At 38.3% G+C, this 552,373-nt stretch overlaps 8 protein-coding genes, 4 long non-coding RNA genes, 1 other non-coding gene and 1 pseudogene across 27 annotated transcripts; 7 read left to right on the plus strand and 7 right to left on the minus strand.

Moving 5' to 3' along the window:
* The first annotated feature begins 28,239 nt into the window (after positions 1-28,239).
* Positions 28,240-34,579, plus strand: dbx1a (developing brain homeobox 1a). Of its 2 annotated transcripts, none has more exons than XM_008405955.3 (4): positions 28,240-29,508; positions 29,596-29,700; positions 32,849-33,051; positions 33,991-34,579. In XM_008405955.3, the coding sequence occupies exons 1-4, from the start codon at positions 29,208-29,210 to the stop codon at positions 34,279-34,281; spliced, it is 900 nt and encodes a 299-aa protein (XP_008404177.1). In that variant the 5' UTR covers positions 28,240-29,207; the 3' UTR covers positions 34,282-34,579. The 2 variants fall into 2 exon arrangements, with proteins under 2 accessions (XP_008404177.1, XP_008404178.1); XM_008405956.3 differs by having other exon boundaries at positions 28,245-29,508; positions 29,599-29,700.
* Positions 34,580-34,984: 405 nt separating this feature from the next.
* nav2a (neuron navigator 2a) lies at positions 34,985-301,780 on the minus strand. Of its 8 annotated transcripts, XM_008405962.3 has the most exons (40): positions 170,969-171,719; positions 138,887-139,004; positions 136,336-136,388; positions 124,209-124,281; positions 123,305-123,548; positions 122,211-122,267; positions 120,077-120,210; positions 107,409-108,546; positions 106,344-106,453; positions 106,164-106,272; positions 105,402-105,815; positions 95,714-95,836; positions 79,032-79,161; positions 72,390-72,687; positions 70,794-71,493; positions 68,694-68,913; positions 66,428-66,705; positions 65,191-65,256; positions 63,920-63,964; positions 63,240-63,397; positions 61,988-62,170; positions 57,271-57,323; positions 55,106-55,129; positions 54,533-54,607; positions 51,939-52,022; positions 51,738-51,861; positions 50,638-50,825; positions 46,666-46,838; positions 45,762-45,915; positions 45,492-45,678; positions 44,387-44,487; positions 44,212-44,307; positions 43,813-43,987; positions 43,401-43,636; positions 43,129-43,280; positions 42,874-42,945; positions 42,591-42,787; positions 41,243-41,361; positions 40,769-40,969; positions 34,985-40,130 (listed from the first exon to the last, which is right to left on the minus strand). In XM_008405962.3, exons 1-40 carry the CDS (start codon positions 171,164-171,166, stop codon positions 40,005-40,007), a joined length of 7,386 nt encoding a protein of 2,461 aa, XP_008404184.2. In that variant the 5' UTR covers positions 171,167-171,719; the 3' UTR covers positions 34,985-40,004. The 8 variants fall into 8 exon arrangements, with proteins under 8 accessions (XP_008404184.2, XP_081461597.1, XP_081461595.1 ...); XM_081605471.1 differs by lacking the exons at positions 63,920-63,964; positions 65,191-65,256; positions 170,969-171,719 and adding exons at positions 299,506-299,977; positions 301,661-301,780; XM_081605469.1 differs by lacking the exons at positions 63,920-63,964; positions 65,191-65,256.
* On the plus strand, positions 250,299-253,337 carry LOC145551170 (uncharacterized). The gene is made up of 4 exons (XR_014087012.1): positions 250,299-251,244; positions 251,930-252,004; positions 252,492-252,702; positions 252,790-253,337. It is a non-coding gene; the product is annotated as an uncharacterized LOC145551170 (long non-coding RNA).
* On the plus strand, positions 272,285-279,009 carry LOC108166194 (tripartite motif-containing protein 16-like). The gene has a single exon (XM_081605468.1). It carries the CDS (start codon positions 272,318-272,320, stop codon positions 273,992-273,994), a length of 1,677 nt encoding a protein of 558 aa, XP_081461594.1. The 5' UTR covers positions 272,285-272,317; the 3' UTR covers positions 273,995-279,009.
* A 5,304-nt stretch (positions 301,781-307,084) lies between the features above and the next one.
* e2f8 (E2F transcription factor 8) lies at positions 307,085-318,386 on the plus strand. The gene is made up of 13 exons (XM_008405969.3): positions 307,085-307,723; positions 308,897-309,135; positions 309,213-309,363; positions 310,351-310,647; positions 311,187-311,348; positions 311,571-311,708; positions 312,565-312,774; positions 312,858-312,939; positions 314,004-314,496; positions 315,076-315,339; positions 315,415-315,538; positions 316,251-316,576; positions 317,039-318,386. Exons 2-13 carry the CDS (start codon positions 308,965-308,967, stop codon positions 317,204-317,206), a joined length of 2,586 nt encoding a protein of 861 aa, XP_008404191.1. The 5' UTR covers positions 307,085-307,723; positions 308,897-308,964; the 3' UTR covers positions 317,207-318,386.
* A 304-nt stretch (positions 318,387-318,690) lies between these two features.
* Positions 318,691-325,454, plus strand: csrp3 (cysteine and glycine-rich protein 3 (cardiac LIM protein)). Its single transcript, XM_008405970.3, has 6 exons — positions 318,691-318,885; positions 319,817-319,971; positions 321,728-321,899; positions 322,378-322,507; positions 324,438-324,531; positions 325,234-325,454. Exons 2-6 carry the CDS (start codon positions 319,860-319,862, stop codon positions 325,305-325,307), a joined length of 582 nt encoding a protein of 193 aa, XP_008404192.1. The 5' UTR covers positions 318,691-318,885; positions 319,817-319,859; the 3' UTR covers positions 325,308-325,454.
* LOC145551230 (U2 spliceosomal RNA) lies at positions 323,459-323,648 on the minus strand. Its single transcript, XR_014087069.1, has one exon. It is a non-coding gene; the product is annotated as a U2 spliceosomal RNA (small nuclear RNA).
* A 1,255-nt stretch (positions 325,455-326,709) lies between the features above and the next one.
* Positions 326,710-340,402, minus strand: zdhhc13 (zDHHC palmitoyltransferase 13). The gene is made up of 17 exons (XM_008405972.3): positions 340,264-340,402; positions 338,683-338,903; positions 337,433-337,555; positions 336,665-336,742; positions 335,549-335,693; positions 335,389-335,453; positions 333,919-334,081; positions 333,497-333,622; positions 333,284-333,417; positions 333,103-333,203; positions 331,672-331,796; positions 331,515-331,577; positions 331,341-331,434; positions 330,735-330,818; positions 330,504-330,661; positions 329,335-329,432; positions 326,710-327,231 (listed from the first exon to the last, which is right to left on the minus strand). Exons 1-17 carry the CDS (start codon positions 340,285-340,287, stop codon positions 327,093-327,095), a joined length of 1,941 nt encoding a protein of 646 aa, XP_008404194.1. The 5' UTR covers positions 340,288-340,402; the 3' UTR covers positions 326,710-327,092.
* Positions 340,403-341,083: 681 nt separating this feature from the next.
* Positions 341,084-378,418, minus strand: LOC103462915 (uncharacterized). Its single transcript, XR_014087013.1, has 4 exons — positions 374,321-378,418; positions 373,291-373,400; positions 350,414-350,515; positions 341,084-341,239 (listed from the first exon to the last, which is right to left on the minus strand). It is a non-coding gene; the product is annotated as an uncharacterized LOC103462915 (long non-coding RNA).
* A 1,309-nt stretch (positions 378,419-379,727) lies between these two features.
* On the minus strand, positions 379,728-454,676 carry mpped2a (metallophosphoesterase domain containing 2a). 4 transcript variants are annotated; one of them, XM_008405974.3, is made up of 7 exons: positions 454,192-454,676; positions 451,259-451,550; positions 433,154-433,335; positions 422,858-423,083; positions 383,618-383,733; positions 381,739-381,852; positions 379,728-381,028 (listed from the first exon to the last, which is right to left on the minus strand). In XM_008405974.3, the coding sequence occupies exons 2-7, from the start codon at positions 451,369-451,371 to the stop codon at positions 380,910-380,912; spliced, it is 870 nt and encodes a 289-aa protein (XP_008404196.1). In that variant the 5' UTR covers positions 451,372-451,550; positions 454,192-454,676; the 3' UTR covers positions 379,728-380,909. The 4 variants fall into 4 exon arrangements, with proteins under 4 accessions (XP_008404196.1, XP_008404197.1, XP_081461602.1 ...); XM_008405975.3 differs by lacking the exon at positions 454,192-454,676 and adding an exon at positions 452,641-453,059; XM_081605476.1 differs by lacking the exons at positions 379,728-381,028; positions 381,739-381,852; positions 383,618-383,733 and adding an exon at positions 415,463-416,142.
* Positions 454,677-483,803: 29,127 nt separating this feature from the next.
* On the minus strand, positions 483,804-497,944 carry LOC103462917 (uncharacterized). Of its 2 annotated transcripts, XR_014087014.1 has the most exons (4): positions 496,435-497,944; positions 495,957-496,016; positions 488,192-488,348; positions 483,804-483,949 (listed from the first exon to the last, which is right to left on the minus strand). It is a non-coding gene; the product is annotated as an uncharacterized LOC103462917 (long non-coding RNA). The 2 variants fall into 2 exon arrangements; XR_533413.2 differs by lacking the exon at positions 483,804-483,949 and having other exon boundaries at positions 488,007-488,348; positions 496,435-497,423.
* A 16,354-nt stretch (positions 497,945-514,298) lies between these two features.
* On the plus strand, positions 514,299-520,906 carry LOC103462918 (immunoglobulin superfamily containing leucine-rich repeat protein 2 pseudogene; annotated as a pseudogene). The gene is made up of 2 exons (XR_014087015.1): positions 514,299-514,504; positions 517,083-520,906. The product of XR_014087015.1 is annotated as an immunoglobulin superfamily containing leucine-rich repeat protein 2 pseudogene (transcript).
* A 1,642-nt stretch (positions 520,907-522,548) lies between these two features.
* LOC103463018 (receptor for retinol uptake stra6-like) lies at positions 522,549-540,006 on the minus strand. Of its 2 annotated transcripts, none has more exons than XM_081605480.1 (17): positions 539,761-540,006; positions 539,614-539,680; positions 537,306-537,391; positions 537,083-537,222; positions 536,834-537,000; positions 535,912-536,019; positions 535,635-535,702; positions 534,785-534,864; positions 534,640-534,701; positions 534,398-534,560; positions 534,224-534,299; positions 533,999-534,132; positions 533,301-533,418; positions 533,106-533,207; positions 525,972-526,135; positions 525,758-525,892; positions 522,549-524,789 (listed from the first exon to the last, which is right to left on the minus strand). In XM_081605480.1, exons 1-17 carry the CDS (start codon positions 539,856-539,858, stop codon positions 524,542-524,544), a joined length of 2,016 nt encoding a protein of 671 aa, XP_081461606.1. In that variant the 5' UTR covers positions 539,859-540,006; the 3' UTR covers positions 522,549-524,541. The 2 variants fall into 2 exon arrangements, with proteins under 2 accessions (XP_081461606.1, XP_081461605.1); XM_081605479.1 differs by having other exon boundaries at positions 534,785-534,867.
* On the plus strand, positions 526,761-530,869 carry LOC145551171 (uncharacterized). The gene is made up of 2 exons (XR_014087016.1): positions 526,761-526,851; positions 530,754-530,869. It is a non-coding gene; the product is annotated as an uncharacterized LOC145551171 (long non-coding RNA).
* Positions 540,007-552,373: the final 12,367 nt, after the last annotated feature.

A 552,373-nucleotide genomic window follows, 5' to 3' on the forward strand; every position in this document is an offset into this window, starting at 1 on the left:
TATTAATAATTTTGATTACTTCGCCAAGAAAGTAATCCATTTATTTTAATAATTACTTATTTTCAAAAGTAACTAGTTACTTAATTACTCAGGTAAAATATGCACGCCGTGAACAGGCACTAACAGACTTTATAATTTTCTGCCCAATATGCATGTTTGCCAATAAATTAGTACTTTTCTGGTCAAGTGTGTTTGAAATAAATAAAAATACCAATGTTGTAGATATAACTGTAACAATATGACAGAATATTAGGAACATTGTAGACAGAACAAAGAAATACATTTCCACCAAAAAAAAAACAAAAAAACTCGGAAATGTTGAGAATAATCTCATAAATTTTCAAGAAAAAAATTGTAAATATCAGAGTTTCAAAAGTGGAAAATTTTTAAACTGAAAATATCCAAAAATTGAAAGCTTCATACTTTTGAATCTGAGATTTTTTTTCCTAGAAAATTTCAGAGAATAAAGATTTCTAAGATTTCTTTCTAGAAAAAATTTAAAACTCAGAAACTTTTGAGTTTTTTCTGTAAATTTTTTTGAGAAAATCTTGTTTTTTGGCAGGAATTTACTCCTTTCCCCCTATTTTTCTATTTACAATGGCCCTAATACACCACTGTAGTTATAATCACTGTGGTAGCAGCAGAAATATTTTTTAGCCATCTAGCAAATAGATAATCGTTTATCTTTTTGTTTTTATTTTTCTGTGTAAATACCAGTACTGTGGCGTTTCAGTTGAGGTTGCGATACCGTGAGAACGTCCTACCAGGCTGTGGCGAACCTAAAGCCTACCGCATTTAAACATCCACAAAACAATTATCTTCCTTCTGCCTTAATCCTCATATCATGATCACATGGCCTTCGAGGAGCCGTGTGCGTTTTTCTGTTTCATGTCTTTGCCCTTGCGTTTCTCCTGTCCTGTCCAGCTGCCTGGGTGGTGGAGTGATTACCATTTGTGCATCAAAACAAGTGAGAGGCCAGGGTGTGTGTGTGTGTGTGTGTGATGGATTAGTGAGCTCTGGCATTAATATCACGACTGGACTGGCTACATTCCCTCGGTCTGCTGATAATTTGAGGGGAGGAGGAAAGCGGTTGGTCCATTAGCCCGATCTGTTTGCTTAGTAGCAGTCCGAGTCTGATCCTCTATTTTCCGTCACCTTTTTCCAAGAGGATCTCTGGCTTTTGTGCCAGAGGGATGGGGAGATAAAGGATGGGCCTGAGTGGTACATTGATTCAGAGATCAGCATTCTTCAGGCTTTCTGTACTCCTACCAAACTAATCAGCGTGTGTAAACACAACGAGACGCGTTGAGGGCTGCCGGCTAAAAGGCCGGGGTCTCCAGGGTTGATTAGGAAGAGCTTTTTGATGGACCACACTCAGTGTCTGTATGCTCTGCCTTGGACGCAGCTTGACTCTTGCATCACTCTGTTGTGCCTGAGTGTGGGTGGCTGGACAGACACTGATGCACACGGTTTTAAAAAGACCAGTCGGGTTGGGTTTTGATGTCCGAAACGATTGCAGAAGAGCAATCAAGGAAAAGAGAAAGTCTAACAAAAACTGTTAGAATTCAAATAACTTAATTTGAGTGCCAGATATTTGTTCAGTTTCCTGTAGAACAAGTTTTTGGCAACTAAATGGATAAAACAAAAATAGATTTGTTTGAAAAGGAATGAGTAGTTTGCCATCATAAACAACAGCTGTTATGAGCGTGCTAGAACTCATCTTGCGTTGCTAGGTTACGGGCTGGACTTTGCTGGGGTTGCTAGGTAACGGGCAGTGCCTGCTGGTTTGTGACGTTACGTGTTTGAAATGGCTCATATTCCAGACACCAAAAAACATTAATTTATTGCCAAATTACTACTATTTATAAGATGTGGAATACAGTTTTCCCATGTTATAAATGAAATAGTCTGCCAATGGAAATGATACTTATTTTAATCAATATTAAGGAATAATTCACTAAACTATTCCCTATATCTTGCTGAAAGCATATAAGTTGGTTCTGTCCTAGTTCAGGTGTAGTAATTTTATCTTGAAGTATTTCTACTCTTACTTGAGTAAAATTTCTGGATTCTCTACCACTGAATGAAAAACAAGCATATTTTAACCAAAAATTCACCAGACACAGACTCACACTTGCAGTTTTTGTTGAAGTTTCAGACGTTTTTGTTTTTATTGAAAGAAACTGATTTGGAAAAATTTTCTTTGGCCTGATTTTTTTATTTTTTATTTATATGAATCATTATCATTTTGGTCCGTAAAATACCAACATTTTCACTTATATTTATTTACATTTTGTTCCATCTGATGATGTAATTTTTAAACATTAAATTATTGATAATTTGATCAGTTAGTCTTACTTGAGTAATTTCTCGGATGGCTATTTTTACTTTGTTGAAGTTGTGCTACTTTTTCTTGAGTACAATGTTTAGGTAAGCTGTCCACCTCTGCTTGTGTTCTCAAGTCACGGTGACAGTTTTAACAAATACGTAAGCATTTTTCTGTATATAAAAGTTACATACTGCAGCTTTAAAACAACAAATTAAGATCATCTTTGACACGAGGGGTTTGTGTTATAACAACCTATCAATCATCAGATCAAAAACCTCGTCCCAGAGGAATACCATCCTCTCTACAAACGATGACTCTACATCGTCTTTACTTAAAGCGGACATCAGCTCAGATGTCTATATCAATTCCCCAGAGTTATGACCCCTCTTAAAGCCCCTCACAGCCAATTAGGGGAAGCAGTGGCAGCACACCTTCAATGGCGATCACCAGTAGCTGGTTAGCGCTCCACATGCTGCCCCACTAGTGGCTATCAGGACGGATAAAGTCTAATGGGCAATCACAGGGGGGCTTAAGTTGCAAATCAGTGCCGATCCGAGGGCTCTGCTGGGGATTCCTGTCCAGTGTGGGCTGATGCTGGAGCTTATGATCCAGTAATGGGAGTTCTGGTTGAGATCTGAGGCGGTCCAGAGGGAATGTGGTGTCAAACTGGCCCCAGCTTCCTCGGGCTAAAAGGTCCTTTGATAGACGAACTGGTGCAGCTGAGCGGACATGAAGGAACAGGTCCCAGCTGATACGACGTGTCACTACCAACTTGTACAGGAGCTGTTGACTCTTTTCTTTGAAAAGGGAAGACAGATTAGAAGACTTTTCATCTCGTAGATTTAAGTTTGTTAAAAATATAATTCAGACCAGAGTTCACTCTGCAAAAAAACAAAATCTTACAAAGTATTTTGGTCTAATTTTTATAGAAAATATCTTGGTACACTTGAAATAAGACAAACTAACTTACAAGTATCTTTTCATCGAGATATAGAAGATTGTTATATGCAAATAATTCCTCAATATTGGTGAAAAAGTTCATGTTTCATTGGTAGATTATTTCATTTATAACAAAAATTTGACATAAGTTATAAGTTTCACCTGCCAATGAAAAATTAACTTTCATCAATTTCTCTTTCCATTAAGTAGTAACGTAATTAAACTCACCCTTAAATAAATTTAATGAGATAAGTCATTAAAAACCATGCTGCGCCATCATCCTTCTACCACTTCCTGTCGTCTTTTTTGTCATTTCTGCCAGTAGTAACATCCAGTTGTTCATCATGTGACTCGTGATGCAAAAGCAAAGGTTTCTGTTGCAGTTTTGTAGATGGTTTAAAAACCACTGCATCCTCGCACTATAACTTTTTATACAAAAACAGTTTTTAGAAATTGTCATGATCCTATTCAGAAAATTTATTTTCGTAATTCCAATATGCGTAATTTTATGGTCAATGGAACCGTAGCTGGCATCATAAGTTGCGTTCACATTACAAATGTAAGCAAAACTTTTCCTATGTTCCACTGATGTCGGAAAAACAGAATTTCGAAATTGCAGTATTTCCATTAAATACGAAACACTACAAAAATCACACGTGAAAAAGTTTGTTCAATTCCAACTCGCACAATTATACTTTCAATGAAACTGCAGCCACTGTTGGGGTAAAAACTGGTTCCCGTTCATCTTTGTTGGACACTGTCCCAATACTTGAGATGTCAGTGTTGCCTTTTCATGTTTTAAGTGTGTTTTATACATATATGAGAAGGAAGTTTTGGCAGATCTGTGTTTGGGGGGGTGTATTCTGTCTGTTTGTCATGTCAGACGATGGGAGGGTGGACGCGCTGTGAAGAATGGTGAAGGCAGGTGGTGTGACTAAAGCGAGGACTGGACCGAATTGGAGGAGATGGGACCGGGTGTCACCAGTCGACAGGGCCTGTCCAAAGCCGGGCGGCGCACCACACCCACCCAACTGTTCCTCTTTCACCTCCCTTCTGCCCATTTCTTCCCATCACCCTCTCTCACTCTATCTCGCTTTATCTCTCTTTCTCCTTTCTTTTGGGGATGCATTGTTAACAAAACGGTTTACAAACCCTGGCTGGTACATTATCCACGACCGCCTCCTGTGAGATTGATTTAGGCAAATGGATTCAGGGAGGGAGGGAGGATGCAGGGAGGGGTGTGTTCCTCCATGCAGCAGCTTTAGAAAACCACCACATGGGCCACATTGAATATTCCTTTTTCTTTTGCATTTTTAAAATGCCATACATTAAACGCTCATTATGCAGCCTTTATGTGCCAGAAGTCTCTCTGTACGGCTGAAGACGGGCTATGATCTCCCTGCGCATGCATGTATGGCCCATCTTTAGAGGCTTTCTGACATGTATGATATCGTCATGACCGAGAGATTTGACTTTCATGCTGCCTGGCTCAGGAAACGGAGGGAGTGTCAGAGGCATCGGAAATGTTTGATGCTGCGAATCAAGTTGACAAAGATCAGTTTTTTATTTGTTTATTTTTTGCTTTTCTGTTGATGCAGGTATGTTTGCATTCATAAGAGTGAGAAACTTGTAAGCAAAAATGCGCATTAACAGACACAAAGTAATTTGAAGTTTGACAATTTTTCACTCAGAATTCTAACCTTAATTTCAGAATTTTGACTTTTTCCTCAAATTTCTGACCTTTTCCTCCAAAGATTTTTATTTTCTCAGAAGTTTTAATTTTTTCTTAATATTCTGACTTTGATGTAGGATTTCTGGCTTTATATTCAGAATTCAGATTTTTATTCTCAGAATTCAGACCCTGTCTTTGCTCAAAATTCTGACATTAATTTCAGAATTCTGACTTTTCTCAGAATTCCAAATTCTGAGACTTTAGGCTCAGAATTCTGTTTTTTTTCTCTCAAAATTCTAACATTTTTTCCTCAAAATTCTGACGTTTGATCTCAGATGATTAGCCAGAATTCTGAGGAAAACCATGGTGGAGTTTTCAGTGGCCCAAGTCCTCTTGCATATAATTCAAACAGAAAGTATACATACATATATAGGTGGAAACTGATTACTTTTTAATTAAAATATCTGTCAACTCATCATTATTTTCATCTGTATTTAAATTTCTGTCACATCTTTTAAAGTTACAAATCAAATCAGAGGAGCAACATGAAAGCAGAAATCAGTTAAACTGATTTTTTTTCATTTTTGCATCGTTGAAATTTTCACAAACAGCAATGTACATCCACAAAAAATTATATAATACATATATAATACATGTTCTGATTTAAGGATAGTAGTTGCACAGAAGTATTTAAAAGAGCTCTCATGTCTCCCAGAGAGACAAAATTGGACTGTAGAGTTTTATCCAATGATTATCCAATAATCAAGATGCAACATGAAAGACCACCATTCCACCAAGTTTTAAAAAATTCATGGAAATCTAAATCACAACAGGAGTAATATGAAAGTAGCTCTAGTATATTTTTAACTAGACGAAGATACCTGGTAAGATTTAGTGTTTTGCAGTGTAGAGTGATCCCTCCCATCTGCTGAAAAGCAGTTTGAAGCACACTGAATAAACATGGTGTCATCTGCATAGAGATGTATTCGCATTCGTTCCATGGTTATTAATTAAAATTGGAGCTAAAAACGAAGCATTAATGGCCGCCTCCTCGGTTCTTCTCTTGTAAAACCAAAGGAAGTTTCCATATTTTCACTCATGATTGATCTTTTATCTTGAATTTGCTGATTTTTCTTCTCATTTTTGCTCTTTAAACGTACCTTTTCACTTTGGACTCCACTTTCTCAGTCCGCTTTCTTCCTTTCTCCAACAATAGCATCCTGTTTCTACGGGTTCTAGAGGGGTGTGTGTGTGTGTGTGTGTGTGTGTGTGTGTGCGTGTGTGTGTGTGTGTGTGTGTGTGTGTGTGTGTGTGTGTGTGTGTGTGTGTGTGTGTGTGTGTGTGTGTGTGTGTGTGTGTGTGTGTGTGCGTGCACTGAGGGGGCCAAAGGTTGAACTGGGCATCCCATCATGATAAATCACTGGTTAATGAGGAGTCCATTGTGTCCTCACACATTGTCTCCCTCCTCTCCGTCCCCTCCTCCCCCTCATGTCCCTTAGACCGCTACCTTCGGGTTGTTAAGCTGACACAGATAATGAACTGGCCGCTTTGAACTGTCCTCACAATATTGACTGGTTGCACACAGCAGATGTCTCCCTGGCAGAAAGCAACTGGTAAAAGCACATTAGGTTAACAAAAGGGGCTTTGCTTTTGGTGGGTGGGGACTGTGGGGACGGTGGCAGAGGGCTCCGAGTGGGTGTGTCGTGTGGTGGGAGGACGAAGAGACGGGTGGGGCAGAGGGCAAGCTTTAGAGTTGACAGATCTGGAGGATTATATCAAAACAACACAGTTGTCGATTATATGGCAAAGAGAAGAAGCAACAGAAACATGACGGTATGTTTTTAAAGAGAAAATCCTCACAAGAGGCTCATTTCTCAGGATAATCAACTCTAAGTGGACTGCGAAAACACAAAATATTAAATATTTTTGGTCTTAATAGAGTTGAATTAGGACAAGCTAACTCACAAGTAACTATTGAGCAAGATATAAAAGCTTGTTTAAGTCAATAATCCCTTAAAATTGATTTTAAAAAATGCTACTGACAAGTGAAATTATTTTCCATTTAGTGTTTTTATTTGTATTTAAAGTGTATTTGCACTAGAAACTAGACAAATAACACTTATACAAACACAGATACAAACTTACAAACTAATATTTGTCTATTTTCTAGTGTAAATATCTGAGTACACTTGAAATAAGACAAAACTAGCCTAAAAGTAACTTCAGCAGCAAGTGAATTCCTTAATATTGATGAAAATAGCAGTAGCTGCATTGCTGGTTATTTAAATGAAAACAAGACATTTTTATGTTATAAGGAAAATAAACTGCCAGTGGAACTAGAACTTTATTATTGGTTCCATACACCCTCCTATACGTTGCTGAAAAGTTATAGATAAGTTATTTCCATCTTATTTCAAGTGTACTAAGATATTTGCAGTAGAAACTAGACAAAATTTCCTTGGTAAGATTTTGTGTTTTTGCAGTTTATCTGCTTTCACACTGCAAAAATGCAAGATTTTACCAAGTTTTGTTTGGTTTAGTTTCTAGTCTTAGCACGCTTGAAATAAGAAAAAAAACCTAAATGATCATTTCACTTATAACTAGTACTTTTTCATCAATATTAAGGAATATTGACTTAAAACAAGCCAGCATGGTAATGAAAATTTACTTGTAGGTTAGTTTTGTCTTATTTCAAGTGTACCAAGATATTTTCACTAGAAACTAGAACAAAAGTATTCAAGATTTTGTATTTTGCAGTGAATAAAAATAAACACTTCAAAAAATTTTCGAAATCTAAAATTTTCAGAGCGATGGTGTGAGTAGGGCTCATAACTGTTTAAGTTGTGTCATATTCTGTTATTCTGAACTACAAACGGTCTAATTCATGCATAAACTTAACAATCATCATAATTTGTCACTGATGGGTTCATTAATTCATAGCTCAGATAACAAAATGATCAGTGAAAGCGGCGCGGCCTGCGAGCCGGCTGGCTTCTTTCTGGCAGTGGGACGGGTGGCTAATGGGTCAATAATAAGCCGTGACTAACCGTCTCCCAGAGGAGCGGCCCGGCCAGACACACACTCTCAGAAAGCAGCAGAAAGGTATGAGCTACCAACACTGATTACCATATAATTGGAGCCATTGTATTTGACATGGAGAATTAGCAGCCCGCTAGGTGGCTAACTGGCCTTTTATTCAGCTGTGGAGTGGACAGGATGCACAGCCAACCAGAGACCGCTGCATGCAGCTCACATCAGTAGCACAACTGTTATGGTTTCACCTTTATAAATGTCTCTGGTCAGCATTTAAATGTGCTAAACAACTTCCAACCAAGAATTCTTAAAAATAGATTGCTTTTCAGTTTGCCCTTCTTTTTGCAAAAATTAGAGCATTAATAAGATGATAGAGCTATAACTGATTGTATTCTGAGTGTATCATCAAGATCGAATGGGGAAACACCAACATTTGTGTTTTGGGTAAGGACAACAAGTCTATATTTTAAGTCTAAATGTAGTAAAGTAACTCGATCACCGCTGACTTTCAAGTCCACTTCAGAATGTTTTCTTGAAGAAATATACAGATAAAGGCGAATTATTTGAGTTGAAATGTCTACAACGTCCTAAAACAACAGAAAAATGTTGCAATTTAAATCTGAAAACATGAGAAAGATGGCAGAGAATTTATTTGAACAGTATTTCAGAACCACAGTTGAAGAATATTGCATAATAATTTAAGGTGGTTTCGAGTTGAGAAGGGTTAACTCTCTGTGGTGCCTCTTTAGCCCACGTGTGGCTAAACGATCACTTCCCTGTAAATCTCTTTTCATGATCACGTTTCTCTCCTTCTCTTTCCTGCCTCACTGCTTCTTTTTAAACCGAGGAAAGAGAGTCAGGGATGGATCTTTTTTTTGTCCCCTGTTAAGGGTTTTTGTGTGAGGACGGCTGAGTGAGCGTCTGTTACAGAAAAGGCCCCAGACCACCACTGGATGACCCCGCTAGGAGCAACAAAACCCAATTGGTCACGGCCGCCATCGGCTAATGGGCCAGAGAGGAATAGTCTTGGGTGGGTAATGACTGTATTCTGCAACTCTTCTTCTTGTACCACTTCACCTTACCTCACCGTTTTCATGTTCCCCGGCTCTCCTTTTATTAAGTCAAGTTTATTTTATCGCACATTTCAGCAGCAAGGCCGCTCAGAGATTTACATCCAGAGGTGAGCAAAGAACCCAAAGGTTGTAATCAAGTAAGAGTAGCGCCACTTCAACATATTTTTACTCAAGTAAAAGTAAAAACAATAGCCGTCCAAGGAAAGTAAGAGTGAAAAAGTATTTGGCAAAGAGTTACTGATCAAATTATCAATCATTTAATATTTTAAAGTTACATCATCATACAGACAAAAATGTAAAGTTAGGTAGATACTTTGATAATTTAAGGACAAAAATGGCAATAATTCATATAAGTAACAAAAAAATAACAAAATCAGGCTAAACCTATGAAACTTTGACAAAAACTGTTTGTTCTTCATTCAGTGAGTAGAAAATATGTGGTAACATTGGCTGTTGATCCAAGACTTGTGTGATTTGAAAAAGTGTTTCCATTGAATTTTGACAAATATTTCTACTTCAATAAAGTTGAAAACACCCCACCTAATCCCAACACAAAAACTTTCCTTTTCAAAAAACTAAAATTTTTTCAAAATTGACGTATTTCCATTACTTTTGTCATTTCACTTTGCGCGATTTTATAGTTAATGGAAATGCAGCTGGTGTTTCAGTGATCAATAAAAGATAAACGCATGGATGAGTTTCTCTAATGCTTGGATGTTAGTCCTCTAATACTGGAAATGTACTTCGGGTGATAGAAGGCCGACTTTGTAACTGTCTTCATGTGGCTTTGAAGGTTCAGGTCAGAGTCCAACCCCCAGATTTCAGCCTAATCTAATCTTAATCTCTGGTTTCTATCTGACTCTAGATTGTTCCTCTTTGGTTCCAAAGATAATAACTTTGTTTTGTTTTGTTTCTAAAGTTTTGGCACGTCGATCTTTATCCAGTTCACATAAACGTTTGAAAAACAAGCTTCCAAAACCCTTTTTATGTTATAGATCTATGATTTACTGATCCTCTTAATGTTTAACTGTACTGTAAAATGTTGTGTGTGTCGTTTATTGTTGAGCAGATAAAAAAAAGTCCTTGAGCTCTTTCAACTTGATATTTTTGTCACAGAATGTTTGGACATTGGTTGAAACTTGGAGTAGGCGTGACTCACACAAAAACTGGATTAGTGGTGAAAACATAAAATCTTTTCAAGTGTTTTTGGTCTATTTTCTAGAGTAAATATCTTAATCGACTTGAAATAAGACAAAACTAACTTACAAGTAACTTTTCAGCAAGATATAGCAGCTTGTTTTAAGTAAATCCTTAATATTGACAAAAATATACTAGTTACACTGACAGATTATTTCACTTTCTAAGTTAATTTATCTATCAATGAAGGAAGTACTTTTTTTTTTAATCAGTAATAAGGAATAATTTACTTCAAACAACCCTGTCTATTTTACCTTAAAGTTACCTTTACATTAGTTTGTCTTATTTCAAGTGTATTAAGACATTTGCACTAGAAATGAAGCCAAACTTACTGGGTAATATTTTGTGTTTTTGTATTGTAGTTCTGAAATTTGTTTAACCAGGTGTCAGTATTTTAAAAACAGTTTGGAAATGAGATTATTACAAAGTGCATGATAAATACACGTCTTAAATCTAAGCAGGTAGCCGTAAAAGAAAACTCAAAAGTCAGATTTTATTGCGGAAAAATCGGCGGAAAACCATTTTTTGTGAGGATGGTTGCCGATGGTGACGATGTGGTGGCTGGTAGAGAGCGGAGGCACACGAAGCAGACAGGCAGAGGAGTGGTTGTGGTTGTGGTGGTGATGGTGGTGGGCCGTGGCGTCTTTCAGGCACTAAGACAACACCACACAGAATGATAGACTCCTCCGAATTGTTTATCGCTCTCAGGCCGTCCCCCAAACCCCCCGGTCTCCCTCAATGGCACCCTTAGCTGCACATGACAGACTCTCACAGGTAGCGAGTGTGTGTGTGCGTGTGTGTGTGTGTGTATGAAGGGTGGAGTGCCAAAGGGGGGGTAGTATTTTAGAGATAAAGCCTCCGAGTCCTATGGTTGATTGCCCCACTATAGACACTAACTCAGTGGCTCTGAAAGGCTCCCTCAGACACCAGTGAATAAACTCTTACTATTACGCATCCATACATCACCCTCCACCCTCCACCCTCCACTCTCACTTTAAATTTTCCAGGGGTTTGAGCACAAACTCTAAAAACCCTCCTCCTTCCCTTCTGAAGGTTTCCTCACTTCTCCAGAAAGAAAGTCTTTGCTTTCATGCTTGGAAATGTTTGTGACTCACAAAGACGCATTTGGAAGTCAAAACTTCCATATTGACACAAAGAAATCCCTGTTGGGATATTCATGACGAACCTCACAGTCACAAAATCTTACCAAGTAATTTTAGTCTAGATTTTAGTGCAAAAGTTTCAAACACTTGGAAAAAAGACGAGAATAAGTTTTACATGCACTGCAAAAACATAAAAACTTACCAAGAATCATCTGCATATAAATTCACTCGACCATTCAACATATTCTTTCTAACTTTATGACCGTAAGATGTTGAAATTTTGTGTTTTAATTTTGTTTGTGTGTTTAAGATATTTTAAGATATAATTTTGGCAATATTGGTAAAATGTTAAAAATGTTGAGGTGGCTGATTTAAATTTTATATTTTGATTTTCTTTGTGTCATAAGGTATTTTATTACGTCTTTTTTGTAATGTTTGGTGAATATCCAGTGAAAATATCTTGGTACACTTGAAAGAACGCCAAGTTTATTTCAAGTCAATAATTATGTAAGTTGATGAAAAAGTACTCAACTGGTAGATTATTTCACTCATAACATGAGAAAAATGTCTTATATTAATCTGCCAGTGGAGCAAGTAATTTTTTCTGAAATATTAAGGAATTATTGACTTAAAACAAGTTCACACTGCAAAAACACAAAATCTTTCAAAGTATTTTTGTCTAGTTTCTTGTGCAAATATCCCAGAACAACTTTTAAGTTGTAAGTAAAAATAAATTAATATATTTTGCTGAAAAGTTACTTGTATGTTAGTTTGTATTACTTGAAGTGCACTTAGATTTTTGCACCAAAAACTAGACCAAAATACTTGCTAAGAATTTGCATTTTTACAGTGTTGAGAGCTTTTTAACATCTGTGCAAACTGATGTTGCTTCTAACTACATTTATCTACTCAGTAAACCATTTTTATAAAATCTCATTTCAAACACTTTTTGAAGAAATAAAAAGCAAACTAAGCAGACAGATAAAGCTGAAGTATTGAGACTTTCAATAAAGCTCAGCTGCTTTTTCTCAATGCTGTGGACTGGTGCAGTGAAGATGAACACGGTCAATACGACCTCAAAGATCTGGGCGGTGACGTTTTTCCACACAGCAGTTTGATCGACGTCGTCCATCACAGGCAATGAACTCAGCTCTTGAGCTCCTTTCTTTTTCTTTTTCTGCTTATGTAAAAGCTTTGTGTATTTCCCAAAACTGCAATGGAAACATTTATTTTACATCACACCAAGTTAAAGCTTTGCTTGGTTTATTATTATATTTGACCAAAATTGCCAGAAAGCAAGTTAAGCTCATAACATTAAATCTCTGACTGTAGCTCCATTTCCTTTGACCATATATTTTCACGAACCAGAATTACAAAAATAAATGTGCATAAACGTGTAAATTTCGGAAAAGAAAGTCATATTTTTGAATTTGCACATTTAAGATGAGGTGGTTTATTAGTTGTATTGGAATTAATGCACCACACAAAATTGCAATGGAAACATGTTTTTTTGCATCACTTGAGTCACGTGATGAACAACCAGATGTTACTACTGGCAGAAAAGACAAAGAAGACGACAGGAAGTGGTTGTAAGTTGAAGGTGCGTGCGGGTTATTTTTTTAAACACTTATTTTGCATGTGTGATTTTAATTGTTTCTTAATGGAAACAGCAAATAGAAAATTGTGGGGGATTTTTCCAACATCAGCGGAATATCAGTAAAGTTTTGACACATTTGTAATGGAAACGCAACGTTTGACGCTAGCTGCGTTTCCATTGACCATTGAAGTGGAAACACGTCAATTTGGAAAAAACTCATGTTTTTTAATTAAAAGTTTTTGCATTAGGTTGAGGTGGTTGTTAGCTTTATCAAAATTAGTGTATTTCCCAAAACTGCAATGGAAACACTTATTTTCCATCACACCAACTGTGATCAACAACCGGATGTTACTACTGGTGGAAACGACGAAGAAGACAACAGGAAGTAGGAGGAGGATGACTGCGCAGTTTGTTTTAATCACTTGCAAAAAATTATACATGTGTTTTTAATTATTTCTTATTTAACGAAAACACTGCTTGTTTTTTTTTAGTTAGTTTTTTTTTTAGTTTGTAATGGAAACACATTTCCAAACTTTAAAGCCAAACTGAGCTGAATGTTGCCTCCTTATGGCTCAGCCTTCCTTAAGCCATTCAAATTCAGGCTGTGAGTTGCAGGGCTTTGCATATTCCTGCGTCCTCTGGGACTTGAGCCAAGGCAGACTTACTTTTGTCTGCACCTCAGCTTGCAGACCTCAGGGAGTTCTTCACTCTGATCAGCGCTCCATTTAAACAAATCAAACAAAACCACCATTTAGAGCAACCAGGTTCCCTCCACTGGAGGTTTATGCTGCAAGCTGTTACCCTTCTGTTCCTGTTGCGATGGTGTGTGGCTACTCCTTACGTCTCCCCATTATTCTGTAATTGTTAAAACAAAAACTGTTTTAAATTAGTTCATTTCTGTAATACAGAAAGGTGAGTTTGTTTGTTTTTTAACAGATGGTAAAGTTTTCATTAAGTTTTTGCGGGAAAAGTTGCTAGTTTTCTTTTCAGTGACACATCCAGGCTCTCCAGGATCTTCTTCAACAATAGATCTAATATAAGCGACCCTTCAAGCCTTCTCTCTCACTCCTGCTCCAATCATTTCGTACACTTGTGAGGAACTATAGCTGAATTAGTCTGCTTGGAGCCAGAGAAGTGCCTTAATTAAAACTTTGTCCGCCGTCCAAATCCCCCAGCGGCGGACAGAAGGGCGACATCGTTGACTTGGCTTTCAGTCTTTCACCAGCCTCTATAGAAACCCCACCATTAGATACAATGACATTGCAAATTAAAGGGATGACTGTCCAAATTAAATCAAGTAAGGCGGCTTCATGCGTCCTCCCTCCTTCGCACTCTTGAGTCTCATAACCAAGAGGTGAGTGAATGGAGAGCTTTTTCTTCTTTGGCGTTTCTTGAGATGCTACTTCTTGCTAATTAACTGGAGTTCTTTGTCATCCCTCCTGAGAGGACGAAGGACGTCGGACGGCAGCTTGAATAGAGCTTTTTTCAGCCTGCAACAGTTTCCAACTGTCTCTTACCCACATGCCCTCTTCTTTCTGCTGCTTTCATTTGATGTTGCAACAGAGAATGAATTGATGGAGCTTTATGAATTAGTTTTTGTGCACCAACACCACTCCTTAAAAGGAAGCGGTCTATTGTAGTGATCATTTTTGTGGATTCTTGTCATTAAAACTGAATTTTAATTTAAAAGAAAATAGTGCGTGTGTGTGTGCGTGTGCGTGCGTGTGTGTGTGTGTGTGTGTGTGTGTGTGTGTGTGTGTGTGTGTGTGTGTGTTCATGTGTAACTATCCAACAGGGGACATGCGTGTCATTTTACACTGACCAACAGGGGACTCACCGTTGAAGAGGGGACATTTTGTATGGTCCATATTGGAAATGACCCTGTTTTAGGGTCAGGGGTTGCAGTTAGGACTAAGGTGTGAATTGACTTTTGGTTAGGGTTAGGAAAAGGGTTAGGTATGTGATGGTTAGGGTTAGGAAAAGGGTTAGGGTTAGGCTGTAGAAATGAATGGAAGTCAATGGAATGTCCCCTGTTGGATAGTAGCGTACGACTGTGTGTGTGTGTGTGTGTGTGTGTGTGTGTGTGTGTGTGTGTGTGTGTGTGTGTGTGGTGTAATCTCTTTGCATCTGAATGCAGCTGTGATCCCAGGACTCATGAGACCGGCCTATCATGGCCTGTCATCTTTAATCCTTGAAATATTGTCCCAGTTCAATGAATGGTGTAAAATTGGAACATATGTGTCATTATTCTGTAAATCTTTCATTATACCGGCCTTCACAGTTTCTCTCTTTATCCTTTTTTATTATTTGTCCACAGACCACTCTTCACACGCTCTGAATTTCCCATGCTGCACTTGGAAAAGTATCCTTTAAATATTCTCATCATCCAATAATTGTTTTTCTGACACTTTGCCATTATGTGAAACGGAAGAATGAGGGTGTATTTTTCAAAATATTTTACAAATAAAAAATCTAACGTGTATTTGAATTACCCCCAATACTCTGATAGCCCTAAAAAAAACCCAGTGTAACCAAATATTGTCACAATTAATTACATGATAAATTAAAATATTCCCCAATAACATAAGGCTATAAAAAAGAAATCCTATTAGAGGTTGCAAAAGACATATTGCACAAAATCTTGCCAATTAATTTTGGTCTCATTTGTAGAGCAAATATCTTGAAATAAGACAAAACTAACTTAAAAGTCAGATATGGAAGAAGTTTTAAGTCAAAAATGTACTTTTTGATCAATAATAAGGAATTATTTACTTAAAACACACCTCTAAAAGTTATTTTTAAGTCAGTTTGTCTTATTTCAAGTGTATGAAGATATTCTCACTAGAAACTACACAAAAAGTACTTAAGATTTTGTGATTTTGCAGTGTAGAGATGATGTTCACCTTCTAGCAATCTAATATACTCAGAGGTACAAAGAGGAGGTTTAAATCTAAGCAGAGAGACTGGAATAAACAAAAACCAAACCGAAATATAACCGGAAAAATGAAAGAAGTCAAAGCTGAAAATATTTTACATGGAGCCCAATGGATGAAGAGGAGACATACCAGCGTTTGAAAGAAAACCGTAAAACCTACATCAATAATGTGTATATTTCCTCGAAGCAGATGCCTGTGGCTATATTTTGATGCATAAATTATTTCTGCAGAGTGAAATATGTAAGAACAGCAGCATTTTATTTGTGGAAAAACAGCGAAGCATGAAAACGTTGCTAGAGTGGCGCACAGATTGTAAATCTGAAAAAAGACCAAAATCTGCATAAAGTTTAAATCATGATTTTAGAAAAACCGTTAGAGATATCAAAAAGCTGAATCACATGAAGATAGCTTAACATCTTGTGACTTCTTTAAAAGCTGAAGGAAGTTTCTATGTGCAATTAGGCAGAAGTAGCAGGCTGTTAAAAAGCACAATATACTTACTGAATTTTCTGGAATTCTGAAGATTTTCAATGGCGTTAAATCTGCACAGCAGTTTAAATATTATGAAAAGTGTACAAACTGAAATTACCAAGAGATGCAGCAGAATCCTTCTGAAGAAGTTAAATGTTTTGATATGCAGCTTGCAGAAATCGGTTGAAGTAGTTGAGGGCAGGAAAAACGTACAGAAGAGAGAATAATAATCTGAATCTGGATTGAAAATTTATATTTTATTCACTTTATTTATGCCACACCGATTTGCAACAAACATCATCCAGAGGCACTTTATTAGGTCCAGACCATTCAAATCCACGTTTGTTGATGGGAAACTTGTGGTTTTGAAGTGTAATGGCTAAACTTGTGGTAAATAAAGCCGGATTGTGGCAGCTCGGTGTGTGGCACGCATGTCTTATACGTTGTCCCAACAAAGAAAAGGTGTAAGAGCATCGTTGACCTGCTGCATACTTTTAAAGACGACGTTTCTTCTTAAAGATTCACCTCGAGTGAGAACCAACATTCCTGTTCTCTGGCGTCTTGTGTTTGGAGTGGACTCTCGCTCAGGCCTTTGTGCTCTTCTTGACCTTAAGTGTCTTATCATTTGACCTTCCAGAGCAGAGGTCATCCTGCTATAGGTGACCCTTGCCCTGTCTGATCCATCTTACTTGTGCACAAGAGCATAATGCATAGAAGAGGGCTGTAAGTGGAATCCATATCTGAACATGAGAAACTTTTATCTTTTTTACTCAGAGATCCTAATAAAGCTTTTAGTGAGTTTGTCCTATTTTAAAATAATACAAAAAAAATTTAATATTTCAGGATTAGTCATAATGTTACAAGAATAAAGTATGAGAATGAAGTTGAATTAATATGAGAATAGTCATAATAATATAAGAATAAAGTCAAAATATTATGAGAATAGTCATATTACAAATATAAAGTCAAAATATTTTATTTCTCTTAATATTACAACTTCATTCTTGTAATTTTATAATTTTTTATTCTATTAGCGTCGCAAAATCTGTCTTTGTGAAATAATTACACAACCTTCATCATGAAAATCTGAATTCACTCATAACATTTGATTGCTTTTAAAAGCAAAACAAGGGACAGAAGTTTCTCTAATCTGGATTAACTTCTCTGCTAAACTGGAATATTTGAGCCCAACATGGCAGCCAAGCCAAAGGGAGACCAGGCATGGAGGAAAAAGAAAGCAGGACGGGACGCAGTTGATGTGAAAGAAATGGTTGAGTGATGGTTTACAGGGCTGACAAGCAGAAGGGGGAGCGGGGACCTGCGGGGTCAGAGGTCAGCTCACCTACAGCTTATTAGATCCCCATAAAGCAGCGATGGGATCAGATTTAGGCTGCATCACAGGCCAGTGGTTCCAAATGGCTGCAAGTGACTTTGAGAAGCAGGAGTTTGGCGGTTCGGGGGGTTGAATGTTTGGAAAGTCAGTCAGACCAAATCGCTGCTGTCTGTTCCCGGCAGTAATCCAGACCGCCTGGATGGTCATCATGCCTCACAGAGCTTCAACAGGTTAAATGGACCGGCTGATGGTCCGCATCCGGGTTGGGGAGAACCTCAGCGGCACACAGAGCCACGCAGCTGACGGCGTTTACAAACTTTCCAAGACAACATGTGCAACTCTCAGTCAATGGAAGAGAAAAATGGACGGTACACGTGAAATAACACGTTTATTTTTCACGTCTTCTTCATAATGGTATGTAGAAGATGTGATATAAATTAAGAGCCCACTGCACTGAACCCCACTGAAAAACCTCCTGGTTATTCCACCAAACACTGATTTCTGAGCCGAGTTAAAACATTAGTATTGTTGTTTCTAAATATAAACTTGTTTTCTTTGCATTATCTGAGGTCTGAAAGCTCTGCATCTTTTTGTTATTTTGACCATTTCTCATTTTCTGCAAATAAATACTAAATATTGGAGACATGTTGTCAGTAGTTCATAAAACAAAAGAACAATGTTAATTTTAACTATTTGTTATGTTTGAGTAAAACAGTTCAATACATCCATGTTTAGGTATGAAACACTCAATTTTTCTGGATGACAAACCCAAATTCAAAAGCACCTTATTCATCCCAAATGGGAAAATAACTCATTAATTCAAATATTTCAAAGAGTTATTGCAGATAGAGATGACTGTTGGCAGGAAAGAGCTCCTGTAGCAGTCTGTATTACAGAAAATCTGAAGAGGCCTCTGACTGAAGGGAGTCTCATGGAGACGACGGTCAGCGTTGTTCCATGGTTTTTTTTATTTTATGAAGAATCCTTGCATCAATGTACGACATTCTTAGAAAATTATTAATTCAAAGGTCTGGGGTGAAAATGTCTCTGTTTAAATCAATTTTATGTTATCTAAGATGAAATTATCAGGAGTCAGACAGATTAAAAAACTGGAGAGGGAAAGAGTCGATATTTTCCATGTAAAAACTTTCAAAAATGAGGCGACATGTCCTGTTTTAACTCTGCCCTCTGCAAAAACACAAAGTATTTTTTTGGTTTCTACTGAAAATATAATAGTTTAGTCTTAGTTCCAATGTAATAACTTATAAGTTACTCTTCAGAAAGATATTGAAGCATGTTTAAGTTGATAATTCCTTAATATTAATGAAGAAGTACTAGCTACAAGTGGAGCTAGTACTTTTCTTTCAACATTAAGGAATTATTTACTTAAAACTGGCTCCTATATCCTTCTTCCTATTTCCAGTGTACTGGGATATTTGCACTAAACTAGACCAAAAATACTTGGTAACATTTGGTGTTCCTTATAGGCAGGCTAATTTTACAAATAGTCTTTCAGCTAACCAAAGAAATTACTCAGAAAAGCCTGATGTTTACAAGTTTTCTTGTTGGGTTTTCAATTAATCATGAGAGGCCAAGTGTATGGTCCAGGTCCACCCTGGTTAACATAAACACACACACAGATACACACACTTGTGCAGCAGCAGCGGCACTGAAAAAGATCACTAGTCCCCCCCTCCTGTTATGCAAATGAATCAAAACGCTTGAGTGAGAATTATATATGAATCCAATGAGGCTTTTTCTCTCTTTTAGAAATGCTTAGCCGCAAGTAGTGGGAGCCCTCAATGGCAAGCGTCCGCTTCACTCCCTGGCCATGCGTATTATTCAGCTTGACGAGACGCAAACTGACATAAGCACCCGGGCTCACTTTCACCCACTGGCAATCCGATTATATGGCCAACACGGCATCAATGCTGCAGGGCCAACAGGCAGTGAAGTCCGTCAAGCATCCCCTCCTCCACCCAAGCTTTTTCTTTCTCCATTCACACCACCTTCTACTCCACTGTCTTCTTCAGCTGGCCCTCCCAAACATACTTACACACTTCCTCCACGCTGCAGCCGTGGAGCACGGCGAACTCCGAGGACCTTAAGCATAACCCTAAAAATTAACGTGAAGAATTTGATGAATTAAACTAGAAATAAAGAGGATATATTATGCAAATTTTGCACATTTTTTGTACTTTCATTTGGGTTTCTACTGCTTCTAAAAACAGCCCAAGCTCACCCAGCACCCAGCCATTTTTGCCCATTTTTTCTGGTGTCTGGAAAATGAGGAGTTTCAAAAACGTCCTTAATGTAACATCATAAATCAGCCTACACTGACCGTTACCTAGCAACCCCAAGGAAGCCCGGCATACTATCTGGCAACCCAAGCAGAGCTCCTGCACATTTGGTAACATGTTCTTTTGGTGTACAAGGGGCTGCAGGAAAAGACGAGTATTTTTGTTGTCGACTTACAATCCAGAAACCACTTAGTCCTGCATTCTTGTTGGTTGTGCAGGAGGCTCCACTTCTGCTTTTCAAAGCAGTACGGTTGTATATTTGTTTGCAGTTATTTTCATGTACGAGTGTAAATGTTATGTTTGGGGATCATGTGGCCAAGAGTGGCCCTGCGACAGACTGGCGACCCGTCCAGGGTGAACCCCGCCTCTCGCCCGGAACGTTAGCTGGAAATAGGCACCAGCAACCCGCCTGACCCCACTGAGGGACAAGGGTGAAGAAAATGTATGGATGGATGGATGGGTGGCCAAGAGTGGCTTATTTGGACTTAAAGTGGTAAGATGGCCTAAAACAACTGATGCACTGTGCCACGGCCCAAGGCCTTTCCTCTGGATCTCTCTAAAATCTCAGTTTCAGAACTCCTAATTGGCGCTGATTGGAAATGGAGTTTCTCCAGAACAACTTGAGATCCAGCTTAAGATGCACCACTGTCTCTCTCTTTTTGTCACTCTCTCCCCTTTCTTCCTCTCCTTGCCCTCTCTTCTCCAGCCAGGCACAGTTTTTGTTAAATAAATCTAATTTTTTGTCATGGTTCTACAGCCAGACCATAACAAATTGGGGGCTCGTCCGGGGGTTGAACCTCTAGCACCCCAAAAACACCAAATCTTTTTTTTTTTTTTGGTTTACTTTCCAGTGCAAATTTCTTAGTACACAAAAGCCAACTTGCAAGTAAATTTTCAACAAAGTATAGAAGCTTTTTGTATGTGAATATTTTCTTAATATTGATGAAAAAATACTAACTCCATTGGCAGATTATGTCATTGATGACAAGATATTTTCCTATATTTAAGTGAAATAATCTGCCAGTTGAACTGGCACTTTTTCATCAGTATTAAGTATTTATTTAAATCAAGCTCCTATATCTTGCTGAAAAGTTAGTTTTGTCTTATTTTGAGTGTACTAAGATATTTGATCTAGAAACTTGACCAAAACTACTTAAGATTTTATGTTTCTGCAGTGCAACAAGAATATAAGAAATGTTTCCCATGTTATAAGTGAAATAATCTACAAGTGGAGCTGGTGCTGCTTTTTAATCAATATTAAAGTATTTTTGCACTGCATGACTTGTTTCTGTATTTAAAGTGCAAATAGTTTGTGCACTGATGGAGACAACAGCATTTTATTTAACACTGAAATTTGTTTATTTCTTATCAACAGTAGATATTGGCATCTATATCTATATTGTGGTTCTGCAGGTCAAAATGTCACAAAAAGGCTCTTAAGCTAAACCGGGGTTGACACCCACACAGCCTGGCCGTCATGTCGGTGCAGAGCAGCGGCGCTTGGGTCCTCAGCAGCAGTAAGTGTTTACATGACGCTATCAGAAGCAGACTGCCAGGTGCTGAGGGGCGGGGGGCAACAGATCGGGGGCAAATCGCCCCAGATCCGTGAAACTAATGTAGAGATGAGATTAGACCAGCAGAGAAATACATTTGCAATTGATTAACACTGAGCCACTGTGACAAATTGTATATACTTTTGAAGGAGTGTGTGCAACCTGCATGGGGGGCGAGGGGGTGAGGACGGGGGATTTTTAAATATGGGCACCGGATTATTGCTTAACCTGGAGCGACTGGTTATAAGGCAGCAACAGCTGATTTAGTATTTTAAGTATTAATGTTAGAATCCACTAAATAAACTGACCATTTCAGATAAAGTTTACCACTTGCCTTTCCAGTCTAAAACCAGGATTTAGCTGCAAAACAAAGATTTTGCTGGACGGTAAATTTGCTTTTTTTAAACCATTTTAAGCTAATATAATGTTAATAACATAATAATTCAAAGACACATTCTTAAAGATCAATAAACTTTAAATTCTAGTGAATGGAAGACACTTTAAATATCCAAAGTAAATAAAACAACAAATAAAATGAGTGATGGAGACTCTGTAAATGGAAATGTTCTTCAAAAAATGGTCCAGCTGAGAAAAACAAACCAGACTAAAGACTTTCATCATCCAGTTTTTGATTGAGAGACAAAGAAAATACTTTGTTAGATTTTGTGTTTTTGCATTGAGAGGTTTGGTCAGGTGGTTTAACTGCTGTACAATGGCTGCTGGAAAAGAAAAGAGTTTTGTTGTTGACTTGACAACAAAGCTCTTGTCCACTTGCTGCATTATTGTTGATTATGTAGGAGGCTCCACTTCTGCTTTTCAAAGGCATACAGTTGTATAATTTTGCCTGTTTGTAGCCATTTTCTATAAAAATGATAACTCATGCAAATGGAAATTATTGAACTCATTTTAATTTATCGTGTGATTTATTATTGTGAGATGCCTAAAAAACATTGCATAAAGTATTTTGTCTAGTTTGTATTGCAAATATCTCATTACACTTGAAACAAGACAAAACTAATTCGTAAGTAATTTTTAGTTTAAATCGATAATTCCTTAAAATTGATAAAGTTCTAGTTCCACTGGCAGTTTATTTGTTATAACAAAACATTTTTTCTAATGTTATAAGTGGAACCAGAACTTTATCAATTTTAAGCAATTCTTTACTTAAAACAAACTTCTATGTCTATCTGAAAAGTTACTTTAAGTTTTGCCTAATTTTGAGTGTACTAATATATTTGCATTAGAAACTGGACCAAAAATATTTTAGATTTTATATTTTTGCAGTGTAAAGGACCACTGTTTCCTCTGCACCCCTCTGTTTTTGTCTGGTTTTAATGAGCAATTAACTTTGCATACAAGGTCACAGACAATGGCATCGGTTGTCAGATTATGCTAATGTTAAGGCTGTGGCTGTGCTGAAAGAGGATGGGGATTCACTGTGAAAAGAAAAGGTTGTGGCCTTTCTCCAAGATTAGAAAACGATATGCAAACTGTACCAACATGTGCTATAAGAGGATTAGGACACCACTCGACATCCATACTGCTAATAAACGAGCATCCTAAAGAGGAGGTGAGCGTCTGGAGCAAAAACTCTGCGCCAAGAGTGGAACCAGTGAATCAGGAGTTCCTGGAAATGTGAAATGCACGGTCTCCGTAATGTGATTTTTATGAGTTGTAAACCTGGAGGCGTGAGGATGAGGCGCAAAACGGCAACAAAAGCTGAACTGAAAGAATTCAGTTGGACAAGAAAGGAGCCTGGGGTGAAACTAAGAAGTTGAACTCCCATGACCAAAGCGAGAAGGAACAGGTGCAGCGCAGAGCTCATACAGAGCGCTTTGTGCACTGACGTGGCTGCGGTGCATTTGGGGATGAAGGAGGGGCCCCATGTTTAATACAAAGTTAATATCGATTTAATGCTTGTCACTGTCCTTCTGAATCTTATGGCATCACTAATTCGCTCAGTGTCGGGTGGAGCTTTTTCACCGCTTTGCGGCAGATGCTGCAGGGACCTGAAGCGGCGAGGTGAAGCAGCGGCCAAAACGCCCCGAGTGGGAGCCGCTGCTGAGGTGAGGCCCGGTCACGAACTGAGTCCAATGAAATAGATGTTTGGTTAACCGCACATGGCAGGAGCAAGGACTTGCTGCAGCTTAGTCTGAGGCGCAGCGCTCCAATACACTGCAAAAACACAAAATCTTACCAAGTGTTTTCAGCTCCTAGAGCACGTGTGCACAAACTCGAGGCCCACGGGCCAAATTCGGCCCGCCGGGAAGTTTTATGTGGCCCAGAAGGGGTAACCATTGTATGCTTAAATAATATTTTATCAATGAAGTGAAAGCAGATTTTAATGGAAGAGGATTAGGGTCACCAAACAAAATGAAATCTGACTTCTTCCTTAGAATTTACCAGAACTATCCTGACTTTAATTTTCCGAGATCAAAAGTCAGAATTCTGGGGTTTTAAAAGAAAACATTCTGAGAAAAAAGTTGAAAATCAGAGGAAAAAATCTAAGGGTTCACACTGCAGCCTGAAGTGACCCAATCCCGATTTTTTTTGACGTAATGCGACCTGTATCCAATCTTTTTATGGCAGTGTGAACAGCACAGGTCAGATTCTTTTTCGAATGTGACCCATATCCGATACGTATTCGATTCAAATGCGACTTAACATTCAGGCCGCATTTATCCGAACTGAACGTCACTGATTCTCAACAAATCTCACTATTCTGCGTCCTGATACACGCAAGTAGGAAGAAAAACAACAACCATGACGGACTATATGAGGATTAAGTTGTTAATTTGCTGCTCCAGCCGGATAACAACTTCAAATATTTAAGCTAAGCTCCACCGTTAGCATCCATGTTTACGTCTGCAAACACTGAGCTCTTCTTTTTATGGCGGTTGGCACTGAGAACGCTGACGCTATTGCGCCCTCTACTGTGCATGCGGGACACTTTCAGGTCGTTTGTCCGTTCACACTGCAGAACGCATACAGGTCGCATTTACTGGCAGTGTGAACGACTCCGGCAAAAAAAAATCGGAATTGGGTCACTTCGGACTGCAGGGTCAACGCACCCTAAATTTTGAGAAAAGGTCAGAGTTTTGAGAAAAGCAGTTAAAAGTTTGGAAAAATGTCATAAGTAAAATAATCAGGTAATGGAACTAGACATTTTTGATCAATTTTAAGTAATTATATACTTAAAACAAACTCCTATATGTTGCTGAAAATGTATTTGTAAGTTTTTGTCTTATTTCAAGCCAACTAATATATTTGCAGTAGAAATTCTACAAACATGCATACGATTTTGTGTTTTTTGCACTAAAAATAAATTTTTAATGAACTGGGCACCAAAGCAGTCTCCAGCTCAGCCCCGGGCCCACACCCTTCTAAAACAGGCCCTGTCCATGATCCCATCTTGACAAGTACAAAACAAATATTTGTTACTTTATCTAAAAAAGATTTATCACAATGTTACATTAAAGCTGTTTCCTAATTTAAATCACTTCTTTGTATACATATTGCACGTTAAAATATTAAGCACACAATTGGTTTTAAGGGATTTGGACTAAAATGGGCAAAAAATTATGTTTTTCTTAAAATCAGAAGATATGAAAGTAATATTCCTTATTATTTTGTAAGAAAAAAAAGAATGAACTAATATGATTGTCAAGGTGAACACGCTGTCACATAAACTCACTACCAAACGAGACGCGTTGACAGCTGAATTTATGTCTCATGTGGAGAAAGCCAAGGTGGATCCATGCTGGTGAATTATGCAACCTTGGCTCTGCTCTGGGCAGATCTCGGACTGACGGACTGCTGACCAGCGCCGCGACCAGTCAGCACAATCTGTTCACCCCGGACGTGAAAGAACTGGGAGTTTCCTTCCCTTGATGCGCCCACGTCATTGATAAATAATGAGGGAATAATAAACAGTCAACCACCTGTCGGACCCGCAGCACAATGCGGCGGCCCATTGAGAGCCTCTCATGCATGGATAACATATTTACTCAATCTCCTTTCACTTAGGGAAGCAGAAAGGGAGGCAAAACAATGGTTAAGTTCATCTGTTTGGTAAAAAAGTGATGGGAAAACACGAAAAATAAAATAAAAACGGGTGAATATTCAGTGACGTAAATGTTTACAGGCATTCTTGACACTTTATAACTAAGAGTTGGGGAGTAACTAGTTGCATTTACTCAATTATGTTTACTTGCGTAACTTTATATATATATATATATATTTTTTTTTTAGGAGTTTTTCTTACTATTCTGTACTTTTTGCTCTTGAGTAAATTTTCTGTTTTTTCTAACTTTCCTGAATGAAAAACAAACATGTTTTAACCATAGATTCACCAGACAGACACACATCTGCAGTTTTTTTGTTAAAGTTTTACAAGTTTTTTATTAAAAGAAACTGATTTGGAAAAAAAAATTATCCTAACTTTTTATTTTTTTCTCACTTAGTTATTTTTCATGCCCAAAACACCAAAAGTTCCAGTTAATTTCATATTTTGGTCTTTCTGATTGTGTAATTTTGATAGTTTGATCAGTTACCCAGTAGACTTTTTACCAAATAGTTTTTTACTCTTACATGAGTAATTTCTTGGACTTTTTCCTTTACTTGAGTTCAGTTTTTGGCTCCCCTGATTATTCATGCCATGTGTCCCGCAAAATGACGCGGAACACCAATAATAATAAACATCCTAAATCACGCGACATATTTCACTTTCTAACATGATTGTGAATATATTTCAGATCATATTTGTAAAAAGTGCAAAAAATAAAACCAATATTCAGATGCGCATCAGTTACCAGATGGCAACTTAATACCAATTGGATGATAAAGAGACTTAAACGCATGATAACCATTTAAAGGTGATAAGCGTCGCAGGGAGGGGTGGTTGTTGTTACTGTTGGAGGTTTTATTCCAAAGATGTGCTTTTAATGGCCTTAATTCATTCGCAGCCAGCTGTTTTTACTCGGCCTGGAAGAAGCGGGGGACGTGGCAAGCTTGCAAAGCTCGTAGAAATTAGTCTCGGTCAGGCGGAGCAGCCCCTGCTTCCTGGTAACCATCTGCTTACGGCTCACAAAAGGCGGATTTCGGCCTGCCAAGTAAAGGAATACGGGCTCATAAAAACCCTTTGAAGGCCTCGTTACTCATTGAAGGTGTAGCTGCGCTGCGCCAATTGCGCTCTAAATGCGTATTGCGCGCATAAAAAAAAGAAAAAGAAAAATCGGCGCACCTCTGATGAGCGTTGACTCTGAGGGCTCATTTCACGGAGGCGTTCCCTTTTAATTATCGGATTGCGGTCAGTTACATATTATGTTGATGTATTGTTATTTAAACTAACGTGATGCGTTTGCGGCAATCGGAAAACAGACTTCAGGAAACAACTGAATATTTATTTGCTTATTCATTGAATTTATTCACATAAAAATAAACATGTATTAAGAGCGCAAATTTATAAAACAGTTATGGCCAAAGAAAATAATAGAAAAATATTTCAACAAGCACATTTTTTTATTTGCATAAATGTTTTTTTTAGGGTCAAAATTACGTTTTTTGACAAAAAAAAGTTTATTTTCTTATTTATTGAATTTATTCACATAAAAAATAAATATTGACGGTTTTTTTTCTTACTACAAGAGCACAAATTTATTAAAAACAGCTATGGCCAAAAATAATAAAAATATATTTCAACATGCAAAAAAATCAAAAAAGTTTTTTTTTTTTTGGCCAAAAGAACTTTTTAGGGTCAAAATCACATTGTTTAGCTAGAAAAATTACATAATCGATTATTTTAGGAATATTAAAATATGTTTAAATATAATTATTTGTTCGGTTTAGTTTACTTAAACTTCAACGAGTTTTTTAAATAACTTTTTTACGAGAAAAGCTGACGGAACACGACTAACCGGCTTTAATAGGAGTTGTATATGGGGGTCCCAGTGTGCGCTCATATGAATGCGTTTTAAATCAAATCACAGATGCACTTTTATTCAGTTGGTTAAAATAGCAGAACAAAACCGTCTTTAGAAATAAATCTTCTCCTTTCTTTCTGTTTTTTTTAATACCACTGTGCTTTTTTTTTTTTTTTTTTTGTTTTTTGTGGGGCGCCTCCTCCGCAGCTGAGGGTGACAGTTCGTTCATGGTTAACAGGATCATGAGTCCACGGTTCGGCCCGCACACTTCTCCATGCGCGCTGCGGAGCCGCGGCCGCGCGAAATGAGTGATATTTAACACATCTGTTAAAGCGTTTTGATAGCAGAAATCCGTTTAAGACATTATTCCATGACGAGAGGCAGATTGAGTGTTGAGAATCCCATGAAACCTTAAAGCTGATTTACATGTGAGATGTTGCCAGGAACGAGGGGGGGGAGGGGGGGGTGCGGGTTTATTTGGTTATCCTGCGCACTGCAAAAACACAAAATCTGACCAAGTAGTTTTGGTGCTCCATCCCTCTTTGTTTAATATTGATTTAAAAACTGGATTAATGAGAAAATGTTTTGGTATAAGTCAATAATTTTCTTAAAATAAGCTCCAATATCCTTCTGAAAAGTTACTTGTAAGTTAATGTAACAGATATTTACACTAAATTTGATGTTTTTGCAGTGTTTCATCAGACACACTCTGTCTTTGTCTGATTTTAATGAACAATTAACTGCATACAAGGTTAAACTATGGTACTTATTGTTAGATTATGCTCACAATAGTTATATTATGGGCTGCAAAAACACAAAATAAGTAATTTTGGTATATTCTAATACAAATATCTTAGAATACTTAAAATGACACAAAACTAACTTAAAAGTAACTTTTTAGCAAGTTATAGGAGCTTATTTTGAGTCAAGAATTAGTTGATATTGATGAAAAATACTAGTTTCATTATCAGATCATTTCAATTAGATAGATAGATAGATAGATAGATAGATAGATAGATAGATAGATAGATAGATAGATAGATAGATAGATAGATAGATAGATAGATAGATAGATAGATAGATAGATAGATAGATAGATAGATCGATCTTTATTGTCATTTTAATTATAACAAGACATTTTTCGCATAAGTGAAATAATCTTCCATTGCAACTGGAACTTTTTTTATCAATATAGAAATTATTCACTTAAATAATCTCCTGTAACTGAAAAGTTACTTTTAAGTTAGTTTAGTCTTATTCCCAGTGTACTAACATATTTTCACTATAAGAATCCTTGGTGAGATGTTCTGTTTTTGCAGTGTAACAATTTTATTTGAAAGTTATTCATGTTTAAAACGTGAAAAGAAAAGGATAATTCACCCTCTTCTTGTTTTACCTCGCTTGCCTTTGCCAAACGAAACAAATGAAAAGGAAAGTGGCCAACATGGAGAATTGATGACAGCCCCTCCTTTGTGCGCTTTACTTTCTCCATCGCTTGATTATGAAGACTAATGCAATCATAAACTGCGCGCAGCGGCCAATCAGCGGCCATGAAAACGACCCATGTGGAGAACTTTGTTGCCTCCATTGTTGGGGCTCTCCGCTCCCAGAGGAGGGCTGAGGGGGGCAGCCAGCTATAAAACTCCTCTCCCTAGAGTGACGAAGCCAGAACAGTTCGCAGGACTGATTCACGGAGTATTTCTGATTCCAAACTGAAACTTTTTTATTTTTCCGCCCTAACGCCGGGATTATGATGATCCCAAGTGTCCTAGCGCCTCCCGCTCTTTACCCGGGGCTGTACCGACCTGCCGCGGCTCTGCCGTCCGCCTTCCCGGCTCACTCCAGCTTCTTGGTGGAGGACCTGCTGCGGATAAGCCGACCCACCGCCTTCATAAACCGAACTGCCCCGCCGGTCGGTGTCTCCATGCCCGCCGCGTCCTATAACGGAGCCTCCGCGGTGACGCGCGACTCCTGCTCGCCCAAAACCTCAAAGGATCCAAGTTTCCTCAAGTTTGGAGTGAGCGCGATCCTGGCTCCGTCACCAAAGACAGGTGAGTAGAAAGAGAGCGCATACATTTGAACTTTTGGCTCTTTTATTTGACGCAGAAATCGTTTTCTAACACGTCACGTTTCCTCAGCAGCATCCTCACCTCCAGCAATCCACAGTCTCCACTCCAAGACCTTCCCAGTCCCCTGCTTTGACGGAACCTTCCACCCCATATTTAGGACGCCATATTTACCAGGTAGGCAGCATTGACCATAGAATAGCGCAAGTTGGAGTTACGAAAATAAGATTGCTTAAGGAAGATACGCCAATTTGGAAAACTTGATTTAAAAAAAAGTTTTTGCATTAGCATAATGTGGTTTTTCGGCAATTAGGGGGAATTAGGGCCATTGTAGATAGAAAAAATGAGTAACTTCCGCCAAAAAAACTCAAAATTCTGACAGATATTTTCTAGAGTGGGCATTTCTGAGTTTCAAAAGTCAGACATTTTCCACTTTTGAAACTCATAAATTCTCAAAATAGAATTTGTTTTACCTTTTAAACTCAGAAATTGTCACGTTTTTTCTAGAAATTTTCTGAGCTTTTTTATTGTAAATTTGAAACTTTCTGAGCTCTGAAATGTCATTGTTTTTGATAGAAAATTTCTGATATGTTTTTCTAGAAAACATCTGAGATTAATCTCAACATTTCTGAGCTTTTACTCTCAACTTTTTTTAACTTTTGGAGCTGAGAAATGTCCACTTTTTGTGGAAAATTTCGGAGATTAATCTCAAACTTTCATGTTTTTTCTCCTCAAATGTTCCTATTTTAAGCTCATAAACTTTCAAGATTTTTTTAGAAAATTTCTGAGATTAATCTAAAAATATCTGAGTGTCTGGTGGAAATTAACTTATTTTTTCTATCTAAAATAACCCTAATATGCCGATGTAAAATGTATTTAGCAAAGTTGCCATGGAAACACTGTTCTCCACATCACACAAAAACCGGATGTTACTACTGACCGAAACAACGGAGAAGACAGGAAGTAGAAGGATTATGTTTTTAATGAGTGAACAAACTTATTCAGGTGTGATTTTAATTGTGTTTCTTATTTAATGAAAATACCGCAGTTGTATTTTTGACAGGGGAATATCGGCTAAATTTTGCCACATTTGTAATGGAAACACATCGCTAATTGCATTTAAACTGAACCGTTGTCACCCCTGTCATATATTTTAACAAAAATGTGAGAAGAAAGGGGGCAAATAGCCAGAAAAGAAGAAATCACTGTCTCATTAATGGGACCGCCGGCTCCGAACCCTGTCAGGGAATACACACCCACCCCCTAATTAACCAATTATCCCAAATCGTCACGCTCTAAATTTGAGGCGGGGTGGCGGGTTATGGTCCCCCTGCTTCCCATTGGGGGGCGTTCTTGGCATTTCTCCGGGCCTGCGTTTTCCCACAGCGGCCCGGTGGCAACAAAGCCCGGCTGCACCGTGACCAATTCGGTCAGCTCCCACCGGTCGAACCACCCACACACCCCGGAGAGTGACTTTTACCAGGCGGGCCAACCAGTCATGCACTAATTTCCCTATTAGGCGCTATTGAGTGTTTTCAATATTCTCACAAGACCACATAGAGGGTTGTTGTTCCTGACGCTCCCGCGTCCGTAAAGCAAATTTCACCCAAAAAATCGTCCAACTTCGCAACTCCTCCCTGTCTACACCCCGCATAGTGCGCCCTAAACGTTCCTGTAGTCTCTATCGGGGCCAGCGAACGAGCTGAGATAAAGAATAATCCCTCAGAAAAGTCTATAAAGTCGCTTTCATTCAGACTAATCATAATGGAGAAGGAGTCTTTTCATGGGCTCAGCTCAGTGCCTCAACAAAACAACTCCAGCGTCCTGAAAAGCTTTTCGTGTTCATTTAATGAAAATGATTTGAGGGCAAGAAGAAGAAAAACCGCACCATTCCGTTCCTCCGCACTCCTCACTTCCCCCCGCCGCCATCAGTATTCTGGTATGCAGTTGTGTTTAGTTTGAAAGTGTAAATCTCCTTTTGTTGCGATAATATATGGCCTTCGCCGCCTGTCCACAGTCTTTTCTGCGTTAGTTCATTACTACACAATTACCGTTCACGGTTTATTAACTCCTCTATCCGCCCTCGCAGGGCTCCTTTAAGGGTGCGCTGCCTCTTTAACATACCAATGCGCTCGAGGACCGACCAATGTGCTAATTAGTCACCTCGTGCCATTTCACTCAAAACGGAGACCCCAAAAAATCCCTGAAAACTGAGGCGTCGTTTTGATTCATATGTGGACAAACATTTCAAAAGTCCAAGCGTTTAAATGTTTATTTACATAATAAAGCAGTTATGAATAATTCAAAGCAAACATTACATATTTTATTCATTATATGTAAATAGCTTATGATGTTTAATGAGTTTAATTCAGTTGTTGCTGTCAGCTGTTGGGTCTATTTCATGACTCATTTTACATTTTATTAATGATTTAGTGGAGCATAAATTATGAAATGATTAAATTGATACTGAAATAACAGGGAAGTCATGCTATAATCAATCTGACACGTTTTTAATAACTCGAAAGTATTATTTTATGCAATTAATACAATTACTTAAAAGAAAGTATGTATAAATATTCAATGGATTGTGGCATTTTTTAGTGAAACTTCCCTTTGAATACGAGCTTCTATGGAAGAAGATTAGTGCCTACTGGGAAAAAAAAGAAATAATTTGGACTTTTTTTCTCAGAATGCAGACTTTAAACTCGCAGTTATGACTTTTTTTTATCTCAAATCTGACTTTTTTCCCCTCCAAATTCTGACTTTTTTTCTAGAATTCTGACTTTTTTCTCAATTTTTATTTTTTTTCTCATTATTTTAATTTCCCCTCACCACCAAATTCTGACTTTTTTCTCAGAATTATGAGGAAAAAAAGTTTTTAAAAATTTAAGTGGTCCTAATCTTCTTCTGTAGATCTACAATCTCCTAAATCTGTAAACACTTTTTTTTTAGAAAATGAACACTATCAATAAATCCTGGAGTTGGGTGATTTCTGTCACTCATTTGTTTTTGCATTTGGGTGAATAATGTCTAACCAAAGCTTCAGTAATTGGTTCTCATTCACACATTCAGAAAACTAGAGATTTTAGATGCAAGCAGAAGAAATAAATAAACACAAATGGAACCATTAATCTATTCAGCTATTATCAAAGTAATACTTTGGATGTTTACGTGTGAGACACTTGTAATTCCAGTTAAACCCACATTTATTCATGATTATTGATTGCATTGTGAGATTTCATGAAGTTATGAGAAGTTTTAAGAGTTTTTGTGACTTTAGAAATGAACTTCTTGAAAGAAATTGTAATTTTTTTTTGTTTTGCAGCAACGTCCTCCGTTGTTCCCATCCCTGGGACCTTTTCGTGGCCCCTGGCGGCCAGAGGAAAACCCCGCAGAGGAATGCTGAGGAGGGCCGTGTTCTCCGACGTCCAGCGCAAAGCTCTGGAGAAAATGTTCCAGAAACAGAAATACATCAGCAAACCCGACAGGAAGAAACTGGCGTCCAAACTGGGCCTTAAAGACTCGCAGGTAAAACTACATCTGTTGAAAAAATGTGAGCAACTTTTGCTCGGTATTCATTGACAATAAAAATGTGTGAATTGGAATTATGCTTCCTGGAAACAAATTTAGACAAAACTCAAGTTGTTCTGCCATATTGAAATTAGTGCATTTCAGAAAACTACAATGGAAACATTTTTTCACATCACACAAGTCACATGATCAACAACCAGATGTTACTACTGTAGGAAATGACAAAGAAGACAGGAAGTGGTAGGACGATGATGATGTTTTTAAGGACTTAAAGTGTGAACAAACTTATTCATTTGTGATTTTAGTTGTGTTTCTTATTTAATCTTATTTAAAATTGTGTTTTTTCAACATTAGCAGAATATTGACAAACATTTGTGCATATTTGTAATGGAAAAGCACCTTATTAGGGCCATTGCAGATAGAAAAGAGGAGTAAATTTCTGCCAAAAAACAGATAAATTTATAAGTTAGTCACAAAAATGTTCTTTAAAAATATTCTCACGTTCTTCAAACGTCGAAAATTTGTACTCAGAAATTTTCTAGAAAAAAATTGAAAATATTTTAAACCTAAAAGACAAAAATTGTCAACTTAATGAGCTAAAGACTAAAACCAAATTAGTCTATAAAATATTTGCTCAAATTTTAGATTTTTTTCAATTGAGAAAAGTTTATTTTTTAAGTAATTTGCAAGAAAAAAAAATAAAATTTTGAGATTAATGTAAAAAATGTCTGTTTTTTTTCACAAAATTTAAAATTTTGGAGCTCATAAATGTCCGTTTTTCCCAGAAAATTTCTAATATTGATCTAAAAATGTCAGTCTTTTTCTTGCAAATCTTCAACTTTTGGAACTCAGAAATCTTCCATTTTGTCAAACATAGCTGTCTCCATCTTTCTTTTTTCTCTTTCTTTACTCACTGTCCTCTTTTTGCCCCGTTAGGTGAAGATCTGGTTCCAGAACCGCCGGATGAAGTGGAGGAACTCCAAAGAACGGGAGCTGCTGTCGTCCGGCGGCTGCCGAGAGCAAACCCTTCCCACCAAATCCAACCCCAACCCGGACCTCAGCGACGTGGGGAAGAAATCCTCCGCTGAGGACGAAGAGGAAGAGGAGGACGAGGAGTTCAGAAGGGAGAGAATGAGCGTGGCAGGATGCAGCATTTCCTCGCCCTCCATGTCCAGTAAACACTCAGACTTCTCAGAGTCAGACGACGAAGAAATAACGGTCTCCTAACTTATTTTTTTCATATAAACGTATAATTTGCGAGTTGTTTTTATGTAACTGTGAACCGATTTGTAACAACAACTCATTACATGTTTCTCTGTTTTGTTGCATCATGCGCACTGGACAGGTTCTGCTTCTGAGAGCGTTTGCTGTTTTTGCACAGCTTTGTTCAACTGTACAGTATTTTGTACAATTTGTATGGAAGTTTTATGCCAAGAATATTGAGTTCCTTTCGCCCCGATACTGAATAGAGTTGTTTATTGATAAAATGTAGCTATTTCGTTAATAATTTATATAAATTTGTTTAAGTATGTTGTATTATGTCTTGTATATATGTTTTATTTCACCACTTTTGTACAAACACCAAATAAAACTGCAAATGATTCAAGGCTAAATGTTTGTTTTATGCAACACACATCTGAGCAGGAAGAAATCAATTAAAAACATGAGTTTGGATCCAAATAATTTTAATAGCAAAGTGAAATAATTGTTGATCCAAAGTATATAAACTAGTAAGTTTATCCTGATGGCAGCTGCCGTAGGATGTGGATTATATCTAAAGTTCAGAAATTACAGTAGTTAATCTGTTTTAGCCTTTGCTCTTTTAATCTACGGTTGGTCTGTATTATTTCTTGATTGTTCAACATATCACCAAAAAAAACAATACTGTGAATCGTGGTGAGATCAGGACTGTAAATACAAGTGAATACAATTCAGTTATAAATTAATAAATTTATTGAATCACAATAACTTAAGACTAGTACAGTGATATCAGATTCAATTCTCTGAGTCCTGGACAAACAAGTGATGACAAACTGCATCGATCTGCTCTGACACAAAGAGACTGTACACAAAATACCAATTTTCAAGTATTATACCAAATCGGCTAAAAAAGTCATCAAAATGCTGCAAGGTCAACAGCTATTTACAAAGTTATTTTACATATAAAAAATGTACAAGGCTATGAAATCTAAACATTCATTAAGTTTGTGAGTAATAAAATGATGGACCAGTCAAAGGCTTCAGACATTCACACCTAACGGAGCTGGCTTTACACGGACTTGCAGAACCTTTTGTGCTTGCAACAAGAGCAGCGGGATTAAAACTGCAGCAACCGGGAAACACAAAGACAATGAGAACTACGATGGTGTACCAGGGCCGCTGTATGTAAAAAAAAAAAGAAGTAAATTTCTGCCAAAAAAAAAAATTTAAATCTCTGGAAATTTCAATAAAACAGGATTTTTTTCTATAAAATTTTAGAGACTTATCAAAAAATTTCATTTACTTGAAATGTTTGACTTGAAACTCATAAATTAAAAAAAAAATTCAAAAAAATTCTCTGAAATTAATCTCCAAATTTGAGTTTTTCTTATAAATTTTTGACATGAAACTCAGATTTGCAAGGAAATGTTTGAGCTCCAAAAGTTTAAACTTTTCTAAAAAAAAAGAGATTTTTATTACATATGTTTGACTTTAAACTTTCATGGTTTTGCTTTTCAATTTCTGAGATTAGTCTCAACTTTGTAGTTTTTTCTTTGCAAATTTTTGACTTGAAACTGAAAAATTTGCAGGGGAATTTTTGAGCTCCAAAAGTCAAAAATTTTATAGAAAAAAAAAAATCTCGTTTTTTTTTCTAGAAAACGTCTGACAGCAACCTCAACTTCTCTTTCTCACAAAGTTTTGACATTTTCTGAGATTAATTAAATCTTTTTCTTACAACTATTCAACTTGAAACTCAGAATTTTTTTTAAATTTACTAGAAAATTTCTGAGATTTCTTTTGCAAATTTTTGATTTTTTCGGAAATTTCCCAATTTTTTCTAGAAATTTTTAGAGATTAACTGGAAAATTTCAGAGGGTTTTTTTTGGCAGAAATTTACTCCTTTTTATCTGCCATGGTCATGATATGCTGTCGTAGAACGCTGGCCACAAAGCTGGTGCCATGCAAAACATCTTCAACCTGGGGGACAAACACATGTTCAGTTTTCATTTCTGGATTAAATGTTGCATAGGATCGGAGAGTAAAATATTGAAACGATGGACTTTAATTCTCTGGCTTTAAACCTCTCTGAAGGCAGGCTGGGAGGTCTAAGGGGGAAAAGAGAAGGTTTTAAAGTTATAAACATGCCAAACCATTTTTACTCATTTTTCACACGTACCTTTTATATTAATAACCTCTTACGTATATTTTTTTATATAAACAAAGCAGCTTTAAAACTAGTTCAACATGTCTGAGTTTTGTTCATAGTCAGAACAAAACAATGAAGAAAAAAAAAATATGGGAGATGAGGTATAAAATCAAGTCTTTTACTTGCCTCAGTCACCGACAGGTTCTGATCTTAAGCACCAAAACACACTGAAATATTTTTCTTTCTTGCAGTTCATATTTACAATTTTGTCAAATCACTCATGCAAAAAGAGCAACAAACAAAAAATAGATCTTTAATTCAAAAGTACTGCTTCTGATTCGCATCTATTGAACGTTCCCACGGCAACGGTGATTGATATGAGAGGTCGACGGCGCTCCTCGATAACTGCAGCCGCTCGAGGAGAGCTCGACTTTTGGAGCCCTGTTACGTTTTACAGCCATTCAGACAAAAAAAAACAAACAAACAAAAACAAACAAAATCAGCTAATGCACGTAGTCTGGTAGCAAAGAGTAAGGCATTGTTTGTTGGAACTCAGTCCAGCACCAAAAGGAGATTTGTGCTACAAAAGCCTGCATGGGCCAAATGTGCGAAGAGAGATCAGAGGGCTCAAAGAAAGAAGCGATGAATTAGAGAAGAGATCAGGACACAGGTCATCTCAACCAGCAGCATTTAAAGGACAAATCCCTCCAAAGTGAATTCCAGCTTCAAAGTCACCTCTGATGCTTCCTTGAACAGGTTAGGATCGGTCGATAGGCGATAAAAAACATGTTTGATACATTTCTGCCACAAAATCAATCTTAAATGTTGAGATTTTAGTCTGCAGTTCTTTGAAAAGCAGAAGTAGAGCCTCCTGCACAGCCAATAAGAATGCAGAAAGTGGTTTCAACAACACTTGTTTTTTCCAGCAGTCATTGTACAGCTTGTACTGTATGACTGTTGTTCTGTTTTAGTTTAGTTTATTTTTTAACATACTATGTATTTAAGTGTTCTTCTTTTATGTTTTGTTTGATGTACTTAGGAGTTCTACTTGTAATTTTCTGTGTTTAGAAACTTATACAAATAAAATGTATTTTAAATGTGTCTCAGTTTGGGTAGCTAGGTAACAGGCTGGCGTTCCACTGGGGTTGCTAGGTAACAGGCTGATTTTAGACAGCCTGTTACCTACATTTTGGAGGTTTTTGAAACAGTTAATTTTCCAGACACTAAAAAACACACACAAAAAAACATTAAAATATTGTCAAAAAATGGCTGGGTGGGTTTTTAAGAGTTTGGGTTGTTTTTGTTAGCAGTAGAAACCCAAATAGAAGTCAGTGATTCTTGAGAATAGGGACAAAACAGGTCCTATGGATAAAGCACAAAATGTGAGTAAAATATAAACAAAATATAATTTTTTCAAATATCTGACTAAACTAACCTGGGTCATGATATTTGCTGAATATTTTTTTATTTTAAACATTGTAGTCGGTGGATGATGCCTGTAAAAGCCCGTGTCCAGGAGCAGAACTCAATTCATTATAATAGTTTAAAACAATTAAAGAAATACTAAAATTATATATAATGACAATTAAGTATAAGTAGTCATATAAATAATTATAAAGGTATCAATAAATTGAATTAGAAATCATTTTTATATATTTTCCAACTCCATTGAAATTTGTCCCTAGTTTTTGTCAACACTGTCAGACATGAAAAAAAATCAGGCATTATTGGGGGGCACCAGAACTTCTGAGGACCCCATGACCACTTCCTTTCTCTTCCTTTGCTAAGAGGGCTAGTTAGCTCTGGTTAGCTTAAGTTATTCTTTAGTTTTTTTTCTTTTTATTCCAGAGTTGTTTGTCACAACGATGATGTGTCAACACCATAACTGACAATTTACAAAACTTTGATAAAATTTTGTGAAATAAAAGCTTAATTTTGGTAAAATGTAAAGATTTCATGGACCTGATGAGCTACAATATGGCCTCCTTCAGAATAACATCATATAAATTGAGGTAGTTTGGCATTTTGTCAACTCCGTCAGATGTAAACTCCATCAGAGTTTTTGTGACTCTTTCAGTGAAATTGTTGTCAAATCTCACTTAAATGTGCAAATAATTCATTTTAATGTATTTTACATTAATTGCATTACTTCACATGTATGACGTTTTTCATTTTACTCACTAGTTTGTCACCACCTTCAGTTCTGTGTCAACTCCGTCAGATGGACTTTTTGTTGTTTTTTGTTTTAAATAATATTCATTTTGTTTCTTGAGAAGCATTTGTCTGTAAAATGAGTAAAAATATCACTAATAGGGTCATTAAAAAATTATTTTATATTTATTTTTGTCAGATGGTGATGACAAAGTTCTGGGTCAGGTCGATTAAAAATGTAATTTTTAAAAAAATGTTGCAACTGGGAGCCTGTACCTCAGCATCTTTACATTTCCAAAACATTATTTGTCATATTTGCATACATAAGGTTGAGAAATAACAAAAAAAATAAAAATATGGGAAAATTAAAACCCATTTTGTCCCTATTCTCAAGAACCACTGATGTACAAAAATATGAAAAAAACTACATTTTTCATTCAAGTTTTAGAGTAAATCTGACACATTTTCTGCTCCATTTTTCCTGTCTTTACTATAGAAATATGTAAAAAAAAAAAAAAAAATCGGTGTCAAATTAGGATCTGGTCAAATAGCCAAAATATACAATATGTTACAAATATATTTTCCTAATATCTGTATTTAAGGGATGGCTATAGGAATCTGTTGATATATGTAACAAAAATTCAAATGTTACTCAGAAAAACTTATCAGGCTTAATTATAAGAATGCATGTTGTGTAATAGTTTAGATCATAAAACAATAAGATGTATTATTAAGAATTGATAGTTCATAGTAGCACATATGTGTTGATTCTCAGCCCATTTGTTCTCATCCCAGGATGTAAGAGAAATAATCTTCCAGTGGAACTAGTACTTTTTTAAATCAATAATCAGGAGTTATTTGCTTAAAATAAGCTCCTCTGTTAGTTTTGTCTTATTACTAAAAACTAATCCAAAAATAAACTTTTTTGCAGTGTATTTTCAGAAAGAAGATATTGTGTTTTGAACTGAAAATTCACTTTGGCTGGTTTTATCCAGCAGTCACTCAGACGAGTTGGTCTGCAGAGGATGAGCCGATTGTTCATCGTCCAGCAGTGGGTCGCTGCTCTGGCTCACAGTGCAAGAGAGCATGGGTTGGATCGCCACCTGCAGGCGGGTCCGGTGCGCTGCAGCACGGTGGAGGATGCCGATCACTTGGCTGGTGTTAAAAGTAAACTGTTGACTCATGATGATGGTAACAGGGACGCCTCATCAACAGGCACAGGCTGTGTGCTTCTACTTTCTGTTGAAGCAGACATCAGACTCCTGACAGAGGAACCAAGGGCCACAGCGGTGAAGGAAAAAATAAAAAAAAAATCACGGCAGTGCTGAAGAAACTCGTCTTTTTTTTTTTGGGTTACCTGCACCCAGAAAAACGTGGCTGCATTTTGTGCCAGGAAGTTCTCATCACGGTGAGAACGGAGTAGAAATAGTCAAGCTTTTGTGCTTCTGCGATGTCATAAGGTCGACTCCAGCGACGAGTCGAGGATGTCGTCATGGTGACTGTTGCTGTTGGAGTCGCTGTCGTAGCTCTGCGGGCTCGATGACGTCGCCGCTTCCTTCAGGCGCATCAGCATATTCATCTGCAGACAGAAACAAAAGTCAGCTGGAAGAACGAGAAGAACAATGAGGAGCTTTAACTCAGAGGTGTCCAAAGTGTGGCTCGGGGGCCACATGTGGCCCTTCGGATGATCTTTCCATGAGGCTCCAACTGCAGATCAAGAATTAGATTAACCAGAAATATTTTAGAAAAAAGAAAACTGGAAATTTCTAAGTTTCAAAAGTCAAAAATTTTAACATTTTTGACTTTTCTAAATAAGAAATTTCCATGTTTTTTGTAAAAAAAATTCTGAGATTAATTGCATTTTTTGGCAGAAATTAATTATTTATTTTTTATCTATTATGGCCACTGTCGTAGAAAAAAGTTTCACTTTTTTTTTGGAATGGGGGCAATAAAAAAGGAATAATGTCATTTTTTATTGCATTGCAGTCGATGTAAAATTTTTGTTGCAGGTTCTACAACAAAAAAATCATCTGTTGCCAAAACGTCAGATGATTTAGCAAACAGCATTGTACTGATATTAGAAAATATTATTTGTACTTTTGAACCTTTTAGCATTTTCAAAAGTTTAACTTGAGTAAACTTTATGTGCAGCTTTCACTTGTAGTTGAGTACTTTGTCCACTTTAATCTGACGTTAAACACTGTTGCTCTTGCTCACCAGTGGATCTGCATCGCTGTCGCTTTGCGGCGGCTCTTTCCGGACTCCTTCTCTCGGTGCAGAGTAGCCGTCGAAGCCGACGTCTTCAGGACGGAGCTGCAGCAGCGGTGGCCAGTCGCCTGGAGGTGGCGTGGATGACCAGGGGTACGAGTCGATCACCCAGGCTGCTGGATCCTCCCACGCTGCCCTGCGGCCGTACAGCTGCACGGAAAAACCAAACAGTCACAAGGAGAATCTGAGGAAAAGCTTCTAAAATGGTGATTATTAGTTCAGATTGGACAATTTCAAGTAAGAAGAACTTGTGCTTTTCCATCAATTAAGTTCCATTAAAAAAAACTAATTTAAAAAATCAATAGCAACTCTTGAAGGCAGTGCAAAAAACATAAGTATATTTAAATAATAACAGTAGAATCAGATAGAAACAACCAGAAAATGTTGATTGTTCTGTAAAGATGAGCCTTCCAGCCCTGCTACCTGCAGTCCTTCGCGTACGGCCTCCAGCATGTAGGGGATGATGGAGTAATTCCACAGGTCGGTGAACCAAACCCTGGATCCCTCCACATCCATGGGGCATGACAGAAAGAGGCGGGGTCCTGCAGTCCACAGAACCAAAACATAAACACCCAGTTCTGCCTCCAATCTATTACTGCAAAAACACTGAATCTTACCAAGTATTGCTGTCTAATTTCTAGTGAAAACATCTTTTTTTTACTCTAGTGGCCTTTATTTGAAGGTGTGAGGGCAGAACAGGGGGGTAATGAGAGAGAGGGAAGGCATGGCAAAGGGTCACGAGGCCGGGAATCGAACCTGCGACGGCCATGTCGAGGACTAAAGCCTCCTTACGTGGGTTGTGCTTAACCCCAGCGCCACCGCAGCTCCCCTTTATGAAAATATTTTAATACACTTGAAAAAACACTAACATAACTTGTTTTAAGTAAATAATGTCTTAATATTGATGAAAAAGTACAAGTTCCACTGGTAGATTATTTCACTCATAACTAATAATTTATCATCAATATTAAGATTTTTTTTTTGTTATATTTGCATATTATTTACTATCTTGCTGAAAAGTTACTTGTAAGTTAGTTTATCTTAACTCAAGTTTACTAAGATACTTGCACCCCAGCAAAGCCAAGCCCGTTACCTAGCAACCCCAGCAAAGCCAAGCCCGTTACCTAGCAACCCCAGCAAAACCCAGCCCGTTACCTAGCAACCCCAGCAAAGCCCAGCCCGTTACCTAGCAACCCCAGCAAAGCCCAGCCTGTTACCTAGCAACCCCAGCAAAGCCCAGTCCGTTACCTAGCAACCCCAGCAAAGCCAAGCCCGTTACCTAGCAACCCCAGCAAAGTCAGCCCGTTACCTAGCAACCCCAGCAAAGTCCAGCCCGTTACCTAGCAACCCAAGCTTTGTTCCAAGACATTTCTCCACAAAAACACGACATTTTACCATGTAAACTCGGTTTAGTTTTTGATGCAAATACTTTAGTACTCTTGAAATTAGCCAACTGTAGCTAATAAGTAGCTTTTCAGCAAGATATACGAGTTTATTTTAGGTGGATATTTGCTTAATATTGAGGAAAAACGACCAGTTCCATTGGCAGATTATTTCACTCATAACATGGGAAAATATCTTGTTATAAGTGAAATAATCTCCCACTCGAACTAGAGCTTTTTCATCAGTATTAATGAAATATTTATTTAAACCAGCGCCTATATATTGCTGAAAAGTTACCTGTAAGTTCGTTTTCTTGTATTTCAAGTGTATTAACCGAAATCCTTGGTAAGACTTTTTGTTTTGCAGTGCCACCTGAGCTCCTTCTCACCGATTGTGACGTCAGAGGAGCTGTGAGTCTCCAGGAAGCGGTTCAGATGGTGCCAAACCCGCGGCACCCAGTCCATGATCTTCACCAGCTCTGCGTTTCGGGTCCGGCTGCCGATCTCCATCTCTATTAGCTTCCTCCTCAGGTAGCGACCGAGGAATCCCTTTACTGGCTCAGTGTGGTTGGCACACAGGACCCACCTTCGTGGAGAACATACAGCATGAGCGCTCAGTGTAAAGTGAATGTTCAGTGGAAGGAGGATCTCACTAGTAGTTTGGAAATATACCTGAAGTTATGATGAAGCTGCAGGTTTGGAGCTGAAGATGTGGCTTGGCTCATGGTGCCGATAATGTAAGGGCTGAAAGGAGCAAAAAATTTACTGATTTTACTCACAACACTGCAAAAACATAAAATCCTACCGAGTATTTTTGATCTAGTTTGCAGTGCAAATATCTTAGCACAATTGAAATAAGACAAAACTAATTTATAAGTAACTTTTCATCAAAGTGCGTTACTATAGGTTAGATGAAGCTGAACTGACCAGTGCTGGTAGTTGCAGTTGAAGAGGCCGTTAAAGATTTCTCCCAGAGAGCTGACGTGGTGCAGGTTGTCCAGAATGACCACCAGGGGGCTGTCTTCCCCAGAAACACTGTTGCATTGCTGTGCTAATCCTGACAGGTACTGACGAAGTTCCTTAAGAAATAAAGTTTTTGTTTAAGCTCCACAGTTTGACTTCAGAGTCGCCAGGAATGTTTTCTGTAATATTAACTGTCTGGGCAACTGAAAAATACACAAACTGTGCATCCTTTTTACCTTGCTGGACTTGTGATCCACGTTGAAAGTGACGACAGCGTTCGGGGTCAGAGGTCGGCCCTCGAGGAGCAGAAGGTGTCGCGCCAGCTGATTGGCCAGGTAGGTCTTCCCGGTGCCGCTCGGCCCGGACAGGATGACCCGTCTGTGCTCCCGGAGCAGGGAGACGTAGCGCTGCAGCATCGGCTTCGGGATCAACGTGTCAAACACGAGAGAGTCGACGTTTTCACTGCTCGCACCTACACACAAACACAACATGAGCCTTTTTAATCAACGATAACACGCGAAAACGTCTTCTTACAAGTGGAACCAGATAGTTTTCTCTCTTCTCAAGACTGCTAAGATATTTGCATTGAAACCAGAATAAAAACACTTGGTGAGAGTTTGTGTTTTTGCAGTGTGCAGGCTGTGGTACCTTTGAGCTGGATGTTGATGGTGTTGTCTCCCACCAGGTAGCCGCAGGGCAGCAGCTCAGGCGTACTGGCCGTACTGGAGCTGCTGGGCCGATGGATTTCACCGATGTTGTAACCCTGAACGCTGTCTGTGCTCAGGCCGAGCTGGCTCACCGGGTCAACATGGGTGATGTACTCCTGCAGAAGATTAAAGGACCAGTTTGTAGATAAAAGTGTTGATGTGCAACAATGGATCAGAGCTAGCGGTGGCGTATTATGCTAGGATATGTTTTAGGGCTTCCTGTCACTTTAAATCCAGTTAGATTTGTCTTATTTAAATTGTACTGAGATATTTGCATTAGAAACTAGCCCAAAAAAACTTGGATATTGTGTTTTTGCAGGACATAAACATGTTTATTTACCTTAAAGAGGCGTCGGACCACTCCATCCAAAACATCCCACTTCGTTTTGCCGCTCACTCCGATGCAACCAATCAGGAAGTGGCGAGATTGACCCTCCTTAAAAACACAAGCAGCTGTCAGACTCTGAGAGGCCGACGTGCTTTTTACGCCACGCGGGTCGTAACGCGGGTCTCACCTCCCCCCATTTGATCTCCTCGTCGAGGCTGACGACGATCTTTACGTGTCGACCCTCCTTCCTCATCCCACCTTCTCCACCCGTGTCTTCCAGCAGCATATCTGGCAGGAAGAGAAATGAAATATGGTTTTGTTTTATTTAGTTCAAAGGCCTGTCACAGTAAGTGATAAATCAATTAATCACATAATAAATTAAAATGATAATTTCCCGTTGAACAACTATAGTTAGAAATTGTCCCATTTAATACCATTGAAAAGCCGCCATTTTGAAAAACCCTGAAAACATTTAACACAGTAGTTAGTTTTCTTTTTTTTTCTTTTTACAACAGTTCTGCCATTTTGCCTGTTTTTTTATGCTGAAGCTGAAAAATTTCAATTTTTTTTAATGCAATTTTGGTTGCAAAGATTCCATAATCCATTTTAATTATTATTGTTTTGTATTTTATTTTGGATATTTAAAATGTTCCATGTGGCTTATTCTTCAGAAACAGAATTGCTTGTACACACAATAGTACGGTGACTTTTTCCTCAAAATTCAAATGGTTTTCTCAGAATTTTAAATGTTTTTTCTCAGAATTGCAACTTTAATCTCAGAATTTTGAGTTACTAAAAAAATGTAAAAATCTTGATTTTAAACCCAGAATTATTTTTTTTCTCAGAATTTTGAATTTATTCTCAGAATTCTAACATTTTTTCTTTAGAATTCTGACTTTATTTTATATCAAAATTCTGACTTTTTAAAATTTTATTTCTATCTACGGAGCCCCTAAGGGGACATGGAGAAAAAAAAAGAGGAAAGAAATCCCGACTTATTATCTCGAGATTCCGACTTTCGAGATAATAAGTCGGGATTTCTTTCCTTTTTTTTTTTTTTCTCCATGTCCCCTTAGGGGCTCCGTAGAAATCTGGCTTCTTTCTACAACATTTTTTTTTTTTTTTACTTTTTTTCTCAAAATTTCTCACTTTAATCTCAGAATTTTGTCTCTCAAAGTTTTTCCCAGAATTCTAACTTGAGTCAGAATGATTTTTTTTCAGAGGCTCTAATGCTCTTCCATACACCAGCACCACAAAATATGTAGACATGTTTTCCAGGCCGTGCGTCTCACCCAGACTGGTCGACTCGCTGGTGGTGAGGTTGAGGCTGTGCTGGGACAGGCCCGCGGCGGGGCCCGCGCTCTGGCTTTGGGTGTGAGGCGGAGGAGACGCCGAGATGGACGCCTGCGATCCCGTCCTGCTGCCCTGACTCTCCAGCTTCAGGCGGTCATTCTCCGACTTCAGCTTCTCAATCTCCAGCTGTCCAAACCACAGTCAGAAAACGTTAACCGGCAGGGAAATAGCAAGGTTTCAGTCTGTTGGGGTTCTGTGGGTCAGCGGACCTGCATGCGGTTCATGGCCTCCCGCAGCTGGTCCAGCTGATGCGCCGAGCTGAGGGCCTCCAGGCGGATATCGGTCAGCTTCATCTCCTTTTCCCTGAGTTCACTCCGCAGCTGCATCACCGTCTCGGCCTCGCTGTCCAAACACTCCGACAATCTGCAAAAACACAAACCGGTTGAGATCATTCAGAAACTCCACCTTTAACAAGTTTTGCATATTTACTTAGCGGTGGGAATCGATAAGAAATGTATCAATACTGACTCCCAATATCAACCTCACTTATCGATTCACATCCAGTTATACTGAAAAAACAGAATCTTATTTTTTATCTACTTTATTTTGCATTTGAAATAAGACAAAACGAACTTAAAGGTAACTTTTCAGAAAGAAACAGGAGCTTATTTTAAGTTTAAAAAAACTCTAATGTTGATTTAAAAGGTGATATTTAAAAGTGAAATAATCTGCCAGTGGAACACGACACGTTTCCCATTTTATAAGTTAAAATATCTTGTTCCACTGGCAGATTACTTCACTTATAAATAGTACTTTTTAAAATCAATATTAAGAGTTATTGACTTAAAAAAGCTCATATTTCTTGCTGGAAATGTACTTATAAGTCAGGTTAGTTTTATTTCAAGTGTACTAAGATCTTTCCATCGGAAACTAGACAAAAATACTTTTGTGTTTTTGCAATCTAAGAAATAAACTCAACATATGCGTCATGTTGTATCCAATTAAAATGAAATTAATTGAACAATCAATCCATCAAATTAACATTTTTTAAGAAGAAATGCAACTTTCTGAATGTCCACAATTTTCGCCTTTTCTGGGAGGATTTTTCAAGACTTCAGGTGAGTCCAGCTGTGGAAAGCTTCAATATTTACACCGGTTGATCACCAAACTTACAGGGTGTTGGAGTGTGTGTTCCTGAGGATGTGGCTGGAGGCCGAAGTGCCGTTGTGAGGCAGTTTGGGGGAGGATGGCAGGGAAGAGTCCGTCATTTCCTCGATGTCTGAGTGAGACGAGGCGGATTTGGGAGATTTCTTCTTGGTGAACGCTTGTTTAAAGGAGCTGCGCAGCTGTAAAAAAAAATAAAAAAAAAATATGGAAGGTAAGACGGCGAGGTCGAAATGTCAACGTTAGAGGAAGAGGAAGAGGAAGACGTGGCGGGGATAACGGCTGCAGACAATTAAACAAAGGCCTCGGGAGAAAAGGAATCGCAGGTGGAAAGTCTTATGACTGACTTTGAGCGTTTTGAAAACATTTTAATGTTTAACTGCTGCAGATAAAGCAGTTTGAGAAACTTTGAAACATTTGCAGCAAAAGATGCTCAATTATTCACACAGTGCCAGTTACATCCATGGGCACCACTGGAAATAATGTGTAAAACAAGTTCAGGTCGAAGAATGTAGTGAAATCTCACGTTTAATTTGGATGTATTTACTGTGTGGAGGGAAAAAATGTTTGCAACAAACTCACTGGTAACCATAGCAACCAATATTATTTTCACGCTTTGCTTCCTTGTTTTTCTAGGAACCTTCAATTCTTCATTTGCTTATACTTATGTTTGTACTTTTCATTTCTAAAAATCCCTCCAAAAAAAAAAAAAAAAGTTTAATTCAAAAACACAAAATCTTACCAAATTCTTTGTTTAGTTTCTGGTGCAAATATTTTAGTACTCTTGAAATAAGACAAAACAAATTCATAAGTAATTTTTCAGCAAATGTATGAGTTTGATTTAATTAAATAATTCCTTAATGTTGATTTTTTTAAAAAGTACAAGTTTCACAGATTATTTTCACCTGTAACACAGGAAAAAGGTTTAAAGTAAAAAAAACTTCCAGTTGAAATTGTACTTTTAAAAAAATGAATATTGAGGATATTAAACTAGAACATAAATACTTGGTAAGATTTGGTGTTTGAATAAAGCTTTTCATAAAAACTTAACATACTAGAGATTCACTTTAGCCAAGTTAAGCTAAAATACGAGGCCACTGATGATAGTAAATTACTACTTCACTCAAATTAAACGTTTCGGTTTTCTACATATTCCACATTGAGATTATGTTTCTGCAAAAATAAGTACAATTTGTCTCAACACTTTTTTACACATCTTTACCAGCAGAACCAATAAATGCATTCATTCAGCAGGAGTGTGAACCGGCGAGCCAGCTCAAGTGTCATAAGAACCGTTCAGAAGGAAAAACGGACCAATCGGGAAAAGAAAAGGAGTGTGGTTAGTAACCTAGAGGAGGTGCCGGGGTTAGACTCTGGTTTCTGTCAGCACACCGCCCTTACCTCGTAGACCTGCCGCACGAAGCGAAGCAGAGGAAGACAGGGAGACAAAACAGCACATGTTCATGCGGTTCGTGTTTGTCCACGGAGGGACAAAGATTCAGCTAGACATTCCTACAAGGTCGAAAGCCACCAACGACCTTGAAACATGGAGGCTGCTAGAGACCCCCCACGACACGGAGCCCCTACGTGCTCAACATTACACACCTATGAGCAACACCTGCAGCCAGGAGCCGCCGACAAAAACACACCCACACACACCCACATACAGGAAGGAGATCAAGTTCTGTCTCTACACTGCAAAAACAGAAAATCTAACCAAGTCTCATTCCCAATGCAAATACACCTGAAATAATGCAAAACTAACTTATAACTAACTTTTCAGCAAGATATAACTGCCTGTTTTAAGTAAACAATTCCTTAATATTGATGAAAAAGTTCTAGTTCCACTGGCAGATTATTTCACGTTATAAATAAAATAATCTGCACGCAGAACTTGTACTTTTCTATCAATATAAAGAAATTATTGACCTAGATCAAGCACCTATAATTTCTAAAACGTTACTTGTAAGACATTTTAGTCATTTTTTTAAGGGTGCTAAGATCTTTGCACTAGAAATGAAACAAACATACTTGGTACAATTTTGTGTTTTTTCAGTGTATGACCTAAAAGAGGAATGTTTACTGATAAAATGTCTCTTTACAGTGAACCTATAGGGATGAGGAAGTACACTGCAAAAACACTAAATCTTACCAAGTATTTTAGCCTTTTTTTTTTCAGAGCAAACACCTTTGTACACTTGGAATAAATTACAAGTAACTTTTTGACAAGCTAGAGGAGCTTGTTTAAAGTTAATAATTCCTTAAAAGTTTCACATTCAGATTATTTCACTTTTAACATGGTAAAAATGTTCAAAGTGAAATAATCTGCCAGTGGAAAATGTACTTTTTAATAAATATTGAGGAGTTATAGACTTAAAACAAGCCGGAAAGTTACTTGTAAGTTAGTTTTGTGATATTTCAAGTGTATTAAAACAATTGTACCAGAAACTAAAAAAAATTGGTAAGATGTTATGTTTTTGCAGTGCTAAAGGTTGAAAATAAAAATAAGTTGCATACATCATCATCATCATCCTGGATTTGTCCAGCGGTGCACAAAAGTGCCTTTTGATCGCAAAAAAAGAAAAGAAGAAAAAGGAGGAGGAGGAGGAGGAGGAGGAGGAGGAGGAGGAGGAGGAGGAGGAGGAGGAGGAGGAGGAGGAGGAGGAGGAGGAGGAGGAGGAGGAGGAGGAGAAAAGTTTAAGTGTTAAGTTGCTGTTTTTCTAAATGTTAGCGCCAACCATCTAGTCAACATTGATTTGGTGATTTACTTCATTTACCGATTTAAAGCATGTTTTGGGCAGTAAAAACACCAAATCAAACCTTTTAGCAGGACGTTACAGGACTACATGGAGCTACGTCTGGCGTTTTCACCTTATCCCCAGAAAAAGACGGCTGAAGGAGAGAAACCCAGAAACATGTGACACCGAACAGGAAGTTCAGCAGAAAAACAGTAAAAAGTCCTGAAATTCTGAATCAGTGCAGAATGAATTCATCTGGCTTTAGGTTTATAATATTTAAAGGTTCATCTCTGGAAGGATCATTTAATTGCCGATTCATTATAGAATTTGATACAATTCAAATATTTGTTTCTGTTTATTTTGATGATTGTGGGATTTTCAAAATTTGTAACCCAGAATCAACATAAACAGAAATTACACTCGGAAAGTAATAAATTTACATTAGAGACGCACAAATCCGATTCTGATGCTTTATTATTTATTTTACATCATATTTATAATTCATAATTGCACTTTTTGAACCATTTGGAAAAATGTTTGTTGCAGTTTATATTTTTTACATATTTGACTAAAGTAGTCAACATTTTGTTTTTGTCCATTTCAGTTTATTTATTATTTTACTCTGCATTGGCTGTTATCCTCCTGGTTGCACTGACTGATTAATTAAGTTAAATTGGTTTTTACATGTTTGACCAGGATTTAGAAGCTACTGGTGCAGAGTTACAAAATAAATGTCTAATTCATTAAATATTTAGAAATAAGAAACATTTTAAGTCAATTTAGCTCTTATTTTCTATCAGATCAGCGAGAACCATTTTAGATAGAAAAAGAAAAAGGAGAAAATTCCCACCAATTAATTTTGAGATTAATTTCAGAAATTTTCGGGGAAAAAAAAACATGGTATATTCCTGAACTTGAAAAGACAAAAATTTACTAGTCAAAAACTGAATTTTTTAAAGAAAAAACAAACAAACTTGGAAACGTCTGAGACTAAAAAGTCAAAGAAAAAAATTTAAAACTGAAATTTTCAAGTTTTTTTCTAAAAACGTATTAATCCCAAAATTTCTGAGTTTTTGACAGAAATGTGCTTTTTTCTCCAGTTGCCCTAATATTCCATCATAGATATCTGTATTGATGTCATAAGTGAAAAAAGCGGATCGGTGCATCCCTAATTTATTTATGAAACAGATAAACTTTCCATCCTAATTTATTGAGATCCGTTTGTAAATCTCCAGACTCTTACCCAGTTCTTCTTGTTCTTCTTCTTGTTCTTTGCGTCTGCGTCCATGTTGGATCCCACGCTGGAGTGGCTGGTGGCGCTGGCGACGCTGCTGACGCTGTCGGAGGAGTGCTGCCGCCTGATGCGCAGGTCTGGCTGCTGCTGCAGCTGCTGCTGCTGGTGCTGCTGCAGCATCGTACCATTACTGCCAGCTGAGAAGAAATGAGGGACGTTTGCATTTAAACACCTTTCAAATTAGCTCAACATTTGGGATTTTTGTTTCTAGAGAAGGATTTGTCAATCAGTGTCACTGCAGAAAGCAGGCAAGAATACATTTTTCTAACTATTTAAACACTTAATTTCTGATAGCTCAGTTTACCACCTGGCTTTATGGCTGCAGATACATGTTCAGTTTTTTGCTAATTATTACCAAATTAGGAAGAAACTATATTTGTATTTCATTTGTCCATTTTTTCTCGTCATTTATCCACTCAAACATATGTAACGTTTTTGGGTCAGAAATTATTTCATCACGCTGTGATAAACAGTTGTACACTGCAAAAACAGAAAACCTTACCAGGTAATTTTACTCTATTTTAAAGTGCAAATATCTTAGTTGACTAAAAATAAGACAAAACTAACTTACAAGTGACTTTTCAGCTAAATATATGAGCTCATCTTAAGCAAATAATTCCTTCATATTGATTTTTTAAAAGTATTGGTTCCATTATCAGATTATTTCCCTTATAATCCTTGTTAGAAGTAAAAATAATCTGCCAATGGAACAAGTATTTTTTTTAATCAATATTAATGAATTATTGACTTAAAACCAGCTCCTATATTTTATTAAAAGTTACTTGAAGGTTCGTTTGTTTCTTATTTCGAGTGTAGTAAGATATTTGCACTAAAATAGACAAAACATACAAGGTAAAAAATTCTGTTTTTGCTGACAACATGCTAAGTGATGTTAAAACGTCAAGATAAATGCAGTAAACAGATTAACGTCTCTTTCTGCAGTCCAGTAGTGCGTCTATTTGTTTACCGAAAATAATCCCATTAAGTCACATCTGGAACCAATTAAAATACACAAATCTAAACATTGAGCCTCAGCGTTTTGTTTTTACCTGTCCGATCTGCTTTGGGTACAAGCTCAGGTGTGTTGATGACTCCGTTAATGGCCGCCTGAGCAACAGCGTTCTGCTTCTTCAGCAGCTCGATGGTCTTCCTCAGCTCGTTCAGCTCAGAGTCCTGCACAGAAACCAGGATTAGAGGAAGTTAAACCGGAGAAGTCATCGGCTTGGTGTGACAGGAGGAAAGGTTTTCACCTTCTGCTCTGCAGTCAGAGTCAGACTCTTCAGCCTGATGGTCATGTTGCCCAGACTCTGTTCAAACGCTGCAACCAGGTGAGCCTGTGGAGCAAACCAACAGGTTTTAGATTAATTTTTAGCAGGAAAATTCTGTTAAATAAAAATACACCTTTATTTATTTCAGACAAAAAGTAAAAAAAAAAAAAAAAAAAAAACAGAAAAGAGGACAAATAAACAACTGACATGCAGTTTTACATAATTTGTTCAAAAAGAAGCAGGAAGGAGATAAAAAGTCTTATTGTTCCCTGAACCTCTCATACAAATCAACGTACACTGCAAAAACACAACATTTTACCAAGGATTTTCCGTCTAGTTTTCTAGTGAAAATATCTTATTACACTTGATACATGAGGCAACACTAACTTAAAAGTATTTTTAAATGACATATAGCAGCTTGTATTATGTAAATAATTCCTTATTATTCATAAAAAAGCTGATTTTTTTCACTTAAAGCAAGACATCTTTCTCATCTTATAAGTGAAATAATCTGCCAGTAGAACTAAAACTTTTTCATCAATATTAAGGAATTATTCACTTAAAACAAATTCCTACATCTTATTTAAGTTAGTCTTGTCTTATTTCAAGTGTACTAAGTTATTTGCACTAGAAAGCTGTGTATATAAAATAAACAATGATTTGTGGTTCAGAAAAAAAAATCTTATTTTCCTCAAAACAGCAACATTTTTAGCTAGTTTTGATGTTTACTTGGCAGATCTGGCCACGTTATATATCCTGGCAATTTCTCCTCTTGTTTGCCCTTTGTGGAGTGATTAATGGCTAAATTATGTTGTACAAAACCAATTAGTTTCCAAATTAGTGTTTGATTTATAAAGCAATAAGGAATCAAAAGCAATCCAAATCTGAGCAGCTGAATTGGATGGGTCAAGAAAATACAGGCACAGTTGAGCTAACCGCTGTAACCTTGAGGCTGAAGCTCAAACATGACGTCAACAGAATGTAACAAAACCCAAACAATCACCAAAAAATAACATCCTGTGATAAATGACCAGCTGCTTATGATCACATTACAAAACATCAACACCAAACTGCTGAGCCTGGAGCTGACACAACTCATTCATCTAAAGTCACACCGAGTCCAAGATGTGTCCGATGGTTTTCTACTGTAACTCAATCTGACCCTTCCAGCATCACAAAATCATTCCATGAGGGTGAAATATCAATATATATGAGGGTACAGCTAGAATGATGCATATCTGCTTTGAGATATGACAAACTGGAATTACTTTTGGAAAAACCCAGGTAAGTGTGTTGGTTTAAAAGTGATTATTATGCTTCCTTGAACAGGTTAAGAAAGGTTTATGAGCTAAACAAAACATGTTCAATAGATCTTTGAAGGGGTTGCTAGGTAACAGGCTGGGCTTCCAGGGTTGCTAGGTAACGGCCTGGGCTTCCAGGGTTGCTAGGTAACGGTCTGGGCTTCCGGGGTTGCTTGGTAACACATTGGGCTGGCACATTTTTGACATTACATTCCGGAGGTTTTTAAAAAGGCTCATTTTCCAAACACCAAAAAGCATTAGCATATTGCAGAATTGACTTGGTTGTTTTTCAGTCTTCCTCAGCTCATTCAGCTGATTTTAGAAGCATTATAGATCCAAATGGAAGTACAAAAACGTGCAAGATGTGAATTTAGCACCATAATTCCCCTTTAATCGCACAGAGTGAACAAACTCCTCCTCTAGGTGTGATCCTGTGCCGACTGATTTGCATGTCCACGTTTGGTCTTTTTCCAGCAGAAGCTTAATTTTTCTGCCTCAGGGGCATCAAGGTGCGCTCAGATAATTCATCAGCCTGTGACACACCGTTAAATATTTCAATAATTTTTTTGTCTCTCTCTCTCTCTGCATCTCTCCTGCTCGTATGGAGGCGTCACTTGCTGTAAAATCTTTGCTTTAAATCTACCGGCTGTGTGCCGGGACTTGAGTACCTGCTGTTTTCCAACAACCTTCCTTCCATATCTTTAATCCAGAGGAGAGCCGCACTCTAGGAGCCGATTACCAGCAGAGCGTGGCAGGACTTGTGCAACAGCGGCAGGAGGCAGGCAGAAACGTTCGTGTCTAGAGATGCTTTAAGAGATTCTCTGATGGCTCTGCCAGTAGTCAAATTATACCTTTTGAGGGTAAAGAACGCGGTGCCATCTTTCTGTAAGGGATTAGTAAGTACTTGTGTTTCAGTGCGTGATGGAGGCAAATTTTCTCCACTTTGTGAAGACTTAAAAGACAAAGTCTGAAAAGAGGTGGATTTGTATTTAAAAATAAGCTACAAATAACAAACAAAAGGAAATTCAGATACAATAGAAGGATTTATATCAGTAAATCCTTTAGAAGAGTAAATTTGGCCTTTTCTATTTCAGTTTTGCACTTAAATTTACAGTTTAAAACATCTGTTTTAGTATTTTTAAATGTGTCTACTAGAAATCTAACAAATATAAAGAAGGCAAACTTATTGATTATAAAGAGAGTCACTTTTAAAATCCGGGCTCATCTCGTACAGGTGTGCGATTTAGGTTTTCCACCACGTTCTTGTTCACTTACATTGGCGCTCAGCTGTGTCGTGAGGGCGGAAACCTTCTCCTGGGAGGCATCCAGCTCCCGGCGAAGTTTTCGGATCTGCGGGGTCGAGACAAAGACATCAAACACGCAACCAGACGCATAATGAGGAAAACACTGCAGCCACAAACAGGGGAGGATCCCTGATCTGAACAATTTGTTCTGAGTTCACTGCAAAAACACAAAATCTTACCAAGTAATTACAGCCTCGTTTCTACTGCAAATATCTGAGTGCACTTGAAAAAATAAAAACTAACTTATAAGTAACTTTCCAGCAAGATATAGGAGCTATTTTAAGCCAATAATTCCTTAATATTTATGAAAACATACTAGATTTGATAAGACATTTTTCCCATATTTGAAACAATCTGCCAGTGGAGATTGTTCTTCTGTGTTTTGCAGTGTACATGTGTTCAGTGGGTTAAGAAGGTCAGTCACAAAGTGGCTACATGTGTAACTGGATACAACTGTGAAAACATGCCCATGTTCCAACAAGTCCAGCTAGTGAACGCAGAAAATGAAAGAGACTGTGAGCGCTGTGGGCGTGCTGATGCTCACCTCCGACTGAGACTTCTCCTCGTTCTGAAAAACAAACAGCAGAAGAAGAGAAAACCATTAGAGTCTTCAACCTGCCGCGGGTCAGACCGCACATTTCCTGACTCCCGTTTGATTTATTAGCTCCTTGGAGACGAGCTTTATAAACTGTGGAGCGTATTGTCTGGTGTAATATGTCTGGGAAGCAGAGATTTCCTCCTGAAGGCATTTCACCGTGTGTGTTGAGTCTCATTGTCAAAATGGAACAATAGCCAAAAACAAAAAGAAATAGGTGGTAAATAGACATACAGAGCACAGAAAACAAACGCTAGCTCGCACGAACGCAACACGCCCTGATGCTGGTCACCAAAACACTGACACATGCAACACCCACATTTACATATAAACCCGGCTGCACCTGAACTTGTATTTATAGATGATAACAACGGGTTTCTCATTTAAGGTTTGCCGCTAAATTTAAGGTGAGTTTGACTTTTTTTTTCCTTCTCTGCTGAAACAACCCACTGTAGCAGCTTTCCCAGCAGAGTCTGAGCAGCTAGCATTAGCACATCTGGACGGTGGCATGTGGTTTGCAAAGAGACTCAAAAACACACGCAGGCACACAACCAGCTGATCCTAGAAACGCAAACACAGAAGTTTGTCCTGGAGACGCAGAGAAAACACAGAAACAGCACTCTAATGCAAAAATAGCAACTTATTTCAACAGGCCTTTATGTTCACAAAATGATGTGGTTCACATCATTTTGATGTGATGTGACTGCAAAAAAACAAAATCTGAACTATTTTTGATCTACTTTCCAGTGCAAATATCTTATTACACCTGAATAAGACAAAACAAGGTTAAAAGTATATTTTCAGTAAGATATATGAGCTTGTTTTAAGTAAATGATACCTTAATGTCGATACAGTTCCACTGTATCTTGTTTCAAATATAATAAGATCTTTTCTCTCTGTTATAACTGAAATAATCTGCCAATTGGATTTGTACTTTTGATCAATTTTAAGGAATGAATTACTTAAAACAAGCTCTTACATCTGGATTAAAAGTTACATGTAAGTTAGTTTCGTCTTGGATATTTGCAGTAGAAGCAACACAAAAATACTGGGTGAGATTTTGTGTTTTTGTAGTGCAACCACCTGATCCTAGAAACACACAGCAGTTTGTCCTGAAGCGACTCACTGTAACACAAAAACATCACCACTCGGTTCTATCAGAAGCAGATTACAGCACATAAATCTTATCTCAAAGAAACTTCAGAGCCAGAAAATAACCTGCCTCTGACTCACGCTCCATAAAATCAGAAACCGGAACACTCTGCTCCTGTTTCCTACCGTTTGCTGCCAGACCGGGACGGTTCCCGTCAGAGATAGAGTCGCCATCATTTTGGCTCCGCTCTGATTTCCAGCCTGTAACTTTCAGGCTCTGAGGGTCAAAGCCAGTCTGAGAGGCTCTGAGCTACACCTGCTCAGGTGAGCGAACAAACCCAGAGACGGGAGGAGGAGCTTCACTTTCTGTGTGCACATGTGGGTTGTTCCCTGTTACTCTGTGTGCCCACGACTAAACCTTTTCCTTTCAGGATGAGTGAGTCGCATATCTGTTTGAGCTGACTGATGAACTTTAATATTTAAATGAACTGAAGCTGTTTCCACATGAATAACTGCAAAAATAATTCCTGCTTTGGTCATTTTTGGGTTCAACAGGGTATTACAGCCACAGAAAGACAATAAAAATAATAAAATTATGAGAATAAAGTCATTATATATCAACAATAAAACTCTTATGACAATACATTTATAAAATTACAACAATAAACTCATATGAGACTAAAATCATATTATTACAAGAATAAAGTTGCAATATTAATAGAATAAAATTATAATGTTAAAGAATAAATAATTATGTTAAAACTTACTTTTTATGACTTTATTTTTGTACGACTATTCTTGTAATATTATGATTTTCTTCTCGTAATTAAATTAGTTTATTTTTTATTAACGCCTTAAGAAAGCAGCTAGATGTAAAATTATGTTCAGCTCTGATGGCACTGGAGTTCAGAGTGAAGTTAGTAAAAGTAAAAAGGTAAAATATATGTGACAGGGAGAATCGTTGCCTTCAGGAACATAAAAATACGAGAAAATTTCACACTAGTTCTGGAGCGTAAACTCACCGTGGAGTAAATGGACGAAGTGCTGGACACCAAAGACAGAGATGAGCCATGAACTGCAGAAACAGAAACAAAAAGAAAAGGTTTCACTGCTGGGCCGTGTCTGCATGGCAGAAACAGAAATACCGCTCTCGGAAAACAGATTCATTTTAAAAAGACTTCTTTAGGACACCGCCACGTAGTGATATCACTAAACTGCACATAGAGACTTTATTTAATCTGATTTTTTAATTTATTGATTCTTATTTATGTGATTGTGAAACAACTGTGAAAAATTAAAATTGTATATATATATATATATATATATATATATATATATATATATATATATATATATATATTAGTCTTTTTTTAACATTAATTGTGATTTATTATGACGACGATAAATCAAAATTCTTACAATAACCAGAATTTTTCAAAAACATAAATGTCAGATTTGTCCAGTAAGGTATCTGCTCTAGAAACTGGACTAAGATTTTGTGTTTTTTGCAGGGAGGGGTTATAATTGGTGGGCAGGAAGTTGGGCCCCCAAATCAAATTAAGCTCAAAGCCCCAGACAACCTTGGGCCGGCCCTGCTGTGATTACAACCAGACCTCCCACAGTCTCCCCACACAAACTTCCCAGTCTTCCCAGTTCTGTCCAGGCGGAGTCTAATTCCTGACTATAAAGATAAAACTCCTCCACATTACAGCCCAACCATGGCGAAACTAATGACAAGCTGAACTTTACCGCAGTGACTCAGCTGCTAATCGCACATGTAGGGAAAACAGGGCCGCCACTGTTCCCTGTCTGGGGGTAGATTAGAAGGGATCAGCAATGTGATGTCAGAAACCACGGCGAGAGGTCGGCCCGATCCGCAAAAGAACCTTTTGTTCTGTTAGATAGGAGTTTACAGAAGATTCACTCTTATCTCTGTTCGGTCTAGACGGGAAGGTGTGCAGTCAGCCACATGAAAGCAGAACATTTAGTTTTCACTGAGAGACAAAACAATCAGGCTATACAGCTTTATTACCAAGTTAGCCAAAAATGTGTCTTCTTCTTTTTAAGTGGAATGGCTGTTCTGCTTTTTTTAATTAAATGAAAACTGAGTCAAACTTTATTGCAAATGTATGGACGAATTGCTAATATCGAGCTCAAGATAAGAGCATCTCAAGCTTGACTTTGTCTCTCTGGGCCGACTACTCATTGTGTCAAGAAAACACCAACAGTTTGTTTTTGTCTCAAGATAACGAGATCTTCAGCTCGTTTTGTTGTGATAACAGTTTTATGGTGTTATTATTACTCAGGATAATGAGACTTTATCCTTGCTTTGTTGTTGTTTCTGTTCAGCCGCCAATATCTCTTAAAGTTGATCATTATGCAATATACTAAACACATTCACGGCATTTTTTGGCACAAAAATCATACTTGGATAATGAGATTTTAATCTGCTCAGTTCTGGCTATTTTGAAATGTTTTATGGCCTCCTGTCACTTTAAATCAAAATAAGCTGCTGCTGGCCACGCCCCCCGACTCACCATTTACACTTGAATGTGAAAATGGCTGCAAACACTTGTCTTTTCAAGCAGACATCGTACAGCGAATACGGCAGTTCACCAAACGTGCTGACGCTCAGCTTGGGTTGCTAGGTAACGGGCCAAATTCCGCTGGGGTTGCTAGGTAGCGGGCTGGATTCCGCTGGGGTTGCTAGGTAACGGGTCGAATTCCGCTGGGGTTGCTAGGCAATGGGCAGGGTTCCGCTGGGATTACTAGGTGAAGGGTCATGCCTGCTGATTTGTGATGTTACATTACGGAGGTTTTTGAAATGGATAATTTTCCAGAGAGCAAAAAACATAAACTCATTGCTAAAAACCATCTAAGTGGGTTTTTTAAGTGCTTAGACTGAGTTTAGAAGAAGAAGAAACCCAAATGGAAGTACAAAGATTAAAACGCTGAATTTAGCATATGTCCCCTTCAAGTTGTAAAAGTTTGATTTCAGACTTTGATATTTAACCAAACTTGAAAACAATTCCAGCGTTATTTTATATTTCAAGCCTTTCAACCCTCTAAATAAACCAGCAGATTTAAAAGCACTTCTTGGACTGGCGGAAAACTGCAGTCATGTTTCATCAGCTCTTGTTATTTCAAACAAATACTTTTTAATCCACCCATTCATCCATACTGAGCCTAACCCTGCAGCCAGTGGGTGAGAGGTAAGGTACAGATGAAACATCTTTGTTGCTCTGATTTTTTTAAAGATGTTGGTGGTTAGGAAATCGGGCTTTTACTAGGCAGTTATTTCCATCAAGAAGAGCTGGTTTAGTTAGTTTGGGGACTGGGAGAGGTGTTTGTTTTTCACACATCCCACTGGGAGAAAGCCTCAGGGCAGACCCAGGACTCACCAGAAAGATTATATCTTTTGGTCGGTTTGGGAATGCCCCTCGTTCCACAACAAGAGGTGGAGCAAGTGGCTAAGGAAAGAACTGTCCTTATCCCTGAAACTGTCAAAATAACAAAAATTGAAACTGAGAAAACATTTTTATTAACTGATATTAATAAAAACGGTAACCAGCTGAAACTATACAGTGTGTTTATTGAAATGATGTGACACAAGCAGTTTACATAAATTACAGTTCTCCATAATCCTGGCGGCGTTTATGCTAGTCCGCAAAGTAAAAGTTGGGAGAAAACGCCAGTCAGTTTGTTGTTCAACAATAACTGAATTAACTTTTAGAAAATTGTTTCTTCTGTTGAGTGTTTATTACCCATTAGATGTAAACATAATCACAATACATTACCTTTAACTTGTGAATTCTGCAACGTTAACCAAAGTATGAACAAAACCAAAACTACTACAGTATAAATAATATAAATAATAGAAACTAGCAAATACTCTTTAAACCTTCCTGAATATAAAAACGAGCAAAACTGAGAATCTTTATGTTTCATTTGAAAAGTCCACATGTTTGGTTTGAGACAATAAAACATTTTCTGAAACATTTTTTGAAAACGTGCTTTTGATATAGGCAACTGCCCAGGGCGGCATCAAAAATGGGCTGTGTGGGGGGGCATCCAAGAACTAGAAAATAAAATATATCTAGTCAGTTGTTCATTGAGCAGGTTTGCTACTACTTTTATGGATGTGCAGTGGAGTAAGTTTCCCATCAATGCATCTGTCTGCATATTCATATTTCAAGCTTAAAAAGTTATTCTTGGTGATTAATCGTGATTAAGCTTATTACATTTTCTAATCGATTTGCAGAAGTAAAATGTTTCCATATTTTCAGAGCCTTGAATTGTACCAGTAATGACTTCAGTAGAGTCACCAATAATTTATTAAAATCGTCTTTCACTCGAACAAAAAAATAAATAAATTCCCAACTCCAAGCTCAGACAAGCGACCCAGAAGCTGTAAACTATAATTTAAAACAGTAAATTTATGTCTGTGATTCTCCTTCAAGCTGAAAAAATAAATGTGAGCAGGGGGATTCAGTTTGGTGTGGATGAGATGACAAAGTGCGCTGTTGTTGCTCTCGTTAAGCACAACAAAGTGTTTCAGGGATGATGCGTCTTTTGTGTCTGGAGGGAAACTCTACCCCTCAGAAACATGGACATGCACACAAACTGCATGTCACAGCAGAGACGACAACCAAGACAAAGAGCGAAAGTGGGAGGGAGAAAGTTTAGCTCGGTGGTTTTCCTAAATGTCACCACGTCTCACTCACACCTCACACAGCGATCCCTGTAATTATCCCCTCTGCTGAAACGGGAGGAGGACAGATAGATATGTTACAGACGCTTGAGGTGCAACAACATGCCTTCATCTGTGTTTTTCAACCAGACCTACGGCTTTCGAGACAAGTTGTGCAATGGATGATGGACAGCTGCTCATGCACAATAAAATAAGCTAAAACATGATGATACAAACCAGAGATGCACAGATTAATATCTGTATCAATCCCAATATTTTAAAAAATTCTATATCGGTTTTCTATCACAATGTGGACAAACAGGGAAGGTCACTACTAAGTTCTGCAAAAACTACAAATTAATACATTTGTAATTCAGTACTTTTATGTGTTTTTAAAAAATAGAAACAATTTGAGTCAATTCATAACATTAGCAATGTTAGATTGACTTAGAAAATGTGAAACTAAAACCTTAAAACTTCCGTTTGTCTCAGAATGGTTCAGAAAGAACATTTTATTCAACCACACGAACCATTCCTGCTAAAATAAATGTGTTGAATTTAATTATCATGGGAACACAGTATAAGGAAACAAAGCAATATGATGTTTATCTAAATTAAATTGTAATACTTTTTTAAAAAAGTAAATAATTTGGTTTTAATAGTTTTTCAATCCCTGAATGCACTGTTTAGATGAAAAGCTGCAGCTTAAAACATCAGCTTTTCCTGATGGAAATGGTTACTTTGCTTTTTTGTTATTTATTGTAACTTTCATTTGTGTTTTAAAGCTTTAAATGCTCATTTCATTTCCCCAATTTTGTATAAATCAGGAACCAGCAAGCTTTTTAAGTGACATTTTTCTTGAGCCATAAAACTTAAATGACCCCTTGGAAAACAACGACTTATCATACTTAATATTCCATAAACAAAAAATCTAATAATTGCTTAAGTCACATAAGGAAGCAGAAGTAGGAGGCCTTGGAACTGGTTCACATGCATTTCAACCCGATTTCATCCCAGATGTGAAACAGAAACTCGAGCGGAGTTCTGACCTTCTTCGAAGCCGTCCCTGAAGGATCCCGACCGGCTCATGGTGCGGGTCTTCTCGTCCAGCGACATGCAGGAGTTTCTCAGTCGGCCGTCGCTGCACGGGTCAAAAGGAGCGTCCTGATTGGTCAGGCTGTTGTTGCGCAGACCAGCGATGTTGATCTGACCTGCAGAGGTTGGGCTGGATGCTGCAGAAACGACACAACCAGAGCATCAAAGCTGGTTCTTTTTAAAAGCACATTTATGTGCAGGTTATACTATAAATAAAACATTTTGCATACATTTAAACACATAAATGTGGGAGTTGGTGGAGCTAAAATGAACCAGCTTTCTGTCGATGAGCTTTCAGTGCCTCATTAAGGATTTCACATCTGATCCTGATGCACAAGCTTTAATGTATTTTATTGGGATTTTATGTGACACAGCAACACAAAGTATTGCATAATTAAAACGGGAACAAAAAGCAAACATTGTTCCAAATACAAATCCTAAAAATGTGACCTGCATTTATATTAAAGGGGATCAAGATTCACATTCACACAAACTTCACATTTTGCACAATTTTGATTGTTCATTTTGGTCTGAACTGCTTCCAAAAACGCTTAACCCAGATGTTTTCCAGCAATAACCGAATTGTTTTTGGTTTCAAAAACTTTCTGATTGTTGACAAGTAATGGGTCAATCCCCAGAAACCCAAGTGGAGCTCGAGCATGTTTGTTCAGCTGGTTTTACTGCTGTAAGTGCTGTACAATGGCTGCTGGAAAACACAAAAAACAACTCACCATCCAGAAACCACTTGTTGACTGTGCAGGAGGCTCCACTTCTGCTTTTCTAAGACGTACGCTTGAAAAATTGTGTAACTGTTTGCAGCTATTTTCATGTTAAGAGAGTAAATATCGAGTGACCAGAAGCAGATTATTTGAATTTAAAGTGACGGTGCCCTAAAACAGCTCAGACACATCCTAACATTTTCAAGTAAAAATAATAGGTGCCTTAAATATTTATATTTTTAAATTTTTTGCAGTACTTAAATAGTTTTTTGAGGTTTGTCCTTTCCTCCCAAAAGATTAGGAGACATGCAAATTCGGATGAAATCACTCACAACGGTGGGGTGAGTTTATTAATTATATGACTTTAAAACATTTGATTGACTTGGATTTAGTAAGTAATACCAAAGTAAATGCATGCCACACTTTATAGATTTGCAAGTAAATGTATAAAGTTTTTTTTTTTTGGTTTGTTTTTTGAGTGGCCTACCCAGCTGTCCAAAGTTGAAGCGAGTCCCAGAGGGAGAAGTGAGGCTGGAGCCGGGGGAGAACGGTGAGTTACTGGCAGAGTCCTGCAGCCCACTGGTGGAGTGGGAGCGCAGCCAATCACGGTCCTCATGACCCCGCAGCTGCTGAGACGGACCGTACCTGCAGAGAGGCAAAGAATTGCCTTAAAACGGAAGCCAGGGCATCAAACTGGAGATTTTGTGTGGAGGATATGGGATTTTATTATTCTTTTATCAAAAAGTGATCTGGATTTTGTTGCTTATTTTGCTTCAAGCAGCCAGATTAATCACCAGGATCTGACAAGAAGATGAGACAGATGCTGCACCAACATATTACAACAGCGTGAACGTTTTTTAAAAGCTTTGAGCAACGGAAAAAAGCAGAAAAGATGGCAAAAAAGAAAAAATTTGACCCCCGATACAAAAAAAAATAAAAAAATCATGCCTGCCCCAGCACAACACACTGATAGATCCGCACAGGGACAAACACTCAACACGACAACACATGTGCCAAGTGCCAAACAAAATCTTGATTTTGAAAAGCGTGAGCAGAAGCCTTAACGAGATGATGTGGACGCTGCGAAAAAGTAACAAAATATAGCAGAGGCTGGTAAAACCGGAGTGAAAAGGTGCAAAGTGCCCAACAGGAGAACAAATGAGGTACCTGAATCCCTTCTTAGGCAGAGTGTTTCTACCACAGTGTGGCCCGCTGTGGGAGAGAAACACTTCAGAAGAGGAACACAAATGGAAGGAGGAGGCAAGGTAACGTGTCTCTGAAGAAATGGCTGAAATTATCTTAACAATGTCATCTCTATGCTGCAAACTACAGGATCAGGGCCACTGGAAAAAAAATCTGATTTTAATCTCAGAAGTTTGAGGAAATTAAAGTCAAAATTCCAAGAAAAAAAAAAAAAAAGTCAGGATCCTGAAATGAGATGTCTGAGATTAAAATAAAAATTCACAGAAAAAAGTCATACTTCCTTCCTTCTCTTTTTTCCAGTGACCCTAATCCTCTGCAATAGCAAGCAAATAATGTCAAAACTGGAAAGTTTTATTTATATATTTATTTTTTCAGAACGTCAAAAGCTTTAGCAAAAAATAAATAAATAAATAAATAAACGGCATTTTTAAAGACTAACTAGAAAACTAGACTAGCTAGGACTTTATACTCGAGTATTTTTCAGGGCAATAGCAGATCTACCAGAGCAGCTTTGGATGGAAATTGTAAGGTTCCCTTTCGAAGAACCACTTTTGCTCAAAGTGCACTGTCTGTGAGAGGATCTGCAGCTTGGAACTCACTCCCTGTTCACTTAAAGTCTGTAACCAGTTTTAGTATGTTCAAAAATCAAACAAAACTCTGGTTATGCCAAAAACAGACCTGTACTCATTTTTAATTATTATTATTATTATTTTTTTTATTTTTTTTTTTTTTACACTTTTCTGAATATATTATGTCGTGTTGTTTCAAATGATTTCACTTCAATTTTTAGAGTTATTATTTTTAGAAAAAGCCCATCTAGGGACAAGTGCTGCGAATTAGCTGTTGCTATTGCACCATGATGCTAACATGGGACTGCTGTTTTATTCAGTTTGTCTATGTAAATGTGTGTCTGTCCCTATCAAATAAACTTAATAAAAAAAAAAATTAAAAAAAAATTTAATATTTCAGTGGAAACAGAAAAACCCAATGTTGGTGTAAGCTCTATTCTCAACCACAAGATGGCAGTAAATGGCAGCTAAACTAAAACCTGAAACTCATAATTTCCATTCATCTCCAGGAGTCCTAAAAATAACCACACACTACCACACAGGGACAAAACGCTGAGGCTAGATTACAGGCTGTAATCCCAGAGGCTCCCTGTGTGGCAGCAGGTGGTGCTTTAGCAGGACCACCCACCTCAGCAACAGCCTAACACCGCACACAGGTACATTTACCTGTCCTGCCTCCGAGGTAGCGTGTTTCGGCTGAATATGGGGCTAGCGGAGGGCGAGGAGAGGGGACTGATGGAAGACAGGAAGGGGAAAAGAAAACGCACAACAGACACAAGAGAAACAGCAAAGTTTTAGAGAGTGAGGTAGATGAAGGAATGTGTCAGAGCAGAAATCAACAGCAAGGATTCAGCAGAGAAACCTCACTGATGTCGCAGCCTGGAGCCCAAATGATAAAATGTTTCCTCTGAGGCATTTCTCATCACTTTACACAGTCAGGCTGTCAGGAAGGAATCCGCTACACTGACAAGAATCAGGATCGTTTCCTCGCCGCGGCAGCACACAGAATACCAAACGACTCCAACATCACGGCGGCTCTGTTTCATCTGATCAACTCAGACATTTTTAAAAAGGAAACAACAGGATTGTTTAGGGGGTTTTGGTACAGATTTCCTGCCTGTAACAGAAGTCTGGTACTGTTGTCTGACAATTAGGAAAAGCCACATATACGATGCCAGATTAGGGTCATTGCAGACAGAAAAAATATGACCAAATTACCACCAAAAAACTCTGAAAGTCTTAGATTAAACACAGAAATTTTCCAGATATAAAAGCACATTTCTTAATTTGAAAAGTCAAAAATTTGCTAGAAACAAACTCAGAAAATTTGAGAAAGATCTCTGAAGGTTTCTTGATAAAAGGACATTTCTATCGTGAAATTTTTCTTAATTATAATTTTTATCATAAAACCTAACCGTTTTTATTATTATTTCTATTACTCTTATTATATCACTGTAAAATAATTTAAGATAACTTATTTTTGGTAGATTATTTTTCTTATAACATGGGAAAAACATCTTGTTATAAGTAAAATAATCTGCCATTGGAACTTATTTTTTTATCAATATTAAATTATGAATGTGAGATAAGCCGTTATTCCTTGCTGAAAAGTTACTTGTAAGATATTTTAGTCCTTTTTCCCAACTGTGCCAAAATACTTGCACTAGAAACTAGACAAACTGGGTAAGAGTTTGTGGTTTTGCAGTGAACAAACAGTGAAGTCTGTTCAAAGAATGTAAATATTTCTGCAGGGAACCTGAAAACAATGATGCAACTATCAAACAAGTACATTAAGTCTAATAGTTATGCAAACTTTTTAACTTGCTGTTCAGTAAAATATCAGCAAACAAACAAAAGTGTTCATCTCCTAATCATTTCCATAACCCATCCTGCCCGTCCGTACCTCTCCGACATGCCGGTCTTGACGCTCCCGGTGCGACCCAGAGCAGAGACGGTGTCCTCGCGGTGCGTCCCGAGTCCGCCGGCGCTGCTCAGGCTCATGTCGATGGACTCGCTGCTGGTGTGCATGCTGCTGACCGAGGGGAATCCCACGCTGCCTGCCCCACCGTGCCCACCCAGGGTGCCCTCTCTGCTCGGCACAGACGAGCCGCTGAAGGTGGTTCCCCATGTCAGGCTGTTGGAGGGACCGGTGGAGGAATACATCGATCCTGGGCTGGAGGCCTGCAAGATAAAAGTCTAAGATTAGGTCTGCGAAGAGATGGGAAATAAATCAACAATAATATGTATCAATACGGAGAAAATAATTCACTGAACTCTGATCTAGAGCCGCACAGGATTCTGGGAGACGTACGCAGAGAAAAGGCTTTAAACGCTCAACACCTCACAGAACTCTGGTTAAATAGTAATGACCTGTTGAGTAACATGTTTAAAGTTGACCTATTACGCAGCAGCGTGGGTTGCTAGGTAACAGGGTAGTGCCACATCGAATTTGACTTGACAATCAAAAGATTTTTCAAATGGCTCATTTTCCAGACACCAAAAAAACTTCAACTCAATGCCAAAGTTGGCAGATGGGTGTTTTTTTTAAGTGCTTGTGTTGCTTTTGTCTTTAATGTTTTTAATTTCTTTTTATTTCTTTTCTACGTTTTAATAATGTAAAGCCCCCCAGAAAACGTCCCAGTTAAACGACGTTTAACTAAAGTCCCACGGGGTTTAGAGTCCCAGTTGACGGCGTTCAACTAAAAACCTGGAGGTTGGAGTCCTTGTCAAACGGTGTTTTTGACTAAAGTCCCAGAGGGTTAGAGTCCCAGTTAAATGATGTTTAACTGAAGTCCTAAAAGGGTGCAGGTTTTAATGTTTTTCTCTTTTTTTTTTTTAAATATTTCTCACTGTTTATTCAATGTCACGTGCTGTTTTTATTTTAATCATGTAAAGCACTTTGAAATGCCTTGCTGCTGAAATGTGCTATACAAATAAAATTTGATTGATTGATTTTAGACGTTGCAGGAACCCAAATCGAAGTATAAAAACCAGAAAAATGTGAATTAGGTAAAACCTCCCACAGCTAATTAAGCAAAGGTGGTGTCATCAACTGACTCACTCACTCTTTGGTTACCTAGCAACAACCTGCAGAGTAACTGGTGGTTGCTTAGCAACAACGTGTTGAGTAACTTGCGCAGCGGCAGTTTAAGCTTCCCCCACAGTTCTTCATAACTGCTTACAAATAAAAGAATAACAGTACGGAGTAAAAACTGTGGATAAAAATGATATTTTGTATATTTAAAACAAAAATCCAATCACAAAATCTCTCCAGGAAATAAACTGATCAAACATCCTAACATGAAAGACCTTCAAACATCCCAGACGTAACTTCTCCATTATATTGAGAGGAAGATTCAATAATCATTATCTTGAGTCAAATTCCAGCAGCAGCCCTGACATTATGTCCTTACATTGTCCACTTTCATTCCAGAGTGAATTGAATCTGAAATAATTTAATAAACTTTTGAACTGCCTTCTGTTTGTGAAGACACGACTTCTCTTTCGTCAAACATCGTCCTGTGTGTCATAACGTGACTCACAGCCATTCAGCTCAAAACTTATGAGTCATGTGAAAACGTGAAGCAGAGTTCATGACCGAGCACGCTCGAACCGCCCGGGTCTGAAGTGATTTTCATCTGCAGTTTGTTAAACGGGCGTCTCATCTGCGCCTCACCTGAACCGGAGTTGAATCAAGAAGTCGGCGTGTTTGTGGTATTAGTAAGGTGAGAGCAGAATAATCCCGGCGTCCCACAAAAGGCCGGTAAGTAGCTCTATAAACACACTCCCACGTTTAACACCGCCACAGTTTACTCTTGCATAAACTGAGGACACAAACAGTTGCTGCTTTTAAACCGGGAATGAAACGGGTAACAGCTGAATTCACAGGACTTGAGTGTGTAATATTTTAATATTTTGAGTTTAACTTAAATTAATAAAAATTTAAAACTGTTCCGACAATAAATATGAGCAACGTTTGGTGGGAAATTATTACTTTTTTGTGTCCATGATAAAGATCAATCCACATTTGTCTTACTTAAAGAGAAACTGAATGAAAATCACTCGTGTTTTATGTCGTATTTGAACCCAAATGAACAGGAAGTCAAACGTTAACACTCTGATCAGCTGAAGTGAAATAAATGTTAACTAACCCAGTTAAAGTGTCTGACCTGCTCGCTGCCCAGAGTCCCGGTTCCTGACCCCAGGGCTCGGCCTCCAAACAAGGGGCTGCTGGTCTCGCTGTCCGCGCCGCCCAGCGCGCCATCGGGCGACTCCAGCACCGTCGGGACGTGGTTCATGGTGGCATGGGGGTTGGAGATCACCGTGGAGTTCTTCAGGTTTTCAGCTGTGGTGACCGGAGCTTGTTTACTGGCCTTACCGCCAAACAACCTAAACGTGCATCAGTGAAGGAGAGCAGGAAGTTAAACCAATCAGTCACTGAATGGAGAACAAACACGTCTTAACCAAAAATTCACCATAAAAAGACACTCAGCTGTTAAAGTTTCATAAGTTTTTTATTGAAAGAAACTGATTTGGAAAAATTATTTTGCCTGATTTTGTTATTTTTTTATTGCTGATATGAATTATTGTCATTTTGGTCCAAAATTTCCACTAAACTTTATATTTTGGTCCATTTGATATAATTTTTAAATATTTAATTATTGATAATTTGATATGTTACTCTTCTCTCTTTCATGGCTATCATTTTCTTTTAACTGAGTAAAAGTATGTTAAAGTACTTGAGTACAATATTTGGATACTTTGCTCAAAATACTCCCACTGAATGTAATAGAGTAAATACAACTGGTTGCTACCAGAGTACCCAGAAATAATACTACAGAAAGAGTAAAACTACTTCAACATATTTTTACTCAAGCAAAAGCAAAAAGTAGGCGTTTAAAAAATTTGTAATAGTAAAAAAGTATTTGGTAAAAAGTTGATCAAGCACTGAGAAACTGATCAAATTATCAATCATTTAGTATTTAAGAATTACATCATCAGACGGAATAAATTATAAAGTTAAGAGGTAATTTTGGTATTTCATGCACCAAAATGACAATAATTCGTATTAGTAACAAAAAATAACAACATCAGGCAAAATATTATTTTTCCAAATCAATATAAAATGTATGTACTGCAGGTGTGTCTCTGTATCTGATGAATTTTTGGTTAAAACATGTTTTTTTCCATTCAGTGGGAAGAAAATCCAGAAACTTTACTCAAGTAAGAGTAGAAATACTTTCTTAAAAAATTACTCAGGTAAAAGTAAAAAAACTTCTAAAGGTAAATTTTTCCAAAAAGTTACTTCAGTTAATGTGATTGGGTAAATGTAACTAGTAAAACGCCAAAAGAATCTGCTTAGAGCTTCTAATTTTACTCATAAAACAGTGAAGAAAGAAGAAGCCCTTATAAGTCAGAGCGAAGCGGCGCTTGAACCCACAACCCTCCTCTTGTTCCCGGTTTCGGCTAATCGGCGGGCTGTGAAGACTGCGGCCGCGGTGGGGGATAACAGCAGCACGTCTCTTTGAAGACTTATCACTGCCTCACATTAACGAGGGCAGAGTGCTGAGGTAAGACGATGCAGACTCCATTCCTGAGCGCCGCACCTTCCTGTTGCCCCTCCAACCTCACCACCAAGGCTGAGGCTTGGCAGCTCATCAGCCGCGCTCAAGGCCTCCACTCACAATGGCCTCATTTAACCCACACACTGAGTGTGTGTGTAAAACAGGCCCACACGTGTGATCCTTTACTCATGATTAAGGTTTTTTTGGGGGTGTGGAGTCAAGTCCATACAGGAGGGCCCCACATGGAGTGGCTCACCATGTCTGGAGGGGTTCGTTAAAAGCTAGGGCCGTCAACGTTAGCGCGTTAGCTAGTTAATCTGATATTACACCGCAAAAACACAAAGTCTTACCAAGTGTTTTAGTTTCTAGTGCCATTATCGTAGCACGCTTGAAATGAGACAAAACTAACTTAAAAAACAGTAGCCACTTGTTTTAAGTAAATAATTCCTTAATATTAATGAAAAACTGCTTGTTCCAAAGGAAAACAAATGAACTTAAAACATGGGGAAAATGTCTTGTTACGAGTGAAATAATCTGCTAATGAACTGGTACTCTTTCACAGATGTGGTGGGTCGGTTGGTGCAGTATGTGAAGCCGATCTTATCGGCCTCACCAAAGCTGGTTTCTGAGTTAAAAACTGTTTCTGAACCGAATCGAGACCCTGAAGATCAGAATCGTGTCTCCATTTCGAAGACGTGTGTTCACCTGCGAAGCGTTGGTGATGAAACCTGCTGTCTTCCCGCCGCCGGGCCGCTCTGCATCCCGCCTCTCAGGTTGTCGATCTCGGAGACGCCCTTCTCGCGATCCGTCTGATTGGACAGCAGCGCCGCTGACCCGTTGGGCTTGGCGACGCCGAACGAGTTTTTCCCGTGAGACGTGACGGAGAGCACGGCCGCCTCGATGCTGCTGGTGGAGGAGCGGTTGCCGTTACGGGCGGCGGCCCCCGAGCGGCTGGGCCTGGGCAGGCTGCGGTACTGCAGAGTGGACCGGGCGCTCATCGGGAGGAAGCCGTCGTCATGGTGACCCAACGCAGACCCCCCGTCCTGCCCGCCCGATTTTAAGCCGCCCGACAGAGAGCGCCCTCCTGATTTGGGCATCTTCCCCAACGTGGCCGAGCCGCTGGTGATGGTGGCGCCGCTCGCGGTAACCATGGTGACCATGCCGTGACCTTGCTTCTTGAAGCCGAAGGTGCTGGTCGGGGTGCGGGTCGACAGCATGAGCGTGTGAGACTGCGGGTCGGAGACGGTGTGCGTCAGCGGCGCGGCGGCGGTGCGGCCGGCGGCGGCCGGCTGCTTCTTGGCCTCGTCGCCGCTGCTGCGCCCGGTGTCGGACGGCGAGCGCTGGAGGCCGTTCGAGCGCGGAGAGAGGCGACCTTTTTCCGACACTTTCACGTCGTCGGTTTTACCTGCAGGAGGATAAAAACGATTCAGGTGAGCGAACAAAACCAGAACGGTTTCACATTACGACACAGGTGGGAAGAGTTTCACTCAAACGTCAGAGCTGGACAATATGGCTGAAAAACGGACCAGAGGTGTCCAAAGTGCGGCCCGTGGACCATTTGTGGCCCCTGGAATAATTTTGTGTGGCCCTGACTGCAGTACAAAAACGGTACAGATCTGATTGTTAGGCAGATGGAGCCAATGCAGACGCACAGGTTTTATAATTGGGACAATTTTATAATCATCCTAATTACAAACAAAACATTATATCCTAAAGAGATTCTCATTTTAATGTCGTTGAAAAGTCACAAACAGTTCTAACTGCTGCTTCTACCTGTTTTCCTATCTAAGCTGAGTGATTAATATCTTTTGAAAAGTAATTTTGGTGACAGAGATTCATAATCCATTTTAGTTATTGCTTTTTTTTCCAATTCCAGTAATTCTTTTTTTTTATCTTTGACTGGGTATTCTTGCATTAACATGCTGTTGTTATTATATTAGTGTAAAATGATCTCAAAATGACAATATTACTGTTTATCGCAATAATTTAAGGGACAATTTATTTGTTACTACGCTGAAGTCGTACAGTTTCCTAAAAAACAAGTAATCAATAAATCTAAGTTCAAATCCCAAAGCATATTTTGTGTTTATCAGTAACACACAGTCCCAATAATATATACAAAATGTGAAAAGATTACACATAAAATCCCAGAAAACTAAATCTTAATCCTCCATTATATTATAATAAACAAAATCACACATGGATTATCTCCATGTAGCTAAAAAAAATCATTAAAAGTTGGCAAATTCATTGTTTATCTTGATGTATTTTTCTACGGTTAACGATGGGAGTTAGATTTACCCGAGCTGTGGCTCTTCAGGCCGACTGAAACCGTGGAGCCAGTGCTGCTGGTGCTTTTAGTGCGGGGCGACGTCACCCCCACCTGGGCGCTCATGCCCCTCCTCCAGGAGCCCGTGTTGGACTTCCTGCCCGAGCAGCCCTTGTCGGACTCGTCGGACACGTCGCAGTTCCTGCGGCTCCACTTGGCGTCCATCCTGACGCCGCCGTCCAGCCCGCCGTCGGGCCGCTTCGCCTCGTCTCCGGTCCAAGCTTGGTGAGCCGTTGTGGAGGCAGAGTGCTTCTCCGCATCCGTCACAGGCTGGAAACACAGAGGAACCGTTAGACAAGAGGTTCGCAAAAGTACAACGGCAGACGGAACAAAAAAAGAGGAGTATAATTCTGCTAAAAAAACTCAGAAATTTGACTTCCGGAGGGGGCGATTATGGAGTGAGGACGCAGTATCTTAAAAGGAAAAAAGCCCTCACATATGAAAATTTTAGGTGCAGGAATGGTTTTTCTTCAAGAAACCCATCTTAATAACAGGGACAGTGCTCGTTTAAAATGTGGGTGGGTGGGGCAGCATTTCCATTCAACTTTTCAGGGTAAAGCAAGAGGAGTTGCAATACTTATTCATAAAAATATATCGTTTACGCCATCAGCAATTGTGGCGGATTCCAATGGGCGGTATATCATAGTAACTGGGAAACTTTACAATTTGAATGTGATTTTGGCAAATATATACGCTCCAAACTATGATAACCCTCAATTTTTTTCTCATCTTGTTAAATTGCTGCCCTGTCTAGATTCTCATTTGCTGATTATGGGAGGAAATTTTAATTTATGTCTTGACCCTGGGATGGATAGATCATCGGTGAAACCGGGCTATGTTACAACTAAATCAGCAACTTATCTGAAGTCCTTTCTGTCAGAATATGGTATTGTGGACCTCTGGCGCTTTCTGCATCCCCAGGACAGACAATATTCATTTTTTTTCCCATGTGCATGGGAGTTATAGTAGAATTGATTACTTCTTTATTGATAATCATCTAACCTCATATGTCCAGAACTGTGACTATAAACCCATAGTGATCTCTGACCATGCTCCTCTCTTAATTGAATTTAACATACCTGAAACAGGGGCCCAGAGAAAGCATTGGAGGTTCAACTCCCTCCTATTGTCTGATGAAGGCTTTGTTAAATTTATGTCTAACCATATTTCCCTATTTTTAGAAATTAACAACACCCCAGATGTCTCAGTTTCTATGGTCTGTGAAGCCCTTAAGGCATACATAAGAGGTCAGGTAATATCCTTTGTGGCTAAGAAGAAAAAGGACTCCTTGTCCAAACAAATTAATCTCGAAAGTCAAATTGCAGACTTGGATACTAGGAATGCACAAGATCCATCCCAACAGTTGCATAAAGAACGTTGTAGGCTTCATGCAGAACACAGTCTAATTACATCACAGTCGATAGAATATTTATTGCTGAAAAATAGAAGTAGTACATATGAGCATGGCTATAAGGCTGGGGAGGTTTTGGCAAGGCAGCTTGGCTATTGAACCTCTGGCTTTGGCAATAAGAACAAACAACTTTATTAAAGGTATCACCAGGGGCAGGGTTGAGCACAAACTCTCTCTCTATCCCAATGACCTTTTGTTATACATATCAGAGCCAGAAATGAGCATCCCTCACATCTTAACACTCATCTCTCAGTTTGGGGACATTTCTGGGTATAAAGTAAACATGCACAAAAGTCAGCTTATGCCTCTGAATGCCTGCCTAGATCATATCACAAGTGCCACACCTTTTAAAATAGCTAATCATAGCTTGGTTTACCTAGTTATTACAATAACAAAGACTTTTGATGGCCTCTATAAGAGTAATTTTGAGAAATTGCTTACTGAGACCCAACATGACCTAAATAAGTGGTCAGTACTTCCTCTCTCTCTAATGGGGAGAGTGAATACGATCAAGATGTCAGTGCTCCCTAGGTTCTTATACCTCTTTCAGTGTCTCCCTGTTGTCATTCCAGGTTCTTATTTTAAAAAATTAGATTCGGCTGTTTCGACTTACATTTGGAATGGCAAAAAACCTCGTCTTAAGAAGGATCATCTGCGAAAATCAATACAAGATGGGGGTCTAGCCCTTCCCAATATCCGACACTATTATTGGGGATGTAACTTGTACTGTTTGTCTTTCTGGATGCACTACAGCTCCAATGATGATGGTCCCATTTGGGTGGAGATGGAAAAATTCTCTTGTGCCCCTTTATCAATGCCAGCCTTGATCGGTGCACCTTTACCTTTACCTCTCAAAAGTACTTCCTCTAACCGCATAGTCTATAACTCCCTGGCAATCTATTCTCAATTTAGGAAACACTTTGGTATTCATCAAATGAGTCTTTCCAGCCCAATTGCATTTAATAACCTTTTTCCTCCTTCACTGCAAGATGCTACTTTCAGTGTGTGGCAGAGTAAAGGCTTAATATATTTTAAAGACCTCTATATTGTAAACAAGTTTGCTTCTTTTGAACAATTGTCTAACAAATTTGATTTACCAGCCTCACACTTTTTTAGATATTTACAGGTTAGGCATTTTATTACATCATCTATGTCAATATTCCCTGATAATCCTCCCGATAATGTAATCGATGAGTTGATGACTTTTGATCCAACAAGACGCAAAGCGATCACTTCCTGGATAAAACTGATCTCCCATTTTGATTCCCGATCCTTTGCCATAATTAAATAGTCCTGGGAGCAGGATCTTCAAATTACAATTAGTGAGGCAGTTTGGGCTGATATTTTGGGGAAAATCCACTCATCATCAATTTGCGCGAGACACTCTCTTATCCAATTTAAACTAGTACATTGGGCATACCTCCATAAATCTAAATTGGCCAAAATTTACCCTCAAATCGACCCTATATGTGACAGATGTAATTTAGAAGAAGCCACACTATTACACATGTTTTGGAACTGCCCAAGGATTCAGATATACTGGACTGGTATTTGTGAAGCACTGTCAGCTGTTTTTGGAGTTAAAATTACTCCAAATCCACTCATGCTGCTCTTTGGGGTTACTCCTGAGGGTCTAGGTTTACCTGCAGGAGGCAGGAAGGTAATTGCTTTCTCAACTTTGCTAGCACGCCGCCTAATTCTCCTTAGATGGAAGGATGCTGCTCCACCCACAGTGTCAAACTGGATAAAAGACGTTCTACTTAACCTAAAACTAGAGAAAATCAGATATGTGATGAGAGGCTCTGAGAATAAATTTCATGACACATGGAAATCATTTATGACTTTTTTCAATAAACCTTCAACAGAGGTTCTGGAATAGCAGACCCTGGAAATTTTGGTTGAGCACTGCTTCAGTAAATCTTGACATAGATTTTTGTAATTTCTTAACTTTTCAGTTTTTGTTTTTGCTACACACTTTTTAGGTGACAGTATTTAGGGGAATGTTGTTGTTTATTGGGTGGGAGGTGTTTGAGGTTTTTTATTATTGTTTGTGGTTTGTATATTTTGTCTTTCCTATTCCTTTTAAGAACTTTGTAAATTACAGTGAAAATGTTAATAAATATATTAAACACAAAAAAACTCAAATTTTCTAGAAAAAACATTGACATTTCTGAGCTCCAAAAGTCAAACATTTGCAAGATAAAATGAAATTTCGAGATTAGTCTCAGACATTTCCTAGAAAAGCTTTCAATGTTTGTAAAGTAAAAAAAAAAATCTAATTTTTCTCTAAATCTAAGTCTTCTCAAGTTTTTTGCAGAAAATTTCTGAGATCTATCTCAAATTTTTTGTTTTTCTTCTCGTAAATTGTCAACTTTTTAAACCCACAAATTGTGAGATTAATCTCAAAAATTTTCTAAAAAAAAAAACATGGACGTTTCAGAGGTCCACAAGAAAAAAAATGGAAATATTAGAGTAAAAACATCCTGAGCTCCAAAACTCAAAAATTAGCAAAAATAAAACTCAGAAAGTTTGAGATTAACTTCAGAATTTTTTTACTTTGGAACTAAAAAATTTCCTTGTTCTTTTCTAGAAAATTTAAGTTTTTTCCAGAAATGTTTGAGTTTTTGGCAAAAATCTTCTACTCCTTTATTTTCTATCTACAATACTAATTTTCTAGAACATTTCTGAGAATCTCAAAATTTCTGAGTCTTCTTACAAATTTTTGACTTCTGGAGCTCAAAATGTAATCATTTTGGCAGAAAATGACTCCTTTTTCCATCTACAATGGTCCTACCATGTTATCGTAGAAAAGTGCTCGATTCAATCAGACAGCAGTCGGTCTGATCACATCACGGCTTGCGAACTAAATGTTCTAGTAATTTAAAAGATGACTACACTTTCATGTCAGAGCAAGCCTACAGTCTGGCAACAGCAGATCTTCAGATTACTGAATCCTGGTTAGTGAACTGATAATGACCTTCTCACAGGAAATGTGCTTAACGCAAACCAGCAGGAACACTGTTGAAGCATTTCAGCTCCATGGTTAATTAACATTTTGCCCAGGCACATTCTTGTTTTGAATCTTTATGCCAACCAGAGTTCACACCTGAGAGGAGACGCGGTTCGATTGGGGAACAAATTTGAGACATTCACACTGCATTTTGATCTAAACTAATTAAAAACCAGTTCCCCTCCCCGCCTGTGGGGGCGCTGCACTAAGAACCACTGAAGGAGACAACACAAAAACCTCTAAAGAAAGCAGGAGTGCTACTTTCTGCTTCACAAAAAGTAAACAAAAATGAAGTAGCATCAGATTTTAGTGGCTGTAGGATTCCTCCTTTGTCTTTGGGAAGGGATAATACATTAAAAACCAGAGAAGACTGCAGCACATTGAGGCGCAGAACACAGTTTAGCCAGAAGGTGGCGTCTATTGGAGGGGCACAAACTACCAGCAGATATCTGAGACCGGAGCTGCATTTCCATTGACCTCAAAATTACGCAAATTGGAAGTACGAGAAATAAATAAATGGATTTTAGCTGTATCAGAATTAGTATATTTTACAAAGCTGCAATGAAAACAAGTTTTTTGCATTTCTTAAAAAAAGCTCAACTTTTTTCATGTACTACTGGCAGAAATGACAAAAGATGGCAGGAAGTGGTAGAACGATGATCGGCTGCATGGTTTTACCGACTTATCACGTGAAGAAATTTATTTCTGTGTGGTTTTAATTGAGTTCCTTATTTAATGGAAACACCACAGTAGCGGAAAAAAAACCTAAGCATTGGCTGAAAGTAAACTAATTATGCATCCGTTCAACTATGTTGTGTTGTGTCCAGTGAATTGTAAAGTGCTTGGAGTTCATATATGCATTCGAACCGCACCAGAGTTCACTTCAATTGAGCCTTTTTGATCCGCATCAAAGTTTGATTTTACATTCAAACCTCCATAATCGAACCAAACTTTCTAGACAAGCAAACTAAAGTTTGATTAGAGCAGAACTGGTGTGAATGCACCATAAATATCCATAACTTTCCTATTAAAAATAGCTGGATTTGTTGCAATGACAGCTCTGCAGTCACCCAGGCAACACCTTTAAAAAGCTGCAAGCTGATTTGCTGTGAGATCTTCAAAGTCCAGCCTGAGGACAGACGAGGCAGAGCTCATTACCTGCACTCTGTCGTACAGCTGCACTGAGAGAAAGACGCTCTGTGTGTCTTCCTTTGTTATTCAATCAGCACCTTGACCTCTGCGGCAATAATGAAGAGTCATCACACATGGGATGGCCTCAGATCAGGCCAAATATAGTGTGAGTACAATAAGCACAAGAGTCTGCTGACATTTTCAGAAAATGTCAAAGACTGACATGCAAGCTTAGAAAAATTAGCTTTAATGTTTAAAAGAAATGTGCTCCAATTAGGCAACGAATGTTAAAAGCTTCATTCAGGGAGTTTCCACTGAATGAAGCTGATAGTCTGCTGATAGTTCAGCAGACTCGGTTGGATTGGGGACCAAAATTGCAAGATTTGTTACATTTTCAGCTGCTGCAGTTCTCTTTCACCAAATCATCCAAACTAATCAAAAAACCTGTTCCCCTCCTCACCTGTGGGGGCGCTGCAGCAAGAACTACGGAAGGAGACAACTTAAAACCTCCACAACTTCCTTCTTCATGAAATGTAAACACAAATGTAGCATCAGATTTTAGTGGTTGTAGGATTTGTTGTTGGTAAAAAAAAAAACCACAAGCCATTTCTCCTGTTAGCGCTAAACTAGACTAACGTTTGTTTTGGTTGTATTTACCCAGAATGCCCTGCTTTTGGAGCGGTGCAGGTTTCTGCAGGTCAAATTTAAGACATTTTAAGACCTTTAAAGTCAATTATGAATGAAATTTAAGACTTGTATCAAATCAGAAATGTACAAAAAAATAGCATAATTTATATAGCAGTGCCAAACTATTAAGTCGCAGCTAGCTAGCGGTAGCCTCAACTGCTTTGAGGAACAGAACATAATAAAGATGTCTGCATATGACTCAAATATCAGATCGCTGTGTCTCTAATTGAAACCAATTATGTAGGAATGTCCTTTAAAGACAATTAAATTTTAATGAAATCTAAACTTCGTTAAACTTCCAGTTGATTGAATTGGGTTTCACTGCAGGATGCAGAGAGAATCCTGCTCTCTGAATGCATGTTTTCTCCGACTTGCCTGTGTGTTGAGGCCTTTGCGCTGAGCTGCAGGCGTGTTGGCGTAGGAGGAGATGGAGGAACTGGTGTTGATGTCATCCGTGTCGATGTTGTCGCTGATGCCGCTGCTTACCGAACTGCTGTCATCCCAGCTGCACAAGAAGAAGAAGAGACATGGAGGCTCGTTTCAGTCCATATAAACAAATTGCTTTTGGGAAGGAGGAAAACGACGACTAAGACCTGTTGGAATAAACAATAAATCAGTTAATTGTATAATAATTTCCAATTCCAGTGTTACATATTTATTAGAAATAAAAATTTATTGATTTTTCAGAGGATGTACTTGCATTATTACCCTACATTACTTGAAAATTGTCTCAAAACAACATTATAGTTTATTGCAATAACTTTCGAGGCAATTCACACAAAGAGACAAAATAAAGTCTGATAGGATATAATGCTGCTATGCATTAGCCTGCTGAGAAGAAATAAATTGACTTTCAGAGTTTTAAGTGTTTAATGTCACCACTCAGTCAAAGATGCATGCAAAATTAACATATTCTTTTTCCAAAAATTCATTTAATGCATAAAAATAGATCACTTTCTATGAACAGGAAAAGACGAAAAATGTTAATTTAAGCATGAAATGAGACTGAAAGAAGAAGCTGGTGATTCTCCTTTTATTCTCCATAAAACTGATTGCAACTTGGATACACACACATACACGCACACGCCCCCACACACATGCGCACACACACACGCAGACACGTCTGAATGGGGCTGTCTTTCATACGAACAAAGACTCGATGGAGGCCTGACATCATGGTGTGTTTGTGTGTCTGAGCTGTTCAAATAGACCCACATGAACAGAGCAAACGTGCCAAGAGTTAAGGATATCTGTAAATATGTCTGTGTGCGTGTGTGTGTGTGTGTGTGTGTGTGTGTGCGTGCATGTGTGTGTGTGTATCCGCTTAGAGGCTGTGAGGGACAGGAAGCCCAGCCAGTTGGCAAACATTGGCCTGAAAGGAGCAGAGGGAGGCTGATGGTGACAGCCACTGCAGGGATGACACACACACACACACACACACACACACACACACACACACACACACACACACACACACACACACACACACACACACACACACACACACACACACACACACACGCACGCACGCACACGCATACACACTTTGTCAGAGCTGAAAGGATAAACACATTTCAGATTTTATCAAGCTAGCATTTGTTGCCTTTGATGTAATTTTCTTCTAATCCAGATGATTTTTGATGTTTATTAAAACCAAAGCAGCACACAGAGGTGGGCACTTATCGTATCGTTTATCATTTATGGATGGAAAGATTTTAGATTTTTTATTCACGTGATGAACTCAAAACATTCCTTAATGTTGGGATTGTTAGTTTTGATATTTTTTTCACAGTTTGTTTGGTTAAAAGCATCAATGCACTGCAAAAACACAAAACCTGACTAAGTATTTTTATTGCTAGAAATCAGACAAAACCGATTCATAAGTAATTTTTCCTGAGCTTGTGTTAAGTAAATAACACCTTAATATTTATGAAAATGTAACAGTTCCACTGGCAGATTAATCACTTATTGCAAGACATTTTTCCAATCTTATAAGTGAAACAATATTCCAATGGAAGCAGAACTTTTTCATCAATATTAAGGGATTGTAGACTTAAAACAATCTCCTCTATCATTCTGAAAAGTTGTTTGTAAGTTAGTTTTGTTTTATTGCAAGTGTAATAAATATTTTCACTAGAAAATACACCAAACATAAGACTTTGCAGTGTAATATTCTGTTTATGGAAGCACGACTCAGATCTATTTGTTTATGAAAAGACAAAATAATCCCTGAATCATTAATAAGGTGATGTTAGTTAATCCCGTGTATCAAGAATCATCTATTAAAAACACAAATTAACCTAAGATAAAAATTCTGATGCCATTTCAAACGTTTCAGCATAAAAGAAGAAAAAGGATTTATGATTTAATATTTCAGAAATATCTCCAAAGCAACCAAATGAGCCTACACAGCTCATTTCCCACCAGCTTACATCGTCTTGTTTTTAATCATTCATCCTTCCAGTTTGATCTTTGTACAAAAGCAAAACAGAGGCAGCTTTGGTATAAACAAAACCAAAGCGCCGTTGCTCAGTAGTCAACTTTACACGCCCAGAACTTTCCCACCAAGCAGCGAGCTCACATCATAATTATGGCTTCAAACTAAGAAGCTAAACAAAAACAGACATTTCCAATGGCACAATTCCCAGATTCAACAGAAAACCGCCAAAACCTAATCAGCTGGTTCCTGACAACCATCAGACCCAAACACCAGCCGATGACCCGACTTCCTCCTGGATTTAACCGGCTGAATAAATCAAGCAGAAGCTCAGCGCAGACACGGCTTATGGAGCTGAAAGCATCCGAGGAGAGGAAAGAGCTGAGCGGTGATGAGAGATTTAGAGTGACCAGAACCAGTTTCCACACGGCCACTGGGGGTATTTCCCACATGACAATATACACGGACAGCTGCACTGCAAAAACACTCAACTTTACCAAGTAATGCCCAGTTTTCTCCAGTGCACTTGAAAAACGATTAAGTAACTTTTCAGCAGGATATAAGAGCTGGTTTTAAGTAAATAATTCCTAAGTAGCGAATAAAAAGTATTAGTTCCACAGGTCAGATTATTTATTCCACTTGTGAAAAAACATTTTCCCCATGTTTAAGTGAAATAATCTGCCAGCAAAACTAGTATTTTTACATCAATATTAAGAAATTATTGACTATATCTTTCTGAAAAGTTACTTAGTAAGTTAGTTTTGTCTTATTTTAAGCGCAATGAGATGTTTACACTATAAAAATAGACAAAAATAGTTGGTTGGATGATTCTACACTGCAAAAACACAACATCTTACCAAGTGGTTTTGGTATAGTTTCTCACTTGCTGTAGGTTAATTATCTCTTAATATTAATTGAAAAGACAAATTTACTCGGTAAGATGATTCTACACTGCAAAAACACAAAATCTTAAAAAGTACTTTTAGCCTAGTTTCTAGTGCAAATATCTTAGTACACTTAAAAAAATACTAAAATAACTTACAAGTATTTGTGGGGATAGATATAAGAGCTTAGTCTTTTTTCAAGTGCACTAGAGAAAATAGACAAAAATACTTGGTAAGGCTTTATGTTTGTACAGTGAAATAATCCAAACAGTGGACATGACATAAAAGCAAACATTAAATTTAGTCTCTTTTCCTACTCGTATGTCTGGTATCTACCTGTTCAGGGTGCCGGTGTTGCTGTGGGAACCGGGTCGCTGCGCGAAAATGCCAAACTGGACAGAGAGCTTCATGACTCCATGCTGCTGAAAGGATTCACAGAAATAAATCTCTCTCTCTCTCTCTCTTTTCTCCTCCCTCTCTCTCTCTCTCTCTGTCTCTCTTTCTCTGCGCTCCCTCTCTCGTTCTGGATCGAGGTTCTTTGTCACTTGCTGCAGCGGTGCTTCATCCCCCGGGCGCTGTTTGTCTCTGTCTGCGCCGAGCGCCGAGCTGAAAGGATCTGAGCGGAGGACCTGCCCCGCCGCTGGTAACCTGAGCCTCCCTGGAGACTGTTAACCTCTTCACTGCCGCAGCAGCGCCGCTAACGCAGCGCAGCCAAACACACACAAACACACCCTGTTCCCTAAATAAGCCACTTGAGGCTTGAGGAGCATCAAACAGGCGGGACGAGTCAAAGCCGCGCCATCGCAGACAGATTGAGACAAAAACGACAATCCTCATCCTCCACTTGCTCTGCTGTGTGGTTCCCGGTTCTGGTTTATGCATCCTGACTGCGTGTGTGTGTGTGTGTGTGTGTGTGTGTGTGTGTGCGTGTGTGTAAGACTGCAATTTCCCACACAGATCCACCCTGAGCAACTGACAAGCCAGCGCTAATTAGAGATCAGGCCAAACGGCGGGCCCAGCCCTCAGCATCCTGCTGGCAGAGCAACCCGCCTGTTACCAACCGCCGAGCCTTTACGACCAATCACAGGAGACCGAGACGCCAACCACGGGCAGCGCTGGCAAAGACCAGGTCAACAGCTAATGGATCAGAACCAAAGGGTCAGTTTATAAATGTTTCTGGGTCGTAGGGAAGTTGAGGTTCTTCCACACCTGAAGTTTGTTTCATTTTCGGCTGCTGCGGTTCGGTTTCACGCTCCCCTGCGACCAGACCACTAGTGGGTAGTTACCGTCACCGTCGAATGTGTAATTCAAGTGAAATTACACATTCACTTGAGTAATTTCTTTTTAATTGACCTTTTCTATGCTGCACTTTTTATTTTTCCTGGAGGAATTTTATTATGAACTATCTCTACTTTTACTGCAGTAAAATTTCTGGATTTTCTACCCAATGAATGAAAAACAAACACGTTTTAACTAACGAATAACACCTACAGCTTCTGTTAAAGTTTCATAACTTTTTTACTGAAAGAAACGGATTTGGAAAAAATGTTTTTGACCGATTTTGTTATTTTTTTGTTACTAATATGAATTATTTTCATTTCCATCCGTAAAATACCAGAATTTCCACTTAATTTCCGATTTTGTTCCATCTGATTGTATCATTTTTAAATATTACATAATTGATAATTTGAGTCAATACTTGAGTCGACTATTTACCAAATACATTTTTACTGTTGTTTGAGTAAAATGTTGGGATTTTTCTACCCGTCTGGTGAGGAGCCATATTGATAAGCAGGAAACTTTAACACCTGATCATATTATTAATGGAGGGCTCAAGTTCCCACCCTCAAAATTAACAAACTAAAACTTTTTAACACTGAGATTATACTGATTATGGTCACTTAAAAAGCTTTTCTTTAATTTTATGAATATTGCAGATGTTTCTAACATGTTTGAAAGAGTTTTTCCCCTCCTCGCCTGCAGGGGCGCTGCATCAAGATCTACTGAAGGAAAAGGCACAAAAAGACACTGAACACAACTTCCTGCTTCACAAATCGTAAATAAAATGGAGTAACATCAGACTTTTTCTCTTTTGTCTTTGGTAAAAAAAACAAAAAAGCCATTTCTCGTGTTAGCGCTCGATTCTTGCGTTTGTTTTGGTTGTGTTATTGAAACTGAACTAAAGATCTAATTCATTATAAAACCTGAATGGGGCTCACAGTTTAACCTGGTGAAACCAAAAGGTGCAAACCCATCCTTCAGTTCTTAAACAGGCTAAACGGCCTTTAAGCCAGTCATGGAGGACGAAACGAGACCCAAATCAAGACGTTCCACTCTGGAGCCTTGCCTCTCGCCCGGTCCCATTAGATTAGGGTTTCTCTTCTCCCAAAAGGGTCAAAGTTCAGGGGCCAAACTTCCTTACAGAGAAACACAGAGTTAAGAAGATGGGGGTTGGTGGCAATGAAAAAATGAAGCTCCCACATGGGGCAGCCAATAATGGTGTCTGAGAGCATCCTGAGAAACAGGCAGTGGATTTGTTTGTTTTAACTTTCCCTATGCGAGGCTCCTGGGACCGTGGTTGGTTGGACGGTTGGTCTGCTGGTCATTTGAGTTCACCAGCGGCTCCCCCAGCCCCCAACCTCAGGAAAAAAAAAACCACCTCTGGCACGAGCACACAGAGTGTGTGCCGCAGAAATGTACACACAGACATGCAGCCACAACAGAGCAGCCAGGCAGAAGTAAGGGGATTTCCTGCATGTGAGAGGAAACTTCTGGCCTCTTCGCCCCGCAGCTGCATCACATAACCCCCAAATCTCCGTCTGTCGGGGGCCAGCAGGCAGCGGATGGTGCGACGGCGTGGTGGGGACGTCATAAGGAGAAAAAAGGAATTATATTTCAATGAAAAGACCTCAGAAAATTTGAGATTAATCTCAGAAAATTTCCAGAAAAAAACAAGGAAATTTGTGAGCTCCAAAAAACTCTGAAATTTTCAAATTAAACTTAGAACTTTTTGTAGAAAACTTTGAAATTTCTGAGCTCCTAAAGTAAAATTTTCCAAAAGTTTAAAATTTTTGACTTCACGAGCTCAGAAAAAGTTTTTTCTAGAAAATTTCATAGTTCTTCACTTTAGGGACTCAGAAATTTCCACCTTTTCTTTTTCTAGAATGTTTCTGAGACCAATCTCAAAATTTCAGAGATATTTTTCTCACAAATTTTCAAGTTTTGGAGCTCAAAGATGTCCTAACTTTTGAAACTCAGTTATCTAGAAAATTTCTGAGATTAACCTAGAAATTTCTGGGTATGTTTTATAGAAATGTACTCTTTTTTTTCCGCCTATTTACATTGGTCATAATACGCCGTCGTAAGACGAAGAGAAACTTTTAGATGTAATCTCTTTGTAGGAAGCAGACAGAATCTCACTGAAGCTGTCGGCTGCACTTTAAGCAAACATACAGACTGAAAAGCCAGTTTGTGGATTAACACTCAACCGAACACAAAACAAGCAAGATGCCTTTTTTTATTTTTAGTGGTGTGACATCTGGAGTGTTAAAGCAGGATCCTATCTTTACTGTTAAATAAAACAAACTGAAATGTACCTTGAGACGATATTCCTTATGAAGAACTTTAGATATCAGCCGTTTTAAAAGTTCAATTGTATCAGATAAACGTTTCTGACTTTTTGTCTTTATTTTAATTATTTTTTTTAAAGTTTTTGCAGCAAAAAAAAAACTAAGGATAATTCAAGGAGATCTAAATATGCACAAGAAAGTCCCTGTTTGTTCTTGTTTTTTTAAATAAAGAAACTTTAATCATTCTGCCTTTTGGCAAAAGTAGATTTAAGTTTTTGGTTTCTAACTTTGCAGGGAGAAAAAAAAAAAATCATGTTCTGAACTGTACGGTCAAGCTGAAAAGATGAAGGAAAAGGAGAAAAACGGGATTCTGGGACATTCCGGGCCGGATCCCAGGAGTCCTGCGGTATGAAAATGACACAGCTGTCCCCGCTTGGACAGGGAAAGACGGAACCGGAGCGGACAGCACAATGATCCGGGTTTGTCTTTCCGCTTATTGGACCTACCGTCTCCTGTCAGAGAAAAAAATCGCTGCCCACATTCAGATGGTTTATCGCAGCATGTGTTTCCCTTAAGCGCTCGCTTTCTCTTTGTGTTTAACGTGTAAACACTCCTATAGATTTGACCGACTGACCCCGATCTACAGAGAATACACACAAAACTCTGAACACGTGTGCATCTCTTCACACACACACACGACCCCTCCGAAATGCACTCACTTCAGACAAATGAGGAATTTCTAGCAGCAGTGCAGATGCCATCAAACCCATTTCCACCTCAGCGCGAGAAGAAGACGCAAAGCATCTTTTTCGCTCTGGGAAAAAAAAACTCATTTTGGTTTTTAGGTGGAAAAAATACAGGTCAAAGGTAACAAATTAGGGTTATTTCAACATGTTGGTATAGGTCAAAACATGCTCATTGCACAAAAATGTTCTTAGATCTTAACGTTTACACTCGCATGTGAAAACGGCTGCAAACAGATGCACAATTATACAACCAGACATCTTTGAAAAGCAAAAGTGCAGCCTCCTGCACAATCAACAATAATGCAGCAAGTGGTTTCTGGATGGTAAGTCAGCAACAAAACATTTGACTTCCTCTGCAGCCATTGTACAGCACTTACAGTGGTAAAACCAAACGCCCTAAAAGCAAAAAATAAAATCTTACCAAGTATTTTTTTTTTTGTCTAGTTTCTATTGCAAACATCTTAGTACACTTCAGATAAGACAAAACTAACCAAAACATTATTGGTAAGCATTTGTTTTTTTTGCAGTTCTGAAGCTCTCCTGGGGTTGCTAGGTTAGTGCTCTGCTGGGGTTGCTAGGTAACGGGTCGGTGCTCTGCTGGGGTTGCTAGGTAACGGCACATTCCTTGCTGGTTTATGACATTCTGGAGGTTTTCTTTTTTTGAAACAGCTCATTTTCTAGACATTAAAAAACATTAACTTCTCACCAAAAACCACCTGGCTGTTTTATTGTTTTTGTTTTAGGCGCTCGGGTTGTTTTTCAGAAGCAGCAGAAACCCAAATGGAAAAAAGTGACATTTGCATGATATGTCCCCTTTAACGGTCTCCAAATAACAAATGATTATCCTCTTTGGATGAACAGAAACATATTTGGGACGTCCAGCTGCTGGAGAACCACTGGCTGTTTTTTTCCCTCCACATTTCCCATGTGAAAAATGTTATTTTTAGACAAAACAAGAAGGTCTGCAGTCCGTCTCAAGACACTAAGCCGACTAAAACATGGATCCGAATTAAACTTCAAGGCTGCACTGAAATGTTTCCCCTAAAGTTCAGTTAATAGACGTTGGAAGGATTCAGACTCACCCCGTGCTAACGGACCAACAAAGCTCTCACAATAGGTGAATTCTCCTTTTGCTCCACTTTGTCCATCTACGGTTTCGTCCCAGTGGCCTCGGTCAGATTCCAGACCGGACCAGAACCACGGGGCTGAGTGCTTCACAGCACTGACTGCCTTCAGAGAGTAAATTTGAATATAAAAATTTTTTAAAAAGTCTCAGATTTGCAACTGATCCGTCAGTAGAATTACCCAGTGTGTGATTTTGCATCTCTACAGTGAGGCTGTTTTGTTTACAGCTAATAGAAACCCCCGGGTGGTGGTCTGCTGGTACGGTAGCCATGGCAACCTGTGTTGCCACGGCTACCATATCTCTAAGGGCTTCGTCTCAGTCTGTATCTACCTGCTTGTAAACAACACTTTCTATTTATTTATTCTGTGTATCATATAAGCCCCGGTAAGTGGCATTTAGTTTTAGAAGATGAGAACTTACAGCATTAAATAGTTAAAATGTTAAATAAAGCATTTTTTTACAGTGAATTTGAAAGATGTAGAAGAAGATTAAAGCCACTGGAAAAACAAAAAGAAATTGAGTTTTTTTTCTCAATTTTGACATATTTCTTAAAATTCTGGCATTAATCTCAGAAAAATCAGAATTGGAAAAAAAAAAAAAGTGAGATTCTGAGATTAGAGAAGACTAAAATCGGACTATTTTGGATTTTTTTTGTTTCTTTTTCTCTCCTTTAATCTCGGAACTCTGAGAAAACAGTCAGAATATTTTTTCTACATTTTCAGTGGTCCTCATCCTCCTCCGTAGGAAAAGCAGATTACACCAGATGGGAAATCTGTGGGGGCGCAAAAAACATCAAAACATACTCAACCTTTAGAGCCACACAGCGGCGCCAGCAGGGCTTCAATCCAAACATCACGCACTGGAACAAAGAGAAACTCCTCACGTTTTATTTGTACAGTAATCTATATCCGAAGTTTGTCAAATAGTTAAAAGAAAGAGAGTCGAGGTATAAACGAGTGAAATGTGTTTCCACAGCACGGCAGCCGAACTTGCCTTGGACATAAGGTGAGAAACTTGAGGTGGATCTGGAGAACAGTTGATGCTTTATAAGAAATCAGCTGAGGTGGATTTCGATTTGCAGGTTTGTAAGTGGTACGAAAGAGGATTAGGGCCACTGAAAAACTCAACTCAACTGACTGCGGCTTTTTTTGGCAGATTTCTGACTTCAGATCTTAGAAAATTAACGTCAGAATTCTGACAATTCTGCGGCTAAAGTCATAATTGTGAGATTTAAATCATAATTCTGATTTTAAAAAGTCCAAATTCTGATAGGATTAAAGTCCTAATTCTGATATTAAAGTATGGAAGAATATCAAATTCTGAGAACCAAATAAGAAATCTGAGATTAAATCCAAAATCTGAGAAAAATTCAGAACTGATATTAAGTCATAATTCAGAGGAAAAACTTCAAAATTCTGAGAAAAAAGTCAGAATTTGGGGGATAAAGTCAGAATTTTGAGATTAAAGTTTAGATTCTGAGAAAAAAGTTAACATTCTGAGAAAAAACTCAGAAGTCTGAGGTAAAAGTCTGAATTCTGAGAATAAAGTGTAAAACATGAAGAGACTCCAACAACAAAGATCTGCAGCATTAAAAGCAGAAAAAATCTGGTGGAAGAAAAAACGTATCCAACACTAATAATAACAATTATTGCAGCGACATTAGAGTAGCTGCAGCAGAGGAGCAGGTGGAGAAGCGGCTTGCTGGAGAGTAAAACAGCCGCAGCGACAGGTGTTGGAGACGCAAAGAGTTGATAAGGTTAAAAACATTTTGTTCTTCTGCCCAAGGCCAACAGGGAAACCGCTCAAGTCCAGACACGACAGAGAAACGACTGGGGTTCAAGCATCTGTGTGTCTGTCTGAAACAACCTGTGCACTGTAAAAACTCTAAATCCTACCAACTGTTTCTGGTCTATTCTTAGTGAAAATATCACTTGAAATAAAACAAAACTAACTTACAAGTAACTTTAAGTAAATTTATTACAATTGATGAAAAAGTTCCAACTGCACTAGAAGATTATTTCACAAAATGTGTTGTTACAGGTAAAATAAGTACTTATTTTAACCAATATTAAGGATTTATTGACTTAAAACAAATCCGATATCTTGTTAAAACGTCACTTATTATTTAGTTTTGTCTTATTTTAAGTGCACTAACACATTCGCACTAGAAAAAGACCAAAAATACAAAAAACACAAAACAGGTATTTTTGTTTAGTTTCAAGTGCAAATATCCCATTTCACATGAAATAATAAAAAACTGGTTTAAAAGTATCAAGATATGGGTGCTTTTTAAAGTAAATATTTCCTTAATATTGATGGAAAAGTACTAAATAATCCACAACCAGATTATTTCACTTGTAACGAGACATTTTTTTCTTATTATAAGTGAAATAATCTGGCAGAGAAACTAATACCTTTTCATCAATATTGAGAAATTATTGACTTTAAAACAAGCTGCCATGTTTTACTGAAAGGTCATTTGCTATCTTTGTCTTATTTCACATGTACTACAATGTTCTCACTAATAACTAGACAAAAAAATGACTTGATTTTGTTTTTGCAGTGCGTTCTGCAGTCACGTTCTACTTCGCTCAACGATCCATCAGCAGCATCTTCTGGTGCAGACAAAAAAACAATTAGAGGATGAATCATAAATGAATAGTCGTAACTGGAGAGGATTTCAGCAGATAAGCAGCAGAGAAGTGACACATCAGCTGGATTCCTCAGGTGCCAAAACATTACAAAATGATTCACTGAAAGCAAATGGATTTTATGACGCTGGAACGTTATGCCAGCGTTGCACAATCTGGGTTGTGTAATGCAGTGTGTCACATTGCTCCGAGGTGCAACTCAAACAAAGCCTGCAGTTTCCTCTCCCTACGAGCAATTATCAGTGGAATAATAAATCAGGAGTCTCTCCATGCAGTGTAAAGGATTAAGAGATTAGTTGTTGAGAGATTTAGTGGGAAACGTTCTTGTTTATTTGCTTGGTGAGTCTGAAAAGGCAAAGATCTCCACAAAAGCATGAAGTTTACAATGATGGCGGCAGAAGGGATCAGGCTTTAACGAGCGCTGATGAAGGAGTCTGTTAGTGGATTAGGCTGAGTTTACTTTACGATGCATCACATGATGCCGAAAAAGAAAAACACACACACTGCACAGACCAACAAAAACTAATCCTGCAGCAGGCTGTAGTCACTAAGTCACTTTGGCTTTTTCTGGATCACAAATTCATTTGTCATAATCAATGCGGCGGATTTTCCGTATAGGGGAATTTTTTCAATGGATATAAGATGCTTTAGTGCAAATATTTAAACTAAAAAAAATCTAAATACGTTGTTTTCTTTCTCCTTCCCATGAACTGCCCTTCCCTGGAAGCTGCAGCCTTTCTCAAATAAAACGTCTCACACGACAGCTCTTAACCCGACACTTCTCTCGTTTACTTTCTTTTGACTTTTTAAACAAATGAACATTTTATGTCCTCGTGTGCAACAGACAAATGATGCTCAACAGCTGCATTTCCATTACAAATGTGCAAAAAACTTTGGGAATATCCTCTAGAATGTAGAAAAAAACAACAACTTCACAATTGTGATGCTTCCATTAAGTAAGAAAAGCGATAAAAATCACATGTAACTAAGTTTTTTCACTTAGTTACATAAAAAAAAAACATCCAGCGCCATTATCGTCCATCCTCTTCCTGTCATTTTTTTTGTCGTTTCCGCCAGTAGCAACATCCGGTTGTTGATCACATGACTTGTGTGATGCGAAAAAAGTGTTTGTTGCAGTTTTTTTTCCAATACAGTCAAAAAACCACCTGTTTTTTCTAAATTGGCGAGTTTCTATTAAACAAACTTATATCGTAATTCCATTTGCTTCCATTATAAATGTGCACAAAACTCTGCTAATGTTCTGCTAATGTAAAAAAATAACAATTTTGTAATTGCTGTGTTTCCATTAAATAAGAAACTCAATTAAAATTACATGTAAATAAGTTTGATCACACAATAAATTATTAAAAAACACACCATCATCCTCCTACCACTTCCTGTCATTTTCTTTGTCATTTCTGCCAGTAGTAACATTGTGAGGTTGATCATGACTCGTGTGATGCAAAAAATCATTTTCTATCAAAAAACATTATTTTTTTTTTTTAATATTGCCGTGTTTCCATTAAGCAAATTTATATTCATAATTCCATCCATCCATTTTCTTTCACCCTTGTCCCTCAGTGGGGTCGGGAGGGTTGCTGGTGCCCATCTCCAGCTAACGTTCCGGGCGAGAGGCGGGGTCACCCTGGACAGGTCGCCAGTCTGTCGCAGGGCAACACAGAGACACACAACCATGCACACACACACTCACACCTAGGGGCAATTTGGAGAGGCCAATTAACCTGACAGTCATGTTTTTGGACTGTGGGAGGAAACCGGAGTACCCGGAGAAAACCCACACATGCACAGGGAGAACATGCAAACTCCATGCAGAAAGACCCCAGGCTGGGAATCGAACCCAGAACCTTCGTGCTGCAAGGCAACAGCTCTACCAACTGCTCCACTGTGCAGCCCTATTCATAATTCCAATTTGCAAATTGTAAACGCAGCTATTAGTAAAAACAGAAACAAGAAAAGAAAAAGATGGGGGTGGGTCCTTTGTGCTCCCACAGCAGCTTCAGACAACAAAGACCTCTTCTTCTTTGTCTTCTTTAACAAAGAGGATTCAAACCAGAGGACAGACCATAATAGATTGCTTCCTCTTTTCTCAGCCACAGAGATTAATGACAGGATAAGAAAGCTCTCTTATACACACAGTTTCTATTCTCTATTGTCTGCTTGTACGTTAACGGTCTGCCGTTTCATGACTCAGCTTTGCTTCCACTTAACACTTCAGGTGCATTTGATATATTAGTCATTTTGCACAGCTGCTGGGCAACACGTCATGTTCCTCCCCCGTCTGCTCATTAGTCCAGGTCTGGTTTATCGGAAAACGTTTCGCATGACGGCTTTAAAGGTTTTCTTAAAGGTGAACCTCAGCCCTTTGAAGCCTGTGACCTCAGAGTTCAGGGGTCACGGCGTTTTTGCCCCAGCGCCACGTGAGCGCCCGACACCTCCCGCCCTTCAGCCGCCAGCTTCTCCTGAACACTTTGCTGCATCGCAATTCAGAGAGTACAGAAAAAAACCGCACAGGTCACACAAATCCACAACAGATTGCACAGATGTCCGGACGTCTGTGCATAAATTAGAGATTATAGTCCTGAACCTGAACACTGCTCAGCACCATTCCTCCACCTGCATCATTAACTCGCTTCTCATAAATTAAATTAGCCTCATCTTTTACTAGATGAAACCCTTCTTAACCCCCAGCTCCAAGACTTTCCACCCCATGTGCCAATGCATTTTATGCAATGGTTCCCCAAATTACGGAGGAGGATTAGGGTCACTGTAAAAAATAAAAAAACATCTGACTTTAAAATTATGAGATTAAAGTCAGAATTCTTGACTTCTGAGAAGAAAAGTCTGACTTTCAAGGTTTAAAATTACAGTTATGAGATTAAAGTCACAGTTATGATTATAAAGTCAGAATTTTGAGAAGAAAAAAGGTTCAAAATCTGAGAAGAAAAGTTACTCTCCAAAGAAAAAATGTTAAATTCTGAGGAAATTCTGAAGGGAAAAAAATCTGAATTTTGAGAGTAAAAGCAAATTTTGAGGAAAAATGTCAAAATTCTGAGAGTAAAATCAGATTTTTTAGGGAAAAAGATTTCTGAGAAAAGGGTTGGATTTCATGTTTTCCAGTGGCCTTAATCCTCTTCCGTACCAAACCTCCCGATTAATCCCATTAATTTTAAAGCGGTGAGATTAACCAGACAATCCTGCAGAGATGAGGGGAGACCCACCTCTCCTTTTTTCACTCATTTCTCTCAATAAAGAATTAAGCCACAACATGATCATGATGGAAAAATGTGAAGCTTCTGGAGAGAAGCACCATCTGCAGTTTTGGTCGATTATAAACCTCGCAGAGAAACATGAAATAAAATATGAGAAGTCCTCCAACTTTTATCACTTAGCTGCTTTTTATCCTCTACTTATCGCACTCTTTAATCTAAACGAGCAAGAAAGAAAAACCAAGAGATGAGAGGAGACACGCATGAAAAGAGGGGAGGAAACGGGAGATGAAAGACAAAGGGAGGACAGTTTGGCTTACAGAGAGAGAGAGCAACACTGCAAAACACCAAATCCCACCACATAGTTTTGGGCTAGTTTCTAGTAGGCCACTGTAGATGAGAGTAAATGTTTCTAGAAAATCTCAAAATTTCTGAGTTTTTCTTGCAAATTTCTGACTTTGAGTTAAAAAAATGTCCCTTTTTTTCAAGAAAATTTCTGACGCCATTTTATTTTTTATTTTTTGCTGGAATTGGATTCAGGTTATAGATGCATATAAATGTTTGCAATAAATTTTAAACTAATCTAATCATAAACAGAAATTAATCACATTTTTCCTTCCTGGATAAAAAATGCCCAAACCAGTCACTCTGCCTGTTTTCAGCCACAGCAGGCCTTTGTCTCGCTTAATTTACCCCTCATTCATTTAGAGCCGTCTCCATCCATTCTGCTGTCCATCTTCGCATCTTTTTATTCCCTCCCCCATCGTCTGTCTTTCTTTCAACCCCCTCATCTTTCTGCAGCTACATGGTGGGGCGCAGCTCAGCCTTTATTTGCTTCTGTCTGACAAGCGGCCAAATCCTTCCCCAACTGTCTGACAGGACAAAGGCGGCAGCAAAATCACAAACAAAAATGTCACAGATCGAGCAAAACTGTCCGTCTTCTCTCTGGGTGACATCCAACACAAACGACTAACATCTCCAACCATGAAAACATCCTCAAAGTGAGACATAAAATTCAGATGTGGAAAGATATTTTTATGCTAAATGATCTTATTGAGAAGTTTTTCTGCCTCAGGTTCTGAAACTGGGTCATATTAACCAAGTGCTGCCTCGCACTTTGTGTTTCAATGTTTGACATTTTTCTTTCTTCACGTGTCAACACACAAGTTTCATAACATATACAAATATCACCTCTATCTACACTTTTAGAACAAATATTTACTGACTTTAAAGTAGATAAGAGAATAGGAACAACTGACTATAAACTACAGGTGAACCAATAAATCGACCCAGAGTTCCTTCATTTTGGGAAATCAGAATCTTTGTCAACATTTCCCTAATGTCGAAAAAACACAACTTCGCAATCGCGATGTTTCCATTGCAATTAAAATCAGACATGAATAAGTTTCTTCACGCAATAAGTCACTAAAAAACATGCTGGCATTATTCTCCAACCACTTCCTGTCATCTTCTTTGTTGTTTCCTTCAGTAGTAACATGCAGTTGTTAATCAACTCAAGTGATGTGAAATAAACGTTTTCATTGCAGTTTTGCAAAATAAACCAATTTCATTAAAGTCAAAAAAGAATCACCTTTTCCTAGTGGCAAAACCATCAGATTATCTGAAACTGATTTGTTTCCATTAAGTCAATTTATTTTTGAAATTGTGCTATTATAAGGTCAATGGAATCGCAGCTATTGTTGCTACACTTGGCAACTTTTCAGACAAAAACAAAATGGGAATCGGCCAGAATCAGACGATTCTGAAAACAAATCGGCCAGAAAATGTGATCGGTAAAAATCCAACATGCGAGAGATGTCACTATTTTTACAATCCACAAGTCCAAATTTGGAATAATTAATATCAAGTGGATCCTGTGAGATGGATTAATAATAATAAACCAAGAGAGAAAGTGGAGGATATTTTATCCAAGAATAAAATATCATCAGCAAACAGCATGAGTTTGTTTTAAAACTCCACTTTTAACTGATGCTCAACCAAATTTAACAGCAAATTTTAAGTTAAAATTCATAGAACATATATAAGCAAAAGAATAAAACTAAAAAAGAAGAGGACATTCAAATATGCACTGCAAAATCACAAAAGTTTAGCAAGTATTTTTTCATCTAGTTTCTAATGCAAAAATCTCAGTACACTTGAAATAACTAACTTAGTAGTAACTTTTATTTAAAGTAAATAATTCCTTTGAAATTAATTAAAAAGTCCTAGTTACACAGGTAGATTATTTCACCTGTAGCATGGAAAAAATGTGTCTTTAAGCTTCTAGATCTGCTGAAAAGTCACATGTAAGTTAGTTCTGTCTTATTTCTAGTATCCTGAGATATTTGCAGTAGAAACTAGACTAAAAAACTTTTGTGTTCTTTCAGAGCGAGAGGAGAAACGTGAAGTCCACCCACCTGTCGGCGTCTCCCTGTCCTGACGACGCTTTCCGATGGAGCGTCTCTCGAACTGCAGCCATGCTGTCAGGCAGTCGGTTCAGGCGGCGAGTGTAGAGACCCAAACCTCCATCGGTCATGTAGCTGCAAAAAAAAGAAACATTTTAGGCACCAGCATGCAGAAAATGTGCAGCACAACACTTTCAAATCCAACACACTGTGTCCGGTCTTTCTGATAAATTATCTTTATTTAGTCCAGGAGGTGGAGCTCAGAATGGTTTTCTGGTTGGAGCAAACCTCCATCAACCAGAACCCCCCCCCAAAAAAAACCCACTGAAAACAGCCAATTAAATGGCACAGATTTCCCCCATGTGGCAAACAGAAGTGGTGTTGAAAAAGAAGAGGCACAAACATCCATCCATCCATTTTCTTACACCCTTGTCCCTGGTGGAGTCGGGAGGGTTGCTGGTTCCTCTCCAGCTAACGTACCGGGCGAGAGGCGGGGTCACCTGGACAGGTCGCCAGTCTGTCGCAGGGCAACACAGAGACACACAACCATGCACACACACACTCACACCTAGGGGCAATTTGGAGAGACCAATTAACCTGACAGTCATGTTTTTGGACTGTGGGAGGAAACCGGAGTACCTGGAGAAAACCCACGCATGCACAGGGAGAACATGCAAACTCCATGCAGAAAGACCGGGGCCGGGAATCGAACCCAGAACCTTCGTGCTGCAAGGCAACAGCTCTACCAACTGCGCCACTGTGCAGCCCAGAGGCACAAACATTGTACTCAAAAATTTTACTCAAGTAAGAGTAAAACAGTATTTGGTAAAAAGTTACTATGCTACAGAGTAACTGATCAAATCAATCAATCAATCAATTTATATTTAAAAATTACATCATCAGACAGAACATAATATATAGTTAAGTGGAATATTTGGTATTTTATGGACAAAAATGACAATAATTCGTATTAGTATATAAAAAAAAATCACTTAAAAAATGTTTCCAAATCAGTTTATTTCAATATAAATTTATAAAACTTTAACAGAAACTGCAGGTGTGTGTCTGTCTGGTGAATTTCTGGTTAAAATGTTTTTCATTCAGTGGGTAGAAAATCCAGAAATGTCACTCAAGTTAGACTAGAAATACTTACGAGGCAGCACAATAGACAAAAGATGAGTCTATTCTTTATTTCACCAGAACATAAATTCACTACAAAAACCAGTTCCTGCCTGTCAAATGCGGATGAATGGAAGAACTAAAGATAAGATCTGATATAAACATACTGACTACTTATCTACAAAAAGGAGGCTAAGCGGTGATTAAGTTCATTTCGTAACAGAAAAAAACTTGATTTATATGTTGGGAGACTGAAAAGTGGTTCCAAGATGCTGAAACGTTCCCAGCAGGTAATAAAAAACTGAAACTAAATATGAACCAAAGATCACTGATGGATATAAAACCTGACTGATTTAGCTCAGGCCCACAGATGGTGGTTGGTGTGGATGCTGAAAATGTAACGCATTCTTTACATAAACTCAGATTAAAATGAAAAAACAAACGGGTAACCAGGAACTTCTAACAGAAAGAGAACTGATTTAAACTATCTCATGAAATGCAAACATCATTGGGGTTTCACTAACTACAATTTGTCAATTACAAACTGGAAAAAAGGCAGCCAAGCATATTTATAAAGGTGATTCGTTTGCGCTTGTTTCAAGTCAATAATTCCCTGATTATTATTATTTCCAATGCTATAACTGAAATAATCAGCCAAGGAAATTAGCAAATTTGTGTTTTACCTGTTCATCTTTGTTTTAGTTTGTTGTACTTGTGAACCACTTTGTGATTTTTATTGATAAAAGGTGCTATACAGGATATCATAAATAAGTAAATAATCTGCCTTTTGTACTCATAATAAACTCAAAGTTTTGATAATAAGAGAATAAAATAATGTATGCAACCTTGTTTTAAATTCAAAAATAAGTGCGGCTAAAGCAGGACTTTGTCCAGACACAGGATCCAGTCCACAGGGGGTCGACATCAATCATCACACTGCAAAGTCACCTTGGAGATGACCGGCCAGAGACAAACACAAGCTCAAACATTTCTCTGTCACACTAATATCTAACCCCGCTCCTATCCACCGATCTATTATGTAAAAAAATCACATTTTTTGTACTTCCATTTGGGTTTCTGTTGTTTCTAAAAACAAACCAAGGTCTTAACCCTACCAGGACGAAGCCCGCTGTGGAGCGGGCAAGCACGTGACACATTTATAAGGCTTTGTAATAACACAGACGGCATACCGAGGGTTCATTTCACCTCTGGTGGACAGTACGGACTTCAAACTTTATAAAAGTGGTGTTTTTATATTGGTTTTGTGGCTATTTACTTGAAAATAAAGCCAGGAATATGATCGATCATTTCCGCCTTACTGTGTGGGGGTCTAACAGTACCACATTTCGACACAACCAATGAAAATGTGTTGACGGTCTGTTGCTAGGTAGAACGGAGACACGTGGGGACAAACGAGGGGGGGATTTGGATACGGCAAGAGACTAGGGAGAATTGATGCTGTGGATTTTACTAAGAGTGTTTCGATAGGTTTTTTAAACAGTAAGTATGTTATTTAGAGTTTGTGGTGTGTGTAGTGTTAGTAGTAGTTTTGCTAGCGATCGCTGCATGGCTTCGTAGCGAGCTCTGACGCACTGAGAAGAGAAAGACTGCGCGCCGGAATGGCCATTTAGACCTGGGCCTACAAGGGTTAATAAAACACACAACAGCCGTTTTTTGGCAATAAGTTCATGTTTTTTTTTTGGTGTCTGGAAAATTAGCAGTTTCAAAAACCTCCAGAATGTTGAGTCACATTCAACAGGGGGGATTCCGCCGTTACCTAGCAACCTCGGAAGCCAAGCCTAGCCCGGTTGCCTAGCAACCCAAGCAGGGTTCCAGCTCGCAGAAGTCACATTTTGCACAATTTTTTATTCTCCCATTTGGGTTTCTGCTTATAAAAACAGACCAAGCACTTAAAAAACCCACCGGGATATGTTCTGGCAATAAGTTCACGCTTTTTGGATTCAAAAACCTTCCGATTGTTAAGTCACATTTGACAGGCGATGACAGGCGTCATTACCTAGCAACGCAAGCCGAGCTCCAGCTTGTGGTCAGTTGGTTTTACAGCTGTATGTGCTGTACAATGGCTGCTGGAAAAGACAAGTTTTTTTTGTTGTTGACTTACCATTCAGAAACCACTCATTATTGTTGTTTGTTCAGGAGGCTCTACCAATGCTTTTCAAAATGCATGGTTGTATAATTGCACATCTTTTTGCAGATATTGTCACGTGTGAGTGTAAATGTTGAGTTGGGGAACATGGCCAGCAGCAGATTATTTGGATTTAAAGCATCAGAATTCCCTAAAACCGACTAAAATCTCAATGTCTTTGAATAATTTTGTGCAAACAATGTAATTAACATGTTTTTGTCATCCATAAACCTATCTTATCCACTCTAGTTAAAATAATAACTCACCTATAAAACTAAGAGATATCTTACTCCTCCAGTTTCATACAAACAAAACCATGTTACAAACCTACCTGTCTGCCTCAAACATGTCAGCCAAAAGCAAAATCAAACATGTCCAGGTGCTTCTAGCCGATTAAAATCTCGAACGAAATGAGTCCGTTTAACCGTCAGGTCTGCGGCAAACACACAGATCAACAACATCAGCAGGTGAAAGCGAGTTTCATCACGGTGAAATGAAGCCGGCCAACTTGTGTGTGAGCTCAGTGTTGATTATGAGGCGGCTCTCCTTCGCTCCACATGCTGATTTTCCTCCCCTGACAGGAGGTTGGGTCTGGCAGAGGAAAAGGGAGGGAGGAGGAGGAAGAGGATGGATCAGACAGTTTAGACCCGAAATGTTGGAGAGCGAAGCGTTGGGTCTCTGTTCATCTCTGAGAGACAGAGAACCAAAAAACTGAGGGGCTGAAGAAAACCACTGCACTGCAAAAACACAAAGATTTCTGATCCAGTTCAAGTGAAATCTCTTAGTGCGCTCGATAAAATATTAAAGTAAATTACAAGTATCTTTCAGGAAGATATATGAGCTTGCTTAGAGTCAGTAATTACTTGTTCAACAGGCAAAATATAAAACATGGGAAATGTCTTGTTATAAGATTAATCTGTCTTTAATCAATATAAGATCCTATATCTTACTGAACAGTTACTTGTAATTTAGTTTTGTCTTATTTCTGAGATATTTGCTCAAGAAACCAGACTAAAATACTTAGTAAGATTTTATGGTTTGAGGTGTGAGCAATCAGTGCAGTTTACAAACAAAATATTCTGGGTTTAAAAAACTAATAAGTAACTTTTCAGGAACATATCGGAGCTTATTTCAAATAATATTGATGAAAAATTCCTAATTCCACTGAAAGCTTTTTTCAATTATAACCAGACATTTTCCCATATTATAAATAAAGTAAATTGCCAGCAGAACTTGTATTTCTAAATCAATATCAAGGCATTTTTGACTCTAAACGAGCCCCTACACCTTCCTGAAAATTTACTTGTAAGTTAGTTTTATTTCTTACATACTAAGATATTTTCACTAGAAACTACAGCAAACAAACCTGGTAAGATTTTGTGTTTTTGCAGTGCAGCTTTAAAAACGTCTCCTGAATTTGGTGAAATCTCTGGGAAAAGTTTACTTCAATGGTTTCTTTTTCATTGTACCTGTGTCACATTTCCTCTGAATAACCCAGTGACCTCCTTGTACAGTATAATCCCTGTTAATCTTTTAATGAATGGCTCTCCAGTGTTGGAAAGAGCAGCAATTCATTTCACCACGGGGTTGATTTTCAAAGTGGGCTAAACTCCCTGCAGATTTTACAACAGCTGGGAGTTTCCTGTCCTGTTTTACATGAAAAGTTCTGCCATGGTGGCAGGAGTGCAAAAACATACAATTTTACCAAGTATTTTTGTCTAGTTTCTAGTACAATTGTTTTAGTACACTTTAACCCTTTGCAGTCGAGGTCTAACTGGCCATCCCAGTCTCTCTTCTCTGTGCGTCAGAGCTCGCTATGAAGCCATAGCGATAGCTAGCAAAACTACTACTAACCCTACACACACCACAAACTCTAACTAACACACTTATAGTCTAAAAAACCCATCGAAACACTCAGTAAAATCCCCAGCATCGCTGCACCCTAGTCTCTTGCCGTATCCAAATCCCCCCCCCCCCCCCTCGTCTCTTTCCGCGTGTCTCCGTTCTACCTAGCAACAGACCGTCAACACATTTTCATTGGTTGTTTCGAAATGTGGTACATTTAGACCCCACAAAATAAGGCGGAAATGATCGATCTTATTTCTGGCTTTATTTTGAAGTAAATAACAACAAAACCAATATAAAAACACCACTTTTATAAAGTTTGAAGTCCGTGCTGTCCAACAGAGTCGAAATGAAAACTCTGTATGCCGTCTGTTATTACGAAGCCTTATTAATGCGTCACATGCTTGTACGCCGGGCGGCGAGTAGCAACTACATAGGGTTAAATTAGGGCTGTAGTGATACAATAATCTCACAATACGATACACGATATTCTGCTCACGATATGATATATATTGCGATATTCAGCAAACTATACCATTTAATACACTTTTGCAATTTTCTGAAATATTTTAGAGGGACAGTGATTTTGGAGACATTTTGTGACTGTTATAGAGTTGGATTGAATTAATTTAACTGAAAATTGATTAAAAGCACCAACTACACAATATCTGGCTCTGGTTGGACGCAGACTTAAAGTCGACAGCTGGACAAAATGAATCAAAGAAGTGGTGAGAAAACATGTTTCTTTTAATTGAAACAGTAAAAACTGTAGCTTACATGCATTTGTAAAGTAAATAATACCTTTTTAACACTTAACATTTGAAGGAATCACTCTAAGCCTGATGACCGAATCACTCTCCCGGCAAAGCAAGCAGTGAGTCAGCAAGGTGATGGTTGGATGTTACGATACTTGTGGATGAATATCAATTTTTTTTCCTAGGAAAGAAAATATCGATATATATCGCAAAATCGATATTATTACACAGCCCTACTTTAAATAACTTTTCATTAAGATATAAGAGTTTGTTTTAAGTAAATAATTCTTTAATATTGATTAAAAATACTGATCCCATTGGCAGATGTTTCCCATTTTAGTCAATTGCTGTCTCTTTTCAAGTTTCCTAAGGTTTTTGTGCTTAAAACTAGATATAGTACTTAGTAAGGATTTGTATTTTGCAGTGTTTCTGTGCATTTATATGCCTCACACTGGAAAACATTTGAAATAAGACAAAACTAACTTAGAAGTAAGTTTTTAGTATGATATAAGATCTGGTTTTAAATCAATAATCATTTAATATTGATGAAAAAGTTCTAGTTTCACTAGCAGATTATTTCACTTAAAACATGGGAAAAATGTCATAAGTGAAATAATCTACAACATTTTCATCAAAATTAAATGATTATTGACTTAAGCTACAATATCTTACTAAATACTTGTAAGTTTCTTATTTCAAGTGTACTAAGATATTTGCATGAGAAACTAGAACAAACACTTGGTGGTATTTTGTGTTTTTGCAGTGCATTTAAGCAACCAGCTCCTCCTCTGTGGGTAAACGTCGCAGCTCCGGTGTGGAAGAACCAGTTACGTCTGTGCTGGATGCCGACGCGCTCGCGATCGAGGGAACCGCAAAATGTCCCGAGGATGAAGAGGAAAGTGGGAGGTCATCATCAGTCTGAGTCTGTTTTAAATGGTTAACCCACAGGGTGACTCCACCCACACACACACACACACACACAACAAAGAGCCTCACATAGTCTCTGTTTAAATAAAAGCTGATTTTCCCGTCATCCATCACTTCTTGCTAAAGCTTCATAAAAATGCGATGGCTCTCACCTACAGACATCGACTAACATGGATGAAACGTCAACAGAAAGTCATTTGTCAAACAGTCCAGACATCAACAAGAGACGGATCCTAACAACAGAGGATTTGTGGATTTTCTTTGCTTTATGATGGTGTCAAGTGTATGAAAAATGAGAAATGGTTTCAAAACAGAAGAAAAATTAGAAACACGACTTCAAAGGGACTTGAAAGTAGAAAAAGGGAAATATTGCAACTATTTAAAGATCATCTAATCACTGCATTGGAAAAACACAAAATCTGAAGTTTATATGGTTTAGTTTCCATTGCAAATATTTTTTATACACGAGAAAAAAGGCAAAATTAACTTACAAGTAACTTTCCAAGACACAGGAGTCAATAATCCCTTAAATCTGATTAAAAAGTTCTAGTTCCACTGGCAGATTATTTCACTTATAACACGGAAAAAATGTTTCGGTAAAAACAAAATTACTTGGTAAGGTTTTGTGTTTTTGCAGTGCAGACAGTAATCTTGTATTTCTGTTTCAGTCTTTTGTATTTTCACTGCAAAATCACAAAATCTTTCCAAGTTAGGTCGGGTTTGGAGTCTAAATATCTTGATACACCAGACATAAGAAAAATGCTTGTAGTAAAAGTAGCAGTTCTACTGGTAGATTTTTTTACTACAGTCAGACATTTTCCCCTTGATTTAAGTGAAATGATCTGCCAGCAGCACTTTTTAATCAATATTAAGGAATTATTATTAAAACAATCTCATTAATCTTCCTCAAAAGTTACTTGTAAGTTAGTTTTGTTTAATTTACTAAGATATTGACTCTACAAACTAAACCAAAAATACTTGGTGACATTTGGCATCTTTTACAGTAAAGAATAGAGCATGAAAACATCCTCCTACAATCCAGGAATTATTTTGCGATAAATAATCTTTTGTTTTGAGCAAAAACTATGTTGTGAACTAACGCAGATCAAAATATTGAAATGTTCACTCTAACATCTCAAAATTAATCAATAAACCTTAATGAAAACAACAGAGGCAACCTCCAATTCCATCCATCCATCCATTTTCTTGCACCCTTGTCCCTTAATGGGGGTCAGGAGGTGCTGGTGCCTCTCCAGCTAACGTTCCAGGCGAGAGGCGGGGTCACCCTGGACAGGTCGCCAGTCTGTCGCAGGGCAACACAGAGACACACAGGACATTCAACCATGCACACACACACCTAGGGACAATTTAGACAGACCAATTAACCTGACAGTCATGTTTTTGGACTGTGGGAGGAAACCGGAGTACCCGGAGAAAACCCACGCATGCACAGGGAGAACATGCAAACTCCATGCAGAAAGACCGGGGCCGGGAATCGAACCCAGAACCTTCTTGCTGCAAGGCAACAGCTCTACCAACTGCGCCACTGTGCAGCCCGCAACCTCAAAGTCCTAATTTGAAATCGTTGAGCCAAATCGTTACTGATCACAATTAGTAACGATTTGGCTCAGAAGATTTTATCTAGTCGGTCAGTTTAAGTCTTAAAAAATAAAGTTTACTGTAAATATTGATAACATCAATATGTTACCAGGAAATGTGAATCAGACATGAAACTGAAGCACTAGCTTCCAAACACCAAGCTGGGCTTCTGGGTTTAGGGAAGGTGCCTCTGCTTTGGGCTCGTCTTGGAAATCAGTTCAAACTCATGCAGATGTTTTCCAAACTTTATCTGAATCTTTCGCCAACTTGGCGCCTTTTACAGCTTCATCTGATAACAATGATGACAGCAGAGCTTTGGATCAGTGTAACAGCCAAAATATGCAAAGAGCATGTTATAACAGTGGCTCTGTGAACGAAACATAAACAGTGAAGATCAGCATTAATGCATCTGATGGAACATGCTGCATGTTGGCTTTGAATCATTGCAGATAAATGTTGTTATAAAATTTGCACACACAATCTGGCAAAGGACGTTTGGTCTATTTTTTAGTGCAAAATATCTTATGACACTTAAAATAAAAAAAACTAACTTACAAGTAACTTTTTAATTAAATGTAGAAGCCTGTTTTAAGTCAATATGTCCTTAATATGTATTTTTAAAAGTATTAATTCCACTGGTAGATTACTTTTTTTCTGTATGTGTAGTTCAGTCATTAAGGAACTCTACTGCCCTCTTCTGGTTTGTTATAAAATTGTATATGAACCATTAAAAGTTCAACATTTGAACTTGTATATTAAATATACACTAAATTATCCATCATAACCTTTAAAAGTGATCTCTCATAATTCCCTGAACATGTTAGGATAGGTTCATGGTCTACTCAAAACATTTTCATTTGCATAAAATTATTCTTAGATGATGACATTTCAGTCTGATCAGTTCTGCCTTTTCTCAGCTCCTTTCAGATTTAGGCTAGCTGTCACTATAAGTCACTATAAGTTATACAACCTTTGAAAAGCAGAAGCGGAGCCTCCTGTACAACCAACAAAAATGCCACAAGTGGTTTCTGGATAAGTCAACAACAAAACAATGCTTGTCTTCTCCAGCAGCCATTATACAGTGGTAAAACCAGCTGACCAAACATGTTGGAGCTCAGTTTGTGTTGCTAGGTAACGGGCTAGGCTTTCAGGGTTGCTAGGTAACGGGCAGTTCCTGCTGATTTGTAACATTACATTCTGTTTTGTTATTTGAAGGCTGTTTTTAGAAGTAGTTGAAACCCAAATGGAAGAACAAAAACAGTAAAAGTAAAAAGTAAAGTAAAACAATCTGCTGCATCCACCAACTTACCCACTGGTGACATCATCAGTGCGCACGACGTTCTTGCTCAGCACATCTCCGTCGCTCATGTAGCCGGTGACCTCCATGGCTGGGCCGTCCAGCTCCATTTCGTCTCCGGCTCTGTCCCCCAGCTCCACGCTGCACAGAGCGCCGCCCCTGCCGGCCAGCTGCCTCCGCAGGTGCCCCGGGTACAGGTAGCGCCCGCCTCGCCCGCCGTAGCCGTTCCCAACAGAAGGGGCGTCGCCCGCCTGCAGACGAGGGCTGGACTGCCCCAGTCGCCACGGAGAGAGCGACGAGCGGGCGGAGGTAAGGCTGAGGATGCTTCGACCGCTCCCGCCGCCGCTGCTGCTGTTGCCGGACGATCCGCCGCCGCCACTGCTGATGTCTGTTGTAACGCTGCCGTCAAAGGTGGTTTCCAGAGTACTAAGAAAAAAAATGTTTTATAAACAACAATCAAACGGAGAGTACTCACTTAGATCATTTTATTAACAGAACCGCAACAAAAAATAGGCGGTAGACTGAAACTAGGGATGAACAAAATGGCTGAAAAACCTGTCAGATATCGGTATCGGTATGGGAAGTGAAAATAGTGGATCGGTGCATCTGGAGTATTATCACCATCACTCATGAAAATAACAAGACATTTTTTGAAAAAGATAATTAAAATTAAATTTACTTGATACTTTCTCATCTTAACATAGAAGTAAGTGCAGTCAGTTGTGGTTTAGTAAGTAGTCATAGCTAAATAAGTATTTTTTATTATTATTTTACCTGTGAGTGACCTGAGTTCCCCGCAGACTGGACATGGTCTCTTCTAAATTTTGCCGAAGGTCTGCGATGTTTTTGACGGTGCGCAGCCGTCTGGTCTCTGGGTCTTCACCTGAACAAAACATCGTTTTAAAAAACTGAGATTTGAAATGTAAACTGTGGACAGATGCAGACAGTTCCTACCTGAAAGGTCTTCGATGGAGGTCTGGCTGGTCTTTGTGCAGGAAACGTCTCCGCCTCTTCCCACTGAGCCGCTCTCCGAGTTCACCGTTCCCTCGCCATCTGTTTGTGTTCTGCCGGAAAACAAATTGTGTGAGTGATTAAAGTGAGGAAATCATTGATTGTGAATTATGGCGCACTTAGGGGGAACCTAATATTCAGAAAATTGTCACGAAGAAGGGATAAACCTGATTAGACTTTAAATCTGCTGCGTTTCAAGTCTTGTGACTGCGGTGAGAAGCGAATGCCTGCTAAGCCTCAGACTTCAGTAACGTTTTGTCTTTGAAGGATAAATCAATACTGCGCTGCGGCTGGACAGTGTGACGTTTGAATGCCTCGCTCATACGCTGCCTTTGCTCTTTGCCCAACTCCAGACTTTGTCCTTGTTGACTTACGACCCCTCAGCTGAGCAGTTAGAGTCAGTGAGGAGAAATAACACCTGAATTTTAACTACTAATTATCCACAAAAAATGTTTTAGCATTGAAATAACACTTTCGTTTGGTTTATTTCCAGTAAAACTTGTCTGCATCTTTGTAAGATTATTGTTTATGGAAGCCAAAGTTGACATAATGCAGAGAGAAATTATATATTTGACAAGCAAACAAAAGAAAATGAGTTTTCTGTGTTACAAAATGTTTTCTAATTGTGTTCAAACTGGCAAAAGGCTGGTTAAAGGCAAGATAATTGATATGTTTTACTGGATTTCAATGTATTTCAATGAGAATTATAAAACTCTGAATTCTGAGAAAAAGAGACAACATTTTGAAAAATTTTGAGAATCCTGTCAGAATTTTGGAAAAAAGTCAGAATTGCAAGATTAAAAATCTGAATTATGAGCTCAAAAGTCAAAATCTTAAGATTAAAAGTCAAAATTATGAGGAAAAAAATAGAATTATGAGCTCAAAAGTCTTAATTCTGAGATTAAAATCATCTGAACTCTTGCAACTATTCGTACAGCTGCTCCTCCAAAAGCAAACCTTCCAGCTGTTTGCTAATATTTAAGCTAGCAGGGTAATCCGGCCTCCTACCTGTACATGAAAGGTGCAACGGTAGCCGTGTTGGGGTGGCTGTGCAGTTGCTGCGTCTGAGGTAGCTGCACGCTGACAGTGTTGCTGGCCGTGCTCTGCGTAGTGCCTAAACCCGCCACCGGGGCGGCGCCGGGCTTCCCTTCAGTGGAGGCCAAGCTGGAGGTAGAGCTGGAGTGCCTGCTGTCCCTGTCTCGGTCCAGAGGGCCGCGGTGCATGGCGAGCCCGCCTCCGCCCAGGCGCATGCTCCGAGGCCTCTCCGCCGCCTCCTTTGCTGAAGAAGCTTTGCCCCCAGCTCCCGGGGCTTTGCCTCCTGGCTTTGGTATTCCGCTTTGTGCTGGGGTGGAACTCTCCTTTTTGGCTACTTTTCCCCCCTTGGGAATGAAACTAGCAATTTTGGACGTCTTTTTGTTGGACGCCTCCACATCCGGAGGAGCGGGCGCCACTTCCTCCTTAAGCTCCTCCCCCCTCAGCTCCGCTCTGTCAGGGCCACGTTTGCCCAGCTCCTTCCCTTTCTCCTTCTCCTTCCCTTTCTCCTTGTCCAGGCCTTTCACTGAACCCTTCTTGGCAGTCAAAGCTCTGCTGAAAGTGCGTTGGGCAATACCCTTCAGAGCAATTTTGGGGCTGCTGGCGGTTGTCGAAGCTGTCGTCCCATTCATCCCTGGTCGAAGGTTGCCATCTTCTTCCTCCAAAGGGTCAGTGTTGGATCCGGTTTCCGATCTTTCCACAGGCGTCCGGACTTGGGCGGCGCCGTCCGGTTGGGGTATTGCCGCTTTAGATCCCGATTTGCTGTTGAACAGCTTAAGTTTCTCAAGCATCGACTTCTGGGTGGCGGCTTTAGGAGGAGCTTCAACCTTGGTCGATGCGTCCTTCTCTGGCTTGTTGGACTGCATTGCGGATGCCGGGCTGCTAGTGGACGATGGCGGTTGGGCGTTGGTGTGCTTGGCGCTCGTTGACTTGCTCCTCCAGGGTTTGCTGCTGCTGTTGGGTTGGGGAATGGCAGTAGACGGGGAGGCTGAGGATGGAGGAGCCAGGTGAGAGGTAGCAGATAGGGTGCTGGTGGAGGAGCCGACGGTCACTGCAGACGATGGAGCATGCTCAGTCATCACAGACAGCTGTGAGGTCATGCCCTCCAAGGAATCTGTACCAAAGGACAGACATTTTACCAAACAATGAAGTTTATTTGTGTAGCACATTTTCAGCAACAAGACAGTTCAAAGTGCTTTACATCATACAGTCGTCAAATATGGAACAATGAAAAAACATTAAATTTTGTCAAATATCAGAATCATCAAGAAAACACTCATCTAATCAAAGGCAACTCTAAAGAAATAGGCTTTAATTCTAGATTCAAAGGTACTCCGTGTTTCAGCAGTTTTGCAGTTTTCCAGAAGTTTGTTCAGATTTGTGGTGCATAGAAGCTGAATGTTGCTTCTCCATGTTCTGGGGTTGCAGAGCAGAACCAGAACCAGAACCAGGACCACAAGACCTGAGAGGTCTGGAAGGTTGATCCAACTGCAGCAGATCTTTAAAACCACAGTCATATATTTTTTTACATATTTTTTTCATTGTCACCATGCTGTGACAGTTTGGCACAAGACAGATAACGTGGAAAAAAAAATCGAGCTCTTCTGTCTTCTTCCTCCAGAAACGACCAATCAGAACCAGGAGGCGGGTCTTAGCGCTGTCAATCACTATGTAGCTAGCATAGCATGTTGTGAATGCTGAGGCTCGTTAGCGTAGCCATTAATGACGGCAGATAAACGGTTTTCCTGTAACACATTTAACAGTGTGTATATGAGGTTGATTGACAGCACTAAGACCCGCCCCCTGGCTCTGATTGGTTGTTTTTGATTGGTTGTTTTCAGAGTTTATCTGTCTAATATTATACTATCACATATGTAAAAAAAAACTAATTTCCTAAGACAAATGTCATATTATTGCCTCTTTCATTAAATTATTAGTTGTTTAATTTATTATTGTGCAGATAAAGAAGAAAGTAATCACAATAACATTATTTTTCCACTTTTAATTGGAGAAAAAAGCTAATTTTGGCTCCTGAGGACCTTCAACTTGGGGAGTTTGACCCTTGGTACAAAAAGTTTCGACACCCGTGTGTTAAGGGATAAACCTGCCATGAGTTTGCTGTAAAAAACCCTCAGCAATAACAATAAGGGAGTCCATCATAAACTGTTTAGAAGAGCAGTGAGGAGCAGACTGCAGTGCTTTCAAGCCTCGCCAAGTAAGCCACATCAAGAAGCGGTGCTGCTGCACTTATAAGGCCTGCTTTTGGTCAGAGTCCTTCTGCTCTGCAAAAAAGATACATGAACTCAACCTCGTCTAAAAACAGAAATAATATCTCGCAACACCTCACTTTAGTTCCCGTCTGCGTAAATCTGCACCACGTGACCCAGGAGGCGAACTTACCGGGAGCCGGAGGAGCGAAAAACAAACACAGACCTTCCTGCTAAAAGTTGTAGCCTGTCTGAAAGTAAAACTATCCTGAGGGTTTCTGAGATGGTCAACATGCAGATCGCAGCTCCGACCGGCAACATTTGAATATTCAAACACCAACTGCCAGAGAGAGAGAGAGAGAGCGAGGGCCTGAGCTGGGCGGACGAAGACCCCCACCTTAGTTTGCATGAGACAACACAAGTCTCTCCTGCAGCCGTTTTCTCTAGTTTACATGATTTATTTGTTTGGTTATCTGATTACAATTGGAAACTAGAGATGCTTTGAATAGACTATTCGTATTGTGCATAAGCCAAGATATAAAAACAAACCCCTGATTAAAAAGTCACGGTTAAAAAGTTCTTAAAATTGATGAAAAAGTAAAATAATCTTCTGGTGGAACTGGTCAATTTTAATCAACATTTAGGAATTGGTGACTTAAGAGAAACTCCTACATCTTGCTGAAAAGCTACTTATGAGTTATTTTTGTCATAATGTGTAAGATATGTGTGCTGAGATATTTGCAATAGAAACAAAAAGCAGTTGGTAGGATTTTGTGTTTCTGCAGTGCGGAGCCACATTCTTGTTTTTTAAGAAGTTTCCTCATCACATCTCCTTGTTTCAGTAACAATTTATCGGATATTGTTGCACAGGCCTAGTGAGAAATTTCATTTATTATCAGAAATGACTGGACAAGTATTTAAATAAAAGGCTTAGTGAAACTCCAGACGTTTCTGAATTACATCTCATTCAATATAAAGTATCAAAGAATGAATGTTTTATTCACACCAGCATTTATTCATAGTGGTAAACAACCACACTTTTATACAGTATGCACATTTTCATGAGGATCTCCCTTTTTATTCATGTTGCCAGTTCTTTCATGTCCTAATTGGAAATCGGCACTCACAAAACAGCCTTCGCTTTCTCCTCCTCTTCAGCGTTTAATGTGAGCAGCATGAAACAAAGCAGCCATTAGGAAGTAATTAGGGCCCAATTAGATGCGCTAGTAGTTAGCTATTAACAAAGTGGGTCAGGTTTCTAATAGCTGGCTTCCTATTGGTGCTAGCTGAATAAGATGGGAACCACATCCAGCAGAATGGGGGGAGCAAGGGGTCATGCGGTTCAGGTTTGGGGTGAATGAGGCTTTGATGTGGGCCAGCAGGAAGGTCCGGGCTCCCACAGAACTGGGTCAGCTTAGATTTTGGGTCAGAAAGGAACAGAGAGAGATGCGATGGGCATTGGGAGGCTTTTGACTTGGAGCCAGTGTGTCGCCGACAAGACCGGACCGTAAGGGACGAGGACTGACATGCTCCAGTTAGGCTGCCAAGTCGGGGAAAGAGAGATATGTTTTCCAGAAAAGTAACAGAAAATTGATTAACTTGGGATTCTGATCAGACCTGCTTCGTTGAGCAGGTCTACGGGCGAAACAAGACATGCTCACCACACTTTTTCCACAAAATCCTCCTATTTGGAGCCGTTTCAGGGCATCTTGTCACTTTAAATCCAAATCAGCTGCTGCTAGGCATGCAGTCCAAATGCAACGCTTACACTCCCATGATGGCGCAGTTATACAACCGTACACCTTTGAAAAGCAGAAATGGAGTCTCCTGCGCAACCAACAAGAACACAGCAGCAGGTGGTTTCTGAACGATGAGTCAACAACAAAAACACTCGTCTTTTCCAGCTGCCATTTTACAGCCATAAAACCAGACGACCAATATGCTGGAACTCTGCTGGGGTTGCTAGGTAACCGGCTAGGCTTCCGGGGTTGCCAGGTAACCCGCTGGGCTTCCGGGGTTGCTAGGTAACGGGCAGAGCCTGCTGATCTGTGACATTACACTCAAGAGGTTTTTTTGAAACGCCTCCTTTTCAGACACTAAAAAGCATCAACTTACTGCCAAAATCTGTCTATGTGAGGGTGCGTTTTTAAGCGTTTGGACTGTTCTTAGGAGCAGCAGAAAACAAAATGGCAGCACAAAAACTTGATAAAATAATTTGCACAATACACCTCCTTTAGCTTTAAAAAAATAAGTGGAGCAAATGCTTACTTTTTGCCCTTGTTGTCTGTTTTCCCATAAGATGTTTTAAAATTTTAAAATGACTTCATTATGTGAAACTTTAGCCTGTTCTGATTGATCCCAGTCCTGCTTTGGCGCAGTTAGCTGAGGATTACTGAATGAAAGAATGTGGTTGTCTGATACTCTGCAAAACGGCTTCAGAGCCAGAACCAGTACTACTAAATACCCAGAATGTTTTCAAATCAAAACATTAAGGTCAAAGGTTATCCACTTAATCTTTTTCATGTTTTAGTTATTTTTCATTTTAAATTAGTCACTGACTTTTTATGTGGTACTCCATTTTTTTAAATAGATTTTTATTTGAATGGTGTCAGACAAATTACTTTATATTATAAGCTAGAAAAACAAATGACTCACACCAATGACCATAAAATTAGATTTTCTACTTCAATGTTTTTTTTGTTTTCCATTTCCTGAAAAAAAAGCCAGTAAGGAAGCAGTTTCCTTCCAAAATAAACAACTTATTCCTCATGTGGTTTAGCTAACGGGTCACTAACTAAGCAACCCCGTGCAGCCTGAGGCCGAATCCTAAAATTGCGCTGGCCACATTTGTTCATTTTGCTGATTTAGGAAACATGCTGGAAGAATTTAAGTGTTTGACTTAACTGCTTAATTGCTGCGGCCATTAGAGATTAAAATGAAAAGCAGACCACCCTTCCTCGACCTCCTATACGTCTGAACATCCTCTAAGTCTGGGTCCTCTCCTCTCAGCATGAGGATAATATAAAAGCCTGTCCAGGATTCACACAGAATCGATTCTAAAGTTCTTTTCACAGCTCGTCACACTCATGCGTCTGTGAATACGCATGTGTTCAAGCCTGTCTGCACCAGAGGAAAAGGGGTTGCAATTTCACACAGTGTCAGAACTCGAAACGTCTGTGCATACATGTCTGAGCACGCCTGCCAGGTTAAGCAGAAACGGTTGGAGCTGTGTACATCTGCAGGGCCAGAAACTGAGGCGAATGCAGGCTGGAGCGCTGACGGAAAACAGGCGGTAAAAAGAAAAGAGGCATCCGCTGATGATTCGGATCAAAAGTCTGCCAAAGTCATGACTGTACCAGTCACAAGATATTACTGCCCGACTTGGGAACAAATCGCTTGGACATACAGGAAGTAGGGCTGGATATGTGATCAATAACAACATATCACACTGGACATGTGATCAATATCAATAGATAATTGCATTTTTAATATATAGAATATTCACTGAGCCACACAGCACTCTGGGGAATGTGGGCAGAGGAAAGACATTAGCCGCTAGCTAGCTAAGCTAGGTAGCTGACATGTACTAACTCTTTGGTTGCCTAGCAACAACCTGCTGAGTAACTTGCGCCGTCAAGATATCTGCAAGAGAAAACAGCAAAAAATACTTGGTAGAATTGTGTTTTTACAGTGTAGTTCTTATCGCTTTTATTTGTTGTTACAATAAAACCAAAAAATGTTGTAATAAAACTTTAAGGGCCATATATCCCACCTATGCTTAGCATCCATTTCCCACATTGGCTTGACATGTTGCCTTCTGATGGAGTAGAACTTATTATGATATAAAAAAAAATCATAATAAAAAATGTAAAAAGTTTATCCAGAATAAAACATGGTTAGGCATTATTTTTATTTACACTCATTCACTGATGCTCCACGTTCACCCTGCAGGTGTTTCTGCTTCCGTATCTGATTTCAGTCGGCTCCCTCTCGCTCCTCACGCTTTGTGCTCCAAAAAGCAAAAGGGACAGGAAGCTTTTGTGATTTTTTTTTTCTTTTTTAAAGTTTCTCCATATGAATACACTCAAACTGTGATGCCACAGCTCATCAGGAAGCTGGTCACTCAGTAAAGGGAGCAGACGTCCAAACTCCACACAGAAACACACAGGTGCACCCTGCACTGCAAAAACACAAAATATTAACACGTTCTTCTGTCTAGCTTCTAGTCCAAATATCTTGGCACATTTCATGTAACTTTTCAGTTTTGTTTTAAGTAAATAATTTCTTAAAATTGATCAAAAGTCCTGGTTTCATTGGCAGATTACTTCACTTATAATCAGACATTTCATGAAACAAGTAGATGTGTTCAGGGAACAAAAAAAGATTTTTGGATAAAACCGTTTTAAAAAGATGCAATAACTGCATAAATGTGCACAACTTTCAGCTAAAACTTTATTCAAGACAACCTAAAATATAGTTCTGACATCAGTTTAGCTGATATCACTCATTTGTATTGTTTGGTTTAAGTCAGAGTTGCCAACATGTTACAAAGGATGTATTTGTACAAAAGGTATCAGTCAGGAGAAGGCTAAAAAGAATCCATAGCATCATAAATACTTCATGGTAAAGTGAAAATAGCCCTCAATATTTGGAAAAACTACAAGGAACTGCAACAGCTTTAAGAAATAACGATTAATAATGATTTATTTAATATGTAAACAATACACTGCAAAAACAAAAAACCGTATCAAGTATTTTTGGTCTAGTTTCTACTGTGAATATTATAAATAAAACAAAACTAACTTACAAGTAACTTTTTTTTACCAGGATATAGAAACTTGCTTAAATATTTATATATTTTTTAAAAAGTTCCACTGGAAGATTATTTCAATATTTTGATCTGAGTTAGTTATAAGAAAAAGGAGCTTTTTTTAAAGTAAATAATTCCTTAATATCGATGAAAACATTGTAATACCACAACCATTATTATTTCACTTGTCAGAAATAAATCAATTTAAGGAAATATGTACTGAAAACAAGTTCCTACATCATGCTAAAAAGTTACTTATAAGATAGTTTTAACTTAGAAACCAGAAACAGTTGGTAGGAGGGTTTTGTGTTTTTGCAGTGCGCTCTCTCTGCTCAGTGTAAATTAGCAAACACCCAGATTCTGTCAGCTCCTATTAAACAGAGAGCAGAGCAGGACGCCTGGCAGCATGACTTCATTCTGGTGTCACAGCCGCTGACACAGAACAGCTCCGGCCCGAACATCTGAACCTGCAGCAGCAACGCTTTAAACATGCATGCAAAATTACAAGTTAGGTAAAAAATCTATAAAAACCAACAAATAGAGATTGGTTGCGTAAAAAGAAACTAATCTAAACTGTATAAATCTGTTAAAGTAAGCATTTCTGGAGGGGATTTAGAAGTGGAAGCTGACAAACCTGGCTGGTGCTGCAGACATCAAGCAGGAAAGGAAAGTAGAGAAGAAAGAAGATGGACAGCAGAGGAGAGGAGAGGCTCAAAGTGGCGTTCAGGGAGGAGGAGTGCGGTCCGCAGACAGGACAGGGGCGGAGTTTGGGAACAGGACTACTGCGGTCACTTTTAACTCTGCACAGCCATCACATCTCTAACTTTATCGCACTTCGTCATGTTACGAGCAAAGGCTTTAATTTGTTAGGCTAACATAAAGGAGCATGTAATTACCAACTGGAAGGAGAGAGAGAGGCACGGCTTTCAACCTTTACAAATAAAAAGTGTGGCGTGTTTATCTTTAGCAACCTAAAATGAAACTGCACAATATGTAATAGTGTCTCAAAATCCGCAAATGCATTTTGCAATTCTTTATGCCAAGCATTATAATGTTTTCCACCGATTGTCACAACATGCAGAGGTACACTGCAAAAACATAACATCTAACCAAGAATTTTTGGTTTAGTTTCCAGTCCAAATATCTTAATTTGAAATAAGACAAAACTAAACTTACATATAACTTTCATTGAGATATAGAAGCTTGTTTCAGGTCAACAATTCCTTAGTATTGATGAAAAAGTTTTATTGACAGATTATTTGACTTGTAACCTGTAAGAAAAATGTGTTGTAATAAATGAATTTATCTACTAAATGAAGCTTTTTCCATTAATATTAAGGAATTATTTACTTAAAAAGCTCCTATAACTCAAGCTCCTGAGTTATTTTTTCTTATTGCAAGAAATATCTGAATTAGAAATTTCACCAAAATACGTGGTAAGATTTTGTGTTTTTGCAGTGTAGAAATATTTCCAATGAAGACATGTTCGTTTTCCAAGTAATTACAACATACTTTTTCTTAAGTTAACTCAAGCTATGCTCACTAAAACTGCATAAGTTGATGTTACTCATTCAGTTAATTTAATGAAAACTGCGAAAATTTGAGGCAATGAGTTTCTACATATTTTTTTATTATGTAAAATCAACTTTTTTGATATACCTGGAGTGTTGCCTCGATTCTTTAAGATATTTAAGACATCTTTTAATCTCCATGGAAACCATTCAGATGTGAAAAACGCCTCAGTGCAGCTCCCCCTCAGTCAGCTCCTTCAGACTAGCCAGCAGCAATTAGCAAACACCTGTTGGAACTGAGCATTTCATTTTATAAGCTACTTCTCAGTGAAATGCTGGTGAAAACACAGTTAAAGGGTTAATAGAGGAGCCATGTTGTGATGATTTCCTGAAGGCGGAGCTTCGGAAAGAGCAGGAGCTTCTTAAAGAGACGGACGCATTTTCCAATTTCATGGTGCTAAATTACAAAGTCAAATTTCTTTTAAGTAATATTTGATATATAAATCATTTTTATAATAATTGAAATTAAAGTTACTTGATTGTGCCTGGAAAATACATAATACTGCCATTTTAAGTAAGGAGAACTAACTAGGTTTTACAGTGCATGCGCTCCCTTTGAATGCTTATAAAAACGCTTCCCTTCTTGGAGTATGTTGGACATTTTTTCATTTATTTCCACTCTGCTCTTCCTGGGAGTCTGAGCAGCAGACGGTATCATCCCAGTCCGCCTGCATGCAGCCGACACCATTTCCTGCAGCTTTTACGCACAGAAGCCACCTTCATGCAGCATAACGGGAAACCTTAAAACAGCTTCTATTTACTCAGTGTGAACAAAGGGACTCTTTCTTTCTGGATCTAAACTAAGACAGACTTATTTAACAGCAAATAATCAATTAAAGCTGCAGTATGTAATTTTTATAAAGATGTTTCTTATCCATCCATCCATTTTCTTGCACCCTTGTCCCTCAGTGGGGTCGGGAGGGTTGCTGGTGCCCATCTCCAGCTAACGTTCCGGGCGAGAGGCGGGGTCACCCTGGGCAGGTCGCCAGTCTGTCGCAGGGCAACACAGACACACAACCATGCACACACACACTCACACCTAGGGGCAATTTAGACAGACCAATTAACCTGACAGTCATGTTTTTGGACTGTGGGAGGAAACCGGAGTGCCCGGAGAAAACCCACCATGCACAGGGAGAACATGCAAACTCCATGCAGAAAGACCGGGGCCGGGAATCGAACCCAGAACCTTCTTGCTGCAAGGCAACAGCCCTAGATGTTTCCTTTATATTTGTTAAAACTGGCAGCATGTTGTTATATGAAACAGATAATCTGTGAAAAGACCAATCCCTGAGCTGATGATGACATGCAGCGCTCCTGACCAAAAACAACCAATCACAGGCAGGGGGCGGGTCTTAGCGCCGTCAATCAAGCTCAAGGTAATTTTATTTATATAGCACATTTTCAGCAGCATGGCAGTTCAAAGTGCTTTACTGAATTAGAAGGAGAGACAAACAAAACAACAAACCAAAAGAACGAAAGTAAAAGTATAAAACTACATATTTGTTCCCCATGTTTAATAATAATAAAAATACTTAGTCCATAGTATAGAAACTAGTAGGGGTTTCTTTGGTTTGGTAAAACTAGATGCTGGTTCTCTGTGTTTGGTAAGACTAGTGAGGCATAAACCTAAATGTTGGGTCCAGTTGTTCTGGGTGGAGTTCTAGATTTGTTCGATATAAATCTAAATGTTGCTTCTCCGTGTTTGATTCTTGTTCAGGGTTGTTAAGTAGATGGTACTTTGTAATTTTCTAGAAACAAGACAAAACTAACTTACAAATTAACTCTTGAGGAAGATATAGGAGCTTGATTTAAGTAAATGACTCCGTAATATTAATTAAAAAGTACTGAATATAGTCAGATTATTTCACTTATGGAAAAAATGTCTTGTCAAAAGTGAAAATCTGCTAGTTGAACTATTTCTTTTCATCAATATTAACGACTTAAAACAAGCTCCTACATCTTGGGTTTGTCTTATTTGAATTATATTCATGTATTTGCACTAGAAACTACAGAAGAAATGGTAATGGTTTGTGTTTTTGCAGTGTTAGCCTGGCACTGTTTAACACAATGACATCTCTCTCTCTCTCTCTCTGGGCGGTCAAAACTCCCTGTAATTCTGGGTAATGAGTTTAGACGTCGGACACTAACAAAGTCTATATAAAGGTCGGGTCCATTGAACGGTCGCTTCCAGCACCATTTATGCTAAATCTGCTGCCAAATACCAGAAACAGCTTGTGAAAAAATTAAGCCTGTAATGCAAACAGGCTTAGAGAGAGAAAACTTACGCTGCAATATCAAATTTATAGTTTCGTTTAAGTCGTCGTTTCCTGTGCTGAAGGGATTCAGAGGAGCTGCAGGAGAACATTAACATGTTTGCACTCTAGTTTTAAGAGGATCCTCTTGCTTTTCTTTCCTGGCTTAACAATTCGACCAAAACTGAGAGCTGCTTCTAATAAAATAAACACTTTCAGCCGGCTGCAGCGGGCTGATAAAGGCCGAAGTGTTTTTGGGGAGTCGGTCTTCGTTTCCACCGCAGCTCTGAGCAAAAACAGCATAAATTTCAATCAGGGTTCGGTAAAAGTCATCAGCTATTCTCAGAATTGCGAATGATGTGGTGCGGAGCGACACAGAATGTTCTGTCCTTACGCTGGACCGAACCCCAGCCTTTGATACGCTGACCGCCACATCAGGTCGAGGTGCTGGGCCGCCGTATCGCGCTCTGCCTCAACGTGGTTTTCTCCATATCGTTCCGATCATTCCTTCTGTGCGGCTGCTTCAAATTACAGGGCTTCCTTAGACCGTTTTCATTTTGGCGTACCTCAGGGTTCTGTATTTGGGGCCCTTGTTATTTCTGGTTTTACATGCCACTTGAGCACATTTTGGACAGTTTTAAAGATGAATCATGTCGATGCTAATCTCTTCATGAGTTACAGAAAAAGACATTTCTCACATGCTTGTTGCTAAATAATATCTGACATTACATGCATGTTATGCCATGAAAGACATGGCAAGTCGTCAAGAAGCCAAGTCGTCATAGCTTCTTGACGACTTGGTCAGTCGTCAAGAAGCTATGACGGCTGACCAAGCCTCCCACTGGTCTCAGTCACATAAGTTTCACCATGGATATCAGAGTTATACATTTAAACCGTTTTCATTTTGGCGTACCTCAGGGTTCTGTATTTGGGGCCCTTGTTATTTCTGGTTTTACATGCCACTTGAGCACATTTTGGACAGTTTTAGAGATGACTCATGTCGATGCTAATCTCTTCATGAGTTACGGAAAAAGACATTTCTCACATGCTTGTTGCTAAATAACGATATCTGGCATTACATGCATGTCTTTCAGGGTGCATAACAAGAAGCTATGACGGCTGACCAAGCCTCCCACTGGTCTCAGTCACATAAGTTTCACCATGGATATCAGAGTTATACATTTAAACCGTTTTCATTTTGGCGTACCTCAGGGTTCTGTATTTGGGGCTCTTGATATTTCTGGTTTTACGTGCTTCTTCAGAACATTTTGAACAGTTTTAAAGATGTCTCATGTCAATGCTAATCTATTTTTAGGGCTCATGAGTTATTGAAAAAACATAATTCCCGTTTTTTGCTAAATAAAAATATTTGGCATTACTTTTGCCACAGGGTTTATTTTTCTTTGACAGACACCACACACAAAGCATTAGGTTAGAAATAAGGTTGAAATTTCCTAAACCAGTCATATAGAAAAAGTGATTAACATAATTAAACTGCAAATTGTAACTTCATTTAAGCATATTTTTTAAAGTTATTGATGATTTCATTGAACAATCGATAAAACAGTAAAACTAGCAATTCCAACAACAGGGTCGGGTTTTTTTTAAGCATTACTGGAATTAAGAATAAATAAAAAAAATTATGATCACGCTAGCCAATCTTTTTGTGTTTTTTGTTAAAATATAAGATGAAACTCTAGGCAGAACTTCCTCCAACAAAGATATGTTAAGTGGAAATTGTTTAAGGATTTTTCTGGTACAATTTAAAAGGCACCTTTGAAGGCACCTCTAAGTTTCTCACCTTTGTTGGGATGTAAACTTGCTTTGGTCTTGTCGCTGCAGCCCTGACTGCGCCGGTTTCCAGCAGCGCTGACCGAGCCTCTGGCTGGGACGTCACCGCCAGCAGTGGACACCCGTGTTGTCGGGCCAGGAAGTCTGATGAACAGAACAGAAAGAAAAACAAAAAAACAATGGAGGAGGGGAGTAAAGACATCTGAGCTCTCACAAGGGAGGTTTAAATGTGTGAACATTTGATTTAACTCAGACTTTTTCCACACAGAACAGATAAGAACCGGTTTAGGCTGTACATTTCTAATTCTTATAAAAGTCTCCTAAGAATACATCTGTTATATTTTGTTTCATTCAACAGTCAAACAACAAAAGAGAAAAATTGTTTTGTTTTGACATTCTAATGCAAATATTCAATATTTTAAGTAAAAACATCTCGATCTGATCAACAATCAAACATTTTATATTTAAAGCTTTTCCCAACTGTGCTGCTGGTTAATTTATTCCACTGGACAGATCATTTAACCTAGACTGCAACGTTTTATATTATTAATTTAATTCTACACGGTTCCATATGACGGAGTATTAGGGCTACTATAGAGAGGTGGAAAAAAGGAGTAAAATAAGATTAATATCAGAAAATTTCTAGATAAAACGTGGAAATTTCTAAGTTTGAAACGTTAAAAGTTTTCTACTTTTTTCTAGAAAATTTTTCGGATTAATTTCAAAATTTAAAAAAATTAAATTAAATTAAGCAAATTTTAAACTTTTCAAACTGAAACTTCCAGGTTTCTTTTTTCTTACTTTCCTTTTTTTAATAAGATTTCCTCCATAAAATATTATAAATTTTATTCAAATAGAAAAAGTGCTAAATTTGTCTGTTTTTATGACAAAACACACTGGCTATGCTACTAGAAACATGGCTAATTAAAGACTGTCAATGCACTTTGCTGACATTGCATAGTATTGAATCTGATAAAAACAGCATTTTATGTCTAAACAAATTTTAACAAACACATTCACAGTAACTGATAATAAAAACAATATATTTTAATATTTTATTACCTTTAACACACATTTTTAACACTAAAATACACATAAACACAATGTAATAATCAGGTAATCTAACAGTAACATCTTCACGTTGTAGTTACACAGTTTCACCAGGAGATGGAGACATTGAACCACATGTTAGGGGCCGTTGTGTCAACAGGAAGCAGGAGCAGCAAATCACATGTTGGGACGGGCTGCATGCAAAACCAGATCTTACATTCAGTTTCAAGGAAAAGTTGTTACTTTAGGGCAAAATTCATGCTGAGAATCCGACAAAACGTCAACAAAACCAAACGAAACGGAACAAAGGCAAGTTTCTGTCACGCATCACTTCAAACGCACAATCCCTGCTGCAGGTTCTGTGTTAATTATTAATGTCGCATTATATAGCGGAGAGGGGGACGTTCTTGTCAAGAAAACCAACCCACACACACTTACTTACTTAAGGGTTATCTAAAGGTCTTTTACAGCCCATTTAGCAGAGCGGCCAAATGAGGCGTGATGCCAGAAACAGACAAGAACCCTCTGAAAGTGGAGCCAGGAGCTTTCGTTTCTATCTGCGGAGCACCATCACTCATGCGTTATTGATGGTGCTTGTAGTAGAAATTGCCCTTAATCACAGACAAAGAAGCAATAGGAACCTCATAATGGTTGAAAAAATAAGTTATCTCTGATTGGAGGCAATTTCTAGCATTCTACACTGTAAAAACATACAATCTTACCAAGTATTTTTAGTGAAAATATTGTAGTCCACTTGAAATAAGGCAAAACTTACGTTTAAGTAACGTTTCAGCAAGAAATGTGAGCTTTTTATGTTAATAATTGCTTAATGTTGATGAAAAATGTAATAAGTGAAATAATCTGCCAGTGGAGCCAATACTTTTCCATGAATTTTAAGGAATTACTGGCTTAAAACAAGTTAACATATCTTGCTAAAAAGTTACTTCAGTCTTATTTCAAGTGTACTACAATATTCACACCAATAACTAGACAAAAACGTGGTAGACTTTGTGTTTTTTTCAGTGTAATTCCAAGTAAAAGTGCTGGTGAGGTGAAGGAAAGGGCAGGAAATCAGGAGAGCAAGTGAAGCTGACCTAGAGCTCTTTTTCTGACCAATGGAAAACTTGAGAAGTTTACTCTGACAAGCATCCCTGGAGGAGGAGGAGAAGAAGAAAAGAGACGGGAGACGTGGAGGAGGACAGGAGAGAAGCCATGTTTAGAAATTTAAATGATATGAAATGTGAGCAAGAAGATTGAAATGTCAAAATGATGGATTGAAGAAAGTGAAGCAGAATATTTCATCCACTCATGTCTCCTGTTAAAGCTGCAGTATGTCATTTTTATAAAAATATATATATTTTTTATTTATTTGTTGAAACTGTCAATTTGTCGTGACAGTTTACAGATAATTTGTCTTCTCCCAGTACTAACTAGAAACAACCAGTCAGATGATTGAATGCTGAGCTGCCATGAAGCCCAGCATTCATGACAGGCTACGCTAACGTTAGCTAGCATAGCTTGACCTTTTGCAATAAGCAATAAATCAATTCATCGTATGATAAATTAAAACTATACCAGTAACTTCCATTTGCGTGATTTATTGTTTTTCTCTTGAATTGTCCTTCAAAACTAGATCATAAAAATCTTCAGTCTGATGTTTTAGTTTCAACTAGCTCTTATTTTGAAGGACAGTTTTGTTTACAGAGACTTCATAATTTGTTTTACTTGTTTTTATTGTTTTGTTTATTTGTTTTGGATACTGTCTTCCAGTTTTAGCGTTAAATGTTATTAGAATATAAAGTTTATCTTTGAGAATGTGTTCTTGGATTATTATTCCATTATTGTTATATTACTTGAAAACAATCTCAAAACAACAATATTATCATTTATCGCGATAACGTCTGGGACAATTTATTGTTTTGTAATCATGACAAAGCTAAGCATATCCACCAATGATGGCAGATTTTCTGTGGCTGTAAATTGTTTTCCACCATTAGCGCGTACATGAGGTTGATTGACAGCATTAAGCCCCGCCTCCTGGCTCTGATTGGTTGATTTTGGTGCATTTCGAGATTATCTTTCCAGTCACAACAAGGTGACAGTTTTAACAAATATCTAAAATACTATTTTTTAAGTTATGTTGCACACTGCAGCTTTAATCTGCGCTGACCTGGCGAACCGGACTCACCTGGACTGCATCTCGGCCTGTGCTGCTTTCTGTGCTGTGAGGGCGGGCGTCCCATGCGGAGAGTGGCTGAGCTGTGCCGGAGCGCTGCTCTGCTGGCTCAGGGACGGGTGTGTGTTCTGGGTTTGGGCCGCCGGCGCGAGGCTGGGCTGGGAGTTCTGCCGCTGAGCCTGCTGCTGCTGCTGTTTGTAGCGAGACAAGCTGAAGAAGAGGCCGAGGATCGCCTTCAGATTCCCATTACGAATCTCTGAGGGTCAGACAGAGAATCCACATTATTTATGCAGCACATTTCAGCAGTTTAAGATGCTTTACACAGTGGAAACATGAAAAAACATCAGTCAATAGTTGGGAAAACTGATAACATTTTGTCACATTAAATATGTTGGTCAATGTTCTAATGTTTGACTAAAGATCAACGCATAGATGAGTTTCTCTAGATCTTGCTTGGATCTGAACCCTGGAAATGTTTTTCAGCTGATAGAAGGCCGACTTTGTAACTGTCTTTATGTGTCTCTGAAGGTTCAGGTCAAAGTTCATCACTACACCCAGATTTCAGGCCTGATCTCTGGTTTCTGGCTGTAATACTGACTGGATTGTTCCTCTTTAGGTCTAGAGGTAATAACTTCAGTTTTGTTTCTGTTTCATTTGTTCTAAGCATCTTTCCAGCGTGATGTCACCAGAGTCACCTGGTGACATTGTGATGTAGAGCTGAGTATCATCTGCATAGATATGATAGCTAATCTTATTTAATCTTACAACCTGAGGTAGTGGGAGCATCTAGAATGAGAGGGATCCCAAGATTGCACCTTGGAGCACCCCAGACTCAGTTTCAGAGAAAGCAGAACATGTGAAGTGTTGATTTAGTAAAAAAAACAAACATTCAGGGTCATGCATCAGTCCAGCTCACCTTCTGCGGACAGACCCTGGATGTTGACTCCTTTAGCTGCCAGGAAACTCAAACAAGCATCAATGTTCTCAATCTGGAGAGGAAAAGACACAGGAGCGAGTCAACACAGACTCCATATTTACATTCTAATCTACATGTATTAGAGGAATTATGCTGCTCTGCGGGCTGCACAGTGGCGCAGTTGGTAGAGCTGTTGCCTTGCAGCAAGAAGGTTCTGGGTTTGATTCCCGGCCCCGGTCTTTCTGCATGGAGTTTGCATGTTCTCCCTGTGCATGGTGGGTTTTCTCCAGGTACTCCGGTTTCCTCCCACAGTCCAAAAACATGACTGTTAGGTTAATTGGCCTCTCCAAATTGTCCCTAGGTGTGAGTGTGTGCATGGTTGTGTGTCCTGTGTGTCTCTGTGTTTCCCTGCGACAGACTGGCGACCTGTCCAGGGTGAACCCGCCTCTCGCCCGGAACGTTAGCTGGAGAGGCACCAGCAACCCTCCCGACCCCACTGAGGGACAAGGGTGCAAGAAAATGGATGGATGGATGGATGCTGCTCTGCCCACCTTGCATGTTTAGAGTATCAACCAAATTGACAGGAAGCCGAGTCAAGATGGCTCATCAACCAACATTAAGGCAAAAACATTTCAATCTGGAGAGACTCAGACGGACAAAGGGGAACAATTAAAAGATTTAATGACAGGAATGAACAACAGTTCTTTGGCGCTCGGACCCCGGCAGCTAATTTGAGCTGAGATTTGATGTGAACTCGATGAACATCCCGATAACTGATTAGGGATGCTCTCCCCCAGGGCCCGACACTGGTGGTGGTGGTCAGGAAAGGGTGCCATCCTAGAGCTGAAGGATGTGGGTGGAGAAGGGGAGGTGGTGGGTTGAACGCAGCTGGGAATCAGCTGACGGCTTGGGTGTGGATCCTTTTATGCAGAGCCTCATTGCTGATTGAACGCGCCGGGTGAGGTCCAGCGCTGAGGTCGGAGAAGAGCATTACGTCGATGGGCGAATGAAGAGGGTGGAGTCTTCCAGCTTGAATTTTCGCTAAAGCTCCATTTCAACGAGACATACATCAGGTCCGTGAAGTTAAATTTAATTTAGCAAGAAATTAATATGTTTCATATGAGCCTGTAAATTTGTGGAACGTGTGGAGACACCGAGACATGATGGTGTTGGCTGTGTCATTACGTGAGTTTGTTATTAGGTTCTCTTGTTGCTCAAAATGGGCATTTATGGAGGATTTTTGTCATCTGTTTATTATTATTATTTGTCGCTTTTTGCAGTGTTTCCATGAAATAACGAATGCAACTAAAATAACACAGGAATAAGTTTGTTTACGTGAGAAGAACCTGCAACGCCATCATCCACCAACCACTTCCTGTCGTCTTCTTTGTCGTTTCTGCCAGTAGTAACTTGTGTTCATGTGACTTGTGTGATGTGAAAAAAGTGTTTCACAACACTTCTTTCATATAGTGTATTTTACAAAATTGAGTGTAGTTTTAAAAAATACACTAATTTCAATACCACCAAAAAGAACCCACCTAATCCTAGGGCTGAATTATTATTTTTTTTTTTAAATTGGCTTGCTTACAGTCAGCAAATTAATTTTCATAATTCCAATTTGCACAACAAAACACACTATGTACCAAATTACAGTACACAAGAAATCACCATAGGTCTCAAATCCACGACATGATTATTTAACTGAATCTGTTAAGACGCGTGTTTTATAATGGAGATCTTTTAGGTGCAACGATTGTTTAAATTCTGTGTTTCGTGGCGAATAAAGACTCATTTTGATGATATTGGTGCAACAAACCAAACATACATGTGTCAGCAGTTTGATACTAAAACAACCCCATCTATTGCAGCTCAGTTGCTACGACGACGGCCACCTGCTGAGCTGCCATTGGACAACAGGAGGATTTGATAGGCAGACTGGCTTTGTTACGGGATCGTCTGACCCATTATGCCCAGAATCTGATGACCGGGTCACGTGATTATAAAGTAAACCACATAAAACAAGTCATTAAATGGGAATGACCAAAGGTTGTAGGCGATGAGTAAACACAAAGGGTGACGCACAAAAGATATCAATATGGCGTAAAACACTCCTTTCTCATGCTACATTACAAACGCCGGCCAGATACGAGACTCTCAGATGAGCAGAACACGACAGAACCGGCTGCACAACCACAAACAAACTCACAGAAACCTGAAAAAGGCGAAGAATATCTGAGAGTTGGGAAAACCTGGAACACTCACACATGGAAAAAGAAATCCTCAGAGGATATGAAAAGTAAAACGCATATAAAGCTACACATTAACTCCGTTGGGTGAGGGCAAAAAGCAGTTGGGTACCATTCATCCAGCGATTAATGACATGATTGCACCTAATGTGCAGCAGCTAAATATAGCCTGACCTACAGATCCTCCTGCCTCCAGCTGAGAGGTGAGAAGCTCAAACGAAAATGGGTTTTTACGTTTTACACCATGTGAACTTTTAGATAAATAAATACAATGACGAGGCATAAACCAAACTAAAGCTCAATTCTGTTTTGTCGTTGGTCCTTTTTGTTCACTACAATTATGAAGCCAAACGTTTGGACGAAAAGGACCAGTGCTAGGCCAGTCTATAAGAAATAAATCAATTAAAACATTTTTATTATTCCATTTGCATGATTTACAAGTTTTCTCTTTCTTTCTACTGGATGACCAAATTCATGGTCTCAACTAGATCATTTTTTAAAACTATTTTGCTTACAGAGACTCCATAACTCATTTTATTTCTTGTTTCTCTTGTCCTGTTTATTTACTTTGGATCGTTAAAATGTCTTCCAGTTCCGGTGTTTCTTAGAATAAAAAAAAAAAAGGCTTTGTTGTATTAAAAGTTGCAATGTTGTTTGTGAAACATCTGGTTTTCTGTGAGCCTAGGGCTCGACGATGTGTTTCATTTAATTAGATATTGATAATTACTAAATGTTTTTTTGTTTTTTTTTGTTTAAATATCCGACATACTGCCAAACTGGTGGACTGACATTTCCTGATCTATCCACAGTTTTCACTCCACATCAATATTTTTTTTTATTTTTAAGCAGTTATGAGGCACTTAACGGCTGCTTCTTATCCAGGATATTGTTGCTAGGTAACCAAAGTTTGGGGGCGGGGTTGCTTCTTATCCAGAATGTTGTTGCTAGGTACCCAAGGTTTGGGGGCGGGGCTGCTTCTTATCCAGAATGTTGTTGCTAGGTACCCAAGGTTTGGGGGCGGGGCTGCTTCTTATCCAGAATGTTGTTGCTAGGTAACCACAGTTTGGGGGCGGGACTGCTTCTTATCCAGAATGTTGTTGCTAGGTACCCAAAGTTTGGGGGCGGGGCTGCTTCTTATCCAGAATGTTGTTGCTAGGTAACCAAAGTTTGGGGGCGGGGGGGAGGGGGGTTGCTTCTTATCCAGAATGTTGTTGCTAGGTAACCACAGTTTGGGGGCGGGACTGCTTCTTATCCAGAATGTTGTTGCTAGGTAACCAAAGTTTGGAGGCGGAGGCTGCTTCTTATCCAGAATGTTGTTGCTAGGTAACCAAAGTTTGGGGGCGGAGGCTGCTTCTTATCCAGAATGTTGTTGCTAGGTAACCAAAATTGCGGGTGGAGGGAGGCTTCTTATCCAGAATGTTGTTGCTAGGTAACCAAAGAGTGAGTGAGTTAGTTGATTTCACCAACCCAGCTCAGTGGCCATGGGAGGCTGAGTGACTAAAGCCTTTCTGCCTATTGATAGAGATATATATATATTATTGATTTATTGTCCAGTCCTATGTGAGTGTCATTAAACATCTTTTAATTTAATTTAATTTAACTCATGTTAAATTAAACCTCCAAAGCCTTTCTGTGCTATTTTGGCGTATGAACAGGTCAGCTGACTGAGTCTAAACTCCCCTGCTAACATGTCTGTGATCTCTGATCTGAGAATCAGCTGTCAGTGTAGCGGACATATGCTGTCCTCCTAGATGACACGCCGCAGCGTACAAGTAGGGCAAGAATGGGGACTATGGCCTTCTTTGAATACCACAACCTCCCCAAAAATAACCCTCTTTGAAACACCGCTCTCACCAATACCCTGAATCTGAAACCTCACTTTGGTGACTGAACTGCTCTCACTGCCACTTTCTCTGTTATAGCTGCAGTCTGAATAGCAGTCACCTTCAGAGAGTCTCGTCATAAATGCCAGGCCTGTCCTGCTGAGATGTACCCAGCCACGCCTCTCTGGGGGGCAAAACACCGAAACCTCGCGCCATTTAAAACCTCCAGGAAGAAGAACGCACAGAAAACAGAAACTTCGGTCAGGGGTCCAAATCTGCACAAAAACTCGCATTAAAGTGGCTCAGATTTCAGAGTCCACATCTGAAGATGATAAGAACTAAAGAGAATTTAACTGGAAAAAAAAAAAAGGTTTTTGACTTCAATCTCAGACTTCAGAGGTTTGATCTCAGAAGGTCAAAGTCATAATTCAGAGATTAACGTCAGAATTCTGAGATTAAATGAAACATTCTGAGAAAAACTTCAAACTTCTTCTGAGATTAACGTCAGAATTCTGGAAAAAATGTCAAAATCCAGATAAAAACGTCACAATTCTGATATATCGGTCAAATTTCTGAAATGTAAAAAATTCTCAGATTAAATCAAACATTCTGACAAAAACGTCAAAATTCTGAGATTAACATTTTTTCCACAGCTGTTTGTTCCTTATTTTCAGAACATGAGAAGTTAAATCCATATTAAAACGCCAAAGTTCCTCTGAATCATCACTCTTTTAACTAACCCACTGGTTGAAGTTGAAGTATAGCTAATACTTTGAGACTACAAACTTGGAAAGAAAAAAAACTTTCCAAAACCACAAAAAAAATCCTTAATGAGGATCATGTCATTATTTTATAGAAAAAAAATTATTATCAATTATTCTTCAGCCTATGAGGAAACGCGCTCTGTGCTGAAAATGCTGCAAACTGTGGCTGTTAGATCTAGAGAATCCAGAATAAAACCTCCTTATCTGAAAATACCTCTAAACAAGTCAGAAGTTTCCGGCGTCAGACGCGTGTCTGAGGCCCGACTTCTCGCCGCGGCTCCGCCGTCGGTCACCGCCGTCGGTCACCGCCGTCGGTCACCGCCTGCTCCGGTTCCTGACAGCCGCACTGGGCCGGCCGGCCAACAACTGAACAAACACTTCCACCCATCACAGGGCTGCTATTGTGTGTGTGTGTGTGTGTGTGTGTGTTTATGGGTGTGTGTGTGAGAGAGAGAGAGAGAAAGAGGAAGAGAGGTAGGGAGTATTTTTTTTTGCAAGAGCAGGATCTTGATGGCTTATAGTTACCATTTGTGACTTATAACTTGATAACTTCTGGCGTTTTGCACTAAATTTAATTCTTTTTAAGCTAAGCTAAAGCTACATAGTTTCCTGTTTCCCCATATAACATAATAACTTTGATTTATGACCTTTGAGACATGAGATCTGACAACCACTAATGGGAACAAAAAGGTTTCCAAGAATATGGAGACATATGCAGCAACAAATTGTTGCTAATGCTAAATAACACAGAACTGCACTGAAGCCAGATGTCGGTCTGTAAACCGCACACTGTAAAAAACACAAAATCTTATTTGGTTTAATTTTTAGCTTAAATTTATCAGTACATTTAAAAAAAGACTAAACTAACTTTCAAGAAGATCTATGAGCTTGTTTTATATCAATAGTTCATTAAAATTGTTGAAAAAGTGACGGTTCTACTGGCAGATCGTTTCACTTACAACAAGATATATTTCCATGTTAAAAGTGAAATAATCTGCCAGAGGAACTAAAACTTTATCATCACTTTCAAGTGATTATAAACAAAGACGAGCCCTTATATCTTGCTGAAAAGTTACCAGTAAGTTAGTCTTTTTTCAACTGAACTGAGATATCTGCAGTAGAAAATAGATTTTGTGTTTTTAAAATCTTAGTTTGCAAAATGAGACAATAATGGAAGCCGCAGATCCATCTCAAACCAACTATTTCTCTATTATTTACCTAATTAAGACATAACATTATTTCTGTACCTGTTAAAATGGATCATTGCCTGTTATTCTACCATCTTATTTTCAGAGAACATTTCCCGTTTCGGTTTTAGAACATGCCTGAACTAACGTCTTTATTTTTAAAGGCCACACTTTTCCCAGATTCCTGGAGGGAAACTCAGTCTGCGCTGCTGATCAGCTGCAGATGACTTTCTGCTAAAAAAACAGGAACACTGAGTGCCTCTGCAGCCAGTGGCAATGCTCTTTTTCACTGCATGGAGAAAACCAAACCCCAGGGTCAAACACGGGAAGTTTCTCCAGTCAGCCTGTTATTTCACCCACTGCTGCAGGTGCACCAGTTTTTTCCCAGAGATCAAAAAACGCAGCAAATGATTCACTTTTTCTCTTTTTTGTTGCTTTGCAACAGAAACTAAAGTTGCTCTTCTCTTATCGGTCCAACATGTGATCATCCCAGCTCTGACCTGGTGACTAAACTTGGGATTTTCCCACGCACTCTCCACTGAAACACTCTTTTTTTTCTTACATACTCTAAATAGTTCATTTCCAAACAATCTTTGGCCATTTTTTTTGTTGACAATAACAGTTTTGTGAATTTATATAAAATATTTATGTGGTTGTATCATTTTCATTCTCCAAATCCAATGAAAAACTCTAACAGCAACAGAAATAACAAGGAATGAAGAAATAAATCAACTGTTGATTGGAATATGGTTGATTTTTACACTGCAAAAATAAAACCTTACCAAGTATTTTCAATCTAATTTTAGTGTGAAGATCTTAATACATTTGAAATATGACAAAATTTACTTGCAAGTAACTTTTCAGCAAAATACAGAAGCTTGTTTTAAGCCAATAATTTCTTAATGTTGATGAGAAAGTACTAGCACGTAGGTCAATAGCGCAGGGCATTCTGGGTAAATACAGCCAAAATAAATGAGTTAGCATAGCGCTAGCAGGAGAAATGACTCGTTGTCTTTTACCAAAAACAAAAGAGAAATCCTACAACCGTCAAATCTGACGTTACTCCATTTCGTTTCCTTCAGTGGTTCATGCTGCAGCGCCCCCACAGGTGAGGAGGGGAACAGGTTTTTCAAAGGGTTTGGATTGTTTGACGCAGAACAGTGAAAGCGAAATGCAGCAGCTGAAAATGTAACAAATGTTGCAACTTTGATCTCGAATTGAACCTGGTAGTTTTTGACGGCTCAATCCAGGAAGGCAAAGAGAAATAAAATACTTATATCTTCCTATTTTATAATTATAAAGGAGAAAATGGAGTCGAAGTGAAAGTTTGAGTAGAAAATTCAGACCGGCACATCTTTAACGCTGGATCATACCCACACTGCAAAAAAAACAAAATATTACCAAGATTTTCAGTCTATTTTAGTACAAATATATTAGCACACTTGAATTAAGAAGTAGCTAACTTGAGTAACTTTTCAGCATAAAATAGGAGCTTGTTTTAAGTCAATAATCACTTAAAGTTGATGATAAAGTGCTACATTCACTGGCAGATTATTTCACTTACAAAATCTTAATGAATCTAAATGAATTATTTACTCACTCTGCTGAAAAGTTACTTTTAAGTTAGCTTTGTTTTGTTTTAAGTGTAATAAGATATTTGCTCTGGAAACTTTTTCTCCAGCTTTTGCACCTGTGAACACGCAGCCATGTGTCGGATCTAAAAAAAATCAAAACGGTTGCAACTTCCCGTGCCTGAAGATGATTTAAATGCCAACTGTCTCTTTTCAAATCAGTGCCAAAATGTGGAAACAAACTGTCACGCAATTTTATTTTTATTTTTTTTACTTTTCCATAAAAAACTGCTTAAAATTTTGTCCGCAGACAGAATAAAATATCAAACATCTGTTTCTAAAACACGCGTCAAGCAGCTAACACGTGTTTTAAATCAAAGCTCTAGGAAACAACACTCACCCGTCATGAAAAAGGAAAAGCAAATGAAAAGTTGCTGAGCGTCGATTTAAACTGAAACTGACTCTTTTAGAGTGAAACCTGCAGGGATCAATCTCCGTACAGGAAAGCCTTAATGTCAGTTGAGATTTTAAACAAGTACACACAAGCAGGAAAACCCATTAAACACCCGGCCCTGCTGGTTTCCACCCAGCTATGGCTGTCAGTCTCCCATTTCAACTCTCACAGTTCTGACAGCAGCAGGAAGAAAAAAAAACTACAGGCTAGCAAACATGCTACTAGCAACCAGAAAACAAGCGAAACTCTCTGCCTTTCATCTGGATCACTTTAAAAACTGGAACAGGTTTATCCATGTTTTACTGGCAGCCTGTGTGGTTTTCACAGCTCAGTGTGAAATTCACACCATTAATCTGGACTAAACCAACAAACGACAAACTAAAACTAAAACCGGGTGGCTCAGCACTGAGCAGGACATGGGGGTCCGTTTAACAAGTCGAGACAGCTGTAAAAACAGAAACTCCTTCTGAAAACTGCAGAAACACCAAATATAACCAAGCATTTTGGTTTGCTTTATCTTAGTACACTTGAAATAAGACAAAGTCAACTTACAAGTAACTTTTCATCAAAATATAGGAGCTTGTTTTGAGTCAAATAACACTTAATATTTATTCAATAAAAGTACAAGGCTCCACTCCATCACATTTTCCCGATGCTATAAGGGAAATTATCTGGGAGTAAACTACACGGTGCTGAAAAAAACGTATATATTTGTAGGCCTGTTCCTTAACCAGTAAATGGTTTAATAGCATGATGAATAAATAGGTTTTTCTCTCTTTCTACCAGAAATGTAATGACCAAAGTCTTCAGTGTGGAGTTTTGGTCTCGACTCGCCGTTTATTTGTTGTTTCTGTTGTTCTAATTTATTTTTGATATTTGAACTGTCATCCAGTTCCAGTGTTGAAAACGTACTAGAATTTAAAGTTTATTGATCTTTGAGAATGTGTTCTTAAATTATTATTATGTCATTATCATTATATATATATATATATAACATTACAATTGATTCAGGGATCATTTATATTGTGACAGGCCTTTGATATTTAGATATTTGCACTAGAAACTAGACCACCGTGGTAATATTTTGTGTTTTTGCAGTTGATTTTTGTTGTTTTTTTTACGTTTAGAGGCTCGGGTTAAGCTCAGCGCTGGTAATTGGCAGCAGCTCTGGAAGCTTTGGGAGTTTAAAGTGGAGTTTCCCCAACCAGCCGTCAAACAAACTCCACAAACCTGAGTGTGTTTGTTTTGACGGAGCTGCAAACACAAAGCAGATATTTGCATAATGACTGCGGTTGCACCTGCCCTTCAAAGCTGACGAAGCTGCTGAGATTACAGCCAGAGATCCAATAATACCTGCTGAAGCTCGGCACATAAAGGCTCATTCAAAGCTGGACACCGTAAATTAAACACTCCGTCTACGAATATCTGAGATGAAAAGTGTTTTAATGCCTCTTTTGATGACCTTCTGTAAAGTGGAGCTATTTTTGTAATGCTAAGGAGAACAAGAAGCTGTAACAAAGCATGTAGTGAAAGATTATTCAACGTTATTTTCATATTATTATCACTTTATCTTTCCATTATTTCTACTTTATTCTCACAGCTTTATGCCTCTAAATATCATAAGTTTATTATAACTTTTTTCTCCAAGTATTATGACTTTAATCTCTAAATTTTTTACCTTATTTATTTTAATATTATGACTTTATTGTCTAAATATTCTGACTGCATTCCCGTGCTTTTATTTTATTTTATTCTATTTATTTACTCGTGCGTAAACATGCAATCAAACCTGAGAAAAAAAAAGATTTAAGCATGAAAACAGACAGAGATCAGTAAAAGGAGAGCGGGCTGCCCTGGGCCTCCTGTTTGGGATCAGCTGTGGTTCCACCTCTGTGTCAGATGTTAAATTTGGGTGTGCTCGTCTCTCCCTGCGTCTCTCTGGTGCTCAGAAAGGCTTCAATAATCTGGCTGGTGGCCAGAAATATCCCCGCTCAGCTGGCGCACCGGCCCAATTTACAGCCCATCACAGAGCGGCGGGCGGGCGGGCCGGCCTTGGGATGCGCCGCTCTGTTCCCAACAACAACAACAGAAAACAGCGTTTAGACGTTGAGAAAATCCGCTGCTCCTCACTGGTGTAACAAGATGAGGCATAAGTGGGTCTGAAACCCAAACCTGCGGTGCTTTTAACTGGGAGCCAACAGCCCCAAGTCGGGGCCAGATGTTTCACAGACGGTAGCCCGCTAGACCATAAAAGTAAATATAAATGGACTTTCGGTTCCCATCTACAATCACTCACAGGGATTTCTGTACCGCAGCTTCCATACGGGAGAGTTACTACACACAGATACACCCACACACACTGCTACACTGCAAAAAACAAGCTTTTCTGGTCTAGTTTTAATACAAATATTTTGGTAAAAAATAAGACAAAAATAACTTAAAAGTAACTTTTCAGCAAGATACAGGAGTTTGTTTTAAATGAAAAATTCCTTAATATTGATGAGAAACGCTAGTTCAGTTGGCAGATTATTTCACTTAACAGGACATTTCCCCGCGCTATAACAGAAATAATCAGCAGTGGAAGTACTATTTTCTCCATCAACATTAGGGAATTATTGCACGTAGTTGTTTTATATCTGGGAATTTCACACATCCGTACAACGAGGACAAAAAAAATGCCATCCGTAGAAAGGAAAAATAGCGTAGAAAACCCGTTAAAGAACAACTCAAAACTACGCAGGCTCGTTGCTATAGCAACTCACAACATCGCCACAAAATGTATCAGGATTCAACACCAAAAAACACTCAAACATTTGCCACACAGTGAACAGAGCATTCAGTCCGTTACAGTCTTACATTTTCAGGCTTGATGTTTATTTTGCGATTAGTAATAAGTGATTGTTGTGGGAGATTAGCTCCTGCTGCTATTAGCTAAGCTAACAGAGCGGTGGGAGATTAGCTACTGCTGCTATTAGCTAGGCTAACAGAGCAGTGGGAGATTAGCTACTGCTGCTATAAGCTAAGTTAACAGAGCGGTGGTTGATTAGCTACTGCTGCTATTAGCCAAGCTGACAGAGTGGTGGGAGATTAGCTCCTGCTGCTATTAGCTAAGCTAACAGAGCGGTGGGAGATTAGCTCCTGCTGCTATTAGCTAGGCTAACAGAGCGGTGGGAGATTAGCTTCTGCTGCTATTAGCTAACCTAACAGAGCGGTGGGAGATTAGCTCCTGCTGCTATTAGCTAAGCTAACAGAGCGGTGGGAGATTAGCTCCTGCTGCTATTAGCTAAGCTAACAGAGCGGTGGGAGATTAGCTCCTGCTGCTATTAGCTAAGCTAACAGAGCGGTGGTTGATTGGCTACTGCTGCTATTAGCTAAGCTAACAGAGCGGTGGTTGATTGGCTACTGCTGCTATTAGCCAAGCTGACAGAGTGCTCCTGCTGCTATTAGCTAAGCTAACAGAGCGGTGGGAGATTAGCTCCTGTTGCTATTATCTAGGCTAACAAAGCGGTGGGAGATTAGCTCCTGCTGCTATTAGCTAAGCTAACAGAGCGGTGGGAGATTAGCTCCTGCTGCTATTAGCTAAGCTAACAGAGTGGTAGGAGATTAGCTCCTGCTGCTATTAGCTAAGCTAACAGAGCGGTAGGAGATTAGCTAATATAAACACCTGATCTATTGATATAGTCATAGTCAAGCTAGCATATCACAACTACAACTACTTCCCTCTCCGTCTCTATTTTCCTTCTTAATTAAAACTTTTTCCCTCGTTATCCAGTTGTTGTAGTCTTGACAATTAGGAGCAAAGCACTGTGTTCTTTGTCCTGTTATATTTCAAATGTACATTTAAGATTTAGTTTGTAATATTCACAACTAAATAGCTAAAACCAATAATGGTATCGGCAAGCAGGTTTCTGCCCTCCATTGTGGAGATGGGGGTGTGTTCGTGCTGCAAGAGTCCATTTGTTCCTGAAAAGTTACTTGTAAGGGTGCACTGAGATATTTGCACTAAAACGTAGACCATAAATACAAAATCTTGGTAAGATATTGTGTTTTTGCAGAGAAAACAAAGTTTGGAGGTCACTTACCATCTGAGAACGGCTTTTGGGACACCCATTGATATCATCAATCTTCTCATTGGCTAAAGAAGAGACAAAAAAAAGAGGGAAAAGAGAGTGAAGATTAGAAACTCATCTGAGTTTGTTCAGTAAATTAATCCAGTTTTAATCCAAAGGATGGAGACTCCAATGTGTTTGAGTCCTGGATGGTTGATGCCTGAATGAGGGACATGAAACATTATCTGGCAGCGATGCCACTGAGGCCCCGACCAGCAGTGTGGGGTCGCTTTTTTTAACGTGTGTGTGTGTGTGTGTGTGTGTGTGTGTGTGTTGGGGGTATTAAGGATCACTCCCAGCCATTAAAGGCCCAGCCCACAGCAGCTGAGACACGGCCGTCAGATCACAGCTGACAACTGAGCCAGCAGGACAGATTTCTGCATCTGAGACGCAGCGGGGCCAAAAGAGCCGCTCCATCACAGAACCACCAGAAACAACCAACTAACCTTCATCTGTCCTTCAAAGCTAACCCCTTATTATTAACGGTGGAATATTAGGCTTCTTTGAACAGGTTAGGATCGGTCTACGGTCTATAACGTTCATCAAATTGAGATTTTAGGCTGTTTCAGGGCCTCTGTCACTTTAAATCCATTAAACAAATGAATTGTGTTCTACCAATATATTTGATCAACCAAATGAAACCAAATATATTGGTTCCCTTGACCATATATGGTCAGTGGGATCAAATAATGTGCTGTAGGCCACGCCCCCCCCCCACCCCCCCATCTCAACATTTACACTCGCACATAAAAAAAATGGCTGCAAACAAATACGTCTGTTTGTTTGAAAAGCAGAAGTGGAGAACACACCAAGCGGTTTCTGGATTGTGAGTCAACAAGACTCTTATTACAGCGCATAAAGAGGTAAAACCAGCTGACCAAACATTCTGGAACTCAGTTTGGGTTGCTAGGCGACGGCTGGGTTCCACTGGGGTTGCTAGGTAACGGTTTGTGACTTTACATTCCAGAGGTTTAGGAAATGGCTCGTTTTCCAGACACCAAAAAACATAAACTCATTGACAAAAACCGTCTGGGTGTGTTTTTTTAAGTGCTTTGGTTGATTTTAGAAGCAGTAGGAACCCAAATGTAACGACACAAATGTGAAAAATTAACAAACTAATGGTTATCTTCTCTATTTACTTAGTAGTTTTCTGTGAAGTTTTTGTCCCTTCTCAGCCAAAACACAAAATCTTAGTATTTTTAGTTCTTAATAATTCCTTAATATTGATGTAAAAAATACTAGCTCCACTGCCAGATTATTTTACTTATAATAAGAGACTTTTTCACGTTAAAAATGAACATTTCTGCCAATTAAACTACAACTTTTTCATCAATATTAAGGAATTATTTACTTAAACCAAGCTTCTGTATCTTGCTGAAATGTCAGCTTTGCTTTAATTCAAGCCCACTAACACATTTTGCGTTAGAAACTAGACCAAAATTACTTGGTAGGATTTAGTGTTTTGCAGTGTAGAGCTGCACAGAGACAGATCCACCTGAAATAAAAGTGATTCAGCAGCTACATTATGGGAACAGAGGCCGTCTTCAGATAAAGGGGAAGTTTAAAATCTGGGTCAGAGGTCATGGGGGGCGGGGGGGGAAGAGCCGGGAGACGAAACAGTCACCGACACGCTGAGTCAGCGTTCGGTCAGCTGGTGTCGGCCCGTTTCAGCCTCCAGTCTGTCAAGCGGACGCAGCGACAGCGCAAGGGCGGCCGGACGAAATGACAAGACCGATGATGATGATGACGCCGACGACTCTGACGGGGGCAAAGGTCAAGAAGACACAGACGCAAACAACTTTCACAGCCTACTTCAGGCGGTTACTATGGCAACGTATAGATGGATAACTAACTTTGGAGACGTCCCGCATCACTTGGAGGCTGAATTATTAACTCAGCTGAGCAAATCACCGAAAGATCTGTCAGGTTTTTACATCTGGCAAACACAAAATATTATTACCAAGTGACTTTTGTCTAGTTTCATTAACTTAAAACTAACTTTTCAGCAAGACATAGGAGCTGGTTTTAAGTCAATAACACTTTAATACTGATAAAAGTGCAGATTATTTCACTTATAACAAGACATTTTTTCCTTAAGTGAAATAATCTGCCAGTGGAACTATCACTTTTATCAATTTTAAGGAATTACCAACTAAAACAGCTTTTATATCTTAGCGATTTCTGAGCTGAGGTTGAGGTTTTTCTTGCAACTTTTGGAGCTCAGAAAAGTTTTTTTTACAGTAAAAAAATTACTTTTCAAGAATTAGCTTTTCCAAATTTGTTCTTTGTTAATTTTTCAACAACAAAAAAAAGTTTTTTCTCACCGATTTTTGTGTTTTTCAGCAATTTCCACTTATTTTCTATCCATCTACAATGGCTTTAAGAACCCGTCGTGGTGAGGTGAAACCATCAAAACCATCCACTTCTTCTAAAACCAGCGACGTTCTCCACATTTTTATCCTGTCGCCACGTGAACGGTGTTGGTTTTAATCATCCAACTTTGTAATTAAATTAGCTAACTCACCGACGACCTGTATGATCTCGGCCAGCAGCACTCCATCCGTGACGTCCGTCTGCAGATCCTTGATGAGCCGCTTGTGTCCCGACTTGGCTAGGTAGTGGTTGGCCCAGTCCGTGTAGATCTGCATCCAGAAACACACGAAACGCCCGTCACTTTCTGGACCCACCAAAGCAAAATCCGCTCCCAAAAAAATCCAGAGGTCAGTGTTTCAAAACTCTGCAAAGACACTTGAACGCCAACAAAAGGCATAAACGGTTGTTGCAAAATTCACGGCTACAGAAATAACAGCATGGTTAAACGGGACGGGAGCGGCCCCTGGTTCTTTTGTTGCCGCTCCGATCCGGAGTGTATCCGCGTGGTATTCAAATTGGGGCCATTGTGCTCAGCCGGGGCATTCATCCCTGAGCACACGGCGGCCGCTTTCTATGGGCCGCGCTGACATCACCCTCTGGGGACAGAAAAGACCCTTCGCTGCCTGGAGGGGGGAGCAGAGCAAGCATCTGAATAATCTGAATGGCTTCCTTCATAATTAGTTACCAAACTCACGCCTGGTCCTCCCTTAAAACTCACAACGGGACGATCGAGTTTCTATTTCTGAGTGAATAAAAGGAGGGCAGGGAGGTTGAGAAGCGATCCAGGTCTTCATAAAGGAAGTTATACTTGAGAAACGGACGATTCACGGATCTACAGTGGCTACAGATTCTCCCTGCAGGGATTCAAAATGTGTGGCAGCTCATCTCCCTCCGTTTGACATCTTATTTTTTTATCATTCACCACTTGCTGATATCTGCTGGGAGAAACGTCAGTAATGGGAATTTTTTTTTTTTTTAAAAAGCGTGGATTTTTACTGGAAAACGTCTCATGAAGGAAACATTTTTACGACAAGTTTAATTTTGTGAAACTGACCAGCTTTTAGAGAGAGTATTCAAAATAGATGCAACAATCAGAGATAAGAGCTCGACAATTTTCCCTTTACCACATTTAAGATAAACGTATATGAAAACATTTAGAAAATTAAAGTTAGAATTCTGAAATAAAGACAAAATTCTGAGAAAATTGGCAGAATTTGGGGGGAAAAAAGTTGGAATTTTGAGATCAAACTCAGAATTTTTAAATAAAAAAAAAAAGTCAATTCTTAGAAAAAAAAAATCTGAATTCTGAGATCAAAGGCAGAATTCCGGGATGAAAGTCAGAATTCTGAGATCAAAGGCAGAATTCCGGGATGAAAGTCAGAATTCTGAGATCAAAGGCAGAATTCCGGGATGAAAGTCAGAATTCTGAGATCAAAGGCAGAATTCCAGGATGAAAGTCAGAATTCTGAGAAAAAAAGTTTAGTTTTTTCTGGTGGCCCTTATCCTCTTATGTATGGATCTGATCAGTAAAACACATAAACTTAATAGCTTTAGAGCTTAATGCGAATACAGTTTAGGAGCATAATGCTTTAACACTTGCAGCACATTTTCCCCCAAAGATAAAAAAACAGATCATGTTTTTGACAGCAAGTTGGAAGTGCAATTGGTAAAAGACACGAAAAGCCTGAATCTCAAGTTTCCACATAAACAGAAAGTACTTGATAAAAGTTTTGTTTTTGAAAAATCAAACCCCAAGTTGCCAAAAGACAAAGTTATAACCGTTGTAAAGAAACGCTGACAAGTTGTAAACATGGCGGTGGTGCCTGGTTACGTTTGAGAGAATCTCAAAAGAGGGAAGTCATGACTGCAAATTACAGGGCAGCAAACCAGCAACACAAAAAACAGAAGCTGCTCCCCTCAACAACACACAATATTTGTTTTTTTTTTCTCCTGAAACGTGAAAACTTTCTCCACTTGAAAGAAAAACAGCTGTTTTTTTTTTGTTTTTTTATGGTTGTGAAACTGAAGAACATCTGTTAATCTGGACGAGACGGTGTTGGGTGTTGAGGTTAAAAAAAGCGAAGCAGCATTTAGGGTTTGACACGGCGGCGACCTCTGGTTCTTTGTGTTTGCACTGTAAACACGCTCGGGGCTTTTTCTGCTGAAACACTAAAAAAAAAAAAGGATGAATCACTGCTCGTCATGTCGGTTTACAGCAGGTGTTCAAACTTCAAAGACTGGCGCTCAAACGCTAACTCATGCTAGCATGCAAACGGTTTATTAGAGAGACAACCTCAAATTAAATACAAAAAGCTTCAGAGCGACCTTTAAATGATACCTACACTGCAAAAACACAAAGCCTTACCAAGTAGTTTTGATCTAGCTTTAGTGAAAATATCTCAGAATACTTTAAGACAAAACTAACTTTTTAACAACAAAGAGGAGCTTGTTTTGAGTAAATAAGTCCTTAAAGTTTATGAAAAAGTAATAGTCCACTGAGATTATTTCATTTATAACATGAAATATTTCCATTTTATAAGTGAAATGCAAAAGGTACGTTTTTATCAACATTAATGAATTATCGACTTTTAAACTCTTGTACATCTTACTGAAACGTTACTTGGTACAACTAAGATATTTGCTCTAGGAATTAGAAGAAAAATACAACAATTTTGTGTTTTTGCAGTGTAGCTAACAAGACGTTAGAGTAATTATTAATCTTTAAGTATTTTATTTCCAGTTTGTAATGAAAATGTCTCAGTTTTGTCTAAATCTTACAAGTTACTCTAGCAAATTTTAAAACTTATAACATTGGAAAATTATTTGGAAAAAGAATCTAACAGTCAAACTACGTTTTTATGATTATTAAGGAATTATATATCATGCTGAAATGTTGCTTCGGTAACACTTTATTTGAAAGGGGGTGAATAAGACTGTCATAACACTGTCATAAACATGTCATAACACTGTCAAACATGTCATAACACTGTCAAACATGTCATAACACTGTCATAAACATGTCATAACACTGTCAAACATGTCATAACACTGTCAAACATGTCATAACACTGTCATAAACATGTCATAACACTGTCAAACATGTCATAACACTGTCAAACATGTCATAACACTGTCATAAACATGTCATAACACTGTCAAACATGTCATAACACTGTCAAACATGTCATAACACTGTCATAAACATGTCATAACACTGTCAAACATGTCATAACACTGTCATAAACATGTCATAACACTGTCATAAACATGTCATAACACTGTCAAACATGTCATAACACTGTCATAAACATGTCATAACACTGTCAAACATGTCATAACACTGTCATAAACATGTCATAACACTGTCATAAACATGTCATAAACATGTCATAACACTGTCAAACATGTCATAACACTGTCATAAACATGTCATAACACTGTCAAACATGTCATAACACTGTCATAAACATGTCATAACTCCTGTCATGAACATGAATAAGCCTTCATGAATATTTATGACTGTTGTCATAAAGCGTCATTCGGTAAATTATGACACTTTTAATACAAAGTTGTTCATTACTGTTTAAACTTTACCTTTAATAACATAAAGTTACCTAATTTTTAAAGTGCAATCAGTAATACTTTTATAACAAATTTATATCAGTAATAGTTTCTTTATTAATGTCAAGTTGTCATAACAAAGACATTTTGAATAATGTCAACTTTGTATTAAAAGTGTCATAACTTACAGAATGACACTTTATGACAGTGGTCCCCAAACTACGGCCCGCGGGCCGGATCCGGCCCGCCTCCACATTTGGTCCGGCCCCTTGAACAATACCACAGAGCATTCAGATTTTTTTTCATATATTGTATTTTCCGGTTTATATGTGGATTTTTCTTCAACCACCAGGGGGCTCTTTAGCAGGAAGTGTGTCCTGTAAACTGGGTGTTTTGTTTTGCATGGCGCATTGCTGCCATCTGTTGGACTTTTAGGGAACTGCTTGACTTTTATGTTATTTAATCAGTACGGTTGTTTGCTAGCGGTAGAGCAGCAGCAGCTTATACTTCAAAACGAGCCTTTATGTTAACATATGAGGAATTCATATGTTAAAGTTACTTTCCCTCAATGGGATGGATATATACTAGTCAGTCCCAGTGACCGTTTCACTAACGGTTTTTGCCCATGTGCTGAGAAGGGAAAAGTTATGTGGCCCTCACAGGAAAAAGTTTGGGGACCACTGCTTTATGACAACAGTCATAAATATTCATGAAGGCTTATTCATGTTCATGACATGTGTTATGACATGTTTATGACCGTGTCATGACAGTCTTATTCACCTCCATTCAAATAAAGTGCTACCATTGCTTCTAAGTTAGTTTTGCCTTGTTTTAATTCTACTAAAAAATTTGCATTAGAAACTAGACAAAACATTTGTGGTAAGAGTTTGTTTTTGCAGTGTAGATGCCAAAACTGTTAGAACTTTAGATAAACTCACATTTATCTAAATTGGAGGTAATTTTTTTACTCAATATTGTATATTTTACATGAACAGAGATCTTAGTAGTCCAGCTGTTGCATTGTCTTGTTTGTCTCTTTATTTTTCGCTTAAAGTCTGAATGGATCCGTTTTCTCAGGTTATTTGAGCCACGTTTTCTGGTTTCAGTGCGTTGAATGACAGCTACCCGTTTCACCTCGGTCTTTCATTGCAGCACAAACCCTCAATTTGCTTCCCCGAAACGGCTTCAAAGGAAGCCTGCACGCTCGCACAAAAGCTCCTGAAGATCGCACTTCCTTTATTTTGAGAGAGCAAATTGAAAGGATGAAGTTTAATCCGGGGTTTTTTTGTTTTTTTTTAGCTCCTTGTTTCACTAGAGAGTGTTTTTATTCTCACTGAAGGTTTGTGTTTACACTGCAAAAACACAAAATCTTACCAAGTACTTTAGTCTAGTTTATCTAAATATCTCAGAAATAAGACAAATCTAACTTACAAGTAGCTTTTCTTCTATGTTTTAAATCAATAATTTCTTGAAATTGGTGAAAAAGTACCAGTTCAACTGGGAGATTTTATTCCAAGACATTTTATAAGTTATGCGTTTAAAAAACCAATTTATCTTGCTAAAAACTTACTATTAAGTCAGTTTACTTGAAATTAAACTAAGAAACTAGACTAAAAATACTTGGTAAGATTTTGCATTTTTGCAGTGTGACCTTTGTTACTGCACTGCAAAAACACAAAATCTTACCAAGTATATTTCTAGAGCAAATGTCTTAATGCACTTGAAATATGACAAAACTAACTTACTAAGTAACATTTCAGCAAGATATGAGTTTCATTTAAGTTGATAATTCCTTAGTATTGATTTTAAAAAGTTACTTGGCAGATTTTTAAAAAAAATTTCCAAAAGTCTTTTTGGAAAAAAAATCTGAATTATTTTCTCTTTTTTTTTTGGCACCAATCATCTTCCGTAGGCATCTGTAACACGTTTGTAATGCATTTAAAGCCTCGTCTATTATTAAACATTGAAATCCAACTATTTTCTGCTTCTGTCTTTCCATATGTCACCACAGCAGAAACATGTTTAATCTGGATGGGCAGCTGCACAGGCATGCTGCTTCCATACGGAAAATCCCATCATTCCCAGAGACTCCCAGTAATCCCAAATCTCCCTCTTCAAGGGAGCGCGAGTCTTTTTTCGGAGCTGATAATTGGTGCAGGGGTCAGGGGTATTCCCGTCATCAGAGAGAAGCAGAGTGACACCAGATCCTTCCTTCATCCTTATGAAAACTCTCCTTTGTGCTGATCCGGCCCATCAGCATCCTGTTCTGGTGACGATACATCAGCATTATTAACAGCCGTTCAGCTGAAACCTTTTCTCATCAAATACAAAGCTAAACATTGTTGACAGTTGGCTTCCTTTACGACACGGGTCTCCAAAGTGTGGCCCGGGGGCCATTTGCGGCCCTTGGAATAGCTTTGTGTGGCCCTCTGGACGCGTGTTAGGAATGTATATAAATGGTTAATTAGCTTGCACGTTTTAAAAAAACTAAAATTTCACCAGTTCTACCTGCCATTTTTGCCTTTTTTTTCCTGTCTGAGCTGAATGATTATTATTTTCTGAAATGCTAATTTGCTTACAGAGACCTTATAATCCACTTTTTTTAAATTTTGGATGCTTAAAATGTTTTATGTTCTTTAGAAATTGAAGTTTTTTTTATCTTTAAGTGGCTATACTTGCATTAATATGTCATAATTGTTATTATTATCATTATGCTAGTTGAAAATGGTCTCAAAATGGCAATATTATCGTTTATCGCGATAATTTCTGGGACGATTTATCATCCAGCAAAATTTGCTACACATATATTTACCTAAAAAAGAAGCAATAAATACTTCTGATCACTTTTGTTGTTACAACAGCACCATAAAATATCGTGGTAAAACTTAAAGCCCATATCGCCCACCCCTGTTGAAAACGTCTTGTTTAGTGCACAGGCCTGTTCTACACGACAGCTGTGTGCAGCTTCTCATTTAAAACCATCACTACTTCAAAGCTGTGATGAGTCACTGTCCCAGACAGCTGCATCGTCTTTTCACACAAACACCACAAAATGTGCCGCAGATCCAACACGCCTGCCGCCTCGCTGAGTCACCAGCCTGACAACAGCAGGCGGCGATGGACGCATGCCATCCCCGCAGTGCAGACTCTGCTCCGTCAGGCCGGGCTTCACGCCGCCACGCTGCCCTTCAGCTGAAGGAGTCATCCTGGACCAGAAAGCAAAGGTTTCCCAGACGCTCCAGATGTACGGATTTAGGGGCTTGGAATTTTTATTATGATATTTTGTAGGGCTGTAGTGATACAATAATGTCACGATACGATACACGATATTCTGCTCACAATACGATATGTATTGCGATTTTCAGCAAACGATACAATTCAACACACTTTTGCGATTTTCTGAAACATTTTAAAGGGACAGAGTGATTTTGGGGACATTTTGGGATTGTTATAGAGTTGGATTCAATTAATTTAACTGAAAACTGATTAAAAGCACCAACTACACCAGTGGTCCCCAAACTTTTTCCTGTGAGGGCCACATAACTTTTCCCTTCTCTGGTGGGGGGCCGGAGTCAGTTTGTAACAGAAAATGTGTTACACGTTTATCACCTGGGCTGCCGGAAATTGTTGAGGGGGGGGTTAAGGTTGAAACTGTTCAGGGGGTGGTGGAGGTCGTTTTTCGATTGATTTTTACCCAGAAAGCACATGGGCAAAAACCGTTAGTGAAACAGTCACTGGGACTGACTAGTATATATTCCATTGAGGGAAACTTTAACATATGAATTCCTCATATGTTAACATAATGGCTCGTTTTGAAGTATAAGCTGCTGCTTACCGGCATAGCTTCAAGGCGTGGTCCTTTAAATGCCTTTCAGTAATGAACCGGGATAAAAATACATCAACTTTAAGAAGGTATAAATACCCAAGGTGGGGTGCAAAAGTCTCTTGCGTCGTCTGTGTTTACACAGGATTAGTTTCAAATAGGTGGCATAAAAAATCCTCTAAGAAGGTGAAGTGAAGTTCGTGTTAAAATCAGTGTTTCTTTGGATTATTTTCCCACTAGCAACGCTAATCTAGAAAAACTGAGGGATTTGACAGCTGTTCAGACTAACAAAGAACCAGCCAGGTGGCGCGTGGTTGAAATTAAAGTTTTAAACTTTATGAAATAGTTTTTTCCTCATTGGTGTCACAGTTCTAGTTTGCCTCCTGCTGCAGTTGAAAAAGTGTTTTATGGGTTTGGTAACTTTAAGTGGGCGGGGTTCTGGACAGCAGGACGTCAATAGATGGATTCAGCAAGTTACAGCCGACTTGATGGTCGATAGATGGATCATTGACCACCTATCTGTGGTCAATGGTCCATAGATTCACTGAGTTGAAGCTCGGTCGCTAGCTATTCAGCGAGTTGAAGCTCGTTATCTATATATCGATGGATTCAGCAAATTCAAACTACCATGTTAGCTATATATACATAGATTATGCATAGAAGGTAGCTAGCTAGCTTTCTATAGATAGATTCAGTGGGTTTAAGTTAGTTAGCCAGATAGATTCAGACAATTTAAATTAGCTCGACAGATTTAGTGAGAAATTTGCTTGTCCCAGCACAGCACATAACAGTAATATAAATTTAAATAATAATAATAATTAATTACAATTCAGTTCAGTTCAGTTCTGATGGGAGAAATAATATTACCTAACTTCTGTGATGCCTTTTGCTAACATTTGTTGCCAAAGCACCAAAGCATTAGCAATGTGGCTACTTAGCATGCTACACTACAAAAACACAAAATCTTACCAAGCATTTTTCAAGTACAAAAGACAAAATTAATTTACAAATAACTTTACAGCAAAGATACAGGAGCTTGTTGAAAGTAAATAATTCCTTAATACTGATTAAATTAAGAATATTTCACTCATAACATGGGAGAAAGTCGTGTTTTAAGTGAAATAATTGACCTTTTTCAGTTCTTTCTTTAATCAATATTAAGGAATTAACTTTAAAACAAGTTTCTATACCTTGCTGAAAAGTTTTTTGGTGTTTTATTGAATGTATTGGACCAGAAACACTTGGTAGGATTTTGCGTGTCAGATTTACAAAATACCTTCTGCTGTGTGAAGCTGCTATAATAAATCCAAACAGCAGATCTGGTTCTACTCATGACAAGTCTATTTCAAGCTGACCTTTCCTCCTATACAAGTCTGTTCAAATCATTGCTGCCAGCAGTGATTATGGTCCTTATCAACACCTTTTCCTACAGGCTGATCAGAAATGGTTTGCCGTATTTTTCGTGTTTCTTTCTGGTTTCTTACCACTTTGTAGTTCTCACAGGAGAAGCGGCTGTTGCTCCTGGGCGGCACCTTGAGGCCGCAATAGAGCGCCATGCGAGGTCGTCACCGAGATGAAGATTACTGACAGACCCAAACAAACAGCTACACATTCCTGAGAAGATGAGAGCAGTCTGAGCGAACAGAAGCGGTTTAGTGGCCACTTGCCCCTGACTGCCTTATCTCCGTCGCAGCGTCTTTACGGGCTGCTGCCGGTTGGAACATGACATGATTTACCTCTCTACAGGAAGGCTTCTCTTTATCTGACCCCCCGCCCCTTTTCAGACGGCTCGGCGAAGCCTCAGACATCCTGACACTGTTACGGCCCCCTGCCCACCCGCTGCCGCCGCCGCCTCTCTGAGTGTCATTCAGTCTGAGTCAAGTAGCCGACGCAGACTTGGTTCCTCTCCAGGTACAGAGATAAAGCATGCAGAAATGGGGACGTTTATGTTGGGGCGTAGGTTTTTATTTTTTATTCGGTTTAAATGATGCCTTTCTACAGAAGAGGATTAGAGACACTTAAAAAAATATGCTGATTTAACTTAATTAAAAGTCAGAATTGTAACATTAAAGTCAGCGATACAAGGCTACCTAGTTTGTTATCTATAGATTTATTCAGTAAGTTGAAGTTAGCTAGCTATCAAAAGATTAATTCAGGAGACTGAAGTGAGCTAGCTTTCTAGCTAGCTTCAGATAGAAGCTATCTGTTGCTAGCTAGCTATCTAGAGATAGATTCAGGGTGTTAAAATCAGCTTGCTAACTACAGACTAATTCAGCAAGTTGAAGTTAGCTAGTTAGCTATCGATAGATTAATTCAGGAGACTGAAGTGAGCTAGCTTTCTAGCTAACTTCAGATAGAAGCTAGCTGGAATCTATCTGTTGCTAGCTAGCTATCGATAGATAGATTCAAGGAGTTGAAGCTAGCTCTCTATAGATGGAGTCAGCAAATTCAAACTACCCTGCTAGCTACATAGATTTAGCAAGTTGAAGCTAGCTATCTAGGTAGCTATCTATATGTCGATTCAGTGAGTTGAAGCTAGCTAGAACGATTCATTTGTAAGCACAAAACAATAATACAAATTTAAAAAAATAAAAATAAATTATAATTTAGTTGAGTTCAGTTTTGAGTTTTAACAGAAGAAACATATATATATATATATATATATATATATATATATATATATCAAAGAAGGCGTCAAAGAAGTTTTCCTGACTTCTTTGATGCCTTTCGGCAACATTTATTTTATTCTTTTGTCTTCCGAAGATGAAGGATGAACATTTCACAACCTGAAGGCTCTTTAGGAATATCACAGAGCATATTTGGTTATTGACCCTTCCATCTGCTCACTTTCATCAATAAGGAGTCAGCATGTCTCCATGCTGCCGTGAGCTGAGGGTGACATGTGGCGGCACATCCCCTCTGACCCAAGCTGGGCCGTCCAGCAGATGGCTGCTGGGAGAATGATGGATGGACTGATGGAGTCACTAACACAATAATCTAAAAAAGACATACAGTGAGTGGCTGCGGCTCTTCGTAAGCAGAGGTAGATATGAACAGATGTCTCCTGACGCGCCAGAGGACCACAATCTGCTGCCATTTCATTCATATTTTTGGATTTGAACCACCAAGTCTCCCCCTTTTTCTATGTATATTTACAAAAAATCTGCAATTTATTAAAATACATGCAAACGTTTACATTGACATCGGGTTTGAATAAATGGATCACCATTAGAGCCCTGCAGCAATGCATTAAGAAGGAACAAGAAACCAACGCGGAAGAGCAGAAAACTGATTTAAAAACCGCTTCATGCTGGCCCGGGCCGACCCAGAGACTCTCAGGGCATTAAGTTAAGCAGAATTTGATCTGGGGGGCCTTTTCCTGTTAAGCTCATCACCAACTCCACCTCGTTTAGGGAGCATTCATGTCAGTTCAATTTAATCAAAATGTTGTTTGTTTGTCTAGAAAATCCAGTTTGTGGAGGTGTGAATACGTAAACTCACTCTGATCCGCCTAAAATCCTCTGTCTCGGTTCGGTTGAAGTGAACTCTGGTGCGGTTTGAATGCATATGTGAACAAAAAGATCGCTCCAAAGGCAGGAAGTGGACTACAGCGCAAGGCATTCTGGGTAAATACCACCAAAGCAAACGTGAGAGTCCAGCACTAGCAGGAGAAATTTGATAAAAAGTCTACGCAAGTACAGAGTAACTGATCAAATTATCAATAATTTAATATTTACAAATCATCAGACAGACCAAAATGTAAAGTTAAGTGGAAATTTTAGGCATTTTAAGGACAAAAATGTCAATAATTCATAAAAGTAACAACAAATATCAAAATAAATTGTTTACAAATCAGTTTCTTTCAATAAAAAAAAATAAAAAACATGTTTGTTTTCATTGAGTGGGTAGAAAATCCAGAAATTTTACTCAAGTAAGAGTAGAGATACCATCCATCCATTTTCTTACACCCTTGTCCCTCAGTGGGGTCGGGAGGGTTGCTGGTGCCTATCTCCAGCTAACGTTCCGGGCGAGAGGCGGGGTCACCTGGACAGGTCGCCAGTCTGTCGCAGGGCAACACAGAGACACACAACCATGCACACACACACTCACACCTAGGGACAATTTAGACAGACCAATTAACCTGACAGTCATGTTTTTGGACTGTGGGAGGAAACCGGAGTACCCGGAGAAAACCCACCATGCACAGGGAGAACATGGAGACTCCATGCAGAAAGACCGGGGCGGGAATCGAACCCAGAACCTTCTTGCTGCAAGGCAACAACTCTACCAACTGCCCCACTGTGCAGAGTAGAGATACTTCATAATAAAATGACTCAAGTAAAAATAAAAAGAACAACTTAGTAGAAATACTCCTAAAAGTTCATTCTTTCCAGAAAGTTACTTAAATAAATGTAATTGAGTGAACATAGCCAGTTACCACCCAACTCTGCTGAAGATCCATCCGGCTAGCCAAGAAGCGTGAATGAATGGGATTTTAAATATAGCCGCTGACTAAACACAGGATCCAGACAATCTTTTGTCATATAGATTATTAGTTTCATCATCAGTTTAGAGCCGATGGAGCAGCAGCACCAACCCCAGTCGGTGACCCTCCCTGCCTCTAAAGTGGCTTCAGCCCGCAGGGAGCCGACGCAGGCCAGCTCTAAATAAGCCCTCATGTCGCTGCTCGTACTTCGTTTGGCGCATAAAACATGTGGTTCAGGGAAGCCTTGTGAGGCGCATGCAGACCAAACAACTCGGCCTTAACGCGGCGGCTGGTGGAGCATGGGAAACAACGTCAGATGCTAGTAAGCCAGAGCGACGGGACGGAGTCTGATGGGAAGATTCATATCCCTGAAGCTGCAACAACACAATCCGACCAAGAATTTCTGCTCTGGTCTTCAGTGCAAACATCTTAGAGCACTTGAAATAAGACTAAACTAGCTCACAAGTAGCTTCTAAGGCTTTTATATAGGAGCTTTAAGTCGATAATTCTTTATTATTGATGAAAAATCTCTCGTTCCACTGGCAGATAAATTCACTTGTAACAAGGCATTTTCAGAAACAGGAACTTTTTCATCAACTTTAAAGAATTATTTGCTTAAAACAAGCTCCTATATTTTGCTGAAAAGTTACTTGTAAGTTTATTTTGTCTTATTTTAAGTGTACTAAGATATTTGCACTAAAAAATAGACAAAAATTACTTGGTAAGATTTTGTGTTTTTGCAGTGCAATGTTATTTCTAACAACATTTTTAACAATTAGCCAGGATAAACTTCTCCTCTTGCTAGCCGATTTAGAGACTTTCACAGTTAAATCAGCTCATTGGTATTTAAAATACAAGAAAAACTCGTTTAAAAATAATTTTTCTAACCATTAAGTACTCAAATTTATAATTTGATTAATCTGGGCTTTTGTTGTTTGTTTAAATATAAAATTTGGACAGAAATGTTGAGGATTTATGGCTTAATTCTCATTAGCATGTACAGATGTACGAGTATCAAAGCACATGAGAAACATCATTTATCACCAGACAACAAAACATAATATTGTTGAAATAATGGAGTAAAAACGTAGGTTATTTTTCAACATCACATTTATCCATCCATCCATCCATTTTCTTGCACCCTTTTTCCCTCAGTGGGGTCGGGAGGGGTGCTGGTGCCCATCTCCAGCCAACGTTTCGGGCGAGAGGCGGGGTACACCCTGGACAGGTCGCCAGTCTGTCGCAGGGCAACACAGAGACACACAGGACACACAACCATGCACACACACACACTCACACCTAGGGGCAATTTGGAGAGGCCAATTAACCTGACAGTCATGTTTTTGGACTGTGGGAGGAAACCGGAGTACCCGGAGAAAACCCACGCACGCATAGGGAGAACATGCAAACTCCATGCAGAAAGACCCCAGGCCGGGAATTGAACCCAGAACCTTCTTGCTGCAAGGCAACAGCTCTACCAACTGCGCCACTGTGCAGCCCACACCACATTTAAATATCATGATTTACTTTTTCAGATTTCTGCCTGGTTAGCGGATCCAGAGTTAAAACACAACCACGCTAGTTTCCATTTTTCCCCGAGGCTGAGGCGTAAGCCAGGCGGGTGAACACCGACGATAAGTTTTAACAACATTTCAAACAATTACAAAATACCAACAAGTTTGAGACATGTAGCTAAAAAATGTGATAAAATAAGCTTTAAAATGGATCAAATGCCTTCCCTCTGCAAGCGGCACAATAATTTTGATTTATATGCCGCATGACATGACGGTCAAATAATCAATCGAACGGAATAGATTACCGACATCGACTGCACTTCATAACACAGACGGCGGGTCATTTTAATCTTCCAAATGTGCTTATGTTGTCGGCTCCACTTATTTTTTGTTGCTCACACACACACACACACACACACACTGACCCAGAGGTGTGTTGTCAGCCGGTGTGTGTGGGGGTTAGCTGTGTAATTAAGCTAGCTTTCTTATCAACCCATCTAAGAACCTCCACTGCCTTCCCTTCCTCCCTGCACCAGAAGAGATGCAGATAAGAAAAGGAGAAGCAGAAAAAGAGCCTCAACTGAATAAAATGACTTTTAATAAATCGGCTGCTTTTAATGCTATCACCCCTGAAATCTTTATAAAGGTTTGATTTTCCATTTCTTTGCTCCACATGTCTTTTCTGCAGCTGACCTGCTTTGTATTTTATCTCAGAATCCCAGACTCTGCTGAATATTTACCACCATATTGCCCCGAACAGTCAGTTTGTGCAACAATGCACAAAGCAAAGTGAAAGAACGACGCTTTGCTAATGCTTCAAAGGAAAATAGACTTGTGCACGCATGTGCTGCAGAACTCTAAAGGGGTAATTGACCCGATTGTAACTTTCCAAGCAGACATCAAAGTGAAAGATGGAATCAGGTGAGGGGAAACCACAGAGCATTTCCCTTTATATTAAACCCTTTGCTAATCCGCAGCCTTCTGGTAACCCAACGCCGAAGCTGCTGCATTGTTACAGCCTGACGAGACGAGCCCCAGAAATAACACGTCCACATAGAAATATACAGAAACGAATTAAGGCCACTAAAAAAAGGGAACTTTGACTTAAATCTCAGAAATTCTGACTTGAAAATGTCTGGATTCTGATTTTAATCTCAGAAAACGAAGATGCGAATTCTGCAAAAAGAAGAAAAACAAAAGCCAGAGATTGAAATCAGAATTGTGAAAAAAAAAATCAGAAAAATAAACAAAATTCTGCAAAAAAAGAAAATTTGTGAGCCTATGTGAGAAAAAAGTCGATTAAGGTGAAGATTTTGTGATTAAAGTTAGAAGAAAAGTCAGAATTCTAAGAAAAATGCCAACATTTTGAGAAAACGTTTGACTGAATTCAGACTTCTGTGGAAAAAACAGAATTCAGAGACTGAACTCAGAACTGTGAGAAGAAAAATCTGATTTCTTTTATGAAATTAAAGTCAAAATTTTGAGATTAGAGTCAGAATTGTGATGGGAAATGTCAAAATTTGGTGAAGAATATTTCAGAATTCTGAGAAAAAAGTGAAAATTCTGAAAAAAAAAGTTTTTATTAAGTATGAATTCTGAAAAAAAGTCAATTAGGCAAAAAAAAAAGTCAGAAAAAAATAGAAATTCTGTGAAAAAAAGTCTGAATTTTAAGAAAAAAGTCAGAATTCTGTGATTAAAGTCAGGATTGTGAGAAGAAAATTCAGAATTCTGCAGAAAAATAAACAAAATTCTGCAAAAAAAACAAGACAAATTTGTGAGCCTATGTGAGAAAAAAGTCGATTAAGGTGAAGATTTTGTGATTAAAGTTAGAAGAAAAGTCAGAATTCTAAGAAAAATGCCAACATTTTGAGAAAACGTTTGACTGAATCCAGACTTCTATGGAAAAAACAGTCAGAATTCAGAGACTGAACTCAGAACTGTGAGAAGAAAAATATGATTTCTTTTATGAAATTAAAGTGAAAATTCTGAGATTAGAGTCAGAATTTGAAATTAAAGTGAAAATTCTGACATTAGAGTCAGAATTTGAAATTAAAGTCAAAATTTTGAGATTAGAGTCAGAATTGTGATGGGAAATATCAGAATTTGGTGAAGAATATCTCAGAATTCTGAGAAAAAAGTGAAAATTTTGAGAAAAAAAGTTTTTATTAAGTATGAATTCTGAAAAAAAGTCAATTAGGCAAAAAAAAAAAGTCAGAAAAAAATCTAAATTCTGTGAAAAAAAGTCTAAATTTTCAGAAAAAAGTCAGAATTCTGTGATTAAAGTCAGGATTGTGAGAAGAAAATTCAAAAATCTGCAGAAAAAGTCAATATTTGCAAAAAATGTCAAAGTCAGAATTCTTTTTTTTAAGTGACTCTAATCAGCTTCTGTAAAAAATAACCATCCTCAAATTCAAGAGCGTCTATAGTGACTTTCAGCAAACCGAGAGCTTCCCATCCTGTCACATTTTTACACATTTTGACGCCAGAGAAACCCGTAAAGCTGATAATTCCCCAAATCCCAGCTGGTACTTGACCCTGGACGTGACCCACCTACCAGTTTCATGGTGAAATTGTTCTGCTCCCAGCGGCACAGCATCAAACTCATGGTGCTTCATACACCTGCCTCACATGTAGCAGGACGGCCGGCGGACCCGTCGGGTCCTGATGGGTCACATCAGGACCAACTTTACCCCCAACAGAACCGGAGTGGGAAGAGAATCCAAAGAATCCCAGACGGTTTTCTCAGGGTGGAGGGGGAGCTGCTGCTACGCCGGGACCCAGCAGGTCTCTGGTTGCCTGGACTAGAAGAACCGGGTCCCTCAGCGTCTCCCCACCCAGTCTGGACCAGAGAGGAGGTGAAAGGCGAGAGGAGCTCCGCCGCCTCTGCTGCTGCTGCTTTGAGCCGCTGCCAAGCCAAATGCAGGATTCCTCTTCCTCCTCCTCCTCCTCCTCCTCCTCCTCCTCCTCCTCCTCCTCCTCCTCCTCCTCCTCCTCCTCCTCGCCCACAGCAACACATTGTGCAATTGCTTTTCAATAGACCTTTGGTCAACGGGGAGGAGGCTGAAAAAGAAAGGGACAGACCTCGCACCCCTCCCCCGATAAAGCACACCTCCCCCAATAAAATGGAAGAAAAGCAGCAAAAAGTTGAGTGAACTATTAATCGCAGTGTATGGAGACCAAATCTTGCCAAGTATTTTTGGTCTAGTTTCTAGTGCAAATATCTTAGCACACCTGAAATGAAACTTGCAGGTAGCTTTTCAGCAAAATATGGGAGCTTGTTTTAAGACCACAATCACTCAAAATTTATTAAAAAGTTCTAGATCCACTGGCAGATTATAACATAATATTTCTGCCATGTTAAAATTGGAACTAGAACTTTTTAATCATCCATCCATTTTCTTTGGGGTCAGGAGGGATACTGGTGCCTCTCCAGCTAACGTTCTGGGCGAGAGGCGGGGTCACCTGGACAGGTCGCCAGTCTGTCGCAGGGCAAACTTTTTAATCAATAGTAAGGAATTATTGACGTATATATAAGCTTCTATATCTTAATTAAAAGTTACTTGTAAGTTATGTTAGTCATTTTTTCAAATGTATTGATATATTTCCAATAGAAACCTTTCAAAAATACTTATGTTTTTGTGGTGTATGTGTTTTGACAAATAAATTTTTTTCAGCCTGAATTGGACTCTAAATTAACTTTAAGTCTTGCTGTCAATCTGGTTTTTTTTTATTCTTTATTGACATTACTTATTGTTTTTGTTTATGATAAGTTAAATAATCTGCCAGTAGAACTAATATTATTTGTCAATATTAAAACAAGTTCCCATGTCTTGCTGAAAAGTTACTTACAGAAGTAAAACCAGCTGACCAAACGTGCTGAAGCTCCACTTGGGTTGCTAGGTGACAGGCTGGGCTTTACTGGGGTTGCTAGGTAACGGGGCTGTGCCTGTTTATTTGTGAAATTACATTCCAGAAGTTTTTGAAATGACTCATTTCCAGACATCTAAAAACATTGATTTGAAGTCAAATGACAGCTGGGTGTTTTTTTTAACCACTTGAGCCGTTTTTAGAAAAAGTACAAAACCAAACGGAAGCACAAAAACGTACAAAACGTGAATTTTAAGCTCCTATATCTTGCTAAAATATTACTTGTAAGTTTTCTTTTTGTCTTTTTTTTTTTTTTTTTGAGTGTACTAAGATATTCAAACTATAAACTACACTAAAAGTACTTGGTAAGATTTTGTGTTTTTGCAGTGTGAGAAGTGAAAAAGCTTAAGAGGCCAAACCACTTAAAACTCCAGACTAACAATCTCCTAAACAGTTATTATTATTTCTTTAAACAGCTTCTTGCTGTGAAGAAAAGCCAAGTTTTATTTTCCGCAAACACAGATGGACCAAACCGCTCTCTGATCAGCCGTCACTCACGACTCGCTGCCCGATGCGGACCCATGTATTTATGTGCATGTGCTGCGTGGGTTCATAGCACAAGTATTTATATATTTGTGAGTGTGGAAGAGAATCCACAGTGCAGGATGCTCTCCGTTCAAGCTGTGCGCACACACACACACACACACACACACACACACACACACACACGCTCCATTCCCAACCACAAATTACAAGCCGAATTTGAATTTTGGGCAAGACCCAAGATCTACAAAAAGTTCCCACAGCAGCGGGAGGCCTGATCACTTCCAGCAGGCTGAACAAAACGCTTTCAACTCCTTAAAATAACAATATTTCTGATTTGTGTAAAGTGATATTTCCACCTAATTCTCTGCAGTGCCAAAAGTAACACGCAATTCAATAGCCATGAAATGATTTATATCAGTTTAATAGTAGCAAAGCAGAGAAATCTAACACAAACATACACGTCGGGTCCAAAATGGACTCCCATCTTTTTCATTTGAACCAACCATGTTTTGTTTTCTTCTGGTTTGAAGTAATGGCCGTTTCCTCACAAACACTTTGTGTAATTAAGTTAATAAATCAGTAGCCATAATTTGATTATGATGATGATTATGAGTTATGATTTCCTTCCATAAATGAGTGTCCCTACAAACATTTTCATCAGAGCACGAAATAAAAAAGAAATGTAAAAATGGCCACACAAAGAACTCAACAGCAGAGAGTTGATTTTTCCACCAGAGCCAAGCGAAGCACGAGTTCTGGTTAATAATTACTTTTAGGAGTATTTTTACTATGATGTACTTAATTTTAAGTTTCGCTGGTCTTACTTGAGTAAACTTTATGGATTTTCTACCACTGAATGAAAAGCAAACATGTTTTAACCAAAAATTCAACAGACACAGACCTGCAGTTTTTGTTAAAATTTCATAAGTTTTTTATTGAAAGAAACTGATTTGGAAATTTTTTTTCTTTTGCCTGATTTTATTTTTTTCCGGGTCAGGGGGGTCGTCCTGCCTCAAGTGGAGGAGTTTAAGTATCTGGGGATCTTGTTCACGAATGAGGGAAGAAGGGAGCGGGAGATCGACAGGCGGATTGGGGCAGCGTCTACTGTGAAGCGGGCGCTGTACCGGTCCGTCGTGGTGAAGAGAGAGCTGAGCCAAAAAGCGAAGCTCTCGATTTACCGGTCGATCTACGTTCCCACCCTCATCTATGGTCATGAGCTTTGGGTCATGACCGAAAGAACGAGATCACGGGTACAAGCGGCCGAAATGGGTTTCCTCCGCAGGGTGGCTGGGCTCTCCCTTAGAGATAGGGTGAGAAGCTCGGTCATCCGGGAGGGACTCAGTGTAGAGCCGCTGCTCCTCCACGTCGAGAGGAGCCAGTTGAGGTGGCTGGGACATCTGGTAAGGATGCCTCCGGGACGCCTCCCTGGTGAGGTGTTCCGGGCACGTCCCACCGGGAGGAGGCCTCGGGGAAGACCCAGGACACGCTGGAGGGATTATGTCTCTCGGCTGGCCTGGGAACGCCTTGGGATTCCCCCGGAGGACCTGGAAGAAGTGGCTGGAGAGAGGGAAGTCTGGGCCTCCCTTCTGAAGCTGCTGCCCCCGCGACCCGACCCCGGATAAGCGGAAGAAAATGGATGGATGGATGGATGGATTATTGTCATCCTTAAAATACATTTTAGTCCATCTGATGATGTAATTTTTAAATATTAAATTTGATCAGTTACTCAGTACTCGAGCAGACTTTTTTTTTTTACTTTGCCAATTAAAAAAGTACTTGGCCAAAGTACTTTTCGCCAGAGTAATTTCTGGCTACTTTTTACTTTTGAGTAGAAATAAACTGAATTAGTGCTACTCTTACTCGATGTGAAGTTTGTCAAAATGTGTTTATTTATTCTTTGAATTCGTTTTGTCTAGTCAAGAAGTTGTTGTTGTTTCTCCAGCCGTTGATCGTTGATTTATTAAGTTCAGTTACGTTGCGGTTGGCGGTTACCATAGCAACCGGCTCCGCCCCCTTTTCCTGTCGCCTGCTGTGACTATGGCATGTATAGGAATCAGCTCTGTGTTGTACTTTAGCAGATATTTTAGACAAATTTGATCATAACGCAGTGTTGCATTAGTAACTTTGCTGTTTTGTTTTGATATGTTTTTAGTTATTATTATTAATGCTGCCCATTTTAGCTATGTTTAATTTTACAAAGTTGCCAACTGCTCATTGGGAAGCTTTGCTTTGTAGTTTGTTAATTATTGTATTTTATCTAATGAAGCCGCTGGACTGATGCAAACCGCTTGATTTCCTCTTTTGTTGGAATCAGTACGGTGAACCTGAGCGTGTCTGTCGTGGAGTCAACCTACTGGACCTGAGACGAACGAAGAAGGGTTGCAGACGTGCTATCAAAGCAGTGCCCTGACCCGTCCACTCGGCCTTTGGACGTTCCCATTGCTCTGAACAGCATTGCTTCACTACACTGGGAAACTGTCAGCATTTAAAGCTTCAGTTTAACAGTTTTAGTGGAGGCCTTCAACAAGCTCATTAAGTGCAGCCGCAGTGAATGGACTGAGCAATGGTTCCTTTCACAGCTCCAAATAAAACACAGTGTATCAGGGACAATAGCGGGGGTAACCCCACCGAGGAGGGGCTTTTGTTTTGGGGGAACCCTCCCTTTAAGCTGGGGGTGAAAACTACCACTATGCTGATGATGGGGGGAGACGGACCTGATTCATATGGACTCTCAGTTTAGGTTCAGAGACTCACAGACAAAAGCTGCTGGACCGATCAGAGTTTACATTTCTATGACCTTTTCTTTTTATAAAAATTAGTGATCTGTCTGAGTTACAATAAAAGTGGTATTGACTTAAAAGACAACAGCGGACTTCTGGAAAGACTTTTTGCAATACAAAAAAAATAACTAGTTGTTTACATTTTTACTCAACACAACAAGAATTTAAAGCAGGAAGGGAAGCAAGGGATCAAGCTTTGAATCTATCAGTCTAAATCCAGTGTGAGGTTTAGAGAAAGGACGACGTCCTCGTAGTTGTTGGTGATGGATCTACAAGACGAGGGGCAGGATGGGCGAGCGGAGCGGAGGGAGGATGACTTAAATGATAGCAGCACAGGCGCGGAGCAATGGGGGGCCTGGGGGGGCAGCTGCCCCTGGGCCTGAATGGGTGCCCATGGGGGCCCGGGTCTGGAGGTGCCAGGGAGGGAGGAATGGTTTTAACGTCTGATTATAGAAGGAGAAAGTGCGCCCTCGCCTGTTCAGAAAGGTATATGTAATGTTAAAGTTACTGTCCCTCAATGGAATATTATAGTAGTCAGTCCCAGTGACTGTTTCACTCACCGTTTAGCCAATGTGCTTCCTCGGTAAAAATGAAATGAGAAATGCGGCCCAACCCCCCGCCCCCGTTTGAAAGATCTTCATGAATAAATAAGCAGCATGCGCTCCTTCAAATTAGATTAACCCCTAAATTCAGATGTGATTTTTGATTTATTGTCAATAATTACTCGGCGTGGTTTAGCAAGAAGCTTCTTGACCGTCAGATTTACAGCTCCGCTGTGGAATCCAATATTTACCAGAGCAGCTTTCACACTTATTGCCGTTGCATGCGGGCTGAAACGGGAGGCGTAAGACGGCTTGAGAAAGTCCCCGAAGCTGCAGGAGAGAAGAGCTGAGAGCGGCGATGTGAAAATCCGCTCAGTCATCCTTTCAAAGGCGAACGGCGCTGACAGGAAGCCGAGCGATATTTCACAGCGGTTGTCACGTCTGTTTAAAATGAGCAATCATGTTCAACACCAGCTGAAAGACGAGCAGGAGCTCATCATTAAAAATGTAGCGATGATCTGATGCCCCATGCTCTGGGGACGGTGACTTCAGTCCGGTTGACCTTTACCCCCAACCTCTCCTCTCCATTCAGGCTCCGGCTTCCAGACGGATACGACGCTGATCGTGTTAGTCGAAGCGCTGATTCTCCAGGGGGCGCCGCTCACAAACCGCCATTTATGCTTCCCAACGAGCTCCATGTGACAACTGACACGAGGGAAACCAGAGACGCCGGAGTGCGGAGGGCACCTTGGCGGGGGATCGATTGGAAGGATGTTGACTCAGGAGAAGCAGATGTAGGCTCTTAATTAATATGGTTATGTCCTCAGCCATGACCTCAGACAGGAAGACAGCGAAGGCGACCGCACAGGAAGTGGAATCTGATCGAGACGCATTAGGAAAAGAGGTGAGGTCATTACTCCTGGAGCCAAAACGGCGTATGATCACACACACCGAACAGGTTTCCACACAGAGCAAATTTAATCCCAAGATGATTTATTATTTAAATCTGTCCAAGCCAACATGGTAATTTACAGTTACTTAAAGGGTATTTACAGAAGCCGAGAGCAGAAGATATTCAGATAAACTTCTTCACCAATGGTTTTGATAACGAGTTAATCTATAGAAAGCAAATGGTTGGTGTGAATGATAAACCTGCATCCTGTTGTGGCAAAACCTTGTGTTCTTGATAAAACAAAGATGGTTTTCTCAAAAAAAAAAAAAAAAACAATGTTTGTTTTCCAGAGATTAACTTATTTCTAGAGAAGCACCTGAAAAAGTATGTGAGGAAAATAGGAAAGTAATTTCTTATCTAGATGTGGTGCACTAAAAATGCCACCACAGTATTTTATTTTATTTTTTATCATTTGCAATCTGTCTGTATTTATCGTGCTTTCCTGAGGTGGGACAGGAGCGGTAATGGCGAAGCGGAACCTTTGTTTGGGGGGGCGTTGCTTTCAGGTTGGTTTTGGGATGGACTTCCAGTTTGCCTCAAACATAATCTGGATGTCAACAGCAGCGCTGGTCGTCATTGCTGACTCTTTGTTTATTTTCTCTTCAGGTCAGTATGCGGTTGGGAAAAAGCACCAAGGCCACCGTGTGGGACACTTAACATCTTGATTAACCAGAATAGGTCGTGTAGTTAGGTTTTTGTGCACCGTTTGGATGGTTTTCTCAGGCGAGGTTGGCGTTGGCTCGCTCTGAGGGCCGTTGGATCTTAACGTCCCCATGTTGGACAAGTTTTATTTTGTTTTGTTCTTTTTAGTGTTGGCTGTTAAAGCGGATTGAGTGTCCTTTTCCCCAAAATAGGGGTCGTATTGTAGGTCGGGTAAACTCCAACACTTTTACGGTCCATTTCTGTGGACAGACACAGTTCTCTTGTTCTCTTTTACATGCGTTTTGAGGTTGAACCTTTTTGGAGTGAGCTGCGAAGCTTCAAGTGCTAAAATAGTGCGTCAACTCTGTTACAACAGTTCTGACCCCCAGGACCTGTAACACAATATCAATACATATTGGTTATCGACTATAACTGTCTCAATAATTTCAGGTGATACATTAAGAGATTCAAAGTGGTTTCAAAGGGATTTTGTCAAGTTTACTTTGTAAAAGTGCAAATAATAATATTCATTGTTTGATTGTTGAGTTACCATAGTTACAATCAGAGGTTTAGTCCTTTCTTTGTATTCGAGCTCAGTTTGTTTACTAATACAAGTCAGCGAATAAAAACGCAATCAGCAGCGCCGGTCGTCATTGCAGACTCTTTAGTTTCTCTTCAGATTGTGTCAACTCTGTTACAGCAGTTCCGACACCTGGGACTTGTAACATAGAGAAAAACATAAAAAAATAATAATTTATGTTGAGAAAACCATCAGGAAATGAATTTGTTATCTCAAGAAAACCGTCGGGAAAAAGATGATGCAGAATGTGGTTCATTCTTTTGCTTATGTTGACTAATTCTGGCTAACTGCATTGGTTGCATTCTCTCAACTTTTTTGTACTCTCAGGTTTATTTTCTAAGGCTTTTCACCTGTTTTGGCCTCAAAAACCTCCAAAATGAAAAGTTAAAAACCAAAGAATTGATTCTTGGTCATTGAGATAAATCCAGATAAAAATGTATCTGGATAAAAAGCTGCCTTTTTAAAAAAAAAGGAAGTGGGAACCATTGATAACTTTAGAACAACCTCACTTCACACACCCTCATTAGAAAAGGTAATATTTTATTTTTTAAACATGCTGCCATCTACTCCTTGATCAGAATTGGACGTTTATTCTGTAGTAAAAACGCTTCAGGACAAACGTCAGGTTTCTGCTGCCGCTCAGTCGGATCAGTCTGCAGGACACACAGGTGCAGGGTGGAAATCTCTTATCTCTAAAGAGTCAGCTGTCAGAAATGAAGGCAAACGACCTCAACTTGCCCTTGATGACTAATCTACTGGAGGCGATTCTAACAGCGACTCTAAATGAAAAGGTTCAGAGTTTAAATCCATGAGGATAAGAGACGATTCCCTACAAAACGTGCTCTTTTATTCTTTACTTGAACAGTCTGTTAAAACCTGGTTATTTCTGTTCAACAATAACATCCCGGACAATAAAACGTCCATTAAATCTGGTTTTAACTAGCAGCGCCTCTTGAAGTGACATATGTCTGTGTGGTCCTTTGTCATGGTAATAAAGAAAGCAATATACCCAGAACCCCCAGCAATCTGTGCAGCTCCGGACCGGCGGCCATTAGCAATGCAACGCTGCTGATTCTCCTTTCTCCCTCACCTGCTCCGGTCTGCAGGAGGCTGGAGCTGGGAACCATAAAAAAGTCATGACTGCATTTCACTGGGAGGAGGGGAGGAGCACCAGTACTAAAGAACGGCCTCTTATTGGGGTCAACAAGGTTGAATCTACGTCGGCGTATTCGTGGTGATAGAAAAAAAGGACATTTCCGCAAACAAGATCAGAACATTTTAATTTCTAAAATGTTCTAGAAAAATACAAGGAACTTTCTGAGCTGAGGAAAAAAATAAATTCAGAAATTTTGACATTGTCTGAAATTTTCTAAAAAAGGATTAAATTTCTTAGTACCAAAGATCAAAAATTTGAGAGAAAAGAATCAAACATTTTGAGATAAATCTAACAAATTTTATAGAAAAAAAGGGAAATTTCAAAAGTCAAACATTTTCGACTCTTAAAACTCAGAAAATTTTGAAATTGGAAAATTTTCTACCAAATTTCTGAGATTAGTCTCAGGCTTTTTCCACCAAATTTGTGACTTCTCCAACTCAGAAATTTTCACATTTTTTCTATAAAATTTGTGAGATTAAACTGTAATTTTTTAGATTTTTTAAAAAATCTTTTATTCTATCTATTTTGGCTCTACTCTGTCGTTGAATGAATCAGCTGAAGATACTAAAATTTTATATTTTGAGCTTCTCCTACTGATAAAATAGAAATAGTACTAATTGGAATTTAATCCAGTTTACTTTGACATTAAATCAAAAAAGGTTTTACATTAATCTGTTCCTTTAATATCCATGCAATTCCAAATGTACAAGCATAACTAACTTAGATTAATATTTCAGAGCTTAGATATAATTTTTTGCGTTTATTTGTTTGCATTTTCCCTGTTACTGGTCTAAAAATATTTTTAGCCAATGACATTGCTGCATTATAGTCATTTAATAGAAACACTGCAAAATATCAAATCTTAAAGTAGTTTTGTTTATTTAAAGCATCTTAGTACATTTATCTTATTACAACATTACAATACACTGATATTCTTTAAATACTAATATGAATATTTTTGAATATCTTAAATAAAGTTAAATTAAATAAATGTTGAGTTTGCTAAACTGTTTCAAATCTAATCTAAATCTAATTTAAACTAAACAAACCAATCAGTGTGACTTTAAGGGTCATTTAATTAACTTTCAATCCGTAATAATCAAAAAAAGTTCATATATATCTCTGTGTTGGCGTCTTCACAGTCGATTCAATCCCAGAAATCTTAATTAAATTTATTTAAATTGTGAAATCATAATCTCCAGCAACTGCATCTTCAAAAAGGGACGAATTAATGGAGCTGACTTATCAGGACAAAGCTTTTTATTATTGGATGGGGATTTATTTAAACAGTTCCTGGTTTATTTAACAGGCCATCTTGGTAAATATTACCTTCATGATGTCTTTATGTGGTTCAGATTCAGCTCACAGACTAATAAATTCACATAAAGGCGGCAGCAGTTTGCCTTTCAAAGATGTTTATTGAGATAGTAGATCCTAATCACTCAATTATAAAGACAAATATCTGCCTCTCTCAGGACGTTAATCTGAATGTTTCTCAGTTTTCCAGTCTGTATGTTATATTAATTATAGAAGGTTATGTAAAAAAAAAAAAAAAAGCTGCAGCAGAAAATGAATGAGCTGACAACAGACTTCAGGATAAAAGGTGGAAACAGGAGAGTGGTGTGAAAAACAGAGGCATTAATAATTAATGAGGAGGCAAAGATGCTGGCCTTGCATGAGTGCACACACATGAACGCTACACTGCAAAAACGCAAAATCTCACCAAGTTTTTTAGTCTAGATTCTAATGCAAATATCTTAATACCTTTAAATAATCTCATATTTCTTGCTGAAAAGTTACTTATAAGTTAGTTTTGTTTCATTTCAAGTGTACTAAGATATTTGCAATGAAACTAGACTAAAATTACTTGATAGGATTTTGTGTTTTTGCAGTGTAAGGCTTGATTTTATGAATGGGAATGGTTGCAAAAGATAAATTGAACACTAGAGGGCAGCAGTCAGGTATGTGCAAAGAGCCTCTCAGCTGTAGCAGCATTATAAAAGGTTGAAACTCAGTACAGCTTGTCAGGATATATATATAATCACACACACACACACACACACACACACACACACACACACCCCCACACACACACACACACACACAGAGCAGGTGGTTTGACACATTCCCAGACTGTAGTGGCAGATTTCACACGCTGAGCCACAAACACCTGCAGACCTGCTTCATCCCGGCCTGTAAATACTCGCTGGATGACTCCCTCTCTTTGCTCCTGCTGCATTGTGGATTAACTCTTTGTTAAAGGCGTACCGAACGAGTCAGGGCTGCGAGCCAACTGGGCCATCCAGCTGGATGCGTGAGCTGCTGCTTCTCTTCAACCAAGGCTTCACTAATCCCTCAGATAACTACCGACTTACCCTGTCAGGCGCTTAAAGGTGTCATGTCCAACTCACTTTATGTTTCCTGTTTGACTTTCTGCAAACACATCCAGTCATTAGGCTGCTTAATGCACGCAGGATTTTAAAGGTGACCTATTATGCTTTCTTGAACAGGTGAGGATAGATCTATGGCCTATACAAAACATTTTTTGTATAAAATCATTCTTAGATAATGAGATCTTAGTCTGTTTTGGGGCGTCTTGTCACTTTAAATCCAAATAAGCTGCATGTGAAAATGGCTGCAAACAGATTCTTAATTATACAACCATACATCTGTGAAAAGCACAAGTGGAGCCTCCTGCACACTGCAAAATCTCACTAACTATTTTTGGTCTAGTTTTCTCGTGTAAATGTCTTGGTAAACTTGAAATCAGACTAAACTAATTCAATGTTTGTATCTGGTTTCGCAACTGTCTACTGTATGTTGTTTTTATGAGTTTTATGTTTGTGATGTCATGATGTAAAACACTTTGAACTGCATTGCAGCCAGACGAATTCACTTAAAACATGAGAAAAATGTTTTGTTAAAAGTTAAATATTCTGCTAATGGAACCAGAACTTTATCAAAAATATTAAGGAATTATTGACCTAAAATAAGGTCCTATGTATATCTGAAAATATACTTTTAAGCTTGTTTTACCTTATTGAAGGTGTACTAAGGTATTTTCCCGAGAAGCCAGACCTAAAAAATGTAGGATTTTGTGTTTTTGCAGTGTACCACCAACAAGAATGCAGCATATAATTTCTAAGTCAACAACAAAGCTCCTGTCTTTTCCAGCAGCCATTATACAATGCATACGGAGGTAAAAGCAGCTGACCAAGCGTGCTGGAACTCCACTTGCGTTGCTAGGTAACAGGCGGAACTCGCCTGGGGTTGCTAGGTAACAGCTGTGGTTTGCTGCAGTTACTAGGTGAAAGGTCAGCGCCTGCTGATTTATGACATTACATTCTGAATTTTTTTTAAAATTTCTTTTCAAGAAATAAAAAAAACATCAACTTATTGCCAAAAACTGTCTATTTGGGGTATTTTTAAAAGCTTTGGCTGTTTTTAGAAGCAATTGAAACCCAAATTGTAAGTACGAAAAATGTAAATTTTGTATAATACGTCCCACTTAAGATTACTTTGCTCCTTTTCTGCATGCTTCGCTTTGTTAATGTTGTTTCAAATGAGACTCTTATAAAACTACACTTCACCAGATGAAGATAGAACGCATAAAAAATTGTTCCCCTGGTTAAAAATCAGCTCAAACCTCAGCCCACGTCTACTTGTACTGGATCTGAAGCCATTTGCGGCTCCCTCTCCAACTCCTCAGCGGTCAAATTTTCAGATTAAACATTGTGCAATATGAAAAGACTCAACAGGAAAACCATACAGCAGTGGCTTTTAACCTGGGCCCATTACAATTCTGCTCACTTTTCTCCAAGGAGGCAATCCACAGCTGGAAACACAAAGTAGAGGAAGAAGCAATATGTTCTTGCTCCTGATGTACCAACTTCAAATGTTCCCCCATTTCATCGCTGGAAACGCTGCTCACGCTGCGGTAAGCACTCGATGCTGAGAGGAAATGACAACGAGACGGAGGAACGACACCACAGGGTGCTGATTTTCACACAAGCTGATTTTCTTTGTTTGAAAGGCGGAATAAAACTGACGATTTAAAATCATTCTTACAATTACACCAGAGTATTGACATTTGACTAAAACTGCTTCTTTTATGCTCTATTTTAGCATGTAATTTATAAACAATTTTAGGATTTCTACTTGATATTTAACCTTCACTTTTTAGAAATGCAACATGCAACTGTTTCACCACTGCTGTATTTCAGAACAAAGAACTTTAACACTGAGTAGAATATTAGAGTTTCACTGGAAAACACAAAACTTTACCAAGTAATTTTGGTCTAGTGTCTAGTGCGAATATCTTAATACCCTTGAAATAAGAGAAAACTAACTTAAAAGTAACTTCTCAGCAAGATATGGTGTCTTGTTTTAAGTGAATATTTCCTTAATATAGATGAAAAAGTACTAGTTCCATTAACTTATAACATTTTTCCTATGTTACAAGTGAAATAATCTGCTAGTGAAGCAGCTGTTAGGCACTAGAAACATAACAAATGTTCACATACATGCTGGTGTTTTAACAGATCCTAATCATTTTTAGGTAATATTTTTGCTGTTGCACAGTTTTTGTAAATAGTCTCTTGAGTTTTATTTCTCTAATACACTTTCACGTTTTGTACAGTTTTTAAATTAACCTACCTAGTTTCACATTCCTTTGGACAAAAGTATGCTATTCTTAATTACTGCAGAGTATTTATGTTGAAATTTTGCCCTTTCGGTAACCGAAATGCAACGTCACAAAACAGCAGGCTGCTACCTAGCAACCCCAGCGAAATCCCAAACTGTTACCTAGCAACCTAAGCCGAGCTCCAGCACAGCACAGTTTCACCTAGTGACCCCAGCGAAACCCGAGCTGTTACCTAGCAACCTCATCTGAGTTCCGCTCATCACCTAGCAACTCAAGCAGAACTCCAGCACATTTGGTCAGCTGGTTTTACCGCCGTATGTGCTGTACAACGGCTGCTGGGAAAGACAAATGTTTTGTGGTCAACTTAGCATCCAGAAACCACTTGCTGCATTCTTGTTGGTTGTGCAGGAGGCTCCACTTCTGCTTTTCAAAGACGTACAGTTGTATAATTGTGCATCTATATGCAGTCATTTTCACTTGCGAGTGTAAGCATTGAGTTGGGGGATGTGGCCAACAGCAGCTTATTTGGATTTAAAGTGACAAGACGCTCTAAAGCAGCTCAAAATGGACAGAAGATTTAAACCTCACTGTCTAAGAATGATTTTGTGACAAAAATGTAATGGGCATGTTTCATATCACCCACAGAACTATCCTCACTTGTTCAAGGAAGCATAACAGATCACTTTTAAAGGGTGTTTTGGCGTTTCATTTTTTATACCACTGGCTTTCAAGTTGAATGATTCCCAAATATAACAAAAAAAAACCTTAAAATAACAATGCAGGACTGTAAAACAGCAAGACTGGATAGAGTCCAGCATATGACTGCAACATTCAGGTCGCTGCCTCTGTTCAGAAAGGTCGAGGGTTAACATAGCCGAGGGTGACGAGGGCTGCTTCATCAGCACCACAGGGATGAGGAAGAGGAGGAGAGACAGAGGACAGAGGGGAGAAAGTCATGTAAAGTAGGTCAGCGAGAAAATGTGATTATCCAGAAAAACAAACAGCAGCCTCATCCCATGTCCAGAAACACTGGCCTCCTGTATCTTCTCCTCAAACGGCGTCCAGATCCGTCTCCCAGCGACGTCACGCTCAGAGTCACACTTACTGGACAGGTTGGCACAAACACAGACGGGGAGACAGCTCCTTCTCCCGCTGCCTTACATGGTGCTGGAGCGACTGCTCTGGCCACTGCAGCCCTGCTACACACAGCCAATATTACAGAAACGCAGCAGAACAGCCACCCTGGCGTCCCGCTACGGCTCCGTTCTGGACAGAACGGCCGGCTTCCTTTCAGGAAATCAACTGAATTCAGGCAGAATTCAACAAGGCTGCAGTTTTCTGGGATTATTTAGAGAAATCAGTGAACTGCTTATATACTGAAACAACTGTTACTGACTGTTTTCAAGGAGGATTGGTCATGCAAAAAGTCACATTTTGCACATTTTTATGCTTCTATTTGAGTTCCTACTCCTTTTAAAAACAGCACAAGCTCTTAAAAAAACACTCAGACATTTTTTGGCAATAAGTTAATGTTTTTTGGTGTCTGAAAAATGAGTCATTTCAAAAAACTCTTGATTGTTGAGTGCTACAACGTCGTTACCTAGCAACACAACCAGCATTTTTGGTCATCTGGTTTTACTGCGGTACGAGTTGTGCAATGGCTGCTGGAAAATATAAGTTTTTTGTTGTTGTTTTCATTCAAAAACCTCTTGCTGCATTCTTAGTGATTGTGCAAGAGGCTCCACTTGTGCTTTTCAAAGATGAACGGTTGTATAACTGCGCATCTGTTTACAGCTATTTTCCACATGCGATTGTAAAAGTTGAGTTGGGGGTTAGCTTGCAACTTTTTCTTTATTTTACAAAAGTCCTAACTGGCAGTTTTGCCTGTTTCCCCTATTTGAGCCTAATGATTAATATGACTGATATGTTTTGAAGTGCAATTTTGTTCAGAAAGACTTCAGTAACCATTCTATATAATGTTTTGTTTGTTTTGTTTGTTTATTTTTGAATATTTAAAATATCTTCCAGTTTCAGTGTGTAAAATGTTCTTTGGAAATTAAATTTCACTGATTTTTGAAAGGGTGTTCTGGCATTAATAGGCCTTTATCATAAGGCTGAACAATAAATCAACAACAACATATATCATCAAAACCACATTATCAATATCAGTATCAATAAGTAATACGTCTGATACAGTTTTCAATAATTTCACTGAACTACGATCCAGAACCACAAAGCCTTCTGGGAGATGTAGGCAGAGGGAAGACATTAGCTGCTCAACCTAGCTAAGCAAGGTTGGTGAACTAACTCACTCACTATCTGGTTACCTAGCAACTCACTCACTCTTTGGTTACCTAGCAACAACCTGTTCAGTAACTTGCACAGCTGCAGTTTAATGTTTTGCCACCATGCCTCAAAAGCCATTAAAAATAAACGATGTGGAGAGAAAATTGTGGATAAAACAAGATATTTAAAACAAAAAGCTAATCAATAATTATCAATATTGACTGATGTAAAACATATCGTGAGAAGTTTGACAGTCATGTTAGTTCTACTTTATCATATTAGCTGAAAATGGTCTCAAAACAACAATGGTAATGTTTGTACCAATAACTTCTGGAAAAATGTATCGTCCAGTAAAATCTGTTGTTGTGTTGCAACAACAGATTGCAACACAACAACAAATTCAACATTAATTGAATTAATTGAATTTATTGAATTTGCTTTAATTATAAATTAAAGCAAATTCAATAACTTACATTTGATTTATTGTTTCTCTCTTCTGGTGCTTTGTTTTGTTTTTTTAAGTATAATTTTGTTTACAGAGACTTCATAATTAGTTTTATTCGTTGTTTATGTTTTGCTTTAGTTTGGATTTCAAATGTCTTCCAGTTCCAGTGTTAGAATTTAACGTTTATTGGTCTTTGAGAATGTGTTCTTGCATCGTTACCATTTATAAACTATCAGTTATCACAATAACATCTGGGACAATTTATCGTCCAGCAGAATTTGTAGTCGTTACAGCTTTTTATTTCTTATTTTGGTAAAGTCAGAAATCACAAACCATGACCAAACAAAATATGACAGAAATGAGAGTTGAGTGAGAAAACCAAAGCAGGTGTGGATGATGTTGACACACCTGAGGGTTTCCAGTTGCCTCCGACTCCGGAGAACTCCTTGGCGGTCTGGTGGACACCTGCCGGCTCTTGAGCGGCGCCGAAGGCAGAGCTAAGGCCGACGGTCTGCTGGGGGCCTGGGGGATGGGGAGGGCACTGTGAACCGGTTTGGGTTTCGGGAGTCCTGACTTCATGGCTGAGGCCACCAGGATGGCTGGCATCTTCTCCCCTGAGTCCACCAAACGACCGAACCGTCCTCCACTTCCACTTCCACAGATTTCTGCTCACTCACTTCAGATCCCAGTGTTCCCAGAACCGAGCAGCACACACCAAGGTTGCACCTGATTGAGGTGCAATTTGTCAGCGTACGGATCTTTGGCTGCAGAGAAGCAGGGAAGCCTCGCCAACATGCAGCGCAGTTGGGGGGGGTTAACCCTCACATTTCCACCTGTTTCCCATTACAGGCAGCTTCGGCTCACAAAACACAACAAAATGTCCAAAGATTTCTGCAGAAAAACCAGCAAATAAATCCCAGGGAGGAATCCCCAGTTGCCTTGCGGCGTTGCAAGAAATCCCTTCCACTCCCCTCCAGTTCCGAGTGAGTCAGCAATTAACCAAAATAACTCTTCATCAGCTCCTCTTCCTCCTCGTGAATGAAATAATTGCCTGAAGTCGTGGATTTGTGAAGAAGAACAGAGTGGAAACAGATGGAGAGAGGCGGCAGCGATGCAGCAACTGTTCGCTTCAGCGACTGCCCCGCTTGTGACAGCACAGCCTGAAAACACACTCCACACACTCTCTCTCTCTCTCTCTCTCTCTCTCTCTCTCTGCGCTCAGCAGCAGGTGTGGCTTAGATCAGGCTGACATATGTGGAGACCGGCTCAACACACACTGGTGGCGTCTTCATCCAGCCTGCCGCTCTCTGATCCCGTTTGGCTTAACTCCTCACTCAAACGCCACATTCATGAAGCCGCTTGCTCTCAGTCTGAAAATAATGTTCCAACGTAGCAAGTTTGACCTGGGAATTTCTTTATGAAAATGATCAAAATGAGGTAAATCAGTTGCTCATTATTCAATTCTGAGGGAAAAAAAGTCACAATTCTGACATTAAATTTATAATTCTAACAAAAAAGTTAAACTATATAAACTAGTTTACTTGTAATCCATAGTGCGTAGAACACCATGTTCAGTTTTTGGACATTTTTGTTATTAAAAAACTTGATTTTAAAAGTTATTATTATTCCCTGAACAGGTTAGGATACATTTATGGATGATATGAAACATGTTAATTACATGTTTTGCACAAAATCATTCTTATATAAAGAGATTGTACTCTGATCAGTTCTGCCTACTTTGAGTTGTTTTAGGGTCTCTAATACTAATAATAGCACTATTACTATCATAATAGTACTTTAAAGGGGCAGTATTTTGAATTTTCCTGGAGCAATAATATCATTTTATAGCTTTATCAAGCAACTTTTTTCCATCAGTGGTTATAAAAATGCTGTACATATCAAATATGACTTAAAAGAAATGTTACTTTGTCATTTCTGCCTTGAAATTTAGGCTCTGTCTCTTTAAGAAGGTCCTGCTCTTTCTGAAGCTCCGCCTTCAGGAAGTCATCACAACAAGGCTCCTCTATTAACCCTTTCACCACATTTTTACCAGCCTTTCACTGAGAAGTAGCTCCTGTAATGAGCTCAGCAGATGTGCAGTTCCACCAGGTGTTTGCTAATTGCTGCTGGCTAGTCTGAAGGAGCTGAATGAAGGCGTAAGCTCTGAAGATTGTAAACTGCAGCTCTGAGAAGGAGCTTCATCCTTGAAAGCAGAGCTAGGTTCAACCAGGTGTTTTGCGCAGCTGGATTGTTGCCATGGAGACTAAAGGATTTCTCAAACATGCATGAAAGAATCAAAGCAACACTTCAGGTGTGGCTTTGATGAGGGAATAACATCATAAAACACAAAAAAAGTCAATTTTACATGACACTTCCCCTTTAAAACCAAATAAGCTGCTGCAGCCATGTTCCCCAACTCAACATTTACACTTTTTGTTTTTGAAAAGCAGAAGTGGAGTCTCCTACACAACTAACAAGAGTGCAGCAAGTGGTTTATGGATGCTAAGCAGCCATTGCACAGTGCATACAGTGGTAAAACCAGCTGACCAAGTGGGTTGGAACTCAGCTTGGGTTGCTAGGTAACAGGCGGAATTCTGCTGGGGTTGCTAGGTAACGAGCAGTGTTACATTCCACAGGTTTTTGAAACTGCTCATTTTCCAGACACTAAAAAATCATTAACTTATTGCCAAAAACCAGGTTGGTGTTTTTTTTTTTTAAGTTTTGGGCTGACAGACGTGCTAATCAATTACTGAATTGACTGAAGACATGCTACCTTTTTCCCTCTGTTCCTCTATTGTTATTTAAATTTTAAATAGTTTTTTTTAAATTCAGCTTTATGTTCACTTTATATCTGTATTGCTGTAGCATTAAAAAAAATATTAGCATTTTTATCAGACTCCTCACACACTCCAGGACAGATTTTGTTTTTGTTTTTTGTTTTGTTTTGATTGTTTTGCTCATCCCCATTCTACTGGCTCAGCTAAAACCCTTCCAGTAATTTACTCTACAATCACTGTTTACTTATAATAACAGGGAAACCATGCTCAACTCTGCAGCTGCCTACAAGAAACAACCCAAGCCAAACAAATTAGGAGAAATTACCAGCATCAGAGCCACGAGAAAGTGCAACTCTTGTGTTTTTACATCTCAGAATGAAGAAATCACTTTGCTTCATTTCTTGAATGTAACATTTAAAAACCGACTCTCACGCAAGCAGGGTGAATATGGTAATCCTAAATCCTGTTATATTAATCCCAAATTATGCTAATGCTGATATCTGATTATGTCTAAGTGCCACGTTTTGGATCTGCGTGTTTTTAGCAACATAAGGGCCCGAGAATCCAAATAAATCAAACTATTCATCCAGATTTTTCCAAACCAGTAGCCTAAAAATCCTGAGAGAAAAAAACTCCGGTACTTTTAACGTTCCTGTTCAAAATCTATCTTTAAATCTGCCTCAGCATCACACTACAAGCCTTCCTTTCAACAGTGAAACATATAGGAAAATATATTAACTCCACCCTGGCTGCCTCAAATGTCATTCTCTCATTTGGAAAACGGAAAAAAGGAGAAATCATGCGAAGCATAACAAGGGAAATTTCCATTATTTTCCTTCCCCTGTGATGATAAACATATGTCAGACCCACGTGGATCACAGAGCTGCACTTCACAGAGTCACAAGAAGAAAAAGAAAAGCAGTGAAACGTGATTTATGCTGCAACCTTTGAAGATACCTGATGAGAGTCCAGTGGAGTCTAATAATAGAGGCTGTTTGGCAGTAAATGGGCGGTATTGACAGTAATAAGTAGGACACCCACCGCTGTGCTCTGCTGTATGTTTATACTGTATTTCTCCCAGAATAATAAACATTCATGTGGGGTAGGTGGTGGGTGTTTTCAGTGAGCTGCAGTCAGATTCATGTCAACAGAGATTATATAGGAACTCTATAGGAGGCTTGCTTAAATATGTGTATCTGGGTGCAGCTCTGCAGAGTTCTGACATCTGTGTTCAGTCTATGCACTGCTTAAAAAAACACCAAGGTGCTAAAGAATGTGACGTATGGAAACATGTAGTGCAAGTACAAGCATAGTCATCACTTTACAGTGAATATCAACACAATTTGTTGGACCAAAAGTTTAATTGTGCTTAGATTGCAAGATTATCATGAATAGTCCACATTAACACATTGCAAAAACACAAAACTTTACCAAATATTTTTCGTAAGAGTGTACTAAACATCTTAGTACGCTTGAAATAGGACAAAAATAACTTAAGTAATTTTTCAGCTTGTTTTAAGTCAATTATTCCTTAAAACATGTCATGTTATAAGTGAAATAATCCTCCAGTGGAACTTAAACTTTTTCTTCTATTTTAAGGAAATATTATGCAAAATTCAGCTGCTTCTAAAAAAATGCCTAAAAAAAAAACACCCAGATGTTTATCTAGCAATAAGTTAATGTTTTTTGGTGTCTAGAAAAACCTTCGGAATGTAACGTCACAAATTAGCAGCGCTCCTCCCGTTACTAAGCAACCCATGTCGACCTCCAGCACATTTGGTACAATGGCTGCTGGAAAAGACAATTGTTTTGTTGTTGACTTACCATCTAGAACCCACTTGTTGCATTTTTGTTGGTTGTGCAGGAGGCTTCACTTCTGCTTTTCAAAGATGTACGGTTGTATAAATGCGCATCTGTTGGCAGCCATTTTCACTCGTCAGAGTTAACTTTGAGTTCGGGGGCTTAAATTTAATTAAAAATATTTTTATGCAAAAAATGTGCTGAACAGATTTTAACCTATTTGATTTGATCTATTTTTTGATCATATTTTATTTTTTTGTGATTTATATTTGAGAAAGGTGCTATATAAATAAAACTCACCTTATAACTCACTTTATGGAAACTGGACAAGCAGCTTGTACAGCGTTTAACGTATTTGGGTCGTTTACGTAACAAAACACTTCAAGATCAAATTTAAATTCCTTGTTGATTATCTTTCATCCCCAAGCCACGATTCATATTCAGGCTATTCAAGATGCAGCAATATTTATGCATCATAAACTAAATTAACTTGTGGACACACGCACACCGACACACATTTATTGCTGATTGTTTTCATCAGCGGAGTCAGCAACCCGGAACAACTGGGCCGCCTGCGCCAACATGAGCAGCGCTAACTGGAGCAACAACCTGACATTTCCACCGTGCCGCCACAGGATCTTTGACTTGACCTACACACCGTTTCTTTCATCGCTTTTCCCCCGCCCCACGCAAAACCTCTCATGGTAATGAAGGGCGGCAGCCAGCAGGGCCCTGGCACAGCTGCAACACAACATCATGCAGTCAAAGGACAAACACACAAATGACGGAAGACTCTACGCACACATTCAACACAAATTAATCTCAAAGGAATCTGCCGAGTCAGCTAAAGTAAGGACAAAGTCATTTTTGCTTGTGAAACACAAAATCAAATTGAGATTAAAAAGAAACAGCCAATAAGGAGAGTCAGAAAAGAGGCGGGAGTAGGCATCAGAGTAGATTTGTGCATTAGTGTCAGTCCAGATGCAGCACATGTGTGCATGTGTGTGTGTGTGTGTGTGTGTGTTTGAGATCTAAATGGGTCTTTAGGGCAGTATGTGGGAAGCGAGATATCCTGTCATCATCATGTCAAATGTCACCAATAAAGAGAGCTGAGTTCATGCTCATATGGAGCATCAAACATGCAAACAAACAGCAAAAACATGGACTCATAACCCCAAAGCTCCACTTTCATTCTAAACTGTTTGGATTTATTAAAAACTCTTTTCGTATTTAATTTAAAACTATCTATGTGTTGAATTACAGAAACAGCTATTAGAAAACCGGTCGTGTTCACAATGGAAAATAACTGTAATCTTGTTATTAGTGATTACAGAGCAGAAGTTTGGCATTCAGTACTACACTGCAAAAACACAAAATCCCACCAAGTATTTTTTGTAGTAATTTTTCAGGAGCTTGTTTTAAGTCAATAATTCCTAAACATTGATTTAAAAGCACCAGCTCCGTTGGCAGATTATTCCACTTATAACAAGACATTTTTCCCAGCCTGCAATGTCACCACCATAGGCAAAAAGTATAATAGATATACAATTTTTACATATTCTTTGGTCAATAAGAAAATTACAACATATTTAGACCAAAATGTAAGTATGACGATGTAGTATGCACATGTAGATAGAGAAAAATGTCAATTTCCCTCAAAAAAGTGAGAGAAATTCTGAGATTAATCTAAAAAAAAAAAAATCTAGAAAAAAACAAGGACCTTTCTGAGCCTCCAAAGGTCAAAAATATTTGACTTTTGGTAATTTTCTGAGTTTATAAGTCAATATTACACTAATAATTCCACTAGTGTTTACATTAAATAATTGCAATTAAAATCATGTGACTAAGTTTGATCATGTAATAAGTCATTAAGAAAACATGCCGCACCATCATTCTCCTCTGGTCTTCATGGCTTGAACCAGTAGCAACATCTGGTTGGTGATCATGTGACTCGTGTGATACTAAAAATATTTTTTTTTTGTATCACACAATACATTTTTTTATTTTGCAAAATTCCCATTGCAGTTTTGCAAAACAAACCAAACAACCACTTCATCTTAACACAAAAGTGTTTTATCAAAATTGGCGCGTTTCCCTTGAGTAAATTTATTTTCAGCAAATATTCCGATAACAAAAAACACAATTTTGCAATTGTGGAGTTCCCATTAGATAAGAAACCCAATTAAAATTACACATGAATAAGTTTGCTTATGCGCCATCAGGCTCCTACCACTTCCTGTCATCTTCTTTGTCATTTCTGCCAGTAGTAAAACCCGGTTGTTCATTATGTGACTCATGTAATGCATTTCCATTGCTGTTTTGTGAAATAATCAGATTCAACATAGCCAAAAAAAACACCCTTTTATCAAAAAAACAGTTTTTTTAATTGGCGTGTTTGCATTAAGCAAATTTATTTTCAAAATGTCAAATTGTGCACTTATATGTTCAATAGAAAACCAGCTACTGAATTGTTAACATTTTTTATTCACACCATCGTTATGCACTTTTTGGTCAGTAAATCTGATTAAAAAGGAAAATTTAGAATTTGGGAAAAATAAAACTCGTAAATTTCGTAAAAAGCTTCTGAGTAGTTCAAGTGCAGTCGTTTTGCTTTATCATCTGTGCATGACTATAACATGTGAAAGTCCCAGTTCAGGCATCGTGACCTGGTTTGAGATAAAACACAGAGTTAAAGTGAGACAGAGGAGACAGCAGCACCCAAACAACAGTCTCACTGCAGAAACTGGGCTGACAAATAAGGAGACCAAGGAGAAGTCACTGCGGCCACAGCTTGGAGGTGTGTGTGTGTGTGTGTGTGTGTGTCCTGAAGACCTACTTTACTTTCTGCCAGAGGTAGAACACTTTGGATCTGAGAAAATTAACAGAGAGGAGATATAATAAACCATGTCATTATGTAATTTCTAATGCCGTCTGTGAAATTAGCCAGCGCTAACTGAGCTTTTACAGCTCGTTTAGGGCCCATTAACCGAAAGGCAGAGTTACATGTGAGCACATTATGTTCGACACGTTTTAATGTTCCCCAGAAATTAATTACGCAGCAGCAAACACTTCCAACAAGCCTGGATTTGAATATATCTGTCATGTTTTAACCTCTACTTTACTCAACAGAGGAGACGGCGGTAAATATTTTATGAATGGGGATGAGGGTGAAAGAAAGGACAACAAATGTCTGCGAGCAAAAATTACAGCCTAAAACCTTTCTGATGGTACAAAACCCAACTATCATCCCTCTGATGTTGGTGAATATTAGCAGATCTGTCCCCCTTTCTGCCTCTCTGAGCTCAGACGACCCTGCTTGGCCTGAATATTTTATATTTCATGCACTACCTGAGAGAAAGTGACATTCAGCTGCAGCAGCCGTTGCTCCATTGTGGGACAGTCAGGAAAGGTTGTAACACTGCTGCAATAAAATGTAACGTCAGCCCCAGGCTTTAATGGCAATTACCCCCAACCGCGGCAACAATAAGCCATTTATGTCTTCTTCCCCCTCCAGTGACAAAATATGACACAGTGGAGAAACAGAGCAGAGCAAAATGAAACATATAACGTACAGTAGATTGAACCTGCAGAAGCTGATTAGGGGCACTGGGGGGGAAAGAAAAAAAAGAAATATGGCTTTAATCTTTTGACATCAAAAGTCAAAATTCTGAGAGAAAAAAGTCTGAATTTTTGTGAAAAAGTCAGAATTCTGAGAAAATGTCAGAATTCTGAGGCAAAAAGTCAGAATTTTTGTGAAAAAGTCAGAATTCTAAGAAAATGTCAAAATTCTGAGGGAAAAATGTCAGGATTTTGAGAAAAAACTTTAGAACTCCAAAAAAAAGTCAGAATTTCAAGGAAAAAAAGTTACAACTTTATTTTCTCATGAATTACAAGAAATCTCTAAAGCAGTTAGAATCTGACCTGCACATTTCTTGTGGCTCCAAAATATGGAGCAAGTTGAATTTAAGTTTTAAAAGTTAGTAACTTTTGTTGTCCTAATTAAAGCCCTATCAAAACTCAATTAACTAATGACATAACATGATTTGATAATCCCTTCAAGCAAGCTAAATAAACATAACATCTGTAGCCTTGTATTCAGACAGGGGAGCTCTGGTAAATGAAAATCAGAACATGACTACATGGACCTTACCCAGCTCCGCCCAGAAACGCCCCTCGAAAGTCCCACGTGACTTCATGTCTCACATTAACCTCCTCGCAGAGCTTAGCTTCTATGGGATTTTTCGTTTTGACTGACTCTCTGCAGAGTATTTCTGAGTCGATTAGTTTAGCATTTCTGCCGGATTTTCACAAAATATCACCCACGACAATGGACAAGGGAACCACCAAGTTCATGTCATCTTTTTTGGACGACATCAAGATGTTTTAGCCACGCGATGCCTCTAACATTGTGCGAGTCGCAGCTAAATGCTACCAGTCGATGAGGAAAACAGCAGATCCTCAGACCCTCAGCATAAATATAGCTGTGGACAAGATCGCTGATGCCTGTTGTTCTTGCAAGGCTGGGTGAGTCGGGCATTCATGGTTTTGAGGGTTCGAATGTGCCTACGCCTGATACACGGTACTCGGTGCTAGCGTGGCTAACACGATTACAGTTTAGTAAAAAGCCTTTTCAGGTGAAATAAAATCTTTAATGTATGTCAGATACGGTACACATTGCATATTGATCTGTTCAGCTAACGTAAAGCTGTAACAGACAGGCTTCAGGATGTAGAAGTTGCATCGGTACTGCCATTATGCTGTACTTGGCTAAAAGGTTTTCATAATGGATGTGTTTATTACTGACTATTTTTTTTCATTCATTAAACACAAAGAAAGAAAAGCAATAATACTTACGCCAGCAGACAATCCTTTGTTCTTATTGATCCTACGATGGTTGAGCTGCAAATGCGGTCGTGCACAAGCTTTGATCCAAGCAAGGCTTTCCGTTTCAGATTTTGGAAATCTGTGAATTTTAGCTCCACAAACACGATTAGGATACCTGACATCGCCTGTACAGATACCCCACTGACAGTGGAGAACCATTCTTTTTCCGAGTCCTGACGCAAAAACTTTCTGTCGGTCTGGTAGTCCACAATGTACATTAGCATGAGTTTGTGAGCCGGTAACCCACGTGATAGCTGCGCTGTGACGTAAAATAGGCATTAACCAATGAAAGGCGGGCCCTGTGGTAAGGTCCATGCTCTATGCTCCAGGCAAACATTCAATCCAGAGGTGTAAAACTATACAAGAACACAAAGTTACATCCAAGATGTCAAATTCTATCAAGACCTTTTGCTACCCATTAATTAACTGATTGACCCAAAAACTAAACAGATTAGCTGAAAAATCTGCAGAAAGTGTCAATTTTTGTAACCGATTAATCATGAGAACAGTCGAAAGAATAACCGATTACTAAAATAACCGTTGGTTGTGGTCCTAAAAGTGTCTTTACAGCAGCAAAACCTGTGTGAAAATGTTGCTGTCCGCCTTTTCACAGGCTAACAGGGTTTCATTTGAACAACATTTCACATGCAAGTCAAAGTCAAAAGTCGGTTTATTTATTCTTCGTTTCCTCCTGACATTTATCAGTACAAAAGTTTTGTCACGCTGGTCTTGGCAGTTGGTGGTTACCGTAGCAACCCGTCAGCTCCTCCCCCTTTTTCTGTTTCCGTCTCTAACTGTGGGATCAGCTCTGTGCGTTTTCTTTGCAAGAGTCCTATTTTAGACAAACTTTATTCTACACAAATATCCTTATGTTTACTCAGTGTGAAGATTACTTCTCAACCACAACAAATCCTCTTTTCAGAGAAGTCGGAAGCTGATAGCGTAGATCGTTCAGTAATGGGTAACAGAGAAACAAACTGAAAATGCAAACTGAACAAATCGCCGATTTGTTCAATGTTATTGTTTACACTGATCCATTATTTATGTATCAGGGTGCAGGAATGCTACACAGCTTGGCTATAATCTATTTACACACACACCCTCAAGTTTTCTTTTAACATTTTTAACTGCATAATTCTCCATCCTCCTGCTGCATCTAGTCTAAACACTTGCATGCATTTGTTCAGCTTTCTATGTTTTAAAAAATTATCCCTTGAATGTTTTCAGTTCAGATGTTCCAGATGTAAACTGTTAAATATTCAGAGGCTCCAACACGCGATGCGAGCGTTCTGTAAAGCAGCAATAAAACCTGAGGAGATGCCACACCCAAAATCTGCCTAATAATAAACACTCGCCTGCCCACAGGCATGAAATGGACCTTAAAAACATAAACAGCAGCTTTCACTTTTCAGTTCAGTTGCATTTATTTTACTTTTTTTTTAAAGTTTAATATGAGGCTAAAATTGATGTTATTCTTTATGATGCAGATGTCATAAAACCAACACTTTCTTCTCCAGTGATTGCACTTTGGATCGGCTTGAATACATCAAAACACACAGAGAGGTAATGCTGCATTATGGTGACGAGAAAATTATCTTCAAATTAGTTTAGGGTGTTGGATTTGGTAGCAAAATTGCAACATATTTTACTTTTTCCAGCTGCTGCGGGTCGCTTTCAAACTGAGTCAAAAATACCAAACTATTTGAAAAACATGTTCTCTTCCCCGCCTGTGGGGGCACTACAGCAACAAACCATTGAAGGAAACAGCACAAAAACCTCCAAAGAAGACTTTCTTCATTAAAGATAAACAAAAATGGAGTAGTGTCAGATTTTAGCAATTGCAATATTTATTTTCCTCTGCTAGCATTAGCCCTCTTCATTTGTAGAAGGACCAGTCCTTTAGTTCACTTCCTGCTTTTGGCATGGTTTCTGGTCCACTTGGTGTTCACATATACATTTGAATCACACCAGAGTTTACTTCAACCGAACCGAGATTAAGTGTTTTTAGGCAGACCAGAGTTTGCTTTTCTGGTTGCATCAAAGTTTGATTCCTTCCCAAATAAGCCTTTCTAGCCAAACAAACTGGACTAAAGCGGACCTAACAGGGTGAGTGTGAATGTGCCCTTTATGAGATTATGACCCAAAAGTATGATCAGTAACTTGTTGGTTCACCAAAAACTTTAAATCATGGAGTGGCAGCCCAATCTCCAAGCTGTTATCCAATGGAAAACTTTTGGGATGACATAAATAATGCTGTTTCTAAGGCAAAACCAACATAAGTCCAGTTTGTTTGACTTGCATTTTCAGCTGAAGTTATAACAAGAAATAAGATTAGATGAATTGCTACACGGATGATAGACAGCTTTACATTACAATGTCGCCAATCCAAACACCGAACCATCCAAACACCGAACAGATAAATGTGTGGATGAGCCACAACTTTCTCCAGTCGAACAGAAACAAAACTGAAGTCATTATCTTTTGACCTAACGAGAAACAATCAAGAGTCAACGCACAGCTTCAGTTATCACAGTTGGAGAAACTAGAGATCAGGTTGAACTCTGACCTGAACCATTAGAGCCACATAAAGACACTTACAAAGTCGGCCTTCTAAGACCTGATTAGGATTCTATCACCATCTCCAGGATTAGAGGACCAATTTCTCACCAAGATCTAGATAAACTCATACATGCATAGATCTTTAGTCACATTGATTACTGCAACAGCGTCTTCACAGGTCTGCCTAAAAAAGTCAATCCTCCAGCTGCAGCTGATCCAGAACGCTGCTGCTGGCGTTCTGACTAAAACCAGGAAGATAGAGCACATCACCCAGATCTAAAGTCCTTCCACTGGCTCCCTGGAGCTCATTCTGGTTTTCCTCTGCATCCCCAGAACCAGAACCAAACATGGAGAAGCAGCATTCAGCTTCTATGCACCACAAATCTGAAACAAACCTCCAGAAAACTGCAAAACAGCTGAAACACAGAGATCCTTTAAATCCAGATTAGAAGGCCAATTGGTTGGTAGAGTTGCTATTGACCATAATAAATGGAGGGTAAAGCAACATTTTCAACGTCAACTGAAGATTTTCATGGTGGAACTCAAAAAAATATGTTTGTCACTGGTTTCTCAATTGGTGACAGTTTATGCTCGTGTTTTTATAATGTATAGCTCTGAACTGTTGCTGAAATGTTCTACACAAATAATTGATTAAATTGGTTTAAACTAAGGATGTGATGCTATTTCAGCACTGATGTGTTCACAATGAACAATGCAGATATCCTTTCTTTAAAAAATGGATTCTTTATATATATATATATATATATATATATATATATATATATATATTTACAGTGTTGAAAGCGTTACGTAAGAGCAGCCGTGGGAGCAAGAGAATGAACTTAACCTTCTGTGTGGTTGGATCAGGAACAAGCAGCACTGCAGAGAGCAAAAGGTCAGGCAGTCATGAAGTGAGAAAAGATGCTGCGGCATCGAGTGCAATTTTCACTTTGACCAAACCATGAGAGTTCTCCACTTCATGGCTCTGCTTTCCTCCCGACTCCAAACCCAGCGGCTAACGGCTCCGCTGCTGCACAGTGTGTCCGTGTTTAACCACACAACGCATGCAGAAATTTTAAGATTCACCCCACGGCGCCCACACTTGCTCTGCTTAACTCTCCCATCTGGCATACATATGCAAGCTTCTGTTGAGACGCACGGCTTCTGTCGGAAAGCCACACTCAGCTGAATCTAAAAGCAGCGCGCTGCACAGGAATCGACAAGGAAACGAGCATGAAAGACGACGAAAACATCTCTTACCTGAAACAAGAAGGTCGGGGCGTCACGCAGGAAGGTTGAGCATAAAAAGAAAGAAGAAAATTGAAATTGAGTGAATGGAGAATTAAATAAAACAGCATTTTTAATTTGCCTCAATATGCAAATGAGGTTAAAATAACTTTTTAGCCTACATGCAATGAACATTTATACATTTTTCTAAAAAGAAAAAAAAAACTTTCAAAAATGCTCTTTAAATTTGTTTTTTCTAGCTAATTTTTAACCTTTCAGAGGCAGAAATTTCCTTGAATTTTACTAGAAGATTCTTGGCATTAAGATAAAAAAGTTCTGATTTTTTTTCTACCAAATTTCCAACTTTTCTAACTCAAAAAATACCATGTTTGCTCTGGAAAATTTCAGATATTAAGCTTAAAATTTCAGAGTTTTTTGTTGCACATTTTTTAACTTTAAAATTTTGAAATTTCCTTACTTTTTCTAGAAAATTTCTGAGATTAATCTCAAAATTCCTGGGGGGTTTTTTCAACTAAATTTTAAACTTCTCAAAAAAGTTTAAAATTCCTTAATTCTTCTAATAAATTCCTTAATCTCAAAATGTCTGAGTTTTCCTGGCAATTTTCTGACTTCTTAAATTCTGAAATTTTCCAGATTTTTCTACAAAATTCTTGAGACTGAGCTAAAAATTTCTGAGTTTTTCCTCTAGAAATTTTAAACTTTTCAAACTCTGAAAATTCTTTTTTTTTTCTAGAAAATTTCTAAGATTAATCTCAAAATTTCTGATATTTTTCTTGCAAATTTGTTGACTTTTCAATCTCTGTAATTTTCTTGTTTTTACCAGAAAATGTTTGTGTTTATTTGGCAGAAAAGTACTACTTTTCCTCCATCTACAGCAACCTTAATACTGAATCGGTGCATCGCTACCAATTCGACAAGGTTGAATAAAAAAGCAAGCAATATAAAATAAAGAAGGTAATTTTCCATTTATTTCATTATTATGATGCCACATTGCGTTGTTTTATGGCAAAATCACAATAAAATACGTTGGGTTTGTGGCTGCAATGTGGCAAAATGTGCAGGACACTTTGTACCCGCTTCGAAACATCTAATTAACTAGAAATCCATTACATCAATCTATTTTACTCTATGTCATTGAAGGTTTCCATTCAAAGAGAAATTATATTGCATATTGCTACATATATTAAGGTACTTAAGGTTGTAATGACATGGGAACAAGCATATCATAAAAAAAACAACATAAAATGAACTGCAGCAGCCTTGAGGATTTCCTGATGTTTGCACAGTAACGTCCTGAACATATGCAAGAAGAAAGCGTGAGAAACTGTGCTCATAAATAAGGTGTCTTTTGGCTCATAACCAGCTAAAATCTGCAGAGGAACCACCCATTATGTTTATAGTCCATTTCTGCCTGCAGGGAGCCTGAGCTGAAATATCCTGCCAACTGCTGCCCACCCACTTCAGCTCCCTCCATTCAATCTGCAACGCTGTTTACACGGTGACGTAAAGCCAATAAAAGGCTTTTTTACTGCAAATTCAAAATATAATGAGGAAGTCGCATCTATTTCAGCTGAGATATATGTGGTTCTTTCAGGCTTAGAGGAAGAAGTGACTACTTGTTGAAGTGGATATAGTTCCTAGAAGATAAAAAAAGGTACTTAACATCACCACAAGCAATAAATAACAAAAAGATGACCCAATATAAGCAAACTGTTACGAAGAGAGGAAATCGGGCTTAAAGCCTCATTTCCTGCCTCCGGGCTTTGATGGAACCTAAAGGGTTACAAACTGAAGTTTATGAAAAGTTGTAAAAACCCTAAAACTTTGAAAGCCAAACTGTTAGATGTTCAAAGCCGAACAGCTTGGGAAGCGGAAACGCGCCAACTTCAAAAACCGCAAAAGAACACCAGTTAAAGGCTCTAATTTGGCAGAGGTTGGCAGCAGTGTTTCTAATAGGCGAGCAGCAGCACCAGAACAGCAGCTGGCGTGACACGAAAATTAATGCAAAAAAACAAAATGTTCTGCAAACAATGTGTAAAAACACAGGGGCCAAGTGCAGATTTGGTTTTTCTTCTGCTTAGAGTGCAAAATGTGTGCTGACTGAAACTGATCAGAACGCATTTCAGCATCAGTTTCATCATCTAGAAGACAACTTACAAACTTTAACCAATACAAAAGAGAAAACAGAAATACTTGTGACGAGAAAGAAGCAACAAACACTTTGACAGAACAGAACTCAATGACAACAGATGTGATAGAAACGTGATCAATATCTATAAACAATACGTCTGACAGAATATTCAATATTTAATAAATAGAATATTAACTGAAATCTGATTCATAACCGCACGGCATTCTGGGAAATGTAGGCAGTGGAACAACTTTAGCCACTCAACCTTTCAAAGCCAGCTACCACACTAACTCCCTGGTTACCTAGCAACTCATTCATTCTTTGGTCACCTAGCAACAACCTGTTGAGTAACTTGCGCAGCAGCAGTTTAAAGTTTCGCCTCATAACTGCTTAAAAATAAAAAACAATGCCATGGAGTAAACACTGAGGATAAAACAGGAGAAGGTTGGCAGTATTTCAGATATTTCAAACAAAAAACTAATTAATAGTTATCAATATCGACTGTTATGAAACAATAATGTCATGATATTTTTTTGGTGTTTGGCCACACATTCACCCCATATCTGGATTACGTGTTTAAAAATGAAAATAACTTTGTATTTTTGTCTAGTTTCTAGGGCAGATGTCTTAGCACACATGAAAAAATACTAAAATAACTTGCCACTCAACCTTTCAAAGCCAGCTAAGTTAGGCTAACTAACACACCAACTCCCTGGTTACCTAGCAACTCATTCATTCTTTGGTCACCTAGCAACAACCCGTTGAGTAACTTGCGCAGCAGCAGTTTAAAGTTTCGCCTCATAACTGCTTAAAAATAAAAAACAATGCCATGGAGTAAACACTGAGGAAAAAACAGGAGAAGGTTGGCAGTATTTCAGATATTTCAAACAAAAAAACTAATTAAAAGTTATCAATATCGACTGTTATGAAACAATTATGTCATGATATTTTTTTGGTGTTTGGTCACACATTCACCCCATGTCTGGATTAAGTGTTTAAAAATGAAAATAACTTTGTATTTTTGTCTAGTTTCTAGTGCAGATATCTTAGCACACATGAAAAAATACTAAAATAACTTGCAAGTAACCTTTGATCAAGTTGTAAGAGTTTGTTTTAAGCAAATAATTGCATGATATTCATATAAAAGTACTATTTCCTCTGGCAAATTATTTTACTTGTAACATGGGAAAAATGTCATGTTATAAGTGAAATAATCTTCCAGAGGAACTAGTACTTTTTCACCAATATTAAGGAATTATTTACTCAAAACAAGCTACCAATCCTGACAGTAAGGTTAATTTTGGAGAGTTTTAAACATCATTAATTGGAATTAATTGTGACGAAGATACATCAACAAATTGATCACGATAAATGGTAAACTGTACAATAAATGCCGTTTCTGAATTAGATTTATTTATATTTTAACCTAGCTGTAAGTGGAAAATCATCATAATTACCAAAAATAAAAGCTTAAAAATATCACTGTGTGTAATTAATCAATTTGCAGAAACAAGATTATGAATATTAAATTATCGTTTTGCATCATCCAAATCCTAATGACATCGTCCTTGACTGTTTATTTCGCCCAAAGTCATTCTGACCAAGCAGGGGTGTTTTCCTTTCAGCAGCTCTATTGTTTCTGACAGCAGCAATCTGGAGATCAGATTAGGAGACGTGCTGTGTATCAGCCAGCAATCCTTTAAAGAGCTTAGGAGAGGGTCCGGCCCGTCTCCAGCAGCGAGCCGGGTCAGGAAGAACCCGCTTCACGTCTCCCACTATCTGCTGCGAGGTAATCCTGTTGTCTGCAGAGAATTACGGTCGAACCAAAGCCCATCGCCCAGATACGAGAGAGGAAAACACAAAGTCGTTGACTGGATTTGATTGGCTGGTTCTTTCTGTCCATTTTTGCAGAAATGACAAAAGTATTCACATTCTATACTTAAGTAAAATACTTGAGTAAAAGTAAAAGTACAGGTTAAACTGTTTTTACTCAGGAAACAGAAAAGAGTAAAAGTTTTGAAATCTACTCAAGTACAAAGAGTAAAAAGTAATTTTCAGCTTCAAGAATGATTTTCGCCAAGTCAATAATACTTAAGAAGTTCTAGTCATAAATGTAAAAATATAAGGAGTAGAAAGTGCAGATATTTAATTTAAAATGTAGGGAGTCAAACTAAAATGTCCTCAGAAAGACAAATACTCAAGTAATATATAAATACCTGAAAAATCTACTTAAGCACAGCAACAAAATATTTTTACTTTTTTACTTTGCAACTCCGCATTTCTGTTATATTTTAAATATTGATGTTAACTAATTAGCTACAAAATTAAGAATAGTAGTAAGAATTGAAAGTTAATTCAAACTAAATTGGAGTCAAAACGATTTACTAGATTAATCACAATGACTTGAAATAATCGCTAACTAATTTAGTAATTGACTAGTCATTAACCGGAGTATACAGATTCTAAAAAAAGGTTATTTATTGAAAGAACAATGTAAGTTAGCCCTGCTCTGTGAGGCTGAAACTCTAAAGCTTGGAAACTGCAGTTCTGGGGAGGAGCTTCACCTCGAAGGCGGGGCTTGGTCCAACCAGACGTTTTGAAGCTGAATGGTTGCCATGGAGATTAAAGAATGTCACAAACACACATGAACGAATCAAGGAAACCCTTCAGGTACGGTTTTGATTAGGGAACAGCATGATGTAAAAATAGTAAATTCTACACAATACTGCCCCTTTAAGAGAAGCCGTAATGTAAGAGGAAACATTAAAGCTGAGCTAATTTAGCTATCTGATGCTAGGGTTCCTTGGTTTGACTTTGCCGTCGGCAGGGTTACTCAACCATGACGTGACTGTGATAGACAAAGAGGACAGGGATGCACCTTCATCACTACAGACCAGTCCACAGCACATCATCACTGTGACAGCCAGAGAAAATCACCAAGACGTCAGAATTAATGTGCAATCCCCAAGAAAAACAAAACAAAACTGTAAAACATTCCTGCAAGATGACTGAGCATCAACTTTCCTCCAGTAAACAGAAAGGGAATGGTTAGACACAAGGATGCTGTAAGGGAAATACAGAGAGATGGGTTAAAAAAGGAAAGAGGAAGAGGAGGGTGGGCCATGCACTGCAAAAAATTAAAAATAAAATAAGTAAATAAAATCTTACCAAGTATTTTGGTCTAGTTTCTAGTGCAAATATCTAAAATTATAAAAACCTTCAGAATGTAACATCACAAATCAGAAGGCACTGACCTTTCACCTAGTAGTCCAAAAGAAGCCCAGCCGTTACCTAGCAACCCAAGACGAGTTCCAGCCGTCACCTAGCAACCCCAGGCAAGTTGCTAGGTTGCTAGGTTTTACCAGCCTAGCAACTTGCCTGGGGTTGCCTGAGGTTGCTAGGGGTTTTACCACTTTATATGCTGAATAACGGCTGGTGAAAAAGTGTATGTAGATCACTTGAAATAACGTAAAAGTTGCTTTCAGGAAGATATAGCAGCTTGGTTTGGTTTGGGTCAATAATTCCCAAATATTGATTAAAAAGTTCTAGTTCCTCTGGTGGATTATTTAACTTATAACAAGGCATTTTTTTCCTGTTATGAGTGAAATAATCTGCAAATATAAATAGTAATTTTTCATAAATTACAGATATTAATATCCGATTAGTGCCTCTCTAGTGTTATCTTAAGTGTGATAAGATTTTTGCACTAGAAATTAAAGAAAAAGCGCTAGGTAAAATGTTGAGTTTTTGCAGTGTACTGGCTTGTGCCGGAAGTCTCTGAGGCCCAAAGCATCCTTTACAAGCTGAAACCATGTCAGATCACATCAGAGCTGCTGCCAGCTGCTTCCCCACCCTCCACACTTCTGGACCAGCCAACAAACAAACAAAAAGTCCGCACACACTCGTGAACAAACGCACAGAAACCTTGAGAAATGCCTTCATGGGATGATTTCTTAACCCTTAGCTCATCTTTTCCTTTATCCTGCAGCCCCTGTGGGTCCAATTTCACAACAGCAGCTTACAAAGGCCACATAGGGACACACACAGCGCTAAACATGGATGGATACGAGGACATTCAGTAGCCGTGTGTGACACTGAGAGCGACAGACAAGCCCTCACCCCGGAGGAGTTTTCTCCCCAGTTTTTCCTTCCTCCCGTCAAGATCCAACTCCTCTTTTCCTCTCTCCCTCCATCAGTCCGCCTGACCCATTTCAGCTTGAGCGGTTCAGCATTCTCCCTCCATTAACAAGCACAAAACTTTCCTGAGGATGAGCGCATTAGGAGAGCTGCATCCTTGGATGACTGTCTGGGGATGGCTACAGCCACAGGAGCAGCATGCATGAGAGATGTTGACGCCTTGACCCAAACATCAAGCCGAGACTTTCTGGAATCAAACCACCATGTTTTGTAGCTTTAAAAAAACTGTGACAGGAAATATTGTGTTAGTGATACCTGGTTTTAAATATAAAGTGAGGAAAATATGAAAACAGAGTGAGTGTTTACACGTTGGAACAGTTTTTAAAAGGATTTTGGATGCAGGCAGAAGCAACACTCGATTTTATTATGTTTCCCTGAACAGGTTAGAATAGGTCTGGAGTCTAAACAAAACATTTTCATAACATTTTTGTACAAAATCATTCTTAAATAATGAGATTTCAGACTCATCAGTTCTGTCTACTTTGAGCTTCTTTCAGAAAGAGATGTCACTTTAAATCCAAACAAGATGTTGGCCACGTCCTTAACTCAACGTTTGGCTGCAAAGAGAAATGCAAATATACAACTTTGAAAAGCAGAAGTGGAGCCTCATGAACAATCGACAATGCAGCAAGTGGTTTTTAGATGGTAAAAAACATCTACAACAAAAAACCCAGCCCATACAACGGTAAATAAATTTTTTTTTTAATTTTATTTAATCTGTAGTTACTTTATTAATATACAGTTGTTTATGTAGTTTTTTTGTTGATTTTTTATATTCAATTGGCTATATTTTATTACAGGTGAATTTCCCTCTTATGGTATTAATAAAAGACTATTATATTCTAAAACCAGCTGGTTGAAGGTGCTAGAGCTCAGTTTTGGTTGCTAGGTGATGGGCAGAGTTCCGCTGGGGTTGCTAGGTAACGAGTAGGGCTACAATGGGGTTACTAGGTGAAAGGCAGTGCCTGCTGACTGGGGACTTTACGTTCTGGAGGTTTTTGAAACGGCTCATTTTCTAGACAAGGTAAAATTATTGCCAAGAATCATCTGTGTGGGTTTTCTGAAGTGATCTGGCTGTTTTTAGAAGCACTAGAGATGCAAATAGAAGCACAAAAATTGCAAAATGTGAATTTTGTATTTAAGCGATATTTCGACTGTTCTATTCAGAAATTTATACGTTTCCTCTAGAAATTTTTTTTACTTTAATCTCAAAATTTTTGAGTCTTTTCTTGTATATTTTAGACATTTTACACTCAGAATATCCAGTTTTTTTAATAGAAAATGACTGAGATTAATCTGAAAATTCCTGAATTTTTTTCTTGACTTTTTAAACTCAGATTTCCAAGTTTATTCAACAAAATGTCTGAGATTACTCTAAAAATTTCTGAGCCTTTTCTTGTAAAATTTTAAACTTTTTGAATTTAGAAATTTTAAAGATTGTCCTAGAAATTTTATAAGTTTAATTTAAAAAATCTCTTAGTCTTTTCTCACAAATTTTCAACTTTTCAAACTCAGAAATTTCCCAGTTTGTTCTAGATAATTTCTGAGTTTTATCTCAAAATCTGAGTCTTTTCAAATTCAGAAATCTCAAAGTTTGTTCTAGAAAATTTCTGAGATCAATCTCAAAATTTCTGAGTTTTTTGATGAAAATTAACTCTTTTTTTTTCTACAATGGCTCAAACAACGCCGGAAACTCTTTCAGATTAAAATTCATGGTGGATTCTGCACTGAATTCCCTCACGTTGTTACATAACCACTAAGCACAAACTCCAAGTTGATACGACCACAAAGGAAAACTAAATGTCCTTCTAGGATGTGAAGCATGAACAGAATTTAATTGGTTATCTCCGACCCGCCACAGCGAGGCGAAACGTCTGATGAGCTCTCCCGTTTAAACGAAACGCTGCTCGGCGTTAGACGCGCCTCTGCGGTTGGGGACCATCCGCCCGGCGCTGGTAGTCACCCTCAGAAACCATTCAGCTGGCAGCGGTTGGCAGATGCGTGCCAGGATTTTAAATAAGAGGAGCGCCTCACTTCTTTGCAGGCTGCATGAATTTATTTGGACAAAAATAATAGAGTGATAGATTGCTTTGTACACCAAGGAGGCAGCTGAGGATGCACTTTCTCTTCTTCCTCACTCACTCATTCATTCCCTTTGCACTGACTGGTATAATTGGCTGCAGTGGAAAAGAGCAAAGCATTCCTTCAGGGCTTCAGAGGAGAGAGTCCAACTTTCCCTCACAGACGACCAATGAAGACACAACCCTGACTGGGATTAAAAATTACAACAGTTTCAATCTGTTAATCTGCTGCTGAGCAGCTAACCAGCTGGTTGACCAACTGGATCCAGAAGCTGCCACTGGTTGAATTTATGACAGCTCCCACTGGAAGAGCGCCGTTATGAGTGCCATCATTTACACGAGCCCTGGGGCAGCACAGATCCAATAACAGGAAATAAAAAGCGACAGAAGCTAATCTCCAGTTACCCAACCCTACGAGGAAACTAATAACAGGTGTATATTGTCTGATCAAATATGTATGATCTCACTGAAACCCAGATTTATCATTGTTCACCTCGGGTGACCTCAGGATATTAATGCCACTTTGGAGGAACGTCGTCTCTTCGCTTCTGACCAAATAAGTGTGAAAAATTTATGACCTCAGTTCCTGGTGATGACGTCTGATATTTATGAAAATACTTCTCACACCCGTCGTAAACAGATTTGTTTTAATCTACTGTGTGGTTTTGTTTTCAGAAAACACCAGAATGCACTTTAAAAAATGTCTGACACTGTGCTGAATTGGTTCAGTTGGGACAATTATGTCATTGAACAAGTAAAACGTTAAGTGTTAAGAGCAAAGCTGAGCAGCAGTAACTAGTTACATTTACTTGAGTACATTTTTTTTTTTTTAAAAATCTGTATTTTTACTTTTACTTGAGTAATTTTATTATGAAGCATCTATGGGGCAACGTTACTGCCATAATTTGAGCTGAGTCTCAACTCGACTCCACTTACAAGAGTATTTGGTCCATTTTTGGTCTCACACCTAAAACTGAAGATTCAGATCAGTGTCTTTTCCTTAATTACGCTACTATTATCTGAATTAAAAGGTTTTTGGTAAACCAAGACACACAAATAAAACTGTGTGATGGTTTTAACTCCCTGAAAACCTGAGCTGTTCAGCAACAATCAGGACTGGAAACATTTACAGTAGAAAAGTCACGAAGGGGGAAGCGACCAAAGCAGGTAGTCGGATCATCTGAATAATCCACTCCAGTTGGTAATTTGTGCTCAACAGGCGGTTCCAGGATAGATTTGAACTCGATGGCCCAATCTGGAACCGGTCCAGATTGCTACTGGCTTTCTCCCAGTACTGCGCCTGCTTAACTGGCTCAGATCCAGTGGACTCTAGAGGCGCATGACCTGAGAAGTGGAGGGTTTCGGTTTGGAGCCAAAACACCAATGGGAACCACTAGAGGCCAGCTAAAAGCTCTGCTCACTACTTTTAATCCGTTGGAAACCTGCGCCAGGATAGGTTTAGTGGAAAACAAGCCAACTTGGCACCAATGGTAGACCGTAAATGCTCGAAGTTAAGAGGCAGCCAACTTGAAATTCATTCAGTAATTTCTTATCTTCAGAGCTTGAAACTCTAAAGTTTCTGAGATTGTAAGTTCATGCTGTTAATATTTGGTTAACTGAGAAGAAAACAACAAAAAATAGAGACTTTTGCCATTATTTTAGGTAATTGACGTTGTTCAACATAGATATCGCTTTTTTTTTCGCCCAAACCTGATTTAAAATTTTCCAGAGTTTGATATAAAAATGCCTGATAAGTTGAATTTCCACTGACCTTGTTTGAATGGAGTCGACTGAAGCAAAGCAGCTGCTTGGTAAAAATGTCACGAAGCGCGTCGCGAACAGCTGAGGGGCGCGACTCAAATCAAATCTAATCAGCATCGTTTTCTTTTTCTCCTCCTTCTGAGACCTTCATGTGTTTCTCTGTTGTGTCGAGATTCAGTTTTACTTCTTTTCTGTGATTTTAAATAATATTCCTACACTTGATTTTGGTCAAAAGTCAAGACTTTAGTTACTTTCAAGCCTCAATATTGAGGTTTATCATTTATTGTATAGGAAATGTTTCTACAGTGGTTTTGTCTTTAAGGATAGAAACACAAAAATAAAGGAAATCCAGAGGCAGATTGGCTAAAATTATAACAAATAAAGTCCAGAAATACAAATATTTATTTTCTTTTATTTGACTCGATCAGACCTGAAAAAATTTAAGAAACTAGAATTAAGTTTTTCTAGGTATTTTTCTGTGAATTTTTATCAAACTTATTATATCAATTATGTAATTATACATTAGTCAGTTGAAATGTGTATTTAAATAAACTTTGACTTTAGTCAATTTTGAAGCTGTTGCACAAAAATTAATGCAGCTGATTTTAACCTGAACTATAAAGTTTCTTTGTTGCTGATTTAAAACAAAAAAATAAAAAAAAATTCTTTTTCACAAAAGCAGCAAAATTTTCCAAGAAAAGGACATAAATTACATCCACAATTCAAGGATTCAAACTAAAATAAGGATTTAAAAAAATTATAAAAATAATAAAAAATTCAGAGTAAAGAGATCTATCTAAAAAAAAAAACATTTTTACGTTTGTGCTTATAAAATGGAAACTTTAAACAAAAACATTTACCAACTAAAAAGTCAGGATCATATCAGTGACAAAATGAGTTACTGTGTATTTTTTTACGCTATAGAAGCAGCTGCACAGCCAACAAACTAGAAATCATTTTGGATTAAAAAACAAACTCATTACAATCTTACCAATTAGAAAAACTTTGTAGAGAAAATGCAGAGGATGTTTGAAAACCGGGAATCTTTGCCAGTAGTTTCACTAATTACGAGTCGTTAAGGATTATTCCAGTTTGAAGTCTAACGACCAGCCAACAAACTGCATGTAAAAACCCGAGAGCAAAGCAGATGTTTTCACCAAAATGTGCTTTTTTTTTTTTTTTATTCCTGAGGTGATGCAGCTCAAGATTCATAATGCAAACACACACACACACACACACACACACACACACACACACACACACACACACACACACCTAAACTCGAGTCAGGCCTCTCTACTTCCCCCATACGTCCCTGGTCAGGGTCTTTGTCTGCTGTTTCCATGGCAACATCCCACCTCACTCGGCAGTATATCGATGAAACGGGCTGAAAAGCATAGAAAACAGCAGAGAGAGCCATTTCTGCTCATTAGGCGCTCAGCGTGCGTGGCAGCGGCGGCAGACAGAAGCCGTTCAGAGGCTTGATATCACTTTTCCGCATGGCCCGGGCGGTCGCTCCCACAACGAGCGCCTAGTTCAGCGCCCCTCTCTTCTCCTTTCCTTTCAAGCAGCCGAGATGAATCCAAACACGGCGGCAGAAAACATGCAGGGCAGATGGAAAAGGAGAGGCGGAAATGTTTTTACTGGTGCCCAAGTGACGCACATGCTGGTCGTGTTGTGGTTGGAGGTGCTGCTGCTGCTGCTGCTGCAGGTGGCGAGTCGGGCGCCAGGGACCACCAAGAGTCCCTGAGCAAGACCTCTAGGTAAATTATGCAATAATCATCATTATGTTACATAAAAGTTTCAATAAAATTCATCCTCAGCTGCTGTAGCAGTTTCTCTTAATTAGATGTGAAAATGTGGAAGAAGTGCCAGTTATGGTGTTAAAATAAGGCTAAGTAAAGTAATTGTTAGGAAAAGTACCTTTGCAAACGCATCATTACATTACGACAGTGCATTAGGGTCGTTGCAGATAGAAATTAAAAAAAAATGGAGTGAATTTCCACCAAAACATCTCAGGAAGTTTTCAGGAAAAAAAACAAGGAAATTTCTGAGTTTGAAATTTTGAAAATTTCCTAGAAAAAACTCAGAAACTTTTATTCTCAGACTAATTAAAGAAAAAACATGGAAACTTCTGAGCCTGAAAAGTTGAAAATTTGATAGACAAAAACTGAAAATTGTGAGTTTAATCTCTGAAAATGTCTAGAAAAAACTTGAAATTATCCGAGTTTGAAAAGTTTAACATTTTCAGCTTTTGTAGAAAATATATGTAATTTATCTCAACATTTCTGAGATTCTTTTAGCAAAATTTGAGTTTAGAAAGTCAAAAACTTTCAATCTTCGAAAATCAGACTTGTCTCAAACATTTCTGAAGTTGATTTATAAAATTTTATTTTGTTTTTTTTAAGCAAATCTTCAACTTTTCAAAAGCAGGATGTTTTGTATTCCTTCTTCTCAGGTAACTGCGTAATTTCAGTCCCACAAACCCAAATGCTGCCGTTTAAAACATTCCCATTTGTAAAACGCTTCATTAGGACAACTGCGACTTATGTCACCAAACCACACGCTGTATTTTCAAATGTATCTGTACTTGTTGATGTTTTCATTGAACAGACAGTGGGTAAAATAGTAACGCTATCAATCCCGACAATAATGATAGTTTTAAACATCAATAATTGGAATTTATTGTGAAAACGATACATTAAAATTGTTAAGATATTTATCACGATAAGCGATACGATGCGTGAACAAACGTTTCTGTGTTTTGTTTGTTAAAAACCAAAACATAAACAAAGTGTGCAGGGTGAGAAGGTGAAACACAGAGGAAACTAAAATGCTCTTGTTCAGCGTTGTGTCTTAATTGACCTCCAGTAATAATACAATACAGCTTGAAGCGCCACATGGGATCCTCAATGATGGTCGTCATTCTGAGCCATTAGTCAGAGTCTATATATCTTTATTAGGAGTAAATTGCTACTTTATTCAGGTTTTCTTCAATTCATTACACAGCAGGGAGCCATTTTCCTTAAACAGCTGGCACTGCACATGTGACACAGTTCAAACATGAACACAAGCTTGGCATGGCGCCACCACAGACACACACAAACGTAAAGACACGCTCCACATGAGCCGAACAGTGATGCGTTCACATTAAACCCATGACGTAAAATAAGAGTCTTTATTTCCATGAAAAACGTCCCTGAACCCTCTAATGGAGGGACGTGGGGAGGAGGGAGCCACATGAAGGGAATCAAACAGCTCCGGTTCCACATGGGCGACTTTTCCATTGCCAGCCATGTAGCCGAACATCTGGCACCCAACACCCTCATCCTCCTCCAATTAGCCAGCGTCGGCACTCCCCGCACCTCCAACTCCCCTCACGGCCAGCGCTGCTGCGAAGGGCGTCGTTATCCGCTGAACTCAGCCTCGAAGGTTCGATCCTCTTTGGAAACTGTTTTTTACAGGAAAACGTTTAAAGGCTGCTGAGATTCACCAAATCTAAAGCTTTAAAGGGACGACAGAAAATTAGAGCCGCGCTGGGGAAACGAAAAATATGAAATTAAGAGAATAACGTCGTAATATTACAAGAATAAAGTCGAAATAATACGAGAAGTTGCGGTATTCGAGTAATATGACTATTCTCAAATATCACAAATTTATTGTCGCTCATATTATTTAAACTTTTTGTCTCGTATTATGACTTCATTCTTGTTATATTAAGGATTTTTTCTCATATTATTTCAATTTCTTCTCATACATCTCTTCTTATTATATTGACTTTATTCTCATTATTTCTACTGTATTGTCACAATATTATGACTTTTATTGTTTTGTTTTTTACTCCGTCACAGTTCACCATAATAGTGATTACAGCAAAAAGTAATTCAAGATGACTGGATTTGAGAAAAAGAAACAAATATGGGATCATTTTCGTCTCTTGCTTTTTGAATTTTTCGCTTTCTGCAAAGCCTTCATCGGTTTGAGAACGTCACATCCTTTATTTCTCGTAATATTATGACTTTAGTCTTGTAATTTTATTTATTTATGTCTTAGTTTTTTTCCCGTGGCCCTAATACTGCATCATAGTTTAACATGACTATGACTAAAGCAAAAAGAAATCCAAGCTGACTGGATTTCAAAAGCTTCATCTTCCATTTTCATCAGGGATCATTTTCGTCTCTGACTTTTTGATGCTTTTTGCTTTCTGAAAAGCCTCCATCATGCGTCAGCTTGAGAAGGTCACACGCTTACATAACCGGCTTCAGAAAACACAAAGGAAGTGGGCGATTCTTCCAGGGACGCGGGCCATGCCTCGCACGGAGGCCTGGGGCGGCCGTGGCCCGGCTCAGCGACTCCTGCCAGGAAAGCTTCACTCCTGGATAACAAGTCGTATAAATAGACGCGCTGGCGGCGGCGAAGCATCGGAGGGAGAGGAAGAGACGAGAGAGCATCAGGTGTTCGGCCCACAGAATAAACACAGCCACGCGTCTCTGTCCTGAAGGAGCTGAGAGTCAAATAAAGGACAAAGAAAACTTCGCTTATGTCCAAACACAAGCCATAAAACCCAAGACAGTGCTTTGCTTGGCAGCCGCCGCAGTGCACCAGGCCCTGAAGCAAACAGCAGACTCATTTGGTTGCTCTGGTACCAGCACGATGGCCAACACAAGCAATAACACAACACAAGTTAAGAGTTTAGGAACAGGCACTGAAACCAAATCATTTCTCTGAAAAAGCTCATTTTTAAAGGCAGTTCAGCAGAAGGATCTGCAGAGTAAATATAGGCCTGCGGTTTGACCTCCAGCAAAGAAAAACCCAACAGAAATACAGATGGGAGAAGCACTGAGGAGGAGAAACGGTGCTTTCTGAGGACATCAAACTACAACTGAGGCTGCATTCACACCCTCACATGTAGGAATACTGACGGTACGTTCAGTCCGCTTTAATCAGACTCAAGTTCGTTGGTCTAGAACATGGGTGGGCAACTCCAGACCTGGAGGGCTGGTCTCCTGCAACTTTTAAATGGGTCTACTTCAACACACCTGAGTCAAATAATAAGGTCGTTAGCAGGACTCTGGAGAACTTGACTGCACTTAGAAGGTGATTCAGCGATTGGATCCAGGTGTGTTCTACCAGGGAGACATCTAACAGTTGCAGGACACCGGTCCTCGAGGACCAGGATTACCCACCCCTGGTCTAGAAAGTCCGGTTGGGTTGGGAAAGTGTGAAAACGGAATCGAACTCTATAAACCTCAGTCTGGGTTCGGTTGAAGTGAACTCTGATGCAGTTTGAATGTATATGTGAACACCAAACGGACTATTGACTGCTCCAAAAGCAGGAAGTGAACTACAGCACAGGGCATTCTGGGTAAATACAACTAAAACAAACGGCTAACGCTAGCAGGAGAAATGACTTGTTGTCTTTTGCCAAAGAATTCCTACAACAACTAAAATTTGACTCTACTCCATTTCTGCATTCTCATGTTCTTCTTCATTTCCGGCAGTGGTAACATGTGGTTGTTCATATTGTGACTTGAGTGATGCAAAATAAAGTCTTTCAGAACCACATCATCCTTCTGCAAAAACCTTATCAAGTTGGTGCACTTACAATAAGCAAATTCATTTTCGTAATTCGGGCTGCACAGTGGCGCAGTTGGTAGAGCTGTTGCCTTGCAGCAAGAAGGTTCTGGGTTCGATTCCCGGCCTGGGGTCTTTCTGCATGGAGTTTGCATGTTCTCCCTGTGCATGGTGGGTTTTCTCCGGGTACTCCGGTTTCCTCCCACAGTCCAAAAACATGACTGTTAGGTTAATTGGTCTCTCCAAATTGCCCCTAGGTGTGAGTGTGAGTGTGCATGGTTGTGTGTCTCTGTGTTGCCCTGCGACAGACTGGCGACCTGTCCAGGGTGTACCCCGCCTCTCGCCCGAAATGTTGGCTGGAGATGGGCACCAGCACCCCTCCCGACCCCACTGAGGAAAAAAGGGTGCAAGAAAATGGATGGATGGATGGATGGATTTTCGTAATTCAAATTTTCCCAATTATCTGGTCAATGGAAATGCAGCTAATGCCGATCTCAGTCCCACTAGCAAAAAAAAAAAACTGAGGCAAAACCATTCAGGCTTGATTATGTAGATCAAGAAAAGCCAAAAACTACCCAAAAAAACAATTTTTTCCCCCTAAATACTTCAAAACAATTCAGTTGAACCATTTTTCTCTCTTTTCCAACTCAGTCTGTGACGTGTTTTTGTTCTCCAGAGCATCTGTGTGAACGGTTTCCTTCTATGGTGAGGTAAAGAAAACTTCTTATCAGTTTTACAAGAAATGGCAGAGTGCACAGTTATCAGCAGGAACAGAGCAGAGATACCGCTAAGCCACTTACCGGCAATTACAGGGACAGTTACACACACACACACACACACACACACACACACACACACACACACACACACACACACACACACACGGCTTTGCACAGTGTATCATTGTCTGTCTCTACTTTAAAGTCTGTTTGAACCCAAACAGACCTCAGCCAGTCTTTGAACAGGAGCCACTGATGAAAAACAAAGATCCATAGAAACTTATTTCTGTCTTAAATGTGTATTTATTGGTCTTTTTTAAGCTTTCCTTACAACCTGGTTCTTATTATTTCCTCCTTCATTTGATCAACTATCAGGGACACATTTGATCTTTTCTAAAATATGATCAAGAAAGAGATTCGAAGTAATTATTTAGCAGCGGGACAAAGTAAAGATTGAGGTTATATTTCTTTACAAAATGTGTAAGCCCACATTTTATGTTTAAAACCTAGAAAACATAAATTAACTTTACAAAAATATCAGATTTCACCTGCTATTGAGGATGAAATTCCTTTTCAATTTAACGTCTCAAAATTCAGGGCGAGCAACAGCGCCCCCACATGGTCGATTTAAAAAATGCAGATGCTGCACTGAATTACAAACAGTAGTACATTTATTTATAGGCACCTTTAAGATGTCATTTTAAAAAGCATTGCAACAAAAACAAAGTCATCTGCCATTTTATGATGCATGTAAGTCAGTGTGTTTTATTTTTGCTGCATTTTAGGATTTGAAAATCTCACAGATTTTGCTCCACACTGCAAAAATACTAAAATTTTCCAGGTATTTCTGTGTAGGTTCTTGTGCAAATACCTTAGTACACTTGAAATAAGACAAAACTAACTCACAAACAACTTTTCAGGAGGAAATAGCAGCTTGTTTAAGTCAATAATTGTTTATTATTGTTGAAAAAGTTCTAGTTCCAGTGGCTGATTACGTCATTTACGTGGAAAATGTCTTATAATAAGTGTAATAATCTACGTTTTATCAATGTTAGGCAATTATTTCTGTCAAAAACTAATGAATTTTGAGACTAGCATCCAAAATTTTATTTAAAAAAAAAAACGGGAAATTTCAGAGATTCAAAAGTCAAAATAATAATTTTTTTCAAGAACATTTTTGAGATTAATCTAAAAGTTTATTTGTTTTATTTCTCACAATTTTTGGCTTTTAGAGCTCAGAAATTGTCTTGTTTTCCACAAAAAATGTCAGAGATGAATAAAAATTTCTTCGTTTTTGGTGGAAATTTACGTCCTTTTTTAATACACTATCGTAGAAACAAGCTAGCAATATTTAAATAAAAAAGAAAATGCTTCCTCCAATCAGGTGTGGCTTTTCAGAAATGCCTTCCTGTGGAGACGACTACTTGAAAACATCCCCTGTGTTGAGCCTGAAGGTTCAACACTAAGCAGAGTGAATCCCTGCTTCCTTGTTGTTTATGCTAACTTCTGACCTCACCGTCTCATTGTGCAGCTAGAAGCAAGACTCTTTACAGCCGGCAATCTTTTCCAATCTGCTTCCAATTTTGGTGAGCCCATGTAAATTGCAGCCTCGATTGTCATATAATGTGGTATTCTTCAGAAGCTTCAAGGTTCGGCGTGTTCTGCATGGAGAGTTGGCGTTCTGCATGCCTCTGTTGCAACCTGTAGTTAGTTGAGCTACTAGATGCTGTTCTATAATCTTGAACCAGGCTTTTCATTCTCCTGCAGTCTCTGTATTTAAAGCCAGCACCAGTAACTGGATATTCTCATTTTGAGATCATGACAACCTAAAAGATGGTGGTGCATGAAAGTCGCCCTTTAATTTTGATGCTCATTTTCAACATCTGTAAATTATCTTGTCTAGAGGAATAAATTGGTTTGTATGAACAGGTGTACCTAAAGAAAGAGGTAAAGTGTATGTTAATCATGTTGTGTTGATGAAATTAAAGAATTGAGTTTTTGTTCCGAAAAACAAGGACTTGTATTGCAGGTAATGAATGTAAAACAAGGATTTGATTCCTTATAAGCAGTTACAGAAGGACTTTGGTGTAATACATGTAGAAGTACACAGCTTAGAGCACGGAGATACAGCCCTGAGGAACACCGGATGTGACAGGAAACGGCTTGAACTGGACGGACCTGGATGAATTTGGTTCAAACGGATGCATAATTCAATTATTACTAAATTAAATCTGTTTTATATAAACTTATAAATGTAAATAGACAAATATGTAGAAGACAATGGGTAAAAAGTAACGAAGTTTTAAACTTTTGCTTCATCAATTTTGTTTTTGGGAGAGTAAATCTATGGAAGACAATTAGGGCACTGAAAAAAAAAAACCACTTTTCCTCAGAATTAATTTTTTCTCTCAAAATTTGACTTAAATCTCAGAATTCAAACTTTTTTCTCAAAATTTGGACTTCTGATCTTAGAAGTCAGTTTGAAGTCAGAAATTATTTATTTTTTGTTTTTTCCCAGTGGCTCTAATCGTTGTCTGTATAAATGGGCTGGTTTTCACTTTTTTTTTTTTTTATATGTGTATATATTATTTTAGTTTTCTCAGGATTTTTGTTCTCCATTTCTAGTCCTTGATCCAACTTGAAATAAGTTGGGAGATCCAAAACAAACGTCTCTCCTGAACTTACCAATAGTTTCAACTCCACAGCGGCTGGAAGCGCTGAAATGTTCACTCACGTCTTTCCTCTCCGACTCGTCATTCAAACAACCAGCAGCTCCTAAAACAACACAACCAGCCGACGCAGCCGCAGATTCCTGGGCTCAGTTTCATCTCAAACAAACTTCGATCACTACATGCTGTCAGCGTTACGGACAAAAGAGCAGAATCAAAGTTTTATAACCAAATATAAAATCTTTTTAATATTAAACTTTCAGAGTCATTCTGGGATTATAACACACAAAAAAAAAACATAAATATTAACAAACACAACATGAAATCAACATTAAAGGACAGATTATCTGATGCAAGATGAAATAAAACTACAAAAACACAAAACCTTCCCAAGTGTGTTTAGCTTCTAGTGCAAATATCTCAGTAAACTAGAAATTACACATTAGTTTCTTTTTGCAGGATATAGGAGTTTGTTTAAAGTCAGTAATTTCTTCATATTGACAAAAACAATTACTAGTTCCAATGGCAGATAATTACACTACAAACATGGACAAATGTCTTATGAGTGAAAGAATGTGCGAGTGAAACTATCACTTTTTCATCTATATTAAGAGATTATTGACTTAAAACAAACTCCTGCATCTTGCTGATAAAAATAACTAATTTATAGGTAACTTATTTCAAGAGAGCTACAATAGTTTTACTGGAAACTGGACCAGAATTACTTGGCAAGATAAATTCACTTACAAGACCTTTTTCCCTTTTTATAAGTGAAATAATCTGCATCTGTCAGTAATTTTTCACAAAGATTAAGGAATTATTTACTAAAAACAAGCTCCTATATCTTGCTGAAAAGTTACTTGTGAGTCAGTTTTATCTAATTTCAAGTGTGCTAAGATATTTACACTAGAAACTGGACTAAAAAGACTTGATAAGATTTTGTGCTTTTGCAGTGAAACTCAGGGAGCCTCTTTAATTAAATTATTCTCTCAGCAAGTCCTCAATAATTGAGTTTTTCTTTCTCCCTAGGATACGCCCCAAAATCTCTTTACTCTTCCCTAGAAAGAAAAAATGTATTCCAGGGATACAGGATGTGCTAATTTGCATAAATCTCTCCCTAATTCCGACATTAAATATTGTTTTTGTGTGTGAACATGCTTGCATATAGAAGCAGACTTGCATCCAACCTTGAGCAGTGTGGGAATATAACATGATTAGCGGCTGCCTGAAGACGTCTGTGCAGGCTGCGATTTCACACTCATTGTTTCTGTGGACAAAAAGGATTAAGCTCTGCAGAGTGAGACGCGTCGCAGCAAGATTCCCAGCAGAAAAATACATTTTTCAGCTCGGAGCTCCGAGGGAAGCCTGACGTGGGGGGAAACCCTGGAGTCAAGTAAAATACCACCAGCATGTTTAATATCAGGATTCATTTCACTTCTGAAGGCCAGATGAAACATTAGCAAGCACCAAATCCTGGCAAAAGTTATGTCAACCTCAAGGCCTTTTCCACATTTAATGACACAACCACAAATTTCGATGCATTTTTAAAGAAAGGAAGATGTTTACACTGCAAAAACACTAAATCTTTAGCCTATTTTCTAATGTAAATATCTTAGTGAGCTTGAAATAAGATAAAGCCAACTCACAAGTTACTTTTCAGTAAGATATAGAAGCTTGAATAACTCATTAATGTTGACAATAAGTTTGTTTTTGTTTTGCTTTTAGTGTCTGGAAAATGAGCCGTTCCAAAAACCTCCCAGTAGTTGAGTCACGTTCCGCTGGCACTGCCCCGTTACCTAGCAACCCCAGAATCCCAGCCCCGTTACCTAGCAACCCAATCTGAGCTCCAGTACGTTTGGCCAGCTACGTCTGTGTGTGCTGTACAATGGCTGCTGGAAAAGACAAACATTTTCTTGTTGACTTACCATCCAGAAAACACTTGCTGCATTGTTGTTGGTTGTGCAGAAGGCTCTACTTATGCTTTTCAAACTTGTACAGATTTATGTCGATAATTTTTTAAAATATTGATTAAAGAAAGTGCTACTTCTAATGGTAGATTATTTTACTTCTGACATTTTTTCCATGTTACAAGTGAAAATTATTTATTTTTTATCAAAATTGAGGAAATATTGACGTAAAACAAACGTCAATATTTGTTTTACGTCAAATATTGACGATGAAAATCTACTTATAAGTTAGTTTTCTCTTATTCCAAGTCTACTAAGATATTTGCAGTAGAAACTACACCAGAAATACTTGGTAATTTTTTTGTGTGTTTTTCTAGTGCATCCAAAAACAACTTGCTGCATTCTTTTTGATTGTGCAGGAGGCTCTACTTCTGCTTTTCAAAGACGTACAGTTGTATAATTGAACATCTGTTCGCAGCCATTTTCACATGCGAGTGTAAACATCGAGTTGCGGTTCGTGGCCAGCAGTGACAAGACGCCCTAAAACAGTTAAAATCTAATTATCAAAAATGATTCTCTACACAAAAAAACAATTAGACATTATTTCCCAAAGAGCTATCATAACCTGTTCATAAAAGGAAAATTTCCTCCCATAAAAGGAAAATTTCAGTTTGTACCTACCATGACTCACCACTAGGTGGGAGCAAATAGACTTAATACAAACCAGCTGTCGGGCAGACCTCTACATGGGTTGAATTTTAAAACAAAATAAATGTTTGTTTTTGCAAACTTGAACACACAGAGAGAAAAATATCAAATGTAGGAAAACCTGATATGCTTCTTGTTGTAAGAGGCAAGGTTTCAGCATCATGAGACAGAAAAGCCTCATATGGGAGCAAAACGCTCGTAGTAACAGAGATAAATAATGTAGAAAGTGGAGAAGAGCGTCTCTAAAACCACACCTACTCCCAAGATATCTCTGCCTCCACATCCAACAGACACGGCAGCAAAACAACCAAGCAAAACCCCACAGCGCCGTGTGAAGAGAGGACCAGTAACAGTGGCGAAGGAGGCAGGTCACTCCGCATAAAGGAAGGTAGCAGCCGGGTCCATTAGAGGCAGTGTGGGAAACACAACAGCTGAAAAGGGCTTCCAGCAGAGAGAGCAGCTCAGGCAGCCCGTTACCTCACACAAACACATCCACAACAAGCCAACGCCGCCGCCCCACCCATCCAACGGGTCTCTGCTGCGGGACAGAACCAATTAAACTGCCCCGCTCAGGTTTTAGTGCCAGCGCACTCGGACGGGCAAGACAGAGAGAGAGAGGGAGGGGGAGAGAGAGAAAGAGGGAGAGAGAGAGGGAGGGAGGAGGGGAGAGGGATAGAGACAGAGGGAGAGAGAGAGAGAGGGGTGGGGGGGGAGAGAAGTCGAGAGAAAGAGTGGGAAAGAGAGATAGAGAGAGAGAGGGAGAGAGAGAGAGGGAGGGGGATAGAGAGAGAGGGAGAGACAGAGGAAGAGAGAGACAGAGAGAGAGAGAGAGAGACAGAGGAAGAGAGAGAGACAGAGAGAGAGAGAGAGAGAGACAGAGGAAGAGAGAGAGACAGAGAGAGAGAGAGAGAGAGAGAGAGACAGAGGAAGAGAGAGACAGAGAGAGAGAGGGAGAGGGAGGGAGAAAGAGAATAGGAGAGAGAGGGGGGGAGAGAGAGAGAGAGGCAGAGAGAGAGAGAGAGAGAGAGGGAGAGAGAGAGAGAGAGAGACAGAGGAAGAGAGAGAGACAGAGAGAGAGAGAGAGACAGAGGAAGAGAGAGAGACAGAGAGAGAGAGAGAGAGAGAGAGAGACAGAGGAAGAGAGAGACAGAGAGAGAGAGGGAGTGGGAGGGAGAAAGAGAATAGGAGAGAGAGGGGGGGAGAGAGAGAGAGAGGCAGAGAGAGAGAGACAGAGAGAGGGAGAGAGAGAGAGAGAGATGGACGAGAGGCAAGAAGGGAGACGGAGGGAAAATCTAGGTAGTCGTGGAAACCAGAAAGCAGAGCAGAGGACTGAAACCCCCAAATGACACGAAGCACCACTTTGTGTTTTAGCTGCTTTTACAAACACACGAGAATAATCAACTTTCTACTGCGTCTTAAAAACCCTCATTTTGAATAGAAAGCAGTGCAAAGGACCAGCGATCCAGTTCTGGCTCTACAAAGCAAAAAACTGTGAAGTTTCCAGGGCAAATATCAAATTAGACTAAACAAACTTACAAGTAACTTTTCAGCAAGATGTAGGAGTTTTAGGTCAATAATTCCTTCTAGTTCCACTGATAGATTATTTCACTTATAAAATGTAAAAACAGTCTTGCTATAAGTGAAATAAGCTGTCAGGGGAATTAGCAATTTTTCATCAATATAGAGTAATTATTGACCTAAAACAAAGAAAGGTAATTTTATTTACATAGCACATTTTCAGCAACAAGGCAATTCAAAGTGCTTTACAAGAATTAAAAGGAAATGCAAACAAAAGGAAAGAGCAAAAAAAAAAAAGAATCTATTAATGTTGATCCAAAGTAAATAAATATACATATATAAACTAGATACTATTATTCAGGGTAGGTATATAAGTATAAGTAAGTATCTTCTGGTCTAATTCCTTTTCTAGGTTGGAAGAATAAGAGTCTAAATTGTAGATGTTAATGTATTTTTTCTGGATTGTAAGTTTGCTCTAATTCCTGTTCTGGATTGTTAGATAAGTATAAGTAAAAATAAGAGCTAAAACAATATGTTAGACAGTTACAAAAGTATTTTACTTTTGCCTTATTTCAAGTGTACTAAGATATTTGCAGTAGAAACTAGACCAAAAATACTTGGTTAGATGTTTTTGCAGTGTAATACTTTAAATAGGGAGTATTATGTATTTTACAGGCACATTATGTCATTTTAGTCAAGTAAATATTTAAACTTCAGATGTTATAAAATGCTATATACTACATACTAAAGGAAAATTAAGAGGACAAAGTTTTAACATTACAAAAAATAAAGTCACAATATTCCAAATAAAGTTGTACTATTATGAATTTATTCCCATATTGTTGCAACATTGTTTTCGTAATATGACTTTATTCTTGTAATTTAGTTTTTTGTATTTTCTTAGCGTAGCCTAAATACCCCGTTTCATTTGACAGTTTTTAAAAAGATGATGTTGCATTCACTTCTGTTTAGGTTGCGTGAAAATCTTTACAAGTCTTGGGTGCAATATGTTAACATTTATAAAGTATTTTCAGAGTTAATCAGAAATATTTACATGAATAATCTTTGTGAATTCCTCTGGCACGGTGACAAGTTACTGATTTTACTGCAGATGAAAGTCTTTGGGTCAGTGCTGGGTCTGTTATCGCTGCAGCTCTGCAGGTTAACCCGACTGCTGCTTCTCCCCTGGGAAAAACAAAGATACATGAGTTTGAGTTTAATGAAACCATTACTGCTCTGCCTCTGGGAGCAGCACCAACACAAACACACAGATAACTCAGCTTTAGCACTTCTTACAAACTACGGCCAAACTGGAGGGTAATTGCTACCAATTTCAGATTTTATCGCTTTATTTCTGTTCAGCACATTAAACTTCCCATTTTCTCTTGCTGTCAATTATATTTTCATCAGCATCATCAAGTCTAATTGATTTGCCTTTGATTTCTCCTGGTATTTATCTGCTTCTCTTTATCGTCACATTTTTTAAATCCTCACTTTTGTTTGCGTTGCTGGAATAATACATTTGAATATGTTTTGAAGTGTATTTTTAGTACAATTTAATATTTTGCCTTTTTTTAAGCTTTATTAAGAGTGTAAACAAATCTTTACATCACGTACCTTTAAATATTTAATCTTTTGTGTAAGAGATTCAGCCCATCAATCAAAAAGTAAAACGGTTTGTCGTACGAGAAATGTCATGTTATGAGAATAAATGCACAGCATTAATAAAATTACAATATTGTGAGAATAAAGTTAGAATATCATGAATTTATTCCTGAAATACGCCTCATAATTTATTCTTGTATGACTTTCTCGTAACATTCTGACTTTATTTACATATTATTCTGACTTTATTCTCAAAATATTATATTCTCAATATGAATTTATTCTTGAAATATTGTGACTATATTCTCATTATTAAAACTTTATTCTTATATTATCTCTCCTGACTTTATCCTTGAAATATTATTACTTTATTCTGGTAATGATGACTTTATTCCCGACATTATTCTTGTATTTTTAATTTTTTTTTCCTGGTATGATCCTTTGTATGGATGAGATTGAGCTAATTTATGAATTTTACATAAATTAGTTCTGCAAATTTGGCAAAAACTTGTCCAATTTGTAAAGCGTGAGAAAATAACCTGAAAAAAAAAACGTATTTCTGTGTGCCGACTCATTTGAACACAGACAGCGTGTTTCAGACTGGAGCCTGGCTTTTTGTTTTTTCCTGCTGTGTCGGTTGCCAGGATTAGTTTCTCCCTCTGCTGTGACATCACTTCCTCCCTCCCACTGAAGCACCTGAGCATCTAATGGGGATCTGCTGCTACCGACATGTTTTCTGCAGACGTCTCCCTCCCCTCCATCTGTCTGCTGTCTCCGACTGCTCAGTGACGGCTCCATACCAGAGGTGAACACACACACACACGCACACACACACACACACACACACACACACACACACACACACACACACACACACACACACACACACACACACACACACACACACACACACACACACACACACACACACACCAGTAATACATGAATTCAAATCCAAAGCAGGGCAGAACGCCAGGCGCTTCCCCTTTAACTCCAGAGAAACACAGAAATATGCTCATTGGGTTTTCTGACACAATTTACAGCTTATTTACTCATATTAACCTAAAATGTGTGTCGTGTAATGACTGCATGCTCTAAACATCTTGACTTAGACAAGCAAACAACATTTTGTTGCTGTTTTTCTTTTAAATGCTGAAAAAAAAACTTATAGGATTTTTACCAATTTGTAGAAAAGGTGCTACAAATTTCAGCGAAACCTAAAAGAAAATCCATTTCTGGGGATTTTTGAAAGTGGCCACGACCAATAAAACACAAGTTAAAGACACAACAACATGCGGTTTCCCTCGGTGGTTGCTAACCCAAATGTTTCATATTAGAAATCTGCTGCAGTCATGAGAACTTTAACAGTAAATAACCAGATTGAATCCAGACAAACTGATTCTCTGGAGTCTTTGTATTCATAAAATATTTAATCATGTCATTTACTATGTCCACTTACAAATCCCTCCTCCACTGGGAAAATCCAGGTCTCATCTTTTGCTCCCTAAAGGGGATCCGTTATGTGATATGTACATTTTGTACGAATTTTTTTAACTTCCATTTGAGTTTCTACTGCTTCTAAAACCAGCCTATGCACTAAAAAAAAAAAGCAACCAGATGTTTTTTAGCAGTAAATTAATTATTTTTGGTGTCTGGAAAGTGAACCGTTTCAAAAACTGCTGATTGTTAAGTCACAGTCCGTGGGCACTGAGCCGTTACCTAGCAACCCAAACCAAGCCCAGTGCTTTTTTTCCACTTCGTACCAAAGTGACGCCTCTTCTACTTTTGCTACTGAATGCTTTTCATCATTAATTTCACAAGAACTGACACCCTGCGCTGCACGTTCCTATTGTCCCTAAACAGGCCGAGGATTCATCCAGATAAAATCCAATTTCTCCGGCTGACAGGTCGACTTTTAATGCCCAATTGATTCTGTGGCCTTTTTGTTCCACGACAACACAGGCAGCTAATGAATGAGCTGGCCTTCACACTGCGAGCCCGTGACCCCAGATGGATGACCCCGACCGGGACGGATAACAGGCAGCAGAGAGGGAGGCGGGAGGAAAAACGAGGGCAGGAAAACAAACCGAAGGAGCCCCAAAGTTTTCTTTTTCCTCAAAGCCAAAACCTCAGAGATGCTCTGGCCTAGTTTACTATTTATACAAGTGTGGAGTCCGCGGATGTGCAGGAACATGTGTGTAATGATGTGGACATAATGAGGACAAGATAAGGTCACTCTGGCAGAGGTGGTGGCACACCTGTAGGATAAATAAGTGCCGTGATGTATGAGAGCGCAGACAGCATTCAGATTCTCAGCACCAGGCAACTTCATCGCCCCAAACTTAAAATAAAAACAAAAACAAGGCAGCGTTCGCCATTATCACAGCCATCATCATCCCCCATCCATCATCACCTACACAGCCTTCGCCATCATCATCATCCATCATCCGATGGAAAGGGGGAGTGTTTCTCGCTGGACAAATATAGGCAGGGTGAAAGGAATCGGTAATGTGGCTCCGCTCGGCTTGGAACAGATGATAACTATCATCATCTCAAAGAGATCATTTCAGTCTGCATCGCTTCGAGCTTATTGTCCCGTTTTCTCCTGAGATTGTTGCTTACATTGACAACAAAACAACTATTTTTACTCCTTATGGGAAACATAAACATGAGATTCAAGGAAATGAAGATCTGCCCTTAAGGTAAAAAGGTAACATTGAATAATAATAAAGTTTTCACCGAAATTGAGACAGGGGGAATTGATTTAGGAAAATTAGGTATTAATTACTTGCTTTGCAAGTCCTTAGTTAATGCTGTAAGGAAAAATGTGCATAACTTTGCATAATTTTGCATAGAAAGGTCCCAAACAGAGTGAATCCAGTTCACTCCGTAAAAACACAAAATCTTACCAAACATTAGTACATCTAAAATAAGACAAAGCTAACTAATAACTTTTCAGCAAAATGCAGGAGCTTGTTTTAAGTCAAGAATTTCTTAACATCGATGGAAAAAATAAGTTATAAGTGAGATAATCTGAAAGTGGATCAAATAAGTTGTGCCAGTTAGTTTAGTCTAATTTCAAGAGAACTTAGATATTTGCTGTAGAAACGTTGCCGTAAAATACTTGGTAGGAGTTTCTGTTTTTTCAGCATGTAAACACATACACTGCAAAAACACAAAATCTTATCAAGTATTTATGGTCAACATTTACCTCGCACATGAAAATGGCTGCAAACAGATGTGCAATTTTACAGCCGTACATGTTTTGAAAAGCAGAAGTGGAGCCTCCTGCACAACTAACAAAATGCAGCAAGTGGATGCACTAAAAAAAACACAAAATCTTACCAAGTACTATTTTGTAATACAAATATCTTAGCTCACTAACTTAAAAGTAGCTTTTTAGCAAGATATAGGACCTTCTTTTAAGTCAACAATGCCTTAATATTGATTTTTTTAAGTACTTGTTCAATTTCACTTATCAGGAAAATATCTTCTTAAAAGTGAAACAATCTGAAAGTGAATCTGTACTTTTTCATAAATATTAAGGAATTACTGACTTAAAACAAGCGTCTATTTTATGCTAAAAGTTACTTGTAAGATAATTTATTGTAATTAATTATGCCGATTAATTGTGATGAATAATTAATCATGATTAATCGCTAACTGAATTAATCGTCAACTTATTTAGTAATTGATTAATCGTGAACTGGAGTATACAATCTAAAAAGAGGCCATCTGCTGAAAGAACAACATACTTGGCACAATCAATCAATCAATCAATCAATCAATCAATCAATCAAATGTTATTTGTATGGCACATTTCAGCAGCAAGGCATTTCAAAGTGCTTTACATAATTAAAATAAAAACAGTGAATAACAGTTAGACAAAGAATGTTTTTTTTAAAAAAGGTTAAAGATAAAAACATTAAAACCCGCACCCCTTGTAGGACTTCAGTTAAACGTCTCACACCTCAGAGTTTTAGTTAAAACGCCATTTAACAAGGATTCTCACACCTCAGAGTTTTAGTTAAAATGCCATTTAACAAGGATTCTCACACCTCAGAGTTTTAGTTAAAACGCCATTTAACAAGGATTCTCACACCTCAGAGTTTTAGTTAAAACGCCATTTAACAAGGATTCTCACACCCCTAGATATAGATTCGTTAAACTGGGACGTTTTCTGGGGGGGCTTTACATAGACATTGTGAAAGAGAAATAAAAAGAAGTTAATAACTAGATGAAAAGTAAAGATAAAAACATTAAAAAGATCAAAGACATCAAAACCTGCACTCTAACCCTAATTTAGCCATAAGCAACTCTAAACAGGTGGGTTTTAAGATGAGATTTAAAGGCTCTCAGTGTTTCAGCTGTTTTACAGTTTTCTGGAAGTTTGTTCCAAATCTGTGGTGCATAGAAGCTGAATGCTGCTTCTCCTCGTTTGGTTCTGGGGATGCAGAGCAGAACCAGAACCACAAGATCTGAGGGGTCTAGACGGTTGGTACAGCAATAACAGATCTTTAATGTATTGTGGTGCTAAACCGTTCAGTGATTTATAAACTAACATCAGTATTTTAAAGTCTATTCTCTGAGCTACAGGGAGCCAGTGTAGGGACTTTAAAACTGGTGTTATGTGCTCCATCTTCCTGGTTTTAGTCAGAACCCGAGCAGCAGCGTCTGGATCAGCTGCAGCTGTTTGATTGATTTGTTAGTCAGACCTGTGAAGACGCTGTTTCAGTAATCAATGAGGCTAAAGATAAACGCATGGATGAGTTTCTCTAGATCGCGCTGAGACATAAGTCCTCTAATCCTGGAGATGTTCTTCAGAACCACAATAATTAGGCAAAAATATAGACTTACTTTACATGCAAGACTTAAAAAATACTTTGTAAATATGTTCTATCCAGAACTCAAATGACAGCTTCACTTTATTTGTAAAAGGAATTATGTCTTTTAATATATTTCTAATATTTTCTAAAAATCATTTAAGCGGTTAAATGAAAAATCTGCAGAATATGCCCACTTTGTTATCTGATTAATCGCCATAATAATCAGCAGAATTATTACACTAATCACTAATTAAATCATCCCAGCATTTTCTCTTGCATCGTTCCTGAAGGCTGTGACGTCTAACAGAGTTCCTGGGTCATCGAGTGCAGATCAGCGCGGCTCCGCGGCCCTCGGACCTGAAGCGACGTTAATGTCAGAGTGGCCTTCTGGGCGCAGCTGCCCCCCCCGGGGTCCAAACCAATCACCAAAGACAACTCCAGCTATGTCTCAGCTGGGAAACCAGCCAACGGAGAGAGCAAGAGGAGGTCAAACCCACCGGTACCACAATAAGTCAAATACTTCAGCAACAAGGTCGAGCAGCGTCACGGAAAGCCAAAAAATGTGCTTCATCATCTCTAGGAGGATTTCTGCAATCCAAGCAGTTCTGTGAGGAGGAAGAAGAGGCGAAATACGGCTTCACTGACGTTTAATACTTTCATTTGGGCTCCGAAAATCACAGCCCAAGGTTTTAAAAAACACACAAAGTGGATCTTTTGGCAATAAGTTGATGTTTGTTAATGAAAATCAAAAACCTCCACATTATGGAGTCACGCTCCACAGGCACTGCGCCGTTACCTAGCAACCTCAGCAGAGCCCAGCGCAGTTACCTAGCAACCCCAGCGGAACTCCAGCATATTTGGTCAACTAGTTTTATACACTGCACAAGAAACTAGACTAAAAATACTTGGCAAGATTTTGTGTTTTTGCAAATACCTTGGCACAGTTAAAATTAAACTTACAAGTAACTCTTTAGCAAGAAATATGAGCTTGTTTTAAGTCGTTATTTTCTTACTATTGGTGAAAAAGTACTAGTTCAACTGGCAGATTATTTCTATTATAACAAAACATTTTTCCTATAAGTGAAAAAACCTGACCAATAGCACTTTTTTAATCAATATTAAGGAATCATCAACAATAGTTTGTTTATTGAAATTTAAAATAAACTCCTAAATTTTTCTGAAAAGCTACTTGTAAGTTAGTTTTTTGATCCAAGATATTTGTACAAAAATACTTGGTAAAATTTTCTGTTTTTGCAGTGAAGTCATAGTTTTAAGAGAATAAAGTCATAATATTACTACTTTATTCTCAGTATTTTGACTTTGTCATAATACTATGGTTTTATTCTTGTATTATGACTCCTCATTATTTTACTATCCAGAAACCACTTGCTGCGTTCTTCTTGGTTGTGCAGGAGGCTCCACTGGTGCTTTTCAAAGCTGTACGGTTGTATAGCTGTGCATCTGTTTGCAGCCATTTTTATGTGAGTGTAAACGCTGAATTGGCGGCCATGGTCAGCAGCGGGTCATTTGGATTTAAAGTGGCAAGATGCCCTAAAACAGCTCAAAGTAGGCATAACTGCGCAGACTGAAATCTCATTATCTAAGAATGATTTTGTGCCAAAAGGAAGGAAACACAACAGGTCACCTTTAAAGTGTGTCTGGAGAGAATAAGAGATGATGTAACCTGTCTGTATGAATCCCCCCCGTAACGTCAGATCCTTCTTTCAGAACAATCGCTCCTCGGACGTCATTTTGCGTTTCGTGTTTCCGAATCTCTGCGAACGGAAAATCTCCGGAGACGGGAGGTGAGAAATGAACAAATGAGCAGGCGAGTGGGAAGGCAGCGACTGGGGCAGGTGTGGGATCCTCCAAAGTGACGTTTGGAGCTGAAATGTTTATCGAAACAGACACGCTGGAGCACCGTGTTCAGAGATCACGCTGAATGGACAGTGACAGCACATTTAACTTGATATTTCTGCCGATTCCCCTTAAGCCTCCCATGAACCCTTTCCATAAAGTTCACATTAGATTTCCAGATTTCACGCACACTAATGCCTATTTGACATGTAGTGGGTGGAAATAAGTAAATAACTTGTGTCACAATGATTGGGGGCTCGTCAAACGACTGTTACGACTGGCTCAAGGTCATAACAAAACGGGAGACCATGCAGGGGTTAAAGTGTAGAAAAATGAATATTTATTAACAAAACAACAAGGGATTGTGGATATCAGTGGTGTAATGCAAATGCTTGGATGTGTTGTATGAGTGCATATGGAAGTGTTGAAGTGCCAAAACAAAGACAAACGCAAATGTGCAAAAAGGAGGGGAGCTGAGGCCTGGCAACAAAACACCACAAGCGGCAGAGTGGACGCTGAAGGCGAACAAGAAGATGGAGACAGCCAGGTTTAAGTACTCTGCACTCCCAATCGACTTGATCAGCAGCACCTGTAAAGGGGAGGAGCACAAGGACAGAAAAAAGCAACACCTGCAGCCCAGCCCTTAAGGCCCAGGGCCGTAACACCCCCACCCTTAAGAAAAGGGCCCCAAAGGGGAACCTTTAAAAATTCAAAACAAAAATGAATTTAAAAATGTTTGAGCTGGTAGTACATTACCCAAGAGGTGTTCATGATGACCACCGTCACATCAGCCTTCATGTCTCACTGGTTAGGAAGAGTAGCACAGAATGGTCGAGCAGCCAACAGGACATGTTCTTACTGCTTCAAAACGTTCAAGGTACCTTACGAGGAAAGCACCCACTTACGAACACAGACCTGACACACAAGTGACCTACCACAGGTTCACAGCCAAATCAAAATGGATTCACCCAGTTACCACTCGCTAAAGCAATAACCAGTAAACCAACCAGATCTGAACTGGTGATACCCAACACAAAAGGTCACAGCAACAAGTGGTCCACTACCACAAAGCGTTGCTCCACAAGTCAGGTAACCAAGCAAGTGACAAATTATGGAGAGCGACACCCACAACACGATGACCCTTAGCATGGTCCAGCACCATACTCAAAGTTACTGCCGTCTCACAGCCAGCAACACCAAAAGGGCATCAACCAAAAGGGAGCCGACATCTCCACAAAACCAAACAGTCACATCATTGCTTCACAAATTTTTCCCTGGATTCTCATCACATGACCAACAAAACACAGAGAGCCACACGCATAACAAACCCAGCATGGTCCAGCACCATACTCTCATGGGATTCAAACAAAACGTGGGCCAACTCCTCCACCAGAACGGTCATCTCACAGGCACAACCAGGCTCAAAGCACTTTCCTTCTACTGAACTTGAAACGCAAGTCTGTTGCAGCCCACCGGACAAACCAGTAACGTTCGCCATTAAGGACGGAGACGAGTTTAGACAAGGCTTAAGCACACACCAATCTCAAATTTAAAATTTCTAGACGTGCCGATCACATTTCTACGTGACACTCCAGTGATCATCATAATGCTCTGCCATCATTATAACTGCTCTTCGCACTCATTTCCAATAAGGTTTCAACCATTAAAAGCCCCAAATTGATCCATGGTTATAAAAATAGACAAGCGACAACATGCACAATAAAAGCGACCACCCGCAGCGTGTCCCCGCTAACTGCCTAGCGAAGAAGCTTACAAACTCAACCCTAGTCTTCGTGAGGCGTGGCGATGGGTTTTTATGCATTTAGAAACCAGTGGTACAAGAAAGGCGACCAGCAGGCTGTCACCCCCTCGAAACCACGGAATGCACCCGAGCCGATGAAGGGAAAGGGGAAGAGGGAAGCTCTACCCGCCGTACCTCCACACTAATAGAGAACGCGGTGAAACCCCTGTTGGGAAACGCCGCTAAAGCCTACAAGGGGACACCTGCTCAAAACGTTTTAGTAGCGCACATTTAAAAACTTGCCACTTACCTATGCTAAACTCAAATCCATGGAACAAACATCCTGCTCCAACAAAAATGCACCGCACTTCATCTAAACCACCTGCATATCCCCCAAGAGCGCACAAGTCCAAATAAGGACAATTGCGTCACGGGCTTCTCCCCGTCACCAATTGAACGCATGGAAATTAGCGTCCCAGAGTCGAACGCTAGCAAACAGTTGACCAATGCGACACAAGCGCTCACAAACAAGAACGTAATTCAATTAACACAGTAAGAACAAAAGCCAAACTTACCGAACCGAACATAACCGACAGAACCGTTTGACGAGCCCCCAGCATAATACTGGTAATTTAATCCAGCTAATGACTGCTTAGAAAATGCTGAGTACCTTATTAACTGTGAAGCAGAGGATTTTGCTGATTGGATTTCTCCTCAGTGCACTGTAAAAACAGAATTGTATCAAGTACTTTTATCTAGTTTCTAGTGAAAATGTATTAGTACACTGGAAATTAGACAAAACTCGTTTACAAATAACTTTTTGGCAATCTGTAGGAGCTTGTATTACGTAAATAATTCCTTGATATTGATGAAAAAGTGCTAGGTCCATTGGGAGATTATTTCTCTGTTAGCAGTACATTTGTCCCATGTTATAAGTGAAATAATCTCCCAGTAGAACAAGAGGTTTTTCATCAATATCAAGGAATTACTACACAAAAATGGAGACAAATATCTTAGTACACTTGAAATAAGACAAAACTAACTTAGAAGTTACTTTACAGCAAGATTCTAGTATTAAGTCAATACTTAATGTACTTGATGAAAAAGTACTAATTCCACTAGAAGATTATTTCATTTATAACATGGAAACAGTTTCTTGTTATAATGTCACTGAAGTGATGTAAGCTAATCACAAATGAAGCTAATGATAGCAGGTACATTTCACACAGACTAACATAGGAATGATAAAGCATCTTGTTTTAGCATCTTCATGCTGCTTTGGGCCCCAAAAAGGCTTTGGCCGGCCGTGGTTGCCAAGTAAATAAAGCTGTTAGTGTGTACAATTTGGTGTTAAATCACTAAATAATAAACCAACTTTATTCTGTTTTTTGAGCAGTATTATTGCATCTCAAAGCACCAGAATGCAGCTTAGCACATTATGAATTGGCGTTAAGTGAAATAAAAGTGGCACTGGCCATGCGGAGAGGCGGGCAGCTCCAAGAGGGAACAGTGATGGAGCTTTTATGGAGCAGGGACACGGTGACGACAGCACTTACAGCCTCATAATGCAGCGATTAGACTCCGATAGCATGAGGTCTGGTGACAGCACGGCTCTCTGGGGAGCCCAGACGTTGTCAGAGGAGCCTCTGTAACTGCAGCCTGCAGCCAGCGGCTCGAGCTGGCAGGGCCCCCGAACTCTTTTCCATGAAGAAGTTATAAATCAGCCGGGTCCTGACAGCAGCAGCACCGAGACGAGTCACCTTGGGCGGAGCCACTGGCTTCTGCACTGCAAGACGTTCGCTTGCTAATGAATCCTTTTCCTCCTAGTATCGTCATTTATCCTCACGTATTCACACACAGAGGAGCTCCGATCTCGCAGCTGAGCGAGATATATAAATATATATATATATATATATATGTGTGTGTGTGTGCAGTGCAGAGTCCTCTATGTTTGATTACATGTCACAGTAGCTGTGCTTCCATTTAAATCTGTGCAAAACCTTGTACTCTGCCAATGTCAAAAAAACGATTTCGCAATTGCTGTGTTTCCATTAAACAAGAATTTAAATTCCATGTGAATAACTTTGGATAACTTTGGTCACACAGTCTTTAAAAACATGCCACTCCAACAACTACTTCCTGCTGTCGTCGTCTTCTCCGTCGTTTCCGCCAGTGGTAACTTCCAGGAGTTGTTCACATGACTAAAAAGTGTTTCCATGCAGTACTGTAAAATACGTCTACAGCTCTTTTGGACCACTACAAAAAAGATGAGTAAAATTGATTCTGTGGCCTTTTTGTCAGGCAGCTGATAAATGAGCTGGACTTCAAACTGCAAGCCCATGACCCCAAATTTAGACATTTTGAGATTAATCTCAGAAATTTTCTAGAAAAACAACTTTGAAATTCTCTGAGCTCCAAAAGCTGAAAAAATATTTGCCTTTATAAGCTAAGAAATTTCCAAGATTTATCTAGATATTTTCTGAGAATAATATTAAAATTAGAGTTTTTTTTTCCTTCAAATTTTCAATTTTTGGCAAATTTATTTTCGTAACACAAGTTTGCGCCGTAATATAGCCAATAAAAATGCAGCTAACGTCGAAGCTGGTCTCCATGTAAAGTGGAAAGCGGAGCTGCATATCCAAACAGGTGAGAAGACGTATGCATTAATGGGTTAAAGCAAAAACATCCATCTGTATTCCCTCATCCTTGTCTGACAGGTTGATGCCCCCATCTGTCAACCAGCTCCATTCAGGACCCAGAGAGAAAATAATAGTTTTAAAACATCTACATCTGCCTGCCCCCACTGCTGTGACACAAATTATTGTTTACAGGGTTGAACCTCGGCACGTCATTTGATCGGTTTGTCTTTTCAAAGTCAAACATAGCTGCATATCAAAGCAAAGTTTGTCCATTTTCTGCTGTATTTGACTGTTGGTGAAGGGCTGGTTGGATTTGCTGCCTGTTTGGAAAATATAGATTCATATTTTAATGGTTTTTGGTTTTTGAAACATTACAAACATTACATCTGGTTTTTGAAACATTACAATTCAATGGTATAAATTAGTCACTTAGGATTTTATCTTTAAGGTGAATAATTTATGGATCAAAACAGAATATTGTTAGATGAAAGCACTTCAAGGTTTTTTTTACAACAACATTCCTTAATATGAATCTGTGGCTTTGACAAATCAAATTCATACATTCAATTGGGCAACCATACAACCTTACATCTTTGAAAAGCAGAAGTGTCGCCTCCTGCACAACCAACAAAAAAAAACTCTCCTCTTTTCCAGCAGCCATTGTACAGTGCATAAAGGGCTTAAAACCAGCTGGCCAAACATGTTGCAGCTCAGCTTGGGTTGCTGGGTAACGAGGCTGAGAAGGGGGAGTTGCTAGGTAACGGCGTAGCGCCCATGGAATGTGACTTATCGGGAGGTTTTGGAAACGGCTCATTTTCCAGACACCAAAAAACATTAACTCAGTTCCAAAAACCGGCTGGGTGGGTTTAAGTGCTTGGGTTCTTTTAAGAAGCTGCAGAAAGCCAAATGGAAGCATAAATACTTTCCAAAAGTGAATTTTGCACAATAGGTCCCCCGTAATAAAGACTACCAGATGTCAAAACTATTTTATAAACCACTAAGTATTGACTGAATTCAAAAAGCCAAACAATTCCCAAATAATGAACCCAAATCTTCTGCGCAAAGAAATTATTAAATATAATTATATCAATTCCAAACGTTCATGCCATGTAAATGCTGGAGATGCTAATTGAAATATTTGTTCTATAGCTCATAAAAACAAGACGTCAAAACAAAACACAACTGACTTGAAAGTCTAAAACTCGTATTTATTGGTAGTCCAGCTTCTACAAACCTTTTGGCACAGCCTTTACTCTTTGCACTTAAAATAATCAGAAACCACAAAATATGCAAAGATTTTCCATAAATGTCTCTTTGAATCAAGACCATGGAGAAAAATCAAACCTCAACTTGACGTGCAGCTCTACACATCAAACAGGCTGAATGTTTGATCTTGTTCTTACTTATGATAGAAACAAAAATCAAAAGGCATGTTCAATTCAATGCTGCTCAATTAAGGAGAAATCACTGCACAACATCTCCAAACAACTTGCAGAGGCTGCGTTTCGATTACAAATGTACATAAAACTTTACTATTCCACTAATGTAAAAAACAACTAACAACTGCTGGGTTTTAATTAAATAAAAACACAATGAAAATGTATGTTTGTTCACATAAAGTCAATTAAAAACATGCTGCACCATCATCCTCCTCCAACCACTTCCTGTTGTCTTCTTTGTCGTTCCCTACAGTAGTAACAACAACGGTGTGTTGATCACGCGACTCTTGATGCAAAAAAAGTGTTGCCATTGTAGATCAATAAGGAGTAAAATTTCCACACAGAAACTTAAAAATTTTCTAGGAAAATGTTATTTCTGCCAGAAATAATAGACGACGACAGGAAGTAGTTGGAGGTTTTTAATTACTAGTTGCGTGAACAAATTTATTCACGTGATTTTAATTTATTCTTAACTGGAAACACTAAAACTGAAACTGTTTTCCACACGTTTCCACTGAACATAATATTGGGTAAATTGGAATTACGCAAATCAATTCGATTAATGGGAATTTACACATTTAAAAAAAACTCACATTTAATAGTTTTTGTGGTAGGATGATGTGATTTTTGGGCGTGTCAAAAAATATGTACTTTGCAAAACTACAATGGAAACAGTTTTTGCATCATACAAGTCACGTGATCAACAACCAGAGGTTACTACTGGCAGAAATGACAAAGAAGACAACAGAAAGTGGTTGGAGGATAATAGCGAGGCATTATTTTTAATGACGTGATTATGTTAAACTTATTCACGTGACTTTAACAGCATTCCTTAATTAATTGAAACGCCACAATTACAAAATCTACATCTGCAAAGTATCGAAAAAAAATTATGCACATTTGTAAAGGGAACACAGATAATAAATATATTCACCGCTCAAAGGCTCCATCAAACATCAACAAACAATTGTGGTTATAAATAACATCAACATGTTTCCTAAAAATAAAATGCAGGTGAGAGAAGCTGGAAACCGTGAAAACACGGATGATGGGGAGAAAATAAAGCGTTAATTTATTAACTTATTCCACAAAAGTGATGCTTTGCAGCTTCAGGCCTTTCAGTGCAACATCTCCAGGGTCGTCTTTCAGTTTCCTCACATAATCAGCGAGAGTGTGTCGCTCATTTTAATTAAAATCTCTTCATCCAGAAACGTGTTAGTGGAGAAGACAATGCTGGCAGGAAATGAAAAAAACTACAGCAGAAGAAGACAGTAGATCACATTCAGGTTTAACTTTTTTGTGCGTTTTCAGTTAAAAACGGTTAGGAATCTAAATTTATTTGATCTTACTTTGATATTTTGTGAGTTTAAACATCAAAACTATCTGCTGGGAAATGATCTCAGCTTTTTAGGGGATTTTATTTTTGTTCTTAGCTTTGAGATCACATTGAGATATTTATAGAAAGTTCTGATCTGAAGTTTTTCAGATCTCTGGTCGTGAAGGAAAGCCGTTTCTGAAGCTTCACTACAATAAGCAAAGATTTTCTTTAACAAAAACAGTTGCAGTTACTGCAACCCAATAAAGCTCTTTATTCGAGTTCCTTTTTAATTATTTCTGAGACAAAATAAAATGTTATTACACCTGAGAGTGTTTCATCTCTGCCCTAAATAAAAAATGCAGACTTTATTACTGTTGGCATTAAATAAGTTTACAAACACAAAGAGTTTTATTCCATTTTATTTTATGTATAATATTCATTATTGCTAATTTAAGGGGTTTTTTTACTTCTTAAACTTGATTTACATCAAGCACTTGCATTAAAATCATCGTTTCTTTCTAAATCTTACATTTTTCTTTCTGAAGACAAATCTTAATGAATTACAATGGAGTATTAAGACAATAATGAGCAAAAATTTTAAATTAAATTATAAGAATGAAGTCAAGGTATTTCATGAAGTTGAAATAATGCAAGAAAAAAGTACTAATATGAGAAGTAATAAAATAATCATAATGAATTGTAACATCTGAGAAGTTAAGTTTTCAGAAATTTAATTTTAATGACTTGAGCAATTGATAATTTTATAAAAGTTACATCTCCAAATTTCCCTGTAAATTGCGATTATGATGAAAATCCAAAACTTTAAATAGAATATTACATAAAACCAGTAAATATATACGTACATATATTTTAATACAAAAATGTAAAATCACGATCATGTAAGTCTTAACAGTTATTCCTCCAATAGGTTGTTGATAAAGAGGCTACAGCTGCTGACAGAGTTCTGTTTTGAAACATATTCATGAAAAATTGAGTGGAAGGAAAAAGTGCAATAAAAAAAGGTGGATAAGCAACAGGGATAACCCGAGACTCGATAGGACTGAGAATCAAAACTCATTCAAGAGACAAAAACTAATTTTATTTCACTTATAACACGGAAAAATGTCTTGTTACTAGTTAAAATAATCTGCCAGTGGGACTAGTACTTTTTCATCAGTATTAAGGAATTGTTAATTTAATACAAGGTTCTGAAAAGCTACTTTATGTTATTTTAGTCCATTTCCAACGGAACTAAGATATTTGCACCAGAAACTACAAAAAACTTGGTAAAATTTTGACGCATTTATGTGACATCTTGTCATTTTTGCAACAAAAACAAGAAAATCCATAAACACCAAATCTTGCAGCACAGTTTTTAAAGAGTGCAGTCGAATATTTTACGAGTGCCAACCACATTTATTTTTAAGCTGGATCAGGTTTTTCACATGATTTTTCCTGCAGCAGCAGCCAGTGATCCGTTTCTGTTGGTTTGAAATAATTAATCCGATCAATTTTAGGTGAATTTCTCTCTGAGAATTAAAAACATGTATGTTTGTTTTCAACATTTCTCCTCCACTGGGACTGATGTACACCTGATAATTGACTTTTGTTTCCCCCAAACGAACATCATAAGTAAGTAATTTGACTCGATTTAAATCAAAACAAATTAATTTGGAAATTAGTGTTTCCTTCCAAGCCGTTTCTAACAGAAAACCCACCTCACACACGGGCCAATTAAGAAAACACACACAAGACAAAGCACCACACACAAACACAAGCGCACAATGCAAGCCTGGGTTACCATGGCGACAGGGCTGTGGACATGCCGAGGATTTATTAAAAAAGCCTCTCTGGCAGCGTTGTTCCCTCTGCAGAGACGCTCCACGGCCCGACTGTTTGGAGAAACAATATTCAGCATCATGCTTGTCATGAGGACAATAAGCATCTTTAAGCATCAGCATCTATGGCGGCGAAATGATTACAAGCTGCTGCTAGCGAAGCTGTGGGGAAGCGAAACATCGCCGAAGCAAAAATACAGAAATCTGGGTTTCATAACACCAAACACTGCGACGGCGCGACAGAAAAGCAACAAGAAAACGAGAACATTTTCACCAATAACAAAAGAAAGTTCCTGTTCCAAAAGCTGAAAATGTTCAAGCTTTGAAATTCAGAAACTTCCAAGTTTTTTTCTAGAACATTTCTGAGATTAATGTAGAATTTTTTAAATTCTTTTCATCACTTTTTTTTATTATTATTATTTCTGAGATTAATTTTAAAAAATTCTGAGTTTTTATCTAGTAAATGTTGACTTTCAAAACACAAATTTATGCATTTTTTTTCCAGATCATTTCTGAATTAATCTAAATAATTTCTGGATTTTCTTTTCCAGCAAATGTTGGACTGTTCAACTCAAGAATTTCTAGACTTTTTTACTCTAAAATTTCTGAGACAATTCCCATAATTTGAGGTTTTTTTTCCAGAAAATTGTCTACTTCTGAACCTGTTTTTCTAGAACATTTCTGAGATTAATCTCAAAGTTTCAGATTTTCTTTTGGCAAATTTTCAACTATTTACATTTACTTTTTTTTTCCCAAAAAATTTTTAACTTTTGATGCTGAGAAATTTCCAAATTTTTTACTTTTCAAGCTCAAATTTCCATGTTCTTCTAGAAAATTTCTGACATTTTTTTTTACCAGAAACTTGCTCTTTGTTTTTATATATATTAACACACCATAGTAACACACTTAAATCCAAACAATTAATCAACTTAATTGTCAATTAATGCTTAGATACAAATTGGAGAACGAGGAAGCACCTTTAATGTGGCTTTCTTTACGTAAACTCAAAAGTAATAAAGAAGGATTCAAGAGTTTTGAGCAGAACTGTAAACCAAACTCTTCCTCCCGCTGTGCTCAGAGATCAAGAGGAGAGGAGTTTAAGCCCAAGAGACGGATGAAGAAAGAGGATAAGAGAGATGATGGATGATGGGTGGATGTTGGGTCCAGCACAGTCAAGACTCCTCATTCCATGAAGGAAAATCAGTTTTCCCTCGTTTCCCCTGAGGCCGTTCATCCACGAAGCAGCGCAACGCCGGGCCAGCAACTCTGTGACATTTAGCAACCAGGATGTAAGAGGAACGGCAGACAAAGAGCCTGTCTGTGATTTGATGAACATTTCCCGGGTTTTACGCCGTGAAGCGCCAGGATGGGCCGAATGTAGGACCAACACGATAAAAAACTCACAGAAGTTACTCTAATAAACGATAATGTTGTTTTAAGAAGAATAATGGCATAAATATGCAAAAACACATTCTCAAATATCAATAAACTTTAAATTCTAATGAATTGGAACTGGAAGACATTTTAAATATCCAAAATAATAATAAAAAATATAATGACGTCTCTGTAAGCAAAAAAAGAGACCAAAGCGCCAAACTGAAGACTTTTATCATCTAGTTTTTGGAAGAAATATAGAGAGAAAAAGGAAAAACGATAAATCCTAAAAATAGAAATGAATTTATTATGCAGTTACCTGATTTATTGATTATTGCTGCAGGCCTGCAGCTGAATGTCAGGAAGACTTTTGGAAACTGGAAGTGGAAACAGGATAGAGATAAAAGCCCGTCATTCCCTTTCACTGAAAGATCAAATCTGACTTCTCTGGGACATGAAAAGCTGATGAAACAGGGCAGCGGAGACAAAAGCGAAGCCAGGCAGGATTAATGCGACTGCTGGTACCCATTTGTAACGTCTTCAGCTCACCTGAGAGTTTCCTGGCGACCCCCACTTTCACTTTATCAGCGCTCCCGCTGCCCCGACTCCCCACCTTTGAAGTCGCTGAATCTTTTTATGAGCGAACGGGACGGCGAAGAGGGGACTGATTTATATTCTGGATCACACAGACACAGATGCTGCACCTCCAGCAAAGCAAAAATTTAAAAAAAAACTATCAAGAGGACCAGCAGAAGGGGGGAAAAAAAAAAAAATGGCACAGCTCTGCTGATTTAAGCCAACGGGGGATTCTGCCTACGCATCCACACTTGTTTCAGCGTACGCAGAACCTGCAAAAACTGAAACGCAAACACACACGCTGCGGCCTGCGTGTGGGCGGATGTGAAGGTAATGGGCGCTGGGGAACAGGAACAGGTAACTCTCTAATAAAATTACTGCTGGCGTTTAATCAGCTTGGTCTGCAGAAACGAGATCGCGCAGAGAGATAACGTCTACCCTCTCAGCTGAGAATTAAAACATGCTTTTAATGCGTTTTTACACCACAGACACATGAAGAAATATTATTTCCATGTCGGGGGGATTCAGCTGCTAACTTTCTGCTAATGTCGAAAAAATAGCAGTTTTCTTTAAAGAGGCAGTACTGTGTTTTCCGGGTAAACATTTTATAGCACAAATAACTAACTATGTTACCTTCAGTTGTTATAAAAATTCTCTATATATCAAATATGAATTTTAAAAAAACTTCCTAATTTAACGCCTTGAAATTGGGTCTCTGTCTCTTTAAGAAGCTCCTGCTCTTTCTGAAGCTCCGCCTTCAGGAACTCAAAACAACATGGCTCCTCTATTAACCCTTTAACAACATTTTTACCAGAGTTTAACTGAGACGTAGCTCCTACAATGAGCTCAGCAGATGAGCAGTTGCTCCAAATGTTTGCCAATTGCTGGTGGCTAGTCTGAAGGAGCAGAGTGGGGGAGGAGCTTTGTCTTCGAAGGCGGGGCTAAGTCCAACCAAGCGTTCTGCACCGCTGAATGGTTGCCATGCCATAATTCTTAAAAATAATTCAGAACTGATCAAAACTGATGTTGGCAGGTTAAAGCTTGACAAAAATTGAGAAACATTGATCACAAATCTCTGATTAGTGAATCACAGAATTATTATTATCCACATTCAAATATCAGCATCTTTGTTTTAAGTTTTTATAATTTTTCTAAACTCGAAAGTTGTGTCAGCTACATCCAAAGATAAAAAATGGTCACACCCTAGAAAATATGAAAACCCCTTTAAAATGAATAATGAGATGCAAGGCTTTAAGCAGAATATCAATAAATGTATCGGTTTCTTCCATTTTGCTTTAATGTGTAATTTAATTCAAAGACGGTATACGATATAAAAACGCTTCCTCTCTTTTTATTGGCTGTGACAGCAAAACGAAGCCATCGCTGTGACGAGGTGTGGAGATCAAGGTGATCGCTCTGCCTCACTTTCCTCGTCTTCCTCTCTGAATTATGCATTTATTCATTTCACATTTCTCCAGACTTTTATATCTTATCTGCTCCTGCATTACGTCTCATCTCTGATCTACAGGAATCGGTCCGTCTGGAAAAAACCCACATGCAGACTACAAAACGGATATGAAGATCAAACAGAGGACAAAAGTTTCACTTTCTCTTCCTCTCCCCGAAAAACACATAAAAATGTTCAACATATACAGGTACAAAAAGACAACTCTGATGCAACTTTCACACGATTAATCGGATTAATCATGATTAATCACAAATCATCATCAACTAATTTAGTAATCAATCTATAAAGACTCAAAAAATAGCTATTTGCTGAAAGAATAACGTATTCAGAGCAGTAATTAAGCCTTTATATATATGTGTGTGTGTGTGTGTGTGTGTGTGTGCATGTGTGTGTACAGAGAGAGAGAGTTTGTGTTTAAATTTAAAGTTCATTTCTTTCAACAAAATATGAACTTTTTGGGTGGGAGCCAAAGAACCACAGTAGAGCTGGATGGTTTGTTTTACATCTTAAAATTATAAATACATAGAAAACAATAATTTTTCATAAATCCAAAATATTCCACAATTTAACCGTTTCTTTGCATCCTATACATGTGGCCAGTTTTCCTTAATCCCTTAAATCCACAGAGCCTGCCAGTTACATGTCCGTAAAGTGAAACAAATCCTTTTTCAACCAAATTACGGCTTCAGAAACAGCAGCAAAGTCATTAATTTGACACAAACAAAAAGAAAACCACATTAGACTAGTAGAAAAAAAGAAAAAACTTCTGCTTACCAAACTTTTTCACTCCCACTGTCACTGCAGGAAAGGTTAGAAACCCGAGTCCTGAGGCGCGTTTCTGGACTAATCAGACCTCAGTGTTTATATTCAAAACTCAGCTGACCAATTACCAGCCACCGCTGCTGCTGTGAACTTTGACCCTTCAACCCATATTGCTCACTACTGTTTCCTGTTGAACATCACGTGAAAAAGGTTGATAATTAACAATCACATTATCAGAGATAGAAACCTGGAGCATAAAAGATAATAAAGGAAAAAAATCTACGTGACAAGTTAAACAAATGACCATTTTACAATTTTCAGCAAGATAAAGGAGCTTGTTCAAAGTCAACAACTAATAAGAATAATTAATATTGTTGAAAAAGTACTACTTCCACTAATAGATTATTTCACTTATAACGTGTTATGAGTGAAATAATATAAGTATTTCTGGTTATAACCAGACTTGGGTAGTAACTAGCTAAGTTTACTCAATTACATTCACTTTAGTATTTTTTATGTACTTTTGGGAGTATTTTTGTTGCGCTGTAATTTTTACTTTTACTTGAGTAATTTTATTATGAAGTATTTCTACACTTAGTTGAGTAAAATGTCTGGATTTTCTACTCACTGAATGAAAAACAAACATGTTTTAACCAAAGATTCACCAGACACAGACCTGCAGTTTTTGTTAAAGTTCCTGAAGAAACTATTGAAAGAAACTGATTTGGAAACATTTTCTTTTGTCTTATTTTTTTTACTATTTATGTGAATTTTTGTAATTTTTGTCCTTAAAATACCAAAATTTTCACTTAACTTTATATTTTGGTTCGTCTGGTGATGTAACTTTTAAATGATTGACAATTTGATTGGTTACTCAGTACTTGAGTAGATGTTTTACTAAATATGTTTTACTCTTACCCAAGTAATTTCTTGAATGGCTAATTTTAACTTTTACTAGTAAAATATGTTGAAGTACTGATACTCTTACTTGAGTATAATTTGTGACTCCTGTGTCCACCTCTGCTTATAAGATATCTGGTTAAAAGTGAAATAATCTGCCAGTGGAACAAGACTTGCATCACTATCCTCCATTTAGCAGAGAGCTAACATGTCACACATCACAGTCATTATTTTATCTTGGTCACAATATACAAAGACAGCTCCATATATAGTTAGCAACCCCTAAACTAAAACCATCAAGTAGGAATACAATAAATCTAACTTTATGTGGAAGAAACAATACACTAGTTAGCAGCTAAGCTAGCGGGGCAGCTAGCATGCTAGCGTCAAAATGCTAACACAATAGAATGTTATTTCCCTCTCAAAACAAAGTATGCATAACACTGGTTCACTTAATAATGAATGTTATATGATTTAAACTTCATGACAATTATATTTTGTGGTACTTAATAAACATAAACAGCCTGTAATTAAACAAAAATATACGTTTCCTTCTTTATGTAAATCTTTGACTGGTTCGGCAGGACAAAATATTCTCCAATCGGTTCAATGCCACCTTGTGGTGTACCTCGGTACAACACCCCAATTACATTTTTCCGTTTTTAATTTCCTTCAACCTTGTTTTAATTCCACCAAAATATCAATAAAACTGTGATCACACCTTTATATGCATCACAGTTTATTTTTACGTATCATACCCACACATTATAAGTTAGCAGCTCTTTCTGGCAGAAAAACATGAGAGAGCTTCATGATGAAAGTTCAATTTACTCCCAGCATCTCAACCAAACAAAACAGACATACAAAAGACCAGCAGCTAATCTGAAGCGCTTTACACTTGCGATAATTAAATGCACACTTGGCCTAATTTAATGTTGATATCCGATAATTAAGAGCTCACATCCCTGCACTGTCATATCTTTCTGTTTTATTCTAACAATCAGCGTCAGCAGACACCTGAACACCTAGCATACGTCCTAATGAGGTCTTTACAGCCTAATGAGGACTCTGGTGCATAAAGTGCATGCACTGTGATATAGCATTTGTGCGTCGGGACAAAAGAGCTCACTGGAGACGCCATTAGGAACTAATTGATTTCATTTGCAGACTGATAACGTACAAATTTGCTCTAAAGAAGCTTAGACCGAATCATTTATATCCGTCACAAGATTACTGGTGGGAAATAAATTGCACATTTACAGTAGGGGGTGGGAATAATGGATATGGATATACCCCAAGATTAGATGATGTTTGACAAAGGAAGAAGGATTCAGTGCTTTTCTCCCCTGCCTCCCCAATTCTTCATGTACGCACTGCGTGATTCTCTCTGAATCGCAGACTAATTGAATTAGAGCTGTGAGATTACAGCCAGTATGGTCCCCTGTCCTTCTGTGCTCTGCTGCGAGACAGAAAAGAAGGTGGGAGTGGCGACGTCTGATGGTAATAAACCCTGAAGACAGACGGGGTGATTCATAAAACCATGTGAAAGAATGGAATAATCAGTATCAGTGAGAGCTGAATAAACTGCTTACCACCACATAATAGTCTAATAATCTCAACTGAAGTGACTTCATGATATGGTGGAGAGTAAACGGACTCCAACACAGACCAACCGATTGCTCCACTTGTTCTGTTAGAAATGTGGGAAACATTTGTTAATATTCCTCTACTGTCAAAAAAAAAAAAAAACGTAAGACATTTTGCAATTGTGGCGTTTTCATTAAATACGAAAAATAATTAAAAAGACAAGATTCTTAAGGCTATCAGTCATTAAAAAAACATGCTATGCCATAATCCTCCATCTACTTCCTGTTATCTCCGCTGTGGTTTGCGTCAGCAGCAACATCCAGTAGTTGATTATGTGACTCGTGTGATGCGAAAAAAGTGTTTGCTTTGCAATTTCGTGAAATAAACCACTTTTCTACACAGCCAAAAATCCAACCTAGCGTCAAAATTAATTTAAAAAAATGAGAGTTTCTTTGAGACTGAGGTGTTTCCATTCCTCTTTTATCCAGTTTTCACTCCACTTTGTTTTTTTAAGCAGTTATGAGGCACAGTGGCAAAACCTTAAACTGCTGCTGCACAGGTTACTCAACAGGTTGTTGCTAGGCACCCGAAGAATGAGAGCGTTGCTAGGCACCTGAAGAATGAGAGCGTTGCTAGGCACCCGAAGAATGAGAGCGTTGCTAGGCGACCAAAGAGTGAGTGGGTTGCTAGGCGACCAAAGAGTGAGTGGGTTGCCAGGCGACCAAAGAGCGAGTGGGTTGCCAGGCGACCAAAGAGCGAGTGGGTTGCCAGGCGACCAAAGACTGAGTGGGTTGCCAGGCGACCAAAGACTGAGTGGGTTGCCAGGCGACCAAAGAGTGAGTGGGTTGCCAGGCGACCAAAGAGTGAGTGGGTTGCTAGGCGACCAAAGAGTGAGTGGGTTGCTAGGCGACCAAAGAGTGAGTGAGTGAGTGAGTGAGTGAGTGAGTGAGTGAGTGAGTGAGTGAGTGAGTGAGTGAGTGAGTGAGTGAGTGAGTGAGTGAGTGAGTGAGTGAGTGAGTGAGTGAGTGAGTGAGTGAGTGAGTGAGTGAGTGAGTGAGCCTTGCTTAGCTTGCCATGACAGGTCGAGTGGTTCTGCATCAGAGTTCAGTGAATATTCTATCAGACGAATTACTGATCAACAATGATCACAGATTTATTACATTACATATCGTTATTGATTTATTGTCCAACATGCTGCATTATTATGTTTACGCAACATCCTGGAATATATGCAGACATGCAAGTTAGCAACCAAACTCAGGCTGCCGTCATGCAGTGATCCTAAATATGAAAAACGACTCGTCTTACCGCAGTCGCCCCTTTAGTTTAATGACCACTGCTGTGATTTATACGCCGGTTTGGCGCTATCATAAAGCAGTCGGCCGGATGAAAAGGAGTAGTAGAACGGTTGCTTCCCTGGCCTCTGGGTGGATAGAAAAACGACCTTGGACACGTAAATCTCAGGGGATCCTTCATTAGCCCAGGGAGGGGGGCGGAAAGCCACAAAGCACCATGACATGGCCACTAAATGCTTTACAGTTGGCTCCTTCTCAGATCCAAGAAGTCAATTCCCTCAATTTATCAGCTCCCTTCTGAACATGTGACCAGCCTGACTTCTTTTACCGAGCGCTAATTACCCAGGATGCTGAGATGCTTTCACTCATCTCAGACCAGGCATCGACTCAAGGACTCTGGTGTGCGACCTGCCTCCTCACAGATCACCAGCGCAGACAAGAAAAACTAATAAAAGCCGTCAAACGTGTTACTCTGGCAACCATCTCTCTGGCAACTGGAGCAGCAGCCACCCCAACTGGGTGGGAGTTACGGCTCTGCAAAAAACAACAAGCACTGGCTGGACTGAAAAAGCTAAACAAAGAGAGTTCAGTGAGTGAAAGTAAATGTGGAAAGACATCCTTAAGTGCTGCTCCAGGGAGAAAAACAAACTATACATGACAGAAAGAAACTGGTATTTACCTTACAAGCTACTTTGACCCAACTCAGAGAATAAACCCGTGTTGTATTTGTGGTAATGATCCACAATGATTTCCAAACTGCAGCCAATTTGATCCCACATATGGAAAGTAAAAGTGTTTTTCTTCACTCTTTGGTTGCACTGCTACATTAAAGGTGAACTATTATGAGAAATTCACATCTTGCAAGTTTTTTTTACTTCAATTTGGGTTTTTCTTGCTTCTAAAAACAACCAAAGTGCTTTAAAAACACTCAGTTTTTTGGCAATAAGTTAATGTTTTTTGGTGTCTGGAAAAAAACCCATTTCTAAAACCTCTAGAATGTAACGTCACAAATCAGCAGGCACTGCTCCGTTACCTAGCAACCCCAGCGATGCCCAGCCTGTTACCTAGCAACATAAGCTGAGATCTAAAATGTTTGGGTGGCTGGTTTTCTTGCTGTGCAATGGCTGCTGGAAAAGGCAAGAGTTTTGCTGTTGACCTGCCATTCAGAAACCACTTGCTATATTCTGACTGGTTGTGCAGGAGGCTCCACTTCTGCTTTTCAAAGATGTGCAGTTGTATGAGTGCACATCTGTTTTCAGCCATTTTCACATTTCAGTGTAAACGTTGAGTTTGGGGGGCGTAACCAGCAGCAGCTTATTTAGATTTAAAGTGACAAGAGGCCCTAAAACAGCTCAACTTGAAATCAGGTCAAAATAAATAGTATTGTTTTGAGCATCTAAATAAGATTTAGTAGTAATACTCCTCTATCCATCACTACAGAATGTGGTAAACCAATTAAAACAATGCTATATTTCATTATAAAACACCATATCCAAAGCAAAGCTCCATAAACCCATACATAAACTCATATATTTAATTTCTCCCTTGCAATATTCACAGTATTACTCATCTGTATGTCATTTTACTGAGTTTACATTATCTAGAACATGTTAAAAGAGAAACGAAGGTGGAAAATCTCCTCTGTTTGCTGAAATATGAACCATTTGTGGTGGAGCTGTGATTTGGCTGGTTTGGCAGAAAACATTCCTCATATCTCCCCATGCACTTCATCTCAGTCTGGGGTTGTTAAATGAGGAAATCCCTGCCGATCTCGTCTCCAGCTTCAAGCTGTCACCTCCACATAATAAATGCCACTCGCTAACTAGACTCTCCCCAGGCTGAGAGACCGGTCATTATTTTGATTCTGCAGGCTAATGCCATCAACTGTTTCCTACAAATGGCAGCTCAAACATTTTCTGCATATATTAAATCTGCAAATATGTCTGAGGAGAAGTTTGTTTTATGACAATTAATTACAGAGATGACGAAGCAAAGATCAGGACTATTTGTTGACTACTACAAAAAAGTAACACAAAAGTGCTGAAGTAAAACTCTGCCGACTTAAAGAGTCGGGACTTTTTCCAGTGCCAAGAATAAACTGGATCCTGTAGATGCAGCAAAAACAATCACCAATCATCAATCCTTTTTTAAAAGCTTGATCTCTTCACACTGATGTTCTAAAGGTGGAAACAGAAAAAATCTCCTCAGCAGTTTGTAAAAGACCAAGCAGAATCCTAAATGTCACGATTTTTTCCTCCACTAAAAGTGATTATGAAGCAAATATCATCAATTAGCAACATGCACAAACTATTAAAAAATATCCCATAAGCTTTTTCCACAACTTTTTTGTCTTTATTTTTAAAGTTCAGGGGCGGTCCTAGCCTGTTTGGGGCCCTGGGCCAAAATGCTGCATCATTTACATCATCACGTAGAAATGCTTCTATTAATATTTTACTTTAAAAAAATGCAAAAGAAACTAGAATAATACTATAAACACACTAAACAAGGCACAAATATGCTGTCTACAATTACAAAATTGATCAAGCCACAAACTTCACAGCACAACTGTCAAAGAAACATCTGAAAATTGATCATTCACTCTGTTACACTTCAGGAAACACAAATTAAATTCCACAGCTGTTATAAAAACGTTCTACCCTTTGTTAAATAATTACTGTTCAAGAAAGAAATAGGCTTCTGATTTAACTTCACAACCGTTTACCTGTGTGCCAGCTAGTGCCGCCCCAGAGGAGAAGTCACCCTGGGCAGCTGCCCCACTTCCAATTTTCTTAAAACCAATCAGAACCAGGACCGTGTCAAAACGTGATTGGTCACCCAGAACACCAACTCTGGATCAATCATCTGTTTACACACAAAAGAATATTCTTCAGATGCTCTGAAGAATATCGATCTTTTTCTTTCATCTATAATCTTTAAAGGTGGAAAATGAGAATGTATTTGCTTGCAATCTCAACTTTCACCACTAGATGCTGCTAATTTCAAGGTTAAAATGAAATTTTAGATGAGCTGCAACAGAGCAAGAACTCCTCTACAGGTTGGGCTGCAGATAACAGCAGAAAACTTCTGCAAGTTAGATAAAAGTACAGAAACATTTTTCACATTTATTGTTATGACCCATACCAAAACCAGTGCTGTCAACTGTCAAAATTCAGCGCTGATTACTTTTGTTTCATCTGGATTAAAAGTTCCTTTTTGTAGATCTATAATTGAGAATTTCCTTTTTTCCTTATATTTCCAGACCTTAAACTAAAAGATCTCCAACAGTCCTATTACAACTTTTAGAAATAATCTCGAAGATTAGAACAGATTCTTTTCTACATTCCTGTAATGACTAGCTGTGCTGCAATGTAAACACTAACTTCTGCGTAAAAAAAAGAAGTGTAGATTCCTCTATAGCAGTGCTGCCACAAACACTTTGTAAAAAGTTTCAAAATGTTCAACCTCAAACATAATTTGTTGCAGATTGTAAATAAACAACATTTTGTCAAACTCTAAATAAAAACTTTAAGTGAAAACAATCTTGAGGGGAAAAAAATATGTATTTCTTCCGTTTCAGAGACAGGAGTAAATACCGAGTGCTCATTAGCAACAATTCATTCCTTTTAGTCACTGTAGGCAAACCTCCTTCATTCTGCCATCTTCTCTAAAGTCAAAGCATGACTCCGACCTCTGACCCCAACAACTGATGAGAGGTTTTAGCCCTGGGATTTGTAGCTTTCGCTCCTATTTTACTGCAGCCTCAGTCTGTTTGTGTGTTGAATGCTGAGTGAAAGAAGCGTTTCCACCGAGCCGCTCTGCAGAATTACTGATTTACGACTTGAACAAGGATGACTTTTCATAACCTTGTCGACACTGGTTAAATGTGCAGCTGCAGGAACCTGATGGTAGCACTGGTGAATATGCGTAATAAATCCGTTTTGGTGTTAAAATGGATGAGAAAACAAAGCTGGAATGAAGAGTGTGGTTTCCTCACTTGATTTTAGATACAGCTCAACATCCATCCATTTTCTTACACCCTTGTCCCTCAGTAGGGTCGGGAGGGGTGCTGGTGCCCATCTCCAGCCACAGCTCAACATATTTATCTAAACTTTCCAGCCTTTCGTCCAACAAACTTCCATATTTAACAATATTTTTGTTAAAACTACCAAACATGCTTCCTTGAACAGGTTAGGATATGTCTATGGTCTATACAAAACATTTTCATTACAGTGTTTTTGCACAAAATCACTCTTAGATGTGTGAGCTCTTTTCAATGTGAGCTGTTTTAGGCCACCTTCGCTTTAAATTAAAATTTTTGGCAAAATTTCCAATTGGGTATATATTTCATTACATTATTTTATTATATAACAAAAACACAATTATTTTTCTTTATAGGCAATCTACTATACTTCCTTGAACATGAAGAATAGCAAACATGTTTTGTAGTAAACATACAAAACATGTTCATTACGTGTTTTTGCACAAAATCATTCTCAGATAATGATATTTTAGTCTGTTTTAGGCATCTTGTCACTGTAAATCCAAATAAGTTGCTGCTGGCACAATAAACTGACTGAAAAAAGATGGGCAACCATACAACCGTACATCTTTGAAAAGCAGAAGTAGAGCCTCCTACACAACCAACAAGAATGCAACAAGTAGCTTTTGGATGGTAAGTCCACAACAAAAACCCTGTCTTTTCCAGCAGCCATTGTACAGCAGTCACTGATTTGTGATGTTACATTCCAGAGGTTTTTGAAATGGCTCGCTTTTCAAACACTAAAACACATTAACTTATTGACAAAAACTAACCTTGTGGGGTCTTTTAAAAGCTTGGGCTATTTTTAGAAGCAGTAGAATCCCAAATGAAAGTACAAAAATGCTCAAAATGTAAATTTTTCATAATAAAATGTTATGTTTTGAACCTCAAGGACTGGCCTTGTTAAGTGTCCATCACCATTTAAAAACAGTTTTATGTATTCACTCTGTCTTCATCTAAAATTAACATTTTCATGATGATCTAAAGCATTTAATTGTGCTAATTGTGCATTAAATGGTAAAGATTATGGGTCAGAATCGACCCGAAGCACTAATAAACCCTTCCACCAATGACCAAACAATAAAAAGCTTATTTAAGCTACAACTACATGATGTAAAGTTACAGAGTCAGCTAAAGCAGATCATTGACAGTTGCACACCACATTAGCCTCTTTATCAGCCGTCTCCAAGTGTCCTGGCAGCATCGCTATCCGCAGCATGTCAGTTATGCTGCGGGCTGCTCATCACCGCTGTCACATGAGTATCCTCGTTTAGGCTTCACCAAATTACCAAGTGGAGTCTGGGCCAATCACCAACGCCTGCCAGAAACACCGCTATAAATCCAGCCGCTGAACCCGGAGGTGCCAAGCAATCAAACGCAACTTCTGCCAAAACAGAGACATCTGCCAGCTAGCATCCCTGAGCAGCACATGAAAACCCTTCTGTCAGTGTCACACCGTTGTTCTGGTGACGGACGTCAGAGCAGCTAAATTACTCAAACTGCAGCGTTTGCTTCCAATACGCCGTTAGGAGGAGGTAACGTCTTCGCAAACACACTTCTGGATAGAGCGGAGCTCATCAAGTGAAAGATTATCTTTGTTCCTCAATTAGACCTCTGAAGCTTAATGATGGTCGTTAGCGGGATGCTAACGCCAAGCCTCCGAGCTTCATTCTCTGGCTTTCTACAAATGTGATGAGAGAGCCTTTGCTTACACAAACTACATGAATCAATACAGGAAGAAATCAAATGTATTGATTCATGAGGATTGATGCCACTGGAAATAAATTCAAAAAAAGATTTTGGACTTTAACCTCATAATTCTCACTTTTTTTTAGAATTCTAAAAAAAAAAAGTCAGAATTGATTAAATTCAGGATTCTGAGTATAATCTCAGAATCCTGACTTTAATCTGTCATAATAAAAGAATTCTGAGATTAAAGTTCTTCTATTATGTCACACATTAAAGTCAGTTTTATGAGAATAAAGTCACAGTGTGACTATTTACGTACCATTTTGACTTTATTCTCATGGCAACTTTATTCAAGTAAGAGAATATGACTTTATTCTCGAATTACTACGAGTTTGCCCTCAGATATTTCAACTTTATTGTTGTGATACGAGTTTATTCTCGTAAATTTCTTACTTTATTCTTGAAATTGTATTTTTTATTTAGAATTTTTTCATAGTATGGCTCTAATTCTCCACTGTACTTTCGGGTCGTAAATCATAAACACACAAGTCTGACAGTGGTGAGGTTTAATTTGTACCATGAACAACCAGATAAAAATAATAATAATGTAAAGAAAAACAACTGATTTCAGCATGAAATAAAATTAAAAAAATCTGAGTTGAAAATCAAGACCTTCCCTTCGATAAATACATTCTTTAAAGTTTCAAAAACAAAAAAAAAACCCAACCAACCTCCAGACTGACTGAGGAGGGATTTATTTTTCATACTCCTTGGTGTATAAACATGAATTTTGTGTTAATTTAACAGCTTAAACACGCTACAGTGATTTTTGAAAAGCATTAAATTAATTGAACGTAGTGTCTTCTTTTCTCTGGCAGGGGGTTGTCACATTTCTCACCAACATGTTTGTTCTGCAGCGAAAGAAAAGCTGAATCGGGAGGAGAAGAGGCGCTTTGAAGTTAAATTTCTTTATGTTCAGCCCCCAAAGCTCCTCTCCTGCTGCTGCAACGCTAAACGCAGAGAAATAAAAGGAGCAAAGTGAAGAAAATGTCACGGCGGAACAGAAACCCCACAGAACTGCATGTGACTCAAAAAAACCAGCATAGTTTATTTTATTAGCATCACATTTCAATTTCTGTCAGAATTATCCGCCCTGTAGGAGGCACTGAAAATTTAAACATGTCCAAAATAAAATAAACAGCATTTAGGTTTTTGTTTCATCTAAAACATAAACAACTCAAATGTTAAATTAGAAACATGGCCAAGTTTTTAATCCTGCAGACAAGAGAAATCTCAACCAAATTAACCTCAGGAACAACCCAAGGAGCGTGTGATCGTCTTAGCTAAAGGTGATGCTTCCTATGCATTTTCAGATTGAAATTTCTAAAGTACTAAAAGTACAAGAGTACATCAAGGCCACTGTCACAAGAGAAAACGAAATAAAGTAAATGTCCGCCAAAGAGTTTGAATGAATGAATCTGACAATATTCATGTACAATGAGATTAAAGGAAAGAGTAAAATAGGAATTTCCTTGGAAAAATTTTTTATTATAAATTAGTTTATTAGAGTTTCAAAAGTCAAAGATTTTCAATTTCACAAGCTCAGAAAATGTCGGTATTTTTCTAGAAAATATGTGAAATTAATCTAAAAATTTTGGAGTTTTTTTTTTTCTCGCAAATTTTTGACTTTTGAAGCTAAAACATTTCCAAGCTTAAATCTCAACATTTCACATTTTTTCCCACAAATTTTCTACTTTTGGAGCTCAGAGATTTTCTTGTGTTTTTCAGAAAATTTCTGAGATAAATCTGCGTGTGTTTTTTTTTTTTTGGTGGAAATTTACTCCTCTTTTCTATTTGCAATGGCTCTAGGACATCGTCGTAGAGACCACTTACTACATTCTTGTAGGTCGTGAAGGAGGCTCCACTTCTGCTTTTCAAAGATGTAGTGTTGCATAATTGCACATCTGTTTGCAGTCATTTTCATGTGTGAGTGTTTAAACGTTGAGTTCAGCTTATTTGGATTTGAAGTGACAAGACATGAATGATTTTGTCCAACAAAAAAATATCATGTGCACGTTTCCTATAGGCCACAGACACATCCTAAGCATAATAAAAAAAAAGCCAAAAAATACATAAATCTAATTTAAGTGTAATTTATGAGAGCAGTCAGATCCCAGGACCGTGTTTAGCAGTCACATGGTCTCCTCCCCTTGCCAGGATGAACCATAAACTTGCCACCCAAAATGTATGAACACATCATATTACACCCAGCAGAGATTCCTCCTGCTGGTTTCACCCCTGAGGCTCCATGATTGGCATTCATGCGCGAAATATTTGCCGCAAACTCCCAAACCAGTCTCATTAGAACTGGTTTGGGAGGTGTGAACGCCGCCCAGATCGTCGCCCCGTCAACACCAGCAGGTGTGAAAGCAAGACGACGACACGTCTTGGTGTCAGTTTCAGGTCTGGGCCAACGACGGTGAGATTACAGCACTAATCCAATGTTTGTCTGACACCAGCCCTGATCCTTTAATCCAGACTGATGTTGCCGTGCCATCATTGGCCGGTCGGCGCGCCAGCAGCCAAACACGCACCGCAGGATATTAACACCAGCTGCTGCGCTCAGCTGTGTCACAATCCCACAACATGCATGCATACATTTATGCATACACAGATGGGGAAAGTGTGAATAGCTGGGGATCACAATGTATTCACTTCAAAAAGCTCACACAGCTCAATACCAGACCGAGGAAAACGCACAATAGCTCATTTACCACATTCATCCCACTGTATGTTAAAGAGCTGATAACAGTGCAGCTCTGTGTGTGGGCTGGAAAAAGGTCAGTTCATCAAGTTACTCTGATTAAAAAAGAAAAAATGAGAGCTACAAAGCTTTCCTCAAATACAGCATCCATTTTGCACACTGTATCTGAGCTACTTACACTGTTAAAATGCTAATTTCACCTCAAGGTAACAGGAATAATAATTCAATAATGCAACTGATATGAGAAATTATGCACCAGCACTCACCTTTCATTCCAATTTTATACTGCAAACACAAAAACTTACCAGGTATTTATGGTCTAGTTTTGAGCGTAAATATCTTAGAACACCTGAAATGAGACAAAACATAATTATTTCAGATAACTTTCCAGCACGATATAGGAGCTAATAATTTCTTTATATATATATATATATATAGTTCTAGTTCCACTGACAGATTATTTCACTTATAACAAGAGATTTTCCCATGTAGAAGCAAGTGAAATAATCTACAATGTAACAATACAATTTCTCAAAACAAGATGGCCGCCCTGGGTGCATGACATCACTATGAAAATTAATAGAGTAGTCTATTCAAATGCAAAGGAGATGTTCTGCAAACGGGCAAGGATTCTTGTTTGGTAAATATAACTAGTTATTGTCTTTTTTGTCCCCAATATCTTAAAATTTACAAAGGTAAATAGTTTTTTCTTAAACCTGATCATGTTTCCTGTGTTTACTCTTATTTCATTGGCATTTCCTGATCGTCAAACAGTAGCTGTGTTTTCATTACAAATGTGTGAACGTGAAATGGATCTCTGATGCAGAACAAAAAGAGAACCCTGCCTACAAACCTCTGTCTCGGTTCAGTTAAAGGGAAATCTGGTTCAAATGCATAAGAACGCCAAGCGGAGTTATTAATTATTAATTTTAACCCAAAGATTGTACATGTGGGGGAAAAAAAATCTTGATTTTCTAAAAATTCAATTATCAAACACCAAAAACTCGTTTAATACAATAAACTCGATTTATCGCCCAGCTCTGTGCGTTTCACCTCAGGTGGTTGAAACCAGACAATAGGGAACAACTACCAGGATAATTTAGCAAAGGTACCTGTAATGCCGAGCAACTTACTTTAAAGGCATCCTGAGGATTTATGACCACCGTGGAGTTCAGCCGGTGAGGTTTGGAGAAGCCTGTCGGGTTGTAAATTGGAGCTGTAAACTCGCAGTGTCTGCTGGTGATCTGCAGCAGCAGGAGGGAGCCTTTGTAGCGCCGCTCCAGGTATGAAAACAACCTGCCTCGAGTTGCGGAGGGTCGCACTCAGGAGCTTCAAGCATCTGGGCCGCATGTGTGAGAATATGTGAGCTGGCATTACAGGGGACGTGTTGCGCAAAATTCACATTATTGTACTTGCATTTGAGTTTCTACTGCTTTTAAAAACGTCCCAGTCGTTTTCTGGGAACATGTTAATGGTTTTTTTTGGCATCTGGAAAATTAGCCTTTTCAAAAACTTTCCGAATGTAACGTCCCAAATCAGCAGGCCCTGACCTTTCACCTAGTAATCCCAGTGAAGCCCAGCCTGTTACCTAGCAACCCCAGCCGAGTTCCGCCCGTTACCTAGCAGCCGCAGCCCAGTTCCGCCCGTTACCTAGCAACCTCAGCTGAGATCCAGCACGTTTGGTCACCTAGTTTTATCACCGTAAGCACAGTACAATGGCTTCTGGAAACACAACTGTTTTGTTGTTGACTTACCATCCAGAAACCACTTGCTTCACTCTTGTTGGTTGTGCAGGAGGCTCTACTAATGCTTTTCAAAGATGTATGGTTGTATAATTATTTGTCTGTTTGTGGCCAATGTTATGTAAATATTGAGTTGGAGGCCGTGGGCAGCAGAAACTTATTTGGGTTTAAAGTGACAAAACGCTCTAAAACAGCTCATTATGAGAGGAACTCAGACTAGGAAGAACAGAGCAGACTAAAATATTATCTAAAAATGATTTTGTGTAAAAAAAAATTGTAATGAAAACGTTTTGTATAGATCACAGACCTATCCAAGTAAGCATAATCATCACCTGGAAGAAAATGTATATTTTTCCAGCTTCATTTTGCTCATAGTGGCCTTTTTTCTTCAAAATGCAAAACACATAAAACGTTATCAGCTGAAGTCAGATTCCCATTTAACATTTTGTATGTAGGATTTCACCAAGAACAGAAGTGGGAAAACAAACAGCAACAGCCGTTTGGTAACAGCAAGCTTTAAAACAATTCCCAGTGTTTTTATTTCTTGATCTAGATCCAGTTTCAAGTGATTGTTAACGGATTCCTAAATGTTCCCAGACAGGAGGAGACATGTCATCCCCTCCAGGATCAGATCTAGATCACATAAACCAAATCATCTGGATTCTTCCTGTTTAAATAAACAGAAACTTCACTCCAAGTGTGCTTGGATTTAAAAAAAAAAGTTATTTTATTAAGGTGCTATTTCCACTGGCAGATTATTTAACTTACATCAATCTTGTTAGAAGTTAAATGACCAACCAGTGGAACCAGAACCTTTCAATAAATATTAAGTAATTAATGACCGTCCTGAAAAGATACTTGATATTTGCACTAAAAACTAGAATAAAAAGTAGCTGTAGGTGTTGTTGCAGTGTATGGGCACTAACCAAATCAGTTGCTTTGCTTTTTTAGGGACACTTTCGTATTGTTGCCTCTGTTTTGTTTTATTTAGAAATTAAATGTATGAATGTTATTAAATTGGGTTTTCACAGTAAATTGTGTTCTTAAATTTACCTTGTAAAAAGTAGAACCTTTAAATTAGCTTTTACCTCAGGTTTAAATACATTTAACACACAAAACAAGAGGATAAATCTATCATTTATATCTATAATTGTTTTAGTTTCAAAAAAGCATGTAATGGTTCCAGCTAGTTTTATAGTATTTACCCATTAATTACCATTTATTTCGGTTAAAAAATGTTTCAGTTTTTATTTTTTGCTAGCTTTAGCTATTTATAATATGTTTAGGAGTGGTTGTTCCAAAATGCAAACGTCATTTTTCCATCAAAATCCCCATAAAGTACAGTCCAGGTTTTGGTTGTGACGTGACAAAAATGTGGAAAAGTTGAACAGTTATTATGAATATGTTTCCATGACACAGTCAGAGCTAAGCCTGCTTCATCTCCTCACATCTCCTACTCAGCGTTTCCATGCCGCCACAGAAACTCTGAGAAACGCCGTTCTCACACTTTCCATGTCGTCTCATCAAACAGGTAATTAAAAGCAGCCTCGACTGCCGCCTGATTGGAGCTAATGGTATGTTCGAGCTATGTTGGTGGCCCTCATACTGTACAGCTTTCCATTCAGTTAGAAGACACACACACACACACACACACACACACACACACACACACACACACACACACACACACACACACACACACACACCAGACGCTCAGGGTTAAAAAACAAGATGTCTTGCTGTGGAGGTGACAAGCTCTCAGGGTGGAGTTACTACCTACGAAGCTGGGAAAACGGGAAAACGGCTCCACTGTTATTCTTTCTGCTGGTGAAAGACAAATACACTGCAAAAACACAAAATCTTACTAAACAGATTTTGATCTAGTTTCTAGTGCAAAAACCTTAGTGCACTTGCAATAAAACAAAACTAACTTACAAGTTGGTTTTAAGTCAACAATTCCTTCATTTTTATTAAAAATTACTAGTTCCACTGGCAGATTATTTAACTTATGATTAAAAATATTATGTCAGTAAAGAACAAAAAAGAAAACAGATTGACAGGAAAACTTTCACGTTTTTAGAATATTGATGTCAAAACCATACACTGCAAAAACAAAGTATTTTTGGTCTTGTTTCTAGTGCAAATATCTCAGTATATTTTTTTTAAAAATTGACTTACAAGTAACTTTTCAGCAAGATTTAGAAGTTTGTTTAAAGTCAATATTTCCTTAACATTGGTGGGGAAAAATACGAATCTCACCGACAGATTATTTCATGCTATAAACGAAATAATCTGTCAGTGTAACTAGTACTTTTTTATATAAATTTGAAGGAATTATTGACTTAAAACAGACTTCTATAGCTTGATGAAAAGTTACTTGTAAGTTAATTTTGTTTTATATCAAGAGCATTAAGATATTTGCAGTAAAAAAATACTTGGTAAGTTTTGTTGTTTTGCAGTGTATGCCTTTCTCTGCAGATGCAAATAAATTTTTCCACCCGTCAGCGTTGAAATGAACGTGTTGACAGCAGGGCAAAATTTATGCAAATACGTTGCTAAAAAAAAAAAAAGGATTCTTAAGCAAAACTCCATGAGAGGAAAATGTTCCTGAAAGCAAAATGACTGAATAAGAACTAATCCAAGACGCTGTGTGACCTCCGGGCTCCTCTGTGGGCCGGAGGTCATCTGCAGCCTCTGATCTGCAGCGGAATCACAGAAACAGAAGATCTGCTTAGAAACAACAGCTGCAGCTTTCTGCATGCGCTTTGTTCTCCCTGCTAACAGCAGAGTAGTCTATTCAAATGCAAAGGAGATGTTCTGCAAACGGGCAAGGATTCTTGTTTGGTAAATATAACTAGTTATTGTCTTTTTTGTCCCCAATATCTTAAAATTTACAAAGGTAAATAGTTTTTTCTTAAACCTGATCATGTTTCCTGTGTTTACTCTCATTTCATTGGCATTTCCTGATCGTCAAACAGTAGCTGTGTTTTCATTACAAACGTGTGAACGTGAAATCGATCTCTGATGCAGAACAAAAAGAGAACCCTGCCTACCAACCTCTGTCTCGGTTCAGTTAAAGGGAACTCTGGTTCAAATGCATCTAAGAACGCCAAGCGGACCAAACTCAGGAAATGAACTACAGCGCAGGGCATTCTGGGTAAACAAAACCAAAACAAGCACGCTAGCTTAGCGCTAGCCTAGCGCTGTCTCATAAAATCTAACCCTCTTCATTTTTGTTTATATTTTGTGAAGGAGAAAGTCACACTCATGTCTTCTTTAAGGGTTTTCGTGTTATGTTTCTTGGTGCAGCGCCCCCACAGGCGAGGAGGGGAACAGGTTTTTACATTATTTTGGTTTGTTCGGCAGTGCAGAGAGAAAGCAAACTGCAGCAGTTGAAAATGTAACAAATGTTGCAATTTTGGTCTCCAATTGAATCAAGTTTATTGAACTATCCTGTGTGAAAGCACCTCCAGTTTTTTATCAGAAAACAGAAAGACTAAATGTATTATACCAATTTTCTTCCTATTGACCTCTCACCTTGGAAAATGACAGCTGATTTTGTAATGTTGCATGGTTATCTAAGGTAACTCTCAAAACGAATTTAAAATGTGAACTCTGCATTAACTGTATCTGTTTGAAAACAGTAAATCTTGCTGTCCTCACAAAGCCATCAAGGTTCACCTCTGACTCTAGCATCACTAAGTTACACTCATAGCAGGAAGACTGAAAGGAGATATTTTCAGAATGCTGTGCGGTTCTGGATTGGAGTCCAGTTAATATCCTATTAACTGATTACTGAATATTTTATCAGACATATCTATTGATATTGATCACGTCTCTATCGCAATATTTATTACTGATTTATTGTCCAGTTTATCCCTTTTCTCACATCGTTTAAAAGTCACTTACTCTATATTTATGTCTACATGTTTTTGGCTGCACCAGCTTTTATAAAAAGTTCAAACATTAACGGTAGATCTTAAACATAACATGTCACGTTTGTCGGATGGTTTACAAGCCTTTGCAGGAGCCAAGGGGATGCACTATTCCCAACAGAAACCCCGGCGTTCTGGCTTTCTTCATCTACAATCAATCATGCAGAAAGCGCTGTCATCTTGTTGCATCCAAACACTCTCCCCAGCCCCTCACCCCTTCTTCAGCAGGGGGGCTCTCATTACTGGTGACAGGTGAGCATCTCCCAGTGGGGCGGCACCAGTCAGGCCAGAGGCATGGGTGATGGGGAGATGAACCCAGACCGGCTCTCTCTGTCGGTGAACCAGTTTGGGTTGGAGAACAAACCGTCCCTGCGTGGTGGAGGGGCAGGAAACGAGCCAAAACAAAAAACGAGCGGCTATAGACGATGGGAAGGATTCTCTTTATTATTTATTAAGTAAAACTAATTCAATGTAGCTCTGATTTGAAAGAAATTTGAATTCATAGTTACTGTGTATATGGATTATCTGAGTTATGAAGGATAAACCTGCAGATATATATTTCATCCAACTGCTAATTCTCTTTAAAGGTGGCGTATTATACTTCTTTGAATGTGTTAGGATAGATTTATGGTCTCTACAAAACATGTTCATTACATTTTTTGCACTAAATCATTCTTAGATAATGAGATTCATCTGTTTTATGGTCTCCGTCACTTCAAATATAAATAAGATGCGCCCAGCTCAATGTTTACACTCGCACATCAAAATTTCTGCTAACAGATGAGCAATTATACAACCGTACATATTTGAAAAGCAGATGTGGAGCCTCCTGCACAACCAATGGATGGTAAGTCAACAACCAAATTGTTGTATTTTCCAGCAGCCACTGTACACTGGTAAAACCAGCTGACCAAACATGCTGGAGCTCTCTCATCTACTAACACATCAGCATCAAACCACTCAAACTGAGAAGATCATATTACATCTCAGCAACTTTATTCCTCATTAAATCGGCTTTTTTCTTGTAATTTTTTAATGTTATAGTAAAATTTTATCTTCATTCTGCTAATATTAAGACTATAATCTTGTTTCCTGGCCCTAATGTTCTGTCATCCAACTCTCAGAAGAGATCATTAAAATAACTTAAAATAAACATTTTCTGTCATTTGTAATTTCTTTTTAGAAACAAAAGCAACAAAAATCTTGATAAAAAAACACATCTGGTATAAAAAATATACATTTTTAAGCCGTATCAGTCAGCCCTAACCCTATCAAACCATTTTTTTGGACTTAGCAACAAGTTATTCTTTAAAAACTTTCCCTACAGAGACTAATCAGAATAATATAAATCAGATGCTTCAGACATTTTATCACTTCGATCTTCTGCCGTAAAGGCAAGAAATCTGTTGGAAATTATGTAAATATGTACACAGGCATCATATTCAATCGAATGTTAAAATTATCAAATAAATAAAATGTTTATATAATTTACCTTTACATTTTAAAAGCTTATTTTGTGCTCTTTTACTAAAGCAAATGTAATAAATACATGAATTTACAGAGTGAACAATAAGGGAATCAAACTCCGTATTTCAGACAGTTTTAAATAAAAATGTGTTGCTTCCTTGCATGTTTCTGCTGTTAACAAGGTGAGAGAACAAGCATCCATATGTGTGTCTGCAGGCAAAGCAAGTTAAAACACCTGCAATTATCCTCACTGTGCTCACCTTCCCTACTCAGCTGCAATAGGAAATAATGAAGAAGATGCAACATGCAATGAGAGAAATTATTAAAGGTACGAAGTGCCACGCCTCAGGCTGCTGTTAGACCCCCAACAACCAGAGAGCAGAGAGCGTTCAGGGGTAAAAGACAAAAACAAAACCCCGGGCTCTGAACTCTAACAGCCCATCACGACAAAGAGATGGACATAAAAACACAGACGACTCGTCCCCACTGAGAGCACGGCTGGAGATAAGAACTGTCAGAGATGAAAAGCAGCAATTACAGCGACGTGGCCGTCACCGCGTCACTGCAGGGTGAAGAAAAACGACACGCACAGAAAGGCAGAAATAAAAGCGTATCCACTATCAGCTGAAAGCAGGGTGTAATTAATTTCACAATGAGAAGTTCAGTAGAAACAACTGAAGTTTTATAAACATCTGTTGCATTTAGTACAAGCTTCCACACTGCATGCGTTAGAGCCATGCAGAAAAGTAAAATGAAATTACAAGACCAGAGTCACAATATTACAAGAATAAACATCTGAAATTGATGTCATAAACTGGCCTGTTTGAAAATCCCAGAGCAAAAGCTAAGGAAGCCAAAGTGGACTTTTCCCACATCTGGTTTTTTCTGCTGGTTTTCTCAGGTAACAAGTTAACTTCCAATTTTCACGAGATAACGATTTAATTTCTGGTTTTCTTGAGATGATGAACTAATTTAGCGATGGTTTTCTTCAGAAGAATTCATTTCCGGATTGTTTTCTCGAGATAGCGAGTTAATTTCCCATTTTCTCGCAATAAAGAGCTAATTCCCAGTTTCCCGCAAGTGCTTTTTCCCGCTGGTTTTCTTCAGATAACGAGTTAATACGTATCATGACGTATGAATACATTTATTTTGAAATAAACAAAAAACTACACATCAACTCTGACATCATTTTGTCCAAAATAATCTCGTTTTATAGTGACAACTGTCTCACACACAGTGTTACGTCACCTCTTTTAATTTAAACAATAATGGATTAAAAATTTTTAAATATGTTAATTAAGGTTTGTAAAAAAAACTTGGGTGTTAAAATGGGTAAAAGCTTATCGTTTCCTCAGATTTCGTTGTTTTTCACCATCACTGCCTGCAAAAGGTAAATAAACGCTCATTACGCCACATTAAGCAGCTAAAACACAGGATTTCTTTCCAGCTGAGGTATTTGAGCCACTTAGCGAATCCCCCCTTCTTAATGTTTAATGTGAGTCATCTGACATTCACACTGACATTTCTCCCCCCTGTTCTTTTGTCTGCAAAATCTCTACAAAACTCCACAAAAGGACGAGGAGGAGGAGGATCCTCTCTTCTCTTTCTACACACCCTCCATTATTTGTCATCCTGGCTCACAAAGGTCAGGTCATCCTCACAAAGTGAACGCTATTCGTTTTAATTGCCCTTTGTCTCCGCCTCCTTTTTTCCCCAGAGGTCAAAGCCTGAATCACAGGCCAACGTGAAAATTAATGCTTAGAAAATCAGGCTTTAAACCAAGTTTTAATCAATACGTTCTAAGTAAAAACTAGACAATAGACGATGCAAACAATCACTGCAAAAATACAAAATATAATATTATATACAAATATCCTAGTACACTTGAAAAAAAATCTAAAACAGCTGACAAGTAACTTTTAAGCAAGATGTAGAAGCTTGTTTTAAGTCAATAATTCCTTAATATTGATGAAAAAGTTCTAGTTCTGACAGATTATTTTACTTTTAGTAAGACATTTTCCCCATGTTATAAGTGAAATAATCTGCCAATAGAACTAACTTTAATCAATATTAATAATTTCTTTACTTAAAACAAGCTTCTTCTTGCTGAAAAGTAAATTTAAGTTCATTTTTGTCTAATTTAAACCAAAATGACTTGGTAATATGTTGTGTTTTTGCAGTTCACCTGCAGAAACTGGCTGAGGTTTTCACATAAAACACCACAGGAAACACATTTTATATATATTTTCTATATAAAAACTATCCAGATGTGTGGTGGCTGCACATTAACATGCAGGCGAGCTCGTACAAAGCAACAGGCAGAGATGCAGAGGTCAGATACACTGTAAAAAAAGTCCGTAAAATCAACAGTAAAAATCTGTGAAATCATGACAGAAAAATTTTGTAAAGAAAAACACAATTATATTTTGTTCATTTACCAGTATGATGTTGTATAACGTAGAACAGAAAATTATTGTAAATTTTAAAATGTGAAATTGTAAATAATATTGTATTTAGTTGTAGAAAACACAAATTTTGTATTGTTAATGAAAAAAGTTGGATCCTTCACAACATTTCAGCAGTGTAAAACTAACATTTACATTCTGTGATGATTAAATCCAAATGAATTGGAAGCTAGCTTACCATTTTTTTGCTAGGGAGAAGTAAGTTTGGGCTTCCCTGTTTAAGCTGTTGCCCCTGAGACCCAACTCCAGATAAGTAGAAGATGGACGGATGGATGGACAATGAAATAAATGAATAAATTAATAGATTTGGAAATTAATGTGGAATTAAGTAATTATGATTCCACATTGTTTACTTCCAATTTTGTTCACTAGTTATCTATTTATATTCACTTGTATTTTCCCACTTCTTTAGATTGTCATTTCCTCTTTAATTAATTCATTTACTTATTCTCTGTCAATTTTGATTGGATCATTTCTTCATATTTCACGTCTAACGTGGAGGAAACATCTGAATCAACAAGGAAGTCATGTACTTGCTTATTGGTACATGTATTTTATTTTTATTTATTATTTTTGCTAACACTGGATTTTTTACCTTCAACGTTGCCATTATAAGCTCAAAGTTCGGCTACTGCGAGAAAGACAGAGAACACCGCTTTGTGCTCAACTTCCGGTCTGTTCTGCTCTCTGACTGGTTCGCTTACCTGGCGCCTGAAAGCTGTTTTGAACAAGTTCGTACAACGGTTCTCATCTCAGAAGCTGAATTGTGCTCAAACCTTGACAAAGAAAAGAGCGCTGTTTGGACCTCGTCAGCTTTCAGCAAATGTAAGTTAAGCTTTGTTTTCTTCAAACGTAACGGTAATTTGTGTTTCTGGAAAGATTACATTTTGTTTTTAAGGCGTCATATTGCTTCTTGGAACAATATGCAGTAGAATCATTTTTTGCTACACCTGCAACACGTGTAACTTGTTGGGTAGGTTGAAATTGTTTAAACATGATTATATGTACATTTTGCTGTAAAACACTAGAATCATTGAGGGGCTATGTGTTGCATTGTAGAGTGCACAGAAACGAGCCCAGTTGTGTATTCAAATGCCTCGGCACAGAATGTAAGCGGACATTTTGTACATATGCAGCGTTTAAAACTCATTTTTACCGAGTTCACAACGTGGCTTCACAACCCGAATTAGCCAAAGTCATTGCTGCTAAATTGAAATGCACCATTTCATTGTGTGGGCACCAAAGCCAAACTGTGAAAGAAGTCGTTGCTCATTTAAAGGAGCATATAATGGAGGGGCGGCCGGTAGCATGTCCAGTAAAAGCCTGCAAAAATGTTTTCAGCGTCAAATCATCATTCACAGCTCATATGTCCCGTAAACATAAGATAAACATAACATAACACAGCATTGGTGGGTTTACTGAAAACTTTAGTACTTCTCAGTACTTTTGTAGGTACTGTGAAATCACAAGAAAAGACTTTCTTAATGATTCAAATGTTTGTGGTCCACAGCGAACCCCTGAAGCTTACAATTTGGCAGTCCATCATCGAGAGACTGGAAGCATTCAAGACATCAAAGGTGTCAAGGTAAACTCTGATTTCAACTCACTAAAGTCTTTTCATGTTTGCCAACCTGGTCTTCCGCCTTGCTTAGGCCATGACTTATTTGAGGGTGTCGTATCCTATGATCTTGCACTATACTTGAAATATTTCGTTAAAACAAAGAAATGGTTTACATATTCCCAGTTCAACCGTAGAATCAAGTAATTCAAGTACAAAGGATCAGATGCTCTCACAAAGCCATGCCCTGTCAACTCTGAGGCAATCAGGCTTTCAGGTCAAGCTGTTCAAAACTGGAACTTGCTGAGATTGTTGCCAGTAATTATTGGTGACAAGATACCGGGAGAGAAGTTTGACTAAAAATTTAAGGATGTACATGAATAAAAAGTGTGAATCAGGCACGATATTTTGTTTGACACTAAGTATGACTCTCTTTAATTTGTACATAGTTGAATACATGTTATATTACGGTGATCTTGTGTTTTTACCATTATTTTGTCTGATTTTATTCCAGAAATGGCTGAGCAAACATTTTTACGTAGTGCTATCAATGAAGTGTTGCCCGATCTTGCAGAGGCTTCAAAAGACATTCTCGAGGAGACTTTACAGTCAATTGGAGTAGAAACGTATGATGACTTCCAGTTCATTGTTGAGAAAGACTTGCTGTCTGTCAGCATTAAGACCAATTCAAACCAGAAAGGCACTTGCTGCTTGGAAATTCAGATGTAAGTAAAATTCTAGAAAATCAACCATTAAACACTGATATTCATATTCAGTTCTGATTACTTATTTTTTGTTTTGTGTTTTTGAAGGCAGGACCCCTGAAACCAGCAGGTCCTCAAGTAATGCATCACGAGATACTCCTCCATCACAGCAGTCTTTGTTCCCGCTAAGTGTGTCATCAAACTCCTCCAGCAGCAACCAGACATCTGCAGCAGACTGGGTGGACACCTTTGAGATACCATGGGAAAAGTTCTCAGAAGAACTGATGCAGGCATTAGAGTGTTAAAGAGTTGATGCTCTTACTTCTCTGCTACTTCAATGAAAATGAAGAAGCAGTGTTCTTCTGTGTGGAGGACACATGCCTAGCTGAAGAAGTACAGATGGAGAATGTCTCCTTGACTCCCACTATCATTGTGTGTGGTGAGTTCATTTTTGTTTTTCCAGTTTCTTTGACCTGTTGTCTTTTTTGTTGTCTTGTCCCCTTTCTTTGCACTTTTGTCCATCTGACATTTTCTTTAATAGTTTTTTTTATTCCAATTATTTTCTTAAGCTTTTACTATACTAATATTATTTTTCGTACTTTTTACTTAATTTGTTATTTTTCATATAAATGTCATTGTTTTGTTCTATCAGGAGTCTAAATGTATTTGTTCTTTCTCCTTAGGTCAATCCTGCTTCCATGCCAAACGATTCATGCTGAGTGTGGATCAACAGATTGGAAACAACAACATCTCCTGTTTTATTTCTGCCCTCTGCATGATGTTTGGGAGCTATTATTGTTTTTAACATACATTATCCATCGGGGCTGGCGTCTACACTGGACTTTCTGCAGAGGTATGAGTTCTTGTTTTTTTGTTTGTTTGTTTTTTAATTGTAGGCAGTTAAATTTGACTTTTGACAACTTTTATATCTTGAATAAAATGTTTATGTCTTCGTGAAGCACATTTTGATGTAGTTTTCTATTTGTCCTCTTTATCTTAAGGTGTTTCTTCTCAATCAACCCAGACAAGGGCAGTAAGGTGGAAGAAACCCGTAAACCCAGACTGCGTGTGAACCCCCGTGTCCTCACCTTGATCCAGGAACTTGCGGATCATGAGTGGCGTGATGTTTGAGAAAGGAATAAAGTCAGTGAGTTATCAAGACAGTGTTTAATCTTAACAGAGCTGAATAGATTTCTAAATGTATGTTGCATCTCACACAGTGTCTTCTGAAGTTAAGAAAGTAGAAAAGACATATTTATATTTGTTCAGTGGCTGAATTTTGTTCCATGTCAGAAAGGGCAAATGAGAATTTCATTGAAAATATGTTTTCAATTAAAATGTTTATTTGTTTCTAAAAAAATATATTGAATTATCATTATAGATACAGTTTATATTGGGCTTCCTTGTGTTTTTAATTTGCATTTAACTGGTAAATGTTTGTTGAAATTTGATTATTTATAGATATTTGAAAATAGAATTGCTTCTAAAAAAGGAAAACTTTTGAAGCAAACAAACATTATTATTAAAATGTATACTGGAAATAGAAATTTATTGTATGTTATAATCTTCAAGCCCCCCCCTCCAAAAAAAAGGGGGTGAAAGTTGGCTCTCATACTGTTTCTGATAAAGTTAAAAACGTTGAAGAAATTTATATGTATTCAGCAGGTGCATGTGCTTCATGATGTTCAGAAAAGACAAATGAGAACTTCATTGAAAATAAATATTTCAAAGGCATGCAAGTGTATGTTTATTTTTTTAAGGTTATCATAGATACAATTTATATTGGGCTTCCTTGTGTTTTAAAGTTTCCTTTAAGTGAGAAATGTTTGTTGAAATTTCATGCTTATAGATATTTAAAGATATAATTCTTAGTAAAAAGTAAAAAATTAAAGCAAATTTCAGTTTTTCAGAAAGTATTAATAAAATGTTTTAAATTGACATTTTAACAGTTCTAATCTGTTATTTAAAGGTAATTTATCAGTAGGACTAAATGAAGTTTTTTTTGTACAACAAACAAAAACTGAGTAAATCTTACTGGGAAAAAAGTGTAAAATAACAGCATTATTATGATAATTCATCAGAAAAGGTTGGTTAAAATTACTTGATAAAACTGTTTTATTACCAAAATAAACCTTTTCAAATCACAGTTAAAATTTGTGCAAAACTATGGGATAATCTGTTTATTTCACAATTTAACACTGTTATAATTACTGTTTGGTCAGTAAAACGGTTTACATGTTCACTGTGTTTTCTACAGAATTATTCTGGCAACCACAGCTGCCAGATTTTTTTTGTAAAAACAACAGAATTTTTTTTACAGTGTAATGAATATAAAACGCTGAGACGGTCAGTGAAGTCAGCCGGGTTTTTTCCTTTTCTTCTTCTTCTTCTATTTTACAACGCCTGTTTTATTATTCATACAGAGGATGAGGTTTCCAGGACGCCAAGCTGGAGTCAGCCATAAAGTGGGTTTCTCTTCACATATTCCAGTTTCCTCCTTCCAACAGACTCACCTCAGCACAAAAAGATAAAAAAATAAAATAAAAACCTCCTGACTTCTGAAGAGCTTTTACCATCGGTGTCTAATCGTAAAAATAGGCAGCAGACAGAGAGTCCCCGGATCGATGGCGGGACTCTTTGCGGTGGTAAAAGCCTGGGTTCAATAGCTCATGTCGCTGCGTTTTAGGGCCCAACATGGACTCTGATCTCTTGCCTTTTAATATTTCATTAGTCTCATCCGCTGTCTCCCAACCATCGGTCAATATCCTGAGCAGAGGCGGCGGCGCTGATGGCGTCCATCACTTTTACAGTCTGGCTCAAACTGTTTCCCAACATAAATACCGTCAATAAGGAAGACGATCAATCAAGAAATGAGATTTGGGGCTTATAGACTTTAATCTATAAATCTACCAAAGTAAATTGGAGATTATTAAGAAAAGACTTCTTACTTTCTACTTTTTTATAGAAAAAGTTTTGGTTAAAATATTGTTGTAAGATTGGGTTTCCTGTTTATTGGATGGATTTTCTGTTAAAACTTTTACCCGTCAGGTTTTTCTATAAAGTATTTATAGTAGGTAACACACAGAACAGCAGGACAGTCTCAGCTTTTTGTTTTGTTGGAAACATTCATCAAAGATCAGATCTAACTTTTAGACAGGAGTATTATGGCCAGATAAGAAAAAAAATTACAAGAATAAAATGTCATAAAATTATAAGAAGTCGTGGGAAAATAAAGTCGAAATAATACGAGTAAAAAGTCATAATATAACTATTCTTGAGATGTTATGACTTTAATCTTGGATTATTTTGATTTTATTGACGTAATACTACAACTTTAATCTCAAAATATTACTAGGACTTTTTATTATGACTTAATTCTCTTAATCTATGACATTAATCTCAAAATATTATGACTATCCTCGTAAAATGATAACTTTAGCCTCATATTACAACTTTATTCTTTTATTGATTCTCGTAATACTATGACTTTAATTTCAAAATATTGACTTTATTCTCATATTATTATGACTTTACACTCGTTTTCGAAATTTATCCTCGTAATTTTTGCTCCATTTGCATCTTTTTACTCAGTTTTATCCTTCCAATTTTTTAAATAACCAAGTAAAAAAATGTTTTATCAGCAGATGTATATAATTTGTATCATTATTTGCTTTACATCGTATGAAATCATTTAAAATAGTTTTTTCTGTTTTTCCGTTTTGGTTTTTTCACTGAAAATGTATGTAAATGTAAATATCATCTGTACAGAAATCTGAGAGGAAAATATTGACCTTACCGATCCGAACAGTCGTCTTATTATTGTCAGAGAGTGAAGGATTGTGGGATACGTTACTGTATAAATATAATCAGTAATTCCTGCAGAGTGGAGGACATTGACTGATCAGCAGCAAATCTCCAGACAGACAATCAATAGAAGTTAACAAGAGAAAAGAGCTGAATGAACCCGACAGAAACGTCATCGATGCATTGAACCAATTCTCACTCCCCAAAAACATTTTCTTCACAAATCTAGACTATTTACATCACAATATCTATACATCAAATAGATATACAATCAATACATCTTTTTGATTCCTAAGCAGAAAAGGCTGATTTCTTTTGGCAGCTCAGAAAATCTATGAAGCAACAAATGGTCACTTTATCAATCTATTAGTTTTTAATCTGATCCTGCTTCTGGTTGTACCATAAAAATGGAAAAAATAAATCCAAATTCTCTAAGTCCCTAAATAAAATGGAGCATGAAGCATGAATGTTTCCTCATTTGGTGTAATTATTATTTTGATCTTTAAAAAAAAGGAAATTCATTCATCAACATTTTGAACTTTCCTGTTTATGCAAATGTTATCCTGGTAAAATATCAGTTTTTGTAAAACCCCAAACCGCATAATATATATGTTTTTAAGTAGGAAAATTTCCGGATGTTCTATATTGATAAAATATAATAATTGTTCTACAAATGCACACATTAAATAACTCCTACATTAAAAATATCAACTTTAGAAAACTAGATCACAAAGCAAGTTCATCAGTGCAAAAACACAAAAGTCTGAGTAAGTTTCAAATACGACAAAACTAACTTACAAGTAACTTTTCACCAAAATAAAGTTTGTTTTAAGTCAATCATTTATTAAATGTGCCAATAAGTTCATGTTTTATCATGGAAAATGAGTCGTTTCAAAAACCTCTAGAGTCACGTTCAACTGGCAGTGCGCCGTTACCTAGCAACGCCAGCAGAGCTCAACCCCATTACCTAGCAACCCCAGCAGAGCCCAACCCCGTTACCTAGCAACCCCAGCAGAGCCCAACCCCGATACCAAGCAACCCCAGCAGAGCCCAACCCCGTTACCTAGCAACCCCAGCAGAGCCCAACCCCATTACCTAGCAACCCCAGCAGAGCCCAACCCCGTTACCTAGCAACCCCAGCAGAGCCCCACCCCGTTACCTAGCAACCCTAGCAGAGCCCAACCCCGTTACTTAGTAACCCCAGCAGAGCCCAGCCCCGTTACTTAGCAACCCCAGCAGAGCCCAGCCCCGTTACCTAGCAACCCCAGCAGAGCCCAGCCCCATTACCTAGCAACCCCAGCAGAGCCCAGCCCCGTTACCTAGCAACCCCAGCAGAGCCCAACCCCATTACCTAGCAACCCCAGCAGAGCACGGCCCCGTTACCTAGCAACCAAAGCAGAGTTCCAGCACATTTGACCAGCTGGTTTTACCGCAAAAACACAAAGTCTTCCCTTTGTCTAGTTTCTAGAGCAAATATCTTAGTAAACTTGAAATAAATAAAACAAACTTAGGATTAAGTTTTCAGCAAAATATAAAAGATTGCTTTAGATCAATTATTTTTTTTAAATTAAAGAAACAGTACTATGACACTTCCACTGGCAGATTATTCTATTTACAACAAGACATTTTTCTCAAGTTAAAAGTGAAATAATCAAATATACCTTTTCATCAATATTATGACTTAGAATAAGCGCCTTTATCTCCCATATCTTGCTGAAAAGCTGCTTGTATGTTAGTTTTCTCTGATTTCAAGTGTACCAAGACTAAAACTAAAGACTAGGCAATAACATTTGGTAGGATTTGTATTTTTTTCAGTGCAGTCTAAACAGAACACCAAATGAAATGAGAAAACTAATAAAATACAGTTTTAAAACATGCCATGCCTGCACCTTTTCTTATTTCCTCTGTAAATACTATCAGCATCCACATCTGTCCTCCATTTTCTCCTCCTTTCACCACAGAGGCTCTCCAGAGAACCCCAGTAAGATCCCATTATCAGTCTGTTTGTATTCTGCGCTGGCTGAGCCGTCTGGGTCACAGCAATCACCCAGGGAGAAGGAACAACGAAAAGAGATGGAAAATAAATAAATGAGTAAAAAGTGTGCTTGGAGTTTTTACACCGACGGTCCGTGGTGCATTCAGGGTGCAGCTGGATCGTTCTCTGGTGTATTTCTTTGAGTCGAGCGTTTATCTGCTGACAGGCGGTGAAGGTTCTGGGCTTCGTCTGTGATGGTGAAGATGAATGGAAAGTGTGGAAGGTTTTCTCTCAGGTGGGAGTAAAACAGCTGATGTTTGGTCCACTGAGAACACGTCAGAAACAGTTCACAACCCTTCCACGCTGTCGGAGGGAAACTACACCGGAACGATGAAAACCATATACAAAAAACACACCACCAACAGGGAGCTTATAATGATAAGCAACACGACTGTTTATGTGGAGGGACCATTTGTAAACACGGCGGATGCGCACACAACTTGACTGCAGAAAAAGCCAACCTGCCTTTAAACTGGTTGCCATGGTTACCCACCATGCTTTTAACATTAGCCAACATGTCAACGTACAACCGTTTTTCACAATTTTGTTCACGGTAACATCAGCTCTCAGTAAGTGCGTTTCCACCAACCGTATAAATGCGCAATTTGACATTTCGAAATTAAATTTGCTTAATGGAAACATGGCAATTAAAAAAAAAAATAAAAATGTTTTTGATAAAAAGGATGAGGTGGGGTTTGTTTTTTTTGGCCGTGCTTAAATTTGTTTATTTTGGGGGAAAAACTGGAATAGAAACACTTTTTTACACTTCGCAAGAGTCACATGATCAACAACTGGATGTTACTACTGATGGAAATGACTAAGAGGAAAACAGGAAGTAGTTGGAGGATGATGCCGCGGCCTGGTTTTTAATGCAATTAAAATCACACTTATTCATGTGTGATTTTAATTGCATTGATTTTGCGCTGCTCTAGTTACATTTTTCCAGCAAAATAAAAACAGATGCTAGTTTCTCAAAGAGCATTGCTGTGTTTGTGTTTTGTCACTTTTATAGAAAAATCCCATGAATTTCACATATAAAACTCCCTTGTGAAAACCATAAAAAATAACATGTAGTTGCAGCCATCAAGGCAGGTGATAATCTAAATAATTTTATTAGTCGTTTTGTAAATAGTTTAAATGATATATTCTTGCTGTTTCTCTGCAGGCGACATGAACAACGTGACATCGACTGTTAATCCCTCTAAACACCAAGGTCACAATGTGTGTTGATTCATAATAATTACAGTTTAAAGGTGATTGGAAAGCAAATGGAGGGCTAATCAGTCTGATAACATCTGCAACTCATTGCATTTAATGACTTTTTCTATCAAAGCAGAGTTACTGCATAATGGCTCAGCCGTGATTTGATCCAACTCCAACAGTAATGCATATTGTTTGTCTGCTCCATTCACCTGTAAAAGCACAGATGGGTTAAGCACCGTTTTGCAGTGGACAGTTCATCTCAACGCGTTTTATGTGACGGCAATTAAACAAGCGACCAATGAGCTCCTGGGCTGATTAACAGCACAACTTTAAAAGACCAAACACTGCAATGAGAAAAAACAGAAATCTGCTCTGGGTGTTTGCTGCAAAACGGTGATGCTCAATAACCCAAAATCTACATCCTCCTTCACAATTTTGGCATTTAAAAAACCAATTTCCTTTTAAAATGAGAAAAAGTAGAAAAGGTGACCTTTACGCAAGACAGACATGTTGTCAGGAAATTGAAATTGCCTAAATCTGCTGTTGGGCTGATAAATTTGTTGCCATAACAACAACTGTCCTTTATTGTTGCCACAATAAATTCCGATTAATGTTTAGTAAATTAATTTACTACTTCCTTCTTCACAAAATCTGAACAAAAATGGAGTGGCATCAGATTTTGGCGTTGCAGGATTTCTCTTTAGTCATCGGTGAAAGACCATAACCAGTTCCACCCACCAGCAATAGACTCTCTTGTTTGCTTTGGTTGTATTTACCCAGAATCCCCTGCGCTGTAGTCGACTTCCTGCTTTAGGAGCAGTCTCCAGTCTGCTTGATGATCAAATTAGGATTCAAACCGCACCAAAGTTCACTTCAACCGAACCAAAACTGAGGGTTTTAGGCAGAACAGAGTTCGCTTTTTTGGTTCGCACTGAATTTAAACAAACTACAACACACTTTCTGCTCAGTTCCTGCAGTGAACTGCCTTTAACAGCCATCTACTCTTCACTAGTTTTCTTTTAATTTACCACTTCCTATTTTTCCAGAACGACATCCTGCTGCTTCTTTTCTATTTGAAGCTGCAGGTGTGAACACATCTAAAAAGGGAATTAATACCCACCTTTAAAGCTGAAATGTCAGTATCTGTGTGTGTTTATGAGTGTGAAGCACCAGGCTGTGCTTCGATGGTTAATTTGTTCATACGTCAGCTATGTTCCCAACTCCTTTCTCGCCAGCGGTCCATTAGAAGTTCCCAGCATGAACCAAAACAACCTGGAGGCTCAGGGTTTCACTGCCTCAAAGACGCTGTTGAGTAAATCAACCCGGTGGGGCGAGTGGGTCCGATGTGCTTTTCTCACACCGACGGTTCAAGCAGGAAATTGATGACAGAGAGAAGTCCCCTCAGGAACCAAAATGGCCTCCAGCAAAACAGAGATGAGGTGGAAACAACTGGGAGGAGAAAATATGAGCAAAGGGGGATGAGAGTGGCAGGATGGTGGAGGAGGGTGAAGTCCACGGAGAGATGGAGGTGGACGTAGCGATATATTCCACCAGGAAGGCCACGGCGAAATGACGGATGAGGCAGGAAGAGTAAATACCAACACGCAATGTGGACCAAATATAAACAAAGTGAAAAACCGACCAGACTGAGACCCAGATCATTTCAGACTGGATGGGTTTTTCTGCCACATATCTGGGTCTGGTTTAACCTGAGCGCCTATAAGGACCAGATATGTGAGTCAAGATCAGAGTATCTGCCACATTTAGCCAACATTGTTGATGTTTCTACTTACAAGACGTATTATAAGCAGCAAAGCTGCTGTTATATACACCAGAACCAACAATTCTTGGCAAATTAACTAACTGGATTCATATTTTCATTACTTTACTTCATTACATACCAAAAAATAAAATGAATTTCCTTTCAGTTAGACCTGTTATGTTTCCTTGAACAGGTTAGAATAGGTCTACTGGCTATACAGAAGATGTTCAATACATTTTTTGGGACAAAATCATTCTTAGATAATCAGATTTTAGTTTGTTTTAGTGCATCTTGTAATTTTAAATCCAAATAAGCTGCTCCTGACAATGCCCCCTAATTCAACGTTTACACTGCACATGAAAAAGGCTGCAAACAGAAGCACAATTACACAATCGCACATCTTTGAAAAGCACCAGTGGAACCTCCTGCACACAACAAGAATGCAGTGAGTGATTTCTGAATATTACGTCAGTAACACTTGTCTTTTCCAGCCGTCATTGTACAGCGCAAGCAACCCAACCAGCTGACCAAATGTGCTGGAGCTTTGCTTAGGTTGCTAGGTAACAGGCTGGGCTTGGCGGGGGTTGCTAGGTAACGGTACAGTGCCTGTGAAATGAAACAACTCGTTTTTCAGACGACAAAAAAACTTATTGTTAAAAAACGGGTGGGTGTTTTTTTTTTTTTGTAAGAACTTGGATTGTTTTTGGAAGCAGCAAAGATCCAAATGGAAATGTATAAAAATATCTGAAATATGACTTTTGAATAAAACGTTAAATTTTAGCAATTAAATTGATGCTTGTTACATAAGCACTGTGCTACTCTGAATGGCCTAAAACAATTGGGCTACATCTGTATATCTGGAATAAAACAAGACAAGATGAACATTTTAAAAACAACTTCAGTAAAACTATATATCGCAAAAGGTTCACATTTCTAGATGTTTTCCTATTTTACAGTTGAAACATCAGAAAATATCTGGAAGAACATCTGGTGCTTGGGTCAGATGAGGATAAAAAAGTAACCATTTCACCCTGAACACACCATTCTTTGGCAGGAGCAGGGAAACTGATCTGAAGTTATGAGAACATGGAGATAAATACCTGCCAATTTTGGAAGAAAACCTTGTAATAGGTCAGAAAAACCTGAATACATTTGGAGTTTCACCCTCCATCAAGAGTAAACATACAGTTGGAGCTCATTCATGTGTCGCAGCGGCCTTGTCAAAGTCCAGGCAAAATGAAAGACTTGAAAACTGTTATTCACTGTTGCTTTCCAGCCAATCTGTTAGAGTTTAAACTATTTTGGATAAAAATGTAATTTTACATGAATGGGGTGTGAACCCATTCAAGTGTTCAGCAGATGTTTAGAAAAAAAATCAATGTGTGAAGCTGACGTAACTTTCTTCAGCTGACTGGAATCAATACTGAAATAATTGATTTTTGGATTTAGGGAGAAATGCTCAAAAGTCAGCGCAGAGCCAGAAACTAGTGATTTAAATTTAATTTATTTGTTATAAATGCACCAGAATTAGCCAAAAGGCTTTTTTTCCTTGACAATGAGTAATTTGTTTTGATGAAAACAATTAAAGGTTATACAAACAAGGTTAAAATGACTAATTTTGTGAATATAACGACTTGCAAACACTTAAACCTTTCCATATTTTGTCACATTACAATCACAAATGTAACCAGTTCATTGGGATTTTATGAGACTAACACAAAGTGGTATACAATTGTGATGTAGAAAGAAAATTATACATGATTCTGGGAGAATCAGGGCTGAAATATGGGTGTAATTATGGACTTGAACCTTCAGAGCCACATAAAGATGGTTACAAAGTCAGCCTTCTATCGCCTGAAGAACATTTTTAAGATTAAAGGACCAATTTCCCAGCAAGATCTAAAGATCTTGTTTCATTTTCCTTCTCATCATGTAAAAAACTGAATTAAAAATGTGCAACACAAGTAAAATTGCCTTGCCTTGATAACGGGTTGGACTGGTTCCAGCTCTATGCAGAATAAAAGAACTGTATCCTGACATCCAAGATGCCCATCATCTAAAACTCATTTTGTGCTCCTCTAATAGTAAATAAACCTGAACTGTAATCCAGTTGCAGCGGAAAACTTAATAAGCGAAACACACCTGAGCCACATGTGTGACTTGTGCTTACTCCAGCAGAACTGCGCACACGTGCAAAAATAAATCAGAAGTTCGTGTTTGCAGAGTTAAATCAAAGTCAGACGTTAAGCTTTGTATTTGTTGGCAGCGCCAATTCAAGCAAAAACAGATAAAAGAAAAGTCGTGCTGCTTTATTAAACAGCCAGATATACATCCAGCGTCTCCCCTTACAGTGAACCACACACACACACACACACACACACACCACACAGAGTATTTCCATTCATTAGCATTTATTCACCCTGCAACTGTCTCAGAGTGAGCAGCCGAGGAAACTGTAGAGGAAAAACAGCGACAAGGAGAGAGGAGAGTGCAACCACACACTTCAAAAGCACACAAGTTGTCAGTCATCTGCAGCATATTCCAGGGAAGCAGTCTGGATCCACCTAACCTCTAATTACCAGCAGGAAGAACAGTAAATAAATCTGAGGGGAAACATCTGCTGGACCACATTGGGAAACATGAAAAAAAAACAATCCGAGAGAAGAAACAGAACAGGTGTAACATGATTGTCCGTCCTTTCAGGTTTCTGCTGAATCTGGGTGTTTCCTCTTGTGATTTTTTACTTCACGTCTCTCCCAAGAAGTCGTGAAAAGAAATACTTGGTTTTAAATCCAACATTTACATTAGGGGTGTCCAAAGTGCGGCAAGCATGAAAATCAAAAAATGACACGGCCACTTGAATGTTGGCAAACCAGATTCCTGAGAAATACACTCTCAAAAGTTTCAAAATAAAACGCTTTCAGCTTGAAAGCGTTTGAGAATTAACAGAAATCTTTGTTCAATTACAGAAATAAAACTCAGGTGCCCTCATGGCATCCATCTTATTAGTTGAATTCAAGAACAATACAAAAACAACAAATTTTTGAGACTATTTTAAACAGAAGAATTTGGACATTTTAGTTTCAAAAATCAAAAATGTTCAACTTTTGGAGTTTTATTGTTGTTTTCTAATCTTAAAAATTTCTTTGTGTTTAAGTAAATTTTCAACTTTCAAGTTCAGAAATTTTCTTGTGTTTCCCATAAAATTTCTGAAATTAATCTAAAAAATTTTTTGGCAAGAATTAACTTTTTTTTCTTTTATGCAATGAGCCTAACGCACAAACGTAATCATAACACCAAAGTGCGATTACTTTTAAATTAATTTGATTTTACCAAAATCACATTCCTCGTTTGTTGATTTTGCACAAACACAGCAAGGAAACAAACCTGATTCAGATTCTGAGGTTTAACAATAACCTGCATTAATCACTGCAGTTCAGGTGACAAATGGTCTAAATGTGGGACAGTTCATGGAAAATCTGTGAAAGAAAAATCACTTTTCTACTTTCTTTCTAAAGGAATAAATGTGTCTGATAAAGTGCGTTCAGTAGCAGAATAGAAAGTAGAGCCTCTATATAAATGCAGTCCATTTATCAAGTCAAAGTTGTTCAAAACTTGCTGATAAACTATTTTACCACCAGATATTAAAAGAAATGGGAAGAAAGGAGGAAAACCCAACCCGTTCCCAGCTGCACATATTTATTTTTACTACAAACCGTCTCTTACTTCTCTTCAAATCTTCCCCGAGTGTGAATAAACTGCCGCGTCTCATCTCCGTGTTTAAATCAGGATAAAAAAATCATTTTAGAAATGTTTAAAGGCACCTATCTGGATCAAGAAAACAACTTTAAAGACCGCATGTTCTCACAGAAACCCAGCAGAACATCTGGAACCGGGATGAAAACTGAAGATGAAAGCCATGATTTATTTCAGGGATTTTATCTTCAATCATGAAAGAGAGATAAAATAATAATAAAAACTGGGCTAAACATTCCAGTTAAGAACTTGGAACCAAAATGTGGTGAAATAATGTAACTAAAACCAGCATGCAGCTCTTAGTTCACTTCATCCTCGGCTGATTGCAAGAGAAACAAAGAGCTGTCATGTCTGTGGATTTAAAATAGAAAGAAAGATGAAGCTCAAAGGGGAACGAAAATCAATTTCCAGCTTTACAGATTCATGCTTCTTTCCTGAACTCTATTTGCCACACCTTCCCTTATTTACATATCAATTAGCTCATTCATCTCTGCTGAGGTCCTGCAGGCCGCTGTGCTGAAAATACGAAATCACAAAATGCTTATTAATATTCAGACAGTGAAGGTTTAATACAGTCACTCTGAGGGAAATCACAGGGAAATGAACTATCCTTCTGGAAGGGAAAATAGGACTTTTTACATAAAAACATAATGAAGATCATGTGTGCATACGTTATCGCACAAAACTCAATATCTGGTTGAGCTGAGTGATTATATTGCATTCAGGGCTAAGAGCTATGAAGTCCATTAAAATCCATTTCACAGATTTTATTCTCCTCTCCGGCTGCGGAAGAGGATTAGGGATACTGAAAAACAGACTTCTGACTTTTGATCTGAGAAGGTTAAAGTCAGATTTCTGGAAAAAAATGTCAAAATTCTGGGATTAAGGTCAGAATTCTAAAAAAAAAAGAAGGAAAGAAAAAACAAAAGTCAAAATTCTATAAAAGAGAAATCGCCATTTTGAAAAAAGTCAAAATTTTGAAACTGTCAGAATTTGCAGAAAAAAAGTTACAATTCTAAGAAAAGTCAAAATTCTGAGGAATTTTCTAAAAGAGGATTTCTAAAAAGAAATCACAATTTTGAGAAAAGTAACATTTCCGAGATTAGGGTCTGAATTCTGTAAGTAGGGTCAAAATTCTTTAAAAAAAAAAAAATGAAAAAAAAAAGTCAAAATTCAGAGAAAAAAACGGTCAAAATTTTGGTATTGGTAAGAATTCTGAGAAAATTCAGAATTGCAACAAAAAAAGGCAAAATCCTGCAGTTATGGTCAAATTTTTGAGTTTAGGATTAAAATCTGAATGATTTTTTTTAGTGGCCCTATTTGTCTTCCATATGCAGCTGGTATTGCTGTCAGGTAGGTTTCCATTTTACTAAACACTTAACCTTATCCAGAGCAGAATAGAAATTTCTTAATTTTCATCTATCGATCGCTGAATAACTCAAAATTAATCTGCATTGTGTAAGACTAACGTGTTAAATTTTTCAGATTAATCGCACGCGTTGATTTTGACAGCCCTTCCTAACAGTTTCAGATAACACCTCCAGTGTGGCAGGATTTCGCTATGTTGAAGGTTAATCTCCTCACAAGAGATGATCTCCTAAAACCAGATCTACTGGGAACCAGTAAGGATGAAACCTCATGTTGGTTCCCAATCTCCCGGCATTATCTGACAGGAAAAATGTCTGAGGGACTTGGAGTTTAAATCAGGTTTAGTTGGTGCTGCCTTACCAGAGATTGCATCACCAGGTGTAAAATTTGTGATGAGCGCGCCAAGGTTCCCGTAAGCTACACTTCCCACACTTATACGGATAATAAAGTTTCCAGCGCTTTAAGATAAAAAGCCTCAAAGCGGAAGAGAGGCCGGGATTATTCAGAGTGCTGACTTGTATCCTGAGGGAAGCGAATGACAGAAATCCAAACTGTTTGCATGTTTTCCTGTCGACAGTCCCAGATTCTCACTCACATCCAGTAAAATGTCAAACACCCGACATGCATGTCAAACCGGATCAAACCAAAACGACTCGGTTTACGGTAAAAAAGAAAATCACCAGAGAGCATTAAATTTATAAAAACTCCAAAGAAACAAAGAATAATCTAGATCTGGTTTTATCATTTTATTTGAATGCGTCACACCGATCACAAGCAAATCTTTAAAAGAGGAGATAAATATTTCCATTCCGTCTCTGGTGATGTTTCCTGTCTTGCAAAAGTATTCATAGGCGTTGAACGTCTTTCTCCATTTTTATATAAGAGTTACAAACTTTAAGGCTTTTCACATGAATGATTAACAGAAAGTGGTAATGAATTAAAATCTGAAAACTGTGGATTTTAGGGTGATTCCCCTCTGGTAGACTTGGTTGGATTGGGACCAAATTTGCAACATCTTTAACATTTTCAGCTGCTGTGATTCGCTTTCACATTGACTTGAACCCAACTGTCTCAATCTGTGGTTACCTAGCAACTCACTCACTCTTTGGTTACCTAGCAACAACTTGTTGAGCAACATGTACAGCAGCAGTTTAAGGTTTCGCTTCTTTGCCTCATAACTGCTTGAAAATAAAAAACAACAGCGCGGGGTTGAAACTGCAGGCAAAACATTAAACTGGTTTGGCAGGATCTCAAACACTTAAAACAAAAAACGAATCAATAATTATTGATATCGACTGATATGAAACGCTTATATTGTGATGCGTTTTTCAGCCATAAAGCCCGGCCATTCACGTCAAGAAAATACAGATGTTATAATCCACACAGGAGGAATCCGGTTACTTATTAAGCAGCTTTTCATATCAATTAACTGACATTTATTGGGGCTATTATTAGTCGTGTGAAAACCAGAAATGTATTTTTTAAGAAACATATAATTTACTTCCTGATCATAACCATGCGTTTATTTTTTTTATTACATTCATCTTCAGTAAATTGCTTTATTTCCTTGGCAGAATAATTTACCAACTCTTAAAGCTTTCCATTGTTCTCTGTTTGCAAATACATTTACTGGGGCTATTATTAGTCGTGTGAAAACCAGAAATTTATTTTTTAAGAAACATATAATTTACTTCCTGATCATAACCATGTTTTTATTTTTTTTAATACATTCATCTTCAGTAAATTGCTTTATTTCCTAGGCAGAATAATTTACCAACTCTTAAAGCTTTCTATTGTTCTCTGTTTGCAAATATTTAATAAATCTGCGTCTCATCGTGTATACTGACCAATAAAGCTTAAAACTGCCTGGTTACAACTGAAGCATCTCATCCACAGGGAACATGTTTTATAATGCGTTTTATTAGAAGTATAATGGAAAGCCATTGTGGGTAATTTGGCCAATACATCATGTGTTTATCATTACCTTTTAAACAGCGCTTTAACTCAGTACATAATGATTTCCGACGGCCATAAAAACTGGCTACTGAGCAAAAAAAAAAAAAAAAAAAGCTTTTATGCTTAAATTGACATTTTTCTACTGGTATTTTTCTGCTCAAGCCAACAGCTTCATGTCATATGAAGTTAAATTCAGGAACTGCAAAGTTTACACTACGATCAATAACCTCGAGTGTCTAACAGGAGGAGAAAAAGGAAGATGTGGATCAATAAACATCCGGAAGGACAGAAAAACTACAACGCGATTAAGTGGAAAGGACTGATGAATCCTTCCTCTGGAAGATGACGAAGACGATGAGAGACAGAAAGAGACAGGATTGTCTCGGCATGGAGGAGTAATCTTCCTCTGCGGTGATGAACTCTTCTCACTTCAAATAAATCATCAACAGACGACAGCAACTCTGGTCGATAGCGAAAGAGTTCGAAAGACGTTTTCTGACTGCAAGCAGCTCACTTAAAGGGCAGGTATGGTGCAAAATTCACATTTTAATGTTTTTGTACTTCCATTTAGGTTCCTACTGCTTCCAAAAACAGCCAAAGTGCTTAAAAAACACTCACCTGGTTTTTGGCAATCAGTTAAGGTTTTTGGTATCTGGAAAATGACTAAATCTTATCAAGTATTTTTGTCTAGTTTCTAGTGCAAATATTTTAGTACACTTAAAGTAATACAAACAAACTTACAACATAGGAGCTTGTTTTAAGTTCCTTAATATTGATGAAAAAGTACAAGTTCCACAGGCAGATTATTACACTATTAAGAATATATTTTTTCCATGTTACAAGTGAAATAATCTGCAAATGAATCTAGCTTTTTTCATCAATAATAAGGAACAAGCTCATATTTCTGGCTAAAAAGTTGCTTGTAAGTTACTTTTATCTTAGTTCAAGTATTCAATGATATTTGACCTAGAAACCAGACTAAAATTACTTGGTGAAATTTTGTCTTTGCAGTGGAACCAATTAAAACCTTTGGAAATGTAACGTCACAAATCAGCAGGCCTAGCAACCTTAGCAAAGTCCAGTCCGTTACCTAGCAACCTTAGCAAAGTCCAGTCCGTTACCTAGCAACCGAAGCAGAATTCCAGCACTTTTGATCAGCCAGTGTATGCATTGTTCAATGGCTGCTAGAAAAGTCAAGTGTTTTGTTGTTGATTTACCATCCAGAAAGCACCTGCTGCACTCTTAATTGTGCAGTAGGCTCTAGTATTGCTTTTCAAATACAGTATGTAAGGTTACATAATTGCGCATCTGTTTGCAGCCATTTTCATGTGCGAGTGTAAACACTGAGCCATTGAGATGTAAAATCTTATTATCCAAGAATGATTTTGAGCAAAAAAATGTAATGAACATGTTTTGTATAACCATCCATCCATCCATTTTCTTGCACCCTTTTTCCCTCAGTGGGGTCGGGAGGGGTGCTGGTGCCCATCTCCAGCCAACGTTTCGGGCGAGAGGCGGGGTACACCCTGGACAGGTCGCCAGTCTGTCCCAGGGCGTTTTGTATAACCTTTAGGCTTATCAAAACTTGTTTAAGGAAGCATAATAGATCACCTTTAAAGTTTTAAGTGGAAACCTGACAGACTCTCATTGTGGCAAAGCCAGAGGGTCAACCAGACATTTAACACCTTGATCCAACTATTTAAACCCTGATCAAATTACAGAAATCTTACTAGCTGAGGTCCAATAAACCAAGGCAACGACTCCATAATTAAACTATTATGGAGCATAAACTGCCAAAAAGAAAACCAATGGAGCAAAAACACTGGCCTTCAAGGTCTTTTTCAGGCCAGTAAAGCCTTCAGTAAAAAGTTCCCTCAAAACAAGGCCGCAAGTCTGTGAAGGCTCATTTATTGGATTTTTCTCTCATGACACACTTTTAAAAAGAAGCCAACAAACCTTGGGATGTCCTTGATAAGACACCTGAAATGTGGAGCAACGGCATTGCTGGCAAGTCTGTAGGATAAGAAATGCAACGGTTCAGTAATTACTCTTCAAGGTCTGCAGCACAAAGCTCAATCATGTCGAAACACACCTGACTAAAGGTTTTCATGTAGAAGTAATGGAAACATGCGCTCACAGCAGCTACAACTTAGAGAGGATGGATTCATCAAAACTAACGCCTTTTTTTATTGGATTTCCTGTCAAATTCCACAATTCCTAAAGCACAATCTGTGCTAATACACAACTACAAATAGTAATAGGGTGTGGTATACTCAGAGTTGGGGAGTAACTAGTTACATTTACTCAATAACAATAACATTTACTTGGGTCACTATTTTTGAAATTAATGCATTTTTGGCATTATTTTTACTAATCTGTGCTTTTTACTTTTACTTCAGTAATTTTATTACAAAGTAAGTATGGCTACTCTTATTTGAGCAAAATTTCTGGACTTTCTACCCACTGAATGAAAAACCAATATGTTTTAACCAAAAAAAATGGCAGACACAGACACACACACCAGCAGCATTCATAAGTTTTATATCTAAAGAAACTGATTTGGAAAATATTTATTTTGCCTAACATTATTCTTTGCTAGTTATATGGATTATTGTCATTTTATTCCTTAAAATACCAAAATGTCTGCTTACCTTTATATTTTGGTACTTCTGATTATGTAATTTTAACTACTCAGTACTTGTAGACTTTTTACCAGATACAGTTTAACTCTTCTTAGGTAATTTTTAGAGGCCTACTTCTTGCTTTTACTTGAGTAAAATATGTTTAAGTAGTGTCAGTCTTAATTAAGCACAATTTTTGGATACTTTGCCTATTTCTGAGTACGCTAGTTTACATTTTAGGCCTATATACAAAAAGAAAAATCAGCATTTAATTTCTCCTAGTCACTTTAGCTAAATGACTATAAATTAAAGTTATCAATAAATGAGTTAATCTAAATATGACTGATATTGTATCGACTAACAATTCATTGATAAGCGGACATTTTCTTAGAAATTGTTTTTCTCTTGTATCAAGAGGACCGACCATCTTTCCATAACATAAAGGGCAAGATTTTCATAATATGCTGAATTAAAAAAAATACATCACTACATTTTAATTTGATTTTGTGTTAGTTGTTTTAAATACTGACTGAACAAAAATTGTGGTTCTATCACATTGTTAAAATTAAGACGTTTACAAACTATAACACATTCATTCACTCTAACCAGGTGGACTAAAAGCCCACCTGGTTAGAGTTCATTTTGATTAGTAGTAATTGAAACATTGATCATTTTATTTGATGTGTATTGATGATTTTGAAGATGGTACTTAACAAAATGTGATGCTTGTTATTGGTTTCACAATTGGTGAATGCATAATATTTTTATGACTTTTGTTCTGGTTTTATAACATAAAGCGCTTTGAACTACCTTGTTCTTGAAATGTGCAAAATATAAATAAACTTGATTGTTTGATTGCTTTTGTTCCATCACTAACTAAAACAGGACAATCAGATTCCCTTCTTGAAATATTCATTCAGTTAATCATCTTCCAGACTTTCCCTAAAGCTGATTTTCCTGTTCTTCCTGCTCTTAAACACACCTTGATGCTGTGTTGATCTAATGTCGGCTGAAGGTGAAAGCCGATTGGCTGCAGCCTCTCTACATTGACACGTGATTTGCAGATAAGAACTCAAACCTGTTTCTGTTTTCAGGAAGTGAAACTAACAGTCACTGTGACTGAGAGCAGAAATGGAGCAGAATCAGCTGGACCAAGAAACTTTCTCCTGTTTGATCTGTCTGGATCTACTGACGGATCCGGTGACGACTTCCTGTGGACACAGCTACTGCATGAACTGTATTAAAACCCACTGGGATGAAGAGGATCAGAAGAGGATCCACAGCTGCCCTCAGTGCAGGGAGACATTCACACCAAGGCCTGTGCTAAAGAAGAACACCATGCTAGCAGCTTTAGTGGAGCAGCTGAAGATGACTGGACTCCAAGCTGCTCCTGCTGACCACTGCTATGCTGGACATGAAGATGTGGCCTGTGATTTCTGCACTGGAAGAAAACTGAAAGCCACCAAGTCCTGTTTAGTCTGTCTGGCCTCTTACTGTCAGAAACACCTTCAGCCTCATTATGATTCAGCTGCTTTTAAGAAACACAAGCTGGTGGAGCCGTCCAAGAACCTCCAGGAGAACATCTGCTCTAAGCATGATAAGTTGTTGGAGATCTTCTGTCGCACTGATCAGAAGTGCATTTGTTATCTCTGCACCATGGATGAACATAAAGGCCATGACACAGTGTCAGCTGCAGCAGAAAGGACTGAGAGGCAGAGAGAGCTGGAGGAGAGACGAGGAAACATCCAGCAGAGAATCCAGGACAGAGAGGAAGATGTGAAGCTGCTTCAACAGAAAGTGGAGGCCATCAATCACTCTGCTGATAAAACAGTGGAGGACAGTGAGAAGATCTTCACCCAGCTGATCCGTCTCCTCCAGGAAAGAAGCTCTGAGGTGAAGCAGCAGATCAGATCCCAGCAGGAAACTGAAGTGAGTCGAGTCAAAGATGTTCAGGAGAAGCTGGAGCAGGAGATCAGTGAGCTGAAGAGGAAAGACGCTGAGCTGGAGCAGCTCTCACACACAGAGGACCACAACCAGTTTCTCCTCAACTACCCCTCACTGCCAGCACTCAGTGGGTCGACACACTCATCCAGCATCATTGGCCGTCCTCTGAGATACTTTGAGGACGTGACAGCAGCTGTGTCAGAGCTCAGAGAGAAACTACAGGACGTCCTGAGAGATACATGGACAAACATCTCACTGATGGTCTCTAAGGCTGGTGTTATACAACCAGAACCAGAACCAGAACTAGAACCAAAGAACAGAGCTGGATTCTTAAAATATTCATGTGAAATCACTCTGGATCCAAACACAGCAAACACATGGCTAGGACTATCAAAGGAAAACAGGAAAGCGACATGGATGAATCACCGTCAGTCTTATCCTAGTCATCCAGACAGATTCTCTGGTTATTATCAGATTCTGAGTAGAGAGAGTCTGACTGGACGATGTTACTGGGAGGTGGAGTGGAACTGGAAAAAAGTCTATGTAGCAGTAGCGTACAAGAATATCAGCAGAGCAGGAAGTGGGATTGGATGTTTATTTGGACATAATGACAAATCTTGGGCATTATTTTGTTGCCAAAACAGTTTTAGTTTTGGTCACAACAGCATCTGGACCCCCATCTCAGGTCCAGTTTCCTCCAGAGTCGGAGTGTACCTGGACCACAGAGCAGGTATTCTGTCCTTCTACAGCGTCTCTGAAACCATGACTCTCCTCCACAGAGTCCAGACCAGATTCACTGAACCGCTACTGGCTGGGTTTTTCATTGGTTATGGAGCCTCTGCAGAGTTCTGGAAACCCAAATAGATTTTTTCTATGATTGTTGATCAGGGTTCATTGTTCTCAGGCATGTGCAGAGCACCTGCCCCTTTTATCCTTGATGCCCCTAGAGCCCTTTTTGAGTTTTCTTTTATTTGTTTAGGGGTTTTTTTCCCATTTTTTATTATTTTTATTAAAGAATGTCTGTCTTTATATCAGGCATCCTGATATAAGACACAGTACAGCGACTGTCACCGTGAGTCGCGACGCACCTCAAAGCCCCGATACCACCCGGTACCACCTGCTCTCTGTTTGCTCTGCTTCTCCTCAACGTTTCTACCAGGTGGGTTAAAGCCGCTGCTGACGGGATCTGGGCTGGAGGTGAGCGGCTGTAAATAGAAGTTATTGCAGAACCTCAAATATTAAAGGAAGATTCGGCCCATAGCATTTGGAGCTCACAAAACAAACATCAGTGAAAGTACTGTAGCAACAATTAGAACCGCAGCATAAAGCCAAACATGCCACAATTAAATGAATCAAAATGGCGCCAAAGCATCGGCGGACTGACATAGGAGCCACCGGGGGATTCCAGCAGTGACGTGCGGATAGGGGAGGCATGTGAGGCAAAGCCTCACCTGTCATCCTGGAAAAATAATATATAATAATCTAATCATTTATAAATATATTTTCACCCTGTGGTTTGCACTATAAAGTACCTATTTTTCATTTAATTTAACCAAATCTGATGTTATTTTTCTTCAAAATCGCTGAATTTTCTCATTTTCCCATTCAAATGCTCAGAAGCGAAGCCGGTGAGGCAGCAACAAGCTGAGCCTCACCTGGGATTGCGCAACCTCTCGCTAACTGCACCGGTTGCTATTCTATGAGAGCATGCTCCTCCTGTCTGTACGTCGCTAATAAAATGGTTAAAAACATTTAATATATGAACTGATTTTCCATAATTTAGCTAATCCATTTAATGTACTGTGTTTTTATTGTCACCAACTGTGTGTGTAACATGTTTCGTGTGTTTAAGAGCAATCATAAACGGCAGAACAGATTCGATTTGAGGCAGGCAGTTCTCTTGCCTCACCGCTGGGGGCGCTCATGATCCCAGATACTGTGACTCCACAACTGCAGAGAAAGAGACAGTAACAGCGATCTAGCCATACAGAAGCTGACACAGAGAGCGAGAAAGACGTGGTTTTGAGTTGTACTTTAACTTTTTCTCCCTTTGCTGTTAAGCAGCACGACAGTAATAATATCTACGTGTCTAAGTTTGATTGAGATAACGGAATTATTCTGCAGCAGCAGCGCAGCTAAGCATCACATGTTAAAGAACAGTCTTTTTTCCCTCCAGCATTGTACGCATGCGCGAAATTTCCTTACGTAAACAGTAACATGCAGGGGTCTAGATTTGTAAATCCGATTATAATTAAGTAGGTGCCTCACCATCTATGAACCTCACTGCACGTCACTGGATTCCAGGTAGATACCAGGTAGATTCAGAAATGCGCATCGCAGCGGCTGTTCATGCAGGGCCGGACCAAGGTAATATGGGGCCTTAGACAGAACTCCCGTCCCCGAAACCCTTCCTACAAATAACCTCAGCATCACTAACATGTTTAAATATAAACTGAAGTCTATTAGATCAATACCAGGTTTATTGGCCAAGTTTAAAATCAATCACTGATTATTGGTTATTTGCTGTGATGCATTTGTGAACAAACCAGCTCAACACAAAGATTACACCATGTTATAGCCATGATAACACACTATCAAACTATCAAGATGATTCTTCAAACTTTTACAAACTTCCTAATTAAGTCAAAGATGTTCAGGAGAAGCTGGAGCAGGAGATCAGTGAGCTGAAGAGGAAAGACGTTGAGCTGGAGCAGCTCTCACACACAGAGGATCACAACAAGTTTCTCCTCAACTACCTCTCACTGCCAGCACTCAGTGGGTCGACACACTCATCCAGCATCATTGGCCGTCCTCTGAGATATTTTGAGGACGTGACAGCAACTGTGTCAGAGCTCAGAGAGAAACTACAGGACGTCCTGAGAGATACATGGACAAACATCTCACTGATGGTCTCTAAGGCTGGTGTTTTACAGCCAGAACCAGAACTAGAACCAAAGAACAGAGCTGGATTCTATCAGAGGGGCACTATCAGAGGAGAACAGGAAGGTGACACGGATGAGGAAACGCCAGTCTTATTCTAGACATCCAGACAGATTCTCTGATTATTATCAGGTTCTGAGTAGAGAGAGTCTGACTGGACGATGTTACTGGGAGGTGGAGTGGAACTGGAAAAAAAGTCTATGTAGCAGTAGCGTACAAGAATATCAGCAGAGCTGGACGTGGATATGTATGTTTATTTGGATGTGATGGCAAATCTTGGGCATTAATTTGTTCAATCAATCAATCAATCAATCAAATTTTATTTGTATAGCACATTTCAGCAGCAAGGCATTTCAAAGTGCTTTACATAATTAAAATAAAAACAGAAATAATCAGTGAGAAAGAGAGAGATTTAAAAAAAATAAAAATAAAACAAAAAACATTACATCATTAAAACGTCGAAAAGAAAGAAGAAAAAATTAAAAACATTAAAGACATAAAAACATGGAAGACATCAAAACCTGCACTCTAACCCTAATTTAGCCATAAGCAACTCTAAACAGGTGGGTTTTAAGTTGAGATTTAATGGCTCTCAGTGTTTCAGCTGTTTTACAGTTTTCTGGAAGTTTGTTCCAAATCTGTGGTGCATAGAAACTGAATGCTGCTTCTCCTCGTTTGGTTCTGGTTCTGGGGATGCAGAGCAGACCAGAACCAGAAGATCTGAGGGGTCTAGACGGTTGGTACAGCAATAACAGATCTTTAAGGTATTGTGGTGCTAAACCGTTCAGAGATTTATAAACTAACATCAGTATTTTAAAGTCTATTCTCTGAGCTACAGGGAGCCAGTGTAGGGACTTTAAAACTGGTGTTATGTCTCTATCTTCCTGGTTTTAGTGAGAACCCGAGCAGCAGCAGCTTCTGGATCAGCTGCAGCTGTTTGATTGATTTATTAGTCAGACCTGTGAAGACGCTGTTGCAGTAATAAACGCATGGATGAGTTTCTCTAGATCGCGCTGAGACATTAGTCCTCTAATCCTAGAGATGTTCTTCAGGTGATAGAAGGCCGACTTTGTGACTGTCTTAATGTGGCTCTGAAGGTTCAGGTCAGAGTCCATCACTACTCCCAGGTTTCGGGCTGATCGCTGGTTTTTAGTTGTTCCCAAAACAGTTTTAGTTTTGGTCACAACATCTGGACCCCCATCTCAGGTCCAGTTTCCTCCAGAGTCGGAGTGTACCTGGACCACAGAGCAGGTATTCTGTCCTTCTATAGCGTCTCTAAAACCATGACTCTCCTCCACAGAGTCCAGACCAGATTCACTGAACCGCTACTGGCTGGAGTTTTGGTTGGTAGAGAATCCTCTGCAGAGTTCTGGAAACCCGGATGGATCAGGACTCATAGTTCTGATGTCTCTGCTGTTCTGTTCTTTATTTTTCTGATTTAAATGTAGATCTCTCTGTTCAAGGAGCTATAAAGGAAATCACTGCTGATGTTTTCCTTCATTCTGACATGACAGAAATATTTCTGCACACAGTAGCAGTTTTTGATATGGACGACATGGACAACCGCCCAGGACGGCAGTTTGTGGGGGGTGGTATGAACGACCGCAGCCCCTGCCTCCATAATGTGATTTATAAACAGTTTATTTTTACGTTATAAAGAGTCTGTTTCAAACCGCCGCTCTCGGTAGTGCACTCTAGTGGGTTAATTTACCCTTCTCAATGTCTGACAGGTGAGCTGCTGGTATGGTAGAGATGGGTCAGGTTTGCCCTCTGTATTGTCTTGAAGGAATGATGCCAGGTTAAACTGTGCCACAGATTGGTTTCCCTCTCACTAGCAGAAGGAAAACCAAGATTTAAGTCCTGATGTCCTTAAACATTACAGGTTAATAATTTGTTAATAGTGAGTACAATCTAAGTCTACTGTAGTTTACACTTTGTCAGAATAGTAGTCTAATTACTTATATATTTATTGTTTGATATTAAAGCTCTATTGGAGAGAATGTGGTACAAGATCCTAAAGATTTGGATGTTATGAATAAATTTATTGGAAGACACTGGAATGTCTGGACATTGTAAATCACTCATGTTTCAGTTAGAGGTACAGGAATTGGAGCTCAAGGAAATGTTTGAATAACTATGTAGATAATACACAGCTCTACATTATGATGTCACGAGGTGACTCTGAACCATCCAGTCACCGAATACATGCTGAGAACAGATCAATGTGTGGATGTGCCAGAACTTTCTCCAGCTGAACAGAAACAAAACTGAAGTTATTATCTTTGGACCTAAAGAGGAGCGAACTAGAATCAATGCACAGCTTCAGTTGTTACAACTTTAAGCCAGCAATCAGGCCCAAAACCTGGATTTAGTGATGAACTCTGACCTGGACTTCAAAGTCACATAAAGACAGTTACAAAGTCGGCCTTCTATCACCTGAAGAACATTTCCAGGAATGTTTAGACTAATGTCTCAGGGAGATCTAAAGGAACTCATCCATGCGTCTATCTTTAGTCGCATTGATTTGATTTAAACCAGAATATAATGTTTGTTCTGTTGGCAGCAGAGCCTCAGTAGCTGTCCTTTATATGAATGATCGGCTCACTCTTTGTCTGCTTACATTCACACATCATCCTATTTTCACTGCTGCTTTACATGTAAAGCTCTGGAGTCTCACGCTGCATTTCAACGCTTCCTGCTGCACGACTGTTATCAACCAGCCAACACCGAGCTGCATTCAGGCTTTATTGCATTTCCATTGAGCGGCGCGTTATCTCTGCCGGCTTATGGCGATCCTTCATCAGGACTCACTCCTCTCATCAATCCTGCAGAGCCTCACCTGCCTGATTGGCTGCCTCAGAGCAACAGAGCTCTGATTGGTTCAGCTGTGTTCTTCATTTGAGAAGAATTGGACGGCGCGCTGACCCCTGGAAGCTTCCCGCTTGATAAATGTCCCCCACTTCTTCCAGCCGTTTGCACATACAAACAGGAAGCGGTGATAAAACTCACCTGCAGCTCTCGCAGATCTCTGGTAAAATTTTGTCCAAAGTGCTTACTCTAGTCAAAAATTAAGACGTGGAAACACCAAGAGAGACTCATTTGCATTATGGATGCAGCCAAATGTGGCAGGTGCAGAAAATCTCTGCAGCAATCGGCTGCTACAGCATGGTATATTTACACACATATCAGCTCAGGGTACTGCACCTTACAGTTCATTAGAACTCAGACTCATTCTGCATGCAACTGCAGTTAAATCTAATATAATTTCCTGTAGTAGATTAACACAGAGCACCTGCTGCTGAAAATAAATGAAGCCTGATTGGCAGAAATGCATTAATTTACAGGCTGCAACACAAAAAAAAAAATTCTTAAAACATCTGAAATGTCCAAATGGATTTGTTACAAATTATAACCTTTACGTTCCAAACATTATGTTAAAAACATTTTAAGACATAATTACCAACAGAGGAATTTGACTTTTGTTTATGGGGGCATTACACTGCAAAAATACAAAATCTTACCAAGTAATGTGCAATTGTACAACCATACATCTTTGAAAAGCAGAAGTGGAGCCTTCTGCACAACCACCAAGTGGTTTCTGAATGGTAAGTCAACAATAAAACACTTGTCTTTTCCATACAGAGATAAATCCAACTGACCAGACGTGCTGGAGCTACGGTTGGGTTGCTAGGTAACAGTGGAACTCTGCTGTAGTTGCTAGGTTACGGGTAGTGCTTGCTGATTTGTTTAGTTTGCACAATAAAAATGCAGATTGAAGATATTAAGGGAAAAAAATTATGATTCATATGCAACCACACATCTTTGAACATTCAGGTTTTTGAAACTACTCATTTTCCAGACACCAAAAAACATCAACTTATTGCCAAATACCAGGTGTTTTATTTTGATTTTTAAAGCACTTGGGTTGTTTAGAGAAGCAGTAGAGACCCAAATGGAAGCATAGAAATATACAAAATGCAAATTTTGTATAATAGGTTCCCTTTAATGTATAAAAAAGTGATTCGTTACTTTTTTATACATTAAAGTGGGAGGCAAAGCGACATGAAAACTGTGAACAAACTGCTACGTTTCACTTTTCCTGCTCGGTAAAATATGTTTCAGCCAGAATCTGGCGGCCGCACAAAACCAACACCTGCTTATTGAACACAGTCAGAACATTAATCTCTGAATCATCAGCATGTTGCCTCTCAGCTCCTGCGCAGCAATGCATCAAAGTGTCCAACTCGTCCGCAACAGCAGCTCCCCATCAGTCTGTTATCACTGCGGCTGCAGGGGGGCTCTGCAGCCAGAACCTTCAGTCCGCTAACAGCAGCTCCTCCGCCCTCCAATGCCCCCTTTCTGCCCGAGTCACAGCTCAGCGAGCCAGGAAGTGTTGGCGTAAGAGCGTTTAGGAACGGCCTGCCAGCAGCCGAAACAGCTGGAAGCTGACAGTCAATGGGAGAGCAGTGAATTATCCCAGCGACTCAAACATCATTAAACTTTGTTGGAAAAGGAGGAGTGAAGAGGAAAACGCAGATAAACGCGCAATCTCTGCCAACAGGAACTTCCCCAGAATGTGGGGCAATCAGAGAGAGAGAGAGAGAGAGAGAGAGAGAGAGAGAGAGAGAGAGAGAGAGAGAGAGAGAGAGAGCCGAGGCTCCCAGACAGAGAAATTAACATGTTGTTATCATCATGTATGCTTTGGGTGGATCTTGTAGGAGGAGGAGCTGCTAATGTGTTTCTTTCTGCTTGACTAAACATCATTGTAGAAGGTTGGAAAACAAAGCAGCCAAGCGTTGCATAGTAAAGGAAGTTAATGAAAATTAATTAGATTAAAGCTCAAAATTAAAGACAGACTATTTGCACTTCAGTTCATCAGAGTTACATTTTCAGAATGAGAAAATGATGTAGAGAAAATTAGATAAATTATATTTAAAGGTGAGTTATTAGGTTTATGGGAGGTACAAAACACGTTAACTACATTGTTTTTCATAAAATCATTCTTAGATGATGAGATTTTAGTTTGTTTTAGGGCGTCTGGTCACTTTAAATCCATAAAAGCTGCTGCTGCTGCTGGTCAGATGCGCAGCTGTACAACCTTACATCTTTGAAAAGCCGAAGTGGAGCCTCCTGCACAACCAACAAGAATGAAACTGGTGGTTTCTGAAGAGCAACAACAAAACACTTTTTTTTTTTTGAGCAGCCATTGTGCAGCACATACAGTGGTAAAACCAGCTGACCAAACATGCTGGTTGCTAGGCAACGGGGCTGGGCTTCACTTTGGGTTGCTAAGTAACGGGCTGTGTCTGCCGATTTGCGGCGTCACATTCTGAAGGCTTTTGAAACGGCTCTTTTTCCGGTCACCAAAAAATATTAACTTACTGCTAAACAAAGGCTGTGTTTGTTTTTTTTTTGTTATGTTTTGGGGGGGGTTTTAAGCGTTTTTAAGCAGAAGAATAAAAATGTGCAAAATGTCAGTTTTTCACAATACAATTCCTCTAATATCCTGCTGAAATGCCTCCATGTTTAATTCCTAACAGGAAGTCGCGGTTGTTTTGAAGGATTGTGATTGTCTGACAGATTCTAGCTTAGCACTACACTGCCCCCTATGGGTTTGGCATGATACAACATCACTGATTAGTGTAATTCAGCGGATTTGACTTTTCTTAAGCCCATCAGGTTCACAGGATTATAAGAACAAATATAAAATAGCTTTTTTTAAAACTACATATGGACAAGACTTACGACTGTAAGCAGAGATTCCATGTTCTATAGAAAAATAGACAAAATATTTTTAAGAATTTTTATGTTTTTCCTCAATTTTTTTTCAGAATTCAGACTTTTTTGTCAAAATTTTGTCTTTTTTTTCCTCAGAAATTGGACTTTAATCTGAGAATTCAGACTTTAATCTCAGAGTTCTGACTTTTTTCTCCAAATTCAGACTTTTTTCCCTCAGAGTTCAGACTTTAATCTTCTTAAATCAAAAGTGAGATTATTTCTCTTTCCCCAGAGGCCCTGATATTCTTCCGTACTGAAGTCTATAAATTGACCTGATGAAACCTTTTCTTCTGGCAGGAGAACCTGAGGAGACGCGGCTCGTCTGAGCCGACAGGAAGTCTATTCTCCTCCCTCTTCCTGGATAAATATTTGATCAGCTGAACTGTGATGGGTATTGATCAGCGTCTTTACCCGCTCTTTATGGATCCGACTGTGATCACTGCTCATATAAACACATCTATACGCGAAACCTCTAAATGTCAAATCACATTGTGGATTTAACAAAAGCCATTTAGTGTATTTTTAAAGCGTTTACTGCGAGTATCCGAGGTGCTTTATCAGGTTACGAGCTACAGGCCTGTTAACAGGTAAGATCAAATTACTGCAACGTCCTTGAGCCTCATGCTGGGTGACCCCAGCTGCAACAAGCACCTCTGCCTTTAGAGAACAAAAAGAAACCGTCAGCACAAGATATAACAGAGAAACACTTGTTTCACACTAAGGATCAACTTATCTCCACCTCATGGAGCTTTAAAAAATCTCATTAAGCTCAGAAAAGGTTTGGAAACTGGACACTCAGAGGAAAAGATGGAAATCTGTCTAAATCGTAATTTAATACTGAAAATGCTTCATAATGACGATACAGGGCAGCAATTATTCATTCTAGTCATCGATTAATCGATATACTGACGATTAATCGGTTAAAAATTTGATCAAATTCTTAATGTAAAACTTTTTTATACATTAAAAGATGTAAATTTATTTTTTATTTTTTAGTTATAAACATTTAATTTCCTAAAATGCATTCCTTGATTTGTAGTAAAGGACTCATCTGCAGCTAAAAAAATATTTCTAACGTGAAAAGCTCAGACCTTTCTGCTTGACTTCATCGTTCACCAATTATAATCTATTCATTAATTTTTAATTAACCGATTAATAATTGGATAAGAAAAGGTGCTTGATAAGAGATTTTATTTACAGAATTTTAATCGGTGAAGTTAAAACTATGCTGCTTGAGGAGTTATAAAATATATTTACAGGTTTGTTTTTTCATCTTAAATTCAAAATGCATATATTTTGGAACAATTTTGGCTTAATTACTGTTCTGAGTGTGTTGTTTTTAGGGGTCTGTTTACTCCATTTAACAATTAATAAATCGATTAATCACGATGAATCCAATTAATCGTTTCAGCCATAAGATAAAACTTTCAGTTTGTTTGGACATATTCCTTGATTCCCACAATCATCTTTCACATAATTTATATTTTACTCTTTAAGACCTTAAACCTAATCTTTAAAATATGAAGATACAACAGAAATCCCGGCCACTTTCCACTAATCCCTCATCTGATCTGTCAGCGGGAAGATGCTCCCATGATACTGGGTCACCATTAAGCAGTCATGATTCTTATCATGACTGCTCTAATTCTTATCATGACTGCTTAAATTGTCCTCTAGACAGGACAATTTAATTACACCGCGCAGGAATCAATCAGCTGCAAACGCATCAGATTGGATTTGATTTGGTTCTACTGATTGGTTCTGACAGACGGTAATATGTCCAGAAAAGGAGGATAAAATTAAACGTAATTCAATTCCAAGGATGCAGTTTCAGTTTTCTGTCTCTAGATGCTTCAAATCCATCACCAGCAGGAGGAGTTATCAGAAATCTGACTTCAGTTTGCAAATTTCATGGCTAATTTTAATCAGCACCAGGTTTATGAGTACACACTGAATTTAAATGGCGTCTGTAGTGACTTCTTTATTTAAAAAACAATGATTTGTCACATCTATGATTAGGGCCATTGATAGAGAAATAAATAGCAAATTTCTGACAAAAAAAATCTCTGAAATTTTTAGATTAACATAAGAAATGTTCTAGAAAAAAATAAGAAAATGTCTGAGATTGAAAGTCAAAAATTTACTAGAACAAAAACTAGGATAAATTTAATGCATTTTTTTAAAAAATCTCAAAAAATTCTGAGTTTGAAAAGTTACAATTTGCTAGGAAAATAAGTTTTGAAATAAATCTGGGAATTTTCAAGAAAAATAACTTGAAAAACTTGAAAATTTTTAACTTTTGGAAATTCTCTGAGTTTCGAAAGTAACATTTTTTAGAAAAATTTTTTTGAGATTAAACTCAGAAATTTCCACGTTTTTTTCTAAAAATTTGAGGTTGAAAAGTCAACATTTTTAGATTAATCTTCCTCTAGACCAGTGGTGTCAAACTCATTTTTATTTTGGGCCCAATCAAAAATCTGAATGTTCTTAAAGGGCCGGTTGCACCAGAATCTATTGATAAAACCAATAAAACTGTTAAAATATCAATAAATAGCTGTTCCTCTGGGATTTGTGATTATTTTAGTGTTTATTTTTGCAATCAAAATGACAGATTTTGTGGTGAATATTAAGAAATATTTGTAATCGTTATTCTTTTACAATATTTACACTAATGTATGATGTCAAATGTGACTATCACTCGTCGTATCAGTTACGGATTCAACGTTTTTGACCAATTTTGAGAAAATTAGCAGTAAAATCAGGAAAAAATGTGGAAATTTGTTGATTTTGTGTGATTTTTGCAGATTTGTGAAAAACTGGAAGGACTTATTGATGTAATTTGGAGTCCAGAGGGCCACATAAAAAGCTACAGCGGGCCAGATTTGGCCCCCGGGCCTTGAGTTTGACATCTGTGCTCTAGACCACTAAAATCTGACTCTGTTTTTGTTTACATTTTGTGAAGGAGGAAGTTGAGCTCAGAGTCTTCAGAGGTTTTTCTGTTGTTTCCTTCAGTGGTTCTTCGTGCAGCGCCCCCCACAGGCCAGGAGGAGAACATGTCTTTCAAACTGGTTTGGTTTGTTTGACACGATGCTGTGTGAAACGAACGGCAGCAGCTGAAAATGTAACAAATGTTGCGTTTTTGTTCCCCAGTCGAACCGAGTCCATCAGACTATCAGGTGTGGAAACACCTGTAGTGAGCAAAAGCTGGAGCTCAATGTAACTAAAATATGCAGCAAATTTGAAATAAAACAGTTGCACCTTTTAATTAAAAGTGTAATAAAATAAACTGTGGCGACTCAAAACAGATTATTATGAATGCAGCAGTTTAAATTAATTTGGCCTTCATGGAAAATAGAAACACAGAATTGAATAATTTATCAGTAAGAATAAATTATCTTCTTGGCTCTCTGGCAACTTTTAATTCAAATTATTTTGAGCCAACTTTGAATTATAATCTTTTAACGCATTACATCACGACGCTCCAAGTAAAAATCCTGATTGTCAATTAAAAGCTACATATACTTTCATTAATCCATTTTGTCCTGTATTACACTTCAATGACACACTTCATTACAGCATCAAATGAAGCTGTTGACCTGCAGCAGATTGATTTCCTAACAACCCCTCGTTAGCAGTATAACCCAACAGACTTTGATGTTTGCAGTCTTCCATAATCTCGCCGCGTTTCCAGAGCCAGGCGCTGCTGATCCACCGTACGTCTCTGGGTCCTCGACCCCAGCAGCTGTGCACACGCCGTCCCGGATCAATAGCAGCAGAGAGCGCGTATTGATTACCCGGGTAAGTGATACCAGCGATGGGGGTTGATATGGAAAAGGAGGCGGAGGGGAAAACGGTGCCTGGATGCAGCTCAGTGGTGAAACTCGTTCATGTTTGTAACTGAGGGGAGGTTTTACTCAGATGTGGGCACAGCACCAGAAATAAAAACTACTCCAGTAAGAATAGAAATACTTCAACATATTTTTACTAAAGTAAAATTAAAAATTCAAGAAATCACTGGAGAAAGAGTAAAAAAGTATTTGGTAAAAAGTCTACTCAAGTACTGAATCAGTTGATATTTAAAAATTCCATCATCAAAATGTAAAGGTGGAAATTTTGGTATTTTAAGGACAAAAGCTGCAGGTGTGTACAGTTATGAACAGGGATTTTAGGTTAAAACATGTTTTTCATTCACTGGGTAAAAATTTTACTTAAGTAGAAAAACTTCATAATAAAATTACTCAAGTAATTTAAAAGTATAAGGTACTAATAGTGCATTTTACTCAAGTGTAATTGAGTAAAACTAGTTACTACCCAATTCTGCTTTTACTTGAGTAATTTTATTAATGTAATTTTTAAGATCTATTGACAATCTATCGATCTGCCACTAAAGATTAAATTAGTTAGCGATTAATTTATCAATTACGCTGATGATTAATCAGCTATAATGACGATTAATCGATTACTCTGATTACTCAACAATTATTTGAAAATAAAAAACAAGTATTAGGAATGCCTCATATTGAAAAATATAGGGCTGCAACTACATTATTCTAGTTATTGATTAATGTACCGATTATTCCAGCGATTAATCGGATGAAAAATCAAAACACCTGCAGGTGTAACTGAAGTCGCCTCGTGTATAAATGTTTAGGCTGAATATAAATTCAGGAAAAACTCTTCAGATTTTCATCTGGAGAAAACAGAAACTATTTATTCTTTTCCTTCCACTTCACAGTTAAGAACAGCTTCACAGAAAATCCCATTTAAATACATTCACCATCTGATTTTGATGTGAAAAGGTAGAAAAGTTAATAAAAATACGGAAACGCTGCAGCTTTGCTTGTCGAAATTGAAGCTGAATCATGAGATGAAGAAACCTGCTTGATTTCATCGACTGCTTTTCACCTCATTAGCATTCATTGTGTGAAACTACTGACCCATAAAGAACAATTTGCTCACCCAGCTGTAGCTCTGATGTTACAACAGCACACAAAGCAACGCATTCGTTGTCTGTTGGAACAATTTGACACAACTGCCGTTACAATTAATAACTCAAATCCATATTTATTTAGCTCGTCCATGATTTTCCCCCTAAATACAGGAACTCCAGTACAGAGACTTTGACCTGTGTCTGACCTCAGAGGTCATTTAGTTCCCCGATCGAATGTTTGAGACCAGGAGAAACATCTGATCCAGCTCCTAGCCTAGCTTAGCAAATTTTGTTTAACTTTTGAAGCTCAGAAATTTTAAGCTTTTAGTAGAAAATTTTCTCGAAAAAAAATTTCTGAGTTTCAAAAGTGAAAATTGTTAAACTTTTGAGATTCAGAAATTTCCATGTTTTTTCTAGAACATTTCTAAGATTAAACTCCAAATTTCTGAGTTTGTTGGTTGAAATTTACTATCTTTTTCTCCATTGCCCTAAAACACCATTGTGCAATAACATAAATCCTGCATCAATTAAAGCAGAATATAATAAAAAGTCATTCATAATCCAAGCTGTAACGGTTTCTGAGCTGGAAAAACTGTCAGATAAATACATCATCCGATGTTGAGCTAGCAGTAATTTTCTAAATGTTCCCTTAGCTGCGATTTTCACCTGTACACCAATTATGTTTCCGCGTCTCTGATGGGATTCGGCAAAATCTCACAGATTTCCTCCGAGTGTTTTCCTGTAACAAAGCTAGCCGTTTGCTCCTCTCCCTCGCTGGGCGTCGTCCGGGCCAAACTCACGCCTGGCTGTTCGAGCCGCTCTCCAAACGTGGCAGATTTACACCTGGCGTCCATAACGGAGCCGAGGCTGAGGTTAAGAGGCTGTGGAGAGATTGGCTGGAGGAGCAAGAGGAAACTCTGGCTCCTCACTTGCTGCTGCAGATGAAAACCTTTTTCTTTCCGCTCTCCATTCGTCCTTATCAGAGCTGAAATTCCTGGTGTGTAAAATTGAATTCCAGCGTATTTCCTAGAGTGAAGATGGGACGACAGGAATGGAAAACACCAAGAAGGTGTGGGAGCCTCTTCTGGAAACATGCTCTGCAGACTCAAGATAACGGCGTCTTTGTGCAGAATAAGGATTACAACGTCAACACGTAAAACCGGCTGATCTGACGTCCTGCTGCTTATTCACATCTGAACAGGAAGAGGCTCTTTATCAGCTTTATTACAGCTGAACAACATTAGCAAAAAATGCAATAACTTTGGTGAATCTCTTGATAATACAACTTGAAATAAACTGTTTTAATATCTTTCTGCATAATGCTTTGGCAACCAAAGGCATTATGAGTTTTCTATCCAGCTACTGGGAAAAGTGTCATCAAAAACTAGCACAAAAAGCTACTACTAGCATAGAAAGTTAATCATAGCTTCCTGTGCATTTGTTAGCAAATCTCTTGATAATATGACTCACAATTTTTAAACAGTTTTAAGATTTTTTTGGTTTTGGGTTTATAGGAACCAAAGGGATTATGAGCAGTCCGTCCAGCTAATGGGAAAATCATAATCAAGAGTGTCATCACTAAAGCTACTCCTAGCATAGAAGGCTAGTAGTAGTGATAGCATAGAAAGCTACTACTACACAAGTAATGGCTTTCTATGCTACTACTAGTAGCATACAAGTAGAACTACTACTATACAAGTACATAGAAAGCTACTACTACACTAGTAGTAACACAGAACTAGTAGAAAGCTTGTGGCATCTTTCTATAAAAGCATAGAAAGTTACTAGTAGCACAGAAAGCTAGAACTATTAGCTTTCTAAAGCTAGAACTATTAGCTTTGTAAAGCTAGCCTTCTATGCTAGCAGACAGCAATTTCAGTATTTGGTACTGAAATAATTAAATATGGTTCCCTCCAATCAGTTCTGCACCTTAAGAATTGATTAGCAAACAATTTTTACAGCATAACTAAAAATACTAACTTCAATGTTACACATAAATAAAAAAATATTAAATAAATCAACTTAGTTTTTACAAAATTCTATTTCAACTTATTCTTGTAGCACCAATTTACTATCGTCTCCTTTTGTCACCTTACAAACAAGTCAAAACATGATTATTGCACTCGGTAATAAATGCTTTTCTCTTTCTGTGTCACTGGGACATTCACAGTCTGGTCTAAGCTACATAGGTGCAGCACAGATTTGTGCAAAAATACCCATTCTAACCTGTTAAAGGACATAGATCATCTTTTCAATCGCCTCTGTATAAAATCAGCAGTTTATTCTTTACAAGTTGATAAAAGTGACAGATAAAAGTGATTCCTGTGTCTGTAAAGGAGGAATCCCATCATCACCACAGGAGCGACATGAAGCACCTGTTCATCCGCTGACCGGACTGAACCAGAATCCGGCCACCGCCCCCCCCTCCCACTCCGAAACATGGATTACAGCGACAAATCGGACAACACGACCTGCTGCAGAAAACACTGGGGTTTTAAAAATATCACTGATTCTTGAAGACAGAAAAATCTTTTCAGTTTTTCCAGAAAGAAGAAAAATTGCATCCTATAAAGAGATTAAATAAGTGATTTTTGTGGAAAAATTGCTTTTAAAGCTGTTTATATTCTGGTAATTTTACGGTTTTTACTGTTAAATCTCAAATTCCCAACATTAAGCCTTGTGGAACTCCAAGTTATTTTTAAGCAATTTTAATTATTTTAGTTACGCATCACTTAAGTCAGTGACGCATAACATCTGATTTTATATTTTAACAGTTTTAAAGTAACAAAAATATGTTAATCATGTTTAGAGCTGCAACTAATTATTATTTTAGTAAAAAATTTATCTATTGATTATTCTGACAGGCGATGAATTGGATAAAAAAAGATTTTTCATTTAACAACTTAAATACATTAAAATATGCAAATAACTAATTTATTTGCTAAATAAGAAAATAAGAATTTTATTGCCTAAATTGTAATACTGTAGCATTCCTTTAATAAATATGAATTAATCAGAGTTACTAAAGGAACACCACAGTGTTTTCTCTGATTAGTTGATTCACAATCAGAATAATCAATAGATTATTATCGATTACTAAAATAATGTTTAGTTGCAGCTCTAGTGGAAAGCAGTTGGGATTTCTGCTGGCGTTACTTTTGCCTCTTCGTGATTTAAAGATGAGTTTTAAGGTGTAAAATTGTTAAATATAAATGATAAAATCCCATCTTGTAGTTTCAACCCAGAGATGTTGGTTTCTTCACTGTGAAAGATGAAAAGATTAATTTGAAACTGTGGAAAAATATGTCCAAACAAACTGGCAGGTTTTATCTTGTAAGGACTGAAACGATTAATCACGATTAATCGATTGTTGAAATAATAATTTAGAAATCAATTAATCATTAACTGCAAAGTTTAAAAAGGCCATTTGCTGAAATAACAACAATTAAGCCAAAATAGTTAAAATTATGTATATTTTGCACTTAAGATGAATAAAACCTGTCTTTAAACGTTTTACCTTTAGCTTCACACGGTAAAAATAAACAAACTATAATTTTGCTTTCCAAATATTAAACAGACGCAGCCCTAAACTGAATCAATGCTAATTCAAGCAGAAATGAAGTACATTTTTTATTTGATTAATCATCAGACTAATCGATTAATCGTCAGAATTATTGATTAATCGATAACTTAAATAATGATTTTCTGCTGATAAATCATTTTGCATGTGGATAAGGGTTGATAAAGCCCACCTATCCAACGTCTCTGCCCTGAAGCAGAAGTCCTGTCAGCACCAACAGCCCCTGCCACCTGTCCTTCGCCGTCCCTCCGGGTCCAGGAAGAGGCCAGATGGCTCCGGAGGGCCGACCGGGACCCTGGTGGTGCTGCACCGTCCCCCACCCCCAGCCTCAGACCTCCACCCTCTGAGCCTCCCCCTCCCCCCGGTTTAAAGCCCCGCTCCCAAGGCTCGTCAGTGCTGCATGACTGGGCAAACACAGTCCTCTGCAAAAAAAGAAATAAATAAATCCCCTCCATCTCTCCTCTGCAGCTGCCTGGTTTGCAAGAAAAGCATTTAGATTCCCCTTCCTATCGCAAAGAACCAGAACCTTCTCTCCATCCTGATCCGTTTAGGTCAACCACAAATCCAAAAAGGAAAGTGCTTAACACTCGGATCCACAGCGGAAAGCTGCAGCTAACCACCATGTTTACTGCAGATTGTAATCACTGATGTTAGAAAAAGAGTCACAGAGGGCTGGCCATTCGTCATCACCCGTCCCGTCGCTCTGATATTACATTCAATTAGTTTCAGATAGCAGCGGCGCACAGCGATCGGCTTCCACAATCAATCACATGACAAATCGTCGGCCTCTGCTCGCCCCTCACATCCAGGCAACAGGCCAGCCGAACAGATGAGAAGATGGAGGATCGGCAAGTCCAACGAACGTCTGAGAGTCGAATGCTGCATCACTGAAGGCTGGAGGTCATTGTTTAACGGGTCGGTACCACGAATATCCAAGACAGAGTTACATTTTATAGCATAATCAAGTGATATAAATATACTGAAATGACTAAGAAGGAATCTGGTAACACTTTATCTGAGACATGACACTGAGATAAACACAGCACCTGCTATGAACATGAAGGAGTGTTTATGACTGTTTATCACTGTTGTCATTCAGTAAATAATGACACTTTTAATGCACATTTTAATGGAGCTTTGCATTAAAAGTGTCGTTACTTACTGAGTAATTCAAAGTTGGCCATTTTAATTGACTTTTAATGCAACTTTTAGTACAACTTTGCATTAAAAGTGTCATTATTTACCCAATTAAACTTCATGACAACAGTCTAGACATTCGTGAAGACTCCTTCATGTTCTTAACAGGTGTGTTTATCACAGTGTCGTGTCAGACTTGCACACGTCCCTTCCAGAAATTTTACTTCACAGCTTCTTGAAATTGGGTCTCTGTCTCTTTAAGTATCCCCTGCTCTTTCTGAAACTCCACCTTCAGGAAGTCATCCCATCATGGCTCCTATATTAACCCTTTAACAACATTTTACCAGCTTTCCTCTCAGAAGTAGCTCCTCTTATGAGCTCAGCAGGTGTTTGCTAATTGCTGCTGGCTAGTCTGAAGGAGCTGAGTGAGGGAGAGCGGCTCCGTGAAGCAGAAAGCAGCTCTGAAGTTTGGGAACTGCAGCTCAGAGGAGGAGCTTTGTCCTTGGAGGCGGGGCTAAGTCCACTCAGGGGTTTTGTACAGATGAATGGTTGCCATGGAGATTAAACGATATCGCAAGCAGGCTTAAAAATACAAACGTGACACCCTATGTTTGTTTTTGATGAGGGAAAAACATTAAAACACGACGTAACGCTAAAAAATAAAAGTGAGTTTTACATAGTACTGCCCCTTTAAATGATCAGTATTTTTCCCTTCACTTTTATTCACCATTTAATTATCTTTACACTCGATTAGCGTAAATGCTGACTCATGTCTTCTGATTTGAACAGCATTACCTGAAGTCCGTAAAAACATGTCAGCCACACAACTTTAAATGCTTTTATACACTTAAAAAAACTAATGTCCACATGAAAATGAAACAAGTAGGAAAATTTATTGTCCCAGTAATTATCACATTAAATGTTAATATTGTTTTCAAGGAACATATTAATGACATATTAATGCTAATATAGTAGCTCTAAAATGCTAATGAATTTTAATTTTGAACAAAAACACAACACTGGAACTGGAAGGTATTTTAAATATCCAAAATAAAAAACAACCAAAACTAATAAATAAAACTGAAATAAAAACAACTGAAACCATTAATAAAAATAAAAAAAACGTAAAATCAACAGAATGGAAATTATCAGTGTCATTTCAACTTATCATGCAATTAATTGGTTAATTAATTCATTTATTATTTGATAGGTTTAGTCAGAAGCTTCAAAAACAACTAAAGTTTAATTAAATTCATGCCGAAAGTAGAAAATCACAGGAATAAATTTCTACTCAGGGACAGATTCACCTAAAAACATCTGTAACTCACTTTAACGTCGTTTATCATTTTTATAAAATCCTTTTAGCAAAAAATAAAATCTAACATGAACAGAATCAGTCCAAAAGCAGAAAAGATTGTTGTGATTCCTGAAATATAAAATCACTTTTATTTTTATATTTTTCTCATAAAGTTTCTTTTTAGTCAGTAATTCACTAATAGTGATGAAAAATTACTTGTTAAACTGGCAGATTATTTCACTAAATTAATATAAAAAATAATATAAATAAATTTTAAAAAACAGCAAAACTGGTTGCAGTAAATCAAATTTAATGTCAAAAATTATACACTGCAAAAACAGAAAGGTATTTTAGTCTAGTTTCTACTGAAAATATCTTAATACACTTTAAAAAACTAAAATAACTTACAAGTAACATTTCAGCAATAAATGAATAAATGTTTTAAATAAATAAGTCCTTAATATTGATAAAGTATGAGTTCAATTGGTAGATTATTGCACTTAAAACAAGACTTTTTTTCTGATTAAAACTTTATTTTATGCCACTGAAAAGTTACTATTAAGTCAGTTTTGTTTTATTTCAAGAGTCTTAAGGTATTTGCATTAGAAACTCTAAACAAATACTTGGTAAAGTTTTGTGTTTTTGCAGTGTAGATGCAATAATCATATCAAAATATGTTGGGAAAGTATCTAAACATGCTTTATAAAGTTCAAATCTTCTTTTTTAAACAATAATACATCATAAATAAAAGCAAGAGCAACGTTTTATGTCTCATTCTGGGCAGATCTCGTCCTCTGAATTCATTTTTGTTGTTTTGATTATAAGAACGAACCTGAAGCTGAACGGCAGGTTTGGATGAACATGATTAATTTATTGAGAGAGCAGCCAAGAAAAGCTTCAGCGTGAACAAAGCCTTGAGAGAGACCCAATGAAAGATTCAACCAAACGTTACTGAGCCGCTTTTCATCGTTTTTATTTTTGGAAGCCGAATCAAACCGCACCACAAATGGCAAACATATGGTGAGATTTCTCACGGCGTTTGGCGTTTTTCTGTGTTTTTCTTGGTCTTTTTTTAACGCCTCTCAGTGGGTTTAGTCAGAAAACAGTTGGGATCACATTATTTTAACAACACAAGCTGTAAAAAAGAGAGAGAGAATACTTTCTGAGTCTTTCAGATAAAAACCAATCCATATTTCAGACAGGAATCGATTATTGAACAGAAATCTGACACCAATCACTCAATAAAAGTGACTGGAAATTATACATTTATTTCCTCTCTGATTGTTTGGTTTGGTTTGTTTTGGTTCGGCCATTTGCTGCCATTCTGCAGCTTTAATTAGCGAGAGACACAGATGAGTGGGAAAAATAAAGTTTAAAAAAATCACATGGCTTTTATTTAAACTAATCCTGATCTTGGTTTGCACTGCAAAAACTCAAAATCTTACCAAGATTTTTGAATAGTTCGTATTGGTAACATCTTAAACTTTAAATAAGACAAAAAATAACATTTCAGTAAGAAATGTGAAATTAATTTATATCAATAATTTCTCAGTGAAATAATTTTTGTTTTTCTGTATTTTTTCATCAATATGAAGAAATTATTGACGTAAATTAAACTCCTATATTTGCTAAGAAGTTGCTTGTTGGTTAGTTTTGTCTTATTTTAATACCAGATAAGATCTTTTTAAAGGTTTGTTCTTTCAAACCTCTCAGCAGAAACATTTGTCCACTTCTGTTTATGGACTTGGGAATTTTGCTTTTATTTTCTGCATTTTGACGCAGAATGGAGGAATACACTGTAAAAACACAAAATTCTTCCAAGTACTTCCATCTAGTTTCTATTAAAAATATATTGGTACACTTAAAACAAAACTAAAGTAACTCAATAATTCCTTAATATAGATGAAAAAGAAGTTCGACTGCCAGATTATTTCACTTTTAATCTTGGAAAAATGTGTTATAATAAGTGAAATAATCTGCCAATAGGACTGATTAAAACCAGCTGAAAAGTTATTTTAAGTTAGTTTTGTCTTGGTGTTCTACAAACTACTTTTTTCATACTTTGTGTTTTTGCAGTGTGTGGCACAAAAATGCCCAACACTGCAAAAACACAAAATCTTCCAAGTAATTTTTGTCTTTTTTTGTTGTTGATTTATCTTAGTTCACTTGAAATAAAACAAAACTAATTAACAAGTAACTTTTTAGCTTGTTTTAAGTAAATAATTTTTAATACAGATTGAACAGAGCTAGCTTTTCTGACAGATTATTATGGTAAAAATATCTTGTTATAAGTTAAATAAACTTCCAGTGGAACTAGTAATTTAAAAAATTAATATTAAGGATTAATTGATTTAAAACAATCTCAGTTTGCTGAAAAGTTACCTGTTTGCTAGTTTTCTCTAAGATAGAATAGACCAAAAATACTTGGTGAGATTTAGTGTTTTTGCAGTGTATGCTAACAAACTCCATAATAAATGCTTAAATAACCTTGCTTAATTGAGGTCCTCCATCTTATCAGCTGCAGGACGATTCACTGCACTACAGATCTAATTCCAGAAAATCCATGTTTAATGAATACCATGAATATCAAACGACTAATTCAGCAACAAAGTCTGCAGTTCTGCTCCATCGAACACACAACCCCGGTTCTGCTCCTCGTGATGCAACGCATCCGTTTCGGGCCTTCTCCGCGCAGGTCTGTGATTGCTGCTCATCGAACTTTAATACGCAGAGCAGGAGACGTGTGGCAGCAGATCCACAGAGGGAACAAAAATCCAATTATCTCCTGCAGGGTGAGGATCGCACGCAGCATCTCAGACCCACAAAGCCAAGGTAATTGCTGAAGGACGCTGACTGTTGCTCCAGTATTTCAACAATGGGCTCCTGTGAAAACACCGCTTTCAGTTTATTTAAGTTGGTTCAAGTCCATTAAGAGGGAAGGTGAGAATCGGTTCAGCCTCGTTTCCACGGAGACCGCCGGGGCGCCAGCGGCTGCTGTCACCGTTAAAAGTCTAACCGGGTCCTTCTGCAGACTGAAGTACAGGCTTTTATTCTGGAAGATTCACTTTAAATTTGTGCGTTTCTGTCTTTTTAAATAAGGGGTGCTCAAAGTGTGGCCCGGGGGCCATTTGTGGCCTCCGGATTGATTTTTTTGTGGCCCTAATAGCAGTTAAAGAACAGGTCTGTCATTTCCAAAAAGTTGCAAAATTAGCGCAAAATGAACAGAAAAACATGGACAAATATAAAAACCCAATCTGAAGAAGAAAATAAAATTCTTTGTAATATGTACTTCCCACCAAACAGACAATTCACACTCTGACCTGGTAGCAAATGAAAATGTAAAACAGGAAAGCAGCTATAGAAAAAAATGCATAATGGCTCTTCTTAGCTTTAGCAACTTGTGCAGGATGTGATGCGTTCAGTTCTAATTAACTGCATATAGACTGAATATATATTTCATATTTAATCTATAAAAGCAACAAACGCGATTTGTTTTAAAAAACATCATTCAGTTTTAAACTGAACGTTCCCATCATTTGAAGGCTTTCCATCACTTATCCGTTCCCTGCTGCTGAACAAAAAAAAAAAAAAGTAAATAAAATCACTTTATGAATGGATGTGGAGCTGGTTACCATAGCAACAAGGAAAGAAAGGAAAAAACATGAGCTTTCAGGTATATATCCGCCTTTTGTGCTGAAATCCCAGAAACTCTGGGATTTCTGGAGCTTCTCTGCGAGTCAATTAGCAGCCGCTGAGACGCTCGGCATTGTGGGAAATCGGGGGGAAAACACCAGCTGGGACTCAATTAATATTCATGTTCTACATATTCCCAGGTGATTCATTTAACACACCTGATCAAATCAATAATTTACAGGGGAAAAGGACCAGCACAGGTAAGAAAGAGAGAAATATATATATATATATATATATATATATATATATATATATATATATATATATATATATATATATATATATATATATATAAGCTGTTTTCATTTTTAAATCTTCAAACTGGTCTGAAATGACTAGTTTTTATTCTACACTGCAAAAACACTAAATCCTACCAAGTAATTTTCATCAGGTTTATATTGCAGATATCTAAGAAAACTTGAAATACAACAAAACTAATTTACAAGTAACTTTCTAAAACAAGATAAAGGAGCTTGTATTTAGTAAACAATTCCTTAATTTTGATGAAGAAGTACTGAAACCTGAACTTTGTCGTCAATATTAAGGAATTAGACTTAAAACAAGCTCCTATTTCTAGCTGAAAAGTTGATAAGTTTGTTTTGTCTTATTTTTAGTGTACTCAGATATTTGCACAAAAAAATTACTTGATAAGATTTTGTGTTTTTGCAGTGTAAACATGATTTTATGTCGTTTTTCTGATTTTTAGAAGTTAATTCTTAAATCCCAGGTTGATTCAAACATTTGTAAAGTTAGTTTTATAAAAAGAGAGTTTCACCAACTGGCTGAAAGAAACGTATGTTTGAAGAACGGAGACATTTTTCCAGCCCGACATTCAATGGCTCCATTTCTGGTGAACATCAAGGTTCTGTTTTGGTGCCTCTTGTTTTTGTTGCATTTTGGGAACATTTTTAATCACTTCTATGCAGATGACTTTCAGTTTTATGTCTCCACAGATTGGTCCCAATATTGAAAACATATTCTAGATCAGGTATGGTAACGTTCCACAAGGGCGGATCTATTCAGTCTCATTCTATGCTTTGTGCTCTGAGTGACGTCATTCTTTATTATTTATTTTATGTTATTTCTAGATTTTTCTGAACTATTTAAAAGAAGGTTTGTTGAATTTTGTTTTTATGCGTTTTTTTGCTCATTTATTTTGCTGTTATTCTCCTAAATGCACTGATTAAACAATTTAAAGTTGGTTTTTTATATTTAAACAGCTTGTGAACCTATTTTGCTGCATTTATAAAATAAATGTGTAAATCAGTACGTTTATGTTTTAAAGAAAAAAACATTTTAAGTCATTCTGAGCCGTTTTTCCCATCGGCTGATGCCAAACCTCAGATATCTGATTATATTAAAAGCCGTGGGAGGCTCATAATTTTCTTCAATTAAATGAAGAAAAAAGCTGAAATAATTACCTTTGAACCTGAAAAATGCCTGCTTGCTTTTTACTGGAACAAACTTTAATTCTGGTTTCACTTTAACTGCATTTGAAGACTCTGATTGGTTCTTTTTAAGAAATTTTTCCAAACTAAGCTCTATTATCTCACGCTCTGAGCTGGAAATAATCATATATTCTTTTGTTTTATTCAGATTGGATTATTCCAATGCTCTATAAACTCGTCTTAGTAAAACAAAATGCCGCAGTCAGGTTTTCACATGTGATTCCAATCCTTATGCAGCTTCCGATTTATTTTAGAGACCAATTTAAAATCGTTTTATTGACTTGGAGAGAACTTCGTAGACTATATCAGCGGCATTTCTGCACATAAAAATCCCTTTTTTGCACATTTGCAAGGAAAAAAATCCAAACAGATGTTTCTGATCTGTTCAGCTTGCATGAAAAAGACCCACAAATTCAACAAAACACATTCACAATTTCATAAAACAAGAAGCGGCTCAACCACAAAACAGCGTTTTTCAATAAACCACAGCATAAGAGCATGAAGAAAGCATGAACCCTGTTTGATTTGGTTGGGTTTTTCTGCACATTATGGCCGCCCCGCGTGTCAACGGCCACCGCAGCACAGCAGGAGCAATTCGCTGCATCTCTGCTTTAAAAACAAAGACGACTAATGCCCAATCCAATCAATCACAGCCAAAAGAAGAAGAAGAAGAAATCTCTGCTCACTTTGAGCGACAGAGAGAGAAAAAACCCACAAGATCCTCTGACATTTCTGAGTGTTTCTGCAACAGCGCCCAGATACAAAGCAGCACAGAGTGATGAAACCGTCAGGATCATGACCCAACACATCACACTGCGTTCTGCAATCAGCAACAAACCTCTGGGTGGCGAAACGCGAGACGGAAAACAGAGAAAACACGAACCAGCTTCCAAAACATTCTACCACAGAGCAGCACAAACAGCAACAAAACCTGCAGGACGATAAATTGTTCCAGTGATTATCGAGATAAATGATGATATTGTTGATCATTCCCTGGACATAACAACACAAGTTTGCTCTTTATTAATCAATAAATGTTAATTTTACAAACTTAATATCCAAAATGAAACACAGAACCCAGAAACAACAGAAACCACAAACAACATGGATTAATATTAATCACTGGAATGGAAATTAATTTATCATACGATTAACTGATTAACTGCTTATTGCGACAAGCTAAATTCACTTTGTATGAGCGACAGGAATGTTTCCATATAAAACCATTTCCATTAAAATGCAGAGAACAGCCAACATGGAGAGAAAGAGTTACGATAACAATTAATCCTACCGCAGAAGTTTAAAGTCATAAATCTGAGATTAAAGTTCAAATTCAAAGTCAGAAAATTCTAATAAATTCTTCCATGCAACCAGAAAACCATCCCAGATTGCTTCATGTGGTCCGTCTGCTGCTCTGACCCAATCACACATGCTCCCATGTTGTCGGAAGTAAACTTTAAATAAATTAAACTCAAACTCTTCATCTTAAGTTCTGCTTGTTTCTCAGTGAAACACCAGCCAGAAGCAGCGGTGGTGGGAAAACAGAAGCAGAAGATTGTGTGGTTAACTCACCCTCTTCTGGTCCTCCAGTCCATGCAGCACAGGCTTCCTCCTCTGGTGCTGATGTGGGCTCGCCTCCGCTCCGGCCTCCATCTTCATCCAACCGCCAAATATCCAACCTTTGACCCCGAACTCCCACCCAAACACCAAACCTTTTCAGGAACGAAGGGAAACACCTGCTCAGAGTATTTCAGTCCACCTTCCCAACCGATTCCCAGTTATGGTGCATGAATGTCAAATCCACAGGCAGGGAAGAGATTCCTGTCCATCAACTCGTCAAAAACAGGACCCTCAACCTCAGCCGCGTCCTCAGGCATAATGCTTCCTGACGGCGGCTTCCTGCGCTTTCCGGTCCCAAGCAGCAGAACTGGAGCGAGCGTCTGCGCCCGAGGCGACGCTGCAAAAAAACATCATGGACGCTCTGCAGATTTGACCCCAAACGGTGCTGAGGGCATCCTGATGGAGACGCAACCTGGACGCTTCTCTGGAACAGAACAGAGAGAAAAACATTCGCTGACAACGTGTTCAAGATGTGGCCTACGGAGGGAGATTAGTGCCACTGAATACAAAAATATTAAATCTGATTTTAGATCTCATAATTCTGATTTCTGAGAAAAGAAAAACTGAATTGTGAGATTAAAGAAAAAATTGTGAGGAGAAAAAGTAAAAATTCTGAGGAAAAAGTCAAAAGAGAAAAATAGGACCAGAATATTGAGAGACTTACAATTTCCAAATGTCAAAAATGTTCAGCTTTTGGAAATTTTGAGTTTCTCAGAATTCTGACTTTTGATGTCAAAAGTTTAGAGTAAAAATTCTAAGGGGAAAAAGTTACATTTCTGAAAAAAGTCAAAATTTGGAGAAAGAAACGTCAGAATTCTGAGAAACTCAAAATTTCCAGAGAAAATTTTGAACTTTTGCAATTCAAAAATGTAGATTTTTCTGGAAAAATTCTCAGATTGATCTCAAAGTTTGTGTTTTTTCTTGTAATGTTTTGATTTCTCAAACTCAGAAATTCACGTTTTTTTCTAGAACATTTCTGCAATTACTCTAAAAAAGAGAGAGAAAAACAACTATGAAATTTTGAGATCTCAGATTTTCTTTCAGGACAAAAAAAACTTGGAAATTTTGAGTTTCAAAAGTTTAACATTTTTTACTTTGCCAACTCAGAAAACTTGACAAAAATTGACTTTTGAAAATCAGAAATTTTCATGTCTTAATTCTAGACAATTTTTAAATTAGTCTCCTTTTTTTTTTTTAGAAAACTTTTGATGGTCATAAATGTTCTAGTTTTTTCCCATAAAATTTCTGAGTAATCTAAAACAAATGGTACAAAAAAATCTGAAACTTTGAGGTCTGATAAATTTACTAGAAACATTTCCAAAAATCAAAAATCTTCAACTTTACAAACTGAGAAAATTTTCAGGGTTTTTTTTCTAGAAAATATGTCAAAAATAACATAAAAAATTCTGAGATTATTTCTTGCAATTTTTCTACTTTTCAAGCTCAGAGATTTCCAGGTTTTCTCTAGAAAATGTCTGAGGTCATTCTAAAAAGTTCTGAGTTTATTTTTGGCAAAAAATCTTCTTTTTTATCTATATACCATGGCCCTAAAACAAATGTTTGAAATCTTGTTTGGTGGCCTTAAGTTTTCTGGGGAATATACTCCAGAAAACGTTATTTATTTTAAATAAATAATAAAAAAAGAAATCAATCCAAACTGAATAATGAAATGCAAAAAAAAAAAAAATCTTATGTGACATGTAAATCATTTTAAACTTTTTCTTCCCTAGCAACAGCCTTTAAATGCTCCATTTGAACTTATGTCACAGAAAGCCGGTTAGCTAATTAGACAAATTGCCGCCTAATTGCTGCATGTGTGCAGCTCTTAAATAGTTCCCCCAAAGCGTCACAAATCTCGTTCAATAATCCAACTTTATGCGCTGAAAGCAGTCATAATCTGCAGCAGCTCCTCCGCCCTGACAGACATCAAGTCAAGAGTTACAATGTGGAACAAATTGCCACCGCAGCATCCCTGCAGGAGAATAACTGAGTATCTGACAGAGAGACGCAAAAAAAGCGACGGATGTTCCGAGCTTCCCGTAAACTCACCATTCCGACCAAAACATTAAGAAAAAAACAAAAAGACACGGAATGAAGAGATGCTCACCCAGATGCTCCGCTTCCTTCAGAGGTCGCTCCCTGACTCATGCGTGGCGCTGCCCGCTCCAAGCTGAAGCGGAGCAGCCCGGTGATGCGTTCAGGGGCTGTCGGAAATGTTAGCGGCGAGGAAAGCTCGAGAAAAATCTGAAAGAATATAAGAAGAAAAAGAGGTAAATTAATTAATCTTCTTCTGGTTTGGTAAGATAATTTGAGAATTAGTTATTTGTCCACGTAAGAAAATTTTATTAACTTAATAAATTATAACTTGTTGGGTTGTATAGACCAAAGGTTTTTAAGATGTGGGAAGTAACTAGTTATATTTAATCCATTGCATTTATTTGAGTAACTTTTTGAGGGGAAAATTACCTTTAATAGTAATTTTACTATGTTTAGTTTAGGTTAGTTTAGCTGAAATAAAAATCTACTACAAAGTTATTTAAATGTACTAATTTATTTATATTTTTTCACTGCCTTTGTGGTTGTTTTCCTTGAGTAATAAGTTTGTTTAAAGCAAAAATTCACACATTTGCTATTTTTGTTAGTTTCATTAGTTTTAATTTGAAAGACATTGATTTGGAAAAATGTTTCTTTTGCTTTATTTTGTAATTTACATAAATTATTTTCATATTCATTTTTAAAATACCAAAATTTCCACATAACATATTTTGAGCCATCTGATTATGTAATCTTAAATGGTAGATATTTTGATCTTATATTTTTTTGTCTATTTTCTACTACAGATATCTGAGTACACTTTCCATTAGTAAATAATTCCTTAATACTTTTTTTTAAGTTTTGTAGGCTCTAGTGGCCTTTATTTGAAAGTAGTTTGACAGGAAGGAGGGTAATGAGAGAGGGGGGAAGACATGCAGCAAATGTCGCCAGGCTGGGAATCGAACCTGCGACCATCACCATGAGGACTAAAGCCTCAATATGTGGGTCATGCTTTGCCCCGCGCCACCACAGCACCCATAATTCCTTAATACTTATTAAGAAAGAGTACTAGTTCCATTTGTAACATGGGAAATAGTGTTGCTACCTTGTTTATAAGCATAAAATTCAGAGAAACACATTGTTATCAGCATATATTGGTGATATATTACATATGAGGTCAGTTGTTTTTAAATTTTACCTGGAATACAGTTATGTTTATTTCATTTCTAGATGCAAATCCCAATTTAAAGTTAACAGGAGCATAGCATGATAAACTAACAGCATTTATTAATGTCTGTATCTTCAGTTTGTCATGGACGTTCTTTGGACTTTTCTTTTAAAAAGTTTCTAAAGTAAAATGTAACTGAACTCATCATCAGTTCATTTATTTGCATTAACCACGTCCACCATTTTGTGATTCCACTTGGTAACATAAGTTTTACTTTTTATTGTTTATGAGAGGGGTGGGGGTTATGTTTTTTTTCCTTTGTCAAAATGGCTGCCATAGGTTTGAAATCAAAGAAAAGTAAGCTTATATTTCCCCTTATGATTCATGGCTGTTTATTTTTTAGCCAGCTATTAAAAAGTCATAATCTAAAAACAGTTACTAAGTGTTTTAAGGGTCAAACAGCTTAAAACGGCAAACTTCACCATTATTTAAATGACTAAACATGTTTACATTTATTTTCTTGCCTTTGATACAAACGTCAGTGTATTTTAAACAATCACAACAATCTTTTATTTAATAATAAAGGTTCATATGATTCCTCTTTACAGTCCTAAAGTCAGTAAATGTTTCCTGTTGGCGTCGGCTTTAAGATTTTGGAGCCGCGCCTGAAGGCAGCACCGGGGTCCCGCTCGCTCTCTTTCCAACGTCATCACATTACGTCACAGAGAGCTTCGTGTTCTTTTCTCCCAGCATCCTCGAAGCCGAACGCGTGTTGTCATGGTGATTCTTCATAAGGAGTGCTCTACCGCCACCTGGTGACGAAATGGAGACACGTCACTTAAAAACGATCAAAACCAGAATATTGATGACAATATTAGGGAATATTGTCATCAATATTAGGGAATATTGCCCCAGCAGGGGCTTCATGCCATTCAGGCCATTTTTTATCACTTAGAGGTGGTGGAAGATTATAAGACATTACAGGTTAGACTCAAGATGTTCAGTGTTTACAAAAGTTAGTAACTGTATAAATTTACCATGGTGCTAAACGTGGTTTTCTGAGAAAAAAGATGTCCACATATCATGTAAAAAGATGATTGTTTTTGGAATCATTAGGTCCCAATCAGCCCAAATATCAAAGACGAATTAATAATGCATGTCATGCAGGAGTTTGGGTCTTGGGTGGTTACAAAGAATGTGAAAGGTGAAGGCAATAGTAGTGCCTGTGGTCACTGAAACCCTCAGAGTAATGACCCCTAAACTAGAAGAGTGGCTCAAACAAATACCTGGAGAAACATCAGACTTCTTGATACAGAGAAGCACAGCTTTGGGAACTGCTAATATAAAGACCACTCACGCACCAAGGCCTGTGGTAGAGGACCCAAGCTTTTTGTAAATTTAATTTCCCTTTTAAGATCAATAAAGTATTTTTTGAATTTGAAAGAAGGGATAACTAGTCATGGAGTAATACAGAATTACAAATATAAAAATAAAAAGCATTTATTTAAAAAATATTTAAAGTGCCAAAAATATCATGTGTGTTACTGTTTGCACAAAACTTTAAAGATTGATATTTTGTCGTTATCTCAATCTGCATACATGCAGATTGTCTAGGTAGTCTAAATTGTCTATTGGCAGGTCCATCAGCCAACCTGCCATTAGACAACAGTTTTTGGTTTTATGATATAAAGCGTTTTGAACTCCCCTGCTGCTGAAATACGCTATGCAAATAAACATTATTAACTGATTGAACAGAGGAAGTGACAACCATCTAACTGTTGCCTCTAAATTAATGAAAAATGTATGAAAAACTATTTAATTTTGAAATATTGAATGAAATATAAGTTACAAAATATTACTCAAATAAATTTTTCTTGTTCCTGAAAAAAAATCAGACCTTGTAAATTCTCCTTTTGTTGTATCCCTCCTCCTCTATCAATGTGGTACAATCCGTCAAGTCCAGGTGCAAGCCATTAGTATTAATTAGGCCGAGCAGCTAAGCGCTGCGTAGGCTTATTGAAATTGTGCTGTTTATTATGATTCTTTTGCCAAATGAATTGGCTTTTTGGGGGCTTTATCATATTGAAAATCTCACCAAACTTTGCAGACACATACAGCCCGTGTCAAATTTACGTATTTTAAGGTCTTTGCAAAAATCGCAAAAGAAACGGCTTAACGGCGCCACCTAGGAACATTCAAAAGACCCTTTCCTATTCACTTACTTTCTTGTACGGACTTAAAATTTGGCACACTTGTAGAGCTCCCCAAGACGCTCAGAATTTACAATTAATGTGATAGTGTAAGTATGAAGGAAGTCAGATATTTTGGATCAAAGTTCCGATTTTGACACCATTTTGGCAGTTTACAGCCATCGCATCTTATCAAACTCCTCCTAGGGATTTCGATCGATCGGCTTCAAACTTGGTCAGATCATTCATAAGACAGTGGCTCGCACACTCACAAGCTGACTCTCACCAGTCGTTCACCTGGGAGACCAGGGTTCGAATCCAGGCTCAGGCAAAAATGAAAGATACAACAGTGACATATGTCTGTGTGAATATATAAATGTTATTTTTCAGCTTATGTAGAGGTTGTGAGAGTCAAGTGGCAGTGGGTCTGAGACTCAATACCTGTCTGTGTAGCTCAATGGTTATGTCACCAGTCGTTCACCTGGGAGACCAGGGTTTGAATCTGGTTCCAGGCAAAAATGAAAGATACAACAGTGACATATGGCTGTGTGTATATAGAAATATTAATTTTCAGCTCATATAGAGGTTGTGAGAGTCAAGTGGCAGTGGATCTGACACTCAATAGCTGTCTGTGTAGCTAGCAGCTAGCAGAGCAGCTAGCAGAGGGCTAGCCCTCGTCCCCAGCCTCCGCGGACCCATATCCTCGCAGAGGCTGGTGACGAGAGCAAGCCCTCGGACCAATATCCTCGCAGAGATCTCACTCTTTAGTCTTGTTTAAATTCAAAATAGTCCGTGGTTCACTTGTTTTTATTCCATATTTCAGGGGCATTAAACTCATTTCCATTTTGGGCCTGATCAAAAATATAAAGTTCTTAGAAATTTTCAATTTCAGCAAATAAATCAAAGTAAAACTAATTTGTTTTGTATAACTTTAAACCACACAGTCTGTCCATTTTCACACATTGATAATACAAATCTTAACTTAAAGCGATTTCAGAAAAACTTTAAAATGCCTTCAGAAAGTTTGCATTACCCATCAATATCTCTTTAAACACATCAAATCTTTACTGTTTAGAGTCTAAATGTAAAAATAAACTAAATTTAAGATTTTTGCATGTTGTTTAAAATGTTTTTAAATGTACCTTTTATCACTAATATGATCATGTAGCTTTCAGAAATACATTACCAACTACACAAACAGTTAAAAGGTATGATACAACATATGAACACTAATTATGCAAAAAAAAAAAATACAGGGATCATTTTCTTTATGTAGAAACAGAAACAGATTTATCAGCATTATTATTATTACTGTTATTATTGAACTAGGTAAGTTATTAAAACAGACTCTTATTGACAATGACAGACAGACAGTAGTTTGCTACACTTTTCTATTTCTGCTCAATCAACTTTTGCTTTTATGAATGTTTTCAAGGTGGAAAAATTGGCCAACAAAATGAAAAACAATTGTCTGTTTTTATTTTAATACGTCAACAGTCCGAAGCTCTTTGGATCATTAGATTTAATAAAAATTTTGTTAATTGTTGAGCAAGTAAAACAAACTAAAAAACTCAAACTAATTTTGCATTTTTAATATAATGAATTTTGTGGCTAGCCTGTAGTTGCCCCTCTAGGACAAAAAGTGACAGCAAAGGGTTAACTATCACCTTTAAATCAGGCGTAAATGAACCTTTTATCTAATGACTATGAAGGGGAGTAAATTTCCACCAAAATATTCAGAAATTATGAGATTAATCTAGAAGAATTCTACAAAAAACAGGAAATTTCCTGAGCTCTGAAAGTAAAAAATTTGCATTTTCACTTTTGAAACTCAGAAATTTCGTTCCTGAAAAATTTCTGAAGCAAATCTCAAAATTTCTGAATTTATTCTCTCAATTTTTTTTACTTTTCAAGCTCAGAAAATTAAAACTTTTTTTCTACAAACTTTCTGAGATTAATTTAACTTTTTTTATTCTTTGCGGAAAATTACTTTTATAAAATTATTTTCAGTGGCTGTGGTAGATGACTCCTTGCACATTTGAATAGTTTTTGAACTATTTCAAATGTACAGACTTACAATTTTCACCAAATATCATATATTCACCTTTTTCTGTCCATTATTAAACTAAAATGATTGGACAAGTGGTAATTATTCGGTTTTATATAGTCGTATAGAAAACACAGTTGTGGTTTTCTTCGAAACTATATTTTCTTTATTGTATCTGAGACTTTTTTTTCTTTTAGCGTGGACTGGATGTAGGTCATAAAAATATGATTATTATACAATGATGTAACAACTGATTATGTAAGTCCTGGACCAGATTAGGTTTGTTAGGGTTTGGCTGTTTGTCTTTTTCCCAGGTTGGCTTTGGCGCCGAATGGGCGCAGAGTAACAGAAACGTGGGGAACATGAGGAAATAGTTTCTGATTTTAAAAACCCGCCTCCTTCACGGTTTGGCGTCAGGAAGGGGGGAAGCTTTAGTGCGCATGCTCCAACTGGGCGGGTCAGATGCTGGTGGTCATCATCACAAACTGGGCAAAGTTTCCCCACAACTGTAGTAAAGTTGATCACAAGACCGCGGATGTTGGCAGGAGGAGGGAAACCAAGAGACGAGTAGATTTAATGTTAAAACTAACGGACTTTGTTTTTCTCTGCTTGAAGAAATTCCCGATCTTCCACTTTAAAAAGCTCGTTTTAGCGGCACAACTTTTATCTTTGGAGCGATACTTTGAAGATGGGAATTTTTCTATGAGGAAGGGGATCGCTTCGTGGATTTTGGTGAGTATTTAAGTGGAAACGGTTACAAAGCGTTCATGTTTCCTTGGTGGTTAACAGAAAACATCCAACTCTGTGTAGTGTGTCAAAGTTTAAAGCGGTTGAAAGTGCGGAATCGTGACTAGATTAACTCGTTTTGCGAGTTCCCTCTGCTTCAATCTAGACGGTTTTGAAAAGACAGCGTTCCTTTCTTGGCCGTAAGCTTCTCGAATAAGTCTGTTTGTGGCTTTAAATGTGAGATTTTAGCGGAATCCGCCGCTGTTTATGCACGGAGATCTTCCGCGCCAAGCATTTCAAAAAAATAGCTTACCTGCGCGGGCCGACATTCACTTCCGCCGCGCTGTCTCAGCGCGAGCTCCCATTGGGTGATTCTGGTTAAAAGGGCGGGGCTTTTTGAGCCGTTGAGCACTGCGATTCGATGGAATGTATGTCAGTTACCGCCAATATCTGTGCACTAGTTTATATAGTTTTAAAACATATTTTCAATAATTTGTACCTCTCATGCGATTCAGCACAGACAGGTGATAAATAATCGATCTTTATTTAGCTATTTTAGAACTCTGCTATTCGAAAATAATCTTTTAATAGAGTAGGGATGCCCAAACTTCTTATTTTGCATATTAACTAGGTATAAATCTGTTGTAGAGTACAAGAATTTTGACATTTTGTCATTTTATGACGCTGATTGTACACTAATGGTTCACAGAACTGGATTTATATTCAGATTAAACTGCACATCAACTTGATTAACTAATAAGGTGACTTCTGAAGGCTGATTTTATTTAGTTATTTTTCAGATTTATATTTGTTGAAAGAAATGCTGAAAACAATGCTCAATAAAATGGATTGAAGTTTGTGGTTATAATGTGAAAAACAATGAGAAAGTTGAAGAACTCAGTCTAACATGTTTGTTAAACTAAGTTACTTTTACATTATTAGAAGCTGTCCTTGCACACTAGACTTACCAAAGTTGGGTTTGAATAAATAACAAAAGTGTAAACATTAAAAATGTTAATATAAAGCTTATTTTTTCCAAGAATGTTAGATAAAGTAAAATAATGGTACTGATAACCAGTTAAAGTAAAAATACTGACTGTTAGTGGTGTTTTGTTGTCATTATGTACATGTTTAACTGATATTGCGGGTCTTACCAGTGTTCTTTCTCCACCATGTTAGGACGATGGTTTTGTTTGAGCCCAAACTTCTTTAAATCCTCCAAAGAAATCAGAAGAGACGACAGCTCAATGGGGCCCTTCACGACGCCCAAAAAGAGAGCGGAGGCTGGTTCAGTTGACCCCTGGACGCCGACCTCCAACCTTAAAATGCTGATCAGCGCCGCCAGTCCTGAGATCCGGAACAGGGAAAAGGAGCTGTGCATGGACGCCGACGACCGGGACGGTTTGGACCCGACACAGGTAAACAGCTCTACCGACGGGACTGGTGAGTAAGATGAGTTTTGAGATGTATTTCTGATTGGATTTTTTTCTTTTAGGACTCAGAAAACGGTGATGAGTCGGAGAAAATGATCAGCAGGAAAGATAAGAGTCTGGGTTTGTTGTGTCACAAGTTTCTGGCCCGGTACCCAGATTACCCGGATTCAGTTCTGACTGACATCTGCCTGGACGACGTCGCTACAGAGCTCAGTACGTCTGCATTTCCTCAACTAGTGCTGCATACTACTGTAAAATAAAAAAGTCTTTAAAGTGAGGATACAAGCATAAAAACTTTCTCATTATTCACTTGAATTTCAGGATGAATAACATTTTTCAAGATGGCCGTCATATTGACATAAAATGTTACAGATTTTCATGATTTGAACTTTATGTTGATTATGTTTTCATCTTACTCAGACAACTTTAAAGTAACAATATGCAGCAAAATCAATTGCCAAAACTAAAACTGATGTGTGTGACAGACTGAGAGATGATCCACTTAATGTTATTTTTTTATTTTTTTGTACTGTTACCGGAGCAAAGTTTTTTGTTTAGCAAATTACTGGTTACTGAATCTGACTTTTTGGTTTGCACAAAAAATCTGATGCAAACATAAATTCTCCATTTGAGCTATGACAGCCATTTTGAAAAATATCTTGCAACACCAGACGAGAAAACTGAAACCAAGGAGCGTGTGAGTCTCACACCAGTCGTCAACTGGAAAGAGGTGAAAGTGGTTGACACAAACTGAGAGACGGTCTTCTTTATGTTCTCTCATTTTTATGCGTTTGGTGGTGCAGCGTCCACTTTCACTAACTTTTTATGTTTGTAATGTCAATGGAGCAAAGATAAAAATACAAGGCTTTTATATTAATCTCAGAAACATCCAAGAAAAAAAATGGGGAAATTTCTGAGTTTCAAACGTCAAATTTTCAACTTTTGAAATGCAAAATTTTTTCTTGTTTTTCTGGACTTTTTTTTGTTGTTGTTGTTGTTTTTTAAGATCACAAAATGTTACATTTTTTCAAGCAAATTTTTTGACTTTGGAGTTCAGAAAATTTCTAAATTTTCTGGTGGAAATTTACTCTTTTTTGTCCTAACAGGACTTGTAAATATTCTATTATTTTCTTTGTCTGTTAGTTGAAATCAGTTATTTTCCTTTCAGTTGATTGGACAGCTCTTGATTATTGGTCTCAGGTGTGGAGCGGCGGCGCATCTATGACATCATGAACGTTCTGGAGAGCCTCCACATGGTGAGCCGCTCGGCTAAGAACCGCTACTCCTGGCACGGCCGGACCAAGCTGGCCGAGACGCTGGCCATCCTGAGGAGCGTCGGCGAGACGCACCGGTACGGCCAGCAGATGCAGCAGATCCGGCAGCGCGTGGCGGACCGGGAGTTCGACTTCAGTCAGGAGGAGAAGGAGAACGAGGCGGAGGGCGGCGAGCAGAAGGAGCTCTTCTTCGTGGAGCATCCAGGAGTCGAGTTCAAAGCAGGTGAAAACAGAAACGGTTTTACAGATTATTATGACAGAATAAAAGGAAGAGTACATTTTTGCCAACAAACTCAGAAATTTTGAGATTAATCTTACTTTATGGAAAAAACAGAAAGTTGGAACATTTTCTAGAAAAAGTTCAGAAATTTTTTATAAGTAAATTTCTGTGATTACGGTAGTCAAAATGTTTTTTCTTTTTTTTCTGGAAATTGTTCAACTTTTCAAACTCAAATTTCTGAGTTCTCAAAAAATTGAGATTAATATGAAATATTCTGATTTTTTTTCTAGCAATATCTCAAGAATATCTACCAATTTTTCAACTTTTCAAACACTGAAATTTGTAGGGGTATTTCTAGAAAATTTCTTAGATTAATGTAAAAATTTCTGAGTTTTTTCTAACAATTTTTTCACTTTTGAAGCTCAGAAATGTTCTAGTCTGTCAGATTTACTCCTTTCTGTTCTATGTATAGTAGCCCTGATGATAAATCCATTCATGGTGATTTTAAATGTTTTCCCTCTGCATCCTTCCTTTCTTTCCAGCGTCGGTTAACAGTAGGAAAGATAAATCTCTTCGGGTGATGAGCCAGAAGTTCGTCATGCTGTTCCTGGTCTCCAACCCTCATGTGGTCAGTCTGGACGTTGCTGCAAAGATCCTGATAGGAGAAGATCATGTTGCAGATCAGGACAAGAGCAAGTTCAAGAGTGAGTTCAGAAACGGGACTTTGTTCAATCTCTGGACCTGGGAGGCAAACAGTTCATCAACTTATGATTAATTCTTCATTAAAGTTTTAAAATTGGTTCAAATCGGTTAACTAATGATGTATGTCAACGAATCAGAGCCAAGAGGAGTAACTACTTTAGTTTTGTAAAATGTTTGCTTGTGTTGACAGTAGATGGTTTAACTGCTTGTTTGTGTGTTTGCAGCCAAAGTGAGGCGGCTGTACGACATCGCCAACGTGCTGCGGAGCCTCAAGCTGATTGAGAAATTCCACGTTACAGAAGTAGGAGGAAGGAAACCGGCCTTTAAATGGATCGGACCGGTAGAACTTCCACCGGTTCAAGGTATCAACCCAAATCTTTCCTGTTTTCACGCACAGTAATTCATGCATGAAACACACCAAGATGTGTTTTCAAGGTTTGGAAAGTTTACAGAAAGTCAAGTTATCATTTATTTTGTGTTTCAGCATTTAAATTGAGCAGGAACATCTTTTACTTTTACACAAATCAATTTGTTCAACAAAATTAATATTTGTTTTTCCTAATGGCTCAATCTAAATAAAGTAAAAGCGGTCTTGTGTTTATATGTTGGTTATTAAAACTGGGGATATTTTTGTTAAATTTGCATTTTTGTTTTTTGACGTATATAAAGGCATATTAGGCTCATTTTAGATAGAAACATTTCCCCCAAAAAACCTTTGAGATTAATTTTGGAAAATTTATAGAAAATAAGAAAACCTCAGGGTTTCAGTAGTTGAAAATTTATGAGGAAAAGGAAAACATTTTAGATACAAATGTGCGAGAGAGAAAAAATGTATACAAAAAATTTTACTTGAAGTGCAGGAACTTCCAAAGTTTTACAGAAAATTAATCTCAACATCTTCTTGCAAATTTTCAACTTTTCAGAAATTTAAAAAGATTTCGAAATTTTCTAGAAAATTTTCTAGAAAATTTCTGAGATGAATCTAAAACTGTCTGAGTCTTTGGGCTGAAATGTACTCCTATTTACATTAAATTGAGCTATTTTTTAGTTTAAATAGAATGTAAAATACCATCACAAGAAATTATTAAAAACAGTAACAAATTATGCCTTGTTTTTAGTTTCTATTGTTTTTAATCTGGAAAAGTTTGAAAACTTGAAAAATGTGTGATTCATCTCTTTTTTGCTACAGAATTTTCTCTTCTCCATCTTCTGTAACAGATTTGTCAAAATCCTCGTCCGAGTTTCCATCCCAGAAGAAACGAGTCCTTGAACCGTCTGTGGAAAACTGTGCCAAAAACCTGTTTCCGTCATCGGGGGCCAAGCGCAGCTTCACGCGGCACCCGTCCCTCATAAAGCTCGCGAAAAGCATTCAGGACGACCGGCGGAAAATCAACTCCGCCCCCAGCAGTCCCACCAAGTGTGTCCTCGGTCAGTAGGGGGCGCTGGAAGGAGCCACCTCTCTGGTTTTCAGGCTGTCAGATTAACACATTCATTTCCTCCTTTGTTCTCAGGTGATTCAGCGAACGTGGATGTTCCAAGCAAAATGGCCCAACTTGCTGCTATTTGTAAAATTAAACTTGATCAGGAGTCCAGGTGAGACGGAGCCGCAGAATGTAACGGTCTGAATAACGGTCCTGTTGCTAGTGTTAGACGATAAATCGAATACATTTTTGGAAAATCTGTATTTTTTTCATTGATGCACTCCTTGGGGTTTTACAGCTTCTGTTTTTAAAACCTTTAGTTTGTTTTTATGTTTCTCTTTGGGTTTTAACTGCTTCTAAAAACAGAACAAGCTCTTTAAAAAAAAACGCCTAGATGGTTTTGGCAATAAGTTAATGTTTTTTTGTTTCTGGAAAATGAACAAAAGCCTTTGGACTGTAACCTGACAAAGCACGGCCTGTTACCTAGCAACCCCAGCAAAGGCCTGGCCTGTTGCCTAGCAACCCAAGATGAGCTCCAGCATGTTTTGTCAGCTGGTTTTGCAGACAGACTGAAATCTCATTATGCGAGAAAGATTTTGTGCAAAAATGTAATGAACATGTTTAGACCTATAACAACCTGTTCAGGGAAGCACAATGGATCGTTTTATAAACCATGTTGGTCTGATATTCTCACTCAGCGTTTTCTGTTACTCTTGGTAAATCATTTCTCGACCACTGCAGATTTGCCAAACAAAGTTTTTTGTTTCGTTAGCCAGCTTAGCTGCACAGTGGCGCAGTTGGTAGAGCTGTTGCCTTGCAGCAAGAAGGTTCTGGGTTCGATTCCCGGCCCCGGTCTTTCTGCATGGAGTTTGCATGTTCTCCCTGTGCATGGTGGGTTTTCTCCAGGTACTCCTGTTTCCTCCCACAGTCCAAAAACATGACTGTCAGGTTAATTGGTCTCTCCAAATTGTCCCTGGGTGTGAGTGTGTGTGTGCATGGTTGTGTGTCCTGTGTGTCTCTGTGTTGCCCTGCGACAGACTGGCGACCTGTCCAGGTGACCCCGCCTCTCGCCCGGAACGTTAGCTGGAGGCACCAGCAACCCTCCCGACCCCACTGAGGGACAAGGGTCTATGTAAGAAAATGGATGGATGGATGGATGGATGGCTTAGCAGACTGATTTTGTGTCAAAATGAGGAGAAAGGTGGTTCTTGACCCAGAGCTCTCCCTCTGTTCCAGGCCAAAAGAAACTCCGGCCGCTACAGAGAGAGACCCGGCAGCAGAGCGGTTACCGCCACCCGCCTCCGGTCACATGGACCCGCCCAAAGTGCCGCTAACAGCACAGAGTCAGGAGCCTGGAGTCCACCTAACGCCTCGCACGCCGCTAGCGGGGCAGGCTGCCGGCGCCGTCACCTTCATCCCGGCGCAGTGTTCGCCCCTGATCCCCGTCCTGCTGCCTCGGCAGCGGGGCAACGGGCCCTACGCCGTCTACCTGCACCCGTCCTCCCTCAGGTCCAACGCTCTGTCCAGGCCACAGCCCACGAGCCTCGCAGTGCGCTCCATGACGTTCGAGGACAAGATGGGCCAGAGTCCGAACGCGCCGTCTGCGGCGAAGAGCCGACCGGCGTCCAGGGAGTCCGACAGCAGTCCTCTGACGCTCAAACGCCAACGTCCGGGTTCCACCGCAGAGAGCAGCCCCTCGAAAGCCAGGCGGCCCGACCCCAACTTTAAGGTAAAGACGATGCATGGAGGGCTGTTGCCATGGTAATGTTCACTATTTTCATTTAGACGGGCGTATCCTTAAAGTGCCTTAAATTCATTTTAAAAACTGTCTTTTAATGTTATTCCCTTGTAAGTTAGTTTTCTATTATTTCAAATTCTAAGATATTTGAACTAGAAACTAGACTACAATATTTAGATTTTGTGTTTTTGCAGTGTAGTCTTTTAATCAAATGTTTAATTGCACTTTAATACAAAACGGCTCAGTTTCTACAATCAAGCACATTTAAGGACTCTAAAAACCTTTAAAGCAACTAATTGAAGTTTTAATATTTTTAAGGATTTTGTGTTTTTGCAGTGCAGTTATAAAATGTAATTTGCAGCTGGAACCAGATATTTTTAAGTCACCATTTCAGTTTACCTCGTTCCTGCTGCAGAATGTCGATACTAAGACATTATTGATAAAATAAATGATGTCATAACTGAAACATTTTCGTTGCTTTTAGCTGGAAAAGTTTGAAAACTCACCTTTAAGCTTGATTTTTCCTGAGGCGTCTGAACCCTGACTTTGACGTTTCCTCGCTCCGTGCAGGACGGCTCTCCGAAGCTCGGTGAGATCCTGCAGGCCCGCCTGAAGGCGCGCCGCGGCGCTCACCTCGTCAGCCGGCCCTCGCCTCGCGCGCTCCACCTGGACCCGGAGTTCGTCAACACCCCCGGCGGTGCTGCCGGCCCGACGCTGGAGCACAGCCTGGAGAACCTCCTGGAGAGAGACGACAGGCCGGTGACCTCTGACCTCGAGGCGGGTTTCACGCCGGTCAGGGCGGTGCCGCTCACACCCGGACAGATCCACTCTGAGGTGAGCGATCAGCTCCGCTGGGCTCAGGGGAGAAAAACGTTTGGTTTAACATCCAGTCCGTCTCGTTCTCTCCAGACTTTGGTTCCAGCCGGATATTTAATCCCAATTTCTCAGCAATCCCTCATCAGCTACAAGGAATTACAGAACTCTGGGGAAGAAAGCAACAAGTCCTCTTACATCTACCAAACACCGACTGCAGGTGAATACCTCCACCTTAGTCCCAGATTATGAGCGGCCATTTTATTTTAAAAAGTGCAGTTTTCTCTCATCAGAGGGTCGACTGTGTTCCTGTAACATGACGGGCAACATTTTTATAATATGTTGAATTCATAAAATACGACTGCGTAATGGGGCGATGATGAGAAAATAAGAAAAATAAAATTGAGAATAAATTTGAAAAAATAAAAGAATAAAGTTTTAATATTTCAACTTTATTCCCATATTATTTATACTCTATCAATTTTTCTTTATTCTTGTATTTTTTTTTACCTTATTCTTGTACTATTTAAACTTTATTCTTGTATTTTTTTTAACTTTATTCTCATATATTTTTTATCGTTTTTCTTGTATCATTTTTTCAAACTTTATTTTCATTTTATTACTCCAGTCATGGATTATTTTAATTTTATTCTTGGATTATTTCAACGTTTTAAGAAGCAGTAGAGACCCAATTGGATGTACAAAAATGGGAGTTTTTGGTTTTTAAATTTTTTTTCCTGAAAAAGGAAAATTTATCTCCACAAAATCTGCGGAAAAAATATAATTTCATGTTCAGATGTTAATTATTTTTTAAGCTTCAATTTTCTTTTTTAAATTAAATACAACTTTGTGCGTATTTCAAATCATTTCGATGAGAATCGATAAGTGAGATCAATATTGGAATCGGTATTGACGATTGATCTGCTCCTCAGGCTCCAGATCGGCCGCTGCCCTTGAAGTGACCCCTACCAACCTCCGCCTGAGCAAACCCCCGGCCGCCGCCGTCTCCTCTCCACACCAACCCAGTCGGGTCAGCTGTCCCAGCCCGGCCATCCTGAACTTCACGCTGCAGAACTTGGGTCTGATCTCCAGCCCGACCGGTGCCTTCGGGTCCTCCCAGCCTCCAGAGGGCGCCGGCGCCGCTCTGGGTCCGCTGGGCCTGCAGCCGAGAGGCTTGGTGTTCATCAAGCCCGTCTCGCCGGTTCCAGTCCAGCCGGCGCTGCCTGGACAGCCGCTCACTCTGATCAGCCTGCAGCAGGTAAACGGCCGATCTTCATCGGCGCAGACTGAGAGTTTGCATAATGTACACGTTACTGTTGGTGGCCATTTCTTTCTTCCTTCCTTCAGTTCTTCTCTGCTTCTTTCCTCCTCATACTTTCTATTTTTTTTTGCCTTCCATACTTTTTGTTGACCTCCATCCTTCCTCCATTCTTTCCTTTCTTCCTTTTTTCCCTCCTTTCTTCTTTACTTCATTCTTTCATTTTTTACTTCCTTTGTTTCTTCCTGCCATGTTTTCTTTCTCCTTTGGCTTCTTGTTCAGAGTGGATTATCTGATAATCATGTCATTCCTCAGGAAGCCGAGCAACGTTTGTTTGCAGCTGGAACATTTCTAAACTCAAGTTTTTAATAATAATCATAATAAAAAATGGAGGTGAAAACTTTAACTAGGACATCTCACAGCCTTCCTTCCCATCAGTTCTTTTATTTTTCTGTCTTTCAGCCTCTGATGGCCACGCCGAAAGCGTCGGGTCTCCCTCAGCACAGCTTCTTCCACACGCCGGTGCCGCTCTCGCCTCTGGCTGCCATGGTAACCGTTAGCGGCCAGCCGGCCTCCAGGACTGTTTACGTCCCTCAGAGGAAGCTGGACGTCTCAGCCGAGGACTCCTGATGTTTGGGCCTGTGGGGGTCGGGCTCCTGTTGTGATTTTAGTTTCTTTACGTTTTTTTGTCACCTCTGAACATTTCACAGCTTCCTGGAGGCCTTTTGTTATCAGTCATAAAAATAGCTGCCAAGCAGACTTTGGCTGAGGCCCAGTGGACTTATGGGAAACCGATACGAAACCAGTTCGGATACCCAGGAACACTACCACCCTGCTGCATGCGATGCTGATTACGACGAGCATCAAGGCCAGACTAAGGAAAAATAAATAAAATCACCGGAATAAAGTCGCAATATTATAATAATAAAGTCAAACATGCAAGTTTGTTCCTGTAGTTCAACTTTATTCTCATTTTTTTCAACTTTATTCTCGTACGAATTTATTTTCGTAATGTTACAATTTTATTCTTGTATTATTTCAGCTTTGTGGTCATAGGAGTTTATCCTCCTCACTTTATTCTTGTGATTTTATTATTGTTTTCTTAGCGTGGCCCTGATGCTCCGTCAGCGCTGATGGACATTTCTCAGAATTAAACTAAAATCTGCATCTTTATTTCTCATTGCTGTCGACTTTCTTGCTTTTCTTTGCTTTTGATATTATGGGTTTTCTTTAAATTAACCAAATTGGTAAAATCTTCATTGTTGTTGTAGTAAAACTGAGATCACTTTTGCACTTATGTACATGTGAACTGTTGCCCCTGAGTAGAAATCTGAACTATGTGAATATTTGAAGCATTCGAGGAAAACATTTACTGTTTGATGGGTTTAATTTATGAGGAAACAAACTTTTGTTTGTGATGTCTTACTCCTTGTAAAATGTTGAATAAATTGTAAAATGATTTTTCTAAAAACATCAACTCACCTGTTTTTTTTTTTTCATTTTAACTTTATGACATTTCTCTATATAGTTTTCAATAGAGAACATGTTTAAATTCAGATTTCTTTAATGAACTGATGTTTTGTCTAGTTAAGCCAATAAGTGATTTCCTGCATGTCAGAATTGACTAAGTTTTTTAATTTAATTGTTCAGTCTTTGGATTGATACATCAGTAATGATGGTTAACGGTGCATCAGTACGGAGTATTAAATTGTAAATATTGAAAACAGCTAAAAAAAAAACATGTCAGATTACATCAATAAAAAAAACAAATGCATTAATTTTCAGCTTTTTCAGTCCCATCATCATAAATGTGAAACAAAACTGTTACAAAATGTTTGCTAAGATTCACAGATCTTGAACGTTTCTCTTGGAGTTCCCCAAGGCTTAGAGCTTGGTCCATTGTTTTTATGAGCTCATAATTTATGAAACGTTAAAATTTTATAATACAAATTATACTCACTAAAAACTAAAAGCTCTGTTCAATGATCTTTCCATACTGTAAATAACTAAAACCACCAGATATTTTTAGTTTTTCCATCAGAAAGCGTTCCCTCGTCATCCAAACCAACATTTGTGACGTTTAATCCCTCGGTTTAGGAGATGCCACGCAGACGCAGCTGTCGGAGCAAACAAATGTTTGAGCTCCTGATGTTCAGGCCTCTTTCAGCCGCCGATAAAAAGTCGCAGGGCTTGGATCTGTCACAGGTTATTTTAGGAGGAAGCGTCACGGGTGGTCTGGGCCGATGGAGCGTATTTAACCCGCCTGGGAGCCTGAACAGCCACATCAAACCCACAGGCTTCGACTCGAGGTAAGGAACCATTTTATTATTTCTGTCAGCTGCTAACCAAACTTATCAGAACAATGTTTCATTTTCCATAAAACCACAGAAAAATTGTGCCTATTTACATTTGTGTTTTAAAAAGGAATCTTCGGATAAATAAAATGTTATTGGCTGGTTTTTGTTCCTGAAATGCCACATACCAGCCATGTGAGGTGGAAACATGAGGCCAGTCTAACCTTCACAGCCTCTTTGGAAAAACACCTGGCATGCGGGAAAACGTCGATAAATCACAAATAATATCAACAACAATGAGAAAACTATTTAGTTTAGCTGTTTATAAACAAAAATCGAAAAATGAAGCAGTAGAATCAGACTTGTGAGACAGATAGTGATGATATAAGAATATCTCCAGGAGGTGAACATTTTACTATTTTAGTAATTGATTAATCAATTATTCTGACAATCTATCGGATAAAAAATTGGCACAATCTGCAGATTTATTATTTAAGCCTTTTCATAAGGGTGTGTAAATAAACAAATAATTTAATTTCTTTTTTAAAGAAGAAAATAATTGTATTCCTTTGGTGGACTTTTGACCAGTTTTCTAGCAAAGGATGAATCTGCAGCTAAAAAACTAGAGACAAAATGTCTTTTTCTACCTTAAATGACAAAATTATGTTTTTTTACAAGCAGGTTTTATTTCTGCTTTCACTGTTCTTTCAGCAAATTGCCTTTTCTACAGTCGTGCGTCGGTTAACGATTAATTGATTACTAAATTAGTTGACGATTATTTCAACTATAGATTAATCCGATGAATTGTTTCAGTTGGATTTCTAATTTTAAGCAAACTCAGCTTAAAAACTGCCTGAATTTTCAGGTAAATTGATTAGATTTTTGTTTTTGCAGCTCTCTTTTTGACTGAAGAATAATTAACAGGATAATTTCTTTTAATTTTCAGCCTTATGTTCAGGCGTTGATAAATATCAGAGGAGGTTTCTAAGATGCCAAACTGGGGCGGAGGCACCAAGTGTGGCGCCTGTGAGAAAACGGTTTACCACGCCGAGGAGATCCAGTGCAACAGCAGGAGTTTCCACAAAACCTGCTTCATCTGCAGTAAGGATTCTGGTTACTTCCTCTCACTTTAAAAATATTTATTTATGTGAAACAGGGACAGTGCATGTTAGTGAAAGTGACCACGCTGTACAGGTTAGACCAAAAACATGAGCATAAATATTGGACATGTGTATAAATATGACCAGAAACTTTCTTAATACCATCAGTTCTGACTTTATTAAAATTGACTGCATGCTACCATTATATATATATTGCAATATATATTGTTATTGATTAATTGATCCCGACCCACCAGAGCTCTGATATGTTCAAAGCAAACCCTGCTCAAATCCTCAGGTGACTTTAGAGGCGACTGGATTTTATTTTGGGATATCAGAGTAAAAGTTGATAAATCCTGTGACGGATTAACCTGAATAATTCTTGGGAATTTTCTAGGGAAAACAGAAATTTCTGAATTTGAAAAGTAAAAAACATTCCTGGAAAAAAAATCTGAAATTTTGAGAATAATCTCTGAAAATTTCTGGAAAAAACTCATAATTTTGAGTTTGAGACATCAGAAATTTCTGAGTTTGAAAACTTTAAAATTTGTTCACAAAACTCATGGACATTCTGAGTTTCAAAAATCCAAAATGTTTGGTAAACTGAAACAAACTGAGAAATTTTCACATTTTCTCAGAAAAATTTCTGAGATTAATTTTAAAATTTCCAAGTTTTTTCTAGCACATTTTGAACTTCTCAAATTTTCTTTTTTCTTTCGGATGAAATGCACGCCCCCCTTTTTCTACCTACAATGGCCCTGATACACCATCCTAGAATCCAAGTGGAAACTATTCCACAAACTCCCACTTATATGTGTTGAAGGTTGTGGTCATATTAAGGTTATATTATGGTTATGAGGGCATGAATGCTTCTGTGCTTTGCTCAAACTCAAATCCTCCCAGCTTGTTGGTGTCGTGTGATGGATCCATTATTCCACCGGGAAGCTCTGAAAGCCGTCTGCTTTCATCCCACCTGCTAAGTGTTCATCTTCTCTCCAACATTCACTTCACACTCCAGTGTCCTCCTGAAAATAGCAACACAAGACATCTGACTTTGTGTGCTGTCACTGTTGACTGATAAACCGGCGAGATGGGAGCTTTATTTAACTTCTGTTCCTCCAACATGACATTCCTACAACGGCGGATTACGCCTGCTGCAGATATTAAAAAAAGAGCAGTCGATTTCTGCTAAAAACAGAAATTTGAGACTGATCTCAAAATTGAGCAAATTTGAGTTTGAAAAGTTGAAAATTTGCTAGAAGAATCTTCAAAAATGTTGAGATTAATCTTAGAAATTTTGTAGAAAAAGAAATAAAGGAACTTTCTGAGTTTTAAAAAGCCAGAAATGTGCTAGAAAAAAAAACGGAATTCTTGAGACTAATTTCAAAAATTTGTGAGAAAAAAAACGTGGAAATTTCTGAGTTTGAAAAGTAAAAAATTCTTGTCTTCTGGACATTTTGAGTTTTCAAACTCAGAAATTTCCTTTTCTTTTCTAGAAAACCCTCACCCCCTAACCCTGAGATTAATATTAAAATTTGAATTTTTTAGAGCAAATTTGCATCTCTTGAAACTTTTCTTGTTATTTATAGAAAGTTTCTGAGATGTGTTAGCAGACATTAACTTTTTTTTTAAATTTCTTCTCCTTTTCCTTCCAATGGCCCTAATACACTGCCGTACATATCTCAGTCTGGACACGCTTAAATGGAGGTTGCCTGAGACTTGAATAAAACATTGTTGTCCTTTTTTTACCCCCACAGTGAGCTGCAGAAAAGGTCTGGACAGCACCACAGTTGCAGCACACGAGTCTGAGATTTACTGCAAGTCGTGCTACGGGAAGAAATACGGGCCAAAAGGCTACGGATATGGACAAGGAGCTGGAGCGCTGAGCTCTGATCCTGTGGGACAGGATGGAGAACCGCAGCTGCAAAAGTACGGCTTAAACACCAAATAGGTCATCAAATCAGATTAGTTGATTTAGCACATGAAAGGTGAACTACTACACTTCCTTGAACAGGTTAAGACAGGTCTACAGGTGGTACAGAACATGTTCATTCAATATTAAGAAATTATGTCCTTGAAACAAGCTTCTATATCTTGCTAAAATGTTACAAGAAGGTTAGTTTTGTGTAGTAAGATATTTGCACTGGAAACTAGACCAAAACCTGACCAAATGTTCTGGAGTTCCGCTGGAGTTGCTAGGCAACAGGCTGGGCTTCACTGGGGTTGCTAGGTAACGGCTCAGTGCCCGTTGAATGCTACTTAACAATCTGGCCCAAAAATGAAGTTGTAGAGGCCAAAGTTTGAAAGGAAAGAAATGTAGAAAACCTGAAGAACTAGTTTTAAAATAATACAAATGGTTGGCTGTGGTTTGACGGGATGTTTACCTGTCTGTTAATTTCCTTCGTAGCTCTAAACCTCGACAAGCCTCTCCCAACCCCAACGCCAGCAAGTTCTCGCAGAAGTTCGGTGGCTCGGACCGCTGCCCCCGCTGCTCCAAAGCGGTGTACGCAGCTGAGAAGGTGATGGGAGCAGGAAAGGTAAGAATGAAAACGAAAACTTTCGTTTAAAGTACCAGGAGTTAAAATGAATTACAATGAAACACGCAGTCTAACAAACATTAACTTTGTGTAGCTAAAGGACAGAAGACTGAAGTGATTTGCTAACGCTTGCGGTGCTGACAACTGCTAGTGTCACAAGCATATTATTCTGTTTTATGCACAACTTTCAGACATTTCAGGTTGTTAAACAAATTTTAACATGAAGCAAAAAACTGTTTTCAAATGATGACTTGGCTCTATGTGAAAAAAGTATTTGCCCCCAAATAACTAGCAGCACCAACTTTGGGTTCAGTAAGTCTTCATCTGTCTTGTGGAGGAATTTTGGCCCATTCTGAATACATAGTTCTCCTGTCACATCACACTTCCGGTAACTTTGTAACCGACAGCCATCTTGGTAGGTATCCTTAACTAACTGTCATGACAGTTGCTATCAAGTTGCTATGACAACAATAGGCAAGCCACAAGCTTAGAACTAGCTGTCGCCTTGTTCCTATCTAACTTATAAACAGTGTAAGTACAACTATACTCTACCCACCTATGTGTAATACTGATATAAATATAATTGACATTTACTGTATTACTTACTGCCAAACTAGCAAAATTAGCTTGGCTAATGTAGCTTCTATCTGCTAGCTAAGACGGACACATAGCCTATGTTACTACATGTACTTACTCTGCCAGTCACTAGAACCTTGTAGATTAATAATTTAATTTTGTTTACGGGGTTGTTCCACCTTGGCAGCGCAGCTATGGATATCATATAAAATAATTTTTACCCTCCAGAGCTGTACACAAAATTTCCAGAGGTTAACCACAACATGCAAGGTATCTATATTTCCTTATAGCTTTATGTTCAGCTTGCTTTACAAGATAGCATAGACCACTTCCTTCAGACCTGAATAAGTTATATTATGATAATTAACAGCATAGAGTGGGTGCACCATTCCCAGAGGTACTGCAATACCAGGTTGATGCGTGGAGTGGACAGAGCAAGCCCTTATTCCATCTCCCTGTTCAAAAAATCAATTTAATATATGGTCCCCGTATAAAGGACTATCAGATATTAAACTGATAAGAACAGAAACTACACTTGATCTTAGCCAAAAGGCCGAGAAGCGATGCCACATAACGGGAGAGGAAACGACGTCTTTCAGGGGAGACTCAGCTTGACTCGCGGTTTAAAAACTTTAACATTAATTTAAACCTATAACAGAAACATGGACCGTGGAATGTTTATTTGATGGTGATCCGGTAGTTTTAATGTTTGTATGTGGCGGAAATTTGAACTATTCCGCCACATATAGTCTACTAAAGGAAAATATCCGTGGCTTACGTGTCATCACGTGGTGCGCTTTCGTCCAATAGGAAGCGGAGAAGCGAATACGTCTCCCAATGGCTTTTTTCACGTAAAACTATAAATGTACGTGCCTAAATGGGCGATAAGGAAAGTTTTATCACCCTATTTTGTGATAATGACAATGGTGACGATAATAACTATTTATTACTGCTTTTCTCAATAACTGCATGGCTCTAACTATATGACACAGTGATAATATCCATACAAACACAAAATACTCTTGAAAAACATCCTCATTTAATGAGCTTCGTCTGGTCACCACCAGTTGCGTAAAGAAGCGTGATTTGCAACACTAAGCAGCACACAGGAACGACATTTAATCACATTTTGAATAACGAACAATGAAGAAAACAGCAAAAATAACAATCCGGACTATACAGACTGTTTTGGGGTTTTTATACATAATCAGGAATTTATCATGATGATAAATCAGAGTTCCTATGACGGGAAGATATTTCATGAAGATATTTATCACAATGAATGATAAATGATTACTAATATTTCTATATTTCTCCCCTACCCCCAAAATAAACATTTATATTGTGTATTCAGGCCTGGCATAAAACCTGTTTCCGCTGCGCTCTGTGTGGTAAAAGCCTGGAGTCGACCACAGTGACCGATAAGGACGGAGAGCTGTACTGTAAAGGTGAAACTATTTATTTACACAAAGAGTCTAAAACTCTGTACACTCCTTGGGAAAATATGATTCTACCTTTAGAGTCTTATATCCAGTCCTATATTGGAATAAAGTCAAATAAAGCTTTTCTATACTACTAACCCAACTGCACTGTGTCAACACAAACATGGCTGAAAATATTGTCACGATACAAGCGATTCTTATCAGTCGATATCAATAATTATTGGTTTATTTATTGTTTTAAATATGCGAGGTTGTGTAACCTTTACTGTTTTATTCAGTTTTCACTTAACGCTGCTGTTATTTTAATTCTTGAGCATCTATGAAGCACAGCGGCAAAACTTTGCAAGTTACTCAAGTCGTTGCTAGGTAACTAAAGAATGAGTTAGTTGCTAGGTAACCAAAGAGGGAGTGAGTTAGTAGTTGATTCTATCAATTTTGCTTAGTTAGCAGTGAGAGGTTGAGCGGCTAATGTTTGTCCTATGCCTACATCTCCCAGAATGCTGTGCGATTCTGGGTCGGAGTTCAGTGAAATTATTGAACAGTCTAATATTCTAGTATTAGATGTGTAAATAGATAAACAAAAAAAAAGAGTAGTAAACTTACACCAAAAATGTCCTAAATTTAGAGATGAATCTAAAAAATTTTTAAGAAAAAAACGTGGAAAAAAACCTTTGAAACAGAGACATTTATAAATGTTTCTCTTTTCAGTTTGCTACGCCAAAAACTTCGGCCCAAAAGGATTTGGTCTGGGAAACGAGGCCATGTTGGAGGAACGAGAATAAACCGGCGGTTCTGCTGAAGCTCAAACCCGATCACAGCGTCTCAAAACTGGAAGATGGAGGAGCACAAACCAAATCCTCAGCAACATTCAGAAGATTATGGGGAAAAATGTGTACAACACTAAATAAAAGCATTTTGTTACATTGAAATTCATTCTGAAGTGAAGTTTATTACAAAAGCACTAAAGTTGGTTGTGTTAATGTGCTAATTTTTCATTTGGATACCTGAGAATAAAATCTTTACATATTTTTAAATCAGCTTACATACATTCTGGTAATGTCACTTCTTTCTTCAGCTGGTAAAAAAAGGTCATACTTTAATGTTTGATTTTAATTTTCCAAAAAGTAATTTATACCCCAGATGGGTATAAATTACCCATGGCCCGATGGCATAAATTAATCATCTCCAAACAAATTAAAGTAAAAGTTACAGCTTAGTGATATGGTTCAAAATACATTTTTTGATTTGATTTTTTTCTCACTTTTTCTAAAATACAAATTAGTAATGACAGAAAATATTTTCCAAAAGTAGCTTTTATTTCAATCACCCCTTCTGTGAATGACAGTTTTAAGGCCAGGCTACAATAATGCTTGTTTAATTGTGACCATAGTCATATTAGCAGAATAAAGTCATTTTTACCAGAAGAAAGTCTTAAACTTATGAGAAAAAAATCATTTTCAATGAGAAAAAAAGCTTCTAGTTATCAAGATTTGATACAACCAGCTCAGTTTGTTTCTCAATCGACTTCATTCTCATTTTACTACATCTGTGTTCTTGTAATATTATGACTTTATTCTCATGATTTAAAAAAAGATCTGAATTCAAAGTCCCAACAAACAGAAGTTTCAAAACTTGTCAAACAAGATGGCTGCCCTGGCAGTGCTGGCATTACTCTGAACTATTGAAGCCCAAGGGGTGTTCTGGTGAAATCCAGATTTAACCAAAATTAATGTAAAAAAAAAAAAAACAAACTGAAATTTGATTAACTTTTTTTCTATTGCAGATATAATAAAAGTTGGAAATTTTCACCAAAAAAGTAAAACATTGGAGATTAATCTCAGAAATATTCCAGAAAAACAATTTGGAAACTTCTCTGTGTGGAAAGTTGAACATTTTTGACTTTTGAAACTCCAAAAGTCTAAAATTTACAAGATTGAAAATTTTTCAGAAAAAGTATATATTGAATTAATCTTAGAGAAAAATGCTTGAAAATTTGATAAACGTTTCCATGTTTACCTGCAGAAATTTACCTATTATTTTTTTCTATCTATCTACAATGTCAGCCAATTGGTACAAAAGGGAGCTTAGAATCCAGCTAGTCATGAATTATATCAAGTTTTCAGTCATTTAAAAACAAAAAATCTTACTTTTATTAAGACCCAAGTGAAATTGAGCTCTAAACAGTTAGAAAGACAGGCACATGATTGCTTTATTGAAGTATATAATAGTGGTCATTTGTTATGAAACGCATGCAGCTTTTACAAAAGTCATAAAACCGAACCGTTTACATTTACAAAGATTGTTTCTTCTTCCTGGATGATAAAAATAGGCTTAACGTGTCCATAAAAACAGCACAAAATGCCCAGAACTATTCAGGCCGTAAGGATTTCCCGTCTCCACCCTCTCTGGTCGAGTGTAAGGCAGCAGCAGACGACATCTACACCAACCTCTACTATCGGAAAGTCTTTCTTTACAAGGAGCCAACGGATGGAGAAATAAATAAATACATTCTGTGCTTTTGGTCCAGAAAGCAGAGTCCGACCCGGACATGCGGAGGAGGGAGGAGGTCAGACCATGTTGATTTGATCAAACAGGTACTGGTCCCGTTGGGGCTGGAACTGGGCCGTCCAGTCGACGACGGCCGGCTTGCAGAGGCCGCAGCAGCGCAGCTGGAAAAACGAAGCCAGGTTCTGGACCACGCCCATGCTGCAGACAGACGGGTCAGAAAGAGAGTCCATCAGTCGGAGAAATGGGGAACTCGTCCTGTAACTTTCAGTTTGTTTATGTTAAAACCATCAGTTTAATAAAGTGAAAAATGCCATGTCTGAATGATGAGCAGTCATCATGACAAACATATACATTTAGAACTTAAAATGGAAAAACCTTTTATTTGTATGTACCAGAGGTGGGGACTCGAGTCACATGACTTGGACTCGAGTCGTTAAAATCACGACTTGAGACTTGACTTGAAAAAATGCTCAAAGACTCGGACTTGACTTTGACTTTTCATGCCATTAACTTGGAACTTGACTCGACTTGAAGCTGTTTACTTGAAAAGACTTGATATTTTTTACTCAGTCTTAAAATTTAAAACACATTATTTATAAAGTGGCGTCATTAATTAATTTCACTCATTCCGTATCAACGTGCGCAGACCGTCCCTCTGTTTCTCCTGTGTGCGTAGCTGCAGCTCAACCAATCAAATTAACAGGATTTGGACATTTAAAAAAAACGCGGTGACGCTGCAGAGCTCAGGGAACGAAAGACGAAATAACGGCTCGAATATGCTTCCGCGAGTAATTTCTTTTGGCTACGTAGGTTATGAACTTTCGAATAAAAAACGAACTGCAACTTGTAAAACACGCAAGAAGAGAATATCGGATGGAGATGCCACGACTTTGTCCAACTTTGTCCGGCATTTGAAGCTTCACAAAGATGGTAGGTGGCGCTTTTCTTTTGCTGTAAGATAGTTGACTTTAGCTAACTTCGTGTTAGCATGTGTACTCCGGGTTAAATTGGTGATGATTTACCATAAATCCGGTCCTTCAAATGCCTCCACAAATAATGTGCGCCGTGTTATTAGCTCAGGAAGCCGGTGGATAGTGAGCGGGGCTCCGGAACAGAAAGCAGATTCTGGACCTGAACTCAGGGAACAGAGTCTCTCTGTCCATCATGATGATGAGCCGGTCCAGTATCATCTAAGGATGGTTGGGGTATCTGAAGACATCTACGTTGGGAAATGATATTGTTTACTGCAGTCAGTGCATTAAGTCAACTGTTTTTTGACTTAATGCACTGACTGACTGTCACATGTCGCACAGAGCCCATTTCCAAGTAGTATAGCTGCTGTAAAAACAAAATTAAAAAATCCCTTTTTTTTTTTTGGCCATCTTTCAAAAAATTCTGTAAAAATAAAAATTGTACAATCTCACTGACCCTGAATATAACACTAAGTGGGATAGTTAACTGAGTAGGACATAAAATAATGAGCTCATTATTTTGTGTTTAGTGATTCTGACCAGCTTGATTCACACAACATGTTTTTATCAATATTGATGTGAAACTGGCTGTAGATTTAACCCACTTGGCCTGACAGATATTTATTTTACCATCACATCCAAATTCAAAACCACTCCACTTTATTTGCAATGATTTTGATTTTTTCATGTGGTTTATTTGTTAAAACAGACCAAATACAGTGACTGTCCCAAATAAATTTTGTGTTTAGAATATCTGGCCCATATTTACGGAGGACTGAAACTAACATGCTTAGAAATAAAAGCAGAAAAATAAATGCACCAGACCTTCCTGAGTTTACTTGTGATAACTTCATATATACTTATTTCATTTTTTTAAAACTTTTTTTAATTGAATATCAAGTTTAACAGAACTGCGCACTAAAGAGGTCCAATTGAAAAATGTTTTTTATACTTTATGTTCAGCTGCACATGTTCTATCATTTGAGACAAATACAGATTTTAATGGTCTATTATTTGAATTTTATGTATAATTGCAAATTACAAAAAAAATAACAAATAAAAACGACCCAAAATGACTTGAAATTAAAGGTTCCTGACTTGAGACTTGACTTGACTTGAGACTTGCAACACAGTGACTTGGTCACACCTCTGGTATTTACTATATACTTCCTATTATGCAACTTTTTAAAATCAAATTATTAATTGGTTAATCTAAAAAAAAAATCTAAAAATGTAAAATAAAAGCAGTAAATAAATAAAAACTTGCCTCAAGATTCCAGTACCAGTTAGTTCCCATGATAAAGAATGAAATAAATATCGGTGAACTCACTTGAATGGATTTTGTCTCAGGGAACCGGATTGTCTCATTCTCCGTTGCTGCAGCAACAGATTAGTTCTCTCCGGAGTCGTTAATCCCAGGAATGCAATCTGCACCGAGACAAAGAAACAATTATTCCACATACAAAATGTCCATCAGATGAGTAAAGTAACAAGACAGCGTAGGGCTGGACAATAAATCAACAGCAAGATGCATCACAATAAACACATGATCAATACCAATAGATAATGCGTCTGGCAGAATGTTCAATAATTTAATTGAACTCCGATCCAGAACTGCACAGCATTCTGGGGGATGTAGGCAGAGGAAAGGCATTAGCCACTCAACCTCTCACATGTAGCTAAGCTAAGTTGTGGCATCAACTCACTCACTCGGTTGTCACCTAGCAACTCACTCAGTCTTTGGTTACCTAGCAACAATTTTAGTGACTTGCAGTTTAAATTTTTGCCACCATAGATCATAGCTGCTCAAAAAATAATAATAAAAAAACAACCGCATGAAGTGAAAAGATTATGCCACTAGCTTGGTAATATTTCAGATATTTAAAACAAAAAAACTCATTAATAATTATATTTACCGATATGAAACGCTTATATTGTGACGTTGTTTTTCAGCCATGTTGCCCAGCCCTAATGAAGGATCTGGAATAAATACAAGCTACAACATCATTTAATTTCCATTTGTGATCAATAAAGTATTTTTCAATTGAATTGAATACAGCAGTAAAAACCAGCTGACCAAAAGTGCTGGAACTCAGCCTAGGTTGCTAGGAGACGGGCGGAATTCATCTGGGGTTGCTAGGTAACCGGCTGGGCTTCGTTGGGGTTACTAGATGAAGGGCAGTACCTGCTGATATATGACATTCTGGACGTTTTTGAAAAAACTAATTTTTTAGTTTAGTTTTAGTTTTTTTTTTTTACGTTTGGTTTGTTTTTAGAAGCAGCAAAAACTCAAATGGAAGAATACATCCCCCGTTCAGTGGTTTGTTTTTACTGAAACTACATACAGATAATTAAGACTCCCATTTTTTTTATGAAAAACTGACTTGTCAAAGAAGTCACATTTGTAGTTAACTTGTAATAGTTGAATCAGTTTGAGTATGGAGTCCGTTGCACTAATTAAACGGTATTTAAAACTCATCAACACATTCCAGGCGTCACCTGGTAGAGCTGCCCAATCAGGAACAAAGTGGACCAGCAGGTGTGGTAGAAGGACAGCACAAAGATGGCGAGCACCCAGGGAGAGCAGCTGACCACCGCCGACACCACGCCCCACACACCCTGCTCCTCGTAACGCAGCGAACAGTGACTGGCCCAGTCTGAGAACAGCAACATATTATCATTACACCGATACTCCAGCTTCTGTGGCTCCATGTCAGCTGAGTCACTCACATGAAAAACAACCGTAGATCATCCAGCCCCCCATCACGGAGAGGGAGAGCAGCAAAAGCACAAAATAGTAATGATTCCTGGCACCTGAAACAACAAAATAATAGTTTATATTCAGCATAACTTGCGTGGGAAACATAGGAAAATGTGTTTTTAATAATCTGCCAGTGGAAATAGTTTTTCATCAATATTAAGGAATTACTGACAAAACAAACTAAGCTAAACTAAGATAAATAGCTAAATAGATACTTTATTAATCCTTTTCTGTTAAGGAAATTGTAATATCTGGTAATATCTTGCAGACATGTTATTTGTAAGTTAGTTTTATCTTATTTCAAGCAGAGTAAGATGTTTCCACAAAAAAGTAAACCAAAAAATATATCTATATTTTGTATTTTTGCCTTAATGTAAATACTTGCTGTAGTACTTGTTTATAGAAATATTGTTTAAATTATAAAAATCTACAGGTTTTAGCCTCTTTGCATGTAAGAATCCATCAAAAATGTTTTGCTTTCCTAAAAATGTTGCAGATTTTTCTTAACCAATCAAAAGCATTTTTTACATTTTCAGTGGAGTAAAACAGCGTTTCTATAATTCATTCATCTGTACCTATGCAGGTGTTGGTCCATACAGAGTGGTGGTCCTGCTTCGCCACGCATGTATCGCAGCTGAAGCAGTGAACCGCTCTCACTGGTTTCCTAACCTGCGATAGTGGAAGTCATTTTAGATCATTCAGGTAACTTATCGTTGCATTAAAGTTTAAAAACCTGTGGATCGCCTCACCATACAGGAAGTGCAAAATACCCTGGGGTCCAAACAGCCAGCCTCGGCCAGCACCACCACGTTCTGAATCCCAAACAGAAAAGGTCTCATCAAGTTGTGGAAACAGTTCTTTGTAAGACGCCTTGAACTGGTCGACAAATTTAAAGACCTTTCCCACCATTTTCTTCTGCTCTTCAGTGGCTTTGATGAAACCCGGGTCCGTCCGGCAGGTCCGCAGGAAGTAGTAGAGGAAAGCAGTGGCGTTCAGGGTGAACAGCACCTGAACTGCTGTGTTGGATAGATGTGGATTTAAGTTAAGAAACTTAAAAAACAAAGAGAAAGAACAAGAAAACCAAACTCATTTTATTAAAACTTGCTTTGTATAGTTTATAAACCAATGCCAACCTGGTTAACTACATACGAGATGTTCAGTCCCGCCTTTTTTTGACCTCCTTTCTGTTTTAGGACCTCTTGTCACTTTAAATCCAAATAAGTTCCGCTGTGGTTGCTAGGTAACGGGGCTAGGCTTTGCTGGGGTTGCTAGGTAACGAGGACTGCCTCGTTTTACATCTGAGTTGTGCCAAAAAACACAACTCAGATGTTTTTAAAGTATTGTGCTGCTTTTAGAAGTAGTAGAAACCAAAATGGACGTACATAATTAATATGAATAAGAACATATTATGTGTTTATTTATTCTGCATTTAAAAGTCTCCCAAGTTTTCAGGTTCATATTTAATTTTATCCATGGGTCATTTATTCATATGAGGTTGTTTTTTTTTAATATATTTTAATATTAAATGGGGTATATTTTGTTACGGTGCTGCTGTAACAAGAGAATTTCCCATTGTGGGATTAATAAAATATTATCCTACTGTATTCTACAAACTTCCAAAATGTGAATTTTGCATCATAGGTTCCCTTTAAACATTAAAGTTTGGGAAAATTACTGGATATGAAGACAGAAATTCAGGGTCACATCAATGTTTTTTTCAGCTTTAAAAACAAAACAAAAGTTACAACAATAATCCCTGCCTGATGTAAAACATCATATCTGTTATGCTATACTTTACACTGCAAAAACACAAAATCTTACCAAGTATTTTTGGTCTTTCTAGTGCAAATATCTTAGTACACTGGAAATAAGACAAAACTAGTTTATTATGATCTAACAGTAGAATTAGCACTTTTTCATCGTTATTAAATCAATCCAATTTTATTTGTATAGCACATTTCAGCAGCAAGGGATTTCAAAGTGCTTTACATAATTAAAATAAAAAAACAGCATGTGACATTGAATAAACAGTAAGAAAGAGATTTTGAAAAAAAAAGTTAATTTACTTAAAACAAGCTCCTATATCTTGTTTAAAACTTATTAGTTAGTTTTGGACTAAAATAATTGCACTAGAAACTAGACTAAAAATACTTGGTAATATTTTGTGTTTTGCAGTGTAGGCATTAAAAATAACAGCAGCCCAAATCAGGGAGAACATTTACATTCCTTTCAAACTGAAATGGGCAACAATCTGAATGATAATAAAAAATGTTTGTTTTTTTTCTTCGTAAAAAGAACCAAAACAAAAATGTTTGTTTCTTTGAACAGAAAGGATATCAGGCAGGAACCGGAGACACCAGGTGACGAGCATCCAGAACACTGAAGCCATCAGAGACGACGGCGGCAGCAGAGACTGAAAATCTGGGTTTGGGAAGTTCCTGTTTTAAATGCAAATGGTTCTGATCAACATCCAAACTCCTGCATTTACATTTGAATCTGCAGGCAAACCGGTTCTCACCTCGAGGCCAGGTTAATCACTCCCACCACGCAGGCTAACAAGATGCTTTTGAGCAACCACGACTCGGAGTTCATGTCAAATATTGCACCAACACATCCAAATATGGCTGTGCAAAACAGGAACTGCACCAAAACCTTTAAAAAAAATAAACAAAACGATGTTAAAGCGGTTCTGATTTCTGTTAGTGTACGATCAAGAGCCTTAAGTCTGTACCTTGTATCTGAGAATAAAGCGTAAACAGCGGGAATTGGAGCGAATCCTCTCCTGCTTGGTGACGTTGAGCATGTGGATGAGCAGCGGGCTCTGGACCTGGTGGGCCAGGTCCATGGGTGTGTGACCCTGAGGAAGAAACACACAAATCAAAAGGGAACAATTCATCTTAGCTCAAATTATAATATTAAATAAATGAACAGGAAAAAAAGAAAGAGAAAATAAATCAAAAAAGATGTTTATTGAATGAATTTTAGTTCAGTTATCAGTAAAATACTAATAAAAATGGTTATTAGGTTAAATCTGAAGCTAAAAGTGGAAAACAAAAAAACATCTCAAAACAAATTGTATTCATGTGGCATTCGTCCCACAGAGAGACAAACGGACTGAAGCCTTCACTTTTCTCTGAAACGTGTGAAACTCACGTTGATGTTTTCAGCGTCCACACTAGCTCCAGCCTCCAACAGGATGTGGGCAGCGTCAACGTTTCCCGCCAGCACTGCGCAATGCAACGGCGTGTTCCTGTTAACTTTGTCCACAGCGCTCACCGAGGCGTTGTTCTTGATGAGAAAGTTTGTGGGTTCGGGCCTGAAGCAGAAAAAACATGAAATGTTAGCACTTTACGGCTGATTATTTAATTAATGGTGACCTGCTACACTTTCTTGAACAGCTTAGAAAAGGTTTATGGGCAAAACAAAACATGTTCACAACATTTCTTGCACAAAATCATTGATAGGTAATGAGATGTTCTTTCAGAATGAGCTGTTTTAGGGTGTCCTGTCACTTTAAATCCAAATAAGATGCTGCTGGCCACGCCCCCCCAACTCATCGTTTACACTGACACATGAAAATGGCTGCAAATAGATGAGCAATTATACAACCGTACAACTTTGAAAAGCATCAGTGGAGACTCCTACACAAACAACAAGAATGCAGAAAGTTGTTTCTGGATGTTAAGTCAACAACAAAACTCTTGTACTTTCCAGCAGCCATTGTATAGCACATAAAGCCGAAAAGCCACCTGACCAAAGGTACTGGAGCTCGGCTTTTGTTGCTAGGTAACGAGACAGTACCCGTCAAATGTGACTTCTGCAGGTTTTTAAAAAGCCAAATTTTCTAAAAAGGCTTTGGCTGTTTTTTAGAAGCAGTATAGACCCAAATGGAACTACAAAAACATCCAAAATGTGAATTTTGCATTACAGATTCCCTTTAAACATTAAAGTTTAGGGAAGTTACTGGATATAGTCAGAGACAGAAAGATGAATTCTGGATCAAATTTTTTTTTTCTTTCAGTTTAAAAGGAAGGAAAAAGTTACAACCATAATCTCTGCCTGATATAAAACAACATATCTTACTCTTATGCTATACTTTAGGCATTAAAAGTAACAGCAGTACAAATCAGAGGAAACCTTTTCCTTCCACTCAAACTGAAAATCGTTTCTGGATGGTAAGGCAACAACAAAACACTTCACTTTTCCAGCAGTCATTGTACAGCACATACAGAGAAAAAAACTAGGTGACCAAACATGCTGGAACTCTGCTTGGGTTGCTAAGTAACAGGCTGGACTTCACTGGGGTTGCTAGGCAACGGGCTGGACTTCGCTGGAGTTGCTAAGTAACGGGTTGGACTTTGCTGGGGTTGCTAGGCAACGGGCTGGACTTCGCTGGGGTTGCTAGGTTTTGTAAAACAACTAAAAGACATTGTCCAAAAAACATTAAAAAAAGAAAAACACCAGATGTTTTCAAGTGCTTGGGCTGTTTTTTTTTTTAAAGAAACAGCTGAGACCCAAATGGAAGTATAAAATGTGTAAATGTAAATTTTGCATGGTAGGTTCCCTCTAATGAGATTTTTCAGATAAGTGTAGCCAGAAGCAGAATAAAACAAAACCTCTTACCCAATAATCTTCTGTGCTGCTAACATCAGTGGTGTCTGTCCGTTACAGTCAGGCACATCCACTTCCTGAACATAACAAAGCACCAAGAGGGGAAAAAAAGATCAAATTAAAGAGAAACAACAGCTGGCTCAGTGGAAAAATGAACTTTATGGAGTCTGACCTCTCCCTTAGCCATGAGATAAGCGGCTATGGCCATGTGCTGGAAGAGGATGGCGAGGTGGAGCGAGCGGTAACCCTCCCCGTCTGTGATGGACGGGTCTGCTCCGTATCTCATCAACTGGATCACAATGGGAAGGTGGCCCTGTCTGTTCACACACAAAGCAACAAAACACAAGAGACAACGACATGGAAAAGCAGTGGAAGTGGAGAAAATCAGTTCTGCAGCAAATACACTTAAACATAAGCATGTTGCAAGTAGCAACAAATGAATTAATCGCCTGATAAATTGAGACAAGCTTGATAATTTCCATTTGGATGAATTGTTTTTCTCAACTGGCTCCTTTTGTGAAGAGTAATTCTGCTTACAGAGACTTCAGTATCCATTTTATTTGTTTATATTAAATATGTATAATGTCTTCAGGGTGCAAAGTTAAATGTTTGTTAGAAATCAAAGTTTGAGAATGTGTTCTTATTATCGCTTATCGCAGTAACTTCTGGAACAATTTATCATCCAGCAAAATTTGCTTTGTGACACGTCTATTTAAATCTACAAATGCAACAAACTTAGTATTTTTTAATGCTGAATTTTCCAACTGATGACTCATCTGAATACAAATTAGTGTTGAATTGATTAATTTTATCAATCGTGATTAATTGATTATTGAAATATTCGTCAACTAATGTTTTAGTAATTGATTCATCCTTAACTGGAGTACTCAAACTCAAAAAAGGCAATTTACTGAAAATACAAATACATATTCACAGTAGAAATTAAGTCAAAACTGTACAAAATATATAAAAACATTTTAATCTAAGATGAAAACACCTTTGTGTGTAAATATGTTTTATCCAAAACTCCAGTGGCAGTTTTAGCTTCACCTGGTTCATATTTACAAAAGAAGTGCCATGTTGTTCCATTTTAGGCAATAAATATATTTTCTTAAATACATTTAAAATGTGATCCTGATGTTGTATAAAAATGGCTAATCTGGTTAACATAAAATGTGTAGAATGTCCATTCTTTAATACGATTAATCGATTGACATATTAATCAATTACAAAAACAATCATTAGTTGCAGTTAAATTAATGAGTCAAATTAGATCAATAACTCCAACCTTATGGCCCAGTGGAGGGGAGTCGAGTTCAGGTCTCCTCCCAGCTGGTCAACAATGGCCCCTTTGGACATATAATACCTAAAAAACACCAAAATCACAAAAAGACGTTGATTTATTACACAAAAACCCAGACTTTACCGAGTAATCACTTTGTTTAAGATATTCTTACATAAATTTAATATAAAAATGTTTAAAAAAATAAATACAAATCAAATTTTGAGACCATAATCTGTAGTTAAAAAAAATAAAATAATGCTTCAATAAAACACAAAATCAAGTATTTTTAATCTACTTTTTATTGGACACATGAAATAAGGTAAAATTAACTTAAGTATTTTTCTGCAAGATATTGGCGCTTATTTTAACTGAATATTGCTTAATATTTTTGACAGAGTAGAATTTCCACTGGGATTATTTCACTTTAACAAAATATTTTTTCCGTGTTTAAAGTGAAATAATTATCCAGTGGAACTTTTTCATCAATATTGAGGAATTATTTACTTATATTTTGCTGAAAATTATACTTGTAAGTTAGTTTAGTCTTTTTTAAAGTGTGCCAAGATATTTTCACTAGAATCTATACCAAAAAGTTTTGGTAAGATTTTGTGCTTTTGCAGTGTAAAAGCATCATATTTAATATATCTTGATTTGAATGTTGGTCACAGTGACTCACTGTAACAAATCAACATGTTGGTGTATTTTTGTTATGATTTAAGCATCATAAAACAACAAACTGAGGTAGAGATGCTTTCAGAAACTCTGCCTTACTTGACCAGCTCTGAGCGGTTGTTGATGGCCGCCCAGTGCAGCAGAGACACGTTCTCTTTGTCTGGCTGCCTGACGTCGTATCCGGCCTCCACCAGCTCCTTACAGCGCTCCAGGATCCCAAACCTGACCAGGCAAAAACAGACGCAACATACTCACACAGAATAAAGTCACTAAAAATGCAGCTCAAGATGAAGAAAGCCTGTTATTGGCTGAATATGGTGGAGTCAAAGTAAACGGTCATTAGTTCACTGAACTGGTAAAACAAGTTATTCCTATCAGATTTAGACAAAATGACTTCATCATATCTTTGCGCTGTAAGGTTGAAAACTTTAAAAACTTTATACCCTTTAATACAAGTTAATTGTTGGAATATAAATCATATATGATTGATTTTCTTTGGAGAATGAAAATAAATTAAAAAACAATCTTTTATTCACCACAGTTGATTTAAATTAGCAAGAAAACAGTTAAAATAAAACAGTTTTCCTAAACTACCTGAAAGAAAGATGGGAGGCTTCTTTGTTCACATTTTAAATAAAACTATTAAATTCTGTAACTTTCTTGAATTCATTTAAGCTAAAGCACTTATTTCTACCAATAACTTGGCAAAAAGAGGAACACAATGTCACTGAACACTTGCTCCTGTTATTTGACTTGAGTTTTAAAAAAAGTATTTAAACTGCAGCATATTTTTCAGAAGCCAATTTTAGTTCCTAATCATTCCTACTTTAATCATTTTTGAATTTTTATTCTCATCTTTTTCAAGTGCAAAAGTCATTTGATTATTGGCAAACAGTAGCTGCGTTTCCATCACAAATATGTGTAAAACGTTGTCAATATTCCACTAATGTCAAAAGAACACATAACATATAAATATTAATGTTTCCATTAAATAAGAAAAACAATTAATGTCACACATGAATTAAGTTTGTTCAGGCGATAAGTCATTAAAAATATGCAGCGCCACCATCCTTCAACTACTTCCTGTCTTCTTTGTCGTTTCTGCCAGAAGTAACATCCTGCTGTTGATCATGTGACTTATGTGATGTGAAAAAAGAAACCTTCCCATTGCAGTTTTGTGAAATAAACCAATTTCGATAGTTGAAAATCCACCTCATCATAGAATCAAGAATTTTTAATTGAAAATCAAGTTTTTTCAAAATTTGCGTGTTTAAATTAAATGAATTTACTTCAGAAATGTAAAAGTTGGATGGAAGCGCAGCTAGCATTGAGAGGAAAGCAGCACTCACTGCGTTGCCTTGACGATGTCCCAGCTGCTGCTGTCGTCCATCTGCGACCGTTTCTTCGGCTGCTGGCTGATGTCCATGACCGGGTCGGGACCTTTGCCCATCTGCCCGTAAGCAGGCATGTACATGTTGGTCATCCCGCCGAAGGCTGCAGCTCTGGGCCCGTGGCTGTGAGAGTGACCCGCGTTGCCATGGTGACAGCCGTCACGCCCGTGGCTGTGACCCTGCAACGTGGAAACCCAAACCTAAATAACCTCCAGTTATACAGTCATTTAAAATATGTTTTCACAAGTTTTGCCCTTTACCCCACATCATCTACTGCTGTCTGGATGACCAATTGCAAGGCGGAGCAGGTAACAAATTTACTACAAAATGACTCAATGTGTACAAGCTGTAAAGTTTAGCAAGTGAGATAGCAAACAATTACAGTTCACACTTCTCTAGAGGTACTTTAGGTCCAGGAAGAGGAGATAAAAGTGTAATACTTAAAGAAATATTGTGCAACCACATTCAATTCTCACTTAAAAACCTCATTTTTATTCCTCGACACTCAAAGCAAACTTCTTTATTCCCAATTTTGAGTCTGTATTAGATGCATTTTTTATAGCTGCACTTTTTTAAAAGCTGTATTCTTCATAAAATTGAGAAAATTACAAAAAGCTTTTGAGCATTCTGTTCACAACAGAGTGCTTTCAGTCAGAGGTTTTCACAGAAAACCTGCTATGCAGACTGTTACAGGAGATACTTCCTGCTCACAGCCATCAAGATCTACAGCTCTTTGTATAAATTTGCATAAAATGAGCTAGAATAACATTTAATTTCTCTCTCGCCGCTATAAAGTATGTTTAAATTCAATTATTGTTTTATTTCATAGATTACACATGCAGAATATTTTGGTCAAACCTTAGTTTGGATCAAGCTGATAGTCTGATTTTGAATTAGCTTCATATGTCATTATAAACAAAATAAAACGTAATGAGAGAAAACTGAACTCATTTTCCGGCTCTCAGCAGGAAATGCGATGAATTTCCTGGAGGTTCGGTTTTTATCCGTCAGACTTCATTAGAACAGGTTTATCTGAGAGCAACATATGGAACGCCTAAACATTGTGTCACTCTTATAAATACTTTTATAAAACATATATGAGATTTTTATTGGTGAAAGGAGAAGATAACCAGAGTAAATCAGGCTATGAGTATGAAACGGTTAATGGCTGTCAATTCATCATAATGACAATACCAAAGTCGAAACGTTGTTGGTTTCCCTACAAGGAAACCAGGTAATTTAGCCAATTCAGGTGGGATTGGTTAGTTAAACGGGTCAGCTTGGTTTCACCTTACGAGGACTAGTTAAACTACAACAAATGAAGCAGGAATAACATTTCTGAATCAGCCTGAACAGGTTATTCCGCGTCACAGCAACTCACCGTGGGCTAAACTAAGCGGTAGCTTAGCTAGTCAATGCTAACATTCCGCTAAACTGACCTCAATTAAACAAAAATATGCGGGACACGTCTGACCCAAAAGAACCACAAGCTCACAACAGAACAATAAAAAGCAGCAAATGAAGGGAAATCCTACGTACAATACCGCCCTCATTCCAGTCCATCTCGGTGTCGCGGATCGAAGCGAAAGTTCCTGCATCTGGAACACAGGTTCAACTTCCGCCCAGAGCTTTTCAAAATAAAAGACAATCCTTTATAGATATTTGACTTGCTTTTTTTAGGTTTAAAAATAAAATAAAACGAACATTGATGTTGATTTGTGTCGAAAATGAAGTGAAAAGAAGCATAGTTTCCAACCGATTGGCTGGAAAAATACATCTAAAACACTACTACTGGTACTTTTAGTGGAAATTCAATGGAGTGCAATTTTCTCTTGGAAAAAAGTTGAAAAACTGTTAAAACCTGCATTTGTTACTATCTATATTTGAAAATGTTTGTTATAACAAGCTTCCTCAGTATGAAGAAGGCAAACATAACTTTAATTGGAATCATTAGGAATGGTAACAGTTTGATCTAAAGGGTGGAATGCAAGCATAAAAATATACAAATTATTTTTTATTTGTAATTTCAGATATTTTGTTCTGTAATAGGCTCAAATAAGAATAAAATATAAACTAAAGATTAAAACAAAAACATTGTTACCAACTTTAATTGAAAAATGTTTTTCCTTCTAATTAACACAATCTATTTGGTCCATTCATGTATCATTTTATTTAAACTTTCAAAACCACTATGATCTGTACACACACTCCCACTACTACTACTACTACTACTACTACTACTACTACTACTACTACTACTACTAATAATAATAATAATAATAATAATAATAATAATAATAATAATAATAATAATAATAATAATAATAATAAAACTTCCAGTCCAGTGTTTCACGAAATATTGGTTTGATGTAATTTTATTCTCCATTGAATTTGACACATTTTATTTTGAAAGGTTAAAATGGATTTCATTTTCCTTTCTTCTTCCGGAACACGCCACATTGATCTTCATTTTACTGCTGTTTTACTGCCACCCGCAGACTTTTGTAGCCGCTTCCTGCATTATTCAGAGTAAACATAAATACTTTAGATTCTCACAGGAGGAAAAATAAAGCAAATGCAACATTAAAACAGTTCCAGTTTGGAATACAGGAAGAACTCAGCATTAAACGCTTGAAATAAGCCGGTGAACTGCAACTTTGTGAAAGGTTGTTAAAAAGGAAGCTAAAAATGGACCAAATAACTCAACCGACCAGCCTGTTACCATGGAGATGCTGTTGTTTTTTTTATTTCAGCAGGACAAAACCTGAACATATTTACTTATTTAGCTCATGTTGCATCTTCTACTTACACTACCCTATGATTAAAAGACTGAAATCATCCTTATTTACATCTAAAGTGTAATTTAAATGAGTTTATTAAGCTAAAAATTATTAGTTATAGTGCTTTATGTCAAAACCTTTCTTAAAAATGGAATTAATCAAACATATATGGTGTTTAATTTCAATAATCAAGCTGAAATGGGAAAACAAACAGTAATTTTAAATTAAACCAAGTGTCCTGCATTTTCAAAAGCTGTCCAGCAGATGGCGCTACTGGATAATCTTTAATCAGAAGGTTTTCTTGTTTGTGAAAGGTTATTTAATAAAATGAAAGTTATGAAGCAAAAATACATTTTGAATATATTTATTCCTTGCGAAAAACGTGTTTAACTTTTTATTCTTGAGGAAAAAAAGTTTGTGAGAACACAAAACAAGTAAAATGTGTTAAATGTTTAATCTCTTCTAGTTTGCTCTGACCTTAAAGCAATAATTTTCTTTATTTTCCCCAATTAAAAAACCTGAAATATTGTGATTTTTTTCATGTATTTTACTTTCAGAGCAATAAAAAAACCTGTAATATTTTATGTTTGAACATATAACATACATAAAGTGTTTTAGGTTACTAACTGGAAAGAAAATATAAATTTTCTTCTACAAACTTTGCTGCATTTTGTCATGGAGGGGTGCCATCAAGTCTGAGTAAAAACTCACCAGATGTTTGTGAGAGAAAAATAAAAGCAAAAAACAAACAAAATAGACGAATTAAAGGAAAATCCAGTGTTGTACTTATTTGAAGTTTTAAGACAATAAAAACTTGCAATGGAAAATCTTATTCTAAAAAAATGACAAATAGTGTCGGAGCCTTTTTGCCATTTTGCGGCCACTAAAGATAAACCAAAGAGCAATAAATGGCCCGCGGACCGCACTTTGGACACCCCTGGTAGAGGATCTTGTTATAAAACTTTTGTAAACTCCTGATATAACAGGTGGAATCCCAGTGAAATACAGAGAAAACTGTTATTTTAATTAAACAAAATGCAGGGAGCTGCATATACAAGCCTTGTGAGTAAAATGTTAAACTGAAAGTGTTGCTGACATCCCACAGGATTTATTAGTCGCTCTATTTTAAAGAAAGCAGGATCCTTGTAGCTTAACCTCGACTCTAACCTTCCATGAGCTTGGGAATTAGCTGGTGTCTCATTAATTAATTAAGTGTAATTAATTAATTACATTTATGTTTTCTGTCCACTGAGGCCACTGATGATTAAAAAAATCTTCCCTGGTTCATTTGAACACTTTATTGTTACAGATACACAAAGTCATGGTTTTACTTTAAATTCAGAGCCGGCCCGAGGCATATGTGAGTTAAGCAGCTGCTTAGAGAAAAATCCAAAAGGTTTGACCCATTTCACACAGTTCAAAAGATACTGACAAAATGTATGGAAACTTTTGAAGAATTCAAAGAAAGTTACATATATATATATATATATATATATATATAAAAATAAAAATTCCCTTCTCACCCTCCTCGGGTGGTCTGTTTCATCCTCTGAGCTCGGGTCCTCTACCAGAGGCCTGGGAGCTTGAGGGTTCTGCGCAGTATCTTGGCTGTGCCTAGAACTGCACATTTCTGGACTGAGATGTCTGATGTTGTTCCTGGGATCTGTTTGAGCCACTGCTCCAGTTTGGGGGTGACTGCCCCGAGGGCCCCGATTACCACAGGCACCACTGTGGTCTTCACCTTCCAGGTCTTTTCCAGTTCCTCCCTGAGGCCCTGGTATTTCTCCAATTTCTCATGCTCCTTTTTCCTGATGTTGTAATCACTTGGTATTGCTACATCCATCACAACGGCTTTCCTCTGTTCTTTATCCACCACCACAATGTCCGGTTGGTTCGCCATTACCATCTTGTCTGTCTGGATCTGGAAGTCCCACAGGATCTTAGCTCGGTCATTCTCCACCACTTTTGGGGGTGTTCCCCACTGTGATCTCGGGGCTTCCAGTCCATATTCTGCACAGATGTTCCTGTACACTATGCCCGCCACTTGGTTATGTCGTTCCATGTACGATTTCCCTGCCAGCATCTTGCACCCTGCTATTATGTGCTGGACTGTCTCAGGGGCCTCCTTGCACAACCTACACCTTGGGTCTTCTCTGGTGTGGTAGATCTGTATATATATATATATATATATATATATATATATATATATACAAATATATATATACAAATATATATATATATATTTGTTTGCTACTCCTGTAATCTGCACAAAAACCAACTTGCTAATATTTTGTGTTTTTGCAGTGTATGGTGGGGCCCCTAATGAAAATCTGCTCAGGGCCCCAAAAAGGCTTTGGCCGGCCCTGAACGAGGTAATTGAGTCGTCATGAGGAAGTCATAACAATGAGGAGGAGTAAAGGTCAACAAGACTTTATCATCTGCAGGCGGCATAAAGAGAAGAGGCAAATGAGAAGTGAATTAGTGTTTTTACAACCGGACACGCAGCGACGCCTCGGAGGGTTTTATCTTTGTTGTGAGCCGGGGGTCAACAGAAATAGAGCCATTCAGGAAGCTGGGCGGTCCAGAAAAAGCATGTAGAGGATGTGTGTCTAAGCGCTGATAGAGCAAACTCTGCACTGGAAACGCTGTGAAAACTCACAACTCCGGAGCTAAAGGTGGATTTTTTCATGATTTGTCTTAAAGCAGACAGTTTCTTGCTATGCTTTCAAAAGAGTCTCAATCAAAATATTCCTTAGACTTTGGGTGTTTTTCAACTCATCCTCATCACATTCTAGGTCAGTGTTTCTCAACCTTTTTCAGCCCAGCGCCCCCCCAGCCCTTATCCAGGTCCCTCACTGCCCCCCACCAAAGAATTTGCAGGCTACTTTGCACTAACCATTATTTTATCATTAATATAACTATCACTATTGTAGATGTTTTGATTTTTATGCTTGTTTCTGTATTTATCATCAAAAATAATTTCCCAGAGAATAAAAAAGTTATGGGAATAGAAATTATTTTCACAGGCGTCTATGAAAAATGCAACGAACATTCAAGTTAAAATTGGTAACAGCAGCCAATCAGAGTGGAGAATATATTCTTATTTTGTGCCATTTTCTAGTTGTTAAATATTCCACAAAATGACCAGATAAAAGATGTTCAACATGCCAGTTTAAACTTTGATCTATTTGCAAACGACTGAGCTCTGAAACATTAAAACATGGATAGAACTGTAACTACATTAATCATAGCTCTTCTTCTCTTCAGTGTTTCAGTTTCTGGTGGTGCAGCTCTGTGCTGCCTTCAGGAGAATGGGACATCAGAGTATCATCCATAAAACTTCACCCACATGGCATTTATTGTGCAAACCAGAGCTTTCAGTGGAAAAACAAAAGTTCCAGATCCTTTTAATGCCGTACAAATATGAGACAGAAACATTGATTATATCTTTATATAGACCTGTCTATTGATTATAGATTAATAGTTTTACTGGACAGAAATTACAAAGAATAAATCTGGTTGTAAATCAAATCCTAATGAGTCAAATTGAAAGTGTCATGGATGTGGTCTCAACAAACCCAAGGCACTTCAACAATATTATTTTACCTTTTATGTGGAAATAGTGTCTGTTTATTCTTGCCATACAGTCCTCTGTATTAATTATTGCTCGAAAGGTCTTGCCATACCAGTTTATTCCTCTGTATTTAATTTAGTTTCTTAGTTTATTCTTGCGTTTTGTTCTTCATTCATTTCCGTTTAGTTTCATTTGATTCGTTTTATCCTCTCTTGGTTTATTGCTATGTCCACTTTAGTTTTTTTCCTTTTGCTAGATTTATTTTATCGTTTATTGACCATCAGTAATCTTCACTCATCACCTGCTGCGCCGCCTAATCATCATTTGTTTCACATCATGTGTTGATTTTTCACTGTTCAGCGTCGGATTCTCTGTTTTTATGCCATAATTCACGTCGCTCCGTTTTATGTCCCGCTTCTCCTGTTTCAGAGTTTTGCGCAATGTAAACGTCTTTTTTTTTTTAAGCCCCTAAGGTGCAGGGCGGTCGGGAAGCGTATCGATGGGGAAAAGCCAGACTGACATAAACCTTTTAGAACAACGGAAACAATTTCTGCATTCTGATTATTGAAATTTAAAAGTCCTGTTTTGTTCTATCACCCCGTTTCATACCGGACCACTTACAGCACCGTGTTAACGCTATAAAATGAGCGCTTTCTATTGTGGTATCACCCATGGAGGGATTTCTTGATTTCTTTATTTAATTGGGTTAATTTTTCAGAGGGATACACAGTGAGGGTGTCGTGATTTTAGCAGGAGAACGGAGCTGCGCCAAGAAGCTAACAGAAGCTACAAACACTGAATAGAAGAAGAGCTGCCATCTATACAGTTGCAGCCAAGCATGATTTAATGTTACACAATACAGTTTCACCAAGTTGCTCAAAGTCTAAACTGGCATTGTTGTGCATATAAGGTGTAAAGTTTACCTTCGACCAAACGCCCCCCAAAGGCATCCCAGCGCCCTACTTTTGTAAAAATGTCCGCCAGCGCCACCTGCCGTCCTCTGAACGCCCCCTGGGGGGCGGTACCGCCCACGTTGAGAGCCGCTAGACTAAACACTCCTGTTTTTGGTTCCGTTGGGATTGCTAATTTTTTTTCTTTGAAACATTAAAAATTTATTGGGAGATTTTGGTATAATTTTCTTAAAAGTGACCAACTATGCTTCCTTGAACAGGTTAGGATAGTTTAATGGGTGATATAAAACATGGTCTGCAATAAATCCTTCTTAGATGTTGAGATTTTAGTCTGTTTTATGACGTCTTGTCAGTTTAAATCCAAATAAGCTGCTGGCCACGCCTCCCAAATCAACTTTAACACTCGCACCTGGCTGGAAACAGAAGTGCAATTATCTAACCATACATCTTTGAAAAGCAGAAGTGGAGCCTCCTGCACAACCAACAACAATGCAGCAAGTGGTTTCTCGATTGCAAGTCAACAACAAAATATTTTTCTTTTCCAGCAGCCATTGTACAGTGCCTCAGCGGTAAAACCAGCGGACCAAACAGGCTGGAGCTCCATCTCAGGTTGCTAGGTAACAGGGTTAGGGTTCACCTGGCATCATTGATGTTACATTCCAGAGATTTTTGAAATGACTTATTGTGGCAATAAGTAAATCATTAACTTATTGCCGCAACACATTTGGTGTTTTTTGTGTTGTTGCTTTTTAAAAATGTTGGAATGGTTTTAGAAGCGGTAAAAACTCAAATGGAAGTACAAAAATGTGCAAAATGTGAGTTTTGCATAATTGATCCCCTTTAAGATGGAGTACAACCTTCTAAACAGAAGTTGTACTCTCAGTATTTTCTCCCCATCTACTTCCAATTGTTTTAAACTAATTGGGAATAAATGTATAACCAGTAAATCCAGCTCACCAAACGTACTGGAGCTCTGCTGGGGTTGCTAGGTAACGGCTGGGCTTTGCTGGGGTTGCTAGGAAATGGCACACTTGCTGATGATTTATGATGATACATTCTAGAGCTTTTTAAAGTGGCTCATTTTCCAGACACCATAAAAACATAAAATTATTGTCAAAAACTGGCTGGGTGTTTGTTTTATTGATCTGGATGATTTTAGAAACAGCACAAACCAAATGGAAATAGAAAAATGTAAAAATGTGATTTTTTTCCTGACAAACTGGCCTCATCTCAATGCATTTTCTAATTTACTGAATATGACTGCGAAGGATCTGCGGCTACGCTGCTTTGTGCACTGAGGATGCAGCAGTCTGTCATTAATTCAATTCAGTTAAAAAAACATTATTTATCCCTTTTAAAGCAGCTCTCAGATCTGCTCTGATCTCATCAGGTACCGCTGTTCCTTAATTCTTCCCATGAACTCCAGAACAAATCTCCTTTCTGCCCTGAACTCTGACCGACACAAACTAAATCCATCTCAGTGGCAGTCTCAGGTATTTTGGTTTTCCAAGCTTAAATTCTTGAAAATTAATCCTCCCTCCACTGACGTACCTCCCACTACCTTCAATTACTAGTCACTGTGTGTATGTGTGTGTGTGTGTGTGTGTGTGTGTGTGTGTGTGTGTGTGTGTGTGTGTGTGTGTGTGTGTGTGTGTGTTACTGTCTTTAAAAAACACTGATGTAGAATAATACCGCCTTCCTGGTTCTGCTGGCTTCCTGTCAGCCTTCGAAGGCTGACCCCCTCCCGCCTCTTTCATTCATCAGTGTTTGGGTTGACCTTTGGCCTGGAATGCCACAAGACCTTGAGTTCAAAACCAGACCATGACCCGGCCACTGAATTATCAAAGGGAGACCTGCTGGTGAGGCGGCGCAGACGACAAAACACGCCGCTTTCCCATCAGACATGGCCGCTCCAGCAGGAATCTCTGAGCAGTCAGCATTACCTCATAGGTTTAATGGTGATCAATTTCATTCCTAATTAGTTGGAAAAGAAACTTGAAGTAGTCGGTGAGAGAAAACTCATACAACATTGGCTTAGAGGGTTGTTCTGTCTTAACGTGACCTAATTCATGTTTTTATTCTTCAGTTTGGGTCCCAACTGCTTCTAAAAACAATCCAAGCCCTTAAAAAAGCAGCCAGCTTTTATTTGGAAATAAGATAATATATTTTCAGTGTCTGGAAAATGAGTCGTTTCAAAAACCTCCAGAATGGAAAGTCACAAATCAGCAGGCACTGCCCTGTTACCTAGCAACACCAGCGAAGCCAAGCCCGTTACCTAGCAACGCCAGATGAAAATGCTTCGCTTATCTTTTGGTAATCTGTGAAAAATGGGGTCTAATTTCTAGTGCAAATGTTTTAGTACATTTGAATAAAATCTAAACTAACTTAGTGACTTTTCAGCAACAGTTAGGAGCGTGTTTTAAGTTAATAATTCTTTAATATTAATAAAAAATACTAGATCCACTGGTAGATTATCTCACTTGGGAAAATGTCTCTGCAAGTGGAACCAGTATTTTTATTTGTCTAATTTAAAGAATTATTGACTCAAATCAACCTTATTTATCTTGATGAGATGTTTAAGTTACTTAGTTTATTTCAAGTGCACTAAGGTATTAGCTCAGCTGGTCAGAGCGTGGTGCTAATAACCCCAAAGTCATGGGTTCAATCCCCATACTGGTCAATTCAGATGTGTAGTCGTAATAAAATCAACACATAAAAAGAGGCTGGTGAATCAAAAATTATACATATTGAAAACAAAAACATTAGAATATGAGCACATTTCTTAAATTTTCATCGTAAAGATCAAGTACATATTTCTCAAAAGAATGGAAACTGAACAGTGTGTATGGCTGGTTAGAGCGTGGTGCTAATAACGCCAAGGTCATGGGTTCAATCCCCATACTGGCCAATTCAACTCTAATGTCTTAATAAAATCAACACAAACAAGAGGCTGATAAATGAAATATTATTGATATTGAAAGACATTAGAATATGAGCACTTTTCTTAAATTTTGATTGTTGAGATCAAGTTCGTCTTTCTTAAATCCATGAAAACTGAGCAGTGTGTATGGTTGGTTAGCTCAGTGGGTCAGAGCGTGGTGCTAATAACGCCAAGGTCATGGGTTCAACCCCCCACACTTCCCAATTCAACTCTAATGTCTTAATAAAATCAACACAAACAAGAGGCTGGTAAATCAAATATTATACATATTGATTTTGAACAACATTAGAATATGAGCACTTTTCTTACTGGCACTATATATAAGCTGGGAAAAATGTCTCGACATAAGTGGAATAATCTTAATGACTTAAAACAAGCTTCTATATCTTCCTAAAAATCTACTTGTTTTGTCTTAATTTAGGTGTAATAACATTTACACTAGAAACTACTAGGCCAGTCATACCTGGTAAGGTTTTGAGTTTTTGCAGTGTCACGTTTCGTTGAGCTTTATGGTCGTCAAACAGAAAGGAGTCGTCGTCGTTCCTCCTTTCCTTCTTCTGCAGCTGCATCACGATGGGCTGCAGCCTTCAGTCCCTCTGGTCACCTGGCTCTTCGTCAGCATAATTAACTTCATTCGACCGAGATCTTCTCACTTTCATATCTGCGCCCGTCTCCAGAGAGTCTGGGCGGGTCGGGCTGCGAACGCGGCGGCGGGTCGCTGAGCGAATTACTCGCTCTCACTGAACCAACGCTTGAAACGGTGGTGTCAGTTTCACCATCAGATCCGCTCTCATGACACAGTTTCTCTGAAAACGGCATTAAATTCGCTTATTTTAGCTCCAATGATCAAATTTTACTTTATTATGAGATTTTCACCTTATTATTTGTGCTGTGAAAACGCCTTTAACTGCAGAAAAATCAACTTTTGATTATATTAACATGATGCTTTTATATTGCCCTTTAATGACGTTTTAAAGTTTTTGCTTTCGCTCTTTTTTGCACTGAAATAAAATAATAATGAAATAATTGTGTGGTAGAAACATGCATGTTTTAGATGTAAATTCGATTAACCGTTTTTGTGATGATCAGAGGTTTTACACAGGTGATTTTACCACACATTTGATTCATTTTAAGGTATTTTTAAGCTCTGCCACAAATTTTTTATTACAATTAGGTCTGAACTTTAACTAGGCCATTCTACAAAGTAAAAAACAGCATTTTTCGTCTAGTTTCTAGTGCAATAACAAGTTTCATGTAAGACAAAACTAACTTACAAGAAACTTTTCAGATGGATTTAGGAGCTTGTTTTAAGTCGATAATTTCTTAATACTTATTTTAAAAAGTTCTAAATTCCATCACTTATAACAAGATTTTTTTTTCTCAACTTACTGCTGATCTCCAGCTCACTTGGTCAGCTGGATTACCGCTGTATGAGCTGTACAATGGCTGCTGGAAAAGACAAAGTATTTTGTTGTTGCCTTACCATCCAGAAACCACTTGCTGCATTGTTGTGCAGGAGGCCCCACTTCTGCTTTTCAAAGATGTACGGTTGCATAATTGGGCATCTGTTTGCAGCCATTCTCACCTGCGAATGTAAACGTTAATTAAGGGGGGCGTGGCCAACAGCAGCTCATCTGGATTTAAAGAGACAAGACGTCATAAAACACACTAAAATCTCATTATCTAAGAATAATTTAGTGCATGAAATGCAACGTAATATGGTCGCCTTTAATATAATGGAGCAAAGTTTGGTTAGATCCCATGTATTTACACATACCTTGATAAATTCAATATAAACTTTTTTAGCAGTTTTTAGCGGTTAGCATGAAACGGGCAGCTTTAGCAACTCAAAGACCAGGAATTGTTTGGATACTAAGGGAGGAAATCCTCTCTGCAGGTGGTGAAAACGGCAAAAGATGCTCCCAAAGATCCTGCTTGTTATCTGGACACACTGCTGATGAAAAGTGAACAGGAAGGAGGGAAACTGCAGCTTCATAAACATGACAGTAAACTGATTTAATTGAGGAAGCAACAACCACCATAAAGAAATCTGGCTAATTTAATCAGAGCATTTCAAGGACATGATGCCCTGAGCAGTCCATCTGCAGATGAAGTTTGTTTGATCCGACTGAAAGCTCTGCAACATCTCCAAATAAACGTGCACACTTTAAAAATAGATTCTGTAGTCATCCAATTAAAAGGGGGGGGGGAAAAAAACACAATCCTGTAAAGTATTGACATATTCATGAGCTGGTCTTGAATTTCATGACTCCACTAATGATGTTGTGTTTTCCTCTGTGGGCAGCGCTTCTGAAACATATGAGATTTCTCAGAGGTTTGGCAGGCGGCTCCTCCGTCTGCTCTGAAGAAGGTAATTTGATTTCTCCTGCAGATTTTTGATTATGAAGGAAACCTGATGCAGATCCGGCTGCAAATCCTGAGAGAATGTTTGGTCTTAAAACTGAATCATGTTTGGGACGAGCAAGACGCTGAACTGAGATTTACCATAACTATTTGCTTAATGTTTAGGTGCATTAGAAAAGACATGAACGTCTTACCAAAAACGGCTACACTGCAAAAACACAAAATACTACCAAGTATTTTTGGTTTTGTTTCTAATGGAAAAATCTCATTTCACTTAAAATAAAACAAAACTGGATTACAAGTAACTTTTCAGCAAGATAGAGGAGCTTATTTAGAGCCGATACTTTCTTAATGTTGATGAATAAGAACTAGTTTCACTTCCAGACTATTTCACCTATAAAATGGGGAAAATGTTTTGTTACAAGTGAAACAATCTGTTAATGCAACTTGTACTTTGTCATCTATTTTAGGGAATAATTTACTTAAAACAAGCTCCTATATCTTGCTGAAAAGTTACTTGTAATCCAGTTTTGTCTTATTTTTAGTGAACTAACATATTTGCATGAGAAACTAGACCAACGTTACCTGCTATAATTTTGTGTTTTTGCAGTGTAGAGACTAAAAGTCAGGATATATTTGAACATTTTCCAATTTTTTGGTTGGAAATCTTACAAAAAACAAAATCCATTAGCCAGGATAATTTTAGTAGTATTGCTTGGTAAAGCTTGTTTGAGTTTTCAAATTAATTTAACTGCCATAAAGACGGTGAAACTCGACACCAAAGTCATGCAGTGGAAAATATTCAGGCAGGAAAATAACTGCAGATTGAGACGGGAACAACTTTCTTTAATTTTAAAATATTCAGATTCTTCATTATAAACACGTAAAATCAGAAAAATGGAAGGAAAGTGTTGCGATGCTGAGATGTTTGTTCTTTTGGTTTTCATTTACGGGTCTGATTTGATCGTTTCTTTATTGTTTATGAGATTAGATATCAACACGTTTGTTTTCTTCATTTGTGTTTTGGATTTGTTTATTTCTGCTTATAGTTTCTGCTATTATTGTATATTTTGTACATTTTTGTACGTTTTACTCTTTCAGCAAACTGAACCTTAACCCTTTTCACTCCAGTTAACGATTAATCGATTAGTAAGCTAGGTGACGATTATTTTAATAATCGATTAATCACGATTAATTAATTGAACTCTGCTCATGGAGGATGTTCGTCCATCAGCTTCACTTCCAGAAACAAGACAACGTGAAGCCCAGCAGGAAGTTGGCTAAAAAAAACTAAACAAAATGAAGACTTTGCAGTGTCCTAGTCAAAGTCAGGACTCAAATCCAGCAAAATGAATCAGAATTCATGCTAAAAAACAACAACATTAATTTGCAAGAGTGAACAAAATTCCCCCCGAGTGTTTTAAAAGACAGAATATCATTGTAGGAGGTTTTAGGTCTCAGAGGCAATTACTGTTTCTTTCACTAATAAGATTAAGTTGTTTTGATTTGGTTACCATTTAAGTGTGATTTACAAAAATGAAAAAACTAATGATCTCTTTGGTTTCATAATAAAAAGTTATTAAACACTTCTCTGCAGCTTATTGCCTTCTAGCTTTTTTTAAAAGCAATAAAAATTTTCTTTGTAAGGTTTCACAAGGATTCTTAAGGCCTTTTAACAAAAAAATTAAGACTTGATATCTCGTTGACCCGAGTAACGTTTTTCCTTCCTCACCTCTGTGATTACATCTTCGATTTAATGAGGGAAATCAATGAGCGATAATGACTTTAACCTGGATTCACCTCATCATGTCCTTCATTAAAAAGAGAGACAGACAGAGAGAGAAAGAGAGAGAGAGAAAGACAGAGGGGGAACCTGCAGTTTCACAGCACAGGCTGCTTTAAACCTGCAACACGCTGACCAGCTTTAACTTCACAACTCTGAGGATTTCTCAAAGTTGAACATTCTCCACTTTTGAAACTGACATTTTCTAGACAATTTTTATTGGAAACACTAATTTGTAAGTTTCCTTCTACTTGTTTATTATTATGAGGTCATATTGAGGCCATTAGATTGGTAAAAGGAGGAGTAGAAGTCCGCCAAAAAGATCAGAAAGTTTGAGATTGATCTCAAAATTTTATGAAAAAACTTGGAACTTGAAAAACTCCCAAATTTTTAGATCAACTTCAGAAATGTTCTAGAAAAAACGTGAAAATTTCTTGAGCTCGAAAAGTCTAAATTTTGACTTTTTTGACAAACATTTTCTGGGGTTAATCTAAAGAAATTCTGAGATTTATTTCCCACAAAAGTTTGACATTTTAAACTCACAAATTTTGAAGATTTTTTTCTAGAAAATTTTTGATCAACTTCAAAATTTCTGAGTTCTTGGACAGAAATTTGCTCATTTTTCTATTCTCCCTGACACGCTGTTGTAGGTTATTGTACACAAGCACATAAGTTTAGATGTTTTTTTTGTTTTTTCAGAAGCAGTCTTGCTGCTCACCGCTGATCAGGGGCTTTGTGGCGAACGGGCAGTGAGCTCTGGCTGCGTTTGGGGGGAGATGGACATCCAGACAGCAGCGGGGCGATAAGCCCACCTAATGCCCCGCCTGCAGCGGTGAGTGGCAGATTGAAAGCAGACGGTGAGGTGGGTGACCAAGTGCTCCTCTCAGGGTTTGTGCGAGCTTGTCAGGACAGGCTGGCCTTCATCATGTCCGATCAGAGCAGCTTCTGCAGCTGATTCAGCAGCGCTCGGCCGCCATGCCCTTCCCCGTCATGTATTATGTAACGGACTTTGTGCTTTCTGGACGGGAAGCAGACTGGTTTGACCAAACGCTGGGTCGGCTAAGGATGAGCTGGTGGTCCAGTTTTAAGAATTGTTTCATTTTTCTTGTGTTTATTTTCATCCTATTAAGAAAAAAACTGAAGGATCTTGTAGCTGGAGGGTGAGATATCGCACAAGAAATGGAAGAAGTGCTGTGAGAGATGCGTTCCTTGGAGAGACGAAGTCTTAATGCTTCTGTTGCATTTTATGTTTCTTCAAGTCAAAATTTAGGAATCAAACTTATTTTTTAACAAGGAATTAAATCCAGTTTCCACACCTGGTAGTCTGGAAGACTTGGTTCAATTAGGAATCAAAATTTTCAGCAAACAGGGCTGCACAGTGGCGCAGTTGGTAGAGCTGTTGCCTTGCAGCAAGGAGGTTCTGGGTTCGATTCCCGGCCCCGGTCTTTCTGCATGGAGTTTGCATGTTCTCCCTGTGCATGGTGGGTTTTCTCCGGTTTCCTCCCACAGTCCAAAAACATGACTGTCAGGTTAATTGGTCTGTCTAAATTGTCCCTAGATGTGTGTGTGTGTGTGTGCATGGTTGTGTGTCCTGTGTGTCTCTGTGTTGCCCTGTGACAGACTGGCGACCTGTCCAGGGTGACCCCGCCTCTCGCCCGGAACGTTAGCTGGAGAGGCACCAGCAACCCTCCCAACCCCACTGAGGGACAAGGGTGTAAAGAAAATGGATGGATGGATAAATTTTCAGCAAACTAAACTAATTGGATAAATTTGTTTCCCTCCTCGCCTGTGGGGGCGCTGCACCAAGAACCAAGGAAGGGATGCAAAAACCACTGAAGACGACACTGAGAGCAACTTCCTTCTTCATGAAATGTAAACAAAAATGGCGCGGCAAACAGTTTGGATCGTTAGGCACAACGCAGTGAAACACTCAGCCGCTTAAAATGTATAAAAAGTTGCAGTTTTGGTCCTAAATCTAAGCGAGTCCACCGGACCATCAGGTGTGAAAACACCAGAAGACTTGCAATAAACAGGTCTCCTCTTCTTGAGCCCTTATGTTTTCAGTAAGCATATTTGTTGGTGTGGATAAGTGTATAAAAAAGGCCTATACAAAAAAAGCATTTTTAAAGAGCATTAGATTTCACCCTCCTCAGAAACCGGACAGTTGTCATATTAAAGTGTTGATAAACAGCCGACGTTTAAACCCAGCGGACACAAACTCACTCAGCGCCGGACCGACTCCCATTAGCACATCCTGCAGACGGAGATGAACTTCTGAGGTAACCTTTATTAAAACCACTTCGCCACATCAAATTGTTGTTACACTGCTGGCTCATCTGCACCGGGCCATAATAAAAACACATTTTTGTTCATGTGTAAATTTGTTTCAGTCGCCTGAAACAAAGAAAAGGTCTGATTTGAACAAAGAAAAGGTCTGATTTGAACAAAAACCTTCTCAATATGACTGATATTTAACATACAACATCATGAATAACTTAAAGAATAATCTTAAAGAAATGGTTAAAGTCCACAGGGTCATCCAGGGGCGACACTAAGGTTTAAGGACAAAGGGGCCCTCAGCCCTCGGGAAGTGAGAAAACGTAACGTACAAAACTTCTCAAAATAATCATTACAATAAAATAGTTTATTAGCAAACCACACAAAAGTTTAAAGATTTACAGGTTTTTTTTCTTGAAATTTTTTTTTTTTAAATTACTCTCAAACTTTCTGAAAATTTTCTTCCGTTTTTTTTCTTTTGTACTCCACAACCTTCAAAGATTTTTGGAGGAAATTTCTGAGATTAACCTCAAAATTTCAGTTATCTCTAGCAAATTTTTGACTTTTCAGAATGACTTGGAAATTTCCACATTTGATTCTAGTGCCTTTCTGAGATTTATTTTAAAATTTCTTAGTTTTTTTTTCTTGCCAATTTTTGAAATTTGGAGTTCTGAAATTTCCATTTTTCTTCTAGAAAATATCTGAAATTAATCTAAAACTTTATAGTTTTTTTCATAGTAAAGTTTTGCATTTTGGAGCTCAGAAATTTGCAAAATTTTGTGAAAAATTTCTAAGATTGATGTCAAAATATTTGAAGTCTTTCTCACAAATTTTTGACTTTTGTAGCTCAGAAATTTTAAAGTTATTTTTCAAGCAAATTTCTGAGATTAAACTCAAACATTCTGAATTTTTTGGCTGAAATTTACATTTCTTTCGTCATACAAAATGAAAACGAGTTTGGCGTCCTCCCTCTGAAATTCTGAAATTTTCGCATAATTTCCGGATGTAAAAGTAAAGAAAGCATCAAACATGCGAACACCAGATGCAGTTAATGTTTCTTATCCTCAGGATCACAGGAGAGACTCTCTCCTTCCTCACAGCCAGGCGTTTTTTAAAGGAAAGTTATGAATAACCTTGTGTTGTGAGGTGAAGTCGGGCTGCCGTAGATCCTCTCTGGGACCGATCGTAACTCCAGAAAGCGGAGCGGCGAGAACATTGCATCCGTGTTCTTGATTGGTAGCTCATCTGCTCCCGGCGAAGCGCAGCAGCTGCTGCAGCGGCGTCGCGCCACTTTATGGAGGATCGAAGCAGCTCAGGTTTAATGTGTTTGCGGCTGTCGCAGCTCTGACGAAGGGTGCAATACATAACAGGGGAGTAATAAGGGAGGACAAGCCAATCAATAGCCTGAGAGGCCGTTTGACCCACACTTTAAAATGACAAATTCCCAGCTCTGAATCACAGACAGCGTCTCTCTGCAGTCAACAGCTGGTGGGGAGGCAGAGCAAAATAAAACACGAGTGGGCATGACCTCTGACCTCCCGAAGAGGGTCAACACCAACAGAAAAAATGAAAAAGTAAAATTCTGACTTTTTTTTTTTTAAGAATTCTGAATGTAAAATCGTGTTTCTAATTCTGTGTCAATCCATGTCAAAATCAAAATAAATACACCTAAATATTGTTAGGCGTTGGTCTATGATGTTCTTAGAATACGAGAATAATTACACAACTGTTTCTTCCTTGCTGTAGGATGTGTAGCCCTGCACTTCTGTCAAACATTTATTTGGTAGATTAGATTTTTTTTAAAGAGATTTAGACTAGAACTGATGGCGCATGAACAATTTAGACAATTTTGATTCTGACAAAAAAACATTAAGAATCCAGTTACCAAATCTCTCTAGTAACTGGAAAAAGAAAGGATGCTACCCTCTGCCAGCAACTGAAAATATAGATCTACACCAATCAGCACATCAAACACTGGTTCCACTCTGGAAACATTTGCACAACCTTTAAATACGCATTTTAAAACAACAATACGGCTACAATCAACTTTTAATAAACATAAAATATTTTATGCTACTTTAACTTATTTATTCCAACCTAAAACCATTAAATTGACTTAAACTGCCACTGATGGCAGCCACAGTGTGTGTGTGTGTGTGATATGTATACTGCTCAAAAAAATAAAGGGAACATTCAAATAACACATCCTAGATCTGAATGAATGAAATATAATTGCCAATAATTTCCATCTGTTGTCTATTCCATTTGCACAACAGCAGGTGAAATTGATTGTCAATCAGTGTTGCTTCCTAAGTGGACAGTTTGATTTCACAGAAGTTTGATTTACTTGGAGTTATATTGTGTTGTTTAAGAGTTACACCCTTTATGTTTTTGAGCAGTGTATAAATTTCATGCTTCGTCTCCAAAAGGCCAAACTAGAAGGACGGGTCTTGTACGTAAAGATGCAGCCTCCTGTTTCCGGGCAGATTACGCTTTCCTCAGAGATAAATCCCTTCACTCCTTCATTCATGTCTGTTTCTGCTGAGCCCTCCTTCCTGCCTGGCTATCGTCTCGTTTCCCAGCCCCAGCTGGTCCGTGCAGACACCCAGCTCTGTTATTATGACTGCTGTTTGTCCTGACGTGACCTCTCCTGGAGATCATCATGCCCTCTGACAAAGAGCAGCTCTGGGATTGAACCGCCAACCTCTGAGGGCCAGCTGTCTGCTGCAGGGCGTTCGGATACAGAAACTCATGTTCATCACAAGCAGGGGAGACACAGAGCGCTCATTATGACTCTGGGATCTGTATTTCACTCTGCATCTTATTTGGTCTACTGAGGATTATTTGTAGACAATAAATTTTTTCCCCCATTACAAATGTGAGCAAACTTTTGTCGATATCGTGCTAATGTCTAAAAAACCCCAATAATTTAGCCATTTCCATTAAAAACAAACATTAAAATCAATAATGAAAAATGAATAAGTTTGTTCTAGCAATGAATGATAAAGAAACATAATCCTCCTACCGCTTCCTGTCTTCTTCGTTTCCACCAGTAGTAACATCCTGTTGATCATGTGACTCGTGGGGAAAAAGTGTTTTCATTAACCAGATTTCTCAAAACTGGCGTGTTCTCAGTAGATGTATCTTTTGTAAAAATAATTTTTAAAACATAGATGCCTAATCTTGTCACTACAAGACCCGGAGATTCAGAGATCTGGATATTATAACACAAGAAAATATGTCACAATTAAGAAATAAAATTTCATATTTAAGAGAAAGAAAATCTCAATTACAATAAAATCCCAAAATTATGAGAGAAAATCTTGTAACTACGACATAAGATATCGTAAAAATGACAAAATATATTATGGGAAAAAAATTCATAATTACGGGAAAAGATTTAAAAACTACAACAAAATACGTTCTATTTGTGAGACTTCATAACGAGAACAAAAATCATAATTTTAAGATGTAAAATTACAAGGTAAGATTTCCAGATTATGAGAAAAAAGCTCATAATTACAATAAAATATAATTTTGATTATATAAAATATAATTATGAGATAAGATAACATAATTATGGGCTGCACAGTGGGGCAGTTGGTAGAGTTGTTGCCTTGCAGCAAGAAGGTTCTGGGTTCGATTCCCGGCCCCGGTCTTTCTGCATGGAGTTTGCATGTTCTCCCTGTGCATGTGTGGGTTTTCTCCGGGTACTCCGGTTTCCTCCCACAGTCCAAAAACATGACTGTCAGGTTAATTGGTCTGTCTAAATTGTCCCTAGGTGTGTGTGTGCATGGTTGTGTGTCCTGTGTGTCTCTGTGTTGCCCTGCGACAGACTGGCGACCTGTCCAGGTGACCCCGCCTCTCGCCCAGAACGTTGGCTGGAGAGGAACCAGCAACCCTCCCGACCCCACTGAGGGACAAGGGTGTAAGAAAATGGATGGATGGATGGATTTCATAATTGCAAGAAAAGCGTTAATAACTACGTGAAAATTTCATGAAATCACCTTAAAACTGCGTGATCAGTGTCCAGTGTTGAGCGTTTGGTCGCCTTCCTGCAGGTTTCCAACCTTCAACCGTTTGAAATTCCGACATCTTACGAGTAGGAAAATGACTTATGAGCCATGAATGCATCAGCCGTCTAGTCAAAGTTTCACGCAGCTTTGTGCAGCAGAAACTTGTGTTGCGTTCAGCGCCAACAAATCTCCAGTCGTGCCAATTAATGGCCTGAATCCAGATCTTTTCAGACCGGTGTGAACCGGTCCGATTGTTAAACAGTTGACATCTTTTCTCTAAAACAGCATTTTTGTCATTTTAGACTCAGAGCTCTAATTTGTCAGACTTTTTTTTTCCACAGAAATTTGCAGATGTTTGGCCGTGCCGCAGATCATTTCCATGATTTATTCTCATACTGGAGCCATTTTCTCTTTTTAATCCCAGCATGATAAAAAAAAAGTTTACATTTTCTCTGCTCAGCAGGGACACAAAGGACATGTCAGATAAAATAAAAGCAGCAACATTGATTTGGAAAACAAGACAGAGCCAAAGCCATTGATTTGAAAATCCAGTATTAATGACTTTGCTGAGCATGAAGCGCATAGTGCTGCAGAATCAAACCTCACAAAGCAAACAAAGCTCAGCCGATTTTGATCAATAAGATAAACGAGATCCACACGTTAGTAGTAAAAAAAATAAAATCAACTGAGCTGTGGAGCTGTTTCCATACAGAAAATATATTAAAAAATCTAAAATATTAAAGCTTTAAAATCATAATTCTAATTCTGTGTCGATCTCTGTCCAAATAACCAAATATTCTTAGTTGTATGTGGATGAAGCTGTTAGTACATGAAAATAATTACTTAACTGTTTCTTCTTTGTTATCCGATTTGTAAACCTGCATTTTATCCACACTGAAAATTTGACCCAAATGTATTCGGTAGGTTTGAGCTTTAAGAGTCAATTCGCCTGATGGTCCATGAAACGTTTATTTCAATTCCAAGAAAAAAAGTCAATTTTTAGAAATAATCAGAATTCTGAAATAAGCAAATAAAGAATTCGGTTAAAATGTCGTAATTCTGAGATTAAATTATAATACTGAGAGAAAGTCCAAATTCTGACAAAATCGTAAATCTGAGAAAACTCGTAAATTTGGGACTAAAGTCAGAATAATGAGAAAAATATATTTTTTGGCCCTAATCATCTTCCGTACATCCCAGCCGCTATTCTGCAGTGCAGCGGTCATTTTTGGCATGTTTTATGCAAACATGTCGCGGTGTGAGTGTGGTTTGCGGCGGTTTCCTGCGGATCACGGTAGTTTCCTGCCGCCTGATGCTGCTGCGGGGGGCGGCCATGTTGGCGAGGATGAGGCAGAGGAGGAGTGAAGGTGGGGGTTTCGGCCGGAGAAGCTCATTCATCAAGTCATTACGGGAGGTGGCTCCTGCGGTATTTCAGCCTGTCCATCAGCGGCGGAGGGAGAGGAGGAGAATCCCAGAGGAGGAGCGGCGCGCGGCGGTCCTTCCTCCATCTTTCTTCCTCCCCCCGCCGTCGGAGGATCGCACTCTCCCTCCCGTCTGACAGCTCACCTTCTGACTGCCATTACTCCCCCTTCTTCTTCTCCTCCATCACACTGACTTCCACTTTATCTGCCCCTCTATTACATCTCCCATCCTCTTCCAATTCTCCATCGCCTTCACACACACACACACACACACACACACACACACACACACACACACACACACTCCATACTTCCCTCACTCTCCGGTTTTTACATTTCTCCCGGGAGGCAGCCCTTGACTCTCAGATGTCCCTTGCATGCCAAAAATTACTATTGACATTTCAATTCGGTGGTTTTTCTCTCTGCTGATGCCGTATAGCAGGAGGACATTTACATGTCAATGGGCCAGACAAAAGAGAGGCAGAGCGCGATGCTTCCTCCAACACTGCAGCACAAAACCGGCTGCTTTTCTGGTGACGAAGGGGTTTCATGTGTTATCTATTAAATTAAATTATTTATCTTAAGAAATCATTAGGGGCTTTGTTGAAGTTTTGTGCTATTTAAAGAGAAAAAGCAAAGGCATTTTAACACAATTTCATCTTTCTACTTCACATGTGACGAACTCAAGGCCCAGGTGCCAAACAGGACAACAGGTATGATGAGAGTACGTTTGCAAGCCTAATTGGTTTCCAACATGAGTACGGAAGACAATTAGGGCCACTAAGAGAAAGAATTCTGGCGTTAAATGTCAGAATTCTAAAATTCTGAATTTAATCCTCTGAGATCAAAAGCCAGAATTCTGAGAAGAAAAGTTAAAATTCGTTTAGAGTTTTCAGTGGCCCTATTCTTCTTCCGTACATGAGCCTTTATATGAGACATCTTCTGCAGGGACGGAAAGGAGTACAGCAACTTCTCCACTGAAACAATTAATCGGATCAAGCATGATTAATCAATAATTGAAAAGATCACCAAAACTAATTTAGTAATTGATTAATCATTTACTGGTGTGTAGAGACTGAAAAAAGGCAATATGCTGAAACAACGACAATCAAAGCAGTAATTAAGCTAAAAATGTAAAAAAAATTTTTATATTTTTGCATTTAGGAGGAAAACACTCAGAGTTGTAGTTTTATTTTCACCTGGTTCAAATTGTGTTAAAAAGAAGAAGAAAAATTAAGCACCTTTTGCCATCGCTGTTAGAAATACTTTATAGCTGCAGAATCGTTCACTTAAGGAATGCTACGTTGTTGTACTTATGGAATAAATGTTTACTTTTCATTTTAAAAAACTAATTGAATTATTTATTTTGATTTTTAATGTATTCCTAATGTATAAAATAAGTACAAGCGGTTAAAAATCTGATTAATCACAACAATTAATCATCAGAACAAACAATTAATCATCCAATAAATAATTAATCGTCAGAATAAATGAATAATCGTCAGTATAAATGATTAATCGTCAGAATAAACTAAAATAATCTCTGGTTGCAGCTCTAAGTTAACAACAAATCATGGAGTTTCTGGATTATACACACTTGTTTTAGGACACCGATATTCCCAGAAACCTCACAGTTGTCTCCTCACACCTTAAGCAAGAGGAAACTTTTGCGCTCCATGCGTCCTGTGGCTGCTTTAATCATATAAATAACCAGAAAATGTGGTGTGTTTATGCATGCAAAGGCTTGAATTTTCATGTTTATTTGTGTGCACAGACTCCTGGGTGCATTTTTCATGCTGGAAGGTTTTTCCAGACATGCATCTTCATTTGTAAAACCCTGTGAGGTATCCCCACCCGACGGGTCCCAAGGCTCACGGCTCGCTGTGATTATCCTAACGGAGATGCATTGCATATGTAAATGCGACGTTTCTGAGAGAGCGAGTGGAGGAGGAAAAATAAAAAAGTCCTTCAGCATTGATCTGCTCTTCTGCATTTAATCTGGGTTAAGTGTTCAGCTTCCATTAGGGCCAAATTCATGCAGGGGTTTTATAATTACGCCAGAGTCAATCTGCATTACTCCTTAGCGCTATCGAACAGCTGCTTACTTTAATAAAAACATGCGTCAGATTCTGGGGACAACAACTCCTGCGCACGCATTTGTGTGTCTCTGCTGTGCGTATTTTTGTGTTTGTGCATAATTTGAATCAATACGCGCAGGAAGGAGGCATTAAAGAGTCGAAAAAATGTTCCGTCGGCTCCACAGTCCTTTCAATCAGCGCAACAAACAACTCTTTCAACATTTGTCTCCTTCCTCCCCCAGGACATGATTCCTCTCCTCTCTCTGCCTACTGAGGACCATCAAGTCTGTTGCTTCTCCCTGTTGCCCTACTTTCATCATTTTTAGAGGTTTTTTTTCTCCTTCCAATGAGCTTTCAAGTCTGACCTCTGCAGCCCTGGAAAAGGACTGCTGCGGGTAACAAAGACCACCAACCAATCTGGGTTTGTCTGAGTGGCCTTGGGTGTGTGCGTCTCATTCTTAATGAGGTTAAAAATAAAGCCTGAACAGATTTGAGGTAGTTGGTAAGAAGACCTTGCATGTGGAAAGCTCAAACGTGTTCGAAACATTGCCAAACGCAAAAGATGATTAATTCTGAGTTGACCCATTCATTTGCTTTATTGGCTTGAATCTCGCATGAGAAGGGAAGCACATCTCTTACTCTGCAAAAATACTAAATGTTACCAAGTTGTTTTGGTCTACTTCCTACCATGGATGTCTTAATACATTTGAAATAAGACAAAACTAACTTACAAGTTACTTTTCAGCAAGATAAATGAGCTTGTTTTAAGTCAATAAATCTTTAATATTGACTAAATATAAAAATTCTAGTTAAGCTGGTAGATTATTTCATTTATAACAAGATGAAAATGTGTTGCTCAAAATTACCTAGTACTTTTTCATCATATTATAGTCAGTAGCATGTATTTTATAGCACAACCGATAAACTGTTACCTTCAGTTGTTTAAAAAATGCTTTATGTATCAAATAGAAAATTCTAAGAAATTTGACTTTGTAATTTAAAGCCTTGAAACTGATCCTCCGTCTCTGAACAACAAAGCTTCTCTATTAATCTCTATTAACCCTTTAGCGATGTTTTTACCAGTTCAGAAGAAGCTCAGCCGATGCTCAGTTCCACCAGGTGTTTGCTAATTGCTGCTGGCTAGTCTGAAGGAGCTGAGTGAAGCTACTCTGAGACTGAAGCTTGGAAACTGCAGCTTGGAGGAGGAGCTTCGTCCTCGAAGGCGGAGCCAGGTCCAACCAGGTATTTTGAACAGCTGAATGGTTGCTATGGAGATTAAATGATTTCTCAGACATGCATGAATCTAGGCAACATTTCAGGTTTGTCTTTGATGAAAGAAAAACATTAAACATTAAAACAAACATTAAAACATGATGTAAAGTTCAAGTTACATTTACAGTATGCTTCCGCTTTAAGAAATTATTACCTTAAAACAAGCTCCTCTTTCTTGGTCAAGAATAAAAAATATTAAAGTCTGTCTTCAGTGTTTTTTTTTAGTGGCCCTATTCTTCTTCCGTAGAACACAATTTATTTCTTGCACTATTGACACATTTACTTGTTGCATTAATTTAATGATGGAGATTCTGTTTAAATTTTTTGGAAATGTGGACGAAAACCCAAAAACACAAATACGGGTCGACATGTTCGACAACAAACTTTTAATCCAGTGGTCCCCAAGCTACGGCCCGCGGGCCGGATCCGGCCCGCCTCCACATTTGGTCCGGCCCCCTGAACAATACCAGAGAGCATTCAGATTTTTTTTCATATATTGTATTTTCTGGTTTATATGTGGATTTTTCTTCAACCACCAGGGGGCTCTTTAGCAGGAAGTGTGTCCTGTAAACTGGGTGTTTTGTTTTGCGTGGCGCATTGCTGCCATCTGTTGGACTTTTATGTTATCAGTACGGTTGTTTGCTAGCGGTCGAGCAGATGAACACACGTGTTTGTTATGAACGCCTTGAAGCAATGCCTGTAAGCAGCAGCTTATACTTCAAAACGAGCCATTATGTTAACATATGAGGAATTCATATGTTAAAGATTCCCTCAATGGAATATATACTAGTCAGTCCCAGTGACCGTTTCACTAACGGTTTTTGCCCATGTGCTTTCTGGGTAAAAATCAATCGAGAAACGACCTGCACCCCCCCCAACAATTTCAGGCAGCGCAGGTGATAAACGTGCAACACCTTTTCTGTTACAAACTGACTTTGGCCCCCCACCAGAGAAGGGAAAAGTTATGTGGCCCTCACTGGAAACTGTTTGGGGACCACTGCTTCAATCTGATCAGCTGCATTTCCTCTGAAGACACAAAGTTTCACAGAAATCTCTCAAAACGTCGTTGAACTCCAACACTGAACCAGTTTTACCCAGCAGACCCTTCACGTTCTCCCCAGCCTATTTCCATCTTTGAAACATCTCACTTCCCCCTTTCATCACCAGGAGTTTGCGCTCTCTCTTCTCCTTGCATCTGTGTAATCTCAAAGAAAGTCAGCCACATTCGCCTCGCACGAGAAGCGCCTAAATATGCATGAACACACCTCCCGTCCCGTCCCCCGTCAGAACTCCTCTGCCTTGCCAGAACAACTCTAAAACCCCGAGGGCGGCTCTGGAGCTCGTAATCCGTTCGGATAAGAGAATTGACATCATGAAAAACTGAAATTATACATGTTTTGGACTTCAAAGTGTGTTCCCTTCAAGAACGCGTTCAGACAAGAGCAGTTTGATCACAAAACTTTGAAGCGTGTGATCAAACTGAATCCAGCTGACCACCAACGTGCTTATTACATCCCCAAGATGAGACAAATACACTGAAGCAAGGGGATGTTATGAAAGAAATAAACTACTTAAGATTATGTATTATTCTCTCTTACAGGTTTAAGCTTCAGTGAAAGAAGTTGATGCATTTACAAACATGAACTTGGGAGTATTTTTTAATGAGAAATCCTAAAGTGGGGGTGGTACGGAAGGAGATTAGGGCCAATCTTACTTACTTTCTGATGACAAAGAACCTTAAAATTACTTGTAGATGAATGCATAACATTTCACAAATAGACATGTTGCAGTGTGACATCACACACGCAAGATCAGCGTCCTGCTGGAGGGAAAAATGCTGCTCACTGACGATGACTACCATCGGTTTTAGCTGTTAAGTTGTCAACATAATGCACTACATCTTAAATGTGACATAAGAAAAACACGGATGCACTGCTTTGCTACTAATCGCCAATACTACGACATGATAACAAGGTCAGGAATAAGTTTTAATTAAAAAAGAAATATAGAGTAAGTCAGTTATGCTAGGTTGACTATGACAACATTAACATGTAGATGTGCTGCAGAATTTGGTTTTTGATTCAGTTAAATTAAGAAAAACGCGACACACACACACATCGACTCAGTAGAGCAGGTCTTTAAATTAGCTAATCTACCACCGCTGTGTTAGCTTAGCAAATAGCAATGGTAGCTAATCTACCACCGCTGTGTTAGCTTAGCAAATAGCAATGGTAGCTAATCTACCACTGCTGTGTTAGCCTAGCTAATAGCAATGGTAGCTAATCTACCACTGCTGTGTTAGCCTAGCTAATAGCAATGGTAGCTAATCTACCACAGCTGAGTCTGAGTTAGCTTAACTAATAGCAATGGTAGCTAATCTACCACCGATGAGTCTGAGTTAGCTTAGCTAATAGCAATGGTAGCTAATCTACCACCGCTGTGTTAGCCTAGCTAATAGCAATGGTATCTAATCTACCACTGCTGAGTCTGAGTTAGCTTAGCTAATAGCAACGGTAGCTAATCTACCACCGCTGCGTTAGTTTAACTAATAGCAATGGTAGCTAATCTACCACCGCTGCGTTAGTTTAACTAATAGCAATGGTAGCTAATCTACCACCGCTGTGTTAGCTTAGCTAATAGCAACAGTAGCTAATCTACCACAGCGATCACTTATTAATAATGGAAAAATAAGCATCAAGCCTGAAAACATAAAGCTAACGGACTGAATGTTCTGTTCTTGTGTGGGAAATGTTTGTGTTTTGGTGTTGAATAAAGATTCTTTTAGTGGTGTTGTTGTCAGTTGCTATGGCAACATGTCTGCTCATAGCTGTAGCCGACATGGAGCAAGAAAAAGAGGTTTTGAGTTGTTGTTCAACAGTTAGTCTGTGTTATTTTTCCCTTTGTTGAGGCGCACTGCACTGAATTAATAATACCTTCATCTCCAGGTTTCATTTAGTTAATTGTTCTACCGCGGCAGCGTGGCTATGAATGGCATGTAAAGGAATCGTCTTTTTACCCTCCAGCGTTGCAAACGTGCGTGAAATTTCCACATGTAAACAATAACATGCAACGTGTCTATACTGGCAAATAATCAGTATCATGGCAATATCATAAATCAGAATGTTGCTCTATTTGTTGAATTTCAGGGTCACTGAGGTCTCCCCGGCTCTTTTGATGGATCTTGCTTTGCTCCAAATCCAGTGAGGAAATTCAATCCATGTAGTGAATTATGGATCTAATATGCGAGCCCCCACCTGGCAGGTTGGTTTGGCTGAACATGAAGCATCACCCTACAGTTATTGCCTCCTTCACATCGGACTCAGGCTGCAACACAAAATCAAGAAATCCGCCAGAACATGAAGAGTCTCTGCATAATCTTGGATAGGTTTTATTTTATGTGTGAAAGAGAACAACAGTTAACTGTAAGATTGAGATTATGGAGGTCTATTATTAAGATGGCAGCATGTGTTTGGAGGATGGTTGCACATGCAGCTTTAGCTCATCTAAAACATGCAGCAAGCTTACAAAGTTGTATTTTGCATGTTTTTGTGCTTCCTTTTGGGATTTAACTGCTTCTAAAAACAGACAAATGCTTAAAAAAACCCACCTAGCTGTCTGGAAAATGAGCCATTTCAAAAACCTCCCAATTCCAGGAGTACTGCCCCGTTACCTAGCAACCCAATCTGAGCTCCAGAATATTTGGTCAGCTGGTTTTACCGCTGTATGCGCTGTACAATGGCTGCTGGAATAAAGACAAATGTTTTGTTGTTGACTTACCATCCAGAAACCACTTGCTGTATACTTGTTGGCTGTGCCCCACTTATGTTTTTCAAAGATGTACGATTCAATAATTGCACATCTGATTGCATCCATTCTCACATGCAAGTGTAAACATTAACAGCAGCTTATTTGGATTTAAAGTGACAAGAGGCTCTAAAGCAGCTCTTTCTGAAACAAGCTCACAATATGTTGAAATAAAACTGATATTTTTCACTCATATTTAGTACTTTTTCATCAATATCAATAGTAATTATCAGCTCTAAACAAGCAGCTATATCTTGCTAAAAAGTTACTTGTAAGTTAGTTTTGTCTTATTTCAAGTGTACAGAGGTATTTTCACTAGAAACTGGACCACAAATCCTTGGTAAGAGTTTGTGTTTTTGCGGTTTAATGTTAAATCTATGAATTTTAGACTTTAAAATTTCTGTCCTCTTGATATTCAAGAATAAATTTTGGTTTTCTGCAGATTTAAATAATTTGCTTGTTCAAAGTTTATCAAAAGGCAGTTTTACAGATATTTGCCTCCTGGCTTCAGCTTTAATCTGATTTACTGAATTCAGCAAACAAATCAGTTTGAGAAATAAAAATATTGACAAGCCAAGAAACAAAAGCAAGCCGATATTAAAATGAATTTTTATCCTTCAAAAATCAAAGAAGGGATTTGAGGCAGGAGCCTCAGCGGAGAACTTCAACCTTTTACATCAGGAACAACAGGAGCAATTACTTTCCTTCCTGCAATGCATTTTTATTTTTAACTATCTTATCCCCTTTGTTTCTTCAGGTTAGATTGCTAAGGCTAATTAGTGAGTCGCATAGCAACAGGAACAATGATGAATGCTCCTTCAGCTCTTTGAGCTGCTGTTCGCTCTGTTGCTGGTGAACCTTGTGAAGCTTAGAGAACGAGTCGAAGAAAAGAAGAAAAAAAAAAACACCCTCCAATCAAATCAGCCATCATTAAGGTCGTAACAGCGTCTTCCCATTACCCACCGGCTCTTATGAAATCTGTGATGAATGTTGCCTTCATTCATTTGGATCTATATAGCTCCTGAATCTCTCTCTTCATCTATTTTTCCTGACATCCACAGTGTCGCAGTAATTACCCGAGATTTAATTAGTCAGAGAACAAAGGCAATTTGACCTTCTCCGCAGGTCCAGAAAAATGGGATTTCCATGGCGCACATCATCCGACGCTACGGAGATGTCACTTTTTCCAACCAGAAGGTTTTCCTCTGTAAGTTAACCTATACCCACCATCAAAACGGCCTTTTACCATTTTTTTTGTTGCGTCAATTTTGCTGACTTTCAATGATTTCCAAAGGAGAAAAAGGGAAATTCCTGTTATCGCCTGAATGCTTTGAAATGGAGTAATTACTTAAAAAATAAAACTCAGTTCATTTGAGAAGAGCACACATATCGATGAATCTCAGCTGCAGCACCAAAGAGAAACAACTTACCAAATTTCATAAAAATAAACTCCATAAAAGATATCTAAGGCTTTACTTTGATTTAAAATGTCATAAAACTAGGACTGAAATGATTAATCGTGATTAATTGATCGTTGAAATTAATGGACAACTAATTTAGTCAACAATTAATTGGTAGCTGGAGCATACAAACAAAAAAAAAAAAAAAGTTTGTCGTGAAGAAGAACAGCTAATTAACTCAGGGGGTTTTTAACTGTAAACTATTACCAGCACCAAAAAAAAAACAACTTACCAAATTTCATTAAAATAAACTAAATATCTAAATATTTATTTTGATTGAAAATGTCTTACAACAACTGGAGCTGAATCGATTAATCGTGATTAATCGATTATCAAAATAACCGTCAACTAATTTAGGAATTGATTAATCGTTAACTGGAGTATACAGAATCAAAAAAAGCCAGTTTGGTGAAAAAAAAACATCATTCAGAGCAGTAATTTAAAAAAAATCTTTGGTCACCTAGCAACAACATGTTGAGTAGCTTGCTGTTGCTAGGTAGCAGTTTAAGGTTTCGCTACTGTGCCTCAAAACTGCTTAAAATTTTAAAACAACGAAATGGAGTGAAAACTGTAGATAACACAGTAAAGATCTTGCCACCATTTTGATATTTCAGATATTTAAAACCAAAAACCTATCAATAATTATCAATAGACTGATATGAAACGATTATATCGTGACAAGTTTTTCAGCCATATTGTCCAGTCCTACTTCCACTGTATCTGCAAGTAACATACTGGACGCTTGTAGCTACTCCACACAACTTTTAATTGGTGAAAAAATATGCATGGAAGAAAATAAATGTGTGATTTTCTCCAACTGGTGCCTCACTCCTGAAAAACAACAAAGATTCTAGTAAAACTAAATAGCATTTATGAGAGTTTGTTTTTTCTTCTAAGAAGTCAAAAGGTTTTCTCTTAGCGTTGACTTCTTGATAATCAGACAAACAAAAACTTTGTTTATTTCACTCGATGAAAGCCATTGAAGGCTTTGATATTTTCTGTTTTTGAAATCCTCCGTGTAGCTCTGTTGAGAAAAAAAAAGAGTGCCTGATTGAAAAAAAGAAAAGAAAACGGTGACACAGAGGTTATCGTACTCAATTAAGCCTCCAAAGCGGAGACGGAGCGGGCCTTTGTCGCGATGCGGCGGCGCGGCCGAGGGCGAGGTGATGTCTCCAGTCGAGTGTCTGCTGTTAACTTTCAGGGCAAACGCAGTTGACACTGTGTGCCAACAACAACAGCTGTGCTGCGTCTCAGCGCGTTTCAGTCCGCGGGTTTCTGTGTGTGCGCGAGTCGCTGCAGCTAGAGAAGGAAGAAACGCTGGCGCCAGCTGATTGGTTTCACAGAACAGAAGACGACAAAAAAATATGCCATTAGATCCTTTAGGCTGTTCAGTAAACTGAATTCCTGATTTTATTTGCAGTGGAGAAAAGAAATTGGTCAATGTCAAGGAAAGGATGTTTGAAATAAAGCTTGTGAAACGACTTTGGCTTTACTTGTCTTCATTTTTACAAGAGTAGCAGCTTTAATTAAAAGTTTTGTTTGGTTTCTCGGATAATTCAGCGCTCAATTCTTGTTAAAATGACCCTCAGACTCAAACATAATTATATTCATCTAAAGATTTTTCAAAGTAGCACTTGTAAATTTAACCTTTTTAATCCTTTATAATGTGATTTGTATTCCTAGTTTTCCACCAGTTTAAAAACGTGACTAAAATGTTCGGCACTATCGGTAAGTAAAACTTTAACTTCAATAGAGAAACTGTTGCTGGCAATCAATCTGAGAAGGAATAAGAGGCCACAATCAAACTATTTGAAATATTATTCTACTCAAGTAAGAGTAAAGTAAGAGTGAAAAAGGAAATGCTGGAAGATATGGCATTTCATACAAGTTATCGATAATTGTCAATATCAATAGGTATTGATTAGTTTTTTGCTTTAAGTATCTGTAATAGTTCCGCAAATGGTAGTGATGTAACCTTTCCCGTTTTATCCACAGTTTTCATTCCACACCATTGTTTTTTATTTTTAAACAGCTGGAAGGCGAAACCTTAAACTGCTGCTGCGCAAGTTACCCAGCAAGCTGTTGCTAGGTAACCAAGGAATGAATGAGTTGCTAGGTAAACAAGGAACGAATGAGTTGCTAGGTAAACAAGGAACGAATGAGTTGCTAGGTAAACAAGGAACGAATGAGTTGCTAGGTAACCAAGGAACGAATGAGTTGCTAGGTAACCAAGGAATGAATGAGTTGCTAGGTAACCAAGGAATGAATGAGTTGCTAGGTAACCAAGGAATGAATGAGTTCCTAGGCAGTGAGTTAGTTGAAAACACCAACCCTGCTTAGCTAGCAGTGAAAGGTTGAGCGAGTCTTGAGACTATCGATACTGATCACGTGTCTATTGCTACTGATTTATATTATTCAGCCCTGATTACAAAATAAAATCAGGCAAAAGAAACATTGTTCCATCTCACTTTCTTTCAGTATAAAACTTAAGGAACTAACAAAAACTGCAGGTCTGTGTCTTTGTCTGGTAAGTCAAGCTTGTGATTTATTCAGTGAAGTTACTTGCTTGCTGTGTTTCCGTAAAATTGTGCTAATTGGAATTACGGAAAAAAGATTTGCTAAACAAGGAACGAATGAGTTGCTAGGTAACCAAGGAACGAATGAGTTGCTAGGTAACCAAGGAACGAATGAGTTGCTTTTTCCACATAATGTAACCGGTAGTGTTTATGATAAAAAAATAATAATAATTATGTGATCGGTATCGGTGATCGGCCCCTCATGGGTGATCGGAATCGGTATCGGCAGGAAAAAACCTGATTGGCACATCTCTACTATTAACCAATTAATTAGTTGATGAGTAGGCTATTTCAATAAACGATTAATCACGATTAATCATAATTGATCTGCTTAATTCAATTAATCGTATCTCCTAAATTGGTGCAAATCCTGAATTTCGCCATTTATTCACCTTTTCTAGTGGAAGATGTGACATTTTTTGCATCAGACCACACAGAAGTGCCTCCATGCAACTCCGACTCCATGGTTTATTCATTGTGAGCTTTTAGCATCCAGCTGGGTCTTCTCTGTGGAGTCACTTCATATCGCAGGCTGGGAAACCGTTTTTCCCCCCTCAAATTAGGTTTCCTCCAACCCTGCTGACCCTCTCGCCACTGCAGTCGGGATCCCGGTTGCTCCCCAACCTTAAAGCGCCCCATATGGCAACAAACATCTCCCGCTCAGGGAATTCTTCATTTCTATTAATACGCGCTGCTTAATAAAGGGGCTCAATTGAATTAATCAGCTTGGAGACATTAATCAGACATTAATGAAGTATTAACCTCTGCACTGCGCGGCTGTTCCCTGTTGTCTGCCTGCCGGTTTACATCTCGGCTCCCATCGACCCGCTTCTCCGAAGGTCTGCTGGTTTTCTGTGAGCTAACATTAAATATGAAATGGGCTCTTGCATTTATTTGTCCAACGACAAGCGAAAAAAAACTGTAAATAGCCGAGATTCCTATTCCAAATGCAACGCTCCTTCATGCAGCTGCAGAAATCTCAGTCTCGGCCTTGGAGAGTGAGAAATTCACACCCAAACGTCCACTTTCTACTCCTAAATTATTATATTTTCAGATTATTTTGAACGTTAAATTCCGTCAAAAGAAAAGCCAGAAGTGGATCTTGAGTTGTGTACGATCTCAAACCCAAATTATAAGCTACATAAGTCGATTTGCTTTTTGAAAGTGTTAATTATGGCTGGAATTAAGAGCGGCGTTGAGGGTCGGGGGCTTTTCAAGGAGCAGAAGACGATGTTATGAGAGGTATGAAGGATGTTTCTGTGCTTCAAAGGAGTAACAGGGAGGTAATTAAAACAAGAAAATACTTCACCTCTTTTAGCTCTTCTTCCTTAAATCAAGGCTAGCAGGCAGCGCATCATTGGCAGCAAGTAATTTGGTCTAATGGATTTAATGAACGCTGGAAAACGGAGGAAAATTCACCTGAAAACAGAAACATTTGGATTCAATAAATGCATTTGCAGTTACCATATAATTGTGCAAATTGATAATTTTGAAAAATTAGCTAAATTTGTTTTTCAAATTTATTAGCTAAATCCACATAATCAACATCAGGATGTTACTATTGATGGAAACCGTGAAGACGACGACGACAGGAAGTAGTTGTAGGATGTTTTTTAATGACTTGTGAAAATACAGTAATTGCAAAACAATGTTTTGTTGACATTAGCGGAATATTGGGAAGGTTTTCCACACCATATATCTGTAATGAAAACACGAAAACTAAAAAAAATTTGTTTTTCCGATGAGTTTTGGCACTAGGGTGGCGTAGTTAGTCTTTTTCTTTGGTAAATTGGTTTATTTCACAAAACTGCAATGGAAACACTTTTATTGCATCACACATCACATGATAAACAACCGGATGTTACTGCTGACGAAAACTACAAAGATGACGACAACAGGAAGTAGATGGAGGATGTTTTTAACGACTTCACATGTGATTTTGTGTTTCAAACTCTGATTTGGACCAAAAAAATCAAACTCTGGTCCGCCTACAAACCAGTCAAAATGAACGCTCAGATTATTTAGTAATTTGCATTAATTAAGCAATCATCTCCTCTGATTCCTTATAGATATTCATCTTCTATTTACTTATTTTTTTCTCCTCTTCTACAAAGTTAAAACTTTCTCCATGAGGACAGAAACTCCACGGTGTGTGAGGCGTATTGATTGTCCGTTTACAGTGTTCTTGATTAGCGAGTAACGCAACAACAGCAGCTAATAACTGTAATCACCGTAATTTTCTAAAACTCCACACAATTAATCAATAAGGTGCTTCGAAAACGACGGAGAGAGAGAAAGACGGAGGAGAGCGAAAATCAGGAAGGAGGTAAATTATATACCATTAGACAAATGTAGCTTTTGTCTCGGCGGCGATGCAAAGCAACAACGGAGGTACTAATCATCCGCAGTCACTCAGCAGATCCACTTGTGATAATCATGTATTGTTATGGAGGTCGGAGGGGGTCAACTCTCCCCCGGTTCAATCAGCTCAGAGAGATTCTTTCAACGCAGAATGGCCTCATCAATCCCGTCTGCAGGGGACATAATTAACTGGGAAAAATAATTAGCCGGGGAACTTTAGATCCAGTTTAATCAAGTTTTACATTTAAAGCTGAGAGAGAGGAGAGCACTGCAAAAACACAAAATCTTACCAAGTGTTTTAGATCTATTTTCTATCGCAAATATATTACTTGTTGAAATATGGCAAATGTAACTTATGAGTAGCTTTTAGCGAGATATAGAAGCTCGTTTTAAGAAAAATAATCCCTTAATATTACGTCCACCGCCAGAAAAATTCTCTTAAAACATTTTTCCCGTTTATAAGTGAAATAATCTGGAAGTACTTTTTCATCATGATTAAAGGATTATTCGCTTAAAACAAGCTCCTATATTGTCCTCAAAAGTTAGGTTTAAGTTAGTTTTTCTTATTTCAAGTGTCCTAAGATATTACTTGCATTTGCAGTAGAAACTAGACCAAAAAAACTTGGTAAGATTTGCAGTGTTTCATGCACAAAAATGCATGAAACACTGCAAAAATGAGAATAGCATACCAAGTATTTTTGTCTAGTTTCTACTGCAAATATCTTAGTTCACTTGAAACAAAACAAAACTAACTTTTTAGTAAGATAGAAGTAATGAATTTCTTAATATTGATAAAAAAAAGTTCCACTTTCAGTTAACTAGTATAAAGTCAGAATAATATAAGAATAATGGTATAATGTTTAATTATTTTTTTATTTTCTTAGCGTTAACACTCCGTGTTCAAAAATAATAAGGAATGGGTTTAAATATTCACATCTAATTTTATTTTCTATAAAAGTACCATAAAGTTGAAAACAAGCCATTATTTTTGGTAGAAATTCAGAGAATAAATCATGAACAACTGAATCTTCCAGGCTAATTGATGCTACTTCAGGGTTCTGTTGACCATAAGGATGCTAATTAGCTTTAGCCGCCGTTGCCGTGGTGAAGAAGCCGGTCCGAGGTGTGAATGAAGGGGCATTAATTACATTTTTATGTGCTAGCATGTTGCTGCTACTTTAAACTGAAGAATGTGATCATTTCTGTCAGAGTTACATTAAATCTGGAGAGTTTAAAGTTTCGGGTCGCTTGTTAGGACTTCTGGTTGCGTTTCCGTCTCTTCTCTCCGGCAGATAATTGTCCCTGCGCGGGCAGCTGCCGGAGATGTTTGTGTTTGTCGGGTTAGCCTTCGGCTCCGGCTGATGGATGCGGGGCAGGACGCGGTGCCAGCGCCGCCTGCTCTGTTTAGAAGGATTTAATTGCTCACCAGCGGTATTATTGTAATCTGGAGCTCATTTGGCACAAGCAGAGGTGCCATAAATTTATTCTTTCTGTCAAGACTCATGCTTTCCATGCGCTCATCCGCAACTTGTGGGCTCATTTATTGTGTTTTCAGACTAAATATTTGATCAAAGTGGTTCATATTGGTTTGGATTCACAGTTTCTGATCAAAAGGTTACATAGTTTCATCATGGGGAAAACCTTTTTTTTTTAAGTTTGAATGAAGAACTTGGATAATTCTTTAAAGGTGACCTATTATGCTTCCTTCACCAAGTTAGGATACGTCTCTGGTCTATATAAAATAATGTTCATTACGTTTTTTGTACAAAACTATTCTTAGATAATGAGCTTTTTCATCACCCAACTGAAAATGGATGCAAACACAATGCTGTCAGAATTAAGATTCCACCAAGAAAACACAAATTTTGAGATTAACTTCAGAAATTTTCTAGGAAAACCTTGGAAATGTTGGGAGTTTCAAACAGTGAAAATGTGCTAAAAAAAAAAATCTAAAATTTTGACAGTAATCTCAGATGTTTTCTACAAAAAGAACATTTCTGAGCTCCAAATGCTGAAATTTTGCTAGACAAAACTGCAATTTTGAGACTAATCTAAAAAAATGTTCTAGAAAAGAAAAAAATCTGAAATTTAAAAGTGAACATTTTTCAACTTTTGAAAATAAATGGCTGTAAAGAGATGCACAATTATGCAACTGTACATCTTTGATAAGCAGAAGTAGAGCCTCCTGCACAACCATGAAGAACGCAGAAAGTGGTTACTGGCGGTAAGTCAACAACAGAACACTTGTTTGGTCAGCACGTTTGACGTGCTGGAGTTCCGCTTTGGTTGCCAGGTAATGGGCGGAACTCTGCTGGGGTTGCTAGGTAACAGCACAGAGCCTGCAGAGTTGTATGACGGCATATTAGAGCAACTGCAGATAAAAAAAAAGTACATTTCCACCAAAAAAAACCTTAGAAATGTCCTTGTTGTTGTAGTAGTGTCGTAGTATTTAATGTGAGAAAAGATATATTTTATGGTAAAAAAAATAAAATAAAATCTAGAATAATTGTATTACTATGAATTAGTGTCTGTTGGGAGAATTTAACCATAGTAAATGTCAGACAGTTGGGGTTGAATGAGACCTGACTTCATATTTCACATTCAGTCACGGAAAAGAACAAAATGCCTGCTCCCACCCAGACGTATCTCCATATTCGCCGCGTTCCTCAGGTTTCGTTCCTTTCTACCTGTCGCCAGCCCAGATCCTCAAACGCCAAAAATGAAATCAGCTTGAATTACGACGAGGCTCCAGTTCGCACATCAGCACAACATCAAAGCAGCCCAACCAATTAAGTATTCCCCCGAAACGAGAGCAGCATGGCTTCGCCCCACACCCACCAGATCCCCCTGCACATTACCATAATCCAGTCTAATCATATTAACGTCGGCCGCCAATGAACATGGCAGCTTTGACTCTGCCGGGATTGTTGTTCAGACCTAAACACTCAAACCCTGACAGCATAAACCTTTAAATGTAACCCAGTCCTACCAACTTAAATCATGTTGTCTCCTAATCATGTTCAGACGCAAATTAAAACAGTAAATTACATGATTTAAACTGTAACATTGAGATTTAAATGTTCTGAGTTTGCATGGATGTTGGGATTCAATATCTGCAGCGGGAGTAAAGTATAACACTGCAAAAACTCAAAATTTTGGTCTAGTTTCTACTGAAAACATCTCAGTACATTTGAAATTAGACAAAACTAACTTGCAAGTAACAAGTCAATGATTCCTTAATATTGATGAAAAAAATGGTAGTTCCACTGACGAGATTATTTCTCTAACGACATGGGAAAAATGTCTTCTTATAAATGAAATAATTAGCGAGCGGATCTTTTTCATCAATATGAAGAAAGTATTTATTTACAAGGTCGTATATCTTCCTGAAAATTTACTTGCAAATTAGTTTTGTCTTATCCCCCAAGTGTACGAATATATTCGTGAAGTCGGCTGGATTTGCACTCATCTGACAAAAATATGGAAGATCTTGCTCGACTCATTTAATTTCTTTTGCTGTCAGAAGTTAAATTTCACCATAAAACTCAGAAATTTTTAGGTTTATATCAGACATTTTCTAGAAAAAAAAAAGTAGATTTCTGGCTGCAAACACATGGGCAATCATGCAGCTGTACATCTTTGAAAAGCAAAAGTGGAGCCTCCTGCGCAACCAACCAGAATGCAGCAAGTGGTTTCTGATCACTAAACAAAACACGAAACTCTTGTCTTTCCAGCAACTGAATAAATGTGCTGGAGCTCCGTTTTGGTTGCTAGGTAACAGACTCGGCTGGGGTTGCCAATTCAACGTTTCATTTTCCAGACACCAAAAAAGATCAACTTATTTGTAGTGTTTTGCTGAGCAGTTGGGATATTCCTAGAAGCTGTTGAGACCCAAATGAAAGTACAAATACGCAAAATGTTAATTTTACATACCAGATATTGCGCGGCCCAAATCAAGACTGAAATTTTGGTTGCGCAACAGCACAAAATCCCAAACAGCATCAAATCCACAACAGAATGGCACCGAAAAATAGAGAAAAAAAAATAAACATTTTACAACAGTAAGGGATTTCTGACTCAGAGGAACTCCTTTGTCAAAAGAAACGGGACACCCGTTGCTGCAAGGCGGCACAAAACGGAGGGCTGGGGCCAAGTGGAAGAGGCCAAAGGGGAAATTGAAACCTTTCAAAACGGATTAACCCGAGATCCTCCCAACACTCGGAGAATGGGAGTTACTTAAAAGGTGAAGGGGAAGCTAATTCTTCCTTTTCTTTACAACAGGTATTCATGTTCTTATACACTTGAAGTGGAGTGTAATACATGAATACATGGAACATGATTCATTTGTTAAAATTATCACTTTTTTAGGAGAAGCATAAATTCGCTTAGCAAAAATTTTCAACCTAGTCGAGATGGAAAAACTGCAATGAGGCTGATGGAAAATGGCTTCCTGTCTTGAATAAATTTACACTTATGTTTAGAGAAAAGACCAGTTTAATTTAAGGAAATATGGGACACCTTTCATGCAGTTTTTGGCAAGTAGCGCAGCCGAAATGAATGAGTGGAATGAAATTAAATAAAAATAAAGGCTCCTAATGAAGCTGGTCCCAAATTACTTCAAACTACTAAATTTAAAACAGCGGCCATTTTAGTTTCAAACAAACAAGGGTAAACTGAGCTTTGGGGAAAACGTCTGTGACTCTTATTTTGTTGGTGATGAGCTGATTCAGGTTATTAATATGTATAATTTAAGGACCACCAATAGTTGTTTTCCAACCGCAAATAAACTCAAGATGAATGTTTTGACACCGAGCTGAACTGGCGACACCGCTAGCTGATAACCATGGCGCGACAGGATATATAATCGATTCAAAGGCTTTCCCAAATTGATATTCAATTGGAAAAATTAATCAATATTTCTACCTACACCGGTGCGGGAACATGGCGGTAGGCCCAGATAGCTTAGTGCTAACAAGTGCTAGTACTTATCGTTGGTTTAAAGGTCCCTACCTTCTTTCTGCTCAGTTCGAGCCTCTGCATTTCAACCATCGTTTAAGTTTATCCACACTGAGCTTCTGTATCGAATAATACTGAAACGAAGCTGATGGGACACGCTCTTCCGGTGACGCCATTTTGTTTGCTTCTTGTCCGAACAGCTGCGCAACAGTGACGTCATTTGCGATTTATTTCAAGTCATGCATCTTAATATTCTTAAGTTATCTATCTAGTCACTACAATTGAATGATTTAAACGTATATCTGTATGTTTGTATTTCTTTATGTACTTATTTATTTTTATTTTATTTTTATTGTGGATATAAAGAAATGGCTGGATGGATAAACAGTTGGATGGATATCTTCACTTACTCACATAAAAACTTTTAAGTAAAAATCTTGCAATTTTATTTGCATATAAAGGCAGCTAAATATCACAATAAACTGAAAGAGAGAGAACTAACGTTTCCATGGCGATACAATCAGAGAAACAGCGAGAGGGAGAGAGCACGAAAAAGAGCATTTACAGCTGAGTTCAGACGACTATTGGCAAAAAATTTTTTGTGCTAGCAAGATTGCATTTACACACAGTGCAAAATTAGAAAAAAAAGCAATAAAACACAAAAACCATCAGATTTTACACTTTGTTATCCATGTTTAGGCAGGCGTGTTTCAGGGAAAACACCTGTTGGATTGTGACCGTTTCTACAAAAACATGGAGAAATGATGCAAGCACTGAAGATACAGAAAACTTTTTTTCTTCTTCAAAACACAACTTTAGTACAGATGTTTTAAAAGATGAATATATAATTTATATATATGATATTATACATTTTCCAAATCAGATGAGGAGTCCTTGATAAAAAGTGAATATTGTGGCTGTTTTCGTAGCTTTTCGTCCCGCCGATTGTCAGGTGTTCTTCAGCGGGGCATGATGGGTAATAAATAAGAACATTAAAGCTAGTTTAAGGCAGCGTCCCTGTCAGCCAATAGGAGGAGAGAAAGAACTGACGAGAAAGCATAAAAGAAACTGAATATTTATCGTATGACACAATGTAAAATAAAAAACAATGGCATCCGTCGTCTGGCCGAACCAAACCGTAAAGAAATTGTACAAATTCACAAAGCGTCATTTATTTTACAGTTCTGACCAATATTTATCAAGAGCAAGATTGTTTAACCACAAAATCTCATAGAAAAAGGAGAATACCGGTGGGACGAACCCAAAACGTTCTGCTGGCTTAAAGATGACAAAAACAACTTCAATGTTTCGTCGTTCTCCAGTAAAACCGTGTTTCTTTTTTTTTTTTTTAAAGGATTAGTTCGCCTTCTTCAACGATCAAATACAATGGAGTGATGCCAGGCAAAAAGCCTGGACTGTTGGCACAGAATAAGAAAAAAAAACAAACAGAAAACACCGATATTCTCCTTTAACGCCGCGTTTTCCCGTCGCTTTTTTTCTCCAAAAGCAAAAAAAAAAAAAAAAAACTTGCAAAGAAACAGTTGAATCTTTTTTTTTTTTTCGTAGAAAAGTCGTTTCTCCTGACAGCGGCGGTGGCGTTCGATGGCGGCCTCAGGAGCTGGAGGGGTTGGGCAGGTCGAACACGATGGGGGGGTTGGTGGGCTGGAAGCTGACGGTGCACGTCGACGCGTTGATGAATGTCGTGAAGCCGTCCGTCATGATGCCGTACCCTGGAAGGACCAACGCCGTCAGAACACATCGCTAAACTACGGGAGGGGAGGAGGGACACTGAGGGAAAACAGCCTGGATTCTGGATTTAATCTCTAAAATTTGACTTTTTCTTAAGATTTTTAATCTAAATTTTGACAATTTTCTTAGAATTTTGACTATTTGTAATCAGAATTCAAACTTTTCCCTCAGAATCTCCACATTTTTTTCCTCAGAATTGACTTAGAATTTTAACTTTTTTCTCAGAATTTTAACTTTGATCAGAATTCTGACGTTTTAAAATCAGAATTCAAACTTTTTCCTCAGAATTTTGTCTTTGTTTCTTAATGTTTAGATTTTTCCTCTGAATTCTGACTGTATTCGCTCAATCGCAATTGTTTAAATGGTTTTTGCTCCAACAGGCAACTCTAGTCTTAAAACTCAAATCTATCAAATAAATGTGGGACCGGCGTTCAGTGGGGATGAAACGCAGGTTTGAACATCTTACAACAAGGAAGTAAATGCTTACAACATAACAGTAATAGAGCCCAAAATGTTTGGTCATTTATTTGGATCCTGACATAAATTGACACTAAATTATAACTGAGAAAAAAGTCAGAATATCAATAACCAGTTTAAATATGTCTCTACTAACTTGCACAGGGTATTTAAGCTTTTTGTGACTTCAGTGCTTCTACAGCTGACCCAGACCTTCATTTTCTGCTCCGTTTACCTTCATGAATGCCTCCAAAGGCGTGAAGTTTGGGCCGGACTCTCTTCTGGACCGTGTTGAGCAGCTCCACACAGCCGACCCGCTGCAGCTCCTTAGGAACCCAGTCTCTGAAACCTGAAAAATGCATTCATTTCACCCGACTTTTATCTCTTACATATAAAACATGTCAGTACTCTGAACAATACCTTTGAAAGACAACAGTCTGAAACTGTACTGTGTTATAAACTACATCACAAAGCTACAGTTTAATTGTTCAATTAAAGCTAATTTTTCTATTTTTAAAGTTTTAACCAAGTTATAAACTGAAACCAGATTTTTTTCATTGCAGAGAAAATTCTGTGTGAATTTAGAAAACCTGTAATTATCCAGGAATCCACTTACAAGGAATTAAGTATTAACATTTTATCAAAGTTTTTCATATTTGAGTCATTTTTAAAACGAAGTTTTAGCTTGAATTTATCGCAGACGTCACGAACGAATAACAGCATAAAGAAAACAACGGATGATAAAAAGACCAAATGAATGGACAGATGGATAATAAAAGCAGTGATGGATGGATGGATGGATAAACAGTTGAATTAACGGTTGGATGAACAACTGGATGGATTGATAAACGCTAACCCTTGAACAGTAAAATATTCACACTAGCCCAATAGTAAGTGGTGAGATTTCGTGTTTTTACAGTGTATAACTGAACCAACGGTTTATAAATGTTATTTTTTCAGTGATTTTTCCGCCAGACCGGCTTTTCTCTGCGATCCCTGTGAAATCCTGCCAACATGGCGCCTTTGGAGCTACACGTTTAAACCAGTCCAGATGATTCTGGACCTCTCCTCGCCGGCTCCAGAACCCGTTTGCTGCCCTCTCCAGCAGAAATCGAGTTTCCATGCAATCAAACGGCCGCAGCAGCAGAAAGCCTCCGTGGGCGAAAGGGAAGGAAATCACTCAATAAAGCCAGATGGAGAGTCGAAACGAGGAAAAAAACAACAGAGACCCAAACAGCCAGGAGGAAACGCTAATCAATCTGCTGCGAAAACCACAAGAAAAGTCTGAGATTACTTCGTTTCCATGCAGGGAAACACAAACACTGAATCCGCGAGCCGCCGTCTGCAGAGCTGATGCTCCGTCTGAGGCAGAAAAACTACAGTTTCTGCTCCATGACAGATTTTATGTTTTTATTAGATTCTTTTCTAAAAATAGAAAATGATTGGAAACATTTTCAAAAAGTGGATTTTATTTCATTCATCCCTTCCAAGATTTGAGCTACGAGAATTTGTGTTTAGTTACAGGATATAGTCATTACACTGCAAAAAAACAAAAATCTTACCAAGTGTTTTTGGTCTGTTTTCTAGTGTAAATATCTCAGTAGATTTGAAAAAGAACAAAACTAACTTACAAGTAACTTTTCAGCAAAAACAGTTCGTTTTAAGTTAATAATTCCTTAATATTGATAAATACGTTCTAGCAGATTATTTAACTTTTTTAAGTGAAATAATCTGCTGGTTATTTCAGCAGATTGGTCATCAATACCAACACGGGTATTGATGACCAGTGTTGGTCATCAATATTAAGGAATTATTAACTTTTTTCTGAATAGTTACTTATAAGTAAATCAAAATAAACAAAAAACATTTATGAATCAATAAGGTTGATCGATTAATTGCCCAGCTTGTTATTCCTCCAGACGTTCAATCAATCAAATTTTATTTATGCAGCACCTTTCAGTAACAAGGCATTGTTTTACATCATAAAAATACAAAGTCATAGAAACACAGTCAACAACTGAAACATAACATTTTGCCATCGTTGCACATCAGGTTATTGATTAATGTTTGATTAATGGCGATGAGGGGAGCTGTGATTGGCTGACTGGACTCACCGAGCGGCGGTCCGTGGGTCATCAGGATGTCGACGCCTTCGGGGACGAGGTTCCATTTATCCAGCAGAGACTGACCCCGAGGCAGGTTGAACCCCCAGCCATTGAACCACGGAGTCCTGCAGAAACAGACGGAGGAGGGGCGAGCGCGCCGCATTAGCATCACAAAGACAAACGTCAACAATCAACTCCAGAAGCAATAAACATGACAGATTCTCCCACTTTTTCCCATCGGTTTATGGTGTAGTGACTGACATGTATGTATACAGGAAGTTTCAAACAGACATTCTGTACAATCATTAAATTCTCATCATCAATCAGTAATTCATGGTGGGGCCCCTCAGAGGCACCGTTTTTCTGCATTTTCCAGGTCAAGATAACCTAAAAAATGCAGAAACCAGGAAGAAAATGTGTTTTCTTACAGTAAACATTGGCTGCATCTGAGTAAAGCTGCATAATAAGCAGAAAAGTATTGCAAAGTGGAGACGCTATGATGTTTGGATAATTTCTGTTTTTCAGGTCAAAATAACTAGAAAAATGCAGAAATCAGGAAGAAAAAAGCCAAAACACTCGGCCAGTTTGGCAATAAGTTCATGTTTATGGTGTCTGAAAAAGAAGTCGTTTCAAAAACCTTTGGAACGTAACGTCACAAATCAGCAGGCGCTGCCCGTTACCTAGCAACACCAGGGGAACCCAGGCCGTTACCTAGCAACCTAAGATGAGTTCCAGCACGTTTGGGCAGCTGGTTTTACCACTGTATGCGCTGTACAATGGCTGCTGGAAAAGACAAGTGTTTTGTTGTTCACGTACTTCTCAGACATCACTCCCTGCATTCTTGTTGGTTGTGCAGGAGGTTCCACTTCTGCTTTTCGAACATGTACGGTTATAAAACTGCGCATCTGTTTGCATTTTCATGTGCAAGTGTAAACGTTGATTTGAGATGTCATAAAATCTTATTACCTAAAAATGATTGTGTGCAAAAAATTATTTGTATCGCCCACAGATCTATCAAAACCTGTTCAGTGAAGCATGACAGATCACCTTTAAGAAAAAAAACAACAAATTAACCCAGAGAACAAGCTAACGAGCTTCCTGGTTACATTCCAGCACTCACAGCGAGGATGAACTCATCTTAGGAGCTAAAAGCATCTGCTGAGGCCTGGTAGGAGAGAGAAGGTGAATTTCTATCATCAGCATCAGCTGCTGCTTGCTCTGGAGGGTGAGTGACAGCAGCTGGGCCGCCTCCAGCAGCCTGGATGGGAGGCTGCGTCGCCACGGTGACAGGCAGCGTCTTCCCAGCAGACACAAAGAAAACCTCGACCCGCCGCAGCGGGACGGAGAGACTCACTGGTTTACAAGAGAAAGAAATACAGCGAATCATGCACGGGGCGCGTTTAGGGCTGCAAAGATTCGCCAAATGCAGAATTAGAGCCACTGTAAATAAAAAGAGTACATTTCCATCAAAAAACTTCAAAAATGCTCAAATTTGAAACTCCAAATTCTTTCTTCAAAGTTTTTGTCGCACAATTTTGACTTTCAGAGCTCAGAAATTTACCAGAAAAACTCAGAAATTTGGAGATGTAGACATTTCTGTGCTCTAAAAGATGAAAATTTGCGAGAAAAACAGAAATTTTTTAGATTAATTTCAACCTAAAATTGTGAACTTTTGAAAGGGAGAAAATGTCCAAGTTGACAGTTTTAGAAAGATTAATCTCAACATTTCTACATTTTAAGCAAATTTTCAACTCTCCAAAATCAGAAATTTCCACGTTTTTTTCTGATTATATATATAATATTATATTAATAGTCAGGCTAATCGATAGATTATTTGATTAGTAATTGTTGCAACAGGCCCAGTTAGACAGAAGCAGATCCAATAAAACCAAAGCAGAGGAGAAATGGAGCGAAGCCTGGTGGATAAATTGATCTTTCATTTATCTCAATAGTAGTAAGAATCCTGAGAAGGGAGGAAAGGAAGACAGATCATCATCCCGATACCTCAGCAGGTAATCAGACCTGCTACTTCAAACGAAGCATAAAAACCTTCGCTTGAATGTGAGATGTGCAGCAAAAGATGGCGGGTGGCGCCTGACCGGGGGGAAATCAGGGTGAAGGATGGACGCCGCGGCTCTAATCGATACCAACTGTTCCAGGGGAGCGGGATGTGTAAAACATGAGATCACAATCTCTTCTGGTTCAGAACCACACAAAGCAACAAAAACAACCCGGTTCGTTTGGCGAGCTTCGTCACGGAGCGTGGATTCGCTCGCCTCGTTCTGCTGGTCGGGCTGAGGAATGAGGGCAGAAATGAAATGTGAGGAGAAGGCAGGAGGGGGGGCAGGTCACGGAGCGAACTGATTAATTAAAACTAATCACACAAATCGGAGCTAATGGAAGCCTAATGGATTACCGAGAGGCATCGCCACTTTTCAGATGAAAACGCACCGCCGCCGTGGAGGAACTCGGACCCTGTCAGGCAGGAAGAACCAGCAAGTTCTGAATCTGGCTCTGGTTTTTAAAAAATAAAACGTCCTCAACCCACTTCCATTCCTAAAAAAAAAGAATAAATCCCTATTTGTTGAAGCAGAAATTAAATAAACACGTACAGACTTCTGCTACAGAGACGCTACCATATGGAAATTCAAGTTACATTTTTCTGAGTAAATAATTGGAAAAATGTAGTTTTACTACACTGTAATTTTTATTTTTACTTGAGTAGAATTTTGTATTAAGTTTCTACAGAAGAAGATTGAAAAGGAGAAAAATAAATCAATTGATTAAAATCACAAAGATCATCTTTTTTTAAATTTTCAAAGCCTCCCGTCTTTTTCCGTAATTTTCAGTCCTCTTGGATGAGAACAATTTCTGGATCCTTTACCCCTGTGAGCACTGGGACGGACTTCAACACCCACCTCCTTCAAATCAAACAAAATGGTGTTTGTGTTGCCATCGTTCTTAAGATATTAATAAACGTTTCTGGAGGTCAAAGGTCAAAAAGCCACATTTATGGAATCAAACAAATTTGGTGTAAATTAACTGCATCGTGTTTGTTTTGCTAACATTTTCATTTGTGCTGCTTTTGTTTTGAAGTTATTAATAAGAGGTTGGGGACAAAGGTCCCATAATTTTACCTGAATCAAACAGACCTGGGTTTAAACATTTGTTTGAATGTTTAAACCCAAAAATTCACTGACAGGATGCAGAAGCATCTGCAGCGCAAGACAAAGAAAGACTTCTTGTTTGTGAGCAAACTTTGTTTTTCTCTTACTTCCTACCTGCTGAGCCTTTTCGCAGTACCTGATCCAGTATATCTGAATTATTGTCTGTAAATATTAGTTACATTGTGTTTTATGTGATTTAATTTGCTTGAGTAACTTTTTGGGCAGTTTTCATTTTAATGTGAGTAAAAACGTGTTGAAGTGGAGCTACTCCCGACCAACAACACAATGGTCCCGTTGTCGGCTGCCTGCAGATGAAATATACCTTCCATGCGAGAGCATTTGTTAACCTGCGCCCAGATTAATGGCATCCTGGACACAGAAACGGGAGATTGTTTCCTGTGTGGCTGGGATGCAGCTTTTATTACACTGTACTGGGGACCAGTAGAGGGGGATGGGACCAGTAGAGAGAGAGGGATGGAACCAGTAAAGAGGGATGGGACCCGTAGAGAAGGATGGAACCAGTAGAGAGAGAGAGGGGTGGGACCAGTAAAGAGGGATGGGGCCAGTAGAGAGAGAGGGATGGAACCAGTAGAGAAGGATGGAACCAGTAGAGAAGGATGGAACCAGTAGAGAGGGATGGGACCAGTAGAGAGAGAGGGATGGGACCAGTAGAGAGAGAGATGGATGGAACCAGTAGAGAGAGAGAGGGATGGAACCAGTAGAGATGGATGGGACCAGTAGAGAGAGAGGGATGGGACCAGTAGAGAGAGAGAGGGATGGAACCAGTAGAGAGGGATGGAACCAGTAGAGAGAGAGAGGGATGGGACCAGTAGAGAGAGAGAGGGATGGGACCAGTAGAGAGAGAGAGGGATGGAACCAGTAGAGAGAGAGAGGGATGGAACCAGTAGAGAGAGAGAGGGATGGGACCAGTAGAGAGAGAGGGATGGGACCAGTAGAGAGAGAGAGGGATGGAACCAGTAGAGAGAGAGAGGGATGGGACCAGTAGAGAGAGAGAGGGATGGAACCAGTAGAGAGAGAGAGGGATGGGACCAGTAGAGAGAGAGAGGGATGGGACCAGTAGAGAGAGAGGGATGGGACCAGTAGAGAGAGAGGGATGGGACCAGTAGAGAGAGAGAGGGATGGGACCAGTAGAGAGAGAGAGGGATGGAACCAGTAGAGAGGGATGGGACCAGTAGAGAGAGAGAGGGGTGGGACCAGTAAAGAGGGATGGGGCCAGTAGAGAGAGAGGGATGGAACCAGTAGAGAAGGATGGAACCAGTAGAGAAGGATGGAACCAGTAGAGAGGGATGGGACCAGTAGAGAGAGAGGGATGGGACCAGTAGAGAGAGAGATGGATGGAACCAGTAGAGAGAGAGAGAGAGGGATGGAACCAGTAGAGATGGATGGGACCAGTAGAGAGAGAGGGATGGGACCAGTAGAGAGAGAGAGGGATGGAACCAGTAGAGATGGATGGGACCAGTAGAGAGAGAGGGATGGAACCAGTAGAGATGGATGGGACCAGTAGAGAGAGAGGGATGGGACCAGTAGAGAGAGAGAGGGATGGAACCAGTAGAGATGGATGGGACCAGTAGAGAGAGAGGGATGGAACCAGTAGAGATGGATGGGACCAGTAGAGAGAGAGGGATGGGACCAGTAGAGAGAGAGAGGGATGGAACCAGTAGAGAGGGATGGAACCAGTAGAGAGAGAGAAGGATGGGACCAGTAGAGAGAGAGAGGGATGGGACCAGTAGAGAGAGAGAGGGATGGAACCAGTAGAGAGAGAGAGGGATGGAACCAGTAGAGAGAGAGAGGGATGGGACCAGTAGAGAGAGAGGGATGGGACCAGTAGAGAGAGAGAGGGATGGAACCAGTAGAGAGAGAGAGGGATGGGACCAGTAGAGAGAGAGAGGGATGGAACCAGTAGAGAGAGAGAGGGATGGACCAGTAGAGAGAGAGAGGGATGGGACCAGTAGAGAGAGAGGGATGGGACCAGTAGAGAGAGAGGGATGGGACCAGTAGAGAGAGAGAGGGATGGGACCAGTAGAGAGAGAGAGGGATGGAACCAGTAGAGAGGGATGGGACCAGTAGAGAGAGAGAGGGATGGGACCAGTAGAGAGAGAGAGGGATGGGACCAGTAGAGAGAGAGAGAGAGAGAGAGAGAGGGATGGAACCAGTAGAGAGAGAGAAGTCAGACAAGGAGCTACTTTCAGTTCCAAAGCTGAAGGTTGCATAACTATGGACCTACATTTGTGTCAAAGTTTGAAACTGAAAAACATATTGATATTCTATATGTGTGTGATTGGCTTAAGAAAAATACATATAACAAAAAGGAATGAAAATGCTGCACAAATTTGTCAGTGTCATATTTTTGTGTCTCGTGTTGGCATTTTCTTTTCGGTTCGACTCGTACCGAACAGCTCCCAGATGTTTGAAACAGAGAAAAAATGTCTGAAATTAAAGAGGGGGCAAAAAACAACAAACAAACAAAAAAAAAAAAAAACAGGACAAAATCTGAAACAAAAAAATAAAAAATCTCAAACAGAAAAAAATTAATCTGAAACCAAAAAAAGAAATGTATCTGAAGTAGTTTTGAACTTTTTCCAGTTACAATATTTTTTTTAATTGGAAATGTTTTTTTTTTTAATTATTTGAATTCATTAAAAAAAACAAAAAAACTTTATGGAACCAATTGAGCGGCATGGGGGAAAGACTCCCGATGTATCAGAAAAAATCCACTCAACTTTTAATTTGTTGTTAAACTGCAAAGGTAAGACATTAAATTGATCAAAGGGATCAATGGGTTGCTGTGCCATCATGAATCAATGAAAATTGTTTTTGTAAAATTGATTTTGTTTATATCATGATAATAAGAAATAAATAGATTTTACATTATCTCTTGAATCAGAGGCAATAAGAGGGGCCATGGGCCCCTGACGGCCCCCATCTACAACCGCCCACGGATGCCGCTCACCACTGAAATGGAAGCAGCAAAGAAAGAAGATTAGCAGACTTCAGTTGTCACTTTAATGCAACAAAATGCTTTCTTTAATTAAACATCTACAGCAGCACTTAAAAAAAAAAGTAAAGCTGCGTCAAACGGACAAAAAGCTCGTAACCTTGGTAACAGGTGCATTAACGATCATCAGAGCAGGCGGGTTAAAACGCTGCAGCAGGCGGGAGTAAAGCAGACAGAAGCTATTTAGCCCTCGCGTGCAGAACGTCAATATTCAATTAGGCCGGTGGACATCATTAGGACGGCGGCGCAGCGTCTCTGCGGGCGTGACACCGCTCTTAACCCTCTGCTCCCCCCGAGCGCCGCGCTCTGGGTCCACGGACGCCCCGAAAACGGAGCGCACACGAACTCAACACTTCATTCCTCTCATTATGCACTACATACCCAACTCGTCCTTCCCATAATGGATCATTTTAACCATTTTTACAGCTCATTGGATCAAGGCGGAGAGAGAAACCGGAGCACTTTCACATCCAGGAAGACTGGACTGATTGATTTATCGGAAATAACCAAGTGATTGATTGTTTAATGACAAAAACGCTGCTAGGAAACCTAAAAAGAGCTTAGGCTGCGTTTTTAAAGATTTACAAATCACATATGCTCTGAAAATCAGATTATTGGGATAATCCCATGAAATGTTATGTAAACTAAAATCCTAGCTTCTGCAATCAAAGGATGGATTAGTACAGACAGGATTAAGGGCACTGAAAACATAAAATCTGACTTTAATTTCAGAATTCTCTTTAATTTTTTGAGATCAAAAAGTCAGAATTCTGAGACTAATTTAAAAAAGTTTCAGTGGCCCTAATCCTCTTCCTTAGATAAAAAAAAACACATAAATAAATAAATGAATAAATAAAAGATGGTAACAGCTACTTTAAATGACCTGCAATATGTTCAGTAAAAAAAAAAGAAGCAAGTTTTGAATATTAGAAAATCTGTACAGCTTAGTCTTTGCAGGACAAAGATGGACAAGAAATAAAACAACAAATAATGGAGACAAAGACTTTGCCTATGTAAAAGCATTCTGGTGTAATAAGAGAAATGTTACCTTCTTTATAATTTTAGCTTGTTTTTCACAATTGGTCTCCAACTACAGGCAGACTCGGCTCGGCACAGAGAACTTTTAAATTCCTGAGACAGGTGCTTGTCTAGTAGGTCTCCATGGTAATATCTGTGTGTTAAATCCAGAGGTTTCAGCACTTTATTCTTGGATGATCATTGTGTTTTGCATCGATTTCTCAGTTTGGGGTTCCTATCCATCACTTTTGCCTTCTGCTGTATGTCTGATTGTTCTTAATCTTTTGCTGGTTTGTTTGGTTGCAGATTTTTCTTTACAGATGGGGGTTTATTATAATCCATGACCTGAATTCACATTAAATTGAACAGAAATGCTGAATATGCAAAAGTAAAAGCAGATAGGGGAAAAAATACACATGGAAAATCTGCTTCTTATTAGCTCCACATGACAACACACACACACACACACACACACACACACACACACACACACACACACACACACACACACGCACACACACACACACACACATCTGAGCTACTTTTGTTTGCTCTGTGGAGCGTCGACTATTTACCAAACACACTGCAGACTCTCAGCCTCCTCCAGGTGTGTCGCACTCAGCAAACACTCAGGCTGTAAAGGTGAGGTGAACTCTGTGTACTAAACACCTGTAAAGTTTGACCTCACTGCTTAAGATGGAGATCGGAACAAAGATGGCCGCCTTAAAATGTAGAACAAGTCCAAACACTCAAATTTGATACTAAAGTCATTCACAAATTTCATATTCTATTCTGAATCTGTTAAATCCACCAAAACAGGAACTTGTGATATTAACAACAGTCGAGGATTTTTATCCGTTACAATTTGAATTTGTTTCACATTAAAAACCAGCATGAGCTAAAGAATGGTGTAAAATATTAACATCAGTTGGTGATCTTCAAAACATGTTGATATAAAGCATTAATAACTAACAAACAATCTACTGATGAAATCAAATCAGAAATATTATGTTTGGATTTTCACAATAAAGCACAACTATCAAATTAATGGGGGTGATAAAAGGTATGTTAAGGATGAAGAAAAAGTCAGAATACTTTAGAAAAAAAAGTAAATTCTTAAAAAAAAGTAAATCCTGACATTAAAGTCAGAATTCTGAATTTAATATCAAAATTTTGAGAGAGAAAAAGTCAGAATTCTGGAAAAAGTAGGAATTGTTTCCCCCCCCCTCCAGTTTTTCCTCTAATAGCGTTCCGTAGAAGAAGCTTCCTGCAGGCGGAAACTTTTACGCTCCCTGTATTTTATCAAAGGAAGATCGAACATGTCTCAGGTGAAGCATCATCCTTCACCTGCAGCTGCGCCGCTCCTGAAACATCGGCGTGAAGCCGTTCGCCGGCCATGATGAACAACCTGCGCCGCAGATACCAGCAGAAACACGGAGCGGGAGGCTGAGAAGCGGTGTGAAGGTCCGGCCATCCATCCTATCTGACCTCTGAGTCGCAGCGGCCCCGGGGTCGCGGTCTAATTGATCAACCTGTCAGAACCAATGAGGGCGGCCATGTTAATGGGACTTTTATAAGCCCCGCGGGATGCAGCGGCTGACACTCAGGACTGCATGAGCATGTGCAAAGCAGAGTGCATGCCCTGAACTCCCAGAGCCCAGCTAGCCTTATTAAAAGGAGCCAAGCGAAGACTCTGCCTGTGCTTTGACAAATGGCCTCTCAACGCCAAGGCCACCTTTGCAAACTTTGGGGACGAGGTGGAAGTCGCAGGGGTGAAGGAGCCGTGTTGGCGAGCGTTCGTTCTGTCACTGCATTAATAACCTGTGCCCAGTGACTGATGGAGTGTGGAATGGATTAATCCTGCCGCCAAACACAAAAGCTCCAAGGGTTAGCCACCAGACTTAGCCCACTTAGGAGAGGCTAGAGCCATGGGGACGGTGCGGTTCACGCGTTTCCAGCTGCAGTTTGACCTGCAGGCTGCTAACGTAAAACAACCACAGTGGAGATTTCACAGCAAACACAGCTGCTCTCAAACAAGCCGGCCACTCGCAGCGCTTCACTGCACTCAGAGCTGAGTGAGCGAGAAACTCAGGAGGGAAAAAGAAAAAAAAAAAAAACGCAGACGGGGTGAGCGCCCTACATTGTAACAGGAAATCAAATAAAAGTAGAGGAGTTCAGAGTGCATCTTCTAAGAATCTGCTTCCTTATCCGCCGTCCTGCAACACACAAACATACGCCCACACACACACACGCAAGCACGCGCGCACACACACACACTCATCCACAAACCTTCCAGCAGGCAGAGATAGACTGGATTAGTTCCGCCATCAAAAGAGTAAAGAAACCAAAAAGCAAACCTCAAAGTGAGTCTGTTATGGAGCAGTAAGAAAAAACTAAAATGTTTCGTCTACCAAAACGACGGAGCAATTGGTAACAGATAAATCGCATTAACTGCAATTATAGCTGATACAATTGATTTTATTGTTCAAATAATCGTTAACAAATTTAGAAATTGATTAATCGTTAACTGGAGTATACAGTATAATAAAGAATTTGATGAAGACACATACTAAAAGCAAGAATTAAATACATTTTGCATTTAAGGTATAAAAAAAAAAACAAGCGTTAAAAAAACATTGAGCCATTTTTTGGCAATAAATTCATGTTTTGTTATCTGGAAAATGAGTCGTTTCATTCAGAAAACACTTGCTGCATTCTTGTTGGTTGTACAGGAGGCTCTACTAATGCTTTTCAAAGATGTATGGTTGAATAATTGCACATCTGTTTGCAGCTAATTTCATGTGCGAGTGTAGACGTTGAGTTGGGCCAGCAGCAGCTAATTTAGATTTAAGGTGACATTGTGAAAGGAAATACTGTTAGAATTTGGGCAAAAGAAAAATGTAATGAAGATGTTTTGTGAAGACCGTAGACTTATCCTAACCGGTTAAAGGAAGCATAATATATCACCTTTAGATATGTACATTTATGTTTGTCAGAGAGGTATTTGCACATCAAACTGGAAGGTGCGTTATCCGAACACAGACTGGGCCACATGTGAACACTAAATCTTTGAAATATGCATCTGCCAGGAAGCGATGCGGCTCGGCAGAAACTGGAGACCAGACCAGTAAAGAAAGAGGGAATCTGGGTTCTATTCAGAGGAGCTGTATGGGGGCTGGGGCCGAGACACAAGGACGAGGGTCCCATTACCCTCCTCCAGCCTCGACCTCCATGAACTTGATCCTGAGGAACAATGTAAGTACGGAGAGTGGCAGAGGAGGAAAAAGCAGCTTGGAGAGGCAGGGGGGAGGATAATATCTCTGGGAATCGAGTGACAAAAATGGACCGGCACAGTTTCATTTCACCAGTTCTGCTCCACAGACGGGACAAGGTGATCTGAAACCGTGGCGCACGCACACACACACAGGTGCGTCGTTTAGGACATTCCTGCACATGGTTCTCCTTCCACAGACACAAAGACGAGGTCTGGAAGCTAATTAAAAAAATAAATAGCTGCTTTCAACAAACTTTCATTTCTGACATAAAGTAAAGAGAAAAGGAGGGTTTGAATGGAAATGATAAAAAAAGTAAAAATTCTGTTTTTTCTCCGTCTGCCTTGAGATGATTCAGAAAATCTGCCTCCTTTCAGGCGTCAACATAAAAACAAACTTAGATACTAAATATTTAATTAGTTAATACCTTATCAGCGTCTTCGAGTTATTAAAAGGCACCATAAGTTTGATGTATTATGATTATTATTATACCTGATATTTGTACATGCATTTATTTTCCTTAGTCTCCATCTATAAAGTACTTTAATGATCTCATCCAGTCTAATCAGACGGCAGCAGCAGATCGCTGACAGTTTAATCACTGAACAGATAAAATCATTCCCAAAACACAACGGTTGTGGCAAAATTTGAAAGTAGATCATCTCAGTTTGTAAAAGAAAAGTTAGCAACTGAAAGTGGCTAAAACAATTTGATGTTTACATTATTTTGATGGAAGGATAGACGGACGGATGTTTGGCATCACCATCCAACCCCAACATGTTTTATTTGAACCAGTACAAAAGGAAACATCCAAACTCTGGGAACTGAACCCCAAACCTTTGGCTTGAAAACATCCAGACCTCCACATACTGAGTCAGTCCAACGCTTTGGCTGTGCTCTGATAAAACCTCGATTCATCTAAAACTCTAACACTCTAATCTACAGAGGCTGGAAAGCGCAGAGAAGCAGGAATTTCCTTTGAGCAGAGCAGAAAAAAATCTCTTATCTGGAGGTTCTGACTCAGCAGAAAACATCAGACATTAAACAAAACGTATATAAAAACTACACCGCCTCAGGCAAACTTGCAACACACTGATGGTGCTGATAAATAAATGTTTAACGGTTGTTCTTCAGAAAAACTCTACAGCCAAGGGCCTAGAATACGTTATGTTATTTATTTAGTACATCAGCATTTATTTTCCTCTTATGTGGGAAGGAAAACCTCTTTCCTCCTGAGGATTGTGAGGGGAGAAAAGCAGCCGGCGCTCAGAGCCACCTTGTCCCAACAAGACAAGCCGACCAGGCTTTGCTGCAAAGGTCAAAGGTCAAGGGGCCGAAGATGCGGAGGGATTCTGGACGGATCACACAGGATCAAGTCGGAGCAGATAAATGGCTCTCTGCTGTCTGCAGACACCGTCTTGACTTCGCAGAGAAACGGAGGCGACAACAGACCCAGGAGAGAACAGAAACCGGGACCGATAAACGGGTCAGAACACACAACCAATGAAAACACTGCAAAACGTCACAGCCCCCGCATGTCATGGTTTACGTTTGGAAATTCTGCCGTGGTAGAAAAATCCTGCTTGCTGAATGAAACATGGAGATGAAGGTATTATTAAATAAGTGCAGTGCGCCACATCACAGGGAAAAATGACGCAGAAAAACCGTTAAATAACTCAAAATCACTTTTTTCTCGCGCTTTGTTTTCGCTACGCCACACACAGACTCGTTGCCATAGCAACTGACAACGCTTCAATACCAAGAAACACTGAAACATTTCTCATACAAGGTACAGAACATTAAGGACATTACAGTACTACGTTAATTGGGTAAAAATATGTCGAATTAGTGCTGCTCTTACTTGAGTACGATTTTTGAGTGCCCCACCCGCCCCTGGTTATTTTACTGTAAGTTACAGGGTGGTCACCTTATCTGATAAGATCCACATTCTGTAACAATAGGTATGGCAACATATGCTATAAAACTGCAACAGTCACAGATTATGTTGTAACACCGGAAGTGAGAGCGCTGCGCAACACAAACAATCATCTGGCCGGAACACGATGCACTAAATAATAAAACATAATTTAACAAATTTTAACAATCTGTTAAAGATACACGCTTTAAATTTGTTAAAGCGTGTATCTTTATTGTTTTAAGACACATTCTTCTGGTTTTTACCGTTTTCTTCCCACAACGGTGAGCCGTTATCAGCGCTCTAAATCCAGCGGGGGGAGATAAGCGGAGCGGCGACCTCGCCACCGAAGCTGTGCGGAGGTCAGCAGGAAGGGGTGGAAGTGTCTGCAGGACGGTGTGAATGCTATCACCTCCGAGCAGAAATCAGTCAGTAAGCTGCCCTTCTGTTTACGGAGCTGTAGCTGCGACTGTGATGGATGGCTCTCTGCAGACAATCCAGTACGGGCCACACAGCAGGGCGGGGGATGGAGCGGCGAAAAGCCCAGGAGGGGGAGACCGCGTGTGTTTGTGGAGCGTAAACCTGTTTTAAGGCAAATCTAATGCTGGTCAGGTTATTTTCCAGATTAAACTTCGTTTGTTTGCTGTTTATCAAACACAAATACTCCAGATCCTCTGTAAAAATGATTCAAACTACATATTTTAATACTTTAAACAACAAACATACCTTAATGTTAAGTGTGGAAATCTTTACCATCTCACAATTTGATTCAAAATTAACAAATTGAGACATTGAAAGTAATGTCTTCCTTGAACAGGTTAGAATAGGCCTGTGGGCTACACAAACACATGTTCACATTTATTGCACAAAATTATTCTTAGATAATAAAATTTCAGTCCAGTTTGAGTTGTTTTAGGGCGTTCTGTCACGTTGAGTCTAAATAAGCTGCTGCTGGCCACTGACTCAACGTTTACACTCACACTTGAAAATGGATGCAAACAGATGTTCATTTATATACTCCTGATCAAAATCTTAAGACCAGTCAAAAAAACATTGCAAGAATTTGCATTTTGCACTATTGGATCTTAAGAAGGTTCTAAGTAGAGCTTCACAATGTTAAAGGAAAAAATCAGTGCAAGAGACAAGAACCTTTGAGCAGGAAATTTTCTGAAAACTACATTTACACTCAAACATGATTTTTTTCAGGTGATCAAAAGTTTAAGACCATATTCTTTAAAAGCCAAAAACTGTGCAAAAATCTGGATTCCATGTCCTTTTCTATCAAGTCTTTACCCTGTCAAGACCTCCTGATGGCAAAAGCAAAAAAGCTCACTGACTTTGAACGTGGTAGGAATGTTCAGCTGCATAAGCAAGGCCTCTCACAACGTGCCATCGCTGCTGAGGTTGGACGCAGTAAGACAGTCATTTTGCATGTTTTAAATGATCCTGAGGGTTATGGAACAAAAAAGTCAAGTGGTAGACCCAAAAATATTTCACCAGAAACAAAAAACGTCTTTCAAAGGCCACGTCGTCTTCAACGCCACAAAATTGCCCGTTTTAACTGGTCTTAAGATTTTGATCAGGAGTTTACAACCGTACATCTTTGAAAAGCAGAAGTGGAGCCTCCATCATAACCGACAAGATCGCAGTAAGTGGTTTCAGAAACAACAAATAACTTAAATATTTTCTTGAATAAGAAAATAAAATTTTATTGCCTAAGATGGTAAAATGTGTGCTATGTTATTCCATTTAGTGAATGCGTTGTTTATACTTCTAACACCAACATGTGAACAACTCTTTCTGCTTGACTTATCAATACAGATCCATTGATTATTTTTTGGACTAACTGATCAATAATTGGATAGCTAATGGTGTTAAATAAGAGTTATTGCAGAAGTGAAGCTAAAACAGAAAGAGGTTTTGGCTTAATTACTGCTCTGAGTGTGTTCTGCAGGAAAATGTCCTACTTTTTTAATACTGTCAACTACAGTTAACTATTAATTGATTACTAAATTACCTGACGATTATTCCAAGAATTGAGTAATCATGATTAATCCGATTAATCAATTCAGCCTGTATTTGATGATCCAAAACATGTAATTTTGAAGAAATCCTGCATGTATTTAAGGTTAATTTTTCTTTCAGATGAGTTGAATCAAAGCTAAAAGTTGCTTCTTTACATTCTGCTTATAATAAGAAATGGCTGTTTTTCTTAGAGGACAAACCAACACACCTAAACAGCCTGATGGAGACTTCATTCGGTCCTGCTGCACTCCATCCTGAATTATTAATGCTTTCCCCTAAAAGTTGCACACAAAAAAAACTCTGGAGCTTGCACCTCTTCTCTATCAGAAAACCCTGCAGCACTTAGCATCCGCAGAGTCATGTCCAGACTTGTTGTCATTGATGGTATAACTTATTCATGTGGTTGTTTTTTTTTATGGCTGCTGAATTCAGCTGCACCGGCACTTAGGTTGGTGACCTTTCACACCAATCTCTGCAAAGAATAATGGCCCTGACAGCCAGGGACACTTTACCCCCCAAATCCATGTTAAGGTAAGAAAAAAACCCCCGACTGTGGTAAAGTTGGGTCTAACGCAGAGCTCCTCCACCTCTGGCCACTGCAACTACACAGACTGAGGATTTTCTCTGCTTTTTAAATATTTATCTGCTCATAGCATGAGACGCAGCATGGGACAGAAAACAAGCCGAAGTCTTGCTGAGTCCGCCCCACACAAATAAACACACAACAACAAAGGGGGAAAGACAAAGGTGGACAGATCTGGATGTCAAACACCCATGTGTCTGTTTTAAACCAGGATAATGATGTGTTGAATGAGGTGGAAGCCACTGAAACTGTTTTTTTTTCTGTTTTGGGTTCTATTTGTGGGAATTGTTGCATTTAAAACCCTCAAGCTGCATCCTCCTGTTGTTGCAGATTCAGCTGCATCAGCACTTCTAGGTAATGCTGTTTTTTCCCAGCCTCCAAATGCTCACAAGCTGCAGTGCACTGGTTAATTAAACCTGCGTCGCTTTAAATCTGTCCATGCTCTCGGGAATGAGAACACAAAAATAGATGCATGAACACCAAAAAAACTAAATAACAAAAAGCAACTAAAGGGAATCGGAAACACAATTTACAGATTATGTGCATCATTTTCAGAAATATACAAATGTAGGAAAATGTACATATATATATATATATATATATATATATACACACACACACACGTTTGGAAACAACAGAGTTGTGGTACTCTCATTAGCATCATGATTTTCTTCTTGAAGGTGACTTATTATGCAAGGTTTCCCCAGAAAACTTGCTACGCCTGGTGGTTGGGTTCTAGGCCAGTCATTCATCCAGCAGCCCGTCGTGTTTTTGAGTTAAAAATGTTTAAAGTTGACAGGAAACCTGAAAATATCACTTGATAATTATCTGTTATTGGAATATTGGAAGATTAATATCTGAACACCTATTATAAAGTCTTAAAAAATGCAAACATAAAAACACCCTAAATAAATAAGCAATGCTAAACCTGGTGGGGTAAAGCCTGGTGGCCCGCCAGGCTTATAATACACTGGAGGAAACCCTGATATGCTTCATTGAACATGTTAGGATAGATATTTGGGCTATAAAAACATATTCACTACCGTTTTTTGCACGAAGTCTTTCTTGGATAATGAGATTTTAGTCTGCACAGTTCTGCCTATTTTCAGCTCATGAAACAGATGCGGAATTATGCAACCGTACATCTTTGAAAAGCAGAAGTGGAGCCTCCTGCACAATCAACAAGAAAGCAGCAAGTGGTTTCTGTATGGTAAGTCAACAACAAATCGCTAGTCTTTTCCAGCAGCCATTGTACAGCGCATAAAGTGATAAAACCAGCTGACCAAACATGCTGGAGTTCTGATTGGGCAGCGATTAATGAATCCAGACTGTAATGGATTACAGTCTGGAAGTTTTTGAAACGGCTTGGATGGGTTCTAGAAACACCAGAAAGTTTTCAAATAATATAAAAAAATAATCTATTAAACACATTTTGCTATCCGATTATTAATCAATTAATAATAATTAAAAAAAAAAGAATCAACAGATCAGCCCTGAACTGTACTGAAGTATTTTTCTAGCTGCAGATTCATCCTTTGCTACAAATGATCAAGTGTTCAAGTAAGGAATGCTGTTATTGCAGTTTAGGACATAAAATGTATATTTGAATGCTTAAAGAATTGATTTAATTATTTGTTTTGATGATAAACTGTCAGAACAACCAATGAATTGAGAATTAAAATAGTCATTAGTATTTATCCACTATTGAAACTACAAATCTAATATTTCCTTTAATAAACAGATTTTGGTATTTTTCTGTAAGTAATTTTTCCTTTAGTTGAAGTTTTTTTTCCTCCTTGTGGTTTCAGGTAGTTGCTTAATTAAACAGCTTTATCCCTGTTTTTTCCACCTCAATTTGTACAAACTGATGTCTGCAAAAAGCATGAAAAGACAAAACTCATATGGTAACCTGTTAATTTGCAAGTTGCAAAGCAGCCATTTATTACCACTTCCTCACCTGCCCCATCGCTGAGCCATTCATTACGGAGGAGACTCACCTGCGCGGCCATTAGCCGCAGCCTTATTCATTTCCTGTTAGCTGGTGCAGGTAGACGGTTAACGGACAATGTGTCATTAATTTTGCAGGTACAAAGAGACGTGACCCCGTTTTCGGAGCGCCTGGTCACGTGACCGGCGTGTCGTTAGCGGGCGTCGCAGGGGAAACAGACCATCAGTGTGTTTACACGGCTGCATCTCTGAGCTGGTATTAATAATAGAGCCACTTAGCATTCAGAGGCGCTGGTCGCAGCCTCGCTGTTTGTTTCACAGGTCATTAAATTTATGCCGCAGCCCTAATGTTCATTACAGCAGCAAGCTGGCCAGGGGTCTGTAACACTCGCTCACTGTCTTTAATCCCCCGCTGTATTCCTGCACCGGCTTCCTTTTCATCCCGCGCCCGTTCTGCATCCCTCACATCTCACTTCATTTGCTTGACAATCTTTTTCCTGGTTTAATTAAAAGGATTCTGCCCGGCTTCCCAGGTTTCTTGTTAAAAATGTATCTTTCACACACAGCAGATGATTGTTTCCAACAAAACGCCTGGGCAAATATTTTAGTTTGTGCCTTAAAAAGAGAGAAAAACAATCCTAATTTATTTAATTCTTCCAGTTGTGCCATCATGAGAACAGTTTTGCCAATTATTTGCTGCGAGAGGTCAGTTGTTGCACAGTTTGATGGCAGGTAATTTTGTTTTCTCTGAACAAGGCAGAGTCAAAAACGCTGCAGGTGAGACAACTAGTGATTTAACGGAAAAGACTCAACTAGAAAACAGAACAATTTCATTGTTTTGGCTCTTACTATATTACCGTAGCCACTCAAGACTTCAGAATGTTTAGGTTTTAATGCTAAAAGTTACATAAAATTCACGAAGGCAGAACTGTCTTACAAATCCAAGTGGGTAAACTAACCATAATCTGCAAAAATGTAGAGCTGAAACGATTAATCGTGATTAATCAGTTATTGAAATAATTAAGAATTAATTGTTAACTGGAGTATACAGACTCAGAAAAAGTATGCTGCAGAATGAACATACCCAGAGAAGTAACTAAGCCCAAACTGTACAGAAATATATACATTTTACATTTAAAAAAAAAACTTTCTGCAAATATATTCTAACTAGAACATCTCAAATGGCAGTTTTAGCTTACATTAGCTAAAAAGTTAACCTGAAAGTGTGAATGAGTGAAATACAAATAAAATGCCTTGTATCCACCAAACTGATGGACGAATTTGATAGTAAATACAGCAATTTGGTAACAATTAAATCCCTGACTGACATTACGGCTGGAATGATTAATCGAGTTTTGAAATAATAGTCAAGTAATTTAGAAATTACTTCATCGTTAACAGGAGCATACAGACTCATAAAATTATAATTCTCTAGCAGAACAACACACTCAGAGCAGTAATTAAGCCAAAACGGAACAACAAAAAAAGTATACCTTTTGCATTCAAGACAATAAAAAAACCATTTGCCTGTAAATATCTTCCACCCAGAACTCCTTAAGTGGCAGTTTTAGCTTCACCTGATTAAAATAAAACCTATTAAGCACCTTTTGGTATCCAATTATTTACGGGTTAATCAGAAAAATAACCCTAATCACCTCTAATCAGAAATTCAGAACTGAAAGTGTTTGTCTTTGAATTGATCAACAGAGCAATAAATCTTTTTGTTTTTCACATCAACACTGGAAATGTTCAGAATTTGGTCCAGAACATTTCTCTTCACGGTTCCATGAAGCTCCCAAACGGTCTTCATGGAAAGAAATGTGAAGAGACTGAGAACAAAACGCAGAAAGTAAAAATGCTGAGGTAAGCTTTGTTTTGAGTGCTGTTGAACCAGGAAAGGCTCTGTGGTGTACAGCAATCAATTCCACATGCATTGACTATTTTAAAGAGAACAGAAAGCAGCTGCAGACAATTCATTTCAACACGCGATAAATTTTCAGAAATATAAGATTTACGGCCGTCTTCACACGCTTTTCACATCGATTCCGATATCCAACAAGGCGAGGGGCAGAAAATGTGCAAAACAAAAGGTAAAGACATCTCAATCCACATATGGCATGACTGGAATTAAAAACGGATGTTAGAGACATCTGCCTCAGCGCTACAGTTAGCATGTCGTTCTTCCACCATCATCTGCAATGACGATTACTTTAGTAATCGATTAATCGGTTATTCTGACGATTAATTGACTTCAAATGGACACATTCTACAGATTTTTAATTTAACCACTCAAACCTTTTTATGCTGCACTAGAAATACATCAAAAGGAAAAAAAAAAACATGACTTAAAATGCAATAACAGTATTTTTCTTTGGTAAATTATAATTTTTATCAATGGATGCATCTGCAGCAAAAAAAAAAAAAAACAACTAACTTCTAATGTCAAACTTTTTGACTTATCAAAACAGTGTAAAACCAACCTATAACTATTTTTTGGATTAACTGATTAATTGATGAGATTTTTTAATAATTTGAACCAGGTGAAGCGAAAAACAGTCACTTTAGTTGTTCTGGGTAAAAATAGACACTTTTTAAATATAAAATGAAAAATGTATATATTTTTTGTACAGTTTTGGATTAATTTCTGCTCTGACTCCGTTTTTCTTTCATCATAAATAAAATCTTTCGAGTCCAGTGTACGATCCAGTTAACGATTAATCGATTACTAAATTAGTTGATTGTTTTAATAATCGATTAATCATGCTTAACTCGATTAATCGCTTTAGCCGAGTTGTTTTGTACCAGTTTGTCACTATCCCAGCTCTTCTGGAAAAGCTCTTGTTTTTGGGAACCATCCCAAACTCTGCACTGCAAAAACACAAAATCCTACCAAGTATTTTGTTTACTTGAAATGAGAAAAACTAGCAACTAATATTTCATAAAAAACTAGTTCAACTGGCAGATCATTTCACTTATAACAAGATATTTTTTCCATGTTAAAAGTGAAATAATCTACCAGAGGAAGTAGTACTTTTTCGTCAATATTAAGCAATTACTGACTTGCTAAGAAGTTACTTGTAAGTTACTTTATCCTATTTTTCCAAGTGTAGTAATATATTTGCACTAGAAACGAGACCAAAAATTCTTGGTAAGAGTTTGTGTTTTTGCAGTGTTTGTCCATCATCCCTTCTGCTGAACTGGATCATCTGTAGTCTGGGATCTGAGGCTCTGCGAAGCGTCGAGTCGTGTGGCTTTCTAATTAAAGCTGACGCCGCCACTGAGGCCCGCCAGTCCCAATGTCAAAGGTCACCATGCAGCCTCTGAAACCACCAGGTACCAAACCACTGTGAAAGGGCAAGAATGCCACACAGCAACCCCCAATCCACCTCATCTGTGCGTCGCGATTTCCCTCCAAGTCCCTCCACCTCCATCCGAGTTTTTCTTTGTTAGCAGAAAAAAAGGCCTTCCTCTAAGCTTTTATTCCCACCATGACACAAGAGTGAAAGAACAGAGAAAAGAAAGAGAGGAAGGAGGGAAGGGAGGAAGAGGAAAGACTGTCAAACAATGACTACATGTATAGGAAACTCCACTCGAGAGTCCTTTCAGAGAAAAGAGCGGGAAAGGCGCTCTGAAGGCCATCAGCTGAGGGACGAACATGTCGCAGGAACAAAACACCCCAGGCAGCAAAGTGAACTTCTCCAACCACCGTTGACCTTTACAAGGCTGTTCTTCAGGAAAACAACTGGAAAAGAAACTTTATGTGTTTTTGTCAGATACATTGTACACCAAGGGAGTCAAACTCGAGGCCTGGGGGCCAAATCTGGCCCACCATTGCTTTTTAAGTGGCCCTCTAGACTCTTGTGGGATGGAAAATAGAACAGTGTGCTCAAACATTTTATAATCAAATCAAAGCAATTTTTCTGCAAAACATCAAAATCTTACCAAGTTCTTTGGTCTAGTATCCAGTGCAAACATCTTAGCACACTTGAAATACGACACAACTAACTTAAAGCAGCTTTTCAGCAAGATATAGGAGGTTAAGAAAATAAATCTAATATTGATGAAAAAGTTTTTTCGTCACATTTTCCCATGTTTTAAGTGAAATAATCTTGAAGTAGGAACTAGTAGATTTGTGTCCCTCAATATTAAGGATTTATTGACTTAAATAAGCTCATATTTCTTGCTGAAAAGTTACTTTAAGTTAGTTTTGTCTCATTTCTAGTGTAATTAGATATTTGCGCTTGAAGTTAGACCAAAAATACATTTTGGGGTTTTGCTGTGTAAATTACATCAGTCCCTTTAGTTTATAGAGCTTCGGCGCGTGACGTCACTGCTCTAGTGGGAGGGGCATCAGCGCCATCTTTGTTGCCACCGACAAAAACGACTGTCTCACAGATATTTTAGCTATGGCACCAACTTGCTGGGTTATTGGGTAAAAAGATGGAAAACGGACTTTCGTTTCACTATTTTCCTGCTTGGAAACAACACGAGGAGGCTAAGCTAACAGAGCTAACGAAAAGAAGACGAATGTCCTGGGTGTCAGCGGTTGAGACGTCCTGATATCACCTTCTCCAACATCCCCAGATACCTACAAGTTTCTTCCAGACATTTCCATTTTCCATAAATTTGCTTTGTTGATGTTGTGTCATAATTTTTTGTCCGAGTGTACTCATGATCAGTTTCTGTTGAGTTCATTTAAGTGGGTCAATCTCGTTTAGGTCGGGCTAATATTGTTTAGGTAGCGTAGTCTGAGTTTTGTCAGTGGACATCGGGGTTATTACATTATTGTGAAGTAAACTATTTTACTAGTGCTATCAAATTTACAGTATTTATACTGATGTGTGTTCTGATATGTCCTCTTAAAGGCAAACCAACGTATGAAATGGATGAGCTCAATCCAGACTGGGGTCCAGCCCTGAATATGGGTCACTGCGAGGTAAACTCCACAACATCGGACGGACATGGGCGTCAATTAAAGAGGCGATACAGTAAAACCATGGCGGATCAACAAGTTACAGACTGTTTTTATTATTTACCCCAGAAGACGTAAATAATGCCACAAGAGGCTGTAGATGAGGAGCAAGTTGGAGAGGCTGACGATGAAACGCCAGGAGAGGAGCGCAGCAAGGCTGCAGAAATATGTGTACAGTTGGAAGTGGCTGTTATATCTCATTCAATAATTTTATGTATTAAACATTCATGAAACGTTTGATTCACGGACTTCAAGCTGCATGTAAACAGGTGAAGAAGTTAATCACATTTAAAGTAAAAATTTGATATTTAAAATATTTCAGGTAATAAAAATACAGGTGATAGATTATATTTTTAAATAAACATTTTATATGATTAAAGTAAACAATTATATAATCAGACATCTGTGAGGACACTGGGTTTTTGGGTTTGTTTTGCTGTTCATTTTATTTAGCTTCATGTTTTAGTTCACTTTAGTTCAACCCAGCGTTGCCCAAAATGGGTCCTGGAGGTCCAGCATCCTGCATGTTTTAGTTCTCTCCCTGGTTTAACGCACCTGGATCCAATGATGGCTCGTTAGATGGCCTAAGAAGAAGGCCTAAGAAGAAGACCTGCTGAAAAGGTTGTTGCTACCTCCAGGGAGAGAACTGAAACGTGCAGGATGCCGGAGCTAGAGGACCGACTTTGGACACCCCTGGTTTAGCCCTTCATGGTCCTTTTGATGTTATTTGAGGTATTTAGTGTAGTTAGAATTATATTATTGCTTTCCTTATTTTCAGTCCTTTATAGTGTTTCTAGTTAGGTTAATTCTTTAGTTAAGGTTCTGTCCTTGTTTGTCTGAGTCCATATCAAACCTTCTTTAATGACTATAGTTTAATTGTATTTTATCCTTCTAGTCATTTCTTATTTCAGCCTCGCTGCAGTGTTTCTAGCAATGTTTATTTCTTAATTTGATCACCCTAGGTTCAGTTGTTCTTCCATGTTCAAGTCTATATATATATATATATATATATACTGCTCAAAAAAATAAAGGGAACACTTAAACAACACAATATAACTCCAAGTAAATCAAACTTCTGTGAAATCAAACTGTCCACTTAGGAAGCAACACTGATTGACCCGACGAGGGTCCCCGTTGTCAATCAGTGTTGCTTCCTAAGTGGACAGTTTGATTTCACAGAAGTTTGATTTACTTGGAGTTATATTGTGTTGTTTAAGTGTTCCCTTTATTTTTTTGAGCAGTGTATATCTTCCTTTAGTAATTCTAGTTAGGTTTTTTCTTTGTTTAGATCTTCACCACGTTGCCAGTCGTTACCTTTGTTACCCCTCGTGTCTCCTGTTTCATTGTGTTTTGGATTTCCTTGTTTTTCCTGGATTTTGGATTTAGTTTTGTTTAGTTTATTAAAAATAGCATCTTCATAAAGTACATCCACTGCCTGTTGCATTTGTGTCCACCGCCACACCACATCATGACACAAACCAGATGAAAGAGCCCATCTTTAAATAATTAATGCGTAATTAAACAATAAAGATGACGTACATTTTATGAAATAGATCACACTTTAAGTAAATATTTGTTGTAGATGCCGAAGCATCTACAACAAATATTTGTTCAGGTAAGTAAAGACCTGAAATATTTGTTCAGGTAAGTAAACATGTAATGAAATAGATCCTGTGCTAGAATTTTATGCAATTGAACATTACAGGTTACAAATGTGCTTACCATCTGATGTAATACATTTTATGAACTTTTTTTTAAAATATATTTTAAAATATAAATTTAGTTAAAAAATAAAAAAGGGGTCAAAATGAAATAAAAATATGCCTCATCTATATGGTCTAGTAAAATAATTTCACTCAGATTTTGAGTTAATGGGTCACACGATTTGGAAGCTATTGAAGAAAACATTTAATATTATTTAAAATATTGAATATGACTTAAACATTTGATAGAGGATAGTGTGCCTCGTGTAATAGCATGAATTACCACTTTTTGTATTAGTTGGTCACAAGACAAAGCATTTATTTACAGCAGTGTTCGGAAATTGACGGTCCCTATGTGAACCTCCGAGCGCTTCAGGAGGCATCGGTAGAGAACAGCTGGCCGAAATTAGCGTTCATAAATCAGATGAACCTTGAGCTGAACGTCCCTTACTCCGCGGAGGGCGAATATCCAGTAACCAATTTGCAAAACAACTTCGCTGCGGTCGTTAATACAATGAAAACACCAGTTACCTGACTAGTTTGTTTTGGTCTGTGGGCTGCAAAAATGGCGCAGAGCGACGTAAACGTCATACGCTGTGACATCAGCTCCAAAGCTCTATTACAATTCAACAATCATGGAAATTAGGAATGGGCAATAAATCAATAATATATATCTCAATACACAAGTGATTAATATCAACAGGTAATACGTCTGATAGAATATTCTATAATTTCACCAAACTCACCCTAACCGCACAGCATTCTGGGAGATGTAGGCAGAAGATTTAACTGCTCAACCTATCTTAGCCAGGTTGGTGGCCTCAACTAATTCACTCGCTCTCTGGTTGCCTAGCAACTCATTCATTCTTTGGTTACCTAGCAACAACCTGTTGAGTAACTAAGCGCAGCAGCAGTTTCAGGTTTCACCACAATGTGTCACAACTGCTGAAAATAAAAAATGGCTTCGAGTGAGATTAGAAAACGAGTACAACAGCTCCAGTTTGGTAGTATTTTAGTTATTTAAAACAAACAAAATGATGGATAACTGATATGAAACGCTTATGCATTTATACGTTTTTCAGCCATATCGTCCAGCCCTCATGGAAATTCACACAAAATCAACAGATCCCCACATTTTGACAAGTTTATTGCGAATTTTCTGCAAAAATTGGTCAAGAACATTGGGCTTAAGTGATGCTAACTCCCACCTGCAGGTGGCAGTATTTGCTATTTCTACTACACTGCTGCCTCCACATTACTTGATAAAGCTATAATTTGTGATTGATATGGCGAGTAACATGGTCACATTTACCATCATTAATGAGCGCAAATATCACACAATTTCTTACAAATATTTCTAAATTAGCTCCACACAAAAAAAATTGTGATTTTGATTGCAAAAGATTGTAAAAAAAAAACAATCCTGGAGGGACTGATCAACGTTGAAAGATGTTCAATTTTCTTTAAATTTAAGAAATGTTTAATTATTACTACTTTAACATTTTGCAATGGGTTTTATCTTTGTATTCTGGCACTACCAGCCCTTTGAGAACATTAAGGATCTTTATATGGGCCAAAATGAAAATTAGTTTGACTCCCTGGCTGTAGAAATAGTGAGGAAAAGCTGCGCAGAAAAACCCCATTCATCATGCCGCCTCGCCCCCCTGAACACTCGGCGTCTTGACGGATTTGGTACAAGCGAACCGGAGCTGTAAACAGAAGTCGCGGGGACTCAGAGGTCTCGTTTACCGGTCAGGGTTGCAGCAGCGCGTCGACCCCGAAGGTCAGACGGCTCGGTCTGCAGAGGAGGCGAGTCAACAGAGTAATCACTGCAACTTCATCCACAGAGCTTGTTCAGGCTCTGCTTTTTCGTCTGCTTGGCATTCTGAGCACAGGAAACTGCTGGCTGTCAACATCCACCTCCTCAGAAAAGAAAAGCATTCTGCCATTTATTTTTCCCCTCAAAGTAAAAAAAAACCCACAGCAGACTTTTCATAGTGGAAGAAATATAAAATTAAACTTCTCAGGTGTCTGCAAAAGTGCAAATATCACAGGTACATAAATCAATTTTACCACAAAATCTATTAGATTTTAACAAAACACCCCAAAACATTTTCCACTCCATTTCTTCCCTGGTGTTAAAAGTCGGTTTTGATGCCAGAACCGGCTAAATGAAAACTAAAGCAGTGGATGTTGCCATAAATACAGAAAGCGGTAAAAACATTTCCATATTCAACTTTCTAGACTTTCCTGATAGCTACAATAACAATCTGGACAGCTGGGCGCGAAACATTTAGCGAGGAAATACCTGAACATTACTAGAGATTTATTGTCTGCAGGTCCCTCAAGTCATGAAAGAAAAACAACACGAGATCTGGCCTCTAGTTCAGGGATTCAGCATTTTCCTTACGTGAAACACTCAAAACAGCAGAGTTCAGAGACGAAAAACAAACACACACATTTTAAAACTGAATTTCAATGTATTTTCAGCTGGTAACTCTAAAATCAAAGTACTGAAGGATAAAAGGTTAGACTACAGGCTAGAATGTGATATTTATTAATATTAATTTAATTTCCCTTAAGGATCAAGAAAGTATTTTTGAATTTGAAACATCAGAGATAAAGAATGCTATTTATATAATATAATAACTATTTTTTTCTGCAAAATATAAAAACTTCTGGAAAAAACAAACATTTCTAGAAACAGAATATTGTTTGTTCAATGAGACACAGGTTTTTGCGTATTTTACATTGTTTACGCAGTTCAATTCTGAAGTCAGATGTCACCAAGTTAGCACTTACTGTTTAGCGTTTGTAGCTTCTTTAGCCTGAGCGCAGCTTTAAAAGTTCGTAAAACTGTTTATTTCGCATACGTGGAAGCATATATCTACAGTCTAAAACTAATTTCAATGACAGAAATAGTTTGTGATGTTTTCAGTGGATGGAAATGTTGCTTTTTTGCATCTGAGCTGTTAGCATGTTTAGCGTTTAAGCTAGCGGAACAATTAGCTTCACTTTTAAGCAACCTGATGTGCTTCATCTTTCTTTTGCAGTCTTCCTTTGGCATTAATGTATTTTATCAAGATCTGCAACCAGAGCGAGGGGAAAATAAATGGAAACGAAATATAAAATTTTATTGTTCCGTAGTTGGGAAATTCAAGTGGAACAGCAGCAAGATAAAGGAAAATGTAAGGAAACAGATCCAAACAAAACTTGTAAACACAAAACATAAGAAAAAAAATACTATTAAAAATAACATATGCAGCCTAAAATTAAACCTTAGTATTGTTGCTTATGCTTGCAACCAACAGACAAGCAGCTGTCTTAATCCACCTGTGGCCCGTCTCACAGACTGATGACATTTCTCAGATTTTTGAATAAAAATAAGGACTTCTCTGTAAAAAACAGAGATCAAGTCACTCTATTCTAAAATACAAACAAAAAGCAACACTTTTTTTGGTGAAAAACTCTTCACTATTCCATAACAGAAGAGCCTGGACATTTCTCACAAATAGAAAAACACACTAGTATTGATATGAACCATAAAGGAGACAAAGAGATAATTGTTCATCTTCAGTATTTAAAATAAAAGTCAGACTTGATCTTTTCTCAGAAACAAACCGGTCTGACCTCGCAGCAAAGTTATCAGCCGGCCACACAAGCTGCTAAACTGAGCTCAGTTTCACCATCAACTCACTGAGAAGTCAACATTTAGTGGATAAAATTAAGACCTGGAAACCTGAGAGAAACACAAAGATTAAAACACTGATGTCCAAGCTTTTCACCACAATGGAAAATATAATAACTGGCTTCATTCTACATGCTCAACAAGAAAATAATCTCAAAATATTTAAAATAAATCTCATTTTTGTGGAAATTGAATTGCTAATGGTATAAGCAGGTTGGTCATATTTGCACAGTTTCTGAATTACATTTGTGGGAAATGCCCAAAACCTTTGGACAGCTCCGTCTCAAAATGACTTATTCAATTGTAATCCCTGCCTGACAAGCAAAAAACAACCATCAGCAATAAATAGAAAGCAAATCTGGACTTGTAGAGAACGTTCTGGATCAATACAGACCTAAATGGCTTTTATTGGATCTGCTACAGGTGTCAACATGTCAACCCAATTCTCAGGCCAGGATATGAAATACAACGCACATAAACAACCAAAACGGGCACCGTTTCTGAAACGCCACCATTTCTGACCAAATTCAGATCAAACCATCATTTTCTTTCTTCAGTTAGTTAAGTGGATAATCTTCTGTTACATTTTGTACTGGAGTCTTTTTATAAACACCATCAAAATATTAAAATTAGCATTTGAAAAAATAGTTCTTGTTGCAAAATGATCCAATAGTTTACCGTTTTGTATAAATGTTTGACAAAAAAACTTGAAATTTTGTGGGTTTAGGATCCATTAGTACAGCCTAAGCTTAGCTGTTTAGCTCATGGTAAAAATAAAGCACACCATTTCAACGTAAGGGTTTTAAGTATCCAACTTATTTACTAAACAAAATAAACAAAATAGAAGTTAAAATGGGGAAGCTGTGTAAGAAAAACCAAATAGATCCAACAAAAACAGCAAGCAAATGGTATAAAAGACCATAAAACTCTGAATGTACATATGCAAATATAAGCACATTAACATTTTTGGTTTTTTGTTGCCATATTTTCAGTATATTTGCCCCTAATTGTGTTCAAGGAGAGATAAAGTAGTTTCTTTTTTAAAATAATGTGACAATAAAGGTAAGCTTTAGGAAAAAAAATGAACAAAACACCTTGTTCCAGCTGTGAAGCACGGCGGTGGAGGGGTAATGGTTTGGCTCAAAGGAAACAGAGGAACATGCGTCAATGTGAAGCAGTTTGTCCGACAACTAAAACTTAAAATAAAGATGTTATGCAAGCAGAAAGCTAGATTGTAAATAAAGTGGGGGGGGAAAGGCCTTCATTACCATTATGGTTTCATTTTCGTTTGATAAATTATGGCAATGAGGAACTTTCTCTGTGGTTCTGTACATTTAACATAAACCTGACTGTTTTTATTTGGTGCTGATGTGTAAAACTGAGGTCTGAGAATCCTTGTTGGATGACGCTCTGCTGAAACTCTGTTCAAGGAGACCCCATAAGGGCAAATCCTTATGCCTTGTCAAACGGTGTTTTTGACTAAATTCCAAGTGAGTTAAAAGTCCCAGTTAAACGGCGTTTAACTGAAGTCATAAAAGGAGTTCGGGTTTTAATGTTTTTATCTTTTTTAATCTTTTTTTCTTTCTTTTTTATAAAATCTCTCACTCTTCATTCAATGTCACATGCTGTTTTTATTTTAATTATGTAAAGCACTTTGAAATGCCTTGCTGCTGAAATGTGCTATACAAATAAAATTTGATTGATTGATTGATAGATAAAACCTTAGTTTGGAAAGAGGGACTATCTCCTTTTCCCTACGACTACAGAGATCCAATTATCTGCATGGTTGATTTTGCAACTACCTGCAGTTTTTCAAAAGATATTATACAACAACTTTCAAAAAGGGGAAATATAAGTGAAGCAACCAAACTGATCAAAAAAGAAGCAGGGGAAAAAAAAAGACATTCCTCCACTGACTGGCAATTATACCACCGTACATCTTTGAAAAGCAGAAGTAGAGCCTCCGGCACAACTAACAAGAATGCAGCAAGTGGTTTCTGGAAGATAAGTCAACAATCAATCACTTGTCTTTTCCAGCAGTCATTGTACAGAGGACACAATGGTAAAACCAGCTGACCAATTTTGCTGGGGTTCCACTTGGGTTGCTAGGCAACGACGCAGTACTTGCTGATTTGTGATGTTACATTCTGGAAGTTTTTGAAACGGCTCATTTTCCAGACACCAAAATAAATTAACTTACTGACAAAAATCTGCTAGGTGAGTTTTACTTAAGTGTTGTGTTTAGAAACAGTAACAGAAGCACAAAAACGTTTAAAATCAGAATTTTTCATAACAGGTCCACTCTAAAACCTGATAATCTCTTAGATCAGTCTTAAATTATGGTCCTTCGGCGCCCCTAGTGGTCCGCAAGGTACTGCGTTTGAATGTTTATTTGCCGTGAGCTCCAAGTGCAACGCTACAGCTAGCTTAAAGAATGTTTAAAAATAATCCTGGATAAGTATCTTAAATCCAAGTAACTCAAAATAAAAGTTGAGGACACCGGTGGAAAAAAAACACCGGGGTTACTTCTGTGATCGGAGGAGTTCATGTCTGCAGGAATACGTTTTAGTTTCTCAGGCTGAGCTGCAGATTCTATGGTTTTTATAACACAAAGTTAGTATGCAACTGTTAAACGGGTTAGATGGTCGTCAGATTGAAAAAATTGAGAAAACGCTGGTTTAGATAAAAAAATCAAACCTTGCCACAATGCAAGGTTTGATTTTTAAAACAAACCTTGCATTGTGGCATGGATCTGCAAGGTGAATACAGCTGCATCAGCCTTTTCTACAAACCTCTCAGTGTTTGATGGAGCTACCGGCCGCCGTGTCACAGACCTCTGCTGGCTCAGATGGTGACTGATATACATGAGGCCACGGAGGGGAACTTTATTAAACGTGGGAGCCATTACTCTCCCTCTGACATATTGGGGTCTCACCTTGTGCAGGGAGGAGGCTGCGCGCCGTCAGGGAGACGTGGAATATTCACACACATTCTTAATGAATGCACCGCAGCCATGTGCTGGTTTTCACTACGTTTGAGGTTTATTTGAATGCTTTTATTGCCTGCATGGCGAACACAAACACGCCTCTGTGTGCGTTTGGTTGTGGGCTTGAATGCAGGGTGAGTCATTCGGCCGTCGTAGCGCAGAGAGCGAGGGCACAATAACAAATCTAGAGCCGCTCATTCACTCCCCCGACACACACTAGGAGACATTACGCAGTAATGTGCGGCGGCTCTACATCTGCCAGCCTGGACGGTCTGCAGGAACAAACCCCCCTCCCTGAAGCTGCGTCCGCAGCTGCAGGACGCGCCGCGCAGCCGCATCTGCAACCGGACAAACACCTGCAGCCGCACCAAGACTCACCAAAGCACACAAGGCGCCATCCATCAAACACAGAGCTGCTAACAGATGCTTGACAATTTTTATTTTATGAACCATTAAGCTGAGGCGTCGCATTGTTCCTACAGTAAATAATTTCCTCATTAAATCTGAAATATTACAGTAATTAGAATAACACTGATGCCAGGATGCATTAGTTCGATTTTCCCTTTGTATTGAACAATTGTTTTCATATGTCTAGTTTCATATACTCCCTGGCCATATGATCCAACAGGGAAAAGGTGTGTGTGTGTGTGTGTGTGTGTGTGTGTGTGTGTGTGTGTGTGTGTGTGTGTGTGTGTGTGTGTGTGCGTGCGTGCGTGCATGCGTGCGTATGTGTGTGTGTGTTCGTTCAGTGGGCAGGCAGCCAACACAAAGTGAAAGAAGCTGGCGGAGACCAAAAGGTGACTTAGGGGTGATTAAGATAAAAGCAGCTGACATGGAAGCCAGATATTATCAAGCAGGACAAATGAAGTTAAAACACATCAAATGTCTTTTACTCAAGGTGGAAACATCACTGTAAAAAACAAAAAAAAGATTAATCGTCAACTAATTTAATACTCAATTAATAGTTAAATTGAATATACAATTTTTTCTTTAAAAGTCCATTTACTGAAAAACAACGTATTCAAAGCAGTAAGTAAGCAAAAACTGAACAAAAAAATATACACTTTGCATTTAAGGTGCAAGAAAACATATTTTTCTGTAAATATGTTCAACCCAGACAGTTCTAGTTTCACCCGTTTCAAAATCTGTTAAAAACAAAATAAATCTCACATTAAGTGCACACAAAAGCCAACTCCAGAGATATAAACACTGCAGAGGCAGAAATCAAATAAAATGGCCAATAAATACAAATTATTCATAGAGACACAGACTGAAAGAAATCTACAAAGCGTTGCCAAATGTTCTGAAATGGTGATAAATCATCCTTCAACAAACGTCTTATTTTTTCCAGATGTAACAAGTCGGACAGCTCAGAGATTTTGTACTTTGGTGCTGCTGGTTTTTTCTATGACATCAGAAGTAATTTATGCAGTTATGAGAAAATATTGAAGTTATTTTTCTGGATATCTGAGATAGAAACAGTATGATTAAATGTGAAGCAGAGTCCCACTTGAGTTTAAGGTTAAATGTATTTACAGACAAAATGTATATGTTTTGGATTACTTCTCTTTTTTTTTCAGAAAATATCCTTTCTTTGAAGTCTTTACTCCAGTTAATTATTAATCAATTATTAAATTTGTTTGATTATTTCAACAATCGATTAATCATGATTGATCGTTTCAGCCCTGAAGAGTAGCAATGCTTCATAATAAATTTACTCATCCAAATGTTAAATTTACAGTGCAGTTCCTGCTGATTTGTGACGTTACATTCTGGAGGTTTTTGAAACGACTCGTTTTCCAGACACCAAAAAACAGACAAACTGCAAAACATGTTTATTACTTTCGTACAAAATCATTCATAGATAACGAGATTTTATGACGCCAACTCAACATTACCACTCGCATGTGAAAATGTCCACAACAGACGCACAATTATGCAATCATACATCTTTGAAAAGCAGAAGTGGAGCTTCCTGCACAACCAACAAGAACGCAGTCAACAACAAAACGCTCGTCTTTTCCAGCAGCCATTGTACGGCACATACAATGGTAAAACCAGCTGACAAACCGTGCTGGAGCGCCGCTGGGGTTGCTAGGTAACGGTGCATTGCCCTTCGAATGTGATGTTACATTCAGGAGGTTTTACAGACACCATAAAACTTGGACTTGCAAAAAAAAATGGCTGGGTGTTTTTTTTTTATTCTTCTTCTTCTTTGGGTTGTTTTTAGAAGCAGTAGAAACCTAAATGGAAGTACAAAAAGGTGCAATACGTTAATTCTATATAATAATTCCCCTTTTGAAGAAAATAAAGGGACGTTTATCCATATAAACATCAAGCTACACCTTCTCCCATCCATCATGCATATCTTTGTCATCCACATGGTTAGTTCAGGGCTCGTTTTGCTGCCTTTCCATTCAAATGTTTTAATGCAAAAACTGAAAGAGAGAAAGAAAGCACGTAGGTGGAAAGCCATCTGTTGGCAGAACGCAGACAAAGTGTTCATATAGAGTAGACAGGGAGGAGAGCGGAGGAAAATAAACTGTTTAGGATTCTGCCCCCTCATAATGAAAACACTGCAATAAGTACGCCTATACTCCACCATCATTACTGCGTATGGCTGTCACTCAAACACACACACCCAGACAGACTCACAGACACACAGAGGCACACACACACTGAGCTGACCTTTGCAGTAGAAAAAATGAATGCATAAAACTAAAATTTGCAAATGACAAATCTGCATTTCGGCCCTCCGGGTTTCCCCTGAGGTGGGCTTCAGAGAGTCAAATGAGGGCACTTTGTTTTAATGTGCAGCCTCTGGGAGGCACGCACACACGCGCACGCACCCCCCCTCCACACACACACACACACACACACACACACACACACACACACACACACACACACACACACACACACACACACGTTAGCATGCAAGCAAGAAGATTTAAATTTCAACTAGACAGGAGATTTCTGTAAAGAAAAAAGAAAGGCATTCCGGTTCCTTTTCAGAGAACGGAGGAGGAAAGCGATGATAGAGAGCTGGAGGAAGGGAGGAGAGGGGAGGAACCCCCCTGTGGCACGCCGAGACGAATGGAGGAAGACTGGGAGGACGAAGGAGCGGGAGCAGAGGGAGCAGCAACAGTTTAACCTTCGACCGGGGAGTTAGCTTCTGGAATCACAAAGCAGGTCAGCTTTTACACAAACGAGTCTGAACCACGTTCTGAATTCGTCAGCAGAGCTTAGCACAGAAAACCAACAGGATTTCTACCCTGTATAAGATTTTCACATTAGTCGATAGATAATTATAAATAAATTTGTAGTTTTATAGTAAGTGAAATACTGCCAAGCTGGTGGTATGATATTTCTTGTGTTATCCAGTTTTCACTCCAACCGTTGTTTATTTTTAAACAGTTATGAGGCAAAACCTGAAACTGCTGCTGCGCAAGTTACTCAGCAGGTTGTTGCCACTAAACTAGCTTAACTGGCTAAGAGACGTCGAGCGTCCCTAGCCTTTCCTCTTTTCTGTACAAAATAATTCTTAGATAAGATTTTATGTCCCCTCTCTCCCAACTCAACATTTACATTCACACGTGAAAATGGCTGCAAACAGATGCACAAATATACATCCATACATCTTTGAATAGCAGTAGTAGAGCCTCCTGCACAACCAACAAGAATGCACCAAGTGGTTTCTGAATGGTGAGTCAATAATAAAACACTTGTCTTTTGCAGCAGCAGCTCTACAGTGCATACAGCAGTAAAACCAGCTGACCAAAAGTGCTGGAGTTCCGCTTGGGTTGCTAGGTAACAGGTTCGTTTCGGCTCGGGTTGCTAAGGTAACGGCACAGTGCCCAATGAATGTGACATTACATTTGGGAGGTTTTTGAAACTGATCATTTTCCAAACACCAAAAAACATGAACACCCAAGATGTCATTAAAAACTAAACTGATTCTTGGAAATCAGTCCAACATTTTAAATTTGAGGAAACCAAAACTACCTCCAAATAAACCTGAAACTGCTTTGTTTTCCAAAAGACCTTCAGCTCCTCTTAACGAGATTTGACAGACAAGGTGCAGGCGTGTTCATCCCTCCGCAGCGCGAGTGTGTGTGGGAGTGTGTGAGCAGGAGGGGAGGAGGGTCAGGCATTCGGCCTGTTAAGCATCTGTCATTAAACAGTGTAAGTTGTGTGTCTTTCACGGTACACTGCTTTCACTCCATCACTGTTTCCACAACCAGGTCAGAGCACCAGTCCACACAAAAAGGTTCAAACCAGCAACTTATCCTCTGAATCTGGATCTAAATCCTAAACAGTCTCACATTTTTAGGTACGTTTCACCTCATTAGGAAATAAAACAGTGAAGCTGGAATAAGTTATTTTTATTCTCTCCAAATTAAAAAAAAAATTGTCAAAAATATTTATTTGAATCAATATTTACTTAGTAAATTATCTAAATAATCATTTTAATTCTTATTCAGGAAACAAAACACAAGGAGAAACTGATGTGAAGTTTTTCATTATTCTGTAGACTAAAGCTCTATTGTAGCTTTTCTGCAAACTTATTACATCACAGCAAAAATAAATAAATAAATCCTTGAATATTTAAATAAACCATCAGAGAGACTCATGTTTGGCTTATTGTTCTTTTTTACTCCAACTAGCATCAATTCTTCTGGGCTGTTCACTGGTTGTATTTTATGGTGTACGTTTTATTTATTTTGCTGGATTTTGATAAATTTTCTGCCTTTTTTGCAATGCTTACATTGCATTTCCTAATGTTTTTTATGCTTGAATTAAACGTGCAGCAATTTCTACTCTTTTGTTTTGTAAAAATTAACAGTAAAAACAATTTAATTGTTGAAAATAATTTAATAAATGATTTCCCCTTCCAAATTTAAAATTGAATACATGTCACCAAAACATATATATTTCATTTATACTTAAATTAGATGAATTTTTAGAAGAAACTTGTATGTTTATGTAAATCATAGCTAAAACTTTTTCACATCAAGCTTCATAAACAGATGGAGATACAATCACTGAGTTATTGTGCAAATTACGATAAATACACAGCAATAAAATCATTCAACATTTCAACATAACAACTATTTAAATATAAATATTTTCCATTCACAACCTAATTAAAGTAATTTAGAGTCTAATTCATAAAAACCTTTAAGTAACAATAACAATATTTTTTATTTTTATTTTGCATATTCAAATAAAAAATGTCTAGAGATTTAATATGAACCTGCTGCATTTCTACAACCGCTAAGAAAATCAATGCAAACACTTCTGATTACTTTAGTGGTAACTTGGTTTGTGTTTCTGCAGATTTATTCACATTAATGTGTAAAAGTAGAGAATGTAGCTGTAGCATGAAGCTAGTGATGAGGCTAATAACAAACTGCTAGTGCAGCAGTGGCCCATTTAGACCAACTCCAAAAATAGGTTGCAGTCCAGCCAAAACATTATGACCAGCTGGTTAATTTTAGAAGAACTCCACCAGGATGTTATCAGCTGAGACAAAAAAAAATGAGGATTGATTGTAACCTCTATCACAATTTAAATATTTTCCATAAATGTGATGCATCTGCATGAGATGATGAATCCTAATAACTGGCACAGCGGTGAGAATTTATTTCATACATGCTGCATTGATTTCTTTTTGTCTTGCACATGTTTGTAACAGAAACATTTGAGCCAAAAAACCTTTTAGAGCCGAAACGGGGCCGTGTTTTTAACTTGTTGCAGCCAAAGAAAAGCCACAACGATGGCATTAGAACGCAATCAGTGCCTGTCGGCTGATTTATTCAGGCAGCACTACAACATAACCCGTCCTGAAATGTTCTCATTTGGAGTTAAAAGCAAACTGCAGTCATAAGCAAAAGGCCAAATTTCCTACACACACCTAAGGCCATCCATCATGACGGTCGCGGACTAAATGCCACCTAGTTTTTCATGACTAGAGCAGATCTGTGATTAGAGGAGAGCCGGAAACGCAGCAGCAGAGCGGATCGCTGCAGCATTTATCCGACAGCTGGGAAAAAATTTCATTCAAACATTTTCAAGCACTTTCAAGGGAACTTTTCAAACTTTTCCAGCACCAACATTTTAAAGATAAAACATCACAAATTCAGTAAAATAAAGACAATTAAATCATGTTATTTTATTTCTATTAATATCTTGTGAAAATATTCTCCATCAGGAACAACGTAAATTAAAATAAAATTTTATATTTTGAAATGTCACACACACACACACACGCACACACACACACACACACACACACGCAATCTGTCAAAACACTAATTTAACAAAAAAATAAAACTAAAAACAAATTCAGATTCAAAAATACTTTACTGATCCCAAAGGTAAATGAAATGTTGTTAAACTCATTAATTCAGATTCTTCAAAGCGTTATTGTAGATGGCTGTTGGCAGTAAAGATCTCCTGTAGCGGTCTGTGTTACAGCGAATCTGAAGAAGCGTCTGACTGAAGATGCTCATAACTTAAGAAAATCTTTATTTCAATTGCACAAACCAACAAGTCATTAGTTGCGTTTCCATTGACGATATAATAAAGCAAATTGGAATCACGAAAATAAATGTTCTTAATGGAAACATCAATTTTGATTTTAATTTTTTGCACTAGAATGAGGATCTTTGTCAGATGTATCGAAATTAGTATATTTCGCAAAACTGCAATGGAAACACTTGTTCGCATCACGAGCAGCAGCCGGATGTTACTGCTGGAGAAAAGGAGGAAGACGACGACAGGAAGTGGCTGCTTGATTTATAATGACATATCATGTGAACAAACGTATTCACATGTGATTTTTATTGCGCTTCTTATTTAACGGAAACCCCAAAATGGTGAATTGTGTTTTTTTAATTCATTGTGACAGGCAGTGTAGGCTTTTAACGTGTGTATTTGATTGCACTTTATTATAAACACGCAGATTTTCCAAATTGAAATTCAGGATTTTAGAACGCTGCATCTGCTGGTCGCTGGAAACCCCACCTCTGGGGGTCACGGAGGGGTCACCGAGGGGGCTAAGTGAGACCTCACATTGGACAGGGGCCGGCGTTCGGACGGCGCTGGCATATGGATGTGAAGGAGGTGGGGGAGCGGCCAAGCTGTCCACTCTGCTTCTCCAGAGACATCCAGCTGTCACAACAGACACTTACCAGCCCTCACACTAAACACCCACAGGGGAGACGGGGGGCCGAGGGGCATGAAGGGGTATCGGGGGTAGCATCCTTCCTGTTTCAACCAGAAGCTGAGGAACTGTGCCGGCCCTCCTCCCTGCCAACTCTGAAGCCGGGGCACTAACCTGCTAATTATAGCCGCTAAAGGATGAAGGTCTGACCCAGATTCTTATTTTAGGTCCAGAGTTCAGCGAGAGCAGAGAGAACCGACCCAAATCAAGGCCGATCGAAGCTAATTATTTACAAGAATTACTGTATCACTGCAAAACAATAAACCCTACTAAGTATTTGTGTGAATATCTTAAAGGGGCAGCATTATGCGTTTTCCAGGCACACTCAAGCAACAATGTTTCTAGGCCTGTCCTGATAACGATAAGTGAGGCTACTGCAATAAATGATAATATTGTTGTTTGAGTCCAGGTGTTTTGAACAGCCGAATTTCTCAAAAATGCATGAAAGAATTAAGGCAACACATCAAGTATGTTTTTTGACGAGGGAACAACATTATGACATGATGTAAAGTTAAAATAAGTTGATTTTACATAATAATAATAAGCCCCTTTAGCAAGCTTCACATAAAACAAAACTAACTACAGAACTGTCAGTTTCACAACTTTTTGTTTTCTTTTAATGATTTGTAAAAGTGCTACTTGAAACTGTTGTCTTGTTATGTTATTTATTTATGTAATTTTTTTTCATTTTAGCCTTTAATCTCTACAAAACCCCAAAATCTTATCAAGTTTCTTTGGTCTAGTTTCTAGTGCAAATATCTTAGTAAGTAATTATTCAGCAAGAGATGGAAGGTTCTTTTAAGTCAATAATTCCTTAGTACTGCTTTGGTGATCAAGTGAAAATGGCTGCAAACAGATGTGCAATTACACCACCGTATGTCTTAGAAAAGCAGAAGCTGAGTCTCCTGCGCAACCAACAACAATGCAGCAAGTAGTTTCTGGATGGTAAGCCAACAAAACACTTGTCTTATCCAGCAGCCATTGTACAGCACTACGCAGTAAAACTAAACGTGCTGGAGCCCAGCTTGTGTTACTAGGTAACGGGACAATGTTATTCAACATTTAAGAGGTTTTTGAAACGGGTCGTTTTCACCAAAAACATTAACTTATTGCCAAAAAACAAAATTGCTGTTTTTAGAAACAGCTAAAACCCAAATGAAAGCATAAAAACTTACAAAATGTGACATTTGCATAATATGTCCCCTTTAAATTTCAAGTAAGATGAATTCTGTAGCCCAAACAAAATTAAAATGGCCTGATTTTGATAAACTTTAAATATTTATTATCATAAGGAAGCCTCATTTTGTAGTGTAGACATTTTTAATTCACAAAATGAAAAACCAACAGAGTTGTTTGCCTTCAAAAAAGCAGCCAACATCTCCCAGGAGTGTTTTCTTTCTCCACCAAACCATTCCTTCCACAGTGACAAAGAGTCCCAGTACCACCCGTATCACTTAACCTCGTGTCAAAACACAGGAGTAACACAAGCGCAGGGAGCAGGTGAAGGTCCTGAGCTCATAAAGGAATGTGCAAGCTGGGAGTAACACCCTGCGCACAGGAGCGGCCCTTCACTGGAGGGGTACAGCCGTTTCTGCAGAGTTGGAGCTGGAAACCGGCCAGGTAGAGACAGGAGAAAACACACCTTCACCTCAGGGATCCACAGAGCAACACGGCAGGGACACGACTCAGCGGTTTGGATTAAGGGATAAAAAGCAGGAGTTGGCTCTTACCACGGTGTCCCGTATATCCGGAATCCCTTTATGGTGACGTCCGAGTCCTGCAGGTACACACAGTTTGTGAGGAGCGACTGGACATTGTCAAAATCCTCCGGTTTGAGTTTGGAGACTGAAGGGAATCTGTAGTAATCCTGCTTGACCAGCTCTGCCATAAAGTCCTTATCAAAGGTCAGTTCGTGGTTCCCGGCGATCACCACCTTGAACTCGTACGGAAGGCCACCTGGAACAGACGAGAGCCGACAAATTAATAATAATAAAAAAAAATGTTCTCTGCAACAGTCTGTGTAAAATTTGTTTAAATTAGATTTGGTACAGTTGTACAAAGAATAATGTTTCCAATTCCCAACATGTTGCTGATTAAACAACATGTTAGGAAGGACTAAAGGTGAACTATTATGCTTCCTTGAACAGGTTAGAAGTTGAAAACATCTTTATTAACATTTTTTTTGCACAAAATCATTTATGGGTAATGAGATTTTAGTCTGGTGAGCTCCTTCCAGAATGAGCTGTTTTAAGGCGTCCTGTCACTTTAAATCCAAATAAGCTGCTTCTGGTCACGCCCCCCAACTCAACGTTTAGACTCACATGAAAATGCCTGCAAACAAATTAGCAATTATACATCCATACTTCCTTGAAAAGCAGAAGTGGAGTCTCCTGCTCAAACAACCAAAATGCAGCAAGTGGTTTCTGAATGGTAAATCAGCAGCAAAACATTTTTTTCCAGCAGCCATTGTGTAGTGACAAAATGTGCTGGAGCTCAGCTTGGGTTGCTAGGTAACAGGCTTGGCTTTGGTTGCTAGGCAACTGAATGTGATGTAACAAACAGAAGGTTTTTCAAATACCAAAAACCATGAATGTATTGCCAAAAAATGGCTGGATTGTTTTTTTTAATGCTTGGTAGCTGGAAATCCCAACCGTATTTCCTAGTGAAAGTAGATTCTTACAGTAGCAAAAAGTTTCTAACGGGCTGCTAACATTTTTGAACCTAGAATATAAATCGACTGACAGAAATTAGCGGTTCTCTTTTTAGCCTTCCTGTCATCTGCTTGACACTGTTCTCTCTCTCATTCCTCACTTCAGAATGATGAGATAATTTTTCAACTACAAATAACAAATTTTAGCATTCTGTCACAAATATATAGCTCTTAACTGTTTTTAAACCTGTCCTGTATTTTGTATCATCATAGATATTAGCATGGATTTTAAATTCAAGAAAAGCCTAATTTAAATACATTACAAGACCGATTATAGATACCATAAATAAGTATAAAACTGATTTATAGGAAGAAAACGCTTTGAATTATCAAGATGTGCAGTTTTTATTTGAACATTAACACAGAAAAATCTTATAAAACATACAGAGATCTCTAAAAAGTCTGTATATTTTCCACCTGGTGCGCCAGTTTTTACAGAAACAGACGTTTGTCCAAATATTTTCCACCTGCAGCTTTCCCCTCGTCCCTCAGCAGCTCCCTGTATACCTAACCCGGAGCACAGATCACGACTGAAACGAAAGTCAGATAATTGGAGAGAAAAATACCTTCAATTCAGACAGTGAAAGAGGTTACAACCACAGCCGATGGTTCAGCTTGACCCCAACAGGCCACCGTCCATCGCTGTAGCTGTCAGGCAACAGGAAGAAAGCATGAACCCGAATCTGAACTAAATAGAGAAGAACATCTATTACAACTCTCATCCCCTCATCTTTCAACTTCTGCTCTGCCCTTTTCTCGCCCCTCTGTCAAGGTGATTTGTCCCAGTTCCCCTCCGCCATCAGGAAACCGACTCACTGCTTTATTCCACCTGACTGAGCACTCAACCAAAGGTTCTGGCCTTCATCACCTTCCCATCACTCCCAGTTTCTCTTTTACCGCTCCAAGCTTCTCTTTTTACTGGCTGTATCAGGGCAAATCAGAGCCGTAAATTATGCTGAGCATTGAGAGAAAAACAGGAATTGCAGAGCAACCCGAGGTATAGCAGCGTGTGATATAAATTATGGCAATATTAGATGACTCTACTAGTTAATAATTCAACATTTTTCCCACAGCAAAGATCGCAAGTTGTTTTTTTGTGTAACCCAACAGCTACAATACTCTCAGTGCTTGGCTCAAATAATAAATAAAGAGCTGAAACATCTAGGAAAAAGATAAAAACATAGAACACCAATGCAGAGTTCAAACTAGATATATTGAAGGTGATATATTATGGTTCCTTGAACAAGTTAGGATAGGTTTATGGATTATAAAAAAATATACTCATTACATTTTGTTGCACACATAATTTTTATGTAATGAGATTTCAGTCTGGTCAGTTCAGAATGAGCTGTCATAGAGCGTCTTGTTACTTTAAATCCAAATAAGCTACTACTGGCCAAGACTCCAACTCAACATTTAAACTCGTACATGAAAATGGCTGCAAACTGATGCACAATTACACAACCGCACATCTTTGAAAAGCATAAGTGCACAACCAACAAGAATGCAGCAAGTGGTTCCTGGAACTTTATAGACAACAAAACTTTTGTCTTTTCCAGCAGCCATTGTACATACAGTTTACATACAGCGATAAAACCAGCTGACCAAACAAGCTGGAGCTCCACCTCGGTGGTTGCTAGGTAACGGGGAAGGAGTTGCTAGGTGACGTTGGATTCCTAAGGTTTTTGGAACAGCTCATTTTCCTGACAACAAAAAACACGCTGGTGTGTTTTTTGAAGTGTTTGGGTCGTTTTTAAAAGCAGTTGAAACCCAAAAACATCCAAAATGAGAGTTTTAACAACTTTCCTAACTAGGATTGAATTGGAGTGAAACTAAGACTTTGAATCCAATCCCACAGTCTTAACAAGCCACCAGGGGGTGAGCTGAAGCTCTCCCCATCCCCTATTGCTCTGTGCACAGCCTGCCAGCTGGCTAAAAAAGGGGCTTTCACACTTTCCTCTTCCTTACAGGGAAAAACAAATTCAGGTTTTTGGAAATATGTTCCGTCACAAGAAACATCTAAAGTGATGGTGCAGCAATTAAAGGAACTCCACAGGTCACTTTTAAAACAGCGTTTCTGTTAAGCATCAATCAGCTTGTTACTCCCTGAAGATGATAAGACAACATGAAATCTACTTAAATTTAGCCACAGTTAATACAAATCTGTGTTTAGGACTATGTATCAAAATGAAAGCATGTGGTATTGATAATCTAATAAATGGAGTAATGTTTTATGACATTTTAGCAGCGGTAGGAATAAATCTTTATTTCTTTAAACAAATGTATTTACATCATGCCAAATGTTTCTGGTTTATATTTTTGTACAAATGCGTTTTTCTAGTATAAAACCAGTTTGTCCTGCTGCGATAAGCTTCCAAAATTTGATTTAGCATAATTTTAATATCATTTTACTTTTTAATCTTGTCCTAATGAGAATAGTGTGTTTGAGTCAGTTTTGACCTTTTTTTTTTTTTTTTTTAGTTTTTTTTAAGTATTGCAAACAGAGCCATTCTGAATCGTTATGTTTATATTTATTGTGTGTTGATGTAAAATTTCCGGTCTGGCAAAAAAGCCGACTCACCTCAATGTAGCTAAAATTACCTAATGGTATAAATTAGCTGATTATTTAGGTCTGTCAAACAATCTAAACAAACTGACTAAATGGCATCATAAAAACACTGTCGAGGAAACTCATGAAATGAGCCAATATACTTTAGAACAATTTAAAAAAAGATATTTAAAGTTTTATGGATTTCTGCATCTAAACAAGCAGAAGACACAAAGTGCTCCTTTTCATTGCTGTAAAAATTTATTTTTGCTTTTTATGAGCAGTTTCAAGCTTTACATTTGCAACAATTAAAACAGTCTTTAAAAACAAGCAGGAAACTGGTTCTGGTTCCGTCGAACAATAAAGTATTTACGTTTCCCATGTAGGCAGGTGATTTATTGTGAAGCTTAGTTTCAGAAAAAACAGAAGACACTGTTCTAAGATTTAACTTATTTACATATTTTATGATTATTTTGTATTAAAATCCACCCACAGAGCTGAGTTTGACTGGCAGGAAGATATTTGTTTCATAACAATTTGCTGCTTTGCTCCTTTGTGGCATATGGCTGTGGTCAGTAATAACAGAAGGTTATGATGAAAGCCAAGAGGGCAAATTGAATAAAATGCTCAATAAAGAGTCCAATAAAACCTAAATGTTGAGTAACAACCAAATTGATTTACCATGACATATGAACAAAAACAGAGGATAGCTTTATTCTGCAGGTGGTCAGATTGAACAAAAAATCCCAGAAAAAGAGGAATAATTCCACATAAAAACACACGGGGTCAATAAATATCAGATTCAGCACATCCAAGTTCGCTGGCAATGAAAGTCTAACGGCTCCCCGGTCTGCGGGTTTCATTTCTGCTCCTCTAAATTAGTTCTTGTTACATCTGAGGGTCATAAATTCCAGTTAAATGAAAACGCAGAGCCACAACACACTAACTGAATCAGACGGCCATTTCCACACACACACACACACACACACACACACACACACACACACACACACACACACACACACACACACACACACACACACACACACACACACACACACACACACACACACACACACACACACACACACACACACACACACACACACACACACACACACGAGCCAAAACTGCATCATTTCCTCTGCCACCACCATCTCCATCATTCCACTGGGAATTTCTACGAATCTCTATCACCGCCTTGGAGTTTTGATGGAGCAATGCACCTGCAAAGTGCAACAAAAAGGAAAAAAAAGAGGAAAAACTCTGCAGAGCATGAACTTGCAAAATGTTTTGTCACACATTGAGAGCAAAAAGACAATAAAACTTGCACTGACAAGTTTTATTGTCAGTGCAAACCTAAAAATACTCCGAGTTAAAAAAGATCGACATATTCTATTTGACGTTAAAGAGGTGACAATCTCAGAAAATTAATCTGTCATCTCTCCTCACACATCTTCAAATTAATCCTGGAGGAAATGTGACAAAAACAAATCAAATAAGGGGTTTAAATTTAGATCATAAGCAGGGGAAAAAAGTCATTCCATTAAGGTGTCAAAAACCTGCACCTGGAGTTAATTTTCTACTTTAGCATAAACGAGCCACATTTACATAAAATCTGAAGGTGTGAAACAAATTTAAGACAGAAAAGAAAGTAAACTCAGGCTGTAAGGATGCAAAAGGGCTTTTGTTTTAACGCAACATCACAGAGATGAAAGAGATACGTCGGTTAGAGTCTGAAACCAGATCAGAGCCAGAGCTGCATTATCTGATAAGCCGGGTCACAGGAAGCTTACTCCTGCGCATCGATCTCCGATGATCTGCTCCGAGAGGCCGAGCGGGAGTCAATCCTCCAGACAAACGGACCGCAGGAGCACAAACGCTTCAGAAACGCTCCACCTCTACAAACCCAACGCCAGCACACTGAGCCTGTTCAGGTACTTCACTGGAAGTTCCTCTTTTCTGCAGAAAATCCAAGAGACTTGAGTAAATACTGCGAGACTCAAAAGGACTTTACTGGACTACAAAATAAAATATCACATTTTTTACCCTTTTTTTTCTTGCTTTCTTTTCAAAAAGTGGCTGTTATTTCTCTGAGTTGAACAATAACAGCCTTTGAGAATTGTTGTTTAATTAGGTGAAACTAGTGATAATATAAGCAGAATAAAGACAGAAGAACATCATAACATTACAAGAAGTTGTTTTAATAAGAAAGAAGTGGCTTTCTGATTCTTGTTATAAAAAATAAAAGGTCTTAGTCTTTACATCACTGGCTTCTTTTCTTAGCCAAATTAAAGTATTTCATGTAGGGAATGATTTTAGACACACACGGGTTTAAATACATATAGAGAGAAAGGCTTACATTTTATTAAATTACATCAAATTTCAGTAAAAATAGCACAAAACAAAGATCTTAAATTCTGATTTCACCTTTTCTTCCCAGAGTTTGAATAGGCCACTCTAAAATCCACCTTTTCATTCTCCTTGAATGTTTCTGTGAAGTGTTTTGGTTTGGCAATAAAACCCACCAGTCAGATGTGTGTTTCAGACGTTTTTGTTTTCCGCTTTCGCACGTTTTAAAGATCTGGATGTGAATACCTGAAAATCTCAGAATCAAACGCTGCCCTCCTGTCTTACCGTCTGGTCCAAATGTTTGCTGTATTCATCAGAAATGAAAGGAAGCAGCCTGTAGTTTCAGAGGAAACTGTGGCCTTCTGTGCCCTGGTGCACCCATCATTCAATTCCTGAATGACTGTAAAATATTTAACTTCTCCACGAATTTTAAATGCCAACTGGAATACAAAAATCTAACTCAATATTTCAAGTCAGAATAATACAACAGTGTATTAGGGCCACTGCAGATAGGACAAAAAGCTGCAGTAAATTTCCACACACACAAAAAATTTTTTTTTGAATTTTCATCTTTAGAAACTGAGAAGGTTCCAGTTTTTTTTCTAGAAAATTCCTCAGATTTTTTTAAAAACTTTTTTCAAGAAATGTTCGGAGATCAAACATTTTGTGTTTTTCTAGCAAATTTTCAACTCTTTAAACTCGGAAACTTCCCAAAAAAATGTCCATAGAAATTGCACCTTTCTTAGAAAATTTCTGAGATTAATCTAAAAATCTCAGCTTTTTTTTGCAGATTTTTGACTTTTCAAGCTCAGAATATTTATTTTTCTAGAAATATTCTGAGATTAATCTGAAAATCTCAGATTTTTGAGCAAGAATGTACTCCCTTTTTCCCCATTTCTAATGGCCCCAATTCGCCGTCGTAGACTGCAACAGAAGAGGATCAAAGGAAGGAAAATACTTGAACCTTTTCCATTGTTCCTTTAACATTTAAATAAAACTCATGTTATCGGATAATAATTAACCTAAATATCCACTTTGCTGCCATCATATGTGGAAAAAAACAACTACTATCTTTAAATTAAATTAAATCAACTAAATACAAATGTATTTCTTCTCCGTCTCTTGACCTACAGTACAGACCAAAAGTTTGGACACACCTTTTCATTCAAAGAGTTTTCTTCATTTTCATGACTATGAAAATTGTAGATTCACACTGAAGGCATCAAAACTAAGAATTAACACATGTGGAATTATATACTTAACAAAAATGTGTGAAACAACTGAAAATACGCCTTATATTCGGGGTTCTTCAAAGTAGCCACCTTTTGTTTTGATTACTGCTTCGCACACTCTTGGCATTCTCTTGATGAGCTTCGAGAGGTCGTCACCTGAAATGGTCTTCCAACTCTTGAAGGAGTTCCCAGAGATGCTTAGCACTTGTTGGCCCTTTTGCCTTCACTCTGCGGTCCAGCTCACCCCAAACCACCTCGACTGGGTTCAGGTCCGGTGACTGTGGAGGCCAGGTCATTCATCTGGCGCAGCACCCCATCACTCTCGTTCTTGGTCAAATAGCCCTTACACAGCCTGAAGGTGTGTTTGGGATCATTGTCCGGTTGAAAAATAAATGATGGTCCAACTAAACGCAAACCGGATGGAATAGCATGCCGCTGCAATATGGTGTGGTAGCCATGCTGGTTCAGTATGCCTTCAATTTTGAATAAATCCCCAACAGTGTCACCAGCAAAGCACCCCACACCATCACACCTCCTCCTCCATGCTTCACGGCGGGAACCAGGCATGTAGAATCCATCCGTTCACCTTTTCTGCGTCGCACAAAGACACTGTGGTTGGAACCAAAGATCACAAATTTGGACTCATCAGACCAAAGCACAGATTTCCACTGGTCTAATGTCCATTCCTTGTGTTCTTTAGCCCAAACAAGTCTATTCTGCTTGTTGCCTGTCCTTAGCAGTGGTTTCCTAGCAGCTATTCTACCATGAAGGCCTGATTCACACAGTCTCCTCTTAACAGTGGTTGCAGAGATGTGTCTGCTGCTAGAACTCTGTGTGGCATTGACCTGGTCTCTAATCTGAGCTGCTGTTAACCTGTGATTTCTGAGGCTGGTGACTCGGATGAACTTCACCTCCGCAGCAGAGGCGACTCTTGGTCTTACTTTCCTGGGGCAGTCCTCATGTGAGCCAGTTTCTTTGTAGCGCTTGATGGTTTTTGCAACTGCACTTGGGGACACTTTCAAAGTTTTCCCAATTTTTCGGACTGACTGACCTTCATTTCTTAAAGTAATGATGGCCGCTAGTTTTTCTTTACTTAGCTGCTTTTGTCTTGCCATAATACAAATTCTAAGACTCTATTCAGTAGGACTATTAGCTGTGTGTCCACATGACTTCTGCTCTACACAACTGATGGTCCCAACCCCATATACAAGGCAAGAAATCCCACTTATTAACCTGACAGGGCACAACCTGTGAAGTGAAAACCATTTCAGGTGATGACCTCTTGAAACTCATCAAGAGAATGCAGTGTGTGTGCAAAGCAGTAATCACAGCAAAAGGTTGCTACTTTGAAGAAGCTAGAATACAAGACATATTTTCAGTTGTTTTACACTTTTTTGTTTAGTACATATTTCCACATGTGTTAATTCATAGTTTTGATGCCTTCAGTGTGAATCTACAATGTCAATAGTCATGAAAATAAAGGAAACTCATTGAATGAGTAGGTGTGTCCAAACTTTTGGTCTGTACTGTACATCTTCATTTCCTCACTCAAGAGAACAACAAAACCAGCCGCAGTGAATATAAATAAAATGCTTTTAGATGCATTATCTTAACAAGAACCAGTGTTTTCAGAGCAAACAGCAACAAAGTAAAAATACGTAAATGAGATTTTTTACTTTAAATGATGCAGGAAACAGACACGAGACCTGAAAAGATTACACACGTGCAAAAACATGAAGATGTTTGTTTTGTTTCAACTTCCAACAGTCCAATAAAATATGTTGAAGTTTCTAAATATTAAGCAATTATTAACTTAAAACCAGCAGCTCGTACATCTTGCTAAAAAGTTACTTGTAAGTTAGTTTTGTCTTATTTTAGGTGTAATGAGACATTTGCTCTAGAAACCAGACTAAAAATACTTGGTAAGACTTTGTGTTTTTGCAGTGTAGGAGGGATGTGAGGATTTTCTGGATTTTAATAGCATTTTGTTTTATTTTTTTTCTTTCGTTTCTGTCATAAAAGTAGGTCAGTGTCACCAGTGAGACTGCTGCGAATCAGCAGAACGCTCTGAAGAGTTTTTAGAGGGAAACTTTCACAGCGACCCTAAATCTCAACAGGGTGCATCTCTTTGATACAGATGAAATTCTTTTTATTTTTTTATTCAATGCTGGCATCAGCTGCTGGTTTTATTTCTGATGTCGGTAACACGTACAGGTCCTGAAAACAAACCCAAATGTCCACTTTGCTGCCACCAAATGTGGAGAAAAAACAAACTACTATATTTAAATTAAGTCATAAATTTAAATTAAGTCATAAATTTGTAACATTGTGTAGAAGAATCTTAACACGAATCAGTTTTTTATATTTAACATCATCAGCCACCATGTTTGTATTCTTCTGTTATATGATAAATTAAACACTGTTCTGTATTTTGCAAACTCGAATGTCTTGATTATTAAAGGTCTGGGTCACATGTTCATGTCTAAGTTTAAATGTTTACAGTACAGACTAAGTTAGATGATTTCCACAGAGAGTCAGGTTAATTTGATTAATTTGCACTGCAAACACACAGAATCTTAAGTATTTTTGGCCTATTCTAGTCCACGTCTTAGTTTTTATTTCAAGTGAACTAACTTGCAAATAACTTTTCAGCAAAATGTTGGAGCTTGTTTTAGGTAAATAATTCCTTAACATTGATGAAAAAGGTATTGTACCACTGAAATTATTTCACTTTTAACTAGAACTTTTTCATAAATATAAAGGAATTAGTTACTCAAATCAAGCTATATTTTGCTGAAAAGTTACTTGTAAATAATTTTTTGTCTTATTTCAAATGTAATAAGATATTTTTGCTAGAAACCAGACAGAAATAATTGGTAAGATTTTGTGTTTTTAGCTTAAGTCGCTACAACCCAGAGGAGGAACTGAATGCCTCACACATTTCCCACCCACAGCATGGGGGCAGAGGGAGAGGTCAAAGGTTAACTGAAGCAGGGTGTAAGGGTCGGCCAGGTTAAACTGGACACTTCAGCTGACCAGCTGGGTGAGACAACAGGGAAAGGAGTTCTTGTGTGGTCTGGCTACCAGTAAGACTCGCAACGCGTCTCACGCCTGTGACAATGTGTGTGTGTGTCCAGTAACATGGAGGCAAGTGTGTGTGCGTGTGTGTTGGACAGTTTCTTACCTAGCCAGTCGTTGAACTTCTTGACCTCAGACGGAAGGCCGAGCTCTGTGAAGTCGCCCATGTGGAGCAGAACGTCGCCGTATGGCATCTGGATGCCATCTGTACGCGAGTGTGTGTCGGAAACACACACAAACCTGGTGTGTCCCGCCGGCTTGGGAGTGTCGTAAGGAATGGGGTCTACCCTGAGGGGACAGGCAGGGAGAACGGGCTTAGAAAAGACACGGGACAGCGGGACCAAAATAAATCTGACCCATTACGCAAAACCCATTTTGCATGTTTTTGTACTTCCATTTCGGTTTCTACTGCCTTTAAAAACAACCCAGCTGATTTTTGGGCAACAAGTTCATGTGTTTTGGTGTCTGGAAAATGAGCTATTTCACAAACCTCAAAGCTCTGCCCGTTACCTAGCAACCCCAGCAGAGCTCTGCCCGTTACCTAGCAACCCCAGCAGAGCTCCGCCCGTTACCTAGCAATCCCAGCAGAGTCACCCAATTTTTGTATAATCCATAAATCTATTCTAACCTTTTCAAGAAAGCATATCAGGTCACCTTGAATCATTTTCAAGTTTACAGATATAGCAGGATTTTTAATTATTGATTAGATAACATGCTTCACCTCAGCAGTTTAACATTTTAGACCTCTGTTTTGGTTTTTGCTGAAGAAAAACATAAACATACACTTAATCAGAAAACAAGCTTTTCACAGGTTTTTTTCTTCTTTTTTTAAATCTCTAACCTACTTTACGTCAGGAAACTGAGATGGATCAGATACCAAACAAAACCCAAAGAGAGATATATATTTTATAGGCATTTGAAAACAGAATAAAGGAAGTTCACCTTTGCTTTTAATATTAGTTAGTTAATATTAGTTAAAATATGGGAAAAGTTGTCTTGTTCGACAGCCAGACTATTTCATTTACAACTAGAACTTTTTCATCAATATCAAGCAATCATTGACTTAAAACAAGCTCCTACTTCTAGCTGAAAAGCTTCATATAAGTTACTTCTGTCTTATTATAAGTGAACTAAAGTATTTACACAAGAAACTAGACAAAAAAAATAATTGGTAAGACTTTGCAGTGCACTGGATGGACAAATGGAATGAACAGAGGAAGGGACCAATAAATAGGAAATTGGAGAGGATGGAAAAATGGATGGATGGATGAATAGAAAATCTAAACTTTGAGATCCAATTTTCTTTTCCATTGTTATCCAGAATAATTCTCTGATCAAATTCTAGATTTCATAGAACAATCAGATTCAGACCGACTACTGCTATGGAACTCAGAAGCTAGAAAACTACTGAAATTGTTTACTAAAGTGCACAACTGTTGTGATTTATAATGCATTTTGCTACAAAAAAAAAAACATACGATACATGATTAGATGCGCTTTTTGCAATGTTTTGCTTATTTTCTTTTTATTTCTGCTTATTTTTATGGTTTCATTTTCCCCCTCAACAATGATGGCTTTGGCTGCCTCTACAGACATGTGGATTTAAACAGCACAATGCAGAAAAAACTGACAATTTGACAAGCAAAAATAACATCTTAGGGACCAAAATCCATTTCAAGAAAAATAAAAGACATTTCAGCCACTAATCTGGCTGATTAGTGCTCACAAGGAGGGCGATGCTTTTAATTTTTCCCTGGCATAAAATTGGCAAAACAGACAGTGAATCAAAGCATGGGGTGTACTTTCAATCCATTATCTGAAGAAAAAAAAGAAAAAACTCAAGTCTGTGCTAAAAAAAAAAAAAAAAGGTTTTTTATGGAGGCTTTTTTTTTGTTTTGGTTTGCAGGGGGAAAAAAGGCGAAGAAACTCCTGCACTGTTTCAGGCTGAAAGCTGAGAGAAAGAAAGTGGGGGGAAAAAAAAATCATCTCGTCTGTAATTGAAGTCTACAACGTGCAATCCTCCAGCACTCTGCCTCTACGCCATTATTTCATTAGAAGGGATGTCACTCTGCCGACAGAAATCAGACACATAATCAACCCTGCAATCTCCGTCCTGACGAGCTCACACAAACACACACCGAGTTAACGCTAATGTGCGCCGAAGATGGCACAAAAACAAGCAGATGAAATCCAAAAGGCTTCAGACGCAGGGAGGCCATTAACGGAGAGAAAATAAGAGACTTTCCTGCAGGAAAACACATCTTACATCCAGAGACAAGATTGCAGAGGAAACTTAATTCTGGACCCAATTTTCACATTTCTGTGACATTTCGTGGACAGTATCGTACATGGTAGGAAAGAGTGGTGTAAAAAAATAAAATACATAATTTTTTTTAATAGCAGATCTGATTTTAATCAGTTTTTTAAAAGAAATGACAGAAAATATTTTTAAAAAGTGGCTTTTATTTCAGTCATTTCTTCTGGGGTATCAGGCTTAATTACTTAATTATGAGAATAATAAAAAAAATAAAGTTTTTTTACCAGAATAAACTTAAAATTCCAAGAGAAAAGTTCTTTTCATGAAAAAAAAATAGCTTAGTTATCCAGATTTGAAGTGAGCGACTCAGTTTGTGTGGCTCTTTCTTCAAAATAGATTCAGTTGTTTGAACAATAGTTCTGCTACTGTGATAATTTGATGCTGATGTGTTGAGATTATTTCTATTAAGTATTTTATATCAAATATAACTTCACAAGACGCTCAACATTCCTCATTTTATTTCTTTTTTGTGTTGCGTCTTCGTAAAAATCACACTTTATTCTGGTAATATTACGACTCTATTCTTCTAACTATAAATATATACAAAATTTAGCCTGGCCCTAATATTATAGTTAACCTGAATTCAAAGTCCAAATAAATGGAAGCTGTAAAACATGCCTTCCAAACAAGATGGCCGCCCTGGAAGCGCTGACATCACTCTGAACAATGGAAACCCAAAGACAGGATTGGTAGTGAGGCGGGAGGAAATCAAAATGTTCCCAAAATTAAAATGTCAAAAACCAAAAATATGATTAATCAATAAAATCGATTTATTACCCAGCTTAGTTGCTAGGCAAAAGGCTGAGCTTTACTGGAGTTGCTAGGTAACCCCGGCAGTTCCTGCTGATTTGTGACGTTACATTCAGGAGGTTTTGGAAACGGCTCGTTTTTCAGACACTATAAAACATTAACTTATGGCCAAAAAACGTCTGGATGAATTTTTTAAGCGTTGGGCTTCAAAGTAGTTTAGAAACAAACTGAAGCACAACAATGTGGAGAATGTTCATTTTTAATGCAATTTCAAATCATGATCAATAACCACATCTTACTACTTGTGTGAACCACAAAGAAGACGACGACAGGAAGTGGTGTTATTCACGTGTGATTTTAATTTAATTTCTTATTTAATGGAAACAGCGCAAATGCAAAATTGTGTTTTTTTCAACAAAGTTTTGTGCACACTTATAATAGAAACCCAGCTGGAAGTTACTTTAACCAAAATGAAAACTGGCAGCCATCTATTTGCTTCAAATTAAGGTTTGCACATGATAAATACGTAGCAAAATGTTTGTAAAGGCAAATCTGCTGTATCCGTTTTGCATATTCTCTCCATCCACATTCTGTATTCACACCAAGTCTTCTTGTTTTACACTCCTAAGGAACATCTCTGCTTTGTTCTCACACACTGCTACAGAGCAGGCATGCATGGCATATTAGGCAAACTGGAAAATGGAGAACTAGCAGCAGAGATAATGATATTTACTACTGACAATCTTCAGTAAACAGGCCCTGCGCTCGAACGTGCACGCTCGCATTACTCTGAGTCAAGCGGAGTGGCGCATACGTTGCAGCGAGGCTGCTGATTAGATTTGGTGCTGTGAGGTTCCCGGATGCCGCGCGGCTTTAAAGGATTCGGCAGAACCGCATGGGACGAAAAAACAGGCACAAACGTGCGCATATCTCATATACACACGAACACACACATGCATGCATATTAAAACAAAGGCAGGAGAAACACAAGCTCCTTCTTTTTTCCTTTGAGATTTAATCCACCCGGAGAATGTAAGTAAATACCAGCAGCCCCTATCAATTAGAGCAAGCAGAGGCCAAGAAACCTTCATGATCGTAATGCATTGGTCTCTCTCACACGCAACGCTAAGACACAGAGAGCCCAGTCTTTCCTGTTAACATACGACTGTAACAACCCAGAGCTTCATTGGAAATGTATATAGGAGTTCAGGAGTTCAGCGCTGCAGCAGAGGCCTCTGATCTTTTGTAAACGGAGACAGTGAAAATGAAAAAGTCCTCCTGTGATCCAGCAGCAGGTAAAAGAATATCCCCCAGTGACAGACGGAGCTGAGTTAGCATGACGGTTCGCGTTAACATGTCTGAGGAAAGCCTGCAGAGCGAAGAGACAATGTGGAGGGGGCACACTCTGAAACTCTGCAATCCACCATGACGCTGCAGCAGACACACAGCAGAGCGCTGTGGTTGCAGAAGTATCTGCTTGAAGTAGAAAGACATGGCTTTTCATCGTCTAGCAGTGGAACATGGGGGCGTAAACTTCTGCTCACCTCTGGCTGGAACGACACAGACTCGGCACTTTAGCTCAACTTAAATTAGGAAAGTTACTCCAACTTTACCCAAACTTTCACCGCCGTTATCCCTGCAGTTTACCCCAGAGGTTTCTTAACCCTGCTCCAAGTGTCCTGCATGTTGTAGGGGTTTTCCTGCTGACAAACACCCGACTTAAACCGGATCTACTGAGCAAACACAAAATCTTACCAAGAAGTTTTGTTCTAGTTTCTACTGCCAATATCTTGGTACACTTGAAATAATACAGAACTTACTTACAAGTAACTTTTCAGCAAGAAATTGGAGCTTGTTTTAAGTAAATAACTTCTTTATATGTTTGGAAAGTGCTAGTTACACTGGCAAATTATTTCACTTATCACATGGGAAAAATAGCCAAGTTAAATAATCAGCCTACTAGTACTTTTTCCATCAATATTAAGAAATTATGAACTTAGAACAAGCTCCTATATTTTGCCAAATAGTTACATGCAAGTTTGTTTTTCTTATTTCAAGTGTACCAAGATATTTGCACAATAAACTAGGCCAAAAATACTTTAAGATTTTGTGTTTTTTCAGTGAAATTCACATTTTTAATGATTATAATAATTCCAGTTTTGTTTCTAAAAACTGTCCAAATGCTTAAAAACAATAAAATAAAAATCACCCAGACATTTTTAACAATAAGTGATGGCTTTTTGGTGTCTGGAAAATGAGCTGTTCAAAAACCTCCGGGATGTAACGTCACAGGTCAGCAGGCCCAGCCTCGTTACCTAGCAACCTGAGCCCGTTACCTAGCAACCCAAGCAGTATTCAACATTCTACAGCAGGGACAAGGTAAACTAAAATATAACAACATTTATGTTTTGAAATGTCTCTCTTATAAACACCCTATCCACCTGGCTGGTCAGAAAAGTTCCAAAAAATTAAAAATATAAATCTCTTGATAAGTTTTACGGCATTTAGCAAACAGAAATAATTGTTAGTTTTAACTAACTTAAAACAATAGAAATTGAGTCTGGTTAACTTCAGATGGTAAGAAAAAAATTATGCATGTGCATTTTTATTATCTCTACATATCTGTTTAACTGTAAACAACCCTGTCCAAATATAGGCACTTTGAATGTTAATCATTTTCAATGACTTTACACAGAAATTAAGCACTTTCCAAACCTTGAAAAAACAATTGAAATTCAAGCATTTTTAAGAAATTCAAGCACCTTTATAAACCCTGAATATATAAAGATGACAAAACAGAGGTCCATATAAAACACCTTTACTTTTACTGCATGGAAAAGATTCCAAGACAAAGATTAATTTTCTAAATGTTGCTGAATGTCGTACAGGGATTTTAAACAGGAGTGTGTCGTTGTCAGAGACTAAAATGAAGCCATTTTCTATGAAAAGCACCACTGTTAGGCACGGTAGAGGTTCCATGTTGTTACGGGTGTGTTTCTCTTTCAAAGGCCCAGAAAAATTAGTATTAAAAAAAAGAGAAAAAGCTGTTATATCAATGAAACGGTAAATTGAAAAGTAAATGCATAATTTATTATTAAATATAATAGATTTGCAAAAGTTCTTGCTCAAGAATTGATAGAAACCAAAGTACAACGTTATCGAGTGGCAGAACAGTTACTGTTTGCATGCCTGCTTTTAAAAGTAGACTTAATAATGGCGGACGAGATAAAGTTCAGCCTGTGGGAGACAGCAGGAGGGACGCAGGATCGCTCTCTGATGTCTGCAGGAGGAGATTTCATTTGACTGAGCACACTTGGCTCCACGGCCTTTTAGAAAAACACACGAGAAAATAGGGTCAGAGGTCAGCCGCAGCTCGCTCCCTCAAAATCTGAACACCAAACTCACGCTGCAGATAAGAAGCTTGTTGTTTCTGGCTGTTTGAAGCTCTTTTCCAAGAATGATGATACACTCTATGTTTCAAAGTTGCAGTTAAAATTTCTGTTCAAAGTTTGTGCAAAAGTATCTCCAAGCAAGCTGTGCATCACATTCGTATCTATCTGGATTAACGGATCGATGTTTCTGTCTGCTTTGCTGTAAAAACCTCCAGCTAGTAGATAATTCAATATTTCTGTTTATCTTCCACATGTGGATACAAGAACCTAACTTGTCGCAGATGTTCCCAGGAGCTTGCTTTAAAAGAAATAATAATAATAATGCAAGATAGCGGCCATTTTTCAAGATGAATGCCTTGGTTGTCAAGGAAAATGTATTTTTGACTTTTGGTAACAAAACTGGATCTACAGAAATAATATTAGCCACTGCTTACAAAATGTTATTCACTTACCGTAACAAGAATCTTAGCTCCACAAAAACACAGCAAATCTACAAAAGAATTAGCCGAAGCTAACAGAAACTGCTAATCAGAAAACAAAATAACCAAACCGTTCAGCATATGAAAGAATTAGCAGAAGCCAACGCTAAACCGCTTAACACATAATGAATTATGTGGAAGCTAGTGCTAGCCGTTAAATACAGTGACTAAATTCATATCGCCTAACTTCATACAGAACCACTGCATGCAAAGACTCCAGATGAAAGTGAACAGAAACTTAATGCTGCATTATTTACTCTAAAATAACCACAGAAGTATTAAGATTCAAATCTAGTGGTTTGTTTGAAACAGGAACAGTTGTTTGTATAATTGTGACAGGAATCTGTTAAACTCGTCTTCTCACTCCGTAACAACAAATTGATTTATAATTTTGCAGAAACATATTTTCAATCATGACTGAAGCAAAGATTTACATTTCCTGCTTCATTATCAGTATCTGGCCATTTTAGCTCAAGCTGCTCTAACAATAAGGATTAAAAGCTTAAATTCATCATCATGTCTCAGTCAGATAATTTGGGTCAACAAATGCATGTACTTTGCTTTTAAACGTTTTTATCGTTTCTGACAACTGAACTGAAACAGCTGTTGATGCCACTAATATTTCTACCAAATTGTGGCAGTAGTAAAAATACAGAGTTGATTTTCATCAGTTTTACAGGAAACATCTTAAATAAAACAGGATTTATCAGTTGCACTTCTTTTTCTTTTGTTGATGGCAGATAAAAGAACCAAAATCATTTTATAAAACGGAGCAGAAGTACATCTGTACTTCATCATCTCGTGAAAACTTAACGCAGTTTGACATTTACGTGGTCGGTTTGCTAAAAGAATGAGAAAATGCAAAATCCCAAATTAACCGGAGTCAAAACATTCAATCTTTTTCACAAGGCTAGTTCTGTCTTTATCGCTTTTTTCAGAAGAAACATCAAAACACAACGTTCCCCCATTTCCTCTGTATATCCTCAGCATCAGTCCGCCCTACCCCCTCTCTCTCTCACACACACACGCACACAGACACACACACACACACGAGCGCGCGTGCCTCACTCTTCCAAAGTGCAATACCATTTCTCCGAGAGGAGCACACGGAGCGCCTCTCTTATCTTCTGCGTTTCAGCTGTCTGCGCTAATTCAATAAACTTCAGAGGAACAAAATGAACACAGAAATAACAGAGAGAGGGTTGCTGGTGGGGCGAGCGGAGAGAGAGACAGAAAAAGAGAGGGAGAGAGTGAAAGGTGGGAGACGAGAACAAGCAGGAAAATCTGGGGCAAATTGTGATGTAGAGTTATTAGGATAAAAAAATAGCAGATTTTTAAATAAATTAGAGCCAGAATTGATTTTCAGGGGTTGTGAAACTGAAGGGCGGTGTTGTGCGGCGGCGGCGCTGCCACCCCCCACGCCATCCGTTCAGCTCGTGCATGTCCTCCTCATCCCTTCCCATAATGGCACAGTGCAGCACACACAAAGGCTCCGTCGGAATATCAGCACCGGAGGAACCTTCCGGCGCTGCGCTGGGAAATAAATTGCTTCTGTTAATGCCCCTTTCATTATGGCACAGCCCTTAATTGTGCTGCTGACAGTCTGCCTGGCTGCAGGGCTGATGGGAGGAAGGATGAGGCCAAGAGCCGAGCAGCAGCTGAAGGCGGAGGGAATAAAGCAGCTCTGCGTTCACCTGGACGGACCACACGGCTCAAAACAGAGCAGCTGTGATTTCCAGAGATGCACCAATCAGGATTTTTCTTATTTTTCTCAATTTTAAAAATGCTGATTTTTCCTTTTTTTTCCATTCCCAGGTCTACAAAACAAGCAGGAGGTTTTGTGTCACCTAAAAAAAATCTTATACAGCCGGTATGGAAAGTATTCAAGCCCCTTTAAATGTTTACACACCGTCATTGTAGCCATTTGATAAAAAAAAGTTCATATTCTTTCTCTTGAATGTAAACTTAGCATTCCCACCTGGACAGAAAAAAATGGAAATATAGAAATGTTTGCACATTACAAAGGAAAAAGTGAAATATCACATGGTCATAAGAATTCAGAGTGAAAAAATTTAAAGGTGTCAGAATAATTTCCATACTCAAAGCATACTGCTGTCTGATACATTTAGGGACCAAATACAACAGTGGGATGTTTCAGTTTCAGACGAACCAATCCACGTTTTTCACTTCCAATGCTGATACAGATATCTGAGGTTTAGTATCGGCCAATATCAATCCAATACAAAATTAACTTTAAACATTTCTTTTTTTAAATAGAGATAAACGTACGTAATTACAAATTTATTTAATAACTCTGCATCAGTACAGCGCTTAAATACACCAATAGCTTCATACGTTTGGTCAAACATGTAAAAACTTCAATTTGTTCAGTCGGCGCAATTAGGAGAATAACAGCCAATAAAAAAAAAATCAATGATTAAAAACTGAAAAAAACTAAAGGTTGACTATTTTGGTCAAACATGTAAAAATAAACAGCAACAAACTGTGGTGCAATGGCAACATAATATCAGGGGATCTGAGATCAGGTGTCTTTTTTTAATCACTTCCTGTCTCTGCTTGTTTACACGTCAAAAACTTCATCCAATAAAACTACAAGTCATAAATAAAGAATCAAAAAACACTGGACGCTTTCTTTCTCTGAAGTCCGAGGAACAGTGGAGACAATGAGTCTGCTGGCACCACACGTCCACATTGTTAACGTTAGCCTAGCCACGGCTAGGTGAGACAGAGTGGTAGCTAGCATAGATGTTAGCCCATATTAAGACCAACCTTCTGTGTATGACGCTATGCTTATCCCACTAACCTGAGCTTGCAGTGACACCAATGTGAGCGCGTATATCTGTGGCTGAAGAATAATGTGAGACGTAGGTTTGGAGACGGACCAGATTTTGCGTTTTTTGGTCTGATTCACGTCTTCCCAAATGAAACCGTTTCTAGACAAACAACCTGGAGTTCGATAAAAGTGGACTAAACAGGGTTGGTGTGAATGCACCTTATGTTTCTTCTGACTTGCTGAATGAAAGAAAGAGCAATCTGGAAAAGCTGATGCAGCTGAATATTAGGTTCAACATGACGCAACCAACAAAATGCTGAGTAAATGAAAAGAAAACACTCTGCAGAAAGATCCCTTTGGGATTACATTTACCCACAAATCTCAGAACTAAGCAAATTATCAATTTTACTGGAAAAGTATAAAAGAAAATGAGAATCTACAGAAAAACCTTTAACAAGTGTTAGTCTTGAAAAGGCCATCTGTCAGGGCAAACTAAACATGCTTTAAGCTGCACAAATAAAGACTTGTCATGTTGAGGAGTTGCAGGCTCAGAGCGCCTTGCTTCTATTACATGTTTGAGGAGGAAGTGACATCATCAGGGACCTGTGCCTCGCCACGCCATGCCAGGTTCAAGAGGCTCAGAGGGACAAAATCTCAAAGACATCAAAAGAACTTAATCTTCCATGAAAAAAATAACAAAAAAAATACAGGCCCTGCGTAGTGTCAACCATCACTTAACCCACAACATCACCATCAGCTCCATCATCGCAGACCTGCCAGACTCCAGCAGCAGGTCAGAGGGTGGAGAGGGAACTTAATCAAGGGTTCTCCTGTTACAAAATCCCTCCACTCCTGCCAACAAGCAGCGGCAGGCCGACAGAAACAAAATAAAAGCTACAAAATGAAAGCAGAGAGCTAAAAACCGGCTTAAGGTGATTAATTGGACTCTTCTTTTAATGGTTTATTTATTCTCAGTCCAGAAATGTCCTCAAAAGTGAAAGCAAGAGCACATTGTGACTAATATTCATGGGTCAGTGCTGTCCAATTGGTTTGGTGTGCACAAAACTATTGCAATCAAGGATGAACTTGAAAGAACTACAACTGTTTATATCGTTCTGGTTTTAATTTGCTGTTTAAATTGGAGTTGTCTGTTGATTTACTTTTATGTATATTTACAAATACATATTACACAGGTGTAATAATACATTCAGCTCAAGATGAGGCAACCTTACATTTATGACAAGATTTAAAAGAAAACTTATTTTACCAACTTTAAAAAATCTGAATTCAGTGCAAAATATTACAATCCATGTTTGACTTCTCTAATTTCTGCAGTTTTCAATAAGATATTAGTAATAAAAATAGCATAGAGATTACTTGCATTTCTATTGGGGTTTAAACGATTAATCGTGATTAATCAACTAATGAATTGATTTGCAACTAATTTAACAATTGATTAATCATTAACTGGAGTATACAAACTCAAAAAAGGCCATTTACTGAAAAAAAAAAAAAAACATTCAGAGCTGTAATTAAGCCAAAATTGCACTATATATTTTGCATTTAAGGTAAAAACATCTTTGTCTGTAAATACGTTTTAACCAAAACTCCTCCAATAGCAGCTTGAGCTTCACTCAATTCACATTTATTAAAGGAATGCCATGTTGCTGCATTTTAGGCCATAGAATGTTCATTTTATTATTTAAAAAAAGAAAAACTTAATATTTATTTCTTCTAGTATTGCATAATGTGGTTAAATGAAAAATCTGTACAATGCACCATTTTTTATCTGATTGTCAGAATTATCGATTAATCAATTACTAAAATAATTGTTAGTTTCAATGTAGAGAATAAAGTGTTTTTGCAGCCAGAGCTGTGTTTTAGTAAATCTTTTAGTGTAGCTAGTTCACATTTGACTTACCAGCATATCTAATATTTTGAACTAGAAAATAAATTGTTAAATTAGAAGTGTTTGTTTCTTCTCTACATAAGCTAATAATTAGCATGCAATGCTTCGTGTTTGTTTTTTTTAACCATGAAGCTTTTTTGACAGAGAGCTGTAATGTTGACTAACATGCAGTTCCTAAATATGGGTTGTAAAACCCTGGGAGATTTTGATCAAATAATTTTTTATGTCAGAAAATCCAAAGAACAGAAAAATGTAATAATGGAGAGCTGAAATTTTCTTTTCAGTAGCTTCCTTCAAAATCCGTCCAATACTTTGTGACAAGAACGACGGCACATAAAAATACCCTAAAGGAGCAGAGAGTTGAAAATGAATGGGGTGCCGGCCGGTATCATCGTCAAATGATGCATAATCATGCGCTCTACATTTATATTCAGAGGCCAGGAATAATTAATAGGGTATCTGAAGTAAAGGGAGAGAGAATCTGGATATTTTAGAAAAGATTGTGCAGGTCTGTATAGTAAAATAACGGTTTTGTGTTCAGGTTAATTTGATTTAAAGGGCTAAACTTTGGACTTGGATGGTTCTGGGAGTCAGATTTCTCTGTTTATATGCAAGTGGGGATACTGGGTAAATAAATCAAAGCACTGGATGTTTGGGCTGTGGTATACAGTGGCCACAGAAGAAAAATCCCATGTCTGCATCTGACCAGAACCAAGTTTAGTCAGTAGTCCTCTAAAAATGCACAGACAAGAAACAAGCAGGCTTAAAGTTAAATGTTACAGACATGACTGCTTTTAGACCAAAAGACGGCTCGTTATTGATACTATACACCCCATACGACATACATTTTTAGTAAGAAGGGCAGTTTTCCAAAGGACTAATTATCCAAGGTAACCAAACCCCAAAAGCTAAAGGTTTGAGTTAATCAAACTCCAAAGGCTAAAGGTTCAGGCTAATCAAACTACAAATAACTTAAAGTTCAAGCTAATCAAATCCAAAGCAGGCTGAACTTTAAGGGTAATATGATGGAAATATGCTTTAATGATATAAAAAAAAAAGCTTATATGATTTGACATCATCAGTAGATCCACATGTGAAGCATAGTTCTAGATTAAGCCAAATGGTCCCTCCTTCAAATAACGTAATGACAGTCACAACAAAGTTCCCACTTGAACTTGAACTTTAATCAAGTGGTTAAAGTGATAAGAATCACTTTAATCTGGAAATTTAAGACTTTAGCTTAATGCAATTAAAATAATTTTGCATGAAGAGATTTAACCGTAAAACATCCAAGCATAATCCAACCGGTTTCACTTGATTAATTACATGTTACTAAAAATGAATAGCTTTTAAAATGGAAAGGCTTATATTTCCACTTAACTGAAGGTAAAAGGTCTTTTACTTTAGACAAAAGTAAAGTAGATCAGTAAAAGATAAATTAAGGTCCTTAGGAAGGTCACATTAGGCTCTCTTTTTATAATAAGAGATGTTTAAAGAATTAATTACAGCACAATAAATCAACAAGGTAATTGACCATGAACATAATCATTAGTAGCTAGCTGGACTATTAGGATTAAATCCATGGAGAAAATCCCTTGAGAACAATGCCAGAGGAAATTAAACGCTTGCTTGAAATGTTTATTTTCAGAAAACAACACCAGAATAGTTTGCTGTAAACGTTTTTGGGACATTTCTTTATTTTAATCTGAGCTCCCTGACTGCATCTCGGCCAAATCCGGCTCGATTAGATCCCCAACTGGAAGCATATGCTCCAAGTTGCTGAGCATTTCGTTTCACAAGACGACGACAAAAAGGAGAGGGAACAAAAATACAGACGGCGCGGAAAAATAAACTGACAAACAGGGCCAGACTGGGTCGTCCCATGCTCCGAAGAAAACCCGCTCTGACTTCAGGGTCACGTTCCGCAGCATTAGCGTCTATCTGCGGCTCTCTGTGAGCATGCATGGCTGCCTACGTGCTCCACATCCGTGTTTCCGCCACACAAAAGGCACCGCTGTACCCCCTTTTTGGAGAAATATTCCCGTCTGAGAGGGAAGGGAAAACATTAGACATGGGATTAAATTTCAACAAAAAAAAAAAAAAAAGGCAAAAATGTCTTTCATTTTCTGTCAGAGAAGCTCGCGTTTTATTTCCCCCTGAATGCGGCGAACGAGAGAGAGGAACGACTCGGATCATTATCCGGGAAATCTAAACAAGCCTTTGCTTTCCTCGAACAGAGCTCTTATTCTATAAGCACTTGAACATGGAGGGGGGGATGGGCTCAGAGACACGCGTGTCTCTGTGTGTGTGTGTGTGTGTGTGTGTGTGTGTGTGTGTGTGTGTGTGTCATCGCAGGGCTCCTAGGTTGAGTCTAAGAATGACAGGGTAAAACACTGCAGGCTCTGTGGAACCCAGGAAACAGCCTAATGTATTTATCCAAACATATCTGCTGAGAGGCCCCTCTGCTTCCACACAACCCCCCCATCAACACACACTTCACCTCCGAACACAACGAACGAGGATAAAAAAATCAACAGGACTGCACAAAAAGCAAAGGAATCAATTTATATCGAAAAAATCCCAATATTTTTCCAAGAAAGCGGAAATGTAAAGGTTTCACTAATCCGACGCCTGCAGATTTGCAGCTTAATGCATCCAAAAGAAGCAATGAGAAGAGCTCCGGTTCACGGCTTCAATCTCAAGACAGCATCGCCTTCAATCTGCCTTTATGTGCTGCAGCGAAAATAAACCGTCTGCAGGTGACGCTGCATTTTTTAAGAAATGCTTTAAGCATTTTCTTCGTAGAAGTCCCAAAAATAAATCTGCACAGGCTTTAAAAGATGAACAACCAACTAAAACAAAATGCACAATCATCAGCAAAATCTGTTCTTTATTGGCTTTGCTTTGATTTACAAGCTGCGTTTCCTTTGAGCGTAAAATTACGCAAATTGGAATTCCGAAAAAAAATCAGCCTAACGGAAACACGTCAATTTAAAAAAGTTTTTGAAATTAGTTTAATTCACAAAACTGCAATGGAAACACTTTTCACACATTTGTAATGGAAACGCAGTTAGTGTTATGACTGCAGCTCCACCCACCATTTTAGTTACTTTGTAATAGCTGCAGCCTGTCCGCCGCGTTGCTGTAAACAGCTACCGAGTGTACGCTGCTTAATAGCAGAATCACTGTAATAGAAGGTTTTAAAATGCTGCAACTTTCCATTATGTCATTCTTTAGGTTTAAAGTATTTTTATTATATGTACAGAATTTCTGCAGGTTTGACCAACTCAAAATTAAGACTTTAAGACTTTTATAAAACCATAATGAATGAAATTTAAGACCTGTGTCGCAACAAATGTATACAAAAGATGATCAACTTACTCATGGATGTAAAAAAAAAGCTAGCTAGCAGTTAGTTAGCGGTAGCCTCAACTGCCTCGAGTCATAGAGTGCAATGAATACGTCTGTGTTTGACTCAAACTTTAGCCTGACTGAAATAAAATGGAGACTGAAGTCTCTAAACAAAAATGTCCATCAAAAAATGTCAAGTTGAGACACAAATACCAGACTGAAGATTTTTATGATCCAGTTTTTGGTAGAAAGAGAGAAAAGACAAAACACAATTATGCAAAAGGAAATTATTGAGCTTGTTTTCATTTATTATACGATTAATTGATTTCTTGCTTACTGCAACAGGCATTAAATATATAATTTATGCGCAAAGCAACCAAAACTCCCAATGTGCAAAATGGGAAAGATGCAAAAAGGACCAGCACTCCTTATTATGAACTTTAATTGAACTTGAAAACTTGAGCAGACGCTGCATAGCAACCAGACCCACCTTGCTGTTTTTACCAAAGCAAACTACAAAAGAATCAAAACACTGAAATTTCAGCAAAAATTACATTTCTTAGAGTTCATATCACAGCGCTGGCACTTTGTTACTTTTGTTTTATCTAAAGTAGAAAAACAGAAGGTGCCCACATTCATATTAAATCCTCTGACCTGGTTTATCAACTCTTACAAAAACCATTGACATAACAGAGCTTGAAAGGGTTATGTTTGTTTCCTTCTCCACATTCGGCACTCATTGTGCTGGCAGCGAAAGTCTGCAGCTGAGGAATTCCCAAAACAACACAGTGCCACATTTGTGCACGCTTCCGAACGCCAAGAGGAAGGTAAGGCTCCAATTTAGCCGTTTACATAATTCCATCTCCCTAAAATAATCCTGCTTACAAGAACAGAGTGAATGGTGGGAACCATAAGAACCAAAAGAACAATGCTTCAAAAAAACTGAAACTGTAGGAAACAGTTAAAACTTGTGGCCAGGCGCTGTGACTGCCAAAAGTGAAGCTGTGCAGCTGGTCGATCTTTCAGCTCTGAAGTCTGCTGAGAGCTCATCATCCAACCCTGATTCAGACCAAATTTATTTAAGAATCTAAACCTTCATTCAACAGGCTTTAAATCCATGCGGATGCATTGTTTCTGCACCCTGAACAATTAAACTTTAACATATTTCCGCCACAAAAATTACAAGCATTCTTTTGTAGATGAAGGGCTGCTAACCGCTAAACCACAACAGAAGCTTTTATAACATGCTGGAAGCAAAATATATTTTAATTGTGTGGTCAGACTTTAATTATCTTTAATAGAGCTGCAGCTAACTATTATTCTAATGTGCCAGGGTTTTTTTTTTGTCTGATTAATTCATTAATCTTCAGAAAAATCGACAGAATTTGAACCAGGTGATGCTAAAAATGCTATTTGAATATATGTAGAAAGAACACATTTAACAGACCAAGATTTTTTCATCTTAAGTAAACATTTTTTGTACAGTTTTGGCTTAATTACAGCTCTCTGTAGGTTGCTTTTTCAGCAAACTGCCTTTTTTTATCTCTGAGTATGCCAAGTAACAATTAATCAATTACTAAATTAGTTAACGATTATTTGAATTATCGACTATTCACTATTATTTTCATTAATCATTTCATCCTTAATTTTTTATATGCCCACTTTACAATGTACTGGAACTAGCTAATCTTTTCTGCACTGCTTCCTGAAGCCATCAAAGTTCAATAAAACTTAAAATGCCACAAAAACGCTCGGCTAAACACAGACAGGGCTAACCAGGCAGACCAGGCAAAAACTGTGGTGATGCCTAGAAGGAAAAAAGGCAGAATAAGAAAAGCTCTGGCTCGTATCGGCAACAGATCATCATTCTCCGGTTTTTGGTGACTCTCTTTAAAAGTCAGACGAGACTGAAGGAGTCCAGCTCATTTTTCCAAGTCAGAACTCCTGATTTTTCTAGATTTGTTCTCAAACTTTTCTTTTTTCCCCAGAAACTTCTCACACTCTGCATTTCTACTGTTCCAGGCTCTAAATCCGGAAAGACCAGAGACGACTGGACGGACAGATGGAAGAACTCAAACATTTCAATCAAACTGTTCCAGACTTTGGTTGGAATGCTGTTTAAAACATTAAAAGCAAGCAGCTGACACCTTTTAAACTTTACAATCAGAGCTTCTCTCTCTGAGCTTCTGTTAAATTTACTTTACATCATCCTGACTGGACTCGTTTGAGCTCATTCTGCCCACATGCTTTTATTTTAGGGCTGCCACTAAAGATTGTTTTAGTAATCAATTACTCTATCAATTATTTTGACGATTAATCTGATGATAAAAAAAAGTTCATTAAGCTTTTCTTATGCAGCATTAAAAATGCATTTAATAATGCAAATTAGGTCAAAGTTGTTGTTTTTTAATAAGAAAATCATTTTATTGCCTAAAATGCAACAAAGGCTTTCCTTCAGTGAACACTTGACCATTTGTGGCAAAGGATGCATCAACAAGTTCATAATTATATGCATGACTTCAAATCAATACAGTTTAGGGCTAGTATGTTAATTTTTTTAATTTTTTTATTTATTTATTTTTTTACAGAATTTGAATAAGGTGGCACCTGAGGGGGTTTTTTCATCTTAAATGCAGAATATTTATATTTTTGTACAGTTTTGGTTTAATTACTGCTCTGAGTATGTTGGTCTTTCATCAAATAGTATTTTTAGAGTTTGTTTAATCCAGTTAATGATTAATCAAAGTCAGAACTTCTGACTTGAATTACTCCTATATTAATTGACGATTATTTCAATAATCGATGAAAAGATAATTAAAGATCAGTGAAGTATGTCCTCTACTTGATTCTCTGCTTTTGCTAATTAAGAGGAAAGTGGTGCAGAACATTTTTTTAGCATCTCTTATTAACATAATCGATTAATCACAATTAATCGTTCCAGCCTTGAGCGTATTAGTCCATTTACAGGAAATATTTTGTCACAAAATGCAACACATGACCACTTCATGCAGCAATTTGGAAGCAACTGGCAAAGTAAGGATCAGAGAAGTAAGTCTTATACTTCTTATACTTCATTCTTTGCAGAGAGGAAATAAGTAAATAATCGATTAATCACGATCGTTTCAGCCATAGTTTATTTTTATATTTGTCTGAACCTGCAGGTGTGCTAGACATAAGACAAAAGTTTCCAACTTGTAAAATAAATGCTTGTGCACTTACATGTGGACATGTGGAGGTTGGAAGCGGCTCTGGTTGATGTTGTAATGCGTGAAGGCCTGCGTGGGGTTGGAGCTGTACTCGTCCACCGTGATGGTCACTTTGCCATGAGCCATCCTTCCGCCGTTTGGACATGAGACGCCGTTCGTTCACCGGGATTCAGCAACGAGCCGTGCGGCGGTCATCCTTCAGAGCCGCTCGGTAAGCCCAGGAAGTCTCCCAGCAGCAGGAGCGGCAGCGGGGCCGGCTGTGGCTTCCCGGCCGACCGACCGACTCGACCAACACACGCTGCAGTCTGCACAGACAAGAACAGAGCAACGCATCAGCTGCTGTGCCAGGGCATGCATCCGAGGCAAAAAATTATAAGTTCAGGGATTCAGGCTAAAAAACATTGTCAAAAAAACGTCCAAATATTTTCTACAAAAGGTCCTAAAGTGATGAGATTGTCCATAAATGTTCTTCAGCGAATCCACGTGTGAAACATGTTGATTTCTGCACCAACTAAAAGCAATATTAAGCTAAAGGTTTTACCATATTTCTTCTTGGGGCAAAAGAGAAAAGAAAAATTACTACGGATGTAATCTCAAATCCACAAGGCTATTTAATTTAAAATATTTGAAAACAGAAACATTGCAGCCAGCAAATTCACACATGAAACAGGCTGATTTCTGCACACAACGAAAACAAAAGTGACTCCAATCCCAGAACTTATAGATCGATCAATCAATCAATCATCAACTTCTCAGAGTAAAAGCTACCCTAAAATGTTAAATTCAGGTATTCAGGGATAAATGATAAAGTAAAAGTTTGCAGATTAAAAAAGGCACAAAAAAATCGCAACATTTTCTACGAAGCTCCTAAAAAGATGAGATTATACAGGAATGTTAACAAAATTAAGCTAAACTTTCTTCAACACTTTTTCAACTGCATTGAATTTAAAGACAAAAAACTTTAAATTCAATGATTCAGAGATAAACAATAAGTCAATGCTTTGAGACTGAAAAAGAAAACTTTTTTAAAAATCCCAACATTTTCTACAAAAGCTCCTAAAAAGATTAGATTACACAGGAATGTTATCAAAATTAAGCTAAAACTTTTAGCATAATTAGAAAACAATAATTACTCTAGATCTGAAAGTCAGAGGTCTATTACATTTAAAATATTTTTTAAAAAAGGACAATGCATTCATTAATCTTCAGCGAATCCACATGTGAAACATGTTGATTTCTGCACCAACTAAAACAAAAGTGACTCAAATTCCAAACTGATGCAATCAAAATCAATCAGTCAGGGGCGATCTGGCGTCTTTACAGTTTTATTTATAAATAAATCTGTTTAAAAGCTGCAAATTGTTGGAGGACAAGATAAAAAGCGACATCTCTCACCCGGCTGTCCTGCGCGCCTCCTTTCACTCTGACCTTCCCAACTGTGGCAACGTGGCTACCGTGGGTGTTTTATACCAGACGTCCTCATGTTCCCACACATCAAAGGGCAAAAAATGTCAAAAGAATAAAAATCTGCCTTTTTTCCCCCCATAAGACGTAAATCGAAAGGATGCAGTGAATAAGTTGAAGCAAACCTCTCAAAACTGGCCTATTTTTTATTTCAAAAAATCCTGGATTTATGTTTTCTGGGTCAGCTGGATGCTACTTCCTATGATGCATGTAGTTAATTTTAGAATGAGGAAAACACATTTATTCAGATTGGTGTCATGAAACCCCTACATTGAAGTCATTTAAATAGAAACATTACAGCATGTGAATCAAGAACTGTGCTTTTAAGATTGATTTAACTTCAAAGGAAAGCTATAAATTTCACCAAGGCGATTATTTCCCTCAACCCTTGGGGGCAACTTTATGTTTCTACCTGTGTACACTGGACATTAATAGCAAATAATCACAAAATTTCGGATTTTTTAATTTCTTAAAGGCCAGGTTTAGCAATTAAAGTCAAATTTTTGAGAGTATTATCTGAGCTTTAAGTGCTGAAAACTGCCAGGAACATTGATTTACATTTTCTGTCAATTTGCAAAGATGATACTGCAGATGAAAATAATATATTTTTTAAAAATCTATTTGAAAATAGATTAATGCAAATACATGCTAATAGGATTTTATCTGAGCGTTTGAATGTCAAAAACACTTATTCTGATTTACAATTTCAGGATAAGTAACAATATGCAATGTAAAATCATTAAAGAAGGGATGCAAACTGTCTAGTTTAAAGATCAAATGGAAAGTATGTAAAAGGAAAAAATAAAACTGGACATTTTCTGTACTATTTTTATCAACACAACCAAAGTTATAGATATACAAGAAAAAAAATAACCTTGCCGTTAAAATATGATGCAAAGGCTGCACTGTAGTAGATAAATTAATATCATGTTTATATCATTCTATTTATTTATTTTTCAGTATGCAGCGTGTATCTCTGTAGTGTCCATGCTCGTCTGTCCCTCTCTACCTTATGGCTACAGTAGCAGCAGCAGCGACTAGCTCTGTAGCTTAGCCTGCTAAATTGTATTATTATGCACGCTGAAGCTGGAGCTTCTTTCTGGCAGCACAATAAACAGAGAGCCTGGCAGCTAACTTCCCACTCCGGTAAGCAGAAGGAAGCAGCGGAGGGGGGCAGAAGGCGAATAAAATTCACCCATTTCACCATGCAGACACGGCGTGTGCTATACTACACAGCCGCTTGCAGCATGCAAAGAAAGAAAGAAAACTCCGTTCCCCCTTGAACTCTGATCTGTGAATAATATTAATAAATAATAAATTTAAAATAACCCAGAGGTGGTGAGTGTCAAAGCGCCGCCTCGGTAACCTCTGGCTCCTTCCTCGTAAATGACAAGCCACCTTTAAACCGACGGCTTTGTGTCAGGAATTCCTCCCCTCCCTCCCCGTCTCTGCCTCCGCGGCGAGGCTGAAAGGTTGCGCTACCTTCGGGCTGGAGGTTTTTCCGTTTCCCCCTCCTCTCTGGGTGTTGCAGCCGGCCGGAGAACGAGAGTCGGGTCGGAGAGGGTCGCCCTCTACGCGGTGGAGGAAGAAGAAGAAGAAGCGGCGGTTGAAGAAGCAGAAGAAGAAGAAGCAGCGGAGGGACTCGGGTCCATGCGGCGGAGACTCCTGCGCGAGGCGCGACCGTTGGTGTTGGAGGGCCGGGGCAGGAACCTTCGACCCGGCGGGACCTCGGCTGGCTCTGGTGGAAAGAACCCAGACCTGGAGGAGAGCGAGTGGTAGCGAACCTGAGCGGAGGGCGAGAGACACTAACAGTTAGCGGGGGAGAGAGAGTGCGAGCAGCCGCGGTGTGTCGGAGGGGGAGCCGAAGTGCAGTGAGTCGGAGCTGCCACTGGGGTCAGAGAGCAGGAGGAGCAGGAGCGAGCGCAACATCCCCCCTACCCCACAACCCGCCGGCCGCGCGCCTTTACCGGCGGGCACACGCGCAGCGAGAGAGAGAAGGGGGGTGGCGGGGAGAAGCGCTAAGTGGTGCCGCGTTTTGCCTCTGCTGCGTTCACTTGCCCTCGAAAATCACACTTCCTACATCCATTGGAGCCATAAATGACTGTCCAAGCGCAGGTGCATCTCGGTACCATTGGAAATCACTGAAATGTTCATTTATTTCACCAATTCAAACACAAAAATGTAAAGTTATTCAGTAGGTTTAATACTCATTCTACGGAAAAAAGTTACGGTCACTGAAAAAAAAACTACGCAAAAATCGTACACAAGGAGTAGCATCCAAGAAATTATTGAAGAGTAAAAAGTATTTGGTAAAAAGTGTACTAAAGTATCAGTTTCTTTCAATAAAAAACAAAAACTGCAGGTGTGTTTCTGTCTGGTGCGTTTTTGGTTAAAACATGTTTTTCATTCAGTAGCAAGAAAATCCAAAAATTGTATTCAAGTACGAGTAGAAATACTTCATAATAAAATTACTGAAGTAAAGGTAAAAATGCTGCATAGTAAAATTACCCCTAAAAGTATTTTTTAAAAGAAGTTACTGAGTAAATGTAACTAGTCACTATCCAACTATGAATTTTTTTTATTATTATTATTTTGAAACTCAAAATTAGAACATTTTGGCTTTGGGGGCTCAGAAATTTTCTTGTTTATTTTCTAGAACATTTCTGAGAATAAAGTCAGTATTCCGAGATTAGTCATTTCATTTTAGAAAAAAAATTTGCTAGCCCTAATCCTCGTTCATACATGTCAAAATTACCGGGGTTTTTTTTTTAGCCCAGAACATTTTCAAATGTGACTTTTTTGCAAAACTGACATGTTTCCATTAAGTTAATTTATTTTTGATAATTCCAGTTTGTGCAATTTCAAGGTAAAAAGAAAAATACAGCTAGTATGAACAATTTGATCCTTCAAAGTCCAAAAACTTCATACTAGATTAACTGTTTATATTTCCCTAAGGTATTGTTTGAATTACGTTTTATTAAATCAAATCTAGCAGGAGAAAAAAAAGACTCAAGTTAATTGTCTAAAGCCATGAAGCACAGCAAAGTACTCTGATGTGTGAAATCACTTCTAAATAGTAACTTCCTACCCTGGCTCAGGAAAGAAATGAAAACTTTTAGTCTGACTTTAGTCTGGATGAATTAGCCCTCGCACTGCACAGGTGTTTGTTGAATTCAGCTTAGAAAGATGAACTTTACTCCACCTTTCATAGTGTTTGTGGAAAAACCACCAGCAGAGTCTTACCAAGCATTTCTGTCATTTCTAGTGCAAATATCTAAGCAGACATAAAACAAGACAAAATTAACTTACGAGTAACTTTTCAGCAAAAAATAGGAGTTTACTTTGAGTAAATAATTTATCCGTATTTATGAAAAAGTTCTAGACACGGCCATTCTTCCTATTATTTATTTCCTTAAGATGTACCGATGTAAAAGTGCATTAAAAATGCATTTTTTTCACTTAAAACATGGGAAATATCTTGGTATCAGTGAAATAATCTGACAGTGGGACTAGTACTTTTATTTATATCAAAATTAAGGAATTGCTGACGGAAAGCAAGCTCACATATGTTGCTGAAAAGTAACTTCTAAGTTAGTTTTGTCTTACTTCAAGTGTAATAAGATTTTTTCAATAGAAGCTAGTGAGAATAGTTTCTGGTAAGGTTTTGTGTTTTTGCAGTTTACATCTATTTTCCAACCCAGTGTTGCTCTTATATTAAAATCCTTCAACAAAAAAACAGTTGGTCATTTGCCATCGCCTCTGCAAGAGTCAGAAAATCATCAGATTTGGAAAGTTACCACAAACTAAAGTACAGATGACACCAAAAACATGGAGCTCCAAAAATATGTTCTGTTTCATGTGTGGGCTTTATATTATTAAACTTTGTTTTAAACATAACTCACATTGATTACTGCGTAGTTGAGCTGGAATACTTCCTATTAGGATTACAGATGTGTGGGAAACTGGAGCTGAAGTGAACACAGTGGTGTAAAATAATCCATGATAGAAAGACGGAGCGGCCCCTTTGGGTTTACATCTAAACAATGCTAATTAGTACCTGTGGGAATCAATCCCGCAACCTGAAATGAGGCAACACAGTTTCCAAACTGGGTGAAACCAGCAACTTGCTGACTGGGTATAAAAACAGCATTTTGATCATCAAAGATCATTATTGTTTTTTATGGAATGTTTGCCTTTGATTTCTTTCTGACTATTAATTTTACTGATTTTAGAACTTTATTTTGAAGTGTTTACTTTTGTTTTGTTGTTTGTCATAATTAGAAAAAATGTTTTTGGATTTCAGTTAATTTTTTTTTTATGTCAACTATTTTAGTTTCACTAATCTGCCTCCTGCAAGTCACCATATTAAAACGAACTGAGTTCAAGAGCACCTCATATGTTGCTAAATTTATGCGTAGAAAACCATTTATTGTTTTCCTTCCACTTCACGGTTCTCGATCATATTAAACTCCATTAATTTTGTGTTTTAATAGGCTAACAGGTGTGAAGACCATCTCATCAAACGAATCATGATCAACAACCGGATGTTACTGCTGGCAGAAAAGACGAAGAAGGAAACAGGAAGTAGTAGGAAGATGATGGTGCAGCATGTTTTTTAAAGACTCATTGCATGAACAAACTTATTCATGTGATCTTAATTGCATTACTCCTTTAATGGGAACATCACAATTGCAAAATAGAGTCTTTTCAACATTAAGCGAATATTGACAAAGTTTTGCACACATTTGCATTGGAAATGCAGCTTGTATCAGTTTGAAATCTAAGTATGTGGATTATTTCTACCAGCTCAATAGCTTCGTTTTTATTACAAATGTGCTCAAAACGTTAATATTTCCCTAAAGTTGAAAAAACACAATTTTGCAATGGCAGTTTTTACATTAGACGAGAAATGAAATTAAAATCACACGTTCATGTGATAAGTCATTAAAAAAAACATGCAGCGCCATCATTCTCCTACCACTTCCGGTCTTCTTCTTCTTCGTCTTTTCCGCCAGTGGTAACATCTGGTTGTTGATCACATAACTTGTATGTCACTAAAGAAGTCATCCAAGCAAAAACCTTTTGAGTTTTTATTTTTATTTTTAATTGACGTGTTTTCATTAAGCAAGTTTAAGCCAATGTCAAATTGCACTGTTTTAAGGTTAATGGAAAAGCAGCTACTGAGTTCAGTCAGGTAAAAGTAGCAGCTGCTTCACCCTCACTGGCTGCTGTAGTTACTTTCCAACAATGACCACAATGAAACCCAACGGAGTAAAAGCACATTTCCTGCAGAAGGTAAATGATATTTCTAAAACGCCTCCCGTTGCAGAGTTCAAAAGCATTTCAAATCATTCAATAGGAGAAAGAAATAATTTGTCAGTGCCAAGGCTGTACCTTTTTAATGTACTGATGGGATTTTTGATGAGAAAAGGCGGTGTGGGACGATCCATAACGGACGCATCTGATCTACATTTACATGTCAGCCATTTGGAGCAGAGCTGCCTTTTTCTAATTTAACTGACATGCTTCAATTTCCTCCTGCCCATCTGCACGTCCCCCACCACAACAACCCTGCAAGTCATTTCCATTTGACTTTTCTCTTATCTGCACAAAGAAAAAAAAAAGCATTTCCATCTCGTAGCCGGCGGGTGTTAATGTGAAAGCGGGGTTTAAATTTTATGTGGCAGGGCCACATTTAAACATTTGACCAGCGCTTGTTCTCCAGGCTGCGGATAGAAAACTGATGATAGATACGGGACCAAATGTCACTGAAGAAATGGCTTTTGCCATGAATGTTTTATTCAACCCTGCGTCGCACTGATCACATTTATACAATAGAAAATGTAAATGTTATGCACCGCTCTCAAAAACTCTATATATTTTATGACCTTCCACAAAGGAGGGTGAAATGATTTTCAATCTAAATATGTGTAAAAAAAAATGGCGCACATGTTTAATGGGAGAGAAAGAAAATGAGTGTGCGGCTCCTTCTGGAGGCAGAGGGTGATATTCACTTAACCTGGCGGCTGCGGGAGTTCACCGGCTCCATCCTGAGCACATTTATAACCGTATGGTGGCGAAGCCCGTCGGGAAACAAACGGAGCTTTCTCTGTGTCTGAAGCTACCTTCACACAGAAGCTCTAGGTCCTCAGTTTCGATTTCTTTAACCCCCTGAAACCGGATTTTACACACTTCTGTGTTAACGGCTAACGTCCCCAAAGCTAGCCGCATGCGCAGAAGAAGAACGTTGACGTCACACAGCGGCGCTCTGCTTACGGAAGTAATAATGGATGGAGCCGTTTGTGGATCGGTTTTAAAACTTATTCAGCAATAAGAAGCGATAGAAACGTTACAAGATTATAAAAACACGAAGAAAGCTGATAAAAAGATAACACAACTAATAGCAATGGCTCTTTGTTTAGAATTGACTGCAAACAGGAAAGTCTGTTGGGATTTGTAGTTGTAACTAGGAGGTGTGGGGTTCAGCACATTTCCGTTGACCATAGAATTACGCAAAAATAACTCTACCCTGACCCTATGAAAATACGCCAATTTTTGTAAAGAAAAAAAAAAGTTTTTTGATTTTAAACAAAAACTTTTGCGTTAGGATGAGGTGTTTTTTTTTTTAGCTGTATCAAAATTGGTTTATTTTGCAAAACTGAAATGGAAGCACTTTTTTTGCACGTTACACAAGTGATCACGTGATCAGCTACCGGATGTTGCCACTGGCGCAAACCACGAAGACGACGATGACAGGACGTAGGTGGAGGATGATGGCAGTCTTGTTTTTTAATAACTTTACTATTGCGTGGACAAACTTATTAATGTGTGACTTTTCTTATGTAATGGAAACACCAACATTGCAAATTGTGTTTTAGCGGAATATTGACAAAGTTTTGTGCACATTTGTATTGGAAACACAGTTAGTGACAGACATCTTTAATCATAATTTTCATCCATTGTTTACCTCTGCTTTTATCTCTTCTGGCTTCTTCTAGTGCAAAATCATGATGCATGTTCCACAAAATGCGACTGTTCAGACTGGAGGCGCTTTGAAAACAATCGGATTCAAAACTGAATTAGTTTCACATAAGGAAATGGCACACATTGGATATTTTGGGGGTTAAACAAATTGGAATTGTGTCATTCAGATTGCTGTGAAAAAGGTCGCATGTGGGGAAAAAAAGCAGATTTTGGTTGCATTTGCCTGCTGTGTGAATGTGTCTTGAGAGTCCCATCGTTACACAAACAGGTTTTTTTTTTTTTAAATGTTAATGTCATTCAGATTTATGGGAGGCAAAGAGGTGGAGGCTGAGCTGGATACTGTTTATGCCGGCAAGATACACACAAACAAGCAAAAACTGTTTGCCTCTGAGCTTCTGCTGCTGCTGTAGGCATGAAAAGTGTGGAGTACATCCAAGGAGTTTCTCTGATTTTGAACCTGAATATTTTTAACAAGTTGGATCTAGATGCGCTTTCATGCGATGGCCAGGAAGAGGAGAGGTTAGGCAGAAGAAAAGCTCTCTGGCATTAATTCTCCTCCCGTTCTCCTGCTGGGTTATGATGGACTCAGTAATATGCAGGCTCACTTTCTATGCCAAAGGCTAGACGAAGCCGGTCGGAGTCCGTCTCTTTCTGCTAAACGGTAAAAATAAAACAATCCCTCTACTTTCCCAAGAGATACGACTTCACCCGCAACCCTTCAGCGAAATCTGTGCTTCTTAGCTTCCTCTCTCTCTCTTTCTGTGTGTGTTTCAGCATTTCTCACCATTTTCCAACAAATACTATGTTGTGAGGACCTACTGCTTCTTCTGGGGCACAAAGACCTATAAGAACACTGCAAAACCCAAAATCTTACCAAGTATTTTTGTCTAGTTTCTAGTGCAAATAACTTGGTACACTTTAAATAAGACAAGCTAACTTACAGGTAACTTTTCCTTAATATTGGTGAAAAAGTTCTAGTTCCACTGGCAGATTATTCAATTTAAGATATTTTTCCAATGTTATAAATTAAATAATCTGCTGATGGTACTACTACATTTCAACTAAAAACTAAAACTACTAATTGTTTTTTCAGTGTATGTATACGTTCTTTCACTGAACTTGTAAAGCATAGACGCAGCTATAGGAAAGGAAACATGGCTGTGTCTAGTACTTTTTGACCAATTTTAAGAAATTATTGAATATTTATCATGCTGAAAAGTTACCTGTTTTGTCTTATTGCAAGTGTACTAAGATGTTTGCAGCAGAAACAAGACAAGAAATATTTAGTAAAATCTTGTGTTTTATAGTGTAACGTGTGAATGGAGTTTAGGATAAGAGTTAGGCTATAGAAATTAATTAAAAATGAATGGAAGTCAATGCAAAGTCCTTGTGAAGATAGAAAGGCATCTTTGTATGTGTGTGCATGCGTGCGTGTGTGTGTATGCATGCATGCTTTGTGTGTGTGTGTGTGTGTGTGTGTGTGTGTGTGTATGCGTGCGTGTGTGTTTAGCAGTCAGTGGTGTATAAGGGGAATACTAAGTCTGCCGTCCGCGTAGAGTGACTGTGTATATTAAATCACATTAATTGATTAGGTAGAGTTCACAGAAGGACGACTGCAGAGCTGCCCTTGGTCCTGTTAGAGTAGTTCATACTCTGCTACGGAGATGACATTAGCACCTACACTCTCAATTAATCCACGATGGGGTAATTGTCTCCATCACCTGCCTGCTTGGACTTTCAGGTGCAGCTGAAAGAGACTGGGGAGAAAATGGCGTCCATGGAAGAGTTTCAATTTGAAAAGACTGGTCTCATATTTACGCAAATACATCTTTTTGATTCCCAGGAAGTCTGGGAAAACATTCTTTACACGAAGGTGTGTTTGACATTATAACTGATGTGAAACTAACAAGAAAAAGCTTTATATTGACAGTAAAACATGGGGTGTATTTACTTCTTCTGGACCTGGATAACGTCTTGCAACTAATCAAACTCTCTTTCAGAAAGTTCTGGAGAAGAAATTCATCCATCAGTTTATGACCTTAAGCTCTTTAGTTACGCAGCAGAACAAGGAACCAGCAAGGTGGACTTGCTGGTACGCAATGGGGGACCTTTTATGCTACCATGAACAGTTTAGGTCTGTGGCCTATTACACTTTTTACACAAAAGCATTCTTAGATAATGAGATTTCAGTTCTGCTTATTTTGAGCTGTTTTAGGGCATCTTATCGCTTTAAATCCAAATAAAGCATGATAAAAATATCCAAATATAATCCAAATATTGAGTAGCGGGACTGCTGGCCGCGACCCCTACTCAATATTTACACTCACACATGAAAATGGCTGCAAACAGATGCAATCACAAACCGTACATCTTTGAAAAGCACAAGTGGAGCCTCCTGCACGTCAACAACAGTGCAGTAAGTGGTTTCTGGATGGTAAGACAACAACAAAACACTTGTCTTTTCCAGCAGCCATTGTACAGCGGTAAAACCACCTGGCCAAACATAATGCAGCTCAGCTTGGGTTGCTAGGTAACGGCCCAGTGCCTGGTGATTTGTCACATTGCATCCAAAAGGTTTTTGAAATGGTTTATTTTCCAGACATAAGATAACATAAACTTATTGCCAAAAAAATGGCTAGATAGTTTTCTTAAGTGCTTAGGGCAGTGATTAGAAGCAGTTGAGAACCAAATGAAAATAGAAAAACAAGGAAAATTCGAGGTTAAAGTACCAGCTTTTATTATGAAACCAAACCTTAATACATAATTAGAACTGCAACTAATTATTATTTTAGAAACTGACTCTGTCAATTAATTGATTAACCATATGGAAAATGTGACATTTCATTTAACCACTGTAAATGTGTAAATATTGACTTCAGTATTCAATAATAGAGATGCATTAAGAGATATAAATAAAAAATTTTTTTTAATATAAGAAAACAAACTTTTTATTGCCTAAAATGCAACATGGCATTCCTTTAGTAAATCCAAACCAGGCGAAACTAAAACTGATATTTGAGGAGTTTTTGCTAAAACATATTTACACAAAAAGGTGTTTTTATCTTAAATGTAATATGTATACACTTTTTGTAAGGTCCTGGGTTAATTACTGCTTTGTACACTCCTGTTAGCGATTAATCGACTACTAACTTAGTTGACGATTATTGCAACAATGGATTAATCACGATTACTCCGATTAATTGTTTCAGTGCTGTAAATGTTTAGTGAAACAATTGTAAGTTAGGTTAAGAAGCTGTTTCTTTAGCTCTGTCCTTCCAGTGCTTGTTTCTGAAAATCAGTGAGAGTGGAAGGAGAAAATCGCAGTTGGATGAAAGGAAGTCACCAGGTCAGCCAGAGAAGGCTGAACTTGCAAACACAGAGACTCACCCAGAAAAACAGAGCGACAGAACAAGGGCAGAGGCATCGGATCAAAGATGACGAGCTCGACAAGCTGGAGAGACGGAGGAGGAGAAGGAGCAGAGGGAAGAGGAGGAACAGTGGAGCAACCAGGAAAGCAAAAATATGGATAGACAGATGAAATGGATAAGACAAAAGGAACAATCCACACTAAAATATTTAGATGCATGCATTGGTTCAGTTTGCTCCTTTCGGTAAATGTCTCAGTGTTCATGAATTACAACAAGACAAAACATACACAGACAAACACACATTCCTTTTTTCAGCCAAAGAAAGTATTGGTTTGCGTTAGATTTGAGTAAATTACTAATTACTCAGCTTCTAGGCACCATAAATCTCCAGCAAACTTCCAGAAAACTGCAAAGCAGCTGAAACACTGAGATCCTTTAAATGGAGACTGAAACCCCACCTGTTCAGAGTTGTTTTCAAACATAATAAATTTTACATCGACCAACACATTTGATGTGTATTGATGATTTTGGTGATGCCACTCAATAAATGTAATGTTTTTTTACTAGTTTCTCAATTGTGGACTGAATGGTGTTTAAGACTTTTTATTTTTGTGTTCTTATGATGTAAAGCGGCCTGCACAGTGGCACAGTTGGTAGAGCTGTTGCCTTGCAGCAAGAAGGTCCGGGTTCAATTCCCGGCCCCGGTCTTGCTGCATGGAGTTTGCATGTTCTCCCTGTGCATGGTGGGTTTTCTCCAGGTACTCCGGTTTCCTCCCACAGTCCAAAAACATGACTGTCAGGTTAATTGTCCTCTCCAAATTGTCCCTAGATGTGTGTGTGCATGGTTGTGTGTCCTGTGTGTCTCTGTGTTGCCCTGCGACAGACTGGCGACCTGTCCAGGTGACCCCGCCTCTCGCCCGGAACGTTAGCTGGAGAGGCACCAGCACCCACTAAGGGACAAGGGTGTAAGAAGATGGATGGATGGATGATGTAAAGCACTTTGAGTTTGTTTATATGGCACAGCTCAATGCACTAACTGAAGAATTTTCTCCTTTCTGTATTTTGCTCACAATTCATCGCTGCATGTGATGTTTTTAATTAAATCGTGGAAATATGGCAACGTTCAGCGAGCAAACTGAATCTGTTGTGAAAAAAATCTGTTATGGAAATAATTTTTGTTTCACTCTACTGTACATTCATGCATACTTTTTGATCTGTCAGAAAAAGTCAGAAAAAAAACAGATTTGAACAACAAAATCTCCTGCAGTGACTGGAAAGCAAAAATATCTAAACTGTACATTTAAAATCGATCGCTTCTTGTAGTTGTATTATCATTAGCAGTACAAATGCTAAAACAGGGACCAATGCCGCCATTTTGGATGTCGCAGTTTTAACGCAGAGGAGAAAGTCTTACTAAATCATCATTTACGGTATTTGTTAATTATTTGAATAGGTGTTTCATTACGATTAATCGTGATTACTCTGATTAATCATTTCAGCCTGATGTGTTTACTACTACTTTAGTTGACTAGTTCAGGAATAAATTAATTACAATTAATCACAATAAATTCGATAAATCGTTTCAGTCAGATGTGTTTTAGTCAATTTATAGTTGACGATTATTTCAAAAATCAATAACGATGAATCACAATTACTCATGATAAATCTGGTTAATTGTTTCAGCCTGGTGTTTGTTAGTCCAATTATAGTTACCGATTAATTATAATTAATCACAATATATGTAATTGTTTCAGCCTGTTGTGTTTTAGTCTATTAATAGTTGATTATTTTAGTAATCAATTAACTACAATTAATCACGATAAAGCTGATTAATCATTTCAGCAAAATGTTTTATGGGAAATGTTTTGCTTCAAAATGCAACACAACTATTTTTTAAAATTTGGCACACTACAGATCAGAGAAGTATGTCTTCTATCTCACTTTGTTTTTTCTAATTAAGAGGAAAATGACACAGAAAGTAAATTTAGCACCTTTGCAGAATATTTATTGTTAAATATGTCTTCAGTATTTTCTCGTCAGCAATCATCTGAGTCTGATTTCCTGTTTCAAACCTGATCAGCGGTTGTTGCTTTGACTTATACAAGCTCCTACATCTTCCTATGGCATGTGTGTGTGTGTGTGTGTGTGTGTGTGTGTGTGTGTGTGTGTGTGTGTGTGTGTGTGTGTGTGTGTGTGTGTGTGTGTGTGTGTGTGTGTGTGTGTGTGTGTGTGTGCCTGGTGCAGTAGTCTGGGATGCGTTTCATTGTCCTGCTCCCTGCTGTGAAAGTTGATAGGGTTTCCCACTGAGATCGTGTGAAATGATCCTGGCAAGTTATTTGTGTGTGAGACGGAGAGTCTGACTTGGTGTGTCGCCGCGGCCGCTGTGTGTTGCACCCGTGCGTTTTCGTGAGGGAGGAAGCAACTGATTGAAAGCCCAGGCAATGAGGACTCATGCTGCGGCTCTTATTTTATCTCACAACTGCTTCAAAACCCATTTGATTGTTGCTGTGTGACTCGATTCGGTGTCTGTCAATTTTTCTGCACTCTCGTACAGGTCAGATATCCCTCTCATCCACGCTGTAGAGCAGGGGTGGAAAACTCATCTTCATTTGGGGCAACATCGGCATCGTGAACATACAGAAAAGGGTTAGTGCCAAGAAGAAAAAAGAATTCAGATTTTTTTTAAACTCTTAGAATTCTCACTTTAATCTCATTTTAATCTCAAAATTTTGATTTTTCATTTACAATTCTGAGATTAAAATTGTAAAAAAAAAAATTCAAGTCAGAATTTTGAGATTCAATTTTCAAAAGATAAAAAACAATTCTTAGATTACAGTTACAATTCTGAGATCAGAGTCATAATTCTGAGATTAAAATCTGAATTTTATTCAATTTTTTTTGTGGCACTAACCCTCTTCCGTATAAATAATCTCAAACGGCCGGTTCCTCCAGAATGTATAACATTGAAGCTTTATCTGCATTCCACTTTACTTCCAAATCTTAACTATTTAATATATTTTCAAAACGAAGTAATTTGGCTTGCCAGATAAAATACATAGACACACTCGTATTATTTTGAAGTTTATGTGACCCTATTGAGCCTATGGAGTCAGAAATGAGTATATGATATATATGATTATTGTAAACAAACCTATACGAATCTCTAAAATTAGGCTGAAATTCAGTTTTTTAGAGGAATTTGAAGCTATCTGTGCAACAGGAGGAATGAGGAGTCTTTCAACAGATGGTATGGCCCCCACTGAGGTCTGATCTCACCATCCTGGAGTCAGTCTGGGATTACACTGAGAGACAGAAACAAACCAGACAGCCTAAACGGCTGCAGCGGCTCAGCTCTCTAAGCTCCCTCTCATACCGCAGTGATCTCACTTGATTTGGGAAGGAAGGGCCTTATTTCATATTCCTGAAACACACATGGCAACAAAAAGAAACACTGGGCAAACTGGTGTGCATTAATGATTTATATGCACTAAAAGCACATGAGGAGTTAAAGAGCGGATGACAGAGCCAGTTTGAAAGAAACCAAGGGGATCATTACCACAGAAACAAAATGACTTTTATAGAGACAAAACTCCAGACCACCAGGCGCTCTTGGTATCTTTTGAACTAGTTTTAGTTTCAAAAAAGTTCTGCACTTTTTCTGAAAGTCACAGACTTTTATTCACAAATATATTTGGTACGCTTCTTAAAAGGGGCCTATTCACTATTTACAGGTTTTTATTCTCCCATTTTATTTAGCCCCAAACCTTAAAAAAAAAAACACCCAGCAGTTTTTTTGGCAATAAGATAAGGTTTTTTGGTGCCTGGAAAATGAGCCATTTCAAAATTCTATGAATTTTCAGACATTCCACAAACACTGCACCGTTACCTAGCAACCAGCAGAGTGCAACTCTACTGGGAGCAACACCAGCGGAGTTCCAGAACATTTGGTCAGTAAGACCAAACTAGGATATAAACTAGATCAGTGGTTCTTAACCTTTTTTGAGGTACCGAACCCACCAGTTTCATATGCGCATTCACTGAACCCTTCTGTAGCGATAAATAAAATATGATTTTCCCCCCCCAAATTCAAGACATAGGAGTGACCCAACTAGAGCCTAGTTGGGTCACCCCGAGATCACTAAGTCTTCTTAAAAGGTAGAGTCTATGAGAACAGTTCTTCAAAATATAGTCAGTGTTTTCAGCAAAGTTGAGCTGACTGTCCAGGAACGACCCAGGGCAGGGGCGGAGCTATAGGGGAGGCTGGGGGGCGGCTGCCCCCCCCCCGAACCGGGCCGGATGGGGGCTCGGGTCTGGAAGTGCCAGGGAGGGAGGAATGGTTTCAAGTTGCTTAACTGTCTGATTGTAGTGCGCCCTCACCTGTTGAGAAAGGTGTATTTAATGTTAAAGTCTACAGTTTCAGTTTCGTCCCCCCCACTCAACAGTTTCCAGCAGCTGATGCACGTAAGGGGCCCGGTGATTCGTTAGGGGCCTGGTAGTTGGCCCGCCCCCCGGCCCGACGCTGACTTGTTCCGCTAGTGACCGAAGGTATTCAAATTTGCCACAGTTTTGCCACAGTTTCTCTCGAAGGTTTTGTTTAGGTCATTTAATTAGCTCTACATTCTTAAGAGAATGAAAAATTACTAAAAAATAATAAAGACTTTGCGGTATTCTGATTTAGTAATGTAATTATATTAGTTGTGTTACCACCCCCACGCCACTAGAGGCAGTAGCAACCCCGAAAATATGCTACTAAGGAGCAGATTTAGAAGTACACCGAAAGCTACAGAATTTGGTAAAAACTGTGAGCTTTGCTGAAGTAAATAAAGACACAAGTTGAAATCCATGCTGAGAGAGGAGCTCCTTCAATCCGGGCTCCTCCGCAGCTCTGATTGGCCCAGGTTAAGAACCACTGAACTAGGCCAAAAATACTTTAGTGAGAGATTTTCTTTAGGTTAATTTTCTTCTGGTTTGTACTTTGTGTAACTTGATGTCTGTTTTGAGACGCTGGTTAAATAGTCCCTGTGCGTCTGTGGAGGGAAGCGGATGGTGTTTTCATGAGGCTGGACGTCTTTCGGGGCGTTTCGTAGAGTGAATTGGCTGCAGAACGAAGCCGGAGTTTAGAGCACAGAGTCGGTGAATTCATGTTTTATCTTCTGTCACGGAGCTTTCAGTGCCCAGCTCCGCCTTTCGCTGATTTACTGCCACGCTGTCGCCACACTGAGGGACTTCTGGGCGTGTGTGTGTGAAACTGCAGCAGTGAGTGTGAGAACATAAAGTATGCATGGTGAAGGAATTACCTTCTGAAATATTCAATTTAATTCAAATATTTCCCGGTATTACCAATTCAGATGTGCAAAATGTAATTTTAGCCATGAAGTGAAGTCATGACACACTCAAGGAATTTAATGTGATTTTACGCTAACCTCAATGTCAGAAACTTGTCTTCTGTTTCATAACAGTGCATTTCAGTTATTGTACGATTAATGAGTTTCAACCAACCTTTTATTACAGTGAAGGACAGAGGGACGGACTGTAGCAATGATGTCACCCAGACAAAAAAATGCTACATGGCAAATAATAGAAAAGCTACAAGGACGCAGTGACAGCCGCCGCAGTGGTTTTACTGGGATTAGCTCTCAAATAAAACTAACTCTGATGGAACAGAGGGGGGAGGTTTGGGTCAGGGTTTTATGAAATGTTCATTTTTCTATTTAAGCTTTCTGCCTCAAACGCTTCAGATGCACAATATAGTTCACAATTCATGATTTTAATGTAGATCTCTAAGCATTTTTCACCTGTACGCTGCAGAGTAAAAGTTCAAGTCATTTACTCTCCAGTGAAAAGACATTTGTCTTCATGAAAGAGGGAAAAAAAACCTGTTGACTTTTTTCCTCAGAATTATTTTGTTTTGACGTTTTTAATCAGAATTCTGATTTTTTCCTTCTCAGAACTTTTTCTCAGTTTTTACTTTTTTCAGAATTAAATTTTTTTTAAATCAGAATTTTGATTTACATCCCTAAAATTTTACTTATTTTTCAGAATTCTGACTTTTTTTCCTCAATTTATTTTCTTAATTTTGACTTTTTTTCAGAATTTCTATTTTTTTATCTGATTAAAACTTTTTTTTTTCCCGGTGGCCCTAATCTCCATGCTAAGTACCCCTTTGGATTATTCACATTTTGCCGAACCTCAAAGTATTGGGGGGGAGGAGGGGGATACATTTGACAAGTTTCTAATGCAAATATCTCAGTAAATATATAAGTACTTTTCAGCAGGATACAGGAGCTTGTTTTAAGTCAATAATTCCTTCATACTGACTAAAATAGTACTACTAGTTGGAAGATTATTACATTTATATGGAAAAAATGAAATTAAAGTGAAAGAATCTGCTAGTGGAAACAGTACTTTTTCAGTAATATTAATTACTGACTTAAAACAGGCTCCTTTATTGTGACGAAAAGTTACTGTTGAGTTTTTTTTAAACTGTATTAAGACATTGACACCAAAACGTAGACCAAAAATACTCTGTACGATTTTGTGTTGTTGCAGTTTACACAGTGCATGTATCTGACTATGTTTTTTAATCAATATTAAGGAATCACTGATTTAGAAGGAGCTCTCATGTCTTGCTGAATAGTTACTTCTATGTTATTTTAGTAATTTTTAAAGTCTAGGAAGATATTAGCATGAGAAACTATACACTAATGCCTGGTAATATGTTGTAGTTTTGCAGTGCAATTTTAACAGGAATGATTCTTCAGGTTGGTTGTATTCCATATTTTACACATTAAGCTATATTTCTGTACACCTGCTGCATCTAAGGCGGTTTTCTTCTTTAGGTTTTTGCTTCCTGACTGCATCTCAGTGTGGCTTCCTCAGCCAACATTCGCTCTTCCTCTCTGGTTCCCAGTGAATCAGATCGACTGCCCAGCCCCCATGAAGAGATTACACAAATTTATGCAAAGCCTGTAAATGATTTATAGTGCGCAGAGCAACAAAGGCCTTTTTTTACAACACAGAGGACAAGAAGAGGAGCGAAAAAGCAAGAGACGCTGCGACCAGCAGACATCCGTCACCTAAATCCATCAGCACTGCAATGTTAGACAAGCATAAACATGCAACAGAGTTTAAAAACCCAAATATGAGGTAGTACTTTTATTCAAAATGAAAGGAAGGTGCATGGTTCTCTTTTTTCCTTCCACACAGGCAGCAGTGACGGAGCTCCATTCAAGAGCCACAGCACTCAATGCTGGCCTTGGGCTGCATTTACAGGGAGCTTTTAAGCACTAATGTCTTGAGTTCAGCTGAAAAAAAGAAATCAGCGTACGACTACATGTGCATGCAGATTTGTCATGTGTGTCTACAACCTGTATGTTTGCATAAGTAGGAGTACTTTGTCGGAGGGAGGAGATAAAAGGCATAAATGTGTTTGAGCTCTTTACCACCTCCTGTGGCAGCGTCGCCCTTTCGCCCCCGAGGATCCAGCGTGTGTCTGGGTTTATGCACTATTCATAAAGTCGACTGCGTCACGGAGAAATGCTCTCATTATTCCCAGGCAATGATGGGATGTATTTGCTTTGTGGGCATTGCAGTGATGGATGTGTGCAACATACAGTAGATAATGTGTTTAGGTGCTAACGGAAAGGATGGCGGAGTCAACTAGAGGTCAGGTGTTTTCCAACTGTTCATATAAGATGAATTAAATCGTCTGTGTGATTGGGATAAATGTTTAAAGTGCTTAAATGTAATTCACTCTAACTCCCTAAACACACCATTTACTCATTTAAAAAATGAACTACATTTGTTTTTCAAAGGAGCAAATCCGTCCTACACAGGCGACTGAAGCTGTGTTTCCATTACACATGCGCAAAACTTTGTCAATATTCTGCAATGTAAAAAAAAAAAAAAGCAATTTCATTGTTTCGATTCAATAAGAGCTGAAATTAAATTCACGCGTGAGTAAGTCATTAAAAACGCACCACGCCATCATCTTCCAACTGCCTCCTGTCGTCTTCTTTGTATTTTCTGCCAGTAGTAACATCCTGCGGTTGATCACATAACTCGTGCGTATGAAAAAAGTGCTTACTTTGCAGTTTTTCAATACCGCTGAAAAAGCCACCTCGCCCTAACGGTTTTTCTAAACTGCCGTGTTTCCATTGAGCAAATTTATGTTTGTAATTCCAGTTTGTGCAATTGTATAGTCAATGGAAATACAGCTGCTGACAACAAAACTCGCACATTAAAATGGCCGCAAACAAATACGCAATTATACAACAGTACATCTTTGAAAAGCACAAGTAGAGCCTCCTGCACATCAACAACAATGCAGCAGGAGGTTTCTGGATGGTGAGTCAAGAACAAAACACGTGTCTTTTCCAGCAGCCATTACAGCAAATACAGCAGTAAAACCAGCTGACCAAATGTGCTAGAGCTTGGGCTTGGGTTCGGGTTGCTAGGTAACAGGGCTGGGCTTGGGTTCAGATAGGTAACAGGGCTGGGCTTGGGCTTGGGTTGCTAGGTAATCGGGCTGTGCCTGCTGATTTGCAACGTTACATTCTGGAGGTTTTTGAAATGGCTCATTTTCCAGACACCAAAAAACATGAACTCCATGCAAAAGCCCACCAGGTGTTTCATTTTAAGCACTCTGGGCTGGGTTCTTTTTTTAGAAGCAACTGAGACCCAAATGGAAGTTAAAAAATCTACAAAATGTGAATTTTGAATCCCCTTTACGACCCAGACAGACAACTGCTAAAAGAAGGACATGCACTGAAAACAGTCTGCATAATGCTACTCCTTTTGTCTCTGGATGCAGAAAGGAAGTTAAAATATAACATAATGTCATCTGAGGTCAAAGGTTGGGTGGAATATATCCAGGTTTTGAGGGAGTTTGTCCCCTGATTTCCCAGAAACCCCTGCTGGCTGTTGAATCAAAGGTTCAGGTCAGCGGTCGCCTCAGCTCCTGAAAACCACCATAGCTGACCAATGGACTGTAACCACCCTGCCTCCCCCCCAGCACATCTACCTCAGATCCATGGAGCTACCAGGTGCTGCGTCGCCCCCTCCGCTGTCCTCCCGGCCTGTCAACCCTTCTCCTGCATCCACCCCCTTTAACCCTGGCCTTCAGACTGCATTGTCTGAGTGAACAATGGAGTCATTGTTACCTTAAGGTGGTGTATTGTGAAGGTTGCGCACCAGGGGCTGCAGAGGTGACCCTGACATTGTGACTCAGTCCACCCGCGCCGAGCCTCGGAAACTCACTCACACACGGTCAGTGATTCCCAAACTCTGCTGCTCCGTCACGGCTTCGGGTCACAAGGTGACGAGCAGAAAAACAATCTTACATCTCACAGTACCGACCCAAAGTTCACACCGATGCCTGGACTATTCAAATAACAACATCCACTTAAAATAGACTTATCCTTCTGTTCTGATAGCGATTTAATAAAATCTAGTTAACAGGAATGGTAGTTCAGTGGACGATGCTATCAGAATTTGGTAGTTACATTTACGCAACTACATTTACTTCAGTAACTTTTTTGAAAATAAAAATTACTTTTAGGAGTATTTTCACTATGCTGTACTTTGAGTAATTTTATTGTAAGTATTGCTACTAGTCTTAGTGGAATAAATGTATGGATTTTTTTTACCCACTGAATGAAAAACAAACATGTTACATGTCCAACTCAAAAACATTTGAATTTTAAATTAAACTAAAGTTTTAAAGTTCTACCTCGTGGAAAAAAAGAAATCTAAACATTTTGTTTAGATTCAAAAGAAATCAATAGTTTATTAATATCTGTGACCCCTAAAATGTAATATTTTAGAAACAAAATACAAATAAAAATAAAAACTTGGGGATGTTTTTGTGGACAAAACTTTTCTGTTTCTATCTTAACCCACTTTCTGCTGCTCTGAACCTGAGAAGAACCTGATTGATTTTATTCGTGCAATCATGAATAAAGTGATGAAATAAACATGGCGGGTCTCCTAAAAAGAAGCGCGTCTCTCCTTCCAACTCCACTCCGCTGATCTGAGGGGAGTCGCAGTCTCACCAAAAGCCAGGGCAGCTACATGTGCTCAGAATAAAACAGAAAACGTGAGCAAAAGGTTTCCTCATTTCAAAGAACGATTTTGAGTTTTGAAATATCTCATCTCAACAATTTGATATTTTCTTCAGTTCTTTTGTAAAATAAGCAAATTGCGAGATAATAGCAGGAAATCCTTGAGATCTTTTGCTTTTAACTAGAAATATTTCACCTCTCACCCAGTTTTTTTTAAAACATGCAGTGATTAAAAGTAAAAAAAAAAATCCATCTTTTATGCTCATTTAAAACTGCTAGCAGCAGGACTCAGAATTGTTTCCCTGGAGAAGTGTTAATCAGTCTAATCCAGCTGCTGGTATCTCAGTCTGTAATGCTCAGGTGTCGATGGATCTGCAGGAATACCAGGTGATCACCTTACAAACACAAACTGCATCTTTCTGTGGGACAGAAACAGAAACAGATTCTTCTTTGTTAAACTTTTTCCAACTGGTTTGTGAGAACCAGTGCAGACCCTGGCATTTAGCTCGTAAAAAATATTATTTTTTTATTGCTTCCAAAGTTTCATGGTGTTAAAACCGAACTGAAAAAATGTCGAACACAGCAAAATACAGATGAACTATTCAGCCTTTTAGGTCACATGATTTACCATCACCTGCTCTGTGTCTCCGTCCGGTTTAGAAGCAACTGAGTGCTGATATGACGATGACATGAATGAGCCCGTAAAGACAGCAGGTGCAAGCGAGTTGCATTCTTTTTGCATCAGGTTGAAGCTGGTTTGATGCAATAAAAACAAGATTTTCCTTTTTAAAATGCAGAAATGCAGAAAGTAGGAGATGGATCACTGAAGCTAAAACGTGGAGAAACACATTGATTAAATTAATGTGGATTTCTGCCAAAATGTTTATCAACTTCAGTTTCACAAATTTTAAAAGGAAAACTGGAAAAAAAAAATCTGTTCAATGTCATGGCTGAAACGATTAATCAAATTAATGGTGATTAATCGATTATTCAAATAATCATGAACTAATTTAGTAATCAATCAATTGCCACTTAAGTATATAGACAAAAAAATGCTAATTACTGAAAATAACAACATATTTGGAGCAATAATTAACCCAAATCTGTAAAAAATAATAATACATACATTTTCCATTTAAGATATAAAAAATATCTTTGGCTGTGAATATGTTTTAGCTAAAACTCCAAAAATCCTAAAGTTCTACCTCATAAAAAAAGCTGAACGAATCGACAGAAACGCTTTACGGAGACGAAAGCTCAGAGATTCTGAATTGACCTGAATCTGAGCCACAACTAAAACGATTAAGACTCATCTTGATTAATCGATCATTGAAATAATCATTAACTAATTTAGTATTAATTGTTAAATGGAGTATACGGTAAAAAAAAGACATTTACTGAAAACCCTACATATTCAGATCATTAACCTAAAACTGTAGAAAAATGTGCACATTTTGCATTTTGCAACATAAAAACACATTTGTCTGCAAATGTATTTTACCCTAAACTCCTTGAGTGGTAGTTTTAGTTTCACCTGGCTCAGATTTACTAAAGGAATACTGCAACTGCATTTTTATTACTTAAAAAAGTTCGAGTTATTTGTTTATCTGCATCTTTTAATGCATTTCTATTATTGGATAAAAAATAGTCAAGTGGTTTAATGAAAAATCTGTAGAATTAGCCCTTTTTTATCCAATTAATCATCAGAATAATCAATAGATTAATCAGTTACTAAAACAGTCATTAGTTGCAGCAATAGTTTTTCCCAGCAAGAGTTTGAATTTGTGTCAGTGACAGGAATTGAAAGCCGTTTAATCGCTGAAGTTGGCACGAGAGCTCACCGCGGGGGCCGCTGAGGTCACGCAGGATGTAACGGATAAACTGGAAGGAGATGAGGTCTATAGCTAATTATAGCTCTAAAACAGTGGCCAGGTCAGCAAGGTCGAATGACATCACAAGGACACATTAGAGTATTGTAAAGAGACGTCTATTGAAGAGGACGGTGACCTCTGACCTGCAGTAAAACAGGTGATTAGCTGGTTTGAATCATCAATAAGTCACAACACAATTCTGTTGTTTTAGTCACTGCTATGGTCCTTGCATGTTTCAAATGCATGAACTCATGTTTAAAAGGATTGTTTTAAGCTTTTGCAGAGTTTTAAATTTTATGCAGAAAAGAAATATATATACATACAGCATGTATAAAATCAGCTGTGAAGTAAAAATCTGTCAAGACTATCACACTATCAAAGGAAGTGGGAAAAGGTTCACTGTAATCCTGGAAAGAGTGAAAAAATGTCAACAAACTGCAGAGTAGCAGATGCTGAGCTGGAGATATCACTCATCTTCATCTGGGATTTAGGAGTTCAGCCTTTAATCTGTGAAAAGTGGAGGAACGTCTGTTTATTTATTTTGTTTAATGACCTTGTCGCAGTCTGACTTTTCAATAGAAGTAAAAAATTAGAGGTGTTTCCTGTCTGGCCAAACCAGTTCATCCATCCAGCCATCTGTCAGCAGAAGAACACTGGAGAACAAATCTAAAGACGAGAGTTTAAACACCAAATATACCTTAATGTGCATTAAACGCCTGCGGAAACGTTCTCACTGCCACCACAGAAGCTAATATCTATAGTCTTTCTTATCCCTGTTGTTGGGGCCACAGCCAATCAGTGCCAAGGAAAATGAATGGCACTCCTGGATTGATTGGCTTCCAAGTAGTAGCATGTCAAGAAGCAGCAAACAATGCAAAAAACTGAGAAACCTGTTCCCGTCCTCGCCTGTGGGGGCGCTGAAGGAAACAACAGGAAAATCTCTGAAGAAGACACAGAGCACAACTTCCTTCTTCAGCAAATGTAGACAACAATGGAGTGGCGTCAGATTTTAGTGGTTAGTAGTAGGATCTCTGTTTTATATTTAGTAAAAGACCAAGAGTCATTTGTCCTAAATTGAACAGAGTCTACTGGACTATCAGGTGTGAAAACACCCTACAAACATGACAGAATCCTTCTTACGGGATGTATCTGAAAAAACAGGAGAAATTAATAAAAAGATATGCCTCCATTTGGCTTAACTGGCAAAGTCCTTCAATCTCAAGTCCAGAGAGACACAGAGTTCCAGATGGGGACCCATCAGATGCCCGGATCACAGGATCTCTGGGACCTGCCAGGGACATATGGGTGCAGAAGGCCTCTGATAAAACCTGGTGCCTGTCTCTGAAGAGCTCTCCAAGTCAGAGAAAGAAGCTTAATTATAGGTTAATCCTACAAAAGATTGCCAATGTACTTTTCGAGTCATAGAGACAGTTTGGAGCTAACTGGTTCAAACAAAATATAAATGTTAGCATAATCTCAAAATGATTAAATAAAATTCAGTCCTGAACATATTCATGCTACAAAGAAACTGCAAATGCCTCTGCAGAAAATGGTAATTTGAGAACAGGACTGTTGGGCACAGGAACAACGTGTTGACTGTGTCCTTCGTCTAACAGCCTCTCCTCTCCCCAGCCGCAGCCCCCCCGGGGAATTTGAAGCCCATCTTTAGTTTGGAGCTCATTAAGCCGATTATACTCGTAATCTCTCTGATGGCAGCCAGAATAAAGAAGTGCACACTAATAATTGCCAGCTTACAAGTTGGTTTGTTTTGCCCTGTTGACTGCTGAGACGGTAGACAGAACGCTGGGCTATCTGTTCTACGGTGGGCAGGTGAGCAACTCTAAACATCATTAGCTCTTAAAAGCATCGGGTTCAGGTGTTTAAGGGCGAATAATTATGTTTCTTTGAACAAGTTACAACAGGTCTATGCCTATATAAAACATGCTCATTACATTTTGTTCACAAAGTCACTCTTATATAGAGAGATTTCAGTCTAAATTCATAAAGAATTGTTTTAAGTCATCTTGTCTCCTTAAAGCCAAATAAGCTGCTGCTGGCCCCTAACTCAACGTTTACAATCACATGTGAAAATGGCTACAAACAGATCCGCAATTATATAACCATACATCGTTGAAAAGCAGGAGAGGAGCCTCCTGCACAATCAACAACAATGCAGCAAGTGATTTCTGGATGGTAGTCAACAACAAAACAGTCATCTTCTCCAGCAGCCGTTGTACAGCGCATCCAGCAGTAAAATCAGCCAAGCAAATCTTTACCAAATCTGGTGAAGTCAAGCCATCACTGTCTACAATAACTCACTGAAGACTTTGATTTAGTTACAATAAAAATTACTTTCCCTTTGAGATCAATAAAGTATTTTTGAATCTGAATTTGAAACGTGCTGGAACTCAGATAGGGTTGCTAGGTAACGGGGTTGGGCTTAGCTGGGGTTGCTAGGTAACGGTCAGTGCCTGCTGCTTTGTGACGTTACATTCCAGAGGTTTTTGAATCGACTCATTTTCCAGACACCAAAAAACATAAAAGTTATTGCCAAAAATTCTCTGGATGGATTTTTTTAAGCACCTGGGTTGTTTTTGTTTTTTGAAGCAGTAGAAACACAAATGGAAATACGAAACCGTGAAAACGTGAATTCTGCATGATAGGTCTCCTTTAACGAGAAAACACAAAATAAGACAACAGTAGAAACGGAAAATCTCACTATTATCTCTTTATTTCCCATCTTTCCTTCTCTCAGTCGCTTCTCATCACTATTCACACACACACACACGCACACGCACACACACACACACACACACACACACACACACACACACACACACACACACACACACACACACACACACACACACACACACACACACACACACACTCCTTTGTCTGTCTCCTGTCAGGAGGTTTGCAACATGACTGACAGCTCTGACACCGCCAATCAGCTGCAGCTCTGCAAGGTCACCCGCCATGTCTTGACCGTGATTGGCTGCAGTGCGTCTACCTGTCGCCTTTGTCTCCTTTGATCACTGCAAGTTGGTGGACATCTGTGTGTGTTGTGTTTGTGCGTGTACACTTGTAGAAATACCTACAGCATGCTCCTATCGCCTCACTTGGCAGGTTCCTTGATGTGCGTGTGCGTGTGTGTGTGTGTGTGTGTGTGTGTGTGTGTGTGTGTGTGTGTGTGTGTGTGTGTGTGTGTGTGTGTGTGTGGTTGCAGGAGACATAATGGGGTTAAGTTGGGAGGGAAAGGAAGGTGGTGTAAATTCAAACTGAGACAGGCTGCTAATGAAGCTAATTAAATCAGAGGAAAGTCAATTAAAAATGTGTGTGTGTCTGCTGAACAGATTTGGTGAGGCTAAGTGGCAGAACAGGGGTGTCTTTGGGAATCATTACTTTTTTTCATGTTTACTCTCCCACATACTGACACCACCAAGTCAAAATGTCAATTTAACCGACATTTAAATACATTCACTCATATTTTCAAAGAATTTTTCAGTCTATTTCAGTGCAAGACTTGTTTCCACAAATAAAATCCAGAGTAAACAACGGTCACTGATCAGAAGACAGAGTTAACAAGATGATTTCAGTATAAAACATTCTCAATCTACAAACTATTTGTTGTTTTACCATGACTTGGACAAATGGAAAAAGATAAACATGAAGTTTTGCTCAAAAAAGTTGGTTTGTCAGTTCTGGTCAGATGAGATGAAAATGTAACTTTTTAGTCAACGTGGATTTATATGACAGAAAACACACCACACCCTGAACACACATCCCTGTGGTGAAACATGGTGTTGGCTGCATCATGCCTTGGGATACCTTTCAGCAGGGTCATGGTAATTGGTCACAGGCGATAACATAACAGCTACAATAGGACGGTTTGTATCAAAGCATTTTCATGTGTTAAGAATTAAAATCTGATGCTCACAAATGGCTTCAGTCCCATTTAACTGAGGCTAATTTGTTCAGAAGTAGGTACAGACCTGCAGTTAAAAAAAAGGTATTTTCCTTTTCATCGTTTTTTTATTTACAGCCTTCAAAGCGTCTTCAGTCAGCCATGGGACTCTTCAGAGCGATTCGCTCCCCCGCCGCCAGATTCTCCCTGTGCCTCCGCTGCTGCCTTGACCTATCTGACCTCGCTCGATGACCTTTGACCTTTCCCCACATGATAAGTGTCTGCGACCTTTGACCTGTTTGGATAATTAAAGAGGCATGACCTCTGGGAGACTGCATTGGAAATGTGTCGTTGATGATTAGTATGTCAGTATGAGGTAAGAGGGTGGAAATAAACCGTTTTCTTTCTTCTTTTGGTGCAAATGAAATCCATGCAGTGGTATGAATGGTTTTTATGTTGCTTGTTTACTTTGTTATTTTTTGCCACTTTAACCAGTTGAAAATGTTTGCTGTTTGGATCTGAAATGTGATCTGATCCACTGTGGTTTCTGTGCAGCCGCTCATCAGTCCCTGTGGGACTGATGAGCATTAATATCCCCGGTTATTAATGGTCAGAAACCCAATTATTTCAATGCTACAACTTTTTAATGGCAATAAAATGCGAAAAGAAATATTCTGTGGTAAATAAAGACCAATAAATGTTAGCAGGAGAGGAAATTAACATGTTTTCTTTGATTCAACCTATGTAGGTGAGGATATAATATTTGTAAAGAAGATTTGTTGAGATTAAATGTTTTCAGGTTAAGTGAAACTTTGGTTTTGTTAAGATTTGTTTGGTTATCCATGACTCCCTGTTTTCCTGGGGTATTCATAAGTATGATGTGGCAAAGAGAAGCGTTTCCCGGCAATAGGTCAATGCTTTGTGGGTTTGAGATTGCGTTTTCTTTTTTTGGTATCTGAAAAATGAGCCGTTTCAAAAACCTGATTATTAAGTGACATTCCACAAACACTGTTGCCTAGCAACCCCAGCAGAACTCCACCACATTTAGTTAGCTGGTTTTCAATTTGTATTCTATTCACTTTAGAAATACTTTATTGATCCTAAAGGAAAATGAAATGTTGTAGCTCATTAATTCAATAATCTTCAGGAATTATGTGTTAAATCCTGTTGTTACTGTATGTGTTACAGTTAATTGTTTCCTATGTGCTGTACAATGGCTGCTGGGGGAAAAAAAACTAGTTTTTTGTTGTGGACTCAACAACCTGAAACCATTTGCTGCATTCCTGTTGGTTGTACAGGAGGCTCCACTTCTGCTTTTCAAATGTGTGCGGTTGTATGATTGTGCATCTGTTGGCAGCCATTTTCATGTGTGAGTCGCGGGGCGGATCCAGCAGCAACTTATTAGTACTTATGAGACCCTAAAACAGCTCAGTCAGACTAAAATCTCATTATCTAAGAATGATTTTGTGCACAAAAAAATGTAGTGAACATGTGTCGTTATCTGAACTTGTTCAAAGAAGCATAATAAGTCACCTTTAAGAGGTGAATCTATTTGTTTTTGTTCAATTAGACCAAAACCGAGCTTCTTTGCTACACACATTCCAGACTAGCTATTTGCAAAACCCAGTGCACAAAGTAGCAAAAGCTATTTTCATAAAAGTTATTCGTTGATGAAAAAATTACCTCAAATTATTTTTTATAATTTTCTGTGGAGGTGTATGTTATTTATTAGCAGCAGTCAGACTCCCTGCTAATAAATAACATATTTATTTGTTAATTAAAACAAATAAATATGTTTTAAATGTCTATGCAGTGTCTATGTGTATGTCTAGGCAGTGCATACACAGGCAGTGCATGTCTATGCACTGCCTGATCCTCTGCTGGACTCTTTAGCAGAACGTCCTGGTGACAAATGGGGCGAGTCCATTTAATTTAAACAATTTATAATACTGAAAACTGCTGTTCCACAAACTGAAGTATTTAGATGCAGCATTCCTGATTTACACTAAATGCACCTCTGATTTTATGCAGCTGGTCAGCACTGCCGCCTCACTAAAGGGTGAGGTTTAATCTTTGCAGACAACTGAAATTATCCAAATGAAAGGGATAATCATTATTTGATATGCATCAGTCTGAGAAAAGAAAAGATCAAAAACATATTTTTTTCAAAAGACTGAAAGATAACACTGGTGAAAGATGGTTAACAGTGACGTCTCAATGTTTTTCAACATTAAAGAACTGAATCTGAAGCAGAGAAAGAAGAGCAGTAAAATCTCCAAAGATGAAAAAACACAGATCTTCAGGAGAAGGTTACCTAATCTGCTACCACTTTACTTTCATATCAGTAAAAATTTAAATGCTTCTGTTTATTAAACCATTAGGGACACACTTTGTGATTTATATACAAGTTAGTACCTGCATATATCGTCACAAATATATGAATATCTAATCATCACAGGTACAGGTGCATCTCAGTAAGTTAGAGAGATAATTGGATTACTTGGATAATTTGATGTGATAAAGAAAAGTTGAGTGGAAAGAAAAAGTCAGACGGAAAATGTGCAAAAGGAGCAGAGATGGTAGCAGCACTGCGATGAGTGAGAAATTTTATTTCAAGGACTCATTATAAGTCAACATGTTTATTGCTGTTTCCAAATATCATGAATTTAGTTTAATCTAAATGTAGTGGTGATTTTTTTTTTGTTCGAGTTGTCTCCAGGACAGAAGATACTAGTATCATCTAAGTCTGGCACTTTGAATATTTAATTTCTATACAAATTAAACAATTTGGGGCTGAACACTCATCCCTGTGGCACCCCACAAGTTATTTTTAGCAATGTTACCTATTTACAAACTGTTTACTTTGTCCAGTGTAGCTTCTAAGCTAGTTTAATTGAACCCACTAATTCAATAGTTTCAAGCTTTTTTTTTTGACACACTAAAATAGCATGATTGATTCCAATCAACGAATCAATTTAGATCAATATCGACTGGTTTCACTGCAAAACTTCACCAAGTATCTTTCGTAAAGTTTCTAGTCCAAATATTTGAAATAACATAAAACTAACTTTTCAGCAAGATATACAATGAAAAAAGAAAACTGATCCAACGTTTAAAAAAACTGTGTATTTATTACAACTTGTTGTTAATTAAGTTATGTTAAACAAATGTAAATAAAGTAAGTTTAACAAATTTAACTGAATTACAAGGTAAGGTAATTTTATTAATATAGCACATTTTCAGTAACAAGGCAATTCAAAGTGCTTTACATGAATTAAAAGGAAATACAAACAAAATAATAAACCAAAGGAAAGAGCAAAAGAAGAAAAAGAATCTAATAATGTTGATCTAACGTGTATAAACTAAATGCAAATTAAATTTTTTCTTTCAGTTGGAGCTCCATTCTCTTTTTTCAGTGTAGGAGCTTGTTTTAAGTAAATAATTCATTAATATTGATTTAAAGAAAACGTAGTTCCACTGGCACTTATAACAAGACATTTCTCCCATGTTATAAGTGAAACTAATACTTTTTAAAATCAATATTAAGGAATTATTTACTTAAAATTAGCTTCTATTGGTTGCTGAAGGTCAAAGACATTTACACTAGACACTACACCAAAAATACTTGGTAAGATTTTATGTTTTTGCAGTGTTCACGATGTGCATCAATTGAAAATTTCCCTTTTATCAATGCTGCATATGATTTCTTCTCTAACTGCATCAATGACGCTGATGTTAATCTGTTTTCTCTGAAACCATGTTGACAGTTTTACTCCTGTAATAACGCAGTGTGCTGTTTATTTTCCATCTTCTCTCATTAAAAGTTTATTGTTTCCCTTAAAAACTTCACCTGACCGGTTTGGCCGGATGGAAATGCGCAGACAGTTTCCAAGGGGAGGATCGCGTTGGAGACGGTAACCTCAGGTCACCGGGTTAACCTCACTAAGCTGTAATTCATCTGACATTTTCACATGCGCTTAATTGCCGCTCATTCTATAATAGAGCACATTGTGCTCATAATGGCAGGAAATGTCAAGTCAGCTTTTAAAGGGGAGGATCTCTGCAAATTGCTTTGCTTTTAGATGAAAATATACACCTCCGTCCTCTGACGGGGCTCCGAGGCGGCTGTCGACTGTGTTGACACGTGTGATTTTTCTACCTGATTCGTAGGAGCAGAGGTTGAGCATGCTGCAGCTTTATTGGCGACATTTCGCATGCACCTCTGTCAGCGCAAAACATATAATTTACCACACACTCTCATTTAAAGGTGAGGGCCGCTGGCTGAGTTAGATTAACGGGAGTTTTATTATTTTCCACGTTGTCTGATGTTCTCTGCAACACTTGAAGTCACCTTTTGAAGCGTTTTTCAAACTTTTTGACACTTTGATTAATACGGAGAGTGATGCTAAAGATGGGAAAGGACAAAGAAATTATGATAATAAACACTTGGCCAACCTGCGCTCCTGTTCTGTAAGAGATGTAATTAAAGACTGCCTCTTTGTGAAGTGGAGTGGAGTGACTCATGTCTGTTATAAAAGTTCTGCTTAATGCGTTTCTTAATCGTTTTTTTAATACCTGTCTTAGGTTACAAGGAGCAGTACTTTCCATCTATTTCAAAGTGCAACAAAAATGCAGTGAGTTAAAGCAATCAAAATACCTCAAAAACTGCTCAAAGATCACCTTGAAAGACAAACAACCCAAGAAGCGACGCGTGGAACACAAAGAAATTATTAGGACTCTGCCAGGAAGAAAAGAGAGAAGAAAGGTGAAAAAGGAGGGGAGTAAATGACATTTGGGGGCCACCTTGGCCACCTGATTGTTCCAAAATGAGAGCAATGACCGACCCAAGAACGAAGAGAGAGAAAAATCAATACAGTGCAATTAAACACAAAGCAAGCCTCAGTGGAGTTGAAGGGAATTTGTTATTTATTAAATCCACTCCCCCACAAAAAAAGAGCCCATAACTCCCTCCAGTCTGTAATGCATGAGCTGGCCCTTCGTCTTGTGTCCTCTCTCCAGGTAATCTGACCTTTCGCGGTTCAGACCGGACTGAAACGAGAGTGGGGAAGTCTGGAGTGTTCTCGCCTATTGATCCAAAAACTGAGAACTGAAACGTTTTCTAAACCTCAGAGGCTACGTGCTAAGCTTTTTTCAAATCTAATTTTTAAAAAGAAACATGTATTTTAAGTAAATAATTTTTACTCTTTGCATTTTTTCAAAGATTTGTTGTTTAGGGAGCCAAACACGACTCAAGGGAAGTAGATATTATGATGAAAAAAACTGAAATCAGAGCAAAAATACAGGAAACAAGAAGCTAAAAATGCACACAATGCAAAAACATCAAACTTTACAAAGTCATTTTGGTCAAGTTTCTAGTATAAATATCTTAGTACATTTGAAATAAGGCTAAACTAAATTACAAGTAACTTTTCAGCAGGATATAGGAGCTTGTTGTAAATCAATAATTCCTTCATAATGATGAAAAAGTTCTAGACAACTATTTTTCCAATTACTGGTGTCTTTGAGATGCATTGATGTAAAAATTATTTGAACCTGAAATGGAAGTCAATTTCAAATCTGCTTCTACTTTTTACAACTTCAATGGAAAAAACATTTACACAGAAAACCAATTTAATAACTTTCATACGTTTTATTTCTAAACAGTCCATAAAATAAGCACACAGTGTCAAAGTGCGCCTTAAAAATAAAACAATAGATTTGGTTAAAGCCCGTACACTGCAAAAACACAAAATATTACCTAGTTTTGTTGTCTTGTTTTAGTGCAAATATCTTAGTACACTTGAAATAAGACAAAACTAACTTACAAGTAACTTTTCAGCAGGATATATACCACCATACATCTTTGAAAAGCAGAAGTGGAGCCTCCTGCACAACCAACAAGAAAGCAGTGAATGGTTTCTGGATGTTAAGTCAACTACAAAACATTTTTCCAGCTGCCATTGTACAGCACAGACAGCAGTAAAGCCAGCTGACCAAACATGCTGGAGATCTGCTTGTGTTGCAAGGTAACGGGTGTGGGTTCCAGTCAAGTTGGCTGGGGTTTCTAGGTAACGGTAAGATATTTGTATTAAAATATAAACAAAAAACACTAATAGTGTGTTTTTATTGACGTTTCACTGTGGAGTTGATCTACTGTGACAATTTTCCAGCATGCTCATCTGACCTTAACACTTTTCCTCTACATGTTTTCTGTTTCCTGCAGGACTTGAGGCAAACTACTGACAAGGCTTCCTCTGGTTTTCCTTTTTAAATTATTACTTCAAAAGCCGGATCTGTTGTCAGGTTTATATGGAGACTAAATTACATCTGGGTGGAATCAATTGACTAATTATGTGGCTGAAGATAATCCATTGCATGGGATTTCAATCAGTAAAGACGCTAAATGTAAAGGTGTGCTACAGTTTTCAGATTTTCTTAGTAAAAAAATATCAAAGTTTATGGTTGTAAAACCTGAAAAGTTCAGAAAGTATTTATGTTTTTGCAGGAACCATTTCTGCATGCTCTGGCTTCATACACGACCCTCTGTTTCACAAAGAAAATTCACAGTTTAGCTCTTTTTCCCTCCACACAAAGCACTTTGAATCTTGAATTTTCTCTCATCTGTCTGTATTTTGCAGCTGTCTTTGTGTCTGAGCAGAATGCATCTTCGATGTGAAAAGCTGTGAGAGAAATGTGGGAGTTTATGTGACGTGCAAACATTTCTAAGGATAATTAAGCTTCCAAAGTAAAGTGACATTGATAGAATGCCGCCTGTGCTTTGAAAGCTGCTTGTTTAGAGGACGCTTCATTCTCCACAGCGCAGTCCTATCAAACTGAGGCTGACTCTAACAAAGCCAACTCTATTTCTAAATGATAAAAAGAAGTCACTAAAAAGGGTGAAAGTATTTCTTAAATGTTTTCATTAAGGAGGAATTCTTCAGATTAAAAGAAATTCCTGAAACGTCTGGAGAGGAGGAGGAGGGAGGATCCAAGGTTGTTTCTGGCCAAACCAATGGAGGTTTAATCACTATCTGTCTTTGTTTTACCTCTCCAGTCAAGTTGCCTTGTTAAGCCCTCGTCCAGAAGTACAATGGATCACCTCTGCCTCTTCTCCCCCGTCAGTGGTGACCTTCGGTGGGTTTCTGATGCAGCGGGACGTCACAGAGCAGCAGTGGGGACCCTGTTCTTCAGCCGCCGCGCATCTATCACGCAAACAAACGGCTGCTTCCTTGAGCGGCGACGCAGGAATACATCAAACTCCAGCGTAGCAGCGGGTCACTGAGGCAGGTGTTCTGCCGAGTGCAGCAACAAAAGGTCGCCGATCTACACTGTGTCATGGGTAGCGCAACTTTCGCAAGAAAAGTTCAATAGAGACATGCACTTTATATTCATCAGAAAAGGCCCAAATTTCATAGAGTTCAGCTTTTGTTGAAAAGTGTTAAAGGGGCAGTTTTATGGGAAATAAAATCACGTTTTAATGTAATTTCCTCATCAAAAACATACCCAGAGTGTTGCCTTGATTCTTTCATGCATGTTTGAGAAATCCTTTAATCTCCCTGGCAACCATTCACCTGTGCAAAAGGTCTGGTTGGACATAGCCCCGCCTTCGAGACGCAGTCCAATTGGGTGTAAACCCACCCAATCTGGCAACCCTGCTAGGACCGCCCCTGCAGATATTATATAAGTGAAGTAAACATAAACGAGGTGGGATCCCTGACATTCCTCAGCCCTTGCGGTCTCTCAGTTAGCCTCACAACCCCTCAGTTCAGCCGGGGGTTGATAAACTTCCCATGATGCCTCGTATGATTAATGATGCTTAGCAGAATTGAATTAAGGTTAAGAGAGACATGGCTGCAGCGGGGGGGCGGTCAGAGGGGAGGGAAGGGGGCAGCGAGGGGTTGAAGGTAGTAGCAAGTGAGGTAAATAACTTCTTTAGAAGAAATATACGACGGCCCCTCCTCTGCGCCCTCGCCGCCATGCCAAGTAATTACTCGCCCCGGCCTCCTGTAATAATTCCTATTACAAGCAGAACGGAAGAGTCGGTAACTCAGCGCACGGGACAAGGTGAAGGCAAGGCCACAGAGCAGCGGATCAATATTTCATTTACTCACCCTGCCTCGCCATCCCGGCCGCGGATCAAATGCAGAGAGAGAGAGAGAGAGAGAGAGAGAGAGAGAGAGAGAGAGGGAGAGAGAGAGAGAGAGAGAGAGAGAGAGAGAGAGAGAGAGAGGAAACGGGGAAGGAGGAAGAGAAGAAACAAGGTTCCACTGAAAACAGCCACACCAGGTTTCTGATTTCCTCTGGGTTTAAGGAGGGGGGAGGGGGAGGAGGGCAGGTGTGTGTGTGTGTGTGTGTGTGTGTGTGTGTGTGTGTGTGTGTGTGTGTGTGTGTGTGTGTGTGTGTGTGTGTGTGTGTGTGTGTGTGCGCGTGTGGAAATGTTTGAAGTTTCTCCCAAGTCCCCGTCTACACAGACAAACTTAGGTAAAGTAATTTCATTTCTCGTTTAGCTCTGTGTTTCCCTTTAAATTTTGAAAGTTAGATTAGTTCTGTTAGCGGCGATGCTGCTAGAAACAAGATGGCCGACCCTTCAGCTCAGGTATCGGAAAATAAATCTGAGCAAAAGGAAGAGGATTGAAAACAACATCCATCCATCCATCCATCCATCCATCCATCCATCCATCCATCCATCCATCCATCCATCCATCCATCCATCCATCCATCCATCCATCCATCCATCCATCCATCCATCCATCCATCCATCCATCCATCCATCCATCCATCCATCCATCCATCCATCCATCCATCCATCCATCCATCCATCCATCCATCCATCCATTTTCTTTACACCCTTGTGCCTAAAAACATTGTGTGCTGGTTTTTATCTGTTTATAGACCAAAAGACATGTAAATGTAACTAAATTGAGTTTTTACAGTGTTTTGGGAAAGTTGTGTTCCTTAATTGAACTTGTAAAAAGTAGCAGCAGCTTTAAAATGTGTATACATTTTATGTTTAAATGCATTTTTTATTGTTTTTCATCAGTGTAACAACACAGGACACAGTCATTACCAACAATACATCTTTAGGAAATAAAGAAAAGGAAACATATCTGTGTCTAAATATGGAGTACGGGAACAAATTTCCTCTTTTTATCCAGTTTCCAACGTATTTATATTCAGGCAGTGTTTTTTTTTCAGCTTAGCTTCATATTTCTGATCTGGAGGAGAGACTCGGGGTGGTTTTCTGCTGTCGGGTCTGATCACCTCAGTGTTTGGTGTGTTGTTTGTTCTGACCTGTTTCTCCACCCCAGCACATTTGCAGCGAGTGGCAGTTTGAGCTGCCGTGGACTTCCTGTCAGCCGCTGACCCCTCTCATCAGCGAGGCGTTTCCGTTCACTGAGCTGCCACTCTGCTTGGCTTTTGTTTGGCGTCAACTCCAGTGATTGTTGAGCTGAAAACGCAAAAAAATAAATAAATAAAAGCAGCAAATGTTTCAGAAACACCAAGAACAGCTGATATGAGCTGAAATCTGAGCTATTGAGTTACTTTTATTTATATCCTCATTCTGGTTCGTTTGATGCAGTTGAAGCTTCTGTAAAGCTTTTTCTTTCTTTTTTTTTTGACATTTTTCACATACATCCGGCACACAAATAGTTCCAAACAGTTCTGACCCAAAACCTTTAAGTGTTACGTTAGAACGATGACGATGAAGAGGAGTTTCATTTCGCAGTATCACAGAGCTATTATGCTTCCTTGAACAGGTCAGGAAAGGTTTATGGGCGATACGAAACATGTTCATTACAGTTCTTACACAAAATCATTCTTACATAGTGAGATTTTAGTCTGTTTTAGGGCCTCTGTCACTTTAAATGTAAATAAAATGCTGCTGGCCACGTTTACAGTCACACATGAAAATGCCTGCAAACAGAAGCCTTGCAACAACTGTGCATCCTTGAAAAGTAGAAATGGAGCCTACTGCACAACCAGCAACAGGTTTCTGGATGGCAAGCCAACAACAAAACACTTGTCTTTTCCAGCAGCCATTGTACAGCGCATGCAGCGGTAAAACCAGCTGACCAAACATGCTGGAGCTCACCTTGGATTGCTAGGTAACAGGTGTAACTCGGCTGAGGTTGGTAGGTAACAAGCAGTGCCGGCTGATTTGTGACGTTTCATTCTGGAGGTTTATGAAATGGCTCACTTTCCATGACACCAACAAAAAACAAAACATTAAGTTATTGCTAAAAACTGGCTGGGTGTTTTTTTAAGTGCTTGAGACCAAAACGGAAGAACAAAAACATGAAAAATATAAATTTTGCATAATGAGTCGCCTTTAAAACAAAGCTAAGCACACCATCAGTGATTTTTCCTCGTGTTTTTGAGGTCCGATGACTGGTTTGATCCCTAACGTTGTTTCTACACAAATCACAAACTGAAGATCTCAAAGAGATTCTCCGTCCAGACCCTGAGGACCCGGATGGAGCCTTTCCAAGCCGGCCGCCTCTAACAAGATCAGACCCAGCCCTTTTGAATTCTATTACCCCACCACTCTATTACATTACATCTCCATTTACGGACCTTAAGCAGCTCCGAGCACGGCTGGGGCTTTGACCTTGTCAAAGAGGAGAAACTCTGACAAGATCAAGTAAAGACAGAGGGAGGAGAAAATATGGAATAAAAAAATATCTGACAAAAAGGCCGAACTGTAGTAAGTGTTTGAGAAGACAGGGAGAGCTGAACGAGCAAAGAGAGAAGGGAAAGAAAGGGAAAATAGAAAATCAATAAGCCAGGAGAGTGGGAGGATGAAGATTGAAGGTTGATGTGGATGGGATTTGGAGGCTGGGGAGGAGGTGCCATTTAGGGGAGATTGGGAAAGAGCTCCGGGCTCAGATGCTGATGGCCGCTGCCGAATGTCTATTGATGAAAGGGACTTGAGATGTTGGGAAGAGAAAGGAGCTCTCGGAGGTGAACAGAAAAAAAACCCTCTCAGGTGACACAGCTTTCATCTGAAACTGCTGCTGGTTCTGACCTCTATTGTTTTATTTCTTCTAAACTTGAGAGATTCTTCTCGAACAAACACTTATTTTTGTAATTGCTTGACATTCTTGACATTGACTTTTGCAACTTTGCAGGGGAATAAACAAAACTCTCATGCAGGTCAGGTAAAAACACTGAAATACACATTATTTTAACCTTGTCAGATCTTCGGCAGAACAAACATACAGGAAAAACGCGCAGCTCTTAAACTGCAGTTTGTAATGTTTATAAAAGAAATGTTTTTTACATATTTGCTTAAACTGTCACCATGTTGTGGTAATCTGTGAAAAAATTAACTCTCCTCCACCTTCTTGAGCTACTATTACTGTCTGAGGAAATTCGTCGTTCCTGGTCAAAAACAACCAATCAGAGCCAGGAGGCGGGTCTTAGCGCTGTCAATCAAATCACAGATAAAATGTACAACAGGGTTTTAATACATTTATGTTACACATGGCAGAGCCTGATGTTTTCCAAAATTCACTTCATTTTCCATCAAAATGATCAAAATATTTGAATTCTGAACACAGATCTGAATCTGTGAGCACGGTGGTGGCAGCAACATGGTGTGGGAATGTGTTTCTTCAACAAGGGGAAAGAATCTGGTAGGACTTACAGTTACTGCTGTGTTTCCATTATAAATATATGCAAAACTCTGTCAAAATTTTCACAATTGCGGTTTTTCCGTTTAATAAGAACATCATCCTCCTACCACTTCCTGTCTTCTTCTTCTTCTTCGATGTTTTCGCCAGTAGTAACACCAGTTGTTGATCATGTGACTCATGTGACAATACAAATTTGCAGCTCATTTTTAAGGATTTTACTTGTAAAAAATATTTAACTTGACAACTACGCATTGATCTGTTTCTTTATCCCGTAAAAAAATACTTTGAGATCTGTAGTTGTGACATAAAAAATGCTTTAGCGAAGCGTTGTTTGGTAATGTTGCGGTTAAATTGTCAGTTTCTCTTCCCTCCCAAAACACTTTGATGTTGTAAACGATAATTTATTGGAGGAGTCGTAACGCAGCAGCTCTTTTCGTTGGTTCTCTGCTTGTCTGCAGGCCAGTAAAGAGACTCGTATGAATTACTCCCCATTTGTTGGAACGAGTTATTGTAAATGCATCAGTTTGTGATGATGATGCATTTCCCCTCCGTCAGTCCACGAAATGACTACAACTCTCATTTGGCTCTCATATTACATCTCTGGAAAGCTTACCAGAGCTCAGGGCGTGCATTACTTACAAACTAATGTACCCACCAGGCCCAGATACGCTATCGCCGTGCCCTAATGTTCCCGGCTGCTCCATAACACGGCCATTATTTCCCAAATAACGGATGTTCTCTCATCATGTTTGGTAACAAAGGGATGTGCAGGCGAATAAACACCAACACAAATTGTTGATTTTCCATTCGACTCCATCTCAGCCTCCATCCATCATTTGCCTCTCAGGCTTTCTACATTTCTGAAGAGGACCTAATGAATATTTCCCTTTGAGTAGGGGGAGCGTAAAACAAACATGAGCCCGGATCTCCCTTCCCTTTTCGTGTTTCCTCGGAGGCGAGAATGTGAGACGCATTTAAAGCCCTGTGAGACAGAAGCTCATCCAGCATTTTGGCATCAGCGCTGCTTCTTCTCCCCCAACCAAATCCACTTCAGTCCTCTGATCATCACGGTAAACAGTTGTGGCAGAGACACAGAGATGCTGGCTGTCGGTGGCACTTCGCCCCTAAGAATGAGACTGCTTGTTTTATGTTCTGGGGGAAAAAAATAACCATTATAATTTTCTATTGACCTTTTACAACTACGTCACTTAATCATCCGAGGCGCCATGACGGACGTCGGAAGTGAGGGTCGGGAAAACTGCGACTAAAATTGTTTTTCATCGTTGTTTTTGCCTGTTTATTTATGGCTTCTACTTCTTCGAGTAAAGCTATTTGTGAATGTAACAAGCTCCTGTTTCTTGGTGAAAATTTACTTACAAGTTATTTTTGTCTTTTTTCAAGAGTATTAAGATATTTGCACTAGAAACTAGACTAAAAATACTTGGTAACATTTTGAGTTTTTGAGGTATTTGCTTAAAATCTACGACTAAGTTCAAATTCCAACTGATGACTTTTCCTTTGCTTTATACCAGGGGTGTCCAATGTGTGGCCCAGGGGCCATTTTTGGCCCTTTAACTGATGTTGTGTGGCCCCCAACTGCAGTTCAAGAATGGCACAAAATTTGTTTCTTGAACTTTTTATTAAAGGGTAAAATATTTCAGACATGATTTTCTTACAATGCTAATGCTAATGATTTTTTTTATATTGAAGTTTTTAAATAAGTAGAACCATGATTATCTAGAGACTTTAACTGAAAAGCTTTGAAAACAACTTTTATGTGATTTATCAAACTTAGCTAAATTTAGCAAACATTTTGAAAGAAAGTGACCCAAATCTTACACTTAGATACATTTGTTCAATCGAGCCCCTTTCTTGATTTGAGACCTAGGTGTCTTTTTTTAAATACAGTAAACGTTAAAAAATCTTTTTTACATTTTGGATCTGGAATAAATAACATTCCTGTCCTATAATAAATAAGTAAACCGGACATGCTTGATTTCTGTTTTCTTGATTTCTTGGCTCAGGACTACTTTTGATGTGATGATTTTGGCCCACATGACAAAAGGTTTGGACACCCCTGCTTTATGCTCTGCACAGAAACAGTTTGTTTTCCAAAATTTCCTACTAAACTTGTACCAGAACAAATGTTTTGCAGGACTAAAAGAATCAGCAGTCAGTGGGTTACATCATAGACAATAATCTTATGTCAGTTTATTTTTATTTCAGGACAAACGGCGCTGATTTGTGTCCAGATATTCAGTCGGCTTGCAGCTCAGCGTAAATCCAGCTCATGTTTACTCTCTGCTTCTCCCTTTGTTGGATCTTTGCGTTGCTTGCCGTCTCTCGTGGCGCAGCAACTCCGATCAAACGCGGGGAAGATTAACCGGGGGAGCGAGAACTTCATCCTGGGTTTCTGCCGGGCACAGATGGCACACGCAGCGAGGCCGGGAGCCCGAGGCGGGAGCTGGTGAGGAGAATCAGAGGGATGCAGCCGCGCTGATGCGGCTGTCTGGGGAGAGGAGCCCCCTGGCCGCTGACGGTCCATCCAAATGGAGGCAATTTTACAGCCCCTCCAGGGAACGGCTTGCAAATGTACCCGCTCCATCCTGCCTTACTTGCATGCCTCCGTCTCGCCCATGTGATGCATGAAGGAAGCCAAACGGGAACGAGTGCGAGGGGGTGGGGTTTGTTTGGTGGAGGCAATCTCTGTGTGTCCTTTGAAGCTTGTCTTATAGCATTTTTCTGTCAGGTTTCTCTCCAGGGACATGCAGCAGATCTGGTTCTGGAAGGCAGCCATACGCTCAAAAAAAGAAAAAAAAAACCTGGAGACACTCGCATTACGATGTACCTGTGGCAGCAACAGGGGAACGTGACTTTACAGAGCGCAGCTAAAGTAAAAACCCATGTTGTCCGAGGAAGTAGTGGAAATATTACCCAGAACCTGGGTAAATAAAAACATTTTATCCCATTTTTTTTTTGCTTTGACTTCATCAACTTTTTGTTGCATTGTTGAATTTATTTAGTTATTCAACTTTTTATTTGCTGTTTTTTTGTTCTTGCATGCATAACTTTTAGTTAGTTACTTAATTTGATTATTGCTGCAGTTTCCAAGCTTCTGCCTCACTCAGCTCCTTCAGACTAGCCAGAAGCAATTAGCAAACACCTGGTGGAGCTGCTGAACTCATAGGAGCTGCTTCTCAGTGAAACGCTGGTAAAAACGTTGTTAAAGGGTTACTAGAGGAGCGGTGCTGTGATGACTTTCTGAAGGCGGAGCTTCAGAAAGAGCCAGAGTTTTTTAAAGAGATAGAGGCCCAATCTCAAAGCGTTAAGTTACGAAGTCAGATTTCTTTAGTCAGTTTTATAACAACTCAAGGAAGCTTAGTTACTTTATTGTGCTATAATGTGGAACTGTGTGCTTGGAAAATACATAATAATGTCCCTTTAAATTACAATTTAACTGCTTACAAAAACATTTTTAAGATTCAACCTAAAACCTTTTAAGAACATCTTCATCTGCCAAATGTAAGGTTGAGCTAACGCCAGTTTAGCTGAATTTTTAAAGTAAGTTCAGAGAACTGGGAAAATAGGAGCTGAATTCCCAAAACCAATCTGTTATCAATCAGACAGAATTAGTGGGAACGTCTGCAGAACGTTGTGTTTAAACCCTTCAAATAGACCGCAGTATGTTTTTGTGTGTGTTTCTGCACAGGTCTCCAGTCAAAAGCCTATCTTTAGCCTGCTGTGTGATTGTGGCAGAGCTCTGCAGGCCTTGTTTAGTCCCCCAGTGCAGAACTAATGTGCTTCAGATCAATAGCAGCTCGGAGGCTGGGCTGGGATCAAGTCTGGCCTTTGGGAACAGTAACACAGACACCGTGTTCCCTCTGCAGCAGAGACAACCACGCTCTGGGTGTTGCTGCGCAGCTTAAAACGCCTCTGAAATAAATGGAAATGCAGTGAATATGGCTGTTTTTGTCACATATTTTCTCTGCGCTGATTGTCTTTTCTTCTTCCATATTCCAAGAGGCAATTCATGTCCATATTCCTCAAGCTTGGTCAGCATTAAACAGCCTTATCTGCGGCTGCCGCGTGTTCGGCACGTCAGAGATGATTGTTTTCGGAGGACATCACAGGCAGATAGCCAGATACAGCCATATGCCGACGCCTTGTCACTCCTCAGAGTGGCAGCATATGCGTTCACTCCGTGCTATCAGGCGAGAGATTGATTTCTGCGTCCATCTTGTTTGCCCTTCCCTTTTGTGTTTCAGAGCTCAATTTGGAGAGCGTGTGATGTATCGATGCGCACCGCCTGAATTACCCTGCTAACAGATGCAAGCGCACAAAAAAAAACAAAACATCTTGCAGATGTTACAGAACCACACAGACTCAAGGTTCAACAGAAAACCGACACATTGGGCTTCTGTTTCCTCAGCTTTTCTATGCTTTCCTGCAGACGTCAATCAGGGTTGCCAGATCTGATTAACAGTTTCCAGCCCAAACATAAAATAAAAAACTAAAAAACAGCCCTAATCTAGTGCCATCCATATAAATATATATATTAGGGCTGAAACGATTAATTGTGATTAATCAATTATTGAAATAACCATTAACTAATTTAGTAACTGATTGTCAACTGAAGTATACAAGCTCAATATTTATTTTCTCTCCTGCAAAAAACAATCAAGGTTGCCAGATCTGATTGACAGTTTCTAGGCCAAATACAATGATATTAATTGGATTAATTGTGTTTAATCAAATAATCATAAACTAATTTTGTAATCAATTAATCGTTAACGATGTATATAGTTAAAAAAAAGGCCACTTGCTGAAAAGAAAACATTTTCAGAGAAGTAATTAACTCAAAACTGTGCAAAAAATATACATTTTGCATTTAAGATAAAAAAATTAAAAAAAAACATTTGTTTGTAAATATGTTTTACCCAAAACTCCTCAAGTGGAATAGTTTTAGCTTCACCTGGTTCAGCTTTATTAAAGGAATGATATGTAATTGCATTTTTGGGCATTAAAATGTTTGTTTTCTTATTTAAAAAAGGAACTGAATTACTTTTTTATTTGCATCTTTTAACGTACTTCTGGTAATGTGCTAAAAAGGCTGATAAATGAAAACACTAGTACATTGTGACTTGATTAACCAATGACTAATCGTTGCTGGTATCACATTATCCAGATTCTGAACATATCAAAGTAAATTAACAAATTTAATATGTGGAATAACACACCATTTTATAAAAGGTTTTGTACTTTTCTGCCACACAATGACAATTATTTCAAATGAATTTTCCTCTTAATACTTTATAAAAACCCACCAAATGTTCTGAAAAGCAGCCCAAATTTTAACCAGACCAAAACTGTTGTTTTCTGTCAAATGTTTTCAAAAGTTGCCCAACTGAGCGGAAACTCACCCACTGAAGACAATAAAACACAAATCTGCTGTCCTCTGGTCTTATGTGCACTTCTGACTCCTACATGTGCAAGAAAATAACTTAATAAGCAAAAAAATAACGGCAAAATAAATCGATGTATTGATGTTTTTGATTATGGCACTCGACAAAATGTAATGTTTATTCTGAAATTGGTGACTGTATGATGTAATTGTGACTTTTTGGTTTTGTGTTTTAATGATATAAAGCATTTTGAACAGCCTTGTTGCTGAAATGTTATACAAATAAACTTGATCGAAAGCGCAGTTACAGTAACACACCACAGGGGGGCTAGAAATGGCGCCCACTGAACACTAAAGGGTATGTGTAAATATAGTCATTAAACGTTATATTTATGCCTAAAATAACTGTCAAGTGTCACCGTAACATTTAAGAATATATCGTGAACGATATCTACTCTAGTTTACAACAAAAAAAGATATATTTACAAAGAAAATACCGAAAAAGCACCAGCAGCGTTTCCAACGGCAAGAGGAAGTCACGTACGCACAAAACTGGATCTTCAAAATAAAAGCTCAGAAGATAAAATTCACAGATTTTAAGAAAGTAAAATAAATCAAATTTGTTATTCAACAAAGTGCATTTTAATTCTTACACAGAAGGTGGTGAGGGAAGTTATGTCCTTCCTTTTGTGATGGCCAGCTGTTGCTGTTCAGAGCACGTCTTGCTCAGATGCTAACGTTTGTCAACCAACTTCTGACTGCGACAGCACTAACTAGATCAAGCCACTGCAAAATAAGATGTCAATGGTGACTAATATGAAGAAAGTATTCGCCTTGTGGCGAGGCTTTTCGCCTTACAAACGCATTTATCACAGCGCAACGCAATAAATGAACTAACGCCATCACTCCCGGCAGCAGAAGCCTGACGTCTCCATGAATACAAACACACACTCCCTTTACCCATTCTCCCTCCATAAACGCAGGCCTTTATTTCATTACCTCGAAGGGCCGTTTGTAGACCTCAATGCTGCACATCTAATTAAGAAACTTGCTTAATTAAAAAAGGAGCAATAAGCCCTTAATGGTGACTAAAAATAATGACTGTGTCAGCGAGGGAGCCTGTAATGACCAAATGAAAAACTTATGCATTGTACACAAAACCAAGCAACCTCCTTTCCCAGAACCCTCAGTTGTTGTTTGGTCATGAGGACAAATGGGACAGTTAGTGGCAGTAATAGATGTGGCTGTAAAAGCCGGCGCGGCTGTATTAGCTCTGCTCTCTCAGCCATCAAGAGCCGAGCACAATATCAGCCACTAAAGGCCTTGAGGAGAGGCGGCACGTCTCCAGCATACAGAGGAGCATCCAGATAAATGCCAGCGGGCCACAGTCAGTTATCTCCCCTGTAACGTTTTCTGACTATTATTATGCAAATCCGTCCCTCTGTGTTGTGCTGATCGGGGAGTTCAGTGGTGTCAGATGGGGGCTAATATTGTCAATTGTTGGATTTTTGATGCTAATTGTCAAACATTTGACCCTGTCCCCTTGAAACCGGAGAAATAACTGAAAAACAAAAAGGACCTGTAGGTTTAATAGCAGTGTTTCAGAGATTACAACCTAATGCAATTTCATTCTGATTATCCTAATCACATGTAAATGTATGTGGAGAACTCACGCAATGCCAGTAAAATCCTTGACTAATACGAACAATACTGGTCATCTTTACTTTTCGACTTATCTGTTGACCTTCAAAAGGGGACCTATTTTGCTAAATTCATATTTTGTACGTATTTGTACTTCCATTTGAGTATCTACTGCTTCTAAAAACGCCCCAAACTCTTAAAAATAACACTCAACAGGTTTTTGGCAAGAAGTTTATGCTTTTGGTGTGTGGAAAAAGAACCATTTCAAAAACCTCCTGAATTCAAGTCACAACTGCAGGCACTGACTGTTACCTAGCAACCCCAGTCAAGCGCAGCCCGTTACCTAGCAATCCAAGCTGAGTTCCAGGACAGTTGGTGCAGTGTTTTGTTGTTTACCATTCAGAAACCACTTACTGCATTCTGGTTGATTGTGCAGGAGGCTCTATTACTGCTTTTCAAAGATGTATCGTTCTATAACTGCAAATTTGTTTGCACCTATTTTCATGTACAAGCGTAAAGGTAGAGTCGGGGGCGTGGCCAGCAGCAGCTTACCTGGATTTAAAGCTACAGACGTCCTAAAAGCTCGTTCTAAAAGGAGATCAAAACAGGCAGAACTGAGCAGACTAAAGTCTCTTCTGAAAAAGGCAAATTGAAAGTACAAATATATATATTTATACATAATTCCACGGAATAAAAACCAATAGTTATCAATTTAATGTCTAAATTGAGTCTTATTTTAATGAGACTATGCTTCTTCCATAAAAAATGTGAACACTCATCTTGACATCAGAGGTTATTAGAATATTTGATTCCTGGTTCAGACCCAAACATCCAACCTCAAACCAACAGCCACTGGTTGGTTGCAGGAAAGGTGTTCAGATGTTTTAATTTATTTAGCTTTGTCTCATTTTCTACATTTCAAAACCGTGTTTTTTTTTTTAACAAATGTGTTTGTTTTACATCTACTTGTCTTCAGGTTTGTATGTAATAAGTTGTCATCTACTTGATGCTAAATTTGCAGCTAATAGCTCTTTGGGAATTGTTTAATTGAAGCCTAAATACTGTTTTAAATAATTTATTATTATTGGTGAAAAAGTGCTAGTTCAGCTGGCAGAGTTTTTCACTTGTTACAAGACATTTTTCTGATGTTACAAGTGAAATAATCCGCCAGTGGAACTCGAACTTTTTCATCAATAGTAAAGAATTATTCACTTAAATCAAACTCATATGTCTTGCTGAAGTTATTTGTGAATTTTATCTTATTTCAGGTGTGCTAAGATATTTGCAGAAAAAATAGACCAGAAAAACTTGGTAACACAACACACAACTTTACCTTTTTGGCTCTGTCTCAAATAAATGACACATAGATTATAATTTTAAATAGTCTATGTGTCACAGATTGTTATAAAACAGATTATCTCCTGATACATAAAACCGTTTAAATTAAATACAACATTTTAGTTTCTTAGTAGAAAAAATTAAGATCACATCCAAGAACTGGTCTTTACTAGATCACCCGTTGAAGAAAAGCCATTATAACTTGGGAAGGTGCCATAACTTTTGCTTTAAGATGTGTGCAGTTTAACTACCAGGCAGCTTGGCTCTGAAATGCATGTAAATACCTTCATGAATGCTAATAGCACATTTACAATACAAAGCAGCACAGCGAAGAGGATGAAGGAGCTCAAGCATCATGCGTTTGCTGCAGAGCAGATGGTTACATGGGGCTGTAAATTCTCCTCACACGAGGCCAGCGACGCTGCTGAGATGTGACCCAGCAAGTGAGGAGAATTAGAGGAAGACGAGCTGGAGCAAGATGAAGTCAAGGACGAGCGGAAACAACTCGCTTCTCAGCTAAGCAGGTAAGGACGTAAACAGTTAATCGACTTATGATTAATTGTTGATTACTGACTTTTCAGATTAAAATGAGTTCCAATCGATTGACTATTAACGTCCACTTAGACCTTCTCTTGTTGTTGTCGTTTGACCGCCATCCAGCAGAGGGCGACGCTCGTCATCCTTAAGTGGAACCAGACAGTGGACACAGAAACAAAAATGGCGGCAGAGAAATGGTCGGCACAGAGTCTGGAGAGGGATAAAAAATGCATTTTATGCTGATATGTAAACACTTGACAAACTCCTTCAGTTACCACTGTACTTCTGTTTGAATATCTCTCTGTTCACGGGGGATTAAATGTTTCACATATTTTATTCTTTTTCTCTACTTAATCCTACTCAGCACCATAAAAGGTTCTTGTTTTGCTGTATACTAGTTACATTACTCAATGCAATTGAGTAAATGTATAGTTACTATCCATCTCTGAAAATCCGTTGTATGTCAGGAAACTAATCAACCTGAAGATGCCACCCAAACGGTAACGCCTGGTGGCAGCATCATGCTATGTTGATGGAAGACGGATGGCGAATAAGAGATGGCGTAAAACGTAAGAATGTACCAGCAACTGATTAAAATATAAAACTAATTAAATTAAACATCAATCTTAGACATTTCTGCTTCCAAGTTTTGACTGTGAGGCAGGAATGGCAAAAATCTCTAAAGGAAAAGCTTGTAGGGCCGTTCTCCAAAGTCTTGCAGCTCTAATTAGATCAAACATCGCTCTGCAAACTAAACTATACACAAATACACACCACACCTTTCAGATTTTATCAGTCAAACAACAAAAAAATACATTTACAGCATAATTTATCTTCTACTTCACATTTATGTGCTACTTCGTGTCGGTAAAGTCCCACTGCATCTTGAAAGATGTCAAATTATTGTGAGAAATGAAAAGTTGCAGAGTTCATAAATTTCCAGAACATTTGTATGATTAAATTTGAATTAGCCATTTTATTTTTGGGATTTTGTGGCACTAATGGCCTTTATCTGACAGCCAGCAGGAGGAGAATAAAAATAAAATAATAATAATTAAATGATCATCACAGGGCGGGTAATGAGGGTTCCTAATAGAGTTGATTTCCTGATAGATTAATCACTTATATTTTGACTTTCTAGACTAAAATGTGCTTTTTCTTTAGAATTTAACCATTTTAAACAAATATAATCAAGTTCTCACTTTAATGCCTTCTATTTTTTAGATATATTTTTTTATTAATTCTCATTGAAAGACCATCCAAATCTGTCTGAATTGTATAACAAATGAATTAAATCGGAATCTTATTGTTTTGGATTTAACATAAACTAGCAAACTGAGTTAAAATCTGAAAAAATATTTTCCAATACAGATTTAAGTTGTGAATATAAATGTCCCTCAATTCTTTCTTGTCATTTTGCAATTTCCTTCTTGGAAGGGCCGCACAAAATCAATCCACGGCCCAGAAATGGCTCCTGCACCACAGTTTGAACCTCCCTGGTTTATCCACTCAGATAATAAGCTTCTTTTTTCATGGCTTCAGAAACACTTTCATTCTTATCTCCAGAATAAGGTTGTTTTTCCTTATATTTGTTGTTAATTGTTGTGTTTCACTTAAATATCTAATACATAAAAATGAAATTGCAGTTCTATAAAAACAAAAAGAAACAAATCCTAAATTAATTACGTCTTCTTCTGTGTAAATAAAGAGTATCGGGGTTGAGCCAGAACCAGTAATGAGCAAAGTAAAACCAAGAAAAAAACAAGTTCGGAAGATAACCAACATTTCAGTGAGATAATTATTCTGAATCAAAGCTGAACCTGCTTTTTGTGAGCGTGTCACTGCTGGAGTAAATGAGCCAGAACAGATGACAGATCTGCAGCCGATGATAAAAAGAAACGGTCTGACCTTAACGAGGGGAAATAAAAAGAACAACAGCGCTAACTCGTTGCATCTGTAAGTTAAATGCTCACACCTTCCAGCTGAAATGTCCTGCATGGTTAAACCTCAGGGTTTCCCCATTGTGCTGGACGTAAACTGTGTTAAAATTAATCTTTTATACATGTTTATTCTGTTTGTTTATCCTGTTGACAGCAAAGCAAAGATATTTCACATCTGATAGGGTGAAGAAAATATGGGATTCAATCAATAATGTCCCATAAAATGGTTCAAAACCGCCAACTTAAAGAGATTTTTCTTTTTATTTGCTTTCTTTCTTGTGACATGTTGTAGTTCTGACTTTGTTTTGGTAAATTACTACCCAACAAAATAAAAAGAAAAACTCCTTACAGAATCACGAAAAAGAGGTTTGGCATTGAAAGCATAAGGAATAAAATATAAACAATCATCAAATTAACAGAAGATGAGAGCAGGAATGAAACAGTCTGAGTTAATAATGAGGAATATCTTTTCTTTTCTTAGTATATTCTCTGGATTATTTAGTTGTGAAAAAGAATAGCTTAGCTACTTTAATTGCCTAAAATGTGTTTGTGAGAAAAAGGACCAGAAGTTGGTTACGAGTTCAGCTCAAACCAAGCTGTGTTGTCGGCAGTGTTGCCACTTATCCTTTTAAAAATCCACGGAAGTTTGTAACTTTGTAGCTGACAGCCATCTTGGCAGGTACAGTAGTTGCCATGGAGTTGCTATGACAACAACATACAAGCCACAAGCTTGGAACTAGCTCTCATCTCTTTTTTAGCTATTAAAACAATGTAAGTACATTACAACTATTTGAGTACTCTACCCACCTCTGTGCAATACTAAGATAAATATAAGTGACATTTACTGTAGTACCTATGGCCGAGCTAGCAAAATTAGCTTAGCTAACGCAGCTTTTATCTGCTAGCTAAGACGGACATGTAGCCTACATGTTTGTTACTACATGGACTTACTCTGCCAGTCATCAGAACCTTGTTATTCACGTCTGTACTCACTCTTTGTGTTCACTGGGTAATTAACTAGGTTGTACTATGATATCGGAAGGAGCTTATCCACATCATCGGAAATGTTTCTATTCTCCGTCTCATATGGGTTGATCCCGACAGCAGCCATTTTGTTCATGTATCTCTTGCACATTGGTCAATAGAGTCCACATATTTTCTTTTTGTTGGTCTCAAAGCCCTGCTTCGCTATGGGTAGCTGTGCATTGTGCTGCGCTTGCCTACCAAGATGGCGCGGATCACTTCCGGTTCAGACATGTGGGAAGTACATATTAAATGTATATTCAAACATGGTATTTAACTGCAGTTCAACCCCTGTCTGTTCACACAAATGAATCTCCTGGCGCCATGTTTGATTCCTAACAGGAAGTCATGACTGTTTTGAAGGACTGTGATTGGCTCGCACAGGTTTTAGCTTAGTGCTGCACTGCCCCCTATTGGTCTGGCATGTTTAAACAACACTCAGTGGTGTAATTCAGTGGATGAGCACTTTTCATAAACTGATAATGTGTTGACAAGTTTATTTTATAAAATCAGATGTTTTAAAAAGACCCGGCTATGTTTGGACTAGGCCTTATAGACTACAAAGTACAGTATTCAAATGCAGAAATGTTTTTTTTCCCCCAATGAGAGCATTTGTGTGTTGCAGAAAACTCGCTTTCCTCTGCAGGAAGTGTTTTACCATGTAGTCCACACTCCCACCAGTTAGTTATGCACATCAGTTTCCTGGAGTGATCAGTATTAATTAAAAGAGCATCTAATCAGGAGCAGTAGCAGGAGGGAGTCCGCGCTGACAGTCGGACAAAAGGCAGCGTGAGGAGGCGAAGCCGCAGCAGGCAAGTTGTTTAAATGTGTGTGTTTTATTGTGTGCTTGCAGCTCCGCTTTCCCTTGCTTCAGACTTGTGGGCGTCTAATTAATATGGATGGAGCATTAAGCCTTTTGGACTGCGGTACCTCTCGTTTCATGACTATTAATGATTTTAATGAACTGGGCTAATAAGGCCGTTTTTCTCCGCTGAGCTCTGGAGGGGCTGTCCGACACACGCCGGGGTCAGGAGGACGAGCCCCCGCCGCCCCCCACATGGGAAATTAAACCAGCACTCGCAAACCTATTAACGCTGCGTTGTCCGAACACTCATCAGACACTCGAACAGTGAGAGCGCCGTGTGAAACTGTGGAGGAATAAAGATCTGACCAGCCGGCTAAAGAGGCTGCAGGAAGGAAGGAAACTAAAGCTCATTTTAACTGGTTTGAATGGTCAGTTCATTTCTACTCACTGGTTTTTGAATGGCAGGTGGAGAAAATATTGCCACAAAAATGTTGATTTATTTATTTAGATATATAAAATATACCAGAAATAAAAGGAATCAGACTAAGTAACAAGAACACTGTAAAAACACAAAATCTTACCAAGAATTCAGTAAGAAATAGGAGCTTGATTTAAGTCAATAGGGGCAGTATTACATGTTTTCCATTTTACAACTTAGTCAAGTAACTATGTTAACTTGAGTTGTTTTAAAAATGTTTTAAACATCCAATCTGACTTCAAACAACCACTACTTCATGTTTTAACTTCTTGAAATTGGGGCTGTGTCTCTTTAAAAAACCTTGTTCTTTCTCCCAACATGGCTCCTCTATTAATCCCTTAGCGGTTTTACCAGCGTTTCACTGAGAGGTTATGAGCTCAGCAGTTCCACCAGGTGTTTGCTAATTGCTGCTGGCTAGTCTGAAGGAGCTGTGTCACGGAGGAGCTGCGCCTCGAAGGCGGGGCTAGGTCCACCAAGGCGTTTAGGACAGAAAGAATGGTTGCCATGGAGATTAAAGGATTTCTCAAACACTCCAGGCTTGTTTTAGATGAGGGAGCAACTTTATAAGATGATGAAAAGCTCAAAAAAAGTTTATTTTACACACTACTGCCCATTTAGTATGGATGAGAAAATATTAGTTCCACTGGTAGATTATTTCACTTATGACATTTTCCCATGTTACATGTTAGTAACCAAAATCTAGGCTACATGTCTGTCTTAGCTAGCAGATAAAAGCTACATTAGCCAAGCTAATTTTGATAATTCAGCAGTAAGTACTGCAGTAAATATCACTGATATTTACCTTAGTATTACACAGCGGTGGGTAGAGTACTCAAACAGCTGTAATGTGTTTATATTGTTTATATTTTAAATAGGAACAAGGTGAGAGCTAGTTCTAAGCTTGTGGTTTGTTTATTGTTGTCATAGCAACGCCATAGCAACAGCCTGCCAAGATGGCTGTCAGCTACAAAGTACATGAAAGTGTTACGTTAAATTATGAATTAAAACCATTTTTATTTGTTGTTATGTTACTATAACATTAAACTGCAGTGATACAATCAATGATAAAGAAAAAAATAATCAAATACACTGCAAAAACACAATATTACCAAGTCTAGTTTTTGCTGCAAATATTTTATTACTCTTGAAATAAGACCAAACTAACTTAAAAGTAACTTTTTAGCTTGTTTTATGTGAGTAATTCTTTACTATTGAAGAAAAAGTGCTTGTTCCACTGGCAGATTGTTTCACTTGTAACATTTTTCCAGTGTTATAAATTAAATAATCTGCCAATAGATCCAGAACTTTTTCATCAATATTTAGGATTTTTTTTTTTTTACTTAAAACAACCTCTTGTATCTTGCTAAAAAGTTACCTGTAACTTAGTTTTGGCTTATTTCAACTGTACTAATATATTTTTACTACAAACTAAACCAAAAATAGTTGGTAATATTCTGCGTTGGATATTTTTGTGCAGTAGTTGCTGTTTCCCTTCGTCTTCCTCTCCTTCCCGTCCTCTTCCTCTGGCTGTAATCCTCACCGGCCTGCCAGCGCACGGCGCTCCCCAGCAGCTAGAAGTTATGGTTTGTGGCTGCAGAGCTGACAGCGGTACAGCAGAGGGCGAGATAAGGCTGCGACCTCTCTGGCCGCAGAGGATGAGATGAATACATTTACTCTGTGTGTGACGGGAGGCCAGGGCTGCGAAGATGAGGAGGAGGAGATACGGCAGGCCGTTTTAACATAAAATCACTTACGTCTGGCTGTACATAATTACATTCTAGCAGAGTTGGGTGGTAACTAGTTATATTTACTCAATTACATTTACTGGAGTAACTTTTTAAAGTACTTTTAGGAGTATTTTTACTACGCTGTACTTTGAGTAATTTTATTATGAAGTGCCGCTACTCTTACTTGAGTAAAACTTGTTAAAGTTTCATAAATTTTATATTAAGATAAACTTATTTGGAAAACTTTTCTTTTGCCAGATTTTGTAATTTTGTTACATTTATGAATTATTGTAATTTTGGTCCTAAAAATACCAAAATTTCCACTTAATTTTATATTTTGGTTTGTCTGATGATGTAATTTATAAAAATTAAATGATTGATCATTTTATCAGTTATCTGGCGTCATTTCTACTAATCAAAATATAATTATAGATATCTTAATCTATAATACGTCTAACCAAAACCCCTGGGATCAGGGCCGTGCAGAGGCCACTAAAGGGGCAGGTGCTCAACAACAAAAAGACCATCTAACCTCATTCTAGGACAGAATATTAAAGTCTCTCAGCTTTCAGAGTTTAAAACAATGATAAATTACAAAATTGTGACATATACAATCAAAGCTAAGGAGAATCTCTACATAGAGCATAACACTATGCATATGTAAGATATTTTATTAGTAATTTCTTTCTGCAGGTCTATTTTGTTATAGGAAAGTTTTGCAATATTCAAACCCGCAATTTAGCAAGATATGTAAATCAGAGCTGGACCACCAGACATATTTTGTCTTTACTGAATTACACTAATAAAAATATAAACAGTAACATAAAAGGTATAAAAGGTAACAAGGTGACCGGCTTATTATGTTGTACAAAAAACCCCCAACAAAAAACAAAATAATTTTAGAACATGTTATTATGTGACAGAAGAGGGCTTAGGAAATAATAATACAAAATATAAATAAATAAATAATTTGACACAAATGGCAAGGAGCAAAAGGGGGAGGTGCTCAAACACCCCTAGCCCCCCCCCCCCCCCCCCCCTCTGCACGTGCCTGCCCGGGATCTCTGGAATCTAAGTGTGGTAGAACCGATTAAATGTTAAAACAGCTTGCCATAGCGGAGTGCCGTCCCCAGGCGCCTCGATGTGCTGCTTCTGGACCGAACAGCGCGGCTGCAGGGAGCGGGAAGAGGAATGGCAGCACAGCAGCGGGTGGAGGAGGGTAAATATAAATGAGAGAGGATCGTCTCCGCTTTTCCCCCAAGGCCTGATACTGGATGATATTCGAAAATCAAGGTCTGGAGCCACGAGGCCACAATTCATCACCGGAAGCAGATCTCAGTGTTTCTGTGCTCCATTAAAGCTCCTGCTCTTTGCTTACACTACATTAAGTCAACTTCTTAACTAAACACGTCGTATATAATATGATTTTAGGGTTATTTTCTTCCTGGTCAACATTGTGTCTCCATGTTGCTGAAAAAACACAAAATCTTACCAAGTATTTTTAGTTTCCAGTGCAAATATCTTAATTCATTTGCAATAAGACAAAAGTAACTTACAAGTAACTTTTAATCAAGGAGCTTATTTTACGTCCATAATCACTTAATATAGATGGAAAAAAGTTCCAGTTCCAGTGGCAGATTATTTCACTTTAACATGGAAACAATGCCTTGTTATAAGTGAATATATCTGACAGGGAAACTACAACCTTTTTATCAATATTAAGGAATTATAGCCTTTCATGTTTTACTAAAAGGTTACTTATTTAAAGTCTACTAAGATATTTGTACTTTAAACTGGACCAAAAATACTTTGTAAGATTTTGTGTTTTTTTTTAATTTTATGTCTGGTTTGTATTACACCTGAAATCAGTCAAAACTAACAAACTTTTCAGAAAGAAATGGGAGCTTGTTTTAACTCAGTAACTCCTTAATATTGATACATTTATACTGGAAGATTATTTCACTCATAACATCTGGAAAATGTCTTGTGATTTTTCATCAATATTAAAAACTTATTTACTTAAAACAAGTGGCTGCACAGTGGCGCAGTTGGTAGAGCTGTTGCCTTGCAGCAAGAAGGTTCTGGGTTCGATTCCCGGCCCCGGTCTTTCTGCATGGAGTCTCCATGTTCTCCCTGTGCATGCGTGGGTTTTCTCCGGGTACTCCGGTTTCCTCCCACAGTCCAAAAACATGACTGTCAGGTTAATTGGCCTCTCTAAATTGTCCCTAGGTGTGAGTGTGTGTGTGCATGGTTGTTTGTCCTGTGTGTCTCTGTGTTGCCCTGCGACAGACTGGCGACCTGTCCAGGGTGTACCCCGCCTCTCGCCCGGAACGTTAGCTGGAGATGGGCACCAGCAACCCTCCCAACCCCACTGAGGGACAAGGGTGAAAGAAAATGGATGGATGGATACTTAAAACAGGCTGAAAAGTTATTTGTAAGTTAATTTTACCTCATTTCAAATGTACCAGAACTGTAGCAGTATAAAGTGCGAATATCCGGGTGTGATTTTGTGTTTTTGCAGTGTATTTTCACGGCAGCTCCAGCAGTGAAACAAACCAGTTTGTGAAGCAGAAACATGCAGAACATCAGGCCGAGTCTTTTCATCCCGTCTCTTTGTGCGTTTCCACCAAGGGCATCATTTATCCACCGGCTCAGGGGCAAAAACAACCTGCTGCCAGTATTGATGGCTCCTCCTCCAGTACCGGTGTGGATTGGGGTCAGAGGTCAGCAGTCACAGGCAATCAGGAGTAAATGGAGCCTGTGTAATACCAGACAAATGGCTAGAACAAAGCCAAGGCCGCTGTGTGTGTGTGTGTGTTTCTACAACACATCCTTATTGCACTCAACCTTCGCCTCTGTAACTCGATTAATTCCTGTTTATTTCAGCCTGTTTGACCTTCCTTTATCCAAAAACAAGCCGCATATCCATTTTTTTTTCTTTTTTCCAGCTCTCCAGCGACACACTTCCGATCCTTTTATCTCAGTGGTGAGAGGTTTAACACTTCTCATCCTCTGCCGCAGTCCGCAGGCTAATCCCGCACGGTTTTTATTGTCTTACAGACTCCGAAACGCGGAGATTCATGACAGCTAGTGGGAAGCAAGAGGCTGAGGAGGGGTTCAAACGCAGCTTTTTAACTCACTCTTACATCATCATAAAACATCATCCAATTTACGAGCACTTCCACACAGGAACCAGAACGCATTTGCATAATGCGGTGCCTCCGCTATGCTAATTCGGCCGTGTAAAAAGGACTCGTCTTTTGTGTTCAGACTTACTCCGTCCTTAGCGTGTGCGTGAGTGCACCGCGCCATGCGAACATGTGGAGAGCTGTGAGGGATTATGGAGGCAAACGAGGCTCTCCGAAGCCCTTCCAGCTCCTCCTGATGGAAACGCTGAGGGCTGTAAGCCGCACACGGGGTGCGTATGAACGGCGGCTCGGCTTCTTTACCGTCCGCACTGACACGTGTGATTTCCTGTTAATTTTCAGAAGGTGTGAAATATGGAAGATGGTTTGATTAAATTTGTCCTCGGATGGATTCAGACGCCTCCTCAGCTCTGACATGACCTACAGGACAGAACTGGAGTCGGAGCGTGAGGAGCTGTGATCAGTTTCACCTCCACAGATAATAGTCACCATTTCCATAAAGTCACTTAAAAAGTCTGAACACAAAGTTTTTATTCTTCCATTTGGGTTTCTACTGCTTCTAAAAACAGTTCAAGCATTTAAAAAAAAAAACACTCAGCTGTGTTTTGACAATAAGCTCATATTTTTTGGTGTCTGGAATATGAGCCGTTAAAAAAACCTCCCGATTGTTAAGTCACATTCCATGGGCGCCGTTACCTAGCAACCCCAGCCGAGTTCCACCCGTTACCTAGCAACCCCAGCAGATCTCCAGCACGTTTGGTCAGCTGGTTTTACTGCTGTATGCTCTGTACAATGGCTGCTGGAAAACACAAGTGTTTTGCTGATGACTTCAGCTTTAAGCTGGGACTCCATTTAGTAAATAAATTACGTTTGGTTTTTGCAACCAAAAACTATTTTGCTCAAACTTACGAACATTTCCCAGGTGCTAAGTCTCTGTTTTGGGTCGACTCGAGGAATGATGCGAGTTGACGTTCAACCTACTTGTCAGGCTGTGGCTAGCTAGCTAGTGTGAAATAAGAAACTGACTCTTCAGCACAGAGCAGTGCATGATGTGAGCCACCATTTGACTCTGATTTCCTACTTTAGCCTTTTCCTTTTGATGCTGTGTTTTGTGGGTTGATAGGGTTTTGCTGGTCTGAGGCCCAAAAGGCTTTCAATGCTCTCCAACGCAGCCTCCATTCTTAGCGAAAAACAAATAAAAATGTATCTATTGGATTAGAAATATCAAAGGAACTCAGATTAACAACACAGACAATCTCTGTAATTCTTACAAACAGCCTGTGGTGCCCAGGCTACACTGATCCTGTGTGAATACGGCTTCACCATCCAGAAACCACTTGCTGCTTTCTAGTTGGTTGTGCAGGAGCCTCTTCTTCTGCTTGTCAAAGGTGTAGAGTTGTATAATTGCATCTGTTTGCAGCCATTTTTATGTGCAAGCATTGCCAGCAGCAGCTTATTTGGATTTAAAGTGACGCCCTGAATAGACTAAAATCTGATTATCTAAGAAGGATTTTGTTTTAAAAAATGTAATGTATGTTTTTTTTAATCTATCCTAACCTCTTCAAGAAAGTTGGAAAGTAACGACTGCAGCTGAAGACGTTCAGAAAACAAGATTTGTTGGGTTTCATGCACCTCCTGTCCTCAAGAAAGTGGATGTTTTACTGCATTTTCATGAGAATAATAATAAAAAGAAGAAAATATAAGATTTTAAAAATGTAGTTTTATGTAAGTGAGAAAAGGTTTTGTGAAAACTGATGATTCCTGTTAATTTTACCTATTTATTGAATGAACTGCTTATTTTAGCATGTGGAAATCATTGCTGCTTTTATCTGTAATAAATGGAAAAAAATGAAGAGAGAAGTGAAGCTGAATCGTTAAAATGTTTGCTCAACTTTCCCTTGATCCCATTTTATGATCCCATAAAGTTCAATAAAACATTTAAAACAATAAATCTGATTTCAGATCAGGCACTTAATTATTCATGCCTTAAAAAATGTAACTATAAAGTAGAACTATTTTTTAAAAATGTCTAATAAAAAGTCAGAATAAAAAACCTGCACATTTTTATCTGTTCTTCTGGAGAAAGTTTTTCCTTCCTTTAATTTAATCTTGAGGATTAATCACTGAGAAGAAATTTTCAACAAGCAGAAAGAAATAGCAGCTTCTGTTTATTGATAATCACTGATCGGTTTGACGTGTTTTTGTGTTGCGTGATCAATAAAACTAATGGATGTGCTTTGAGTTTCTCCAGTATTAAGTTCCTGTCCAAAATAACAAAGACATTTTTACAAAATGAAGGATTTCCTTTGTGTTTCCTCAACATTCAAATTCCTTTTGTTTGTTGAACCATGTAGTAAAAATAAAAGGTGAGAGTCAAGACTTTAGTGTCAGTTTACTTTATGTCTGCTGACAGTTTTACGTTGTGATCCTTCAGTAAAACAAAACATCTGAGCCGCTCAGTCAGTCAGATCATCACCATTTGTTTGCAAACAGCGACGCCTGGTGGCGTAAGGAGAAACTGCGAGCTGCTGGTGGCGTTGGCCTGATTTAAAAAGGTTTATAAGTTATTAGAAAACTGTTGCGGTTTATCTGATTACATGCAATAATTAATTAGAAAAGTGTGTTTCTCCTCACCTTTTCTCTCGGTGCGGGTATTTCCAGGTGTGCGGGAGCACGTCAAGCCGGTTCTACGGCGGCGCATGAGGGACAATGCAGATATGGAGGGAAAAAACGGAGTAAATTTCAACCAAAAAAGTTCTGAACTTTTGAGAGAAATCTCAGCTACTTTCTGGAAAAGAAAAGACAATTTATTAACTCCAAAGGTTGCAAAACTTTTGAAACTCAGAAATTTCAAAATTTTTTCCAGGTTAATTCTGAAGTTCATCTAAAAAAAAAAAATCTGTTTTTTTTGTTTTTACTTTTAAAACTCAAGAGATTTCCAGTTTAGGAAATTTTGAGAGTAATTTAAACATTTCTGAGTTTCTCATAGCAAACTTGAAACTCAAAAATTTGTAGGTTTTTTATAGAAAAAACCTGAGGTTAATAAAATGTCCTCTTTTTTTCTAAAATGTTTATTTAAAATGCAGTAAATTTACAGTTCTTTCCAGATAATTTGAGATTAAATAAAACAAATTCAGATTTTTTATGGCAAATTTTTGATATTTCAAACTCAGACATTTGTAAGTTTTTTCTATAAAAATTTTGAGTTGGTTTTAACAAGTTTCTGACTTTTCAAACTCGTAAATTTTCAGCTTTTTTCTCTAAAACTTCTGTTTTCTAAAGTTGCATTAATGTCTTTGGAGGTTTCTGTGTCGTTTCCTTTAGTGAAAAAAAACATGCGTGTTAATTTCACTCAGTGATATCAGTGAGGGGAAAATTGATCCTAAAATGTCCGTTAATAAAGATAAATCTGAATATTTCTTAGTGAAACACGCATTATTCTGACACAAACTCCAGTAAAGATTGGTGGGATTAATCTAAACCTGCCGTGAAGGGAAGACATCTTACAACATGTCAATTATGATCAAATGTTTGTCTTTTAAATTTATTTGCTGCTTCTGAAGGAGCAAAATGTGGAAAAGATGTGAAGACCTTCAATACTGAAGAGCTGCAGCGCCATCTGCTGGACAATCAGCATCATTACAGCTGAACTGATTTTGAGAGTTTTTACTGTTAATTTCTGCCTTTTTGCAGCAGAAACGGATAATTTATCTTCTTAGATTTATTTTAATGTTTGCACAGGAACTGCAAACAAACTTAAATGCGTAATTTCTGCTTATTTCAAATCATATCATTAATAACAAATTTCCTGAGCTCAAAAACTGAGAAATCTGATGAATTTATAATTCAGAGATTAAGTATTTAAAATAACAAAAATCAAATTCTGCAACTCGAGCCATTTATATATATATATATTTCATGAATATTGTTAAAATCTTCTAATCAGCTGTTTATGATCAGCTTTTTCTTGTAAAATTTAAATGCAAAAATGTAAAGCTACTTTTTACATTTAACTCAAAATAATGAACTGTTTCCTTATTTACAGGTACATGCTTGTTAGATAATGTTAATTAGCAACATTTTGGCTTGATTTTAATTATTTGGCATAAAATAGATTTAATCCACTATGCAAAATCTGTTTTTTTAGTGTATTTTCAGGTCCAAAATATTTTTTGTTTTCCACAAATGCTCTTTTTTGTGTCATTGCATATAAAAGATTACAAATGAAAGACGTGTAGCTGATTTTTCTCCTGGTTGTATGTGTGAAATATAATAAAGTTGGGCCATTTCTGGCTGAAGAACAATAAAAAATGTGTGGAGACCTTCAACAGATTGACTTTGTGTTTTGGTGAAGTTAGTTAACATATTGGATAGATGGATTCCTAGCCGTTCTTTAATCCTGGAAATGATCTTCAGGTGACAGAAGGCCGACTTTGTAACTATGTTTATATGAATCTGAAGGTTCAGGTCAGAGTTTATCACCACTCCCTGATTTAATCCTGATCTCTGGTTTGCAGCTGTAATAACTGAAGCTGTGCGTTGACTCTGGATCGTTCCTTTTCAGGTCCAAAGATAATAACTTCAGTTTTGTTTCTGTTCAGTTGGAGAAAGTTGTTGATTTACTTTAAGTAGGCCAATTGTGATCACAAATTTTGCTGGACGATAAATTGTCCCCGGAGAAGTTATCACTATTAATAATAATAAAGCAGGAACAGATTCTCAAAGATCAATAAACTTTACATTCTAACAAACATTTAACACTGGAACTGGAAAACATTTTAAATATCCAAAATAAATAAATAAAACAACAAATAAAATGAATTATGAAGTCTCTGTAAACAAAATGTTGAGACCAAAGAACCAGACTGAAGACTTTTGTCATCCAGTTTTTGGTAGAAAAAGAGAGAAAAGTAAAAAACGATAAATCATGCAAATGAAAATGATTGAGTTTGTTTTAATTTATCATAATATATTGCGCCAGGTTTAGATCAACGCATAGATATGTTCAGAGCCACCTGATGATAACGTAGAGCTGCGTATCATCTGAGTAGCTATGGTGGTTAAATAAGAGGAGTCCCAGGGTTGAGCCTTGGGGCACCTCGTGTCTGATTTCTGTTACCCATTGAAACAATAAAATATCTGTTCTTTATGTAAAATTCAAACCAGTTGCGTCGCTTCATAAAAAGACATCAGTCAGTTAGTTAAACTTTATTTGCAATAAAGTTTAAGGAGAGCCATCAATAAGGCTCCACTTATAGATGGCCGTTAAATAATTTATAGATCAATTCATCTATAAACACTTCACAAATCATTAATAACTGTTTACTGTGCATTAATTAAGGCTGAGAGGAAGACTACATTCTAAAAAATGCTTATTGTGCTTACAAGTCATCACAACTCCAGGTAAAATATGTAGGTGAATACATTTGGCTCACAGTAGATTTTCTTTCTTCACTCTTAATATTTCTAATGATTTATAAGGCATGTAGAGTTGAATTATAACGGGAGCCTGATCGTAAAGTGGGACCCATTTCTGCAGCTATTTTAGAAAGTGTCGTACTTCATTTCTTTATCCTAAACCACTGAGGCTAAAATATTCCACTTATTATGCTTTAAATTATAGATTAAGCTATAACTCACCTCCCTCTCCATTTCTGAGAAAATTACAGGTCGTTTCCCCTTTAAAATATTTGTTTGGGGCTCATTGACGTGGTTCCAGAGCAGACAGAGGAGGAGGAGGAGGAGGAGGGAGGAAGATGCTTCAGAATGACACAGATGTTCGCAGACGGCGTACTCCCTCTGCAGTGAACTGGGTTTTTTTCCAACATGCCAGCAGACAAACTGACGCAGGAGCTGAGCTTTCTGGAGTCTGACAGCAAACACTGACTCACACGCTCTGGATTATTCTGCAGAATTAAAAAAACAGACACAGGTAAGCTGCTCTCAGCTCTGACGCAGAGCTTTTGTCTATTCTGCCTTCAGATGAACTTTGTGGCGTTTATGTAGGTTGTTGTGGTATTTGGGTCAGAATCAGACCAGACCTCCGCCTGCCTTTCAGCACCAAGGACAGAAGCTGCTGCGCACTTTAAAAACCAGACGCCTCGCTGCGTTTAACCGGGACTCATTAATGTGCAAATTTATTTCTGCTTCAGTGAGATTAGAGATAAAAAAAATAAAAAAAACTTCATGGACTTCTCAGGTGAAAAACGTTTTAAAACCAGGAAAAAGTGCTCATCTAAAATCTGTTTTATGGTGTGTAAAAAATCTAAAATATTTCCATGTTGCACGGTCTAGAAATCTGGATATTTACAAAAACAAACCAGGTTTATTTTCTCTATGAGAAGCTGAATGGTTGCAGTAAAACATCACTGCAAAAACACAAAATCTCACAAATTCTTGTCTAGTTTCTAGTGCAAATATTTTAGAAATAACCTTTCCTTAAAATATAAGAGCTAGTTTAAAGTAAATAATTCCTTAGTATTCATGAAAAAGTTCTAGTTCCACCTGCAGATAATTTAATTTATAACATGGGAAAATGTCTAGTTATAAAATAATCTTCCAGTGGAACTAGAACTTTTTCAATATTAAGGAATTATTAACTTAAAAAAATGTATATATTTTGCTGAAAAGTTGCTTCTTAGTTGGTTTTGTCTTATTTCAAGTGGACTGAGATATTTGCACAACTAGAGCAAAAATACTTACGATTTTGTTTTCGCTTTAATTTGATTAAATAGAATCTGCACGCTGCATTTCTTACGTATTGCTGTTTCTATCATTCTGCCAACACCTACTAGCAAATTAAACATCTTTCAAAGGCCTTGCTGTGTATTTTTGTGTTTTCTAGTTGATGTAGTTCCTCTGTTGTGTTGTCTATCCCCTGATCTATTCCAGATGCCTCTTGTTTCCCCTGATTATCTCCTGTGTATTTAATCCCGCCTGCTGTGTTCCCCGCTTCCTGACTGATGGACCAAGCAGTCAAAAGAGAGCCATGCACAGGTTTAAATTAAAAAAGAATTGCTTTTTATTTAACCCAAAACAAAACCTTTGGTAAATAATGAAAAATGACAAAGTTGGGCCCATAAAAGAGGTCAAAGTAACAGAATTCAACTCAGACTGACTCAAACAAACAGACCTGTCTACACGAGACAAGGGGGAAACTTAAATACTGGCTGATCAGGCCACATAGAAGACACAAAGGGGAGAAGACACAAAAACTTAACTGAAGCTAACATAGGAAAATCCTATTTCCCTCTTGATGATGAGTAATGGTGTAGAAGACTGTGCGTCTAACTTGCGCTAATTTCAGAATTCTCATCAGTTGAATCTTCCTCGGTCAGACGGACTTTTAACAAATGGTATGAACCAATCTGTAGTCTCAGGTTTGCTCCACCTCTTTGTTCTCCTGAAGGACTGGACAGCACTGAGGTAACTCAAAAAACAAACAAAGGTTAAATCAAGCAAAACATAACAGTGTAAACTAAAATGTGCGCATATTCTAAAATACAGTGCCTTCTAAACAAAAAACAGTTATTCTGTAAATTAAATCCCAGATTTAAAAAAACAAAATATAAGTGTGGTGAAATTGACTAAACTATTGTGTGATTGCGTGTTACATTTGTGTGGTTGTAACCACAGCCATCACACTGACGGATCCTTGTCGTGAGTCTTTTGTCGTGAGTCTTTTGTCTTGAGTCTTTTGTCGTGAGTCTTTTGTCTTGAGTCTTTCGTCATGTCATTGTTCCTCGCTGCCTTTTCGCCGTCTCATGCCGTTCCAGTGTCTGAGCTTCCTTGCCTCACTGCTCACCTGTGCTGCCTGGATTTCTGTTCACTTTTTGCCATCATCATTGAAACCATCATTTTTTCACTACAACCGCGTCTATCCTCACCATGACCAAACCTCCACTTGTTCTACTATTCATGACATTTACTTTGTGAATTTCTGAGCAAAACATCTGGTCTTAAGAACTGAATCAAACCTTCTAAAGTCATTAATGTCAAAGAGGCGTTATTGTGTAAAATTCAAATTTTTTATGTTTTTTGTACTTCCATTTGGGTTTCTACTGCTTCTAAAAACAAACCAAGCACTTAAAAAAAACTATCCAGAAACCATTAACCATCCAGAAACCACTTGCTGCATTTTTGTTGGTTGTGCAGGAAGCTCTACTTCTACTTTTCCAAGATATATGGTTGTATAATTCTGTTTGCAGCCATTTTCACATGCGAGTGTAAACGTTGAGTTCAGGGGCGTGGCCAGCAGCTGTTTATGGGGATTTAAAGCGACAGGACGCCCTAAAACAAAGCATTAAAACTGATCAGACTAAAGTCTAATTATCCAAGAGTGATTTTGTGCAAAAAATTTAATGAACATGTTTTGTTTTTAATATTTCTGATCCATAGAAGTTTATTATGCCTTATTCCTTTAACTTGTGCTACCTCACCTTTTATTCCAGTCAGATGTCTCTTACTGGGGAATGATGAACCAGTCTCAATTATTCTCTGCTGATTTACAGGAGCAGAAATGGCAGCAGCAGACATCCTCCCCTTTGCTCTGTGGATCATCACATTCCTCTCGTCCGTCCTCTGCTGCCCTGAGTCTTGTACTTGCTCAGATAAATACGAGCGCCACTATGCTGAATGCTCCTACAGAGACTTAGCCAAAGTCCCAGAGGGTTTGCCTCCCAACGTGACGACCGTGAGTCTCTCTGCCAACCTGATCGCCATGATCCCACTCGGCAGCTTCGATAACGTCACCCAGGTGACCTCCCTGTGGATGGCCCGAAACGACATCTCCTCCATCGAGGAAGGGAGCCTCGTACCTTTGGTTCATCTTCGTAACTTCGACATTAGCCACAATAAGATGGCGGACTTCCCCTGGGGGGATTTGCTGAACCTGACGGCTCTGGAGTTGCTGAAGATGAACCACAACGAGTTGGCCCACCTGCCCAGAGACGCCTTCGCCAACCTCAAAAACCTGAGGTCACTCAGACTTAACAACAACAGGTTCGTGACCATAGCTGAGGGGACATTTGACAGCTTGGTGTCTTTGTCGCATTTGCAGATTTTTAACAATCCTTTTGTGTGCACCTGCACCTTGGACTGGCTCAGAGACTGGATCTCCACAACCATCGTCTCAGTTTCGGATCAGAGCTTGATCACTTGCGCATCTCCCAAGGAACTTAAAGGTGAAATCATTTCAAAACTGCCAGAGTCCAAGTGTACAAGCCCAAATGTCACAATACTGACTGAACCGCATGTTATCGACATGGTTTTCCATGAGAACTCTGAATTAATTTTGACTTGTGAGTTCAAGGGAAACCCAAGACCTCTGATGGTGTGGAATATTTCCAGCAAAGGCCAAAAACATGAGGTGGTTCTGTCTGTCACTGAGGATGACTCTGCAGAATCTAATGAAGGGTCTGACTCATTAAAAGTGTTTAACAATGGCACACTTCTCATTTCAAGCCTGAGACAAGAGGATGGTGGGGACTACAGCTGCTCTGCAACAAATGCGTTTGGCAGAGCTGAAGATTCAGTGTCTGTTAAGGTGATTGCAAGTCCAAAACCAACACCAATCAAAGTGATGACCACAGTGCTCACTTCCACTCAAACCAACCCAACAGTTCACCCACAAACCAAGAGAAAATCAGTCTTTGGTTCTCTAAATCTTCCGGATTTAGAAAGAAAAGACCCTACAATCCCTCCAACTGCTCACATCAATCCTAAATTTTATGAAGACACAACAAGATACCTGGTTCGTTCAAGCAAATGTGGCTTAACTGCGAACACAAAGAACATCTCCGGCCACATCCTGAACGCAAGCCTGGACGATGTAAAGCAGTACACCTTTGACTTTGGTGTCATTGCACTTGGAGTGTCAGAAACCGAGGCAATGGTGCGACTCAATCCTCTACTTATACCCCAAGACAGGAGCCCCAGCCAAGCCAAGAGCTTCCAGAGTGACAGCGAGGAAAACTCCGGCTTTCCGGATGTCCTGGAAAACTTCCAATCAAGCGGTTTGTATCTTTGCATCGCTACCGACAGCAAACACTCCGCTGTTCAGTGGTCGCAGATCAAGGAAGGTGTCAACACCTACCTGTTCAGTGGCTTACGACCCAGCACAAACTACTCCCTGTGTCTGACCTACAGAGGGGAGGACTGTGAAGTCCAGGTGCTGTTTGCCACCAGACGGAGGGTACCGAACCTCCTCATCATCATCTCCGTCAGCATCTGCCTGCTCACCGTGTCCACCGTGCCTCTGCTTGGCGCAACGTGCTTCCACCTGGTCTACAAGTACCGCAGTAAGACCTACCGTCTGATCCTGAAGGCCAAAGACCAGTACCACCTGGAGAGGAACCTGAGCATGCACGCTCCCATCAGAGAGTCTCAGAGGAAGATAAACGAGTACGAAGTGGAGACAGAGAGCGTAGACGACGGGGAGAAGGAGGCAGACACAGAGGAAAGCATCGTCACCGAGTCTTTCAATTGCAAGGGAAACGTAGATGACTGTGAGATGGGATCCGAGTACAGCGACAGGCTGCCTTTGGGGGCTGAAGCCGTCAATATTACCAGCAACTACAGATATCCTGATGACTAATCCGCAAACATATTCTGACCCAAATCAGTCTTATTTCTCATTGGTTTGGTTTATTTTAAGCCCCAAAGAAGTTCTGCTCTCCTTCACATTGATCTGACATGGATGAAGGTAGATTTGCTTTAAAACAGAACCAAAGCTGCTAATGTCTGTAGCAGAACTTGAGCTAGACCCAAACGTCTGAGTGAAAATGGGCCCAAACCTGGGATGCAAATGGTTGATAAATGAGTTATTAGAATCTAATTTGTTTCAATCGATTAACTAATGACGTCCGATTAAACCTTTTTTAAGCGTTGTAGTTTGGCCACCGATACCGAAATAAAGATGGTCGCGCAGGTATCCCAGAACGGGAAAGAGAAACGGTCCAAACAGAGTCCGGTATGCGGTTCTGTTTTGAAATATAAACACTCAACAATAGAGTTGATTCTGCTGATGACGGAGCAGCATCAACCAATTTGCTACGAAGGCGAGGAGGATCTGATGACATAAACGTGAAGGAATAATGCAGAAAAACTGCAACATGATAGAAAAAGTCATGATGCCAATAAGCATGGTTTATGTTGAGGGTTGTCTAAGTTTAATACTGTAAGACAGTGTTTCTCAACTCTGGTCCTCACCGCCCGCCCTGCTCTGTGCCTCTATTCCAGAACAGCTGATTAAAATGATTGCATGACCATCAGGTACTGCAGAAGCCTGTTAATCACCCAGAGATACAATTCAGGTGTGTGGCAGAAGGGAAAATACCTAAAACACGCAGGACAGGGGGGCGGTGGGGACCACGGTTCAGAAACACTGCTGTAAGAGAACCACAATTCTCTATTTATTCAGTCAGTATTTAACACAGCTGATACAAAAATAGTTCAAATATAGCGATGTGCTTCTTTTTTTTTTTAAGTTCAGCATATTATGAAAAATTTAGCCGGTCGGCCATCTTGAACTCATTATTTAAAAATTTGCATTCCTAGACCAAAATAAACAAACGGTATGATTTTCAAGATAAATGTTGCACCACAGAATCAAAGCAGTCAATGTCTGTCTTTTTGTTTTTTAATTGATTTGACCAAAATGCTGAAGCCGCTTTTATGTCTGATGAGAAATGATGCAGCCAGAATATCAACAAAGACTCAACAACTTTTGAGATCATTTCACTGTCGTCTGTAGAAACACTGAAAATCTGCCTCATTTTCTGCTTTTTTAATGCATTCTGTGTTTTTATGTATATCATGAAAAAAATACACTGTCTCTTTAAATGTAACATCTTTATAACATTATTGTGATTTTTTTTGTTGTGATTTTTGTCTCATTAGGGACGCAGCCAAATCTCAGAAACCTAAATTCTGTTGCTTTAAAGGTAATCTGTTTGTCCTGTTTTAATGTCAGGATGCTCTGTGAAAATAAACAAAAAAACTGTAAACTTGTTGTTGGTAGAAATGTGTTCAAACACTTCAGTATTATCTAATTATGTGTTCTGGGTCCTCTGCTGTTTTAGAGGCCCTGCATGCTGCCTGTCTTCAATGTTCTCCACTCAAAATTCAACTTTATTTCTGTGCCTCTTGTCTGTTTAACCCAAGTGATAAAGGAAGTTGTCCGTTTTCATAAATTCCCATTTAACCATCCATGTGCCTCAATAAAATGTAAAAAGTGGGATAACTAACAGTTGTTCAACTGTTTTTATTGAAATCTGTGGCTGTTTTTTTTTTTTTGCAAATGCTGGAGAATAAACTATATTAAGACAAAACTTTATATTTCTGTGGGCTATTTTGTGAGATTTGTACGTAAGAAAGATTAAAATATTACGTTAGTTTAACAAACAAAACAGAATTTGAATGATTTTAGTTCAGAGGCAAACAAAGATGGTCAAACTTAAAAAAAAATCTTGATAGTCTGCAAATCATCAGGGAACTGAGCACTAATGAGAGTCCAGCTGCTGTAAGCTGTTAGCGTACGATCGACCCCTCTCTGCTGACACAGATGCTAATATTGATTAGCACCGTCAGCCCGGCTGTGGTGAACATCAATATGGAGTTAAAAACTAGCCTCTCAGAGCAGTTAGAGGCACAAAACGTGATCCAGCTGAAGATAAATTTCAGGTTCAGCTTGCTGTTAATCATTTGTCTGTTTGCAGAATTCACATTTTGCACGTTTTTGCACTTCCATTGTGGTCTCTGCTGCTTCTAAAAACAACCCAAGTGCTTGAAAAAGAAAGAAAGAAAAACAACCAGACATTTGTTTTGGCATTTGGAAAATGGGCCGTTTCAAAAACTTCCTGCTGCACCGTTACCTAGCAACCTCAGCCATGTTCAGCCTGGTTACCTAGTAACCTCAACCACGTCCAGTCCGGTAACCTAGCAACCCAAGCTGAGCTCCAGCATGTTTGGACTGTTGACTTACAACAAAACACACAACTTGCTGCATCTTGTTGGTTGTGTAGGAGGCTCTACTTTTGCTTTTCAAAGACGTACGGTTATAGAATTGTAAATGTTGAGTTAGACCGCAGCTTATCTGTATATAAAGTGACAAAAGTCCCTAAAACAGCCCATTCTGACTAAAATCTCATTACCCAAGAATGATTCTGTGGAGAAATTGTAAAGAACATGTTTTGTATAGACCACAGACCAATAACCTGTTCAAAGAAGCATAACGGGTCACATTTAAATGTGCTGACATTTTAAATGACTGGCAGATGTGGATTCACTGCCTTGCCACGATTACGTGCCCCTGTTTCCAGAACAGATGTCCTCAACTGTCCCCTGGGGGAAAACCAGAAACTGCCTCAGCATTGCAGCCATTTCTCTCTCCCTGTTTCAACTTCACAGAGTACAAACCTGATTGATGCTCTTCTAGCCAAACGAGTGGAAGGAGGAGAGAGAAACCAGCTCCAGGTAACTTTGAGGTTAATGGTGTCTTCACTTTAAACTCAATTTAATTGGGGCAAAATGTTACATTTTCCGATGGTGTAGCCAGCTTTCACACAGCACTGAGTCTAACCAAACAAACCTATTTACCTCAGCAACCCCTCATCTTTTACCAGTAAAAGATGCAAGTTTATTTTGCAGTGAAATAAACTTTAAACACTTACTTTCTTTTTTGAAAGCAAATTCCTTCTTCACAAATGTCAATAAAAATGGAGAAGCACCAGAGTTTAGGGGATGTTGAATTTCTCTTTTGTCCATGGAAAAAGACCACGAGCTATTTCTCCTGCTAGCGTGTTTGTTTTGGTTCCATTTACCCAGAATGCCTTGCGCCATCGTCTGCTTCCTGCTTTTAGCGTGATCTCCCATCCGTTTGGCGTTAACGTTTGCATTCGGTTCGTTTCAATCTGACAAAGGTTCACATTTGAGTTCGGTTACGAACAAATCGGACTTTCTAGGAAAACGAGCCAGAGTTTGTTGACATATCTGTGAATATTAAATCCACATTTATTAACTCTGTATGAGTTAATACTAATCAAAGGAAACTAAATGGAAATGAATGAAGAACAAAATGCAAGAATAAACTAAGAAACTAAAGTAAATACAGAGGAATAAACTGGTATGGCAAGACCTTTCGAGCAATAATTAATACAGAGACTGTATGGCAAGAATAAACAGACACTATTCCCACATAAAAGGTAAAATAATGTTGAAGTGTCATGGGTTTGTTGAGACCACATCTAGTACTGAGAATAAATATATCTTACAGACCATAACAGTAAAGAACTGATCACTTATTTATGTTTTTAATTAGATTTGATATATTTATTTCTTCAATATTATTTTTCATGTCAGTGTTAATGTCATGAGGCTGATGACTCCATGACACTTTCAATTTGACTCATTAGGATTTGATTTAGAACCAGATTTGTTCTTTGTAATTTCTGTCCAGTAAAACTATTAATCTATAAATCAATAGACAGGTCTATATAAAGATATAATCCATGTTTCTGTCTCATATTTGTACGGCATTAAAAGGATCTGGAACTTTTGTTTTTCCACTGAAAGCTCTGGTTTGCACAATAAATGCCATGTGGGTGAAGTTTAATGGATGATACTCTGATGTCCTATTCTCCTGAAGGCAGCACAGAGCTGCACCACCAGAAACTGAAACACTGAAGAGAAGAAGAGCTATGATTAATGTAGTTACAGTTCTATCCATGTTTTAATGTTGCAGAGCTCAGTCGATTGCAAATAGTTCAAAGTTTAAAATGGCATGTTGTTCATCTTTTATCTGGTCATTTTGTGGAATATTTAACAATTAGAAAATGGCAAAGAATAAGAATATTTTTTCCGCTCTGATTGGCTGCTGTTACCAATTTTAACTTGAATGTTTGTTGCATTTTTCATAGACGCCTGTGAAAATAATTTCTATTCCCATAACTTTTTTATTCTCTGGGAAATTATTTTTGATGGTAAATACAGAAACAAGCATAAAAATCAAAACATCTACAATAGTGATGGTAATATTAATGATAAAATAATGGTTAGTGCAAAGTAGCCTACAAATTCTTTGTTGGGGGCAGTGAGGGACCTGGATAAGGGCTGGGGGGGCGCTGGGCTGAAAAAGGTTGAGAAACACTGAGCTAGTTGGTAATGTTGCATGTTCTAAATTACTTGCTAAAACTTTGACTGAAAGGCTCTTATTTAATATTGAGGGATTTTTGCCTGTAAGGCAAACCTTTAGGGCACAGACATTTTACATTTTGTTTTGAGTTGAAATGCACTGAAGTCTTATTTAAGTTTGAATGTTTAGCTTGTTAATTGTATTGTTAGAAGCAATTGTTTGCACTATTCAAAGACACTTTTTATTAAACTGTGGCAATAGCAACGCTATAGTAAATTTCTATCATCACTATAAGTTTCAGGCTCAGGAATTTTTTTTACTTTAAGCCCTGTAAACATTCAAATTAAATATTTAGTTCCTAAACTAAATATTTAGTTCCAAATTAAATGTTTAGTACGGAAAATAAATATTTTTATTGAGTTGGAAATTAAATACTAAGTTAGAAAAATAAATATTTATTTGTGAACTAAATATTTAGCTTGTAAGTAAAATATTTAGCTTCAAATTAAATATTATAGTTTGAAAATTAAATGTTTAGTTTGAAAATTTTATGTTTTGTTGGAAAATAAATATTTAGTTTAGAATGAAATATTTAGTTTAAGAACTAAATATTAAATTGAGCTCTAAATTAAATACTTATTTGATAACTAAACATTTAATTTAGTGAATTAAATGTTTAATTTTGAACTCTGATATCGGTAAAATGTCTATCTTGGTGAAAATATACCTGAAAATGATCCCAGCCATACTTTTTTCTTTATGACAGGTTAAATAAACCAAACTCTTGCTGTTCATTTTTGACTGTGTAACTTTGCAAACTGTTGCACATGCTAGCGCTCTCATTCAGTTTTATCTTGACTCGACGCGGCCTCAGAGGACGCGGTGGCCTCGGCTTCCGCCTTTTCCGGCTCCTTCTTGGAGCTGCGGCTGGGCGTGCCGTTCGGGACGCTCTCGGACGTCTGCAGGGTCTGGAAGTGTTTCCTGGAGCCCAGCAGGGACGGGTTGTTCACCAGCGTGTACAGCAGCTGCCAGCGAGTGCGTATCCTCCGACCGCTGGCCGCCTTGTTGGGTCGGTTCTCCGGGGCTCCTGAAAGCACCAAGGAGGAGCCGATCAGGTCAAAACGTTCTGACGTACAGTTAGGATATTTAATTGAAGAGTTTTCATTACTTTATAGACTTTTTCTCTGGCATATTAGTGCAAAATAGCTCCTCATTTATTTCATTGTGCAGATTTGATAGGCAACTATGGTGGCAAAAGGCCAAAAGCTGCAAAAACACATGAATATTGGATTGAATAACACCAATACAATAGAAAAATACTGCAAAAAAAATGATACAATCACAAAAATGCAAGCTAAGAACTACAACTAAACAACAGAAGCAGAATAATTAGCAGAATAAAGATGCAATTTTAACTGAAGAATATTTTTAAATTACAAGAAAATTGTTTCAATAAGAAAAAAGCTTCTAGTGCGAGTGGTTCTTTCTTCGAAATAGACAATTCTAATTTCATAAAGTAAAGTTATACCTTCATCATATGAAGTTTAACTACATAAAATAAAGTCATACTTATTTTATGTAGTATAACTTCATAATGTTTTACTTCATAAATTTGTGAAGTATAACTTTAGCTCCAAATTAAATATTAATTTCATAAGTAAATATTAGGTCCCAAATAAACAAAGAAATACAGATTTTGTTGTGAAGGAGTTTTTATAAAATTACTTCATTCTCCTGATGGTATGGCTTTTATTCTCACTTTGTTTTGATTTTACTATCATATGATTGTATTCTCATATTATAACAACTGATTTATTGAAATATTACAATTATAAAACAATAAAGATTTTAGTTTGACCCTAATATTTTGTTGTAGAGTTCACCTGAATCCTAAATAAATAGAAACTGTAAATAATGTTTGTCAAACAAGATGGCCGCCTTAGGCATGATGACATCACTCTGAACAACTAAAATCCAAGGAGAAAAATCAGTGGGGAAAAAAATCCAGATTTTCCAAATCTTCCATTAGTCGTTTGTAGCTCAGCGTCTTCCTACCTTCTTCTGCATCTCGTGTTTTCTGTCCTCTGCCGACCTCAACCATCACGTCCAGCAGGAGTCCGCAGAACGCCTTCAGCACCGGGTGGGACTGACTCACCTCCACCTTCAGGAACTGGGTGTAGTACCTGTAGGCTGGGTGGCGACAAAAAAACCAAAAACCTCCAGATCAAAGCTTTAAAAAATCCAAATATTAGAGTTTGAATGCGTTTACCTGGGTCGTAGGACTCTGCGGTGCGATGGAGGAGACTGATGTCAATCCGACCGAAGTGGACGATGTTGAACAAGGCGGTTATCACAATTCTCCAAATACCGACAATCAGACCCACGACGACGTTCACCACAAACAGCAGGTAGGTCAGGAGGAAGAGGCTCTCTCTGAAATTCACCAAAACATTTATTTTTTCAGTTCATTTGTTCATAGTTTTTTTTAAATGAGGAAATTCAAAAATCGGTGGCAAATGTTTTGTTGAAATTTTTTTTTTGCTAATTGTGCAACATTGTTTTGAATCTTACTGAAAAAATTAGCAGAATTTAAAATTTGGAAACAGTTTCGCTAAATATTTTTGCTAAAACCAGAGGTGGGGACTCGAGTCACATGACTTGGACTCGAGTCGTTAAAATCAGACTTGAAAAAATACTCAAAGACTCGGACTTGACTTTCATGCCATTGACTTGGAACTTGACTCGACTTGAAGCTGTTCACTTGAAAAGACTTGATATTTTTTACTCAGTCTTAAAATTTAAAACACATTATTTATAAAGTGGCGTCATTAATTAATTTCACTCATTCCGTATCAACGTGCGCAGACCGTCCCTCTGTTTCTCCTGTGTGCGTAGCTGCAGCTCAACCAATCAAATTAACAGGATTTGGACATTTAAAAAAAACGCGGTGACGCTGCAGAGCTCAGGGAACGAAAGACGAAATAACGGCTCGAATATGCTTCCGCGAGTAATTTCTTTTGGCTACGTAGGTTATGAACTTTCGAATAAAAAACGAACTGCAACTTGTAAAACACGCAAGAAGAGAATATCGCATGGAGATGCCACGACTTTGTCCAACTTTGTCCTGCATTTGAAGCTTCACAAAGACGGTAGGTGGCGCTTTTCTTTTGCTGTAAGATAGTTGACTTTAGCTAACTTCGTGTTAGCATGTGTACTCCGGGTTAAATTGGTGATGATTTACCATAAATCCGGTCATTCAAATGCCTCCACAAATAATGTGCGCCGTGTTATTAGCTCAGGAAGCCGGTGGATAGTGAGCGGGGCTCCGGAACAGAAAGCAGATTCTGGACCTGAACTCAGGGAACAGAGTCTCTCTGTCCATCATGATGATGAGCCGGTCCAGACATAGATCTATGTCATAGATCAAAGAACATGTGAGGTTCTAAATGCTTGCATCTCAAAACGGGAGTTTATGTTCAAGCAGCTCTGAGTGTAGTGTTTGTGGTGTGTTTTTCGAGTACATTTTAAGAATGGCAGAAATCACTGCCACATTATTTTTTCCCCTGACTTTCGGTGCAGGGTATTTAATAACCACAGGAGTGAGGAAAGTTTTTAATAAACTCCTCCCTTCTGTAGCCTTTGATATCGGCAGTTACAAAGACGAGATGGAATACGATGAGTTTGACTCGTATCTTTTCCGTCCTTCCCCGGCTGGGGAAGTTTGCCGTGCTGACATCAGCGCCGTTAAAAAGGCGTTGGAAGTCTCAAATGACCCCCCCCAAAAAAGATGGACTTTATTATTATGACACAACCGGCTACTGTGTGAGTCTTCAGACGGATCCGTCTGAAGACTCATTTCTAACGGATCTGTCAGAAGACTTTACTCTAGGAGAGTCCGATGTTGAAGAAAGTGATTCCTCTGATACCTCTGGTCTCTATAGCGATGTAAAGGTGACTAAGACTTCTGCCCCAATTAAGGTGGCATCACATGATGGACCAGAGTTGGATCACACTAAAAATTCTTGCTGTCCACTTTGTTGAAATTCTTAAGAAGAGGTCCAACTTCCCTCTCCCCAGCCACTTGTACCACGTCCTCTGGGGGAATCCCAAGGTGTTCACAGGCCTGTGAACACCTTGGCCATCCCCCCTCCCCCCACCCATCCCCCCTTCCCTATGGGTGGGGGGATGGCCCCACCCATGGGGGGATGGCCCCACCCATAGGGGAGGGGCCATTCCCCCACCCATAGGGGAGGGGCCATCCCCCCACCCATCCCCCCTCCCCTCATTGATCAGGATTTCTATTCTCAACAGTTGGTAGCAGAGGACAGGTTTGTGTTGACACACAAGCAGAGATTGGACTGGCCGTTCAGGTGCAGACTTTCAGAAACAATACTCTTGTGTAGGGCCCACACGGTTTCTCTAAATTTCAGCTATCAGCCGTTGTTCATAGGAGTAGTTTTAGGTGTGAAGGAATAAAGTAGTTTTAGGTGTGAAGGTTGTTGACTGGCTCGGTCTGGGAGTCGCCATAACCCTATTTTGCTTAGCTGTCCACAGGTTCAAATTTAAACTTAATGAAACTTGAGAAATTATAACAGTTATTATAATTTAATATTGTTATTATTGCTAGTTTTTTAATAATAACAATGGTACTAATAATATCCCCACAAAAAAAATTATATTCAGTCCATTACAGTTTTATGTTTTTATGGTTTGATGCTTATTTTGCGATTATTAATAAGTGATCAACGTGGTAGATTAGCTACCACTGCTATTAGCTCATTAAACACCTGCTGTACTGATGATGTTAGAGTTGGTGTTTAACTCGCCTTTTATTTTCTAACTGAACTGAAACAGAATTCCACACCACATCTACATGTTTAGGTTGTCAAAGTCAAGCTAGCATAACTGAACAACTTCCCTCTCCCTCCATATTTTTTTCTTAATTAACTTTTTCCTGACCTGTTTATCTAGTGATAGTGTAGCAAAGCACTGCATCCCTTTCTCTTTTATTAGGCGTACATTTAAAATTTAGTATGCTATATTGACAATTTTACATATTTTATATGTTTGGTAAAATACCAAGTTATTTTGTCCTCTAACTTTAAATAAGCATTTTGATGAATGAATTTCAGGATTATAATAGTTGCCAGGCTACAAGCACAATTAATTTTGTTATAGATCCAGATACACACTTCACATTAGGACAAATGGATTAATTATTCTTCTACAGAAATGAATAATTAATCCCAGGACTTCAGTCAAAACATCTAGAGCTGCATATTTTCCTGGGTAATTTACAATTTTTAAAATCAAATTTAATTTAACTCTGTATTAAGCCTATTTATTATATATAATATCTGGATTCATGGGCGGCGCCAGGCAGTGGCGCAAAAAGTGGGTATGCAGCGTATGCAACGCATAGGGGCGCAGCGCAGCACATAAACCCAGTCTGGAGGGGGCGGCACGCCAATGATGTTTTCCCATACACTTCAGCACGACTTGCGCTCCTTCACCTCGCGCACATAATGAGGTAAATGTAGCGAGTTTTACCCTTCACATATCGTCGCCACAGGGGTGTAGGGGGGAGCGAGTGAGCGTCGCTCCTTCAACCTGACGTTCCTATTACGTTCCTTTTGCTCATACCATACTGTCACAACATAATGACAGTTTTAATAAATATGTGAAAAAAATTACATACTGCAACTTTAATTTCACTCAGGAGAGGATGGGTCAGGAGGGACGTGAGTTAGAGCTGCTGCTGACTGACTCATCTGTTTCTAAGTGTGGTAAAAGGTACAAGGGACAAGTTAAATATATGAGTATGTTGGTAATTGTTTTCCTTAATTCATTAAATGCTGGTGAAAAGGAGGCAAACAGTAGTCTATTGCTAAGCTAATTATGCTAAATGGTTGATAATCTCACACAGTCTACTCACCTCTCTCGGAGAAAAACTGGGTTATAAATTGACACTTTGCCTTTTTCTCTCTCTCTTTTATTATTATCATCTTTTTTTGAAAACCTAACTTATTTTTCTAGGCAGCATAGTAACTGCCACAGTCGTTCTTGTCTTCCACTGACTGCTGCTGACAAGGGTGTAGGAACGAATTTATCATTGGGGGGGCACATATCAGAAACCTGACAGATCCGTAAATAGCTTGAGCAGACATGTCTAACAATGGTGTCATCAATGCGTTAATCTAATCTGACCCCTTGTAATGCATAATCTAAGGCGTTACTACTACCAATCCAATGGTCCGATTAAAGTTAGGTATCCAAGTTACTGTGTGTTGTCAATTAGTCATTTCTTTAGTAAACACATATTGTTGCTTTCTTCTTTTTCGATGACGTTTCATGTGTAAAACCAGCAACACAAAAGTAAACGATGGAGGGAAAAGAGATGCCCATTTTCTTTCTGATGGATTTTTCATTGAGTAATCAAGTTATTTTTTCAAAGTAATCATGCCATCCCTGATAATAAATTAACTACACTTTATGTCATATGTGTGTAGGCCTGTCACAATAACAAATTTTGATGGACAAAAAATTGTTCCAGACGTTATTGTGATAAATGATAATATTGCTGTTTTGAGACCATTTTTAAGTAATACAATGGTAATGGAAAAATGATAATGCAAGAACCATTGGTGGGAAGTAACGAAGTACTACGTTACTGTACTTAAGTACATTTTTATCTGGACTTTCTACTTCACTGCATTTCTACAAAATTGTTGCGTTACTCGTTACATCCAAGTTGCATTGTAAAATAGATGGATGGATGGATGGATGGATGACCTTTCTTATGTATTTTCTAAATTTAGACAGGAAGTAATGTGGGTCAGTCCACTTTCTATAAGTGCAGGGCCTGGTCAGTGGTGGGAAGTAACGAAGTACAAGTAACGAACGAAGTACTTGAAAGTACAAGTACTTCATGAGACAAATGTGTGATTTAAATGTTTAAAAAAGTTTTTTAAGCAAAACTCAGTAGGCTTTTCTAATGGTGACATACATTAACAATTAAATATTTGCTTTTGTTTTTTTCTTTTTTCTGCAGTTCCACGTTAAAGTTTGATGCAGCTCTGCTTTCCTGAATGGACCATCTTCATCTCTACTGCTAGTGCAGCAAACAGACAGCTCTTTGTTTTATAGATTACAGTCCACTAAAAGGTTGCATTGTGCCCTTGTTTATATTTTTATTAGTGTAATTCACAGTGATGGGAAGTACTTCGTTACTGTACGTAAGTAAATTTTTCGTGTATCTGTACTTTACTTAAGTAGATTTAATAATGGGTACTTTCTACTTTTACTCCACTACATTTTACAGTAAGTATCTGTACTTTCTACTTCACTACATTTCTACAAAACTGTCGCGTTACTCGTTACATCCAAGTCGCGTTGCTCTTTTTGTCCGTTAAAATGTGAAGTTCAGGGATTTAAGGTGGCGCCGTAAAATCCAAGCAGTAACGTGACTTAGTGTCTGTTGTCACCCATCGGCTCCACCTTTACTCGCACGCGGAGCTCCAGACATGCGCAGTGGTTTCCTCTAATTGGAAGGAGCTGTCTGTCTAATGTCAGTAATATAATAGCGCTGCATAAATTGATATAGCGACATGTAAAATCAGCAGCGCTTCGCTTTCACAGATGGTGGGGACTTCGTCCAACTTTTAGCGTCACTTGGAAAGAAAGCTTAAAGAAAGGTAAGATCTGTGGACGGGATGCTAGCTATGCTAGCTGTACAGAGACACATGTTGCACCTGCGATGAAAAAAAGTTTGTCACTTATGTGCTGAATTAGTGTGGAGGTGTTGACTGAGGTGTCGCAAATATGGGACACCGCTGTGACCAAAGTCTGCAATATAGTGATATAACATTCAGGAATGATCCGATTCTTCTGGACGGATCTTTATTGATTAAATTTATTTCAGCTCTAAGTATTTAATATCTATTTTTTTATGGGAATGTGGATCTTTCAGATCAATTTGAGAAGCAATTTTGATAGGTAAAACTTAATTTTTTTGTGTCACGTAGTGCGGGGTGCTGGTCTGGTCTTGGTCTTGGGTAGGTGGTCTTGACTACAACTCTGCTACGTGGCTCATCGGTTGCATGTCCCCCCTCCCCCACACCTTTCTGTTGGATTTCTTTAAAAAAATAAATGCCACTAGTGGCAAAAAAAGTGATGTTCGTGCTATGTTAGGACAGGAGACCAGATGTTTCCATCCCTGAAATTATGATGCATAGAATCACATATCTAAGTCTAAACTATGTTACAGAGTAAACACAATAAAAACATCCTTCATCTGTGGCATTGTTCAATAAAATGGCACATTTCTAATGTATTAAACTTAAATACGATCGGTTCACTTAATGATATTATATTGGCGATTCAGCAAGTACTTTTACTTTTAATACTTCAGTATTTTTAAAAGCTAGTACTTTTTTACTTTTACATAAGTACAAATGTTAATGTGGTAGTTTTACTTTTACTTAAGTACAAATGTTAATGTGGTAGTTTTACTTTTACTTGAGTATATTTTTGTCTATGTATTTGTACTTTTACTTAAGTACAGACCAAATACAGTGACTGTCCCAAATAAATTTTGTGTTTAGAATATCTGGCCCATATTTACGGAGGACTGAAACTAACATACTTAGAAATAAAAGCAGAAAAATAAATGCACCAGACCTTCCTGAGTTTACTTGTGATAACTTCATATATACTTATTTCATTTTTTTAAAACTTTTTTTAATTGAATACCAAGTTTAACAGAATTGCGCAATAAAGAAAAATGATTTTTATACTTTGTGTTCAGCTGCACATGTTCTATCATTTGAGGTAAGTACAGATTTTAAAAAGAACAAATGGTCTATTATTTGAATTTTATGCATAATTGCAAAGTATAAAAAAATAAATAAAAACGACTCGAAATGACTTGAAATTACAGGTTCCTGACTTGAGACTCGACTTGAGGACAGAGACTTGAGACTTATTTAGACTTGCAACACAGTGACTTGGTCACACCTCTGGCTAAAACTGCAAAATTGTTTTGAATCCTCCCGAGAAAACTGGTACAACATATTTTTGAATGAATAAAATTCAAAAATATGTGGAAAAATTGGACTAAATTAATAATTTTGAGAGAAAACAAACCCAAGTGAGATTCCTCGAGTCGCCATTCTCAGACAGTTTATTAAATATCTAAATGCTCTCCCAGGTTTAGCACTTGAAAACATATAGTTGAATAAATGCTATTTATTTAATAAGGTTTTCTTATAATAACCAATATTATTTTTTAGCAGTTTATCAGCTTTCATATGTTTATTTTTATCCAACTGCTTTTTCTTTGCAAATAATGCCTTATTTCTAAGTAAATCTCATAATATGAGTCTTTATGTGTACAAATACAAACCTGTTTTTTAAATCTCTTGTTCCAGAATCCGTTTTGACAAAGAAAAACTGAGCAGTCACATGTTGAAGCACTGTAGTCAGAATGACTGTCACCCAAACCGGCCTGAAAAATCACCAGAATGAAAAACGGATCAGTAAATTTATCTTCTGATCCAGTTTAGTTTAAAATGGAAAGATCTTAGTGATGCACACTCACCATGATTTCCCAGCAACTTCAAAAACGATAATGTTGCGGCCATAAAAAACAGGGATGATGATTAAAAACACCAGAAATAAGAAGCAGATGAAAAACACAAGGGTCTGGATAGCCATTCCTGCCAACACGACAGAAATTAAAATCAATTTCAATTTTCAGAAACACATTGCAATATGTCACTTTTATTTTGGACACAGTTGTGAAGGAGTAGAACTAATTTGCATAGAAACCCATTAATAATTAAAAACTGCTGAACTAAGCAAAGCTGGTTGCTACCAATGCAGCTGCACTTTGTGTTGAACAGAATACATACATATAAACATGATTTTATTTACTAAATGTGAAATAATTTAATTCAAAGTACAGCTAAAACATTAACAGATGCAAGTTAAGGAAGCTAACATTGCTAGCATTGATGCTAATAGCGCTAGCCGTTCATATCGCTAGCAGAAGTGCACAATAACATTAGCATAAAACCATAAAAAGAAGTTTAGAGTGTCTAGGAAAAGGTAAATAAACCAACATGAATTAAACAATATATTTTTATATTTCCTACATTCATTTAAGCTTGAGGACGTTGTTTATTGTTGTTGACATGTTGTTGTTTAAGGTTAAACGGATTATGTGCCAGAATTATGCTTCAATAAGTTAAAATATGTTCTGTTTTCCTAATTTATTTGATAATATTTAATAATCACCGAGGCAAACGATCGCAGCTTGATATCCGGTTAAACCCATCCAGCAGAAAACTCCAGATCTGGACGGACTGATGGTCTTCTGGGTGTTGTAGTTCTTATACGCGTCTCCTTTATACAATCCTTTCAGGTTCGATCTGAAATTAAGTTAAAGATTAATAAGTTTAAGATATGAACCTATGGCACGTTATGAGCTGAAAATGTTTCCAAAGAGAAATATTTTTCTACCTGTGAAGAACCATGGACCTCATTAGCATTACGAGACTGATCAAACAAGACAGCGTCATGGCACAGAGGTAGCACACTGTTACAGAGAGAAACAAAACAAAACTCTTCTTTTAAAACCTAGACTTAGAAGTTTTTTGAAAATACAAAAAAAAATTATAATTTTTTTTCCCCAACCTTCCAGCAACCAGGTGTAGAAAGTCACGATTCTGACGACCTCCATCCTGTCGTCGGACAGAACGATCCCAAATCCCAGCAACAGGAAGGCAATGTTTTCATCTATTCCTGCGCGGACGATGTGTAGAGTTGGAACCACCAGGACAACCAACAGCAGCGCAGTCTGTGAAGAGAGAAACACAAACACTTCCTCATATGTTCACCAACTAAACAGGCAGAAAGGTTAAATCATAGAGGCGTACGTGATAGATGGCCACGCAGGTAACAAAGGACAACACAGCCAGCTTCACTGGGAACTGGAACACTGGAGGCAAAACAGAAAATTATTATTGGATCTTACAGATTTTATTTAACCCCATAAAACTTTATCAGTGTGAATAATCTCACCTTTTTCAGGTAAATAAATGTAACTCTTTGGCACCTCCAGTATTCTCTCCACCAGTGATGGTTTGTCTGTTTCCGAAGAGCTGCTGTACATTATTAACATTTAGTATTTCCACTGAAAAACACAAAATCTCACCAGTGTTTTTGGTCTAGTTTCTAATGCAAATATCACAGTAAGGAGGACCAATGCTGACATAATTAAAAATAAAATCAGAAATGCATTTATTTTTGTTATTTTGGAGATTAATACCTCTGATCTATTTTATAGATTCTTTACACAAACAAAAATGTGTGTATGAGGAAAAGGAGAAACAATTTTTTGTATGAAAAAAAAAAAGCATATTTCTGCTTTTATTTTTAATTATGTCAGTTTTGGTCCTCCATATATTACACTTGTAATAAGAAAAATTACAACTTTCCAGCAAAATATAGGAGCTTATTTTAGGTAAATAATTCCTTTATCTTCATGAAAAATTACCAGCTATAAATGAAATAATCTCCGAGTGGAACATTTTTCCAATATTACAAGTTATTATGTTTTGTTCCACTTCATCAGAATTAAGGAATTATTATTAATCCTGCTGAAAAGTTAATTGTAAGTTAGTTTAGTCTTTTTTTCAAGTGTACCAAGATACCAGAAGCAGGAACTAGACAAAAAAATATGTAAAAAGTTTTTATCATGAAATAAATTTGAAGCCATTTATTTAAATATATTTTAAACTGCGAAAACTTAAAATCTTTATGATATAGTGGGACATCATGCAACCAAAATACTGAACATTTAAACTTTTGTGTTTTCTAGAGATGTTTTATTAAACCCATCAAACTAAGTCTCAGTTTTTTCTCCACTCACCAAACGGCTGAAGACTTTTTCTTGAGGAGTAACTTGACGTAGTCGGTGTAGTAGCTGCTGTCAAGATCCTACAAGCAAGACCAATTTGTTGTGACATCAGTTCTTCTGATCAATATTTGTATTCTTTTTTTATATTCTTTCTTCCTTACTTTGCAGCAGCAATTATCTAACAGACAGTGTTCAAACTGATGTGGTTTCACACATTTATAGTAAGTAAAATCCTGTATTTCTCATCTTTGCAAGAAAAGCTTAATTACTAGTAAACTTGAATCCTCACCTCGTCTGTCTTTGGTCCTTTCACAAACAGCACAGGAAACTGAACACAGAGATACGCCAGGCAGGCCAGCTGGGGCAGACTGGCAAGGAGGGCGTAGTACTTATAGATCTGCAAAATTAAAAGAAACAAAAATATTTCTAACTAAATATTCACCACAAATTATTTTCAAGGCTACGGAAAAAGATGAAGGCCACACATTTTTTTAAAAATCTGAAAATTTTTTCTCAGAATTTGGACTTTATCTTACAAAATAAAAAAAAATCTGCGTCCTGAAATTAAAGTCAAAATGCTCAGAAAACAGAATTTAGAGAAAATGTCAGAATTTCTTTTTATTCAGTGGCGCTAATCATCTTCTGAAGTACGACGGCGTATTAGGGAAGAAAAATAAAGATGAGTAAAGTTCTGCTAAAGACTTCTGAATTTTTTTTTTTTAGTTGTGAAAAGTTGAAAATTTCCTAGAAAAAAACTCGAGTTTTAAGATAAATTTAGGAATTTGTGAGAAAAAAAACACAGAAACTTCTGGAGTTTCAAAAGACGAAAAAGTTCCCTTTTTAAAACTTTAAAATGTTGATGTTTATTTTTCTTTAGAAAATTTCTGAGAATAATCTAAAAATATCTAAATATTTTCAAAAAATTACTCTTCCTTTTTTATGTACAATGGCCCCAATATGCTGTTGAAGAACAGAGTGGTGTTTGATGCAAAATGCACTTTATTGTCATAAGTGACATAATCTGCCAGTAGAACTAGGACTTCTTCAATATTGAGGAATTATTATTGAAACAAGCTCTTTTATGCTGCTGAAAGTAGGTGTGCGCAGATATTTTCACTAAAAACTAGACCAATATTAATTGGTAATATTTTGTTTTTGCAGTGCATAGGACCCTCCTAAACATGAGGGTTGTGTATTATGGGTTGCTTCACCTCTGGTGTCTTTGGACAGTCAAACTTCTGCCATACCAGGACCCCAAAGTGAGTGAAGGACAGCAGCGCCCCAAACACGTAGCCCGCGTTGCGCTGCAGCGTGCCGCAGACCAGCAGAGGATAGTACAGGACCGGATAGTAGAAGATGGCAATTATCTTCATGTACTCTGCAAAAAAAATGTCATTGAGTTCCACCTTGTGTGATTTAAATGATTAAAAGTTTAGTTTCTGTCTGATATATGACGACACCTTTGATGTTAGCCGGCGTGTCTTTGATGAAGGGCAGCGGATCCGGGGCGATCATCAGCATGGCCAGCTTACTGAAGACCAGACCAAACACAGCCATGACCAGGCCCTTCTGCTGGGTCTGGTCCAGGAAGTTGGCTGGACTAAAGCAAAAACATGCACAGAACTGTTACACAATCTTAACTTTGAAAAACAGATAATTTATTCCATATGTTCTTATATTCACCTGAAGATGCTGGATGAGCCTCGTGCGAACCCCTGGCACAGTTTGCTTTTCCGGGTGAGAGCTGCCATGATTAGCATCATCACAAACTAAAGGCAAAGAGGAAAACATGCCACATTATTGCGATATAAAAACTGTATTTAATTCCACATCATGCGCTGGAATAAAGAGATTTATTTGCAAATAAAAATCTGAAAAATATGGCTTCGATAGTTCGTTTTGCCTACAAAGTTCTGGCTCGTATGGGGAGGTGTGAACCGCTCCAAAAGCAGGAAGTGAGTAAATACAACCAAAACAAACATGTCAACTTTGCGCTAGCATTAGAAATAGCGATTTTTTTTTAAATATCAAAGACAAAAGAAAAATCCTACAATCACTAATTTGACGCTGCTACGTTTTTGTTTACATTTTGTGAAGAAGGAAGTTGTGTTCCGTGTCGTCTTCTGAGGTTTTCCTTCAGTGGTTCTTGGTGCAGCGCCCCCACAGACCAGGGGGGGAACAGGTTTTTAAATTAGATTGAATCATTTCACTGAGAGCAATGAGAAAGAGAACCGCAGCAGCTGAAAATGTAAGAAATGCTGCAGCTTTGATCCCATATCGAACCGAGTCTACCGGACTATCAGATCGTTGTTCAGTGGGTAGGCAATCGTTTTGCCCATCTTTGAAGATATTTGTTGATTTCTAATGGGTTTTCTTCTGTCATTTATTGAGCTTCATCTATTTCCCAGTTTCCTCCATGTTTCAGGGCTGGAACCGTGTTTGGTATTAGGTTTCCTCTTTAGCATTTTGTATTTAATCAAATATTTCAATTCTAGTCTCATTCAACCAGATCACCTTCCTCCAAATGTCTGTGAGATATTTAATGCTTTCATAACCTAATCCTATTTTAAACTTCTCCAAAACCGTCTTCCTGTCTGATGTGTTTATTGGTCTCCATGATGTTTGCTCATTATTGCTCTCTCAAACCTCTGAGGCCTTTACTGAGCAGCCAATTAGGCAATTCCTGAAGGTAACAGTGCAAACATTTGTTTTTGTTGTAACAGGGTAAAGGTTGCTTAATACAAAGGTATGCTGTGCTTTTTAGACTCTTATTTGTGCATAATTTCATATCACTGTCCTTCAACTTCACGGTTATGCACTAATTTGTGGCTGTATGACAAATAATGAGCCTTGACTGAAAGAGAAAGTTTGTTTGGAGAAAAAACTATCTTTTCAGGCCACAGTGTCTCATTATGACTGAAGAGTGGAAAAAGTCCTTCTGCAGAAGTTTACATCAATTACTGAGAAAAAAACAAGGTCAGGCCTGTAGAACAAAACGTTATCTGACCGAGTTTTTAAATGATTCACTTGTAAACAAATGCAATCAAAGAACAAGAATCATTATAAACTAAAAGGTTTGACTCACAAAGTTTTACAGCAAAAATGTTGTTAGGGCTGAAACGATTGTCAAATTAATCGTGATCAACTAATTTAACGATCGATTAATTGCTAACAGGAGCGTACAGAATCAAAACAAAAGCCAATTCCTGTAAGAACAAGACACTCATAATAACAATTAAGAGAAAAACTATTAAAAAATAAATACAATTTGAATTTAAGATGGAAAACAAACTCTTAAAGTTGTATGTTCAAAATGATGTAAGTACCACTGAAATGATTAATCGGATTAATCACGATCAACTAATTTAATGATTGATTAATTGCTAACAGAACTAATTGCTGCAAAAACATAATCAGACTTTAAGCCAAAATATATGCATGTTGCATTTAAGATTATAAAAAAAAATCCTAAAGTTTTACATCCAAAATGATGTAACAAGGGCTGAAACAGTTAATCAGATTAATCATGATTAACTAATTTTGCCAATTATTCATTGCTTAACTCAAACTATAACAATCAAATCAGTGTTACACTGTTTTGATGTTGATTCAAGCAGAAAGGATGAGCTTTTTATATGTTAGAGGCATTCTTTGCTATAAATGATAAAGCGTTCACTAAAACAATGCTGTTGTTACATTTTAGACAATAAATGTTTATTTTCTTCTTTAATTTTTTAAAAATTTATTTCTAATATTGCTTTGCAAAGTTATGAATAAAAAATCAGCCATTTTTTATCTGATTAATCAATTAATCGTCACAACGATAGATTAATCGATAACTAAAATAATCATTAATTGAATTTCCAGTTAAAAGAGTTTAGCTAAACCTTTCTACATCAGCTCAAATATCATAAAATTGCAGCTTTACATTAATTAGCGGTTTCTGTCCAGTTCCCCTGAACTTGTACTAATGTTTCTTGCACGTACTTACAGATATTGACAGGATGCATATGTGGAAGTATTTCTCATCTGCAGTCGGGTCACAAGGTAAAATGACTCTGAGAGAAAAGGGGGGGATTACATTATAAACAGCAAATGTCTGAAAATATTAACTGTGCCTCAAAGTTTTCCTCCTCACTCCTTCGGGGGTTTGGTCGGCTCCGGGTTGGAGTACCAGTCGGCGTAGTCGTAGTAGGAATACTGAAAAGGCTCGACCTCCGGCTTGCTCTGGTTCATCTCGGTTGTTTGACTGGAACCAAACAGGAGAAGAGTGGAAAACGAAGATTTTTCCCCTTCAGGGAGAAAAAACCCTGCTGGTGGTGAAACGTGCCTGAGAAATGTTTGGCTTGTGCGCCCGGATACAGCCCAGTGCGACTAAGAGATCAATGCAACAGATTAACAGCAGGAAGAAAAGGAGGGCAAAACAAGTAGGATTTGAATGAACAGAAACAGAGAGAAGGAGGAGAAAAATTATTTTCATTTGTTTTCTCTGAAAATAGTCACTTGAGCTAAAAACTGATTATTTTAAAGTGCAAAATAACACATTTTAGCTTTAGGACAAAACTTTCTACTTGGAAAAATACAATGAAACTACTTGTCACTTTTAAAACAAACTATATATTTCTAAACTCTTCCTGTTTTGGGTTGGTTGGGATTAAAAAATGTATGTCAAATTACTAAATGTCAGAATAATGAAGGTATTTTTTATTTATTCCTCTTTCAAAAATAATTATTTCAGTAATCGATTATTCTGTTGATTATTCTCATCACTAATCAAATAAAAAAATTACACATTTTGTAGAATTTTCATACAATTTTAACCTTTTCATACAATTTTATAAATACAGTAAAAGAAAAAACTAATAATTCAATTCCTTTTTAAAATAAAAATAAACATTTTATTGCCTAAAATGGAATAATGCAGGATTCTTTTACTGAATTTGAAACAGGTTTTGGGAAAAACATATTAATCTTTTTTATCTGTTTTGTACAGATAAAAATCGATAACTAAAATATCGATTTTAGTTATCGATATAACTAAAATGGAAACAACCCTCCAACATACCCTCCAAATATGTTGGAGGGCTTTTTCAGCTAAATACCTCTTTTCCAACTGTATACTGTCGTTAACGATTAATTCATTACTGAAGTAGCTGACCATTATTTTAACAATCGATTTATCAAGATTTATCACAAATAATCATTTCCACTCTATTTAAATGTGAAGATTATTTTTTTTTACATCCTTTAAAAGCTGATATTGTTGTTTTAAAACCTCTTGTGGGTGATTTATGCTTGTGTTTAAAGGCAACAACTCAAATACACTCTTTCTATTCGTCATTAAAGACCGCTCCAAATACAGAAACTACAGCGCAGGGCATTCTGGGTAAATACAACCAGAACAAACGGGTTAGGCTAGCGCGGCGCTAGCGGGAGAAATGACTCGTTGTCTTTCACCAAAGAAAAAAAAAAGAAATCCCACAACTGCTAAAATCTGATGCCACCCCGTTTGTGTTTACATTTCCTGTAGAAGAAAGTTTTTGCTCTGTGTCTTCTTCATTGGTCGTTTCCTTCAGTGATTCTTGGTGCAGCGCCCCCAGAGGCGAGAAGGGGAACGACTGTGTCCGGGTACCTAACATTACCAGTAATTTCAGAGATTAATGGATCAGTTTAACTGATCCGTGTATATCGATGAATAAATAAAAGATTGTTCTTCATTTGATTCCATTTATTTTATACGTATGTGAAATGCGATATTATTATATTATTATTTTCACCTTGAAACAACAGATTAGTCATTTCTTGTCCGGATGATGTTGTTATGCCATGCAGGTTTTTCTGCAACTCGGCAGCAAAAAATATTTGCTTACTGCCTGTTGCTTAAGAAACTAATCCTTTAATAAGGTGAAAACCCCTTATTAAACAAAGGGAGGCTTTGTCTGAGTCAAGCTGAGGAAAGGTCAAAATTAGAGCACGAACACGTGAATTACAGCTTTTCTTCAGTTAAACTTTCTGCAAAAAAAAAAAAAAACAGACTCTGAAATAAATTATACAGCAAAAACAGACAATCACAACAAGTAATTTTACTCTAGTTTCCAGTGTGAATATCTCAGTACACTTTAAGTAACACAAAAATAACTTAGAAGTAGTTTTTCAGCAAGCGACAGGAGCTTGTTTGAGGTAAATAATTCCTTCAAATCTCAGAAAAAGTTCTAGTTCCAGTGGCAGATTATTTCACTTGGAACATGAATGTTTTTCCATGTTATAAGTGAAATAATCTGCCTGTCAAACTGACACTTTTTCCATATTAAGAAATTACTGACTTAAAACAAGCTCTTATATCTTGCTGAAAAGTTACTTGTAAGTTAGTTTTATCTTATTTCAAGATATTACCTAGTAGCTAGTTTTTATGTTTTTGCAATGTAAAGTTAGAGACGCTAACAAACCTTTAAAAAAAGAGTTTTATGCCTCCCAGTCTCAGTGCATGAGCTCATTCATGTGACCAATCAGTTTTAATCACCTGCTGGGGGGATTTCTGACACTCAGCTGCAACTATTTCAATAAAAAAAAGCTGCAGTTTATCCACTGGAGGCAACTTCCTGTCCTGAATTAGATTTTAATTACATCTTTGGACTCATTAACTGCAAATTTTTCATTTCTGCTTTTGAGTTTCAGATTTCAGCTCTGAGTTGTAAACGTGTTTGTTCTCATATCTGAATGTCTCGTTCTGTTTGAAGAAGCAGAAGGAAACGTGAGTGGCGGTTCTTATCAAGCTGACATTTAGCTGAAGGACTTCAGCCGTCACTTTGCAACCAGGCTGTTTCTGTAGGACATGATATGAAATAAAAATTCACTCTTCAAGTTTAAACTCCTGTAAACCACAGTGAAAAGGATCTCACTCATTTTAAAGGCTATGTAGTTAAAACAACAAATAAATATATCAATATTTATCCATGTATGTACTTTACAAAATTATTTCATTTTAAAGTTGTTATAATTTAGTTTAGTGGAAGAATTTCAGACCATTTTGTCACATGTAGGCTGCTTTCAAATTAATTAACTTTCCAACATGTGTCCATTGTTGGAAGTCTTAAATTGAGCATGTTGGAATACACTGCAAAAACACAAAATATTACTATATAATATTACAAAATGTTACCCAATATTTTTTGTCTTTTCATCTAAATATCTTAGTACACTTGAAATAAGACAAAACTAACTTACTGGTAACTTTTCAGCAAGATATGATAGCTTGTTTCAAGTTAATAATGCTTTAATATTGATTTTTTTAAAAAGTATTAGTTACATTGGCAGATCATTTCACTTGTAACATGTGGAAAATGTCCTATATGGTGGGGTATCGGTGGTACTGTGGGCCATTTTTCTCTTCCAAAGTCCATGTATGCATCTTTGAAGTCAATAAAGAACCAAAACACAACATCAAAGCAAAAGAGATCAGAAAAGAAAATGTTTAAGGAAAAAGTTGGGAATGTTTTGGATGTAATTGTCCAATAAGTCAGAGACGTAGTAACTTTCCGTTTGAATATTGTTAGCAGGACAGAAAATGACTTCTGTTTATTCTCTAAACGCCTGTCATCCTTAATGAACTCTCAAAATAGGCGAACAGAACTTATTATCCTAACCAGGATGCCGGTCAGGACCAGGAATGTACTGCAGTAAATCAGAAAGGATGTCAATCTGATTGCATCTGTCCTCGTTATAAAGAGATAAAGCGATGGTTCAGGGTGTTCATGCATCCTTAAGATGTCTTAAATTCATGTATCTAACATTGAGGCCTTCAAATGTTTTACATTTTTCAAGTAAATTAATCATAGATCTTAAATTTTGTCTTGACAAGACTATTTAATGTAGTATGTTTAAAGGTTTTTTTTTTGTTGCTGAACTTTTCCTTCAGCAGGATATTTAATAATATATTCCAGTGACTATTTGTACCAGCATTTTATTTTGAAACCAACTGTTGTTTTTACCGCAATGATGGTGTTGAAGCAGACCTTTTATTCTTTCATTAAGTTCTCTGATGCTTTTTGGCAAGAATGTTTTTAAATGGAGCTGCACAGTGGCGCAGTTGGTGGAGCTGTTGCCTGGCAGGAAGAAGGTTCCAGGTTTGATTCCCGGCCCTGGTCTTTCTGCATGGAGTTTGCATGTTCTCCCTGTGCATGAGTGGGTTTTCTCCGGGTACTCCGGTTTCCTCCGGGTACTCCGGTTTCCTCCCACAGTCCAAAAACATAACTGTCAGGTTAATTGGCCTCTCCAAATTATCCCTAGGTGTGAGTGTGTGTATGGTTGTGTGTCCTGTGTGTCTCTGTGTTGCCCTGTGACAGACTGGCAACCTGTCCAGGGTGACCCCGCCTCTCACCCGAAACGTTAGCTGGAGAGGCACCAGCACCTCCCGACCCCACTTAATGTTTTTAACGTAATCTGTGCTCGGCTCGAGGAGCGAGCGGTTGCGACGGCAACGGGTATACTTAAACGACAAAGAGAGAGAGAGAGAGAGAGAGAGAGAGAGAGAGAGAGAGAGAGAGAGAGAGTAAAAAGGTGCGAGTGGTTTTGAGTTGATCACCTATTCGGGTTGTTTTACCTTTGCTGTGGCTGTCGCTGTCGTTTCTGAACGTCCTACATACGACAAACTTGGACTAATTATCTCGTTCGTTTGTTACTATACATCAGTGGTCCCCAAACTACGGCCCGCGGGCTGGATCCGGCCCGCCTCCATATTTGGTCCGGCTCCCTGAACAATACCAAAGAGCATTCAGATTTTTTTTTCATATATTGTATTTTCCGGTTTATATGTAGATTTTTCTTCAACCACCAGGGGGCTCTTTAGAAGGAAGTGTGTCCTGTAAACTGAGGGTGTTTTGTTTTGCATGACGCATTGCTGCCATCTGTTGGACTTTTAGGGAACTGCTGGACTTTTATGTTACGTAATCAGTACGTTGGTAGCGGTAGAGCAGATAAACACACGTGTTTGTTATGAACGCCGCATTCCGGTCGAGTTCTTCGAAGCAATGCCTGTAAGTAGCAGTTTATACTTCAAAATGAGCCTTTATGTTAACATATGATAAAATAAGTAACTTGTTTATTGAATTAGTTTTGGAAATACCTGCGGGCGATTTGATTATGTGCTACGTCATTGCTAACTAGCAGGCTGCTAAGATTTCTCAGGTCGTTACATAGCATTGCCGCTCATAGCATTCTGAGGTAGCTGTTGTATCAGTTGTACTTCTAATGTATGTAACTGAATGTAAAACACTTCTGTAAGCTGCTCTGAGCTCATCCTGAGTTGTTTGTGTTTTGACAGTTTCACTCCATTCTACATGGAAATAAAGGAAGAACTAATTAATCCAGACTCGTGTGAAAGGAGTTTGGCTGATGGTTAGTTTTGGTACAAGACACCATAGCGAGACCATTACAAAGTGAATCATTGGAAGTCAAAATTGGAAATAAGAGAAGAAAGCGCCCATTAAAACGGAATTAGGTTTTAATAGGGAATTGGAATTTGAGAATGTTGATCAGTTAAATAGCATTGAGGGGAAATGCTATTTAACAGTTTTTTAAATAATACTGGGATCATTATGAGAATTTGAGGTATAGATATTAGGATCCAGTAGATGGCAGTAGTGCAACAATAATGGATGCAAGCTGCTGTTGAAATCTAAAGAAGAAGAAGAACGTGCCCATTTTCTTTTAGCACATGCTAGTGGCAACACGAAGGATCAGTACTTTTACTGTTACCGTTAGGAAACGACCATAATCAGTTCAGTTAAATCTAAACTTGGCAACTTTTTCTTTTTCAACGTAATAAATGTGATATTCAATTGACCTGTTATGACTCAAATTTTGACTGTCCGCCCCCCTCTGCTGCTGCTGCTGCATCGTTGTGGAAAACCTGGAGCAGCAGAGATATCTGCGGCTTATATGTGTGTGTTTACTGGTTAAAAATAACAAACTTTGGGGTTGTGGTTTATAGTCCGGTGCGGCTCATAGTTAGGAAAATACGGACTATAATTATTCCTGGATTTTTTCTGTGAAGAACCCAGAGAGGGTTATTTGATTGTGCTTTCTGGAAAACAATACATTACAATACAAGCAATCGTCACACTTTTTCTGTTACAAACTGACTCCGGCCCCCGACCAGAGAAGGAAAACGTTATGTGGCCCTCACAGGAAAAAGTTTGGGGACCACTGCTATACATCATTCACAACAAACATCAAACACGGTAAATGTTTAAGTATTTAACAAACAAATGGCTTCTACCGCTCTCTGGGATCTTGCTTTGAGCTCAGACTCTGAGAGGTTTTTCCTCTATCAAATTTTTTTTTGCTTCTTATTTAGTGGAAATAATGATGTTGATGATACTTTCTCCAAAATAATAACCTTTTTCAACCTTTATAGCTCCACTGTTGAAAATGAGAAGCTAACATGGCTGTACTTGGCTAAAAGGTTTTCATAATGGATGTGTTTATTATTGACTTCAGAACAAACAGGTCATGATGCTGGGCTACTGATTATCCCTCTGTCTGGACACAGGATCAATAGAACCAGTTTAAAAGCTAAAATGAATGGTTATATGCCAGACATGGAAAACTGGGATCCACTCCATGCCATGATGTTCAGAATTTAGGTTTCATGGCATCTCAAGGTGTCAACATTGCAGCCAGTGGGGCTGAAGGAAATACAGCTTTATTTTGTAGCAATGCAAGAGTTACCAGCTTTTATTGCTTCGCAAAATAATTAATCAGCACAGAAACTCCAAAGCACCCAAAGAAGCAGTTATACAGCGGTCTAACACTTAAATGCTGTTGTTATTATCCTTACCTTTTATTATATCCTTAATGAGTATTGAGTATCCGTAAAATTTTCAGTCGGGTTTCCCGAGGCAAAATCACACCGGAAGTAAAGATGCACAAAGAATTTAAAAAAAAATTAAATTAATCTCAGAAAGTTCGTAGAAAAAAAAGTTTTAATTTTCTGAGCTTGAAAAGTAAAGAGAAGAAATTCAGAAATTTTGAGATTCGCTTCAGAAATTTTCCAGGAAGGAAATTTCTGGGTTTCAGAAGTGAAAACCTTTTTGCCTGAGGAAACTTTAGTCTCAAATTGTCTGAAATTTTTCTTGCAAAATTTCTACTTTCAGAGCTCAAGAAATTTCCCGTTTTTGTAAAATTACTTTTAGATTAATCTCAAAATTTCTGAATATTTTGGTGGAGATTTACTCCCCTTTGTAGTCGTCAGATAAAAAGTTCATTTACACCTGATTTAAAGGTGATGGTTAACCCTTTGCTGTCACTTTTTGTCCCACAGGCAACTACAGACCAGCAAAAAATGCAAAATTAGTTTGTGAGTTTTTTAGTTTGTTTTACTTGCTCAACAATTAACAACATTTTTATGAAATCTAATGATCCAAAGAGCTTCGGACTGTTGACGTATTAACGAAGCGACAACTTTATTGATCGTATTTTGGAGAAAATGTCACATCGTGCACCGAGATACCAGAGTGGCCCCATCACTCCACGACAAGGGGAGCCCAGCAAAACCCCGAAGGCCGGTTCCCTCCTGCGGACCCGAACGCCTTTCACTGGGAAATCCAACGACTGCGCTCCTTCCTGGAGATGGAGAGAGCCGGAAGGTATGAAGACCACCAGAAACTGGCCCACCTGGAGGCAGAACTGGAAGAGACCAAACTCCAGTTGAAAAGGCAGAAAGCTCTGAAGGAAACATTCATCAACAAGAACAAAGAGGCAAGGAGGGAACTTGAGAGAGTATAGAAGTTCAGTGACCCAGCAGTCCTTAACTCTGCGGCCATTGCTGCAAAGGTCAACAATGATGTGAAGTGCAAGAACAAGAAGTCCTTACAACAAGACTATGAGGAGCTAAAGGTGGCCCACATCCTCAGCCAGGAATCATTTGCAGCTGAAATACTGGCTGAGCGGAATAACAGTAAGACGCTCCAAGAAGAACTGGACGAAGTAAAGACTTCCTACAAGGAGCTGAACTCCAGGTATGAAGCCGATGTTTCTCTTTTGAGGCAGGAGGCCGAGACTCTAAAGATTTGTGAAGAGATGCTCAGTGAGCAACAACGGCTCCTGGAGAAAATGACAACTGAGAAGGATCACACAATTCAAAAAATGGCCGAAAAGATCGCTATCCTGCAGGACCGTGAGAAACCTGTGGATGAAGAACTAAAGCAGACCAAACATTTGAACAATGACCTAATCTGCAAATATGAACACCAAGTTTCTGGATTGGAAAGAGAAGTGAGGACATATCGGCAGAAGCTAAACGATGAGAACGACGCCAGCTTAAAGACAACAAAAAAGAATATGCAGCTCCTTAAAAAGCTGAGAGCAGAGAAAGAGCAAATATATCAAGAGATGTCCAAAAAGATCAAATTCCTACAAGACCGTGAGAAACATTTGGAAGAAGAACTGAAGCAGAGCAAACTTTCGTACAATGATCTCATTTGCAAGTATGAGAGCCAAGTTTCAGGTCTGAAAAGAGACGTAGATACATACCGGCAGAAGGTGAACGATGAGAGAGACGCCAACCTCAAAACAAGGAATGAGAACCTTCAGCTCATTAAAAACCTAAGAGCTGAGAAGGAGGAGCTCTCCCAAAAACTGTCGAGAGAGAAAACAGTTATGCAAAAGATGGAGAAGCTGCTGCAAAGTGACCTTGATCAGCTTCACGTTTCATACGATGAGCTACAAACTAAGTACAACAAAGACATCTTGGGATTACAGCAGCAGCGTGAAACATCTTTGCAGAAGTTGAACAAGAGGAAATGGCTCTTACTAACATCGAAATGAAACAGAAACTTGTCCGTGAGTTACACCAAAGGTTTTCTACTATGCTGCACCAGCAGGTAGAAAACCTTGAGCTCCAGGTCATTGAGCAGAGAAAAGCTTTTCTGCAGAAGTCGGAGGAGGACGTGGCGCTGATAGACAGCATGAGAACAACGAATGCCGTCCTCCTTGACAACTCAGCCACAGAGATTCAATTCCTGCAAGAGAAGGAAAGAGAGACTCAGGCTGAGTTGGAGACGTTCAAAGCTTTGTACCAGGAGCTAAAGAGCCGGTATGAATCTGAAGTCACTGCTGTGAAACAGGCTGGCAAAAACCAGCAGGAGATCATGGAAGAGATGGAAAGAGCAAAAGAAGATCGGATGCCTGAAACTCTTAGAACCGAGACAGAAGATTTCCAAGAGGAGGAGGAAAACTTTGAGATCCATTCCAGCCGGTTCAGAGCTACAAGCCAGAAAGTTTCTTCAGAGGAGGATTTCTCAGCAGACGCCTTTCCCTGCAGAAACCATCCTGGAGGATTTGGATAACACTCAAACCCTCCAGGATGGAAAAAAGAAAAAATCCAAAAATTCAATTTGGAAAAGAGTCAGAAACTTCTTCCGACTGAAGAAGTCAAAAAAACAACAAAAGAGAGAAGAGTGTTGAGATCAGGCCTAAGAATAATTTGAATTGTGAACGGGGCGACGCTCCGTCGGGGCGAAATTTGAAAAGTCAAAGTCCCCCCCCCCCACCGACTGACAAAGTAGAAAAAAGATCCCTTCCCCACCCAATTGGAAAAAACATGGGCAGCACGGTGGTGCAGCGGTTAGCGCTGCGCCTTCACAGAGATGATCTGTGTGGAGTTTGCATGTTCTCCCCGTGTTTGCGTGGGTTTTCTCCGGGTACTCCGGTTTCCCCCCACATTTTCAGGGTGGCTGTGGCTCTATGGTATAGTGGTCGTCTTGCGACCAGAAGGTTGTAAGTTCGATTCCAGCTTCCTCAGCCACATGCTGAGTTGCCCCAGAGTGGGGCACTTAGCACCAAGCTGCCCCCCGACCTGCATGTCGGTGTGTAAATGCACCTGTAGTGTGAAGCACCTTGAGTGGTCAACGTGACCAGCAAGGCTCTTCAGTCCATTTACCTTTGATAAATCCTGTTTTTATACCAAACATGAAGCTGATTTAACACGTTTGGACCTTTTCAGTTCGGACCCTGAAGAAGCCCAAACTTGTTACATCTGGTTTGTTTGTTATAAGAAGCAAACAGGTTTTTATCAAAGATTAAAGTTACTGTGTGATCTTTCTGTTAGTCTTTATTTGGAATAACGGATTCAAGATAATATAACAAACTTAACAAAAAAGTGCAATTTAACATGAAAAACTGTAGGAAAGGGAAAAAAAACAATCCATCAAAGTATGAAAACAGAGAATTTAATGAGAAATCATTTCTATTTCAGGAAGAAATCGATGCTTAGATGAATACTTTGTAATAAATATAAAGCTTTTGTGTTGCTGAGCTTATGAGTCGTCTGCAGTCTCCTCCCTCTCATTTTCTCTATTTCTTACATAATCAATAGGTTACTAAATCCACACACACACACATCCCCCCCATGGGCTGCCACCTTATCGTGGTGGTGGGGTTTGAGTGTCCCAGTGATCCTAGGAGTTGTGCTGCTGGGGCTTCATGCCTCCCAATGCAGACGGTTCCAGGTGAGGAACCAGACCAAGTGCAGCCCAAAGATCCCTGATGATGAATACGAACGTTGGAAAAGGGTTTAGGAATGTCAGATAGGTTTATATGATGCTTTATTCATGCAGGTTTTCAAAAGGCTCCTAGAACAATTGACAAACTTACATTCAAACCAGATCTGCAGGGACTTTATTGTCACAATTAGCATTTTTGTAGTTTTGCAAGTGTAACAAACAAACCTTCAAATGATATAAATTATATAATGTCTTTTGAAGAAGCGACAAAACAAAAACGAAAACAATATATATATATATATATATATATATATATATAATGTCAATTAGTAATAATGTTACGTCCACCAAGGGCACAACATATTTGAGGACACGAGACCAAAAAGATGAGGGTTTAACAAAATGTTTTATTTATAAATTCTCTTCACTGTGATTTTCTTAAGTCAGCTTCTTCTGATTTTCTGTGAAGAAAATAGCGTTAAAGCCCTCAGATCCCGTGTTCCAAAAAGTAAAGAAAAACAAAACCCCAAAAGTATTAACAGAAAGTTGGACCTGGTGAGCCGATCAAACGGAACAAAACGGTACAGCAGGGGGCCAACCCTATACAGGGCCGTCGAAGCCCCTACTGGTACCGAACTAAAGCAAAAAAGAATCTAATAAAAAAAGATCGAAAACAGGACAATCGGTCCCACCAGGCCAACATCACAAGAAAAGCAACCAAAGGCTAACAGAAATACCGCATGGCAGGCTGGAAAGTCAGCTGCGGCCCACAGCGACTGGACGTGCGCGCACCGCGCGGGTGGAGCGAGCGGAAGCGAGTGGAAAAGGCGGAGCTCAGGAAGGAAGATGGCGGGAGTCCTCAACGTGCCGAAAGCCAGCCTATTTATAGGCGGACCAACAGCGCCACAAATTAACGTAATTAAATAACCAAAAAGGAATTATCCAAACTCCAAAATAGATTAACAAAAGGTCATTCAACTAAAGTCTATAAGAAAACAAGGAAAAGAAATATACAAAAATGATAATGTGCCCGAAGCACATAACAAATAACAAAACAAAAATTGATAGCAAAACCTTCATGTTTTTGGTTGAAGTTAATTTGAAATCCCATTCTGGTTGGAATGAGAAATATGAGTTTATTTTAAGTAAAAAATTCCTTCATATTGATGACAATATTAGGGAATATTGTCATCAATATTCTGGTTTTGATCGTTTTAAAGTGACGTGTCTCCATTTCGTCACCAGGTGGCGGTAGAGCACTCCTTATGAAGAATCACCATGACAACACGCGTTCGGCTTCGAGGATGCTGGGAGAAAAGAACACGACGTTCTGTGACGTAGCGTGATGACGTTGGAAAGAGAGCGAGCGGGACCCCGGTGCTGCCTTCAGGCGCGGCTCCAAAATCTTAAACGCGACGCCAACAGGAAACATTTACTGACTTTAGGAATGTAAAAAGGAATCATATGAACCTTTATTATTAAATAAAAAATTGTTGTGATTGTTTAAAATCCATTGACGTTTGTATCAAAAGCAAGAAAATAAATGTAAACATTTTTGCTCATTTGTATAATGGTAAAGTTTGCCGTTTTAAGCTGTTTGACCCTTAAAACACTTAGTAACTGTTTTTAGCTTATAACTGTTTAATGGGCTGAGGCTGTTTATTACAAACATTGTTAGAGAATGGTGAATTGACAATGAGTAATAACGGCTATCTAACATGTAAATACTGTTTTATTAAAGTTGATACAGAAAGTGAACCTTTTAACGTTACAGCACTGACAGACAGCGGTGTATATGTTTCCCAACTGTGGCTAAAGCTGCTGCTAGCTGGTTTATTCTCCGATTGGAGGCTGTTTATTTCATACACAAGTTAGAGAATGGTGGATTAACAATGAGTAATAACCAGGGGTGAAAGTAAGGGGGTACGGCAGGGTACTGCTAAAAGATTTAGCGGGGGTACGCAGTACCTGCAAGAGGGTGGGGCGACTGTCTGCTAAAAATCAGTGGGTTCACTGTGCAGCCGTGAGTTCACCCACTAATCAGCCGTTACTGATTAATTTCTCCAGAACAATCCAAAGACTTAATCAGTTAATAAATAGCTTAACGCCGCCAGGACGCTGAGACCAGCACGTCCTCCTCTGACTCCTTATCAAAACTTTCATAATTTTATTAAAGAACAAAAAGTCAACAACAAACCTTTTCAAATTAATGACCCAATAAAAATAATAATCTCAGTGATTATTGTTTCA

The sequence above is a fragment of the Poecilia reticulata genome, chromosome 3 (assembly GCF_904066995.2).
Source record: "Poecilia reticulata chromosome 3, P_reticulata-male-v2, whole genome shotgun sequence".
NCBI lineage: Eukaryota > Metazoa > Chordata > Actinopteri > Cyprinodontiformes > Poeciliidae > Poecilia > Poecilia reticulata.

Excerpts from the sequence above, each read along its gene's own strand:
- dbx1a (XM_008405955.3), top strand. The coding sequence starts at position 29,208 with ATGATGATCCCAAGTGTCCTAGCGCCTCCCGCTCTTTACCCGGGGCTG. Across the intron at positions 29,509-29,595 it reads GGCTCCGTCACCAAAGACAG|CAGCATCCTCACCTCCAGCA; the intron begins GTGAGTAGAAAG and ends ACGTTTCCTCAG. Across the intron at positions 33,052-33,990 it reads TGGGCCTTAAAGACTCGCAG|GTGAAGATCTGGTTCCAGAA; the intron begins GTAAAACTACAT and ends TTGCCCCGTTAG.
- nav2a (XM_008405962.3), bottom strand. The coding sequence starts at position 171,166 with ATGCCAGCCATCCTGGTGGCCTCAGCCATGAAGTCAGGACTCCCGAAA. Across the intron at positions 139,005-170,968 it reads AGGCAACTGGAAACCCTCAG|ATCTACACGGACTGGGCCAA; the intron begins GTGTGTCAACAT and ends TTCTGGATGCAG. Across the intron at positions 71,494-72,389 it reads CCTGAAGAGCCACAGCTCGG|GTAAAACCGACGACGTGAAA; the intron begins GTAAATCTAACT and ends ATCCTCCTGCAG.
- LOC108166194 (XM_081605468.1), top strand. The coding sequence starts at position 272,318 with ATGGAGCAGAATCAGCTGGACCAAGAAACTTTCTCCTGTTTGATCTGT.
- e2f8 (XM_008405969.3), top strand. The coding sequence starts at position 308,965 with ATGGGGCCCTTCACGACGCCCAAAAAGAGAGCGGAGGCTGGTTCAGTT. Across the intron at positions 312,940-314,003 it reads AAACTTGATCAGGAGTCCAG|GCCAAAAGAAACTCCGGCCG; the intron begins GTGAGACGGAGC and ends CCTCTGTTCCAG. Across the intron at positions 315,539-316,250 it reads CTACCAAACACCGACTGCAG|GCTCCAGATCGGCCGCTGCC; the intron begins GTGAATACCTCC and ends TCTGCTCCTCAG.
- csrp3 (XM_008405970.3), top strand. The coding sequence starts at position 319,860 with ATGCCAAACTGGGGCGGAGGCACCAAGTGTGGCGCCTGTGAGAAAACG. Across the intron at positions 321,900-322,377 it reads GGAGAACCGCAGCTGCAAAA|CTCTAAACCTCGACAAGCCT; the intron begins GTACGGCTTAAA and ends TTTCCTTCGTAG. Across the intron at positions 324,532-325,233 it reads CGGAGAGCTGTACTGTAAAG|TTTGCTACGCCAAAAACTTC; the intron begins GTGAAACTATTT and ends TTCTCTTTTCAG.
- zdhhc13 (XM_008405972.3), bottom strand. The coding sequence starts at position 340,287 with ATGGACTGGAATGAGGGCGGTATT. Across the intron at positions 338,904-340,263 it reads ACTGGAATGAGGGCGGTATT|GGTCACAGCCACGGGCGTGA; the intron begins GTACGTAGGATT and ends TCCACGTTGCAG. Across the intron at positions 334,082-335,388 it reads GCAGCACAGAAGATTATTGG|GCCCGAACCCACAAACTTTC; the intron begins GTAAGAGGTTTT and ends TTTCTGCTTCAG.
- mpped2a (XM_008405974.3), bottom strand. The coding sequence starts at position 451,371 with ATGGCTCATGGCAAAGTGACCATCACGGTGGACGAGTACAGCTCCAAC. Across the intron at positions 383,734-422,857 it reads CGGATATACGGGACACCGTG|GACTCCGTGGTTCAATGGCT; the intron begins GTAAGAGCCAAC and ends CTGTTTCTGCAG. Across the intron at positions 381,029-381,738 it reads CTTTGGAGGCATTCATGAAG|GGTACGGCATCATGACGGAC; the intron begins GTAAACGGAGCA and ends TGGTCCTTCCAG.
- LOC103463018 (XM_081605479.1), bottom strand. The coding sequence starts at position 539,858 with ATGAACCAGAGCAAGCCGGAGGTCGAGCCTTTTCAGTATTCCTACTAC. Across the intron at positions 534,133-534,223 it reads AGGTCCATGGTTCTTCACAG|ATCGAACCTGAAAGGATTGT; the intron begins GTAGAAAAATAT and ends ACTTAATTTCAG. Across the intron at positions 533,419-533,998 it reads AGCTGCGATCGTTTGCCTCG|GAATGGCTATCCAGACCCTT; the intron begins GTGATTATTAAA and ends TCGTGTTGGCAG.